Raw genomic sequence first — 517500 nt, 5'->3', positions numbered from 1 at the left:
ATTTCCAGTTAATCAGTATTGAATGGAAAGATCGGTTATTTTTATTTTCTTAAATTTTAAGGTAAGGATTTTGCCAACTGGAATAGCAATAGCTTTGTTTTATACTAAACAATGTAACGTTTCAGATTTGTGTTATGGCGTGAAAAAGACGTGAAGCCAAAAACACTTCCACTCGAGTGCTTGGATTTCACAAAAATGCTTATTCAAGCTGAAAAATTGTATGAATATACGGTCACATTTCAAAATGGAGGAGAGGTTTTGAGTAATATTTCATTTTATTTTTTTATTTTTTTCTGGAGAGCTCAGTATTGTTCATTCGGTAATTTTACCGATTTGACATGTCATCATCATTGCTCTCCTTTTTTTTTTTTTTTTTTAAAAATCTAAATTCCCTAAATCTGTTATAAATATCTATTAAATACTAAATCTATGATAACTCTCTTAAAAGCATTGTCAAACACTCAACACACGCTGGCGGCCTCCGCATTTCGACAATGCGGAACATCTTAAACACGTCATTAGCACAACATAAAGCAGGCTCGGCCTTTAGAAGACAGGACACGCCCGGCCGGTAACAAAGATCGTCATCGTGCAAACACACAATGATGAAAAGAAACGGACGCCAAAGGCAGCTGCAACTAGAAAGCGAAATTAAAGCGCTCATCACAAGCTATAGTTCACGCTGCGGTTTCGGGTGTGAAACGCATCGCGTGTTGTGTATGCTTTTGTGTGTGTATGTTAAACCCAGTGCACACACACCTCTTAATGGCCGAGTCGCCAGCACCTGCGCTTACACAAAGACGTAAATACATCATATATTTGCACATTTGTCTGACCTGCTGATACACGTTACCATCCAAACTTTTAATTTAAAATCTTAGCATCGGTGGCATGTTTACACACCTTGACTTGGGATTGCCCCAATTTAACCAGTTTTTCATGTCACAAACTATCGCTGGGTCGACTTTGCTTTGTGTGGCAAGCAAAAATTCTGAAATGCCGCCACTTGAGTGAGGTGGGGAACTGACGTGGTGATGTGGGCAGGAGGCAAATCAAAGCTACCAAAAGCTTCAACCTTTTTCATGTTGAAACCAAATGTGTGGACTCAAGAACCAGAAACATGTATTAAAAGGGTCCAAATGAACTGTATTTAATGTTAAGTTTAATTACAGTAAAAGCATTGGGGTGATTCACTTCTTAAACGAGACTCCTCAAGTAGGATTTTAAGGACTTTATCCAGCACAATTGGCATCCTTTTTTTTCTTGGCAAACAGTGCGTTGTCACGGCAATAGTGTTTGGCAAAATACAAAGCTTTGAAAAATTCTGCTCAATAAGTGCCTACACTCAACAGTTGGGTAAAAAAAAAGAAAAGAAAAAGGAACAATTTCGGGTCAATTTGACCCAACTTTCTGGGTTATTTTGCACAAAACATCCCAAAATTGGGGTCTTTTTCTAAAATAACCCAAAACAATTGGGTCCATCTGTAAAAAATAAAAAAATAAAAAAATATTTGAGAAGGTTGGGTCAAATTGGCCCAAGTAGTTGATCGGTCCATTTTTGGCCCAAATTGGATTTATTTTTTTTTTTTTTACCCAACTATTTATAAAGTGTACCATTAACCACTACTTTTTGGGGTGGGGTTTTCATTGTGACAGCCCCCGCCCCCTTGGGTTGTTTTGCAGGTTATTCATTTTTGACCCAATTATGCACCGGCCCCTTTTTTTAACCCATCTTGGTTTATTTTTGCCCCAACTGTTTTTAAAGTTACACAAATAAATAAAATAACCCACAAAACAAACCATCGACAAAAAATGGGTTGGTTTGTGGATTATATTATATATATATAAAACAACTCAATATTTGGGTTGTTTTTTGGGTTATTCATTTTGACCCCAGCTTTTTGGGTTAAGTAAATAAACCAAAACGTGTCGGTCCCTTTTTGACCCAACTGTTTTTAGATTGTATGGGAACTACTGCAAATAGTATGTATGCAAATCTGACCAAGTAGAGAGCATTGGTGCAGTGGCATGTACAGACACGATGGGGCTATAGACATGCACGTATGTACAGTACATGGCCAAATGTATCCTCTCACACTGACACATGGATACATACAGTACATGATTGTGCAGACATGCATGGATATACAAAAGCACATACACACATTCGTATACACACACACACACTGCCAGGGAGCCTGGTTGTCTTGGAGGTAGCCTTGACTTAATGTGGGCTTAATGCAGTGTGACATGTGTGATGTCACATTCTTTGCACCACCGGCTGCGTTGTTAATGGCCATTAGAGGCTTGACGAGAAGCTCTGATTGGTGTGGCGGCACAATGTGACCCAGTGTGTGTGTTTACATGTGTGTGCAGTAGCACCCTATGTGTTGTTCCAAATGGCGAGCCCACCAATGGAAAGGCAGATTTGGAAAATCTCATCCAAATATGTCAAATCTGGCTCACATGACTAACTCATGGAATCCTCCGCCCGCACTCCCACCATATCAACACATTCAGCCAGTTAACCATCCATGCATGTCTATATATCGTCAGGCTGTGACCCCAACAGTTAAGCCCGGCGCCGGGGCCCCCCCTCGTGTGTATGGAGCGGGCCCATCCAACCATGGCCAAGGTGGGCCCCAGCCAGTGGCATGAGCCAGACAACGGGCAGGAGCGATGGTTTTGAAATGATATCTATTACTTTTAGTGACAGCGGTCCCGCAACGCCCGCCTTGACGCTGCCGCGGACTGACAAGCTGAGCAGAGTGACGCTGATGGCGGCGGGCACAAATCACAATCGCTTTACTGCATCGGCGCCGCCACGCTCTCCCTTAACCCTGACCCCGAACCTCTGCTCTCCCCAAAAAAACTTCCAAGATCTGAGAGGTGCGAAGGAGGGAAGGCGGGGGGAAAGTACGAAAAAAGTGAGGAAGGTTCAATAACGGCCAACAGAGAAGGGGAACCTCAACATAACATGACATAAGTACCCAACTTTTGAGTAGTCACCGATACCAAGTACCGATACCACTAGTACTTTGGATACACATAATTTATTCATTTATAATTTCCCAAATATATGACGGATAATTTTAAAGAAAGACCTATTATATTCCAATATAGCATATAGGAGTGTGTGTGTATTATTTATTTTAATTATCTCTCTCTATTCTGTTGTTTTTCTTCCTGTAAACTACTGCTGCACTTCTTATTTAATTTTGATTTTATCTCTTTCTATTCTGTTGTTTTTTCCTTACTGTAAACTGCAGCTGGACGGAGTCCAGGAAAAAGTTCCCCATGGGGAAAATAAAAGTATATCGTATCGTATCGTATCGTATTGTATCGTATCGTATCGTATCGTATAGCATTTTCCCTTAAAATTGGATAAAAGTCATGGCAATGTTCTATTCTTCTCCTTTCTTATTTCGAGTTCCTGATCATAAAACAGCCACAAGAGGGCAACCAATACTGGTATCCGCTGCCATTGTGAGTACCGATACCGGGGAATAAGGCTTGGTATCGGCACTTGCACCATCCCTACAACTCAGCGTGTGTTACAAAGAGATATTGTTAGCCTAATAGCATAATTGCCCAAGTCGTTTTTTAACTTAATGTCTCAAAATTAATCATAAAAAAATGCCAATGTGTCAGCTAAAAATAGTGTTGTTGGTTTTTTAGGTCTCTTTAGATTCATAGTTATTTAGGTCATAGTAATCCGCAAAGGTTGACTGATTGCTGAATTTAGGGCTGAAATTATTTTTGATATTAGATTAATCTGGCAATAACTATTTGGATTAATTGATGAATCAGACAAAAAAACATGTTTTCATTTAATTGATAACACTGATTAATAAGTGTAATTTGGCAGATTGGTGATGAAGTGCTGCATCTGCAAGTGAAAATAAAATTGAAGCTTTGGCTGCAATCGTCATGGTAATAAAAGCCATACCCTTCATTATGGGCGGTATGAACAGCAGCTCGTTTGCATGCGACAACACCGCCTCCTCAAAACAGGCTAATTTCAGGTCGGAGAAAAAAAAGTGACAATTTTGCTGTAATTCTTGAACAGTATGACATTTTAGACACATGGGAACAGTTTTAAATTATGAAAAAAGCATGTGTCTCATTCAACATTAACCAGCTGTTCGAAAAGGAAAAAAAAAATCGGCACTGCCCATTGTTCTGCTTGAGATATCCTTGAACCGCTTAACATTTGGAGGCCTGTCTTCAAATGTTTGCGTTAAACAACAGCATTTATTCATTTTCAGTTTCAAATGGATTCATTCTGGTCTCGTCTCGCACGTGACGGAACGAGGATACACCGTAACGCTCGGCTTTCCGTGCAGGGAGAAAAGAAAACAGACGGCGAGATTTCTTCTTGAGAGTGAGAGCAAAGTTCGGCATATGTTGGGAAGGAACCCGCGCCGCTGCAGAGAAACTGCTTAATCCCGGATGTGTTGACATTTCTAGCCTTTGGAATACTGCTCATTTCCACCTAGAACTGAAAACATCTTAGGGTGCAGGAAATTAAGGCTGATCCCGTCTAATACGCCGGCCTTAACTTTACATATCCGCTCAGGAATCCACTTGAAAACTTTGCAATTATTGGGCAAAAAAGTCATGTTTTACACAACCTTGGATAGTAGGATAAAGAGCTAGACAAATGTGATATTGCTTCTTGGTGCGAAAGGCCTTGAACGGGGACTAATGGTCGTTTATTTTTCAAATAATAAATGCACTTCAACTCGTCGGGAAATTAGGGGGCAATAAATTCATGGTTTAAAAACGAGATTAAATGAACGTATGAAATCTCCCCAAATAAAAAATAGGACAGGATATATTATCAAGCTACATAAAATCGACGATGATAACAAGAAAGAATATTTCTGATGTTTGAAAAAGCGCTAGTGAGCAAAGTTTTGCAGCCACATTTAAATATTCCCACAGTTTGAGCCGATCAGGGATGTGATTTGACCAAAGTGAAATTATCTGAAAATTTAGCCGGGGGTCTGGGGGCCGCTGGCACCCAGCTAGGTCCAGGGCAGTGCCCTGGTGGGGGGACACGGTGGGCGAAGCCCCCCTGAGCTCATGGGTTTTCCGTGTTTTTAAGTACTTTCAATGCACTCACATGACAAAGAAATAGACAAAACAACAGCATAAATTCTCAATGTATATTGAACTATCCCATATAAAATGGCAACATTTTTTAGTTTAGTTTTTATTTTTAACATTTAGTCAACTCAAAATCAGTCACATTCAAAAACATTGGACTGTCTTTGCTTTTAAAAACTATCACTGAGAATATCATCATATCTAACTAATGTGATTACTAAGTTAACACATAAATAATGTTGAAGAGTTCAAATTTCATGAACAAATAATTGTATCATGACCAAATGAAAAGTAACTCATATTAGAGCATACCACAAATGTCTTTGTTATAGCAGAAGATGTTATCTGTCGGAGTCATGTGCATACACAATGAACTACAAAAAAAAAAACAAAAAAAAAAATTTTTTTTTTTTTTGGGGGGGGGGGGAGATAAAAAAAGCGGAATTCCGCGAATTAGCGGAAAAATCACATCCCTGGCCGATTTGTGTTCTTCAGGAGAAGCATACGAATAGAATGTTGCTTCACTTTGTTTCGTTCTGGTTCTGGAAACACTCAATAAGTCACACCCGAAGACCGGAGGAGACTGAAAGGCTCAAAGGGAAATTGAATATATTCATGTTATCCAGAGCCAAGACTTCTTATTCTACTCGTACTGTACGCGACTCAGCAAGATTCTGGAATATTAGTCGTTTTTAATAGAAGAAAAAGAATATATGACTGTGAGTATGGTTCTGTTGAAATAGGCATTGTCTCAGCAACTGCTAGTATCGCTGAGTTAAATGTAACCCAAATCGTGAGAATAGCTACCCGAGCACTGGTTCCAAAAGCAACCGAGCAAATGCTGGGTTATCGATATCCAGTGTCTTGGGTCTAGCAGATTTGAAGCTTTTGCTCAAACAAGGGGTAAAAACGACCCACGCTGATGAGTTAAAGCTACCAAGAAATGATTACCATGCCATCACTAAAGCTGTGGTTAAAAATAATGCTAATTTTGTACCCAACATTTTCATTGGCACAATTTTTACACCGGATACCCCACGTGACCCAACAACCCACCCATTTGTATCCAGACCCAACTGTATGTTACCGTTTACCCTCACTGGGAGTAAATTGACTTCAACACAAAACTGCCCCAAATGGTGACCAGCTTCATTTCTTCAGCCTGCCCAAATCCAAACTTCAACCCAATATGCTGGGTCAAAAATAATGATCCCAACTTTGGGTAAAAGTAACCCAACGAGCGGGTTAAGGAAACAACAGCATTTCTTGTGTGTAACTGTTTGAATTAGCATGTCAATGGGTATTTTCCATTATATGTTAGCATTAATTTAGCAGGCCGTTATTAGGGCAACGTTGTTTAGTTGCTTTAAATGCACAATATGTAATTATCGATGTTATTCAGTATGCTTGGTTTGACCGAAAACTTCAACTGGGAGTCGCACTAAAATCTTTAACTCAACCCGCCAGCTCCAAATAATTAATTACCCAACTGTGGGTAAAAGTAATCTGCCCAACGATTGGGTTAAGAAGACAATTGTGTGTGTGTGTAGTTGTCAGCATTAGCATGTGAATAGTATTTTCCATTATACAGTATTCTTAGCAGCAAGTTGGCGGGCTGGGGATGGCCGGGTTCTCACACCAGGTATCGGTGTAGAGACTGCTTTATTTCAAGGTATCGGGACTTGTGACGGAAGTCGATACCAGTTTCAGCTGCACTCTTGTGGCCATGATATGATCAGACACTAAAAATGAGAAATTAGAAGAATAAAAAACAAAATGCTATTTTTTTTAATGCTATATATATATATATATATATATATATATATATATATATATATATATATATACACAGTGTATATATATATATATATATATACACAGTATATATATATATATATACACAGTATATATATATATATATATATACACAGTATATATACAGTATATATATATATATATATATATATATATATATATATATATATATATATATATATATATATACATACATATATATATATATATATATATATACAGTATATATATATATATATATATATATATATATATTTTAATTTTTTTTTTTTTTTACATTTGATGTATCAAAAGTAGCAATGGTATTGTTACTTGGTATCGGTATCTGTGACTACGGCACCACTGTCTAAGTGTAAAGCCAACACATATACAGACACTGACACACCGCCATAGATGAAGACGATGATGGTGGATACAGCAAGCGTGTCTGACTTTGTGTGTGTGCCAAACGAACACACCATCAAGCATGGAAGCACCAGCAGCACACAGCTCGTCAGAGGGAGAAAAGAGAGGTAGTGGCGCCCGTTGAGCTGAAAGGCCTCTGGCCACCATGCCAGCACGATCTCTTCAGCACTTTAGGACCCCCCGCCGCCCGCCGCATCCTCGCCTCTCCCGCCGCCGCCGCAACTGCCTCCCCCCTTACCCGCGTTTATTTCTGTCAGCTTCCATATTCTCGTCTTCACAGCGCGTTTGCCCCTTCTCACAAGACATTTCTAGTCCGTGCAGAGAGGCGCGGGCACCCCCGGTAAGATGGTAAACAGGCACACCAGCTTCTGCGGGGCGGGCTCCGCGGTGGCACTCGGGGCCCCGGGGACACGTCGGGTTCAGACGCTCTCCTTATCTTTATTCTCTACAGGGACGATCAGCGGGGCTGTTAGGGCCCTGGTGTGACACCGCCTGTCCCAAGCGATACGCCAACGCGGGCACCCGCCCCCCCCCCCCCCCGCAGTCGTACGGCCTCCATATGCGCACATCACTACAATGAGGGTCCTTCAGTGAAGGCTCCGGCCTTTCCTGATATCTGCGATATTATCTGGAAAGATTTTTGCCAGCGGAGAGCAACAAAAGGTCAGGGGAGCGTTTGCTGATGGTGACCATGATAAACACAATGGGCCACAGCGCGACGACCCGGTAGCGGTTGTCACGTGACACAGTGCACAAAAGCTTAGCGCTGTCCCAGGACTGATGTGATTTCATTGAGATTAATAACAAATGTTTTATAAGGAGAGGACCATGTGGTGAAACGTGAAATCGTTTTTTTTTACTGCTATTCTTTATATTTATGTTCCTTGGACAAACAAGGAGGCTCTGACATCCATACACGGTCCTTACCGTTAAATGATTACGTACGTATGAATAAAAATACACTATGAACTGCAAATGTACAAATGCTGGTGAAAGGGTCCAACAAACACACTTTCCCCGCTCTCGTGACACAACAAACGTTGTGCAAGCGCCATCAATAGTAACCTAATAATCATAATAATTAATCTCATATCTAAACCTATTTGATCTTATCCACCCCCCCGTCTTCCCGGTCGATGGTATATTCCAGTCTAAGCCCGACTTCCTGCCGTCTGCGCAGCATGCTGATGGTCCTCCGACGGACAATGTGGAGCCAGCCCTTGCATCTATCTGCACTCTAATGAGATCAGCGGGAGGGACCGAGGAAGGAGGGATGGGGGGTGTGTGGGGGGGGGGGCAACGATAGCTTGACATTCTTGTAGCTTCTCGAGACACATGCTAGTGGGGGTAAAGGCTACATTGCAGTCCATAATGACCCGGCCCACGGTGCACGTAGCTTAGCGCAGATAATTGCGTAAGGCGATGAAGGCAAACATGCAATCGATGTGACGCACTGTCTGAGTTCGTGTGTTTTATTGCTTGGTCGCGCCGTCGATAGATATTAAAAGTTGAAAACCTAAAGCGAGTTTGTTTGTGTTAAATTAAAGTGTACTTTCGAGGGATTATGTCATCATTTTGTGCTGGCTTTGTTTCTCCGCATTGTAATTACGTTCAGGTTACAGGTGTCTAAGGTGAGGGAAAGTCCTTCGTAGCACACAAAAGATATATTTATACCTTTTCCGACATTAGGTACGATACGATAGTTGCGATATGAGTGACCCAGTTTTTCACAATACAAGCCGATATTATTGCCACCTCAAGGATAATTACGATGTGTATATTGAAGAATAACACGGCACAGCATTGCCTTTAGAAAAGTCGTGTTAGCTTAATGCTAACACTTAATGGGAGAAGCCATAGACTCGTTCACGAATAGCACTGGTGTTAGCACAACGGATGTTTGAACCCAAATGATGGCGCGACATGTCGACAGATAATAGAACAATACTCACACAATATATTTATTAATCATTGGTGAACTCATTACTTTTTTTACATTGCGATTTAATTATGTAATTACTGTAATTGTGTATACATTATTTAAGTTCCCAATTATTATTTTTTTGTTTTTTTCTGGGAATCTGGAATAGATTAATAGCAAGTGTGGTCACGGAACAAATGACACTACTTACAATATTATTATTAATCATAATATTAATATTCAGCGGCGACTGTAGACTCCAAGCACAATAATTAAACAGAGTTCATTTCATAACAATCGGAAAGCTGCCGATGAAAACAGCGTCTTGTTGGCCTTGCATAGATTGCGTTGGATCCGACTATACTGTGCAAGCGGTTGTAATGTTGCGATCGGTTGTTTGCGTCGTGGCATGTCCACTGTATATAGAGCATATCAGCGTTTTGTGTTGTTTATGTCAGTTCTCATCACCAAAGTGCTTGGGTTGTGTTATCGGAAGATCACAGTTTAGGTTTGAATAAGCATTTTTTTTGTTAAGAGTCTGCAGCTGCAACATCTGACAAAAGAGCGGTCCCGACTAACAGCTGGGATCAAACAACCGCCTCCCATGCGAAATGTCCTTTTTGAATTGCATGCTTGCACTGACGAATTGTCTAAAACACAAAATCGGACATTCTGACTGAGATAAATTTTCACATCAATTTTGCAACAATTGTTATTAATTGTAACCCAAAACCCTCCATTGAAACCTTACTTTAGTTACAGGTAAAGTGTAAAACCCTTTTTACATGTTACCTTCATATTGTGTGCTAAAATGTCTTTATTTCTATTTCCTTGAGATTTGACACAATGTGCAACTGTGATGTGAGGTGGGGGGGGGGGGGTTGGGTAGGCATTTTGCGAGTAATTCCTTACATATTAGGATGTGCATGGCACTTATTGAAATATACATTAAATACACTAACAAAATAAGTGTACTTGAGCGCAGCAGCACAATCTAACTAGATCCAATACAATAGCTGTATTTGATTGACGGGTATAGAATTTAATAAATAAATACAATTCATTTTTGCTTTTTAACTATAGAATCTCATGCAGTCTAAAAGACTACACATGCAACTAAAAGCCTTGGTATTCATTCACTATTCTTGTGAATACAATTTGAGAAGGACGAGGAAATAAGGCCGGCCGGTGTCCATGTGGCGCAAATGGACTACGGTGACAAGTTCTTGTGACCTCCCCCTCCTCCTCAGTCGGGTCCTGAACGTGGACCTCCAAAGCCCTCCCCACAGCCAGCATTTTCTGGCAGGTCATAAAAGATAATTGTGTTGCCTGGGCTTTTTAAGAGTTAGCCAACGAGTTGCTCCGGGGTGGTCAAAAGGGACGTATAGTGTGTGTGTGTGTGTGTGTGTGTGTGTGTGTGTGTGTGCGTGTGTTTACCACGACAGAGACAGCGAGACTCGAGCCAGCCACCCAGTCGGCTGCAGATAAGGCATCCATCTAAAGCACCTCTCCAATTTAGGCTGCAAAGGATGGGGAGGAGAGGACTGGCCTCTTTGAGGATTGAATGATGCTCCGTGCAAGAGTTGGAATCCGGATTCACCTTTTCATCTTTGCGCGCGCGCGCGTGATTCTGTGTGTGGCCGACGCTGGCCAATCTGCAGGGAGCCAATTGCCCACAGCCTCAAACCCTGCTTTAACTTCACGAGGTGTGCGCCGAGCTAACAGCGCCGTGGACCAGGAGCTCATAATGTGGAGCCAGAGGCACTTCGCCCGCCCGCCCGCCCGCCCGCCAGCCGAGGCCACACAGGTACACTGCGCCGCTACGAGCGTCCACATGCATACAAGGGACCAAGTGGCGGAATTTGAGGGGGCGAGGGAGGGATAGGAAATAACATTTTCCAGTATAGTAGTAGCTCAGAGGCAAGTGTTGCTGGAAAATTATAGCATTCACACACTACTGCACAGAGGTCAAACTCAAGGCACGGGGGCCCGCCACATCATTTTTATATGGTCTTCTTGAGGTTCATTTGGGAAAATCTGCACAAAAATAACACAGAAATATTGCAAGCAAATTCTTCTTAACGAACCCAATTTAAGATACAGTGGTGCCTTGAGATATGCTGATCGGATGAAAATTTGAATACTCAACATTTTCACTTCACAATAAGCAGCAATTTGGCAGATCATGAACAATTCTTTCTTCTTTTTTTAAAGGAGGGTTAACATTGTTTACTGACAAATTGAGAGAATTAGACATGTATTTTAAGAAAGAAAGGAACAACATATAGCTTTCAGATAGAATGATAGAACGATAGATAGAACGATAGATAGATAGATAGATAGATAGATAGATAGATAGATAGATAGATAGATAGATAGATAGATAGATACTGTAGCTAGCTAGCCTGCTACTATAGATAGGTAGGTAGGTAGCCTGCTATCTACATAGCTAGCTCGCTAGATACTGTAGTTAGCTAGCTAGCTAACTACGATAGATAGATAGATAGATAGATAGATAGATAGATAGATAGATAGATAGATAGATAGATAGATAGATAGATACTGTAGCTAGCTAGCCTGCTACTATAGATAGGTAAGTAGGTAGCCAGCTAGCTACATAGCTAGCTCGCTAGATACTGTAGTTAGCTAGCTAGCTAACTACGATAGATAGATAGATAGATAGATAGATAGATAGATAGATAGATAGATACTGTAGCTAGCTAGCCTGCTACTATAGATAGGTAAGTAGGTAGCCTGCTAGCTACATAGCTAGCTCGCTAGATACTGTAGTTAGCTAGCTAGCTAGCTACGATAGATAGATAGATAGATAGATAGATAGATAGATAGATACTGTAGCTAGCTAGCCTGCTACTATAGATAGGTAAGTAGGTAGCCTGCTAGCTACATAGCTAGCTCGCTAGATACTGTAGTTAGCTAGCTAGCTAACTACGATAGATAATTAGATAGATAGATAGATAGATAGATAGATAGATAGATAGATAGATAGATAGATAGATAGATAGATAGATAGATACTATTCCGCAATTGAGATAGCTAGCTAAGTAGCAGACACTAGTTAGCTAGCTAGGGCTACCTTTACACTGCAGGCAAATGCGACCCAGATCAGATTTTTTTGGGGGCCCAAATGCCAGTCTGAACGGCTTAAATCCAATTTTTTCGTATCTGACCCGGGTCGCTTTCATATGTGGTCATATGTGATCGGATATTATACTGTCTATCCGAATTTTTACAAGGCGACCTCAGTCTGAACGACCAGGTCGCATATATTTGACCTCTACGTCATCAAAAGTCCGGGCGGGTGCGTTACTCAGGAGACGTACGTGAATTGACAAAGTTGTTTCGAGTAACAGTTGTGGCTTTATATTTTATTTTAATTGAATCAGACTTGGAACGTGAAGCATAAAGTTGACATTTGTGGTGATATTATTAATTTAGCCACTCACACGGCTCATTTATTACGCGCGGCAATGACGTGACGTCATCGTTAGGGGAGGAAAAGAAGGAGAGGTCGCCGTGAGATGAGGAGCTCCAACAGGCTCGCCTGATTTTCCCAAAATGTTATTTTTACCACCTCCCCCGCATCACTCCAGCCCCAACGACGGACTTATAAAAATCCGTTGCCCTGACACGCTGGACCATACGTATTTACTACCGCGAACACAGCGTTGTAAGTGACTTTGTATCTTCTTGGGGTCACATAACGTTCACACAGCAGACAGACTAAGGTCGCAATAACGTCATGTGAACGCTTACTCTAAAAAAAAAAATTGGATTTCACCCAAAAATCGGAATTGAGCATTAAGACCTGCAGTGTGAATGTAGCCTAAGAAACAGATGCTAATTTAAGTTTTTGTCTTGAAAAAAGTCACTCTGAACTTTGTATTAAGGGATGCATAAACCACAAAATGTTACGTTGAGGTAAAAATGTTATTTCAGTGAACGGCTATATCATTCGTGTATCTGCTATATCACGAAGTTTCTATTTTTGTTTTTTACCCTTTATAGTAAAGGCCAGTGTTGCGCCACAACATGCGGGTCAGCATTTCTTTGATATTTAATAATAGGTTTACTTTAAGATTTTAATATCTACGCTATTTTCCGTTAGCCCATATTTTGCCTCAAATGCTAGCATTAAGCTAGCAGACTTTCTTTAGACAAAGTTGACCATTTTGCTGTTTAAATATACGATGTTTAACTCTTTTGTAGTATGCTTTCTATGTTGTATCTGTGGGTGATGAACAGGGGTTCAATGTAGATTGTTATGAATGTCTTCCGGCCCTTTCCCTCATATTAGCTGCGCAAACGCAGACTTTTAGGATGGTTAAAAAAAAAAAAAAAAGCTTAAGTACATCAGGATTAAGTGCTTCAAGACTGACAAGACTTGTCGCCGCTTTGGACTAAAAAAATATGGTTTATTTTAATGCACACACATGCAGTTGCTCAGAAAGCCTGTGTTTATTTATTTGCTATACGTTTGAACTTGCCCGTCTTGATGTTCTTGTGTTGTAAGTGAGTCAGAAAGCTGCCCGTTATTAAATCACCGGGCTCTCCCGCTGGAGTGCGACTATCCTTCAGATCTATGGTAATACACAGCCCGGGGTGCAGGACAATTCCATTAGCGGCGGGCAGGGGCCGGGGCCGGGGCCGAGGCTGATAGCGCTACAGATAGGATCCCCGCCGCCGTCCCGCCGCTTCCTCACTACAATACCTCTCGGCGGACTGGCCGTCTGCCGACACGGCCTCCGGTTTAATGCGGCTAATCAGCACCGTTTGCACAAACCGGAATACATGTGCTCGCCGTGCGTGATGGGAGAGCGCGCGGCACAATAGTGTCATCGGGATTGCAGGACAATGACGGGACATTTGTGCCACCTAATACTATTGTTAACATTCTGGAATGTCAGACAGGTTAAAGATATCGTTAGAAGTGTTTTTATTTTTGAGTGACAAACGTTTTAAATAGGAGGGGAAAAATCTGAAGGTTCTCATCAAGTCTTTGGTTCTGTTATTGTTGTCACCATGACAACCAAGCCACAAATGTCGCCACCCTTAACTAAGGGTTTGTATGAAAGAGAATGAATGAAAAAGGAAGTTAAATTACAAGGAGGGGAAAAAGCTGTAAATATAAAAGAATAAAATCATACTGTTACAAAAATAAATACAGCATTGCGTTAAAAAAAAAAAAAGTGTAAAGCTACAAGAATACATTGTAATTAATGTCATGGGGAAAATTCCATTTTCAAAATTTATTACTACAGAAGAGTACTGCTTATACTACAATGTTTTAATTTTTTTCACTATTAGTAAACAGCAACTATCAAATTCTAATATTATAGAACATGTATTACTTTTTACTGTAATAATTTGATTACACCCTTGTAGGTTTGAAATATTTCATTTTTTATACGACAGAATGAGGTGTAGGCTACGGTTGACCTTTTATCATGCGTTCAATTTTTTTAGAACAAAAATGAAGCAATACAGGACAAAAGTGCTTAATTTCAATCAAGTGTATGATCAAATATTCTACTTTGCTAATCTAATTGATGACGAATTTGAAAAAAATATTGAAGCCCCTATCTCCATGTTTTTTTACCGAGTCCCCTACAAAGAGCTGAAGGCCAATTTCCTGTTTCAACTTGTCCACTAAGCACACTTGAGACAATACTCAACACAAATAACAGCCAGATGTATGAAAATATTAATATCCTGATTATGAATATTACTAAAGCCCAAGTTAATATAACACAGGTTTGTTTGTGGTGGTGGTGGTGGTGGGGGGGGTCAGGTCCGGGTTGTAAATGCCGCTTTGCGCATCAGACGGGCACAGTTTACATTCTGCCCAGCTTTGGCTAAAGCCCCGCGATGAAAGCCCACCACTCTTATTTTTATTGTCCAATCTCCAGCAGGCGGAGTGTTGTGGGAACTGGAGAGAGTTGTGTCTTGGCTGTTTGATCACACCATGGGAGTCTGACCTGTCACTAAGTGGTGGCAAACATGGCCCACACACGGCGCAGTTAGCGGCCGCGCATGCGAACGCTCACGAGCATATGCGCGCGCGGGAGTGCGCGTTTCCCACACACGGCGTCGCATACCTCGCCCAAAAGGAGGCAGGTCACAACATGTCAGAGTGTTGAGGATCCATAATGGCCATTTAGCCTTCAACAGCTAATATCAGCACGGCTGATTTACAAGGAATCGGGATGTTTGCTGGGCGGGCCCCGGGAGCTGCTTTCATCAGACCTGTTTGACGTGAGCTGCTGGGGATCTACAGCTCAGGATGTAAACACGTATACAAGAGTGTAATCATAAACCAAACAGCAATATTTTAAACGCTTTTAGGCTGTTTCCGTTGGTTTCATAGCACGTTTTGAACAGTAAACCCTGAGACTGCAATAAATTTGACGCAGTAAATAAGAGATAAGTCAACTAGCATTTTATGTTCTTTCGTCATTTGAAATACTTTATATTTATGGAACAGAATGAATAAATATTCTAAGGCAGAACCACCATGATGTGTCATGACAGTCTGCTTAACTCTTTGACTGCCAGACGTTTTCAGAAAAGGGATGCCGTGGGTGCCAGTCGATTTAAGCATTTTGACTGATCTTTCAAGGTCCACAGAAAATTATGTGTTTGGACTATGGAAACACACATACTACCAAATGAAAGATTGGACTCTCATCTTTCATCAGAAAAAAAAAGTTTGTTTCTACCTTATTCCGTTTTTCAGTAATCAACAATAGAAAATGGTTAGTTTCACCTCTGTTTTGAAACAAACGTCTTTTAACGTCTTTGGCACTCCTCCATAGGATTTTACTAAACGTTATTTAACGTTTTTGGCAGTCAAAGAGTTAATAATCCTGCTTTTGCCATTTGCCATATAATGCTATGAAGGAGATCCCTCAACCTAAAAAAAACCTACATTGGACACTGATCTCTCAGTTCTAAAGGTCCTAAAGGTACAAATGGACACACCATAGATGACCTCAGGGTTATTTGTCACAACAAAAAAAAAAAGGGTTATTCGTCACGGCACACTGAAAAGTGTGCCAAAACGCGATACAATTTGAGTCATTCCATTTGTATCCCTAACTATTGAATAGAAACTACGGTTGAAATGTTCATCAAATTTAAATCTGCATGGCAATTTTAGAATTGCCACACTGTGTCATTTTGCGGATCCGATAAATGACATCATTGGACTGATTGGCAAATGATGACATTACAACTAATTGGACTAGACTGCTTGTGGAAGTTTTTAGTAAGTTAGCAACTCTAATTTAGGTAGATGAACTGTCTTTCATATTAATTTATGGTTAGTTTGCCTTTATTTTAGCACAATCTTAACCTATAAAACCCCCCAAAAATTTGTATGATAAATCTAACATTGTCTATGGTAATACAGATTGATTTATTGCTTGGTTTTCTAAAAAAAATTTAAAAAAAAAATAAAAAAATAAAAAAATACATGGAAAGATGGCCTATTAAATTGCAAAAGCAATATTGAGAGAAAATAAATATCACAAATACATTATTTTTCTAAATCCTTCAGCCCCATTAGAAACATAAACAACTGGACTTAACTGTGGTGGTTGTTGGGCTACACACACACGCACTGGGTCTGGATGTGGTTACCAGTTGCTGGCAGCCAGGAGGATTGACGGCGCACCTCAGGGAGCCAGTCAAACTCCAAACGCTGTGACAAGTGATGACGGCAGCCAGCCTCGTGCACGTCGCCCACCACCACCATGCCACGGCGAAGCACCCTCAGCGGCAAGGCAAGACGGGAGATCACGCACCATGCTAGGCTAATAGCCACGATACGCCGCCGCCAGAGTCACGTCTGATTGCCGCTCGGGTTCGTGATCACTGCTGATAGGAGTGGTAGAGGGGGGGGTAAGATGAGTCGGAGATGTCAGATTGCATATAGGCGAGGAGTCGACGTGTCCCCTCATAGCCGCTGAGGCAGACATCCCAACTTTGTTCATACCAGGGTTAAAAATCTTTTTTTTGTTTTGTTATTTTGCTTTGACTTTTGTTTAAATTTAGCGAGTTAAAAAAAAAAATAAGAGTAATTTTTTTTGTTTTTATTTGCTTTTTTTTTTGTTTTAGTATTAGTTTTAGTTTTTTTTTTTTTTTACATATGCAGAGTATTTGGTGAGTGCAAGGTAACTAAATGTCACTTAGAATTGTGTATTAAAATATAATAAAGTATGATTCTCAAACAATTGTTTTGACCTTTCTTGTTCTTTAACCACAGATGTACAGCAATAATAAAATGAATACATTTATAAAGAGCCACAAAAGCTCAAGCATGCTAGCAATTGACAAAGACGATTATCACTATAATTACAGTTAGTTTTAGTTAGTTTTATTAACTTAGAATGATTTTTTTTTTTTTCGTTTTTATTTATTTTTCGTTTTTGTTTTAGTAAGTACGATCATTTTCGCAAACCGATACCCAGCCTTATGTGGCTTTTTTACAATCAGGAACTAGAAATTAAAAGAGTAGAAATGTGCCATTAATTCTATGCAATTAGGATAAATAGATATTTCTTTACAATCTTCTGTCATTGTTTTGTTGGCAACATTTGATACATCAGAAGTACTACTGGAATCGTTATTTGATATCGGTATCGGTGACCACTCAAGAGTTAATTAATCGTTCTGGTATCAGTATGAAAAAAGTGGTATTGACATGCCTAATAATAATAACGATAACTTGAGAAATGTCAAAAATGGGCAACATCTGAGAGTCTTAACTTCACTTTGACGACAAAGTGTTGGGATGTAACACTCGGGTGCAAATGGAGGCTTTGTTTGTATGTTTGGTGCCTGTGTTTGTAATGAAGTCATGGTGTAAACATCACACACGTGAAGGTTTGACTGCAGACACACACTAGGGAGAAAAATCATCTCTTTTGGTGCTTAAAGCTGGAATTCTTCAGCAGACCCACACAGTCAAACACACACTTTGCCCTTGTGACCAAAATGGAGACCAGAGAGACATTGACATGACCCAGATAATAGGCCCAAAGTCTTGCCTCCACAATTTGATCAATTTGCAGTTTCCGTACAATCGCGGCACTGTGCTGTCCCCCGCAGCTAACGCGTAAGACCACCCCCCCCCCCCACTCAACCCCCCCCCCCCCTTTCACCCGGCCACGCGGAGCCATCAGGAGCTCGCCGCAGCGTGATGCTTTGCCTTTTCTCCCCTTTTCCCCCCAAATCACCACTAAGCCCGCCTGATGCCTGCTGCTGGGACACAAACGTGCGCCTGCTGCTGTCATCTCCGTGCAAAGCGCAAGGCGGGAAAAGGGGGGGAAAAAACGCTGACAGTTTGTCTTGTACCATATGCCACGTGGCAGTAAAGCCCAACTGATACGGCTGGAGTTTGGGCCACAGCCAAGGGCTCTCTATCTTTCCTTTTTTTTTTTTTTTTTTTTTCTTCTTCCAAGTATTCTATTTTCTTCTTCTTCTTCTTCCGTGCATGTGCCTGTGTCTTGGGCGGAAATGTGAAACAAAATCACTGTCTGGCCCTCAGCAGGCTGGATTTACTGTCTGGCCCCGGCCAGCACAGAGAGCTGCTTTGATCGTTATTTGTGCAATATTTCAGCCAGCGAGGTGGCCACTGATAGTTGGAAGAGCTTCTCCACAGCTCCTGAGAGATTTGTGATGCTGAAAAAGACATGTTTTCCAACAACTACTTGAGTTTGCTACACTTTCCCCCCCCCACCCCTTTTCAAAAGACAAGTAATATGTTGTTTTAGTATTATACTCAATCCAATAGCATTTGGGGTGATTTGGGCTGAATGGCTACACACTAAAAACTATGCATGTCAAAAATAACCCAATTTTGGTCAAAAATTGGACTGATCTGCTACTTGGGTCAATTTCAACCTACTTTGGGTTGATTTGATACAAACCCAACTTTCTTGAAAAAAAAAAAGTAATCCTTGAAAACCTCACACAACTGGTTAGTGTGGCGAAATGGCTTGCTTGACCTGCTTCCTGGCAAACTGGTTAAAGAATTTAGATTTTAGGACTTTCTATTTTAGATATTATTAATTTATCACTCTGCTCTGGCACTGTTCCAGTAGCTTTTAAAAACGCTGTTATTCAACCTCTACTTAAGTGACCAGACTTGGGCTATTTTTTTGTGTTTTTTGAGTTAACCACAACTTATTTTTTCATCCCACTTTTTGGTACTATTAACAGGGATGTGATTTGACCAAAGTGAAATTATCTGAAAATTTAGCCGGGGGTCTGGGGGCCGCTGGCACCCAGCTAGGTCCAGGGCAGTGCCCTGGTGGGGGGACAAGGGGGGGGGCAAAGCCCCCCGGAGCTCATGGGTTTTCCGTGTTTTTAAGTACTTTCAATGCACTCACATGACAAAGAAATAGACAAAACAACAGCATAAATTTTCAATGTATATTGAACTATCCCATATAAAATGGCAGTTTTAGTCAACTCAAAATCAGTCACATTCAAAAACATTGGACTGCCTTTGCTTTTAAAAACTATCACTGAGAATATCATCATATCTAACTCATGTGATTACTAAGTTAACACATAAATAATGTTGAAGAGTTCAAATTTCATGAACAAATAATTGTATCATGACCAAATGAAAAGTAACTCATATTAGAGCATACCACAAATGTCTTTGTTATAGCAGAAGATGTTATCTGTCGGAGTCATGTGCATACACAATGAACTACTATAAAAAAAATAAAAAAAAATAATAATAAAAAAAACGATTTTTTTTGGGTGGGGGGGAGAAAAAAAGCGGAATTCCGCGAATTAGCGGAAAAATCACATCCCTGTATTAAATAGGCATACAAACTGGTGGTAAAGTATGGTAGTGATATATATTAAAAAAAAAAAAATTAAAAAGTAACTCAAATTGAGTGAAATATCTAACCCAGCACTGGGTTCAAATGGGAGTTATTTATACTCAGCGCATTGGGTTAAGGATTTGACCCAATTGCTGTCAAGATTTTAAATCCAACAAGCTAACAAAAATGGCTGTAGTAAATAAAAATAATTTAAAACACATTACAATTTTTTTTTTTTTTTATGACTGGAATTGAATAGATTAATGACATTTCTATTCATTTCAATGTGGAAAGATGTTTTGAGTTACTACCACGTACCACTGCCACGTCACAGAAATTCTACGATTGTATTTTGCATGTATTTAATGTTTGTGAATCACTAAATTAGTATTCATTTATTATTCATTTATTTTTGTTTATTTTAGTGTTCTTTTAGTCCCATTCCGGAGGCGAGGGGGTCCTGACTTGAGCAAATGCCATCTTGCCTCCACCCCCTTAAGTGCTAACAAGCCACATCAAGGTTATAAAGCATACTATGACGAACTGAAACTGGTCTGTGAAAACAAGGGGAAAGATAACGGCAAAAAAATAATATAAACAGTAACTATCGCCTTTCTAGGATGAAACATAAGCAGCCCCATTGTTGCTATTCAATGTAATTGTGCAAAGTGAAGCAAATTTGTTGCTGGTGATGTTCTTAACCCCTGAAGACCCCGCGTCCATTTGATCATTTTCTACGCTGCAGGAGGGAGGCCACGCACCCCGAGGCCTAACAGCGGTTTTGGAATTTCATAAAGCCTAAAAGGTGTTTTTTTTCTCCTTCTTCTTTTTTCTTTTCCTCGGATGTGAAGAAAAGTGTGCGCGTCACTTCTATGATGAATTTTACACGCTCAATGTGATTTGCAAGGTATCAATAAATCTATTGTGCTTGATGCCTTGCAGAGAGGCAATAAATAACAGAATCATCTGATTTGGGTTGTGTGAGCATATAGTACTTTCTGTCTTTTGACCTTAATCTAAGATCTTAAACACACATTGAAACGTCTGGGTTTTTCCATTTTTGTCAAAACCACAGTATGTGCTGGTGACAAACACAGTCACACAGTAACAATCTCTGTTAAAATGTCTGTTAATTCTCCGTAACATGGAGCTTTTCATTGTTTTTTGTTTGTTTTTTTTTATTAATATATTGCTTAATTTTATTACATATTTCACATTATTTTATTTTTCAGATTCATACTTCATCTGTGACAAACAAAATTGTTTTTCAGTTTAAATGGTATCTTGGAATATTATTCCGTCATTACAGTATAATTTTAAATAAAGTTTTGGAAGTCGACCAAATTTTTTTTTTTTTTTACAATAATATGTTGTATGTGCCCCCACTAGTCTAAACACAACATTCTGATTAATATTGCATTTGTGGAATATGAATGACGTGGAAAAACCCACCCATTTTAATCCATCTCAGGGGGCGGCCATTTTGCCATTTAGCTATTTAACTCTTTGACTGCCAAAAACGTTAAATAACGTTTAGTAAAATCCTATGGAGGAGTGCCAAAGACGTTAAAAGACGTTTGTTTCAAAACAGAGGTGAAACTAACCCTTTTCTATTGTTGATTACTGTAAAGCGGAATAAGGTAGAAACAAACTTTTTTTTTCTGATGAAAGATGAGAGTCCAATCCTTCATTTGGTAGTATGTGTGTTTCCATAGTCCAAACACATAATTTTCTGTGGACCTTGAAAGATCAGTCAAAAATGCTTAAATCGGCTGACACCCACGGCATCCCTTTTCTGAAAACGTCTGGCAGTCAAAGAGTTAAAAGCAATTTGTTTCCTAACACTCACTACTATGTTTGATAGTTTTTTTGTGTGTGCTATATTTCTTGATTTCAGGTGCTACTGTAGTAGTAGTAGTAAGTTTGCACCTAAAAACAACAAAGGATAACAGCTGATGTCAAGCCAGTCTCGTAAACATATTGTCTTGTCATTAAAACTCCAAATTGAGCCATCAATAAGGTTAAATTTAGCATTAACATTTAACTCGGACCATTCCACATGTGCTGTCACTAAACACCAAAGCAGAGATTTAACGCCTTCGGTTGTTGCAGCACGGTGGCTGACTGGTTAGCACGTCCGCCTCCCAGTGCTGAGGACGTGAGATCGAGTCCAGGCTTCGGCCTTCCTGGGTGGAGTTTGCATGTTCTCCCCGTGCTTGCGTGGGTTTTCACCGGGTACTCCGGTTTCCTCCCACATTCCAAAAACATGCATGGCAGGTTAATTGAACTCTCCAAATTGTCCATAGGTGTGAATGTGAGTGTGGTTGTTCGTCTCTGTGTGCCCTGCGATTGGCTGGCAACCAGTTCAGGGTGTACCCCGCCTACTGCCCGAAGCCAGCTGGGATAGGCTCCAGCACCCCCGCGACCCTAGTGAGGAAAAGCGGCCAAGAAAATGGATGGATGGATGGATGGACGGTTGTTGCTAAACTTCCGACGGAGACCAAAGTGGTCACCGTTCTCGCTCTGACAGTCCCCCCCCCCGCCCCCCTCGCCTTTAAAGAGGCCAGTGCGGGAGGTGGGGGGGGGCGGGGGGGTTGATTAGAGGAATGACAGGTGAGTGACAGACGCCTTGAGGAGGACGAAGTGGACGGGGTTGGCGGAAGCGGGGGCGAGGGGGGTTGTGCGAGGTGCAGCAAGGAGCCATGGGTGGAGAGATGCCAGATTGGACCCTTGACGCACCTTGATGGCACTGGCAGGCAGATGTGACACAGGTGAGGGCCGGCGTCGGCAGAGCTGGCGGGCTCCTCACAGCTGTTTATTTGACCCTGTGAGACAGGTGCACACGCAGGACGCCCAAAGTGGAAGCGCGCGTGTCAATTTGCACACACGCCAGCATAAACACAAGGTGGCTTTCTTGTTGTTTTTGTACAACATAAATCTTTAGTTTGCTGAATTAGGAGTTGAGATTCATCAAATGTATCTTCTTCTCTTATTAGCAACGCTTTTTTTTTAATTGTAACTTTCTAATTTTGGGGAACAGCGTGGGGAAGGTTTTATTTTGAACCCTAATGCAGAGAACAAAGACTGTAAAGGCCTGGATGGATGGATGGATGGATGCCATATTTTCTGCAATTGTTGCCACCACTTTTATTAGGCGGCGTGAAATCATCATCTGCTTAAATAAACAAATGTCATCTCAAATCAACTACAAACAACCACATTTGAAATAAACACCTTACCCCAATGAAAGGATGCATGGATGGCTTACTTCCTAAAATAGTGGCCTTTACTCTTAATAAATCCTCAATGAATCGATAGCTCAATTACATATTTCTTCAGACAGCAGTGTCAAACAATTAAATTATTAAACACCTTACCCATAATAAATACTTGATAAATTGATAGATGGAGCATATATTTCCTCAAAAAGTGGCTTCTGCTCCAGTAGGCACTGTGTGTCAATAAAGACAGTACTTTTGAGCAAATAGATGCCTCACCTCTAATAGATTAGGAATTTACAACGTATTTGTACCCTAATAAAAAATAGATTAGCTGAATTAGATTGTTTAACCTTAAAGGACTATAGCAGATAATCATAACTGACCACTCTGTATGAATGCCTTACCCAAAATAAATATTGCTAAATAAATGAATCTGCTATTTTCTCAAAGTGACTTCTGCTCTAATAGATGCAGTGCACCAATTAATAGCAAACTTAAGCAAATAGAAGCCTTACCTTAAATAGACTACTAGTTGCCTCATTTAGAATGTATTTGTACTCTAATAAATTCCTCACCCCGAATAAATGCCGGATGAAACAATGCCACATTTTCTCAGAAATTGGCCTCTGCAAAATAGACTCCCTGTGTTAGCTAATTAAAATTGGCTACTAGTAGCATAACTTACAATGCAACTTAATATAAAAAGCCTTACCCTCAATAAAATGCTGGATGAACTAATATAAATTGGTTATGTTTCCTCAAAGTGTCTTCTGCTCCAATTGACGCTGTGTAACAATAAATCATTTTCCACTTGAGCAAATCGATGCCTCACCCCAAATATAAAGATTAAATTAACTGCCTTACTCCAATAGACTCCTACATAGACAGGTCGATTGCATAAATCTGATAAATTAACCTTCAAAGACAACTACAGTAGAAAGACGAATAAAAATAAAAATGCATAAAACGAAAATGTGCCCTTTCCACTTTCTCGTTCCATCCTGAGTGCAATTCCACGACATCCCCGTCCCGCCATTTGAATCAGCACCGGTTAAAATCAATCATGCTACGTGCCATGATAGACAGCAGAAGAAGAAAGGGACAAGAGCACCGCTCGCTATGCAGATGAAATATAAATTAATCACAAGTGTGATATTTTATTCAAGGGGCGTCCGTATAGTGAGCAGGACACCCATCTGTCTCTCATCTCTCCAGGCAGCCATGTCATGTGGGACGCCAGTGAAGAGAAAGAAAGGCTGCCACCACCCATCTCTCCGTCTCTCTCTTTCTCTCTCTGCTCAGTGTCAGTGCCACTCACCCGCCGCCCTGATGTGTTTGTTCCTCTCCGCCTCCATTAACGTCACTCTCGGTCGACACACTCGCAAATGGAACGTCGCCCAAGCCTTCCTAAAGAGTGCAAAGGGGGCCGCTTCATTTATGTTTTAGGTGTACACGGACACTTGAAATGCAGAACAAGAGTGATACATATATATTTCGACTTGCTTAAGTAGGCCTGTATGGAAGAGAGAAAAAAAAAAGTATTCTTTAGAACTTTCCAGCCAGCTTATGGCGTCAGTGTGCGGCGATGTTTGGAGCAGACCGAGTGGCGAGGTTGCGCGAGGGGTCAGCATTCTCAAAGGGCGACCAATTGGATCATGACCCATGAGGGACAGATATGGGCAAGGGATTTAGTCGGGAAGGTCGCGCCTGGGTCAAGGAGTGTCTTGCATTCCAGACTCCTAATCCTCTCCTGGCAGTCTGGAGCGGCGGCCCTCTTGCCTCTCCGCACAAGCGTGTCCACACACACAAAACAAGCGCACCTCTGACTTAAGCCTGCACCATCGAAAGCGGGTTGTGGTGATGGAGTGGATGAAGAGATTTAGTCTGCATGGGAATACTTCAAAACTCGATTCCCCCCTTCCCAGAAGTCCACACCAAAGGCGTTTTTAGATAGTCAGCATCCACATTAATAAGATGTGGGATGTCAATTGCTTGCCAACACAACAGGTGGCGTTACAACCTGTGTAAGACCATTTTAGCACTTAACTTCATCGAATGAGTGGAATAGAAATCAAGTTAACTAAAAATAAATATGACTTCTACTCATCAAAACCAAGTATGTCGATGGGCGCTGTTGTGGACAAAAAAAATCCATTCATCCACTCTCTGAACTGCTTATAAAAGAAAAAAATTATCAAATTGTGAAAACAGTTAAACACTACATAACCACATTTCCGCACTACTTAGTCTTTGCACATTTTCTTCATCATTTTTTTCATGAAATTAAATAATGCACCTAGAAAAAAATCTCTGGATTCACGTCTACTGTGTCTTTAAGATAACAAAATGTTCACCCTGAGAGTTTTCTCACACCTAAAGTTTGCATGAAAATGTATTAAGTGTAAATGTTTTAGTCAAATAAAGCCTGAAGAAAGCGATCATCGCATTACATATTCTTTCGTATCGCTATTAGCATTGAAGCTAATCAGAAATCTGAAGAAAGTCATTCCCCAGAAAAAGTCAAAAATAACATCAAACGGAGATTTTGGCCTACTCGAATATAAGACAAATGTGCTACAAACGCGCCACACCAAAAGAGAGAGAAAAAAAAAAAAGGGTTTTGTTTTTCTTTTGGGCTACACATAAATGCTGAAAAAACAGCTGGCCAGAGTTTGGCCTAAAACTGGGAAAGACCAAGACTATTTTTAAAATGAGCCATACTTAATTGCCATGTTCTTGTAGACATGGTATTAAAGTCGAGCAAGAAAAAAAAAAAAAAGAAGCCAGCGTAGTCTCCTCGTACTCATCATCTTGTGCAGAGACGGCGTGGACTCTGGTTGCCCTCCCGGGCTCCAATCCCTGACCTTCCACTTATCCACCCGCCTCCTACTGGGCCATCCAGTTTCCCCCCATGCTGAGACACAAGAGTGGCGGGGATGTGGGTAATTTGTCAGGGCAACCCAACCCCCTACTGGTGGTACCTTTGTATGTGTATGTCAGCATGCAAGCATGTGTATGTATTAGGGGAGGGTAGACGGGGGGGGCTTCCTCCAGGAATCCCTCCAACTATGTCGCCACGCAGTCCTGGCTGCCCCCCAGACAAGAAGTGGCGGAGGCACGGTGATCTCGACTATTTCAAACATGCGACAACTCGATACGGCGTACGTGCCGGCCAATGCCAGGCGGCTGCCTTTTCTAAACACATCTACATTACATCGGCATATAAGAAGGCGACGGTACACAATGGGGACAAAAGTACTCACACTAGCATCAGTGGAAATCACAGTAGAAATAGACACATGTGTTTAAGAGACGGTTCACATTCTAAATTGATGATAAAGAAAGGAAATATTTATAGCTTTTGTTAACTATAGAGCTTGTATTGAATGAAGGGGGAAAAAAAATCTCATTACATGCCATATGTGTTTAAACCAAGCGCTAGCTAGACATGTATGCTAAAACAACATGTTCACATAGCTTTGCTAAGCTAGTGAATTAACTAACAAAAACATGCCAAAGTAGCTAATGACAACTAAAACTCTCCTTACCATCTAAAAACTTGAGCATTTTTGTCCATCAGTTATTTGGCACAATTGCAAGTCACTAGACCCACTTCTAACACTACACTGTCCAGTTAGCTAGCTAGATACGCCTACACCGCTAAAATACAAATTCCCAGGATGCCGCCATTTACACGGCAGTTCGGTGTCTTTATTTTAATTCCCAAGTGAAGCCGCAGATGAGTCCACCACACGTCCGCCCGCTGAGAAGTCCAATGAGGCTGTTCGCTCGCAAGCTAGCAGGTGGCTAGCGACTCACGTCGTGGTGTGGGAAGCCCCACAACCACCCGGTGGGGACATATTCCAGCCGCGAGAGGCTTTAAGTGAATATATAATTTTGTGTTCAGTATACATGCCCACGAGGTTTGCAAGATGTCTTGATTTTTCATACTTTTAAAGCCTCATTTTATAAATGAATAATTATAGATAATTCACGAAAATGTGAAAAGACTAAGAACCACATTATGTAGCACTGAATTGTGTATAGCGTTAAAACATTTCTGTGTGTGTGTGTGTGTGTGGCAAAAACGGCTACCCAGTGACGTAGTTGGGCGGTTGGCGAGAGTCGTGACATTTGATTGACAGTTGACAGCTCAGCGTGGCAAAGTTTCAGCGCATTGAGCGGACACGTCCACAGCTCCCTTTTTTTTTTTAGTCATTCAAATTTGGCACGGTTGTTAACAACACTCTTGTCTGCGGTGTGTCGAATTTAGAAGACATTTATTTTCACTTTACAGTACCGTAGCAAAGTATTTTTTTTACTTCGTTCCTTGCCGCCGGTGCTGTACACCCCTGATGATTTGGCTCGAGGGCATATGTTTGCGGTGGGGGCGTCGAACCTGTTGAGATTTACTCTACAAATCACACCACACACACAAAATACACAAACGGGGGGCGACAAAATAGCTCCGTCTGTGGCCTGGATCGCACGTAACGCGGCAGTTTGTGCGCAGTTAGTAAAAGCATCGGCTTCCTACTGTTTGTTTTGGAGTGGCCCTCCTTCTGTGCCTTCAAGTTGTGCAACCCCCCCCCGCAATCTCCTCCTCCTCTTGCTCACTTCCTATTCCGCCACACCATACCAAAGAGAGCCAAATAAAACACAGGCTAAACATAATGTAGCAGCATGTCAGCGGCGGGGGCCCACAGCAAGGCTGAAACATGAACCGCCGTGTACCAGCCATTAGGAGTCGAGCGAGCGCGGCTACGGTTTCGTCGCCGCCCCGTATGTCGTCCAACGGCGGGGCCTTGTACGCGAGCCAGCGGCAGGATTGACTGATGTGTCCTGTGCGGCTGTGCGGCGCTCAGCCGACCAGAGAGAAGTCCCAGCAGGGGACTACCTCTCCGCGCACCCCCTCGGGCCTACCGGCGCTCCCATCAATCTCGGCGCTGGGAAAGACCTGACACCGCAGTGCCAGCTTTAGAAAAAGTGGGCGGAGGCACACGAAGAAAAAAAAAAAGCACAAACCAAAATAAACTCAATCTGGGAAACACGTCGTGAACGTCAAACGGAAAGACTGTTATTGTTTCAAGTCTGTTCATGCGTCGCATCGCTGTTTGTTCTTACGCGGCATCACCCGACCGACCTCATGAGTCACTTCAGTCAGGTTGTCATCACGTGTGCTTTGAACTAAAGTGGGAAATTGCTGCTTTAAGGTCCAATCCCACTGAATGTATGAATACTGTAAAATAATATTTCTTTTTAAGCAGACTTTCTAGCACGCTGATCTGATTTCATAATTAATACATAAACCATCAAAGACTCACTTAAACTACCTTGAACAATGGAAAAATAGCGTTTGTTGTCTATCCCGTTTCCTAAAATTTGACTTTACCACGAAATGGAATCATATAAACATTTCTAAGATCTTATGTATTTTTTTTAACACATTTTTTGTCACTCTTTCCTAATTCTGTTGAAATTCACACTTTAGTCTTGTCCCTGGGTTTTCGCTCAGTTACGTTACCCTATCATTACTCCCTCAGGAAAAAGTGTAATATTTCACAAGTCACATGACCACAGGAAGTTGCATCATGAAGATGCCTTTGCAGGGCATGGAAGGCCAAAAGTAAATTTGCATTAGTGTGAAACATGCACGAAGCTCACTCAACTATATTTTATTTATTTATTTATTATGTTTAATTTATTATTCTATTTATTATTTTAATATTCAGTCCAACTCAAATGAGAACTTTGACAGTGATGTGAGAAAATTAAGTTGACTGAATTGACTGAGAAAATATTTTTGAGTAGTTCAATGTGTATTATCAGATTTAGAGTTGGAAAAAACGCAGAAAAATATACTTGGAAATGTTACATTTTAATCAGAGAAATTGATTGGACAAATCAAATATTTATTTATTTTTTTGATTTTTTATTTTGATTTTTTTTAATACAAACAATCCACATTAGAGCAAGTACCGTTTGGTTCAGTTCCAGAAGGAAAGTGATTATTATTTTTCCTTATTATTATTACTATGAGATAACTGACTGGGAAGAATCCAAAGTTCTTCAGTTTTGAAGCGCTGCAATAAATATAACTAAAATCATTTAATACATACAATTCAAACTGATAACGAGAAGGCATATAATACGATCGTAGCAACATGTTTATATATTAATATTGTGTATGGACCAGCATTACATCATAAAGAGTATGTTTCTAATGCCTAACATGATAGTGACACACAGAAGGTTCAAAGAAAAGAGAATTTCTGAAAAAGCTATTACTGGATCCGAAGTGTACCTAATGTTCTGGCCAGTGAGCGTTCAAAAGTGATGTCAAAAACAGAGCAGGAGGGAGTTGTCAGCGTGTAACAAAAAAAGCCCTTGTGGTGCGAACACTCGCGGTCGCAGAGGACTGTTGCACGACATCCCATAATTTGACACGGTCGAGGTGAGAGCGAATGTCTGCTGTGGTCTTGCTGCACTGACAACGTCCTCTAATTCGACATTCCACAAGACTCTACCGAGGACGAATTAAAATGATTTAGGAGACATTTAAAGTATAGCTCTGTTTACTCGCCGCCACTCGGGGCGCTCGCGGAGGAGGAGCTGCGGCCTTGGATGGCGGATGAAAGCACACATGTAAATGCTATTGCCCGGCTTCCGGCTCGGGTTGAGGCCGAAGGACGGTGAAGGTGAGAAATAGTTGCTGGCCTCTTGCGTCCACGGTAACTCCGAGAGCTGAGAGACACGTCAGGAATTTCTCATGCCTCAGAGGGGAAGCAGAGCCCGGGTCTCATTCTCGGGAGAGTTTTTATAGCTGATACACTAGAATGGTGGTTCTCAAACCTGGGTCCCTGGATCCCGTGCGGTCCACGAGTCGTCACTTGGGGGTCCCCAAAATGAATCGCAATAAATTATTTAATAAAGGACAATTCGATAGATATTTTTAAATACGATTTGATGTGATCTTTTGAATCAAACCTCAAATTGGTTTACGTTACACACCAATAGTGATGCCTTGAAGTTTAAGTGACCTGACTTACAAGTTTGTCGTGATATCATCTTTTGGATGATGTTAATTAATTTATTTATTAGCAGTTTATCAAATAGTGAAGATTTAATCAAAAATAAGGTTTCAAGCCATCAAATGGAACTCCAAGTTTCGCATTGCTTTATGAAAGGTGCGCTAGCTTGATGCTAATTATAACGGAAAGTGCCACTCACATGTTAACAGTTAGCATTGAAAGTTAGTTTTACACTTTACACTTAAAGCAATATATATTTGGGCACAAACGTCAAAACAACTTATGTAGACAGATAATGTAGCAATGCACAAAGACGTACACTCTATTCTTATTCTCGACAAAACACGACTAATATTACAGCAATTTACCGAGCATAGTAGAACATTGTTTAAAAAAAAAAATTCAATAAAATTTAAATTAATCAACACAAAAATATTGAAAGTTCATTTAAAACTGCTTGTTTAACAAAAAAAAAAATTTTTTTATTTTTGATAAATAAATTTACTTTTTTTTTATTAGAAATAAATTCGATAAAATTAATAAATCTAACTTTTTGGGGGGATGAACGACTAAGTTTATGCAACAAATATTGTAGGACTTAATACTGAAAAAAAAAAAAAATTAAACAGAAAGTGGCCCACAGGCCATACTTTGCCCACCCTTGCAGTGAAGACCAACCTACTGTATGTTGTGTCAGCAAAAGGCTCAAAGATCCAATCTGGAAGGACTCGTCTTGTCGAGGAAAGGGAGATTAGGCCGGAATGTAGCTGTGTCAACAAATAATAGTTTTGACAATGACTTGTTATTGGCCGAGCTATAAGTAGAACCGTCGGATAGTTTGGGCTTTTTCTTTTTTTAGGCCGCTCTATTCTAGCGAGGCAGCTCAAATCTTGGCTCCGTCGAGGCGAGAGGAAGCTGTGGAAGGAAATGAAGCGAGCGAGAATGAATGAGGCTTGCAGAACAAGAGCCAGAGCTGGTGAGGAGAGTTAGTTTACAGTGCAATCAGCATTAAGGAAATTGGTTTGCACTAGCGCTGAGAGTTGAGCGAAGTGATTGATGCTAAGCTAGGCTAGCGGGGGAAGGAAGTGGAGAAATTAGCGGTGGGCCAGGGCACAGAGAGCTGTCAACTACTTCCTGGTCAAAGCACGGTGTGAAGTACGCTTCCTGCCGTCAGCCATCGTGTGAAGTACGCAAGGCGCACTTTGAGAGCATTTTTGTACAACAAAAAAAAGCAGCTGACTGACGCTTATTATATTAGAACGTTTAGCTCATGTGGCATGGGAGCCACTTTTCACAAGAATTTAATTGGATTTCTTACAAGGAAAATACAGTTTAGCAAGCTGCTTTTAAGGCTACATTGCAAAGCTAGCTCATGTTAAGTGAGATTTGGCACAAAACAAGTAACGCCATATAATTTGAAGAAAAGTGATGTATTGTAAATAGCTCATCACACATAACATGGAAGGCTAACAAGAAATTTGTAAGATATTTTTATATACACATACACAATACAGTATTACAGATTAAGTATTTTAGGGCGACATTGCTTAGCTAGCTAATGTGGTATAGGAGATTAGTATAGTATTTAATTAAAATAAGTAAAAGTAAAATAAGTACATTTAATTTGTAGACTTTGTATTAAAAATTATTTTTATTTTTACAGTTAAAGATTTTGTGCAAATTTTGTTTTCCACAGCCAAAACTGATTAGCATCTTCCTGGTTACACTCTCCAAATTTTGTCAGATTTTAAGGATGCACTTTATGGGTTGAGTACTTAAAAAAAAAAAAAGGAGAGCTAAACTGAATTTCGTGCAGTAAGTAATTTGCGTAACAGTCAAATAGGATTTTTAGCGTTGCATTCAAAAGTTCAGGTCATGTGGCATGAGAATTCCGCACTACACTGTAATTAGCAGAATGTATGAAAATGTACAAGCGATTTATGCTCGCAGCTGTTGAATGAAAAGTGAATGAGCTACTGTTCTCACGGCAGAGCCCAAAGCCATCGTCCCAAGGGGGGGCACGACATCATTCCCACTTCCTAATGATCATTCCACAAAATTCCCCACCAAAAATAGTCGACATATCACAGAATGTTTGGTCATGGTCACACGTAGCATGGGAGTCTGTAGAGGAAATGTTGGGAAAAAAAAAATCTTTACTGTGAAAAGGGCAAGTAGTAATACTTCTCTTGAACTGTGTCAAAAATATTGTGTTTTTCTGCACCATGCCCATTTTTGGGGGGAATATATCCACAGGGGTCGGAGCTTAAGTTGCTGGAGACTAGCAATGTACGTTACTTTTTGTAGTGTTTCCGACACAAATCTTGCGAGGAGAACGCACACCGAAACCTGAGCGCGCACACTGACTCATCCCAAACTGTTTTCAAGTCAAATGATTTAAGAGTCCTAATGTGACAACCATGTGCAGAGAATCACGCTGGGACTGGACTTGTTTCCATATGCAAAGACGCTCACACCGTCCCGAAAGGAAAAGCAGTAGTGTGGAAGTAACGGAATACAAATACTGAAGTCGATTTTTCAGGCGTCTGTAATTAACTTGAATATTTAACGACGTTTGAAGCTTGACGTCGACTAACCATTACAGATGTGTTTTTGGCATCTTGTCGTCTAAACGCCCAATTTACAGAGGACTTTGGACTCGCCTGCCCACTGCTTTTTTTTTTTTTTTTTTTTTTTTTCTGGAGAGCTCAGTATTCATTCGGTAATTTTACCGATTTGACATGTCATCATCATTGCTCTATTTTTATTTTATTTTTTCTGCCCACTGCTATTACAGGGCTATAATGCTCTCTGGATCATCGATAAGCAACTACAAAAAAAGAGTTTACTGATTTAAGTTAATTGATCAGGTCAGGTTAATTTTTTATTTTTTCATTTATGCCAAGTATTAGAACAGATATCGCATCATCGCACTAAAAAAAAATTTTTTACATTTTTTTTACTGCTTTTTTTTTTTTTTTTTTACTACTTTACATTCTATTAAGTAAAAAAAATCTTTTAAATCTACTTTTACAATCTTGAATACAGGTATGTGTACTTTAGCTTAAGTAGAGAGTGTGAGTACTTCGTCGACATCAGAAGGGATCGCTCATCATAAGGAAGCCTTGAGACCGCCTCCGCTAGCATCAGCAAGCTTGCCTCGGCGCACAAAGCGTCAACACGGCATGAACCAGCGCAGTCTTCAGGGCACCGTGTCAAAACTTGGCCCGGCGCTTGCCAACAGTGGTGCCACGTCAACATCTTGACAATAGCAGTCGCAGTGTACACGCAGCGTAATTAAGCAACAGAGGACATGGCAGCGAGGAGGAAGAGGCGCACTCGTGCCCTTGATACTCGGGTGTTGGCGTTGACGGCATTTTTTCTGACAGCTTCATCTCGTCGGCCGCCCGAGAACGCCTTACATCCCCTGACGTGCGCTTTACTCATCGCTGCCTCAGCGTGACGGGGAGGAGGAGGAAGGGGGAGGGGGAGGGGGATTGTTGTTGTGTTTAGGGCACATTTGCAATCCTCTATTGACGAATTCATCGGATTTGTGTTCTTTTTCCTGTGGACCCGAGGCCGAGCTACTTGCCTAACTTAACTATTTGCATGTTGTTTGCGCTCTTTCTGTAACACCCTCGATGCCACAAGATAGATAATAGCAAAGTAGTAATTGTCATCATGGAATCATCAGGCAATAATGGGGGGTTTGGCAGAGACTCTACACACTGTGCTTCCAGTCACAAGTACATACTGTATGAAATTATAATATAGTAGTGTATTATTGTAAAACACAATATTTATATATGAAACAGTATGTGGTGCAGCAGCTGCCAGGAATACTATTTAAATGTTCTCTTTTAGTGAAATCTGCGACTTTGTGACGCCGTGCAAATTTTGAATTGCACCAAAATGAGTATTGTTATCAAGCGATTAAAGTTACTGAACTAATTAATTTCACCATTTTCTGTAATTAACTCATTCACTGCCATAAATTCATTAAAAAAAAAAAGATCATTAAAAATTAGGGGGAACAGGCGATTCAATTTTTTCAATCGTAATTGATCGCATGACTTCACTAGTTAACTCACGATTAATCACCAATTTTATGTTTGTTCTAAATGTAAAATAACAAATTATAGGTTTTCATACTCTTGTTAACAAAAGTGGGAAAAAATGTTAAATAGAAATAGTTAGAATGAATTTTTGACGTTTATAGCCGTAAATGGCAGTGAATGAGTTAATCACGATTAATCACAATTAATCACATTTTTCTAATTCTGGTTCAACTTGTTTCTACAAAGATTTCAACAGATGTTTACTTGAGTAAAATATTGTAATTAAAGTTTAACTAAATAATGATCATTTTTAATTATTAATTAATTTTGTTCTGAGATGGCTACGCCAAAGATGTACAACTAATATGATATAATTTGAATTTGGTTTTGGAAAGTGTCAAAGAAGTAAAACTGAAAGTAAAACTACCGATAGTGTGTTTGTCCATCTTTGCGCCAGTGGCAAAGTTTGGCTGCAGGTTAAAGGCTGCAACGGAAAGTAAATCAAATTAAGTTAACTGAGTTAATTTTTTAAACGCTTTAAAGAATTTAAATTCATCTCCAGCGTTAAAACGCTTTCATTTTGACAGCCCTAAAAATGTGTGATCGTTTGGTAGCCCGTCTTCTCACAGAGCTTTTTTTCTGAACTTTGTTGCCCACATTGGACCTGATGTTGGACTTTATATATTCCACAGAAAAAAGTCTTACACTAATTGTTAGGGGATAAAATTCCTAACAATGCCATTCCCTAAGAAACTGAACAAAGAGAAAGAACTCCAGGAACGGAGATGGACATTTTAGGTGAATCCGCCTTTCTAACATCCACCCTTCCACTTCCAGCCAGTATGGAGTTAAAGTCCCGCCCCTTTCTTCTCCTCTCTCCCAGTGGCTCCGTGTCTTGATTTATCTGATGGAAGGAATTCTACACAGGGCCCGGGCTCCGGTGGTATCCCTCCGCTGTAACCTTTTCCCCCCACCAGATGTTCCGCTCTCCAAACACGCTAATGTTCATCCCCAAATCCCCGTACAAACATATCAAGTGGTGGCTACATGTTTACGCTGGCCACCGGCCGACACAAGCGACAGCGCCGGCGACACAAGTGTTTTGAGGGGGTGTGGGTCGGCGGGCCCGGGACCGTCGGAGGAAAACGGACAGACTGACAGACAGACGGGAGATGTCAGACATATGCTCGGGCCAGCTGACGACACGGCGATGACCTGGAGGAGTAAGTGGAGATGATGTTGGGGTGGGGGGTTCTGAGAAAGGGATTGATCACTCCTGCAAATGTTGTAATGGCTGATACTTTAAGATGGACCGCAGCATCTGCATTCATTTTTTTTTTTTTAACTGAAGGTTTTCTATGGTGGTGCGGTTTACTAATCGAGGAGGAAGCACAAGCCTCCTCACGTTACATGATGTGATATTGCCCTGTCATGTGAATTCAGAGATTTTTTTTTGGGGGGGGGGGGGTACATTATACATGCTAATTGCTAAAATGCTAAAATTGTGTGCAAAGACAGTACAATGTAGAGAAGACAGAGTTGAACTATTTTTCAGTTTTCCTGATTTTTTTATTTATTTTTATTTTTTATTTTACATAACTTAAATGCATTTTTTTTTTTTGCATCAGTGGTTAACTTATGCTAGTTACTTTGTTTTTATCACTGGGCCAAAGCCTGTTAGCTTAAGTGCTACATGTTGGTTCGTGCCTCTTGTCGCATCATTTTTCTAGACTTGTTAACAACACTCTTCTTGACCACATTATCAAACTATACTTGATATTGTAAGTGGGACTCTGTGGTAAAAAATTAGGGATGAGCGAGTATCGATACCAGGTATCTGTAGCTGGCTTTATTTCAAGGTACTGATACTTGCGACTGCAGCATTCTTATGGCCGTTTTCCGATCAGGAAGTACGAATTTGAAATTAGAAGAGTAGAAAATTGACATTAATTGAATGTTATTTTAAGGGAAAATGTGATATTAGGATAGATATAGATCTTTCGTTAAAATTATGTGTCATTGGGTTTTTTTTGTGGAAATTTTATGTATCAAAAGTACTAGTGGTATCGTATCGCTGATACTGGTATCAATCTGAAAACAAGTACTAGCATGGTGCCTTTTCCCTTCAAGTGACTTTCTTCTGGAATCTCATTGGCTAAATTGGTTTTCCAGCAAGCGGACATAGTGACGCCTGTTTATTTATTTCTCCTTTGTGGCACGTCATCCTCTATCTTTCTATGCATCCATCCCAGGGAATATGCAGAGCAGGCGCCGTAATATGACTATAAGGGCATAGGAGGAGGAGAAGAAGAAGAAGAAGCAGCAGCAGCCGGTGATGCTGCCCTCCCAGTGACCTCCCCCATGACACAATGAGCCCCAAATGGCAGACATGAGCGAGGATCAAGTGCTTCAAAGTGTGCCGGCAGAGATAAACCCCAACAGGCTCTCTTTGAATGATAAACTGTTTTTTTTTTTTTTCTTGTAGAAATTATGTTTCCACCATGACACCTGGATTGCATAGGACCAACACCTCATTCAGTTAATGGACAAGGGCAAATAAAGACCTTGGTTGGATTACCAAAGATGCTTAAAGCAGACATGAGTCACTTTTTTTTTTTGAACTTTTTTTTTTTTTTACTGCTCGACTCCCCCCCTTGTGTCGCCAGGTGTAATTTACTTGACTCGAGTCACATGGCAGAAATTAAAAAATTATGAAAGACTCGACTTGACTATGACTTGGAATTCATGAGACTTGACAAGCTTCACCTGATTACTATTGAAAACCTGCATTTAACAGGTAGTGTGCCATTTGTTTGGCTTTTTTTAAAGTTCTTTTTTCGTAGTGCCGACTAAAAATGGCAACCCAACAGTAGCCTATGCTATGACATGGAATGTAGAGCCCATCTCCTGATTTAGATTCAAGGATTACAATTTTGATTAAATTTGAATAAAGAGTGAAAATGCAAAGTTTACAACTCAAAGTTAAGTGGCAACAAATATGATAACCAACTTAATTTTAAGACAAAGACAGGTATACTATATTAGCTTCTCAGTTTAGCTAACCGATAGCTGGTCAAAACGATTATGCACGTGTAGTGTAAAATGTTCCGAAGCTAAAAAGCTAAGCCAATGGATGTACACTAGGCTACGTGCTAAATGCTAACACAGCTCATTGTCTGACCATCCATCCATTTTCCAAACATACCCTGTTAATTCACGTGACAGTTATTAAATACGGTTGATTAATATCAGACAAGAGTCCAAACAGACTGTATGATCCAATTCTGCAAAAAAAATTCCCTTTTTTGTCTTTATTGACAATCACTTGGATTTAGAGCGTCAACCTCAGGTCTGCATGACCTTTGTCGCGAACAAGGCTGCTCATTTGAGAACCTTGTAATCCGCAATTAGTCACTTCTTTGTGGCCCTCCGCTGCAAGCTGGACACGTTTACCTTGGTTTTATTATTGTCATCTGTATTCCGCGCCCACAGCGGCGGAGAAAGAACCGTCATTGATTTCCTCTACCCTTATCGTAATGGAAGTATGAAAGGTTTGAGTGGTTCCTATTTACGAGTGACGCCTTCCTCCACTACTTAGCCTTGAGGCCACTGAATGGATGGAGGGCAACAAGGGCAACCAAAAGCTGTTTGGTAAACACCTCGCAATGTCGGTACAAAAGGAGTTTGAGAGGCGCGTCTTAAGACACACGCATGCGGCATATTTTTCATTTGATGGTTTTATATTTATGTCTTAGCAGTGTTTTTCAGCCAACTATTTACTGTAATTTGACTTTACTGCTGCGTTAATATAGGTTGGTGATAAATGTCGGCGTGTTGAGACACACACAAATTCAGGTTGTGTTGCTGCTATAGGAACCAAAATCCATCTTAAACCGATGATGTCCTGTATAATAATATATAAATTCCCGCTGACTGATGTCAAAACAACAAAGCTTCTGGCGGCCTAAGACTTTTGCACAGTAGTGTATACGAGTTGAAAGCTATTAATTTTCCTTATAAGTCCCTTTTGAACATTGAGAATGGAAAAAGTCTACACTCAGTCGCGTCCAAACTACCCTAATACACGTCAAGCTTGTGTGTTTTTTTTTTTTTTTGTTTACAGGTCGCATAATTCTACTTTAGCTGCCGTTTCATGTTCAAGTAATGTGAGATACCTTTAATCTCGAGGCCCGACTTGGTTGCTTTATGATGAACCCAAGTGGAGAAACAGAAGGAAAAGCAGCGCTTTTCTCGGTAATAAAGCCAAAAAAGGGGAAGGCCGGCGCTCAACCTGTCAGCTCGCAATCTAAATGCATGCAGGATTGCTTTTAAAGTGGGTGCCGCTGATGTCCTGCTATGATGTTAAGGCTTCACTTGACGGGTGGTAAAAGCCCAAGAAAAATCTCCTGCAGCAGGCTCGTATGGCAAAAGGAACATGTTGTCGCTTTCTTCCCAAAAAAAAAAAAAAAAAAAAAAGAGAAGAGGCGGGAAAAAAACAGCCGCGCATTGTTCTCCTGTGCTGATGTCACATTGATTATGCTGATTATAAACTGCGTTTGTTTACCCCTCGCTCCAAGCTGTCAGCCATCCATCTGCGGAGATGAGCGCAAGTCACACTAAAAGCCATCTTTTCCGTGTTTTCCCTGCATTTGCGGGTCACGCCGGAGGAAAGGCGCTCCCAGCGGAGGCCGTTTTTCCGCCGCGCTTCGGTATATTAATTGCTTTTTAATGTCAGCCTCCTCTCCTGGAAGTTGTCGCGTACTAACAAATCAACAACAATAAGGTTCTTTAATGTCGCCGGTGCGGGCCGCAGCCACGACTAAAAGGGTACGCTTACTGAATAATCCATGCTGGCTGCGGCGGAGTGGAGGCTGCTAACGGAAGAGTGGGAACAAGAGGCCATTTGGCTTTCTTTCCGCCGCGTCCCAAGTGTCCCCTGCTCCCATCTGTGCGCATGTTGCAATATGGGACTTTGGTGCGAGTGATGATGGGAAGATGTAATAGTGATCCAGCTAATCCAGCTAACCCAATGAAGCAATGTGACATGCGCTCCCCATTCATTCTCGTCTTAAACCGCAACTTGGGGCAAAATTGGAGTTTAGCATTCATTATTAATCCACACACTTATCAGGAAAAGCTCATTGTTCTGCACTGTCTCTAAAATAGAGTAACATTATAGAAAGGCTGTTTTGCACCCAAAAAAAAAAAGAGCGAGATTTCAACAAAAAGCCATGAAATCACGTGTGAGAATATTGCAGTTTCAGCACATCATCCATGTTTGAAGGAGTGATAACAATTTAAAATTTTGAGTACATCATTTACTTAAAAAATTTTTTTTAGCAATTATAAAACAGTTTGTAACAGGATTCACAAAGATGGCCGACTTGCTGTTCTAAAAGTGCTACACCGTAGTTTGATTTGAACACATTAGATGATGTAAATTCAAAACATCAGTAAGTGTAGATTGTTATATTTTGCCTTAGAATATGGTGGAACGTGGATTCAAATACTGCAACACTAAGCCAAGAAATAGCAAGATGTGTCATTACCACCCTAAGCTAACTCCTTCCAAATGATGTGTGTGGCTACTGGCTAAATATCACATTTTTAGCTAAACTTGCATCTTTCCAACATCTTGTAATAGGATCCACAAACTGAGCCAAAAGTGCTATCCGGCATTAGTAACAGTATACTCTTTGAAATTTTAATATAAATTCAAAGCATCAGCACTAGTGTCTCTAAACGTTTTTCATATCTAGCCTGCTAAGACAACCCCTTCGAAACATCAAATTATATAATCTGTGTGACTTAACACATTTTCAGCACACTGCTAAATGTGCTACAAGTTTACCTTGATAGCATTAGATTACAATCAAAAGATTTGAATATACATTTAAAACGTCATCAACAGACGAGTCATACCTAGCATGCTAAGCTAACCCCTTTGAACTCGGCAAACATAGAATCTGTGACTTAGCATCACATTTTTCAGCAATACGCAAAAAGTACTTTCTCTTCAAAACTTTAGAATAGAGTGTACATTTAAAGCACAAACTGTTGTGAGTCTGTTCTTACAAAAAATATGAGCAGAACATACCTAGCCTGAGATGCTAACCTCTTAGGGTTCATTAGATTTCAATCAAAAGATTTGAATATACATTTAAAACGTCATCAACAGACGAGTCATGCCTAGCATGCTAAGCTAACCCCTTTGAAATCGGCAAACATAGAATCTGTGACTTAGCATCACATTTCTCAGCAATACGCAAAAAGTACTTTCTCTTCAAAACTTTTGAATAGAATGTACATTTAAAGCACAAACTGTTGTGAGTCTGTTCTTACAAAAAATATGAGCAGAACATACCTAGCCTGAGATGCTAACCTCTTAGGGTTCATTAGATTTCAATCAAAAGATTTGAATATACATTTAAAACGTCATCAACAGACGAGTCATGCCTAGCATGCTAAGCTAACCCCTTTGAAATCGGCAAACATAGAATCTGTGACTTAGCATCACATTTCTCAGCAATACGCAAAAAGTACTTTCTCTTCAAAACTTTAGAATAGAATGTACATTTAAAGCACAAACTGTTGTGAGTCTGTTCTTACAAAAAAATATGAGCAGAACATACCTAGCCTGAGACGCTAACCTCTTAGGGTTCACATCATCAACATCTAAAACTGAATAATTCACTGCATTTCTCACACGCACACAAAAAAATACCAAAAAAAAAAACATGATCCTAGCTATAGCTATCTTAAATTTGTACAGGTTTAATAGCTGTCAATAAATAAAGTATATTGCTAACATGAACTGTCACTGATGGATTAGGCAATCAATATTACGGTCTCAACATTTTGTATGATAAAAAATTGTCATTCGAAATGTATGTTGATGACAATGTTGACAGTTTTTGTTCATGTTTGTATGTGCCGGCCCAGCATGGAATTGAGTAAAGCTTATGTGTAGTGGGAGGGGGGGGGGGGGTGCTGCACAAGGGGTCATCAGTGAGTGTTTGGAGCTTGAGTTACAGGGCCAGCATCTGCCATCCGGTCATCAGGCCCTCATATCCATCACTGGGCCATGGCGTGGTGCAGCCCGGCGTTTGTAAAAACACCCAGAGGAAATGGAGTCTCTGGGCCAGACAAGAATAAAATTAGCTTGATGACTAAGTTCCTCCTCGGGTCCCAGCGGGAAAAGAACTCTGCCATTTGTTTTCATTACTTCCCTCGGCTGTAGAAGCAGCACCGACATTATGTATGCATGTGTGTGTGTGTGAGTGTGTGACTTTTGTTTGTGTACATACATGTTCGGGGTAGCTAGCCAGCTCCAAAATGGCCGTTTTGTCATTTCCACTACTGGGTTTAATCACACATATTCAACTCGTAAACACAGCACTCCCATTCTGAAGCTGCTCCAGCATGTGTAATATTTGTGCTTGGCCTCTCTAGAGGTGACATTAGCGCTTGGACCTGTTCCACGAGAATCCCTCACGGCTCGCAATATTGCCTTCTGCTACTTTATTGCGTTTTTTTTTCTTCCTTCCAACGAATACTTATAAACACGCGAAGGTTGTAAACATTGATTCGCTCGCAAATGTGTTTTCATTCATTACCATTTGTGTGTATGACCTCAGAGTCCGAAACCTGCATCTAGTTTATTTTGGGACGGGATATCATATTTTTGAAAATATGCTCATGTGCCAGAACATTAGGGACAGCAGTGCAGTCTAATCAAATACAATACAAGAGCTGAGTTAATTTGTCCTTAATAAAGACAATAATGCCCATTTTTGACATAATTATGATACATATTAAAGTGAGTGAGTACAGTGCACACAAGCATGTCTATATATGGTTGTGTTGAAAATGGCTTGTGCTTATTGATGATGTCAATGGTTGAACAAACATGCCGTTCAGCGGGTCTCCTGAAACGTGATGATTTTAGAGGTACAAGGATTCTGCCTGATGCTGGAAATATGCAAATTTTGAGTAAAATTGTTTTTTTTGTTTCTGTTGTGTCAGCATTTTATGACTAAATACAATTATATGGCAACACTGTGGTTTTCAACATTTTCAAGTATCCCTTCAATTTCTATCTTATCCACGAGCATAAATGTAGAACATTAGAGTTTGAAAAAAATGTGTCAAAATGTAAATAGCTTATTTGGCAACCTAACAGCAAAAAGCATGTTAACAATAAAAGGGCCTTAAAGTTCCAGATAAAAACAAGGAAGCGGTCGGCGCTCTTGTTTGTAAGACGTGACAAAACACATCCAGAAATGAACTCCTATTTTTTTTTCATCACAGCGTGTCCACCAATTCATCCCAGTGCTCTGAATCCATTCACCAATTAGTTTCTCCGTCACTCCACTCTCCCAGATTAGTTCCAGCTTTTACCCGTGCTGGCGCTCAGAGGTGAAGTGAAGACATCTTGTAGCCCTTTAAAGCATGTAGCATTAACACCTTTGCCCCCCCCCCCCCCCTGTGTAAACCCTCGAGTACTGACCCGCAGCTCTTTGGGATGTAGCCGTGTGGAACGTGCCCGCGGACGGCGCTGCGCTTCTCCACTCACACCTCCGCTGGGAGGAAGCGATCAGGAAAGGAAGCGTTGGACCTGATGGAGAAAAGGAAAGTGTGTCGTAAGTTGAGGTCTTGAGCAGACGCGTGGGAATTATTTTGCCATAAGATATTGTGATTATTAGGATAATTTTCCTATTCCTGTCTTCTTTGCATGAACGTGTATAAAAAGCAATAATGTTCCACTGACTTTGTGTTAAGAGTCATGTGTATACAATGATGAACATTTTTACACAATCAAGTTTTATTTTGCCACACAACTACACTGCACTTGTGAATAATTGAAACAACTAGCGAGAGTTGTCATTTAAAGGCCACCATTAGTGAAGACACAGGAAAACCACCTATTACCAAAAGCATCAAAGATTCATGAGCTCAGTAAAGAAACCGGGTCACGTGACAACGCATAATCCAGACTGTTGATGAGACACGCATTTGGTTCCTGCTCGACAAGCTCTCCGGAGAATTTAAGTGGGAAAATTGGACAAAAATTAAAGTGTTAAGTTGCCTTGAAATTGAGATGTTTTCCAGCAACACAACAACCGCCTGATATGGCCATTCTCACGCGAGCCATCTGGGAGAGTGTTTTCCAAGTCGACACTTAAGTTTCCCAAGTTCCGACATGCGGGAAGCCACAATCAGTCAAGACAGACACACATTCGCACCATCGCTGAGTGGGAATTGAACCCACATTGCTTGTACTGAAACAAGGGATGTATATATTCGGAGTTGTCCAGGCCATGGTAATCCACAAAAATTCAATTGGGACAACTGGACTCTCCTTGTTCATTGAATTTGTTATAAATGTTCTTGTTTACTGAAAACATTTTTTTTTTAAATGACTGAGGCTATTATATTATGCTACTAAGCTAATGAAATGGTAAAATGTGAAAAGCTGAATACAGAGTTTTGCTGTTGAAGATTATTGCTAAATAGGCTACATGCGAAGAGTGACAACTGTGAATACTCAATTACGGAGCTATAACGTTGTTTTTCCAGATTTTTTTTTTTTTTTAAGTGTGGCTGAAATAGTGCATTTAGCATCGGCTATGAGTGCCCCACCATCTGTTGTTATTTGGTAATTGTGAGTTATTATTAGCATGTTAGCTCGCAAGCTAGCTGGTGCCTCTCGTTGTGAGACGAAGCTCTATTCATTTTTCAGTGCGGTTTTGAAGCCTCATTTTATCTAATTGCCTTTTTTTTTTTTTTATCATTTATAATACTGTGTGGTAATATTGTTAGGAAACTTATAATAGACTGCCAGAAAATACAAAGCAGAATAAAGAATAATAGTAGTTAGGCTAACTGTTAGCTCATGTGATTACTGTGTTTGAAAATGCTTCTCGTTTATCTTTTTCTTTTTATTATTCAAATTTATGAGTACTGGTAACAATACACTTCTCATGGTGTATAAAATTTACAAGGACAAAGAAGAAGAAAAAATAACAGTAGACAAAAGTAGAAATCAGGCTAACTGTTAGCTTATCTGGCAACTACAAACTTCTCATTTTTCTTCAGGTGAATGCCTTCAAACTCGTAGGGTTCTGCCGTCGTAAACATTGAACATTTACAATTGTACCGGCATCTACACTTGTTTAATCGCTCAGGATGATATTCGCAAGTCAGTCGACAATCAGCCCTTTGCCAACACGAAAATCAACGTGATTATTGGTATGTGTGTACCTTACTTACCCTCCAATTCCCACCTCGATTTAAAACTGCACTTTTAACACGGACTGCAAACAAAGCACTAATTCTGCAGCTATAAATAAACTGCAGTAGTGGACACACACACACACACACGCATACACGGTGAGCAAGAACAACACATGTTTTGTGTGAGGCCGCTATAAGATAATGCATTTACATGTGGATCCAGGAGAGGATGGAGAGAAAGCAGACAAATTACATGACTTCCTTTTGTGGGCTGAAAAGGGGGGAAGTGATTTTCTCTAATGCATCTCTGTGTTGTGTCCTTGTCCTCCCACCACACCGACTGTTTGGGGTCCTGCGAAAACATGGGTCAAGGAGAGTGTGTGTGTGTGTGTGTGTGTGTGTGTGGAGTGGAAAAAAAAAAAAAGTTTGCCAGTGACAAGGAAGTCAAATAAAGGGAAGAAAAGCTCCATTTCCCTGGCTAAACGTACCCCAGGGAGACGTAAGGGAGTGAGAGGGAGATCAAGAGTGAGAGGAAAGGTTATGAACCGACAATACTCCAGCAAAGGCTTCAGATTTACAACTTGCAAGGCCCTAAAGAGCTCTGCCATGCTTATTCCTACAGCCAGTTAAAACAAATTGCGGCCATGTTTCAATCACCCACATCCTCCCTGCGAGCTCATCCGCCCGCGCCAGGCTTTTTGGCCCGCTTTGCCCTCAATTACTCCTGAATAAATACTTCAACTGAGGCGTCTTCATGCACTGGAAAGTCCCCCCGCCTTCCTTTGGCTTCACACACTTTTCACCACGCACTCTCCTTCACAGAACGCGGCGAGGTCCAAAACTCTTGACCCCCTCCCGAGGATGAGAATGCACGCGGCCCTCTTGTATGTTTGATTGCAAATTTGCGGTGGAAGCCCCGAGGTAACTTGATCCGCTGTTTGATTTTAGAGCGACGTCAGGGTGAAGGAGCAAAGGATGGGTTTTTCTTTGTGGGGGGGGGGGACACGTATGAGGGTCACAGGAGTGACTTTTTCATGTTGCAGATTAAAAGCAGATGTCAGTGGGATTACAACCCCCGGTGTCATCACTCACACCCCACCTTTGTCTGCGCGCACACATACACGCTTGGAGGGAAGTTCTCTCAAGCACCCGTGGAGGTCAAAGGGCGGGAATGACTGGTGTGACCGTTGCTGTCCCGCAACTAAAAGTGAGATCATAATAATGGGCTGAAGTTATATTTTGTCGAATTGTTAATCCTGTGTACATAGTATTCATGTATCTACAGTGGACACATACACCGTTGTCTCATCATGACAGTTATCATCATCATTATTATTATTATTATTATTGCATGTAGCTACTGTCACACCTTTTCTAGTGTATTCTAATATAACAACATACATACTACATCAGTGCATCTATTGTGAAGGGGTCCCAGAAATGTAACGAGTATTGAAATTTTTAGCCACTGAATACTGAATTATAGCGGCACACCGATTCATCTTAATCCACTTTTTTTTTCTCTCTCTCTCTCTCTCTCTCTCTCTCTCCCCGAATGGATGGAGTTGAAATATTGCCCGAGAGGACTGGGATTCATTAGGGCTCTGACAAAGCATGGAGAGGATCAAGCTTTTTAAAATATATCCTTCTTCAAGAGAAGTGAGTGTGACATGAAAGATGAAAAAGAAGAAGGGAGGGGGAAAAAAAGTTTGCCCGGAATTCCAACACTTAGTGAATCATTTGGACTTAAATAAACAGAACTATACACACAGACACACAAAACAGTAGCACAATGATGGAGTCCAGTTTATTGATCCAAGTGGCTGTTTCAAAATATGCAACTATTATTTATGGGAGATTTAGACAACACCCCCCCCCCCCCCCACCACCACCTCTAACACATGCACACAATAAGTGCAACAAAGAAGTTTGTGCGGTCATGTTTCATTGCTGCTTTATTTTATATTGTTAAAAAATAATACTATTTTTTTTCACAAAAAAAAGTTTAAATTAGTTTACATTGTTTTATGTTTATTTTTATGTTCACATATTTTTTTCTAATCGAAGCATTTTTTTTACAACATTATTAATGTTTTGATCATTTCTGATTAAGTTATCTCCACTGGGTGAGGACCAAATTTGGGACTATTATTACTATGTTTTGTATTAACACAAAGGAGGCCAGCCAGCATTATTTTTTTTTTATAATTTTTGTATTTTTTTAACTCGTTTTCACAATAGTGCCACTGGATTCCTGAACCAGTCATGATGAAAAAATGATCAATATTTTTATTTTTATTTTAGAATATGACCATAAATACTTGATTTACCTTACATAAATTTGATACTAAATTTGTATTTTAGCAAATACACATCAATTTGACTGTGGTATTGGGTGACAATATGAAAAGAACTGCTGATAATATTTTGGTTAATTAATTGGTCTTAATTAACAAAACAAGACTTTGGGAGGATTAATACAATCAAGTCAGAGTTTCCTGTCTTGATGATATACTAAACTTTTATCAGATGTAATTTTGCTATTTGTAAAAATAGCAAAGCCTTCATCCCCACTGACCTAAGATCAAAATCTCCCTATAGGGCGACGTCATCTCCGACAATCGTATTTATTGGGGCACGCTTAAAGGCCGAGATTTTATTTTTCATTTTTTTTTAACCATCGGACTCTGTTCAAGAGCTGTGATGTCACGCGTGCTGGTGTTGCGCGCGGGCGGGCAAGCCCACAGGCTCGGGTCAGAGGAAGAGCGGCGAGCTGCTTATTGTTCCTGACAGGAACCACGCCGGGGCTGCGAACCGGGACGCAGCTGCTGAGAACATCGTCACATCACGAGTCGTTTGGACCGCTGCGACGAGATCGGGGGTCGTGAGTGCATGTCAGAAGGGAAGTGGGGATCAACTATGACTGCGGGTTGTTGTACGAACATTTTTATGATATGGAAAATGGGAACAGTTTTGACTCATTGCTGGTGGAAGCATTGGCATCGGCCTTCTGCACTTGGAGGATATGAGAAATTTGAAACTAATCTAATTATCACGTCACAATTTGGCTAATTTACATAACAACCTTCCCCACGTGGACCACATTGGCCTCCATTGGATGGGATACTGTACATCCTAACTGGTTTTCCACAATGGGTCGCTCTAATGCGGCTAAGCTAGCGCAAAGCCCATCCACACACTGGCTCAGACAATCATGTTGTTGTTGCCCCTCGCCGGTGCATGCGCAACAATGAGGCACTCTAATGCAGCCAAGCCGGTGGAATATAGGAAGCGAAATTGCCCTTTTAGGGTGCAAACATAGCTAGCTACCCAACGCATGTCGCAATATCTTCTGCTAGGTAGAAGGGAGTCCAAAGTGTATCACTAGGGATTATATTAGCCGCCACCACAACCCCCCTTCAAACAAAATTAAATAAATCAGAAAAACTGAAATGGTGAAAAACAGTTTACCACTATTCAATCGCAGGTTCAAGGTTTGCATTCCCACTATGGCACAGACTTTTTTTTCATACAGTTAATAACTACTGTATTCTGTTCTAACTCTCGTCTATATTGGGTGTAATTCCACCGTGAACCACTGGAAGGCAGCACACAATTTAGTTTGACACAATATGAATTCAAAAGAAGAATGAAAACAGGAAGTATTTCAGCACCGCCTAGTTTTTGCTGAAAATTATTGAACGTCATTTTCTGTAATCCTGCTTTTTCCGCCTACAGAAAGTGACGGCTGAAAGTTTGTTTCATAACATACATCTTTGAGCACGTTTTTTGATGATAAATGACGAATCAAACTTATTCAAGAGATGTTTTTCCAGTTAGAACTCTCCTAACTGGTACCATGCTAGTTTTATATATTTGTTATAGCGAACTGAGTAACATATAAACTTTTTTTTTTCCTATTCTTGTTTTTCTTTTTTACTTCAATTTATATTTTAAACTTGTAATGTGTTTTGTGTTTTTCTTTATGTTTATATGTTCAATAAAACCATAAACCAAACCAAAAAAACATGTTTCATCCTTATGAATCACAACACCAATTTATACGCATTTTGAGTTGTGAGCGGAGCCACGCATGGTAGGAGACAATAAAAACTAACAGGCACAAACATAAGAGGCTGTAGACGCAAACCAAACGCTGCTTGTCAGCGACTAAATTTAGTTTCAAAGTAACTTTGTTCCCCTCTTATCTCCTCGGCTACACGGCGACTGCATGCGAGCGTCGAGTGCTTTGGAGTGACCAGAAGCTTCTCTTAATCAGAGAAATGTGTGTGCGACCGAGTCTTTCCCTTTCGTCAAAGTTGTGTTATACAAGAGTCTACCACCTCTTGACATCAATAGAGTGAAAATTAGGTGCTAAAACGGAAAAAAATGGCATGGTTTAGTTGAAATTTAAAAAATTCTGTTCAATTCTCTTCTAACCTTGCCAGCAAGATGAGTTATTGCGCTATTTGTGAGTTCACAAACTCCAGAGAATACATCTTGTACCGCTCCCGCTGATACGTTTGCAGCCGACCTTTTTTAGGGTTGGGCCAATCAGGTGTTGTTAAGGGCGGGACTTAAACCAATAAGCATCAATGGCGTCTCCTTAAGATGAGACGGAAGACGACATTTTCATCCGTTGCGTTGATTGGTCAACACAAACGAGCAAGATGCCGGATCGTCCAATCAGCTCGAAGTATTGTACAGCAGGTCCTTCTTTTCCCGAACAGATCTGCGAAGAACTCCCGAGTGAATCACAATTATCAATTTAGCTTGCAAGGTTAATTCTCTGTGTCAATTTTAAAATGCACTGTTCAAAATGATTATCCACGGTAGTGTTTTAAAGCAATTTTTTTGCAACATTAGGTTGTATTTGCTAAAATGAAAATCGCTTTCAACCAAAAACAGGGAAACTATATTTAAACATAGGACTTCTCATTTGTTTTTGTTTTTTCCAGGAGAGCTCAGTATTGTTCATTCGATTTGACATCATCATTGCTCTCCTTTTTTTTAAAAAACAAATAAATTAAAAAAATTTAATAAATGTTTTTTTTATTATTATTATTATTTTTTAAATATATATATATATACATATACACATATATATATATATATATATATATATATATATATATATATATATATATATATATATATACATTTTTTTTTTTTTGTATGTGTATGTGCGTGTGTGTATGTGCGTGTGTGTGCGTGCATGCGTGCGAGTGTGTGTGTATTCATCAGTTCACCTAAAGCCCATTAAAAAAAATCCCATACTAATAATATAATATAATAATAAATTGCCAAATGCAGAAACATCAATGTAAGTTATCACGATGTAGTGGTTCTCGCTAACAGACAGAATTAAGTAACCAGAATTAGGTTAAAAAATTCTATATACGTAGACCATGTTTCTATAAATTTTGATATTTGGTTTTTATTTGAGGCAGATATTTTTTTTTTTTTTAGGACTTCTCATTTGAAAGCAGACAAGTTAAGTCCACTGAAGTGATGCAGTTGGGGGCAAAACGACCACATGACCTGACATCGGTCATTACTGCAGCTGAAAGCCACATCTTCATGTTTAATATCTCCTCACTGCCTTGACCTACAACCCGTATTCTGGATTTATATCACAGATCTGCTCCTTTTGACCCACAATTAACCTTAATGAAAATAGGAAGACTCGCCGCCTTTTGTGTCTTCCGGGCCGCATGTACGTGTTTTTTTTCCCGCTTCCTATCCCTCCCGTCGGTTTTTCTTTTCCAGCGCCCTCCACGTTACGCTCAGCCAATAGACATCAAGGTAATGACGGGGCGAGGAAAAAGAATGTTCTTTCAATAGATAATTAGGGAGATTGGCTTACCAGGGCCACTCAAAGCCCATTCACATGCGAGGGGGCCGAGGCCGGGGGGCCACGTTGTCCGCCCGGTCCCCGAAAGGGCTCCCCAGAGAGGCATTGGCCCCAGCTTCATTTCTCAGAGCAGGTGCCTGGCAGGTAGTCAATGGAGACGGCCGGCGGAGATACACAAGAGAGCCATCCTTCCGCGTAAAGGGTCAACATCACAGATCAAGGGTCATGAGCAGAGGTCGCAAGGTCAATGTTTAGCACACACGGAAAGCGGGCAGATGAGTGGAAATGCATCCCGGGACTTCTAAGCCAGGCAAGATGCGGAAGTAGTCGTGTTAATTGACGTTTACCGTTTTATTTATCACCGTCCGATGTCATGTCTTTATTTAGCTAACAGCGCTACGTCCATGACACAACAACTGCCATGGGCATCCCTGAATGATATACAGGAATTCATTTTTGAAAATTTCAACTTGAATATTCATGACCTATTTAATAGAAAGGAACAGAGCCAAGTTAGTTGCCAATTTGTTTTTATCACGCTTGACATTTTCATGTATTATCATTAGCATTGAGATTTAACATTTTATAAATGATGGTCACTGACAGAATTGTTTTGCCAATTTTTGTCAGAAATATGCTCCAAGCCGCTCCAAGGTGATACAGGAAGAAGAGGTCAAAGGTGACGTGCACTCTAATTTGTAATTTAATCTCAACGTGGAAAAGCTATCAGTCATTGCCCGTGGGCTGCCATCCAGGAGGGGCAGGGTGGAGTTTTTCACCTTTTTTCCCAAGTGGTTGTAGTTGGAAATGCAGCAAGGGTTTTCAGGTCAGGGAGGTAAAATCACTCTTAACACATCTCACACCACAGGATAATTGGGTCTTTACTGGCTTTGGGGTTATAATACAATCCGTATGTTGTACAAACAATCTAGTCAGTGGTGCTCAAAATGGGGTTGATTAGCCGTAGCTTTAGCATCCGTGCCAAGAAGTACAACAACACATTGGATATGCATGTCAATTTCTCTTGTTCTAATCAAATAGAAAGCCCACCAAGTAAATATCTATCTTCTTAAAGCCTCGGTTGTTTACAACACAGCCGAGGCTATATAAACGATGTGTGGCAAATGAAGAATTTCTTTTAACGCGTCGAGCCCGGCCAGCATATGCCCGATATAGGAAACCCATAGCATCAGTGGTTCCATATTGGCTGCGGAGGTCAAAGGCTAGCGAAGGTCAAAGGTGTTGTTCTCCTTTCTCATCCCGAAGCGCATTAACATCTTCTGCCCGTACCGTCGCATCCAGATGGCTCGGCAAGGCCGCGGACAGATGCTCCGGTTTTGAAAAGGCCCAAAATGCACCGTCGAGAATATGCGCGGCTCCATCATCGCCACATCATATTTCAAAAGGAAGATGGCTATGGACGCATAAATAAGGACGGGCTGCATTAAGCCATCGATTCTCCATGTGGAGCTCGACTTTCATTCAAATGATTTGAAAGAAAAATGCTGTTGACGTGTAAAAAAAGGTTTTGTTTTGGGACTTGGGGAAGAAAAATGTAAAAAGATTGGCGCTAAGGACAACAAATGATCAACTGAAAAGATGAGATTTGACAGAGATAAAGATTGATAAATGAGATTTCCATGTGTGATCAACATTGCCATCAATCTGGATCAGATCCCGTTTGAAATGTGTTTCACATCACAGTGTCAGACCCTGCATACACATCGCAAATTGATATACATGTGTATTGAATAACTACCAAACCACTTTTGTAATAAAATAAAATAAACTCTCATGGAGCCATAGAATAGGAAAAAAAGCATCTGAAAATACAACATTCATTTTTGTAGCGTTTGTGAGCACTTTTTTTTGTGAATAAATGTTACATGTCGAATTAGTAAAGAATTTAGTCAAACAGGGCCGTTGATGACTCCGCGGCTCATTGGCCAATCGGCACGGCACTCTGACACGAAACCCCACCCTCTTTGCTCGCCCGTCATTATTTTTAAACACGGCGAAAACCTTCAAGGCATGCGCGCAAGTCAAACAAACGCGGCCGTTCCAGGCCGCATGGCACCCTGCCGCGAGGTTTGGCTTGGGGGTGCCTCAGCTGGACACACACACACACACTCACAGAACACTAGCCTGCCCAGAGACCTCCGACATGAACCTGCTTCTCTCACTCAGCAAGACATAAATCAACGGGCTCTCAGCGGCCCTGCTGGCCCCTCAGCGCCATGCTGAACCTAACTCCACGGGAATCAAACGCCCGTAACAGGATACAAAAACTAATCCAGGCCAGAGACAATCGCTGGCATACAGAGGCGCTCGAGGGGTGCTGATCGAAAAGCGTACCCTCCTCCCGCCCCCCAAACCCAACTCATCTTTGTCACGAGACCTTTGGCCTCTGCACAGAGGCGACATGCTATAGTGAGGTGCTACTGGTCTGCTACTGAAGATGTAACCTGTCAGGTTCCCCTCCACTTGACTGCTGGACTCTCCAGATGGTTCTCGAAGCCTCCCACTCACTCACACCCACACACACGTACACTCCAGTGTAGTAGTACAAATACTTTTGTAATGTACTTAAGGTATCTGTACTTTACTTGAGTTTATTTTTCTGACAAATTAGTATTTTCTACCTCCCCCACCCCAAAAATATATATAATGTTGTTTTTTTTTATCATGACAAATATAGCACTCTAACTGTATTTTATAAAATATACGGTAATGACAATTAAATAGAAAATAACTAAATAGTTTGTGCATCATAATTAACCAACCGTGGCTCCTGGTGTGCACGACTTGGCCACTGGGGGCAGTATAATACAGTCATGTACAGAACCGTATATAGAGAGAGTTTGGCCAACTGTTTCAAGCAGGGTAACAAGATGGCGTCCATGTGTCATGTGACCAGCAGTTGACCAATCACAGCGCGATTGGTCAACTGCTGGTCACATGACGTATGGACGCCATCTTGTTACCCTGCTGAAAACAGAGTTCGTCAAACCCTCTATATACGGCTCTGTCATGTAGACACAAATGAAGAAGAGCTTCACAACAATTTGTAAATGACTCCGTAAGTTACGAGATAAAAGCAGCTCACTAAAGTTGTTTTTTTTAATAGAATTATTATGTTATTATGAAGAATTAATTATTAGTTCATGTATTTACAGCGATTATGATCAGGATTTTTGACAATAATTAGGAACAGATCAATATCAATATGCCACACTTTATTTCTATTCATTTCTGCCAGTGTTCAGAGTTTCAAATAATCACTTCTACAACATTCCTAGGAAATCACAATGTCCCATCACGAGTCCCCTCATGCCTGCGGGCTACTCATTTGACCCCTGAAGGCTAACTGGTGCAGACGGGCACCACATTGGTGACTCCAATGTATTTGGATGGATGTTATTGACAAAAAAGACAAATAATGGAAATGACACACTTAAAAAAAAAAAGTATAGATCAGAGAGAAAATAGATTTAATGGGCTAAAATGACACATGGATCTTAATGTGTCTTCCTTTTTGCAGTTGTAATAGGTACGAAAAAGTGCTCGTGACCGCTCACAGTAAACGATCCAGTAGCTTCCCGCTCGAGTCCTTCTGCCTGAGCGCAACCATCCCAGACTCCCCCCCACCCCTTCCCCTTCCCCTTCCCCACCCCCAAGCAGTGTTGCTGGAATGCCTCTGTACTCTGCTGTCCTGATAGAGTGGCCACTGTTTCACTGTGATAACATCAGGCACCAGGGCCTGCACAGCCATGGGGCTCCGAGACACACTTTTATGACTTAAGTGTCTGGGACACATATCTGCAGCCATCAGCTCCTCTGTACACCCTCATCACATACTTGCACACGTGCACTCGTGCGCACGCACAGCCACCCGCAAAGCATGCAAATGTGCACACAAACTTACAAACTCTTTTGTGCACAGCACACTCCATTGTAGAACCAGCATCTTAAATGAAATCAACTTGTATTTGATTAGCGACACCGGCTGTGTTATTATCTCCTTATTAATAAGTGCTTGAGCATTGCCTTAAAGGCAATCATTAACCACTGTAGCAATCAACCATAATGCTAAAATTGATGCGAAAGCTTATACCGGATAAAACAACTGGTATTCAGAGGAGAAATTAATCATCATAATCCAGGACGGATTAAAGAAGCATGTAATTCATCAATGCGTAAGATCTTACGAGTTACTGTTATTTTTAAGTATATCAGGTTTACACAAGTAGTTAGTAGTGGAAAGTAGAATAATTATTTTGTGAAAGGATTTAAGTAGATTTGTACCGTGCCAAGTTATCAAAACAAATATAGTACATAACTGACAGGAAGAGAAAAAAAATCTTAATATTTGTACTTACACTTCATTTTTACTTTTGTATATACAGTATATATATATATACACATACATTTACTTAAGTAAATTATTTGAATCAGTACTTGTTTGATCAGTCTTTGTTTTTATCTGTATTTCAGTTTTACTTTTGTACATTTCAGTTTCTCATTTTGGTACTTAAACACAATTCAGAATCTGCAATTTTCTATTTCTACTTTACTTTTTTGAGTTAAAAAAAGTTGAAATCATACTATTGCTTTTACTAGCCTTTTTTCCCCCCACAAGTATCTGTACTAGGTTTTACACGATTCAGATTTTTGGGGCCGATCAGCGTGTTAAAAAAATAATAATAATAATCATCGATACAATCACAAAATGGAATAATACCTCTATTTAAATAACTTGTTTATTTACTGTATTTTTTTTATGTACATTTATTTCATTATGACTCTTTTTTTGGTACTTTTACATGATGAAATGAGTTCAATCAGTACTTCTACTGTTACTAGAATCTTTTTACAGTACGTATCTATACATCTATTTAAGTATTGAATAATATTCAAATGAATTGATATTTAGTATTATTAAATAGATGGTCACGTCAGACTTCTACTGACATACTAAACATTGTTACATCCCTGCGTACTAGTTATACAGTCTCCATATTGAAATTCACCAGAACGAATGCACGTGCTGCTGCTTTGGTTAGCAACTGCATTCAAATGGGCTCAGCGTTTACCGACCGTGCCTGAACAATAGCGTCAATGAAGCGAGATAATTACAATGACTTGCCCGGACAAAGGAGGTGTTTGAGGTGTTTATTTGTGTTAAGTAGATGACATACCTGGCAACGCGCATGGTGTGAATTAGAGTGACAGACGGGCAGCATTGAAGGAAACAGAGACATTACTTTATAATTATAGTATAGGAAGCTGTACAGTTGGAGTAGGAAATGCAAGTCACTGTGAAGTAGAAGTTTTTTTTTTTGTGTGTGTTCAAATACATTTACAATTGGTTTAAAATGTGTTTTGATCAATTAAAATGTATTTAAAGCATGTGGAATGTGTGTTTTTTTTTTTTATCAAATAACCAATTCATAGCTTTGAAAATTGCTTAAGAAAAAATATATTAATATCAACTGTATACAAGTTCCCTCCAAAAGTATTGGAACAGCAAGCTCAATTGCTTTTTTTTTTTGGTTGTATACTGAAGATATTTGGGTTTCAGATATCTGATATACATTTGGGTAGGTGTGTTTGTTAAAGATTGATTGTGTAATGTTTTGTTGCAGAAGGATGCTCATCAGGCATGACGGTAAATTTGTGCGCAGATTAATTTCCGCTGATTACACCCATCATTTTTATTCGAATTTTCAAGAAATGTGAAAATGCTAGAAATTCCAAAAAGGGCCCAAAATTCGCAAAAAAAAAAAAGTTTTTACCCTTAGAGGAGGTGAATTTTGAAGTGTGTAAAAAATAAAGTGTGAAACAAGGAAAATGCGAATTTTGGCTATGGTTTTGCGAATAACCGCTGGCAAGGTTACACGGATACACGTCACATTTTGACCGGATATTATGTCACACGTACGTTTCTAGTCCCAAAGCAATGTCGGACGATAAAGTAAGGTATGTTTGGGGGGTATGACGAAACAGAAATGTTTTTGGAATGAAGTAAAGGAGCTAATATTAATGCTATTTCAGATGGAAAACAGCAAAGAAACGCTACGGTTTATCAAGAAGCAAACAAAAGAAAACTCATATGACGTCATCGCAAAGCGCATTCACTTCCTGGTCTTCTTCTTCTTTTAAATTACTGGCGGAGTCCCCTCTCAATATATTCGCAAAAGAAGAACAGATGGAAACGGGAATAAGTCGCATGTCCGCATTTTCAGTACATCCGCTTAAGAAATTCGCAACAATTGGATGAAACCTGACTACTGTATGGAAAGCTCTTGATTTTATTGTAGTTTTTTGTGTCACTCTGAAACATTTGAAAAACAGTTTGGGTAGGATAATTTATCCACAGTCGTTTGCCTTTGTGAAACAGAGAGCCTTTGTGTGTTGTCAAAGGATCGGAAGTAGTGCAACGGCGGGTGGCAGAAAAAAAAAAAAAGAGAAAAAAAAGTATAAATATATATATATATATATATATATATATATATATATATATATATATATATGTGTATATGTATATATATATATATATATATATATATATATATATATATATATGTGTATATGTATATATATATGTATATGTATTTAAAAAAAAAAAGAGAAAAAAAAATTAAACATTTATGAAAAAAAATGTAATTGATTTGTTGGATTTTTAAAAAAATAAAAAAAAAAAGGAGAGCAATGATGATGTCAAATCGAATGAACAATACTGAGCTCTCCTGTAAAAAAAAAAAAAAAAAAAAAAAAAACGGCGGGTGGCAGCAATGTGTCCGTATTTTTTTTTTTTTTAATGGAAAGGTCGTAAATTTGCAATAGCAAATTCAATTTGCAAATGAGCACGATTATGGGGTTGGCGTTATGTTGATGTTGATGTGTAACGATATACAATTTTTTTCCCCCCTGAAAAGTAGCAATTGTGGTGATGCAAGGATTCAACCCAGCAACAGCAAAATGGTGTTTCTGTGTTGCGGTTTTCCCTTTTTGCGGGTGGGCCTGGAATGCATGATCGGGGGTTTCACCATAGTTGATTTGTATCATATTTAGATTTGCCACTGGTTCATTGTTTCACTAGGGGAAAAATGTTACACTTCTACGACCTCTTATCTATGCACTCATGCATGCCTTTAATGGGTCAAAACCACCAGGGTTATTCAGGTGAGTAGGGCCTTAATTCAACTTTTTTTTTTTTTTAAAGCTAAGAGATGCAATGCACCCTTGATGGACAGCACCACTTCACTTGTCCCCATTGACGGTCAGTCAGTCAAACAAAAAGGAGGATGAGATGAGTTTCTCAGGGGAGTGAGGATAATAAAATCAGTGTGTGTGTGTGTTGTGAGTGGGAGCCATATTTGATGCTCTAACAGAATGAAGGTCTTTGGCGGTCTTTTAGCTAAAGCAAGCACATTTCTTTGAAGCCCAGCCACCTTGGCTGCAGAACCATTACTGGGCCCGGGCTTTTCTATACATTAAGCACAACACAAGTGCATTACGGGCCGCCGCCCCAATTGTACTCTCTCTTGTTAAATATGATCCCAACAGACCTTTTGATTTTCTGGTTGTTGTTTTTTTTTACTCTCTTGCTGCTGCTGCTTCTCCTCTTCCTCTCTCCGGATCGGATTAGGATCGATTGTAGCGTGGCAGAGACGCGAGGACCGGGACAACGCCGCAGCGCGATTGTGCTCCCCGTGCCCCGCCTCGGAGACTATTCAGGCGACTAAATAGAATGATTTGCCCTTAGATGTCAAATTTCCTCCGAGACAAGGATGTCAATACCAATTAGATTGTCTGCAGTTGCCTTAGTTACGCCAGCCTGCACCACCATGCCGCCGCCGCCGCCGCCGCCAAAACCTCCTCCACTCCAAAGACACGCTCGCTCTCCTTTAACATCTCACTCCCATCACTCTTTTCTTTTTTTTTGTAAGCAGAGTGGTGGTCTCGGCACCAAGCCTTCAGCCTCAAATCAGTTTTATGACTGGCGCTCTGCAGACATTAGGCTAACTCCATTAGCCTCTTGGACGGAGATGGCCTGAGGGGATACTGTGGGGCCACGATGGGACTGAGTAGGTGTGTGTGTATGTGTATACGTGCACGTATGTGTGTGCGGTGAAAGGGTGAACGAGAGGGAGGGGGGGGGGGGGGTTAGCACTGTCTTAACACACAGTCTTTTGGCATCTCCTTAAAGGTCACTGTCTGCTGGTCGGAGGAGGCCAAAGCCCAGCGGAGCGAGAACGTAAACAAGAGAAGGAGAAGAGGGCAGAAAATGGATTAACGAACAAATGTAATTAGGAGGAAAGGGAGACACTGGGAGAGAGGACTGTCTCCACTTAGAATGGTGGCTCCTGCAGGCGCTTAAGTGCAAACATGACAAACAGATGTGGCCATGGCTGGCCAGACACAAGACTACACACACTCATTAGTATACAAGTGCACCGACACACGCATGGATACACATCTTCTCCGACTCGCTCTCACCACGGTTCCTTTAACGCTACTTCACCTCTCGGAAGCATGTTGGATAACGATAACAGTGCTGCTTTGCGAGATTTTAAGACTACTGGGTAGCCCCTTTTCTGACGTCAAAACAATGTGATCGGGGTAACTTCCTTTGAAAGGAACTTTGGTTTGTGTTCTGCGCATGCACTATTTGCAAGGAATCTTGGGTCTTTTGAGTACAGGAACTAATTGTATGCGCGGCGGCCATCTTACGTTGCCACTCGCTCAACTTTGATTTCTCTGTGGCAGTTTTCACGTTATTTCCTGTCTCTAAGGCGAAAATACTACACAGGGATGTGATTTGACCAAAGTGAAATTATCTGAAAATTTAGCCGGAGGTCTGGGGGCCGCAGGCACCCAGCTAGGTCCAGGGCAGTGCCCTGGTGGGGGGACAAGGGGGGCTCATGGGTTTTCCGTGTTTTTAAGTACTTTCAATGCACTCACATGACAAAGAAATAGACAAAACAACAGCATAAATTTTCAATGTATATTGAACTATCCCATATAAAATGGCAGTTTTAGTCAACTCAAAATCAGTCACATTCAAAAACATTGGACTGCCTTTGCTTTTAAAAACTATCACTGAGAATATCATCATATCTAACTAATGTGATTACTAAGTTAACACATAAATAATGTTGAAGAGTTCAAATTTCATGAACAAATAATTGTATCATGACCAAATGAAAAGTAACTCATATTAGAGCATACCACAAATGTCTTTGTTATAGCAGAAGATGTTATCTGTCGGAGTCATGTGCATACACAATGAACTACTAAAAAAAATAAAAAATAAAAATAAATAAAAAAAATCGAAAAAAAATTTTTGGGGGGGGAGATAAAAAAAGCGGAATTCCGCGAATTAGCGGAAAAATCACATCCCTGTACTACAGTGTGTATGAATACAGACAGACAGTATATGCATGTACAGACGCTCCCCAACTTACGAACGAGTTACGTTCCGAGCGATCGTTCGTAAGGTGAATTTGTTTGTAAGTTGCTTCAGTGCTATATTTTGTATTATAATTGATGTTTAAAGAGAATACGTACAGTACTGTACTACGTATGTTAGAGAGAGAGAGCGAGAGACACACACACAGTATGTACATGTACGTAATAAGATAAATAAAATGAAGTTTAACTTACTTTTGGAAGATGTACTCGATGCTTAAGGATTTGATGGAGGAGGAGGAGGAGGAAGAGGAGGATTTTATATCATGAGAGGTTCTTCGTCGTCGCTGGAATGGGCTTCAAAAGTTACTTCCTCCTCCGTAACTTCAATGTAGGAAGAAGTTGAGGGTCGCGGAGAAGAAGATGAAGGTTGATGAGTATCTTCCTTGGAGGATTTACTAGAAACTGGCCGAAAGAAGCGATCTAACGACGATTGCACAGTTTTCTTCTTTTTTTCATCATAAATGATGCGGTAGCACTGTATGGCATCATTCAATTGATTTGCAACCTTTGTGCAACGTTCAATATTTGGGTCTTGCTGCTCGAAGAGTGCGATGGCTTTATCTATGAGCGACAGGCGTTTCTTCTTCTTCCTCCTCCTCCTCCTCGACACGTTGCTGAGCCTCCAATGCTGGGTGAGCTCTCACAGCGCCAAGCGTCGGTATTAGCGGCGGAAAGAAGCACTACAGTACTCGGAAAAGGGTGCGCAATACAAAATCTAACTTACAGCATCTCTTTCCGAACATTTTTTGACATGTTCGTATGTACCGTTGTTCGTACCTCGAATGTTCGTAAGTAGGGGAGCGTCTGTATACAAGTCCGTGTGGCTAGCACGCAACCCACCGAAAATACACAAGAAAGAAGGTAAACAAACACGGTGACGCAGCACAGAACCACACTTTTGGAGCGAGGAGGAAACAGATTACTTTATGAGTGTGGTATCTTTTTTGATTGTAGAAAGTTAAATGCGGAAATGACATATTTGCATAATGATGTTGTCCATGCGTCGGGGTTTAGATTGGGATATGAAGGCCTAAACGGAAGTAACTCTGTCCACTCGCATACATAAACGGTTGATCCAGAATATTTCAGAAACTGGAATGTTGGCCTTAAGCCCAACATTGAGACCATGTAAACATAGTCAATGATAGCATAAGTTGGAATAGTGACAGCAGCGCATTGTTTTGGGGATCAGAAGGTAGGATAGATTGACTTGAGACGGTGTGACAACAAATGCAACTGAAGCAGAAGGTCACAATGAAGTAGTACAAAAATAGACCGAAATGAGTGATTTCGTCCTTGAAGGTGACATGACAGAGACTACAATATTAGAAGACTACTTTACATAGTGCACGACTTGCTACTTGGGATTACAAATCCTGGATAGTGATTGGTTGAGTCCCAGAAAGAGTGACGACACGGGCCAAGCAAGATCCATTTCCCTTCTTTTGTTCATTTTGACACATTTTAGGAACGTCGGTGACTACACTAGACTATTTAAACAGTTGAAGGTTATAAATGATGAGTCACACAAAATTAAGAGTTAACAGTTTGCAGACATTTGAGGAATGCTGAGGATCAATTTAGGTGCATCCCCAAAAATGAGCTAGAAACGCCTGTGTGTAATGACAAAGGATGCAAAAGCCTCCCAGGAAATCCTGAATACATTTGGCGGGACCGACTTCATCCCAGAAGGTGCAACGACAAAGACAACAACCGTGCTGCTTCGTAGAATAGCCATGACAGTACGTGGTAGGCTGCTTGCCTTCTTGGGGGATTACAAAGTCAGAAAAGGACAGAACAGTATTGATTTGGTCCGACAGCGTGCGTTAAAGACAACAAAAGCAGAAGATTTCCCAGGAATGCTCATGACAGTACATGCTGCACGTTGATTGGAAATGGAAAATTGGGACTGATTGTCGGCATTAGACTAGTCTCTCACTTTGAATTGTTCATGTTTAGGGCTACATCAAGTTAAGTTTAAGGGTTAGTTAAAGCATTTCAGTGTAATGTAATTATGATAACATTAGAATTGTGTGTGTTAAAAGAAAATAACTTTTTGAGCGCTGTAGTCAGATTTTTCCGAGAAAAGTTTGATTTCATCCAAATTAGACAACTATCTGTTTAAATTGATATTTTTGCAATACCCTAACAAACTTAGGATTTAACTGGAAAACAAAGGAAAAAAATTGGTTTACTAAATTCCCCCAAAAATACTTCTTCTACATTCCAACTTAAAAATTAAAAAAAAAAAAAAAAAATTCTATATGGTGCTCATTGGAAACTAATATCCCTTTGGCAGCATTCTTTCATTGTGTTCGTATTTTTAAAACTGAAATTTGATGTTTGTTTGTTTTCAGAAAAAGTAAAAAAAAAAAAAAGGGAAAAAAAGAAAAGAAAATACAAAAATAAAAGCTTTTTTTTTTTTATCACAATTTAGTCAGATTATACCAGTAATATATACACTTTTCTTTCATTATATTTAAGTATAACCTTCCTTCATAGATTAGGGAGCATCATGAGGGTAAAACCATTTCAAGTAAAGTTAGCCAATACGGTTACGTACCTATTTACAGACAAAGAGTGAATCAATTGAGACTTGATTTATTGCCTTAACTCTTGTTTACATAAAATATATGTGCAGGGTGCTTAGTCGAGCTATAATGTTTCAGTATACTTTGTGTTTTTCTATCAGGAGCATGAAACACTACACTTTCTTTTCCAGATTTTTGTGCAACGCCTAATTAGTTACTGCAATTGGCTAAAATCAATACCTTCCCAGAAAGACTCCGAATAAGGACACCTTGGCTCTGTTTTCACTTCTCCGCCATCAGGGAGAGACTCAACAGTACACGTGGAATCGTCATGCACGAACGCGAAATGAACTAATACGATAAATCTATTTTTGTTAGCAGGATTAAGCAAAAACTACTTCTGCAAAACTGATTTTGGTGCATTTTGGCGCTTGTCAATTATTTGGCAGAAGAAGTTGTTCAGGCAATGCTCTTACAATTTCATTCCATTCTGGCATGCAACCTGCATTTCAAAGTTGATTTAACCTCCCAGTGACACTCATTGCAGATGCTTTGAAATGGTTGTAAAAGAATAGTTTCTGCATGATGGCGTCTGCGATTAGGCGGCACATCTGCACCGGCAACAAACACACACATACGCACGCACACACACACACACCCCAGCAGCAGCCCCCCTCCAATTTCAGAGGTTGGTGTTGGTTGGCAGCCAAGACAAACATTTCCCGTGAATAATTGCATGAGATTGATTTCAACTGGGCCGATTAGACGGGGTTTTCGAAAGAGAGGTAACAAAAGAGGCACGGCGTCAAGAATGGCAGGAGGAAGTTGAGGAGATGCAGAAAGATAAACAGGAAGCGGAGGAGCGACTTTGACAACCACGAGGATTCTATAACCAGTCCGACCGCAAGCCTTTAAAAGGTGCATTTCTGGTCGCTGACGGCGACGTGAACGCGCGTCCCGTGCAGAAGTCTGAGGCGCTCGTCAGTCAAATGGGCAAAACAAATGTGCGCGTTCTCAACTTACTCAGTGCATCTCATTAGCTCCATTCCACTTATTTGTCTTCTACGCTCTCGGCCCTGCGAGGGTTTTCCGAGCTCTGGTTTTTCTCCCTCTGTGCTGAATAAGCATGCAGAAAGTGACCATTAAATCTATTGCTGATGGAGAGACAAGCGGAGGGGAACGTCAATATTAACGTGGACAGGATTTACTTGCGCGACAGGCCGCCCCCTGCGGTGACGTCATCACCGACACTAAACAAACCGCAATTGGGGAGAGGAAGAAAATGCATGACATTAATCAAAGCTTGCAGCTTCTCGTTTGTATATCCATCCGTTTGGGCTGGAACCGCTTCCAGCTGAATTTGGACGAGAGGTGAGGTACACCCTGGGCTGGCCGCCAGCCAATCACAAGGCACCATTGTACCACTAGGCATTGTGTGATTGTTGAAATGCTGAATGAAAGAAAAGAAGAAAAAAAAACTTGAAATGAGTTTGAATGATATATAATGATATCAAAACAAATGTAATGATGTGGAATGTTATTGATGAAAAATGTGTAATATGTTCGGTGAAAAACGTGGAATGATTTCAAATGATACGGAATGATGTTAAAAGATTATGGAATTATATAGTTGAAAAATGTGGAATGACAAATGATCTGGAATGATATTCAAAGACATGGAATGATTTGGAATGTTATTGGCAAAAATGTGCAATATGTTGGTGAAAAACGTGGAATGATTTCAAATGATACGGAATGATGTGAAAAGATTATGGAATTATATCATTGAAAAATGTGGAATGACAAATGATCTGGAATGATATTCAAAGACATGGAATGATTTGGAAAGTTATTGGCAAAAATGTGCAATATGTTGGTGAAAAACTTGGAATGATTTCAAATGATACGGAATGATGTTAAAAGATTATGGAATTATATCGTTGAAAAATGTGGAATGGCAAATGATCTGGAATGATATTCAAAGACATGGAATGATTTGGAATGTTATTGGCAAAAATGTGCAATATGTTGGTGAAAAACGTGGAATGATTTCAAATGATACGGAATGATGTTAAAAGATTATGGAATTATATCATTGAAAAATGTGGAATGACAAATGATCTGGAATGATATTCAAAGACATGGAATGATTTGGAATGTTATTGGCAAAAATGTGCAATATGTTGGTGAAAAACTTGGAATGATTTCAAATGATACGGAATGATATTGAAAGATATGGAATTATATTGTTGAAAAATGTGGAATGACAAATGATCTGGAATGATATTCAAAGACATGGAATGATTTGGAATGTTATTGGCAAAAATGTGCACTATGTTGGTGAAAAATGCGGAATGATATAAAACTATATGGAATGATATTGAAAGATATGGAATAATGTGGATTATATCAATTAATAAGGAATTTGGAATGATTGGGCATTTTTACAAACCCTGCCTTACTTGAAAAAATGATCAGTACACACAGTGGTAAATAAAAGCCCTAGTCTCCTATCTGGGAAAATTAAGTAGGTTAAGAGACTAAAACTTGTTTTGCAACATAGGCTCATCTTTAAAGTCACACTCCCAGCCTTTTCTCCATTATCGCTGCAATTAGACGCTGTGTAATGAAAAAAGCATGTGAACGCACATACTCCATAAAATCCTACTTTCAGCACCTCTGAAATTAGAACTTAAGTCCCCCCAGAGGGGCTATTAGGCGACAAATCCCCACCATTGACCAAGTTCTGCCCTCTGCCCGCTCATGACTGACGTCCCCCCCAACCCGACCTCTTTGAAGTTCATCGCCGCAGCAACCACAGCATCACATCCTCCCCCGAAAGCGCAAAAGTTAAGTACGCCAGGGAAAGAGCCAAGGCAGGTCTGCGTGAAGGGAACCCGGACAAATCGGAAGGAGCCAGATGTTCGCATCCCATGCAAAACTTGTGTAGACATACGCTCGCCGTGGGGCTGCATTAATGATGGCGGGGATCCATCTTAAAGGAGGTTGTGGACGGGGGCTGCATAGGTTGTGGCCATTCACACACTCAAGTCACATGTGCTTGCAATAAGTTGCTCTCTGATCCGACAAACAGATGCACGCAGGCAAATGTTCCTTTGCCGAAATGGGGGATTTTCTAAAGAAAAGGGAAAACATTATAATTGGGACTCGATCAAACTTTATTTATATGGAAATTATAGCTTGACTTTTATTACTGATAGAGTGGAAAAAATAAGCAAACAGACGACCATGTCGTGCGTGCCGTGCGTGCTTGCATGCCAAAAAGTCATCATAGCTGCAAAGCTCCTTTTTTTTTTTTTTTTATCCATCATTTTTGTCGACAATGAAGCCCGCTTTAATAATTTACCTTCTACTTTGGAAAAGACCTGCCCATAAAAATCATCATATTTTCATAGGCATTCATTAGTCTCATTTAAAATTAAAACTTCCATTTGAGTCGGAAGTAAAAGTCATTGTGGAAGGGCTGCAAAATATTTTGGGTGAATTTAATTTTAATATTTTTTACTTTCAGTGGAAATTAAATATTTATTTCAGAAATAGAAAACCGAGGTCTGCTGTTCGCAGTGTATGTGTGCAACAAGTTTCTCTTTAGAAAATAGTAGGGAAATATCTTCAACCTGGATTTTCCTTCCCCGGTGTTATCATATCAAAGTGGTACGGGTTAATGGTTATTTTCATACATTTATTAAATTGGACTTCTTTTCAAATACAGTGAACCCCCATTTATCGACTAGGACCCCATGCATAACCTAATGTGAAACGCTAAAGGAGATTAGCATAGATGCTACTATAAACACACAGAGCAACAATATTACTCACAGGCATGTATTCTGTCGGAAATTATTTCAAATGACAAAATGTTGTACTGGACTGTACTACAATGACTGTTGTCTTCTTCTTCTTCTTAATTATGTTGCATCTCTTCCAGGAAACCTCAGTACTGCCTGACTAAATGTGGTACTACAGTACAAGCATCCAATAATATATTTGGACTTGCCCGTACACTGCAAAAAAACATAAATAATAATAATAATAATAATAATAATAATCCATCCATTTTCTTAACCGCTTGTCCTCACAAGGGTCGCGGGCTTCGGACATTAGGCAGGGTACACTCTGAGCTGGTTGCTAGCCAATCGCAGAACACAATAATAATAATAATAACAGGGATGTGATTTGACCAAAGTGAAATTATCTGAAAATTTAGCCGGGGGTCTGGGGGCCGCTGGCACTCGCTCATGGGTTTTCCGTGTTTTTAAGTACTTTCAATGCACTCACATGACAAAGAAATAGACAAAACAACAGCATAAATTTTCAATGTATATTGAACTATCCCATATAAAATGGCAGTTTTAGTCAACTCAAAATCAGTCACATTCAAAAACATTGGACTGCCTTTGCTTTTAAAAACTATCACTGCGAATATCATCATATCTAACTAATGTGATTACTAAGTTAACACATAAATAATGTTGAAGAGTACAAATTTCATGAACAAATAATTGTATCATGACCAAATGAAAAGTAACTCATATTAGAGCATACCACAAATGTCTTTGTTATAGCAGAAGATGTTATCTGTCGGAGTCATGTGCATACACAATGAAATACAAAAAAATAAAAATAAAAAAAATCGGATTTTTTTTTTTGGGGGGGAGATAAAAAAAGCGGAATTCCGCGAATTAGCGGAAAAATCACATCCCTGTAATAATAATAATAGCAAACCTGTGATACAGCCCCCAAAGATAATTTCTTGTAATAAGAGAGCATTACTTTTTATACAAAATCCTACCAGGAGAGTTTGTATGTTCGCTGCATCACTCCTGGCTCGGCATGAAAGTACTTGTCAAAAGTGTCATGGGTGAAAAAAAAAATGATTGCTTGGCAAAAAGACAGCGAAAAGCAAAGACAAAGAAACGAAAATGCAACAGAAGGCATGCAAGGGTGAATAAAAATGTAAAGATTGCGTGGAATGCTTTCGGGTGAACTGTGGATGAACCCCTGAACCCCAATCTGCACCTGACAGACAATGTTATTTGCATTGACATACAACCACAAGCTAGCAGCCGGCGTGTTGGAATTCCACATTAAGATGAAGAAGAAAGGGCGGGAAAATAAATAAAAATACATAAAAAGTAAATATTTCCACCATGGGAGAGCGTCTGTGGGAATATTCCACATCCCCGATAATTGTGGTACATTTAATACGTTAACATCCTGCGCCGCATTACCTCAAACATACATTGAGGTCTGGAGGGAGTGTGTGTGGAACTTTACAGTCAATCAGTGGCATTTTTCAACCGGAGGGGAAGAAATTGTGGGGTGTCAACCACTTAAACCAGGAAAATACAGTGTGCTCTTCAAGGGAAAACCTGAAATGATTTTGAAGCGTATGTATGTAACGATACTCAACGATATGGAATAATGTGGAACGATATAGAATTATCCTGAATAATATAGAATGATGTGGAATGGTAATGATGGAAAATGTAGAATGATATGGAATCATATTAAAAGATATGGATAGATGTGGAATAATATGGAATTTTACATGTAAACTGTCACAAATGAATATAATATTTGCCATCTAGTAGTGAAGCATTGTACATTCACAGAATTGAGCAAATTATTTTGTCACTTGTTGCTAGGCAGATTTCTCACAGCAAAACACACAAAATACAGGCATGTTCTAGCCACTGCCACAAGGCTGTTTGGATGGTAGACAAGGAATAGAGTTGCAAAATGTCAAAAACAGCGCCAAAATCATTATGAGGAAACATGTATAACATAGTACACACACATAATCGTTATAGCTGTGGTTTTTGTTAAAGTGTTCTTTAAATAAATTTGAGTTAAGTTCTGCATGAAATATCAAATTCATATTACAAATTTAAAAAACAATAGCACTGCAATTTAAGGCTTTTTACATTTCATGAATACACACTGTGGTATACTATTTAGTGTGCCAGGAGTCGTTTTCAAAACAGAGCTGTATTCTGTACTTCCAATTTGCTACAAATTGGCTCAATTTTGTCTCCCCCTCAAATTACTTTTATTTACAGTGGAAAGTTACCTATTTAAAAAAAAGAATCTCAATATTTTGCTGAAATATTTTCATTTATTTATTTTGGGAGTTTATCACATTTTTCAAGTCTACATAAAATTTATAGATTTATAACCAGTCCAATGTATATATTCTTATAAATTAATGATTAATTTTCATTAATTAAAAAAATATATATTTATAAGATCGTGCAAAAAAATACATAAGTGTTTAAGAAACAAATACAACTGAACTGTTTTAAGCCACTGTAAGCTTCATTTAACATTTAATTGAGTGATTCTTTCATGTACCACTAGAGGGGGCTACTGCTAGTGGTACAAAAAAAAATGTGTATCACTCGTGGTACTTGCACCACACCTTGCGAGATTTACTTGCCCCAAAATCTGAAAACATGGGACGGTTTCGTGTAAATACGGTACATTTCAGATCAAGATGTAACACGCGTTTTAGCACCTTTTGTGTTGTTGTCACATGGTTGCTGGCGCGATATCTGCGAGCTGTCATCACCTTTATAAGCGGCGAGAGCGCAGCGAGCCAACGACGACCGCAGGCCGTTGCCGTCGGAAGAGCGTTTAAGCCACCTAATGCCATGTTTGTTTTGCTACGCGCTCTCGACCCTCTCACGCCGCCATTGGTGCGTTGGCTGCCAGGCTCCTCCCCTCTCCCTTGTCCTCCATTTACTTTCCCTTCCCCCCCCCCCCCAATCGCTATTTTCTTTTTCCCCATTGGTCTCATTTCCTCCTCCTTCTTCTGCTTCTTCTTCTCATCCTCTTCCCACAGGGGGCCGTGTGCATTCCTGCCAGGAGGGGCAGAGGTGTCTGCGACCAGGACCAGGCCCTTCTGCTCTCGCCCACTCCCTGGGAAAACGGGTGCCCCCTCCTCCCCTGGCAAAGAGGGATCCCGGCACTATGAGAGCGCTGCCAGCCGAGACTGAGCACGATTTGTTTTTCTAACGCAGCAGCGTCTCTTCATTTGCAAAGGGGAAAGAAGTGGGCATAGAACTCCTGCAGAAGATCCAGAGGGGTCTGCTAACATCAGAACAGGAGCAAGCATAGCGGGGAGGTGGAGGGTCGGGGGGGGGGGGCTGTTAAAGAGGTAGAGGAAGGTGGGGAATGTAGGCCGAAATGAGCTTGGAATATGATCCACGGGCTGGAAACAGTCAACGTTTCTTGACCTGGCGTGCGCGTGAGATAACATGGAAGCCTTCTCTCACACACACACAAAATTCCACTAATCACTCACAAAGCATTGGCAACCTTTAAGGAGCTTTCTCCCCCATTTTGCCCCCCCCCCCCCCCAGGGTGTTTTTGTAACATGCTTCCTGGCGTATAGCGCTCGACACCAGGCACAGGGGCGGCTGCTCGGTCGGCGCATTGATCTTTCATCGCGCCGTACATTTAAAAGCATGAGAGGAGGAGAGGCGGCCCCTCTTTTTTTTTTCTTTTTTTATGGCGGCCCGTTGGAGCCTGCCTCGGATTGTTCCCCGTTTCCTCAGATTGTTTTTTCACTGAATCAGGCCGCCGCGTCGGGCCGCTCTGAAAAGGTAAGGTGGAGTTTATGCAGACGCTCGGGGCGGCACGTAACAACCGGGACACTCACACAATGGTCGCAACCGTGCTTGTTCCTTGAATATCAGACATGTGTGAGACTCAGCATGGCGGCCAAGCTGCGTTGAATTCGCAATATGGATTTCATACAAAGTTGTCATTTGAATTGTTCTGCAATTCGGTCTGACACCAGGCGCTTGCCTAAATATAATTTAGATTTGATGCAGAGTCCTCATTTATTACCAGTTTGCTTTTGTCGCTGGATATTTTATATTTAAAACCGAGCAGTTAAATAATTGATCCATAATTGTTTGAGCACCAGTCAATATTGCTTTTCTCAAAATATACCCTATATTCAATACAGAGTTGCCATTTAATTGATCTGCAATTCAGTTGTGCGCCACTCCATGTTGTTTGTGTCCCCAGATATTTTTTACATTTAATACAGAGCAGATCCGCAATTTGTTGGGCGCAAATTCAAGTTCTTCCCCACCGATATCGTAGATTTAATGCAGAGAAATCATATTGTTAATTCGTAATTTGGTTGGTCATCAGCCCCACCAGATCGAGCCATCTGCGTAATTTTTTTATCCAGCAAGTATTTTGTATTTAATACAGAGCTGGTGGGGGTTTCAATGGTTTATATGAGTCACAGCCCAACAGATTCAACCAGATATTTTTTCTCAGATATATTTTTATATTTAGTTACAAAATATTGATTTAATTGTTGTTGTCTTTTTATCTTTAGCAGTCATTTCAATTATTTAGTTGTTTTTTTTTGCAATTTTACTAATTTTATACAGTGACCCGCTGCATTGAGCAGTTTGCACATTTTCCCCATTTTGTATTTTTATTTTATAATGAATGTAGTGTAGTGTTGTTGCTGTCTTTCTATCTTTAGCAGTCATTTCAATTATTTAGTTGTTGTTTTTTTTGTGATTTTATTAATTTTATACAGTGACCCGCTGCATCGAGCAGTTTGCATATTTTCCCCATTTTGTATTTTTATTTTATAATGAATGTAGTGTACTGTACCCAGTGCTACAGGACACGTGACTGTCAATTTTTCTAGGCAGTTAAGATTGAGCTTCATGGCTTCTGGGCTATCAACAAGTTGCAAACTAATTCACAAATTATGGTTAAGTAGCGCCTCATCATTTTTAATTGCAAAAAAACACTGCTGAAATTGTGACCATTCTAGTGACTTTGGGTTAACGCATGACACCTAAACGACAACAAACATCAATCCAGTTCGTCCGAGCTTACTTTTGACAGTGTGGGATCGATTAAAGTCAAGGAGAGTTGTCATAAAAATTTGCATGTTTGACTTGTGAGGAGAAAAAGGAAATCCGTGCTTCCTTTCCCCCAATGGCAAACAGCTGCTCCGCAACCCCTTTGAAGTGCACTTGATCACATGACTTCATCGCATCCCCAACTATTAATCAAAACCGTTTCGGATTAGCGAGAGGGGAGCAGAAGAAGGAGGGCTCTTAACGCAAATCAAATTGCACTTAATCGGCTCAAATTACCTTCATCAATTTGCATGAAAGTCTCGGCGGTGGTCAACGACGTCCAATCATTCGGTCCACTTGCAAGCGCGTGGGCGCGGCCCCCCCTCGGATCCCGACGGGATTCCATTGATCCCACGTCCAGCAGCGGGAGGAGGAGACTGCGCGCGCGGGCCCTGAACTTGGTCATCTCGCTGGCTGTGATATCGGGTTGCTCCGCCGGGATCTGCTCGGACGGGGAGAGGGAAACAGGCCTGGGATCAGCGGATCAATTTCCACTGGGCCTTGAATATTTCGTTTCAGGGAGTCTTCAGGAGGCACACATGGACCGAATGCACCAGCCTGGTCACACTTGACGTATTCATGCGGCTAATAGTGCACAGTCACCACCGGAGTACACTCTTAAACTGCTGGGTCAACAACAACCCAATTTGGGCCCAAAAATGGGCTGAGCCATCTAACTGGGGTCATTTTGGTGTTAAATCCAGCACATTGGTTTAAGGATTTGACCCAGTCTTGATTTTTATCAAACATGGAGAAAAAACTACCCATGCTGATGTGTTAAAGCTACCAAGAAATTAGTTACTACACTCTAAATTGGGTCAAAAATAACCCAACTTGGGTCAAATGGACCAATCCACTACTTGGGTTAATTTGGCCAACAATTTGGTCGTTTGGTATAAAACAACCTCATGAATTGGCATTTGTACAAAACAACCCCCGAAATTTGAGAGAGTTGGGTCAAACCGACCCAGGCAGTGGATCTGTCCATTTTTTACTTAAATTGGGTTATTTTTGACCTAGCAGTTTTAAGAGAGCAGGTTATCAGTACATATGTGGTTAAAAATAATACTCATACGATCTTCAACCCAGTCTGCTTGGTCAAAATAATTAACCTAACTTTGGGTAAAAGTAACCCAATCTGCTCAAAGCCCACAGTTACCCAGTGAGTGGTTTAGGAAAACAAAGCTTTGTTTTTTTTAGTGTTTCGAACTAGCAAATAACAAATTTGTAAAACATTAAAAACCCTGTTTGATAGTTCAGAAAAGCAGTTGTTGGGTTGCGTGTGACGTGGGCGAGCCTGGACTCTGGATGTAAGCTGTGGCCAAGAGTTGCTGGTGAAAAAAATTACTTAATAAAACACGATATAGGAGGGCTGCCAATGATGAACCATGAAATAGCACGGGAATGCCCGTTGAGCTAAAATTAGGCTCACTATTTGGCAAGCAATTTGGTCATTGTCTGCAGAATAGGGGAAAGCAATCTCACATATATTACGAATAATGATTTTAAAATACCTCTTCACAACAAGGAAGTTCAAGCTACCGTCTCACCGTAATAGAGGTTAAAGGTGCGGGCTCAATATTTGGCAAGCAGCAGGTCACTCTCACTGCTCCAATAGAGCACGTCAGCATTATTTGAGCTGCAAATACTTGTTATTAAATGTTACTTGAAAGGTGGATGATGTTGTTCTGAAGCATTAAGTGAAGACAAACAGGATTAAATGTCTTTTCATAATAACTCTGAAATCCATTAGGATGGACAAAATAAGAGATTGTGGTCTTTGTTTTGGGACACACACACTATCGAGGTTAAGGAATCAAGACTAGATCATGTTTCCCGTCTCGCGAACATGAAGTGGATATGTCTAATTAATGTGCTCTATCATACTAAATATGCATTTCATACGTCACGTGGAAATCATGTGATGTCCAGGCTGCAATTGGCCGATAATGAATACAGCCGACGACGCCACTTCACTCCGGCAGAGAGACAGGATGTTTCAGCAGTGAAACCAGAAACCGCTCGCCATCTTGTATTTGTTTATTAAGGATGCGCTTGTACTGCCTTATACTCCCAGGATGCTTGTAACTGAGAGACCAGTGCATGTGGGGCCATCGGGGCGGGCTGTGAGCGGTGAATTATTTATCGGGGGGGGGGGGGGGGGTAGAAACAAAAACTAAAAGAATCGTTGACGGACAACAGAAGTCGCAGCGTAGCGCACTGATGATGTGTTTTAAGCAATACTTTGTTGGTGGACTAACATTGAAAATAGATGGAAAATTTTCAATGTGCAGCAAAATGTCTTTTTAAAAAAATATATATATAAAATGAAATAAAAGTTCATTATCTTTGTGAAACAAATCCTATGCAACTAAGTCCTATGTCCACCATTATTATGATTTCTAAGCCATGTCAGTGTCACATTTCTCTGCTGAGGCACAGAAATTTATCCGATCTTCATTGCGAAAAGATTACAACTTACGTATGTGTTATTTATTGATATTCTGTAAACAGTACACAAGTATATGCAGTATATTAAAAAAAAAAAAAGCTATTTAAATAGATATATGCGCCATCTTGTGATTAGATTGGTGATTGATGATTTTTTTTTTTAACAAATGATTAAAACACCTGCAGAAGTACTTGGGAATTATTGTGTTGATACCATGTAAACAGAACACAAGTATATGCAGTAAATAAAAATGTTATTGAAAAAGACATTAGCGTCACCTTATGATCGGACCGATGTTCGGTGAGCTTTTTTTTTATTTATTTTTTTATTTGTTAAACAGGCCAAACATGCTTGAATATACTTTAGCTGAAACGTACAGTTACTGTATTTAGGTAGTTAGGTATTTAAATAGATATTTGCATCTTTCCTTGATCGGGTTGGTGACTTTTTTTTTTTTTTTACAAATAAGATTAAAACCTGCAAAATACTTGAGAATGATTCTGTTGATACCATGTAAAGAGTGCACGAGTACTACATGCAGTAAATTAAAAAAGTTATTTATAATAGGTTTGGTGATCGTTGATTGTTTTTTTTTCACTGATCTGTGATCGCTCCAAAAATCCTGATCGTGTCAACTAGACTAAAATGTTGTCTTTTTTTCTTCTTTTTTTTTTAATAATATGATCAGCGTCAGCATGTTTATGCCCACCGACAGAGAAATTGGAGCTCCCAGAGGAAAACAGTATGACCTCTGACCGGCAGAATTCACTTCCCATCAATATTTCTCCATGGCCAGATTTAAATCACAAATGATTTGTTCTAATATCAAATAAATCCCATCTGGTTGCTTCCTCTCCTTGCTTTTGTTGTGAAGTTTGTTTTGTTTTTTAGGGGAGGGAGGGGGGGGGGGGTTCCCGGTCGAGTGAAGCAGCCAAGGAAAAGCGAGAGTGGGCTGCCTTTTATCATTCAGCGGGCCGAGCCCTTTTTGGAAATCACCGTTCTCCTTTCTCTATTCCCTCATGGCTCCACTAGAAGGGAGCTTTCCTCGTAGAATCCCAAATGATGCCCCCCCCTCACCCCCCCTCTCTCCTAAACATACACGTCAATGATTGTCACTACATGACTGGACGCGGCAGACGATTCTGATTCGACTTCCAAAAATATTTACGACAACAGGATGCGTCTATAACTGTTAAATCAATATGACCTTATTTTTTTATTTTTACAAGAAAATAATAAAATCAAAGAAATCTGGAGATAATTTACAGCTGGAGACGTTGCATATCGGTGTTTAAGCTAAAAGCTCCTCCATTAACAGTTTGTGCTCGCTCAGCAAATAATCAATCATGCCAGTGTTGCTGTGTAAAGCGAGAGTTACTGAAAGCAAACTTGGAGCGACCTCCTGTCATACGCACGATAGATTATGATACAGATTTAACGCCGATCTTGTTTCCGATAGAATCGCCCCCTTTCGTCCAGTGACTCGGGTGATCGGGCTTTACGTCCGCACCGGTGCCGACGGGTCAGATCGCGCGAGGGCAAAAAGCAGGAGGGAAAGGTTGTGCAAAAGTTGCAGTCGCTCTCGAGCGAGCGGCGTAAAATCCCAGCACTTCGCCCAGCATCTGCAACGCTGACAGCCTGATGATTTGCAGGCCCCGCGTTCAAAACAAGCTCCATGTGAAGGCTTTATTTTTGCACAAATCATAGCAGAGAGGGATTTGCAACAAGACGGGGATTTTTTTTTTTTTTTACGTTTTTTTTAACAGCTTCACTACCAGACGCAGGACACGCCCTTTACACTCTTGTGTGTGCGTGTATGCATGTGTCAGTGAGCGTTTTTACAATTAATACAGAGCAGTATTACTGTTGTGAAATTAACCAGATGTCACTATTTTTGTACACTATTTTTTATTGTTATTTAATACAGAGCCAACAGTTTCTTAAATTAACGGGAGAAGGAGTTGGATTTTAACATTTTATATCTAATACAGAGCGCAATTGACATTTTTTTCCCAATATTTCATAAGTAATACAGAGCAGTGACATGGTTGTAAAATTAAAATGAATTATCAACTGAATTGTAGAACAGATGACATTTTCGGTAATATTTCATATTTCCTGCAGAGCGCTGCTTAAATTGTAAAATGAATAGGCGCAAGGTATGACGTGTTTCTATTATTTTATATTTGATACAGAGCAGCCATTTGGATGTCAACCGGAGCAAAGTTGACATGTATTATTTGTAATCGTTGATGCAGTGGACTGAGTCAAATGTAAACTGAATAAGAGCAACAACTTTTAGAATTGATATATATGGTTGTAAACTAATAAGGAAAGATGCTGGTTCTCTTCTTTCTAATGTTTATATTTATTACAGAGTGCTATCTTATCTATTCTCTTTTTTTTTTTTTTTTTTTTTTACAGAGCAGTGATTCACTTGTGTAATTAGTGGGCAGTGCCCCCGCCAGATGGCCCTTATTCAAAATATATATTTATATTTAATACAGAGCATTATTTTTTGGGGTGAAAATATTGGAAGCAGTGTCTAAACAGTATTGGATTTACATTTAATATTTCATTTCAACAAGAGATGACATTTTGACAATTGGGGGATTGCCCAATCAGAAGACCGCGCCATTAATTCTGCCTAGCAACAAGTGGTCCCAGATGATGACGTCTCTTGATGAAAGCCCTGCTTTGCTGTAAATTACAATTACTATCAACTGAAAGGGTTAATATTGAACAATGCGATATCTGTGTAAAATCTGAATTGTTCATTAAATCCGAAAATAATAATACATGAAATTAAACGATCTCTTAACGGTGCATTCCCAATAAGAAAGTGTACTCTAATTAGGACGAACGCCACAAATCAAGTATGCAGTCTGCGTCGATAAACAAACACAAGATTAAAAGATGTAAAGACGACTTTAAGAAGGTCGAATGAAAAAAAAAAAGTGGCTTGAGCCTCCTGAAAGAACGTCTCAACGCTTGTAAAAAGACATGTGACATGACCGGGAAGTGTCCCCTGGAAGTGCGCACGTGCACGTCCGGTTGGTGGTAAGGCGAGAAAGAGGGTAAGAGCGAGGACGAGGGGGGGGGGGGGGGTGCTCGTGCATCGGACTTGCACTTTTTTTTTCCCCCCCTTCTTTTTGCCCTGAGCGCCTCAGTTTGTGCGCCAGGCGCCGAGCAGAGTAATCTGTTTACAGTGTGTGCGTTGATGGTCATTTTTTATGATGTTGTTTAATCCACAGTGGAGGGAGGGAGGAGGGAGCAAAGAGTGAGGGAGGGGGGGAGGGGGGGAGTGGATGGTGGGGGAGCATGAGGGGGGTGAAAGGGGGGGCTAAGCAGAGGCCCCAGACAAGCTGGCTCCACTGGGTCATCTCTGCAGCCTATAGGCTTGTTCTCTGGCAGCAGAGAGGCAGGTGTAAATCTCTTCCTGCCATCTTTGCCTCATATTGTGTCTTTGCAACACTCACCTCCAGGTATATTATATCATATATATATATATATATATATATAAATAAATAAAATATACACATATATAATATACATATATATAAACATATATATAATATACATATACACAAACAAACATATATATATATATATATATATATATATATATATATATATATATATATATATATAATATACATATATATATATAATATACATAACCACCCTCCCCCAACGATATGCCATTATTCTAGTTTTAAAGCAGTTTTAAAAGTTTTTAGTAGGCATTATGTGCTAGGATTTGTAGCTTTTTTTTTCAAGCACGCAAATGATGACGCAAGAGTGGGCGGGGACTTCTTAATGAGCCCAAGCAAAGTTGATCCACAGGCCTATCACGCATAGGTCGTGCAACACCTCGGATCACGCAAAGGGTGTGACGCAAAAAAAAAAAAGTATTGCAAAGTAGGTTTGTGCCACTCTTGATTAGGGCGCGCTGCCAAAGGATGCTTGCAGACATGAGATAATGAGGTCCTGTGATAACGCGGGGCTCCTTTAAGGTTTTCCCATGAATGGAGACTGTCGCCAGTCCACACAGGCGCACTGTGTATCGCCGGCTCGCTACTCACTTCTCATTTGGCGCGCACAAAAGCTGATCGGCGCCCAAATCCCAGCTAACAAACCCCACGTCGTATAATGTCCAGCCCCCCGACTAATTAACTGGAATCCCACCTTATTCTTTTTAAATACAGTGAGCAATTAAAGCGCGATGTGGGCCAGGAGAGGTCTCCGGGGCCACGCTCGGTCGCCAGGAGCATTTGTGAAGGTCTGCAGCTTCTCTATAGGCCATGGATCTTATTAGGTGGCTGACCCCGGGGCCGGTGAAAGGTCCTCTCACTAACTAAGATGTTTCCTAATCGGATTTTAATTGGTTGGTTAGGGCTTGTGTCCTGGTCTGTGTGGCGGCAGGCAGCATGGTGGAGCCCACATGAGCGCCGCCAGACATGACACTTGGGAGCTCACAATTTTGGGAGGGGGCTGGGAGGCTACGTTCAACACAGTGCATGGGGAGCTAAAAGCCTCAAGAGCAGTGGTTCTCAAAGTTTTTACACTTAGCACCACCTCGGAAAAATTTAAATATATAGTAAGCATAAGTGTTCATCAAAGATAAGGCAGAGGTTTTACTACATGAAAAGTAAAAGTAGTGCACTAGATTAAAAATAAGCCTCAAGAGGATGTACCGTATTTGTCGGACTTTAAATCACTTTCTTCCGTAGTTTGGCCGGTCCTGCAACTTATGCTCTAGGGCGGTTTGTATAATAATTTTAAAATAGATTTCAGACTGGTACACAAAATCCCCGTTCCCTAATCGCCCTGATGGTAGCAAATGAGTGCCAGTTGGATTCAAAACTTCCACTTCTAACTATGGAAAAGTTTGTCTTTTTAATTTAAAATGGCTTCCCTCAACTAGAATCTAAAGTCACATTGTGGCCAAATTTGGTGCAGTAAACATTGCGATACATTAGTTGTCATGACTACTACTTTGGCCACGCTGCATTACACAACATGTTGCTTGTGTCCAAATTCACAAAGCCTGGGTCGGCCAAATGTGTCGGCTGCATGACGTCACTCATGGCGCGACACAACAGCACGCATGGACTTACATATGAATGGATTGTCATACTGCTTGCCGGTAGCACATTGACCTACAATCCATTCATGTGTAAATCGTTCATAAATCCGCGCATGCTGTCAAGCCGCGCTGGGGGTGACGCCATGCAGCCGACAAATTCGGCCTTTGGGGGACCCAGCCTTGTGAATTTGGACAGCAGCAAATGTTTCTGTCCCAAGATGGCCGCCCTATAATGACTTTACGGTACTTCTCATTGGCTCGCAGCGCGCAAGGCCAGACGGATTGACAGTCTCCATAGAAATTCCCACCTCTGCTATTCAGTAATCAAATGGGCAAATGCATGAATCACAGTCACTGTATTCAGCAGTTGAATAACCAAACACAAAATAAACAATTCTCATTCACGACACATCATTAAAGTATACTTAAGACGAAACCAGTAACTAGCATAACATCACACACACGAGCATACTACGTATACAATAAACACTTGACATGGACATTCTAACAGATCAAACTCACCTTTTAGCGTCTACACTCAATAAGAAACGTGTGGGAATCCAAGCCATCTGTAACTGTGAAGTTTTATGACACGAACGAAGGCTAAATGCCTCGACAGATGCAAAGGTACACACAGCAATTTCACTCGCGTTAGGCAAGAGACTCAAGATGCATTCAAATGCCGCTCACAATGTAGGAAATCTCAAAACTATACAGAAAACTCAATGAATCAAACATCAACAAAAAGTAATAGTTTAACAATTTGCCATCTACACGATTAGGGAACGGGGATTTTGGATGCCAGTCTGAGCTCTACTCTTCTTGGTTTATTTTTAAATAAAGTTCCACCAAAAATGTGACTAGCATTTGGCTCATAATGGCAAAGTCTACATGACATGGGAGTCAATACTTGTTGCTTCCACTTAAGTATACTTGACTGATATTGATAGAAAAGTCTATTTGTATTACTTGTGTGCTTTTAATGGAAGTTTGCAGATGAACTGGTTGATTAAAACACAAATTGGCAACGAAGAACATGTATTTGACATATGACCTGACAAAGTGTCATAAACCATCCATCCATCCATCCATCATCTTCCGCTTATCCGGGGTTGGGTCGCGGTGTCATATACAACATCTGAAATATAGCTGAATGAGAAAGAAATGAAATTAATCTTCAGAACACACCTGCCACCATTTTAAGTGCTTCTGATTAACTACAAATTAACTTCTGATGTTGTAGTAGGCTATTACTGAACTTTTTTTGTTTGTTTTTGTTTTTTGTCAAAAGCCTGAAGGTTAAGCGCTATGGAGTATATGCTACGGAGGAGGCGGGACTTCCGACTTCCGGGTTTTCACCCATCGACTTTGTTTCCGTTTCCGGTTTGCGACGTGTGGGCCGCGTCCCAGTACTTGCGCTTCCGCCTTTGTGCCCCACGGTTGAGCGTTGGTGTTCTTTTTGTGACGAGTGTTTTGGTGTTTGCGCTGTTTTTCTTCAAATTTGACAAGGCGGCAGGAATTATGAACAGTTCAAAGTCACAGTCAGCGTTACCAGAACATCTGAAATTTATTTCGGGTTAATCAGAGGCACTTTAAACGGTGACAGGTGTGCGCTGACTCCCATTTAGTTGAGTTTGATTTGATTGGTTCTTTCTGCACACTTGACCGACCGCATTCTTTCGGTTTGTATTCCCTTACCATCTCCAAAAGTGTTTTTTTTTTTTTTGTTGTTGTTGTTTTTTCTCCCCCAATTGAGTCATACTGGTTAATGGTCACATTAATGGTGGGATTTTTTTTTTTTTTTATGATTTATTTTGGTGTTACAAAAACATGACATTTGACCAGGGGTGTGTAGACTTTTTATATCCACTGTAAAATACATGCACCTATTAATTGTTCATGTTAACTTCACCAATAGAATGCAGTTTTACTTTTTCTACTTTCTACTATTTACATGTTTCTTAAAACTTTGCCTGTACAGTCAATAACAGTCAAATAATCATTTTTAGGGGTGTTCAATGCTACTTTTTTTCAAACCGATACCAGTACTGTCTTCCAATAGTACTTTTGATACTTTTGATTTGATTTGATAGATTGGTTGTAATAACTTCAAATAAGGCCTGGCATTGACACAATATACTTGATTTCGTATTCACCCATCCCTAATCATTACGTATTGTTTGTAATGGAAACTATTGTTTTGAATTCAGGACAACCAGTTATGCTGTTCAAATTTTGAGATTCCACAGTATTTTTGCAAGGGAAAAAAAAGTAAGGCACTTCCATCTGAATAAGTATTCAAATAATACACTGCAGTGATTTTGGCATGAAATGAAATTGCGATTATTACCTCTGAGCTAACTCAATCAAATGAACTTTTTTTTTTTTTCTTAGCGAAGGAGTGCTGAGGAGACTCAAAGGGAGCCATGAAGGCGAGCATGACCACAAATGACCATCAATTCATCACCCAACGCTTTGATGGGAAAACTTAATGCAGCAGCTGCACACTGGCCGCCGACGCTCCTGAATCACATAAGCAACACACACACACACACACACACACACACACGCACACACACGCACACACACACACACACACACACACACACACACAAAAAAACGAAAAATGAAAGGCGCCCAGGTTCAGCTTACGTCCAAACACGCTCCCCTCCTCATTACCCCCCGAAAATGTCTTTATGCAAAACATCTGTGGGGAATTCAATAAATGAGGGCACGGCTCTTAACCGCATCCGACTTATTTTGATTTTCATGTGGCTTTCGTGTATTGTCTAGCTCAGTAAATACGGCCCGGCGTCGTATTTCAAATGTCACAAGTCTCCTGACGGGACATGCAATTTGAACATGAAAAAGCAGTAAAGCCAAACACAGCTAGTAAAACCAAAGGGGGGTAAGGTGGGTGACTCTAAAACTGACTCATATTTAGCTCATAAGAGATCTAAAGGAAGGACATTTAAACGCATGTCGGGTGCATATATTTGAGTGCATCTGGGGATCTGGTATTATCCCCCCCCCCCACTACCCCCAAATTTAATAGACTATTAGAATAAAGGTTCTAAAGGTTAACAATGTGCTTTGTCAGTGCATAACCAAATGAACCTGTTGACGCACGGTGGCCACAAAGTGCACAACTCGGTTCCCACCATGAGTGTGTTTCCATTAAAAGTGAGTTTCGACTTCAAGCGAACAAAAATACCAAAAGCGGCCAGCAGTTACAGTACTTTAGTCGGGGAAAACTCATGTTGGGGCCCGAATGTGTCACTGTGCCTTATTTTAGCCACACTAAAAAAAAAAAAATCAGGAAAACTGAAATGATCAAAATAAATCAGTAAAAAAAATAAATGCTACATTCATTCATTTTCTACAATTATATTTAAATATATACGATATATTTAGAATCAAGGGTCTGAGTTGACTTTACAGGGTCTTTAATTGGTATTACTACAAATAGTGTATAACAAAAAATATATGTAAAGATGCAAAAAAAAAATAAAAAAAACAATTCAGCTATCCCAGTGATGTATAGTGACAGGCAGAACAATTAAATACTCTTCCACTAGAAGACAATTACACAATTTCTCCCAAAAAAAAAAAAGAAGACACATTACACAGTGCCGCCACATTTTACACTGAGAAAGTACATTTGTGAATGAATTGAGATCAAACATGCGAACTTTTTCGGAGATTTTTGTTTGGTGGTTTGCGTTGAGAGTTAACAAATGTAGATTTAGAAAAATGAAAGTTGGCAAAGATTGTTTTACAATAAAGTTGCGCAATATTTGTTGTATTAACTTGGTCGCTTTAAAGAAAAAAGTTTAATAAAATCAGTGATGGGCGAATGCCTGTCGATACCAGGTATCAGTATCGGGCCGATACCTGGCTTTATTTAAAGGCATCAGTTGCAACAGCCCTCTACTGGCCGTTTTACGATCAACAAGTGCAAATTTTAAATTAGATGAACAAAATAATGGCATTAATTTCATGCAATTTCAAGGAAAAATGCTACAGTGGAATATATAGGTCTTTCTATAAAAAAATTGTTTGTTTGTTTTTTTTATCAAAAGTACTAGCAGTATTGGTACTTGGTATCAGCCTCAGTGATTATTCAAGAATTGAGTAATCGTACTAGCATCAGTCTGGAAATAAAAGCGCCAATTAAAACTTATGTATGTATTCATATTTTAATTAATTTGGTTAATTGATGCTCTGTACATACAATAAAACAAAAGTAGCAAATTAAACAAATGTGTGCTTCTGCATTATTTTTCATTTCATCTAGTTGGTCAATTAAATTAATTATAACGCTTTAAAATGAGAATGGGCTGCTTTGTGCACAAACAAGCAAAAGATATGAAGCCACTGGTCCGAGGAGTGTGTAGAGAAAGGGGTCATGGGTGGTGGTGTGTGTGTGGGGGGGGGGGGGGGGTGGGTCAGTAGTGGTGCATTCATGGCGGCAGAGGCATGCGGGAGATTCAATTGACCGCACTCAACTTTGCCGCCGCTTGAGTTCGCCGCCGCCGCCGCGAACACTTCAAAAATTGTTGTTCTCGCTACTGACAAAACCGTGAATTCACCCAGAAACTGGAGGTCAAGTTTCAACAGAAGCAGGGAGGGAGGGGGGGTGGGACGGGTGCGTTTGAATGAGGAGGGAAAAGTAGCATGAGGCAACTTATGGAAACATGTGAGTGGCACGGAAATAAGCTCTTTTGTCTTAAAAAAAATAATAAAACCAATACACGAGAATGTATTACCTGACTGTACCCAAAACAGTACGTGAAAATGAAGGATTTTACTCCAGTCATCGGGTAGCCACGTAGTACACCACATACACCAAGTGTAACGTACAAGCATGACCTACAAAGTTGAATGACCTTCTGGTCGTCAGACAGAATTTGACCCAACCTCAGAGGTGAGAATATCCCAAAAATCAATTCTCCGCACGCTTTCTTGCTTTTTCACGTGGGGTTGACATAAAGCTGCACAATTTAACCAAATTTGAATCGTGATCACAATTGAATCAACCTCATCATTAGCGATATTTACAATTAAAATGCGGGTGTTGGCTGCATATCTCATCAAACGCTTTTTTCTCAAATAGTAGTCAGCCGACCACCAGGCGGTAAATGCAGGATCAACAAACAGATTAGAATATTGATCAAAAATAACTGTGATTATAATTATAATTGCCGCTATGTATACATTATTCCAATGCTTTCGAGACTTCGCTTGGTGGATTATTTTTGCCTTGTGTCACTGGCCCAAATTTGAGTGAGCCACGCCGCGTCTTGATTGAAGCGAAGAAACAAATGAAGCGACTAACGTGCCGAAATGCCCTCACATGTGGGTAAAGCGAGCCGCAGTCATCAAGTCATGGCAAGTTTATTTGTATTGCAAAATGGCAGGATAATAATTGCATCATACCCTCACACACTCAATTAAATCATAATCCCACTGACCTTGGATCATATTGCACACCCCTAATATAAACATGCGCCTAATAAATCAGTGCGGTATTTTAAAGTAACGCCACTAATTTTAACTCAATTTTATGAATTATTATGACATTTTTGTATCAATGATTAAAAGATGCAGTTATATTTCTATTAGTTTAACTTTTTTTCCCCACTTTGATGAAAAGTATGAAACTTATTTTACTGTACATTTAGAAGAGTTCTAAAATTTGTGATTAATTGTTAGTTAACTATTGAAGTCCTGTGATTAATTACGATGAAAATATCGACACCCCTAATATAGTTCATCCTAAAAGTTAGAATATTTATCATATCTTTGAGTTGTAGACATGCAGATTTGTATGCACTGGTCATTTCTTTTTTCTTTTTTTTTTCTTCTTTTTTTTTTCTTCTTTTTTTTTCTGGGGAGCTCAGTATTGTTCATTCGGTAATTTTACCGATTTGACATGTCATCATCATTGCTCTCCCTTTTTTTTGTGTGTGTATTTTTTGTATTTATTTATTTTTATATTTTTTGTATAATTTTTTTGTTGTTGTATTTTTGTATTATTTTTTTGGTATTATTTTTTGGTATTAATTTTTTTGTATTTTTTTTATTTTATTTTTTATTTTTTTGTATATGGGTGATTATGTGTATGTGCGTGCGTGCGAGTGTGTGTGTATTCATTAGTCCACCTAAAACCTATTGCACCGGTCATTTCTAACTTAGAGTGGGGATCTATAAACTGATTCTGAGTCACGTTTTCTTGCGGTCACCAACAATCAGAATAAAACTGCTGTTGACAATTTTGGAAAGGATCCGTTTTATTCATGTTTTTAGTCATAAATATATGGAAGGCAGCAACCAATTTCAAGTTTGGTCAAGTTTGCCCAAAAAGTTCCAAGTCCGAGTGAACACATTCAAATTGCCTACTCGCTTCCTCCGCACTGTGATTTCCTTTAAAGATTTACGATGGCGTCTAATCCATTTCCCCCCCAAACTGTCATTTGCAGTAGCAAAACATGCGATTTTGTGCGGGGACGAGACACGTCCATCCAAGCCATCGGAGGAAATTAGCGCTGTTTTTTGCTTTTTTGGCCTTTCAGACTGCATGGCACTTGCCTTTCCGCTTATGGTTTTCCATTTCAAAGCTCCTCTGTCTCCATGTAAATACCAAAACACAGTAATCCAATCTGACCCCATTGCAAATTTTCCAGAAACTATCGGGGGGGGGGGGGGTAGCCGGCTTGACATGAGCCACGCACTTATCCCACTTAACCCCCGAGTGAGCGAAGCCACACCAACCTCTTAGCCCCAAAGACGGTGGAGGAATGCGGCGCTTTATACCGCGATCCTCTTAAAAGAGGATCGAGAGGATGGACTGGCGACTTCAAGGAAGCGGGAAGCGGAGGAGGCCAGACTGAAGTGGCCGCCGCCGCCATGCAGCGTCGGCGGGGGGGGGGTCTTTGGCCGACGTCACGAGGGCACCACCTCCCCCGGCCTCTAAATCTAAACCAAATCATCCCCCCCCGCGCCGATGCTTCTCGTGCCGTGTATTTATACCGCGCTAACTTGATGACAAATAACCCCGGGATTTTTTTTCCCTCTGCTCCTGATTTGCTATTGTTTGCCTTTTAGCATGCAAAACTGGTTTCAGTGAGCCTCACGTTAGGAAGGTTGAGGAGTGGCAGCGGTGGGGCGAAGATGCTTATCTGCCGGTGGCACGTAAAGGCCTAAAGACTTTTGACACATGGTCCACATCTGAGGCATTTGCAGCCGCGATCACGCCGCCCGGAGCTGACGGCTGTTTATGGGGCCGAGCAGACAAATCCCTCACATTAGGCTGCGGAGGTGATGCATGCCACTGGACTGGTTTGCTGCGAACAAGGCGGCCGTTCAGTCCTCGTGCGCTATTGTGGTGCAACAGGTGATAATGAGCAGGGCTGTGCATAAGAGCCATTAAGGAAGCTCGCAACATGGCTGCGAGCCACACAATAACATGCGCTTGTGTAAAGAGTCCACAGGCTGTTTACGCAAGATTTTTTTTAACTCGCAATATGTTATTAACTAGGGATGCACGACTTTGGAAAAAATAATCTACGTGGAAGATTTTTTCCTGATAAGGAATATATATGCACTCTAAAAATAGTTGGGTCAAAAATAACCCAACGTTCTGGGTTCTATATTAAAAATCAAACTTGGGTCAAAGTTGAGTCAACTGAATAACCAACCCAATTTTTGGGGGGGGTTTGGGACCAACCCAACGTTCTGTGTTCTGTATTAAAAATCAAACTTGGGTCAAAGTTGAGTCAACTGAATAACCAACCCAATTTTTGGGGGGTGTTTGGGACCAACCCAACGTTCTGGGTTCTGTATTAAAAATCTAACTTGGGTCAAAGTTGAGTCAACTGAATAACCAACCCAATTTTGGGGGGGTGTTTGGGACCAACCCAACGTTCTGGGTTCTGTATTAAAAATCAAACTTGGGTCAAAGTTGAGTCAACTGAATAACCAACCCAATTTTTGGGGGGTGTTTGGGACCAACCCAACGTTCTGGGTTCTGTGTTAAAAATCTAACTTGGGTCAAAGTTGAGTCAACTGAATAACCAACCCAATTTTTGGGGGGGTGTTTGGGACCAACCCAACGTTCTGGGTTCTGTATTAAAAATTGAACTTGGGTCAAAGTTGAGTCAACTGAATAACCAACCCAATTTTTTTTTGGGGGGGGGGGTGTTTGGGACCGACCCAACGTTCTAGGTTATTCATTAAAATAAAAAATGTGGGTCAAATGAATAATCCACAACCCAGTTTGGGGGTTTTGTGTGCACTTAAAACTGTAAACCAATTTGGGTTAAAAAAAAAAAATGGATGATCCACTACTGGGGTCAGTTTGACCCAATTTAATGGGTTGTTATGTACAATACAACCCCCCAAAGAAATTGCCCAAATACACCCAATTTTGACCTAAGTCGTTAATTGGACAAGTTTTCTGGATGATCTGTTTAACCCAACTCTTTGGTTTAAAAAAAAAATAAAATTGGGTTGGTCTATTTTTTACTCAATTTGGGTTATTTGTGTAGAATGATATTATAGAAAATATATACAGAAAAAAAAAAGACTTCAATCTTGTAATATTACAACTTTGCTCTCCAAGCAGTACTACTTTATTTTTGAAATAGTATTATGACATTCTTGTAATATTCAATTTTTTAACACCAGGACATCATATTTGAATTCTCGTAACCTTGCGACTTTATTACTGTAACAATCCGACTACTCTACATTCTTATATGCCACAACTTCATTCTTGTAAATATTTCGACTTCATTCTTGTGACATGGCACCGTAATACCCGTACGTCGCAGCTTCTTTGTCATATTACCAATTCACATTTGTAACCGTACACTTTTGTTCTTTTAACATTACGACTTCAATCTAGTAACATTGCGATTTCCTTTCTCGTAATCTTTCAACTTTGACACTTTATGCCAGTAATATTTTATTTCGATCATTCTGTGGCTAATATTTTTTGTTGTTTTTCCACGATCACAATCTAATGAAATAAAAGCTTTTATTCCTGATTACCACTAAAATAGTTGACTGATGTATCAACACTGTATTATCAGAGAATGATACAACAAAGGCGATATTTTGTCCCAAAGGAGTGTTATTTTGCTATTTTTTATCACAAGACATCTAAGAGAGTGTATAACATCTCCCCAAGAGTCTAGTGATGGTCTATACAGCAAAAACAACAATTATGGACCAAAGCACTATTGTAGAGTTGCTGCTTACAACAATTAATCAGCAAAGTGTACTTACTACACCATCAAACACGACTATTACAACATTTTCCCGCTGCAGCAGAAAGGTTTTTACTAGGTCATTGCCGTACAAACAAACCCTTAGGCCACAACTTGCTTCTTTTTTTTTTTTTGCCTTGATTTCCCTTTTTCAACGCAGGCAGCTTGACATTGTACAACTTTAAAGGGTTTAAATACACAAAAGCGGGTTTTCCGCAAAGCTTTGTAGAAAGGCGACGCACGGGATGTTAAATTTTGATTAGGATGAGGTGCGAATAATTTCACCGTTTTAATTGCATCATTGGAAACCATCTACCCCTCAAGATTTATTTAAAAAAAAAAAAAACATTTGCCCCTTGTCCTCTATGAACTGGGAAGTAGCCTACTAACTGACAAACATTGATAAACAGACATGACCTTTCTAATAGTTTAGCCTTGGCGGAGGTCTGCAGTCTTCTTCTCACTGACAGTTCGACCTAGTTCGATGCAGCGGCCATTTTTGATGGGTTGTTACATCTACGATGTAGAAATTTTAAATTTAAGCAAAAAAAAAATGGCCCACAGTCGGCCATTAGCCACTCATGAAAACGAGTAGCAGAACTACACATACTGCAAAGTTTTTTTTCTTCCTTTTTTTTTGTGCGGGATCTTTTCCGGCACGCTACCATTTTCCTTGTCCGTACGCCGTGCCATCGATAAACGCATCCCCTAATTAGCTAAAATTGTTTTTCATCAATAGCTATAACTGGCCAGCGCGGTGATCGACGTGAGTGAGGGTTAACCGGACATCGCAAAAAAAAAAAAATTTAAAAAACGGCCGACAGGGACGAGGTATCGACAGGTACGGAAGTTTATCATTCCTGCAGGCAATTGACTAAAACGCGTTGATTCTGGAAAGTGCATTTTACAATCTTCGCCTCTTTTCACGTGCCGGATCAATTCCTCGCCGCGCCTCCGTCTTTTTGGGGGGGCGAATGGCTAGCGTTTAGAAAGCTATTAGTCCGTCAAACGGACGTGATCCCTTTCTACTTTGCGTTGTCGTGTCCGCGCGGAAGTTTGGATTCAATTACAGTAGTTGAATAAGCTCATCTCGAACATTGGAAGGGGCTTGTGCCCCCCCCCCCACCACCCGCTGGTCGCGTGGTGTTTAGGGCCGAGGCAATCTCTCCCCCTGCATTCGGGAGCGGTGCCGCCAAGTCTGTCCTCGCTTATCATTAACAATCTGCAAATAAACAGGACAGCATACATTACATCACTTGCAGCTCCGTGATCAATTCCAGGAATGCCTTTGAAGCTTTGCTTAATGAACCTACACAGTATGGCTGTTGTGTGTGTACGGTCCGGGCTCGTATAGAACCCATGACCTCATCATTGAAAGAGCAGAAGAGAACCGAAATGGGTTGGATATAAAAATTGGGTTTGAGGGTGACAATGTCACTCAGTGAAATGAACACTTTAGGGGGAGCGTTGGATGCAGATTTCCAAGCGCTGACAAAGTTGGGCGCCATCAATCAGGAGCTTTTCTGTTTTTTTTTACGGCCTCTCCGAGTCCCTGAGAGCCCTAACCCAGTAAAAGTTTATACAGCGTATTGACCGTCCTCTACTTGCTTAGCAAATGAAGCCACGTGCAGCTCGCCAGGAGACGGAGAGGCTGCAGCCGTGTCAACGGCGCTTCCTATTTGATGACACCTTCCACTAAATTGAAATGTGCTTCTAATGGAGTTGGCCGTGTTTGGCGAAGTCCACTATATGGGGGGGGGAATGTACACTTATAGGGTGTCTGGAAAGTCACTGTGCATTTCTAAGAGACATGTTTCATATAGAATACCTTTTTTTTTTTTGCTCCTGTTTTCTAATTGGTGACCATGAATTAGTAGAACGTGTGCACAAAATACAAGATGTTGCATATGTCACTGGGAAGGAATTTTTTTAATTTAATTTTTTTTTTTTTTTTTTTTTTAATACAATACATAAGCACCTCTTGGATTCTAATGTGTGGCCATGAAATGGGGTTATTTTGCTCCTGTTTTCTAATTGGTGACCATGAATTAGTAGAACGTGTGCACAAAATACAAGATGTTGCATAAGTCACTGGGAAGGATTTTTTTTAATTTAATTTATTTTATTTTTTTTTTTTTTTAAATACAATACATAAGCACCTCTTGGATTCTAATGTGTGGCCATGAAATGGGGTTATTTTGCTCCTGTTTTCTAATTGGTGACCATGAATTAGTAGAACGTGTGCACAAAATACAAGATGTTGCATAAGTCACTGGGAAGGAATTTTTTTAATTTAATTTTTTTTTTTTTTTTTTTTAATACAATACATAAGCACCTCTTGGATTCTAATGTGTGGCCATGAAATGGGGTTATTTTGCTCCTGTTTTCTAATTGGTGACCATGAATTAGTAGAACGTGTGCACAAAATACAAGATGTTGCATAAGTCACTGGGAAGGAATTTTTTTAATTTAATTTTTTTTTTTTTTTTTTTTAATACAATACATAAGCACCTCTTGGATTCTAATGTGTGGCCATGAAATGGGGTTATATAGCCTTATAACAAAAAAAAAAGTATAAAATTATGTTATGACATACTGTATTCTATTGGATATTGAAAATATATTTTAGCTAGCTATGGTGTGAATGATAAAAATACAGGGAGGTCAGAAATTGGTCACTGCACATATTTTTATTTACTGGTAGTCCATGACATCATTGCCCATTTACATTATTTATTAACAGTCCTGCTCTATATAATACACCTCCTATTTTCTATATTAAAATAAAATGTGATTATCCAAATATACTGTTTTAAACAAATAGGTGTTTGTTTTTTTTCTAAATTACTTGTGTGTGTGTGTGTGTGTGTATAGCCTATCGATGTAAAAAGATTTAACCGGCTCATTTAGTGGATCTTGTGTCTCTCTTCGCCAGATTTGTCTGTGGCTTATCAACAGCTTTTGTTTTTCTGCGGGAAATCAATAACAGGCCACACATAAGCCCAATATCAATGTGTGTAACCCCCAGTGGGACACACTGTATGCATGAACACACGCACACACACTCTCACACACGCGCACACAGGTGATTGAATGTCTGATTTCGGTTGTTTTTCCAGGCAGCCAACTCTCTTTTTTTTTTATATATAATTATGCAATAAATGCAAACGCCATTAACACGACTGTTAAATTTCAAATGCAGTTAAATTAACGTCCGCGTGGGAATTATTCACGCAACGTGAAGTGCACACAAGAAAGTCACTATATGCTGCGATACAAACACCAAACAGTTTTTGAAATGATGGCCCAAAATTAAATTACACAGAAATAAATCGATTGGGATAACGGGAAGCACGGTGGAGCGTGACAAATAATTGACAATTCACAGCGTTGGGTCCGAGGTGAGCGAGTGGTCACAGCTCTTAGAGTTTACTTGTGAATTTGGGCTTAAAACGGCCTTTAAAGTGCGCGCTGTCTGCACATGCAGGCTCGCCCATATAATACCGCAATCACTCCAGCATATACACAAATCTATAAGCTCTATTCATATCCGCGCATGGCTTAAACCTTTCAAAGTATTAAATCTGTAGAACATTGTCAATGTAAGAGAAAGGATGACGACAGACGCGCTTAATAACACCACATAAGCGGGACATTTGCATGCGGATAACACGCAATGACAATAAAAAAAGGGGGGGGGGGTAAGAAAAGGGGATTAATATAATACTCGCGTCCATGGCGGATGCGTTTAACTGCCACACTAGATGCGCGCAGCTTGAAATTGAATTGTTGCCTGCATGGTACGCTTGTGCCGGGAAGTGTTCTATATTTGCCTGCACAATTGATTGGTTATGATTCACAATATCTGTTGCTGTTTTGATGCCAGAGATGATAAGACACGCACTGCTGAGCACCATCCTCCCCACGAGCTGTCATGTACAAGCACAACGTGGATTGATTTTCTTTTTCAAATTAAAAAAAAAAAACAGTTTTGTTGACTTAAAAAAAAAAAAAGTGTTGTTTTTTTGTAATTAAATCAGAAATTGGGATAACATGCGTATGCAAAAATATATTTAGGCTATATAAATATGACCAACAAGAGCTTGTCATCACACCGCCTATACACGCCACTTCTATTTGTTCGGCTCACATCACCGAGGATCTAACAGGAAATTGTGTATTAAATATCTGGACATGCATGAAGACAAGCACGCAATCGCAGCTAAATTGTGCAGAAATACACCGATGAAGTGTTTGGCTGTCAAAAGTCTGAAAAAGAGCTCCGGGATCCGAGCGGAAGCGTGCGAACAACCAAGCCGGCCAAGAGCGTCGCTGCCCCGGCTTGGCTCCCCGCGCTCGTCCCGCTACGCCTCACGGAGCTCCGTGTTGACATATTCACACCACACGGAGCGACTGATTGACTGACTGTGACTGAAGCTCACATGCAAAGCTTTTTTCTTTTCTTTTTCTTTTTTTTTAAAAACCCTTTTCCTTTTTTCCCCCCCTCTTCTTTCTTTTGCCGTTTCCCAAACACCTTTTATAAGTCTCGAGCCCGATCCCCTCCACCCGGACCTGTTAAAACCCCGCCCCCTTGGTGCCTCACAATTGGTCCGAAAGCGTCAAAGAGCCAATCAAAGGGAGTCGCTGCAACACATCCATCCTGCGTGGAGCCCCGTGGGCCACAGAAGGCGCTAGGAAAATCACGGAGCTGGGACCTTACCACACTCTATTCCTTTCTCTCTCTCTCCACTCTCCTCCTCCTCTTCTTCTTCTTCTTCTCCCTCCTCTCTCTCCTCTGTCGAGCTCCGTGGAGTGGACGACTTGTTTCCCCGGCACACGTCCTTCCCAGAAATGCGCGTGAAGGCGAGGGGACGCCCGGCGTGTGTGTGCGTGCGTGCGTAAAGAGGCGCGAGGGAGTGCGGAGCCAGTCGAGGCAGGACACGGGAGGCTGATTTCGGAAGAAGAAAAAAAAAAGAAAGAAAAGGGGGGAGATACGCCGAGAGAGCCAGCCAGGAGGGACGCGCTTTTTTGTTTCCCTTTTTTTTTTTGTGTGTGTGTGTCCGCGTATCTCCTTTAAACCGGGAATGGCGTCGCAGTGAAGAGGAAGAATGCACCGCGGTACGCTCGAGTGACGCACCCGAGTTGTTTCGTGTGCGGCAAACTCTCAAGTGCAGCCGCTCTTTTCTTCATGGGGAACATCTTCGCCTTTTGATTTTTCAACTCCCTCCCCCGAAAAAAAAATAACAGCGGACACTCGGCGGATGCTTGAAGTTTGAAGGAGGACTTGTTCGTCTTGAACCTTCGCCACCCCTCCTTCTCCTCTTTGTCGTTTTTGATTTCGCGTCCCAAACACTCCAAGCCCACGTCCGCACTGCTTGCAAAGCACTTGGATGAACTTCCTGATGAGAGATCCAGTCGTGCAGGGCTCGAGTATGGCATATCATCCGTTTATACCTCACCGGGGTCCGGAATTTGCCATGAGCGCCATGCTGGGACACCAGCCGCCCTTTTTCCCGGCTCTGGCGCTGCCCCCCAGCGGCTCGCTGTCGCTGCCGGGCGCCCTGGGCAAGCCGATCATGGATCAGCTGATGGGGGGGGCGGCCGACTCCGGGCTGCACTTCTCGTCGCTGGGCCACCAGGCCGCCGCGGCTGCCGCTGCCGCCGCGCACCTTCGGCCGCTCAAGAGCCTGGAGCCCGAGGAGGAGGTGGAGGACGACCCCAAAGTGCACCTGGAAGCCAAGGAGCTGTGGGAGCTCTTCCACAAGAGGGGCACCGAGATGGTGATCACCAAATCCGGAAGGTGAAGCTCGCTCTGATGCTGCTGCTGCTGATTTGAAAATGACAACGTAGACGTTAGGATCGAAAAGCTGTAGAATCGGGTTTTCCCAAGTGCATGGAGTCTGGTTCGCTCGCTTTAGACACAGTTGAATAGAGCTACTCTAAAAAATTAAAAAATAAAAAGTTGGGTCAAAAATAACCCAATTATGGGTCAAAGGAACCGATCACTATTTGGGTCGATTTGACTCAACTTTATTTTGATTTTTTTTTCGTGTCACAAATCAACCAAAAAAAAAAGGTTGTTTTGTGCAAAAAAAATAAATAAATAATGTGTCAAAAATAACCCAACCATGTGTCGAAAAAGGACAAACCACTACACTTCAGTCGATTTGAATCAACTTTTTTTTCTTCACACAAAACAGACCAAGAATTGGGCTACTTTGTGCAGAAAAAAATAAAAAATAAAACAGAAGTAAAATACAACCCAAGAGGTCAAAAAGACACTGATCAGCACTTGGGTCATTTTGATCCATTGTTTTTGTTTTGTTTAGTTTTAAGACACACACCAAATTTTTTTGGGTAAAAAATAACCTCAATTATGGAGGTGGGGGGGGTGGGGCATCACTACTTGCGGCAATTTGACCCAATTTAGATTTTTTTTGTATACAACAATTATTTTCTGGGGTGGGGATGTTTGAGGTGTATATATATATATATATATATTTGTGTGTGTGTGTGTGTGTTTGTGTTACTTTTTTTATGCAAGACAAAAATAGATGAGTAAAATTGACCCAGATAGCTGTCGGTCCTATTTATTTATTTATTTATAACTTAAATTGGGTTAAAAAAATATATATTACCCAATTGTTTTTAAGAGTTTCAAATAAATCCATAATATAACTGCAAAAGTAAATGTAAAATTTTGAACATTACACTTGAAGTGCAGTTCATTCAATTAATACAAATAAGTGAGCTTCAATGTGTTCAATCATTAAAAATTGGGAGGGTGGGGTGGGGGTGGGGGGGGGGGTATTTGTCTTGCCGTAATTAAGCCCCCAGTAAAGCTTTGGGTACACACACTTACACACACGCACGTTTTCTCCTTGTAATCCCATCATTCATTTCGCTAAAACTTTACACTAACAGATCGCACTCAGTGTGTGTGTGTGTGCGTGCGCGCGCGTGTGTGTGTGTGTGTGCATTCTGCTCTTGTTTATACGCGCAAGATGTATTTACATGTCGACTATGCATTAACTCGTCCATCTTAAATTTTGCCACATTCTTTTTCAACATGAAATAACCCCCCCCCCCCCCCCGTAAAAAAACAAAAAACAACAACAACTAAAACTAAGTGTGTTTTTGGCGTCTAGGCGGATGTTCCCCCCCTTCAAAGTGAGGTGCACCGGCCTGGACAAGAAGGCCAAGTACATCCTCCTGATGGACATCGTGGCGGCGGACGACTGCAGGTACAAGTTCCACAATTCGCGCTGGATGGTGGCGGGCAAGGCCGACCCGGAGATGCCCAAGCGGATGTACATCCACCCGGATAGCCCCGCCACAGGCGAGCAGTGGATGTCCAAAGTGGTCAACTTCCACAAGCTCAAGCTCACCAACAACATCTCTGACAAGCATGGATTTGTAAGTTCTACTAATGTATGTCCATTTTACTATTTTCCTACCTTTATTTATTCTGCACAATCATGATCAGATATTTGAAGTCGATTTCTTGCATGAACAAAAAAAAATATATATATGATCGTGGGCCACAATATTAGAAGCATATAGCAGCTGAAAATATATATGTTTGCGCGTTATTTAATTAAGAGCAATCGAAGCAGTCATATTATTAAGTACACCAGCTGTAGCACAATCTGTTCACGTGGCTTTGCATGTCGTAATTAAATTGAAAAAGAGCTACAAAATTGTTACTGTGTGGAACACTTTTCACATGAGAGGACTCATAATGTTTGCGGTGTGACATTAATTGAACCGCGCAGTTTCTAATATTGTGGCTAACTGATTTTGCTAACACGATGCTACGTTATATTTGCTTACAGTTTTTAAATAAATGCCATTTATCTGCATATATAAACAACATTTCCTTCCACAGGATTATACGAATACGATTGCGGACATATTCCGAGCTGTCCGTTTTTGTGTGATTTGTTTTTGTTTTTTTACAGACAATTCTCAATTCCATGCATAAATATCAGCCTCGCTTTCACATCGTGAGGGCCAACGACATCCTCAAGTTGCCTTACAGCACCTTCAGGACGTACGTGTTCCCCGAGACGGACTTCATCGCGGTGACTGCTTATCAGAACGACAAGGTAAACACATCGGAAGCGAAAGGGGAAGGATTTAAATTAAATAATAATAATAAGATCAAATCCCCCCCCCCCATTCGCCCCCCCCTCGCCTTGCTTGTTGCATGCTCCATTCATTCGAGTGCTTTCGTTTTGTTGTCATCAAAAATGAAAGAGCTGCTGTAGGGGAAGGAATGTTGCACATGCAGGTTAGCATGCTTTTTTAAAATTTAAATCACGTGGAAGGGATTTGGTAGTGGCACACACACACACACACACACACACACACACACACACACACACATACACACACTCTCTCTCTCTCTCCCTGTCCGTCTTTGCATGCACACAAAAAAAAAAAGGTTGGGGGAGGTTGAGAAATGGGAGGAAAAAAAAGAAGGGCAACGCTCTGCGCATGAATGGAGAAAAAGAAAAGGCTTTTCGTGTCACACTATACGCTGAGTGTGTGTGTGTGTACATAAAAAATATATATTTAAAAAAAATGTATAGTGAAAAAATGGTCACATGGTATACACACAGAACTCGCTTTTGTACTTGCCTGTTTTTATTTTATGACTTTAAAAAAAAAAAAGTGCAACGTCGCGCGTTTAGTTGTCCATAAAACTGACTTACAACTTTTTTTATTTATTTTTTTTTTGCAGATAACTCAGCTTAAAATCGACCACAACCCTTTCGCCAAAGGCTTTCGTGACACTGGAAACGGCCGGCGAGAAAAGAGGTAAGTAAGTGCCACTGCAGCAAAAACAACAACAACAAGCAAAAATAATAATCGCGTTAGCTGGATTCAAACGCGTCAAAGCGTCAAAATTGACCCTCGGGGGGATGTTGCGCTCTTTTATAAACCAGGCTGGCACTGCACGCTGTAAAAAAAAAAAAAAAAAAAAGTCGCTGCTATATGGAGCACGTTTCATTAATTAGCTGGCTTTTACTACCAGCACACTCACAAGCGAGGGATTTATTGCGCAAATATGAGCAGAAATGGATGTGTGGCGTTGGTCGCCATGGTAACGCATGAGCCAGCCATGTTTTTTTTTTTGTTTTTTTTCTCTTAAATATGAAGGCAAATGTGTCGTGCGCAGGAAACAGTTGGCCCTGCAATCCATCCGCTCGTACGAGGAGCAGCAGAAGAAGGAGAACGGAGCTTCGGACGACTCCTCCGGGGAGCAGGCCCCCTTCAAGTGCTTTGGGCAGGCCTCCTCCCCTGCCGTGTCCACCGTGGGGCCCCCGCACCTGAAAGGTACCTGCTCGCTCGGCCGCATGGGTGCGATCCAAGTGACGAGATTGTTGGGTTTTCAGACTGGGGTCTTCTGAGTGTGCCAAACGTAAAAAAATATTTATATATTAAAAAAAAAAATTTTTTACAGGCAAACTAATGCATATACATTTTACGTGGGAGATTATGACGTCATTAAGTCATTACCACCACTAAAAAAATTACATTCACTCTGACTCTTAAAAATGTACCATTAAAAATTCCAAATGGTGCAGGAAACATGTTCTAAATATGTAAACAAGCAAAAAAATAGTGACTAGGTTGCAACATTAACTACTTGCACCTCATACTATGTATTAACGTATTTCTGCCCATTTTCTGCTTTATTTATTTTTTGTGGCAGGTGACCACATTATCATCATTAGATCCAATACGAAAAACAACTGATCATATCAGATATTGATAGGCCTAATTAAAAAAAAAACTTATTTTTTTCGCTCTCAGGACACCTGGGCACTTCGTATCGAATATATTTTCTGCTATATGAATTTACGTTTGAACTGTCATCTTGACAGGCGAATCTATTTTCAACCACGCTGCCAAAATATTTGAAGCATTGGAATGTAAAACACTAAAAAGTTTGCACAGACCCCCCCCCAAAAAAAAACATAAATGGTTGGGTGTAATAAATCCGCCCAACAATTTTTGATGACATCATGAAACTAATAATTAACATTTTTTTATTTAGCAGACAAGACTCACGCTTGCATGGGACCAAATTTCTGCTAATAAAAAATGATTGATCATTCAGTGTCGATTTATCCCTTACAGTGGACATAATGAAAACAACAACAAAAAATCATAAACATTACAGGACAAGAACTAAGTGCGATGGATTGACGCAACATTTTGAGCGAAAGTGCACATTAAATATTATATAGGAAGTGTAAAAGTAACGAAATAAAACACATATGTTGCATTTGTTATTGAAAATGGCACCTGTATTCAAATGATTGGTTTAAAAAAAAATGCAAAATGTCAAAATAAACCGTTTGCAAATTAAGTGTAACTTCAAACGAAATTATTAATATAAAAATTAATACACACAACTGGGAATTAAATCAAATGAACAAATCCATAATGATGCAACAAAAAATACGTTAAATGTTGAATATTTACAGTTTTAGATCAAAGCGGTTACACAACAGGTGTTTATAAATCGCTGATGTTTTAGGCCAGCTGATCAGAAATATTGGAGCTTGTAGTGTGTTTATTTATTAAAAAAAAATTGTGGTGGGGGGTGTGGTGGCTGCAGACTTTTGTGACAGCGACGAAGACAGCGACGACGAGAGCAAAGATGGCCACGTCAAAGACGGCCCAGACTCCAGCAAGATCTCGACCACCACCGAGGACGGCAAAGAGCACGACGCGAGCCCGCCCAAGGGCCACCTGTTCGGGGGAGGCGGCGTCGGCGTTAGGGGCGACCCCCCCGGCCGAACCCGCGACGGCGGCGGCGGCGGCGGCGGCAGCCCGAGGACCGAGCGAGGCCGTGCGGACTCTCGCCACAGCCCCATCACCGTCATCTCCAGCACCACCCGCTCCGGGGAGGACGTGAAGAGCCCGAGTCTGGACCCGGCCAAGGAGGACGAGTGCCGGCCGCCGGGCAAGGACGCCTTCGCGCCGTTGACTGTGCAGACGGAGGGCGCGCACATGGGCCATCACGGCCACATGACCAACTTCGGATTTGCCGGCGGCCTGACAGGACAGCAGTTTTTCAACCACTTGGGGGGTGCGCACCCGTTCCTCCTGCACCCGGGTCAGTTCAACATGGGCGGCGCCTTCTCAAACATGGCCGCGGGCATGGGGCCTCTACTGGCCGCCGTGTCCACGGGAGGGGTGAGCACCATGGACACCAGCAGCATGGCGTCCTCCCCTCAGAGCCTGGCGGGGGCTCCGGGCCTGCCCTTCCATCTGCAGCAACACGTCCTGGCCTCGCAGGTAACAAAAAAAAACAAAAAAAACTTGCAGTCCCCGACTAGCATGTGAGCACACTTTTATTGATGTTTTCATGTCAGCATAAATGTTCTGAGGAGAACGGGCCACTTTATTGGGCACACCTGCACAATTGCTGCAATACCAAAAGAGGTGTAATTACCAAAGCACATCAAACAAGCAAAAGCTTATAGGCACAATATTAGGTACACCGTGAGATCCAATACAAGAGAAGTATGAAAAAATGAAATTGCTGAAAATTAAATGACACATTGTATTGTGATGAAAAAAAAAAAGACTCTTATATGGTCCAGAATGAAAGATATAGGATTATATGAGATATCTAGATACACGGAAATAAAAATGACAATTAATAGCAACAGTACAACAATAATATACTATGACTAAAAATGCCCTTATGAAGCTAATGAATCATATTATGCATGTACGTATAGTGGACACTAAAGAATACTCATAAGAACACTAGCATAATGCACTCTAAAAACAATTGGGTCAAAAAAATAAACCAAATTGGGTTAAAAGGGGACCTACCCCACTTTCTGGGTTACCCAATTTAGTCAAAATGTTGGGTCAAATGAATACACCACAAAACAACCCATATCATTGGGTTGCTTTATAGGTTATTAATTTAATTTGACTACATTTTTGGGGTTAAATAACTCGAAAAGTTGAGTCGCGTGAATAACCCAGAAAACAACCCCAGAATTTTGGGTTGCTTTGTGGACTGTGTTAATTGCATCCAACATTTTGGGTTAAATAACCTAAAAAGCTTGGTCGGTTCATTTTTGACCCAATTCAATTGAGTTATTAAATTAACCCCAAAAAAGTTCAAATAACCCAGAAAACAAAGGGTACCTCTAAATTTTGGGTTGGTCCATTCTTGACCCAATTTGGGTTACTTTTGACCCACCTGTTTTTAGAGTGTGGATTCTGATCCAATACTTACAAGAGATGCATCAACATTTTCCAACAAGTCAACCTCTAATGTATCATAAAGTTAAATCATAGAACCGGTGGATCTTTTATACCTCCAAAAATCATCACTTTTCAGGAGACCCAAAAAAACCGCCATATTGGTAACAGCCATTTTCAACACTAAACACCCACGCGGACTGATCAATAGTGTCGATTTGTAGAAAGATTCAACTGAACAAATTGTGACGTAAGAGGTTCAGGCCCGACACCAGCGATATTCTAAATCTTTATCCTACAGTTACACCTGCATAACATAAACATGCTGCAATTTAGAAGACACTCACAGGCAACATAATGTATTGTGATCCAATTCAAAGAATGAAGCAAAAATGACTATGCACATGATTCGATACAAGAGATGTGGTGGGGGGGAAAATTGTCTTTATGGTTAAAAATGCTAATAGAAGCTAATGTGTGCTAGTCACATACAACCAACAGCTAATCCATATCATGAAAATACAGTATGTCCTAACGATGCTAACGCTCAACTGGAATGTCAGACAGGTGTTCACCCAACAAAACATTTATTTATGGCGCAGGGCTGGGTCCCTGAACCGTTGCCTCCTGTAGCTTATAAATTGAGCAAAAAATATTAGCAGCAACGGGTAACGTGTCAGTTTGCCGGTTTATCGTCCGACACGTCGTCGAGGCGTCTGCGCTCGAGTGCAGACGTGAGGAATTTTAATACGCATTAGAAATTCTTCAACTTAGGCAAAGCTGTTTACATGCAGTGCTGCTGGTGCAGGGGGGGGGGGGGTAAGTGTGTGTGTGTGGGGGGGGGGGTCATGTTCACCTCTGGGTGTGTTAATATGTGCCGATAAAAATGTGTGACTCTCCAGAAGGCAGCGCACACGCTCGTGCAGCGGCGGCGTACGACAGGCTGCCATGGCCCCCGGGGCCGAGGCTGTTACCGCGCCCCTGATAACCCCTCGATGGTTGGCACCCCCCCCCCTCCCCCCACAGTTGATTCCACTCATCCAATTTTGACCCCCTTGGCCTCCAAAAAAAGACTAACGCAATCATAGCGGAGTGTTTTCAACGGCTAACATTTGATAAAAAAACAATTGCGATTTACATTCGACGCTCGCCGTATTGACGGTATTGCTTACGCTTTTGCTGGCTGGCGGCGAGCTTTTGATGCCGACGGAGAAACATTGGCAACCGGTTGCAACGGTACAAACGGCGGACATGTGCAATTTAAGGATTATGCGAGTCGGAAACAATAAAAGAAGCAAACACACACATCTGCAATTTACGGATTATGAGAGTGGGATTATACATTTGCAAACTGCAATTTCCACGAATTGGCCGCTCAGGATGGAAAGCTGCTCGGGTTGCGGGTACGAGGACTGCTCTGGATGTGGAAAATATGTAAATCGGCGCAGATACGATTTTATATACATACATAGGTTATGTATGTATATAATCCGTCATTGGTTCAACTTTTATTATTTGCTATATTATCATCATTTTTGGTTATTTACAGATAAGCATAATGCCGACTTAAAAGAATGTGTGTGTGCAAAATGTCAAAAAGACACCAACCAATCAGACAGAAGCTAATGTGCTAATGTGGCTAGTAACCATTTGTTGCACATTCGCTAGCGCACGAAACAAAACTTCAAACCGATGACATTTGCGACACTATGTTATGAATAAGATGCTTTTCTGGAGTATAATGCTGAAAAAAAAGCACTTTTTTCACATGCACATGATTAACTTGGTAATAATTTTCTCTTTTTTTTTGTTTTGGGGGGGGTTTAAGCGGAAAGCTACGTCAGTTTACCACATGCAGCCGTTCGCATTAAGTAACGCCAAAGGATTTGTTTTTCAGTGTAACAGGTCAGTGTGGGGCTGCAGGTGTGTGCGTGCCATTGATTGTTTATCCTCAGGCGCGGTGGTTTCACGAATATTAAACTAGAGAAACAAGATGGCGCCAGAGACGGCTAACATTTTTCATTTGAAGTCAAAATGACGATTATACCAAAAACACAAATTGCATCATCCGCCATCGACATAATCTTATTGCTACTACACTGTAAAAAAAAAATAAATAAATAAAAATGTTTTTTTTTTTTTTTTTATTGAAAAGCAAAAATAGTTGCTGTTTTTATGGGGGTCGGAGTGAAAACCCTTTTTTTTTTTTTTTGCAAAAAGTGGTAATTGATGATTTATCAGTGTTTTTTATTCAAGAATATGCAATGTTATTTTTTTTACAGTATTATATAATTGAAATATACTAACATAACTAATAAGACAAAAAAATATTTAATTTTTTTTTTATTGAATTTGCTATTCGCAGGCTAGCTCGCTCCCCATCTACTGTAATTGCGATTTTTTTTCTTTGCGATTATTTTTCTTTGCGATTTTGTGGCGCCACCTGGAGGCCATTCGCTTAAATGGGTCAAAAAAATATATAATAATAATAATAATAATCCCAATAATTGCCGTTCTCAGACAAACCCAGCAACAACAAAAAAAAGCAATCTGACATCCTTTGTCAATAATAAGGGAACGCTCAAGTAGGAAGTGTCTCACATACAAGTCACGAAGATGTAGTTGGACAGGGAGGGAATGCGTTTTGGGCAACTGTGAAATGATATTGACATGTTGCCAAACACAGTATAATGGCTTCTTCTATGTGCTAACTGAAACTACTTAGTAGATTAGCACCGCACTTGGCGGAGGGCGGGGCTCGCAGTGTCGCAGGCCAAAGAAAACACCGACAACAAAGGTGTGAGATCCAGGATTTGTGTTGTCGACTTTTGTCAACGCGGCGAGACGAAATGTTTTTGTTTGACGTTAATCACAAATGTGGGTGAGAAGAAGGAAATAGATTGTAAGAATGTGGACGCCATTAGAGTTGTAGAGAAGGCGGAAGTTTGTTGTTGGTTAATATGAGACGTTGGAATTGTTCTTTAATTTCCTTCTACATTTCGAGGAACTTTCCCCCCCCCAGCTTGTCTACTTAATATGAACAGTTCGGCCTTGGCGCCATCAGATAAGGATAGAACAGATAACTTTGTTCTCATATCTGTTTTGTGAATGCTTACGGCATTCACACATGACATTCATATGCAGTATCTTACTTCTGCTCATTATTTTTGACGTGCATCTATTTCTACATAATTTATCCAATTCACATCATTCCAATTTTAATACATTCCAAAAATTCATGCCTCGCAGGCTATTATTTTTCTCATTCCAAAAATTCACCGTTTCCCCAAAATTCTACATTTATGACCAAAATTTCCCCATTCATTCCCAATGGGACACTCAATTTAACAGATTCACATCGTTCTCATTTAAAATTCAAAACATTCAGATTATTCTAGTCGCCTTGGGAACAATTTTCTAACAAAAAATCCCAAAGACCAAAAATTTAACATTTTCACCTTTAAAATTCTCCCACAAAAAAAAAAATCCCATTTCTAATAATGCATCCAACAAAACAGATTATCATTTGAAATTCAAAACATGCAGCACATTTAATTTACCTTATAATCATTTTCAACATGCCCAAAATTCCCCATTCATTCTGATTACTTATCATTCAACATCATTCTATTAATTCAGCAACTGGATATCGGCAATTTCTCCAGAAATTGCCGATATCCAGTTATTCTAATCTGCACCATTAAAATATATTTCACCCTCCTCACTTTTTTTTTTTTATTATTACATGCTTCTACTTCCACATTTCTCAAACGACGATCACCATGTCATTCTGCTTATTACAAAAATTGTGTTTTCCCACAAAACAAAAACAAAAAAGATGCCATTAATTCCCAATGGCACATTCAACACAACAGATTCACATTGTTCCCAATCCAATTTCACAATCTTCAGCTCATTCAATTCACCCTGGGAACGATTCCCAACATGCCAAAATTCCCACACAGCAACAAGTTGACATTTCCCGCTAACAAATTAAACATCTATCATCAATATCTGGCCACATCTTTCTATATCATTTAATAAGACTCCATATCAATCAAAATCAGTCCACATATTGCCATATTATTCAATATCATTCCATGCCATTTAACATTATTTGATATCATTTAATATATCCATATATTTTTCATTTGGTATTTCAGCATTCACACACAACTTCTCCAGAAATAGATTTTCAGCCTTCACACAATTATCCAATTTCCACAAAACTTTGTGCCATTGCTGGCAACAAAAATACTGATCTGATATATCATTTTAATCCAATTTCCAGAAAAAAAAACCGTTGAGCCTTGATATTAGCCCCAAAAGTGCTCTGCTATATGTTTTTTTTATCGAATTTTCTTAAAACTATGTTGAAAGGTATTTTCAATTTGAAATTTTGGTGCAGGTGTGAAACTTTTAAAACAAAGATTAGGGAGTTCTGACATTTCCCTTTATTTTGAAATCAATGCATTATTCTTATTGATAAACTAGAGGCATATAGTGAGTAACTAAGTGTGTATCAATTGCTGCTGATTTTCCTTGGCGGAGGTATTCTGTATCTCTACTTACGGAACCCCCAAGCCATGACATGGTAGGGATTTAAATTGTGGCTATGAAATAGTCATTCGTAGCCACAAAATGCTCATTTGTGGCCCCCAAATTAGGCCTAACGTGTGCACATCAAATACTCATTTGGGGGTTTAATGTCATTCTCATGAACATCTGGCTCAGCAAATGTTGCTGGAGATTGTAATATGCTTCAGCAACTGTCCAGAAATGAAATTATGAATTTGCAGTCAACATGCACACTGTGATTTCCATTTTGCGGCCACAATTTGAAAAACTGCAGCTGTAAAAAAAAAATAAAAATAAAAATAAAAAAAAAATCTGTATGCCATAAAAGTCAAACTCACACTAAAATAATAAATGTACTAATAAATAGATCAACTTTTCTAACTAATGTAAATGTCTTTAAAACACCTGCAGCATCTCCGCTGTGTTCTAAAAATTCCTCGTAATTTTTTTTTCCCATTCATCACTTTTAGTTGTGACATAATCATGTCAATATTTTATTTTTGTGTGTGTGTTTTGTATAAAGTATACATTTTGTTAAGTTTTCCCCACATTCCAGTTGGAAATCTTGTTGTGGAATTTTGACATTGGAAATCCCATTTAATCACAAACCTTGATCATTGTATTTTTTTTTTTTAACAAGAAAGTTATTTTAGAGATTATCCTGAAATTTTAAAAAAATATATTATTTGCAGAAAAAGCATTGGGAAATTCTCAGATTGTGAAACCATGGGATAAGACTATAGGGTTAGGGATTTTCATATAGAAGATTATAGTGGCCATCATTGTTGACAGTTTTTCAATATGCATTGTGGGATACATGGAGGGCACATGGGATAACCTGTACTCACTACACACACAGTCAGCAAGATGGCAAAGTCACTATAGAGTGAAGGTGCAGTGATTGTCCAAGTGTAGAACCACTAGTTGTATGTGGGCGCCCTCTGGTGGTAGACAAAATAATAATTGAATGAAGCATGTTACATTGGCTTCAACTTAAAAAAAAAATTTTTTTTAAAAAAGTACGTTTGGCACATTTGTCAAGGTCAGTAATATGTAACAGAGCTATTCTAACTTGTACTTAATTTTCAAGACAGCAAAACCTATTTTAATAAACACACATGAAAAGTTAAAGCAAAAATAGCACTGCACTGGATTTAAAAAAAAAAGAAAAAAGTTTTCCCTATAGAGCTACAAGTTGCGCTATGATATAAATGAACTATACTTTAAATTTACTGTATGAAATGCACAATAAATTAATTAAAACGTTATGTTAGTGGAATTGGAAAAAAAAAAAGTTTAAACAACCAACCCCCAAATTTACTTCAAAGTTAAATCTGACTGAACAGTACATACAATTTACTGTATAAAAAGCTAAATAAATAAACAAGTGTATTTTTCCCGTGCACACTTCATCACGAAATGTAGGCTACCTCAAATTAAAAAAATAATAATAATAATAATAATAATAGAAGATTTTATATATATAAATATAGTTTAAACTTTTAAATTTTTTTCTTGGATTATTCTTTCCGGTGCCATGCACGAGAGCTTTTAGAAAAATATTAATTAGCACAATAGCCATTGCAAATCAACAAAAAAAAGTTCATTTTACTCAACTATAAACGGCTTAAGTCATAGAAAATGAATTTTTTTTTTTTTTTTTTGCTGGTTTGCAGGGTCTGGCCATGTCCCCGTTCGGAAGCCTGTTCCCCTACCCGTACACGTACATGGCGGCCGCCGCCGCCGCCTCCTCCGCGGCCGCCGCCTCCGCCTCGGCCTCGCCGTCGGTGCACCGGCACCCCTTCCTGAACGCGGTGCGCCCCCGACTCAGGTACAACCCCTACTCGCTCGCCATGACGGTACCGGACAGCACGCTGCTCAGCACGGCCGCGGCCGCCGCCGCCGCCCTGGCGCCGCTGGGGGCCGAGCTGAAGGGGGACGTGCTGGTTCCGGCCAGCCCGGCGTCGGCCCAGCTCGACTCGTCCACGTCGGAGGTGACGAGCCGCTCGGTGACGCCCAAATTGTGCGCCGACAAGGAAGGCGCCAACGAGCTGCAGAGCATCCAGCGCCTCGTCAGCGGGCTGGACTCGAACCAGGACAGGTCGAGAAGCGGGTCGCCCTGAGGAGGGTCCCCTTAATCCACCCCCCCCCCCCCCTCCCTTTTCACCCACACACTCTTTTGATTTGCCATTTTCCCAAAAATCTTGAACGACAACAGGAGGACTTTTGTTCATAGCAGGTTTTTTTTTTGTTTTGTTTTCAAGAGAAACATATTTTCGTTTCTGAAATGCACTTTGGTTGAATACACATCTGATATGTATTGTTTTCTTCTTCTTCTTTTTTTAAATTAAAAAAACAACACTTACCATGTCATTATGTTTTTGGGGAATACCGTACAAGTATTGAAACTGAAAAGTGGTCACATGGGTGAGACTTAACGAATTGAAGTTGCTGCTGTCTCCAAACTGCATACGACGAAATGTTCCGTTTTTATCGTTATCATTATTTCTTTGACTTTTACTTCTTCCCAATATGCACTCTGAATTTACACCTTTTTTTTCTTTTTTTTTTCCACTACCAGTGAACGTAACCTACCTTGAAGAGACTGCTGTATTTTCTTGTACAATTTCAATTTGGCCCAAAAAAACAAACAAACAAACAAACAAAAAAGTTGCATGTCCTCCTTCCTCATCCTCCAATCGTGAATGTTCTTGAAAAACTAGAGGAGGAAAATACATTTTAAAAATATATCTCTTAATTGGATTTTTTTCTTTAGTTTTATTTTTTATATATATAATCCAAAAACGGCTTATGGGTCGACAAAAAAGGCCCGAGAGTAAAGTTCAACAGGCAAAGGGAAGCAGGAAAAAAGTTAAATATTAAAAAAAAAAAAAAAAAAAAAAAAGAAAACCAACATGAACAGTAGTATTGAGTCTACATGTACATATGAGTATATAAAATATTTATGTATAATTATTTCATATTGTTGCGTGTAAATAAAAAGTAGTTTGTCCTAGGGATCTGTTGTTAATTTATTGTGGATATATCTGTGTAATGATAATTTGTGGCTATTATCCTTTTGTTGCCATCTCCATTTATGACGCCCCTCCTCCTTGTCAAAATCTTCAAAAAAATGGATTTTATTCCTCCCTTAATATCCACCTACTCACACTCATGTGCCATTGTATTTTTCACTTGTTGTGCGTCCGTGCGTGCGTGCGTGCGTGCGTGCGTGCGTGCGTGTGTTAATTCTTTTGAATGAATGAAAAAGGCGACATGCGAACGCACCGCACCAATTGCTTGAAACACCTCCTATTTTTAATATTAAAAAAAAAAAACTTTTTTTTTTTTTTTTTAGAAACGCAAAACGAGTTTTACAAAAAAAAAGTGGATTTTTTTTTTTTTTCCTTTTATGGAAATTTGTAAACCTGGTCGTTAAAAGTGCCGTATAATCTAAGAAAAAAAAAGTATACAGTATATGAAGGTTTCGTTCTCTTTTTTTGTTGGTTTGTTTGTTTGTGTTTCTTAAATTGGCTTATGTAGCCGATCGGATTTTTTTGTCTAGTTTACAACATCGACATCGTGTTCTTGAAAGTTTCAATAAAATATTGAAATGTTCGGAGTTTTCATTTTTATTTGATTTTTTTAAGCCGTGTCATTTTGCACCACGCACGCATGCAGACTGAAAAGTGAATTGATCACTTGGATGTGTTAGTTAAGTTTGGTGAACACTTGACACAACATGGACTTCCCTTCAATTCATTTCACTTCACTGAATTTCATGTTACAATGCCAATAAACGCTTCTTAATCTTATAATTGCTACAATAACGCTCATAATTGCTTCGGCAGATACTTTTTTTTTGGGGGGGGGGGGGGGGAATACAAATTCAATTTATTTCTGGCACGTGGCCATTTAAAAGCAAATGAGATATTTAAATTTTATGCTAGCCTAATTTGAGGTTTAGTTCTAACAAAAAAAAAAGTGTCATGATAAGCAAACAAACATCTTTAAAAAAAAAAAAAAAAAAAAAAGAAAGTCATGAAGGTAATTGGACTTTCGAGTGTGACTTTGAAAAAGGACAAAAAAAAAAAACTGTCCTCTCCTCTCCTTTTAATGGCTCCAGCTCGGAGTCAAGAGTTTATCAGGCGTCTATCTTTATTTGTATGTCGTCTGGTTAATGTGCAGCGAGGCTGGCGGTGGGGGACGGACGCAAACACGTCGCGCTCTGTCTCAACTGAGGCCCGCCCGGACTTTAGGGTTGAGGTTATTGCTCACCTGGCGCCCCTCTCGCGCGCATATCTGCACTTTATTGCAAGACAGGCTGCGCGGCGGCGTCCCCGAGGCGGACCTTAATAAAATAATATTTTTTTCTAGTCATAAAAAAAAAAAGGACTATGCAGTATATGTGTCATAAAAGTTCCAGAACTGGTGTCACAAAAGACCCCCCAAAAAAATAAATAAAAAAGAAAAAGGGTGCTTCGAATGTCCCTGTAAATCATATGAAGGGGGAAAAGAAAAAAAAGTAACGCTCTTCTCGGCCGGGAACTGTCAGATGCTCAAGGCGTTGTGAGCAGGCGCCATCTTAGTGACACACACAGTGCTTCTTCTCACGCACTGAACAAAGCAAATAATAATAATAATGCAGGATGTCTTTATAGACATTGGTTGACCATCTGGCCCACATCCACGAGAAAAACTCGGAGTTTGTTAAAACAGTTCTGGAAATGTTCTGACACACCTCGTATTCTCAAATATAATAGCATTTGGTTCAAAAAAAGAAAAGTAAATTATTCCTGTGACAACTCACATTTTATTAAAAAATAAATCATGCATGGATGTCAGATTTACGTGATGCGCCACAATCATATTTTAGCTTTTAATTGGCCTGAAGCTAAGAATATTTTTTTAATCATGTTTGATTTATTGGCAGCCGGTCTCCATTTATTTTGTAGACCTGAAGCTACAGCTCCAGGATTATTGAGGATCGACCAAACCAACATCAAACAACAACATTCATGATTGCAGTCACACTGAGAGCTGTTCCTAATATTTTGACTTCAAACGACCTATTTTTTTTTTTTTGAAAGAATAGCAAAATCGAGCAGGCCTGTGCAGAAGTCACTTAGAAACAATATTTATTTATTTAGTCATTTACTAGGAAAGAATAATGCAGGATATATATATATATATATATATATATTTTTTTTTTAAATAAAGACAAGATTAATTTAATTTAGTCTATTGTCATTGTCAGGAAAAAAAAGAAGACATTTGTACACGTCCGCCAAACTTTTCATAGTTGAAATGAGGTGACGAAAACAATAGGGACATGCAGGTCTCAGTCTGGTGCAGTACAGTTGATTTGATAACTATGGAACATAAAAAAAAACCCGCATAAGTTGATGCCGTTTTTTGAAATTAACAACTCTACACTTTTACGTCATTTTTGTACAAAACGTGTGTTTCCATTAAAGAGTACTCAAGCCAATCGAGCTGGAACAACAGGTTGTGCACGCTTGGCGTTCAAACAAGTGACGGGTCAGCGGCGCCATCTGGTGGAGCTTATTGTTATTGCAGTGCACAGGCAAACGGGAACTGCAAATCACGTCCAACAAATGTTATATAGTGCAGTGTACAAAAGTACAATGCAATTGGAGTTTATACCTATATTATTTACCTATATTACCAATATAGGTAATCTGGTATGATAATTCACATCATAATGTCATGATATGGAATAGCATGGCCAAGTGTGGTATATGATTCACTCTAAAAAACAGTTGGGTCAAAAATGGATCGATTCTCTATTTGGGTCTATTTTGGCCCAACCTTTGAGTCAAGAAATGCGTCTTTTAGTATAAAAGAACTCATAAACATTGGTCAGATCTCTTACTTGGTGTTAAAAAAAAAGGGTCATTCTGTACAAAACAACCCAAAAATTTGGGTCAAATTGACCCATAAAAAGGATCGGTCCATTTTTGACCCATAAATGGATTACTTTTGACCCAACTGTAAGAATTTCATTTAGTCTAATAGGAAAAAAGTGCTTTGCTTGGGTTTCCATCAACGCATTTTTGCTCGAATTTTCAAGAATTGCGAAAATAGAACTGAATGGAAACACTAGAAATTCAAAAAGGGCCCAAAATACACAACAACAAAAAAATATTACACTTGGAGGGGGTGGATTTTGAAGCGTATTGAAAAAAGGAAAATGCGAATGTTGCCTATGGAAACAGGTTTTGCGAGTAACCACCGGCGAGAGCGGATACACGCCACACGTTTCGACCGGATATTACGTCACACATACGTTTGTAGTCCCAACGCGATGTCAGACGATAAAGTAAAGTATGTTTGAGGAGACGCTGAAACACAAATCTTTTTAGAATTAATTAAAGAAGCGAATATTAATGCTATTTTAGATGGGAAAAAGCAAAGAAACGCTACGGTTTATCAAGAATTACAAAAGCTAATTTATATGACGTCATCGCACGGCGCAGTAACTTCCTGGTCTTCTTCTTCTTCTATTAAATTACTGGTGGATCACATCTCTATGGTGTATACCGCCACCTACAGCGGCAGAGTTCCCTCTAAATATTTGCATTATACAGATGTAAACGGGCATAAGTCGTATGTCTGTTTTGCGCATTTTTGTTAAATTCGCTTAAAAAATTCTAAACAATTGGATGGAAACCTGTGGCACCTCCATTGGTTTCTTGCGGATATTCTCAATTTGAAGCACGGCTTGGTTGCTATCCTCACAATATTGTAGCACAAAACAATAAATTCTACAGTATGCCACAATACAGATTAATTTTACGATTTGCGGTGGATAAACACCATGCCACACATCGCTGCATGCGATCCCACACATCAGATCCATCACCGTCCTCATGTCTGGTGAGAAGTCAGCGAGAGAGTGTTTGAAACATTTGTGAAGGTTTAAAGTGCACAGATGGCAAACGCAGAGGGAGAGCCGGAGGTGCTGAATGTAAAGTCCATGAGTGGTGGCGCCCTTTAATCTGCAGCCAGAAAAGACAAAGCTTACTGGCCATGAGTCTATGTATTGTCCCATGACAGAGATTATTGTTATCATCATTATTATCTTACATGAGTGCAAGTGCTGTTGGTATAATCTCACTGCAAGTCATTATGAAAAGAGTGTAAGTGATACTGATGGCAGATTTGTTTAAAAAAAAAACACTTGCATTTCCATCACTTTAGCGGATGCTGTATTAAATGCGCATTAAAGCTCTGCACTTGTCGACAATAAACGTTGCCAAGTCACACGGTTCAGTTGAGTTTAGCACGGTTGGACAGATGAAATTATCCGTGAATAAAAACACTGATCGTAATCTGCTGTATTTTCTTTCGTCCTGCTATGCTTGAAGCTAGCTGAGGCTATGGCATGGCCCCACCCCCCCAAAAATAGAGACAAATAATCATTTTAAAACATTTTCTACCATTAATGGGAGCTAAAATATGTACAACTTGTGGTTGCAAAAGTGTGCGCACCCTCTTAGATCTAGTGAAATGGCTGTAAATAAAGTTCCGATGTTTAAGTTGGCGCAACAGACGGTCATCATCAAGTAGAAAGAGAAAATATGGCACAAGAGTGAGGTTTTGGAGGAATCGACATCCCTTCAAAATGGACAAAATGGTGAGCAGAAAACTGGTCAGGGAGGCTGACGGCTACATCGAAGGAACTGCAGCAATTTCTGGCTGTTAAGTAGGCTACATGTGACAACAATCTTCCATTCCTGGTATTTGAACAGCATGCGGCAGTTTTCTGCAAAACCCCCATCATCCTCCATCATCCTAAAAAATTAAACTGTTTATAGCTTGAATGGTTTGAATTGGTCAAAAAGGCACTTTTTTAAATATTGTGTTTATTTTGAAATGTAAAAAAAAAAAGGTCAGAATCAATCAGCCAAACAGTAAGTTCGAGAGGTTTGAATTGGTACAAAAAATGTTGACATTCAAGGAGAAGAAAAAAAATGGTGGCTTTTATTTTGAATTTTTTATATGGTAGGGATAGATGAACAGTTTATAAATTGGAACAGTTTGAAGAGAAAAAATAATAATAATATTGTATTTAATTTTTTCTAATTGTGTGTATTTTAATGGTGAAAATTTGGAATTTTTGTGTGAATGGTCATTTTTGTCCTGAACTTTTTGAATTTAAAATGTCTATGTGGAATGAATGGGGAATTTTTAATAGGAAAATGTTGAATTTTGGAAGCACCCTTGGCGTGAATTTGTTGTTGGAATAGTGAGAAAATGGCCTTGATACAATTTACTAGTTGTAAACCCTGGTGATTTACCTGGTGATTAATCAAGCTCCTCCTCCCTGTACCTTATCAAAATACCTTTTTTTCCCCTCCTCTTTATTTTTTATTATTATTATTGTTCAAAAAGGTACAAGTACAAGTACAAACAACGCAAAATGCAACAGTTGGCAATCAATTTTTAATGGACCGGCAGCACACTCTAGTGTCTACAAACCGCCACTACAATTTTGGACTAAATGTCTTGAAATGCCATTAAATAGCAAAAAAAAAAAAAAAACTTAGTAAAACTACTGTAGTACTGCGTGTTGAATGTGTGTCTTGAAGGTGTGTGGACCATGTGGTTATTTCCGGAGCTTCAGCTCTCCAGGCACTTCAGAAGGTGACATACTTGAAGTACGGTATGATTTAAAAAAAATGGAGGGGGGAAATATCCCATTAAAAAGGAAAAATACAATATATATATATTTTTGTAAATTTCCCCATTCACCACTAGGTGGCACACGTCCTAGCTGCGCTTATACCGCCCAAGACAACAGCATGAGTAGGCCTAGTAATTTTCCTGCGGATTTGGAATGATATGCAGGACAAACGTAGTCCCTCAATAATTGTGAGGGGTAAAAATGCACAATAAGCAGTTCAGAAAATGGATGAGTTGTTGCGTTTAATGTTGGTTTCTTGTTCAGCAGTTTTGTGCTGCCCTTGAACATTTAATCAAGAAGAAAAATACATCCTAAATGGTATTATATACAAATCAAGACTCCAGTGAAAGAATTAGCTAGCCAGCTAGCTCCATGCTAATTCAGCGTGAGAGTTCGGTGGTGGTTAATGGAACGCTATATAAGATGAGAAAGCAGGATGGAGATGGACATTCTGGAACAACGCTGTTTACTCGTCACACTTCCTGACAACTTATCAGCTGACCAACACTAACCAATAAGGAGCTAGCAAACTTTAGGTAAATGTAAGTGAATGCGAACAGCAGATTCAACACGTCAGTTTAGCTACTTGCATATAAAAAAATACATATAGCTTATATGTGAAAATGTGTAAATAATAATTCTGGAAACATAAATGTAAGTAAATATATATTTGAACAAATGGACTAAAATCGTGCTCATTTCTGAACCATATTGAAGCTCAATGAATAACAAAGCATACATTCACCATCATCATCACAACACGATTCCACATCTGCACCTGGCTGAAAGCAGAAGGCCACGTAAAGGAAAACAACATGTGTGGCATCATCACGTCGCTTTGTGCACATGCTCGCAATATGCGCTTTACGTGCATTTCACTCATTGGGGCTTAAACGGCGGCCGCAGACAAACCCACCCCAGCCCTTCGTCGTTTATCGTCCGCCTCAGCCCTGGAAGTGGAAATGAGCTGTGTGGAGCAGGAGAAGACAGCCAGAGCTCCTTTCAAGAGCCTAATGGTCGGCAACATCAGCCTCACTTCATACACAACCGCCACCGGCACATTAGAGATGAGCACTCGCCTCAAACCTCTGACAGACGCACGCTAACCGGCTGCTATGGCGCAAATGCCACACTTGAAAATACGCAGGAAAGAAACACAAATGACAACGAGGACAAATACGGTACCGAAATGCCACTTCGATTGCTAAAAACAATATTTTGAAAGTTCAATGCAACTGGGCCGGTGATTCTACCACACACCACTAGAGGGAGCCCGCGTACCACTAGTGGTATCTGTGCCGCACTGAGAATCATTTTTGACTAGATTATGTGGCAAAAAAAACCTCAAGTCTCACACACACAAAGATCACATTACACAACTATTATCCCTCAAAGTACATTGTGGTTCCACAACTCCATCATCAATATGTACAGATCTTACGAGTGGAACGAAGAAGAAAAACACGTGCGCGCACACGCACGCACTCACACAAACGGCCCGCATGCAAAAGCATTTCTTATTAATAGCAGCAACAATTACATATACTCGGCCTGAGGCCTCTAATGGAACCCCCCCCTCCCCGAATAGTAGCGTGATGAATCAAAGACGACATTCTGGAACCACATCAGTCACGTTTCCGACAAACAGGAAGTCACATACAACAAACAAGCACACATGTCCGAGCAGTCGTGTCCATTTTAGTGCCCAAAAAAACGAGCATGTCTTCATAAAATATACCGGGAGACAATTTGGATGTGAAAACTGAGGCTAAATGCAATTACATCACGTGTGAAGTCAATCAACAACATAACTCAAGGAAAACAGCAATAGGGCAAACGTAGATGTTTTTTTTTTTGTCAATTCTGACAAAACACAAAATAGTTTCCCTGTTTTACCTACCTTGATAGTGCTTTCACTGGGAAGGAAAAAAACTAGCATAAAAATCAACCATTTCAAATCTACCCATTTTTATCCATCTATGGGGGCGGCCATTTTGACACTTACTGTCAACTGAAATTTGAAAATGACATCACAGTTGCTCAGGGATCAGCTAACGGCAAATCACGACGCAGCTGTTTTCTGGGTTTGGGTGAGCTGAGCTGTAATTGGTCATTACCTGAGCGACTGTGATGTCATTTTCATCGCCAGCGTGTGGCACAATGGCCGCCGCCCATTGAGATGGATAAAAAATGGGTGGATTTTCCTGCTTAACTCCAAACGCAAAATTAATCCGAATTTTGCGTTTGGACAAATAGTAATATATTAGACTTGATCTTTGAAGAATAAAAATATAAAAAATAAAGAAGAGTAGCATGCTAGCCCCAAAAAGTAGGCCTCGACTCAAACTTCGGCAAAGATATAGTTAAAAAAACAAAACATTTTAGATCAACAAGCATTGCAGACAAGAAGTTTTAAGAGGCCATTGCTCGACTTCTTTGGTAAAGGAACTAGTCAACATTCCTACCTGCTGTCTTGGTGGTCAAGAACGGGTTCGTCCTTGGTTTGAGGTTTTCATATTTCCACTCAAATATAAATAAAAGATTGATTCCACATAATGCATCTGCATTAAAAAAAAAAAAATCTTGTTTTTCAGGGTTACATCCACACAGGTGAACATCATTTTTACAGATGAAACGTCATGTGGCTGTTTAAATTAGCCCCTCCCACTGCAGGTAAAAAAAAACACTTTACCGATTCCAGAAGTACACCTCGGACGACGTTGAATCCAACAATCCACGTCAATATTTACATGAAAATAAATTGAAATTGATGTTTGGACCAATTGAAAATGCAAAAGCAAAAGAGAAGGCCATTTTGTCCAAACACACACACACACACACACACACCCCTTCATCAATTACACACTTGGTATGGTCCCTTCAGGTAGGCCTCTTTAGAAGAAGGCCAATTTTGGACTCAATCTGAAATTGGAGGTAATTTAAAAGTTGTTGAATAATTAATCAAATGTCATGTTGATTAGAGGAATTATGTCCAGATTTGTATTTTTTTATTTTTATTTGGGGGGGGGGGGGGGTTGATTCATCTCCTCGCATTGTCATGATAATTGATTAACTTTAACTTATTTAGCCTATCTATATCTATGCTAATTTCAGTTAGCTCATCAGTGGTATTTCAAATGTCATGTTAGCAGTAAGCTAAAGGACATTCAGTAGACAAAATGATATGGATTGGTCAAACTTACAAATATTGGATGTTTATCCTCTCATTTCACATGCTAGTTTTACAATAAAATTCAACTGGGAATGACAAACAGCTTGAAGCAAGCACACTTAGCTTCTTTTTTTTTTTTTTTTTGTAGAACTGTACAAGCTAACGTGAGAAGAGGTGTGAAGAAATACTTTAAAAAAAAAAGTTTTTCTGGTTTCTATATTATGGGTGGATCTGGAAAATTTCCCGCGATAAACAAGGCTTCACCGTAATTCCATATTTCAACGTTGTAGTTGTTTTCATACCTTACCTGGACCGAGCAGGGAGTCTTGGAAACGGACCCATTTATAATTTCTGGATTTGACAAGAGTCGTAATTTGCGCATTTGAACATGTCGAGGGGTTTGAGGTGCCGTGACCCCACGGAGGTGAGACATGATGGCCCCCAGGCCCCCGCCCGGGCCCCCCCCCCCCTTACGCTCCCCGCCTTCCCCACGCAGGTCTGTGGCTATTAAGAGGGAGACCACACCGCACGCTTCCCATGGTCGTTAGCTCGAATTTTACACGCCATGACTGCCACACTTTTCATATTTTGTTTCAATAATCGCTATCAGTGATAACCAACCATCAGGCGTGCTGTCCAATTGCTCTAAAAATTGCTTATTTTATTTATGACGACTACTAGTACTTTTGATACATAAAAGTAAAAAAAAATCGATCCACATATAGCATTTTCTATTTCCTGATCGTAAAATGGCCACAAGAGGGCAATGTCACGAGTACCGATACCTCGAAATAAGGTATGATATCGGCCTGATATCGATACAGTACACGGTATCGGTACTTACGCATCCATATCCAGATCTTAAGAGAGTTCTTTTAATACCGAAGAGGGAAAATGGCTAACTGTGCTCAATTTGGACATTTTCCCTTAAGTTGTCCACTTTTGTTGCCTGGTGTTTATCTATTAATGAATGTAGTTTTGAGTTAACAATGAATTTACACTGTTTTGTAAACTGTGCCTGTCATTCGTTTCAGCTACAATATGGATAAGCCATTACACAAAAGCAACACTAGAGGGCAGCAGATTACAAGACATGGATCATATCATGAGTTGATTAATTTCTAAGTGTCCAGATGAGCTTGATATCCATGTGTCGGAAATTTTCATAAATTTGCAGGGAATTATTATATATATTTTTTAGTTATTTACACAATAATGATATAAGCCCGATCACTGCTGGTGTTTTGCATTTAGGCTAGCGTGGGGGATGGCAACTGTGCTTTGTGTGTGTGTGTGTGCGCGTGTAATGGTGTTGGCTTGATCAGGAAGTTGGAATGTGGGTCCCCGTGTGTGTGATGTGATTGTTTGCAGGAACATGTCAGCCCCCGGCTCGCCCGGCCCGACCACCAAAAGGCCCGCCCAGTCCGACCGAACCGCTAGGCTAGGAAAAGTGGACCTCTTGTACATCAATAAATACACACACACACACACACATGTGTGTGCGTGTACATGCGCGCGTGTGTGTATACCTCTCCGTTCGTGTTGTTGCCATGGAGGCACAGATAGCTTATCACGCTCGTCTTACTCCAGCAGAACAAGGCTGAAGTCACTGGAGAGGTCACAGGTCACAGGCCCTTTGCGCGGCTATGCAGGCTGCATAAGGAAGACGATCGATCAGAAGGAATTCATAAGGGAAAAAAAAGTGGATTCGTGTCATGTCTGCGAGGATTTATAAGGACGGCCGTGTGTTGTTTTTATCAAACAAATTTGTCATTTGAGAAGTAAGATACGGAACTAGAAATTTTAAGGGTTGAAATTTTCCATAAATTTCTTGTCATTTTAAGGAAAAATGCTACATTGGATTTGTTTAGAATTATTTGTCACTTGTTTTTTTTCAGGGGGGATTTCAGGTATGGTGTTATCAGTATTTTGGTATTAATATCGGTGACTACTCAATAGTTGAGTATTCATACTGGTATCAGTCTGAAAAAAAGTGGTATTGAACTTATATTTAACAGTATATACAAATGCATATAGACAATATACTAATGTATACATATGTATATTGCAGGCTATATATGCATATGTACTATATTAATAGAACCGAAAAACAACTGAAGCTCAATTTTACTTCATGCCGTTTGAGCGCAATCATTATTACGGAATTGAGGTTTGAAATGAGAATTTTGCATCATTTCATACTTACGCACCCCCCACACATTTGACTGCTGAACTTAAAAAGCACAAAAGCAACAATTTGTCTTTTTCTCACTTATCTAGATAATAAATACAACTACAATATTTCTTTAATTGTGTATCTCACTTTGGCATGTCTATGATGGCTTGCTAAAGGATGTCATGAAAAAAAAGACACAAAAAAAAACATAAATGTAGGCTATATATGCATAGGTAATATATTTATACTTTCCTACTTATAGGACAAAAAAGTGCACAATTTTTTTTAACCCTTAATAGCATAGAAAAAAAACATGAAAAAGTGTGACGAAAAAACAAAATGTGTTTCCTCAGTCGTCCTTTACTTCAACGTCAAAAAAAAAGAAGTGCGAAAGCGTCTTCGAGTTTGAAGAGCAGGTGAGGAAAAAAAAAGACCAAATTTGACGCATTAAACACAGTTTTGCACCTCAATGTTCACCTACTAAAAAAAATGGAGGAAAAAAAGGGAGAAAATACGAGATTGCTTTCTCATCTTGTTTGATACTAAACAGTCATTAAAAAGGGGCGGGAATAAAATTGCACCGTCTTGCTCAACTGGAAAGAACAAAAAAAAGTGACTTTTTCACTCAGTTTCGCACCTTCATGCTTGATTGCTCATTACAAATAATAATAATAAAAAAAAGTAGTTTTCAGTTTCACACCACCAGGCTTGACTTTTTTTGTGGCTTTTACCGGAAGTGCTTTTGTTCATTTATTTATGCCAGCGACGTATGTTAACAGGTACAACACTTACGTCATCAATACGTCACCACCACGTACTTCCTGACAGTCTTGCCTGTGAATGTTCTAATGAACGTGCCTTTGCTCAACATAGGCTAAAGGTTGAAAAAACGTCTTTGCACGTGACAACACCGCCGCCAATTAAAACCAACCCGACCCACAAATGATTGAACGTCGCTAAATTGATGCTAATAATGACTGTATTCCGTCACCTGCCCTGACACCTTGTTTCTGCCTCCCTTCCTTCCATATTGGCTCGCGTGTGTTGATATTTTTGCAGGGCCAAAAAAGTTCCTTCAGTTTTTGGAGCGGAGCTGCCTGCAGACGCACGTCAAGAGCGCATCTTAAGGAGGTAAGCGTATAAAAAGCAAGCGCATGTACGCCCAGTGCGCGTGCGCGCGTTGTGTTGAAAAGAGGGAAAGACAATTTTGTAGCACATTTGCTGGCACAATGTTGCGGTTGCAAATCAGCATGCAGCACCTGTTGGCGAATTTCTCGCGGGGTGCGTTGAATTTGTCAATTTGGGTTCGAACGCTCATTTTTAACCTCAAAGTGTGCATGACAAAATGTGAATTGATATCAAATGCATTTTTTTTATGCAAGATAACAATGGTAAATGCGTTCGGTCGGTGGCGCCAAGATTTTATTTTTTTTAAGATGAGAAATGTGCGATTAATTAAAGATGCACGGTCACGTGTCACGTGACGAATAACTTCACTAATATTTTAGCTAAGGATTTCATTTGTAGTAGAGGTGTGAGATTTCTTCTTTTTTTAAAGTCTATCTAAAACAAACGATTGTCATTATTATGATTATAGGGTATTAATGTGCGCTATTAAGTCGATGTGTTTATAGAATGACTGCATTGACGTCATCTTTAAGACGCGTTGAAATTTACATATGTGTTCGCTGCAGTTTATTGTGATTTTTTTTAATTTATTAATTAGGCTTATAGTATCATTATTTTTATTTCCTTATTTTTTTACCTTTTAAAAAAAAAATCAACCATTAACTGTTGCAGCAACAGGCTTTAATATAACGGGTCTGTTTTGTTTTTGTCGGTTGTTGCTAAAAGATCACGTTTGGGTCTACCAAACCCATACAGGAAATAAGAAAATGTACAATTTGCGTGCATTCAAATGTCTCATACATTTAACTTAATGATGTTGACCGTGCACTAAATGGCCTGTTGAGAACAAATCGGAACAATCTGAATAGCAGCATATAAAATGTATCCTTTTAAGTTTTAATTAAAATCCTTTTTGCTACAAAAACTTGAAAAGCAACTAAATAAAAACAGTAAACAACGTAAAATAATTAGTACATAAGTGAAAAGCGTGCATCTACACAGCAACCTGCAAAATAAAGTGTTAAAAATGATATTACTTTAAATAACTATCTTTTCGTGTGTATTGAAACTAAATGTATAGCTTTAAAATTGTAGTCATTTGGGTGTTCTTTTTTCAGAATAAGGTTGTTTAAAAAAAAAACGTGATGTCACCATTTTGTTTAATGTGGAAGCAAGACACACACACACGCACACACACACACACACACACATTCAGGAGCCCTTCAACTGCACGCTGATGCGGTTTCCAGAATTAAAAGGCGACCAGAATTTAAATTTAGTGCCGTTGAACCAGATTACATTAAGAATATTGCAAATAAGTTTGTTTCCTTGGAGGGTAAAATAATTACAAATATAGGCCACATTAAAAGTTAAGCCACAATGTACAAAAAAACTAAAGAAATGTTTGTTGTTGTTTTTTTTTTTTAAATCCAATATGGCGCCAAATGGTGTGCAGTGACGGCCAAGCGTTCAAAATAATGTTATATTTGAGGGGGGGGGGGGGGGGTCATTGGACTGTACTTTGGTTTCCTTGTTGAAGTGTGCTGAAGTGTTAAATGAGATTATTGTCTATTTTAGGCAGCTGCATTAATTGTCAGGACGATTATTTGGCGCACTGCCTTTTTTTTTTGTTGTTGTTGTTAGTTTTGTGTGGAGGCCAGAAGCCACTACAAGTAAGCTTATCATAGCCATCATCCAATGTTTACTGTGGTGAGGTTTTTATTCGGGTGCAAATACATTTTGAGGTGGTGATGATTAATTGCCGCACTGCGTGTTACAGTAATTGAGGGAAATGTCTGTCTGTGATAAATCCCATTGTTCGTTACACATGTAGATTTTGAATGAGGAGGATCGTAATTGATTTTTTGCACTCCCATCAATTTTAACAGAGGCCACTATTTGAGAAAATACTTGTAACTGCCTATCTACCCGAAACGTAAGGTGTTTATTATGCCATATAGGTCAATTTTATATGAGCCTATCATTTGTGGTGGGGCATTTATTTTCTACAAAAGGTGCTCATTAGAGCATGATTACATTTTAAAAGAGTCGACTTATTGATTGTATCTATCTATCTCGCCCTCATAACCTAGCCAGACCCCCCCCCCTCCCTCTCTCCTTTTTTAACCCCTCCCCATCGATGTATGCAACTTCCGCTTCGCACGCTCGCCCATTGATGCTCATAGGTGGAGAGAGAGAGAGAGAGAGAGAGAGAGAGAGAGAGAGAGAGAGAGAGAGGTCGGGGAGGTCTAGAGAGAGGGAATAGAAAAGAAGGAGGTGGCCGACCCGCACCCAAGGGGACCGAAGCCCAACGCAGCCAATGCTCGACGCAAGCGGCCGCCGCGGCTCACTCGAACCCCGCCAGCCCTAAAAATGCAGCGCCAGCACTTCCGCCACTTCCAGCCGCCAGCGGGCAGCCCCTCGTAAGCGACGCCGAGCCGCGAAGCCCCCTCGCCGGACGCCAACCACGCCGGGAGCCGCTGACCGTCCGGAGCTCCGCATATCTTCGCGAACAAAAGAATACATGGAGATACCGAACCTCGGCTGGATTATTTGAACTTTTTTTTGTCTTTCTGGAGGAAGAAAAGACGAGTTTCTGAACCTTCGTCGTGTTTTTTTTTTTTCTTCCCACCCCTCTTGTCCTTTTGGTTGGGGTAAGATAAACTAGATCCGTTTTAGAGCGTCATCTTTGTGTTCCGTGGAAATAATCCGAATTTCGAATATTGCTATACAAATCTCTTCCAAAAAGTAAAAAAAAAAAAAAAACAGATCATATATGTGGAGCTAAAAGAGGTCAAACGTCCACTGCAGGGTCCCGTGGCAGTTGTCACGTGTGGACCGTTATGTGCTATACTTCAAAAACTACTTTTCAAACCTGTGCACCTTTCAAAAGTAAACACCTTAAGCGTTCTCCTGATTTGATGTCGTCTTTTTTTTTTTTATGTGTGTGTTTGGGGGGTGGTTCTTGCAGCCCTGAGAACCAGTCATGGCCGACCCAGAAGAGACTTTCGGCCTGCAAGCCTCTCCCGGTACTGGTTCCGATTCCAAGGAGGTTCCGAGCGAGACCAAAGCCGAGAAGCCCAACGGGACGTCCGGCAAGTCGCCGTCCTCGCAAACCACCTACATCCAGCAGGTCAGGAGGAGGAGGGCACGATATCACATTGTTAATTAGTTAATTTCAAAATGGGGGGGGGGGGGGGTTCAGGTCTGGGATAGAAATAAATGAAGATGGCAAAAAAAAAAAAAAAAGTACGTATTTTCGGCAAATAAAAACAGCAAATGGCTTTAGAATGTTGGAGTTACATGATCAGGCAATTTTATCACAACCATACAATAAATAAATAAAATAATAAATAAATAAATACAATCAGAGAAACTGATCATTTAAGTGAATTTCCTCTTTTTTTTTACACAAATAGGCTATTCCGCTTAAAGCAGTCTAAAAAAAATCAAAAATGAACAGCAAAAAAATCAAAACACAAAACTTATATCGGCCTACTTCCTGTCTTATTTTTGCAGGGTATGGAGGGTATAAAAGTGTACCTGCACGAGCGGGAACTGTGGGTGAAGTTCCACGAGGTGGGCACCGAGATGATCATCACCAAAGCGGGCAGGTGAGGCCGTTTTATCGATTGTTTTTTTTTTTTTTTTTATCGGCGCGATACGGTGTGTCGTTCCTGCGGTTGCGGCCTCATACCGGAGTGCAACAAGTGTGCAACTATATACCGCCACGATAATACACGATCATCTATTTTTAATAGATATCTTTGTATTGGATATTAATGTGCAGGGGTGGCTAATATGAAATGGCCAATGCGTGATTATTACTCCCTTAAAAGTCACCCCAAAATATGAATATTAAACAGTACGTCGTTTTTACGCATGTGCTGTATTTGTGTCACTATTGTAAAACTTTAAAAGCAACTTACAGAATGTGAATAATGTCGATGATGATGACCCCCCCCCCCCTAAACACACACACACTCAAATCTTTAGGAATCTATATTGAAACTGATTTTTTTTTTTCTTCTGCCCCTTTCACGCAGGCGAATGTTCCCCAGCTTTAAAGTGAAAGTTACCGGCCTGAACCCCAAAACCAAATATATCCTACTGATGGATGTCGTGCCCGCAGATGATCATCGATACAAGTTTGCTGATAATAAATGGTTAGTGCAGTTTTGTTTTTTTTTATGTTAAAAAAGTGCAAATGCTATGTTATGGGGGGGGGGGGGGGGGGTCACACAGACAATTATTTGTTATTCCATTTATACACACAAGTCATATTTTTTTTAAATAATAATAACAATAATAATGATAATAATATTTTTTTAACCGTGTATTTTGTTTAGGATTTATTGGTTGGTTTTACTTGCTAAACTTTCGTCGTGTAAATTTAAAAAAAAAAAAAAAAAAAAAACGGAAAGAGACCGCATGTCAATAATGTGGCTAAAACACGATCAAAATTATTATTCTTTCTATTATTATTATTATTATAATTATTATTATCTAGATCTAGCAATCGTGTTGCCACACTAAAAAAGTTATTGTTTTATCTCTTTGCAAAATATGACGTCACTTGCCTGTTTTGCTCTTGCACGCTAAAAACAACATTTATGTCTGTTATTAAAGCCTGTAAATATCTATCTATATATATATATATAATAAAAAAAAATTGTAACTCGATGTATGGTCCCGCGCAACAGGTCGGTGACCGGGAAGGCCGAGCCGGCCATGCCCGGGAGGTTGTACGTGCATCCGGACTCTCCGGCCACGGGGGCCCACTGGATGCGGCAGCTGGTCTCGTTCCAGAAGCTCAAGTTGACCAACAACCACCTGGACCCGTTCGGACACGTAGGTGCCTATAGGCCTGTCTTCCTAAATATCTCAAAAGAACCTTTTTGAAATGCTGATGAAGTTCTTTGTTTATAAAATGGGAGTTTATGATATTCCAGATTGAGGAACGGGTTTTGCGCGCACGTTTGCACGTGATGGCGCATGAAGTTTAGTAGCACAGGTTCCACAATTGGCCCAATTTGTTCTCAGAAGAAACGTCATTGTGTATAAAGTAAGAGAATAAAAATGGTCTTATAGTGCGAATTTAAAAATCGAACTAAAGCTTTCCGCTACCAAAGCAATGCGATTAATGCAATGCTAAATTAAAAAGTTTTTTTTTTTTTTTTGGGGGGGGGGGGGGGGGGCATGGCGATATGATGCTACAGTTGATATAAAATATTGCACATGTAAAGTTCCATGCATTTAGTAGCTATATATTTTTAAATCTTTTAATACATCAATTATTTATTTATTTTTGTTCTTGGCTGTTTTTTCCATCGTAAATGATATTAAATATTTAACTTGCTGTCCTTACATCTTTAATATTTTCCTTTCTCACAAAAAAAAAATAAAATAAATCCCCCCCATAAGACTTTAATTTGAAATATATATAAAATGTTATACAGAATTGATTGGACTTTCTATTGCCTACTTGGAAAAAAACTATAAAAGCACACAAGAACTTCCTTCTATGCTATAAAAAAAAATAAATCACACAGACACACACAAACTGTATTTTTCTCTGGTAAAACAGTAATTTGAGTTGCAACAATTTAAAATGTATAAATGATTTAGTTTTACATTTATGGCAACAATGTAAATTAGGAAGTTGCTTCAAAAACAATTTGCAGACCCCCCAAACACCCCCCCCCCCACACACACACACTTTATGACGAGGTGGACAATACAATTCCGTCAACTCTCATTCCTTTGTTGTTAAATTTTCACAAGAGTAAAACTTCCCCAAAAAATTGTTCAAATGCCCAACTTCAAATTTAACCGGATTATTAATCTGTTAATCTGTTGTAATTTAGATGTGTTTTTTTTTTTTTTTTTACAGTAGTGTGAACAAATCTGCACACCGAATAGTCATGCTGGATGAACTTTTAAACAGAACTTCTTGTGCCCTGACTCGCATTCTCAACATAAAAGTTGACGTCATTTCTGTATTACTGTACACGCGTTTCATGTTAAACTAATTGAGGAAACTCTCGTGCACCAAATGTTGGCCCTTAATGGCAGGCCACGTGCATGCATTACAAAGAGGAAACTTTTTTTTTTCTTTTTTTTTTTTTACTTAAGTGGGCCTGTTAGCCATTTCCTAAAAAACTCATTATTTCACACTAACTAACCCGCCCCTAAACATCTGCAACACACACACACACACACACTCCATCAATGTGTCTCCACGTTAATAAGAAACTTGTTGGCTGCAGTTTTCCATCCAACCTTGATGTTTTCTACAAACTATTAGCTCGCAGTCATTAAAGTAACGAGGGAGCTTTAAAGTTGCGTGCTTTCTATTTAGCCAATCAAACAACTTTAATCAGCCAGTGCTGCTGATTCGATTTGAGGATGAGTCAAAAACTTAAAAATGCGATTATCTCGTGCAGATTTTGTTGCAAAGACTTTCAAAGGCATCGCGAGAGAGAACCTACCACTAGTTGCATGCAAAATTAAATTGAATTTATATTTTCACGTATAGGGCTCATAATTATCATTATTATTGTTATTATTATTATTATTTACTTGTCAAATACAGTATATGACATTTTTCCAAACTTTTTTAAATTTACCTTAAGTGTAGTATTTTTTAATTGAATCCCTTTTTCATGACGTATTTATTAAATATTTTTGAGACAAATACTGACAAATTGGGGGGGAAACATTAAGACATTAAACAGCCAATGAATGAAGTAAAAACTAAATTGTACAATATTTCAAATATGCAATACAGTCAAATATATTAGATTGAAGTTTTTAAACATTTATTTGAATATATTTTTTAGTACATAGTGTGACTGTTTAAAAGCTGCATAATGTTACAGTGGCTAACATAATTAGCTAGCGATGAAATCTGCCAATCAAAATTTACATTTGGGCCATTAATATACTTTTTTACAAATAAAACCTCTGTCTTGTTTTTTGAGTAACACTTGGGCCTACTGTACACTCTAAAAACAGTTGGGTCAAAAATAACCCAATCATGGATTTAAAATGGACCGATCCACTTTATAGGCCAAATTGACCCAACTTTGAGTCAAGAAATGAGTCTCTCTAAATATTGATCAGATCCTTTACTTGCGTCAAAAAAATTGGGCTATTTTGTTTAAAACAACCCAGAAAGTTGGGTCAATTTGACCCAAGTAGAGAATCGGTCCATTTTTGACCCATAGTTGGGTTATTTTTGACCCAACTGTTTTTAGTGCGTACTACTGTATTTTAATATGGAGGCATATTTTTTTTTTTGGGGGGGGGGGGGGGGGGTACTAAAAAAATGTGCAGCACTATAATAGACATTCCTTACACAAGTGAGCTGCCACACATCCAAGTCACACCTAGTTAGGCCAGGAGGGCCCAGCTGGCCCAATGAAACCTGAGCTGGGATGGAATGTGAACGTGTAGTAAATTTTTGGTTGGGAGTGCAGTTTTTTTTTTTTTTTCTTGATTAGTTGCAGTGTATGCAATGCATGCTAGCAGGCCTGTCGTCTTTTTGGTGATTCATAAATGACACTGCATGGTGGCCTGCCAGAAATCTGCATGTGTTGGTGCAGCTGGATGGAATGAGTTGTGGAGTACAGTGGGGAGATGCCCGGGTCCCAATTAGGATGAGCCACGGGTGAGAATTGCAACGGGCGAGCGGCACCGTGCGCAGGAGCTCAGTTGCGGATTATTTGGAAAGCCTCAAGGAAACAGTGAAGCTTAAAGTCTTAAGACAATGAGTCGCGCAAGTGCTGAAGTGCAAGGAGAAAGATTTGATCGCTTGGGTGCAAAGCCAGGGGGAACAAATGATATGTTTGGGCATGCAGAGTATTCATACGGAAATATAGACACTTTTATGAATTATTAATGTCATCCCCCCCTCATAACTCACCTTTTCGTAAATAAATAAATAAATAAATAAATATGTGTATGTTCATCAGTTATCTTAATTTTCATCCAAATACACAATATTTCACTATAGACAAGCTGATGAAAAACTACTTTCAGAAAAGTTGAAAAACTTTTTAAACGTGTCTCCATGAAATGATAAACATAATCCCTATACATATACAGTGGTCATTAAAAGTATTTATTTTTTTATTTTTTTTAAGTTAATTTAAAAAAAAGTCTACACACCCGCTTTCAAATGCCAGGATGCTGTGATATAAAAGAGACAAGTGCTATGAGATATTACTACATTTTTATAGAGTCGATTATTATAAAATACATTTTTAAAAATTTATTATTTTCTGTAAGAAAATATTAATATTAAGAAAAAATTAATTTGTATAAGAAACAAGAACAAGAAAACCTTTACGCCACCCGACTCTCAGCCGCGACTATCAATAGCATCTTTTGTTTTGCTTAACATTGTATCCTTATTAACATTAAATTAAAAAAATAATATTGATCAACAAGATCAAAATAACTTTATTAACAATGTTTTTTTTTTAGTCTGTAACAATAATTTTTTTTGAAGTGCATCAATTCGCCTGAAAAATAAATAAATGAGCACGCCACTGCCATCTACTGTAGTGGATGCGCAATTACACTTATTTCTAGTACGGCAAAAACCTTACACCAGATGGGAATAGATCGCATCACAGATCTTCATTCGGGATAATTTCAGTCTACATGTAAATGCGGCTAAAAATCCATCATTTCCAAATTTAGCACCCGTTAATGTCACCTTTAACATCGAGCACTCAATTAAAAAAAAAAAAAAAGGATATCTTTCACATTGAAATGTATGTAAAATGGGACATCACATAGTGGCCACTATTTAAAGTGCCTCTGATTAACCTTGAATAGAGTTAAGATGTTCTAGTAGGCTTTTCAATCCAAGTTTTGAAATGAATTACTTTGGTCTCAATGTTTTACATCACATTAACCTTGCATTCAAACAGTGGTATGTGATTTCTTAAAAAATAAACTGTGATCATGCGGTTGCACAAGTGTGCACACCCTCCTAAGAGCCGATCACATTCTAACCCATGTTAAACGGGAGTTTGAACATTTAAGTTCAGCCGTTCGTCACAAAAAAAAAGCATTTTAAACAGGGGTGTGTAGACTTTTAATACCTACTCCGCATGTATATTTGCGTTCCTCTTTTCAAACGGTTGTGAATCTGTGAAGTTGTCTTCCGCCCTCGTCTCCCCATTTTTGGACCACGTTAGAGACGTCGTATAGGATTTGTCGGCCTTTGACTGTGTTTATATTTGAGTGGCAGCGCACAAAGCGCACAAAGCGCACAAAGCGCACAAAGCGCAATAGCGACGGCGGCCCTGCCAAACCTTTCTAATCCCGGGGCCGACTGGGAGGGAGAGAATTGTCTGATGTGGTCGGGACTTGAAAGCGAGAAGGGCCAAAAGTGATCCCTGGCTATCATTAACTATTATCATGGCGAGGCAGGGAAGAAGGAGGGGGGCAGGGGGGGGGCAGGGCTGGCTCGGGTTGGAGCCCCACTGGGTGGTCCGGTGGAAACACCCCTACCTCCAGATCCATGCGGGCTGGACAGTGGGAAGCCGCAGCTAGCCTTGTTATTTCCCGGGGTGAAATGTGCATTTAAGGGGGCGACGTTTTTAGCTTCTCGTTAGTGGGATGGCGGACATTGATTGGGATGTTCCTTCTGATGTGTGCACACCTTGGCCACCAGGGGCAGTATAACACACACGTACTGTATAATACGCGTACATTTGAAACTAACGAAGAGTGAAGACCGTCACAAATAAGTTGCAATAATAATAGTTTTTTGACTAGACTATACTACAACTATACTAGTAGTGTAAAAAAAAAAAAAAATCTCCACTACTGTATGAGGTTTCTACACACTAATACAACATCTTTGGCATACTAGTAGGGTGCTGTAGTCTATATTTTGAATTGTTGCTGTACAGTGAAAAGAGCGCATGTCCAGATTTTGTGATTTTTTTTTCTTGATTAGCTTGCAGTAAGTGGAGATTCATACACGTTTTTTTTTTCTTCCATTGGACGGCAAAATTTCCAATTTTCCATGTGCTTGATTCATTTAATATAATCATTTTGTGTGTATATATATATATATATATATATACAGTATATATATATATATATATATATATATATATATATATATATATATATATATATATATAGTGCAAGCCTTTTTTTTTTTCTTTTTTTAATTAATTCTGTGTTTTATTTATTTATTTTCACTTTTGTTTACAAACTATATGGCTTGAAATTTAATGGGGTAAAATTTTTTTTTTTAAAGTAATTCTGTGTTTTATTTATTTATTTTCACTTTTGTTTACAAACTATATGGCTTGAAATTTAATGGGGTAATTTTTTTTTTAAAGTAATTCTGTGCTTTATTTATTTATTTTCACTTTTGTTTACAAACTATATGGCTTGAAATTTAATGGGGTAAAAATTTTTTTTTAAAGTAATTCTGTGTTTTATTTATTTATTTTCACTTTTGTTTACAAACTATATGGCTTGAAATTTAATGGGGTAATTTTTTTTTTTTAAGTAATTCTGTGCTTTATTTATTTATTTTCACTTTTGTTTACAAACTATATGGCTTGAAATTTAATGGGGTAATGCATTTAATTAAAAATTCTAAATTAAATTTTGCATAAATGCAGTGGACGCTTACATAATGATGGTTCACCTATTTATGGATTTAAAAAAATATAATGTAACATACATATATTTTTTTTTGGGGGGGGGGGGAGGGTTAACCCCAAACAACAACGCTTTTTGGCAGTATATTCCGACTTATACAAAAACATTTGAGCCCTGAGCAACCGTGATGTCATTTTTTTTCGAGACAATCCTCCAACAAATACGACCGCATAGGTCGTTTTGAAAAGGTGCCAAATTACGACCGAGTGGTACGGGTTTTTAGTTTAGCTCCTCTAGCGGCCATGTTAAACAAATAGCGTCTTTTTAAGACTTGCAGACCGACTGCTGTTTAGTGGCCAGGGTCACTCATCGCTCTCATGCAGGCGGCATGCAGGGCGCCGATGCAAAAAAAAAGTCCAGTACGCTTTCAGGCCTTTGCCAAAAGCTACTGCAGCATGAAATGCGATCAAGTTCAACTGGAAACTAATAACGGAGCGCTATTGTATCCTTCTATGGCCCTGCCGCTTCACCCGGCCCCCAACGAGAACCTTGTGGGGGCATGCCGGAGGTCAGTGTGGCAGTGAAAGGCAGGTACAAAAACAACCCTCCAGATAACAGATAGCCCGGAATACCAAAGGTGGGAGGGGGGAGGGGGACAAAAAAAGTGAAGAATGGGGGCGGGGGGAGCTCGTCGTTATATTTGAATCTTGACATTTGTTTTAGCAAATCAAACAGCATGCGGACTTTATGTGCCACATTTTAACTAGTGACGCCACAGAAGGAAGTTCAAGTTCAAGCTGATTGGAGGCCGAAGCGCACGCACGCACGCACGCTCGCACGCACGCACGCTCGCAGGCCCTCTGCTAGTCGTCACTTAGCACGTTCGCTTGCGAAAGAGAGAGAAGCGACATGCTTGCGGGAATCACTTTGGAGTTACATAAGGAAAGTTTTAGAGCGGGTTTGGCAGAAAGGAGACCGATCGGAAGGTTCAAATGAGTTCAAAAATAACATGTGCTCCAAATCACGCATGTCGTTTTCTTGTTTGCCAAAAGGGTCGTATCTGCGTTTGTTTGTTTGTGTGCACGAGCGCATGTAAACAGCGAATCTGGATTCAATCCGGTGTGCATCGGAAAGCATTGGTGTGAACACATTAAGCATCGAAAGGGCTTAATTGTGAGACGCTCACAAAACAGGAAATGTTTGCCGACTCATATCACAGATCATCAGAGAAAATTGAGAAAAGAACCAGACTCAATTCGGTTTTCGTCTGAAGGTTCAGTGTAAACGCATGGCATTTTCTTTCACAAAACCGAAATGGATTGTTTTCATACATCCATTTTCTAACACGGACGGATTGCAAAATATTGAGAACAGACTTGGATTCAATTCGGTTTCTATGTCAAGATTCAGTGTGAACGCATAAGATATCAAAACCGCTTGTTTTTGTGACGCAATACTATAAACTTTTGCTCATTCATATCCATTTTCTACCGCGGGCAGAATGCAAAACATTAAAAAGAGATTTGGATTCAATTCGGTTTTGATCTCAAGATTCAATATAAATACATTAGATATTCAAACCACTTTTATTTTGTGATAATTGTAATACTGGAAACGTTGGTTCATGCCTATCCATTTTCTAACATGGACTGATCGGAAAAAAATTGAGAACAGATTCGGATTCAATTCATTTTCCATCTCAAGATCCAGTGTGAACTGGTGACTTTAAAACTAAGGTCTGGTCATTAAGGACTTCTTGAGGCTGAAGGTCATTTCATATTTCGCAGGATAAAATTGTGATAACTGATTAATTGAGCGATTAATTAAAAAAAAAGATTTTGTTTTGGTCTCTTAATGCATACAACAACAAAGATATGAACTGCAGGCAGGACATTTGACAGTTTTACAATACAGTACTTTGTCATTTAGTATTTGTTTTAACTTCACAACAGAGAGAAAAATGGGCAAAATGTCTATTAAAAAAATAGTTGTTTTAATCTTTGTCTTATTTTTGGTTAAGTGTCTGTGTGTGTGTGTGGGCGGGGGGGGGGGGGGGGGGGGGGGTTGCAGAGGACACCATTCATGCTAGGACCGCCCCTGCAACAACAGCTTTTGATTACATTTGATCTCAAGTGATGAAAAACATTAAACATTAAAAATAGGTTAGCTTTTTCCTCAAAACATGAGGAGAAATAATCAATTATTTGGTCACGGTTTTGAATCTGGAGCCAAATCATTTTTTTTCTAAAATGAGAAAACTGTTGCAACTGTTCAAAAATCTAAATCAAAATAAAAAAATCTAATTATTTGGAATATATAATCTGGATTAGATTTTTTTTTTTGTATTATCGTTTAATCCCCCCCCCCCCCAAAAAAAATTTTTTGACTTTACTTTGGTCTTCAGCTTTAGTATATGTCAAAATATGCATTTATGAGGATTATTAATGTGCATCCAAATATTGTGATTATAATTTAAAACAAAGTTGTGATTAAATTTGGATTCATTTTGGTTTCAATTGTCTGTATTAAACATCTATAATCCGAATCCAGAGCCTTTCTCTATTGCATTTTAAACTAAATTGTGATAGTAACTTAGAGTCTGAATTGGTTGCGGATTTCAGTTTGAATTTAGCACTTCATCAAAAATCTTAATTAAAAAAAAAAAATCCTGCATGTGTGTAATTTATCTTTGACCCGCTGAATCAACTCACAACTTGTGGCACTGATCCATATTGGGTCAGGCTGGATGGAGCTCTGCTCTGCTTTTTTTCCCCCATAGGCCTACATTAAGGCTGTATTATGAAATCACCTAAATATTATATGTGACGATAGCGATCCGACTAACGCAAGATGAAAATGTTTGCAAAACGTGTCCCATATCTTATCAGGATTTCTCTTTTGCTCTATTGGTTTGTTTTTTTTGCCAGATCATCCTGAACTCGATGCACAAGTACCAGCCCAGGATCCACATCGTCAAGGCGGATGAGAACAACGGCTTCGGCTCCAAGAACACGGCCTTCTGCACGCACGTCTTCCCCGAGACGGCCTTCATCGCCGTCACGTCCTACCAGAACCACAAGGTCACATTTGCGCGCTTGTCGCTATTTAAAAAAAAAAAAAAAAAATTTAAGTTCGCTGAATTTGTGCGACTTTATTGCGCGGGGAAGAAAAAAACAGCGCTTTTTTTTGTTCGGTTTAATTAATCATTTCATTCGGTGAATTAATACCAACAAGAAGGAAAATAACGATTATGTAGGACACATAATGAAAATTAGAGTTGTTTGTTCGATTAGTTTCCTTTTTTCTTCGACAGAAATGAGAAAAAACCCGTCATTTAAGAGATAATAATAATAATAATAACAATTAATAGGTTACAATTAATATAATAATAATTTACAAGAGTTATTTGATATAGCCCGTGATAAATTGGAGCTAAATGAGAAATCAGTCAAGAGACTAATTGGTACAACTAACAACTAGGTTAATAAAAACATCAGGCAACAAAACAAACAATAAACGTTATTGATATTACAGTAACAAACAAACAAACACTTCCCCCCAACCTTCGCCTATTAATAAAACTAAGTATTTTATTTTTATTTTTTAAGATAATTTTTTTGTATTTTGTTCGTTTTGAAATGCTGAAATTCTTCAGTTGTAATAAAATGCGTGCAGCAGAAGAACACGGCTAATAATTGTAACTTTATATGTTTATTTTAAGTATTTGAATGAATAGTCGTTGCTCTTTCGGGTAAATAAGCAAAACATTTGAAATGGACTCTCGCGTGCTGTTCGTTGATTTCATGTTGCTCTGCGTGCAGTTTATTTGTTTGTCCTGCCCAAATACGAGCAAGAAAGACGACATATGTGTAAACAGCGTCTGTTTAAGATCGTTTAAACACGTGGGCGTCGATGTATTTATGTAGTTTGGGGGGAGACTTGGGGGCGAGAGTGAGGGTGGGGGGGTGGGGGGGGGCGTACAGCAGAGCAGAGCAGATTTGTGGCTAGTAATGTCTCAGCAACCAATCAGCAGCCTCCTTACTTCTGGGAACAGGAAGCTGCGTTCTGTAGAAAGCATTCATTATTTTCCAACATGTTCTTGGTGGGGGCTCACATCGTTACCCCCAGGGCTAATTATTTGAGCTTTCCAGACCCCCCCCACCCCCACCCCCGCCCCCGCCCAAACAAAAAGGCACGCATTCTGAAATGCAGGCTCTTGAGCACAACTGTCTAATAATCCAACATCTGCCATAGCACTAATAGTAATTGCAATGTGCTACAGGCCGCCATGTGTCAGCTTCACCTGCTAATGAAGAGAGAGAGAGAGAGAGAGAGAGAGAGAGAGAGAGAGAGGGAGGGAGGGAGAGAGAGAGAGAGAGAGAATCTAATTGGATTTAGATTGTGTTAAGCGAAACTTGCAGCAAGGTTTATGTTGGTAGCCATCTGAACTCTCAAATTTGCCTCAATTTTGGAAATGATTCCTACCAGTTTGATTTGATCATGTGATATGATATTTATTGAGTAATCAATTATTATTCCCCCCCCAAAATTCCAAAAGGGATTTTAGAGTACCGGTAAGCAGAATTTGTGGCGTCGTACTGAGTTGTTTGCTTATTTTCTTCAGATAACGCAACTTAAGATTGAGAACAACCCGTTTGCTAAAGGCTTTCGTGGAAGTGATGACATGGAACTGCACCGGATGTCCAGAATGCAAAGGTACGAGGGCTTTGGTTTTGCACAAAAGACACAATATGAAGTACATTTGCACCTTCCGAGAGAGAGAGAGAGAGAGAGAGAGAGAAACTCACTCTATCTAAAAACAGATAGGTCAAAAATGACTCAATTTGAGTTCATAGCTAGTCCATTTAGCTTGATGCTAGCAAACAATGCAAAATGCCATTTAATTGCTAATGAGCGGCATCGTTTTGCGGCTAATTTGCGAATAGGTCGTCAATCTTTTTGAAACAGAGGAGACACTTCTTAAGTATTGATTAATGTAAAGAGATACCAGTTTGATATGCATTTGTAAAGTAAAAAAAAGAAAGAAAAAAAGTTCAAATTATTTGGGGGTAAAACATTTATCCACAAATACGTTTGCCATGCGCTACAATGCCGACCTTTGACCTGTACTATTTTTTTTTAGTCACATTACTATTATTAATAGTCAACTAAGTTCATTAAGTCACAAGAGGCGATTTTTGATAGTTTGGGTGTACCTAATGGCCGACATCCTACATGAGGCCCGTTGCGAGTGTTAAGCAGCCATGACGTTAGTGTCGCGAGCCTGACCTACGGCGACGTCTTCCGTCCGTCCGCGCGCGTGCACGCACACACACGGTCCATATCATTTCCTTTTCAGAACATACGTCAGCATGCACATACTGTACGTATTACTTGGCCCACATGAGAGATGGAGAGAGTGCAAGACACTTTTTCAAAGGACAAAATCTGGTTTTGAAACTTTGGGGGGCGGGGGTGGGGTTGGGGTTGGGGGGGGCACATAAAATACAACTTTGGCTCGCTGTCCTTCCCGTAACAATTATTGGGAGCCACAAGAATAAAAGTTCGACATTCGTAGTCAAAGAAAAGGATGGCGTGACTTCAGAGGATGAATTTCAATACCTTTTCAAGTACAGTAGTTGCACTGAAATGCATGGAAACATCATTTATGTGTTTCTAAAAAAAAATAATTGGAATGTGCTTCATAAAAAAAAAAGTAGTATAATACTTGATAAAACCATACAATAACCTAGCCTAAAGAATAAAACGGTTTGGGCAGCATGATTTCGTGCTTCAATGCCCGTTGACATTGTGCTGCTCCTCCTGGTGTGTGCGCCTTTGCCAGCAGGGGGCATTATCGTGCCTCTAAAAATACATACACGGTTAAAAAACTGTTGCTTCTAAGATGAGTAAAATGCAGTAATAGGATTTTGCTGTATGAATTTGCACTCACATCGCCATTGTTTGAACGGTTAAACCGCACATGGCGTGGCGTTGATGCTAGTTGCAATAGCCTCTTTATGGCGTTTTACATTGTGTGCTAGCATTAAGCTAGCAGACTTCTGGGAGTGGCAATAAAGATCTTGAAGAGTTGTTTACTGCACTTCCATTTTTTTTATGGTTCGTATCTTGAAACGCTCACAAAGTGGAGGTACCGCTGTTATGTACAAAAAAAATATTTAAATCAAACAACCTAATTGCTAATGCTACTCGACAGACGAAAATGTTTGCCACGTTACAACTCCAAGGTTGGTCGTGTTCCAAACGACACCGTCAGTCTCCACTGATGGATGCTGAGCATTTGGACTGAATCGGAATGTCTGGCAGCCAGTGGACAAGATGATACTCACATACACTATGTAGCATAAAATGTGTATTCCTGAAAACACTTTTCCCCTGTATATTTTGCATTTTGCCATAATTGTAGATTTCTATACATATCGAAAAATATTTCACTAGTACCCTACCCACATCCTACATGTTTTTCCTTTCTGCGTGTATGCGTAGCACCAAGGATTACCCGGTGGTCCCCCGCAGCACGGTGCGCCAACGAGTGAGCTCCAGCCAAAGTCCGTTCAGTGGGGAAGTCCAAGGCCTGGCGACCCCAAGCGCCCTGAGCTCCCAGTACCCCCAGTGCGAGAACGGGGTGACGAGTACCTCGCAAGACCTGCTGCCCCAATCGGGCTCCTATCCTCTCCCCCACGAGCACGGCCAGGAGTACCACTGCATCAAGAGGAAAGGTGGGTCAACTACAACTGAAGTAGATGTACCTAATACCAGAGGTGGGCGTTCCATCAATATCGACAAGTTCCATCAATCCGTCAATGACGGATGCCCGTTTTGTTGACGATTGACGGGAAACTTGGAAAAATTGACGAACCAAGTATTAACAGAAGGAGATTTTCGTCCGTCAATGTAATCATCAACCCGTCAACAAATTCGTCAATCTGTCAATGACGGACGTCCCATTTTGTTGAACATTGAAAGATGCCCACTTTGAATGACGGAAACATTGATGGACGCTTATTTTGCCGGGCAATGGAAGAATGACGGCTTGACGGTTCGGGCTTGAAATATTGACGGACTGACGATGACGGAAGGGTGTCCCGACTGTTGACGATTGCTGAATGACGGACGTTCAAAATTCATTGACGTGCCCACCTCTGCCCAGTACCCTCATGAGAAGGATGTTATCTCGGCTAGTAGCGAATATCTTATGATTCCCGTTTATATCGAGTTATATCGCCCATGTCTCGAGGTCGTAACTTTTGGTGTTTTTTTTTTGTAATTCCAGCAGTAGCAGCAGCGGAGGACGACTGCCACTCGGGCGAGCACAGCTACAAAAAAGCCTACTTGGAGAGCTCGTCCAGCGAGGACGACCATTACTACAGGCCGGTGGGCTACGCGCAGAGCCTCGGCCTGGCCGCCGGGCCCTACCGCAGCGAGTCCAGCCAGCGCCAGGCCTGCATGTACGCCGGCGCCTCGCAGGGTGCCGAGCCTGTCCCCAGCTTGGAGGACATCAGCTGCAACACCTGGACGGGCGTGTCCCCTTACGGGAGCTGCTCGGTGGCCACCATGCAGCCCATGGAGCGACTGCCCTACCAGCACTTCTCGGCCCACTTCACCTCCGGTTCTTTGGTGTCAAGAATCGGCGGAGTGGGGAGCCATCCCTCGCCCCAGTTAGCCGACGGTCACCACGCCGCCATGTACCAGAGCTCGGTGACGCACCAGACTCTCGGTCGCCAGTGCAGCCCCGGCGCCGGGATCCAGTCGCCGACCGCCGGCCTGCAGGGCAACGAGTACCTCTACGCGCACGGCATACCGCGCACGCTATCGCCTCACCAGTATCACGCGGTTCATAGCGTTAGCATCATGCCAGAGTGGAACGACAACAGCTAGGGGAGCTTTTCAGGGTTATAGACGGCAAAATCTTTAGATACATTTATATTTATATTTTTATAGGATGTGCATTCAGAGACACCGAGGAGCAGAATCGCGGTTGCGTCCTCGGTACTTATAAGTAGCATGACCATGGGATGTGTGGCACTTGGAACGCGCACAAAGACTGCACACCGACAAAAAGACTCGACTCGAGAGAGAGAGAGAAAAAAGACTCGTGAGATTGGTGCCCGGTGGAAAGGTGCGTTGTTTGGATTAATGTCCCGATTTTGTGTCACGGACTTTCCCCTGCTGGTGTAGCATGAGCCCGGGTTCCCAAGTTACTGTAGCCACCAACAAGTTTCGGAAGAATACGACGGACTTGGTTCTGGCTCTCAAATGTTTGGATTGGGTTTTGGGCCATCGTTTGTTTACCTCTTGCAATCGTACATTTTCAATCGTCACAAGGAAGCTGGAGTCTATCGGAAGCTGGTATTGGCCGAGGGTCACCATGGACTGTTTTGTAGTCAATTACAAGGCAGGTAGAAAAACAATTCGCACCAACATTCAGTCATTCTTGGACTGTGCGAGAAGAGTGGGGAACTCATGAGGGTAGTTGTCAAAATGTCATCAAATACTTTAGTGCAGCGGTCCTCAACCCTGGTCCTCAAGGACCGGTATCCAGCCTGTTTTCCATGCCTCCCACAGCCAACACAGGTGATTCATATCATCAGCTAATCAGCAATCTCTGGAGAAGGCCGATAACGATCTCCACCTGTGTTGGCTGTGGGAGACATGGAAAACAGGCTGGATACCTGTCCCTGAGGATCAGGGTTGAGGACCACTGCTTTAGTGTATCAATCTAGATAGGAACCACATTTCAACCCAAATGTTGGGTTCTCCAGCCTACTAAACAGCCATGTTTACAGTATTATCAAACGTGAAAATGATTAAACATTCATTCCATAGAATTGCAACATTGAAATGAAAACAATAAATGTGAAAGCTTGTTTTAGAGGAATGTTTTCTCTTAAACACCCTGTAGAGTGAAAATAAAGGTCTTGTAAATTTGACACACCACAGAGAAGAGTGTCGTTAACAACCCTGCCAAATTTAATTGATAAAAAAAAAAAAATCACCATGTGTATAAAATTAGGCTTCAAAATGAAAAAAAAAATAGCAACTTACAGTCTCCAGTGGCTGGAATTTAGCCCACTGGGTTGCCTTTGGGCTTTCTACGCCGCGATGAGAGGCGCTGGCTACCAGCTAGCTCACAAGCTAGCTCACAAGCTAACAAGCTTCCAGGTTTCACTGGGCCAGCAGATGGGGAGGATGGGGGACTCAAGCCCAGACACCAAAAGTGCATCACTTAAGCCTCGCCCCCAAAAAATAAATAAAAACGAAAAAATGGTGACAAACAGTTTAGCGCTGTAGCTCCACAATTCAGTACGACATGGTTCTCGGTCTTTGCACGTATTTTTCGCAGCTATCTTCAAACATGTACGCTGTATTTATATATATATACAATTCTCAATTTACTTTACAGGGTATTTAAGCAATTAGGGCTCACATCATTAAGCTAAAGTTAAAAATGCTGTATTTTTCCAGTATTTAATTGTAATTTTTGTACTAATTGTACAAAAACGTTCAACCAAATCTTTATATTTACATGAAATTTGAAATGTTACTTTTCCCTTTTGGTGACATGAAATATGTTGTTATCTTTATTTTCGGATGCTCAATTTTGATCATTGTGTGGCTATGTTGAGACAATCACTGGTTTCAGAAAGAAAGAACTCCATGAAAACGTTGGTGTTTTATGTTAAATCTAGTCAAAGCTTGCATTCTGAAACTGGCACTTCTTTAACAATAGAATTCAAACAGACTCGTAACGTAGCAGCGGGACACCACAGGGAATGTAGTTTTATGAAACGTACTTGATGTGTGAAAAAAAAAAAAAAGCGTCAAAAGTTAGTGTTGCCACACATCCTCACATGTGGACGAAAAGTTATTTTTCATGCCTGTAGTTGATAGAATGTTATTTGTCAATAGTATTTATTTGTCACCCATGTAAATCATTATACCTGTCCGTGCATGTAGTAAAGATAGGTGGTTACGTTTTTTTTTTTATACCCGTTTAAAAACTTTTTTTTTTTTTAATTGATTTTGTATAGGATTTTCTAAACATACTCCTATAGAAAACTGGAGATTACTATACAGAGGTCAGTATGTATCTAAGTACACATTAGGATATCTTTGTAAATATACATGTACATAACAGAAAACTTGCAATAAATTTAAAATACTAAATCTTTGCTTGCTTTTGTCTGTTCTTTCAGGTAAAATGTCCGTCACATGCTTTGATCAAAATATCCCAACGACAGCACACTTTTCACCTTTTTTATTTATTTATTTTTTACCTATTTATTCTACCCCAGCCCCTCTACTGCGGGGTGTTTGTGTTTGTTACCCTGCCAAGAGGTAGAGGTAGCCACTTCGAAAGGGAGACCGAGAACCAAACTTCCATCAGGTACACATTTTCTCACAGGTAAAGCATGTATAAAATGTTTGTTAGCAAAACATAACAGCTAGCCTGCTAGCTAACATCAACATTTGTTGGCAAAACATAACAGCTAGCCTGCTAGCTAACATCAACATTTGTTGGCAAAACATAACAGCTAGCCTGCTAGCTAACATCAACATTTGTTAGCAAAACATAATAGCTAGCCTGCTAGCTAACATCAAAATTTGTTGGCAAAACATAACAGCTAGCCTGCTAGCTAACATCAACACTGGCGCATGCTATCACTGTAAAAATCCATTAATTAGCCAAATCTCAGTGTCAATTCTCCCGCTCTATCTTTCAATCACGGTTCAGCGTTCCTCATGCTACCTTTCGACTGATATTTCACACATTTCGACTACGACAGTAGAGAAGAAAAAATCATTTAAGACCATTTTCACGTTTTTGTTTTAAGGGTTGCTCATTAGCATAGGTGGGTCGTACCGTCTCTCGTCTCTTCCCGTTGTTGCCAAAAATATGTGGGCAAAGGGACGAGAGACAGAAGTGGCCATCTTTGCAGTGGCGGAAGTACGTGACATCACGGTGAAAAGGCCTATGAGCAATATGATATACTGGTTAACAGCTGGGAAGTTTACTGTCACTTAGCCCTAAATGTAACGCAGATCTTAAATTAGACTGGGAAAATTTGCCATCCGTCTCCCCTTCCCCCATCCCGTGACCCTTGCAGCGTCTCCGCCCCGCTCCGATTTGTCTTCCGCTGTCTCCAGCCATGGCTCGGCCTCTTCATCTCTTTTACTCCTCATGATCCTGTTCTCAATCCCTCCGAGCGCCCCTCCACTCTCTCTCCTGCACCCCAAACGGCCCAAACACACTGACCCAGACTCCCGGCGCTCCTTTGAAGTGAGCGATGTGACCCCGGCGCTCCAGATGCCCCGACACCGCCAGTCTTATCCTCTCCGAGAGCCGCCGGCACGGCCCACAGAGGAGAGCCGGTCATTAACCCCGAACAACCTCCGCCTCCCCTCCAATGCTTAAACACATGATGTATTGCAACTACCCCCCCCCCCCACCACCACCACCCCAACTCCACCCTCGATTCACCCAAACATGCATGTGTGGGCGAGGGCCGATGATGCAATAAGCTCTTTAAACATTTAAAGAACGGGTCAGCTTTTCAAAGGGAGGAGCTGGAACCTTTGGCCACGGCTTCAGTTATCACGGTCAGCGCTTGAAAGTCTGCTGATACGTCAAAAAAGAAACAAATGGTTGGATAACAAATGAGCGGCCTGGAAGATGGATGAAACTCCGGTCCAGGTACACTGCCGGTTTATTTGGATAATGAGCGTCTATCTTTACCTGGCGTGAAAAGGAATAGATAGGATTGAGAAAATAAACCGCGAAATGAACATGATGAAATGTGCTCGGGGTACTCAAAATATTTTGAAACCTTGGACCAAAGATTCCTAATAATGTTCCTTTTTGGTAAGCCAGACTTGAGACGTTTCAGAGAAATGATGAGTCATGGCCTCAGTCGGCCTCCAATGAGAGAAGCTAAACAAATCAAAGAGCGGGTGCCGTCGTATGACAAAGTAGAAGAGTGCAAGAACAAGAGCATTCCTTGGGCTAGAAAAACGAGGGAGGGGGATTACGTTATTAAGATGTACTGAAACACGGATCACCGCAGATGGATGAGCTCCCAGCACAAAGAGCTTCTTTTTTTTTTTCTTTTTTTTTCAAAGAATCAAATCCATCTCATCCAAAACATCTGCTTCCATTGTTAAACTGTTGCATCTTTGCTTAGCTCAGGGGTCTGCAACCGGCGGCTCGGGAGCCACGTGTGGCTCTTTAGCCCCTCTGCTGTGGATCCCCGTGGATCTCTAAAAAAAAATTATAGAAATTAATGTTTCTACTAATTTCTACTTTCTGTTAAAAAACATATTTATTTATAAATAAATATGTTTTTTTAACATATTTATTTATAAATATGTTAAAAAAATATTATATATTTTTTAACATATTTATTTAGTTTTTTAGAGAAAATATTTTAAATTAATTAATGATTTAGATAAAAATAAATGATTAAATATTCCAGAAAAAATGTCAGTCCAAATTTGTAAGTTGTCAGAAAAAGAGAGACCAACAGAATTTGTTTTAATGAACTAAAAATGTCCAAAAAGGAAGAGAGGAAAAACTGAAAAATACCCCAAAATGTCCATAAAATACCCCCAAAATGTCAGACAGTTAAATAATAAAGGCAGAAAAAGTTCCAAAAGTAATCATAAAGTGTCCAAAAACTAAAGAAGAAATCCGAAAATGACTACAAAATATAGACACAAAAAAGTCTGAAAATTCCCCAAAAAACGAAAAATGTAGAAGAAAATGAATGTGTGCGTATTGGATGCTGCTCTCAAATTTTTGTGTTCTGCTGCAGCTCTATTTAGCTCTTGGGGCCTCAGTCAGTACATTAAACTAACACACTGTGTCCTTCATCGCAATCTTCAAATGTTGTGCGGCTCATCACAAACCGTATGAACGGTCCACGTTGGAGGGTTCGGAATAACCTTTAAGAGACGATCTTTCCTGAGTCGATATAAAGATTTGTAATAAAAACGTTTTTTTTTAAAAGTCAGGCCTCAATCGACGAGGTATCAAGAAGGCAAATGCTAATATCGTTTTAAAACTGTTTCTGGCCTATTCCCAGGCCGTGTGTTTGATTCCTGGCTCGGAGCTTGCAGTGGACCGGCTATGGGGTCGTTCTGGAATGGTCCCTCCATCAGATAACGCATTTTCTGGTTCGTGTAAAGACGTCCGCCATATCAACAGAGACATGCATCAACGTAATGGGAACGCTGCATCTGCACTGGGGCAGCCGCTCTTGGCTTCGCCAGCTGGCGGACACGAGATCTGGGACGGGAGCGCTGAAATGGAAGCAAAGAGCTTTCCATCTCCCACGTTCAGTCTTTCAGCACCACTCCTGGCCAGAATCCTAAGGGACCAGGGGGGCGTTAAGGAGGGGGGGAGGGCGAGCAGGGAGCGTCCTCTGGTAGAATCAGACAAGGATGATACAATGATGATAGGGTGAGAACCAAAACCCTAAACTAGGTTCCAAACTATTCGGCATATGGGTTTTATGGCATTTTTGTGAAAATGACCAGATTCGAGGCTTTGTCAGAAAGCTGCGATGGCCGAGTGGTTAAGGCGTTGGGCTCGAAATCCAATGGGGTTTTCCTGCGCAGGTTCGAACCCTGCTCGCAGCGTCAAAACTCTCCCATGAATGATTGCTTTGCTTTGAAGTTTGTAGGGCAAAAGATTGTCAATCAGAGTATTTTGAAATGATTGCATAAAAACAGTCACCTCAACTTTAGCGGTTACTGTTGAACTTCCACTTCCAATGACGGAAACATTGACGGACGCTCATTATGCTGAGCAAATGACGGATTGACGGGTTCGGCTTGAAACATTGATGGACTGACAATGACGGAAGGGTGTCCCGACTGTTGACGATTGGCGAAAGATGGACGCTCAAAATTCAGTGGCGCGCCCACCTCTGATAACTGTTTAACATCTTGGCTCCAAATCGCCTTTAGAATTTTAAGATTTCTTCAACTGCCTAGATTATATTTATAGCAGCATTAGTGGGAACCACAAAGGTAAGTGTCAGCTGCGATGGCCGAGAGGTTAAGGCGTTGGATTCGAAATCCAATGGGGTTTTCCCGCGCAGGTTCGAACCCTGCTCGCAGCGTCGAAACTCTTACAGGAGTATTCGAGTCTGGAGGTTGTAAAAACCATCACTAAAAATTTAGTGGTCACTATTGAACTTAAGAACTATTAGAAGAATATATAAGAATTTACTGCAACACGCATCTGAAGCACAACAAGGTCTAAAGTGGGCGTGTCTAGTTTGTCTACAATTCCTATATGTGGAACTTCCACTTGACGTCCGAGGTAATTAACACAGGTGGGCGTTCCCTCAATAATGACGGGCATCGCGCGCACACACATACAAAAAAAAAAAAAAAAATTTAAAAAAAAGGGAGAACAATGATGATGACATGTCAAATGATCAATACTGAGCTCTCCTCGAAAAAAAATAAAAATAAAATAATGACGGGCATCCATTTTTTTTTTGAGGAAGGACGAGAAACTTTGAAAACTGACAAACTCATATTGACGGAAAGGGGGGTTTTCGTCCATCACTGTAGCTGTCAATCCGTTGCGGGTTTCAAAACGGCCTAGACTGTAACAGCATAGTGGGAACGGCAACAGTAAAGGGCAGCTGCGATGGCCGAGAGGTTAAGTCGTTGGACTCGAAATCCAATGGGAGCTTCCCGCGCAGGTTCGAACCCTGCTCGCAGCGTCAAAACTCTTACACGAGCAATCATGTTCCTGTGAAAGAAATCTGAAATTGCTCCTTGAAAAGAGTCACTCAATCCCTCACATGCAACTTCTGATCAAATGTACTTAAAGTAGTACTAAGGAACTTTTCAGCCCTTAATAAATTATTTTCATAACTCATCTGATGAAACACGGACTTAAAACTAGTTGAACGGTACCTTTGCCATGGCCTGAGGGGATCTGTATCATTTTTACAGGCACGAAGCAACTTTGAGGAGGATGCTGGGAACGCTGCTAAACAAAAAAACTACAAACCATTGGCCCGGATTTCACTCGCTGGTGCGGGCTCAAACGACGCAATGCGCTTGTCCTCATAGGAAATGTGGTCTTCCTTCAGATATAACAATACCACTTGTGTCCATATGGTGCCGCCAGAATCAACAAAAATTAACAGTTCCTTAGTGTTGCTTTAATTTAAATAATAGAGTAAATTTTGCAGAGGGAGTAAATGGTCATTATTTTTTTTATTAAGGTTGAAAAGTTCCTTAGTGCTACTTTAAGACCTACCTAAAGTACATTTCATCCAAGTTGGATGTGCCCTGCACTCAGATTTCTTTCACAGTTCATGTAGCCTACAGTCGAACTCTGCTCAGGCAAGACATCATGATTGCTCATGTAAGAGTTTTGACGCTGCGAGCAGGGTTCGAACCTGCGCGGGAAGCTCCCATTGGATTTCGAGTCCAACGCCTTAACCTCTCGGCCATCGCAGCTGTCACTTGGTGCTGTCGTTCCCACTATGCTGTTATGGTTTAGGCCGTTTTGAGAATTACATTTTAAAAGGATGTGAGTCAAGATGTTGACTGAATTTTGAGCGTCCGTCATTCGCCAATCGTCAACGGCCGGGAAATCCTTCCGTCATCGTCAGTCCATCAATATTTCAAGCCGAACAGTCAATCGGACGGAACGACAACTGCATTGATGGACGAAAAAAAACCTTCAGTCAATATAAGTTTGTCAATTTTAAAGTTTCTCGTCAAACCTCAAACAAAATGGATGCCTGTCTCTGAATTGTTGTGATCACAATTTTAGTGACTGTTTTTAGGCAACAATTTCAAATCACTCCGATTTGACAATCTTTTGCACTTCAACCTTCAGACCAATATGATGACTCATGAAAGAGTTTTGATTTTTTTTTGAGTTTTTGGGAGACTTGAGATTCCTAGCACGTTAGCTTAGCTTGCTACATTTCTCTGGTATGTAAATGGTTGAGTGTAGTTAGCTTCATTTAAAGTAGAAAACTCAGTTTTCCAAGCATCTTGCTAAATACTATCCAATGCTAATAATAAATTTAACACGCTGCGAGCAGGGTTCGAACCTGCGCGGGACAACCCCATTGGATTTCGAATCCAACGCCTTAACCTCTCGGCCATCGCAGCTGTCACTTGATGTTGCTGTTATAGTCTAGGCAGTTTTGAAAATTACATTTGAAAAGGATTTGAGTCAAGATGTTAATTATCAGAGCGTCACTGAATTTTGAGCGGGAAATCCTTCCGCCATCGTCAGTCCATCAATATTTCAAGCCGAACAGTCAATCTGATGGATTGACAACTACATTGATGGACGAAAAAAACCCTTGAGTCAATATAAATTTGTCAATTTTTAAAGTTTCTCGTCAACCCTTAAACAAAATGGATGCCCGTCTGTGAATTGTTGCGCTTCAGATACGCGTGTTGCAGTAAATATAGTTCTTAAAGTTTAACAGTGACCACAATTTTTGTGACTGTTTTTAAGCAACAATTTCAAAACACTCTGATTTGACAATCTTTTGCACTTCAACCTTCAGACCAATTTGATGACTCATGTAATAGTTTGGACGCTGCGAGCAGGGTTCGAACCTGCGCGGGACAACCCCATTGGATTTCGAATCCAACGCCTTAACCTCTCGGCCATCGCAGCTGACACTTGCTTTTGCCAAAAACGTTAAATAACGTTTCGTAAAATCCTATGGAGGAGTGCCAAAGACGTTAAAAGACGTTTTTTTCAAAACAGGTGAAACTAACCATTTTCTATTGTTGATTACTCAAAAACGGAATAAGGTAGAAACAAACTTTTTTTTTCTGATGGAAGATGAGAGTCCAATCTTGTTTTGGCAGTATGTGTGTTTCCATAGTCCAAACACATAATTTTCTATGGACCTTGAAAGATCAGTCAAAATGCTTAAAATCGGCTGGCACCCACGGCATCCCTTTTCTGAAAACGTCTGGCAGTCAAAGAGTTAAATATAGTCTCGGCAGTTTTATTCTAAAAGGGATTTGAGCCAAGATGTTAATTACATTGATGGACAAAAAAAAAAAAAAATCTTCCGTCAATGCTGATTTTTGTCAATTTTCAAAGTTTCTCGTCATTCCTCAAACAAAATGGATTCTCCTCAAAGTTGCTTAGTGCCTGTAAAAATGATACAGAGCCCGTCAGGCCTTTGCAAACGTACCATTCAACTAGTTTTAAGTCGATGTTTCATCAGAAGAGTTATGAAGATATTTTATGAAGGTTGAAAAAATCCTTAGTGCCACTTTAACTTAAGTACATTTGGCAAAGCTATAAGCTGTGATGGCCGAGAGGTTAAGGCGTTGGACTCGAAATCCAATGGGATCTTCCCGCGCAGGTTCGAACCCTGCTCGCAGCGTTGTTATTTAAGGACAGTACCCTAAACCGGGCTCACATGGCTCGATTGTTAAAATTGTTAGCAAAATTCCAAACACTGAACTGTCATGGATTGTCTGATTGCTTGAAAATATTTGATCGCACAGACTAAGAACCGACCAAATGATCTGTCATTTGACATAAATTGTATTAAAAATCTTGGCTCAGATTTCTTTTTGAAATGAATTGCTTTGGCAAAGCAGTAATCCCTGATGGTTTAGCTGCAACTGTTTAAACGCTAAAGCAAATTCTGCAGGGATCAACGCTAAGTCGAAGGTAGTTCTGTCGATTTGCACTGAGATACTTTTTTTTTTTTTCCCCCAGTAAGAGAATATTGCAAAACCAAGCGTGAATCGGGGGGCAAATCAGTTTTCCGTAATTTATGGGAAGTCTTCATGAAAGGAAATTTATGACAGCGTAAGCCATTTGGCTCGGGTGAAATATTGTTCTGTACCAATCTGATCCAATTTAATGCAAAAATGCGCCTTCATCACTTATTCACTGACATCTTAGTGCTTAGTGCGGATCAGAGCGCACATTATTCAGGATTCGATTTTTTGACACAAAAAAAAATCAGTTTCTCTATCAGGGATCCTGTTTTCAGCTTCAGTCTTTCATAGCAGCGATTAATCCAGAAAAAAAAAAAAAAGTCAGATCACGTTTGAATAAATGGCTAAATAATTCCATCCATCTTCGTCGGGCAGCATTTGCGCACTGGAACGTCACGTCAGTATTTCAATGTCAACGTTGAAACGCATCATTAGAGCTGATAAGACACCATGAGCAGGCTCCGACCCAGTTCTGTGGGAATTACAGGTACAAACGGCGGAGAAAACGACCCTCCCGCACATCCACCTAGGCTAGACCTTTGCTCCATATGGAACACATTTAGACTTCGTGTCAGCCGTGTGAGATGTGAAGGACCGGGCTGCTTTCTTTCAGTTTAAAGATCTCGACCTGCTTCGTCCATGGGAAGATCCCGACAGTGTCGAGTGTATGCGTGCCGGCACGTTTTCACGGTATGGAATGCAGACCCGCGGAACTTGAACGCTTCGCGGAAGTTGGACGAGGAAAATGAAGTTAATAGAAAACTGCAATAAAGGTCAATATGTCATAAAGGGATTTGTAGGGTACGCATTCACCTACTAATTTTCGCTGATCTTACATCTTTTTTTATGTGAATTTTTACTGCTCTTATGGTGTGTGGTAAACTTGAAATGACCTAAACAAATTCTGTTGTAGTCTGACCTGTGAGGCTTGAAAAAGGAGAAAAAAAGGCTAGCTAGGCTAGGCTAGGCTAAGCTAGGCTAGGCTAGGCTAAGCTAACAGTTGTCTTATCTGTGGCTTCTGGTCATTTCTGGATTAGCTACGGTTCCATTTCACAATTTCGGTGTCTGTAGCTTGGGCTAACACAGTGTTTACCAGCATAAACATTAAACGTGTTTAACATTTATCTAAGGGAAGGTTCAAATGTTTTGTGATGACTTCTTTAGTCGTTTGTTTTTGTACATAAACATTTTAGTTTGACTGGCGTCGTTACTGGCATCTTAATTGCACAGATGTGTAAACTACTCTAATTGTTGACAGCTGCGATGGCCGAGAGGTTAAGGCGTTGGATTCGAAATCCAATGGGATCTTCCCGCGCAGGTTCGAACCCTGCTCGCAGCGTGTTAAATTTATTATTAGCATTGGATAGTATTTAGCAAGATGCTTGGAAAACGGAGTTTTCTACTTTAAATGAAGCTAACTACGCTGAACCAGTCACATACCAGAGAAATGTAGCAAGCTAAGCTAACGTGCTAGGAATCTCAAGTCTCCCAATTGGCAACTTGAGTCAAGTCATGTGACTTGGGCAGTATCAATGGGATACGTTAGCCGCAACTCAGGGGGACTCGACTCGATGGGGGTTTTCTGTCACTACTGTCGGATCAATACCTCGCCTGCTGAGGGATTGAACCCGAGGGTCGAGGTGCAACAAGCCCACGTGGTCCCACTGCACCTTCGGAGACGGCGTGCCAACCCCGGCGGGTCAATACGTCTCGAGGCAGCGGTATGGGGCCATCACATTGGGGAAAGACTACGTTGACTTTTCATGCGTGGCGCTTAGAACAGCAAGACAATTACGAACGATGCTGTTGAGGAGGTTTGCACCGTTTTCACATTAAACCGATTGATCCAGATAAGATAGGCTTTAATTTAATTTAATGTTGTGTGATTACAGAGAAGAATAAAAATAATTACACTGTATAGAATTAGATGTATTAATTGAAAAAATACTGATCCATGAGCCATGAAACGCCAGGCCTAAAAATGAGTCACATTAATGATGGAAAAAGTTTTTGTATCACAAAAACCTGGCATTTGAACAGGGGTGTGTTGACTTTTTTATATCGACCATATATCATCGCAATAATATTCGCTCGCAGGACAAAAACAAGGCAACATAAGTACTGGATCAATACCAGCGATCCTCAAGAGGCGCTGCGAGCCGTTTGCGGTAACGTATCGATCTGCCTAAAATGCGAGGTGTCCGCATGATGTTCTGAGAGGCTCGGCGGACCCACGCGATTCTCCCGCCCGCCACCCGCACCCCCCCCCCGCTTCCGCCTCCTCGCCGGTATAACACCGCCTTTGCCCTTTGCGCGGAGCCTCCACAGAGGTCCACGTGTGACTTGATGCCATCGATAAAAGTCAAAACATCATCGGAGGTGGGCTTGTGCCGCTAACCGCGTGGCTATTGGGGCCCTAAGAAATGAGGCAACCGGGCCCCAGAGGAAATAAACACTCGATATCTATCTCACCGGTGACTTTTCTCGGATCCGCAGCCATTCATGTTACTGACTTTAAAGCAAGGGTGGACAAACTCGTGTGCCTTTTTTTTTTTTTATGTCAGATGAGCCAAGTTATTTGTATACAAGTAAATTAATAATAATAATTAAAATGGTACCTCACCATGTCTACAACTAACAGCGCTGGCTAAACTTAGCCCAAAATTCAAAGATGTTAGTCTCAGTAAAGACTTTAACAATGCTTTGTTGTACGGCTGCAACTAATGATCATTTTATAAATCTATTAATCTGCCCATTGTTTTCGATTAATTGCAAAAATAAATAAATAAATGATATTCCTTTATTTAAAACAGGGCATTAATTCAAATTGACAGTATAGAAAATACACCCCAAAAAATTTATGATTCAGCTACTGGCTTGGTCTGTAAAATGTAAGTTGTCGATTGATTTCATAACCGATTAGTTGTTGGTTAATTGATTAATTGTTGCATCTCTACTTCCCTGACACGAATTACTGTTTTTTTTTGTGTGTGTTTGTTTTGTTTTACCAGTTGTTTTTGGTGCCATCTTGTGGCATGTTAAGGCATTACAAAAATAGCATAAAAATACTCACCAGGAAATAAAACAATTTAATTATAAAAACTGGCTAAATTAACTCAACACATATTACCGGACGCTTGATAATCTAAATGCTCGGTTGGCCGAGATGTAGTGGAGCGCAGAAGAAGTGCATGGCAAAAAAAAAAAAAAGTGGACCGAGGCACTGCTGTGTAAACATAAATAAATGTGATTTGATTTAGTAAAAAAAAAAAAAGATAGTTGCGCTGTAACAAAAAGTTGTGAATTGCCAAGCGTTATGCGTCCGTAAATCAGCTGTTCTGTTTTTATCTTATCGCTGACAGCTTGTTTGGTTTTTGTAACGACTTTTTATCTACGCTTGTGGAAAAGGTCACACTTTTATGCGTGTGCGTGTCCGTTGTGTGCGTGTGTGTGTGTGTGTGAGGCTGTCTGTTGGGAAAGGCTCAAGTGATATAATGCTGGTGGTCTCTTTCTGTCTCACAGTCGGGCTCTTGGTCTGCTTATACAAGATGAAGCATCAAAATCACAGAATATTTGACCTAGAGATGAATTTAAAAAGAATGAGCAGTTTGCGCATCGGGATTAATTCATTGTGGCTCCTGACCACTAGGGGGCAGCGATATCTGTTTTACCTCAGTTACATCGTACAAAATCTTTTGATGTTTGTGGAAATGAGCTCTATGCTGAAGTAGATTTGATTAACATCTTGCCAATTTGACTGAGTTCCGGTATTGTGTTGAGCTGTCGGAAGCAAAAGTCATCCAAGGTAAAGCAAACGCTGAAAGTTGACAGATGACGGTAACAGTGGAAGAAACCCCGTGGCTCCGTATCTTAACAGTGCGCCCTATCAAGATGGATGAGCCTGAAAGGACACAGCCACGACTTGAGCCGGCTGATATGGCAACGGACAGACACCAGCCTTGATAATCGGGTCTGTGGATGCGAGACGGGACACCGACGACGTCTGGATTGGAGCATTTTCCACCCCTTCCGATCAGTTAGAAAAATCCCGACTGTCGTTTGTCTCTAAGAAATTGTCCCTAAAAAAAAATTATTTTGCTGATTTTTAATTTTTTTTTTGTTAATCGTAAATGTTAAAACGGTTCCAATATTTACGATGAGTTGACAGAATTGCAAAGTGGAATTTAACAATAGCCGATCAGGAAGCTCGCTGAAGCAGATGTTGTTTCGTTCCAGACACTATTGTAGTTACCAGATAAGCTAACAGCTAGCTTAGCTTCTTGTATTTCTTCGTTTACTACTATTACTACTAGTCTACAGTAAACACTTGTCCTTTTTTTCTCCTCGTCATGTGTGGAGAAACAGGTGGTCGGCTCGGGTCACGTGATATATACTCAGACTCAAGTCGTCAATTTTAGGATTTGAGACTTGCTTGGCTAAAACGTATGAAAGACTTGGCTTTTACTCATTATTCACGAGACTCGACTTGACCTACTCGAACTACGAGCTAAGAATGACAACACGCGAAGAGAAAGGACACAACTGTGACATCTAACTTCATCCATCGCTATAAAACTTAGTGTGAAGTTAAGCTAGCTTCCTAAAGCTAGCTTAACGTCACAGGTTTGCTAACAGATAGCTAGACGTATATATTAACTAAGCTTCAGGTCAGTTATGTGTTTACTTGAGAGGCTAGAAAAGAGATAATACAGTGGCTGGTTTGGGAATATTAAAAAAACTACGATTATGAATGTGTTTGTGCAACTAACTAACACAAATACAGACGCTGAGTGCAAAGTGGCTAATGCGCCACTTGACTCCACTGGACTTGCTTGTAACTTAACCCTGGAGAACTCACGGGGTCAAATTTGGCCCCTATGAATTCTGCTACTCAAATAAAGACCTTTTTTTTTTTTTTTACAAATTTAACTTCAAAAGTCCAGAGTGCCACTTCTGACCCCTGCATGGGGCTATCTAGTGGATGAATATTGCACTTACATGAGCCAGAGTGGTGGTGACAAGATGGCTAAAATGCAACAAATAAAACAAAAAAATGATATTGTTCAATGTAGCTGTGTATTTGATTGATTATTTTCTTAAATTATAAATAGTTTACTGACAGTTTTTGTTATTCTGATTTTTCGAAATGATACCCCTAAATCCCAAAAGGGTCAAATTTCGCCCTAATCCTAAATTAGGGAATAAAGGGTTCAAATTGAAAACATATATATATATTTTGGTGTTCAGTGAACTTTTTAGCAGTCATTTAATGTATAATTCATAATTTTCCAAAGACGAAAAGGGTTCTTGGGTTCTCCAGGGTTAAATATTAAGCCTCGAGACCGAGTTACACATATGTGACTATGTCTCTCTCATTTTTAGTTACGATGCTAAAAATGAGCATGTGTAACGCAAACTCCTTCCGCTCCTGATCTGCCCCCCTTGGTGCGCTTCATTCGGACCGGTATTTTCAACTTTCAAGGTCTCCATACGCTATCGCTACAGACTCTCCCATGAAATTCATAGCTCTGTGTACTTTTTTGCTAGCATTGTTTACACATTCTTTTTGTTCCGTGGATTTAGACTAGACCGTAGGTAACCCACTTCTGCTGTGTTTAGGCTGTCATGGAGAGAACAACTCAGCCCGGCTTTGGCCCCCGAATGTAGCTGAGATGGATGAGTGTGTGACAGGACTCTCCCTTTACTGACTCAGTGTGAGGCTTACGTTGGGTCACGCATTGTGTGTGTGTGTGTGTGCGCGCTTACTGGCTGTATAAACTCACACAGAGAGGACCCTAAGCCTGGGGGAGATAAAGACCTCTCGGGAAAATGTAAACACTCCCTGAAGAGGCGCGTCGGGCAGCTGCAGTCGCGCACACACACGCGCGTTTAGAGAAATGCAAACCCAAGGTCAAGGTTAAGCGCTAACGCTCTTTCAACTCTTTCACTTTCCCTCTTGACCTTTCCGTCGCGCTCCGAGGTTTTGGGGTGCCGAAATAAAAAAAAAAAAAAGCGCAGGAACCGCCCGTACTGTACACGTCGCTGTCACACGGCTGATTTAGGAGCGCTTTGATTCGAGAGCCCCCTAAGTGCAGTCGGCGGAGAGAGCGACAGCGAGGAATTACTCCAAAAAGTCCAAGGATTTAAAAGTGGGGGTGAGCGGCGGGTTCGGCGGTAATTCAGGAGATGAATCGGCTGATGGAACCAGAGATGAAGAGGGGGCAGCACTGGCAGTGTAAAATTGTTTTATGGGAAGGCGTATCGAGTTTGTCAGTTTGTCTTGGGCGAGTGGAGAACAGACTAAATATTCCCGTAGGTGTGAATGTGAGTGGGAATTGTTGTGCGCTGTGATTGGCTGGTGGCAAGTAGAGGGTTTTCCCCACCTCACTTGCCAAAATTCCGTTGGGGTTAACTGAAAATGCTAAATTGTTGATTGGTGTGATATTTTAACAAACAACAAAGAATAAATAAATAAATAAATAAATAAATAAATTGATATTACAAAAAACAATAAAAGATTTGCAATACATTAGGGGTGTCAAAATAAGTGCGTTCATTCTGAGTTAATTTAAATTTCCTTTAACGCCACATTTTTTTTTTTTTTACGCGCGATTAATGACCGACCCCTTTCTTGGAAAGCCTGTACTGGAGGAATTCCAGTCGCAACGCAGCGGACACGTCCACGTCAAAATTTAGCAGTAATAAATGCACTAATAATGCATACGTTTGTGGAGACTGGGGTCAAGTTGCATTTTCCAATTTTAAAAATGTGCAGAATTTACAGAAGTTACTTCATGTTAAAGATGAGATAGCTCTTAATATGAAAAGAAAAATGAGCCGAGCTGTCACCAATGTCTTACAAATGCAATTGTGCCATCTAGTGGCAGAAAAATGGGCAACACAAATCAATATCGCAATCATAATATGAAGTCATATTTGATTAGTTTAACGTTTTTTTTTTCACTTTTAAGTATGAAAACTTTATTGTATATTTAGAACAGATATGAAATTTGTGATTAATCAAAAGTTACTACGGAAGTCATCTGATTAATTAATCGCCTGACATCCATAGTATACATAAATGTTTTGGTCTTAGAGGTTAGACATACACTGAAAAAAAAAACTACAGAAGTTGCTTAATGAGGAAAACGCTTAACGTCCATAAAATCCAAAATATCGGGGCGGCCGTTCTAATCATTTTAGAGGTTGTAGTGGGCATAAGTGGAGATGTTCATAGTTTTTATGAGAGACTGATTGCAATTTTGTGACATTTAAGCACCGGTAGGCTCTTTTTCTATACATTGCGTCTATGGAGAGGAAAAAGCTTAACGTCCATAAAATCTAAAATATTGGATTCACCTTTTTATGGGTTTAACTTGAGGTCCCAGAACCACTACAATAAGGCACAAGCAACTGTCACTAAGCTGACACCTTCGACATCTTATTCATGTGCGCCATTACCCGGGTGATGTTTATGTACACAGAGGGAAAACACACTTAACAAGTACTTAACAAAGTACCTTTGGCTCAAGTAAGAGTGCGGTGAAAAACGGAGCGGGCTGGCAGGGGTGGCGGCTAATCTTTGCTGGAGTCCATCTTTATTATCTCGCTCGAAGTGGATCCCGAGGTAAAAATACCCGCAGCCTGCTTCTCATCAAGGCGATGCTCTTATCTGACATTGCTGATACATTTGGGACGAGCGAGTTTGTATACAAGCCGTAGCTCAGCTGAGAAGGGCAAATCATTCAAGGCCTTTATCGTTCCATCGGACTACGATTAAATAAAAAAAAAGAAAAGTGGGTCAGGGCCGATTATATCAAGTGAAAAGGCGCAACAGATATCAGAGGAACAAGAGGGAAATGTTTTCTGTTTTTAAGAGCGACAAGGTGAGAAATTGCAGCTTACAGGCTACAGTGGTTCCACTCTACTGAGCTATTGATTTTGGTTGCCGTTTTTCCCTCACGTCGCGGACACTTTGTGGCCTTTGGTGGCGCTTTTTTGCTCCCCCCCCCCCCCGAGACGCGGCGTGAGAGGAATGGAATGGAAATGCGCTGTGGATCGTTGAAGGGGGAACACCTCAAGAGATGGCCGTCGGTGTTTTTAAAACGGAGACAATGGTCCTCGGGCCGTGTCCCAACGCTGCTCGGGGATGCAAACACTCGCTCCGAGTCAGTCGAGTGTAAAGAGAAAGAAACTGGAGCTGAAAGGACTGTGGGGGGGGGGGGGGGGGGCAATAAAAAGTATGCAAGTGCACCTTGTACTTCCACAAAGTCATTTAAGTGTGGCTGAAATACTAGCAGTTGACATATCAAGAATTTTAAAGTAGCAAAATGGACACAAAAAATACGCTGCTTCTCATATTTAAAATCAATACAACGGTGTTTTGAGATACAAGTTTAAATGGTTCTATAATAACGGTCGTAACTGAGAACGTTCATTCATACCTCATAGAACTTGATAATATTATTTTTAATAGAATGCAAAGAATTAAAAGTTTTTGCCACTTTTTTTGCTTAATCCCAATGGGCATAGTGCTGCTCCTTCCGCTGTGCAAGCCTTGGCCATCTGGGGGCAGTATAATACCGACTATAAAACAGACATGCAGATATACTTGGAGACACTTATAGCTCCTCAGTAAACTGCAATAATATTAGTCATTCTTGGCAGAGGATAAATAATATATTCGTGTGAGTGGTTTTTTTTGTGTCTATCTCCACGTGTTCCTCCATAAAAAAAAAAAAATTCACATATCCATTGCTAAAAGACACACCGATGCTATTCGTTAGCCCAGAGATGACATTTGGTATTGTCTGTTAGCATTAAGCTAAATGGAATGGAATGTGACACTGAAACAGAAACCCGTTTTAGTCCATGTTAAGCGCAAAAATGAAAATGTTGAGTGGGCAAATCAGCTTGAAATAAATGTACATTTGTGGGTCACAAAAACAGAGAATTCACCTGATTTCGACAAACGCGTGCTGCATTTAGCGACCAAGTTACTGTTTTCCATTTGACTGTTTTATATGTATCACCGTAGTTTTCATATGATGATATAAAAAACTATTTTAGTTTTCGTTATTTCATTAATCTTTGTAAACTTTCGTTAACCGTTTGGTTACAACCTGCCCCGCCTCTCACCCAACATCTGCTGGCATCGGCTCCACACATCCCCAATGAGGAGAAAAGTAAAAAAAAAATTGAAGCAAAGAAAAGAGAATTCTAACAGACTAGATAACGATGAAACCTAATTAAAGTATTGAGAGTCAGTAACAAACGACATGAATCGAGTTGAAGTTTTCACGGCTGCGTGGATTCAAGCAGACCGACAGAAGCATCAGCTCGCGTATTAATGCCGCGGGCCGGCAGTCGGGCGGGCAGACGGGCGGGCGGCGGATAAAGAGGACTCTATTAGTCTCGCCTCATTGTGCCACTCTCATTCCGCTCTCCTAATTGGCTGGCTTCTGTAGGCTTGGCGGCCATATTTCAGTTTAAAGGCGAAAGGATCCGCGGGTCACGGGAATAAAGGGGGGCCCATTTGACAGGTCAGCGGGTTGATGTCTACGGCATAATCTTGGGTCGGGGGTCAAACTAACATCAAGATAGACCGTGGCTGCGAGGGTCAGCAGCCGCTACACCGGAGAGGGACTAGTAAGTACGTCGGCAGACTGGATGGAATGTTGCGTTTTGGTTGGAAATACAAGCGAGGGAGTCGTTCGATGAGCCAACTGAGGAATGGAACGCCACCAAACAAAACGATCTAAAAAAAAAAAAAAGTGGATACGCAGGTTAATAGAAAGAAAATACTTTTCCGACCAAGTCATCGAAACCTGCACGTGCGCGTGAAAGCGCTGGCACAAAAGTAGCGCCAGCGCTTGTGATTCTGTTATTTTTTCTAAATTAGCAAGATGTCAGCAACAATTTGAAATGTATTGCTCTCGCTCATTATCCCATACATCAATGAAGCAAAAACAGACACAACTAACCAACGTAATCCAATTAGGGGTAATACAAGAAGTCAGTCAGAAGACTTAAGCAACGGGGACGACGGTCGTCTCTGATTCGTTCCGAGCGCCACGTCGGAGCGCGGATGTTTATGGCGCAAAAAAAGGATGAGTAGCCAGAAAACACCAAAAATGACGTGCGCAATTGCACGCGCACACACAAAAAACACACGCACAGGACAGTCTGCCTGGCACCAGACAACCGCGCGCTGCCAAATGAGATGTGTGAGAGCCCCCTGCTGCCAAGAGGCGGACAGGAAGAAGAAACAAACCCTCTCTAATGGAGACATGACATGCTCGCTGGGGCGGAAACTCAAACAAACGATTAATGGGCCATGGAGACTCCAGTGCAGCGGCAGCAAAACACCCCAGCGCACCCCCACCCCCCCTCCCTCCTCACCCTCTTTGTGCTCCCTCACTCTCGCTGGGTCCCATGTTGGCTGAGAGGCTTTGACATTTCAAGACACAGGCCTCTGCCTTGGGGGCGGCCATTTTCGGCCACCCCCTTAGCACACTTCTGCCTGGAACCAACGAGGCGGGCGATGGAAAACTAGAAAAACCTGACAGTTTTTCTGGTCTTCCAATTTTTGGGGGGGTTTCGCAAAAGTTAGAAAGACTGCGATCAAGACAAGACTTAATGATCGCTTAGACCAGGGGTAGGGAACTGCAGGATCGTAATCAGGTGTAACGAAGGAGGGAGACGTCTAAAACCGGTAAGACAGCGGCACTCTAGGACCGGAGTTCCCTACCCCCATTAAGTCAGTCTTGTCCAGTCTTTCTGATATAAATGATCAGTATCGTAATCAGGTGAAATGGAGGAGGGAGACATCTAAAACTGGCAGAGCTCTGTTGTGTATTTTTGTGGTTCAGGGGTTAGTTCCGGTTTGATTAAATCAGACAAAGCCAAAGTCGGTCAAGACCATCATCCAGGGAGAAGAAAAAAACGATTGTAATCAGCGCATAGTCCTTCTTTAGTGAAGAACTTGAGCGTATACTCACCAGTGTTGTAGTCAAGACCACACCAACCGAGAGCAAGACAATATCAAGACTTCAGGGTATTAAGACCGAAACAGGACGAAGACTTTTGGATGTTGAGACTGAGACAAGACCAAGACTGTATAAAAAAAAACACAGTCCATGTTTGGTGAAGATCTTGAGAGTATTGTTGTAGTCAAGTCCACACCAACCAAGACATTACCAAGACTTAAGAGTAACCAGACCAAGACTTATGGGGGTTGAGACCGAGACTGTATAAAAAACACAGTCCATGTTTGGTAAAGATCTTGAGAATATTGTTGTAGTCAAGTCCACACCAACCAAGACATTACCAAGACTTAAGAGTAACCAGACCAAGACAAGACCAAGACTTATGGGGGTTGAGACCGAGACTGTATAAAAAACACAGTCCATGTTTGGTAAAGATCTTGAGAGTATTGTTGTAGTGAAGTCCACACCAACCAAGACATTACCAAGACTTAAGAGTAACCAGACCAAGACTTATGGCGGTTGAGACCAAGACAAGACCGAGACTGTATAAAAACCACAACCCATGTTTAGTAAAGATCTTGAGAGTATCCTATTGTAGTGTTGTAGTCAAGACCACACCAGCCGAGACCAAGACCTTATTCAAGACTTGAGAGTACCAAGAACACGACAAGACCAAGACTTTTGGAGGTTGAGATAAGACCAAGACTGTGTAAAAAAAAAAATCACAAAATGACCAGTATCTCTTTTTTTCATTGTGTTTGAAATAAAAAAACATTTCTCCTAAGTTGTCTCTGAAATAGTACAATGAAACAGGGGGTGTGGCACTCCGGGAAGCCAGAAACTGTTTGCATTTCTCACTGATCCCAGTACTTCTGGTCTCGTCCGGTCTTGATGACAATCCAAAGTTCGTCTTGCCCGAGACTGAGACAATACCGAGTAAAAATGCTGCTAGATTCCAAGACCGGTCCAAAACCTTTCAAAAAAGGGTCTTGAGACCGATCTCGAGACCAAGACTTTCTTCGAGCAACTTTAAACATCATTAGACTTATCTCGGACATTATTGAAGTCATCTTCAATCTAACATCATCATCATGTCTTCTGGTAGAGAGCTGCCAGGAGGCGGTGACCTACGCAACCATAAAAGGGACCGCTCGGCCATGGGAAAGGATAACGAGCCGGAGACGCAACGTCTCCCGGAAGGATCCCGTGTGAACGAAGCTCCGAATACAAACAAGAGTTGGTGTAAACATGAAGTTTATCCGAAACTTGATTTCATACATCTGGGACCTTCGGAGGCTTGGGTGGCTAGGAGGGAAGTGGGAGGGCATGAAGGTCCGTCCATTCCAGTAGCCGGTGCTGTCTCTCCTTTTGTCTTAGCCCGAGATCCAGACGGGCAGGAGAAGGGAAGCCCCTTACGCTCATGTGTTTTGATTAGCAGGTAATGATCTTTGATCTAATTCGCTGACTGGGAAAGTGCGGCTCCCATTGAAATCCGGTGGATGCTTGGCCGACCTGGAGCCAGTGTCACTTCTCGTTAGGGCCTGGAGCTCCGTGACCTCCGCGTTGCCAGTCCCGGCCCCCGCCTCTCAGCATGTGCACCCCGCGTAATGATATCAATAGCAGCAGGGGTGCAATGAATACAAAATCCGCGTGCAGAATGTTTGGACAAGAATTCGCTGGCGGCTCCCGCCCCGCCCCGCCCGTTCCCCCTCCTCACCGTGGCTCAACCTCGATACCGGGACACAAAGGGCGGAGATCTGGATGCTTGATTTCACACAGAATAGTTGGCTCCACAAAATAAGTGCCCCCTGCTGGTCGGCTATATATTGTATATGGTTCCTGGTGGAGTTTTTACGTCTCCATCGTTGAGCTTGACTCGACGGCGCATCAAACTTGTGAAAATTCTCTTACTGTAGATTTTTCAGGTATCTGTAATTTGCTTGAGTATTTATTTTTCTGATGACTTTTATGTTGCCACAAAAAAAAACAAGAAAAAGCTACATAGGTGCTAATGCTAGCAGTCAATGGGAAATCCCTTTGACAGGCTAATAGAAAATTAGCATTGAGTTCTGGGAGTGATAGTCCTTCATTGAACGAATATTCATACACAACTTCCACGGGAACACATGCAGATACGTAATATAAAAATACTCACAGACATATATTCTTAGTGATCTGTGAAAAAACAATTATATTAATATTTGAATTAATCGACGACTTCTTTTACTTTAAGTGTGAATCCCGTGTGCGCCACACTGCCCCAATGAGGCCAAGGCGTGCACAGCAGGAATTTATTTTTATTTTATTTTTAATTATTTTTAATATTACTTTACTATTATTTCAATATCCATCCATTTATTTTATTATATTTTTTAAATATGACATTTTTTATACTATTCTAATATAATGCATTATTATTTGTTACTCCTTTATTTTCTGATTGTTCTTTCAAGTTATATATAAAGTTGAGTTTTGATAGTTGAATAAATACTGAATCAACGAATAATCGTGATTTCAATATTAATCAAAATAATCACTTGTATTATTTTTCCATCATCGCTGAGCCCTACTATATACACAGCGGTACCTTGACATACGAGTTTGATTTGTTCTGTGACAATGGCCGTAACTCAAAACACACATCCCAAAGCTCTTTCCCCATTGAAATGAATGTAAATGCCATTAATCCGTTCCCAAAAATTGTAATGTGTTTTTTAACTCATGCACTTAACACACAACCCTTGACATTAGCAGGAAAAGCAAGATGTTGAGAATAATACTTTGAATTCTATGATTTTTTTTTTTTTTTTATTGTTTCCAAAGGGAATTTGAACCCACTGCATAACTGGCCCTCGTATTTTCCCAGTCACACAATCATCTCCTATTGAACCGAGCGGCCACCTGATTTCCGTCTCTGGTATTGACACAGCCGCACGCACGAGGCGGCCTGGCCGGCGGTGCCCATTAACTTAAGGTATGTTGATGGAAGCGGCCAACGTAAGCCCCACTTAAATCAGGAAGGAAATAACCGATGCATTTGGTTTCGGAATTAACAAGACTGGAAAAGCAATAAAAATCCCCCCGCTACGAGACCTGTTTATTATCAATTACGGCGATACAATGCGGCCAAACTGTGAGGGGAGGCGTGCTGCACGCCATGTGCACGCGCGCCCGGCGCACACTGGATCCACTCTTCCTCGCTCGTCTGGTCGTTACTGACGTTTGAACGCACCGCTGTGAGTTGCTGTGCTGTTCCTTCGACATACTGCAACATTGTACTGTATACGCTGCTTAAGAAGTTATTATTCTATTATGAGACTCAATATAAATCCGATTCCATTGCCACCATAAATGTATTTTTATAACATGTTTTTTTGCATATAACCCAAAAGACACTTTGATACGGTTTTTGATATGCGGGGTTCGAAACGATTTAAGACAGTTCAATTTGAAAGTGATTTGAGTCGGTTCGACACAGCGGGATTACGATTTGATTCAATGCCATTGACTCCGACAAAAACAAAAAAAAACAATTTGATACGTATCTCGATATATTTCAAAGTGGAACGATACGATTCGGTTCGATTTGATACACTTACTTCTTTTAAATTATATATATATTTTTAAATTATACGGTTCAAACCGGTTATTATTACACCCTTACTATCCTCTGTTAGTTGCTGAAAAAGTACCTTATGTAAGTTGTTTTTGTTCTCAGGCCAAATAATAATAATAATACTTCTTCATTGTATTCAATAATACATTGCTTTGGCTCCATCTAGTGGCCACTTGGTGCAAATGAATGAATTGAGGAAAGAAGCATTTAGTTTGTTAGTAAGGCCATAGCCTTGTCTAATAGGAACAAAAAGTGCTTTACTGCCACCTTGTGGCATCTTTAGGCTACTGTTAACCTTGTTCATGGGCGGTGTCAAAATATTCGCTAATAATATTATAGTTAATGAAAACTAACAAAATAATTCAAACAAAATTTGGGGAAAAAATGTTAATAAACTAAAATAAAAACAAAAATGCTTTTTAGAAATGAAAACTGAAACTACAGTTTACATTTACAAAGTTAACAAAAACTATAATTAACCGATAATGACTTTAAATATTCCACAGTGTTGAATAATTGAGAATATCGGCGCAATCGACACTCAAGAGTTACATTTAAAATCTATTAACATTTTTATAACTACAGGAAATTGTAGGCGGGCTCCTTCGGGTCACACATATTTTGTCAAAGGGTCCGGGTTCCTCTTATTCGCAGGTGCGACAGCGACAATGTACTTGACGCATCCAGATTGTTTTCTCACATGATCTCTCCCGCAGATGTTTGACGGCCCATCGCGACTACGTCTCTGCTTGAGAATTGAGCGGATGGATGAAGACGAATGGCTGCATCTGGAACCCGCTGGAACTCTCGAGGAAGTGCAGATAACCGAGGAGGCTCTGGTTATTCGTCACCATCCAGACACGTGCCCGCGCTCTACCGTTAAAGGCTGAGAAAAACAGACGCGGGACGGGGATACGCCAGCTGCTTCGTAGCCCCCGATTATCAAGTTCGGTATATGTGGACTTCGTTTTCTTTCATTGTCACAATCATGGCTCGGACAAACTTCCAAAGGATTTCCATTGTAATTAATAAAAAGGTTTAACATGAATGATTGTTGGCCAATCAGGTTGGAAAAAAACACTTTTAACACCCCATACCACACGATAATCGGTCACAATAATCTTTCAGAGACATCTGTTGATCACATACATGAAGATTAAATCGTAAACAGGTTAACATTAACGATAATTGACTGATCGGGGGGAAAACAACTCTTACACCACAGGATAATCGCTCAGAATAATCTTTCGGAGACGACTGCTAAGTTTAACATTTACGATTGTTGACAAATCAGGCTGGAAAAATCACTTTTAACTCACCACACATTACTGGAAAATCAGTCACAATAATCCTTAATCGACTTCTGTTGATCACAAAAAAATATGTACCATCGTAAATACTGAATATGTTTAACATTAACGATAGTCCACTGATCGGGAGGGAAAATACTCTTACACCACAGGATAATCGCTCGGGATAATCCTTCAGAGATGACCAACAAGTTTAATAATTCACAATTATTGACCAATCAGGTTGGAAAAATCTCTTTTAACACCGCACACCACAGGATAATCGGTCCCAATAATATTTCGCAGATGTCTGTTGATCACACACTGTACATAGAGATTTACCCTCGTAAATACTGAACAGGTTTAAGATTAACGATAGTCGACTGAGCGGGAGGGAAAACAATTCTTACACCGCTCAGGATAATCTTTGGGAGACGTCTGACAATCGGGCTGACATTGATTGGAAGCGGAAGGAACATTTTCAAATTTGGCCCAATTATTGATATCCCGCTTTAGACACTTGAACGCCAAAGGTGTAAGGTAAATGATCTAATGATTATTTCTGTAACCGATTAATCTTTTTAAAGACATCCAATAATCACTAACTTCGGAAGCGGATGAAATGCTCAAATTTGGCCCAATTATCGGTGTGTGTGTAGCAGGTGTAATGCAAAGGTGATTCATGTCACACATATCACATTGGCAAAAATTTTTTTTTTTTTAAAAAAGTCAAAGAAAAGGCCAAATAAAGGCAAAGATTTTGTAAGACATGCTTAGCTTTTTTGTAGGTCTGAACGATTAAAAAAAAAAATATATATAATTGTGATTCCCCCCCCCCTACCTCAATATTGCGATTTAATATGTGATTCCTTTATTAGTATTTTAAAAAATATTGCATAATTCTCCTGAAAATTTCACCCACCGCACCACAGCTGAGGATAATCTTTAAGAGACATTTGATAATCAGACGCTCAAATAATTCTCAAATAATGCCCGATTGTTGATTTTTTTTGCATACCCTGTTGGGGACCTGCTTTTAATGTCACCTTATCATACAAATCCGGGGTGCCCCACGTATCCCCTTGCATCCCACTCTCTTTCCTTTCACATTTTCCACAGGGGAGCAATTTCTCCTCTGGATCGTGACTGACACAAAGCCCAGAGCCGCCTCAGAACCCCCGAACAAAAAAAGTGATGCAGCGGCCAGGCTTCTTGTCGTCGCGTCTGCGTCATTTATCTCCTTCTCCCACTCTTTCCATCCCCTTAACCATCACCCCCCCCCCCCCGCCCCCTCTTTCTCTCTTTTTGTTCTCAATGCACCATAAGTCAGCCAGCCTCTGGTGTTTGATGTTTGCGCTCTGGATATCATTTGAACCACAGTGATAATACCCTCTCGCACGCACGGCACATTCATTTTGCACACTTACATGAAAAAAAAGATGTTGAAACAGGAAGATAAAAAGCCTTTGCAGGAAGCCAAACGGGTCATATGTCAAAAAGACCAACAGCGCGCTTCGATTGCACACTGCTGGTCATAAAGTATTACAATTATTCATAGATTACTATTTATTTATATTTTTTTTCTCCAGGGAATATTTTTTCCCACCTAATCACGTGAAACATGCTAGCACACTACTTCATCCCAAGTACTTAAGTACTAACGAAGTAGTTTTTTTCTTTCGGGTCAATTTTCTGGCCAAATTTGAGCATTTTTATTCCCCCCGGATTAAAGGCAGTAAAGGCCTGCTGATTGTCAGATTGCTCTGAAAGAATATCATGGGTGATTATTCTGTGGTGTGCGCGGTGGAAAGTTTGATTTTCCCTCCCCGATCTGCTGAAAAAACAGCCGTAGCCGACAATCGTAAATGTTAAACTCATGTTTACACTGGCACGTCTCCCATGTGTAATGCACTCTAAAAAGTGAATTGTTGAAAAAAAAATCGCTTCAATTGGTTGCTTTTGAAAAATGATGAGTTCATTAAACTTAATATATACACCTGAATTTAATTCATCCAAAGTGACTCCAATCTAATCTAAAGTATTAAGTTGAACAAACTCATAATTAATTAAACTTCATATATTCTTAATTCAATTGAAGCGGAGCGGCTGTGTCGAGGAGCTTGTAGAGCTGTGACGGGAGCGAGTGCACATGTCATGTTTGCTAACGCGTAGCGGCGCGTATCGCTGGCGGAAAACAGCAGGGTGCGATGTGCTCAACCGCTCGGCGCCTCATGCAAGAATGATGCGAGGGTACCGGATGGAGGATCGAGACCATCCAGGACTAAGATGGCGCTCCCAAATTTCGGGTTACCAGTTGAAGTTTACTGTCAAGCTAACAATTACGCATTACTTTACCGCTAGCTTGATGCTAGCAACATGATGTTGCGGTGTTATAATGGTCAAAACAATAGGCAGGTCTTTTTATCTTCTGCGAAAAAATGACTAATATTACTGCAGCTTACTAAGAAGTTGTGACCGTCTCCTCTGTATATCCATATGACTTTATTTATACTGCCCCCTGGTGGCCAAAGCTTATCAGAAGGAGCCCCACAATGATGCACAAATAGTTACAATCCGAGTGTTCTATTGAATTATTTTTTTTATTAAAAAAAAAAAATAAAAAATTCTTCTTTTTCTTGTCATTGGAACAGCATGAATTATTTTATTACGTATGAGTATATTTATTTTAAAAATACATTATAACATTTTTTGGGTGCTTTATTGGCGAACAGGTTAATGGGATTTTTAGTCATTTCCAATGAGGAATCAAATTACTCAATATTATATTTTTGCTAATCAGTTAATAGCTTAAAAACCTTATCCGAAACTTTGGAATTTGAGCCACTAGTGTCAATGTGAACTATTAAAGGAAGGAGGTTAAGCGTCATTGATAATTGAGCCTTATCGTACTTTTTTTCCCCCCCCGATCATTACTCTTATACTCTGTGTCAATCTCTTTTCTTTTTAGGGGAACGAACGAGGTCCAGATGGCCGGAGGGCTCGGTCGAGGGGGTCCCTGTCGCTTTTCCCTCAAACAGCCACTCGGCTTATCGGCAAGTTCACTTCACTTCAAGGAACCACTGACAGCTCTGTTAATTTGCACCTTTTAGACCCTTTTTTTCAACCCCCCCCCCCCCCCCCCCGACATCAAGATGCTCGTCCATCTATTTCGGGAGTCTCTTCTCGCTCAAGAGTAAAAAAAATAATAATAATAATTTTTACTTATATAGCATCTTTTCATATTTAGCAGATGTCACTTTTATACGAGTGCGTTGTACAAAAATGTCTAAATTCTCATAAGAAAAAAAAAGAAGAATTAAAAAAAAAAAAATAAAATTAGAAGGCTATGAAACTACGAAAGGAGACGTCAAAATCAGTAAAAGCTCATTTTGGAGGAATGAAAGGCAAGTATTTCCAAATGTTGCTAGTTTTTTAGGGTTATATGAAAATCTAAACAAATTTGTTATTTTTAATAAAATAAAAATGAAATTGGGATTTACATGCTTTTGTCTAAAGTGCTGTTTTTCTTTTTTTTTCTTTTTTACATAAACCACCATAATTAGTGGAAAACTGCCGCCAGTATTATTGGGGTTGTTTGAAAAAGTTTTGTTATATGAATTTATATTAGGCAAAGGAAAAAAAAAAAGAAAATGGAATCTCTATAATATCTCCTATAACTGTTTTATAAATTTTGCAAATGTATTAAATCAAATATGTGTACAGCTGTTTGAAACTTAACGCTGGCTTGCACTTACACTCATGTTGAGGGCAAATCGAAAGTTTGCAACTTTTGCACAATTTCATACAAAATTCTCATTGAGTGTTGACAGAAAAAATACAAAATAGAATGTGACTATTTTCACCGTTAGTTTTATAATTTATTTCATTATTTGCAATTATTATATTTCTGTTTTTAATTTAGCAGAGGTCAACGAAAGTGGCGGTTTTGTTTTATGCTATTGAAAACAAAAAAACAGCCTCCATTTTGTTTTTTTTTGTTTTTCGAAACAACAACAAAAGTAAAATTGTGATTTACCCGCCACGCCACCCGAGCGCACCCAATAATAAAAACAATCAGGAGTGGGGAGGTCTGAATTCCAAAATCTAAAAACTCGGACCACAGTCGCATCGGTTGAGGGGTGTGGGGGGGGGGGTCACTCTCCGGCCCTTGACCTCCACCCTCAGCGGAACTGGACCGCTGACCCCGCGCGTCATTTGTCCGAGGGTGCAGGTTAGCCGGTGGACAGCCAGCAGGGGAGTGACTTTTTGATCTGCCCCTGTAATGAACTGGGAGTGGTGGAAGTGTCCCTGCTAGATGACACTTGGAATGGGGGGGGGGGGGGAGGTGACCGTATGCGCTCCTTACAGGTGACTGCTGCACATCTGGCTCACATTTTGGAATTCAACCGGAAGCTTGAATCGCCAACTGTATATCTCAGCGGTCCATTTGCAATAAATGATGATGTCATTACTATATGTCAGTGATTTAGACAAAAGACGACTAAAAAAAGAGTTTAATAATCCTTGCGTGTGTCTGAAGTGGTCATTCTTGAAGATTGTGGGTGGGGGGTCGGGGGGCGGGGCAAAAGGTGTTGACTGATAGCCACTCGTCCTATTGGGCGGCGCGAGCTTCCTCCAGGAGGTCACGTCCTGTCTGGCCCCTGTCCACTACACACTTCCACAACATATCCGGGGTCTCGGCCCTCCGACACACACACACACACTTACCCGTGTTGCCTCCGGTACCCGCTTGGCGCCATGCCGCGGCGCTGGTCTCAGGCCCTTGCGTGCCATCCGGGGCCTGGGGGAGGAAGAGAGTGATGGGAAAATGTTCTTCATGCAATCACAGCCCCCCCAGCGGCCCCTTATGAAACCCCCCCTCGGTCTAACTGTACTTCATTCTGTCTGCCATTATTCGACGCGGGACGTACGGAAATGGTTGTGGCTTGACCTCTGCGGGAATTGTAGCGCCCGCCGTGGCCAACTTTGGCTGATTACTGATCGCTCAAATTCACCCACAGGAGTTTCTAAAATCATTCCACTACCAACAATTAGTTTTGTTAACTCCTTTCTTTTTTTTTTCTTTTTCACAATTTTGTACATTTGCCCAATTTCAAGTGTTATCAGGTTGTTGCCCCGAAATGATGACTTTTTTTTCTTTTTTTGCACATCGTTCTACTGGTGCGCTGAATTGTCTTAAAAATGAGGATGAAGAGCATAGCAGCAAATGGAGCGTCAATAAATATCAAGGATATCATTTCAGTGCTCAAACAGCTTTCCATGCAACAAGTCACTCACTTGTCGGCTGAGTCTGGGAAAAGGTTACAGCGCCACCTTTTGGCTGCTAGCCTAAATGCAGCAGGAGGCACGTTATTATCTCCCCCCCATTGTTGAGTTTGGTTCACATAATATTGCAAGTTCCTGAAAAAAATAAAAAAATATTGCAAGTTAATAGTCTTGAAAATTAAATCTTGTAAAGATTCTATTTTTTTATGCAAAAATGATGAGGTTATTTTTGAGAATGTACTTTTTCTAGCAACTTTATGATTTGATTCTTGTAATATTTTATCTTCAGTATTTTCAGCTTTTTCAAACTTTTTTTCTTTTCTTTCTTGCAACAATACAACTTGTCATAATTAGGGATGGGTGAGTACCAATACCAGGTATCGGTATCAGGACGAAACTCAGCATTATTTCAAGGTACTGGTACTTGCGGAAATGTAAAGAAAAATGCTATATTAGAATATGCAAGTCTTTTTCTTTAAAATGATCTGCCAGTTTTTCCGGGGAAATGTCATATATGTAAAGTACTTGTGGTATCATTACTTGGTATCGGTGAGTACTCAAGAGTTGAGTACTTGTGCAGGTATCGGTCTGGGGGGGAGTGGTCCCTTGTCATGATTAGATTTTTTTTTCACTGGGAATTGTGACTTCAATGTTGTATTATTATCTTATAGTAGATAAATTATGCCTTGACTGACTGATTATATCTTTCTTTTTTTTTCAGTCAAAATTTTAACTTTATTCTCACAATTTAGCTTTCTAATGTTAGACAACTTTTTGCAAAAAATATTATGACTTTTTGTCTTGGAACAATAGGACTAAATACTTTTATAATTTTCAAACTTTTCTCGTGAAATTACGACTTTCTATGTTGAATTGGAATTTACATTTAAAATTCATTATGCAATATATATTTTTTATAATACAATGACTATTTACTCAACATTACAAAAATTTCACTTTTTTTTTTTTAACTGAGTTTACTCATAATGACACTTTTTTTCCCACACAAAATATATATTATAAGTTCATTCATGCAATATTGCAACATATACAATTTTTAAATATAGTACAACTATTTTTATCTGACATTATTTTCATTTCTTCACTTTATTCTCCAAAATTCAGTTAAATGTTTTGTGTAACCCTGTCAAAAAAAAAAAAAAAAAAAAAATATATAATGGAGAATATAATCTACTGTAACTCCCTCAACCAGTGTAACATTCTTGTAAACACGACCTGAAGAAGATAACGGCGTGGAGTGGCCATTTTCTTCTGTCCAAACAAGTTTTGTCATCTTGTTATCCGGACTTTGTCTCTGAGACTTCTCCTACTTGATGGCGGGGGGGTGATTATTTTGATTTTTCACTGTTTCTCTGATCCTGGCGAAGAAAAATGAAGTGCGTCGCCACAGAGAGAGAGACAGAGTGCTCGCGGAGGGCGAAAAGAGAAAACATTCCTCAGACCAGGAAAATGGAGAAAGGCAACTTTTGTGAATGTTCCTTCTTTTGTCTGACAGACAATTTTCCATCCCAGAAAAGTTCAACTCTCGCTACATTATAACTGTTTTGCAAAATAACTTAAGGGGGAAGTCAAGTCAAGCTCCCACTAGACTAAACACGGAATTCGGATTAATATTGCGCTTGTTTTGTTTTTATCCATCGACGTAAGGGGGCGGCCATTTTGACACTTGACACACCTGTAAATGATATCACAGTAGGCGACGACCAATCACAGCTCACCTGTTTGTCTGGGTTTGGTCATGTGACATTCACAAGCAGAGCCGTTTATACACTGTGATGTCAATTTCAGTTGACACTAGCAAGTGGCAGTATAGGGCAAAATGGCCGCCCCCTGAGATGGATCAAACCGGGTGGATTTTGCTGCTTCATTCATTTTCCACAAACACAATAGTAATCACAATACCGTGTTTAGACGAATGGGGCACATAAAATATATTATTGTTAAGAAAATTTGAAGTCTCCAATTCTCTTTCAAAATGAGGTTAATCTTGTAAAATTAAGACAATTTTTCTCTCAATCTCATATTTTGTTTTTATTCTTGCAGAGCTCTTCTACTTTTCTCATATGACTATTCAAACAACATTATTATTTTACTGTCAGAAATGTAGATTGTTGTCAAAACATTTTGACATTATTCATCTAATATATCAACTTTCTTTTCTTGCATTTCATAATTTTTGACTTTTTGACATTATTCGCAATACTTTTACATAAACGTTGACATTATTCCCACAATATTTGAACTTTTTCTACCACATATTCTGACTTTAATCTGATGATATTGCAACATTTTTTTTTTCATTATATTGTGACTTGACATTACATTACGTTACAACCTATTTCTTGCAAAACTATGGCATTGATTTTTTTTTTAAAGGAAAGTTTTATCGTGAATTTTGATTTTGTTTTTTAAAGGCAATTTTGTTTCGACATTATTCTTACAACGTTAGGAATTTTTTTTATCATGTTACATATTGACTAGCCTATATTCAAATAACATTTCAACTTTTTTGTTTGCAATATTTCAACTTCTTAGAAAATTGGACTTCATTTATTTAAAATTTTAAATATGAAATATATCATTTTAATTATAAAAAATTTTGTCATCTTATATTATGAAGTTAGCCGTCTGATATTTAATTTTTTTCTCATATGATTACTTTATTCTTGCAATATTGTGACTTTTTTTTTGCAAAACTATGATTATTATTTGTACAATATTTTTTTTAATTTAAACTTCATCCTCATATTTTATATACTATATATTTCATAAAAATCAAACTGTTTCATATGTTGACTATATTCCAGTATTATTAGCTCTTTGACTGCCAGACGTTTTCAGAAAAGGGATGCCGTGGGTGCCAGCCGATTTAAGCATTTTTGACTGATCTTTCAAGGTCCACAGAAAATTATGTGTTTGGACTATGGAAACACACATACTACCAAATGAAAGATTGGACTCTCATCTTTCATCAGAAAAAAAAAGTTTGTTTCAACCTTATTCCGTTTTTCAGTAATCAACAATAGAAAATGGTTAGTTTCACCTCTGTTTTGAAAAAAAAACGTCTTTTAACGTCTTTGGCACTCCTCCATAGGATTTTACTAAACGTTATTTAACGTTTTTGGCAGTCAAAGAGTTAGGAAGACTTTCTAATAATGAATTATGACTTAATTTAATATCATACAGTTCGACGTAAACACCTTAATTCTCATAATATTACCATTTAAAAATGATACAAAATGTACTTAACTCGGGCCAAATATGCTCTTCTAGATGAGTGGAAGCACAAACGCTGAACCTCCATATTGGAGGCATACGATGAAAAAGAGCACAGCAATAATACAATTTCCTAATTAACTTAAAAAGACACTTCTACTGGGAAAGCTAAGTGTTTGTTGTGCGTCCCGGTAAAAAAGTCGGCTCCGTCAAGGAGCAGTGGCGCTGATAAGCCACTTTCCACCCGCCCCATAGAGGACCACTCGGAAACATCCCCAGAAATAACCCCCTTGGTGTCATCTAGACAGGGCCGTGACTCTGCTAGCACAGAGCAGACTCCAATTGGCAATCAAGTGCTAGATTAGCCGGGATAATTAGTGTGCGCAAATTCTTTCCTTCTGCCACTGAACGCAGCGTCCAGATAGCCACATCCAGCACACGCCGGTCACACTATAAAATACAGACCAAAAAAAATTCAATAACACTAAATTAGAAGATATTTTGGAGGGGGGAAAAAAAAAATCACAAAAATTTATGAATATTGCACCCCCTTGTAATTATGTAGAGATGCCGTTTGACTCACACTCAACTCATGCTACAGAAGCAACTATTCAGGAGTTAAATCACTCAACACAAACAAACCACCTTCACCAAGACCCTCATAAATAGCATTAGCTAGCATGCGGCTAGCTTCTTTTTATACGATACGATACGATATACTTTTATTTTCCCCGTGGGGAACTTTTTCCTGGACTCCGTCCAAGCTGCAGTTTACAGTAGAGAGAAAACAACAGAATAGAAAGAGATGAAATTCAAATTAAATAAATAAGAAGTGCAGCAATAAGTAGAAGACTTCCCAGAAGTCTTCACAGAAGTGTACATGTGTAGAGAAGTACATACATGAGGACTATACATGCTGCATGACACGTCAGGCTAAATGCTATTTAAAACGCCGCCTGTACGGTTAATGAAGGTTGCATTATGGCAACAATTTAACCCAGAAATGGATTATTTCCCAAAGGGAAAAATTGATTCTTAATTGGAGCAGATCAGAGGCGGACGGGCATCCTGGAACAGATTGCGTTTGTCCTGGAGGTTCCACTTGTAAGCAGATTATGGAAAGATGATTACGGGACCAAAAAGATGTACAAAAGAAGGGGAAAAAAAAGGGCAGCTAGGATTCCACCTTCCAAAAACATTGGCTCGCACTGAAGTTTCCAGTCCCCTGATGCCTGAATCCAGATTGACAGATCGCATTGGAAACGCAGCTGTGGGGTTATGGAAAACTGTCTTTACATTCAAATTGGCAGGTGAGGTTTTCAGACAACAGCCCAGACACTCACTGCATTGTTTAATATTGAACAAGGCCTTAAGTGTCATAGGATAGCATTTATGGTTTTCATTAGTACGTACTTTGCCTCTGTAAGGCCGATTTTTTAAAAATACATTTAACCAATTTTTAGATAAATAAAAAAAAAAAAGCGAGGAATAAATCATTTTGTGTGTTTACTGTTCTTGAAGTTTATGCAGGGATGGGCAACTGGCAGCCCATGACCACAATCTGCATGGCCCCTTGATTAATTAAAAATAAAATAAAATACAATTGAAAAAAAAGAAGATTTTTGTTATTATTATTATTATTATTATTATTACAAATTATTATATTATATATATTTAACTCATTCACTGCCATTGACGGCTATAGACGTCAAAAATTCATTTGAACTATTTCTATTGGTTTCACTTTTTTTTTAAATGCACAATCATTTTGTTCTAGGTTTTCATACTCTTGTTAACAAAAGTGGGGAAAAAAATGTTAAACTAATAGAAATAGTTCAAATGAATTTTTGACGTCTATAGCCGTCAATGGCAGTGAATGAGTTCATATTCAATATGCATTTTCTATGACAAAAGGGAAAATGGTTAAAAAAAAAAAAATACAGGAAAGAAAACCAAAATATTAACATATGTGAGGGGGGAAAAGATAAATAGATCGATCTGCGAAAATGCGAAACCGCAGGTGACAAAGCGTGACTGTACTTTAAGTTGTAATATCACCATTCACCACTAGATGGCAGACATGGCTTAGTAGCACTTAGACCGGGTCTCATACTGCCCTATACTACCTGAGTAGGCCTAATAATTTTTTGATATTGATATGCGGGGGGGGGGGGGGGGGTAGTACATCAATAATATTGAAAATTTGGAGTGCAGTACAGATTTGGCTAAAATATGCACAAAATTAGTTGTTGCGCTTATTGTTGGTTTGCTATTTAGCAGTTTTGAAAAAAACACATTGCACATATTTAATACATTTTGTCTATATTTAAAGTGCCATTTTTATCATATATCTGATTAGTAAGTGTGCGATCCTATGTGACCCCATCCTGCATTTAAGTTGTCCATCCCTGCCACAGACGTTGGGGTGGCCAGTGGGCCCACCACGGCCATATGAGAAACATCCGGCAATGGAGTCTCGGTTGACTTTGATCGGTAGGGAAGCAAAACACTCAAATTTAGCCCGACTGTATGTTTGCACGATGCTTAACTTTTAGGATGTGTCTGACACATTTCAAACAAAGCCTTCATTGTGTTGGTGACGAGCTGCCATTTTGTCATTTCAAAGAAGGTGACAGCAGAAAAGGAAATCAAAATCGTTTCACATGTGGCCTTGTGAAGGTTCTAATTGACACTTTTCACATAAAAGACATTTGAGGAAAGTGAGACTTGGACGGCCGGTTGGTGTCATACGAATCCGTCAGTGCAAATCTGGCATGTTTACTCAGCGTGACAATTCTGCCTCGTATTCCTTTTAGCCTCGGCGGTGCACAGCCAACAAGCCCCAGCAGGCATCTCAAGCTCTAATTAGGACGTTTGTGGCCCCGAGTCAAAATCTTCCTTTGCGACGGAGATAATTTAAGCCTCCCAAACATCTTCATGAGCTGTCTTGTTTTCAAAACAAAGCCGCAGCGTTGTGATTATAATACGACAATAAGCCAAGCTAACCAGCCGGTGACCTCGCAACGTCGCAACTCCCCCGCCCGCCAAAATGTCCCGCTCAAGATAAAAGGCAGCCTGTAACGGGGTTCCTACAAGGGAGAGCGAATTTGCCGGCCGGAGATTGGCAAATGTCAGTCATGTTGGGCTGTTGTCATTCCTCAAGTGGCCTGTAGCCTCGTAAGCGACAGCCTGAGAAAGGCCGAGCAATCTTATCTGATGAGGAGAGACAGACCGCATGAGTGGCAAGCGGGGATGCACTAGACTGGGCCCAACAGTGAGTGAGATTATTTGAAAAATCGATTAAAGGCAAAAAAATAAATAAATAATGTTATTTCAAACGGACAGTGCAGAAAATGTATAAACATAAATGGGTAAGATTCAGTTACTGGTTTGGGCCATAAAAGGTCAGAAATAGAGCTATTCTTTTCTTTTCCACCTCCTCAAGAGCACGCGGCAGCCTCTCGGGCGTATCTCGAGTGGATGTTGTGTTCATCCTGGGAACCCTGAGTGAAGATAAGGCCACTGACATCTGGAGAGCTGCTGGCGTGTCACAGGCTCCGACGAGAGGATGGTAAAGACGATAAAGGCGCGGGTATGAGCTGTTATCCAAGATACCATTAAAATGCATTTGTTTCGTATTGTAAAATGCACCTTATGCACCTTCCTCGACTATGAGTCATGACAGAAGGAGTCCCCGTGACAATCACCATGGCGACACAGCTGTGTTTAGACCCAACAAATAATTATATACCCGGTCACTGCTCATTTTTCCTCCTTCTTTAGCAGCGCGTACGTAAAAGACAGGAAATGTTCACAGAATGAACAGCCTCTGGTAACGGATAACGTTTGTGAACGGCAAAAAAAAAAAAAAAAAGATAAAGAGATGATGGAACTAACCGAATCCAGATGAAATCAGGAACTGCTCTCCTTCACTTTGACTGGCACGGTGCTGATGTTTCCTCTGCATGTGCTCATGTTTTGCACCTTCCCAGCAGTTGGGGGGGATGACACGGCTTCTCTTAAAGTGGGTGATGGATTTCTGCAGATGATAAATCACATTAGCGTTTGACATGGAAGCAGCAGGGATGAGTGTGGGATAAGTTGGCCTGAAACTGTTTTTTTACATTCATTTAGTAACATTCAGCATGACATTAACATTTAGAAACTAGATTCGTGATGGGTCAAGATAAAAATGCACTTTATTTTACAGCACATCAATCAAGACCTAACAAAAATGTGACTGTATCTAGCTAATTTAAAACTGGAGTAGTTTTTGCTATTACTAAAATATCAATATACAATTCCTTAGCTATCGATTATTGATATCATATTTTTAAGTGTTGGACTTGTGTAACTACTAAATATGTATTGCATTCACATTGAAACGTTAAGGCAAGCTTAATAGACAACAGCGGCATCTTGTGGCATTAATGGTCATTACAAGACGTTTAAGAAACAGCAATACATACTGTATTAACAGAGTTCGTACTGAAGAACAGCTTCGAAAAAAAGTCAAATTTGCGGGGGCAAAAATATTTAATGCCGACAAATTATCTACACTTATTTATCTCCGTTTACCGTCGGGTTATCCTTCTCGTAGTTAAGTTGCTAGCATAACTCAACGTGACTATAACTCACTTTTTTCACCACCATAAATTCCTCACCCAAGTCCACTTCCCTAGATAATGTTTTTTTTAATTAGTTATCACGCATTAAAATTACATAAATATTGAAAACCCTCAATAAACACCGTTGTGTTAGGAAGTTTGTTAGCCACTTAGTATGCTAAACGTTGCTAACCAGCACCCAGGCTAGCTTGTCGGAATAACTCACCTTATTTTGCTGCAATTTTCCAATTTGTCTATTTACAACACTAAATAATGTGCTGTTTGTTGATTATACCTTTTTGAATGCAACGACATCAACTGTAATGGGTTGTATGTTGTTGTAAAACTCAAGCAAACCGAAATGATCAAAAGTCAGGTCAATTACGTAGTACAATGAATGGCATGCTTGATTACTAATTGCGTTCACACCTCATGAGTCTGCTAACAGTGCAGCTCAGTTTCTTGCTAGCAGGCATCAAGTCTTTCACAACGCTTTCGGCAAAACATTGACTCAGGGCAACATTTCTTTTATTTTAAATAAAGGCTTGACAAAAAAGTTGGCCTGTATGTTTATTAATTATGTTATATATACATAGTATAGCGCTCCTAAACACAGCTATAGCAAGTCATTCACAAACATTTCCATTAGAAGAGTTCACAGTGATGACGCCGAATCACAATGAGCCTTTCCACCTTCCGTCCTTAAATATCATGTCATTGCTCATTCTCACATCTTCTTCCTCATCTTGCCCTTTTTCTGGCTGCCTCGACCGAAGCTGGACTTCTTCACCTCTCCCAGCCATTTCTTGTTCTTGGCGCGCATTTGCTTCAGGCCTCCGCTCTGCAGGAAGCGATGCTTCTGTTCCTTCTTGCGCTGCTTCAAGATCTGCTGGCTGCTTTTGAGCTCCGAGCGCACCTTGCTGCCGTTGGCCATGAACTGAGGACCCGCTGAACCCTGGCCGCGACCTCGCCCGCGGCCTGGAAGAGACGGGACAAAAAAAAAAAGGGTCTTATACGGAGAAGCATCTTTGCGGTTAATTGTACGCTTTAACTTCTTTATCCACATGAATCCGACTTGTTTTCTTTCTGCTCCTTTTCATTCAACATCGAAGAATATTGTTTCATGTTATACTGTCTTTTTTTTTTTTCTTTTACAAATGAATGAAATAAATGAACCTAAAAACTGAGGTTTATTCACAACAAATTGTCCGAAGGAGTAAAGAAAAAATATTATGATTTACAATACAAAGATTGTCAAGCTCACCATGGAAAGTGGTAATATTTATTCATTTTTTACAGTGTTTAGGAATAAGTTGCAAACTATACCTTTTGGTGGCCTCCTCCCAGCGCCTCCTTCACCATCAGAGCCCGCCTCTCTATCCTCAATCTTGTACTTCTTCTTCCACTCCTCGTAACTGAGAGCTTGTTAAGTATTACAGTATTCATCCAGTCCAATTCACATTCTAAATTGTTGCACTTAAAAGTAAATGACCGATAGTAGACGTGAGATATTTGTTGAAAGGATACAAGTTCTTCCTGTTCTTCTTCTTGTGGATGGTTTGACCGCCCTCAAGTTTAATCCTCTTCTTCTGGTCATCTTTGCCCGTATCCGTTACAAAGCGCTTCCTCTTTCGGTCCCTAAGGATCGAGTCGGAATAAATGTCAAGTACGAGAAGTCACGATAAGGAAGTGTGATGTCGACGTCACCATTTCATAATTCTCTTGTGCTGGTTGAATCGGTTTCCTTCGTCTCCCATGAGGTCGAGGACGGCGGAGGACGCTTGCGTTTCGAAGGCGGTGCCCTCGCCGCTCAAACTCAACCTAAAATCGCAAAGACATTTTGTGAAGCTCGCATCTAATATCGAAAATTCATGTAATTTCTTTGTAATATTGCGTCACCCTCTCTCCGAGTTGAAGTCTTTGGGTCTGTAGGGGATGTAGAACTGCTCGTCTTTGGCCATCGCACGTTTGCCTCGCTTCTTCTTCGGACGCGACTCGTCACCCTGATGGCTCTTCCTCTTCCCGCCAACCACCTCAGAGAAAACCTCCTGTAAGGAAACGAAATATCCAATTTTTTCGCCCAACATTTAAAAAGTGTAGAACAATTGTAGAAATGACATATGTGAGTGAATGTTGATGTATTTTCTAATTGACGACCTGTAGAGCGTCGTCCTCGCCCGAGTCGGCAGCGTCTTCGCCGGCTGGGACGCTGACGGGCTTGTGAACTTTTCTCCCCGCGGCCAGAATTTCTCTGTCCTTGCTGAATTTGTCCACCAGACGCGAGTCCTTGGAGCGCTTGGCCCGCATCACCTCGCTGGCGGACGTCTTGCTGCTGGAGTTGATTTCAAAAATGGTCTAGGAGAGGACATGCGTTGTAGTGAGGTAGCGGTTATCAAAATGTTCAAATATGCACACGCACCGATTTGGATTTGTAGCCCTTGATGGCATCGACTATCTGAAGGCGTTCTAGTTCCGTTTTCTCCAAACCGGACCCTAAAACAAAAACAGTCACTAGTTTGTGTCTGATGAGGATTTGTCACAGTGGGCTCTCGTCCTCAAATAAATACAAACCCAGTAAAGGATGGACGGCCATGCATGCGAGGTCCATGTTCTTCACACGTCTGATTGACTCCGCCGACGGGTTGGGCCGAGACTTGAGGTACTGCTTGTAGGCGTTCTCTGAGATACGGTGCAGGTTCTGCAGGTCCAGGGAGTTGTCGTGCGCCGTGATCAGGTTGGCGGCTTCGTCGTCCAGGATGCTCTGAGGCACGCGGCCGAACACACCATCTAAATCTGCAGGGGAGGACGAATTGCTTTGAAAAAATAAATAAATCACTTTTGGGCTTTTTTTTTTTGTTTTCTCCACACGTCCTACCTGCCGTGTGCTCTGGCGTGGCCAGCTGCACGGGTCTTCCCAGGAAAAGGTGAAGGTCGTAGACGAGAGGCACCTCATCCGGACAAACCATACTGTAGGCCGTGCCGCTGCGGCCCGCTCGGCCCACACGACCTGACGAGCAAATAACATTCACCGTTTAATTGATGGAGCCAAATATTTCTCAATTATGTACAGAAAGTGCAGGGTACACTTCTCATAAAGTAAATGTATAAACCTGGTGGACTAAAATTAAAAATAAATAAATTAAATTATTAGGGGTGTGTCCCAAAAAAAAATTGATTCTCATTTAGTACGATTCAGATTTGATGCCCCAAAATCGATTTTATTTAAATTATTTTATACTGTCTTGCCTTTGTTTGTGTGTGCCTTTATTGGGAGCGCTGTTCATGTTGTACCCGGTTTGGCCACTTAGGGGCAGTGTGGTTCTACGCGGTCTAATACACTGTTAAGTCGTAGCCACATTAGAGAGTAGAAGGAAAAAAGTCACGATCAAGTTATTCCAATAAAAGTAGTTTTTTTTGCAGTGTGGTGCCATTCTTTTGAGTGATAAAAGTGCCGCGAGTAGCACGCTAATTAGCATTAGCGAGTCAGACTGGAGTAGATCATTACGATTCCTTGCACATCTATAGATTGAAGCAAAAATCATTGTCAATCAAATCATTTTGAATCAAAAATAGTTCTTATTTGAAAATCGATTCTGAATCGAATCGCAGACCCAAATCGAATTGTGAGACATTCAAAGATTCCCACCCCTAGAAATTATACTAAAAATTTGGGTTCATCCATGTTAAGCATTTATGTGAAATCTTTTTTTTTTTGGGGGGGGGGGGAAGAAAAATGTTATGCTGGTAGAAAATACCATTACATTTTAAATATGACTGACAGATAATAATGGTGTACAGTACAACTTAAATTCCTACTGTTCATAATTGATTATAATTATTTTAATCTATTAGACACAAATTTCATTTAAAAAAATCACATCTTAATTTTTTTTTTTTAAAAAGGACTCTCTCGGGTGTAATCTGGCGTTTGCTCACCAACTCTGTGCAAGAAGAGCTTGGACTTGGAGGGAAAGTTGTAGTTGATGACGTTGTCCAGCAGGGGGATGTCAATACCGCGAGCGGCCACGTCCGTCACAACGAGCACCATGGCTTTGCGGTGCACAAACTTCCCGATGTTGATCTTCCTGGCCGTCTGATCCAGGGCGCTGTAGATGTAGGCGCACTCCACCCCTTCTGACGACAGCAGCTGCGCAATCACGACACATGTGAGAATCGTGCTCAAAAGTTGGTGACACGCTTGCCGAGCGGTTCTGTGACGTGGCGCTGACCTCCCTGATGTACTCCACGTGATGTTTGGTGGCGGCGAAAACCACCGTCTGCTCCTGAGGTTTGGCCACGTTCCTAAGGAGGTGGAGCAGCAGTGCCGGCTTGTCATCGACTCGCAGGTGGAAGAAGGAGAGCTGGGAGAGGGAAGACAAGGCAGCTTCAATACACAAGCACTATTTAGACCAGTGGTGGGCAAACTCGGTCCTCAAGGGCCGGCGTCCTGCAGGTTTTGGAGGTTTCCCTGCTGCAACGCAGCTGATTCCAATCAACAGGATCGTTACCAAGCTAATGCAGAGCTTGCTGATGAGCTGATAATGTATCAGCTGTGTTGGAGAAGGGAAACATCCAAAACCTGCAGGACTCCGGCCCTCGAGGACCAAGTGTGCCCACCCCTGATTTAGACACTTTAATTTAATTTGGATTTTATTATTTTTTTTAAACCTTGATCTGGTCACTGAGCTTAGAGTCCACATCCAAACGAATTAACACTGGTTCTGTCAGGCCTGAGAAAAAAATAATAACTGTTAGTCTTGTCTAAACTCATTGCACAATTTATACACATCTTCCAATATAGAACATTTTCATATCACCAAAGAATTACAATTGAGTTACTAACTTCAAAACATGCAACAGATAGTAAACCACACCATTGACTAGTGTTAGCTAGCTTAATGCTAACACACACTGTAAAACACCATAGATGTGCAAACAAAAGTAGCATTTCTTTATTGCAGTTCAAAGTATGCCAAGGCTATGCTGCTAGCGTTAGCATTAGCATTAGCTGATTTTCATGTCTGTGTAATATTGGATCTTATTCGACAAGTGTCTGTCGTATGTAAAGCCCACATTGGACATGATCTCACCAGCTCTGGCAAACTCCACCAGCAGTTTGGGCAGCGTGGCAGAAAACAACAAAGTCTGCCTCGTGTCAGGCAGCCTCCTGATGATTTCCTGGAGCTGCTCGGCAAAGCCCATCTCAAACAACCTGAACGGGGTGAGGAACGTTAGGGCACACGTTTCATGGGATTCGATAAAAGATTTGCAAAAAAACGTAACGTTGGAATCACCTGTCGGCCTCGTCGAACACCACGTACTCCACGCGATTCAACTTCAAGTTCATTTCCTGGACGACGTGCATGAGACGGCCGGGGGTACCGATGATTCTGGAGGACGCAGAGAAATCAACAGAAAAATCTTTTGTTATCATAACATGGAAGCGCAAAGAAAAAAAAAAATCGGTATTCTGTTTAACATTGCGTTCCTGTAAAAAGATGTAAGCAGTTTAATCCGTCAATTTTATCAATATAACACAAAATGTTTTGTACTCACATGTCAGGGTTTTCATGAAGCGCAGCAAACTGGTCCTCCAAACTGGAGGACATAAAGTTAATTTAAGAAGGCAACCCAAAAAAATTGAAAGTAGAAGTGAAATGAACAAAAAAAAAAACACACACCTGTCTCCACCAAGGATCAGCGTTGTCTTCAGTTTAGTGAATTTCCCCAACTACAACGTCCAAATTGAGTAGAATTTATTTCCAGGTCCGATTCATTTGACCTCCCTCCTTGCCAGCGTACCTCTTTTGTGAACCTCATGGTCTGCAGGGCCAGCTCTCTGGTGGGGGTCAGGATGAGGGCCCTGGCGCCCGTCCGGGCTTGCGGCGCCTTCAGCTTCTCAAACATGGGAACCAGGAAGGCGGCTGTCTTGCCGCTGCCCGTCCGAGCCATGGCCACCACGTCTTTGCCGTCCAGAATGGCCGGGATAGTCTGACAAGCGGAGGACAAGGTCAGGACAAATTGTGTCGATAAACTTTTATGTTTGTTCGAGGATGCAGAGGGTGGACGGGTGGACGGGCTCACCTTTCTTTGGATTGGCGTCGGCACCTTGTAGCCCTTTTTCATGACACCCTTGAAGACGGCGTAGCAGAGTCCTACGCACACACAAAATGTAGTAACGTGAGCATAATTGTAATTAACTTCTTTTTTTTTCTAATCATGTTCTGGCAGCTCTCACCCATGGATTGAAATCCTCCGGATTTCTTCTTCTTTTTGTTCTGTGCCCGGACCAGCTCCCTGGTGTCCGGCTCCACATCAGACTGGCAGTCCGAAGGAGCTGGGAAGCGCAACAGCTTCCCCCTGGGCTGTCATAATGATAAAAGTAATATTTTATTATATAACAATCTAGCTTTTCAATTATACATATGTATACATAAATGCATTCATTCTGAGTGTTGGCACTCACAGGTTCTAATCTGTGTCAATTCCAGCTCGGATCTTTCTGTGTGGAGTTCATTTAATTTAAAAGTGTTCCCGGTTTGTTTTTATTCCGGAAATAGATGCTTATGTTGTCCGTTAAATGACGTACTTAACCAATGTCACAAAGCAAAGTGTACCGCGTAGTACGGATCATTATTTGAGAGCCATTTTTGCATCCAGATTCTGTTAATATTTTTAATAAAAGACAAAAAAAGTGTTAAGGGGGCATCCGGATTTGAACCGGGGACCTCTTGATCTGCAGTCAAATGCTCTACCACTGAGCTATACCCCCGATAGGCATAGAACGTACAATAGTGGAATCAATAGTGAGAATTACATGTCGATCAAGTGTAAAAATTCCTATAAACATATATGTGAACGCGTATCAATATTTTAAAGACTTACAGAATCATCGTTTTTTATTTGGACATCCAATTCGAAGTCTCCGCCGTCAGAGTCCGCATCAGGCGCCCTACTGTTTGTCTGTTTCTTCTTCTTGGTTAGTTTCTTCTTTCTCTGAGCCATGTCGGCGTTTAAAAATGATTCTTCTTTGAAAAGCGACGCTTTGAAAGTATAAAATTTAGTCTCGAAAGTACGATTTATGTCATAAAGAGACAGCGACGAGTCAAGCGGACATGTTGTAAACACGTGTGAGCTTCTTCTTCGTCTTCTTCCACTTAACTTCCGAGAGTTGGCCGCCGGTCTCGACCGCCGTCTATCGACTCCAATTGGAAGTACAGTTCTCTTTTCTTTTCAAATGTGGTTTTCCTAATTTAACTATAGTCAGAATTTCGCAAAAATGAACATATTATTATGTACGCCCCTAATTTTTAATAATATTTTCTTTAAAAAAAAAAAAATATATATATATTTTTTTTAAGATAAAAAATTAGAGGCAGCAGGCGATTCCAAATTGTAATTGTAAATATTCGCATGACTTCACTAGTTAACTCACGATTAATAACAAATTTTATATCTGTTCTAAATGTACCAAAAAACAATTCTAGGCTTTCATACTCTTGTTAACAAAAATTGAAAAAATGTAAAACTATTAGAAATGGTTAAAATTATTATTTGTTTACGTCTATTGCTGTCAATGGCAGTGAATGAGTTAAGTTGAACGTTTTACTGAGTTCATTGTTAAACTCACATAACACATAAACGTCTGAATTTGTCACTGCCAAGCACTTTTAGCACACAACTTTCGTCTTGTTTACCAGCGGCCGGAGTGGATTTATTTTTTATTTTTAAATCACCCAGTGGAAATGTGTCCTTTGGATGATAACGCTGACACTAATATGGCAGCCAAAACGTACTGTTTGAAGTCAGTGGGCTGATGTACAGTAAATAAGTCAACACCATGGCAACAGCCCGCAGCTAATGCCATTCATATTCCCCCTGAAGAGCTCGGCTGCGGTGGCCTGGAGCCAAATCTGCCGCGGGGGGGCTGAGAGGGATGCAGCCTTTGCACACACAACAAAACAAATACAGAGAAACACCAGTCGTGCCGCGTCTATTTTTAAAAGTTGATGTATAATTCAGGGTGTATAAAAGGTGATCAGACTATTTTGGTTTGTGCATCTCTTCCACATGGTGGGATTCTGGCATTTAATGACATGAAGCTGCCTATGAGTCACCGGGCGAAGGTTTGCGTGGCTCCAAAAGGAAACAAACACAGAAAAAAAAAGTAGTGTGTTTTGTCTCTTCGCTTTTAAATCCCCTTACGAGATCCTTCACCTTTATCCTGACACCTCCGAATAACAAATTGATTCATCGGGAGGTAATGTAGGCCATGCTAAGCTGGATGCTGAGCTGCGGCTGAGTGTGTAACCTTTAAAAAATAAATAAATAAAAAAAAATCAGTGGCGCAAGTTGTGTCAGCAAGAACATGTTAATGCGCAAACACTCACCAGTGGCTAAGTGCGTGGATGCGAGTCATTAGGGGAACAGATGTCAGAGCACGTCTCAGGTTAAATTTGAGTTTAGGATGTTCCCATGTGAGTGTGTGTGTGTGTGTGTGTGTCAAGCAGATGCTGCTGCCTCTAAGCCGTGGAGATTGAGGAAGGGGGGGGGGGGGGTCTGTTTAAATTAAGAGATTTACGGAGTTGATGATTTGTAACGGCGAACCTTTAAATAGCGGCGCTGATGGTGTTGACTTAAATTCTTTTTTTTATTTTTATTTTTTTTAACTCTATTGGTTTGTTTATTTATCATTCACTGGCCCTGTTGAAAAGAGTACATTATTATTATAAAACAGAGAATGTCCAAAGTTTGGGATCATTATACACTTAAAAGGGGAAATTCTTGACACTAATATGTTAAATGAGACCCCACTAGTCTAAACATGACATTTTGATTAATATTACATTCGTGGAATATGAGTTATAGGCAAAATCCAGTTGTTTTTATCCATCTCAGGGGGCGGCCATTTTGCCACTTGCTGTCGACTGAAGATGACATCACAGTTACTCAGGGCTCAGGCACCGACCAATCGCTGCTCACCTGTTTTGTGAAGCTGAGCTTTGATTGGTTGTTACCTGAGTCCCGAGCAACTGTGATGTCATTTTCACTCGGCAGCAAGTGGCAAAATGGCCACCTTCTGATACTGATAAAACTGCTGGAGACAGAAACAGATTTGATCTTCAAACATGTATTGTATTTAGAATTCAATCTCTGAATTCACTTTACAAGGTCTTTAAAAAGTGCTAGCTGTTTGCCCATGTGTAATGTCATGTCAGTTTGTGCTAATGCTATATGAAGCTACAAGCATGGGGGTTAGTAGAAGTATTTGCTGCCCTCTTGTGGCATCTATATGCAATTACAAAATTTAAAATGAGCATGCATTTTTCTTTTTTTTTTTAAATATATTAAAATAAACTATTTTACATACATATTTAGACTTTCCCCCTCATCTACAAATGACCTGATTTATCGGCATCTCTGTCCCCTTAGGCTTCTCTTCAAACATTCCAGTCCACAAAGCAGAAGCTGCACGTCCAAGGGGCAAATTAATGCCAGACATCCGATAACAATACTTCATAACGTTTGATATGGCTTCATGGGAGGAGATATCAGCTTTTCTGAGCCGCAAATCCCATTAAGCCATTGTGACCTCATTGAGAAAAATGTGAGCCATGAGTGAGCGTCCGTTTGTGCAAGCTGCAAAATATAGCTAGTTAACTCCTGATGCAATGCGACATACACGACACTGGATTGAAGGAGGTTTAATTTGGGTTTTGTGAGCTGTAAGGTATAATTTTTCAAATGCTAACAATTAAATAAAATCGTGATTTTTTTTTCCCATTGCGTCATTTGAGCAATAAAATGGGCTTGAAAAGTAGACAACTTCTTTTTATTGGCCAATGGGGAAGTTGTGATTGAGCCGTATGAATTCTGCCTAGCAACAAGTGGTCAGGGAAATGTGACAGCTATTAGAAGACACTGAAGTGGAAAACATTATTGATCTCAGTACAGTGTTCGCTATTGTTTGCAAATCCACAAGTTATTGATGCATTCTATTTTTTTTTATTAAATTATATATTACAATAACCCACTATTCACTGTCTCAAGGAATTATATTATATAGGAAACCAAGTAGGAGGAAATGGCCTTTAAAAAAAAAAAAGTATTTTCCTTTTGGTTTAAAAAATCTGTATAAACAATCTATGTAACATTTTTTTTATTGAAATGTACAATATTCAAATGTATTGAGATGCAGCTGTACTCTCCAAGGCTAAAGGTCAAACAGAAAACTTGGGTCTGACATCTAAAAAACAGTATGAAGACGACCCTAAAAACAGCACGTTAAGGATTACAATGTTTGCTAAACAAATCCAGCAAGTTTAAACGTGCGCACAATTAACCATGTGTCAAATTGATCAGCAACCCGCTATGCGTTGCAGCGAAGCGAGGGCCGCGGCACTGTGTGAATGTGATGCCGCCACCCACAGTGACAGCGGCAGATGGTGACGGGGGCCTCGGGCACTGCCCCCGCCGCCCCGGAGACCCTGAGCGCAGGGACAGAGCAGCCATGCACAAAATGCGTGGCCACTGATTACATCTTCAGATGCCGTGTGCTGACACAAGACGCTGGAGGAGCAGAGCTTCCATGCTACATGCTTCTTTTGTACTTTACGCGTATTAAGTAAAAATGTGCGTCAATAAATTTTTTGTTGCTGTTCTTGTCACAGGTTAGCACTTGTTGCTAGGCAGAATTTTCCACCATATAAAAAGACAAACGGACAAGGAGATCCGTCAATACAGTCCCCTAAAATGCATTAAATTCAAAATATAACCACAACTACTTAAATACACGGAATATTATGATATATTTTTTTCTTACCATATATCACATTGCTAGTATTAATTTATTAATTATATTATTATATTAATTATTTTAAATTTGTGATGTTTACCTCTTCACAATTTTTTTCAATACTTTAAATAAATATTTTAAATATTTTATTTTTCTGGGAGGGGGGTGGGGGGTTATTGTTACTTGTACACTTTTTTTGCAGCACAGTGCCCCTACTGGTTCCTGTAGGGAACTGCCCCAGTTGCCCCAAATGCAAAATTGCCATTTTGTTTAACTACAGGCATGTAGAACTTCAACTTTCTTTTTTTTTTTTACAATATTTGATGATAATGTGTTTAAACTTAATGTCGGGTTTAAAAAATTGCAATTCATAAAAAAAAATATAATTAAAATGTGCTTTTTTCAAAGTGCCTTGCCAGCAAGTGTGTTCCGGTAAAAACGAGGCCACAGACGGTAGTAAAACAATCTTTTAGTAAAACTCCCAACATGCCAGACATAGAAAATGGCCGGAGTGAGTTCTACAATACCTCAAGTGGGACCTTTTTGAATTCATAGAAAACGCTGGGAGTCCTTTAAGAGCAATAAAAGCAAAATGGCTTATTGCACTTTCGCCAGTAAAGCCGAGACCAGAGTGCTGTGTAAGGAGAATCCAGCTTTTCAAAAAAAAAAAAAAAAAATGCAAAGGCATGTACAAACTTACAATGTCTTGATAGCGCTGCTTTTTTGCCTTCAGTCGAGCAGCTTGTGGCAGCATTAAGGACATAATGATGGGGAAATGTGATACAAACAGCAAACGGATGTGAAATAGCCTCAAATGTCTCCAATCTGCAGTTTTGTTTTTCATAAGCAGCCCGAATGTAAATTGTGGTCTAACACAGCCGGATGACTGCTAATTATGACTGCTGGGCTGCAACACACTCATGTTTAATATCATGCCCTCTACACTTGTAATGGAAGGTTATATGTGATGACAAGTGTGTGGGGGGGGGAGAGGCCCAAAGAGCAAAATTAACTTTTCATGTATTTCCTCCACACCGCGTTGTTGCTTAGCCGGAGGCTCGTTTCTTCTTCTTCTCTTAATTGCAATTCCATCAAGAATTTAAAGCCCCTCTCTTCCCGCTCTTGTCACTGTCAGTATACAGACTCGCCACATAGCCGAGAAGAGAAATTTAAAGTGGCTATTGTGTGTCAAGATAAGTCGTCGTCGGCGTCTATGGGAAGACTCACTTTCATCACCGGAGCACCGCTGGACCCTCCTCCTTTTCCTCGCCGCCTCCAAATCTCCATCCTCTCTCTCCTCTTGGGCGCTCTTTCACCAGCTTTATCACTCAAAGGCTGGTTGGAGCGGCTCTGCGATATATAAATATATAATATCATAGAAATAAGGACAGCAAGGCCGTGGGGGGAAAAAAGTAAGAGGAGAGAAACAGCAGTTGAGAGACAAATTGCATATCGCAGCAGTTGTGGGACTTAAACTGTTTTTGTTTGCGTGTGAGAGTATTATAAAGTTACTATTGAACATTTTCTGAAAATGAAGCTAAATGTTTAGAATATTCATAACAAATCATTCATCAATAACACAGCTCATTTGATACATTTTAAGCTATCATTTTTCATGGATTTTTATGGTTAAGTCAGAATTTAGAGTAGCGCACCTTCTGTGCAGTACCACGTAGTACCACAACATGCCAGGGAGCGCTATGATCCATTGGTAGAGCTATTGCGTAATTAACCGCAAGAAGAAGAAGAGCCAGAACTGTCAAAATGATTCAAAACAAGAATAAAACAAATTTCAACATTGTAAAATAAAATGAATTAAAAAAAACGTAAAAAAATAAATACATTGTCATGAATGTAATTTAAAAAAATTTGCATTAAAAAAAATCATCTTGGAATACTTTTATGTTAACTCTTCATCAAATCTTACAACACTGAATTTTTTTTTTAATCGTCAAAATATCAAATATTTCTTGTAATTTTTATTTTTTTTTTTACATATTTTCAACTCAAAATTTAGAAATACATTTATTTAAACTCTATAATACATTTTAAGCTATCATTTTTCATGGATTTTTATGGTTAAGTCAGAATTTAGAGTAGCGCACCTTCTGTGCAGTACCACGTAGTACCACAACATGCCAGGGAGCGCTATGATCCATTGGTAGAGCTATTGCGTAATTAACCGCAAGAAGAAGAAGAGCCAGAACTGTCAAAATGATTCAAAACAAGAATAAAACAAATTTCAACATTGTAAAATAAAATGAATTAAAAAAAACGTAAAAAAATAAATACATTGTCATGAATGTAATTTAAAAAAATTTGCATTAAAAAAAATCATCTTGGAATACTTTTATGTTAACTCTTCATCAAATCTTACAACACTGAATTTTTTTTTAATCATCAAAATATCAAATATTTATTGTAATTTTATATTTTATTTTTTTTACATATTTTCAACTCAAAATTTAGAAATACATTTATTTAAACTCTATAATACATTTTAAGCTATCATTTTTCATGGATTTTTATGGTTAAGTCAGAATTTAGAGTAGCGCACCTTCTGTGCAGTACCACGTAGTACCACAACATGCCAGGGAGCGCTATGATCCATTGGTAGAGATATTGCGTAATTAACCGCAAGAAGAAGAGCCAGAACTGTCAAAATTATTCAAAACAAGAATAAAACAAATTTCAACATTGTAAAATAAAATGAATTTAAAAAAAAAACGTAAAAAATAAATACATTGTCATGAATGTAATTTAAAAAAAATTGCATTAAAAAAAATCATCTTGGAATACTTTTATGTTAACTCTTCATCAAATCTTACAACACTGAATTTTTTTTTTAATCGTCAAAATATCAAATATTTATTGTAATTTTTATTTTTATTTTTTTACATATTTTCAACTCAAAATTTAGAAATACATTTATTTAAACTCTATAATACATTTTAAGCTATCATTTTTCATGGATTTTTATGGTTAAGTCAGAATTTAGAGTAGCGCACCTTCTGTGCAGTACCACGTAGTACCACAACATGCCAGGGAGCGCTATGATCCATTGGTAGAGCTATTGCGTAATTAACCGCAAGAAGAAGAAGAGCCAGAACTGTCAAAATGATTCAAAACAAGAATAAAACAAATTTCAACATTGTAAAATAAAATGAATTAAAAAAAAAAACGTAAAAAATAAATACATTGTCATGAATGTAATTTAAAAAAAATTGGAATACTTTTATGTTAACTCTTCATCAAATCTTACAACACTGATTTTTTTTTTAATCGTCAAAATATAAAATATTTATTGTAATTTTTTATTATTATTTTTTTACATATTTTCAACTTAAAATTTAGAAATACATTTATTTAAACTCTATAAAAATAAATAATAAAAACAACAAACTTTGACGAAAAACTGGAAACTTTCTTGAATGAAGAATGTTGAAGCTTTACAAATGTTTGTTTTTAAGAACAGATTTTATTTTACACTTTGACATGTGAGAACTTTGTCAATTATTTTTTATTTGACTTTTAAACATAGACCATCAACATTTGGAAGTAACTCTATGTCAACTTTTTATTTAAAAAAAATATATATATATATCAACATTTTGTTGTTGTTGAAAAAGTTGGACAAATAAACAATTTAAAAATGAACAAAAATGTCAAATCTTTACAAATTCTCTTTGAAAAGTTGAAAAGTTTTTTTTTTTTTGGGGGGGGGGATAATCTTATGTCAAATATTTTTTACATTTTCAGAATTTCATGAAACAAATAAAAAAAATGCTGAATGTAGTAATGGACTGCTCTTATACGTCAAAAATTGGAACTAAATTAGAGTTAGCCCCATTCTAGTTCTCACTTGCTCAATTAGGCCTGACTGGATGCGTGTGTCATATATCATCTCACGAGATTGCTCACGAAGTGTCCTCTAGTGTCAACAGGGACCCATCGGCCATATGCTTCCCACCGCTGGCCCGTCTCACCGCGTTTCCTCCATTCGCACGTGCACTCGTCCCAAAAATGGTGACTCACGAGTACGGCGCGCAGAGGCGCCAAACAACAAGTCGGCAGCGCGCGAGAGCGACGAGCTGCAGAGCGCACGCCTCTGATTGGCTAGCGTAATGAAGAAAATCGTCAACACGCAAACATATGGGAGGTCAAAGGCGTGTGCGCGAGGATCACCGGCGTTCCGTCTGTGGGCTCGCCGCTTTTGCTTGTGGAGGGAGCTTAGCACAAAGCCCTGCCTTATCCGCCGGCATTACAGTCTCTTAGAAAGGATTTACGTTTTTTAATTCTTGATTAGATGGAATTTTCTCCACAGTGTGCAAGCAAGCACGTCGATACGCAAGATAATGGCGTGTTTGTCTGACTGTCACACACACACACACACACTCACACACACGCCATCCCATTTAAAGGAGAGGCTTTTAACACATTGTCCGATAACGGCTATTGTTAGAAGCAATGGATTATCAATCAGGAATTAATCCTGATGGATGCGTGTTTGCTACACACACTTTTCATCTTCTTAATGAGAGGATTTATTTCTTGTTATTCTATAGCAAAGAGGGGGGCTCAAACCCTCACTTCCATTTGAACTATTTAAGTTCACTCACATTTTCTCCTCCTCGTCATCTCTTTTGCCTGAGTGGCATGTTCATACAGTTAACATTAATCTTGCAAAACTGAATCATCAGCTCTGATCAAATATAAAGACCAAGACAGCTGGTGGGGCGGTGCCCCCAATGCCCCTAATGTAGAGCCACCCCTGACTGATGGGTCTATTCAATTTGCTTTTTTTTCAAGTAAAGCAGAATTTAGTCAAACTTTGTTGACAACATAGCAGCATTTGGAGTCTCTTAAGGGCCCAACATGACAACCAATGAATCGGCCAATTAATAATAATAATAAAAAAATAATAATAATTAAAAAAAAAATATATATATATATAAAATACAAAAAATTCTAAGCCCATATCTCACTAAGCGGCGAATGTTTGTGAATATTTGCAAACATAAGTGAATGTTGGTTTTTCGTCAGTGTTCGTTAACAAGTTCAGAATTTTGCCAAGAAATTAGAAAAAAACTGTTTGCCATAAGTAAGACTGTTTGCGAACGTCTTTGCGACCTTTAATGAAACCTGATGAAAAACCAACAGTTTGTGACATTCTCAAAGATTCGCAAGCATGAGCCACTCAGTGACAAATACAGGCTTTAACACTTAAAAAAATATAACGTTTTTTTTTAGTAAGTATTTCTATAACATTACAACTAAGATAAAAATTGACAAACATCGCCTTTTTTGTGTGCCTTTTTGGGGTGAGGGGATATTTGAATGTCATCTTTGTCTTTTGTTATAATGTGTTAATTTGTTTTTTGTTTTTTTTTAAATTATACCGATTTTAAATAAGTTAATATCAGTAGAATCGGTCAGGAAGCATGAAGCAGAATTTAGTTAAGGCTAGGCACTAAAATACGTTAACACAAAAGTGCAGCTGGCCCCCGAATACAGTCAAACAGCATGGTTTTCACTACACTAAAATTTGCTGATACGGCAATAATAGCTGGTGGGGCGCTGCCCCAAATGTTCCTAATGCAAAGTCGCCACTGAGTGAAGGATCTCTTCCAATGTTTGTTTTATAATTTTGTATACAAATTTCCACCTCAATTCCAAGCTGGCTGACTGCGAGAGATGTCATGATTTGAATCATACAAATTTATCTCAAATCAAACCAAATCGCTGGTGGGGGCACCGCCCTCACTACAACTAATGTATAGGAACCAGTGACTGGAGTTTTTGCACTGGTGGCTTATTTGGCTCTTTTTTTTGCACGAAGAATTTGGTACGACTTGGATCTAGAATATCAACAGCCGGTGGGGCACTGCCTCCGCTGCCCCAAATGCAGTCGCCACAGACTGACATTCCAATAGCTTTTTATTGAAGAATTTGGTAAGATTGTGGCAATACACACTTTTTTATCTTCTTAATGAGAAGATGTAATTCTCGTTACGTCGTTGCAAAGGAAGTCACACCCTCACTTGCCTTTCTTCTATTGAGTTGACTCACATATTTTCCTCCTCCTCCTCCTCCTCATCTCTTTTGCCTGAGTGGCTGCTGAGCTGACTGACTGCCCCGCATGGCTGCCTCCCTCCCTCGTCACACTGGCTGGCTGGCAGCTCGTTCACGCGCCGCGAACGAGGCACTCGGGCTGCTTCCCTCCCCGCCCCAAAAGGTGGCACCGCTGCAAGAATTACCCCCCCGGCTCCAGAAGCAGCAGTACTGGGAGCCCCACTCCCGCGTCTATCCTGTGCTGCATCCATGACTTTACACACCTGGCTGGTGTACGGGTTTGGATTTATTTTGGCGCTCTGCTTGACACAAGGTCAGTAAAAAAAAAATATATAATAATAATTGCATTATTTGTTATTTTATGTTATAAAAGTGCACTATTTTCATTTTAGTGCAATCCATGTAATAATATAATAGTTGGATAGGTAACCTGTTAAAACTAGTACGTTTTGGACATTTGTGATCCACCGCAGAGCAATTGTTAAGACTACCAAAGGAGATATAACCAACAAACCATGTTTCCAATAAATACGCCTCGGCTGCACATGTAATTGCTTCAAATCCACGCCAAATATCCATAGTCGCCAACTTAAATTTCCCAACAGAGTCGTAACAATTGACTGTAGCAGAGCTTTGCTGTAACCTTTTGTCTCACTGGGGAAAAAGGGGGGGGGGGGGGGTAGGTTGGAAAAGACGCGCAAATTACAGTGCTGAGATGACAGCGCGCTTTTACGGTCTCCAGAGCGTTTGGTCACAAGTTCCTAATGAGGCCCATCGATGCCTTTGTTTATCAATAAGGCAAAGTCCATTAATGGCAAAAAAAAAAAAGAAGAATATGCAGATGACTGTAGCGCTGCCTTTTGGCGGGGCATGACTGGAAGAGGATTTGGATGCATAAACTAAATTATATTTACATCATAGAATGTAATCCAAAATATTAAATTGTTTTTTTTGTTTAAAGAGTGATACAGGATTAGTTTTTTTTTTTTTTGTGTGTGTGTGTGTGCTCTTGTTGGAACTGTAACTATGACACAAACATCAACAGGGGAGCTTAACAATACAAACGCACATTCTCAATTGCATTAGTAGAGTATTTATGTGTGATTTGTATCAGCTGTTTTCTAATTTAACTTAAATTTATGATAAAGAACATTGGCATGAATTTATGACAACAGGCGTGATAACATTTAAAAAAAAAAAAAAAAAAAAAAAAGCCGATAAGCCACTAGGGTTAGAGCATAGAAAATTTTAAATGTAAAAAAAAAAAAAAAAAGAAAATTTTAAATTTAGTTTAAATTTTTTATTTTTTATTTTAATTTTTAACTACATCTCAATACGTTCTCAAAAGCAGCTCAGCAATTGTTGAAGTTGGGGCATTGGGTGCAGTGCCCCACCAGCTGTTTTGGTGTGTGTTTCGTATTTTCAAGGATGTTTCTATAAATTTTAATATAAAAAAAAAATCATGAAAGTACAAAGTTAAACTAGATGCAGCAAAAAAAAACAAAAAAAAAACAGCTGTTGGGTTTTGTGGTTAATACAGAGCAGATATTCAGTTGAAAATATGTAGAATAAGCTCTTTATAGGGTTATTTTTGGACTACGGATGTGAATAAAGGTAATTTGGTAAAAAAAAAAAAAAAAGTAGCTTACCAGCTACTTTAAATTTCAAGTAATTTTAGCACAAAATCATATTAAATTTGCCAGGAAAAAACCCCAAACAATAACAACAACAATCGAACAACAACAATCTTCAGTTTGTGGTAACTCAAATGTCACAATGAGTGCTTTTCTGATATAGTTTCAATCTTTTTTTAGGGGGGGGGGAGAATGTTTACGTTTTTAACTTGTACCTTTTCTTTAAAACTTCAGAAAACAGGTGAGCCGTGATTGGTCGTTACCTGAACAACTGTGATGTCATTTTCAGTCGACAGCAAATGGCAAAATGGCCGCCACCTGAGATGGATAAAAACAGGAGGATTTTGCTGCTTAACTCATATTCCACAAACAGTTTAGACAAGCGAGGGGCACATCCAACATATATTTTAAAAATAGGACAAATATGACTTAGGTAATTATGCTATGTGGCTAACAATATATTACTATAAAGAAAAATTGGGGGGGGGGGGGGTAACTTCCCGTTTAATGCAAAAAATAAATAAAAAATCAAACACATAAAATAATACAAATAAAATAAATGAAAATAAATAAACAAAGTGACCCTCCAGTAATTCAATTAAATTTCTATTCATTGTAAATGTCAACAAATTTTAGTGCACAATCTTACAAAATTTTCTTTAGTGCAAAAAAAAAAAAAGAAAAAGAAAAAAGAGGCAACTCTATTAGGGGCATTGGTGTCATTGCCCCACCAGCTGTTCTTTTTGTCTTTGTAGGTCATCATACAAAAAGATTAGCAATTAAGGGTTGGGCGCGTTTATTTGCAGCCTAAATATAACGCTCCCTTTCCTCATTAGGATAGCATTACAATGGGCGTGTAAAACAAGTAGCTGACAGTGAATCCGACTTTGGGACCATTGCAGTGAAACATCTTTATAATTAATCAGTGTTTGCTTGGAGAGAACCTGGTGTGCAGTCATGATAAATTGGATTGTTCCCAATGGGGGGGGGGGGGGGGGGGCAGGCGTGAGAGTCGAATGTCTCTCCAGTAAGTCCTCATTATCTTGACAAATGCTCATAACTGGGCAGCTCCTCAATGTTTCATGAGTGCAGCCAGCGTGCAGCATTGCATGCTAACGAATAGTTAAATCAGCTTGTTTTGCCCGATGTAAATTGCCATCATTTACATCCGGCAAAACGAACGCGGCAGCCCTTTCCGCCGCTCTAATGGAATACTTAGAATGCCCTCGAGGTGGTACAAATTCGGAAATGGACCCAAAAATACGCCTTTGAAGTTACACGTGAACCCGTATCCATAAATCATCCATAGGTGGGAATGTGAGTAACATTTTCAAATGATGACATCAATCACAATGTCCCAAACACTGGTGAGCTATTTTTAGAACAGGCTACTCATGTCGTTCTTGGGGGACACCTGGTGGCCGCGGGCCCCATTTTGGTGAACCCTTGTCTACTGTATCACCAACAGCAGGGAAATCTGACACATCCCCTCAAGGTTGGCACGCACTTCCAGACCCGGCGAAGCTTTACATCGATTCCAGCAGATTTCCAAAAGTGATTTTTGTAAGAGCATTTGCGGCGGGATTAGTTTGCTCCTGAAAGCTCCATCCGGGCTTTGGGTTCGGCTATTTAGCGGCGGCCGGGCAAGTGAGAGGCTCGTGTCGAGGGCGGATTGGTTTCAGCTCCAAAGCTGATCTTCCATCTTGTGTGCGCGGGATTTGGCGGGTCAGTCGCAGGTGTGTGCGATCGCTCTGAATTCACAGACAATCCCCGCTTAAACCGCCCCCCCCCCCCAGGGTAGATTCGGTCCGCTCCTTTTCTTGAAAGCACTGGGAAAATAGTAAAAAGAACCTGGATAATTCCTGAAAAAAAAAAAAATCTTTGCTAGAGGTCTCAATGTGCTCCACTTGCGGCTGTTTGGGCAAATCATTTGAATCATCACTTGGAAAGGAAGCGTCACCCCCACCACCACCACCACCTCCATTCTGCCCCCTTGAGTCATTTTCTGTGCCGTCGCCTCCAACGTATGCATCCTGCTAAGCTTTGAAATGGCGAAGCGCTACTGAGGCTGAGTCAGTCGCTGTTAGGCCAAAAGCTTGAGAAGAGAAGATCACCAGTGCGTCTTTTTTTACGCTTGTCACTCAAGATGAGGAGAAGTAGAAAAGCAGCCCCCCCAAGATGAATCCTGATGGCTTTTTAGATTAACTTCTCTTCAAGTGCTGAGCACAATACTGTCATCAGCTCAAGTGGCTTTCTTAAACTGCCTCTCAAGGCAAAACGGCTTTTGTGTGGGAAGAATTTGCACTTACGTAGGCTACGTACCAAGGACACAAAACTACTTTAAGGTAGATGACATATTTCTTCTGGTTCGGATCAAACATTCAGGGATGTGATTTGACCAAAGTGAAATTATCTGAAAATTTGGCCGGGGGTCTGGGGGCCAGCTAGGCATACATTTTCAATGTATATTGAACTATCCCATATAAAATGGCAGTTTTAGTCAACTCAAAATCAGTCACATTCAAAAACATTGGACTGCCTTTGCTTTTAAAAACTATCACTGAGAATATCATCATATCTAACTCATGTGATTACTAAGTTAACACATAAATAATGTTGAAGAGTTCAAATTTCATGAATAATTGTATCATGACCAAATGAAAAGTAACTCATATTAGAGCATACCACAAATGTCTTTGTTATAGCAGAAGATGTTATCTGTCGGAGTCATGTGCATACACAATGAACTACTAAAAAAAAAAAAAAAAAAATCGAATTTTTTTTTTTTTGGGGGGGAGATAAAAAAAAAGCGGAAAAATCACATCCCTGAACATTTGTCACTTGTTGCTAGGTGGAATTTGCCATCTAAAGCTCATGTCCTACATTTTTGTTTTGAAAGTCCATGTAAACAAACACGCGGAAAACACGAATATGCTCGTATTCGGGTTTTTAAAAACCTGAATAAGACCCCTGGTTGACCCTTTTCTAACCCTTATAGTTGGTAATATAAACGCTAATTGGGGTATCTCCTTCGAACAGAACTTTGGTTTGCTCTATTCACAAGGAATCTTGGGTCTAAATTACTTGTACGCACAAGCGGCGGCCATCTTACGTTGCCACATGCTAAAAGAGCCTAAAAAATGGACTCATCTGCAGCATTTTCACGTTATTTTCTGTTTCCACGGTGAAAAAGCACCCACCGGAAATACACAAAAATGGCGAAACATGGCGACGCAGGACAGAACCGCACTTATTAGTGTGGTGAGTGACAAGAATGTAATAATGTCGTTTATTGACCATAGAAAGGTAAAAGCGGAGATGGCGTAAATCTATTTGTGTTATGACTTTGTCCGTGCGTCGCGGTTTAGATCGGAATATGTATACGGCAGGTTATACCGAATGTTTCGGAAACCAAATTTTGCTTTGCCTGAATATTGAGTTCATGTAAATGTAGTGTAACATTATTAACATTTTTAATTCTTTATTTCATATTTGAACCACGTTGAATTTAGTTATAGATGTGTAGAGCAGGTGAAATAATGTTAAACTCAATATAACTCGACCTTGGCCTATCTGTTATCTTTTTTTGGTCTCGATTCCCTTTCCAGTGTCTTGCCTGAGAGAGCGCACACACACACACACGCTGTTCCCACTACTATACTACTACTGTCAAGTTCAATCTGTTTACTGAGAACATATTCTGAGAAAATGCACACTGAGAATCTGTTATGTCTAAAAAATGAACAGGTGCAGACCAACATAACATATTGTGAGAACCAATCTGTTGTCTTATTCAAAGGGGAGGAGAAGAGGCGTTTTTTGTTTCAAACTCGGATTGTAATAAAGAGCTGTCTCTCAAGGGTGGGGGCGCGCACTCTTGGGTGGCACTCTTTACGTGATATTCAACTGTGTGACCGGAGATCTCTGTAATAAATCATCCTTCGAAGGGAGCCTTTTTCACAAAGAAGTCTCATCTCCAATTTTTTTGGACACGCAAAAGATATAAAATGATATCTTATTCAACAGTAGTCACTAACAAATAGAGTTAAAAAAAAAAAGGTCTTACTACTACACTTTAATATTGCAACTGCATCACTGCTCTGTATTAAATATAAAGCACAGAGCAGCGTGTGGGGTACTGTTCCCAATGTACAATAACCAATTGAATCACTGCTTTGTATTAAATAAAACAAAAAAAAAATACATAAGAACAGCTGATTGGGTGTTATTTGATAACTTGGTAAGATTTTACATAAAAAATTGTTCAAATTTAAAATGCATTGAAAATGTTTTTTTTTTTGGTTTTTTAAGTACGGTAAATTTTACTCCATTAAAACTCTCAATTGAATATCACTTTGTAATAGTACAGTACTTAACGGTTTGTATGAATTGGTACCCCCCCTCCCCCCCAAAAAAAAAAACAATTTTTTTTTTTTTTTTACACCAAGGAGAAGATTTTGGGCTAAACTCACTTTGTATGAATTCCTATGCAATTTGCAGGTTGCTTCCTTTTGTAAGTTGCATAAAATACTGCCGGTCTCCATAAAGCGATTGGCGATACTGTATATACATTAAGTGGCTATATACTGTACTGTAATTGGAATCTTGTATAAGGACTAGTGCAAAAATATATTTCATCACCTAGTGTGAATAGACAAAACAATAATACTACCAATGACAAATAATGGCCACAAAGGTATTATGTTAATCTTCCTTATTATGTTACACCCCTGCTGAATCGTTAAGCTCCCTACCGCAGTAATAAAATCAGCAGTTCAATTATTATTATTTATGATGATTGTGTTTAGTGTTCCTTCCATAGGAGCCGACGGTCGGCATGATCATTACCTTGTCAAGTTGTTGTTTTCTCTCTCTTTCTTTCTTTCTCTCTCTCTCTCTGCGTTCCGACGCAGTGGAGGGTCTGCAGTGCTATGGCTGCAACATCATCCAGGGTCAGAGATACGTGGACGTGGGCTGCTCCAACCCAGAGGTGCTCACCTGCACCCACTCACACAAGGGCTTCAAGCACCGCTTCTGCATCAAGACAGAGAGCAGTGAGTAAATCAACACATTCGAGAGAGAGAAAGAATGAATGATTTCAAAGTAGCTTTCGGGCGTTTTTTTTTTTATTATAATTTTTTTAACTTCATTTGACCTCCATTCGCCATTCTTTATTTGCACCACACATCTGGAAAATATCAAACCTCAAAGCAGTGGTGATAATGAATATGGAAGGATTGTGAGGATGTGGATTTAGCCAGAAGTCATATGAATTACGTAATCAGCCGCACGATGTACGGCAGCTCATTTAAGATAACCCACTTTTTTTTTTTTTTACCATTTATTTATATTTTACTTATTGAACATTAGACTTATAAGACAAAGATAATCACTTTCAATCCCCCATCAACCGACCCACAAAAAAAAGCAAAAAAAAGAAAGAAGAAAAAAAAACGTTAAATACAGATAAATGTAGAACAGCCAAATTTTCTGCCTGTAATTCACATCTTTATTTCTCTAAGCACAAAGGAACCCCAAAAATTATTTAAATATTTTTCAGACCATAAATCGGTTATAGGAATTGTATCCTGCCAAATATCGGAATGACATCACCGTTGCTCAGGTAACGACCAACGGATCACATATTTTCTTAAGCTGAGCCGTGATTGGTCGGGTTGATTTTGAAGTTGTTGTCATATCCTAGAAACACAATATTAATTATAATGTCATGTTTAGACTAGTGGGGGTATATACAACATATTATTTGTAAAAAAAATAAAAATAAAAAAATAAAATGAGTTGACCTCCCCTTTATCTAGTGTGAATTTCTACAAATTTCGTTTTTTTTTTTTCATTTATAGTTACTGTAAATTAAAAATGATCAAAAATTACTTGAACACTTTCTCACTTTTCTGGTACTTAAATGAATGTAAATGTGCCCTAATCCTAAATGGTAAATGACATTGTTACAATACTGTTTAGATTTTTCTATTAATTCTTACTAAATTTACAAATTATTTATTTCTCAAATGAGTATGATCTGCACTAAGAGCTAATCACACAAAATGGATACTGGATCGCTGCATGGAGTAAAAATTCTAATTTTACAGGAATGATCCGGACGTGCAGTCGTTTTTCTTCTTCTTCTTCCTGTAACCCAGATTAATACGCAAAAGTTAGATATTTATTTGGAGAATATGTATGGGCCGCCAGATGATTAAATGGTGATGAATGCAGTGTGGCGAGCCAGAGGACATTGGCTTAATCATTTCTAATCGTACTTCAATGCAAATGTTCTCGGGGGCCGCCGTTGTGAATATTCACTTAGCCGGTTACGTAACGCCGCTGTTTTAGTCGCCTTGCTGAGTCCGTGAGAAGCCGCTCGCGGTGCCATGTGAAGTCAAACGAAGGATACGGTGGATGTCCTCAACGGGGCGACGGCGATGGTCAGATGCTGATGTGCGCGCGCGTACACACACACACACACGTCCAGATGTTCCCTCGCTTGACGTCTGGAAGCCCAAAGGCCTGATGAGGCACCTTTTTTTTTCCCTCCTCCTTTGAGAGAGTGCAAGCTAAGACCAAGGATGACAAGATCACACTGACAAAATGACAAAATGGTCAATCAGCCTGACCTCCGCCAAGGCTTCAAATATTTACAGTAAACCTATGCAAAGTCGCTATTCACGGATTCACCTATTCATGCTTTTTTTCCCCCCAGTGAAATCAGAATTTTGTGCAAAAATAACTTTGAATAGAAATGTGTGTCAAAAAAGTATGTTGAAGCGTCATCGTTGTTTTCATTTGAATTCCAATGTTACAACTTACATCACACCAATGTTCCAATTATTATGAGATAATGTTTACTATGCACAAACTGATGTACTAACATCACCTTGTGAGCTTTTTACTATACACGTAGTACTGTAATTGGTGTCAAGGAAGTATACTGAAGTGATGAAAAAAATATATATGAAAAACTGCAGCCAAGATGCTGCACACACACAAAGAAACATGTGATGATGAAAACATAACCTCTTGAGAAGAGGTCAGAAAGCAAATAAAAGAAAGGGAGAAAAAAATGCATTTTGACATTGGGGGTATGTGACGCTTGCGATGGGACTGGACTCTCAATTATAAAGATTTCAAGTCCCCGATTTGGAACTCCTTGTATCCACTGGACATCAGGTTGGATTGGGGAATTTTCCAAATGCTAATTAGAACATTGAGCCAAGTCTGCAGAATAGAATTTGACTGCTATTTCCTTTGATAAATTATGACTTATATTACATGTTGACAACGGCTATTGCCATGTTTCTGCAGGTTTTGATTCAGAATAGTGTATTTCCTCAAATAAAGACATTTATTTACTGTACTAGATGCAGCGCCAGAATTGCTGCCGTCTACTTTGAAATGTATTTGTACCAAAAAAAAAAAGCCTTACTCCATCAGACCAGGAATTTGTACAATTGCATAAATACATGCAGCAGCCACAATAGATATTTCCTCAAATAATGACATTTGCTGTGTTAAAATCCAATTAATTGCTGAGTGTCGTCAACTCTAAAATTCATTAGTAGCCTACTCAAAGAACCTTGCCCCTAATAAACACCCTACCCTACATAAATAGCATAATTCCTCAAAAAAATGTTTTTGCTATAATAGATGCCATGCCACAATTCATTTGAAATGCATTTGTGCTATGTTCAGACATTTTACCCCATATAAACGGAGCGGGATAGACGATGGTTAGATAGCCTACTTCCTCAAATAATAAAGATGCTGTGCCACAATTATGTGCCATCCACTTCAAAATATATTTATATGGACACCTTACTCCGAAAAGACACAATCTGTCTGACAGACAGCAATGGTGCATTTCCTCAAATAATGCTATTTGTTGAGTTTAATTTAATTTTAAGTTTTAAGTCATGTGTAAAACTGGGTTTTCCAGTCATCCAGTGCAGACGTGTAAAATGCCCTGCTAATTACACACTTGCACTATTCGCTGCTTACTCCTGCTCTTTTCCTGCTGAGGCAGTCAACGCCTCGGTGACTGACTTGTCTTCTCTCTCTCCATCCATCCATCCATCCATCCGTGCAGCGGCACTGGGCATCGTCCTGACCAGCGGCTGCGCCACATCCAGACACTGCCAACAACAGGAGCTGCCAGGCGTGCGCATCCACTGCTGCGACTCGGACCTGTGCAACAGCGCCCCCTCGCGCAGCCTACTGCACTACGCGTGCGCATTGGCCAGCCTTCTGATGCTCATGCTGAGGATGTGGTTGTAGATGTCAGGCATTACAAACTCAGTGTGCGTATTTAAAAAAACAAAAACAAAAAAAAAACACACACATACACAAAAGAAAAACTGTCATGTGCTCACTTGGCATTTTATGTCAGGACCTGAATGATTTTTTTTTTTAGGGGTATGGTGTTAAATGGACAAAATAAGGTGCTCAGTTCACACCTTGGTTTGAAGTTGACATTTGGTACAGTAAATGAACAAAAACTGCTTATCTTTCATGTTTTTCGGGAACAGATGTAATGATATCTAAAATAAAATAACATCTTAAATATTATTTTTAGGAAAGTGCAACATCAATAGTTTGTCTGTATGCTTTAAAAACACTAATAAAGACATTTGGTATTACTTCAGCGGCTGTTTAAATGTCGCTAGTAGTTGCGTTTGTACCGCCACATTGGTATTCACGTTCTGCGAGCAGAAGCTGAGCTGCACTGTGTTTGTTTACAATTACACTTCTTGTCCTGTACTTAATATTTTGGAGTGTTGGACACGTGGTATTACAAAATTGTCCCTGTTTTCAATGGTTTTGTTAATGATAATCAACTGTCTATGAGTGCTGCAATTGGCTGGCGACCAGCGCAGGGTCAACCCAGCTTCTCTTGCCAAAAAAAAAAACAGTTTAAGGTTCATAGAAGACTTGATGATTAGCTGTGATGGAAAGTTCCAGCCCTATCTTTTTCTGGGAATTCCAGCTCCATGACAACCTCTCTCAGTATTCACATAAAAACATTTTGCTATACAAGTCACTCAATCTGTCATTAAAGACACAATGGAAGCACACTAACTAGTTTTATAAAGGCTGACACTCACTTATACTATTAGGACATTATGTGCATTCATTTTCGTTGCTAAGAAACGTCATATCTTTATTGAGATAACAAAATGTGTGATGTTCTTTCAAGGTCACTTTTTGTCAAATGAAATATGCATATATATTTTTTTAGTTTTTTTTTTTTCCTGTTCTCCCAGCTAAAGACCGGGAGAGCACACTGCATGCGGTTATACATGATTGTAAGAGTCAAGTGGTCCATTATTGTATTAATAAAATGATTCATATTTTTCACAAAAAAAGTTTCATGTGTACCTCATGTTGCAATGAAGGATGAATGAGTAGACAGGTGAGAGCTTTTTTTTTGTAAATTATATTATTATGCTTCAACTTACAAATGAATTTGTATCCTATTATTACTGTACTACAAATACACATCACACACCTAATAGATATATATTTTATTAGCTAGACAGCGTACTTCCTCAAACAATGTCATTTGCTAACACTTGAGTTCTAATTGCTGAGTGCATCATCCACTACGGCCTTCGCTTTAATAAGACATTTTGCCCTAATTAATTGCTCACTTAATGAATAATAAATTGACTGTTTTTTATATAGTGCTTTCTAAATAAAGGCCTCGGCTCCAATACATATTAAAATGCATTTGTAGTGTATTAATAGATGCATTACCCTTGCATCATGCATGCACTAATTTGTAGATAGATACTTTTTTTTTTCCAGTACTTGTTTGTGGAATACTTGACAAACTGTACCTTCAGGTGCCCTCACATAAGTTGAGTGTGAGACCCCCGAGTTTGACACTCCTGAGTTAGACAGATAGACAGGTAGGTAGGTACTAGGTGCATGGATGGATGGATGGATGGATGGATAGATGGATGGATAGATAGAGAGAAAGACGTACCTGTCCAGGTGAGGTAATGTTGACGAAGCATAAAGTGTCGCCTCCTCCAGTGATGCTCTTTGTCCCTCCAGTCCATTGCACACAGCGGAGGAAACCCTGTGCCGCCGCGAGCCGCCATCTTGGATAGGCAGATCCTACTTGAGCCAGGATAACCCGCATAACAACTGCTCGAATCCCTCCAATATCCCGTCTCGAGGCTTCATTTCTGGTGAGTACAAAACGAATTGGATTCGTTTTACGTCTACGCGGTACAAATGATGAGAACGCCCGCTGGACGCAAACAAAACATAGTGGCTAAAGCGGGCCGAAACTGGGATGCTAACGAAGCTAGCTCAACGGGGAGCTAGTGCAAGCTGAACGCCTTAAAACTATCACTCTAATAAGTACAAATATTATCTATAATATGTGATGACGTTGCTATTACTACCCCAGTATACACGCTGACACTGTCACATCATTTACATCAGTCTATAATCCAGCCCGAGCGCGCTAACGTTAGCAACATAGCATGCTAATGCTACGTGTGGTCGGGTGTCAGGTGTTCAAAACGAATTAAAACAAATTATTCCAAAGACACCTTCGTCAATGTCATTGTAAGACTTTCTTCTCGGGTCGACACTCGCCATCGGCAAACGCGCTGTAACGTTGCTGGTCCTTTGTCACAACACCGCCTCGGTGATGTCACATAGCGGCTACCGCGCTAACGCCGACTTGGCTGTCAGGAGTCAAGACGGCTCAAGCCAAGCATGAATTTTTGGGGCCCTGAATGGACGAAAAGGCACTCAAATTATTCGGCGGAATTGCTGGACTTCTAGGCTTCGACTGAGCAATCGATTCCGGTTGGTTAAAAAGGAAAACATAAAAGGTAATGGCGGCTCCGAATTCTAAAGTGTGTAATGTAGACATAAACACGAGGAAACTGCCATCATGTTTGATCATTCCAATTGTAAAACATACCGTCAAGGTAATCCTTTTCTCGAGGGTGTCATGCGTGACTATTTGTCGCCATTCCAAAATGTGTCTAAAAAGGGGTCCTCGCTTTACGACGCCGTTCCCCGACGGTGTCGAATTTGTACGTAGGGTAGTGTTTGATTGACATCTGCTCACGCAGTAATAGTGTCGTTATGAGAGGAAATGTATGTACGAAAAGTACAAAAATCCGGCTGGCGAAGACTATGTTAACAAGTTCATATTAGAACAGGTATCTAGTGCCAAGACATTTTATTGACTAAATTAAAGTAAGTTGGGAGAAAAAAATGAGCTGTCAGTATTTTGTCACTCGAAATGTTTTTGGCATTTTCTTTATTCTTTAGCAGGTAAAATGCATTCTCTGCAGGGTTTAAGTCTGATGATAGACCAACGCAACTTATCAGTTGTTGTTTTTTTTTGTAAATACGCCTTCTTGTGTGGAGTAATTTAGAGTAGAGTTGATTGTTGAAAACCCATGACCGTGGAATTCTGCTGACTTCAAATGAGTCACCGTGGAGTTTCAGGACGTTATGCGTGTCATGATTTCCGTCCGTAAGCGCTCCTCTTCCTCTCGCCACAAAGGAAAATAGCTGTTGAGACAAGAAAAGTTACTGATGGCGCGTCGCCGTCTTAAAATAAGTGCTGAGCTCGGTGATTTGGTCACATGCTAACGCGCTCGCCTTTCTCGTCTGGGTTTTGCCTCTCACGTTATTGTTTTCTTTCCCGTCAAAGGTAGGCCTAATAGCCAAAGCAGCGCACACTACTCAAACAGAGGATCGAGATGCCACATGATGGTCATGTGACGGCAGGCAGCTGAGCAAAAGGCAGGGGGGCATTGTAATTGTGTTGTTTCGGCCATCTTGAGATGAATCTTTGATAGTGGAGCCTCTCAAAGCTAAACACAATACGTCACTCGTTATTGATTTTTTCGCCATTTGAAATAAGTTTTGTTCACTTGGAGACAAAAAAAGCAGCTGACTTTGCGGTCAACAATGTTTCATCCTGCCACTGTCAAGGATTTTGCAAATGCATTGATGTAATCAATTTCACCACGCAGGAACTGTATGAATTATTATTTTATAACCACATTACATATTCCACCCATCATGACGCCAACTCCGTTCTGTGTTCCTTCTCTTTCAGAGCCACAATGGCCACCGCACCGTACAACTACTCCTACATTTTCAAATACATCATCATCGGTGAGTACGTCGATGCGACGACCACAATGACAGGCATGAGGCGTCTGTTTCGAACGGAAAACAAAGCATTCGACGGCTGCCTCTCGTATTCCAATCATCTTCCACTTTGCCTGACTTGTTAAATTGGCTTTACGTTTGTAGGAATATGGATTGGATAGATATTAAGGCTGAACAATTAATCGAATTCCAATCGACAGCGCAATGTAGTAGGATGCAGTTTCGGTCGGTAGTAAATGTAGATTTTATTTATTATTTATTTAAATGTCCTTTGTTATAGTCTTTGGCAATTAATTTAACACATTAGCATATTTCTGTTAATTTTTTACTACACAATATTTAGATTTTTTTTTTTTTTTTAATCTGGCATACAAGAAATACAAAATAAAATGAAAAAAATCTAAATTAATACTAAAACTAATACAAACTAAACTAAAATTAAGCATTAAAAAAAACTAAAAAAAAACTAATCAATCCCTTCTGAAAATGAACCAAAACGAACTAAAATTTAAAACGAAATAAACTTTAATGAAAATTCCAAAACTATTATCTTGCTCATGACTAAGTACTCTTACTGGTATTGGTCTGAAAAAAACTGACATCGAACATCCCTAGTATTAGAGATTAATTTATTTAACTCATTCACTGCCATTGACGGCTATAGACGCAAAAAATTCATTTAAACTATTTCTATTAGTTTAACATTTTTTCCATTTTTGTTAACAAGAGTATGGAAACCTAGAATTTTTTTATTGTACATTTAAAACAGATGTAAAATGTGTGATTAATTGTGAGTTAATTAGTGAAGTCATGTGATTAATTATGATTACAAATTTTAATCGCCTGACGCCCCAAATTTTTTATGTTTTATTTTTGTATTCATTCATTGCCATCAAAAATTCATTTAAACTATTTCTATTAGTTTAATTTTTTTTTCCACTTTTGTTAACAAGTATGAAAACCTATAATTTTTTTATTGTACATTTAGAACAGATATAAAATTTTTGATTAGTGAGTTAATTAGTATAGTCATGCGATTCATTACAATAAAAAAAAAAAATAGCTTGTCGCCCCTAATTTTTAATAATCTTTTTTTTTTTTATGAATTTATGGCAGTGAATGAGTTAAAGAATACATTGAAAAAAAGAATTGCATATTAAATTGCAATCGCAGTATTACTTTATTTTCCTAAATCGTTCAGTCCTAATTGTACTCACATTTCTTCACTGTTTTTCTCTCTCCAGGCGACATGGGAGTAGGCAAGTCATGTTTGCTTCACCAGTTCACAGAAAAGAAATGTAAGTACTTGCCGGCTCCTTTTCACCATCACGGTTTGAGCATTTTTTTATTTTTCTCAAAACGGCGGAGGAAGCACACGCTCAGCACTGAAAGGCTCTTGTGCGTGTCAGCCGCCGCCTCCCGCCGCCATTCAGTCGGCGCCGTGTTGAATGGGCGCCATTTAGACGCCAGATGCCGCATAAAAAAAGTTTAAAAAAAAAACGCGTTTGACTGAAAGCAACGAGATGGCTATTTGAAGCTTTTGGATGCTTTGGTTTAATATGTCATGCACCTGCTGCTGGCTGGCTAAACGATGACGTAGTTACATGTAGCGCAGGGCTGAACAATTCATCAAATCCAAATGGAGTTGAATTTTTAATCGTAAAGGTTTCGAAATTTCGAAACAAAATGTCTGATAGCAGCGGCGAAAACAAACCGCTCCCTCTTCTCTCCCCCTCCGCAGTCATGGCAGACTGCCCCCACACGATCGGCGTGGAGTTCGGCACGAGGATAATCGAGGTGAGCGGCCAGAAAATCAAGCTGCAGATCTGGGACACGGCCGGGCAGGAGCGCTTCCGGGCCGTGACCCGCTCGTACTACCGCGGGGCGGCGGGGGCGCTGATGGTTTACGACATCACCAGGTACGGCTTTCACGCGGAAGCGCGCAGTGCGATCTTTGGCTGCGAGATAGTTATCGGCGTTCTGTTAAATAAACACGGCGCGAGAGGAATGTCTCAAGACGCCACACCCGACTCTGTAGAGTCCCCAAAATGCACTTCAGTCTGGAGGAAAACCAACAGTGGTTGTTTACGCGGCCCTTAAAATGGCTACTCGTGCAAACCACTGGTTTGTTTCTTTTATGACACAATATCTTAGTGACTGTATTATTATTTTTTTTATCCCTGCACGGTGCAAAAAAAAATTAATAAACTAAAATTAAGCATTTTTAGAAAAATAAAAACTAACAAACCCGCTCTAAAAACTAATTAACACTAAATTTAAAAAAACAAAAGTCGACTTAAGCTAAAGTAACTTTTTTTTAAATCCGGCACTTTTGGAAAAAAAAAAAAAAATTAAAAAATAATAAACTAAAACTAAGGAATTTTAGAAAAATCTAAACTAACAAAAACGCTCTAAAAACTAAATTCATACAAAATTTTAAAAACAAGTCAACTTGAGATAAAATAAGTTTTTTTTTTTAAATCCTGCACTCTGCAGAAAAATATTTAAAAAATTAATAAACTAAAAGTAAGCATTTTTAGAAAAATAAAAACTAACAAACCCGCTCTAAAAACTAATTAAAACAAAATTTTAAAAACAAAGTCGACTTAAGATAAAGTAAAAAAAAAAACATTTAAATCCTGCACTCTGCAGAAAAAAGTATTTAAAAAAATCATAAACTAAAACTAAGCATTTTTAGAAAAACCCGCACTAAAAACTAATTAACACTAAAAACAACTTGAGATAAAAATTAACTTTTTTTTAAATCTTACATTCTTTAAAAAAAAAAACGAACTATGTGTAAATATGAACTAACGAACCCGTTCTAAAAACTAATTAAAACAAAATTTTAAAAACAAAGTCGACTTAAGATAAAGTAAAAAATAAAACATTTAAATCCTGCACTCTGCAGAAAAAAGTATTTAAAAAAAAATCATAAACTAAAACTAAGCATTTTTAGAAAAACCCGCACTAAAAACTAATTAACACTAAAAACAACTTGAGATAAAAATTAACTTTTTTTTAAATCCTACATTCTTAAAAAAAAAAAAAAACGAACTATGTGTAAATATGAACTAACGAACCCGCTCTAAAAACTAATTAACACTAACTTTTAAACCCAAAAGTCAACTTGAAATAAAATAACTTTTTTAATCCTACACTCAGCAACAACAAAACTAAACTAAAATCAAGCATTGTTAGAAAAATAAAAATTAACAAAACCCGCTCTAAAAACTAATGAACACAAAATTTTAAGTCAACTTGAGATAAAAAGTAACTAATGAAAAATTCCCAACCTTGGTTTTCAACACAGGAGAAGCACGTACAATCACCTCAGCAGCTGGTTGACCGACGCCAGAAATCTCACCAATCCCAATACGGTACGTTACTTGAAACCTTGAACAAACAAATGAACGATGCAGAGTGGAAGCCATTGAACTCTTTGAACATTCCAACGTCGTGCAGATTTCCAGTTTGAATGATCGCTGAACACGTTTTATGTTAACAGGTGATCATCCTCATAGGAAACAAAGCCGACCTGGAGGCGCAGAGAGACGTCACGTACGAGGAAGCCAAGCAGTTTGCCGAGGAGAACGGTGAGTCGGGGTGGAAGATGATTTTAGCATCCTCACAAAACAAGGACACAAACATGAAAAAGTCACTTTTTCCCTCGTCAGGTCTGCTCTTCCTGGAAGCCAGTGCAAAAACGTAAGCGTACAGCATCCTAACTTTTCTAAACGCCAAATCCGTAAATGGACATCTTGACGCCAATTGGGTTCATCATGTTCAGGGGTGAAAACGTGGAGGACGCCTTCCTGGAGGCGGCCAAGAAGATCTACCAGAACATCCAGGACGGCAGCCTGGATCTGAACGCCGCCGAGTCGGGCGTCCAGCACAAGCCGTCGGCCCCCCAGGGCGGCCGGCTAACCAGCGAACCACAGCCTCAGAGGGAAGGCTGCGGATGCTAATAATGACCAAGCGACCACCCATCGTCCCCCCAAGCCAAGACCACCGTCCCAGACTCCTTCACAGAGGAGGAGTCAAGGGACTCATCGACTCCCTTCTTCTTCCTCCTCGCATCTCCCCTAAGCTCTTTTTTTTTTTTTTTTTGCTCCTCCTATCATCTCGCCACCACACATTCAATTACATTACTGTTTTTTTTTTATTTTTTAATTCTCAATGAATTACACCTAAATTACCCTGCCCTCTTCCTGCGCCGGGCGAGATTCGCCGGCTCAGAACAATGAAGGCACGAACGCCATTTTAGGCGTCTCGTCCCCAAAAAGAAAAGAAAAAAAAAAGTGTGGCGTGGCTTTGAATTTGTCACGGGACGGAATACTGCTAGCAAGCACTTGCCCTCATTAAAGCGGTGCGCACCTTGGACTGGTTGCCGGTCAATCATGGCACGTATAGTCGACCATTCACAGTTAAGAGTCTTCAACGAAGCTAAAAAAAAAGTTTTCGGAATGTGAGAGGAAGCCGGACTACCTGCAGAAAATCTGCGCGAGCACGGAGAGAGCGTACAAACTCCACACAGGAAGCCCGGAGCAGAGAATTCAAACTCGGAACGATGAGGCGGCGTTTGCCACTTGCCCACCCCGTGTAGATAATGTCACTAAATTAAAAATAAACCCTCACAGTCAAATGGTTGCATCCGATTCCTCATATCACAAGCACCATTTTGTTTGTTGCCTTACTAGTCTTAATCTTCCCCCCCCCCAAATCGGACTTAAAATTTGCTTTGTTTTTGTCTGAGCGTCGAAAGCAGCATGGCCTTGTCTGGTCCTCAAAATGGCCTCCTTGTATGATTATACCAAGCAACTGCAGCATGCCCCGCCCCCTCCCCTTAAACAGGCGGAAAATGGTCCCCTCTATTTTTGTGCGTGTGTGTGTACTATAGTGAGTCCTGATTGGACAGCTGTGTATATAAATCTTATCGCTTAACTGTGTGGTGATGACATGGCTAGGTGGGATCTGGACATTGTACAGTTTGATGTGTTAGTAGTGGGCTGCCTGTAAGTCAATGCTCGGGGAGGGCGGGGTGACATTCTGTAACATAGTTTCTATTAATAATAATAAATGTATGTAAAGGAGACACTTCCACTTAATCCCACCTTCCTTCCGCACACTACTGAACTTCACCAGATTTATCATGTGTAAAACTTGTATTTATTTTGAGTCCTGCATTGCTGTCTTAACTCTTTTAAGAAGGTGGATGGTCTTCATTTCCCCTTTGCTGTCTGAGTGACCAATTTCTGCTTTTGTCCGTCCCACGACTAAAGAAGTTACAAATAAACAACGTACATATGTATAAATCTTTAAAAGCAACCGTGCTAACATTTAAAAGCGTTCTTTCTGCGTGTATATGATTTTTAAAAAAATGTTGACATTTTGATTTTAAAGATAAAAAGACTTCTTGACAGAGAGAAAAAATAAATTCTACTTAACCTGTCTTATGTCTGATGTTTTCAGTCCACGTCACAAGGTAGCCATTTTAGTGAAACAAAAATTGCGTGACGTGATACGCGTACGCTACAAGTACACACATTTATGTCTACGAATACAAACACACACGCAAGTAGAGAAAACTTCCACGCATACGTCATACACAAAAAAGTAACAATGCGCACATACACTATTAACACTCACTAGCAACCGCTCAAATGTACGCTACACTTTCATCAGTTTGTTCAGCCTCCCATTTCTCGTCTTTAGCGTACTTCTGCAGTAGACCACTAGATGGCGGCACAGAATTGTTTGACAATGTAAACGTGAAGAAGGAATTGCATTTCACCTCCGCCTAGTTTTTGACAGTGATTACACAGTGAATATCTTATCAAATGTTTTCATTTGTCAGCGTTTGCAGTTTTATTACAACCAAATAACAAGTAAAGAAAACATATTTACAAGCTGGTGACGAAAGCTTGGACCCATGGAGTGGCGGTACGAACCAACGGCGGAGGATAAAAACACGGTGACTTGTACCTCGGTACCAAAGTCCAGGAAGGTCCACTACTCACGTTTCACAATCACACGCAAGACACTTATTCACACACATATACTCTTACAAACTTATACAATCACAAGCTCACATACCTTCCTCTATACACGCACACACCAGCCGCGAAACACTTTCGAGTCTGTGACGTCTTGGAAGCTGCTACTGATGGCTTTTTAATAAAACTGTCAAGTTCCGTTCAAGAGTCCACTCAGTTCCTCAGTACACGCCGAGGACAAGGCATTGGCTTTTCGTGTTGTTCTTTTTTTGGTATGGCCATTTAACATTTACAATCTTGAAGGCACAAAGTAGGAAAAGTTACACACTCGACTTACTTGGCTGTCGTCATCGTACGGCGGCAAACAACGAAAAAGGCATTCACAACAAACACAGCACTGAAGAAAATACTTTGCATTTTTTTGTCACATGAGTCAGGGTTTGACAAACGGTTTTTAGTTTCTGGGACCAGAACCTAGACAAAATCACGTCATTGCCGTAACACTGACGAATACCATAAAGCAGTCATCCCCAACCACTGTGCCAACATTTCACTTAAGTGGTCCAGAAACTATAATCGTTCCCGCAGGGTGCAAAAGTAGATATAGTTGGAAGCGTTCTTTTTGACACACAAGCACGCACACTCAGGTAAATACACACAAACTTTTTACACACACAAATCACTCTCGCAAACATTTTTAGACACACTCTAGGTAGGGATGTTCAATACCACTGTTTTTTCAATCCAAACCAGTACAACAAAGTCGTCGTGGTAACAGAATGACAGATAATTCTAAAGACCTTTCTGTATTTCTGGCACATATGATGATTCACAGATGTGTCCAACAGCCGCAGTGTAACGCCAATGACTGTAAAGGAGGACTCGGACAAATCCGCAAATCTCTCACAATCATCCCAATCACTTTCACACGCGCATATCAAAAATGATGTATAAAATAAAAGACTAAAAGAGGTAAAAAACAAAACAAAACCGTAGAACTCTTCCAACGATACACCTACAATTGCACCCTCCAAGTACTGTCGTTTTTGTTTGGTGGTGTGCCGCAAGATTTGTTTTTTTTTTTTTTTAAATATGTGCCTTGCTAAAATAAACGTTGGGAAAACACTGCAATAAAGACATGAACCAAAAATCCCGTGGTGCGATCCACTTTTGGATGTCGCCCCTCAGTTCGAAGAAACCCTGACATAAGACATTGACTGGCACAAACGGATCCCGGATAATATGAGCTCAATTAAAGGCATCCTATTTTAGAAACAGGCACTTTTTTTCTGGAATTACGGGAGGAAATATTTCAAGCATGACGACGACGACTCGTTCGTAGTCAATATCAGCTCAAACTCCGGAATCTGCCAACTTCCTTTGCGTCCCTCCACAAAGACTTACAAGTGGGATTCGGAATACCGCATCACTGACGCCAGCTCTCGGGCGAGTCGACAAGTTTCAGTGGGTAATGTTCCGCTACCTCTGAACGATGTCACTGATCTCCTTGACGGAAGACAGCAGCTTGGTGAAGTCCTGCTGCGCGTTGGCGCCCCCGGAGGCGGCGGGACAGATCTGCAGCTCGCGCAGACTGCTCTCCAGCTTGTTGATGGCCTCGCGGAACGCAAACTTGTTCCGCATCTGCTGGATGGAGTCCACGTAGCTAACGCAGTACTTGGACAGGTTCTTGCCGGCTTCTAGGACGGCGCCGTGGCTGCCCGTCTGCTCAGAGTTGCGGCCGATGGCGGCGCGTAGCTGCTCGGCGCCCTCCAGGACCATCTCGCGGGTCACGGCCGAGTTGGGCGTGCGCTCCGAGGCCTGGCGCGGAGCCGTCTTGCGCAGGGAGCGGCGGGGGTTGACCAGGGGGATGAAGGCGGCCGGCTCGCCCCCGAGGGAGCTGCTCGCCGAGGCAGAGGTCTTGAGCGGTTGAGGTTTGGAGTTGCAACTTGGGGGAAGCTTCTTGGCCCCCTCGCCGGGAGTGGTTCCGTGTTGGGGCTCCGAGGGTGACGAGAGGCCCTTAGCTTTGATTTCTGATGAAGGGGAGGGTAGATCTTGAGCGGGACTACGTGAGGTCTTGGCCGTTTTGGCATTGGCTGGCGGCGGCGGAGGAGCCGGTTTGGGTTTCTGGAACTTGCCCTTCTCACGAGCGTCGGTGGTATGCTTGTTGCGGCGGGCCCGGCACTCATCTCCGGCGGCGCCCAACGCTGGGAAAACGCTAGGCTTTAGAAGATCAGCATGCAGGGCGCTGGTCTTGGAGTTCTCCGGAAGCCCGGGCCTCTTGCCCACCTTGGGGGTTAAAGCCTGGGGACTGGACCCAGGACTCGGCTCAGCGTCTTTCGGCGCTTCATCCGACTCTTCCGGCTTCTTGGGCAGACGCGGAGGGGGAGTCAGAGCGCCCATTCGAGGGGCGGCATCCCCTTTCTGCTCGCTGGTTCTTTTGCGAGGGAGCGCCGGTTTGCCCCCAAACGTACCCGAGTCAAAACGCCTCTGGCCCAAGTCCCTCGGCAGGGTGACGGACCTCCACTGGGTGCCATCTGAGCCGGTTGGTAGGCTGGAGGACCAAAAGAAGCGCTTAGAGTTCGTCATGACCTCGTCTTCGCTGGGAGGGGTGACTGCCGCCTTGCCCGTGGGTCCGGGCACAGCAGGGTCGCCCTTCTTCCGGGGGAACAACGGTCCCGGGTAGGTTGGAGCTCCGTTTGTGCCGTTATTGTTTGTCGTCAGCGACTTTGAGGATTCTAGCACATGCGTGGTGTCGTTGATGGCCAATGACCCGCCGTTGTTTACGCAGTCCCCGTCCCGAGGGTCCGGACACCCGCCCCGTCGATCGTGGTGGACGTCCATCTCGCGGAAGGAGGTGCTGCGCTTGGGAGGCGCCGGGGCATTCTTCTTCTTCTTCTTGATGAGGCTCAGGAATCCGCCGCGCGTTTTGTCCTTGTCCTTGGGCAGCAGGCGGTCGTCCTCTTTTAGATTGCCGTCCATGAAGGGGCGCTCTTTCCTGGGGAGCATCGGGGAGGGCAGGGGGACCTCAGGGTCTCCCGGGTCTGAGGAGGGAACAAGATTAATAAGAAAAAGGGTTGGAGACGAACCATCCTGGGATGAAAAAGGAAGAAGGTCTCGGCAACAAACCATCCGTTGTCAAGTGGAAGGGCTTTCTACCTGGACTATCTCCGTCCCGGTTGTCCTTATTTTTGCGCAGCGTTCTGGTCTTGGTGGGCAGTTCTGGAGCCTGCTGAATGGAGCCCAACGTCACCTTCTTCCCTTTCTTCCCCAACTCCTTTTCCACCTCTAATAATATACAATGAGTCAAGTAAACGCGTCAACACGAGAAGGAACCCAACGAGTTCCGGACCAACCGTCAGAGATGCTGGACTCCTGGAACATGGTCTCAAAGGCTTGGTGGGTTTCTGCAAAGGACGGACGTTCTAAAGGGTTCCACCTCCAACCTGACGGGGCGAAAAAGTACCCTTGAGAACGGGAAACACGGCAGCGGTATGCTAACCGTCACCGAGTTGCTACTCACAGGCCCTCATAAGTTCGTAGACTTTCTCAGGGCAGCCCTCGGGCCGGTCCATGCGGTAGTCCTTCTCGAGCAGCTCGTACACTTGGGACAAGTCAATGCCGGGGTACGGGGACATCCCGTAGGTGGCGATCTCCCACAGCAGAACCCCAAATGCTACAGTGAGTCCAGACGGATTATTATAAAGTAGTTGAATTTTATGCTATCAAAACAAAGTGTTCCCAAATGTTTGCTATTGCTAACATTGTGGACGAATAACAAAAAATATTAGCTTAATTAGCGAATGATAACAAGTAGGGAAAAAAAACATCTAGGATCATTCACTGCCAGTCCCGTTAAAATGGACTTTTGACGTGCATAGCCGTCAATGGCAGTGAATGAGTTTTTTTTTTAATCTTCTTTTTTTTTTGGAGAGCTCAGTATTGTCCATTCGGTAATTTTACCGATTTGACATGTCATCGGTGAGTTAACTCATTCATAATGTTATTTCCCAGCGGAATGACACGTACCCCACACGTCCGACTTGATGGAGAACTTGTTATAGGCCAGGCTCTCCGGAGCCGTCCACTTGATGGGGAACTTGGCGCCGGCGTGGGCCGTGTACGTGTCGCCCGTCATCAGCCGGCTCAGGCCGAAGTCGGCCACCTTTACCAGGTGGTTCTCGCCCACCAGGCAATTGCGGGCGGCGAGGTCCCTGCGGGAGAGCGCGCAGAGGGTGAGCGGGGCGGATTATTAGCTTCCCAAGTCACTTCTGTCGCACCAAATTAGCCATCTGGACGAAAGTATTGGGTCAACTGGCCACCTAATACAAGATGTGAAAGTTCCCCCCCCCCTGCACACTTTTGCAAAAAGCTTTTCACTTTTCTGGGAAGACTATCAGCAAAATTTTGGAGTGCGCCTGCAGGGTATTTTGCCCATTCATCCAGAATGAGGTCAGCGGTCAGTGGAATTTCCCTCCTAATTCACTCCAGAAGTGTTTGACAACTGACGTTCTTCCACACCATTCCTAGCCAAAACGTCTTTATGGGCCGTTCCCAAAACTGCTCTTAGTAAGTAGTGCGTCTTCTCGTATGAGCTTTTAGTCTTATGTAAATGCTATGTGGACAGCCCACCTGTGTATGAAGTTCTTTTTCTCCAGGTATTCCATGGCGGAGGAAATCTGCGTGGCCATGTAGAGGAGCACCACGGCGTTGACCTCCTCTCGGTTGCACTCCCGCAGGTAGTCCAGCAGGTTGCCGTGGGTCATGAACTCGGTGATGATGTAGAACGGAGGCTCCCGTGTGCACACGCCTGGGAAGGAAAATGCTCACTTGGCGACTTTCTTCATTTTTTTTTGTTGCAGTGATTTCACTGAGCGCTTTTCATTTTTAATACACAATCTGGTAATATCATCACTGACTTCAGGCGCAATTTCTACACGTTTGTACGGTGCCTAGTTAAAATTCAAGCAGCCTTACCCAAGAGTTGCACCAGGTTGGGATGTTTGATCTCTTTCATAACAGCCGCCTCCTTGAGGAACTCCTCCACTTCCATTGTGTCCTCCTGCAAAGAGCAAAAGACGGCTGGCTGTAGTTACACACTTGAACCACTTGGTGGGAGCATATTTCAATCCCCCCCACCCGAAAAAAAAAACAAAACACTGACAACTGAGACCTCGGCAGAGGTTGGGATTAAGTCACGTTTGTTCACGTCATAAGCAAGTCAAGTATTAACTTTCCAGTAAATCCAAAAGTTACTGCGGGAAAAAACAAGCACATCAAGTCGAGTTTCCAGGAAATTTCAAGCAACTTGAGTCAATTCATTGCTTGGGTTAAGCTAGTCAGAAATCTATGGAGGACCAAAAATGCCCAGATAATAAATACATTAATTAATTAAAGTGAAAATAAAAAACAATATAACATGAAATAAATAAAAAATAGCAGAACATTGTTATTTATTGATTGATATTTAATTAAATTTATATATTTATATTGTATTTATTTCCACATTTATTTTTATTTTCATTTTGGAATCTCTTTTTTTTTATTTTTATTAATTTGTACTTTTATTTATCTATCAAATTTTGTTGTTTTTATTTCCATTTATATTATATATATATATATATATATATATGTATATATTTTTTTTTTTTAAACATTCTTTAATTATATTTTTTGTATTCATTTTTATTTTCACTTGTATTATATTATTACTTTGGCATTTTTGGTCCTCCATAGATTTCTGACTAGCTTAACCCAAGCAATGAATTGACTCAAGTTGCTTGAAATTTAGTAGCCAACATTTGGACTTGCTCTCTTTAGAGCAAAATTACTCAAGTAAAATATTATCCTCCAAATGATTACTTTAGCAAAAAACACCATTCACGTACTGAGCAACTTCTGACAGCAAAGCAAATCCAAATTCCTAAACACGTCATCTTAAGTTTGACTCCAGTCACATCATGCGGCTGGAATCCCCCCCGCCTCTACCACGCGGCACGCTCTCGCACCTTTAGCGTCTTGACGGCCACGGTGAGGTTGTACTTCTTCCACACGCCCTCGTAGACCTCGCCGTACTGGCCGCCGCCCAGCTTGTGCTTCATGGTGATGTCGGTGCGCTCCATCTCCCACTTGTCGTAGTTGGGCGACACGCCGTAGATGGTGGGCTTGGTGCGCTTGGGCGCCGGGTAGTGCAGCGTGGTGATGAGGCCGTCGGCCACCGTGCTGTGGTGGTGCACCAGCTCGGCCAGCGTGTTGAAGCGGCTCTCCGACGACACGTACAACTGCGGGAGGAAGGCCACAACGGGTCAGCTCACCGGTGGGGGTGGTGGAGGGGGGGAAATCATCGCTTTGTCCATTCTTTCAATAAAAGAACTAGGGCTGTCAAAATTCATCGATTAATTGACATGTAATCGATTATCGAATTAATCGACAACTGTTTTAATAAGCGAACCAATTTTAAAAATAAAAAAATGTCCAAATCCTCTGATTTTAGGATAAACAGTAATTGTTCATTGATTTCTATAATCCTTCTTGAAAGAAGACTGATTATCTTCTGCGTTTGATCAAAATAAGACATTTGCAAACATCTGTTTTTACTCTGGAAAACAACAATAATGACAATTCAATCACTATGAATACAATGTACGGAATAAACATCAATCACTGGTTAATAAACAGTAATCAGTAAAAAAAAAATGCTTTTATAATACACTTAAATGCAAAGTTAAAATGAATCAGATTAGTCAATTAATCTATTGAGTAATTGATAGATTAATCGATTCTAAAAATATTCGATAGTGACAACAAGGTCAATTGAACAAAATGCAGCCGTTTCTCACAGTGGACTCACAAACTGGCCTCTAAAATCGTGCTGCTATTGTCACTGAAGTTCTTTTTCCAAGCTTGAAATGTACTATTTTTGAAAAATTTAATTGACAAGTATATTTGCATAAGGCAAATTTTCCACACTTTAAAACAGTTTCTAGGAGACTTACTGCAAATGAATACAAAATCACAATCTGTCTATTTGTGATGGTGAAAATTTGACCACAGAACTAAAGATTTCAATTTCCATTATTTTCTTTATATGGAAAAACTGCCCCCGCCCCCCCCCATAAAAAAATATCTGGCTCTGCGGTAACACTGCCCTAAAATGTACCGGTAATGCGTTTCGGCTTCACCTTGCCGTCGGAGGCCGTGTTGATCCTGTAGTGGTAAACTCTGCCCTCGTAGCGCAGCGAAATGGACCTCTGGCCGGGGCTGCTCTCGCTCTCGCGCACCAGGAAGCTGCCGTTGATCCCCGAGCTGAGCAGGTACTCGGCGGCGTTGCGCGACACGGGCCCGTGGTACCAGCTGTGCTTCTCCAGGCTGTTGACGGGCGTGATGTAGTTGGACGGCACCCAGCCTTGGCCATTTTTGGTCTGCGCTTCGCACCACTCGCCGTTGTGGTTGTAGCCCAGCACGCGCAGCTTCTCGCCTGCAAAATACAGTTTGAAGAACCTTCAAAACCGGATCGTAAAGCAAAGACCAAATCGGACCAAATTCCAATACCTAAAACCACCCGGGACTAATTCATTTAGCATGTCCGAATTTGATAGCTGATCAAAACAATTGTAGCGGAAACGGTTCAGCAGCTGAAACCTGCCTCGGCTCCAACAGCATCGGACTTTTTCAAAACGATTGTGAAATCTGCGCAAAGATATTTAGACCATATTTAAAAAAAGGAGTTAGCAAGGCTTAAAACTGCTTGCAATATGGTGTGTGTGTGTGTGGGGGGGGTGATTAGATTAGGTCTTTTTTTATTATTATTATTATTTTTTTTTACAAAAGTTGATGAACATTCAATATACGTATTGCACCAAAAGCGGGGGGATTGGGTATGAAAAAATCCCGGAAAAGTGGGCGACACCAAAAATGTGAGAAAATATTGAAAATAATAATAATAATAATAATAATAATAATAATAAATTTGTGAATATGCAAATCAATGGGTGTAAACCTGCAAATATGCAGGGCGTAGTGTTGTCACGATACCAACATTTTGATATCGGTACCGGTACCGGCACGTAGTTCGATACTTTTTCCAAATCAAAAGACAACTAAAAAAAAAAAAAAAAAAAAAATCACTGAGGACTTTATTTTTCTTCAAATTGTTTTCTTTGCGGGTGAGACAGAGAATATGAGAGAGACACAGACAAACACACAGAATGAGAGAGAAAGAGAGAGAGAGAGAGAGAAAGAGAAAGAGAGAGAGAGTACGTATGAGTCAAATACAATTGTATTTGCAATATGCTAATTCCTGCTTCATGGGCTCCTTCTCTTGCTGCGCACGCGTGGGTCAAACCACGCGGCTACTTGTTTTTGTGTTTACGCTCCCATGACACTGGACAACTGAGTAACCTTTAGCATGGAACATTAACTGAAAAAATAAAATAAAAATCTCATTCTAGGCATTGTCTTGTCTCACGCATGAGCAGAAATGTTCTCTTTTTCCTTCCTCCTTTTTGTTTGACCGATCCATATTGTTTTTTCTAACGGCGCGGTGTTCCGGAGCAAAAGAGGAACCCAAGTCAGGAAGTGAGAGTGGGAGTGTAAAGACGCAAAACAGAAGGAGACGGGGAGGGGAAGCACATGAGCAGATTGTCCATATGATCTGTAGTACGCTATATACAGTAAATCCGCTATCTTTCACAGTGGTTATGTAAAAAAAAAAATAAATAAAAAAGAGGCAACATTAAGTGCAAATCTGCAAATACTGGAATATTTTTCTAGCGTTTATGTCTGAAATTACCTTTCAGTGGTTACAAACTAAACATTTCAATCGCAAAGGTACAACCCCCATGTACCCCATAGGTCAAGGGAATCCAGAAATATTAATAGATATCTTCAAGAAGCCAGAATAGTGTAACATGCGTTAAATGCTGATTGGTAGACTGATTTCAGGTTGTTAAATGTAGAGATAGACCGATAAAAAAAATAAATAAGGGGGGGTGGAGGGTATTGGCGTCAAAAATGTTTTAAATACAAATGCCAATCTTGACCTTGTAATGTCTTTAAGCATTAATGCTTATTGAACAATTTTCTAATTTTTTTTAAAATGTAGTTGTTTTTTTTAAAAATCTTAATTTTATTTTTAATTAATTTTATTTAATTAAAATTAATAATTAATTCTATTTAATTAAAAATTCTCAATTTTATTTTTTTAAATGTTCAAGGAGCTCCCAAGTTTATCACTACGTCTTAACAAGTTAAATGGAAACACATTTCTTTGTTTTAATGTCGAACAAAAAACAAAAGGACTTTGAGGAGGACACAAAAAAACTACAAAATTGCTGACTGCTTTATGGTATAAGTTAAAAGCTACCCTGGATGAAAGGACAGTCAAGGATCAAAATTGGCCCGGAATTCACTCGCTGGAGTGAGCTAAAAAAAAACAAAAAAACAGAAAACGCTTGTCCTCATAGTAAATGTGGTCTTCCTTCAGACATAACAATACCGCTCCTGTCCATATGGCGTCGCCATAATCAACGTAGACCGAAAGTTCCTTAGTGTTGCTTTAAATGTTTAAAAATGCTTCTTTCTACCCTTACCTTTAGTAATGCTGAGTGTGTTGTCGCCACTGGCCACAAAGTCATACAGCGCCACAAACAAGTTGGGGTCATTTTCGCTGGGTCCAGCCAAAAGGTTCTCTTTAGAGTTCCAGCGGGCCGCTTCGGTCAGACCTTGACCCTCTAAGTCTGGTCTCTGGAGAGCTTCTGAAAAGGAGAAAACACATTTAAGTGCACGTGGAAGTGGACAAGAATGTGAGGAAATCCAAGCATGCGAGGAGTGATTGGTCAGCATGTTTGGTATGCGGTATTTGCACTTGCAACAATACGTTGAGAGAGTCCACGTTCTGCTCTCCTTCCAATATTGTACAAGCACTTGGCCGTGACTTGCCGTTTGCCCATCTGTCCCCATAGCTTTTCATTTCCTGGATTACCCCCGCTTAGTTTTCATTTCCTACCTGAGCAACGAGCACACGTCGACCGTGAGAATGCATCCAAACGCCGATCGTTTTGAAGTAGCGATGATTTGCGACAGCTCGCGCGAATGATACAAATTACGGCGCAACAACTGACTGCGGTAAATTAAAAATGCACACAAATGTGGAGGGAAGTCAATGGTGGGAGGGAGTACTTTGAACAGCAGTTTGGCCAAAACGTGCGCAGCTGTTGTCACACAAGTTCTGGAGCACAGTTAGGCCGCGACCCCCTCAACAACACTCGCGCATTCTTTACGCTGCAAAAAGCCTAACAGCTCTTGAAATCAACAGAAAAAAGAACCACATTAACATTTGGGTAACCTCAATGAATTCACTTTTTTTTTTACAACAATGTTTTTGAGGGCAAACTTGAATGGCAGAAGAGATAGCGGTTTTTAGATACACACACGCACACACACAAAATGAACTCGACAAGCAAGGCTATGATTTCACCTCAAGGCTACTCGAGACAAAAGAAGGCAGTCATGCGTGTGCATAATCAAAATTCCAGGCAAGTTTCTTTTTTTTCTCTCCACTATGTTTGTAGTGGAAGCACAGAAGGATATTGTGCTTCATAATTACAATGTAACAAATGGCACACACTTGAATGCAATTCTTGACTGTTTAAATTACAACAGACTAAAAAAAAAAAATGCCATTGTGGTGGAAGAAAAAAAAAGACAGCTTTCTTAAAGCTGAAGTCTAAATATAGTATTATGGTTAATATTATGTTAAGTAGCAAAATCCAGCAGTTTTTATCTATATCACAAGGCGGCCATTTTGCCACTTGCTGTCAAGTGGAAATGGCATCACAGTTGCTCAGGTCTCAGGTAACAACCAATCACAGGTCAGCTTCAGGAAACAGGTGAGCTGTGATTGGTCAATGCCTGCCTGAGCAACTCTGATGTCATATTGATCGCAACTGCGAAGTTGTTGACATATGAAGCTCCAAATATCAGCTGAGACGACGACAGCCAGCCAGGATAAAGAGCTCGGGATTTTTACTTAGGGACTCATCAAGACTAAGACTAAACGTTATATCAACCGAGTTTCGGATGTCCGTCAGCAAGCTTGTTGTAGACATTATGTAGATAAGATGAAAGATAAAAGCAGATTTTTTTCTAACGTCTGATTTTGAATAAACAAAGATAATCCGTTTCGAGGGGGGACTATAGAAATCTTTAGAATATTTACTGTTGAATCTGAATCAATTTTATTGGCCACGTATGTTAAGATCAAACAAAGGAAAGGCTGAAATTCATCGATCATCAAAAGATCCTGCGACGTTGTGGCACCGCAAGTCGAGGGTGCTTCACCACAACACGCCTGCTCACGACGCCCCGAGCATCTGACAGTTCCCTGGCCGTGACGAGAGAGCTGCAGTGGACTCAAGAAGAAGCCTTCCAGGAGTGCATGAAGGTGTGGCAGAGAAGGCTGGGAAAAGTGCCTTAGCTCATTTTTCCCCCTCCCAAGTAATGGAGTCCGTTTGTCTCTCAAGCTTTCTGCCAACAAAATGGGACAAGTCGGACGGACAGGCAAGCCGAGAGACTACAAAAGTTAAAAGCTTCTTTCACCGTAACGTGCAGGTCCATCGAGAGATAAAAGAGCACCACGGGGTTAAGGAGGCAGACTCGGAGGAGGCCAAACATTCCATATGGCCAGAGTTTGGCCTGGACTGAAAGTGTGTGGGCGGCCTCTGTCACACACGTCCACTTAAGACGCCGCAAATACCGCAAGGCCTTTGTGAGAGAGGGTGACAACACACCGACACACCAAGCGGGATGACGCCCACCCCAAACGCAAAAAAAAACAAAAAAAAATAACATTTTCAAACGGAAAATCGTGTGGATTAAGGAGCGAGAAATAACAAACAGAAAAAGACGATGGTGGGCCTTCCAGAGTGCAGTGGGAGAAATGACAGCATGTCCTGGCCGCGTTTGCTGAGATGACAACGAGATGATGAAGTGTACGTGTGTGTAGCTTGTAAAGACTTTATGGCCATGACTCGGCTGCTCTGAGCAATAGAAATGCACATAATACTTGCACGGTGATGTAAGACGCGCGTCCCTTCAAAGAGTTGGAAACCAAACGTGGTTAAAAAGCGGAAACCTTGAAAGAACTGCTAAGTGTTCATTCCTGAGGGATGGGCAGCATAATCGATTAAATGCTCATTAAGAATTCTGACTGTGTGGAACTTGACTGTTATATAATCGTGTCTTGAAACAACAACTTCCTACATCCAATAATCCAAAGTGATTATCCTGTGGTTTGAGGAGTGATTTTTCCTCCACAATCTTCTTAGGAAAATTGTTGCGGCAAGACAAACATCGATGTTTGTAAATTAACGGTCAGTCAACAGTCTGGTTGGAATGGACACTTCAGCAATTGTGCTTTTTGTGTCAGGCAAAGAGGAATATTTTTTGTGTGATATCACCTACTGAAAATCTAAAAAAAAAAAAAGACCTTCAAATAAGAGTAAAAGAGTTTAACTTGCCAATTTCTCAACATTTCTCCTTCACCCTTTCATTTTATTTGTCGCTTGGAACTCTTTCTCTGATTGGCTGAAAAGTTTCATTTAGAAATATTCCCCAATGAGTTTGTATGGGCATGACAAGAGTTAGCAAATGCAATATAGATAGCGGAAAAGCTAACAGTTAGCCTGCCGTAGCTTATTCCATTTCTTCTTTGTAAAATTATATCAAAAGTGAGCAAATGCAATGAAGTTACCAGGCAATCTAACAGTTAGTCTAGCTTGCTCTATTTCCTCTTTGTATCTTTTGTTTGTCTATTTGTTTAGATACCCTGTGATGACCATGATGCATGTCACATGTCATCTTCATACTACGACAGATACTGTATGGTTTTTCCCGTGTTGGTTATATCAAGTACAGAAAACACAGTAAGAGCAGTAAAAACATGCCAATTTTTTTTTTCAATTGTAAAAATCAGTTAAGGTGTTAAAACCAGCGTACCCCTCTAAAGGGTTCTGTTGATTTTGTCTAGTTTGCTGTCAAAAGGACTTGGAAAATAGAAAATAGGGCTCCATCTCAATAACATGCTCGCATTTGGTTTTGTATCGTCGGTGAAGGACATTTTGTCAGATCCCCAAACAAAGAGCTTGAAAGAAATCGTGTCATTGTGGAATAACCCGATTGTTTCATTAAATGCACCCCCCCTCCCCCATCTTGAATGAAAAAGTTCAGGCTGGTTAAAAACTCCTAACGGAATGTTCTTTATCCAGATGGTCTTAAAATTTAGAGTCCTCTTACCGTCATCACCCTGAGGGGGAGTTTGGGAGGGTGCACCGTGCTGATGATTAAATCATTTGGTTGCACAACGTTTGACCCGCATGGGGGTCTTCTTCCAACGCAAATCATTCACAATGTCCATTATGTAAAGACCGCAGTGCGCCCCGGCTCTCCTAGAATTCCTCGCGCGCTTTATTAGCCATGGCTAAATCAATTACTCACTTTAGGAACCACTGTTGAAGACAATATATGAGAAGTCATGGTCAACACAGACTGCCCTCTCTCCTGTAACTTCTAAATGAATTATAAAAGCAGTCAGGGAGATTTGCTTAGGGAATGCTGATTACAGATTAGATGCACTTTCCTCTCAAACAACAGTCAAGTGGGACACAGCCGGGGAGTCAGATTTCCGCGTATTCTCTCTTTTTCCACTTCTTCCCTCCGCCGCTAGCCAGTGTGTCTGGCCTCCCTCACCTCCCCTGAGCTGCCTTTTCCCCTCCCCATTCCGCAGTTTCCACAAAGCCAAAATCCTTGCGTGGTTGCGAGCCACTCGGGCTTTTCGGCCCTTCCAAAGCATCTCTTCCTTTGATTATGTTCAAAGTAAAGATCAGTAACAAAAAAAAAAAAAGAGCTTGCGGTACAACACTTACCTTCCAAGTAGCAGCTGGAGGAGGACGAAAGCCCTTTCTTAGATTTACACCCCACCAATTTCAGGCAAATCTCCAACATTTTCATTTGCTTTCTTTCCCTTCCCGCCTGGAAACACTGCTTAAAATTAGACGTCTGCCTTGTCTCTTCACATGTGTCCCAACAGGAGAACGTTTCAAACAAAATGAAAAAAGAAAAAGAAAAAAGGCAAAAAAAGAGAGAACCTATCCAGAACGGGCGCTCAAACGTATTGATCTTGTTAACTGTTGCTCTTTATCATTACCGGTAATCCTTGTGCGCATCCACTTTGCGGAACAAAAAGGAAAAACAGTCTACAAACTTTTTAGTAGTATCTCCATGTTTTTCCCCTCCAACTCCTCCGATTCTGTTTTGCTCCAGGTTTTTTTTTTTTTGGAGTGGGGGGGCAAGTTTTGATCCGAAAAAAAAAAAAAAAAGCGGGGGACGTGTCTGTGCGCTGGCCGGGGACTGGCGAATGTGTCAGTTGAGTGGGCAGGCGGTCCGTCTCCGTGGTGCCATTCCTCTCTCTGCTGTCCCCCCTGCGCAAGTGTGGAGCCGAGGCACAGGGACGAGTTAGCGCTCACGGCTGCCAACAAAGGGCCTCTTCTTTCAGGATCGGCTGGCTGCACTCGATGACATCAGCTGAGCCCTCCCAACTCCAGCAACACACACACGCACGCACACGGCACAATAAGAGAGAAAGACTACATGCGCGCGCGCACACGCACACACAGAGCTAAGGAAGCCAGTTGCTCAAAAAAAGACAAAACTCATAGTGAGGCAAGAAGTGAAAGTTCCAGAGTTGTCGTTAAAAATTTAAGATTCTTCACAGTGCTTTCATGTTTTCCTTCTGCTGAAGTCATCCGATGCTTACAAGAAGCTCCTCCTTCCCTTCTACCCCCCCCCCTTTTTTTTTCTTTTCTTCCCGGCGCTCTTGCTCCATTCTGGAATGTTTACAGGTTAAGGAATTAGTGCTGGACAAAGCTCAGAGCTTATTGAAAGACAATCAAGTAGTGGAGAACTAATGAACCGGAAGGTGTTCATCCACTCTTTGGGCGAAAGCAAATGTATTCAAGGAAGGCGAGAAACTTTATCTTTTCAAACACGTCAGTCAGGGAATTTGGGGACAGCCGCAGTGGTTTGACCATATGAGGAAGGACGGGGCTAATCCTTGGCAGGAGCCGAGCACTCGCAACACATGTTTAATCTCTTTCTTCTGTCTTCCCTCAGCTGTGCCTCCAAACGCGCTCCATAATTCAAGGTTGCACTCACACAACTCGGTGCTCGCTCGATCCAAATCTCTGGAATATAAACATCCAAAGCAATAATTAAGCATGCAAAAGCAACTACGCTAATTGTGTGTGGGGGGTGGGGTGGGTGTGGGGACTAGAGTGGAACGCAATCTGCAAAGTGGGTTGACTTCCGAGAGATTCAAAACAAGTTGTTGTTGGATGTGGATGGAAAGATTGGTAATCGGTGATCGGACAGAAAATCGTGACCGGTGCACTCTTATCTTCAATATAAGGTAATGAGGACCTTTCCTTTTTTAATTTTTTTATTTTTTTTTTAAGCGGACCACAGTAAATATTATACATACATTATAGTGGGTAAAAATTAATTGATTTAATTTAGTCTTTTGATATTTAGCTACTAGGCCCTTTCGTTATTGTTGCAGTGCTGGTACGGCAAACATTTGTATTCCTATTTTACATCAGTAACACACACACACACGCACACACACACAAATAATTAGGATACGCAAGCCTTCTCTAACAGCCCATTAACTTACCGCAGTGCTATATAGGCTTGGGGGAGATGAGAGGATAAAGTAAAATTGGGGCAATAAAACCAAGGTGGAAAAAGTGGGGTGAAAAAAAAAAAAGTTGCAGATGGAGGAACATGAAGCACATTGTTTGCAAGTGAGATCATAGGGGGGAATAATGTGATTTATAATCAAGCTAGTGCATTGTATGGTGAGCTGCCGCACATCCACCTACGGGGTCGAGTGCCTTCTGGAACTCATCTGACACTCGGGAAGTCAAAAGGTAAAAAAAATAATAATAATAGAGTGATAGCCACTATACAGTACTTGGTGGAACCCTTCGCCAAACTGCTCCCAAATTGATCTTTAATGACCGAGGAGATCACAGCCCTCCAACGGTGATTGTATTCTGCAATTTGAGCGAAAATTCTTCCTTCCATATGTTAAGCCTGGCAACACCAGCGGCCGTGCTCAAACGGGTCTGGGACCGCTCAGTTCATTTTCCATTTTCCACGGTGCCTTTTCAACAGACTGCAGACTAAAAGAAAACGCCTCCGGACGCCATTTGGATAAACCTTCGGACGAGCCTATTGGCGGCAATCAGAGCGACGGCGCGTGTGCGTGATTGCAGTGCAGGGCGAGTGAAAAATGTAAACGCATTACGGCACGCCGAGGGCAGATGTTTGCTGTTCTTGTGGAGCAACGGTGCCATTTCTCTTGGCTCACTTCGATACGCGACTTAACGGATGACGGGGGTCCTTGGTTTGCCACTGTATGGAGCAGGGATGGACAACTTAACTCTTTGACTGCCAGAGGTTTTCAGAAAAGGGATGCTGTGGGTGCCAGCCGATTTTAAGCATTTTTGACTGATCTTTCAAGGTCCACAGAAAATTATGTGTTTGGACTATGGAAACACACATACTACCAAATGAAAGATTGGACTCATCTTTCATCAGAAAAAAAAGTTTGTTTCTACCTTATTGCGTTTTTGAGTAATCAACAATAGTAAATGGTTAGTTCCACCTCTGTTTTGAAAAAAAAAAAAAAAAAAACGTCTTTTAACGTCTTTGGCACTCCTCCATAGGATTTTACTAAACGTTATTTAACGTTTTTGGCAGTCAAAGAGTTAAATACTGGAGGTGGCCGCAAGTTTTGAGTAGTGCTACTCGGGGGGTCACATAGGACCATACGCTTCCGAACCAGATGTAGGACAAAAATAATATATTTTAGATACAGACAAAATACGTGCATATGTACAAAATATGCACTCTAAATAAGTTTAATTTTACATTTATCAATTAAAAGACCCAACAACAAAGGGTTTGAAGAAAACTAATCAGTGTGTTTTTTTCCACAGAGCAAAATGCTTTCTTTGGTTTATTGCATAAAAATTACCATTCAAGGACAGCAAAAAAAATTGCTGAACAGCATTTTGCTCCCCCCCCCCCTCAGTATTTGTTAATATTTGTGGATGTTTTGTTTTTGTTTTTTTGGAATGCCCCCGAATCCCCAACCGCCATTTACCCCCCGTTTTTCGTGGAAACGTATAATGGGTGTTTATCAATGTTTTTGACAAATTTGGGGGGTTTGTAGAAAAAAATAATAATTCTACAAACCCACCAAATTATATATATAAAATATAGATTTTTTAATAATAATATAAAATATATATATTTTTTAAACATATTTTGTTGTCCAAATATGGCATTCAACGTTTCAATTAAGAGCACAAAAAAACCCACTGCATCTGAAATTACCATTTAAAAAAAAAATGAAATTAACGAAACGTAATCACATTTATAATACGCCGCCATCTTCGTGTTCCTCTAAAAAGGCACCGCAGGGCTAGCATATATTTGCAAGTGAATAAATACAAGCTGCCTTTCAGGCGGCCATATTTTATTCCCCAACTATCAATTACCAGACTGGGCATTGCTTTTACATTTTTATGTGCCACGATAAAAAATGAAACAAATGTCAGGCTTGATATGAAGGTACGCTCTACGAAAGCCTTCTTGGGTTTGCTTCACGACAAAATCGGTAATAACCAGCCAGTCAAACCCCGCTTCACTGACAAGGACACGCTTAAATGCACAATTAGACTGTTATGCAGCGCTGGAATCGGTTGGCAGACGCCACTTGGCGTAGATCCTGTCCGTCGGGGAAACAAGATTTATTGCACTATAAGCTGTGCAAACCTAATTACAGAGGAGAGAGGCGAAGCCGTGTCGGCCGTGCCACGATTCCAGGCTGCGCTGGATATTTGCGAGTGACATCAGGAGCTGCAGTCATGCAGTTAGTTCGGTGATAGCATCTGTCGCATGCTCCTTGCGAGTGCGTTCATTTTTGTATTTTTCTTTTTGCCGGTCTCATTCCATAAATGGATGGAAGTAAAGCGACGATTCGTAAAAACAAAAACTTTTTAAAAAAAATTGGGGCACTCATAAGTCAAGGTAACACCGTATCAGACTAACGCGGGTACCGTGTATTTATGTGGTGTGTCTGTTTACTTATGACCATCTGAAAAAAATGTGTCTATGCCTACAGGGAGAACAGATAATAAGCAGAACCGCTTCCAAGTTAAGTCCTTTAGGCATCCGTCTGCGCTGGTAATGGGGCTGCTACACTAACGCCAACGTGAACGTGCAATTTCTAATGAAATGCATTTACAAACTGGTATGCATTAGTCTCGGGTTCGCTCCAGCCCAAACGCCCTCTGATGCGAGGTTCAGTTCACCACCGCGGCAATCACCAGTACGGATGAAAACTGGGCTAGTTGAAACCAGACGAGCTTCTTGGAAGACATTCTAAATAGGGCGACGAGAACCAGGTGATTAATCAGAAATGTTGCTCATTTCTCGAAGGCCCGGGGAAAAAAAGGGGCCAAGAACATGCAAACCCGGCCCGAAGCGTGTTGAAGGTTGTAATCAAATCGTATTCAGTTGTATTACTCAATTTGACTCATATTGTTGGCAGAAAAAAAACAGCATATTTTCTACGTATTGCAGAGAGTTGAGTTGAGTGCTGGGATCAAAAGAGAAAACGGGAAAAAGAAGCAAAATGCATGTGGGTGAGACAAGAGGGGTCGTCGAAAGCAAAACCTGCCTTGCAGACTCATAATTATGCGGAGACTACAAAAAAATGTGGTCATACCAGAAACAAATAGAAAGAATGCTTGCACTAAAACAACAGTTGTGTTGTGTACGGCTGCAATCAAGTCGATATGCGGTGCCGATGGCCACTGGTTTTTCGAGCGAAATGTGCAAACCATATGGAGTGGAAAAAGAGGCAGATGGCCCCACAAGACAATCAGGAATCAGTTGGTTTTTTTTTTAAAAAAAAGCTGAATAAATAGCAAACAAACAGTTCTAATCACAAAATCTGAGGCTCCAACACAAGCCGTACAGATGTTGGCAAGACTCTGGTGTTTGTGTGAAACCGCCTACATCCTCGATTGTTTCCAGCAAAACAATGCATGTCATGAAACAAAAGTGCTCCAGAGTTTGGTGAAAAATTGAAAAAATGACATATAGAATATATTGAGAGACAAAAATATTTAGGTGAAAGGGAGTAAAGTGTGCACCAGATGTGAGAGAGAGAGAGAGAGAGAGAGGAATGCAGATGCAACTCCACCACTTTTGTTCCGCGGTATTTGTTGTTGCTCAACACACCTCTGGCGCAACATGCAAATGAATCACAGATAAACGGCGCGCGTGTTGACATCTTTTATCGTGACAGTCCTACGATAACAAGAGCCACAAGCCACGGTGGAAGGCACCATCGTCAATAAAAGCAGACCATAACACATACGACAAACGGGCCAGAAGTGAGCAATTCCAATCCCTTGCAATCAACGGTCCGATTATCAGATGCCTCCTGATTGATTATCCTGTGGTGTGCAGTGTCAAGTCTTCTTTTTTTTTCCCTCCAGCTGCGATTGTGACATTAAAACTAACGCCCTTTTCTATTAGTGCGGTTCGAGCGAGAAAGAAGCTGTTTCTTGTTTCCGTTTAAAAAAAAAAATAAAAAATCAAGGCCGTCTGCTTACTATGAAAATGTTCCTCAGAGCCTCTTCCAACATGGTTCTAGAACGGGTGCTGAGGAGGGCTGTGATGTCACTGTCATCCAATAAGTAGGGCCGGGTTTAAAAAAAATTAAATAAATAATCGATTTTGATTCAAAATGATTTGCTTGACAATGATTTTTGCTTCGATCTATAGATGTGCAAGGAATTGTAATGATCTACTCCAGTCTGACTCGCCAATGCTAATTAGCGCGCTACTCGCGGCACTTTTATCACTCAAAAGAACGGCACCACACTGCAAAAAAAAAAAAAAAAAAAACTTTTATTGGAATAACTTGATGGTAACTTTTTCCTTCTACTCTCTAATGTGTATACAATACAATTTAACAGTGTATTAGACCGCGTAGAACCACACTGCCCCTCAGTGGACAAATCGGGCACAACATGAACAGCGCTCCAAATAAAGGCAAGACTAAAATAATTTAAATAAAATCTATTTTGGGACATTTAAAATCAATTCTGAATCATACTAAATGAGAATTATGAGAATCGATTTTTTTGTGCACACCCCTAGTAATCACCCCTTCCTTTGTGGGGGTTACGTTCCAAAACCCCCGATGGAGGAAAAAAAGGAGGCTTGCTTGAGACATAAAAGTTAAATACTTGAGATTTGAACATGTGACGTAATCCCATCTGTGTGTGTTATTAGCAACAGTGGCCAACTTCCCATCAACCCATTTCAAATGTTTAAGAACGTTAAAATGCTACTTAAAACGTTGTCTGTACAACTAATAAACAATGACTGAAATGGCTTCACATGTAGTTCCAATGGGAACATTTGTTTCATAATACCAACAAATTGTTGGCTGCCCAGCGTTTCGCAATGGATTGCGGTTCCAGTGTAGCAAACTCTTTCCAAATATCTGTCTTTTCAAATTCTTCAAATTACACCAGGTCTGTGTCTGGGGGGGGGGGGGGGGTTAATGTGATGTCATCATGTGCTGATTAATGGGGGGAAATGCCATCAATTCAGCATTTGTCCCCGCCACATAGTTGGCATTCTGCCGCTTTGGCGCTGAGTATTTACAAACACACGCACCTGTTGTAAACGGCCACCAGTAAACATCGGACCTTCCCAGATTCGGACGAGATTTGATGTGGGTTGGCACTGGCTAACCTCTGCGTCCATTAGGACAGGCTCGGCCAACAGCGACGGGCCAAGCCGCTTGGGAGAAGCCGCCCGTCTCCAGCCCCTAAACTTCCCAACAGCTGGCGTGTACGAGCATTACTCCGAGGCGCCTGCTGCATGGGTGCAAACGCATATCAAAAACACATACGTACAATCTTCAGCACCCAGGGGGGGGGGATCATACGAGGAGATCTGGTGTCTAGACTGTATGGATTCCGCGGGTTCCAGCCAAGAAAGAGCCGGTTACACGCTAAAAGAGATCCACTTACCGCACACGCACTTGAATGCAGCTGCCGTTTGGGGTGTTGGGGGGGCACAGGCACGCACACAAATCAAATAATGTCACCGAAGGGATGTGCCACCAACATTCACACCTAAAGTGCACGCTACAATTTTTTTGATAAATAAGAAAACATGCAGGTTTTTAGGATGTGGCAGGAAACTGGAGTACCAGGAGAAAACCCGTGCAAGCATGGGGAGAACATGCCAATTCCACACGGGAAGGCCCACAAAGTCTGAACTGTGAGGTTTTGGTGCGGACCACTAGTATGCTGTGCTGCCCTCTGTAGGCTACAATCAAATGAAAATTATATTTTAAAAAAATAAATAATAATAATACTATCAAATATCAATATTTCCTTTTGTGTGTAGTGAATCTAATGAACTCCCCCCAACTCTCATTATTATTCTCATCTCGATCCTTTTTCTTGCATTTATCTACTTTAAAAAACGCACTTGGCCACAAACTATAATCGCAAATCATTTTAATGAACTCTTTCAACTCATCTTGCGCTACGCTTTAAATTAGGGCTGCGCAATAAAATAACCTTTTAAAAATTGAATCCTTGAAAATCTGCTAAATTGTGAAATCGAGTTTTTCTTATGTTCTGTTACATCCAAATGTTTTTGTGAGATATAATTTTGTGCAAGTGGCAGAATGGTGGATGGGTGGTTTACAAGAATGTTTAAAATGGCTACAAACTAATTCATTGTGGCAATTTAAGCACAAACTGTGAATGTTAAGTTCATGTTAAAACTGATTTGGAATAAGTATACATTATTGTTTTTTGAACATTTTGCACAGGAATTATTTTTGAATAAATGAAACCTTTAAATAAATGTTTGTTGGGCTTATTAAATAAAAATCGTAACTGTCCTTAACGGCAGAGATTCAAAAATAAATAAATAAATAGATTTTATTTTGTGGTTCTATCGCCCAACCTTACTTTAAATAAATAAATAAATAAATAAATAATTCACGGATAAATGCATTTGGAAAAAAGTGAACCCGAAACGCACATGTTGCACAGCCTGGAAATCCAGACTCACTCGCGGCTTTGCCGGAGAGCGAGTCTGGTCAACCGCCCATAAGTGGCATTTCTGAGGCGGGGCAAGCCTGAGCTAACAGACAGAGGAATGAACCAATGAGCGAAGAGCGGACGCGACGTCAGGAAGCGAGCGACTCGTTGAAGGCTTTTTTTTTCCTTTCTTTTTTTGCTGAGACGGAGTAAAAATCCAACATGGCTACTAGCCGAAGAGAGACAGTAGTGAATGACTTACGTCGCCGTCGCGGGAAAAATTTGAAGATTCGTGGTGTCATGAGTCGCTCCGTTTTGATATTCGAACAGCGTTAGCGAAGACGACGTCACGCAAATAGACGAATTTGATTGGCCGGCCTGTCTTCGGTCGGTGCCGAATCGCTGTCTATGGACGCCTGTCCACACCCACTTTCTTGAAAAAGAAAAGCCACACCCACTTTCTTGAAAAAGAAAGTGGGTGTGGCTTGCTAGGCTACATGTTGCAAGACGTTAAGTCTCTCAGTCGTACCACTTCATCACACTTCCTCTAACCAATTACTACTTTCCTATTAGCCAGGGATTTAGCGCCATCTTGTGGCAACTTAGTGCTACAGAAAAAGCACAACAACGTGACAGTGGGAGAGTTTTATAGATAGAATAGGTTTGACCAAACCGTATCGCTTACAAAAGTACACTCCCACCCCCGCCTTTGTAATCCGCCCTCAAATCAGTCCCGTCCAATGTACCTCGTCAGAGTACATTCAGCTAACTGAGCCCCGCGCTGGTCACGCCATCTGCAATTAAGTGCATCGATGAGACGTCGGCACAGGACAGGTCGCCGCATGCCTACGCCGCCTCGCTCCCGGGCAGCTTGCAGGGCGAGAGGTCTCAACCTGCCTGTGGAGAAGCGGCGCGCCGTTGGCTTACACGTGCACGCACAAAAAAAAAAAAAGGAAAAGAAAAACAGAGGCAGACAAAGTCACATAACGTGTTGACACTGCCCTCCTCTTGCACCGTGACTCACATCCCACTGGGAGACCCCAACCTGCTCTTCACGGGGGGGGCGAGAAGGGGGGAAAATAAATAGGCGTCACTGCCGCTGAGCCCGTGCCAAATTCGACCCTTTTACCGGCAAACGTGCTTGCTCTATTCTTCTTATTCCCCATCCTGTCCAACGTCAGCCCCAACACCCCCCCCCCACCGACTCCACCCCCACCCATACTTCTGCGTTATGCAAGAGGCTGTGGAAAGTATTCCCCGCCAAGGCAATCACAGCTCTACAAACACATTTGGTAAACTTATCAGTTCGCAGGACACGTGGATGGCAGGCATCCGGTAAAACGGTGCCAAGGGATATCAGGGACACGGTTAAAAGTAGGCCGGAATCATTTTGAAAAGCAATGTAATTGCATTATTTTTCTTTCAATATTGTGATTTAATATGTGATTTTTTTTTTTTTAATAAGTCCTCTTCCCATCAAATTTTCAGCAATAAATTAATCTGTATTAACAATAACATACACTAGGAGATTTATCATACATACATGCTTTGGTTTGATTGATTAAGCTTGCGCTAAAATAAAGGCAAATGAATGAATATAAAAGAGTTTATTTATCTACTTCAATTGGAGTTAACTTGCTAAACACTTTTACATAAATCACTCTACAACAATAATGCAAACAAATCCGTGGCTTTATCACTTCAACTTTTTATGTTTCAAGAAACGATACGGTAAAAACATGGACTGCACTTCTTTATTAACCAGAAATGAAGCGGAGGTTTGTGTTATTTTTCAAAATGTCAGCTTTTGCAATCTCAAACTTGCCTTCTACTGTACTACATTTTGAATGATGTCTATTTGAATTTGAGTAATTGATCAGCCCAAGTAAAAGACTAGCACAAGATTAAAAACGAAAAAAGTTGTAGTTTTTATTTTATTTTTTTTAAACAACTTGTAGATAAAACGTCAATTTGGAGAATTTAAATTTAAATATTTTTTTTCTAAAGTATACTTAGTTGTAACATTACGACTTTACAGTTCTATATTTCTGAGAAAAAAACAGACTGGATGTAAAATTTAAAAAATAAAATGTATATCACAATAAAAAAACTTGTATATTTGAGAAAAGTCATGTACTAAAGAAAAAGTAGTACAGTCAAGATTATGTTGCGACAACAAATTGTATACTTGTTTTTTTTTTAATATATAATGCATTTCCTAGATAAAAAGTTGTTTGATTAAAAAAAAGGCAGTATCTTTCAGATTTAAGTCGCAATATTAGAGGAATAATGTATGTTTGGGGGGGGGGGGGGGAGTTATTTATTTTTAAATTAATGTCATAATTTAAAAGAATAAAGTCATGTACTGCAAAAAATCATGAATGAAAAAACTGGATATTTACAAGATTGATACTGCAATATTTGACATCAAAGTTGTAAAATTACAAGTAAAAACATTGGGAGTAGTCAAATATTTCTGGAAAAAAAACTAACATTCAAACGTAAAATGTTAATACTATAATAAAAAACTATAGTAAACTTTCCAGAAAAAAAATGTCTCGTGCCTTTTTTTTTTTTTAAAGCAATGCAATCTGCAAGATTAGTCATCACATTGCAAGCATATTTGAGATTAAAGATGTAAAATAAAAACATTGTCAATACTTTATAAATGCAAAATTAAAAACACATTTTTTTCTAGATTAAATTTGCAATATTACTATAATACCTTTATAGAGCGCTCGCTCTAGTATTGCGCATCAGTCAAAGCTGACGAGCCACAAAAGCGCACTTTCACCCGCCGACAAGACTCTCCGAGACTTTGAGTGAGCTGCCCGGACACGTTCGTCGACTGGTGTCACTCGGCACTGTTACGCAACATCCCCATGTTCTCACAGGCGTTCTCAGCCACAGGATCAATAGCCTGAGCTTAACGCAATCAAGCAGGGACTACACGCTGACTAAATGAAAGAGGTCTGCTGTGAGTGTGTGAGTGTGTGTGTGCGTGGGGGGGGGGGGGTCAAGTGACAAACTAATCAGACAAAAAGACAAAATCAATTCCAATGAGTCACATCTACATAAAACGATCCACTCTAGCCATTTTCTCCGCCCATGACTAATTCAGCTAGGCTCGGTGAAGATCCAGGGCCCATTTCCAGCCCAAAACGGCTCAGAGCATGAACAAAATGGAGGTTAAACAAAGTAATAAATAGGGTTGCAAAATTACAGGGTTTTTAAAGTTAGAAACGTTCCATGAGAATTAAAAGGGAATAAACTAAATTGAAAATAAAGCTCTATATTTGAGTACTTAAAATGTTGATATTTTTTTTTAGGTTACAATAGCAATATTAATCATAATAAAAAATATATATTTTCAAGAAAATGGTTGCTGTCTAAGTAGTAGTAATATTATGAATTAAACCAGATTCATCTTTAGTTAATCACATTTTGGATGGTGAACACGGAGAAGTTTTGAGAGAAAAAAAATGTTTTCCAATTGGTAATTTACGAAAATTAGGTCAAACAACGGGACGCACGCATACTCACAGTTTGGTGCCCAAGGAGTCACCTAATTTATGGATTTTATTCCCAACATTTTTTTAATATGTTTTTTCATTCATATATTTATTTGCTCATTCATTCTGAAGTCAACTCGCCTTTTTTCGTCCCAAAAAAACGTATTGGTGGTTTAGCCGCGCTTATTCAAGAATTATGGGGCTTAAATTCATTTATTTTTTCCTTTTAAATGCATTAAATAATGGGTCAATTAGTTGCAGACTTTCAGCATTAGCGGGGTTGCCCTGCTCCATATTCTCACTGTCTATGCGAAATTAATGTCATAATTTACAAGACCAGAAAAAAATTGATTTTTTCATTTATTTTAAAGCAGATAATCAGGAAAAAAACGTATATATATATATATATATATATATATTAAAAAAAAGAAGCGAGGGTTTTTACAAATATGGCTTCCCAAAAATAATCTGCAAATGGGTGATTCTGCGAATGCCAAACAGTGAATATGTGGGGGTCCACAACTTGCCATTTCTTTGCCACCTTGGTCATAAACAAACCAGAGTTCAACTCGTAAGGCTCTAGTACCCCTCAGTGGCTTCAGGAACACAAACATGGCATCTTCCATTTGCTCTTACCGTGCACTGCAAAGACGTTGCATGGCTGCGTCCCGTGGCGCGTGGACTCCCTCTTGACACCCTTGATGAAGGCTGGCAGACTGGGTCTCCTCTGGTCCCCGACAAACTTCCCCGGCTGCTGCCCCATAAGGGCAGGGTGCCAGGCCGCAGCCGGGACTCTCCGGGTCGGACTCGGTCGGCCAACAACTGGCCAGTGGGGGGGGATGAGGCGAGGGGAAGGGCTGAGGAGGGGAGGACACGGGAGGAGTCCTTCTCCCTAGCTCGGGATGTCCTCTCCTGGTGTGATGCAGATTTTTTTCTGCAGGTCCAAGCTACTCCAGCGTGCCTCTTTTTATCACGCATTAATGGGATTTGGGTGCTTGAGAAATCTGTGGGGAATGGGAGGACAATTTTTATTCAAGTGTCATTCGGTGCACCTTTATCCATGAGTTTTCCTTTCATTTTTTTCCCTTCTAACTTTTTTTTTTTTATTCTTTCCATACTGCCTGACCTTGTATCCTTCCCCCCAAACGTATCCATCTTTCCTTCACTTCATACTATCTGGCCTGTCTACCTTTCCATTCTTCTTTGTATGCCTTCCATCCATAACATTCATCCTTGCTTCTGTAATCCTCGATTCTTTCCTTTTACCCTTCCTTCCCACCGTCTATGATCCTTCCCTCCCCTCCTACCCATTTCTCCTTATTTCTTTTTGCCTTACTTCTTTGCAGGCTTCCTACAGTTCCGCCATCCTTCTTTCATTCTTCATTCCATTCCATCCCTTCTTTTATCACTTTCACCTTTCCTTCCTGCCTCTCATTCTTTCATTCATTCTCCCATCAGTTAATACCATCCTTCTGCCTTCCAACATTTCTTTCACGACCTTCCTACCTTTCATCATTCCATTTCTGCTTACTTCCATCCGTCCTTCCTCAAATAAATTGATTTAAAAATGATATAGCTACTTTTGGTCGACCCTGCATGCAACTACAAGAAACTTAGCATATAGCACTATAGGTTCTGTTATCCTAACTTTAAAGTGTTATATCGTTGTGAGAGTCAAGTCAAGTAAGTGGAAAGAGTGGTAGTATTGCATGCCCGGTAAAGCATAAAGGGCGACGAAAGTCAACTTACGTGCTGTTGTAAACTTAAATCCCGTAGTTTAGCTGAGCACCACAAGCTATAAATGCACTTAGCCATGGAGGCTAGTACGGGTTAGCCTCACGTCCTCTTGGAAGGCGCACGGAGCAGTCAACAGTTGGTCGGCGGCGCCGCGTCGCCTCCTTGGCCAAGCACTTTTATCCACAAAAACATCTCCAAATTCACCACTTTTGCTTCATTCCAGCCGCCGGGACGTTGAGTGTCAAACTTCCGCGTCTCTCCCACCCTCCCCAGCCCCAAAACCAGACTCCACTTGGAGAAACACAGGCAACTCCTCCCGTCAGCCGGACGCCGCCAACGGCTGCTGTTGTGCCCGCGTGGAGGCCGCCGCTGGCCGTTTCGCTGTCGCCGCGCTCTCCGTTGTCGAGCCGCCGTGTCGCGCACGCCTACTCATCGCCCCTCAAGTACTCCGGGGAGCGGCGGCGAACTTTCGGCCGTGTACTCGTCGGGTGGGCTGCTGGGGCCGCCATACTTCCATACGCAAGGTGGTTTTACACAAATATGTGGGTGGGTCGACGTGTGACGTCACGTGCGTGCGTGGGCTAGTAAATTTCTCAAGTCGACATCAGAAAGAGGAAGTTGTCGGCATGTCGGGGCTTTGGGGGTCCCGATTTACGCACAGTTTCGAGGTTACGAACGGCGTGAGAATTTTTCTCTCCTCCCCTTAGTGGTTTTCAGAAGTGGAAAAAGCACTAAAACTCTACTGTTATGAGAAGGAGATTTTTTTTTTGGGGGGGGTACAAACTTTTAAAAGTAAACTATATATTTCTACCATTTTAAAAACTTTGCAATACAGTAAAAAGGAAAAAAGATGGATGCAAGGAACCCCTGCAAAACCATGAGTGTCCAAAATACCTAAATTTAATATGGTCCTTACTGAAAATCATGACATTTTGTTGCATTTTTTTTTTATTACAAAAGCACAATTGTAATAGTTTTACAAAGAGCATACAAAATGAGAAAGGTTTGTAAAGTTGATTTGGTCAGCGTGTGACTCAGCGCCGGCTGTTTAATGACTCTCGATTTAACCTTCCTGTTCAATAAGCTTCTGTTGTGTCAGCATTACAATCTCCTCCATCACTTCTGGTTTCAGAATGTCTTTAACCTAAAGAGACCACACATACAAACACACACATAGCATTATCACACTTGTGCATCAAAGAAGAATTGTTTTTAAACGTGCTCTAAAAAAAAAATTGTAGCCTGTCATATCAGAATCCTTTATCAGAGATTTATTTAACCATTAATTAACTAGAGGTCAGAGCTCATAAGATGGAGATTTGACTTTTATAATTTGCGTATAAATACAGTGGAATGTCGATTAGAACAAAGTTATATTTGTCATTTTTAAATGGTGCAAAGTTAAAAACAAATACTGTACAATTGTTACTTGTATACAAATACAGTGGAACCTCAATCGCAACTTGTTAAATTTAACTTATTTTTAACACTATTATGCAGAGGCACAATCATGCAGCCACATCCACCACGAGTGCGACGCCACTGCTAACCAAGTCGAAACCCTTTGCGTCTCCCTGCTTCCTACCTGGTGTTGTAGTGAAGATTCATAGCAGTAGAGAACACTGGTGTCGAACAGGAGGACCTTGTGCGCTGCCAAAGCCAACAGGCAGTTCCTTAACCTGGAAATCACCTCGCGGTCAGACAGGCTGATAGGCTGTGAGGAGGTAGGGGAGACAAATAAAAACTTGAACAATTGAAAACAGACTGATTCACATGGATCTTACTCAGGGGTGGGCACACTTTTGTGCTCAAAGCCATATTTTATTTTTTTTAAATGGACAGATGGGCCAGATCAATAGTTTTCTCTCAATAACAAAATAATAAATTTTCCTGTTTAAATATTATTTATTATCTTAATTTTTAACTCAACCGTATTTAAACAACACTTTAAAAAAAGAGCCACAGCTGCAACTAGATGCTGTACATGAATAAAAATCTAACATAAAACACAATAAAAAATAAAACATTCCTTTTTGAATGACAAATATCTCTTTACAAACAAAAACTGCGCCTCTGCTGTGTTTTAAGAAGACCAAACTGTCGGTCATTAGCCACCTGCTGTTCCGCCAGTGGCCTGTTGGTGGTATCAATGTGTATCAAGTTGTGGTAACATTCCCGGGAGGAGAAAGACTGATGTAATGTATTAAATTAATTATTACATAATTTAGATTTTAAAAAAGTAAAATATGTGGATAATTGTTTCACTAATATATATATATGTTATTTTTATTTTTTTAGTTCTACCCCGCCTATGGCCCAAGACACCTGGGATAGGCTCCAGCATGCCAACGACCCTGAGGATAAGCGGCTCAGATGTAAAATAAAAAAATAATACATCTATTATTTACAATAAATTATTAATGAAAAAGTCATTAAAAAAAATTATTAAATACGTTTTAATCAACCAATTTTAGGGGGCAAACACATACAGAACACATTATGGCAAAAAGATTACACACCACAATTTAGATCATGAAACAGATCACTAACCTTTTGAATTTTTTTTTTGGTAAAAATATTTTATCTGTAATTCAACAATGTCTAACCTCGAGGCTGGTGTAGAAGCCCCCAGCCTCCTCATCCTGCTGTCCGGGTGTGGGATACAGCCACACAAAGCCGTTATTACCCAGGATGATGGAGGCGCCGCATGGAAGATTGTGGAAATGAGTTTTTTGTCTTTTGATGAGAGATGGCGAAAGCTGGACCAGTACTCCCTGGCCAAGCTGTGATCAAGGACACAATCAGAACCACATTTAAACTTTAAACCCAATTTTGCAGTTCAACTTACTTTGCCGTACTTTAAGCTACGAGTGTGAAGCGACAAGGCGCCATCTGAGAAGACCGACTGCACCTCTGCCTGAAAACACAGAGGCGAGAAAAATTATAGGTGAAATATAAAACGATCAACAAATGTTGGGAAATAAGAAGGAAGAATACACTGATGAGGTCGCCTTCAAGGAGATATTCTCTCATCGTGAGCTCGTCTTCTGCTGATCTCCTCCTCTGGAAGATGACAGAAAAATAGTAAGTCTTTTGAACAACACATCTGTGGCACGTGTCAAACATCTGTTCATTACTAGCTATCCATCATAAAATTTAGAGCTCGACCGATGTTTTGGGAGGGGCCGATGCCAATATCCGATACGGTGGGTATAATTTGATATATTTTATATTGTCTGATAACTGATATATTAGCTGATGAAATTAGAATACAGACAAGTCAAAACGTGTTTGTGGCTTTTTTTTTTTTTTTTACCAGCTCTCCTCCAGGCAGGTTCACAGAAGACAACAAGAGGACAGAGTCAAGTCGGGAGTTTGTCTCCACCTTCCACCGCTTCTGTTGTACCTATACAAAAATATGATAAACTTAAATAGGGTAATTGTAGGGCATTACATGGGAGCCGTAAGGAGTAAGAGATAATACCTCTGTGATTCTGCCAACCACAACATCACCAACCTCTCCGTTAAACCTGCAATCCAATAGAAATCCATAATAGTTTTTTTAAAATAGATCTTAGCGCCGATTTTACTCCTAAAGTTTACCTGGTCTTGAGTGGTCTCACACAGATTAGTTTGTCCACTCGCTGAACTTCTCCGGCCACAGACGCTGTCAGTTTCTCCTCATCCACATAAGTACCGTGGCCCCTGGGGACCAATAACCAAATGGTCAGTGATTATCACAAGTCAGATGTAAGGCCATCACGTAACGGAAATTGCAATCAATGATCTGATCGACTCGGTGGGTTACGTGCACATGAAGCCTAGAGAAATTAACCCTAATAAAAACACACCGATTGAAAGCCTAAAGGTTGTTTGATTATTCACCTTTAAAAAATCGGGTTACAATTTATTTACACGGCGCAGACAGCAGGCTTAATATCTAACGATCACAAAAACGTACCTCATGAAACCAGAATCTGACGTGATCACATCGCCAGGCACGACCAAATCTCTTCTATCTCCAGTGGAAAAGGAATGAGAGATTAGTTTTCTAATGGTTGGTAATCTCATGTCAGCCGCCATGCTGCTTTACAGTGACAATTTCCTTATTCGTCGTTTTGTTTCCTGTTGTGGAGGTGACATTTTTACGGAGGTCGCCATCTATCGTAATAATCAAAAACTGCAATTTTTTTTTTTACATTCAGTGGAAATCCAGCATGATGAAAATATAATATATACGCAAATAGCTATTTAAATAATAATTACATTTAAGACTATTGCACATAAGTAAAAAAATATAAAAAATAAATTGAAAACATACAGCTCTGAAAAAATTAATGCAAATGTATTAGAATTAAAAATAGCATTGAACTAAACTAACAAAATGGACTGTGCCGGATTTTATTATTATTATTATTATTATTATTATTATTATTATTATTATTATTATTATTATTATTATTATTATTATTATTATTTTAACTTTAACAAACAGTAACTAAGTTTATGGCGTTTTGAGCCATTTGCCTACCACTAGAGGAAGTGAACCACTTAGTGGTACCCGTCGTCATCATAAAAAGTTTTAAATCACCAGATAATATTGTCATATTTTAAGCATCTTTATTTAATTCCTTCAATGTAATTGTTTATTTCATATTAAACGTTTGTAAAAGATACACAGTTTAACTTAAATAAAGAAAAAAATATAACTCTACACTGCAAAAAAATTATCTTAAATGCACTGTTACACTATTATTCGCAAGGGATAGGCATTGGGTTGTCACAAATAGCGAATATTCACAAATGACGAGGAATAAATAGACGGCCACTTAAAACTCGTTAAAAAAATAACTTCATTATTGCCTATAGATGCCACAAGAGGGTGGCACAGCACTACACGAAGCTCCTCAACTAATTGAAGCATAATTTTTTTTTAGCTTTAAAAAAAAAAAGATACCACAAGATGGTGTTAAAGCAATACTGTACTTTTATATTATACAGCACTGTTCTGAGCACAAAAACACTGGGAAAAAGCTAGTTTTCAGCGAAAGGATAGGTTCCACACCCCCAAAAAAATCTGTGCAAGATTTCCCGTTGTTCCACGTGCGTGTTTTTTTTTTTTTGTTGCATTAGCCATGATTTTTTTTAGTTTTTGCACAAGTCGCACGCCTCATAGAACAGACGAAAATGAAAAGAACGACGGCCACTGGGCGTCAGTGTTGACAAACCGATACAACGTGGCGCCGCTGTGTCCAATCAGCGTCGATTAAAAGATGGCGTCGGTGAGAAGGCACCGAGGAGCGAGAGCGGAGCGCCGTACGGTCAGTAAACACCACTGGAACCGACTCAGTGGCCATTGAGACAAAAGGCTGTACTTGACGTTCATCGCCTCACGTACACCTGGAAGAGATCCTCGGGGCTGCGGGTGTGTCTGCCCCTGGTTCGATCGCTCTTATTTTCGGCCTCGGGGAGAGCTAGTTAGCGTCAAGTTGAGAACGCTCGGCTAGCCCGGGCTAGCCGAGTAGCTTCATCGGCTCGCTGGATTGTTCTCGTGGAAGGTTCATGGACCCACAGCGGCAACAAAAACATTTGCTGTATTTCTAACATGTTTTTCGTTTGTTTTCTCACTTGATGACCCGATATGTGTGAAGTGGATTAAAAAGTACACATTCGTGGTGGAGTAGGGGGAAAAAAAAAGGTGGCCAGTTGGCCGTCATGTATTTCCTCACTGGCTGGCCACGGAGGCTCCTATGCCCGCTGAGGAGCGCGGAGGAGCCCTTCCACATCCAGCCCAGCTCGCAGCGCTTCTACTTTGCCCTGCTTTCCGAGACGCAGCTCAGCATCTGGTTCAGCCGGGTAAGCGAACAGCACCATGCATTACACTGGTAGCATGTTTTTAATCACTGTAAACGCATGCATGTACAGTATTAGGCTTGTTTGCATTAACACTGGTGAGGAATGTAAAGGTATTCTTCCAGGTAAAAGTATTTTGTTGTAACGCATATACTGTCATTTACAAAGAAATTAGCGACCTTGTCTGCGCAACTGAACCCGCAGCGAACCATTATAGTGCACCTGAATAATGTTTTCTGTCCATGGCCAACTTTCTCTAGGGATCTTAGAACACTAGCCTGCAATGGTGCTTCAAGCAGCAGTAACTGCAATAGTAAACACGGGGTTGGATTCTTGCTGACGGTGATGTCAATCAAAACTGAACTCAGCTTTTATGGCTGGCCCCATTTCCAATTCAATGCATATATTCGATTTCTCTCGATTGTCTTTTGAAGCATATCTTTTATTGTTTACATTTGACGTGTAAACAAAAGACCTTCTACAAATATTAAGGATAATTCCCGCATGATAACTAGCAAAGCTATGGGGACTAAAAATGCATGGAGGACATGACCACTTAGTGCCTTTTATTCCGCCAAGCAAATTTGGTACAGTCAACAATGGGTCAGAGTTGTTTCTTTCATTCGCACCGCGGACGTGACCATGCTTTTTTTCCGCTCGGTCTTCCCTCACAAGCATTGTTGCTGTGTCAAGTACAAAGGACAGATGTGACTAACACATCTGCTCAGTCCATTGTGCTGGATGAGCTCAGCCACTTTCCCCGCTCGGATCCCTTTGGAGGCAGGTTCGAAACAAACTAGAGATTTGGTCTGAAGTTAGTGCATTTTTGTGTACATTTATTTAAGTATATTTCAATCGTGTTCACTTTTAAGTACAATACATTTACACAAATCGATATGAGCTATTTGAGCATTTTTAAAGGTGCAATTTTCCGTTACTCTTTTCTCCCTGTGTTCCCTAAGCACATATTTTGTTCTTACACAAGTTCATTGCGTACCATTTGTAAACTTTAAAAAAGAAAAAAAGAGGACCCTCTGTACCTGCTGAAAAGGGCCTAAATAAATATTGAAAAACATTCAGGTATTAAAGATTAAACTGAACTGTACTTTAAAAAAAAAACTAAAAAAAACTTACTCTCGTGGTCAGGAATTGTTTGCCAACTTTTCCACTCGCATTTTACTCGATCATTATGTTGTCAATAATTCCCTCAATTTGACTTTGTTTTCCAGTCCCGATTCATAGTGAGCGTCTTTCTGCAATGTCTCTTCAGTTTTAAATCCCCTTATTAGTCCTGAAGCACAGCCAGCCCACAGTCAGTTCTTTCCAGGCGTAATTACTAATCCATGTCGCACAGTAGCTTAGCCGCGTTCGGGGGAAGCAACGACGTAGCGTGGCATTATTGAGATATGCTTTGAGATACAAGACCCCCCCCCCCCCAAAAAAGGAAAAACAGCACTCCATAATGTTATACTTTACAAAAAATATACACAGTAATGATGTAATTAAATTAAATTAAAGGAAACATTTGCTCGCAAGTCAAAGTTAAAAAAAAAATCAGTCAAACGACACCTTGTATTTTGATAAAACCGTGCAGGCGACGCGTGTAATAGTTTTTTATTGCCGCAATGCAAAATAGGGCGAGATGTTAATGAGCCGTGTGTGTGCAGATATCGCTGACATTATTAAGCTTTAAAGCCAAGCCAAAGCCTTCTCTGCTTCCAGTCCAATGTTACTTGATATTTCTCGCCGTTTGGAACCAAAATTGTGTCGGTATTCAGTGTTGAAGAACAAAAAAAGATGGCAGGACCATATATTTATTTACTCTGTTTGCAGCCAAATCAGTGCCTGCTTTAACCCTGGAGAACCCAAGAACCCTTTTCTTCTTTGGAAAATTAGGAATTATACATTAAATGACTGCTATAAGTTCACTGAACACCAAAATATATGTTTTTTTTTTCAATTTTAACCCTTTTAACCTGATTTAGGATTAGGGCGAAATTTGACCCTTTTGGGATTTAGGGGTATCATTTCGAAAAATCTGAATAACAAAAACAGTCAGTAAACTATTTAGAATTTAAGAAAATAATCAATCAAATACACAGCTACATTGAACAATATCATTTTTTTGTTTTATTTGTTGCATTTTAGAACCGGATTTTGAATGTACAAACACACTTTGGCCAATGGAAACAAGAACACGGACAAAATCACTGCTGGAAAAAAAAAGGTCTTTGCAATTTGAGTAGCAGAAATTATAGGGGTCAAATTTGACCCCGTGGGTTCTCCAGTGTTTAAACCAGTGGTGTCCAAACTCGGTCCTCGGGGGCCGGTAGTCCCGCAGGTTTTGGATATTTCTCTCCTCCAACACAGCTGAAGCTCATCAGCAAGCTCTACTAAGCCTGATAACAATCCTGTTGATTGAAACAGGTGCGTTGGAGCAGGGAAACCTCCAAAACCTGCGGGACTACCGGCCCCCGAGGACCGAGTTTGGACACCACTGGTTTAAACTAAAGCTGCTAAAAAAAAAAAAAATCCTGACACATAGTCTAATTGATGTAACTGATTTATATTCAAAAGCCCTACAGTAAGATAATGCATTTCATTTAAAGATGGCAGCAAGTCAACTTCCACAGTGGATGGCAGCCATTTGACGTCAGTGCATGTGTGGAATGTGTCTTGCCGGCAGCCAGACGTTACAAGTCAATCAGTACAAACAGAAAGTTACAGTACAAGCAATACCATGTCAGTGTTTACGCTCCAATTCCAACCCGTTGCTCACCCCGAGTCTGAATTAAGAGCTGTAAATTATTACCAATGAGCCTTCAATGTTTGCCGTGCGAATGTTAATATCGTTGCGTGTTTGTAAGAGGTTGCCAACGTTTTTAGTTCTGTCAAGGCACGCATGTGTACGCTCCTGCACATGATTTTTAAAGCACTTTTTTTTTTTCTTCTTCTCCCCCGTTCTCACGCGCAGCCCAGTGTTTTGATTGCGAGCTACATCGAGTCTGCTAAGGCGGTGGCACAGTTTGGATTCTACCAGCAGGCCGAATGGAAACCGGACGACTCCATGATAGCGGTGGTGGTGAGTGAAGACTACAGCAAACCCTTTTTACGCCGCTTGTCCTTTTTATTATTATTATTTTTTAATTTATCGCTAGAGAATTGTGTCAAAATGGAGTGCACTATTCATGCAACCAGCGGAAGCGCTGATTAATAAATTTCAAAAGAACGTTAGCGTTAGCGGGGGTTACACACTGATCATGGGGCCCAATTTGAGCATTTTTCATCTCTTCCGGTTGTCAGCTGTCTTTTCAAAATTTTCCTGAGCTGTTATTGTCTAGTGTGGCATCTCTTATGAGTGATTATTTACTTATTGATTAAAAAAAATCAGCGTCAATACAATAGGCATACATGGGAACTTGACCCGATCCCACTTTTCAGTTTTTTATTTCTTAAAAAAGTTGAAAATATCAAACAAATTGTTGGTGTTGATTCTTCGCACACACAAAAAAAAAAAAAACATTTTGTGTCTTTACGTTTGAAGCCTGAAATGTGTAAATTCATAGACACATACACAGAAGCTTTCATCAAGTGACTGAAGAAGAAATGCGTTGTCAGGGCTTCTCAAACAAGGCGCTGACTCAACGGAGCAATAATTTGTCACACGTCGCCACAGGGCCCATAAAAGCATGATCGCTTTTGAAGTTCCGAGCCTTTCAATCAATAGTGCTCATTTGTCTGGTCTTAAGCAGCCCTTGCCTAATATTACCATCCAGGAGTTACCGGTAGTTAACAATAGAAATTTAAAGTGCAATTGGAGCTGGTAAATACTCAACAGTAGCCCGTAAACGTGCTAAATGGTAGTAAATAGTCCGCAACCGTGTCTTTGATGGATTGTGGGAACGTGTCAGTGACTCACTTGTGTTTGTTATCTACCATGTCACTATTGTGTCCAATTTTGTTGTAGTATCTCTCCCTCTAATTTAATCAAAGTGAAACAGTTGAGTGACATCACTTCTTTACACGGCAGCGTTGGCGTGGATATGCTTCTTTAAAAAAGACTGAACTTTACACTCTGTTTTCTTGAAAGTGCAAAGCAAGTCAACGTTTGTATGTATTGCCTAGAAGGGTCTGTACAAATATTGACTGGAATTTTAAATTAACTCTTTGACTGCCAAAAACGTTATATAACGTTTAGAAAAATCATATGGAGGAGTGCCAAAGACGTTAAAAGACGTTTTTTTAAAACAGAGGTGAAACTAACCATTTTCTATTGTTGATTACTGAAAAACGGAATAAGGTAGAAACAAACTTTTTTTTCTGATGAAAGATGAGAGTCCAATCTTTCATTTGGTAGTATGTGTGTTTCCATAGTCCAAACACATAATTTTCTGTGGACCTTGAAAGATCAGTCAAAAATGCTTAAATCGGCTGGCACCCACGGCATCCCTTTTCTGAAAACGTCTGGCAGTCAAAGAGTTAACTGCTGCATTTATATAGGTTGCCATAGAAAACACACAAAGTGTGGATCCCCTGCACTGTAATTCCAAGGTTGCGTTGTCCAAAGTGGTTACCATTTGCAAAGAATGTGAACGGCAATTAAACAGTGAATCAATCAACGCTTAGCATCCAAAGGGTTCCGACCCTGCGTCTGTCTCTCTGTTGACCCTGCCGGCCCTTTTTCTTGCCTTACTTGCGGGATAAAACACACGTGAGTGGATGCTGTGAATGTGTCTTGAGGAAGAAGGTCAGGCCCATTTCCAGCACAGCACAGCACAGCCCTGCCCGGCCAAAAACAACAGGAGGCAGCGGCGGCTGGAGTTTAAAAATACCAGGCAACGCTCGCTCGACCGGCCATTATTGTGAGCGCGGCGTTTCGGGGGGGGGGGGGGGGGGGGGGACGCCTTCAGGCAATTCCTTTCGCAAATTGCCCCCAAACATTCGTCCGGGCTCAAGCTTGGAATGACATTATTTTTATTTTGGTTCTCGCGGGGTCACTGAGGACACTGTGAGCTCACGTCATAGGCCTCGAGCCGAAACTGAGGGATTGGCAGGCTGATTATGTGAAGATAGAATAGCAAAATGGTGACATTTTATACCCAGGGAGCCTAATTGCCATTGCTGTAGAGTCATTTAAAAATGGATATACTTTCACTGTACAGTATATACATAAAAAAAATGAGTTCTTGTTCTCACATTCCGACCAGCTGTTTTCCAGATGTTTTCTAGCTGTCCGCACCCTGTGCAGACCTAAAATTTAACGCAGTCCTCCACCGAAACCCTTTACTAATTCCGCTTATATCTTATGTTTATTCATCTGTTTGAGAATCCAACACATTTGAAGAGGTGGATTTGTTTATGTGGCATGAAGTCAAGAAACGACGTAGTACCAGGAACTACGCAAAGTATATTTTCTGGCTGTACATCCTGTTTTTCGGCCCCAATGTTCCTTCTGGGTTATTATCCAGTCACGCAGAGTTACTCTAGAGCCTTTTTCACCCGCATTTTTCTCAGCCAACGAAGCATCTTCTGCATTTCCCGCACTCAAAGGAGCCTATATTATGGGAAATTGGGCCATACAGAGGATGATTCCAGTGTATCGCCAAGAAAGCAATGGTAGCTTGCATTAAAAGCAGACACAAAGGATCCTTTTGTTTTCAACAATTTTGAAGTTGCAAACGAAGATTATGTATAGAAGGAGGCACAGTGAGTTTTCACTTTACTTACTTACTCATCAGGTTATTAAAGTGTGTGTTTGTTCGAATGTTTATTTGACTAAACTACCAGTTTAGCATTTGCTAGCGCTGCAATAGCGTCCAAATTCAGAATCAGTCAACAACCTGTTTAATTTTTAGGTTTGGTTCGAGGAATTTTATTTCACACTTAGCAAGAGGACTATAGCTCAAGACAAAAAAAATAAAAAATAATCGCCCAAGTTGACAGCCTGTGTCTGAAAAAGTTCACTGGTCTCAGTTTTCACAGTAGGTGCCTGTAAAGGTGTCCATTTTAATGTGGCTGTTTAGCTTTGGAGGATTTATGAAATTGTAGTTGTTGCTTCAAATTCATAAGGCCCATCCAAGACACCAGCTAAACTTTTATTGCTTGTTGGCTTGTTTAAGTGTTGACCTTTGACTTAGTTGGGGAAGTGGGAGGGCTCTACTTTGGATTTCAACAATCTCCAAAAGCTTCTTTGTATCATGAGCTTGTAGCGTGGTGTTTTATAGTCGAGCACTTTTGTTCCTGCTCCCTTAATGGACCCCCTTGTGCCCAGTCCATATTTGTGGGCACGTAACTCAGGCCGATCTTCCCCCCCTGTGTCGTCTTTGTGTCTAATTCCACTAAGAGCCATCATTATAGACTTTAGCCTATCGGGCTCCATGGACGATTCGCATTCACTGTCCGGCTTAGACAGCCCTGGCAGGACTTACTCTGCAGTTCCAAGTGCTCAATTGTGATAGACCAACATGTTGTTTTTTTTCCAAGGCCGATACGGATACCGACTATTAGTAGTCAAGGAGACCGATAACAATATTTCAAGCCAATATTCATTTGCGGTCAAATAGAAAATATTAGCGTCAAAATAAAAAAGACAGCTTTCCAGGGTCATTAGCATGTGTTAAGCTAAATTACAAACTAAGCTAGTAAATAGTTCCCTAAAGTTTTCTAATTTCTTTTTTTTTGTTATTCTTTTTTTTTTTAAAGTGTAGGGTGTGTCAGCCTCATTTTTTTTCATAAAGTGGAAATTTAAATTAATCCATAAATGAAAAGTTCCCTATATCAGAGTGACAAATGCATGCGAATGTAGCTGATTTGGGGTTTTCGTCGGGGTTCATAAAAGTTTTCAAAAGATCTTCGCAGACCGTGAAAAACTATGTTCGAAATGTCTTTGCGACAAATAAAAACTGTGAACATCTTACAAATCCTGATGAAAACCCTAAATTCGCTACGTTCGCAAAGCATTCACCGCTCACTAAGATACCAGCTTCGGCCTACAGATTCGTAAAAAGACCGATGCCAATATTTGTCAAAACGCCAAACATCGGCCCGGCCGATAATCGGCCTATCCCTACAATTCACATTTAAAGCCTGTATCAGATTTTGTACATTCCAAATAATACATATCCCAAATTGCTGTGCGACTGGAACACATGAAACAACCCACGTGCTCAAACATTATTTTGCTCATCTAATAATGGACGCACCTCAGATGTAGCATGTTACACCATAATTCATCTTGTGTGCACCTCAACTTTTATGGCCTGCACTGTACATTCATTTGAGATGTAGTTTTTAAACGTTTATTTGTGGTGGTGTTTTAGTGCAGATGCTTGGCCCGTGTGTATACACCACCATCCGGTGTATCTTGAGCTATATCCGCTCTCTGTTTACACTGCACTCCATTGGCAGATGCCTGATATGTCCACATCCACATTTGGACGAGGGCCTGATTCGAATCTGAAGATTTCTGGTTCCCTGCTTTTATTTTTATTTTTTTTATTTACGCTGCCGTGAAGCAACTCCAAATTCTGTCACATGGGAGCAACACACAGGAAGTGTGTCAATTGAACCATGCAGCTTAAATCCAGCCTGAGATGTAAATGACAATTTTTTTAGGGGGCGGGGGATACACCGATACCACTTTTTTTTCAGACACAGTGCGAGTCCAGTAGTTTATTTTTCAAAATCGGTTCAGCCCTACTTATAACTCATATTACCGCACACCTGTTAGACTTTTGATTGTGGTGGTTTATGAGTTCTCGCCATGTTGGGTAAAGATGACCCGACAGCTGTGTGCTACTTGACATCCTGTAGTTGCAAGCAAACATCTGCACTCCTCGCAAGCTGGTGTTGTTAAACATCCACATGGCAGCGACTGGCCGGGGCTTCTGTTTGTCTGCCTGTGCGAGTGAGTAAGCGGTCGCCTATTTGGAAACCTTCCCATGCAGTAACTGAAGTCTATGGCTTTGCACGTCCATAGATTGTGCGTGTTGTCCTCTGGGGCCTGTTCAAACATGCAAAAGAGGGTTTGGTGCGTCGTCACTTTTCTGCTGACCTTTTACCGCTCGTTCTGCTTACGAGCCCCAGCTAGCGGAGTGGCAGCCTGATCTCCATTTTGTTTTGTTTGTTTATAGCGGTCAGCATTAAATGTGACCTTGTGACGCTGTTTTTGAACTGGAATCGGAGCTGTTTCTTGTCATCCCCCCCCCCCCACATTATTTTACATCTTTATCAAAGTGCTGCCAGACTCCCTTGTGTGTGCTTAATGGGTCCTCGGCAGAATGGCAACCACTTCCTGTTTGAGAATATCTGCACGTGTGAAACCGGGATGATGTTTGAAGAGTTTGTTATTATGTATAACGGCTCTCAATTGTGGCCTGTTACTCCATGCCTGTTTTTATACAAAAATGTGCATACTTTTGAACAGATTTGTAAACACAGTGATGCCTTGAGATACAAGGGACCCGGCTAATTTTTTTTTTACTGTCAAGCTAAATATACAACAAAGAGACTTACATGTTGCATATTTGAAAACCAATTTGCTGCTCGCGTAATGTTAACACGGAATGGCAAACTCCATTGAAGTTTGAACTAAGTTCCCTCCCCCAATTTTCGTTCTGCACTTAAGTTTCTCACCTCCTGTAATTGATACACTTTGAAGTGTAGCAGCTGTCTGGGAAAAGGGGTCTCACCAAAACTTTTCTTCTTTGAGGTAGTGGTCCCCTCCTCCCCGTGCAGATTACAGACTGCAGATTTAAAGAAAGTCAGAGTCCCCCACCCAAAACATTAGTTACATGAGTGCATTGTTTGGATTAATGTTTCCCTCAGGAAATGACGGAAATAATCCATTCATGTGTCAGACTGTGGCCATCATGAAACCTTTGTTTACATTTTGACATTATTCACATTCATGCAAATAACCCTGTTATTGTTAAAGTAAAACAGTTCCAACTTCAATAACACAAGCACCAATTGGAAGTGTTGCTTTTTTTTTTTAAAACAATTTTAATTGCCACACACTTGCAAAAAATATGTTAATCACTGCGAAACATAAAAAACACCAAAACACTGCCTTAACTTTGAATTGAAGTTGAATTTATACTTATGTGGTTAATCCTAGTTCCCTCCTTATGGTCAAAGTCAGCAATAAGCCGATTATCAGTCTGAAATAAAAAATTTGATCCTAAATGATTATCTTGTAGTGTCTTGGGAGTATTTTTTCCCCTCTTCAAACCGATCAGAAATAGTTTGGACAGAGACGTTTCTTCTTTTCATTTTTCTTTTTTGTATTTCCGGCAGTCTGGAATTGCCTGTGGTGCCATACTGCCTCTCACAGGTCAGTATCGGTACTACAACAGACATTGGTATGTGTGGTCTTTCCCGCATCGGTCATCTTGAGTATTGCACACACTATTAGCTAGAGCATGTGAGGGCTCCCATATTTTAAATATCAGTCAAGGCTCGACCTGACACAACTGAACTGGACAATCCTGAATAAAATAGTCATCGAATCACACGCTTACACACACACACACAGTGAATAGCAGTTAAGTTATGTTTAACCACGGCGGGCCCAAGATGTAAAAAGCTCAGGCACTTGAGTTTTTTTCAGCTTCTACTTTACAGATGTCAAGGACCTCGCCAATCCCCAGAACTTTTTTTTTTCTTCCAGGTTTTTGGATCTACTTGGTAGGAAGAAGTTCTGCCGCCAGCTGTGTGTTGTTTACTGAAGTTCATATGTATGAAAAAGCATATGATTTTTGGTCAAGGTCAGCAGTTCCGAAGCAATGTTTCCTTGAATTAAAAAGGGGAACTTTTTTTTTTTTTTTTTTGTGGATGCATTCATGTCAGCCGTGTCACCGTACAGCGAGAGCTAGTAATGTTTTATGACAGGCATGGAGCTCACAATGCTGCTTTTTACACCATTGATGGAAAATCCACAAAACCACTTGCTGTGGTTGACGTAATCTGGTGACAAAAAGACCCCGTCGGTCGCACACACAGTCGTCGTCTCTTCAAGCCTCGACTCTGCCCCGAGGGGGTTCTTTTTCCAAAAGGACATTCAGTGTGTGATTTCAGCTGCTTAGCTTTTGCTTAGCTTTTTCTATCCTGGTAAACAGGAGCCTGTGAGACAGAAACATTCAGTTATTTGGTTTGGAGCTCACCAGTCTTGATTGTTTTTGCAGACCTCAGTTTTGAGGTCTTTGGTCACGTGTCAGGCCAAGGCTGTGGTGCTCCTCCCGTTTCAGCTTTTGTACGCTTGCTTGCGTTTACCCTCCTCTCGCTGCTCTTGGTTTTATCTTGTCTGTAGTCATGTTCGGGTGCTCTACCAGAAGTTCTGTCGTCGCTTTGGAAAATTCCGGCGGCGACAGTTGCTATAGAATACCGCAAGCCTCTTGAGCTAAACAACCTCATGTAGTGAAAAAAAATACAACCCCGCTTTATTAGATTTTGTGGTTCTAGGCTAGAGCCACACTTCTACTGAGCAGTAACGTGTGGTTCAGTTCAATTGGTACACATTTGAAAAGTACATTAGATAACTTATAACAACAACAGAGTTCTGTTTCTATGCTGGTGACATAATCAGAATTCGTACCTATGCTAACTTAGCAGTAAAGAAAACATTTCTGTGGCATAAGTATTATACGATCAAAAGAAAATCTACAGTAGATTGTTCTTATTTGTTCAAATAACAAGCCTGGGCCATTTGTTAGAACAGTTTATTGAATTCAGCCTGACAGATTCCACCTCAGCTCTGCAGCCTGGTAAAGACGTCTATAGTTAATTGCAGTGGCCTTGTGTTACCTACTGCCTGTTATTGTTCCCGCAAGGTTAAAATGGAGGCAGGAGACGTGCGATTGGTCTATCTCTGTGGTGGCTTGGGTGATTCATTAAGTCTCTTTTAATAATACAGGCGTTGGTCATTGTTAGGCGGTGCAGTATTGCTTAGAACAGGTTCAGGTTCATGTTTCAAACATTAAGTCTGTCACGTCATTTTGTTGTCAAAGTCCTTGTCATACTACGGCTAAATGGTCAGTTTTAAAGGTTGTGTTGATATCAAGTATGTTTTCAAAGCAGTATGCAACTCTGAACTCGTCGCCTGATGTGGAGATAGTAAACATGGTTTGTGTATTGTGGCGCTTGTGTGGTTGTTATCAGTTATAACTAGAAGATACAGGGAGCAATTTCAATGTGAAACACCTCCAAATACTGATAAAAAAAAAACTGATCCACGGTACACTTGTACGTTTCAAGGTCCCACGGCCAAGATTAAAAGAAGTCATGATATTTTATGATATTGATATTTCTATGGCTCATAATTCAAAAAGCCACACGATCTATTATGACGTTTTTTGTGCAGCATGAGCATAGCATAAAATTGGATCATTTTGAGAGCTCATGTGCAGTTAAAAAGAAATTTGACACCAACACCAGTTGCACCGATTGACATCAAATTGGTTGAACTTTTCTATCATAACACAACGCACGAAAAAGTCTTAAGGACCCCATGCCCCAAAGTTGAACAGAAAGTCCACCATTTTGGTTTGAAATGAGAATTTTTTTTGCTGAATTTGGGGGCTCATACTATGAATTCCTACTTTTGGAATTGGCCCAAATGAGCCCCAATCAGAAGCATGTATCCAAGACAGCTGGGCGACAAATTAAGAAGCTTTTCTGCATGACATCTAATATGGACAGAGCGTGGCACCAGTTTGATCATTTTGAGAATTCTAGTAAAAAAATAAAAAATATTTTTTTTTTTATGTCTTTCACACCATTTTTCCTGAATTCTGAAGTTTTTTTTCTTTGCCAGCTAATATGAACAAAGGATGATGATACTGATCAGGATTCGATTCATTCATAGCTGCTGTCCTGCAGCTTTAATTTCATTTACAGTATAGTTGTAGTTTCTTATTGCATATTGTGGTTTGGCCCTTTGACCTTTCTCGCTTATAGTCCGCCAATAATTAATTATGAAGCAGAATGTACTGATGCTACTTCACTATGACTGAACTTGTTTCTCTCCATTTTCAGACCGCCAAAGGCTACATCCTCTTGTTCTCTGTACTTGGTGGTGGGAATGACAAGTACCTCTACGAACCAATCTACCCAAAGTGAGTGCCTCTATTCACATTATATGAATATGCAAGTTTGGGACGCACAAAAAAAAAAAAAACATCCATTCTTGTTAGCCTCTTCTGTTGGCTTGGTGGGTTCACATTCCTACATGGCATACCAGCAGACGTTGGAACAAGTCGTGGCATGAATTGCACCTTCTTGTTGCATTTCTTTTTCTTCTTTACATCGGTGACGTGTTTGTATGTGTATGCTTAGGGGCAGCCCCCGTGTGAAGGTGACGCCAGGCTATAAGGAGGAGCAATGCGCCCCCGCGTTGTCGCTGGAGATAAAGAAGCCTGTCGATCTGGAGGCGCCCATCACCTGGTAGGATGCTGACTTTGTGACTTTGTTTAAGCATGAATGCTTATTGAACAATTTTGCAGATTAAAAAAAAAAAAAATCATTTTTTTCCCCCCCTGGAGAGCTCAGTATATTGTTCATTCGGTAATTTTACCGATTTGACATGTCATCATCATTGCTCTCCTTTTTTAAATTTATATATATATATATATATATAAAATACCCCCCCCCCCCCAAAAAAAAAAAAAATATATATATTTATATTTATTTATTTTTTTGGGGGGGTATTTTTTTTTTGTATGTAGGTGAACATGTGTATGTGCATGTGTGCATTCATTAGTTCACCTAAAACCTATATATAAAAAAAAAATCTTTAAAAAAAAATGTTCAGGGAGCTCCCAAGTATCACTACATCTTAAAAAGTTAAATGGAAACTGGAAACACATTTGTTTGTTTTAATGTCAAACAAAAACAAAAGGTTCAGAAGGTTCCCAGGGTCAGCAGCATCTCTTATAAAGTTAAATGAAAATTTAAATAAATAGTTCCCTGAGATTAAAATGGTTTAAGCTTGACCTTTTATCAGCCATCAGATTTTGAAAAAAGACCGATACCGATATTCGTCAAAACGCCAAATATCGGTTATCGGGCGATCCCTAATTATTATTTTATTTTTATTACATCGTTTACTCTGCTTAACTGCATTCACTACCTCCTCCTCCTCCATTGTTGCTGTTTGTTATCCCCATCATCTTGTGAAGGATGCGTTCAACGTAGCTTGGCTCTTGCCGTTTTTAATTATGCTGTTTTGAAGTGGACAACCTAATTATTGGCAAATGGAGTTGAGCAAAGATGGCGTGACAAAGCAGCTTTATTGTCTGAAGTATGCCCCCTTTTAGCCTCTGACTATTCAAGCTTTTCCGGTTGACCTATTATGTTGTAAAATATGTTAACAAGCTGGCTGGCGATCAACATAACAAATGTTGGGATAGCATTCCAGATTTTTGTAGTACAGTTTCTATGCTTGATCTATTTTTAACTCGACCACAATCTGGGGTTAAGTATGTGCTAGCACCGACAGCATTACTGATTTAAAAACAGGAGCATCTGTTCTGTCAGATACTGTACGTGTAAGAACAAAGCTGCTTGGTTTCTTTTGTTTACTCAACCTGATTTGTTCTTTTGCTGCCTCACGTAGGATGCATACTGTCAAATCCATAATTAAAATCCATAGGAAAGCAAATGTTGTTGTCAGTGTTTTCTCCAGCCTACCAAGCATCCTCTTTGTTTGCTGATGGACAAGAGCTGTCACTTCGACCCTCCTCAAGCTCTTTTTTGTTCATTGCACATTCATCGCCATCATCTCCTCCGCCGTATTCATTTGACAGCCGTTACGAGCCGTCACCGCGCCACTGACGATCGCTCTTTTAAGCGTTGCACTGGGGCAGCTTGCTTGCGCGGGCGTCGAGTGGGTGTGTTATTTTTTTATTTGTATTATTTTTTTGCTGAAACTAGCAAGAAAAAAAATCCCTCCCCCACGCAGTTGTCTTGGCACTGATGCGTAGTTGTTATGATCCTGTTCAGAAGACAATGAACCGCTTCACACGTACACACAGGGGCCTTTTTGTGCGGCGAAAAGAGGGTCGTGTGACACCAACCAGAGTTGAAATTTCTTATCACTTTTATAATGACCTAAATATGATGACCAGATAATGAGAGTATTACTAGAGATATGTAGACCGAAAACATTGCAAAAAGAGTTACATGTTTTAGGGGGAGAATATTGTTCTAAACGCAAACGGCGCTTTAAAAAAAAATTAATAATAATAAAGAAAAGGGGCAAAAATTGCCCGCCAAAAACATAATAATAATTGAGAATTAAAATAAAAAAAATCTGTGAATATACGAAACCGCAGGAGCCAAACTTTAAACCATTTCATCTCTAGTACCAACTGCAAAAGGTGAAAAAAAAAAAAAACACAATATTATTAATCATCTAATGAAATCATTTGTGCCTTGTCGTCCTGCTAGTCTGCAGTCCCTCCAGGAGGAGCTGCTGGTGTGCACCGCAGATGGCTACCTCCACGTGCTGCACTGGGACGGCCCGGGCGGCAACGGACGCAAGGCCATCGGCCTCACCACCGTCCCCTTCTCGCTTGACCTGCAATCTGCTCGAGGTGCGACTCGACCACACAGAATGCAACCATAAATATAGATAAATAATAACAATAAAATATAATATATTATAAATAAAAATATAGGTAAATATTTTTTTTAAATATTAATATTAATATATATAATATAAATATAATTAATTAAAAAAAATAAAATAATACTAAAAACAAATATATGTAATTGAATCTGGTTACATTCCTTCTAGTAAATATTTCATGAATATTTACTGTAGGTGGAGACATTTCTAACAAAATCATCCCTATTAGATTTAGAGCTGCCAGTGTTAGATATGTTTAACTCATTCACTGCCATTGACGGCTATAGACGTCAAAAATTCATTTGAAGTATTTCTATTAGTTTTTCATTTTTTCCACTTTTGTTAACAAGAGTGTGAAAACCTAGAATTTTTTTATTGTACATTTAGAAAATATATAAAATTTGTGATTAATCGTGAGTTAACTAATGAAGTCGTGCGATTAATTACAATTAAAAAATTTAGTTGCCTGTCGCCCCTAATTTTTTATCTTTTTTTTTTTTTTTAAATGAATTTATGGCAGTGAATGAGTTAATTATCTGGGCCCAGAAAGTTTGAAAACCATGGCACAAAATAAGTTACACAGAAGTGTGTGTGTGTGTGTGTGTGTGTGTGTGTGTGTGTGTGTGTGTGTGTGTGTGTGTGTGTGTGTGTGTGTGTGTGTGTGTGTGTGTGTGTGTGTGTGTGTGTGTGTGTGTGTGTGTGTGTGTGTGTGTGTGTGTGTGTGTGTGTGTGTGTGTGTAGGCGGCCCATCCCTGGACCTGGAAGGCGTTCATATCCGCTGCGTGGAGTACTGCGAGACGCTGGACGGCTTTGCCGTGGTGCTTAGCGATGGCCGCCTGGGCTTCATCACGCCGCTCAGCAGCACCATCACCGCGGACGTGAGAACGCTTGTACATATGACATACTCAAAGTGCCTGTTATGTATGCCGTTCAGATTTCTTAAATAGCTTTATACATACATTATAATTATACATAATTATAACCTTTTGTTTTTTCTAGCTGTTATGAACAGGCACCACTCCGGCATTACGTCTGGGTCTCGGTCTTCTATTGTTACAATCAGTTTTGTCATCACCTGAGTGGGGATTTTGTTCTAGATAGTTCCTCATACTTGACGATTTATTGCCAGACGCCAACTTCCAGTTCACCACTCGTCTCATCGGTCCATTTACTTGTCAACCTCTTTCAAACAATGCTATTGTTGTATGAGGTTGCTTTTCATGATTGTGCATGAGTCATTCCCAACCACTGTTGTGCCATGAGAAATGATTCAATTACCGGTACACTTAATCTGTGATTTTTTTTTTAAAAAATGTTCTTAACCAAAGATACATTCATTGTTATTTGTCTATGCCAGCAGCATTTAGTGACAGGCATAACAATTAAATACTCTTCTACAAAAGGTACAAAATTAACATGTGTAATGACTTTTTTGCAAACATCAAATATCGACGCCTTCTTCAAATAATCACCTAAGTAATTTTTTTCTGATTTTTCCGGAAACACAAAGAATTGAACCATTTGCATCATGAGGAGATGATTTAGGGCGGGGGGGAATGCAAAAAAAATGACTTAGGCAATTATTTTAAGAATGTGACCATATGTGCCTTGTCTCAATTAAAGAGGAAGTCAACCTCAAAATTTCCTTTTACAAAAATGTTCTAAGCAGCAAAATCTAACCATTTTTTTTTTCCATCTATGGAGGCGGCCATTTTGCCACTTACTGTCGACTGAAAATGACATCACTTAGGGTTTAGATAACGGCCAATCAGGACCCAGCTTGCAAATGTCACATGACCAAACTCAGGAAACAGGTGAGCTGCGATTTGTCGCTACCGGAGCCCTTAGCAACTGCGATGTCATTTTCAGTTGACAGCAAGTGGCAAAATGGCCGACCTCTGAGAGTGGAAAAAACATGGGTGGATTTTGCTGCTTAATTCATATTCCACAAATCCAACATTAATCAGAATGTCATTCTTAAACTAACGGGGCTATTGTAAAGAACATTTTTTGGGTTGTCTTGCCCTTTAAGGTTGTGAAAAACTCTCATAAAGGAATAAGCTGACAAGTACGCTGTCTTAAATAAACATTTCCTGCGTGTCCAGCAGCTGCAGGGCGTCTGGGCCGCAGATGTGAGCGACGGCACCTGCGTGGCCGTCAACAACAAGTACAGACTGATGGCATTCGGCTGCGCCAGGTCGGTGGCCTCACCAACATTTGTTTGTTTGTGTGTGTGAGTGGTCGACTGAGTGTGAGTGAGCACGTGCTCGAGTAGTGCCAATTTTAACTGAATGTGCACGTATGCCACAACACAGCGTTGGCTCGACAAGAATGCACGCGTTAGCTTGCGTGCCACAGAGGGCGATTATTGAGCGTCCGGAGCGAGAATGTGTCGGCCCGTGTTTGCGCAGGTTTCCTAGTGTGTGCTTGTCAGAAACATGTCGGTAGCGCTATACGTCAGCCACTTCGCTTCTCTTTGTGTAGGCGCAGCTATTGCTTAATATGATGACGATGCAAAAATAAACAAAAATGGATTCAACAAATATTACAGTATGCTTGATCGTGCAAATGCTCCGTGTGCTTCTAAAAGAACAACCAGACTTTGCACACCCCGATACAGATTTGTGCTAATTGTTTTATTCCCTTTTCCAGTGGCTCGGTGCTCGTTTACATGATCGACACTACAACTGGATCTATGCAGCTCTCGCACAAATTGGAGCTGACCCCAAAACACTACCCAGGTATCAAATATGGGTCATTATTTAAATCCCATTAAACAAGAAGCAGTTGAATGATTTCACAGCTCCCCTTAGTGGGACAATGATTGCATTCAACCCTATACAGTATTGACAATTTTTAAATTAATTTATTTTCTTTAATTGAAAATGCTTTTATGTTGCATTTTGTTTAATAAACTTTCCTATCAGTTGTCGTTAAAATACAAACAAAAATTGCGTGAAACGGGACATCTAGCGTTTCATCTACTTTTTGTCTCTCTTTCTGACAACTTCAAAATTTGCGCTCTGACATTTTTTGAATATTTAATCATTTTTAATTTAAATCAATTAATTTAAAGAATATTTTATCTAAAAAGATACAAATGTAAAAAAAAATATATATATATATATATATATATATTAATTTGTAAAAAAAAAATTTTTTTAGAGAGGGACTAAAGAGCCTCATATGGCATAGTTCGAGAAGTACCGGTAAAAACAATTTTTGACAGAGTCTTCAACATAGAATCCCCTGTAATTTCTTCTAACCAGACATCTACAACAAGACGGGTCCAGTGAAGCTGATCCGCTGGTCGCCCGACTACAGCGTCGCCATGGTGACGTGGGAGTGTGGCGGCCTCTCACTGTGGAGCGTCTTTGGCGCTCAGCTCATCTGCACGCTGGGAGAGGACTTTGCGTTAGTGGACGCACATCAACGCAAACAAAACAAAAACACAATTCTGAATGTGTACTTTTTCTGTCCTTATACAGGTATCGCTCTGATGGCACCAAAAAGGATCCTCTTAAAATTAGCTCCATGGTTTGTGCTCTTTAAAGTTTTTAGTCGCTGTTTACTTTTTTCTTCTTTTTTTTTTAAAGATTATTTGTGTTGCAGAGTTGGGGAGCAGAGGGCTACCATTTGTGGGTGCTGCCCACCAGGCAGGTGAGGAGGCCGGCACAGGAGGAAGAGCAAAATGTGGACATGGCAGAGGAGGCGAAGATGATCGCACCTCCCCAGTCGTCCCTGCAGGCCGGCATCTTGCAGTTCCATTTCATCAAGAGCGCCCTCACCGTCAACCCCTGCACGGTGAGTCTCAAGTCACACGTTTTTTTACGAGCGAGTCCCAACAGAATTTGTGACCTTGGGGGTCGATCTCGTCGAAAGCCTGCTTGTCTGTATTATCAGTATTCACATTCTCTCTTCTCAAGCCAAGTCATGTGACTCAAGTCCCCCACTTTTTTGCGGCAGTACTAAAGATGTTGTCGTTCCTCAGAGTAACCAGGAGCAAGTGCTGCTGCACGGCGAGGACCGCCTCTACCTGACGTGCGGCGACCCGGCGCAGGTCCACGGCAGTTCTGACGCGGAACAGCAGCAGCAGCAGCAGCAGCAGCACTCGCGCTTGAGCCCTCACGATGACAGCCCACTGCACCATCACCACCACCATCACCACCACCACCTCAACTCCCCTCTTTCTCAGGGACTCAGCACTTTATTGGGACACAAGCACTGGCACGTGGTCCAGGTAGGGTTTAAATGAAATGTGCTCTATTTTTTCTGTGATATTTTGTGCCTCATAGAAACAAATAAAAACACATTAGAAACACATCCAACCCAGGTAGAAAAAAAAAAATTTGCGCTTATTTTTCCCAAAAGCAGCACAAACCACACCATAAACTTATTTCTTGGCTGATACAATTTGACAGCCTACTCTTTGCTCTTTCCTCCAGATTCATAGCACATACTTAGAGAGCAACTGGCCTATACGGGTAAGTGTTGGAGATGCCATCAGTGGATAATATTCCACTCTAAAAAATCTGATCTACTGTATTGACGCTATGATCTTTAATGTTTGTGTGCAGTTTGCCGCCATAGACACAGCAGGGCAGTGCATGGCTGTTGCAGGAAGGCGAGGCTTTGCACACTACTCTTTGTATACCAGGAAGTGGAAACTCTTTGGAAACATCACTCAGGTATGTGTGGCTGTAAAAAAAAATAAAAAATTACAGCAGGACTTTTTGTACTTTGATTTCAGCTAATAGAGACAAACTGTCAAGCAGTTTTGTTTACTTCTGTTAATAAATACGCTCCCGCAAGGACATGGAGCCATATGTGGGTCTTTAGTCCCTCTCCTGTGGATCTCTTTTAAAAAAAAAAAAATAAATAAATAATTGAAATTAATTTATATATTTTTTTACATTTTTATTTTTTAGATAAAATAATCTCCAAATTTTCAAGTTGTCAGAAAAAGAGACGAAAATTAAATGAAAGTTTAAAAGATTACCTAAAAACCTCCAAAAAGTGAAAAGTAAAATTTCCCTAAAGAGGAAAAGTAGAAAAAAATTACCATGGAATTGCCAAAATATCAGAGAATTTAATTTAAAAGAAAAAGGCAGGAAAGAAAATGTTTAAAAAAGTAACTATTAAAAATGTCCAAAAACAAAAGAAGAAATCCTGAAAATTACCATAAGTTTTCCCCACACTTGCCCAAAAAAACCCCTCAGAAAATTCATTTAAGGCAGAAAAGTAAATGTTCAATAAGTGTTACCATAAAATGTCCACAAAAATGTCAAAAAAATTGATAGCAAAAAGACACACAAGGAAGAAGAGAGGCAAGAAATTACCATAACATCTCCATAAAATTGCCCAAAACATCAGAAATTTGTCAGAAATTCTAAAAAATATATGAAAAACAAAGCGTGAACATTTTTAACAATAATAATAAAAACGGAAGATAAAAAGTAGAAGAAAATTCATCTCTAATTATTGGATTCTGCATATGTTTCTGTTCTTGTGCAGCTCTAATTAGCACTAACACACTGTTTCCTTCATCACAATGTATGATTTTTTTATTATTAATTTAGTCAAAAGTGGCTCTTGACAGGAAAGGTTGCTGACCCCTGTATTAGACAGATTACTTGCTCTCATAGGAAAATATTTGCAAATTAATTAATTAATTAAAATTAATCAATTTGTGTTTGTTTCTCCCCTATAGGAGCAGAACATGACGGTGACGGGCGGTCTGGCTTGGTGGAACGACTTTGTGGTGGTGGCCTGCTACAATTTCATTGACCAGCAAGAGCAGGTGAGACATCGCCTTCGCCAATCTCGATGACTTTAGCAAAATCAGTTTGTGAACTGTTCAAGTGTGTCATTGATCGTCTTGTTGTCTGTCGCCTCTTAGCTAAGGCTGTATCAGCGCTCATCAAACCTGGACAACGCCTTTGCGTCAGTCACCAAACTGCACTCGGACACGCTGCTGCTCAATGTTTTCCGGGACATGGTCATCCTGTTCAGAGCCGACTGCTCAATCTGCCTCTACAGCATCGAGAGGAGGAGCGACAGGTAGGAGACATCATGATTCACACCACTTAGACCAGATTTTCACAAACTTTATTGAGCCAAGGACCCCTCCTGCCGCTTCCTGCGGATCCCTAAAAAAAATTTGTAGAAATTAATTGGGGGGTTCAATATATTTTTTAGATAAAATATTATTTAAATTAATTAATGACTTAGATTTTTTTTAAAAATTAAAATTCCAAAAATGTCAGTCAAAATTTCTAATTTGTCAAGAAAAGATATATACGTTTTTTTTTAATTACCTAAAAATGTCCAAAAAAGGCCATCAAATGTCAGAATAGAAAAATAAAAAAGGCAGAAAGAAAATGTTCAAAAAGTAACCTAAAATGTCTAAAAACAAAAGGCAGAAAATTACCATAAAATATTTTTGGAACTAACAAAAACGTCTGAAAAATTATTTAGATTTTAAAGGGGGGGAAAAAGCAGGGGGGAAAATTCAAACAGTAGCTATAAAATGCCCTGAAACAAAAGAAAAAAAATCTCAAAAATGAACATAATATATCCATAAAATTGCCAAAAATGTCAGAAACCAAGCCAGACACATTTTTGGTTATGTCGTTGGCCTAAAATGGCTCTTTTGGCAGGAAAGGTTGCTGACCCCTTCTTTAGTTACAACACAAAGATATTATTCTGTAGTATTAATGGCAACAGCTGGACACACAGGTAAATTGTAGTTTGCCATCTAGTGGTAACTCCAAGACGAAAAACAATTTTTGGGGGGGGGTTGAATCATCGCTTTTTATCTAATCAAGTGAAATTACATCTTTGCGTGGCACCTGTAAATTAATATGTGATGTTGTGTTTCAGTCCAAACCCATCAGTTAGTGTGGAGCTGCTACAGGAAGTGTCCATGTCCCGCTACATCCCTCACCCCGCCCTGGTGGTCTCCGTCACGCTCACCTCGGTGCGCACAGAGACGGGCATCACGCTGAAAGCCCCGCAGCAGGTGACCCATTCACTCTCTTACACACATACACACACACACACACTGACGTAGAGTCCTATTTTTGTTTTTTGCCATATTGGTCAACTTAGGCCTGCATGGCAGAGAGCATCATGTTGAATCTGGCTGGCCAGCTGATCATGCTACAGAGGGACCGTTCCGGGCCGCAGGTACGAGAGAAGGAGACACCCGCCAACAATAAGAAGCTGGTGAGAATTTTAGCTCAATGTTAGCATTTGCAAGTCAACTGAGAGATTATCCTGCAGCATGAGGTGTGTCGAGACATTTTTCATCCATTTCATGTTACCTTTGATCAATTATGTTAAATCACATTTTTGTTTTAATTGGATGTTAGCGCGCTGACTTCTAATCACTAGCTTCGATCATTTCAATGTCTTTCAAAAGAGATTGCTGATTCTGTTTTGTCTCTCTTGCAAAGCTACCATTCTGCCCGCCGGTGGTGCTCGCCCAGTGCGTGGAGAACGTGTGGACCACCTGTCGGTCAGACCGGAAGAAGCGCCACCTGCTGGAGGCCCTGTGGCTCTCCTGCGGCGAAGCGGGCATGAAGGTGTGGATGCCGCTGTTCCCGCGTGACCACCGCAAGCCCCACTCCTTCCTTTCGCGCCGCATCATGCTTCCCTTCCACATCAACATCTACCCGCTGGCCGTGCTGTTCGAGGACGCGCTGGTGCTGGGCGCCACCAATGAGACGGTGCTGTACGACGGGCTGCAGGGGTCCTCCGAACCACTGGAGGCGCTGTTTCCTTTTTGCACGGTGGAGAGGACCTCGCAGATCTACCTGCACCACATCCTTAGGCAGCTGCTGGTTCGCAACCTGGGTGAGCAGGTATGTGAAAAAACAAACACGATATCTCAGCCATGCGTATTAGTTACTTCCTGATTTACGACTTCCTCTTGAAGCAGGAAATTAGTTAGGTCAGGGGTCTGCAACCCGTGGCTCTTTAATCCCTTTCCTGTGGCTCCCTGTAGATCTCTAAACCAATTAGTAGAAATTAATATACTTATTTTTATTTTTATTCGATAAAATATTCATTTAATGAATTAATGAAAAAATAATACATATTAAAACTCATTCACTGCCATTGATTGCTATAGACGTCAAAAAATCATTTGAACCATTTCTATTAGTTTCAAAAAGTTAACAAAAGTATGAAAACCTAGAATTTTTTTTTATTGTACATTTAGAACAGATACAAAATTTGTGATTAATTGTGAGTTAATTAGTGAAGTCATTTGATTACAATTTTGAAAAATTATCGCCTGATGCCCCTAATTTAAAAAAAGAAAAGATTATTAAAAATTAGAGGCGACAGACGATTAAACATTTTTATTATTAATCGCATGACTTTAACATTAAACTTGCGATTAATCACAAATTTTATATCTGTTCTAAATGTACAATAAAAAAGTTCTAGGTTTTCATACTCTAGTTAACAAAAGTAAAAAAAAAAAAAAAAAAAGTGGAACTAATAGAAATAGTTTAAATGAATTTTTGACGTCTATAGCCGTCAATGGCATTGAATGAGTTAAAAAAAAAATGTTGAGTCCAAAATTTTCAGTCAGAAAAAGAGACACAAAAGGTGGATGAAAAAGTTTTCAAAATGCGATAAAAAGGTAAAAAAAGTTACCATAAAATGTCCAAAAACAAAAGGCAGAAAATTACCATAAAATATCTTTTGAATTGTCAAAAAAAGTCAGATTTTTTTTAAAATAAACTGTTCAAAAATTAAGAAGGAATAAGAAATCCTGAAAATTACCGTAAAATTTACATACCCCGCCCCCGAAAATAGGCAGAAAATAAAATGTTTAATAAGTAACTATAAAATGTCAAAACCCAAAAGAAAGAAAAAAAATTTGGGCAAGAATTTGAGAGGTTCCATCTGCTTGCTGGGCCCCGCAGGCGTTGATGCTGGCTCAGTCGTGCGCCTCGCTGCCGTACTTCCCTCACGTCATGGAGCTGATGGTGCACGTGGTGCTGGAAGAGGAAGCCACGTCGCGGGAGCCCATCCCCGACCCGCTGCTGCCCACCGTGGCCAAGTTCATCACGGAGTTCCCGCTTTTCCTCCAGACCATCGTGCACTGCGCACGTAAGACCGAATACGCCCTGTGGAATTACCTGTTCGCCGCCGTGGGCAACCCCAAGGATCTTTTCGAAGAGTGCCTCATGGCTCAAGACCTGGACACGGCTGCATCTTACTTGATCATATTGCAGGTATGAGTAGAAATGTGTCACAAATGTGCGGGATAGTAGAACTGGGCAATATGGCTTTCATTTTTTTTTTTTTAAATTCCCCAGAAAAATTTGATTCTCAATTTGAATCTTTTTTTTCCCCTCCTTTGCTTGATAAGGAATGAAATAATGACAAGCTGGGGTTTTTTTCCGCTTTGAAATATTTTTAAATAAAATATATATTTTTTTACTTTAAATGTTTATTTTTTTTATTTTTTACTTGCATTCGTTTTCGCAGAAATAATAGATAAGATAGATAGATTGGTACTCTTACTCCCCCTTGTGGCCCTTTTACAGGATACAGAAATTAGAAGCATAGAAAATTGCTATTTCATGCAATTTGAAGGGGAAATTAAAATTATATTATTGTTTTATGGGGGAAATGTATCTGTACTTGATATCGGTGACTACTCGAGTTTAAAGCCATACTTAACTCATTGAGCCATTTTCAGCAGCATTTTGTCCAGAACGAATTTGATAACTTCATTATTTTTCATGCACAATTAATACCTTTAAATACTATTTTTGAAGATGCTGAGGAAGTCGGTTAACGACCAATCATGGCTCAGTTTGCTGACCAAACCCAGAAAACGGGTGAGCCATGATTGGTCAAGTTACCTGCTTCCCAGTCAGCGCAGGTGATGTCATCTTCAGTCGACAGGAAGTGGGGAAAATGAGTTGTTATTAATTGTAGGAGAAAAATAATGAAGTTATCAAATTCATTCTGGACAAAATATTTTTTTTTTACTGCTGAAAATGGCTCTCAATGAGTTAAGTATCCCTTTAATACTCGAACTGGTATCGGTCTGGATAAAAGTGCTATCAAATATCCCTATTTATTTGATGTCCTTTTTGATTATTATTGCGTTTTATGTTCTTTATATTCATTATTAATCTTTATTCATGTACAAAACTTTGCTTCAGCTGTTTTTTTTTTTAAGTGCCCTATCAATAAAATTGAGACCCATCCCTGCTCATTCATTTGTGTTGGAAGAACATGGAGGTTCCGGCCGTGAGCAGACAGCACGCCACGCTGCTCTTCAACACGGCGCTGGAGCAGGGCAAGTGGGACCTCTGCCGTCACATGATCCGCTTCCTGAAAGCCATTGGCTCCGGGGAGATGGAGACGCCGCCGCCGACGCCCACCACGCAGGTACGAAGGCTGTGCTGTCTAAAGGTCAACACGACAGTTATGGGGGAATTGAGCTACATGCCAGTGAATCATTTGTTCATTTTGCCCGCTGTCCTATCCATAACCCGAGCAGTAAGGGTACGAAAAGGGGCCCAGACTAAACCGAACCTACCACCGTTTTTCTGTGTTTGTACAGGAGCCCAGCTCGACCGGCGGCTTTGAGTTTTTCCGAAATCGCAGTATCAGTTTGTCCCAGTCTGCAGATTCGGTGACCACGGGCAAGTTCAGCCTACAGAAAACATTCAGCATGCCTGCTGGACCCTCAACTAAAGGGTACGAACGCAACACATGACAGTCCGACTGAACGCTGTAAAGATTTTTAACTAAGGGTGTCAGACGATTAAAATTTGTGATTGTAATTAATGGCCTGACTTCAATAGTTAACTCTCGATTAATCACAAATTCTATATCTGTTCTAAATGTACAATAGAAGTAATACAAAAGTTTTCATACTCTTAAAAGTTGAAAAAAAAAATGTTGAACTAGTAGAAATATGGCTGCATCTTTTAGTCATTGATAAAAGTCATTTTCGTAATAATTCATGAAATTGAGTTCAAATTAAAAAGATGTTCTGTACTGTAAAAAAAACAAGTGCATTTTTCTGCCACTAGATGGCACAATTGCATTTGTAAGACATTGGTGACAGCATATAATCTTTAACATGAAGTAACTTGTGAAATTCTGCACATTTTTTAAATTGTAAAATACAACTTGAGCCCAGTCTCCATAAATATATGCATTATTATTATTATTATTATTATTTATTACTCTAAATTTTGACGTTAAATGAACTTTAAATTCACTCAAAATTAACGCACTCATTTTGACCCCCTTATTTTTAACATTAAATTTGCGTGAACCCTAGCGAAAAATGCTCAAATGTCCTCCTTGTCTTGCTTCCTGTCAGGCGCGACGGCGAGTGCGCCGAGAACATGTACATCGACATGATGCTGTGGCGCCACGCCCGCCGCCTCCTGGAGCAGGTGCGCCTCCGCGACCTGGGCTGCTTCTCGGCCCAGCTGGGTTTCGAGCTTATCGGCTGGCTGTGCCGCGAACGCAACCGCGTGGCCCGCGTGGACGACTACGTCTTGGCCCTCAAGAGACTCCACAAGGACTTCCTGTGGCCGTTCCCGGTCATTCCCGTGGCCAATCTCAGCTCGCCGCTGAAGAACGGACGCTGTCGCCCTGGTGAGGTTTACATCCGCGGAGTAGTTGAATCCAATAATTCTATGAATGGGGGAAATTTTTTAAATTAATTAACTCATTCACTGCCATTGACAGCTATAGACGTCAAAAATTCATTTGAACTATTTTTATTAGTTTAACATTTTTCCCCCCATTTTTGTTAACAAGAGTATGAAAACCTAGATTTGTTTGTACATTTAGAACAGATATAAAAATTGTGATTAATCGTGAGTTAACTAGTGAAGTCATGTGATTAATTACAATTACACATTTACATTTACAATTACACATTTTAATCGCTTGATGCCCCTAAATTATAATAATGTTTTGTTTTAGTTTTTTTTTATGTAAAAATAAAAAAATATAAAAAAATTAGGGGCAATGGGCGATTACAATTTTTAAACGTAATTAATCACATGACTTCACTAGTTAACTAAAGATTAATCACAAATTGTATATCTGTTCTAATACAACAGCAAAAACTCAGTTTGCATACTTTTGTTAACAAAAGTGGGAAAAATGTAAAACTAATAGAAATAGTTCAAATTCATTTTTGACGTCTATAGCCGTCAATGGCAGTGAATGAGTTAATTACCCCAGACTCTACAAATTTATGTATTATTGAATTTATTACTGCTCAAATTTGACATGGACGTGTCAATTAATTAATTAATTAATTAAAATCTCAATAAATAAAAAATAATAATAAATTAATGACCCCAGTCTCCACAAATATATGTATTATTGAATTTATTACTGCTCAGTTTTGACATGGATGTGTCAATTAATTAATTAATTAATATCTAGATTAATTCAAAGATTAATTCATTAATGACCCCAATCTCCAAAAAATATATGTATTATTGAATTTACTACTGCTCAATTTTGACATGAACGTGTCAATTAATTAATTAATTAATTAATTAAAATCAAAATAAATTTAAAGATTAATTAATTAATGACCTTAGTCTCCAACAATATATGTATTACTGAATTTATTCTTGCTCAATTTTGACATGGACTTAATTATTTAATTAATTCAAATCTAAAATTAATTAAAAAAAAAAAAAACATTTTCTTTAGGAAAACAGTCAACATGCTTTCAAAATCAATATCAAATGCATTCCTGTGCATTTTTTCCATTCCATATTTTTGATCTAAGACTAACTTTCCAACATAAAAAATCAACTTTTTTTATTTTTATTTTTTTATGGCCAATTGAGAATGTATCGAACAAACGACACACTGATTTCTGTCCACTTCACGACGTCCTTCCGTCATTTGTTTTGCAGTGTTGAGCTCGCGGCTGCTCAAGTCCCAGTCGGCCGACAGCCTGCTAAACAGCGACATGGACACGGCGCCCCCCCCTCGCGCCACTCCCGCCAACCACGCCTGGATGGACGGCCTCAGCCAGAGGAGCAAAGACATGGACGCCGCCTCCTCCGTCGCATCCAACCGACACTCGCCGCAGACGCACGACGCTTTTCTGTCGCTGCTCACCAATAAAGGTTTCAATCTGCTCCGAACGCACACGTTGCTTAATTGGCCGTCGGCCCAAATGATGACACGGATTGATAATTCCATAAAAATTTATATAAAGTGATTTTTTTTTTTTTTTTTTTTTTTGGAGCTACGTAAATTTAAATAATATCAATAATCAAAATAGTAAAATTAATTAATAATAATACATTTAAAATAATAATAAAAATTAAATACTATAGTCTTCCAAATTATAAATTAGGGGAATTTATTAGTGTAAAAAAAAAATCCTCATTGTGATTTTCCCATTTAATTGTTATAATAATTAAATAATTATTTTAAGCGAAACACAAAGAAAGAATTGGTTGTTTTTCAGTCAAAAATAAGAAATAATTCAATACCACTTTTTTCAAACCGATACCAGTACGAGTAGTCACCGATACCGTGTACCGATACCACCTAATACTTTTGATACATCAAATTAAAGAAAGATGTTCATATCACACAATAGCATTTATCCTTATGCATGAAATTCATACCAATTTTCTGTTCTTTTTATTTTAAATTGTTAGTTTTACTGCTTTCGGTCGGCATCTCAAATACTGATATCTGGTATCGATACTCGTCCATCCCTAATAGAGATACTTGTTTTTTGTAACAGTAGAAGGTAAAAATAGGTAAACGGCAATTGGGATGTTTGATACCACTTTTTTCAAACCAATACCAGTATGAGTGCTCAGCTCCGCGTGGATACCGATATCAAGTACCGATACCACTACTACTTTTGATATATATAAAAATCCCCCCCCCCCAAAAAAAAACGACAGATAATTTTAAAGAAAGACCTATACATCCTGATTTAACATTTTTCCTTAAAATTGCATATAATAGCAAATTTCTATTAGTTATTTTTTATTTTATTTTTTTCTAGTTCAAAGGAAGAAATGTAGCCTAGAATGTCTTTATGAATGAATGCGTTCCAAGACGTCTAAGACGACGTGCACTACAAGAAGTCCAAAAAATAATAATTACAAAACATTACAACAGGTCAATAGATGGACTCAATAAGCATCTTTTTAGAATCTTATGAACTCATTCACTGCCAATGACGACCATAGACGTCAAAGATTGATTTGAACTGGACGTGAATAAGTGAAATGTTAGTTTTGTTTTTGATAATGTCATGATCGTTTTCCCGGTATAAACGAAAAAAAAAAAAAAAAGGTGAACCCACTGACCCTTTTTGTAGTGGAAGAGTGCAGCATCGGCTCGGCCACCGACCTGACGGAAAGCAGCTCGCTGGTGGACGGCGACTGGACGATGGTGGACGAGAACTCGTCCACGCTGAGCCTGAGCCAGGCCGAGCTGGAGCACATCTCCATGGAGCTGGCCAACAAAGGGCCGCACAGGTCGCAGGTGCAGCTCAGGTAAGCGGGACCGGACGCCTCGCCCGCTTTTTTTTTTTTGGACAAGCGCCGTCCGTCAACGCCGTCCTTTCAGGTACCTGCTGCACGTCTTCATGGAGGCGGGCTGCCTGGAGTGGTGCGTCGTCATCGGATTGATCCTGCGCGACGCCAACGTCATCAAGCAGGCCGTCGGGTTCCTGGCCAGTGCCGAAGTTCCCGTGGAAACCGTGCAGAGCGTGCGCAGCGGATTGTTGGCCGTGGACGCCTGGACCGCCACCGACTGGTGAGTTCGCCGTTTGCCATCAACGACATTCACGATTGTCACCCTTGATGGTCAAACTCGGGTTTTCGCCACCTTAAAGAATTAAAAAAATAATAATTCAAAAACAGTTCGGTTCAGTTACACTTGGCTTTTATTGGACCAAAAATAAATAAATAAATGGGTCATCCGTTCCAGACCCTAAAAAGTCATAATCAGAACGTAAAATATTGGAGTAGAAAGTAAAAAATCTTTTTTTTTCAATAGGGAGAAGTAAAAAAAAAAAAAAACTAATGTTAATAATTTATTATATAAAAACATAAGTCATGTTGGTGTTTACCTTTAAAGGGGCGTGGCCTACTGAGCGACGTGGTTTGTTTAGTGTTAGCGCCATTTTTTTCTTGCAAGCATTTAAATTTTTGGGTGTTTGGCCGTTTGTCCGGCTTAATAAACAGCAGAAAATGCGACAAATGGCTGTGGTGCTCGAGTACACAAAGAAAATGGTGTTTGTTTTTTGTGGTGTGGTATTTAAAAAAATAAATAATAATAAATTATATCAATGGTTTTGGTTGGACTACAATAGTTAGTTGTTTGTTGTTGTTTTTTTATGTAAAATAAAAATCTACATTTTATGTTAGATTTTATTATTTATTTATTTATTCTTATCTCCAAACTTTTTTTCTTTATTTTTTCTTAAAAAAAATTTGTCTGTTTTTTACACATAAAAAAATGGGGGGGATTTTTTTTTGTCAAACCACAAACTTGTAAAGTCTTATAATTATCTTAAAAATAATAATAATAAATAAAATAAACCCTATTTTGTTTCCGATTTTGAAAACTGTTGACATATTTTGTACTTTTAACCAAAAACTGCCAGCACATATCATAAAACTGTTATTATGTTCAGCAAAAATGACAAATCTCAATTTTTGTTTATCCGAAAAAACAAAAATAGCCTTCGTGTTTGTGTGAAATTTATAAATCAACTCAATTTATTTATTTTTCATCCCAAAAATGAAACCAAAAAACGTTTGTGTTTCGGATATAAAAGTTGTTTTGTCCATCATAAATTGTGGCCGTAATCCAAGAAACAACAACAAAATGTTTTCTCTCTTTTTCAGATTTAAAACGATAATGATAATCACCCAAAAAATCACATTTGACGTATCACAATTATTTATCAAAAAAAATTAATCTTCACATTTATTATGGCATTTTCTGACTTTTTTTTTTTATCATAATCCATATATATTTTTTGTTTTTAATGTCCAACAAATTTTTCAATTTTTTTTTATCCCCAAAAATAAAATTTGTAAATGCTACATACAGTATGTTTAAAAAATGTTACCTGAGAAACATTTTTCTTAGCATTTCAACATATTTGCCCAAAAAATATCTCCGAATGAATTTCCATTCCTGCTTAAAAACGCAAAAAAAAATTATTTTTCGCAAAAACAAAAAAAATGGATTTTCTTTCCCAAAAGAGGAAAAAAATAAAATAAAATGTGTGTGTTTCTTTGCTGACACCCTGATGTGACTTCCCTGCAGCCTGGGCTACAAATCCTTCCTGGGCGTGATCCAGCCTCACCTGCAGCAGCTGATGTCATCGGCGGCGGCGGCGGCGGCGGCCGAGCAAGTGCAGCCAGAGGCCTTCCAGCCTTCCGCCTGCCAGAGTGCCAAACTCGGCGCCGGCGAGAGTCCGGGCGGCGGCGCCTCTGCCCGGCCCGAGGACGGCGGCCGCGCACCTGCCGCCGCCCCCCTGGGACTACTGACGCTCCCCTCCCTGGAGTCCAAAGCGGTCGCCGAGGACCGGGACCCCGATCAGACAGAGGAGCGGGCGGAAGAGGCGGAAGCCTACGACTGCACCTTGTCATGAACGCATTTGACTTTCTTTTCTACACTCAGTATTAAAAGGATGGAATTCCTTTACGATGCCCCGCCCCCACACACACACACTCTAAAAAGTGCCGTCAGAGTGGAAATGACCCTCACAAACTACAACAAGTGACATTTCATACTTTCATACCTCATAACGCTTTTAAACATATTTTTTCACGGATGTTATTTTTCTACGCAACCAAATCATGATGTATGGATTCTTAGATTATATATTATTAAAAAAAAAAAAAAAGAGTAAGATTTCTAAAGAGTTCTTCATCTTCATTTTCCGCAATGATTCTGGCCGGACTGCTGGAGATTCTTTTATTGTTTTTACCGTATTGTATTGTGCATGGAATTTATTTGATGGTCAACATTTATGAGGATTATTTATTGTAATTATAGTAGCATCATTTCTGAATCCTTGTTTTTATTTTTATTTTTTTTTTTTCCCCCAATTTCCTCCAGGTGACATAAGAGCGTCAGTATTATATTGTGCAATGTATTCAAATGTTACTCGGCTTTATGTGTTTTACTTTTTTGACCAAATGTTGTTAAAGTGGACGATTGCTCTGATTGGTCGCGACGCAGACGCAAAACGTTGGAGCGGTGCCGTCGTCATGGCGACGCTTTACTTGAAAAAGAAAAAAAAAACTAAACAAAGCAGACTTGACGAACCAAAGACATTTTTGTGTGTGTGTGTGTGTTTTGTCCAGAGGCCTTCCTGCTTTTGAACTCCTTTAGACGCCGGGACCGGACACAACATTAGGGACACCCGCACCGTTAAATAGCATCTAATACAAACTTGAGAGCCGTTTCTAATTTTAATCCACTCATCACCAAAATAAGGCAGCAAAGTGCGTGGTGGGTTAGCACGTCTGCCTCGCAGTTCTCAGGTTGAGGGTTCGAATCTCAACTCGGGCCTTCCTGCGTTGCTAGCTTAATCTAAAAACTCTATAAATTGTACATAGCTGTAAATGTGACTTTGCTTGTTTCTTTATGTGCCCTGAAACGGACTGGCGACCAGTCCAGAGCGTACCCCACTTCTCTCGCCAAAAGTCAGCTCGGTTGGGCTCCAACTCACCAGCGACCCTCACAAGGACAAGCCCTGTAGGGAATGGATTCATGCTTATCCTCATTTGCTGAAACCCAGCGTGGGTGCACCTAATAAAAGTGTATGTGTCTATTGAGGTACTCGAACCCTAACAGTCTATCAGTACAGTACTAAATACTAATATAACACAGCAGACATGCCAAGTGCTGTGAACACAAAACTCCCTTGTATATTTTTCTTTCCTTTTCTACTCATGTTTCTACTTTTTGTTTTTTTGCTTGTACATAGAATCAATAAATTATTTTTAAAAAAAAGTTTTGATTACGTCTGATTTGGGGTTTTAGAAATGGTGGCTTGTGCTTGAGTGAAAATGAAAAATAGAAACAAAAAAAGTGTCCATTAAAAAAAAAAAATCTGGTGTGCATTTTTATTTCTAAACAAAATACACGTTTTAGTTATTTGTGTAAAAAAAAATTACAAATTCGACAGCGTATTAGGGCCACGTATGAAATTTTTTTTTGGAGGGCGGGGGAATATTTCGAGAAAAAAAACTTTTAAAAATTTTATAAAATAAAAACTCAAAAAATTTGCGAGTTTATAAAGTGGGAGATTTGCAAGACCCGTGTAATATAATAAGCGATTAATAGACCTACTATTATATAAATTAAAAAATATATATATTAATTTTTTTTGCATATTGGTGGGTTTAAAAGAAATACTTAATTCAACACACATGCCCTTTAAATTTATCTGATATAATTTATTTTTTTTGCTTATTTTTTAAAAAAAATCTAAATTCTACTTTCCCGCTAAATTTATGTGAAACAATATTTTTTTGCATTTGAATAAATAAACACCGTGCATCAATTGCAGCCTATTAAAAAGTTATTGCATTCCATTTTGGAGTTACCTAAAATAAGATGTACGTGTTACTGATGTAAGGGAGGCCGATAAAATTAAATCACAACTGTATTTTTTAATTTTTTTTTATTAATTACTAGTGCTCGATTCATTCAAGCTATTATCATGTAAATCCAAGTATTAAACACATCCCAAAGCAACAATCCCAACAGTCCATCGCCACTCAAAACTGCATTTGTTGGTAACAACCAGAAAGCAAAAACAGCAGTTAGAGGTAAAGTGTCGAATCCACACACACACACACAAAAAAAGTTTTTTAATTGGGGGGGGGGCATGGAAAAGGTTATGGCCGAAGGAATGAGAGCAAAAGTAAACAAAGACAGAAGCCAAAGAGCTTTAAGAGGAGTTAAAAAAAAAAAACGCATTAAGACATTCCGACATGGCTCCCACATTTTTGTGTTCATTTTTTCTTAACGATGCGGCACAAGAAAACGACTTGGACTTGAAATGGTCATCGCAGCAGTTTTCAACCCTTAAGCAAACTAAAGTCACTTAAAGTTCTTGTTGGGGATCACGTAATGGGAGTCAACAAAAAAGCCATTCATATTAAATTGTCTCGAACCAGAGATGGTTAGTAATAAAGTACAAATACTTAAGTTACTGTACTTGAGTATGTTTTTTCAGTTCTACCTTGATTGGAAACATCCACTTTTGCTCATCAAGTATATTTCAGAGCCTGTACTTTTAACCAAAGTATTTTTTTTACACAAGTAATTGTACTTTTACTCCAGTAGATGTCAGTACTTTACCCATCTGTCTAACTGTTCATTAAGCTCGTCTTGTGTAGTAGGCAATGTGAACAAAAATATTGGGACGCGTGCCATCCGCCGCCGTCCAATACTTTTGTCCTCAAGTGTGTCGGCCATTTTGACAGTCAACTGCTCGGAGGGTGACACATTTGGATTGTGTGTGACACACTTTGCACATTAGCAGCAGGATGCTTGATGGAAACTAAAACCCTAATCCTTACTTTAAACCAATTTGGAACCCTAATCCTAATTTGAACCCTAATCGGCATCAAACCCTAGCCCAAAACCCCCGTTCCTGACTAAACCCCAATTTGCAACCGTAATCCAATTTTTTTTTTCTAAACCCCAATCCTGATTCCCAATCCTAATTTGAAACCCCAATTCTGACTTCAAAGCCTAACCTGTAATCTTCAATTCAAACCCTAATTTGAAAGTGCTCACTACAGCGGCTCGGGTTCGATTCCTGCTCAGGAAAATTTAGGAGATGCTGTAGCCAATATGGGACCCTGACTCAAAAGTGTTTTTGAGCAAGACACTGATACCAGGGAACGTGCTTTTAAGGGTAAAAGTTATCCTGTCCTCACACCTCAATTTGAAGCCCTAATCCTGGTTTCAAACCCTAATTTGAATCCGTAATCCGGTTTTGAAGTTTTTCTAACTTTTTTTTCTTTAAACGGTTCATTTAGGATTATTGTAACGGCCATCCCCGCTAAATAGCAACCGTTGGCTTGCGTTACTGTTGCCACGGCGACACCCACCGCCCGTCGGGACCACGTTGCCGGTTTTTCCCGCCATGACATTCGAAAAGACGACAACAAACACACAATGGATATTTCACAGCTTGGCATTTTTTCCGTACTTCCAGGCACTCGTTTCTGCTGAGTTAGCTTTCCGTTAGCGTTGATGCTAACGTCATCCAGTGGGAGGTGAAAAAAAAAAGAATTTCCAGTAAAGTGGATAGTGGAGGAGAGGTAGCGTCATCATCAGCGTGCTCATTCATTTCAAACCCTGCCCCCTTTGCCTTAAAAACCCCCAATTTGAAACGAAAAGTCGAAATCTGAACGGAAGCCATCTTTGAAACGGTTAAGCAGTCAAAAGGTGTTGAGTGCAATTCTGACAGTGTACAAGTATGCTGATGAAGAGGAGAGGTAGCATGTTAGCTTGTTAGCATGTTAGCGTGTGAGGCGGGAAGAAAAGGGGGGGAAAAAAAAGGCACCACAGATTAGAGATCAACAAAATCAACGCGTTTGCTCCGACTTGCTACTGACACAGTGATGCCGGGGGGTCTCTCGGGTCGTGTGTGTGTGCGTGCGCGTGTTAAAGGCATGGAGAAGCAGTGTCGGCGCCTCAATATCGGTACAAGTCGTAGGTGCAGACCCAGGACGAGGGGAAGGCCCACGAGGGGAATTGGCTCAGGAGCTCCTCCAGCCGAGGCGTCTTCTGGTCCTCCCCGAAGAAGTAGTGGGTGGAGATGGCCACCGAGATCATCCCCTCGGGGTCCCACGCCGACGGGGGCGGGTCTCTGGGCGGCTGGAGACAACAAGGTCACAGTGGGAAGTGTTTTTTGCCCGTGTGTGTGGTATGCTAGCGAGTTTTGTTAGTACTGAATAATATATGGAATGCAGTCGTTTATGTAACATTGGATTGGATTGGATTTGAAATTCTTCATTTCTAAAAGGACAGCAAATAAAGTTTCATGTATTTTGTTTTACTATTTCTAGGTTTTTTTGTAGCTTTTTTTTTTAATGGGCTAACGCAAAGTTGTTGTTTTTTTAATTTAAAAAATATTTTCCACCCATAGCAAAAATTTAAAAAAGACAAAACATTTTTCTACATTTGACTTTTTACTTAATACAGCAACATTTCAATAAAAAAAAACTTAAAAAATTGTTTTTTTTTAGATTTCTTTCATTTTACTTTTAAAATTAAAAAAATATGCCAGCAGTAGACATTTACTACATTACATTTATTTATTTTTTTATCTGACCTTACATTTTACCTAAAAATAAAATGTGTGTATACTTACTATACTTTAAAATTATATATTAAAAAATATATTTTTAGATTTTTTACTAGAGTTTGACTTATTTTGACTTTTTTCCATTTTTTAAATATTTATCTAGATTTCCAATAACTTACTTTTTCTTTTAAAATGAATACATTAGGCCAGCTGAAGTTTTTTTATTTTTATTTTTTTTACATATAAAATACTGTCCTACTTTTCTTTTACTTGAAAAATGAACAAAATTTAGCTTTACACATTTTTACATTTTAAAACTATTTTCACAGATTTCTTGACTAAACAAAGCCAACAGAAGAAATGGTATAAAAATCTTATAAATTTAAAAAAAATTGTTTTTTTTTTTTTTTACTTTACTTTAAAATGAAAAAAAGTTTAATAAAAAACATTTATATATTTTTGGTTCAATATTTTTTAAAAATGTGTATATTTTAATTTTATTTACAAAATGTGTCTATTTTTTTGAATGACTTTTTCGTGCCAATGCGCATACCTGTATTTCAAACCAGAACGTCCACGCGGGCGCGTCCAGGCCGTGCGAGTAGAAGATGAAGTATTCGCCGCTGACGTCAAACTGCGGCGTGCCGTCCCCGAAGGACCACGTGGAGAGGCTGGCGCCGCGGTGAGGCATCAGGTAGAGCGACATGTGACTCGGCCCTGCGCGCCGCACAAAAATCAGGGGATGGCGCATAGTGGCGAGGAGGGGTGGGGGGTTGGGGGTATACTCGGGGGCGCCCCCTACCTTTCACGTTGAACGTCATCTTGACGGTCCCCCAGCCGGTCTCCTCCTTGGACACCAGCCGGAAGTCCACCGGGGAGCTTGGGTTCACGTCGGGAGCGGGAACGTACCAGTTATTCCTGCCGACAAGTCACAGCGTTAAAAGGACGGCGGCGGCGGGACGGCGACGGCGGAGGCGACCCACTTTGTGAGGAACTTGACGGGCAGGAACCAGGGAAAGCCGCAGAAGGGGTGGTCGTCGCGGCAACGGGCTCGCACGCCGTCGTGGATCTGGGGCACGTGCGGCGTGACGTGCTTCATGCCCGTGTAGTCGAAGCTGTTGATCCACACGCCGGAGTCGCGCGCCTCCACGCGGCCGTGCACGTCGTAGAAGGTGCGCGTCGTGTGCTGGGGAGCGAGGAGAGCGCAAAAGCGACTTTCACAAACGCCCTAAAAACACCTTCACTTGAAACATCAACCCCGTCTTGAAATGGCTCATTTTATACCCTAACCTTGCTTGGAACCCTAATTATGTGTTAAAACCTTCATCAGGCTTGAAATGCTCAATTGATTTGTTTTGAAAACCTACTTTAAAAAAAAAAATCGAATCTTAATCTTGTTTTAAATCCCTAACTCGGTCTTGAACCCGTACCGTCTCGAAGCCTTATTTTGAAACCGTGAGGCAAACTCAAAACTCTAGAATTTTGAAACCTAACCTTGGGCTTCAAACCATCATTTAAAATCTGAACACTATTTTGAAAGCAGAACCTTGTCTTGGAACCCTACTGAGAAAACTATAACCCTGTTTGGAAATTCAAATTTGAAATAAGACAGGCTTGAAACCTTTATTTGAAAGCATAACTCTTGTCTCCAAACCCTGATTTGAAACCGTAAGCCTTTTGAAACCCTACTTGAAGGCTTGAAGCCCTATTTTTTAAACCTCATTTTGAAACCCTGCCTCGCGCTTTATTGAAACCCTAACTTTGTGAAACCACCACTTTGAACCCTTAACCCAACTTTAAACCGAAGCTTGGCTTGAAAACCTCACTTGAAAGCGCAAAACTTTTTTGAAACCCTAACCACCTAAGACAAACTTGAAACCTTAATTTAAAATCATAACCTTGTCATCAAACCCTAATTTGAAACCTGAACCCTGATTTAAAAACCTTGTCTTGAAACCCTACTTTTTTTTTTCTTTTTTTTTTGGGAGAGACCCTACTTTGAAAACCTTTGAAACCTTAACCTGATTTGCGAATTCTACTTTGGAATATTGTGCCAGATTTGAAGCCAAATTTGAAAATCGAACCCAGTCCCAAAACCCGACTGTGTGAGTGTGGGTGAACCAACCTGAAGGAAGACCCTCTTGGGGCGCGGACTATCTGGACTTCCCGAATAGGGGAAAAGGAGCCCGCTGGACACCAACAGGAAGACGAGCGCAAAAACGGAGCCCAGGCCCGACAGAATCCACTTTGTGCTTCTCACCAAGTAGATGAAGTGGAGCTGCAATCCAAAGCGGGTTTTCACACAAATGACGGAAACCCGTCGCCGGCGCGGCTGCCAACAAAACAGCGGCCACTCACGAAAAAGGAGGAGAGGAAAACTGTGGCGATGGTAACCAGGGTCGCCAGGACCACCTCGGGGGGGATCTCGGTGCCGCTGCGGCCCATGATGGGCGTGAAGATCTCGAAGACCACCCAGATGAGGAACATGATGTGCAGGTAGGGCAAAGCCAGGCCCGCCAGGTAGAGGACGCTGTACTTGAGCGAGGCCCCTGCGCCGATCACACAAAAGCTGGTTCAGGACGGAACCTTCTGGATTTGCCTAAAGAGTATAAACGTGACCGGCCTCTGTTCTTGAACTCGTTGGCGAGCAGCAGCTTGGTGAGCAGCGGGAAGGCCACCATGAGCAGGGGCACGTAGGCCGAGCAGAGGCCGCGCTGGGTCATCCACAGCAGGCTGCAGCACCACAGCAGCAGGCTCACGTCCAAGTACAGCTCGCCCACCTCCACCATGCGCACGCCCTCAACACAAACGCACATCCAGTTTGATAGTTAGCTACGCTAGCTCATTATTTAGTTAACTAGTAAGCTACTGAACCGTGTATCTGGTACTTCATTCTGGAGTGAGTTAGCTAATTTGCTAATCAGAAAGGCTAGTTAGCTACAGGTAGCTACAGTTAGCTCGCTAGCTAGCTAGCTGAAATGTGCTATATAAACAAATTTGATCTGATTTGAGCTGTTTAGCTAGTTAGCTACAGTTAGCTGAAATGTGCTATATAAACAAATTTGATCTGATTTGAGCTGTTTAGCTAGAAATGTGCTATATAAATAAAAAATGTGATTTAATTTGAGCTGTTTAGCTAGAAATGTGCTATATAAATAAAAAATGTGATTTAATTTGAGCTAATGAGTTTGAGTTTGTTGATTAACTAGGACTAGCTCACTATTAAAAAGGGTTGCAGCGATTAATTTTTGATTAATAATTGATTGATCCGTCTATTTTTTCGATTGATCTATGAAGTGGATTTAAAAAAAAAAAATGTTTCCCTAAGCATAGAGCAGTAAGTGTACAGTGTGACTTCCTGGTAGAGAGTCCTGAAACTCAAGACTAATATTTTTTATTTATTTATTTTTTTTAACACAAACAAACACCAGGGATGTGATTTGACCAAAGTGAAATTATCTGAAAATTTAGCCGGGGGTCTGGGGGCCGCTGGCACCCAGCTAGGTCCAGGGCAGTGCTCTGGTGGGGGGACATGGGGGGCGAAGCCCCCCTGAGCTCATGGGTTTTCCGTGTTTTTAAATACTTTCAATGCACTCACATGACAAAGAAATAGACAAAACAACAGCATAAATTTTCAATGTATATTGAACTATCCCATATAAAATGGCAGTTTTAGTCAACTCAAAATCAGTCACATTCAAAAACATTGGACTGCCTTTGCTTTTAAAAACTATCACTGAGAATATCATCATATCTAACTAATGTGATTACTAAGTTAACACATAAATAATGTTGAAGAGTTCAAATTTCATGAACAAATAATTGTATCATGACCAAATGAAAAGTAACTCATATTAGAGCATACCACAAATGTCTTTGTTATAGCAGAAGATGTTATCTGTCGGAGTCATGTGCATACACAATGAGCTACTAAAAAAAAATAAATAAAAAAAAAATAAATAAATCTGAATTTTTTTTTTGGGGGGGGGGAGATAAAAAAAAAAGCGGAATTCCGCGAATTAGCGGAAAAATCACATCCCTGAAACACCTCTTAAAAAGGTTTTAGATGACATTCCTGCAAAAACAAATGTGCTTTTGGCACTCTACTTCACTTGAATGGACTAGCACATTCTAGAAAAGTTGTTTGGTTCCCTGCAGCAAACAATTTTTGGTGCGATATGTAACATTCAATGGGGCAGTTGTCCATTGTCTAGACACGCACGCACACACACATTCAACACCCGTAAACAATGAGAGTCATTGTTCTGCCACCAGCGTGATAAAGAGGAAGCGTTATCTGTGACGCGGTTAGGTCGCCGTGCGGTATAAGACTAACTAATGGGACCTGACGGAAACCTCAGTGGCAATGAAGGATTGACACGATATTCAGCCCACATAGCACTGAGGATTCCATTTTCTTTTCATCTTCCAACCTTGGTTTAAGATCACACACTTCCCTTAATTGCTGAAGTTCATTTTCATACTCGCTGAAGTGAAAGAGAAGGTCATCCATTTCTCCAAATGCAACAGTTTTGTTAGGAGATGGCAGTCAAATCTCACCTCATGTGAATCAGAATCACTTAAGTCTTGTGTAATAATAAATTGCCTTTTATAAATATTTTTTTTGTGTTGAAAGTGAAAAAAAAATTGGTGGAATTTATTTTATTTAGCACATTTGTTAATCTTCATTTATCATTCTTTATTACTTTCAGTATTTTAAATATAGGATAAAAAATAGTTTTATTATACTATAAATACAAATCATTATTATTTTTTTTTTTAAACATTATTTCGCACGAGAAGCAAGAAGAAATACAGCTCACCCTGTAGTAGAGGTTCTTGGCCAGCGTGTGCACCAGTACCATCTTGCCGGCGGCAACGGAACCATAAAGACACACGGCGGCGTAGAAATGGGTGTACCAGAACATGGAGCGGCCCAGCAGCGTCACCAGCACAGCCACGATCAGAACCGACAGGAAGGCGACCAACCAGCCCAGCAGCGCCACGCCGGTGGCGCACGCCAGATCTAGAACGTAGCGCACGCCTGTGGAAATCAGATAGATGGCATTCATGAAAATGCTTGCATGTGGCGAGTCATCCAACCGAGTTTCGTAATGACAAAATCTCACGATTTGCCGCTGCCGCTCATATAAAATGTGCTTCAAATTTGGTAGCAATTGGACGATAGTTAGCGATTGAGTTATTTAGTGCAGAGTAATTTGATAGTCAACTACTGAGCTAGTTTGTTTGTTAACTCCATTTCGCCAAAAACTTTTACTAATTTAGGTAATTTATATGAGAATCTATTACCAAATTGTGTAGCTAATTTGTTGCTATTTAGTTTGTTTGTAGGTAATTGACTAGCTACTTTGTTAGCTCGTAAATCCTTTATCTAGCTAGTCAGTAGGGTAACTTTAGCTATTGAGCTGGATAATTTCAGTTGAACTGATAAGTCCAGGCACTTGGTTTGGTTTGTTAGTTGGCTAATTTGGTTACTTCGACACAGCTAATTTGATAGTTAGCTACTCAGCTAGTTGGCCGATTAGCTACTTAGCTGGTCGTTGAATTCGCTAATTAGCCCTTTTGATAATTTATCAGTTAGCTACTGAGCTAGTACGCTATTAAGATGGGTCGTGAGCTACTTAGCTTATTAGCCAGTTGGCAAATAAGCTAGTCAGAACAAAAATAAGCTAGCCTTTTAGTTGGTAGTTTATTAATAAATACATTTACCAGATAATTGTTAAGTTAGGTGGCTAGTTATTTAGATAATGAGTTAGCTACTAAGTTTATAGCCAGTTGGCAATTAAGCTAACCAGAAGAAAAAAAAAAAAGATAGCCAGTTAGTCGGTAGTTTGTTAATAAACACATTTATTTGATAATTGGTTAGTTAGGTGGCTAGTTATTTAGATAATGAGTGAGTTTGCCACTTAACTAATTAGTTACCTCCTGAGCTAGTTGATTAAGTTGCTAGTTAATTAGCATTTGTTTTGTCAGTTAGTTCTCTAACTAGCAGTATCAAGAAGACGGTGCACGTTTATTATTGTTTGACCTCGGGGGAGGTCGAGCCCTGAAACAGAGTGAAGGTAAATTACTGCAGTCAATCAAAAGCTTGACTGTCTTTTTATTGGCAGAAATGCAAACATCTAATAAGAAGCTATCTAAAGTATTTTTTCTGGGTCCACGCATGACATGCTCAGGACCAAAACAATCAACAATAATGATTAAGCGTTACTCGAAACCCACCGCGGTTGCCTGGCTGAGAAGCTTTCCTGGCCAGATAGAGGAAGGTTGCTACGGCGACCATGTAGTTGAGGATAGTGCCGACGCGGGCCGGGTACGCCACCACGGCCACGCCCAGCACGTCAAAGAACACCATGTTGCCGTGGCGATACTCGGAGGAGTCGGCCAGCTCCTCCGACACGAGCAGGTGCTTGAGGACCGCCAGGATGTTGTCACCTAGATAAGAGTGAAATATCAGATTTCCTCAAACAACCGCCGCCGCTCAAATAGCCAGGTGCACTTTTACGACTTGACAAATGGCTTGATATGACCCGTGTTTGTAGTAGCAGGAAAATTTCCATGACCCGAGGTGCTCCCCCCCCCCCCCCCTCCTTACTTTAAGCACTGCTGCCGCCTGCATGCTTACAAGCACAACACACGGGCGAGACAATGCACTTATTGTTCTCACAGGCGCCATTTGCTTTGCCGGAAAGTTCTGCTTTTTGGCGTATCTTAAGCACTTACTTAGCTTACTCCACTTGCATGCCATCCTAAAAATACTACTTCGTTTTCTTGCTTTTCTCGCCAATAATTCATGTCTTTTGCCATGCACACAGAAGAAAAGGGGGCGAGGGAGAGATACATGCTGTAAGTGCTGACAGACCGGATTGTCTGCTAGGTAGAGCACAATCATTCAAGCAGCAGGTAATGGGAGTACATCTGCACTCACTATGTGTGCATCTTTTGGCGCCTCGTCTGCCAGATAATGAGATTAGAAAAGCGCTGAATGGTATGAAACGGGCATGTCTCGCAGAGAATTGATGTAACTGTATGCTTCGTTTGTAAGTGTTGCTGCTTCGTGTGCGTTAAGGTTGCAGATGTTCATTTATGATTACGCTAATTTCCATCGGGGCCGTCTATGGAGTTGTTAGCACAGGCTAATAGACTTTAGATGAAATGATAATGGTTTGGGTTGGAAACATTACGGATTTTCACCTATCGTGTGTAGGTAATAAATGGGACGTTCACTGTACTGATGATCAGAAACTATTGCTTAAAAAGTGAGGAACGCTCCAGCTGTTTGCTAACGACATACCTGCTCTCTGGATGGAGCCTGTGAGAATTCGGTCAGCCGTGTCATACTTGGTATGGTAGATGAAGCCATTCTCGATAAACGCCAGGTCAATGCCTACAAAAACAGAAATGAAAGGCATATTAACTTGATTTAAAAATAAAAAAAATCTGATGCAATTTTCCCCTTCAGGTCAAATTCAAGCAATCAAAAAAATAATTCTATGAATACTAATTTTTTGAAAAGCAAAGGAAGCTTAAATGAAAACCTTTATTTGTTGTATTTAATTTCTCGCACAATGACTGCATCATATTAACTAGTATTAACTCATTTATTTATTTACTCCGGATGGCCAATGTTATGAAATTACCCTTTGTCAAATACAATACAGGTATTTTAACTCTTTGACTGCCAAAAACGTTAAATAACGTTTAGTAAAATCCTATGGAGGAGTGCCAAAGACGTTAAAAGACGTTTGTTTCAAAACAGAGGTGAAACTAACCATTTTCTATTGTTGATTACTGAAAAACGGAATAAGGTAGAAACAAACTTTTTTTTCTGATGAAAGATGAGAGTCCAATCTTTCATTTGGTAGTATGTGTGTTTCCATAGTCAAAACACAAAATTTTCTGTGGACCTTGAAAGATCAGTCAAAATGCTTAAATCGGCTGGCACTGGCGACATCCCGTTTCTGAAAACGTCTGGCAGTCAAAGAGTTAAGTTACGCAAGTAATTTTAATCACTTATTTTCATTACTTTAATTCTCAATTTAAATGTAACGATTGTTTCTTAAATTACTTTCATTTGTTTACTTTCCTGTAATTTGTCAATTATCCGATAAAAATAAGACAATAATGGATTAATAAATCAGTTGTCAAACATAAAACAAACAAAAAATCAAATTCAAGCATTTTTAGTAATTTACTCACACACGGGATCCCTGAGGAATAAAAAAAATAAAAAGAATCGCTTTGTTCCATGTTGTTACCTGGGATGTTACCAAAGTCCCTGTAAATACGAAAGTCCGTGTCGGAGGGGATGATGCCGCTCTGGAAGACTTCCTGGCCCACCACGGAGGCGAAGGGGTGTTTGGCCGCGTGCACGTACGCTTGGACCAGCCACGGGTTCTCCGGACCTGTTGGAGCCAAATGCGGAGGAGACGCTCTGGAATTTGATACATCGCTGGCATGTTTGTTTGGCTAGTCGGTGTGATATTTGTCAAATCAGACAGGAGTAGTAAGTGACAATTTACTGTTAAACTGTGTTAAAATTTCAAACTGTTAGCACTACACTTGTTATCGTTAATACCATATTTAGCATCTGTTGGGAGTCTTTTATTTAACTCTTTGACTGCCAAAATCCTATGGAGGAGTGCCAAAGACGTTAAAAGACGTTTTTTCAAAACAGAGGCGAAACTAACCATTTTCTATTGTTGATTACTGAAAAACGGAATAAGGTAGAAACAAACTTTTTTTTCTGATGAAAGATGAGAGTCCAATCTTTCATTTGGTAGTATGTGTGTTTCCATAGTCCAAACACATAATTTTCTGTGGACCTTGAAAGATCAGTCAAAAATGCTTAAATCGGCTGGCACCCACGGCATCCCTTTTCTGAAAACGTCTGGCAGTCAAAGAGTTAATTTGCACTCGTGTAAAATTGATCAGTTCCAGCCCCGTAAAAAAAAAAAAAAAAAATTGCCGTGTTTCTTTTCATTAATCTGTTCAACTGTTTGTGCATTATGATTTCATGCTTCAATCTCTATTGACATTGTGCTGCTCCTTCTTGTGGGTGCACCTTGACCACCAGGGAGCAGTATAATACTTGCTAAATAAATACACAGGCTTGTTTTTCGCTGCACTGTGTTCAAATATCCCAGATTTAGTGTTAGAATTACTGCAACACTAATGCTAGCTATGTTAGCGTAGGCATTTTGCATTGTATATTAGCATAAAGCTAGCAGAAGGCAAAATTATGTGCATAAAATGTCATCTCTTCAAGTGTGCAAGGGCATCAGATGGGTCCCTTACCTGTTTGGAAAACGACCTCCTTGCCCCCGACGCCTGCAGCCTCCAAGTTAATGAAGGCTCTCACCTGTTTGGCCCACGGGTGCTGAGTGATGAACCCGTGACTGGCCTACGCAGACCGGACACAAAAAAAAAAAAAAACGCGTAAAATCTAATATCTCGTAGAAACAAAACGGGCATGCATCCGCCTGCGCTACCTGTAGGACATTTTCTTCCGCGCCGTTAAAGAGGAAGATGACGCCGTGGCGAAGAGGAGTGGATTGGTTGGCGAGCGAGTGAAGGACTTCCAGCATGACGGCACAGCTCACGGCGTCGTCGCTAGCACCTGAAGATGAGCAAGATGCAAAAATGTCAACTTTCTAAAAGCGCATAAGGGGTGAATACACCCCAAAATATTTTTTGGGAGTTAAATTGAAATATTCTTCAGATACTTTTACATATTTTCCAGATAAAGTCGTCTATTTAGTTGGATGAGGCTTGTCGGGTTTCTTAGTATTGCGAATTGCCTGTACAGTTAACTCATTCAGTGCCATTGACGGCTTTAGACGTCAAAAATCCATTTTGACTGGACAGGCGGTGAATGAGTTAATAAAGCTTTTACAACGGATCAGATGAGCTCCTGTGGGAAAATAACCTGAACAAGGGCAATCCGGGGTTGCCAGCATCCCGGAACAGATTAGCGGCGCCGCGCCATGCTATACCGTAGGGCAGTTTACAGTGACCTAGCAAAAAGAATATAAACAGCGCGGGAATAAAAGGGAGGAAGCCGTGTGCGAAAACATGCCAGGAATGCGTCGACCTGCTGGAGCGCCGGCTCCGGTTGCATTGTGTTGATGATGGCGGCAGAAAAAAAAAAAAAAAGGCGGAGGATACCCCATGGGAGGAAAAGAACAGGGCATGTGATGAAGAAAGCTTGCAGGTTAGCGTCGAGGCTCAAGAATTCTTTGGATCAAATTTTTCATTTTCTTTCATTCTTTTTTTTTTTTTATTAATGGCCAAATCATGTGCTTTGGCTTTGCGGATTGAAGGTTTAGCGGTTGTGTGTCTGTCTGGGCTGCGGCCACCATCCCTCATGTGAGCGACATTAATCCTCAGTGCCCCCAAAAGACCTCGACGGGACCTCTAAACAGCCATCTTACCATATTCAAGGTCAAAAATAAAATTGTCCCCTTAGTCTAATCCTGACCTGACATTACCCGAACAATTAACACTTGACTTTTTTTTTTTTATTCGTAAATAGCATTTAATCAGTAGGCAATGAAAACAACCTCCTTACCACCTATTTACAACATGCCACTAAAAGGTGAAAATTCCTACGTTTTGTTTAGAAGAAAACGTTTTGTCAGGAAATCAGTATGTTGTCAAGGCTTGTGCCACTTCCTGCTCCACACCTTAGCGGTTTCCTTTTAGAAGCGTGCGCGCCCGAGTGAACACGATTCTCTGCGATGGCTCGTGGTTATGGAGTGACAAAAAAAAAAAAATTGTTACATTGAGAAATCCATTTGAAATAAACTACAAAAAAAAATGAACTACAGTCCTGCTTCAATCAACCGGTTTTGAAGGAGAACGGTAGTTTATAACAGATTGCATGTAAATATCTCAAGTAAAGAAATACTGTTCAAATGGAATGTCCTCGTCTGATCGGAAAAACTATGTAAAAAAGTACATCAGAAGTTTTAAACAACCTGATGGCATGGCAACTGTTTTTCACTGAAAACCTGACTAGTGGAAATATGAAGTCTGTTATGATAAGATCTACGGAATATTTGAGTGGCTCAAAAAACAAACAAAAGATTTACACCTCGAAGGTATTTCATGGCAGCCGCAACAACTAAAAGATCAATTTCAGGTTTAGTAGGTTGCTTGTGTCAAAAACAACCCGGGTTGGGGTGGGGTGGGGGGGGGGGAGGCTTGTTTTTCAAACTTCACTTGTGCCGCCCTAATTCTAGGTTAGGACGCAACTGTGCTCTTTACATAAAATGTGTTTACATAAAATGTGTTGTAATTCTTACTTTATTTTGGATTGAGCTACCTCATTAAATAATCTCATTTATTATAAATACTGTGATACAATTAAAAACTAATTTGTAAAAAAATACACATTTAATATATTTTTCTTTTATTAAATATTTTGCAAATAAATGATACATTTATAACAAGTCAATTAAAAATGAGAATAATAATACAATAATGTATGTAAATTTTGTTATTAAAATCTATTTAACAAAACATTTTAAAAGTGGCTGTTCTGTGCTACTGATAACGGGTACAAATTATAAAAACTAATTTGTAAAAAAATACACATTTAATATACTTTTCTTTTATTAAATATTTTGTAAATAAATGATACATTTATAACAAGTCAATTAAAAATGAGAATAATAATACAATAATGTATGTAAATTTTGTTATTAAAATCTATTTAACAAAACATTTTAAAAGTGGCTGTTCTGTGCCACTGATAACGGGTACATTAGCTACTTGATTTAAAAAAAAAAAAAATCTAATAATGCGAACTTCACAAAGACAGTAAACGCGTAGATTGTATTTTCACTGGTATAGGCACCTCTTCAGCCCCAAGCCGCCCAATTAGTACAGAGGATATATGAATGTGTCATAAAATATCACCACCCCCCTCACAAAAGCCTGCAAGCTTGCTTGTGCCATAAGATGACGTAACCTTACGCCGTTGCGTAAACTAGTTCGCGTTAGTAACACTTGAAACGTCGTTTATCAGGTAAACCCTGTCATGTACTACTCAACGGAAAAAAATATTTTTACCTGGACTGTTGGCCACCGTGTCAAAGTGGCAGTTGGCCAGCATGAAATGCTGCGAGCCGCCTTTGGGCTCCAGGCGCACCACGACGTTGGTGACGTGGTCATAGAAGCTGGTGAAGCCGCCCAGGAAGTCTATGGAGAAAGAGCCGGTGGGCCGCTGCACGTCCACGCTGAGCTGAAGGTGCGGGCCCTGCTCCGTCGTCACGCGGACTTTCTCGATCTGCTTCAGCAGGTAGTCCACCGTCGACACCTCGTTCTCGTAGCTGCCCACCGGCCTCGGTCCCACGCTGGTGATGCGCTCCAGGTGCTGCCTGAATATGCATAGCGATTTATCTTCTTATGGAAAATGGGTCAATTCTTTATTCAAGGTGTGCCACAGGGGTCTGTTCTTAGCCCACTTTTTTTGTCTGTTAAGGATGTGCATCCTTTTTTTTTTGCCTTAACATGCTTTGTGGTATGATTTTAATTGGCACAACAAAAACTAAATTTAATTTCAATGACAACATTGAGCAAGACAACCGGCTTTGAATTGGTTCTATGTGTTTTCACGGGGAGAAAGCGGCCAACATGAAGGCTAATCCTGTTTGGCTAGAAGTTTGTAGACAGCTGACCTCCAGAGCGCCAGTGTGATATCATAATCCTCATCGCTCCAGAATCATGTTTTTGTCACATGGCTCCAAAGCCTTCTTTAAGACATAAGTGACCCAAAGGTTTGATGAAAACCTAAAGCAATGTCAGTTACCAAAATCAAAGCATCTTCGTTTTGATCTTACAAAGGTTTAGGAAACTTTTTTTTTAGGAAAAAATGTCCTAAAAAGTCTAAGGAAGAAGAGTGGTGGAATCACCAGAACATGTCCATACAATTGCCAAAAATGTCAGAAATTTCACAAAGGCAAAAAGTCAAAAAATTTATTAAAAATCAAGTATGACATTTTGCAACAAAAAAAAAAAGGTAGAAGAAAATTAATCTCTAGGTATTGGATGTTGTTGTATTTTTGTGTTCTGGTGAAGCTCTAATTAGCTCTTGGGCCCACAGTACATTAGACTTAACACACTGTTTTGCGGATCCAGACAGATTGTTGGTTATTTATTTGGCCTAAAATGGCTCTTTAGACAGGAAAGTTTGCTGACCCCCTGGGTTAGCCTGACCGTTAGCCGCCGAGCCAGAATGAAAGCAGCTTTGCAGGTTTGGCTTCCGCTCACACAACTCACCTGGCTCTCTCCGCGTTGAACTCCCCGCTCGGCTTCCCTATGACGAGCTGCTGCAGAGACAAGTGAACGAGTCCCCACAGAAGCAAAATAAACACGCACACCAGGAAAGTGGCCAGCCCCTCTCGGAGCAGGTACAAGCTCACGTCGGGCTTCCTCTTCGGCTCATTATCGCCGCCGCTCCAGCCGTTGTTGTCCTCTCCGTAGCGGGTCCCGGGGCTGCCGTGGCCCGGCTCTACATGGCTGTGCGTCCCGAATGGTGGCTTTATTCTCCGGACGGTGGTGTCGCTTTCCATTTTAAGAGCCAGCGGCACATCAGCTGCAAGCGTCGCTCCCAGGCGTCGCTGCTTTTCTTTTTTTGCTCTACCTTCCGGGATAGCGGACGAGACGCGAGTAGGGACAAACTGCGTGGTGAGGCGGCCCTCTGTGTGACGTCACGATACAAGCGAGTCAAGGCAAATATATATGGCATCAAACAAACATATGTATGGACAAAAGGATTAAAAAACACATGTATGATATTGATTTTATAATGCCAATAGTGGAATATTAGTCATTTTGTGTGAGTTGACAACACACCGTGTATACATAAAACAACAATATTACGTATTATAATTTTTGAAACTCTTTTTCTTATTTTGTGATGACAGGAAGCGAGGAAGGACAACTGCCTTGTGGGCGACTGTGAACAAAGCCCAAATTTTTAAATGTAATAGTTATGTTATTTATCATCTGAAATTTCCTGTAACTTATTTCCCTTCGTACTGTATTCAAGAACATAATGGATTGTGAACCAGTTATTTTTTAAGGGGAATTAATTTATAGGCATAATTGTACTGTATACTACACCATTCAACTCAGCCTTATTTACAAAGCACTTTAAAACAATCACTTCTGCATACAAAGTGCTGTGCAAGGAGTAAAAAACAAAAACTCATGTAATAACAAAGACATAATAACAATCATGTAATAACTACAAAAAACACTAAATGTAATAAGTAAACAAATATGAATAAATGAATAACACAAAATACAGCAGTCTCATGTAATGCAGTCTCATGCTGAGTCAAAAGTTAAAGTATAACATTTATGAATTACCCCCAACGCAGTCCATGAAACATTAAGTATTGATATGCGTAAGTTTATTACACATTGACACTTGAGAGCAATTAAATGAAATTTCATTAAAGGACTTTTACTTAATTAGCAGACATGTCACATATGTACTCATGTAGATGTTAAGTAAATATTAGTTCATCTTTTCATCGTGAATTATTTTTACTAACACATTTACAGAGTCCCTGGAGTGGAAATTGTTTGTATTATTTTGTTGATTTGCTGATAACAACGGGCTGTTGTCAACAGCAATAATTTACATAAATTGGATGGATGAAAGTTGACCCATCCTCTTTTGTTTTCTGACCCCAGTACTTTTCCATGACACGTAGCCTAGCAAGCATTTAGCTTTCAGCTCGGTGTCGATGTCATCTATTTACCGAACAAAACGGCATGTGATAGGACTTTGTTACAAACAAAACATATTTATGACGGTAGAGATAATTCGTTTTATGTGTCTCTTTTGTCTGTCGAAAGGACGTTCTTTAACAGAGTCGTAGGAGACGTCGCCCACGCACATATTAGCATCATTAGCATTTGACGTTACATTCCGTCAACAGAGGCGTGATGCACCACTAGATTACGCCACCTGGATCCGCTTTTTCTTTAAAAAATAAAAGTTTGTCTTTGGTGAACTTGCATACAAATTTTGTCGCAACGAATACGTTCATCACAGAGGCAAATTTGAGCGATTTTGTATGAGGTTTTCACGGTGGCATTGACTTTTCTCCCGTAGAAATAAGTCTATAGTACTTTATTTTGACGTCGCAGTGCTTCAAGCGGAAAAAGTGTCAACGCTCACTGGGTATCTTGACTTGTCTTCGCTCAAACAAGCTGCCTTCAACTTTGCCCCGTCACTCATCGACAGAGTATAGCGAGGGAGAGATCAGCAGTTGGCCCGTCGTGTCTCTACCCGAGGCCGGATGGTAAAATCCAACCTCCAGCGGATCCTAAACAGTCATTGCTTTGCTCGCGAAAAGGAAGGAAAACAACAGCCTCTCACTACCATGGCGGATTTGAGTAGCGGTATTTGTGACATGATTGCGAAGTAAGTAAGCAAGGGAGCTAACGATGCTAATCGCTGTGTGGGGGAGGGGTTGCGAGAATGGGCTCAAGTGCAATTATATTTTTTATTTACAGTACGGAATCGGAATCCATTTCGGGTATAATTTCAAATTGAGTTACTAAAGTGATTCATTAAATTGTAGGCTTTTGCCTAGCGGTTTGATAAAAAAAAATAAAGCTCGCTACGACTATTTACGTTAACGACTCATGCTTATCGGCTACTTAGCATCACCGTCGACATGGTAACACTAATTAGTGGACTAAGCTCGTTTTATTAAAGAAATTCTGCTTGAAAGTGACGTTTTTTGACATTCCAGTCAAACATTTCACTTTTATTTTGCGTGATACGTGCATTAAAACCCACTTCCTCGTTTAGCATAAGTGCGTCACCGTGCATGTAACACTGTTGACAACAAGCTAGCATTGTCGAATAGAGATTAAATAATGCGTCTTAATGCTACTACTCTTGAGTAATTTACAATTTAACAATGTCATTTGATTGAAATTGTAAAATGTTACGGGCCACGTCGTTGTCGCGACTGGTGTCATGTTGAGGGCCGTTATGTAACAGACGGCCCCGCTACTAGCCGACGTCACAGTGCGTGATGACCCTTCCTTCGATCCCACCAGTGTAAACTCGGCGTCACATTGCGTAATGACGTCACACCATCTCCTTCGCCGTACGAATACAGTAAATAGCTAGCCTAGCATGTAAGCAAGGCGTTGACTATGGCAGCAAGTGAGCCACCTTTAAACGGCTCTAAGGAGAAGACGGCGCAACCCAGCGAAAGGTTTTCCTTCGTTTTTTAACTGACTTAAAAAAATATATATATCATCTACACTTACTTGATACGGTTGTCCGTTTTTAAAAATCAAATGCAGAAAAACATAAACGTCATGTGGGTTGCAATACAAAATGGAGGCTCAGACTTTATAGTACAGAATATAAGAACAAATCCTTGTTTTTCTATTAACATACTAGCAGGCAACATTATTTAAAAAAAAAAATTAAAAAATTAAAATATGTTTCGCTGAAGGTCTTAACTCATACCAAATCTTTCAAAACGGTCCCAAAATAAATACGTTAAACTTAAGAGCTAAATGTAACTAAACCACTAGAGGGAGCCTCTCAACTACAAATGGTTAAGAATCACACTAGAAAATGTCTAAAGGACCAGCATGTCGGCCATTTTGATCTTTCAGCCCGTGTCATCTTTTGCAATTTATAGTTTTTTTTTATTTTTGTTCCAATGCTCACTCTGCTTCTTTGTGCCTGCCTTCCAGTCTGTCCATGCACTGTAGTAGTAGTACCCGCAGCCCGGGGCCTCTGTGGTGCTCCTGATGCCCCTCTCCCACCCCTGAAGATCCCAGGTGGGCGAGGGAATGGCACACGGGATCACGCTCCTGCAGCTCGGTTGCTCCACTCAGTAAGTCACAGCCCTCGTCACGCTTGTCCGACCAAATGACCCAAAAATAACATTGAAGGGTTTTAATCCCCCCTCCCTCAAATCCCACCAGGACCTGAAGTTGACCGTTAGTGAGGAGCCGGCGGGCAGCGGTCGTCCCGGGATACTCCGCTTCCAAAGTCATCTCACCGTCACCAAGACGGTTCAATGGGACGCTGTCGTGAGCAGCAGCGCTCTCTTTGTGGAAATCCCTCTCGACCCGCTGCCTGAAGGCAGCAAGGAGAGGTGAGCTTTGTTACAATTTAGATTGGTCGCCGGCCACTCATAGGGCACATTTAGACTATCAAGAATGCAGTCCCATTCACACGTATAGAGGCTAAAATGCCCGCTTCTGGAATGTCTTTTTTTTTTTTTTTTTTTTTTTTAAAGCTTATATTAATTTTTTGATTCTATTTTATGTGCAGCTTAGCGTCTCTGCTGGAATACGCTGAAGAACATCTGAAAGTGGTCAGCGTGTTTGTCTGCTTCTACAAGAACAGGGATGACCGTGGTATGTACTACGTATACACACAGACATCTGACTTCAAACGTCACTTTTTTTTCTTTCTTTCTTCACATTGAACACACTTATGATTCTTTTTTTTTTTTTTTTTTTTTTTTTTTAATAGCCAAGCTGGTGCGAACGTTCAGTTTCCTGGGCTTCGAGATCGTGAAACCGGGCCACGCCCTCGTCCCGCCTCGACCCGACGTTCTCTTCATGGCCTACAATTTTGACAGGGACTCCTCCGACGAGGAGTAGACATCCCGAAGCCGCACCCCCTTCCTCCATTTTGTGTTTTGTCGATCTCTTGGAGTTCCCCTTTTGAGCATCAAGTTTGGATAAAAGAGGGAAGGAGGTTTGATTGTGGCTTGCTTAGTGCTAAATGTGCGTATGTAGCTCAGCTTTGTTTACCCATGGAGTCGTTCCGTTGTTTGAATGTACAACACACAAAAGGTCATCAGGTTTTTGTTTTTTACACTCGGGTACTGCGGCGACAAAATGGCTGTCATATTTGAATTATTATTATTTTTTCTTCTTCAGGGGGACCACTGGTGTAGCACTAACATCCACTTAATGTTAACTGCCCCGTTGATTGGTACTTAATAGCCACACCATTTTAGTGAAGACATTTTGGGCATATGAGGTGGACAGGAAGGGGAATTATCCAAATGGCTTTTTTTTGGGGGGGGTTGGGGGGTAGTTTTGACATGTAAATCTTATTATTTTCATGTTTTGATTTCTGGATATTATCATGAGGGAAAAACTGTGATGTTCTGATAGGACTGACTTGGCATCTGCATTCCTTTTTATTTCATGTTCACCTGGCATATAGTGCTATTGTACCTTATGTGCTTCTCTTATAATAAAACAAACCCCAAACTTTTATCTTGTGTTCATTTGAAGGAAGGCTTTAACAGATTTATACATCACAATAAAAATTGTATTGTTGGAACACAAAATCGGGTCCACCAGGCTCTAATCTAATTATTGCATTTTAGATGCATTTTTCACCTATTTTACTGTCAAACTACACAACAAAATTACATACATTACATGTGCTTTCAATCCACTAGTTTATGCAAACACTAAATAGCATCTATGTTCCAGTGTTGTGACAGATAACACCCAAGTAGACAAAAACAGTATTCAACCATGTTTTCTTTATCCTCTGCAGAGCATGACTGGTATTCGTGCCGTACTGATGAGTTGTGAATAGTTGAGAACAGTAATAGTCTCTTAATGCCCCAAGGCAGGCAAACAATGAGCAGCACAATGTCAATATTCCACAAAAAAAAAGCTTTTGTCTTGAATCCAAATATTTATTGGTACATATTAAGTATGACATGTATAAAACATGAAGCAACGGATCCCCTCGTCAGACTGGCTAATGCGCTCGGCACAATGATTAAAATGAACGTGAAGCAACTAAAAACCTATGTAGAGAAAAAAACAGACAGATGTTAGCTTTTTGAGAGAAATGAGACGTGACTTTAAATTCTTCAGTAGAGTGCAATAGTTATTAAAAAGAAAAAGAAAAACAACAGCACTAAAGCCAAGCGTCCACGAGACGTCTAAAAAGTTTTTTTTTTTTTTTTTTGTTTTGCACTGTAGGTTCACGTACAGAAGGAAGTCACTGCAGGAAGGAGCGCTATTTAGTTAGCCACAAACAAAACAAATCATTAATGCACATCACAGTTCGCCTTAAAAAGACCATTTAGAATTGCATGTTATGAAAAGACGACAAAAAAAACAACCTGAATGATCGAACAGAAGTGAGGACGACTTCAGCACAAACGCGACAAGCCCGCCTGGGGGGGGAGGGGGGGTGGGTCACATGACTGTAAAACGTGTCATATGACCAGAAAGGAGGCGAAAACATGAAACCCTGCCAACCGTCAACATTTGAATGCACCATGCCAAAAAAGTACGGGGAAAAAAAATCTAAGAACAAAACAATTATTTTTGACGTTTGAAATGAATGAGAATAAAACCACCATGAAAAAACAAATTCCCAATTTTTACGAGTCATTTTCTTGACAAGAAAGTGGTTGAACTGTTACCGCCTAAAATTAAGACACGGAGACGAGGGTTGCGGCAACTGGGCCTCAAAGACACATCAAAGACAGCCATTTCAGGCAGTTTGGTCCCGCAAGAGGTCAGCACTGCATTCGAGAACGCAAACAACCAACATAAACATTTAACCAGCTCACTTGGCGCTATTCGTCACTTTTTAGGCGCGGGGGGGGGGGGGTATCTTTGTGGGACTGCTGCTCATATCTGTGGAATGTTTATAAGCTCCTAAATGACTGAAAGGCTTCACCCCGGGGAACGTCGCGCATGTGGATGCGTTTACTAAAAGGTGCGTGCGCAAGCTTGTTAGCAGCTAGCATGACGCGACGAACAAGTGTTTCTTCAACAATTTTTTTTGCCATTTAAATACTTACTAGCTCTTTGGGAGTCATTAATATTATATGCTACATATGCATACTATGTACACTCTAGTTTGTGTTGTGGCGAAAAATCACGCAATAGAAAGACGCCAAACTGGGTGATCATCAAATACACAAATGGAGCGTGCAATCAAAGACACGTCAACTATGTTAATTGGGCGTATCATACAAAAAACATCAATTGGGTGCCGTCATCAGGACAGCGTCGGCTGGGGCGCGGAGTCAAAGACGCATCAAATAGGGGTGTCATCAAAGACACATCAAATAGGGGTGTCATCAAAGACACACATATTAGGCATATCATCAGAGACATTGATAGGCTTCATAGTCTAAGATGCCTCAAAGGGGGAGGGGTATCGTCAACGACACATCGAATACGGGTGTCAATAGCCCCTCCATCAAAGACATGTCAGCTGTGCTTAACATCCAAGATAGATAAACTTAGATACACAATGACACATGAAATACACATTATTGGGTGTATTGTCATAATCACATCAACTGGCTGCGTCGAGATTAGAGTCTGACACCCATCAAAGACACGCCAATTGGGTGTATCAAAGCTACATCAATCACCCGCATCATTCTAAGATGGCGGTATCATCAAATCCGTCAAATTGGGTGCATCATCAAAAACACACTAAATTGCTTGCATCATCAAAGACGAGTCAAAACTCATCAAAAAAAAAAAAAGCCCCTCAAATGAGGGTACCATCTAAGACACATCAAATGGGGCATTTCAGAGCCTTGTTACAATAAATGGACTGAGAACATACTACATGGTTCAGGAATGTTGTAGCGTGTCCTCAAAGACACGTCGAAGAGGGGGGGGGCTACATCAAAGATGTTAATTGCCATCTGTGGGGGAAGACTATGGATGGTACACAAAAATGCAGTCGGCAGGCATATGACACAAATTTCCTCGCGTGGTGGCCTCCACTTGACTAAACGCCTCCCTCAAGCTAATTTCATGTACTCTCTGCAGTTGAGTACGACAGTAGTAGTTGTAGTGTGTGTGTGTGTGTGGCGGGCTCGCGAGTGCGCGCGTTCAAGTCCTTGGTGTAAAATCTCAGGCTGGTGAGGTTTATGGAGAAAACGGATGAGGTCGGAAACCTACTGAGGTGCTTTGTGTGCTTGATGATTGTATACATGAAATGGCTGTGTGACGCACTATACATGTGCCCATCGGGGGAAGTGCAATGCATCTTTAAAGTGGAGCTTTCAACAGTATCATGTGTGTACGTGTGTGTGTGTGTTTACGGGCGTACGCGCGCCTCCCGGGTTGGAGCGGCGCGGACCTCATCGACCCTTCGTGTAGCCGGGAAAAAACTGGTCCAGCAGAACCTGTAGAGTCTTGTTTTGCGTCATGACGTAGTCCTTGCCCAGGTCGTGGCGGCAGGCGGGGCAGGTGTACACCTCGGCCCGGAACGAGCGCTGGAGGCACGTCTAAGCACGCAGAGAAAAGTATAGGTCGACTCTTTATACACGAGTTTTGAGAGGGATTTAGAGGTGCAAAATAGGCACCAATTTTTAACTCTTTGACTGCCAAAAACGTTAAATAACGTTTCGTAAAATCCTATGGAGGAGTGCCAAAGACGTTAAAAGACGTTTTTTTTCAAAACAGGTGAAACTAACCATTTTCTATTGTTGATTACTCAAAAACGGAATAAGGTAGAAACAAACTTTTTTTTTTCTGATGGAAGATGAGAGTCCAAGCTTGTTTTGGTAGTATGTGTGTTTCCATAGTCCAAACACATAATTTTCTATGGACCTTGAAAGATCAGTCAAAATGCTTAAAATCGGCTGGCACCCACGGCATCCCTTTTCTGAAAACGTCTGGCAGTCAAAGAGTTAAAAAGAAAAATTTGTACAAAAAACAAATCGCTTATGTTGTTTTCATAATTTTATAACAAATACAGGAAATTATGATTATAGCATTTTACGAAGAAAAGTCGTAGTTAAAATTTTCCATTAATTTTTTTTATTCGTAAATTATAATTGGTTTTGCTCTTAAAATGATTTAAAAACAATAAAGTACATTATAAAGATAGCATTTCACGAGGAAAATTTGCAACTAAATGTTGTAGAATTATGAGATAAGTCCATTTCACATGAATTTTTTTTCTCCTTAAAATTTTTTTCTCATTAATGATTTTAGAACATTATGATGGCATTTTATGGTAAAAATTCGAAACTCTCCAAAAATGTTGTAAAATTATGGTAAGCCTTAACTTCACGTGAATTTTTCTTTTCTCGTAAATTACAAGTGTTTCCCTCTTAAAACTTTGTTCTCATGTATTATTTTAGAACAAATTAAATGAAAGTAAGGAAGTCACAATTCTGAGAATGTTGGAAAACAATGAGAAAAGTTTCGCAGTTTCGGCATTTTTTTCTCTCTCTCGTAAATTTCATGTTTCACTCTTAAAATGTTCTCATGACTTATTTTAGAACAATAAAAGTACATTGGGACGATAGCATATCAGGAAGAAAAGTCAACTTTACGAAAGTGGCGTAAAATTATGAGAAGTCGGGATTTGGTGAGCAAAAAATTACTTGAAAAAATTCTGGTAAATTCTTCATATCAACCCAAGTCAATTGAGAAACAATCTTATCAATATTTTATAGTCAATATATATATATATATATTTTTTTTACATTTGAGCATAACATTTTACAGGAAAAAAAGTCGCAAAAACAATCTAATGGCAATATAAACCTTACATGCATTATGATGGATATAAAAAGTCTACACACCCCTGTTCAACTGCCAGGGTTTTTTCATGTAAAAAAACGACAACAACAACAAAAAAGACAAGATTTCAAAACCCTTCCCCAATTCCACCATTTATGCGACCTATAACCTGTACAACTCAGTTGAAAGAAAAAAACAGAAAGAAAAGCTGAACTTGATGTCAGGTATGTGCCGACTCGCATTTTACAAGAATTTTAACGGGATTGTTTAAATCAAAATTTTGGGTTGACATTGTATTGTTTTACCTTGCAAACATTGTGGGAGCAGACGGTGGTGATGGGCTGGAAGGCCAGCTCCTGGCAGCAAATGCACATGAAGATCTGCTCCATCTTACGCAGGAAGTTCTCGAGAGCACAAAAGAAAGACGCGTGGTTCATTTTTTTGTGGCAAATTGCACTTGTCTACTCTGTTGCGAGTGATATAGGACATACTGGTCCCTCTGCGAGGTGTCCCAGGGCCTCGTCCCACAGCTTCTTGTTGGCCGTGTCTTCGCCGATCAACTGCTGCTGCTGCTCCGACAGCACAAACGCCGCCTCCACCTTCACGCGCTTGGAGGGAGGCTCGGATGCTGGCGACCAATCTGAGAATATAAAACACACACACACACACACAAGCATACCTAGTTGTTGAGGTTTTTTTGTTGTCTCAATTGTTCAAGCAATGGACTGAAGGACACTATGGGAGTGCATCAACAACTTACGAAAAATAAACACCTCACCTCCAATAGATGTGACCTGTTTTACTTCAGGGAAATTCAGTCTCTTCCAAGTAACTGCCACTTTTTAACATCTCAAACATTTGCTTCAAATAGACATTATTTGCGCGCAATATCCACACAAGACAAATAAATGCCTCCCTCCAATAGATGCCTCCAATTTCCTCTCCAGGAAAACGTATTCCTCCTCAATCATCCATGCCTAGATGCCACATTTCCTCCCAAAAATATTTTTATGACACAACATAAACATTCACTTAAAAGAAATAAATGCCTCCTTCAAATAAATACCTTCTTTTTGTACGACTAATTGATCCCTAATATAACGGCTTTAAAAGACAATCTGCGGGAGTGCAAAGACGAACAAAACGAAAATTCATGCCTTACTACTAGATTTTCTTAAATAGTGACTTGTTCCTTCAATAGATTGTCGCTGGGTTTGTCACAACTCATAAAAAATACACACCTCTAATTCAATTTCTGTTCTTCTGTCAGACCAGCAGAGGGCACAAGTAATCTATGCTTAACTACTGTATTTCCTCAAATAATGGCCTCTAAGAGAAAGTGGGGCTGCAAAGACAAATAAACACCTCCCTAAAATAGATGCTTACCTGTTCCCCTCAGGAATATTACATAACCCTGTCTGTTCTTCAGGTAATTCAAAGTCCTATTTCCTCAAATAATAGCCTCTAATGGATGTTTTCTGGGTCATCAACATGAGAAAAATAAACACCTCCCTTAAATAGATTTTCTCTGTTCTCACTCATTTTTTTCCTTTTCTCTTGTCACACCAGCAGGGAGCCCAAGTAAATAATTCCAAACAATGATATTTCCTCAAATAATGGCCTTGAAAAAAAAGACTCTTATGGGGGCTGCAGACAAATAAACACCTCCCTCAAATAAATGCCTCTCTTTACCCTTCGAAAAAATTCCATTCCTCTGTGTCAGGTCTCCTGTCGCATTAGCATTAATTACTTAAATATGACTCTGTACAACAGGTGCAAAGACAAATAAACAGCAGCCGTCCTGCCACAGGAAAAAATATTTTCCTCTTTTTCTCTTCATTAATGCACACCTTACTGCAGTAAATGAAAAAAAGAAGAAGAAACAGCAATTTATCAATATTAAATTAAATATAAAAAAAAAAACAACACCACCACCCACCAGAGTCCTTGCTGGTTTTCTGATTGCCGTTACTCTGCGGCTCCTCGTCCTCGTCCTCCTCCACAGCGGCCATCAGATGCTCGTACTCTTCATCTTCCTCTTCCTCTTCCTTCTCCATCTTTGCTTGTTTCCTCGGCCGACCCCTCCCCCGTCCCCTCCCGGAGTGGTGCTTACCCCGACCGCCACGACCGGGCCGGGCGATGGCCTCCTTCTTTGTCTTGTTCGCCATGACTGCTTGGTAGCCTGGTGGGTACTGCACACACACACGCACACACAGGTTTGTTTTCCTATCTTTGTGGGGCCGTCTCATTGACAAAATGCATTTCCTGGCCCCTTCACCTAACCCCAACCATCAAAAATGATTGCCTACCTCTATTCCTTACCCTAACCTCAACCATAACCTAATTCAAGCCGTAACTCTAAAACCAAGTCTTGACCCTCCAAAAAGAAGTCTAAAGTTGTGGGGCCCCACAACTTTGTGAAATAACAGAACATTGGCCCCACTATGTGACGAAAACAAGACCACACACACACACACACACACACACACATGGTCGATGGTCGGAAGTAACACAGTACAAATATTTAAGAATATTTTTCACATTCCAAGTAATTGTTGTTCGGCACCCTTGGATTCACCTGTTCACAGATTTTTTTTTCCCTCCAATACTTTATAATGGCATCAATTATATGCTGATTTAAAATTATTTAGGTCATGCTTCTTTACATATTTTAATACTTAAAAAAAAAGGTTTTATTTTTTTTTATACTAATTCCTGTCTTTTGTAAAGTTTGACAAATATTAAAATAATAATGACAAAGTATTGTTAAAATTCATATCTTTGTCGTACTACGTATTAAGGGACCAAAAAAAAGCTGTTATTTTATTCTTTATATATATATTTTTTTTAAACAATCGGCTGAGTAATCGGAATTTTTTTCCCCTGTTACACATAGGAATTAGCATTATCGGCTAGGCTCGGGTAAAAAAAGTTAGACAGTTTGCGCATGATTGCAACGCAACCAAAATATTTCATGCTGTCTAACCTGGATCATTAGACCCAATTTATTGATCCTGTCCAGTCCTTCAGGTGTCCAGGGTGCTGGTTCCAGGTCGTCCCGTCTCAGCAGGTACCTCCACACCAAATAGCCGCACTTGCCGATCTCCGGCCAATATTTAACCACCTAAAACAAAAAGCCAACAACATATAGTACACAATCTGTGACAACAGTGTTTATTTCATTTCACAAATAATTATCATCATGGTCAACAAATGTACTTTCCCTGACAAAAAATCCGAATTGGGCATCACGCCCTGCAGTGTGAACGTAGCCTAATTGTATCAAGGAAGTAAAATATGCTAAGGTCTTATGCTAATTATAAGGTCTCATGGGTGATATTGTGGATTTTCAGCTATCGTGGGAGGGTCCGAAATGAGGGGATTCGTTATTTCTTTTACCTTGTAGATGCCGTCGTAGCGGTTTCCCTCCTCGGGGGCGTATTTGCTGATGCGACGGCCTTTGGAGCTGCGCACCACTCTCACCGGCTTCCCGGCCCGCCAGTTCCGGGACTCGGCTCCATCTTTGTCATTTAGTGGGGCATCGCAGTTGAGCGCCAAAGCTCTGCAAGTAGACGAAATCTTTAAAGGGGAGATACTTATAGTATGGAAAACAAATTTGACAAGAGGGATGCGAAGATCCAGAGCCACTTTCAGGCAATGGTTGGAGTTAAGCATGTAAAGCTACATCAAAGCAAAAAAGGTAAGCAGAGCTGCGCGATTGAATGGCGACCAGTCCAGGGTGTATCCCGCCCACTTTTCTCACCAAACATCATCAATGAATCATATTAGACTTTACCTGTTCATGTGGGTCAACGTCTGGTCAAACGAGTGCTCTCCGATGCGCTTGTTTCCCGAGAGGTCACGGCCTCCGCTGCCCGTATATGTGAACTCATCCCCCCGGTCCTAAAGCAGGTCACATATACAGCATTATACAAGAAAATCAACTAGAGCTGACCAGTAAGGAACCCTTGACATAGTTAAGTGGCACAATTCCAATTTTTTTGCTCACAAGTGTGTTATAATAAATAATAAATATATAAATAAATAAATAAATATAAATATAAATATATATATATATATATAGAATATAATAATAATAATAATAATAATAATAATAATAATAATAATAAAAATAAAAATAATAATAAAAATAATAATAATAATAATAATAATAATAGTATATCGTATCGTTATGGTCTCGGATGTTTGCTAATGCTAGTGCAGCTTTATCCAAACATGTTGATTGGTGACACTCACACCAGGATTTGCAATTCAATTCAAATATCAAAACCACCATCTTAATTCACATACTGATTAAATGAACCCGCTTCGGCATATGTGGGTTTTTCATGTTAAACACCTTCTTAAGGGATCTACATCAATTAAAAGTGAAATGGAAAAAAAATCCCCCGCAAAAAAAACCAAACTGAAATAGCCATAAAATAGGAATTGTGCATTTGGATCAGCAGTGAAAATCCAGCATTAAACGTCACGTGACCCACCACTTCGTCCTCAAAGCCCCCCGCCAGCACAAGCGAGTAGGAGCCGTCGTTGCTGCGACCGTGGATGCCGCCGACGTGCGGCCTGTGGACGCCCGCTTCGCTCACCTGAGGGTACAACAATGAAAGCAGATGAGGAAAATGAAACGTGTCATCCAGCTAGCAACAAGACGGCGGCCAACCTGAACTCGGAATTTCCACGTGGTTCCAACAGGAACGCCGGGAATGGGCCCGTAGTGATTGGAGGGAACAATGGTGCACTCCTTGGTACGTCCCACGCAGGCCATGCCCTGAAAGGAATAAAAATGACATGGACAAAAGTATTGGGACACACTTCTTTATCAATACCCTTATTCATCTATTCACTTTCTATATCTATACCATAAATCAATTTTCATTACTATCCTTCTAAGTCCATCCATCAAAACTCAAGTGATTTTACTTGTTCTATCGTTTGTGTATTTTGACAGAAGACTGTCAGGGAGCTTTTATGAAGACAAATCGTTAAAAAAAAAAAATAAAAAAAAATTGTAACTCCTTTAAAGCATGTTTTTGCTTTTTTAAGTCCAAAAGAAAGTAGAATTTAGGACATTTCTCGCTATGAAGTAAAGTGGCTGTTAAATGCGCCCACATAACACGCATAAGCCAGGCTGTTTTAAATTAGCCCGCAGACAGGGAATGTTCCACAGAAGAAAGAAACGAGGTATTTTTCCCTATGACATGTCCAGGAAAGTGTCTCGGTCATGCTCAGCGGCATTGTTCTCGTTACCATAAAAGGTTTAAAAAAATTTTTTTTTAAAAAAGGCGGAAAATAACATCCACTGTTTTCCAGCCGTGATATTATTACTAATGTAAAGTAAATGGTTTTATGGGTCATTAACAAAACCAAAAATTTTTTTTTTTTAATTAGCCCCTTGGAACCAGTTTCACAAATCAATTTGGGTGGACAGGAAGTCATCCATTTTGAGCAAATTCCAGGGCTCGAATTGTGACAAACTCTTACAGGGAATTTATCCAAATGAGACCCAATCGTAAAAAAAGGAATCCTAGACAGACAGGCGACGCTAAATTGCCAAGCTTTTTTTCCCCCAACAGCATCAAATTTGGGTGGAGCCTGGTCAAATGTTGCCGATCATTTTGAGGATTTGCTGTTCAGCTCCAGCTTTAACTTGCCTTGTTTCGATTTCCCACTCACCTTCCCCCAGTCCCGTTGACTCTCGGTGTTGGCCGATGGCATTTTGGCCTTCTTTTTGCTGGCCTTGAGCTTCTCCCCGGCCTTGACCACTTCGCTGGTGTCATTTTTACAGGTGGGACAGTACCTGGTGGCAACACAAGGCAAGCGGTTACACGCCGATGTCAGCTTGTTGTCGCGGTTACGAAACAGGCAGGGCTATAAATAGAAACATGGAGGGAGGGGTCTTCCTGCTTTGCAACAGCACAACACTGGCTTGACAGTCAAGACGCATGATCACAATATGATCCTTTTTTTGATTTCATTTGAAACTGCAGAAACCCGTAGATGGTAAGACAAGCGTCTCACCAGTCCTCATCATCCGGGATGGTGGCCAGAGGCGGGTTGAGGCAGTAGATGTGGAAGGCCATGTTGCACTCGTCGCAGAGCAGCTGCATGTGAGCGTCCTGCTTGCCGCCGCACACGCAGCACGAGCAAAAGCGGCACTCGGCGTCCGGGTCGGCCTTGCAGTGCTTGCACTCCGGCCCACTCTTTCCTAAAGCCAACAAAGGGGACAGCAAAACATAAGAGTCGATTTGTTAGCAGGGGTTTTCCTGGATAATTTAGAAGCGGCTGTCTTTACTTTCAATTTCGGGCTCCATTCAATCTAAAATTATTGTAAAATTAAAGCTACGCGCAGTTATCAATGGCCCCGCCCTAAAATATCCTTTTTCATGATCAATACTTATAGATTTTACACAATCAGGATTTTTCGGCCAATCACAGATTGAGCGTGGAAAAATAATTATAACCGATCACCGATTTGATCAGAAGAAGGAGCAATATATCCATTAAAAACTTTTTTTTAAATTTACTCCATATATATATATATATATATTATTATATATTTTTTTAATTATTATTATTATTTTATTTTTATTTTTATTATTATTATTTTTTATTTTTTTATTGCCACATGCTAGTTGAGAGTTAATTTGAATTTTAGTTATTTAAAAAAATAAAATAAAATTTTATTGCCACATGCTAGTTGAGAGTTAATTTGAATTGTATTTATTTTAAAAAATAAAATACAATTTTATTGCCACATGCTAGTTGAGAGTTAATTTTCAGTCGTCAATCTGCCGTACTTTTAAATTGTCCATCTGCAGCTGAGAGGGCCGGAGCTCCTGGTTTCTCCACCTGGTAGATTTCATCCAAGAAGTGAACTTTGCAATCTCCGATCACGTCGCCGGGACCCCTGCAGGAGGGTGGGACGCACAAAAACAATGAGAAGATTAGCAAATAGGATCAGGGGGGGGTTAAACAAGGGGCCGTCCATCGAGACGCTCACCCCAGGAGAATCTTGACTCGGAGCTCCTTGTTGGTGCGGGAAGCCTGATTGAGGGTCTGTATTTCCGCGTCGAACCAGAAGCCCCTCTCTTCGGGCGTCTCCATGTTGTAGTTGACGAAAACCCGCATGCCCACCATGAGCTGGTCCCAGTGCAGCAGGGTGCGGGCGCGCGGCCGCACGTGTACCGCTCGCATCTCCACCAGACCGTTCTCGGGGTAGCTGGCGTAGGACGAGAGGCCGTGTCAGTGTTGCCCTCAGACCAAAATGGCCGACTGCACGGTAAATTTCAATTTCGACCAAGGGGCCTTGAAACTAGAGATAGGCGGCGATACTGGGAAAATGTTAGACACATAGCAGGTCATTTATTGGGTACGACTAGACTGTTGTGCATATTAAATGTCCGCTAGAAAAATTACATTCCGTAGAAATACCACAAAAAAAATGGCGGCACGTCTCGTATAGCTGCTTTTCTGAATTTCAAGACCATCTGTCCAAGCAGGTGTTTACAGGGGAGAACGTGTGTGTGTGTGTGTGTGTGGGGGGGGGGGGGGGGGGTTATATGAGCACACACACATAAAAGAACAACCTTGGCCACCCTCCCGCTCTTGAGAAGATGATGACAAAAACCGCGGACAAAAAAAATCTGATGACTTTTAATGGAAGGCCGTTGGAAAGCTGATTATATACAGGAGGTTCTGTAAGCACAGGAAATGGGTCGGGCCGGCGTTTACTTTATTTTTGATGACACATTGTTGTGGTTTGATACTAACCCAGGACCTTTGTTGTCCTTGGTCTGATCCCTTAACGGCCTCTCAATCAATCAAATACGTCGAGGAAAGGATGTTAGGCAAAAAAGAAAACAATATGAATTTTAGAGCACTGCAGTAATGCTGCAGTCATTTTGTTGCAAATGAAAACAACAGCCTCATTTGTTTTTGTTTAATTTAACACAATTATATATATTTTTAAAAAGAATAAAATGTGGTCCAGGGTCCTTTTTTCAAATTTTTATTTATTTTTATTATTATTTTTTTTATAAATATATATATATATATATATATATATATATATATATATATATATATATATATATATATATATATATATATATATATATATATTGAATTCAGAAAAATCTGGCAATTTTCTTTTTTTTCTTAATCTCTAAAAACTAAATAATTAATTGAAAATGTAAAGAACGCATAATACATGGATTCAAACAGTGTCAACAACCGAAAGCGCAAATTCGAAACGCTCAAAAAATACCCAAAGCGTCAGCTGCGCCAAGGCGGCCATTTCTTAATGACGCGTTCGCAGCAATTACAGACAAAAGCCGGAGGAGAAAAAAAAAAAAAGTCATGCTCCCGAGAACACCGGCGTTACCATGGAAACGCCGGCTTCCAGAATGAATTTGACAGGGGAGAAAAAAAGGAAGAGGTGCGCGCCAGATACGAGTCCAATTTGTGCGTGTGCATTTTCATCGCCGTGTGCTTTGCGTTCGATCAATCGGAGGGAAAACCGATGTCCCGCTGCGCCGCAACATCTTGCATGACATACCGTATGCCACAGAGGAGGAACACAAGCTCATTATCTCACTAGCAGCTACAGCAACAACACTCCCAATCCGCTAGCTCACGTTGTATTTTCTCAAATATAGGCCGAACCCTCTAATATATGGTAAGAAAAAATAAATAAACACCTTCTTCAAATAATCAGTTTTACGACGGGGAGCACTTACTCCTCATATTTAATGTGATAGATGACATCCTCTTCCGTGGAGTCCGTCTGCGATGTGGAGGCTCCGTTGCTCTCGGAGTTTAACGCGCTAACGTTATTCCTGACAGTGTCCGTGTTTTGTCCCGGGCCGAGGGGCTGCTGCCCCTGCTCGCCCTCCAGCTTTCCGTTAGTCCTTTTGGGGGGCCGGCCCACCTTGCCCTTGACGGGCCCTTTGGGGGCTCGGGTCACATTCTCCACGCAGGCCTCGAACCAGGCGCCCACGCTCACGTCCCTGCAGTCGACCAGCTCGTTAATCTAAAAGGAAATTGGAAATTGAGCCCATCCATTCATTTGAGACAGCGGTACCTTGACTTATGAGTTTAATTTGTCCCATGACCAAAGAGCCTAACGAGCTATTTACTCATATACTGAATGATTTTCTCCATTGAAATTAACAGAAATTAAGAATTAAGTCAAACAACAACAATATTTTTACAGTAACAGTACTTCCAATTATGATGAGAAAATTTGGTTTTTAGTCAAAAAACAAAGTTTTTCTTGAACACAGAGTATTATAAGTCTTCTCAAATACTCTATAAAACTTTTCCTAATGAGGTCCTGTTCAATATGGATTTTTAGGCTGATGCCGATTGCGATATTTGACAGAATTTAATTATGAAAACTGACGAATGTGACAAATTTTTAATGAAATTTTTTTTTTTCAGGCCGATAATAGTACAGTACTCAACTCTTGAGTAGTCACCAGTACCGATACCAAGTACCGATACCACTAATGGCAATTTTCTATTCTTCTAAATTTTTGATCCTGATCATAAAACGTCCACGAGAGGGAACGAGAATCGATACCTTGAAATAATAAGGGCTGGTATCGGCCTGATACCGATACCTACAGTAGCATTGGTACTCTCCCATCCCTAAAAAAAATTTTTTTAATAATAAAATTAGCCCTATTTTATACATAATAATACAACAATAGCAATACAGGCAGAACATTTGTTTCACTTTTAGTACCTTTAGTTTTTTGTGTAATATTTACAACAGAGAGAAAATTCAGCAAAAATCAATCGGTTTATTTTTTGGGATTTTTTTTTTTTTTTTTTTTACAATTTTTGGTGGTGTTATGATCCCTGAATGTTTGTTTGAATGAATGAATCTATGTAATAATGATGTGTAAGGAAAAAAATCATCCAAAAAATGGCCCCCCCAAAAATATGTGCCGATTTTTGCCAATTTTTCATCCGATTGTCTTACGTGTAAGGCCTGGAAGTGTTTTTTATGCAAATATTTACTCTAATTATGATTTTTAACTGCTGTCTAGCGTAGGTTAGTGAATCTGGACTCCATCATAAATCCAGCCCCCCTTATATATAATTCCCAGTGTGTTTGATTCATGAAAAACTGTTCAAAGGGGCCAAACCTAGACTTACTTTGTACTTCCCAATTCCCGGGTCCACCAATGTGTTCTTGCTGGATGTCGGCGGTTGGGTGTCGCAAGTCGGACTCGAGGGCTTGAACCCGTTTTTGGTGCTAGCTGAGTTATTGGGGGCAACGGCGTCCGGCTTGGTCTCATTGGCAGTCTCGGCCGTGTCGCTGCAGTCATTGTCTTTATCGGTGGAAGTTTCCATAGCGGCGGGGGGGACGGGAGCGGGGCGGTCGGGGCTTTCGGCCCGAGGGACAGCGGAAGCCGGGGCAGGGGCGGAGGTGCATGCCACACTGGGGGGGTCCTTCGCCGCCACGGGGCTATCCGGAGGGTCTGTTTGGGAGCGGATCAGCAGCTGGACGATGTCATTGAGACCCACGTTGTAGTCAAAAAGCGTCTGGCCATCTTCCATCTGGTGAAAGAGATGAAAGATGACTGAGATGCAAAAAAATATTTTTGATTCATTATTCACAAACTCACAGTTTGGCATTTGCAAAGTCGCCTACATTTACTGATTTTCAAACCCAGTGAAATCCCTAATAGCAGCGCAGCAGAACATCCCTAAACCTTACTTTCTGTATAACCGCCATTTTGTGTTCTCCCCGCATGGACCTAACCGTTTCGGATCAGTACACACCATTCTGGCACAATTTTCCAGCACCATCTTTTGTGACTGCTGTGCGTTTCTGTGCAGTCAAAATATTCACACCAGCCTCCAACGCTGTGATAATCCTTCATCATCATCATCATCATCATAATAGTTGATGTGCATAAGAACTGTAAATTGTGCTTTTGACTGTACTGTATTTTTAATTAAGGGTGCAGAGTTCTTAAAGCTATTAATGGCTCAGTTGAAATGCAATTTTGGCGATTGTGATAGTAGTTTATGATATACAGTATTTAGGGTTTAATCTATTACTAATAGGCATTACTTTAAACGGAGTGTTTATTATTTCTAGAAATTGGTTATTCACATTCGGGTTAATGAAGATCCATTGTATTCACGTTAACATACTTATTCCGGCTTTTTATGCTCTGTCTGAAAAAAAAAAAGATGCCGTTAAAGCCAAGTCTACGTAGGAAAGTAGCACAGTAGCACACACAATTGGTGTCAAGGAAGTATCTCGACTGATCTTTTTATGTCGAGGAGGAGCTATGTAGAGTGTTGTCAGATGACTTTGAAATCATATGTAAGTGTTTTGGAATCATTATTTGGAGTATATTTGCAGTTTCAATTATTAAATTAAATTATTAAAATCAATTATGAATCTTTTTTGGGGGCCGGGGGGGGGGGGGGGGTTGTCAATTAATCAGCGAGCCTGACGAATTAGAGGGTTGTACTCTATAGCTACATGAAAAACCTTAACGGACAACAATCCACTACAGTCGCACCAAAACAGCGAGCAGCCCGTCAAGGACAAAGAAGGAGAAAAACGACATCCAATCGCCGCTCTCTGGCGCTTCAATAAGCACACGGGTGGCATTTAAGGACCTTGAGTTCTAAAATGATCCAATGGAGCATATTGCTACCTAGCGATACTGATTAAGAAACCTACCGCATGTTTACAAAATCAAAGTAAAAAGAAGCTGCTTTTTTTTTTCTCTTTCTTTTTTACCGAAAATGCTGAGGGAAAGAAACGATGGGTTGCCATGACTACCAAACGGGAGCAGGCCCGGTTTCCTACCCCCACTACCTCCCATCCACCTGAATGTGTAAATAATCAAAACTACCGTCAATGTGCCCGCCCTTTTTTTGTGCAGACTTTGCAGAATGTGGTTCATTATATTGACCATTTACTAAGGCTAGCTACCGCTAGTGCGTCTCATTATAGGCATCGGCCATTCATCTCCGGGTTCATTGTGTGGCGGCGAGCCGAGCATGGCCGCCGCCGCCGTCCCTCCTGGAAGAGACTTGCGAGTTGCATCTCCCCCATATCCCTGGCTAGTTTTCATCATCTGGTGAAATTTAGAACAGAGACGCAGCGGCTCAAACCGTGCGAACACCTGGCTCAGTCAGTCTTCCATTCAGGCCCCCCGTTTAACCGTTTAAGCGCGTCGGAAACATGGGCGAGGTTTTTCAGAAGAAAAACCGCAGCGGAATTGCATGTGCCGCATTAAACCCGAATCTCATCTAGGCAGCTCTCGCCTAAACCCCCCCCCCCCCCCCCCCCCACCCAGCGACTTCATTACCACCAGCGCAATCGGCACCCTTGCTGTGACAGCCCAGTTTCCAATCACAAGCCGCTCAACGGTCTCCAACACAAAGAAACTCATCGCGCAGAAAACGGACATTTTGTGTAATCCGGCCAGATTTCTCCCCGTGTGCCGGACTGACGGCGTGACCGTGAACTGGGCATGGGTATCCCCGGTTCATAAATAATACAGTAGAATATAAACACACGTTGCCTCATTTTATGACTCAGTGAAATGCCACGCAGTGTTCCGCTCGGGGACGTCAGATCCGAACGAAGCTTTGGACAAAGTGGAGACACTTGACTTGAGGAAAAGGCTGCAACGAACCACAGCACTTCCTTAGCAATGCAACTGTGCGCGTGTGTGCGTGTGTGTCTGTAGTAGAATGAAACAAGCCTTTCTCTCCACGGGGCTAATTTCTCTTCTGTTATTTCTACAGGCAGCCTTTCAAACGGCGCCTTTCTCATTGTAGCAGGTACCAAAGACGATATCAGACACAGAAGCTCAAACAGAGACAAGAAAAAAAGACCTGTGGCTAACGTCAAAAACAAGAAGAAGAAGAAGAAGAAAAAGCCCTTCCTGCTGTGCGCGACGAGGCCAAGGCGATTCTTGTTTGAATTTGAACTCGTGTCACATTTTCTTTATCTGATCCTGAAGATGAAAACTGATTTGGCCGTGTTGCTGTTGCCCACGTGCTGCCCAGTGTTCAAACGACAACAACACAAAGGGGGACACACAGTGGAAAATTGTCTTTTGAAATGCTTGGAGACAAATAGATTGAGTGCTTGTCCATCTATCAAGTGTGAAATTAAACAACCAAGTGTTAACTTGACTTGGGAGTGACTTGACTTCTTCTTTTTTTTTTTTTTCTGGAGAGCTCAGTATTGTTCATTCGGTAATTTTACCGATTTGACATGTCATCATCATTGCTCTCCTTTTTTTTTTTTTTTTTGGAGAGCTCAGTATTGTTCATTCGGTAATTTTACAGATTTGACATGTCATCATCATTGCTCTCCTTTTTTTTTTTTCTGGAGAGCTCAGTATTGTTCATTCGGCAATTTTACCGATTTGACATGTCATCATCATTGCTCTCCTTTTTTCTTTTTTTTTCTTTTTCTGGAGCGCTCAGTATTGTTCATTCGGTAATTTTACCGATTTGACATGTCATCATCATTGCTCTCCTTTTTTTTTTTTTTTTCTGGAGAGCTCAGTATTGTTCATTCGGTAATTTTACCGATTTGACATGTCATCATCATTGCTCTCCTTTTTTTTCTGGAGAGCTCAGTATTGTTCATTCGGTAATTTTACCGATTTGACATGTCATCATTATTGCTCTCCTTTTTTTAATTTTTTTTATTTTATTATTTTTTAGTATGTGGGTAAATATGTGTATGTGCATCTGCGTGCGTGCAAGTGTGTGTGTATTCATTAGTTCACCTAAAACCTATTAAAAAAAAATCCCATACCGTTCACCTAAACCAAACACTTCCAGCCAGAGTCGTGAGGCCGTCAAGAAACCCGAGGAAGGAAACCTTCTTGACTTGACTTCTGAGTTTTTCCCCAAGATAAATGACGATCACTTGAACAATATTTTTTGTCTTGAGGTGCAAGCAAATATTGTAAATAGGAACACAAGATGGTGGCTTCGAATGTTACAAGTAGAAGCTTACAAATTGAACATTACTTGGAAAAAGACACCAAGTTAAAGCATGTATATATATATATATGTATATATATATATATATATATATATATATATATATATATATATATATATATATATATATATATATATATATAGAAATGCCTATTGCGTATTTCAGCAAATGTCAAATAACTTTGTTAGACTAAAGTTTGTTAGCTTAATGCTGGCCCACAAGACATGTACATAGAAAGTATAACAATGCTCACCGGTATACATTCTTTATTCATTCTAAAAAAATAAAAAGTCTAATTTTACTGCATCTTAATGTGCAGTAAAATTAGACAGTCTTATTACGTATGCATGAATATGTTTGCATGTACTATACTTCCTCCAGGTGGCCAAGGCACACACATAAGAGGCGAATGAAAAATCATGATGCATACGCTGTTAAATTCTTTACATTCTATTTAATTATGTTATTACAAAATTGTTTAGAAAGTACAAAATTGTAAAACACTATTTTATTTATTAAAAAAACAAGCTACAAAATTTGGGGGCCGATGTTTTATGGGGGCTGGAACGGATTAATGGCATTTCCATTCTTTTCAATAAGGAAAGAGGATTTGAGATGAGTGTTTTTGAGTTACGTGGTCAACAAACGAATTAAACTCGTAATCCAAGATCCCAATAAAAATCGTATGTTTTCTGAAAAAGTAAAACAGTTCTCCACTTCAGGCCTGCTTTTACGCTACTGTGGGGCTAATTTACATAATTTCCCATGCGGCGAATTTCTCACCCATGACTTGGACGCTAGACTGGGTGAAGATCCAGAGCCACTTTCAAGTGATGGTCACACTTCTGTGTAGAACTTGAAAATCGATATTTCTGCAGATTGGTCATGATGTGCTGCCATGCAAAATTGAATTTGGGGCTATGGTTAAACTAGTCTATTCATTTGCCACCTGGACCGCTACAGACCACAAAAACTAGATTTGTTGATAATCACTTTTTAATAATTCCTTGAAGGGTCGGAAAAGCCACTAAATATAATTACAAAGCCGCTGAGTTGGCAAGATGGAGTAGCCGCTTGCTTTGTTGCAGGACCTTGCTCCTTTCAGGGTTGCCAAAGTAACGAAATCTTAAGCAGAACCGCCTCCCCAAACCCGAGTAATATATTAACAATTCAGAACGGATAAAGTATACAGGAATTCCTTTCTGTATTTTGGCCAAATAATTTCACAGCCTTTTTCATGAAGATTCCTGGAAACGGTTTGAAATTGTGGCTATAAAGGCATACGCATGTCTCCAAAAAACACAGCCGGGTCATGATCAATAGACTTTGAATCGAGCGAGAAGAGCGACTGGAGTGTTGTTCTCAGAAAAGGATTTAATGGTGTGAAACCAGAGCCTCCCCCCCCCCCCCACAGCGTTGGCGGCTATCCGAACCGATTTTCGCCTTCGCCCTCCACCCACAGCCCGTCTCGGCGAAGAGCTGAGCAAAATAGGTCACGTTTCCAAAAACAATGGCGCGGGCCGCGGGGTGTGTCTGTCATCCGCTAACTTCACGCTAAAAGGATTTTACCCTAGAAGGATACAGGATCCTAAAAATGACGATAATCATAGATTTACTTGAATAATGAAATAAAAACATTCAGGTTCAAATGTCAATATTATTAACCCTGATTCGTTCTAATATTAAGCTAACTGCTGAGTTAGCTTCACTGCCGATGGTGGAATGTAGAGGACATTTTTAACCCTCAAAATGAATGGATGGATTACAAACAGGTGTAAAAAATTAGCTTACTACTGTACAACGTACGGGCTAAACCTGCTTGCTAACGCTAGTCTGTGCATCTAAAATGTAGTTCTGCTTACCTTTTGACTTTGGCATGTTAAGCGGGCGCATCACACCTGCGTGGGGGTTGTGAGTGTTTCTACATGCCTCTGCATGTTTCAGACAATGCAGTTGCTTGAAAATGGCTCTGGAGTCGAGATCTTCACCCACCCAAGCGAGAAACGTGGAATGGGGGAGGTTATTATGTAAATTAGCCCCAGTTTTGTAACAATGGGTGGACCTTAGACTGAGGGTAGTTGTCTAATTTCACACTTTCAGGTGGACAAGCACTATAGACCAAATTAGGTTTTTCATAATATGTCCTCGTTAAAAATGTGTAAATGTGACCCAAAACTAGGATGTAAAAAAAAAAAAATCGATTTAAAATCGGTCGATTTTTTGGGGTGTTTCTTTTTTTTTTGTACACATTACAACATAAGACAAACACAATTTTATTCCTTCAGACAAATCTTGTCTATTTTAATCATTATTAAAAAAAATAAATTGAAAATCGGCCGATTAATCGGGTATCAGAATTTTATTCTGACAAAATATCGGAAACAGCATCGGCCTCAACAAATCCATAAAAGTCGGGCCCTACTTGAAACCTTGTCTCTATAGTTACTAGCGTTACGAGGCATAGAAATCAACTGGCAGAAGAGAAACAACACTGCTTTTGGACTTGAGAGGTTGCATTGTTAGTCGGAGACGGGAAACCGTCGTGTGCAAAAGATTCCTGATTCCGGGGTCTGTCTTTGTCTGGTGACCGTCCATGAAGCGTACAAGTACAAACACGCGTGGCTGCATCAAACTGCCCAAAGTGGAGCCATCGAAAAAACACCCGTGCGTGTGCAATAATCAAAACTGCAGCCTTAACTAGGTCACAGCAACAGTGTGCGCGTGTGTATGCGCGCGTTAAGCTTTCCCTACAAGTCGACAATAGGCAACAGCTCGCGGTGGAAGACGGCCCAAACTGGTAACGCGTGAAACACGTTGAACCGTTTAATAAAACAAGCCAACCTCTCTTTCCTTCTTTTTTTTTTTTTTTATTGTCTTAACCGAAACGCCGAATGGAAGCAGGCGTGGGCGTGAGGTAGCAAGGCCGCGTGGACAACAGAAGGTGTGTGCGTGCGCGTCGTGAAAAAATAAAAATAAACGACGACACAAGACGCCAAAGTGAAACCCAAGTAGCGCGGCGGCAAATAACACACAAACAGCGAGGGAAGGAGTCGCGATGGCGTCGAGACCCTTCGCGTTGCCTGCAGTGAGCTGGAGAGCGCGTGTGTGTGTGTGAGTGTGTGTGTGTGTGTGTGGTGGGGGTAAACAAGACGCCATTTTGAAAAGGAATTAAGACAGAGCTTTTCCCGTGCGCGGGAGGGCACCAGCTTGCGTTGGACTGGGTGTCGCTGGCTCATTCCATGCATTACTTAGCGCTCGGAAATCCCCGAATCAACCCTCCCTGCTCATTTTTCCAACGAGACGGAGGAGGAAGCGCGGGATCTTGCAGTAGCGGCAGGCCTCGCCATTGGCAGCATGGCCAGAAACCCCCGCCCCCCCCCAACCACCCACGCAACCCGCTTTGTGACATAACCCAGCTAATAATTAAACCGCGAGCCAACCGCATGTCGTTTAACAACATCAAAACGGTTTTCAGGCCCTTCCGTCGTCATATAATAAAACCTTCCGCGAATAACAAAAATTCTCGGATAGCCCCTCCCACACAGTCATACAGTTGTACCTTGATTTACGAGAACTCCCAAGCCTTGAATCTGGACTTTGTAACATTTTGCCCAAAAATATCTTTACAATAGCCTTTTTATTTGACCATTTATGACTGAAACTGTTTTTAATTAGTGGACCTTAGCTGTCCATAAAGGGAACTCCTGCAAGCATCTGGCCAAGTGTTTTCAGAATTTGAATTTCCCGCCCTCTGTCTGCGGGATGTGACATCATGTGCGCGTTGCATAATAGAAGAAGGGAAAATGCAGTTTCATTTTTCAGCCACAGGCGGCAGTAGCGTTGCATAATAGAAGAAGGGAATATGCAGTTTCATTTTTCAGCCACAGGCGGCAGTAGCGATTCTAAATTCTTTTTTTTTTTTTTTGCATTCAGTAGCTTTAGGACTTTTGTGTTGCGAGTAGGGCTGGTCAAATTATCAAATTCAAATTGACATGGCAATCAAGTAGAATGCAATTTATATATATATATATATATATATATATTTGAAATATGAAAAGTTGTTGTACAGGGTTCCCTCATTTATCGCTGGGGTTCTGTTCCAAAAAAAATACCCACAATAAGTGAAATCTACGAAGTAGTCAGTTTTACTTTTTACATTTATTCTAAATGTCACACTTTATACTTTTCTCATAGAGGCATTAACATTTTCTCACATTTCTCTCTTGTTTAAACGTTCTCAATGTTCGGACCTTTATAAAATAAAAATGAAAAAAAATTTGTTACACTACTGTTAAAAAAAAAAATTGCTCAATTGCACACACAAAAATGAATGAAACAGCGAGGCCGTGAAAAGTGAACCACATTATAGTGGGGGAACACTGTAATCTGATTTATGACTCACTAACTCGTGTTTACGCCACACTTGTTTGGTATATTTTTGTCTTGTCTTTCATATTAGTTCATCGTTCATTTGCCTTTATTTTAGCGTAAGACAAACAATCTAAGAACAAAACAGTTAGGTCTAATAAATCTGATATTGGTTATTGTAATACATTACAGATTAATGTATTAATTGTGTTTGTTAAAAAAAAAAATACATGTGAATACCATGAAAAAAATAACCGCATATTAAATCGCAATCGCAATAATTATTAGATTATTTTTCAAAATCGTTCAGCCCATTTCGGTAGAATAATCGATTCGAAAAACATTTGATATCCGCAGCCCTACTAGTTACAGAAACGCCACAAAAATGCGGAAATTCAAATGTATGTGTATTTTTTTTTAGCTAATAGTTTTAATTAAGTGTTACATAATATTTAGCATTAGATAAATTCACCAAAGGCGAATCACAAATTGGTGAAGTTTCCATGACCCCAGGACGTCGGGCTAAAATACTCCAGCTCACTTCCCCGTCCTGACGGTCTTCTCATTAATTCTCCGAGCTTATTTTTGTGGCAGCCAACAAACTGGCAAAGTTCACAGATGCACAGAGAGGAGAATCACCCTTCGGGCCACAGTCGCCATTTCCTTCATTGGAGCTGAATTCCACAACAGGAAGTAGTATGTTGGGCAGCGTCATTCATAAAGGACATTCTTAACTAGTGATACGCATGTGACTGCAGGAAGTCGGACTCGGATGTAAAGAATGAGGGACTTCTTGTGCCGACATGGCCGTAGAACATCAAACTAAAATGCTAACAGAAACATGAGGCGCCGTCGCACTCTGCTGTTTGCCGCTTATTAAGATGTTAATTGCACATTTTAGCGATTCGTTCAATGGTTCTAAATAATAACGACAAAGTCATGAGTTTGAAAAAGGTAAATGGCCCTTGCATCTTTCTATTTTTCTGTTTGTGGCCCTCGGAGGGCAAAGTTTGGACACCCCTGCTTTAGAAAGAACCCAGAGGCAGCAGAAACAATAAAAAACAGCAGAGGCTGCAGGATTGAACCCTGTGGAACACCATATGTTCCGTTATACTTGTGAATTCCTATTGATGATTGATGAAACTTTACACCTGTAATTAACAACTTGTCTTTTCCTCGTTAAAAAAAAAAAAAAAAAAAAAAGTACAGGTGATGGCATCTGTAAAGCTGATGTTCAGTATCCAGAAAAAAATGCAGAACAACAGAGATCAGGGAATGATATAAGCCATTATGGAAGACAGAACAACAAATAAATGAGTCCCCCGCGAATAGTGGAAATCTGCGAGTAACTGACTAGTAATAATAACTAAGTAACTTCCCTTCGCACCGGATTAACCACTGACGCAAACAAAGGCCTTCAAGTGAGTGGGGGAGGGCGGGAATCAAACCCGAAGCATAAAAGTGCGACACTGGGCGCCACAAAAAAAAACAACAACAACAAAAATCAAGACATGATGATGACATTCTCAGTCTCTGCCCGTTTTTTTTTTATAGCAAATATCTTCAAGCATGCATTTAGAAACAAATCCCTCAAATCACTGCACAAGGTTTTTAAGTGTCATTATAGAATACAATAGCATTTCTGGGAGAAGAAAAACTACAAAATAAAATGCCTGCCCTTAATTAACACCTTAGCTAATAGACCCCCGGCGTTGTGCTGTTAAGTAGATAAATCCCCCCCCCAGCCACTTTGCACTACACTGAAATACGTTATATGACCCTATTTTGCTATGTGGCGCTAAATAAAATGCATTTGAGAGGTATTGTTGTGGCTAATGAGTGTATTTGAGGGCTGTGTGCACATTTTATGGTACCTGACAATGTGATGTCATAAAACAGCTGATGTACATTGTCGTAGTAAACAACCCCAATAAGCCTTTTAAACCCAATGGTGGAAAGTAATGAAGAAAATATTTAGTTGCTCCATTTAAGTACATTTTTCAGGTATCTGTACTTCAGTATTAATTTTTCTCACGACTTTTTACCTTTAAGCCCTACATTTGAAAACGTTACTTTCTAACTCCTTACTTTGCCGTAATAGGCTTGGCTATTATTTTCGTAAACCTCCACCATGGAAGACGAAATGACACAAACATGTGACTCCGAACAATTAACCCCAACTAAAGAACAGATGTTCTAGTAGGCTTTTCCTGTGCTTTGAGTTACAAACATAGGCAAAGAAGAAATGTTACTATTTTCTCAAGGCACCGCCGTATGTATCAAAGCTCCCGAACCCCAAACTAACGAGCCAATGCGAGATTGCAAGTGTGCCCGAGAGTGCACTGGAAATGACTGAGCACAACTTCTGTCTCTGATAGGTTGATCTGACTCGGACACGGTGGTTTCTCAAAAAACAAGAAATGTCAACTCACAATTTAACCTATATAAAATATTTATTTTTGAATAAAAGTCAAACCTAGTCTGCCACCTACCAAAGGATTTATGAAATGTACAATAGCTATATGTTTACTTACTTTTGATATTTTGTTGTATTTTTCTTTCCTTATCAAAAAACAAAACATTGTTTCATGTTGTACAATTCCATTCAATAAAAAAATATTTGCCAAACAAACAAAAAATGTACAATTGTACAAGCTATACAGTAGATCACATTAATGGTGAAATAAAAAAAAACTGTCATTTGAACATGATTGTAGACTTTTTATATTCACTGTAAAGACTGCAAATTTTCGTTTGTACTTATAGTAAGTACAATTCAAAACTGGTACTTTTGTACTTTAACTGAAGAAGAAACAGTACTTCTCTTTTCAGCATATTTTACTCAAGTATCTGTAGTTGTACTTAAGTACAGATGGTGAATACTTTTGCCACTTTTCTTAGAATCTAAAGGGGTAAAAACCTGAATGAATGCTAACGTGCAAACAGCATTGGTGAAGTGGGTGGGTGCTCTTCTCTCTCTCTCTCCTCATCTACCGCGTCAACGTAAACAAACATGTCCACAGCGCTTGTGTGTGTGCGTGTGTGTGCACTGTGCACAGGGACCCCCAAAACAACTTGACATGACCGTGAGGACCACTCTTGAAAACGGGGAGCGGGGGTCTTGCGCAACAGCTATTGGCGAATTCCTATCAAAACAGGAAGCTACCGAGCCACTGTCACTCTTTTTTAGCAGCATGAAATAAAATAAACATTTTAAAGAAGAGATTGCGTGACGACGGAGGGCACCTTACCTGTTTGCCCCGGTAGAAGAGGCGCTGCTGCTGCGGGCTCACATTGAAGATATCCCGTATTTTCACGCGGAGGGTCTCGATTTTGGTCAGCCTGGACAGATCGTCCACGGTTTTAGTCTCCTTCCCGTCTATGGTGCGGACCTGGATCCACATCGTCGCGCAGTCCCTGTTTCGATACGTTTCGACTAAAACGCGCGGTTGGATGTTAGGCGGGGATATTGTCGCTTTCCGAAAAAGGGGCGCGGTGGTTCAGACGGACACAATCCGAGTCTCCATCGCGCTTTTTCCGCCGCAGAGGCAAAAAAACACGTCGGTCGGAGGACTAGTGTGTGCTGTGGCTCGTGCGGATGGTGTTTCACAGGAGGTCGCGGCGCCAAGCTAGTCTCGCGAGATGTCGCCCGCGAGACCCGCCGCTCGGTGATTAAAGGCGCCGCTCGTAGCAAGTACTCACCGACAACCAGCCTCATAAAAAGTTTGTTAGCAGAGTAACTTAGTAGTTTAAGTCACCTTGTGGAATATAACCTTTTTTCATGGGTGTGGTTGGTTACACTAGCACTCAACTTAACAAACTTTATTTAGGCACTTTCACAATAATATTGTGTACATAAAACGTCTGGTCAACGGCCCTATCAGTCGCATTTCTGAGGCGGGGCAAACAAGTGTTAATATTATAATTAATATCTCTACTAAGTTGCTATTGGCTAGTTTACTAACGTGTGTGCGTGCCTTCGTCTGTACAGAAAAAGACTAGCCTCATGGAGAGTCAGGGGCTTACACTAGGGGATCATTTGGTCACCTAACCCCCCAATTCCAACCCATAATGCTGAGTGTCCCATTTTTTTTTAATAGTCTTTTGACCTGGCCGGGGATTGCACCCAAAACCTTCCAGACCCATGGTGAACACTCTACCACTACCGCAGTACCGCTACTGAGCTGGTTTAATTTATTTGACTACAACAAATAATTTGTATTGCACATCTTATAAATGATGCAAAAAAAAAAGACACTTGGCCAACAGAGTATACTCAAAATATATTTATTAATATTAAAACATGAGCCATTTGCAACATATGAACTAGAGATGAGGATGGAACGGGAAGAGGAGAGAGAAGATGATGGAGGAGGCAGAATCTCCCATTTATAATATCCCATGGGCAGTCTTTCAAAAGATGTCAAGATGATAACAACAACAACAACAACAAACCAAGCAAATGAGCCCGGACAAAGACACGCGGTAACAGACTTACACAAACTAAACTGTAATTAAACAATATCTATTATATATACCAAATTCAAAACACTCACTCAAAGCCCAACAATATAGCATAGCCTTAAACGGCTACAGCTCCAGTGCAATGCAAGTGCTGTCGTTTTCAATGCGCATGCGCAAGTATATTGGACTCAAACTATAAATATTACCTGGAGGGCAAGAAGAAAAATATTTAATTGGAAGGAAATCAAAAACTTTATTTTGGGTCATTTGGACGTATATTTAGTCCCTGTCAATTCAAAATAAATGGTTTTCGGAATCAAATCAATAACTTTATCCTGTTTCGAATGGAAATGATCACTTTCAATGAGCAACTGCATGTAACTTTTACAGCGTAAACCTCTGATCCTAGAATCACCTAGAATGCTGTTATCCAGCACAAGTTAGCCATATATCATGGCCAATGTTTTCGCCCAAAACCAGGTACGTAGATAGCATGGTGCTTACAACAATCCGGAGTTCTAATAACTTCTGGTGATTGATACCAGAGATTTTTGTTGGATTTCTGATCATTATCGGCTCTGGAGGCTGCAATGTTAACGTACAGTAGGGATTATCTGCTATGAGGAAGATCTCTGAATGACGTCCTTGAGATACGTGCGACATCTAGCGATGGGAAAGTAGAGGTTTGTGGCTCGAGTTTGATATTTAACAGCGTGTGCAAGCCCTTTAATGTTGCCATTTCATCATGCTTAAGCACTAATGTTACCGTCGTCGGTATTTTGCCAAAATAAGGCTGTTAATTCGTTTCCAAAAGTACGGTGGCCGATAAGCTTTGCCGGTGATTAAATGGCGAATGGCTCGAATGATCTTGATGCGTTTGACGTCACTGAAATAAAGTATGCCAATAATACTCGTAAGGGAGAACTCATTTGTCCCCAAAAGTTGCGGTTCTGTCAACCCCTCGCTCTGTACTTGCAAAGCCCCCCGCCCCCGAGTCGGTTAACCCCGATGGGTAGTCCGAATGAAATGCCGTATTTTTGTCCGGATTTTCCGCTGAGCGTTCGCCCGGCTACTCGCTGCGTTAGCTTTAGCATTAGCCGTCAGCTCGTCGTCACTGACATCACTCCGGCATGACCTGTCCTCTGCATAACTTTACTTTTTGCCCAAACGACGTGTAATGGCATTACGACGCGACCATGGAGACCGAGCGGAGCAACTGCAGGCCGAGTTCGGTGGACAATAGCGGGTAGCTAGCATAGCAAACTGGCCGCTATTCTCCTCGGAGGGAAAAAGTAGACTTGCCGTGGGTGAGATTTTGGAGAGAGACGTTTTAAACGTTAAGGTACGTTGTCTGGTCTCACGTGTTTGTGTGCTTATTGTGTAACATGTCACCAGGTTGAGAGAAGAAGAAACTTTTGTTTACTTTCTAAGTTAGCCGGCTAATTGCTAACCTCAAGCGCGCTCAAGTGGAAATAAACCAAAACAAAAAGTTGTGGTGAGTAGATAAATTGTACAAATATCACCTGTGAGCCGTCACATAAGGTTTGAATGGTTAATTGTGTCATGGCAGTGACTCAAAATGGCAGCGTGCTGAAATGGAATGATGGCACGGGGCATTAAACCCCTCTATTTGACACCAGAATCAGAATCATCTTTATTGGCCAATTATGTAGAAACCTGTGCATTGACCTGAAGTCAGCGGAGATAGTCTCTAACTCACCCTTTAACCTGATCAGGGTAAGTGATATAGAAAATTGTTGAATAATTATGTAAAAACACAGGGAATTTGTCACTAGTAGTTGAAGACCACCACAGGTCCAGACATGGGGGCCGAGTCTTCCTCCATCGTCACCGCACAGGTTTTCAGATGGCTCTCTTCGCTTGCCCCAAGTACAGTAGTCGGTAAACCAACGCAGATAAATTATTTTGGCATTCGCCCAGATTGGGTGCAGCCGCTTAATCTTCTGAAGAACAGCATCTGCAATGCCAGCGTGCCAGGACCTATGATCTTGTGCCAGGTCACACAAAAGCGGAACCCAGTCTCTTTTCCAACTTTGTAGGCTTTGCACAACCACTTACTCACTTAGGATGATGGATGAACACAGAACTGATTCAACGACTACAGCCTCAAAACCCCCTGTGGCAACAGACCATACTTTCTCGGTAGTTGCAGCAAGTTCATCCTCTGCTGGGCTGTTTTGATGATGGAGTTGATGTTTGTCTTCCACTCTAGGTCCTGAGATATTTCAGTTCCCAGGAACTTGAAGTCTTGAGACTCTCGAAAGTTGACGCAAGGCCGTTGAGGGGCAGCTGTGGTGAAGAAATCTAAAGAAGTCTAAAATAGGATCGCAAAATTTCAGAAATGTCCCAGGGGAATTGACAGGAAAAAAAGTAGAAGAATTTACAAAATTGAAGGTTGGTAGATAGGTTATAAATATAAAACTTATTATAGTTGGGGAAAATATATTTCAGCGTAATACTGACTAATACAATCACATTTCATGCAAGTGCAGTTTGATATGAAGAACCTGTTGTCTGAAATGGTTTAATATAAATATTATGAAGTGAGAATTGGTTGTTCAATAAAGTACTCGTATCTAAAATCATATTTACCTATTACAGTGAACACAGCTGCCAAACATGTTTGAATAGTCTTCTTTAGTAGGAAAAAAAACACTGTACAGTAAGTATTGTACTTTATAAAAAAAAAGTTCAGTAATACAAAATAGAATGTAAAGAAATAGTTTGTGGATCATGATTTCACACTTCCACGTTCATTGTCCTCTTGTGTTGCCTTTGGCCACCATAGGAGCAGTACAATAGACGTACATAATCCACTAGGAAAGATTTCACCACTGACTTGGTAAATTGCAGTAATACAGTAGTTGTTTTCCACTAATGATAAAGAATGACGAATATTGTTATAGTGTAATTCTACATGTTTTTCGGCACCCTTTGTGTTCAAATAGTTTGCTTAAATTGTTTACAAAAAATAAAAAAAACTTTCAAATACATCTGTTAAAATGTCCATGCAAAATTTCCAACCCTAGTCCACAATTATCTCTACTGTCAAGAGCATGCTCACCTCTCGACTAACAACCCCATTTTGTCTCATTTTAGGATTCCCAATCACAGCAGCAGAATGATTGAGAGCTGTGAACACACCCTGGACTCTCACCTATAAGGTTTGGGCCAAGTCTGGCATTATGTCTTCGGGATCTGCATGGACAAAGCCTGGCGCACATGACATGGACTTTGACGCGTCCGAAGACGGTCTCAGCAACGACGCCTCCGTCGCTCCTGGGGACCACCCGGCGACCAGCAACGACGGAATGTCTGACTTCTCCAACAGTGACATCTCGCTCCCCGAAGTCTGCGTCACCACCAACTTTGAGGAGACCATGAGCCAAGAGGTCCAGCAAGCCTATAGGATCTTCTCCGGCTTTCTCCTGGACAAGCACAAGGCAATCGCCGGTCTGTTCCTCCACGCCGTTGGGCATCAGGAGGCCCAGTGCGGCGTCGGTGGCGTCTGCGCTCCGGGTCAGGCGAGGCTCAAGCAGTCCATGTGCTTGCGGAGGATGGAGGAGAAGTTTGTTGGCCTGGAGTATCAGAGCATAACAGAGTTTGTGGCTGACTTCAGGCTGATGTTGGAGAACTGCTACCGCTACCATGGCGTGGACCATTGGCTCTCCAAACAGGCTCAAAAACTGGAGCTTATGCTTGAGCAGAAGCTCACACTATTGTCCAGGTATTGTACTTGGTGGGTTGACACATAACGATAGTTTGAACTCGAAATTGTACCAGCTTTTACAGAGTTTGACCAGGGCTGAGTCTGAGAAGTAAAATCAATTTTAATTCGAAAGAAAAAGTAATTAATGCAGCCAATCTGTCTCTTTGTTAAAAATCAATCATAATAGATGTGTCAGTAGTTTTATTTCCAATGTTGTAACTGGTTGTGTAAGTGTGATCTCCTCTCCCCTGTCTCCACTTGTCCAATGAGGACTCTACGTGAAAAGACCAAGTTGGCAGTGACCTCCAAGGGGCGCTTTGGCACAGAGGAGGAGCGAGCTCCGGGAGGAACCTCCACGAGGCGCCGATTATCATCTCGAAGCTTGGCGACCATCACCGTCGGTGGCCATGAGTCGGTCATGGTGCAGGCCCTCAGAATGGAAGAGCAACAGAGGGCCAAGGAAGAAAAGAGGTAAGCAGATTTCAGCTCCAGCGGGGGCTGGAACAGATTAATGAAAATGAAATAATGATTCAATATACTCACAAGTTTTCAGTCACTCGGTGTGAAATCTGTGTGTTTAGCTGAACACAAAGCTGGTGTTCTGTTGTATGATTGGTAGTTACCGAGATAACTTCTGATATCTAGTCGAAGACCCTTTAATAGTTCTGCCTGTCACTAATACATCACTAATATATATATATATATGAACAGATACTTAATTTGTAGTAAATACATATTTTTTTGATTCTATCCCATGGCACAGTTGTTGGGAATCACTGGTCAATGCGTATGTATTTATATGTTATAGTGTATGTGGGTCAACAAGCCATTGTTATTTTTCCAGGCAACGTGAGCTGGAGAAAAGAGAAGCGGAAGAAATGTCTGCCAAGGCTGTGGAAGAGTGGGAGCAGACTTTGCTATCACAGGCCTCCCCCCACACGGTCGACACCTTGTGGGAACTTCCCGCCATAGGCCACTTCCTGTGCCTGGCCCAGACTGTGCTCAACCTTCCCGAGATTGTCTTCTTCGAGCTGGAGCGTTGTCTCCTGATGCCCCGTTGCAGCAGCCTCCTCTCCAAGATAATGTCATCCCTCCTGTCGCCCTGGCAACGGCGGGCCACCCTACACCGCCGGCCAGCTTTGCCGTACCGCCGCTGGGAGGCGGAGCTTAGGTTGCGTGCCAAGGGCTGGTACCTGAGCATCGGGGGCGCCCGCGATCAGGTGGCTCGGGCTGAGCAACTTGGGCTTTGTCACCAGTTTTTCCGCCACCTGGGTGAGGCCAGCCCCTTGGAGGAGAAACCGTTCCACTCGCTGCCCTTCCGCCAGCGAGTGTGGCTCCTCAAGGGATTGTGCGACCATGTGTATGAAACGCAGAAGGATGTTCAGGATGCCGTGCTGGCCCAGCCCATACACGAATGCAGGGAGTCCATTTTGGGCTATGACAGCAAGGACAACGCCTACATACATTTCCCTCATTTCTGCGGGGCAGACTTGAGGATCTACTGCCAGAGCCCCAGCACACCGCCTGCTTTTCCTTTCCCTTCAGTGTTGGTGAGACGGGTTGATGTACACGCTGACAATTCGGACGTGCTGGAAGATGAGGAGGGATATTCTGGAAGCGCAAGGCACATAGACACCTCCGGTGATTTGGGGAAGACTTTGAAGTATTTTATAAGGGAAAACGGGGATGGACAGGAACACAACGAAAGGTTCACGTTTTGGCCCACGAAGAAGGACGAAAGGTGCGAGTCAGAGTCGTCTGATGGAGACTCCAGCGATGAGTTAAGACAAAATTGTCGCACTAGCTACTTTGTGTTAAGCGAACACATAAAGCGAGAAACTCGATCCAAAACACTAGAAGAGGGCCTTTCCTTGGGCTCTGTACGTCCCATTAAGGAAGAGACTCAAAATCCCTGTTTGAATGTAGGGGAACACACCTACACAGGTCGGTCACCTGCTCGCTCTGCAGACACCACATACTCGCCAAGCAAACCCTCGGAGATCAAAAAGGAGGGAGTGAACCTGAGCACGGGACACAACCGAATAACGCCCTGTTTGGAATGTCGCAGAACTGCCAAATCGGTGCGGCGAGGCTGCAGCTGCCCGCCCAGCCGCCATGCGCAAAATTCCAACGATGAAGACGAGGTCCCCGACACAATGTGGTCCCAAAAAAAGAAGCGCAAGAAAAAGCGAGGCGGGGGTCAGTCTCGGCAAGTGGAAAGCGTTGAGGCAGCTGAATCAGAAATACAGGGAATTACCACAACCATCCAGAGGAAACATAAAATGAAAAAACAGAAAGAAGGTAAGAAAAGGATTGTTGTTCACACGAGGCCTGTTCAGTTTTGCTCTAAGTGTACATTTGAGCTCTAAAAAATACATAGTCCGAGATGGTGCTGGGGAATATAAGCAAAGCGAGAAAAAAAATTGTAATTGGTACCCAGATACTGTATTAGTTAAAAAAAAAAAAAAAAAAAACTGAAATGACCATAAACAGTAAACCGAAACCCCCCTGGATAATTTTCTAAAATATTAATTTTACTAATGCTTGGTAAGGCTACACTAGTGATACCATGTATTTTTTTCTGTAGAAAAATGTGTAGGTTCTTGACTCAATCATCTGATTTCACGCTTTCAGGGAAAAGGGTTGAATCTACAAAGCAAATCAAAGACGAGCCTTCTGTCGAGCCACCATTTAAGGTAGTCACAAACGATAAACGACTACAGTAATGTTCATGTTGCTGTATTTCTTTCTATTTGTCCTTATTTTTTACAACTACCCTTTCTTAATCTTTCTTCGCAGTTGGTTTGCACCAGTCTGCAAGAGTTGCGAGTGCTTATCAGCAAAACAGAAGATGAGCTAGACCACCTGGAGAGCACAAAAAACAAATTGGTAGGTGGCCAAGTACTATTTCATGCATAGTGTGAAGAAAATAATAACCGAGACATTCTTTCTTGTTTGCTTTTCAATGGGCAGGATCGGTGGTACTTAAGAAAAGAAGCTGTGAAAGACCTTCACAGCACTCTAATCAGACTACTGAATGAGCTATCACCCTGGGAACCAAAACTTGTGAAGGCCTACCAAAGAAACAGGTATAATGAATCACTGTATCAAAAATTCATTATTGAGATCTGCGGTCTGGCCTCAAATTAGCAGCAAAAAAACGTGCTCCTTTCCCACCAACCTTGTCTCCTCTGTAGGCTTCGATTGAAGAAGGAGTTTGACGATTTCAAGAAGCATCCAGAGTACAATAACTTTGTGCGAGAGGAGTGCCTGACGTCATCGTCGTCGTCGTCGGACGATGAAGATATTTCTTTATTGGATCGCCGACAAGGATCAGAAGATGAACTGGAACATGTGGTTCCCAGAGGTCTTTGGACTGGAGGTAATCTCTTTACCATTAGATCTGGTGTGCAACATAATTGATCAAGTTTATCGAACATTATCATTTTGAGCATTTAAATAAAGTGTATGCATAATTGTCTAATTTCTATATTTGATTTCTTTTAACAGGCACCAGGGATTTTGAAGCTGAATCTGTTGGAGAGAGTTCACCATCCTTTGTAATCACCAACCACCAAAAACATCCGGAAACTGCTGAACAAGCACCAAGAGTTCAGCCAGACAGCGGTGTCCCCACTTTTGCCCCGTGCACTGGTGCAAAGTCTAAATGTGAAATGATGCAGTCCAACACCGACTCGGCTGTGGGAAAGCCAGTCCACGCTTCATCGACATCCAAATCTCACGTTGCCCACCCTACGGCGGGACTGCCCAAAGGGTATACGCCCATTCCCACCTTGCTTGCTAAAAGTGTGGGGAACAAAGTGACCTTAATGAAGCGGCCTGTCGACTACTCAGGGGTTAATTACACTGACAGACAAAGCAAGGGCTGTGCAAGCTCCATGTCTACGTCTACAGCGGGGAGCGCAAAACGACAAGCACAAACTGTTAAAACCGTTTTGGAACAGAACTCACTACAAACACAAGGAGAATGTGCAATTAGACAAACGGGAATGGTCAAAATGGCAGACGCTCCTTTGACAGATTTGGCTAAACAAAGCCAAAATTTATTGCCGAATTCACTCAAAGTGGTATCTAAGGTTCCAGAAGGGCGGGATCAACTTGTCAGGAAAGTGGGAAGCAATTCAGCCGAGAGATCTGTGCAATCTGTTTGTGACTACATCAGACAGGAGACGATCACGCAGCAGGTGGTGATTGTGCCTTCCAAACATGCCATTCAAAAATCCAAGGAGCAAAAGGCAACGGGACCCGTGTTCTTGTCCACCAGTGTGTCGGGCTTTACAATTCCTGGCAATGTTCAGCAAGTGGCTCCTCTGAAGGACACCCGGATAGCGAATGCCCCGCCCCTTTCTTCCCCGCCTTATCAGCAGCACAGGACCCAAAACACACCCGGATTCCAGGTTGCACAGTCTTCCCAATCAAGCACTTCACAGAGTATTCATCAAAATCCTTCATCCAGCATATCTACGACCGCTTTGGCTTCTACCGTGCCCCCTAATCCCCCAGAACATAAACAGGAACTTAAGACAATATGCATACGAGATTCACAGTCAATCCTCGTAACGACGAGAGGAGGCAACACGGGCATCGTCAAAGTCCAGACATCAGCTGCCCAGAATGCACTTGATGGCTTGTCCAGCAGTCCCATCATCACCATTTCACCTCAGTTCAAAGCCTTTCTTGTGTCCAAGAGTGCGGAGGCCTCTTCTGTCCCCTTACAGAAGATTCCTTCTCCCATCCCAACAGTGGCTCGTGTCTCCGTAGCGCAACCTCAGAAGCAAATTCCTTCAGTATTAAAGCCCTCTGCCATCAGAAATCCTACAGGCCCAAGAAGTTTGACTTCTGTTTCCCCGGTTCCAGGGTCCCGCAAATCAGATGCTTCTACAGTTCAAAGAAATGTTTACCCCCCTTCACAGACATTAGCGAGCCATTCTCCGGTGGTACAAAGTACTGTTGATGGTATTGCGCAACCCGAGGTAGTTGGTCAGCCAGGTTTGAAGAGAGCCAACACAGAGGAGCAACCCAAAGTTACAAAAGTCATCCTGGTTAATCCCTCCTCCTCTTCCTGTGCCTCTACTGTAGCTGTCCCAAAAGACTCATCTACAAATCCGCCAATTGGTGCGCGACTCGTAGTCATGAACCAACCCCCTGCAACAGCATCCAGTGCTTTAGTGGGAAGTTTTCCAAAGCAGGCCACGACAGCGGGGATTAATGGACAACAGATAACGACGTCATTATCGAATCAGTCTCTGAAGAGTGGAGTAAACTCAGCTGTTGACTCAAATGCACCGTCAAAGGGAACGAATATCACCCTTCCGACGGGTGGGTTTGATTTACATTGTGTTGATTGGTTGAATTTCTTACTTTATAAGTAAACTTTACATCTTGCGTGTCTGCAGGTCTTCAGATCCACTTGTCAGGGATGACGACGACCATTGGACAGACCATCGGTGCCCTGTCACGTTGCACTTCCACAAGCACACCGGCATCCCTCTCAGATACAGGACGTTCACCAGCAACCGCCGCTCAGTCGGCCCCATTCAGACCGTCAACTACTGTCACGAGCTGTCTCAGCCAGCTCGTCGCCAATGCCACTCTGACCAGAACCTCCCAACCCCAGTCTTTCACAATATCCTCCCAACTAGGCTCTTTTGTTTCTACTACTGCTACTCATCCTGCCCCAAGTCTGCCCACGGGTATATTGGCCAGCCACCCTCCTGCTCAGATAACCTCAACCGCGCAGGGTAATCCAAACGCAACCTCTATGCCCCCAGCCCTTGCCCTTCAGCCCTCACATGCGCTAGCTAAAGAAGCTACCCCAATGCTGTCGTCCCATCAAAAAGCTTTCAATAAAACCCAATCTCATCTCTCCTCGGTCGTCACCGCCAGTACGCAATCCATGAGCCCCGCCATCGGGGCGAACAATACCCAGCAGAGGATAGTCATCAACACCCCGAAGCACCTTCCCGCCGGCACACAGATCCTTTTGAACAATACCTGTTTTGTAGTTCCTCCCCAGGGCTTACCTCCAGGTAGCCACGTGCTCATCATCTCTAGCCCGTCTCCACACAAAGTGCCTAATGCCACCATGAGAAGCATTGGATCAGCAACTCCTTTGCAAGGAGCAAGTCAAGGTCCAATAGCTCTTCAAGGACCAGTCTTACCCAAATCCCAAGCCAGGTTACCCGGTGTCCCAGTCGTGAATTCCCCATTTGCGGCGTGCACGCCTGCCGTTGGCCCAGCAAACGTCCAGCAGGGATCAGCACTTTTACCACCTAACGCGAGTCTCGTATCTGCGCAGAGTCCACAGGTTTGTGCCTCTGTGCTAACCAGGCCCCCTCAGTTCGCCAAACAAGCAGCTCACGTGTCTGGTGTTAGTTCTGCACTTAGACCGCTTCATGCTGGATGTTCCACCGCCAAAACCCCTATAAACGCGTCATCTTCGCCCAGCTCGATCACCCCTCGCCGCTCCCTCCCAGACACAACCAGGGACTCGTGCATACAGGCGCCTTTGGCGCCACCACCCATGACTCATCCGGGCCTTGGCATCGCTTCGGGCTGTAAGCAGGTGCCGTCAGTCATTCGTAAAGTATTCACAGGCTCATTAATGCCAGCAAGCCACAACCTACTCACCTCAACAGCAACACCGGTCGAAAGCACCACAGACGCTTTGGAAACGTCTCGTGTGGTATCGCCAACCGCCGCCGCATTTCAGCCAATCACACTGCTGACCACAAACCCCATCGGCCTGACCAATCAGACCCTGGTTCAGCCCACTTTGCAGAAATCCCCCTTGGGTATGGCAAACAGTGTTACAAACAAGCTGCTCATCAGTCCCGATGGTGTCATTTTGAGCTCGGTCCAGTACCAAGGCAGTTGAGCCAGACGTGTACCCCCAAACAGGCTGCACGGATTCTCACCCCCAAATAGTTCCAGCGGCGCTTGGCGTCACCAGCTCACACAAAGTCAACCAAATAACTGAGACCATGAGTCTGAAATGTTTATGCACTTGTTGTTAAAACTGTTCTCTATCGTTCAAGAAAAATAGGGTCAGACCCTCTGGTTAGACTATGTTTTTTTTTTTGTCATTTGATTACTACTGAGGTTAATGAATGTTCTGTGTTTTGGACTTCGTGGCCAGTAATGACAACTGGGGGGAAGGGGGTTGAATGGGTTCCATCTTTTTTTTTTTTTGTCATTAGTGCTTTAAAAGCAACGTCGTTGATAAGATTCATTGGTACAACTTGCTACTACTTTAAATGTTTCATGGGACATAACACTTCTGCCTGTTTGTAAGAGTTTGAAAAACGGTTTTACATTGTAGGAAATGTAAAAAGGAACACGTTGGATTTGTACTACGTTTGAGCCCATGTAAAATGTTTTGCAGTCACTTTGTATTTATTTTCTACCATATCGATTTGGCAACTGTTTGTTAGGTTGATGGAACAAATGTGGAGGTCAAAGCGTGGAAATAAACAATGCATCTGTGTTCAGTGGGTGTTTGGGGTACTTTGTTCTGCAAAGACTCCTTGCGGTAGTGCTTTTAATCCTTGTTTGAAACCACAGTTTGCATTGGAAATGTTAAGATACAAAAAAAATGATGGCTATGTACGTATTAACTGCATTGATGGTGGCATCGGGTTAACTCGTGCTGTGGTTTTCCTTTATTCTTCTGCAGGCGTCTGTCCCATGTTGTCCTGTTTTTAAGGTGAATAGGGAGGAGGCAGCGGCCCCGACGAGAGCTTTTCATAGGCCGGAGGAGCATTCGGCATCTGGAGAAGTCAATGACAAGCAATGTGTAATGTATGCCAAATGTATTTCTATATCCACGGCGGCAGCTAACTGCCGTCATGAGCCCTCACCACGGATCGCAGGCTGCCAAAGTCGGTGAGCGCCATCTTGTTTTCTGCAGAAGGTCCGCTCTCAGAGTACTGGCCTCCCGTGTAAGTCGGCGACCCAGACCTGGGGCTCTGCGTGAGGATAATGTTAACTCATTCACTGCCATTGACGGCTATAGACGTCAAAAATTCATTTGAACTATTTTTATTAGTTAAACATTTTTTTTTCACTTTTGTTAACAAGAGTATGAAAACCTAGAATTTTTTTTATTGTACATTTAGAACAGATATAAAATTTGTGATTTATCATGAGTTAACTAGTGAAGTCATGCGATTAATTACAATACAAATATTGAATTGCCTGTCGCCCCTAATTTTTAATAATCTTTTTTTTTTTTTTAAGAATTTATGCCAGTGAATGAGTTAATTAAGTCAAGCCCAACGCTGTAGCTCAGATTTGTACTGGCTTCCAATCACATATGAAAAGATAACACATTAACTCTTTGACTGCCAAAAACGTTAAATAACGTTTAGTAAAATCCTATGGAGGAGTGCCAAAGACGTTAAAAGACGTTTTTTTTCAAAACAGAGGTGAAACTAACCATTTTCTATTGTTGATTACTGAAAAACGGAATAAGGTAGAAACAAACTTTTTTTTCTGATGAAAGATGAGAGTCCAATCTTTCATTTGGTAGTATGTGTGTTTCCATAGTCCAAACACATAATTTTCTGTGGACCTTGAAAGATCAGTCAAAAATGCTTAAATCGGCTGGCACCCACGGCATCCCTTTTCTGAAAACGTCTGGCAGTCAAAGAGTTAAGACATTCATTGGACACATGATTAGGTACATCCACACTGTCTTGAAACTTTTTTTTTGTTTTTTGTTTTTTGGAGCTGATTTAGGAGGAATTTACAGGGATGTGATTTTTCCGCTAATTCGCGGAATTCCGCTTTTTTTATCCCCCCCCCCCAAAAAAAAGCGATTTATTTTTTTATTTTATTTTATTTATTTTTTTATTTATTTATTTTTTTTTTTTTTTTTTAGTAGTTCATTGTGTATGCACATGACTCCGACAGATAACATCTTCTGCTATAACAAAGACATTTGTGGTATGCTCTAATATGAGTTACTTTTCATTTGGTCATGATATAATTATTTGTTCATGCTCCCCCCCCCACTGGGCACTGCCCTGGACCTAGCTGGGTGCCAGCGGCCCCCAGACCCCCGGCTAAATTTTCAGATAATTTCACTTTGGTCAAATCACATCCCTGGAATTTAGCATCATTAAATTGAATCTCCGGAAGCAATTTTTGCCGTAGTTTTTTTTTTTTTTTTGGTGTGTGCTTCATTTCAATGGTAATTGTGCTGCTCCTGCTGGCGTGCACGCCATGTCCGCCTGGCAATATATTACAGACATACGGATAAATGAGCAGCAGCAATATTAGTTGGCCAACCTAGTTTTGTCCAAAAGTATTATTTTACAATTATTCAGGTAGCTTTGGATAGTTTTATTTCCCTTCATTAATCACCATATTAAAAAAAATGCATTTATGTTTACTTAGGACACATTTTTGTCTTATCTTTACATTTGTTTGATGGGGGGGGGGGGGGGGAAGAATTTTTCACGGCACTGGGACTTTAGATATTTGAACACAAACAGTTCAGCAACCCATGAAGACCACACCAGAAGATTTTTGCTTCATTACAATGAAGGCCTCACCCTGATTTTTTTGTAGCCGCCCCTCTTCTTAAAGTACCAGCAGCCCAGTAGAACAAGAGCGGCCAGGATGATGACCAGCAGCACAACACCTACTGCCCTACAACGCGCACAAATGTCATATCATCATCAAGATGCTTTCTGGTAAGAGAATAACCTCATATATTTATAGATCTACAACAGTGATTCCCAACCTTTTTATTGAGTCATGGCACATATTTTGGCAAAATCACATGAGACGCCACCAAAAAAATAAATGTCAAAAAAATTAAGTAAATGAATAATTTTGGACCAATTAAGTGAAATTGGATGATTCCGCACCACACACCTGACAGCCTCTCACGGAACACTTAAGTGGTTGGGAATCAGTCATGTACAACCACACCACTAGGTTTGGTAATGCCAGCAAATTATGATTTTTTTTTAAGGCCACAGACTGAAGCAAAAATGCTTGGATTAAGCGGGACATACTCCTCAGCTCTGACAAATCCACGGCGGCTGCTGGCAAAATAGATGTTGAAGTCTCCTCGAGGCATCCCGCCAGTGTTGTTACAGCGCATTAAGCTGTGGCGACAGACGGGGAGACAAATCACTTCATCTTGCCACTTTAGCGGGCGCAAGCGCTTAACTAAATGGTTTAAATGAATGCAAAGTAACACGCAGACATGTCAGCTCTCCCACTGACACACATTAAAAGCACATGATAGCTGAAATACTTTGTGGTTTCGTCTTTTAGGTATTTCCCATATGTCTATACAATATAGGTGCATCACAATGAATTAGAATATGGTAGAAAAGTACGTTCATTTCAATATAATGCAAAAGTGAAACTCAAATATTATATAGACTCATTTAACTCATAGCGAAATTGAACGCTTTTCATAATTACATTTAAAGTTCTATATTAAAGTTTGTCAAATTTCTTGACATGATTTTTTTGAAGAGATGTAACATATAATCAATCATCCAAATTATAAACTTTATACAATGTTTATTGTGTCTAATGAATCTATACATGAGTTTCACAATTTGTATTTAGCTATTTAAAAAAAAATAGTTTTCCATCATATTCAGATTTTTTTTTTCACCATTTCCAGAATTCTGCCTCATTTTTTCCTTTTTTTTTTTTTTAAATATATAATGTGTACTGTTCATTGTGTTACTGCACTGCATCATACCGACAGGTGTTTGTAAAATTTTGACCACCTTATTTAGCTAAGTGAGAGGGACAAAATATTAGAAACGTCCCTCAGTTGGATGTATGTCAGGGTGAACTACAACCACAAACATTTAAAAAATATATATATATACTGTTTTAGGGTTAGCTTTGTATCGGTATCAATAATGAACTCAATGAGGCATAAAGTGGTGATACAGCTTTTAGATTGTTTGCCCTTATTGTGCACTGTCTAGGAATCACCAGAGTTAATAGAGGCCTGAAATGAGGTTTAAAAAAAAAAACAATTAAATTGACAAGTAAACTTACTTAAATGTTGATAACCAACTCTTCTCGTCATGGCTGTCAAAATCAAATGAATACACAAACGCACACAAAAATTCAAACGCCATCTTACCAAATTGGATAATTCAATTGAATTGCAGACGAGCGGTCCTCCTCTTGCCTGGCTTACAGAGACGGGCGCCTCAGTGCTCCCTCGTCTTATTTCTTGCTTCACCCACCCAGATTCCTTTTACCTCTAGGGGGGGAAAGAAAAGGGGGGACTAAGGGCTGTAAAATCCTCATGACGGTCACGGGTTAGAGGCTCGTGGATAAAGCCATTGAAGCGGCGTAATCACCATGAAACCCCTGCGGACGTGAATGCAACATGATTATCCACTCGTGAGACTGAGCCGCAGTCAGCTGGTGAATTTTGTGTGTGTGTTTGTGTAGTGGTTCGCAAACTTTTTACACTAAACAGCAGCTGAAAAATTCTTAACCCTCCAAATATTACTCTAATGACCAGCATTAAAATACAGTGACATTAACAATGTGCTTAAATGTAGGAAAATAGAAAAAAACTGGACCAAATGATTCAATTGAAATGCATTGCACATAAAATATAAATACAATTTTACACACATTGCAGTCTTAAAAGCAATTTCAGTATTGTTAAATACAACTGAACCACACTTAGGCAGACATACTTCAGGTACCACTAGAGGGGCCCAGTGTATCAATAGTGGAAGGAGATTTTTTTGTTTTTCTCTCGAGAAAGAACTCATAAAAGGACATTTCCAGGGTTCCGGCTGACGTGATCCTCTTGTATAAAAAGGGATCGTAGCCGGAACCGAGTCTCTCGGAACCTTCACGCTCAAATCAAAACCAGGGCTCTGAGTGACAAGCAATGCTAGCGGTCGTTCGGGACTCATAGAACCGTAGTGACATACGTAACATATACAGTCCACAAAACTTAAAGTGCCCCTGCAACTCATTTCGACTCTTGATCCAAAGTTTGAGAAACCGTCTCTGACTTACACTTTATATACGGGGTGTTTCCATACATACATGTCTAACTTTGTACATTTCAATATATTTCCTTTATATATATTTACAAGGTTTACTGGTTGGGGCATGTTTACAAAACTGTGCAGTGTGATTTATTGTGCTCGATGCAATTCTACTTTTGTCCAGTAGGAGCTGCTGCTGTACTGAGGCTTATAATGTAAATAGAACCATAAAATGGCGAATAGCCGACTCGAGACGTTCCAAAAGGATTGATGATAATGTTTAAACAAATGTTCCAAATAAAGTTATGTTAAAAAGAAACTGGGTCTCGCTGTATTGCCCAGGCTGCACTACAGCGTCTATTCACAGGCGCGATCCCACTACTGAGCGGCACGGGGGCTTTGACCTGCTCCGTTTCCGACCTGGGCCGGTGCACCCCTCCTTAGGCGACCTGGTGGTCCCAAGCTCCCCCGGGAGCACCATATCGATACCGAACTTAGTGCGGACACCCGATCGACATAGTCCGCTGCAGCTCAGAGCTCCTGAGCTCAAACGATCCGCCAGTCTCAGCCTCCCGGTAGCTTGGATTACAGGCGCGCGCCACCGCACCCGGCAAGTACTGCTAGTTGGTATTGGGGTTTTGTTATTCACTAAGATGACGTGGTGGTGACGTGTGCACCCGGAAGAACTCAGTAGCCCCATCAAGTGGAGACTGATGGAAAAAACACAGCTGCGACGATAGAATTGTCAATGGGTCGATAAACGTATACTGTCCAGCCATGGGAAAAATTATGAGTTTTTCAGTTTCTTGTTTGTTTTAAATATCTGATACAGCTGAAGGTACATTAGCTTGGACAAATATAATAATGATGACAAGACTGACAACAAAAAGAGCTCAATTTGTTAATATCTGATATTTAGCCTTCCAGTTCTTCACCGCTCCCTCAGGGGATGGGTCAAATGCGGTGAATGTTTTTTGCCCCACTTAGATGGGTGTGACAATCAGTGGTAAAATGTCAGCTTCGAACCAATATCTTGGTTGGCCCAATCACCAATATTGGTTGAAAACACCTACCATTCTAGAGTGGTTGTTTTAACCATATGATCTGTCAGACAGACACATAACTACCAGCTAGATTGTTCTTTTTTTGTTTTGTTTTGTTAATTTGGCCAATCTGTTTTTCGGGTGTAGGTAGGTAGGTAGATACAGAGAAATAGATGGCTAGAGAGATAGATAGGTAGGTAAAGGTAGGGATGATGGAGAGCTGGAAGAAGATGGATAGATAGGTAGGTGGATGATGTATGAATATAACAGGACAGGAAGACAAAATGGATTTTAACAAATAATTTACACGAATACAGTACATGTATTAATGTGTTCGCAGTTTGGACTGACGTGCATTTTTACAGGTGCATAAGGTACCCACAAATACTGAAGGCAGACCCCCACCACCACCCATACCCACCGACCCACCCCCGGATGAGCTGTTTGGACGGCGGGACTGAGAGGGAGCTAGAGTCCCCCTCTCCAGCTGCCATCCTACTGCTGCTGCTCCTCCCCCTGCCCCTCCGCCGCCACCTCTACCTCCACCACCTCCTCCTCCAACGGAGCCACTTATTTCTCATCACATCCTGAGGTAAATAATACGTCCGGATTTAAATATATACACATACACGGGCTCCATCGCCACCCCGCGGAGGCTGCCTCATCGTGTACACCTGGCGGCCCTTTGGACGGTCGCTCCCCGCCACGGCCAGACGGGGGAAGCTCCCGGGCGGTGATTTTGTGCTTTTGTACCCCCTTCCTCCCTAGCGGTCGGTTCGGGGTTATGCTTCCTCCTCTGGCGAGAGACACCAGGTTTTTGTGAGGAGGTGGAGATGCGACGTTGAAGGCCACCGCCGAGCAGAGCGAGGTGAAAACCCCCGAGACACCCACCGTAGCCTGGCCGAGAAAACGCGCGGCTAAGGCGGCTAGCTGGTTCCGATCCGGTGCCGGGGGGACGCAACTTACGGCTAGTCCTAGCCAGCTAGCAAAGCTACATCTCCAGTATGTTGCTAGCCGGCTAACCCCTGACTTACTTTTACGGGCGCCGCTTGTATTATACGTTTACTACAACATTTAAGGCACAATAACGAACTCGTTACGCACTGACAAGCGGCGTCAAGGTGAAGTAATGTCGCTATTGTGGGCTCGGAGCGTCCCCCGGAAAAAAAGCCTTTAGTGTGACGGCGTAACAAAAGGCAGGATTTGAGACATGGTTTGGTGGATTGGCCATCCTTTCTTGTTTTGTTGTTAGCACGGTCATGCTAAGCTAACGCGAGACACAGAGACAGAATTCCGTTCACTTCTCGTTATACACGTAATATGTGCGTGAAACTACGTGGCTGTAAGTTTGTGTTTTGTGGAAAGAGGCTCACTGGAGCTTATAAGAAGGATGAAAACGCTTGTGATAGCAGCACCTTCTGGGCCAGACATGGAAGTTACCAAGCAGGCTAGCTTGGAAGGCCTCCATACACTTACACCGTAGAAATAACATGAATAATAACAATAGTAATACTCTAATAATACACAGTGTTTGTAAAGTCACGTTGAACACTTTTTTTTGTTATTTATACTCTACATAAGTCACTCCTGAATTCCATATTGTTAGACACTGAATTACTATATTACAGTATTCTTACAGATTTCAACATGTTTATAGAGTAAGACAAACACACACAACAAACAAAAACATTTTTGCAAACAATTTTATAAATTTCTGACATATAGCTGTCGCTAATTATCATTTGCAAGTGTCAACCTGCCAAGTTATACATTGGAAAGGAAAACTGAATGTAGTTAGAAGTTTTGTTGTCTGCACACCTGTAACACCTCTTTATCCTTTTTGTGCCACTTCCTCTAAAAAGCCTCTAAAAATGTTTGAATAAATGTCTTTTTACCCCCCTAGCATTTTGGAGATGTGAGGAACGGGAAGCCCCTTGGTGATATCGAGCAGCATTTTGACCTCATCTTCAGTATGAATGGTGATATGCCTCATGTTCCTATCACTACTCTCGCCGGAATCGCAAGCCTCACGGACCGTAAGTGCACTGACGTCTCTTTCTAAAGTGGCATTTAATGAGTATCTGTGGTCCTTTTTTCAATGGGCAGCGAACCCTTGATTTTTTTGCGGGGGTTAGGGACCAAGCACAAATGAGTAAAGGAAGCTTCAGCCTGAAAAATGTTTATAATCACCTATATTAAGTTAACCATTTGAAATTGAAATATACCCCAAATTATGATCTCAAAACACTTTCATATAATTTCAAATTCATCTAAATCATAACCCTTGAAAATGAATGACTCACAGCTAATTTGAATTTAAAAAATTACAATTACTACTTTCCTATTAACAATTTTACCATGTTTTATGACTCAGTTACACAGAGATTACAGCACAATACCATTCAGAAGTTTGTGGTCACACTTATGTGACTTGACCTCCGCTGACCCCCTGAGACCGACTGACCAAACCGCTGTGGTTTGATTGAACCCAGGTTAAGAACCACTGGTCTAAAAATTGACTGACTCCAAACTTGTGAACAGTCGTGCACAATTTTTGACATTAAAACAACAACATTTTAGATATTCATCAAAAACACGACAGCTATTTTATCGTATTTTATTTTAAGCCACTGTGACATTATGCACCGTTACAACATCAACTGTGCGTAAATACAGGAATATCAAAAAAATGCTTAATAATGATTGAATTAGAATTTATTGCACCCAAAAGTCAAATAAAGTGTACCTACTTAAAAGTTAAAACAACAGTTACTTAGGCAGTGATTCTTCGTCCTATTGGCTGATCTTTGTAATGTGACGTTTTCCATTGCCTTAAATCATACCCTGCCGTAATCCTCCCTCACCTACGTAGTGTTGAACCAACTTCCACTGCCATCACCCCTCCCTGCTACCACTGCCAAGAGTCTGCTCTACAATGGACGAATCTCCGAAGAGGTCAGCGGCCTGTTGGTGTGTCGTGACGACAATCTGGTAACTCAGCTGGCGCACGGCCTCAACCAGGTGTCCACAGAACACATGTGAGTATCTCCTGTTGTAGGAGGCGGGCTGGTATTACTGGTTTGTAGATGGGTATCGGATGTCAAATACTGTATAACTGGGATGAACATGCAGCAGCAGAACGCAAGCCATTCCCTGATCCAAATTATATTTGGAATTACATTCGACCCCCACTTAGTTGCGGTTCGGCACCCGCGGATTTGCTTTTTTTTTTTTCAAATTTTAACAAATATTTTTGGGGGAGAGGATGCTTTTTGTGGGGTGTTATCATCCATTTTAGCCCAAGTTTTCATGGAAAACTGAATGTTTTTGGAAGAATGTTTTAGGTTAAAAAAAAAAAAAAAGAAGTAATTTTTTGCCATTGGTTTTCAATTGGCGTCAATTATGCGCAGATTTTTATTATTCACAGGCCGGCCCAGTCCCTGCCCCCCACTATTTGCGGGGGTGGACTGGACTGTATTCGTTATTACAGATGCTGCTCAATTAATAAATATTACAATTACTATAATATTTATACTGTACTGCACTACAATTTGCTCAAGACTTGGCATGGCTGGGCATGAAAATAAGGCCTAAAATGTCATCTGCTGGAACTGACTTATACCGAGGGGCCCCTGTATGCATCATTAAAACGTTATTAAATGTACATGCAGTGTTTTAAGTTACATTTTTGCATTATTAATTGTCATTTGAGTATATGCAGAAGATAACCATTCTAAAAATGACTGTTAGAAACATCTTGCTAGCAGTTAGAAAACGGCAACCTTTCTCTAAATGTTGACTGAAAAGGTGCCATTATTCCTTTTCCCTCAAGCAAAACCCCCCAAAACATATTCCATGCAGTGAGGGAGCCTGCATATCACATTTTATGGTTCATTGAGTTGGCATATTGGTTAAAAGGTCTATTTATTAAAAAAAAAATAAAAATCTAATTATTGTATAGATTTATTAAACCCGCAACTGTGATAATCAAAATAAAAAATAAGATGATGAAATATTTCACTCTGTGTGGAGGGAATCCAGATAATCCTGTATCTGTGCCAGTGTGTACTATTGAGGTGTAAAATATCAGATATAGTAGTGCATTGATTCTAAATTGAAGTGCATTATAGTGGTGTTAATAGACTGAAATGTTATGACAATGGTAATAATAACAATGATTTTTCTGTTTTATGATCTCACAATGGTCACAACATTCAGTCACTTGTTGCCGGTGGTCATCTACAATGTGTGACTGTTGTGTTCTTTTTGTGTGCTCCACAGAGAGCTGAAGGACAACTTGGGGAACGATGAGCCCGAGGGAGACATGCCCGTGCTCCTACAAGCACTGCTGTCCAGAAACCCCAAAATCTTCCGGGACAAAAGTACGACCATGCAGTCGACATTTATAAACTGTAGTGCGAAAGTCTGATATTTGCCTTTAGATTAATTGAAGACTCTAAACTGCTCATAGATGTAAGCGTCATTTGTCTACATGGGTCAATGCTTTTGGCTAGCGACTCGTCCCAGGTGTACCCCGGTTCTCTCGCCAAAATATTACAATGCTACATAACTTTCATTATCTTTGAAGCCATTATTTTGCCGATTTTTGGTTGTTTTCTTGAAGAGCTATTGTGCAGATATTGTTGATAACTTTTTGTCCCTCCAATTTCCTTTAGGTGTAATCCAGCAACCAGCGGTACAACAGTATAAGATTTCTCCAAACCAGGTGCACAGAAGTCCAGCACCAAATTATCAGCAGTCTCCAGTCACTCAGAGGACTTCTGGGTAAGAATCTATGCCTTTTTATTATTATTATTATTATTTAAAAAAAAATTTTTTTTTTAATAAAATTATTTTGTACTACTTCTCAGATGCTTCAGCTCGCCACAGTCCGGGTCCGGAACTCGGTTCATATCACAGCAGCAGCATTCAAACAGCCCTATTCCCAGTCCCTATACTCCTCAGAGTCCTGCTGATTACATGCAATACAGTCCGCCCAGTTACTCTCAACACCAGCAGACGCAGCAAGGTAGCTAGCCCCATCCTTGTGAGAATACACACGGTGTATCTATCGGTCGTTACATATAACTCACTGGCTGGCAATGCGATTCACTTTCTGTTCCAGTTGGCGGTACTATTAGGAATCTCCACAACAAGGTGTCGGGACAGCTATCAAGTAACGCATCGAATCATCACGCCAAACCAGGCTCGGATGACGACTATGTCAACATTGCGCACAGACTTGGGAATGAGGTATAAAAACAAAGCCTTATAACAGATGACATTATTGAGGGAGTATTAAGGCCACCCTGGAAGAAAATTTCATTAGGAAATTGTGGTACCGGTAATTAATATTTTGAGAATAAAATCATGTATTTTCAAGAATAAAATCATATACTTTCTGCTTTATACTTTTAATTATGTGAGAATAGAGTTGTATATTCTTGAGATAAAAAGTTGTGTATAGTCCAGGAAAAGTGTTTTTTTTTTTTTTTTTTTTTACAATAAGGTAAAACATCATTTCTGAGAATAAAGGTTTATATTTTCAAGATTAATGCCCAAATTGAATGAAAGAAACATGAATGAATGAAACTGAAAAATTGGATATTTTGTAGGGGGGTTTAAAAGTTTTGTATTTATAAGATTAAATTCACAATACTATGAGAATTAAATTCCATGTCAGGTAAAAAAAAAAAAAAAGCATATTTTTTTCACAAATTGTATATTTTAGAGATAAAAAGATGAATTTCATCATTTCTGTTTTTTTAAATAAAAAAATTGGATATTTTTGTCATAAAATAATGTATGCTTTTGAGATTGAAGTTTTAAGATTTTAAGGAAAAAAAATCATATTTTCAAGATAAATGTCGGAAATTTTCAAGATCAAAATTATATACAGGTACTCAGGAAAATTTATGACTTTCTTTTCGTAATGACTTTTCAATATGCACGTTAAATCATGAAAGATTTTGTCTTTAATCTTGTAGTGTAATCACACTTGTACCCCTTAAATCATAGCCACTCTCTAATTTCAAACAACTTCTGAATATTGTGGCACTTTGTACATTCTTTGAGCTAATTTAAACTCAACTAGATCATAAAATTTCATTTAATTAGATAAATAGTGAAACAGTTGGTTCTATATATTTTAATCAGTTAATAATTCTTATTGCTTATTATTTTTTTTTATGCTGAGATACATTTAAAAAAAATCAATCACAAATAACGTCTTGTAATGGCAGGAAAATGAGCACTCCATGATGGCCGCCTTGTTTCCAGTCAAGTCACCACAATCTGTGTGTTCCCCGGACGAGAGCGAAGAACCATCTAAATGTACGTAGCCATAGAAACCACTAGCGAGTATACAAAATACAGTGGAACCTCTGACCTCCCAACACAGTGGATGACCTCCCATTGAATACATTATCTTTACAATTTTTCTAAATTAACGATACATGATATGAATCCATTCCTACTTTTGGTAACTGTATGGGTCATGTTTTTGTTTTGTCCGTTTTGAACCTCTCCACTCTTGTGCCTCAATAGGGTCCAGACCGCTGCTCATAATGCAGTCACCTCCTTCTGACGTTCCTCCCAGCGCGGGTCCCAACATGCTGCTTTCCTCGTCCGAGCGAAAAAAGAAGAAGCAAAGGAGCAAGGCGGGCAGTGATCACATGGAGAAAAACGCCTTGTACGACATCGTGAGCACGCCGGTGAAAGACTCCGCCAGGCTGACGTTAAAACTGTCCAGAGTGAAGAATGTAGACAAAGAACAGTACGAAGAGAATTCTCCCAGCATGGACGCGGAGCAGCAAGCGTGCCTGACGAACAGTAAAAACCCCTTGCCGAACTCTGACCGGGACTCGCCATGCAAGTTTGCTGCAGAGGAGCCGGCAAACTGTCAACAGGCCCCGTTCCAGCCGCACGAGACCGCTGCCGTCTCCGCGGTGGTGCTTTTGGATGACGCCGAGGCCGACATCGACGCTCTGGCAGAGATCGAGAGGACCGAACGAGATTCTGTCAGCGAGAGAGAACGATGGTCCAAGGAAGTCCAAGATAAAGGTATCAGTTAGGCCTTATGCGGCACGACTCAGTGGGTAGTTGTATTTTATGTATCACTGACATTTCATATACTAAGCTGCATGTTGTCATTTTGCAGACAAACCGCTGAAAAAACGCAAGCAAGACTCATATCCTCAGGAACCGGGAGTCGACATGAGTGACGTTTTCGCCGTACAAGGCGGCAACGCCGGTAGCCAGATGACGCCCAAGAAGAAAAATGTGGCGAGTAACGGTTCCGGTCGTCCCGCTCTGATGGTCAGCATCGATCTACAGCAGGCCGGCCGAGGATTACGGCAGCCCATCGTGGTGCTGGAGGCCAAGCAGCTGTGCGACGAGCACATCCTGCGGTTCAGTTCCGAGATGGAAGGAGAGAAAGACAATGCCTGCCAACTGACTGTTACCGAGCAGCAGGTTGATGACTTTGAGAAGGATATCCGTCCGAAGGAGAAGAAGGAAAGCCTGCGGGAGTCCAGACACAGAGAAGACGGCGGCAAGTCCGAGGGAATGCGTGAAGACTCGCCGAGGGATAAGCAGAATAGGAATCTAGGGTCTTGGTACAGGGAGGAAAAGAACGACAATGGTCACTGTCAACCGGAGACCTTAAAAACCCCAAGCAAGGCCGAATGGAACGCCGGTTGTCATAACGAAGACAAGGGCAGGGAGAAGAAGAGGACTAAAGATCACGACATGGAAAAAGATAGGAGTAGGGAAAAAGAGAGGGACAAAGACCAAGACGTGGATAAGGAAAAAGAGAGAGACAGGGATAAGATAAGAGATAAAAACAAAATTAGGCAAAAGGATACAGACAGGAATAAGGATAAAGATAGAGAGAAGGATGTGGACGGGGACAGAACCAGAGATCGGGAGAAAGATCGAGGGAAGGATAAGAATCAAGGTAAAGACCGAGTAAAAGAAAAGGACAGAGTTAGGGAGAAAGACCGGGAGAAAGTTCGATCTAAGGAGAAAGAGCGGGATAAGGAGTTAGATAGGGATGACGATCGATTAAAGGACAAAGAGCGAGATAAGGAGCAAGATAGGGAGAAAGATCGATCAAAGGAGAAGGAGAAAGATCGATCAAAGGAGAAAGAGCGAAATAAGGATCCGGATAAGGAGAAAGATCGATTGAAGGAGCAGGAGAAGGAGAAAGATCGATTGAAGGAGAAAGCGCGAAATAAGGATCCAGATAGGGATAAAGACCGATTAAAAGAGAAAGAGCGGGATAAAGAAAAAGACAAAACTATGGAGAAGGAGCGAAATAAGGATCCAGATAGGGATAAAGACCGATTGAAAGAGAAGGAGCGGGATAAAGAAAAAGACAAAACTATGGAGAAGGAGCGAAATAAGGATCCAGATAGGGATAAAGACCGATTGAAAGAGAAGGAGCGGGATAAAGAAAAAGACAAAACTATGGAGAAGGAGCGAAATAAGGATCCAGATAGGGATAAAGACCGATTGAAAGAGAAGGAGCGGGATAAAGAAAAAGACAAAAGTGCGGAAAAGGAACGAAATAGGGATAAAGACCGGGAACGAGAGACGGTTGAAGGCAAAGAAAGAGTCAGGGAAGACAAGGCCAAGAAGCACAAAGCGTTGATGCTAAACAGCAACAAACGTGACCAGTCTCAAGATGGGATGCCCAAACAGGACAAGGATCACAAAATCAGGCATGATGGCAGCAGACACTCCAATGACCACAGCGGACGCGAAAGGACAGACAAATCCAGTTTTCCATCCCCGCAAAATAAAAAAGAGAGGAAAGGCGACAATGAAAGTAAAGAACTTTCCCTTGAGAAAAAAAACTGCGAATTTCCCTCATATTTGCTGGGGGGAAATTCGGGAGCGCTGAAGAACTTCGTGATACCGAAAGTCAAACGGGAGATTGTCGATAAATTCCCCACCGTCTCGGGCGACTTGGTTGATGTCTGGAAAGAACCTCGTGTTCTGCTGGAGAGGAAATCGCTGGTCGAAAACCTCAGCAAAGGCCCGAAAGCCATTGTGATGATGCGTCGGCTGAACGTTGACAACATACGGAGCATCAAGAAGGAACTCAAGGAAACGTGCAAGTCGCCGAAGTGGTCTTCTGGTCACAAATCGAAAGGTATGGATTTCAGCTCTGGCCTTCTGGCTTTCCTCTGACTTAGCGATCTTTCACTTTTTGCCCTTGCAGAGATGTCATTTAGTGCCAAGCGGCGGCACGGGATGGTAAGCAAAACTCCAAAGTATACTGCTGACTCCGATGGGGAGGAGGAAGAAGCTGATGGTGACGGCGCCAGTGGCATCTCAGACAATGAGGGTAATCATTTCCACGTGTAATGAAATAATAGGACTAAATAGCAAAAACACAACGATGCACACTTCACCAAGTCATCACATTGAATTGACCGCTCTTGTTTTTTTTTGGGCCGGGGGTTTTAGTGATGAGGAAAAAGCGAAAGAAAGCTCAGGACAAGTCGTGGAAGTGCGAGTCAAAAAAAGGTCGTCCACAGGCCTGGAACTCGGACGAAAGCGACGGTGGTCCGCCGCCAAATTTAAGCGATGGTGAGTCGCTTGTTTGCGATCAAATGTTTTGTTTGTGTTTATTTTGTATGCTAATAAACTATTCTTGTGGCTCGTTTTGTTCAGTGGCCAGAAAAATGAAGAAAAAACATAAAGAGAGAAAGTCGTACGAAAAGATGCGACCTGAGGGTATGTATTCTTTTAAATCTTAAATGTTTTTTAATTTGGAATATTTTAATTTGGAATTTTCAAATTTCTGCTGCAGATTTGATGGACACATCCACGTTCAAGAGATTCGCAGCCAGTGTGGACAACATCCTGGAGAGTTTGGAGGATGTGGACCTCACTGCTGCAGGTAAACAAAGCTGACTTGGCTGTACAGTGGATCCTCACCATTCCTGTACTATAAATACAACATTTCTGTGACTAATTAATGCCCCTATTGAAGTGATTAAAATTAAGACTATACAGAATAATTTTGTCTAATAGAAAAGTAGTGTTTTGCATAAATTTTGTGGCAGCTATAGGCAATTATAAACCTTTTTAAAGGGTTGTCAATTATTTGCGGATTTTCGCTGGCAACTGTAGCCTCAGACCATGCATTGTACTTGTGTTCTGTTTTGTAAAAAGGATTAGCATTATACTTTTTTTTTTGTACTTGCCCTCTTTCAGATGACGACGGTGATGATGAAATCCCAGAGGAACTGTTGCTGGGAAAGCACCAGCTGAGTGAGTTAGGAAACGATTCGGCAAAGATTAAAGAGATGGGCATCCTTTATAAGGTAAGGGGGAGTGTGTCCCACAGTGTTGTGGTCCTTAAGTTAATTTGCATTTGCTTCTTGTCCACAGTTTTCATCTCAGAAATTGGTGAAATTTATGAACGTACTGGAGAAGAACATCCAGGACAGCGTCAAACTGTCCACATTAATGAACCATGTAAGTTATCAGGCTGATGTTATCAGTATGCCGTTTATACTTGGGTCTTTCAACATCTTTGTAAAATGTTTTGTTATTATTATGACTCTATTCAATTTCTATAACTATATTTTGGTAAAATTACACAAAAAAAGACAATTAGGAATTGGACTAGACTAACAGGAAAGCTATTTGTAATTTGAGTCGTATTGTATTGAAGGGTAACGACTCCATGGATGAGGAGCGGCTGTGGCGTGACCTCATCTTAGAGCGGGTGACAAAGTCGGCCGACGCCTGCCTGACCGTGCTCAACATCATGACGTCGCCGCGCGTGCCCAAGGTGGTTTTCATCGAAGACGTCATCGAGCGAGTGCTGCAGTATACCAAGTTCCACATGCAGAACTCCTTGTACCCCCAATACGACCCCACTTACAGGTTGGATTCCCACGGAGGTCAGTATATCCGTCATCAAATGCATAATCGACCACTTGGGTATTTTTACAAGTATATTAAAACTCTTTGATTGTGTACTTGTATTTCCTTACCTAAGGGCATAATTCCAAAGGGAAGAAAGCAAAAAGCTCAGGCCATAAACAGAAGACGGTGCTCCAGCTCTACGGCAAAGTGTGCGACATCATCAGCAACCTTTCAGAGTTGGTGGAGGTCCAGCTGCTCACCGACACCACCATTCTCCAGGTGAGACTCTCCATCTGCGCTCACGTTTCTTCCATGATAAAAAGTATCTGATCGTCGATGTCGTCTGATTTATGCTCGTTGGCCATTTCTCATGTAGGTGTCCACCCTTGGCATCACGCCGTTCTTTGTGGAAAATGTCAACGAGCTGCAATTGTGCGCCATCGCGTTGGTGACTGCGGTAAGTGTAAGCTTACTGTAGTTTTGCGACGACAAATGCACGACTATCTTATGTTTTACGCGATTGTCCTTCAAGATTATCCTTTGGCGTGTTAATTGTGGATTTGTCCCCGGTAATAGGGTACGAAACAGTTCAAGGGCCGACAATCTTTAAATACCAAAACGTGTTCAATATTTCCGACTAAAAATCTTCATGTGAGTAAGGAAAGTCGTCTGTCACAAAAAAATGAAAAATAGCAAAAAAGAGTAATATTTACTTAGAGAAAAAAAAAGTTTTTTTACTCAGAAAAATCTAAGTAAATTTTACAAGGAGAGTTTTGAGTAGATTTGACCAGTTCATTAACTCTTTGACTGCCAAAAACGTTAAATAACGTTTCGTAAAATCCTATGGAGGAGTGCCAAAGACGTTAAAAGACGTTTTTTTTCGAAACAGGTGAAACTAACCATTTTCTATTGTTGATTACTCAAAAACGGAACAAAAACGGAACAAACTTTTTTTTTCTGATGGAAGATGAGAGTCCAATCTTGTTTTGGCAGTATGTGTGTTTCCATAGTCCAAACACATAATTTTCTATGGACCTTGAAAGATCAGTCAAAATGCTTAAAATCGGCTGGCACCCACGGCATCCCTTTTCTGAAAACGTCTGGCAGTCAAAGAGTTAAAAAAAAATGTGGAAGACAGCCACCAGAGGCATGCCGCTTCTGCTGTGCGATAGCATATTGACGGCGGAATCCTAGAGACCCGTTTCTGGTCTCATTTTGGACACACCAGCAATGCAGTACAGTGGCAAACAGCAAGATTGGCACGGCTCAGGTGGTAGAGTGGCTGTCTCCCAAGCTGAAGGTCATTCCTCAACGCTTGAGGAACTTTTCTTTCTTTTTCTTTTCCTTTTTTAAATAAACTGGTAAAATGTACTCAAAACTCTCTTTGTAAAATTACATTTGCGCCCTTTTTAATTTTTAAAATAACTAATTTAATACATTTTGTTTCATCTAGAAGGAACTTGCATTTGCAATTGTTGCAAAGAATTTAATTTGTCTTACTAATTTTTGCGTTTAAACATTTTCTTGTTTGAAATGATCGTCCTAATCGTGATTAATATTTTCTTCATAATCGAGCAGGCCTATATTACTTTTTTTTGGTTTTGTTTTGTTTACAGTATACTCTAGAGTCATTTGACCACAGACCACACATAATATGACCAAAATTAATTTCACACTTGAGGGGTGGCTAGGCAGGCACTCCAGACACCCACTATTTGTATACAAGCCATTAAAAAGTATATTTTCCATAATATGTCCCATTGTCTCCTCTCCAGGTGTTCTCCCGCTACAGGAAGCACAGGCAGCTCATTCTTGAAGAGATCTTCAACTCTATGGCCAGGCTGCCGTCCAATAAACGCAATTTACGAAATTTCAGGTAAGCCACTAGATGAAGAAGACCCCAAATGATTGGACGGCCATCTAAACGCCCCCGTCTTTAATGCGTCTCGCAGATTAAACAGCAGCGATCATGGAGGTGGCAAGCATATCCAGATGGTCACCGCCTTGGTTCTTCAGCTCATCCAGTGCGTGGTGCAGCTGCCCTCCACAAAAGATGGAGAAGACGAGCACAATAAGAAGGTGGGCAGCAAGAAACATCCGTAGATGCATACAAATATCTGTCATCGCTTTCCATATTTCAGTGTTTATTTGCTTCTTGCAGGTGGACAAAGACGTCCTCATCACCAATTCCTATGAGACTGCCATGAGGACTGCTCAGAATTTCCTGTCAGTGTTTCTCAAGAAGTAAGTCCATGTCATGCAAGTCTAAAAATAAGTTTCTATGTGGTAGATATTAATTGGAACACACTGCGTTGAAATATTACCCTGACCGCTGTGTGCGTCTTTGTCAGGTGTGGCAGTAAGCAGGGAGAGGATGACTTCAGGCCTCTATTTGAGAACTTTGTCCATGACCTCCTGTCCACTGTCAACAAACCCGAGTGGCCCGCTGCCGAACTGCTACTCAGTTTGCTGGGTCGCCTCTTGGTAAGCGATGTCGTTCCCACCGTTGAATCACACATTTTCCGTCAAAACAGCCTCTTTTGTTACATTATCTCTTTTTTTTTTCCCCCGTCCTCCAGGTGCACCAGTTTAGTAACAAGCAGACAGAGATGGCGCTGCGGGTGGCGTCGCTGGATTACCTTGGCACCGTCGCTTCTCGCCTGCGTAAAGACGCTGTTAACAGCAAGATGGACCAAAAGGCCATTGACCGCATCCTTAAAGAGGTACTGGGGGAAAAAAAGCAGGTCTTTTTAGTTCTATGTAGGGCTGGGGAATAAATCGAATTCATTTGATTAATGGTCGTTTTGAAAATCAAATTGTTGAAAATGTGCTAAATCGTGAAATCTAATTTTTGTCTTCTGGATTATTAAAAGCTGTTATTCTTATGTTCTGTTACATCCAGATGTTATTGTAAATTGTAATTATACACAAATGGCAGAATGCTGGATGAGTGGTTTACAATAGCTACCAACTACTTAATTGTGGGTATTTAAGCACAAACTATGAATGCTAAAACTGATAAACTGATTGAACTGATTCAATTCAAAATTAAAATTCAACATTTTGCACTGGAATAAATTTTGAATAAATGAAACATTTAAGTAAACGTTTGTTGGGTTTCCTGGATTAAAATCAATTAAAATCGTAATCATCCTGAATGAATGACTGGGAAAAAAATCGAGATGATATTTTTTGGGCCATATCGCCCAGCCCTGGCTCTACGTGACCCTTCAAACAGGAGGGAAAAAAATGACTCAAAATACAATAATTCCAATCTTAAATTGGGATAGTAAATATTTGAAAAGTCTCCAGAAGAAAAAAAAAATAAAAAGAAAAACAAAAAGAAAAGTTATCATGGTTTATCGGTCAAGTGATTCATCTTAACGCCTGACTACTCATCGTCTTTGCAGTGTCACGGTAATGATGAGACGCAGCAACTCCAGAGGGCCCTGCTGTGTTACATAGAGGAGAGCAGTGAAATGGATCCCTCTCTCGTGGTGAGTATGTGTAATCAGTCCGCTCAACTCATAACTGGACTTTCACTCACCGCTGGGCACTGCGCTTCACACACAGTTTGCCAGGAATTTCTACATCGCCCAGTGGTACAGGGACATCACGAGCGAGGTGGACAAGGCCATGAAGTCGCACGACGACGACGACGACCCGAAAGCCTCGTATGCCGCCAACAACTTCGAGTCCTCAGAGGAGATTGTGCAGAGGGCCGAGATGCGAAAGAAGTTTTTGCGCAAGGTTATCAGAAACTCTCACACCAGGTAAAAAAAAACACTCTGCCATTATGGATTGGTCATCCTTCACGTTATTCTACAATTAATCGGCGCGCTCTCATATTTGTTTTAGGATCAGCTCTGACGCACTCGACTACAGGGACTCCTGTTTGATTGTCCGCTACCTAGCCTCTATGAGGCCGTTCTCGCAGAGTTTTGACATTTATTTATCACAGGTAAAGTAGTCAAAAACACAAACTTATTACTAACCGACCTCACACATGACAATGAAAAACAATCGATGTGTTTTCTGACTGCTCTTATACATTAGTTTGTAGTAGACTTTACACCGATCTGATTGGCTTTGTATACCTCGTCGCAAACGCTTCCCGTCTTTTGCAGATCCTGAGAGTGCTCGGTGAGAGCGCCATCGCAGTCCGAACTAAAGCCATGAAGTGTCTGTCTGAAGTTGTGGCTGTGGACCCGAGTATTTTAGCAAGGGTGAGACTTTCCCATATTATAGTTTTTTTTTTTTTTTTTTTTGCATATTCATAACACCGAACTGATTTCCATTTTCTTGTCCTTCAGTCCGACATGCAGCGTGGCGTTCACGGCCGCTTAATGGACAACTCCACCAGCGTACGCGAGGCCGCTGTGGAGCTCGTCGGACGTTTTGTGCTCAGTCGACCCGAGCTCATCGAGCAGTACTACGACATGCTTATCGAGAGGATTTTGGTAACTAAACTATTCAAACGAGACATTGCACAGCGAGCATCCAAACCGCAGGGAAATGTAGTTGTTCACAATTATGCCGCTATTCCCATATTTACTCGAGAATTGGATTGAATCCAGTTTAACGGACCTGCTTTGTTTTGTCCGCAATAGGACACGGGTATCAGCGTGAGGAAGAGAGTTATTAAGATCCTGAGGGATATTTGTTTGGAGCTGCCAGACTTCCACAAGATCACCGAGATGTGTGTCAAGATGATCCGAAGGGTCAACGACGAGGAGGGGATCAAGGTTTGTTTTAAGTCAAAACCTTCTTCCGGGGGCTTTATTTAGTGTGTATTCAACTTGATTTACTATTTGATCCTGCAGAAACTGGTGAATGAGACCTTCCAGAAAATTTGGTTCACACCCACACCCAGTCATGACAAAGACGCCATGATCAGAAAAATCCTAAACATCACAGATGTGGTATGTAGTTGATTTAGTTGAGTACGTGCAATATGTTTATGCATATGTACGATCCTTTACTTTCTTGTCATTACAGGTGCTTGCGTGTAAAGATTCCGGCTACGATTGGTTTGAGCAACTCCTCCAAAACGTAAGCTTTTAAATTGGATGCGATTATCCATATCTGCGGTTTATGGTCACTTCTTTTTAAACTGCATGTCCTTCACCTTTTCTTTTTCTTTTTTTTTAGCTTCTTAAATCAGAAGAAGCCGCTTCGTACAAACCTGCTAAGAAGGCCTGCAGTCAACTGGTGGACAATCTGGTGGAGCACATTGTGAAATCTGAGGAGTCAGTTGCAGGTAAATAGAGAAATTGAATTGTTTTTGCTTCATAAGTTGTTCTCTGAAGCTAAGCCGTGATTGGTTGTTACCTGAGCCATAAGTAACTGTGATGTCATTTTCAGTCGACAGCAAGTGGCATAATGGCCGCTCCCTGGGATGGCTAAAATCGGGTGGATTTGTTGCTTAATACCGATTCCACAAACGCTATATTATAGTCAAGAACATATTTGGGTGGTCTTCCCCATTAAGTTAGCTGACTTTTTGTAAGTTCAGTGGTTTGGTGAAATCTATAACATGTGTCTTTGTTTTACGTTTAAACTTCAACCGGGAGTGGCAATAAACTGCTGTAAGCAAGCACGCTTGTCTCTTTTTTTTTTTTTTGGAAAAATTGTTCACTACGTGTTGCTTGTTGTGAAGTTCACTGCCACCATTTAGCGCTCGTTATTTTCTTTTTGTTCTCAAGTCAAGACAAAGAATCGGCTAAGCGACTGCTCGTATCAACGAAAAACTTGTAAGCCGAGGTTACCACCAAATGACTGTATTACTGATTACATTCTTATTATTTTAACAAAATTATTATTTTTTATTTCAATAATAAGGATGTGGCTAAGTGACCACAAACTTTTGTATGGTATGTTTTTAAAAAAAATAAAATAAGTGTATGTTATCATTGTATATGTATATTATTTATTTTTATAAGCGATGTATTTAATCTATTAAACAAATATATCTATTTTTAAAATATCACCGTGTCTTTATTTTGTGTGTGTGCCTCAGAGTGTGAGGACAAAGACGTCAACTCCGGTCGCCTGGTGGCTTGCGTCACCACGCTCTACTTGTTCAGCAAGATCCGACCGCAGCTGATGGTCAAACACGCCATGACCATGCAGCCCCACTTGACCACCAAGTGCAACGTAAGGATCAACCGCCGCTGATTTATTGTACTCCAGCGCCCTCTAGAGGCACGAATAACAACTGGGCTCTGGTACTGTTATTTTTTACAGAATCAGAATGACCTCATGGTAATTTGCAACGTGGCCAAGATCCTGGAGCTGGTCGTGCCTCTGGTCGACAATCCCAGTGAGAATTTCCTCACCACCTTAGAAGAAGACCTCATGAAGCTCATCATCAAATATGGAATGATGGTCTGTTTCGTTTGCAACATTCGTGGTCGGTGTAAAGCTGGTTGCTCATGTCACTTTGTGCGGTCTGCTTCTCAGGTTGTGCAGCACTGCGTAAGCTGTCTCGGTGCTGTGGTAAACAAGGTCACACACAACTACAAGTTTGTTTGGGCTTGTTTCAATCGTTTCTATGGTAAGGCTATTACCCGTAGCTTTAAAGAGGACATATTATGCTTTTTTTCCCTCTCCAACAATTTAAAATTAGGTGTCTTAATAACGTGTCTGTGGCATGCTTTGGCCAAAAGACCACAAGGAAAATTGTGTGTGAGGTATTGCAAAACAATAGTCACTTTCCCATAGTATTTCCTCTTTAGCGTGAACCCAAGAGTGGCTACTGCACTCAGTCATTCTTAATGGACGTTTCAATTTAAGCTTGTACTTTGCGCTTAGACGAATACGATTTCTCCTTCCTCAAAATGTAGGCGCCCTGGTCAAACTCAAGGCTCAACACCAGGAGGACCCCAACAGCCCCACCTTGGTGACCAACAAGCCCACGCTGCTGCGCTCGCTCTTCACGGTCGGTGCATTGTGTCGACACTTTGACTTTGACCAAGAGGAGTTCAAGGGTGCTAGCAAGGTAGGATGCCAACTTCACCATGCACACTGTAAAAAAAAAAAAAAAAAAAGAGTAGTATTTACTTGAAAAGTAAAGGTTTTTTTTACAAGAAGAGTTTTGAGTGCATATACCAGTTTATTAAAAAAAAAAAAGAAGAAAAAAAAAGCTACTCAAGGATTCAGGTTGGGAGATCGCCAGAGAGAGAGAAAGAGAGAGACAGAGCGAGATTACAAAAATAATGACAAAATATGCATTTTAGGCAAAAAGACAAATGTTCAAAGTCAAGTCATTATTTTAGTGCCCTTATTAGAATCACGCACACCCTATCAGCAGCTTCCCTCGTTTTGGTGTTTATATGTACATTGTCTGCTTCGAGTTTACAATAGATGATTTAGATTTACAAAAAAAAAAAATGTGTGGGGGGGGCTTGACCAGTTTGCAGTTCTAACAGCATCACATAACTAATACAGTAAATATGAAGTTCAATGTAAAATTTGAACTGATTTTTTTTTTTACAAAAACTGTTATTTCTTCTAGCTCATCATCAAGGACAAAGTCTTGGAGCTTCTTCTGTATTTTACAACTCACAAAGACGAGGAGGTCCAGGTCAAGGCCTTGATTGGTTTAGGTATATTAGTGCATTTTAACACACTACCATATATTCTCTTCAATCCCCACCCTCAGTAGTTACATGATTTCTGTCACTTCAAGGCTTCCAGTTCATCATGCATCCCGAGCTGATGTTCGTGCCGGACGTGAAGATTCTCTACAACAGCACCCTGTCCGACGAGCACAATCTGGTCGGTCTGAAGATCCAGGTGCTTAAAAACATGCAGACATATCTACAGGAGGAGGATTCGCGAATGCTGGAGGCCGACCGTGACTGTGAGTTCAATGAATCCTTCGCTGCTTCCCCGCTGTCTGAACCATCGTCTAATCACCTTGATGTTTTTGTTTTTTGTCGACTCAGGGAAGGAAAAGGCCAAACAGGAGGATCTGAAAGAGATGGGCGACATCTCATCGGGCATGAGCAGCTCCATCATTCAGATCTATTTGAAGCAAGTGCTGGACTCCTTCCTGCACACGCAGTCCACAGTGCGCCACTTTGCTCTGAGCGTCATCACGCTGACGCTCAGCCAGGGCCTCATCCACCCCGTGCAGGTACTTCCATCTCAAGCCTTACGCAACATAAACCAGGGGTGTCAATAGGAGGCTCCATCTGGATCCTAGGATGAATTTAAAAGTGAAAAAAAAAAACACCATAGGGATTGTTATTGATATATTAATTATGCTATGATTTTTCTACTCCGGCACACTTGACACCAAAGTGGACCCTTAACCCCTTCAGACCTTTGGAATTTGGGGTTATCTCATGTTTTTATTTGTTACAGTGGACGCCAGGATAATATGGCTGTAACGTGTTTGTAACCTTACAGCTTATATGTAACATTTTTAACATGAACATCATGCAAATCAACAAAGATTGTGATTGGTTAAGTTATGATCCAATCATGAACCAGAAGTGTTGCATTTTTATTGGTTTAGACATGCAATCATCTATGGGTCTGACGGGGTTAAGTTGACTCCTTTTCCATTAACAATTTTTTTCCCTTCTTCTTTTTTCCAGTGCGTGCCCTATTTGATTGCCATGGGAACCGACCCCGAGCCAACCATGAAGAACAAGGCTGATCAGCAGCTGGTGGATATTGACAAGAAATATTCAGGCTTTATCCATGTAAGTTGCCCTCACATTTTACAAAGTGAACAAGTAATTATAGGGGGGTCATTGGTTTATGAGGGTCCCGATATACATATTTTTGGGTTACAAACAGGAGGGGCCTGAGTCACGATTCCAGCTCAAAACTCAACTGTGAGGCCAATGTGCTCGTGACTAGAAGAGCAGCTGTTCCTTGACTAACTGTGGGTTTGTGAACCGACAGATGAAAGCCGTAGCGGGGCTGAAGTTGTCCTATCAGATCCAGCGGGCCATCGTGGGATCCACGGTCAAGATTCTCCGAGGCTTCCGTCACCACGACATTGACACGGCCCTCTGCGCTCATCTGTACACTTTGGTCCGGGGGAACCGCCAACATCGACGAGCCTTCCTCATTTCTCTGCTCAACATGTTTGACGACAGCTCTGTACGTAGTATAAAGAATTAAGAATTGGATTGCTGGGTCGGGCTGGGCTATATTGTTATAAAATATTTTTTCCCCACATTTTATTTCTGATGATAATGGAAGTTATCCTCCTTGCAGGCTGCAATGTGGGAAAAAAATAAAAAGTATCTTTTTTTTTTAAAAGAAGCATTTTTTTTAAATTATGGGCTGGGCTATATTGTTATAAAATATTTTTCCCCCACATTTTATTTCTGATGATAATGGAATTTATCCTCCTTGCAGGTTGCAATGTGGGAAAAAAATAAAAAAGTATCTTTTTTTTTTAAAAAAGCATTTTTTTAAATTATGTTAACAAAAATGTTTTTTCAACTTTATTTAGCTATTTTTCTTAGTTTTTGCTTACTATATTATAGTTACCGGTATACATTGCTCCATTATATTGATTAATTTTCCAAGCTTTCCTGCAGGTTAATGAATGGATGTTTTCTTTGCCCTCATCAGAGAGCCGAGATCAACTTGCTGCTATTCGTGGCGGACAACTTGGCCTGCTTCCCGTTCCAGACTCAGGAAGAGCCGCTTTTCATCATGCACCACGTTGACATCACTCTGTCCGTCTCCGGTAGCAACCTGCTGCAGTCTTTTAAAGAGGTGAGAAAAGTTCGTCCAGCTCAATGTGTAGCATTTTGCTTTTGTTTCGTGTAGCTTTTCTCTCAAGCTGAAATGATGGTGTGCTGTGAAAATGATCACGATTATCATGGCACAAATTCAAATGGTAGTTAGGAATACTGTAGTTAGCCAAGCAAGCTCTCCCTCACGATCTTTAACTCTTTGACTGCCAAAAACGTTTAATAACGTTGAGTAAAATCCTAAGGAGGGCTGCCAAAGACGTTAAAAGTCGTTAACTATGTTGTTTTTTAGTTTTTTTTTGGAAATGGGTGGAGGAAAGCCTTGGTAGTATGTGTTTCCATAGTCCAAACACAAAATTTTCTGTGGACTTTGAAAGATCAGTCAAAATGCTTAAATCGGCTGGCACCCACAGCATCCCTTTTCTGAAAACGCTTGGCAGTCAAAGAGTTAAGTGAAAAGAAGCAAATATGACATCATGCAAAATGTATTCCCGATAATTCAATTCAAATTCATAATGTTGTGTTTTATGGCTAAACAGTTCCATCCCTACTTTGCTCCCTGTGTAGTCTTTAAGAAAAGGACCAATTCCACGGCCGAAGAAGATAAAGAAGAAGAAGAAAAAGAAGAAGAAGACAAAGCCTCGGAAGAAGCGAGACAGCTCCGACGACAGCGAGGAGAGCAGTAGCCGATCCAGCAGCAGCAGTAGCAGCAGCAGCAGTAGCAGCAGCAGCAGCGAGGAGGACGAGCAGGTGGAAATGGTCCAGGGGCAATCTGACTCAGACATGGATGATGAGGACGTGGTGATGGCCCGCCTCCCCGAGGACCCGAAGCCTCTTCTGGACTTTTCCCTGGCTTCGCAGGGAATCTTACTGCTGCTCATGCTCAAACAACATCTCAAGAATTTATATGGCTTCTCAGACAGGTAGGCCAGCACTGGAATAGCCCACGAAACCCTCTGCGGTAGTCAGGCTTGTAGATTGATTTAAATCAAGCCCAATAAAATGATTTAATTTCAAAGGGGGAAAAATTAAATATAAAAATATAGAAGACAATTGCTGTAGAAAACGCATGGATGGAAAGTCTTTAGAAAAATATTTCAATCCTGATTAATATTTTAAGAAAACACTGATTTAAAAAAAAAATCTGTTATACAATCCAAAAAAAAATAGATTTTTATCAACCACTGTGGTAGCGCTCCAGCTCAAAATATTTTGTATTTCTGACAGCAAAATCCAGAAATACTCACCGACGGAATCGGCCAAGGTGTACGACAAGGCAGTGAACAGGAAATCAAAGGTGCACTTCAACCCTCGCCAGACTATGGACTTTCTGAAGGTTGGCATGTCCAGCACTGACATCAGCCACGAGACCAGGAAGTCTATCGTCAAACAGTACTTACACGTAAGAATTTGTTTCTGATAACTCATTCTCTTCTTCTGCTTCAATCAAGTCATTATATCTGCAGTACATTTAGATTTTGTGTCAGGGGCTAGTTATGAAATTTGACTGACTATGCGTTTCTGTCATAGTTCAAAGTGCTGATGGATCACCTTGACCGCGAAGAAGAGGAAGAGGAGGGCGAGGCAAGCGCCAACGCCAGAAACAAAGCAATTACTTCGCTGCTCCAGGGCCCCAAACCCCGAAACCACAACCACAACAATCACACGGCGCCGATTGAGTCTGAGGATGAGGAGAGCGAGGACGAAGACCCCCCGGCGGTGAGAAAAAAAATCTTATATTATCTGAGATTTGTTGTTATGCCTACATATGAAAAAAAATGCACATATGTGACTTCTGTAAAAAGCCAAAGAGCCTCTGACATCTTCTTGGTTTACCCGCAGCAGAAGTCACGCCGAGGTGACGACTCGGCGGAGGATTCAGGCCACATGAACGAGAGCGTGGACGTGACGGACGTGGTGGCCATCTGCTGTCCCAAATACAAAGACAGGCCGCAGATCGCCAGGGTGGTGCAGAAGACCAAAAGTGGCTACAGCATACACTGGATGTCCGGTTCCTACTCCGGGCCCTGGGCTGTGGCCAAGAAAAGGGACGGTCGCAAAAAGGTGCCTTGGTTGGACAACATCAAGGAGTCGGACATTATTTATAAGAAAATCTCCTTAACAAGCGGACACAAGTTGACAAACAAAGTGGCACAGACTTTAAGGGCACTATACGCCGTCAAGGACGGGACTAAGCATTAGACACCACTCTGGCAGCACCACATGGGTTCAGTATGTTACAGAGAGACATTCAAAGCTCTTTCTATTCAAGGACCTAATAGACCAAGTTGAAGTTAACACACCAGAAGGAAATGTTTTGAAAAACATTGGGTGGGAGCTCCTTCGCTGTTGTGCAGCAACCCGGTTCATTTTTACTCCCACTGACTGTATTATAGTTGAACTAAAAAAAAAATATGTTTATATCTGAAAATAATTCTGTAAAAGAAAAAAAGAAAGTGAATGTTGGAAATTAGTGTATTGACGTTCTTAATAAAGTGTTTTTTGGACTTTAAAATAGCATCGAGGGGATTTATTCACAAGGTCAAAAGCACAGGAACTACACTTGTTACGAAAGTTTTGAATTTACAAGACACAAAGCACCTCATCCATCCATTTTCTACGTTTGTCCTAAGTAGGGTAACATTGAGTTGGAGCCTATCCCAGCTGACTTTTGGTATGAGAAGCGATTCACACCCTGGACTTTAGATTAGGGGATGCAGATAATATTTGTCAACCATAGGCCTATGAATCCCTTCTTTGAGACTTGTGATTAAGGGCTGTATAAATAAATTTGACTTAACAGGGCACTTATTGAAAAACGAGCATCCACACCAATTCAGTCTTCCAGAAGCGAACCAATTTCCACTGTGCTTTACTTTTTTTTTTTTAATCGTGGAAGATAAAAATCACGTCTGGTTGTTAAAAAAAAAAGCATTGAGCATCATAAGATGTAAAATTATACAAAGAAAGTGAAAGCCCACACAGGAGTTTTGAACGCCTCAACTGAGAGACAGACTTAACTATTAACTCACTGTCCTGCTAAATGTGATCATAAATGAATAAAATGTGTCATGTGTTTTGTATTTCAAAATTTACTAAGACATTATCGGATGAAAGACTGTTTGGAAAAAGGCCAGTGCCGAGTCTGTTTATAATCGCGTTTGATGATGATTGGACCCTCTGGACCGCCGTAGAATTGATATTATGTATATATATATATATATATATATATATATATATATATATATATATATTTTTTTTTTTTTTTTTTTTTGTTAAACTCAAATGAGCAGAATAAACATTTTCTTCTTCGGTCTTTTTTTCCCCGAATTGATTATAAATTATATTTAAAACGTTTTTTTTTTCTTTTAACAATAAAAATCCCCGCTAGATAACCTTTTTTTTACGTTCCGGAAGCAAAACCTTTGACCTCGGAGGTGGTCGCGAATGAGGTTGGCGGGCAACCTGTTTTGTATCTACCGATTTTATATAATTTACCTTCCTTCGATTCCTTTAATTTCTTACTAAACTAACTGAAGTTGGAGGAATAATTCACTACACAGGCGGCATCATTTCCTTTCGGGTAAGATGATGAGCTAGCTCAAACTGGCGACTATTTACATTTAAGCTACGCTAGCCTTTAGCCTCAATGCTAATACGCATGCCAGGATTCCTAGCAAACAGCGAACTACTCATCAACTTGTTCTAACTAGTTTGACGTCACTCACGTAAACTCAAATTTAAACCTTAAGTGACGTTCGTAACGTATTATTCCATGTTTTCGTGTGACTAAACATTTTTTGATCCGGGTAGTTTTGTCGGCCAGTGGCAGTCTTGAAATCATGCCATCCAGCGCCGGACCCAGCAGCCCCTCCGCTGCTCTTGCCGAAGCACTCGATAGCTCGGCCCGGCTCGTCGACAGACACCTGCAAGATGACCGCTGCTTCCCAGACTTGTCGGAGCTCCTCAGCGTGCCCTCTCATAGTAAGTTACTGCTAAAAGCACCTGGTGGGCAAAGGAGTAAAATTTGGGAGTAAAAGTAAATAGTTGTACGAAAAAGACTATAAATATTCTCTATTTAAATACATTAAAATGTGTTACTACTGTATTACTTCCACCACTGGGCATTTGTATGTATGCACCCTCGTTTAGAGGGAAGTTATCACTTAAAAAAAACAACTGTGCTACACCACACTAAACATGGACAAGAGGAAGTGAGTAAGATAGTTATTTCAGTAGATTAGAAAATTAGAGACAAGCACGACAAAGGTAATGGCTGTAAGAACATAATTAAAAACTTAATGCACATTTGACAGTGGTGGGAGAAAGTCATATACAGTTATACCGTATGGATGGATAACAATTTCTGAAGAGAAGTCAAAGGAAACTGGTGCCAAGTTGCTTAATGTTCCCCATTAAATATTTAAGGAATGTGATTCAATGCAATTCATTTTTGTTGTTATTTTTGTGCCAAATGTTAACATGATGCCTGTGCTATTAGATATACCGTCCCTTTCTGGAGTGTCCGACATGGACTATCCTCTCCAAGGACCAGGTTTACTCAGCGTGCCCAACTTGCCAGAGCTCAGCGCTGTGCGCAGAGTCCCGCTGCCACCGGAGCTGGTTGAGCAATTCAGCCGTATCCTTCATGTGTCAGGGAAATGTCAATAGATATCTTTAACAAATAATAAAACTGGTGTATGAAACATTTAATGTGATTATGCTAAATTGGGCTTTAAAAAAAAATGAAGACGTCTGTATTTCCTCTGAACATGATACGTAGATATGCAGTTCAACTGCATGATGGGAGTTTTTCCCGAGATTTCTCGTGCATGGCTCACGATTGACAATGACATTTTCATGTGGAATTATGAGGACGGGTGAGTACAATCGCATCAGTGAGTGACTGAAATGTGCAACCGACATGTGATTTAGTGGTAATATGCCTCACAGGGGAGACGTGGCCTACTTTGACGGCCTCATCGAAACCATTCTGGCAGTCGGGCTGGTGAAACCAAAGCAAGGTATGTGTGCACAGTACACTTTGTGACCTTTTTCAACAAGGTGTTTACTTTTTGTTATTTTCCCAGGAATTTTACAGCCTCACATCCATTACCTCCTTGTGTTGGCTACGTCTGTGGATGTGGTCATCCTGGGAGTGAGCTTCCCAAAGGGCCATGCTGGTGAGTTTGGAATGTTGTCAGTAAGGGTTTCATCGGCAGAAAAACCTGGATTGGTTCACGGTTATCAGAATCATGTGTATATTTTGGGAGCAATTTTAAGTAACTTCACCTTTAGAGAATGTAATAGTTTTCACATTTTAGGTCTCCCAGGTGTCTTGATACATAGATAAAGGATAAAAAATTACAGAAAGCTTAATATCCACTTCTCACATTCAGTTGTAGGGGCTGTTTGTGGCAAATGGAAAGTAAGACAAGGTAATCATGTCAAATTAGACCCTTTTCTTCAGAAAATTAAGTTGTAATATTTTTTCTTGTTGTATTTTCTCATTTAAAACTGTGGCCTTTTATGTAAGAAAATGACTGCTTTAATAATGTAAAACGTTTTTGTTTTTTTTCGCAATACAATATTATGACTTTGATAAGGTCAAGTTGTAACTTTGTCGATAAAATTGTGACTTTAATTGTGTAACATTAGGACTTTTTTTCCTCCTAAAACTACCCCTTTAAAAATATTTTGAAATGTTTTTTTTCCCTCTGTTAGTTATTACATTGATCGTGCAAAATTCGTGTTTGGTTTTTTTCATAAACTTAATATTTTAATCATGGAAAATTTAGATTTTTTTTTTTATAATTGTAATTATGACTCATGGAAAATTATTACTTTTTTCTCATAAAATTACAATTTAATTTAAGTAAAATAGTTTGCCTCTTGGAAAAACTACCAATTTTACATGAATAAAAATGACGTAAAATTATTGGCCCTTTTTTTGTTGTTGAATAAATAAATGCTTTCCTCATATCACAAATTCATTCCCCAAAAATGCTGTAATTTCCCCCTCATAATTATTCGAAAACTGTTCATGTGAAACTACTACTTCATTAGGAAAAACAAATTCTCCTCTTACAAAATACTTAGACATATTTTCATATTTACTTGGTTGTGTACTTGATGACGAGGCAGTCACTTCATACACAAGGATTTGTATAGAAGTAATTAAAAATTAAATTTTCCATAACGTATATCTTTTTAATTTTATTTTTTACTGTCTTAATGTATCATCCCATCTTCCGTATGTCTGCGTTCCAGGGCTGAACGACAGCATGTCGGGCGGCATGCAGCTGCTGCCGGACCCCCTTTTCTCCATCCCCACCGACAACACCCACATCCTCTCGGTGACCTCCACCGACCTGGGGCGCATCTTCATGGCGGGCAAGGACGGCTGCCTGTACGAGATCGCCTACCAGGCAGAGGCGGGTTGGCTGAGTCAGCGCTGCAGCAAGATCAACCACTCCAAGAGCTCCCTGTCCTTCCTCGTCCCCTCTGTGCTCCAGTTCTCTTTCTCTGAGGACGGTAAGCACGTGGGATTCCTACACCGAGGAAATAAGTTGGCGTTTATTCATACCGTACCGTTTTTCCTGCTTCCCAGACCCAATTGTGCAGATCGCTGTGGACAACTCCCGCAACACGCTCTTCACACGCTCAGAGAAAGGAGTCCTACAGGTATTACCGTAATTATGTTGTGTGTGTGTGTGTGTGTGTAGCCTAAAACCTTTATACAGGGATGTGATTTTTCCGCTAATTTGCGGAATTCCGCTTTTTTATCCCCCCAAAAAAAAATCAGATTTATTTTTTATTTTTTATTTTTTTTTGTAGTTCATTGTGTATGCACATGACTCCGACAGATAACATCTTCTGCTATAACAAAGACATTTGTGGTATGCTCTAATATGAGTTACTTTTCATTTGGTCATGATACAATTATTTGTTCATGAAATTTTAACTCTTCAACATTATTTATGTGTTAACTTAGTAATCACATTAGTTAGATATGATGATATTCTCAGTGATAGTTTTTAAAAGCAAAGGCAGTCCAATGTTTTTGAATGTGACTGATTTTGAGTTGACTAAAACTGCCATTTTATATGGGATAGTTCAATATACATTGAAAATTTATGCTGTTGTTTTGTCTATTTTTTTGTCATGTGAGTGCATTGAAAGTACTTAAAAACACGGAAAACCCATGAGCTGCGGGGGTCCCCCCACCAGGGCACTGCCCTGGACCGAGCTGGGTGCCAGCGGCCCCCAGATCCCCGGCTAAATTTTCAGATCATTTCACTTTGGTCAAATCACATCCCTGTTTATAGGACAGAATGTGTGTTTTTTTTTTTGTTTTTTTTTTTCCCACAAATAAAATTCACAGATTTTAATTTAGTTCATTTGCGTCTGTTAGGTGTATGACCTGGGTGCTGATGGACAGTCTATGAGTCGCGTGGCCACCATGTCTCAAAATAGCATTGTTACAGCTGCCGGAAACATAGCCAGGTATCTCCACACTGAGTTCCTTTTAGTTCATCTTTTATCCCTATGTTTGAAACACAAGGAATCTGATGCTAATTTTTGACATACTCCCATGCAGGACAATCGATCGTTCTGTCTTCAAGCCCATCGTGCATATCTCTGTGATAAGCCGATCGGAGTCATCCGACTGCCACCTGCTTGCTGTGACACATGCAGGTAAAGAGAAAAACTAGAAAAATTCCCGCGCAAATTTGGGATGGGACTGCTGACTCTTGTAAATGGGCTTTAAAATTCAAACGACTGGAATCGGTCAAGAAATGTGGAAGTTAACCATAATCAACATAAACTAAAAGTATCTTACTGTCCCTTTAAGAAAAATGCCCATTCACGCACACACATTTGACTTGGAGACGTCACGCACCCACATTCCATTGATATTGTATGAGCGACGCACACCTCGAACAAAAGCCTCTCAACGACTTAACGGTTGAAGATGCAGATTCAAGAAATGGCTCGTTAGAACGGCAAGGGTTTACACCTGATTGTATGTGTGCATGTAGGCCAAATATTGTGGCAGGTGTACGTTACACATCATGTTTACACTCCTGGTATTATTATTTTATTATTTTTAATTCCACAGGTGTACGTCTGTACTTCTGCACTACGCCTTTTGCGCCTCCTCAACTAAGGCACATGCCACCCCGACCCACCCTGCTCTCTTTGATTCACGTCCGTCTACCGCCGGGCTTCTCGGCGTCGTCCACGCTGCAGAAACCCGCCAAGGTCCACAAGGCGCTGCACAGTAAAGGTAAACCCTGTCACCATCTAATATTTTTAGAATCGATTGATCTATCCAATTATTCAATTGATTAACCGACTGATTCGTTTTATTTTTCCATTCAAATGTTTTACAAAGCATTTTTTCCCTCTGATTGCTGTTTGGAAAACAATGACCGAACCGGTAACATGGTACAACATCAATCCACTTTTTTTTTTTTTATTACTTTATGAATACGAAGTACAAAATAAACACCAATCACTGGTTAATAAAGTAAAAACGGATGTTTGCAAATGCCGTATTTTGATTAAACACAAAAGATAATCTTCTTTCATGAAGGACTACAGAAATCAGTGAACAATTACTGTTGATATGTTAAAATCAGAGGATTTGGACAATTTTAAATTAAATAATGGCTCCAAACAATTACTCGATTATTAAAGTAGTTGATTAATTTGATAATTGATTACTTGTCGATTAATCGATTTAATTTTGACAGCTCTAACCCTGAACATTACCGGCTTTTCTTTATCGAGAATCTTTGATCATTCTGGATAATCCCGGCAGGCATTTTGCTGATGGCGGCTTCTGAGATGGAGGACAACGACCTTCTGTGGTGCATCAACCATGACTCTTTCCCATTCAAGAAGCCTTTGATGGAGACTCAGGTGGGATCAGCTAAGCAGTTCTACCACCACTAACTTAAATCTTATAATGTAATACTTCGCTGAATAACATTTACACACAATAATAAATGCTCGGGAGTCCAGGAGAATTGTAACTGCAAAGGCTACACGGTTTTACTTGTTTTGTTGTATTTAACTGCAGTGTCAAAAAACCTTTTTGTGTTAGCCTCGGTTGCTCGACGTCGAGCACTGTCGTATGGTGTTCCCCATGGTTCAATTCTGGGGCCTCTGTTGTTTTCATTTTTATCATCTGCTGCCTCGGGGTTCCATCTGAAGAAAACATTTCCCTCCTCTGCTATGCAAATGACAGTCGATTCCACCAGGTTGTGTAAAAGTAAAACATGAATGAAGTAGCTAAAAAAAATGGGGGCTGTTTAAAAAAAAATATATTGCAAATGCTGAACTGTGAATTAACGGGGTTTTACAGCATTTTAATTTATTAAAAAAAAAAAAAATTACTTTACGAAAAAAAATTTTGGTCGTATTTAATAAAGGCTATTTTCCCTGCAGATGATTTCTAATATTGATGGACACACCTGGGCTATAAGCGCCATCGACGAGGAGAGGCCAGGCAAGATTTGCACTCCCCTGAACAAGGACCTGATCCCTGTCAGCGACTCGCCCGTGGTGGTCCTGCAGCACAGCGTCGCCCCGCAGAAATTTGTCCTCCTTTCAGCAAAGGTTTCACGCCTCTTTCCGCACGAGACGCAAAGTCAAGTCCCGGTTCAGAATGCTAACTAACAGCAAGATTGTCGCTCTTCGGTAGGGGAGTCACATCTTCCATAAACTCAGTCCCGTGGAGCAGCTCCGTCACCTGCTGGTGAGCTGCGCGGGAGGAGAGAGCGAGGAGATCGAGCGCTTCTTCAAGCTGCACCGGGTAAAAACTTCCATTCCTTGACACGGGAAACCATTATGCTCCCTGAATCTGTTTAAATTTATTTATGCGTCTGTTTAGGAGGAGCAGGCCTGCGCTACAGCCTTGATCCTGGCTTGTTCTAACGCCGCTTGTAACAGAGAGGTCTCGCAGTGGGCCACCAGAGCCTTCTTCAGGTTTGATAACGCAGAAGATACAATTAACCAGAACCCCCCCCCCCTGTATTGTTAAAATGTATGTTTGTGTCATCAGATATGGAGGAGAGGCACAGATGAGATTTCCTGCTGCTATGTCACAACCCAGCAATGTTGGACCCATGATGAGCTCTCCAGCACCTGGTTAGTTCTTGCTCAATCTGGCTGCGTTGCAGGTAGAACTTTTAGTACTGTATGATTAATTTGTCCCATCCGCCAGGCTTTTTGCCCCCACCCCTGGCCACGCCCTTTGCTTTAATGCAATCCGGGTCCGCCCCCATTACCCCAATGTCCGTTGGCCCAGAGGTGATTTTCTCCGGGAAGCACAACGGCATCTGTGTCTACTTTGCTCGTGTTCTCGGGTGAGTATGTCCGACCCCCCCCCCCCACCCGATAATCACCATTATATGGCGTCAGCATGTCACAAACCAGTGTGGATTCATTCTTCCTTCCACGCTGGCTTCTCCAAACAGGAGCATTTGGGATGGGAGCCTAGCAGCGGAGAAAACTATCAGCAAAGGAAGTCAGACTGTCAGTATTGTAAGAATGATTTTGCTTTTTGTTTTTCTCTCAAAATGTTAATTTCCCAGTGATGCTCTGATAATCTTCCATCATAATACACAAAGAAGAAAGAATTATACAGCGCACTTAGCAATTACTTGGCACACTGTTTGAAATTACTCAGCAGCTTTTCCACTCCTTTAGTGACTATTAGAAAAAAGAAAAAAAATGAGTAGCATCACATCTAGCGACTTTTTGTGGTCAATTTGAGACTTGAGATTTTTTTTTTTTCTCCAGGAGAGCTCAGTATTGTTCATTCGATTTGACATCATCATTGCTCTCCTTTTTTAAAAAAAAAACAAATAAATTAAAAAAAAAAAATGTTTTTTTTTTATTATTATTTTTTTTAAATATACATACATATATATACATATACACACATATATATATATATATATATATATATATATAAAATATATATATATATATATATTTTTTTTTTTTATGTGGGTGAGTGTGTGTGTGTATTCATCAGTTCACCTAAAGCCCATTAAAAAAAATCCCATACTAATAATATAATATAATAATAAATTGCCAAATGCAGAAACATCAATGTAAGTTATCACGATGTAGTGGCTCTCGCTAACAGACAGAATTAAGTAACCAGAATTAGGTTAAAAAATTCTAGATACGTAGACCATGTTTCTATCAATTTTGATATTTGGTTTGGTTAATTTGAGACTTCTGAAGACTGACAAGTGCTAAAAAAAAATAATAATAGATGGGCCTCACATGTAAATTTTTTGTACAGTATTAATGCAAAATTAATTTGTATCCAATTACTCCAAAAAATCGATTCTGAAAATAATTGATAATTAATTTAACCATGTACACATACATTATTAGATGCAGGCAAGAATTCAACTTTCATGATACGTTCCTTTGAAAACTGCTCACGATGTCTAATCAACGCTCCTAAAACACTCTTCCTCATCAATGTCATCATCACAGCTGGAAAGCAGCGTTGCTTCTTTTCATCTGGAATCGGTCCTTCTGGAGCTCTACAATTTGAAGGAGTTTCTGGACAAAAACTCTCAGTTCAGTCCCTCCTCTCTCAGCGGCGCAAGGTAAGACATGGAAGTCAACATTTTACTTTTGCACACCTAGAGTGATATCCTACGGTAACTACTGGGTAAACTTCAAAATATACTTAACTCTTTGACTGCCAAAAACGTTAAATAACGTTTAGTAAAATCCTATGGAGGAGTGCCAAAGACGTTAAAAGACGTTTGTTTCAAAACAGAGGTGAAACTAACCATTTTCTATTGTTGATTACTGAAAAACGGAATAAGGTAGAAACAAACTTTTTTTTCTGATGAAAGATGAGAGTCCAATCTTTCATTTGGTAGAATGTGTGTTTCCATAGTCCAAACACATAATTTTCTGTGGACCTTGAAAGATCAGTCAAAATGCTTAAATCGACTGGCACCCACGGCATCCCTTTTCTGAAAACGTCTGGCAGTCAAAGAGTTAAAGAAAAATGTCTTGTGGACATACTCATTATGTTGATTGTGATCCCTTTTCTAGCTTCAGTTCTCCTGGCAACCTGCAACAAAGACTGCTGGGATTTATGCGGCCAGACGGCGCCAGCTCTCAGCAGGTCCAGCAGGAGCTTCAGAGGAAGTATCACAGTGAGTTTGGAGAATCTGGACCGTTTGCTTTTCAAACACTTTGTCTTACCAGAATGTATAATTGTTGTTTCCAGGCAAGGCTCAGGTCTATGAGAAAGTGTCCCTGCAGAGCATCCAGGCGCTAGTACATCGCTCTTATCAGACGCTGGCCCTGTGGAAGCTTCTTTGCGATCATCAGTTTAGCCTCATAATGTCAGAACTGCCCAAGGTTAGAATTGACACAAACACCCCCACGTACGCTTGTACTCTATCGCTCTCGTAATATCTCACATGACCAAATCTTTGTAGGATTTTCAGGAGCAGATGAAGGGAGCAAGTTTCAAGGATGTGGTGATCCATGGGAAGGAGCTTTCGGGAGCGCTGGTCACGGCGCTCATTAATGTCTACATCAAAGATAACGCCTCTGTGGACGCCATCAGCAATCACCTGCGGGACGTCTGCCCGCTGATCTACAGCACAGATGACAGCGTCTGCTCCAAAGTACACGGCAGAGCCAGTAGATTTAAAATGAGCTTTTCTTGTTTACTGTTCGGGTTGACAGCTGGTCGGGTCTGACGTAGTTGTCGCCCTCTGCTGGTTGTTGACAAGTAGTGCGCAACAAAAAAAAAATGTCGCTTCATGCACGTTTTGGGGGGTTTCAAATGTTGATGTTCTTCCACTAAGGCTAACGAGTTGCTGCAGAGCTCCAAGCAGATCCAGAACAAGCTCGATAAAGAGAGAACCCTGCGAGAGTCACTGCGTCTCTACCAGCAGATCAGCCAACACACCGACCTGCCACTGGTTTGCTCCCAGTACAGACAAGGTAGCGTGTGACCTCCGTTGTCACCGCTCACGACCGCCCTTGTGTTGAATTGACGCAAAATGTCCCGTATCTCAGTGCGCTTCTACGAGGGCGTCCTGGAGCTCTGCCTCACGGCGGCTGACAAGAAGGACCCCCAGAGGCTGGGCCCTCATTTTTACAAAAATGGAGAGCCTGAGGAGGACCAGGTGGGACAGCTGGCCTTCCAGGAAAGGTAAGATTGGTCATAAAATTAGCCCATTTCCCTTTTATTGAGCCTAAAATGGTTTGATGAGGCCGTTTATCCATAAAGTAATATATAGTGACAGGCAGAACAATTAAATGCTCTTTTTTTTTTACTAGGCACCTGTATCACCTGTTGACGTTCATAAAAGAGAATAGTAGCTTAATGTACAACCAAGATTTGTTAATAAATCGAGACAATATCGTTATTTCAGTGTTCCCTCACTGTAGCGCAGTTCATCTAATGTGGCAGCGCGTCATGGCAGATTTTTTTCTTCCTGTGAAATGTATCTACTAGTGTCGCGGAAATGCCCTCAATATTGTACCGTAATTGCGTATAGAGGCCACAAGATGGCAGAAAAGTACTGAGAATGAAGAGACCCGTACAGTATCGACACTAGCATGCACACGATTTACCCGTTTTACATAAAATGATGCATTTATCACTTAAATTATTCACCACAAACAAATCCACCTTCACATGACGCTCTTAAATAGTATATTAGCCTAAATAGTACGCTAGCACACATCGACGTGACATCACAAATGAGCACTAGCATCCTAGCATTAACACAAACAATGTCAAGTCATTAACAAGCCAAGAGTCAAAACAACCAAAAACTCACAACTAAATACTGCAATAACCGACAATGAGTTGTTGATGACGGCTTTTGTCGCTGACATTTTCCCATCCCCGCCTGCAGGCTATCCTGTTATAAATGCATCACGGACACCATGCAGGAGCTGGTGAACCAAAGCAAAGCGGCCCCTCAGTCCCCCAGCGTGCCAAAGCAGCCAGGGCCTCCTGTCCTCACCTCGGACCCCAACATGCTGAGTAACGAGGAAGCCACATCCCATGTGAGTGAGGGATGGATTGTTGATTCTGTACATTTTCTGCATTTTTTATTTTTTTATTTTTTTTTAAATGACAACCTCTTTCCACTGCAGTTTGAGCAGATCTTCAGTCTGGCTCAGAGGTCTCAAGATGAGCTGTTTCACATCGCCTTGTATAACTGGTTAATTCAGGCCGATCTGACCGACAAGCTGCTAGAGGTACCGTGTGTTTTACTTGGTGGCACTACTTTGATAGTTAACTCTTTGACTGCCAGACGTTTTCAGAAAAGGGATGCCGTGGGTGCCAGCCGATTTAAGCATTTTGACTGATCTTTCAAGGTCCACAGAAAATTATGTGTTTGGACTATGGAAACACACATACTACCAAATGAAAGATTGGACTCTCATCTTTCATCAGAAAAAAAAAGTTTGTTTCTACCTTATTCCGTTTTTGAGTAATCAACAATAGAAAATGGTTAGTTTCACCTCTGTTTTGAAACACGTCTTTTAACGTCTTTGGCACTCCTCCATAGGATTTTACTAAACGTTATTTAACGTTTTTGGCAGTCAAAGAGTTAAAAAATAATTGGGTGGACAAAACAGGCCACCGGAAAAAGGCGAAGGCCAGCTCAAAATTTTAACAGATTTTTTTTCCAATTGGATCCTCTCTCGTCCAGGTGAATTCGCCATACCTGGAAGAGCATCTCATGCACATGATCAAACAGGATCAGAGCAAGGTCCACAACATGGACCTGCTGTGGCGCTACTACGAGAAGAACCGCAGCTTTGGCAAAGCCGCCCACGTGCTGGCTCGCCTCGCTGACATGCACAGGTAACGATGATGCGGGTTGGATGATGATGATGATGTCGTCGTACCGCCATCAACGTACTTCTTCTCGTCTGTGCACGCACGCAGCACTGAGATCTCCCTCAAGCAGCGTCTGGAGTACTTGGCCCGGGCCATCTTGTCCGCTAAGAGCTCCTCCTGCATCTCCGCTCAGGCGGCAGACGGCGAGTTCCTACATGAGCTGGAGGAGAAGATGGAGGTATCATTTAGATTGTCTTCATTCTTTAACAATAAAGTATGAGTAGCGGCGTAGGTTTAGCATTTACCATTGTCAGCCCCCGACCAATTTGGGAGCAAGAATCACTCCCATAGCTGCCTGAAATGTAAAAATATTGGTAGACTGAAGTAATCCGCCCACACACGTAGCACCGCTCTGCTTTCTTCTAGCTGGTGCGCATCCAAGTCCAGATTCAGGAGACGCTAATACGACAATACTCCAATCATCCTTCGGTGAAAAACGCCATCTCTCAGTTGGATTTGGATCTCATGGACATCACCAAGGTAACACGCGACAAATTCATTGTTTTTGCTATGTTGATATTAATTTTCATTGTTAATACTTAAAGCAGAAGTCAACCTTAAACATTTCTTGACAATAATATGTTAATTATGACCTCACTAGTCCAAACATGACATTCTGATTAATATTACATTTGTGGATATGAGTTATGAAATCGTTTTTATACATCTCAGGGAGCGACCATTTTGCCACTTTGCTGTCGACTGATGATGACATCACAGTTGCTGCTCCAGGCAACGTCCAATCACAGCTCACCTGTTTTCTGAAGCTGCGCTGTGATTGGTTGTTATCTGAGACCAACATTGATGTCATCTTTAACCGACAGCAAGTGGCAAAATGGCCGCCCTCCTGAGATGGATCAAAAAAAAAATATGCTGGATTTTGTTGCTTAACTCGTATTCCACTAACACAATATTCACAAGAATACCATATTTAGACTAATGGGTTTGCATAGAACATATTATTGTCAAAATTATTGTAAACCCAACATGGGGTGACTTCCCCTTTTAATCTTAGTTCATATTTGGAGAGCTAAGAATTTTTTTAAGGTGGAACCATGTAAAAATTTCAAGACACAATGCACTAGATGGCAGAAGGTACAATTAATTTCTTTATCCACCTTTCGCCATTCTTAGTACAGAATGGTTGCCAATAATCACACAAAGTAAAATTATGAGTAAATTGTGATATTTTTCAAATATCAAACACTGCTTTAAGCAATGGGAGTTGTTTGTAAACGTGATCTGCTTCCTGCGTGCAGCTCTACGGGGAATACGCCGACCACTTCAAACTGTCCGAGTGCAAGCTGGCCATCATTCACTGCGCGGGACACTCGGATCCAATTCTGGTGCACTCGCTTTGGCAGGAAATCATAGAGAAAGGTCGTTATTCCTACAAAGCATAAAAGGCTGTGTTTTGCTTTCATCACTTGTTGATTGGAGGCTTCCAACTTGTCCGGCAGAACTGGCAGACATGGTGGCCATGAGTCCCGTGGACAGGATGCGGTCCCTCAGTTTGAAGCTGGTGTCGCTAGGCAGGATCTACGCGGGGACGCCGCGATATTTTCCACTAGGTTAGCATTCAGCGTTTGTTTTGGTGCCGGCTATTTAGTTGATAGCGGTATAATTATAATAATTTCTCGTCCCATGCGAGTTGCCAACGTTTCTGTCATTACAAGTGGCTTGTTCAAGCATGTCCTCTCTGTGGACTCGTACCATGGGTTTGACTCCCTGCTACTGTTATACATTCTCTGTGTAACATGTTATGTTTGTAGAAAGTGAATTTTGTGTGTTTGCAGAATTCCTGGTGAAGTATCTAGAGCAGGAGGTGTGCCGCCTCAACTGGGATGTTGGCTTGGTCTCGTCCACCATGCAGGAGATCGGGGTGCAGCTCCCGCGCCTTCTGGAGGTCTACGACCAACTTTTCAAAACCCGGGTACACGCCTCAAATTGCATCCACTCACGGTTAAGTCATTTAAGAAATAAATTGGAGTATTTAGAAGCTTTGTCCGTTGTAGGATCCTTACTGGCAGCGCCTGAAGAAGCCTTTGCACTTGGTGGAGTGCATCCACGTGCTTTTGACGGGTTATGTGGACGACCCCAGCAGAGTGCCCTCGTATGACAGGTAAGCCGCTTTAGTAGCAGTTCAACTTCTGGCCTGTAGAGGGAGCCAAAGCGTCAAACGTCTGTCAAATGTCCCTTTTGCACTGGCTGTCTAAACTGATAACATTTATGGATCTATATGTCATTCTTTCACTTTCTGTAAAAATACGACTTTCTTCCTCTGGTATTAACTTAAATGAAAATTTTCCCCTCATAATAATAACAGCAAATCTTTTTTTAATCTAGAAAATGTGCAGTCTTGAAAATATTCAACTTTATACATTATCACTATAAATTTGAAATGATAAGACTTTTCTTGTAATATTACAACTTAAATATAAAAAATTATATATTTTTATTTTGAAAATATGCTGCTTTATTTGCATATCATTGCAACATTAAGATATAAAATATACACCTTTTTATCTCAAATATACTTAATCCCTTTCCTCAAGCATACAACTTTATTCTCGTATTGCCAAATTATCAAACTTTAAATCTCAAAATTATAGAATATTTTTTCTTAAACATATTCAACTTTATTCTAGTAATATTATAAATATATGCTATCTTTTTTCTCAACGATATAATACTATTCTCTAAAATGAGTTTAAATCTAGACTGGACTACTTTTATCTAAAATATATATAACTTTTCTCTCGTAATTTTACAACCTACCGTTAAGTCTTAAACGTATTCTATTTTTCATTAGAAGTTTTTTTTTGCTTAATTCTAGAAAAATATACATTGTTTTTCATTGTTAATACACATCTTTATCTCTTGAATCTAAAATATAATATTTTTTTAGCAAAAAAAAAAAGTCTGTTTACTCTCATTCCAATTGCCAACGAATTCTCTCAGACGCCGCTTCACCAACGTGTGTCTGGACAACATCTGCGGCTACCTGGTGGAGCTGCAGTCCCTCAGCCCCAACGCCGCCCTCCAGTACACCATCGGCAACTTCAAGTCTCTGCAGGCCAAACTGGATAAACTTCACTGACGTTTGCCAAACTCCCTTGCCTTTATTCGCTTAGCTGATGCATCTGTCACGTTTGTACAGTGGGGGACAGGATTCAGGTATCAGTCAGCGTTATGCACTACTCACAAAAAAAAGATGACATTTTAGGACGAACCTAAAACGAACAAACAGTCGGACTTGTGCATTCAGAAGTTTAGCCAAAGTCAAATTCATTTCACCTGCAATGTTTATGGCGTGTTTTAGGTTCATCCGGAAATTTACTGCAAAAGCCAAAGATTTCTCACTCGTTGTGAATAATGCATCTTCTTATTTTGTAGTAAAATTCCCAGTATGACTTCATTACAGCATAATGCAAGGATATGACTGTAAAGGGACAGGTTTTTATAACTTATTAGTGATTCATTATGTCCCAAAACACATTACAACGTGTAAATATACTACCGACACTCCTACGGGTTTACAAGAGGAGTTTTACAAACAGACATCACCACTTTTTTTCTTATTGACAATGTACATAAAAACAATTTGATTGTTTTTTTTTTTTATTATTATCTTTATGAGGCTGTTTTGCCAATTTTTGTCATAGTTGCCGCCAGCCTCGCTATTGCCCTCCCCGCGGCGATCCAATGCCTTAAAATGGCGTCTCCGTTGCTGATAATGTGGCACCGCAGAGGGATGTCACTTCTTTGTGTTCATGTAATTACGTTTAATTAAAAATGGCACTCAAAGCTTCCCGTACAGTCATCACAAAAAGGAACGCTGAAATTGTTGTTGTTCTTTTCTTCCAATTAGTTGCCATGCGCTGGATTGTTAGCGCATTCATGTTTATTTTAGCCTGGTGGGAATAAAGAAGTTTGATTTTGATGTTTTGTTGATTATTATTTAAAAAAAAAAAAAAAACACCTTTTATACCTTATTTTGTTTACATTCAGGAGTATCTTATGAAATTCCAGTATGTCGTTTCACTGTGAAATATTCCATTTTGTTTTATAATTTTGATGATTACACCAAAATCCAGCCATCCCAAATTTGCAGAAGCAATATTCAGTGTAAAATATGTAGATATAGCATGTGCTTAATGTAAATAATTTCTTCCTAAGTGAATGTTTGAAAACAAATGTGAAAGTTTAAATCCAAATGTATTGTACTTAAAAGTTAAATCCACGTGCTTATTTATAAATGTACTGGAATAGATGACATTTAATTCAGTGATTCTTTAGCATACCACTAAAGGGAGCTGGTTAAATGCTCGATTTGCTTACCTATTAGCAGTTTTAACTACAGAAAGGTATATGGTAGAGAACTACTTATTTTTATTATTATTATTATTATTATTATTATTTTTAATCCCTGTATGTGTCTTGTCCGGGACGAAATGGGAAAAAAATAGTTTTTTTTTTTTTTTTTATGATTTTCCTTTGCCTGATTGGTAAAGATAATACAAAATAAGTAAAAAATAAAAAGACTAAAAATGAAAATCAGACTAAGGACATTGTGAACCAGTGTTGCAGTTGAGATGCCCTGTAACGTTTTTTTTTGTTTTTTCTTCTATCTTTTGCACGTGCATGTGAGCTTTTTGACTCCATGCAGGAAGATGTAGGGTATGATGCAAGTGTAGGAGGCTGCGATGTAGCTGGCCACCTCCACCACCAGCGAGGAGGTGTGGAAGTTGTTGGTGATGCGCAGCAGCAGATGAGTCAGCCAGCACACCAGGAACACGCTAGCCACCGCCACCACGCTTTTGGCCGCCCGCACTTGGGAGCTGGTGTTGGGCATCCCCGACGGCACCTTACACGGAGCCACGGAGGGTTTGCCGGCATCCGGACAGGAACCGGAAGCGGGCACGCCCGTGTAGACGTGGTTGGGTGAGGCGGCGCTCGGCCCGGAAACTGTCCTGACGGCTCCTTCCAGAACTTTATCCTTGCCGAGTTTGGGGTTCCGACACTTGACGCGCTGCTGGTTCTTCAGCAACGTCACCACGATTTGACCGCTGGCGAACAACATCCCTGCGAGAGGAAGGGCGTTGGCCAACGTCAGGTAGAAGACATCGTAGGTCTGTCTGGAGACGGCGTCCGGGAAGATGTCCACGCAGTCCTCCTCGCTCTCGTTGGTCGCCTTCACGCTCACGAAGAAGAAGTGTGGCATGCTGAAGGCCAAAGCTGTTGCCCAGCTGCCGGCAAGCAGGCCCAGCACCAGGCCCAAGTTGTCCATCTTAACGGGGGCGCCGCCTCGTTTCAGGGAGCCAACCAGCTTCTGGTGCCAGAAGGCGCTAATGAAGAAGGTGGTTAAGATGCTGCTGGTCTCCGACAGGTCGGCGCAGAAGCGGAAGATGCCGCAGAAGGCCTTGCCCAGGAACCAGCGGCCGGCGAAGTCGGCGATGGTGTCTGGGAGGTCCACCAGGAAGTTGGTGATGAGGTTGGAGACCGCCAGGTTGATGAAGAGCACGTCGTTAGTGCAGATGCCGGATCTCCTGGAAGGGATGGAGCTGAAGGCCAACCAGTTGTTACCAATGACCCCCGCCAGGAACATGAGCGCTCGGATGATGGATTCAACCAACTCCTCCGTGTCCATGCTTGCGAAGCAGCTGCTGACTAACTTCTCGGAAGAATGAATTGATGACGAATCAGACTTTTGGACTTTTATAGACGAGCAGGAGCAGGAGACGCCTCCGTGCCAATCAGCTTGTAGCGAACACATCCTTAGAGTAGCTTTTACCCGAGGGAGCCTCACCTTGTCATGACATCTGCAAACACCGCTTTGTCATCTGTTACTAAAACGAGGTAAATGTTGAAATTGGGTCACATTTGACTGAAGCACAGACCAACATTTACCACCTAAAGCCAAATTGTTCACCTAATAGAATAGTTGCCTATGTCCCTTAAAACTGCTGGGTCAAAAATGACCCAATTTGGCTCAAAGATTGGACCAATCCAGTAACAATATCCTGGGTCAGTCCAATTTTTGACCCAGCAGGTTAAATGGTGTACATTTTAAAAATTGCTGGGTTAAAAGTAACCCAAATTGTGTGTATTAGCTAACCCCAAAATTGGTTATTTTATCAGCACATTGGGTCAAGATTTTGATCCAAAAAGGGGTAAAAAACTACCCATATTGACTGAGTTAAAGGCAAAGCTACCAAGAAATTAATGTTACTGGGTTATCAGTATAGCTGTGATTAAATTTTTTTTAAATAATTATCCCTGTCATTGGTCGACACAGACTCCCATTTATTGACCCTGATCAGGAATTGAACTTCAGATCTTCAGCCTGCTGAAATCCAATCTACTGGGTCAAAAAGAATTAACCCAACCTTGGGTAAAAGTAACCCAACAATCTGTTCAAAATCGACAGCTACCCAACGAGTGGATTAGGTAAACACAGCATTTTTTTGAGTGTGTGTTCTAATGTCACGACATCAATTTAAAAAAAAAAATATGTCGACCCATGAAGACCTTTTTCTCTTTAAAAACAGTTTTTTAATTTAGTCATTAAAAAGTAAAAACGGTGTGATTTTTATTTAATTTTTTAAGTCAATAAAAATAACACCGCGGGGGCTGCAAAGGCTGCGTGGTAAACTTTCACGTCACCCGCGAGGGAAAGCTCCACCTTCGGGCTGAGCCGGAGGCGGCGTACCGGCTTGAGGCGCTCACAGGGCGGCATGATTCCAGTGCGAGCGTGCGCACACTCGACTTTCTCTCTTCCTCCTTCGCTTTTCACGACCTGTTTCTTTTTTTTTTTTGTGAACGTTCCTACTGGAACACGTCTGAACATGTTTATGTTGTTGTTCGAGGGACTTTTTCCGCGCGCCGGCCGGTCTGAGACTTGAGTGAGGGGACGGATGGACCGGAGACACCGCACGGACAGGATGGCTGGCAGCGGCGCCGACTCGCTCCGAGCGTCCGCTTTCATACCGGTGTGCACCGCCGCTTGCCTCCTGGTGGGCTCCACCTCACTCTTCTTCGTCTTCACGTGAGTGACTGACTTGGGGTGCAATTGACGCGATTTCATTTCCACATTTAGTGGTACTTTTCCCTTCTTTTAAATTGGGGTGGTGGGGGGCTACCCGAGTAGCCAACTAAAAATGATAGGCTACCTAGAAATTGACCTTAACCTTATTTTGGAGGCTATATATGAACTGCAATACACAACTTGTAAAACTCATGAATACAAATGTACTTTTGAAAAGTAATAATATGTAAAAACCTCCTTTCTCTCTGTCCTAATTTACGAACATCCGGGCATTTTTGACATTTCCGCAACGCAATGCAAATGCGTCTTTTACATGTTGTGTAGACAAACCACATATTGTATTGCTTTGCCTGTGGCTAACATACTAACGAACCGGGCAGATTTTTAGTGTCGTCAAATGACATGTCATTACATTTTGAAATCAAAATAATCCTCAAATCAAATTACAACGATTCAAAGTCCAATGCTGCGATTTGACCGCCATTTTGATTGGTGACAAATTCGGAATTGTCAGTCAGAATTGCCAGTAGTAGCCTACAGGGTTGTTGTTGTTTTTTGTTAGCCCCAAAGAAATAAGAAAATATTTTTGACCCCAACACACACACACACACACGAGTATAAATAGTATTATTTTAATATGTCTATAATTTTTTTCTAAGTACACCTTTGCATTGTAAAACAATGAAAGCACCACTGCCACCTACTGCTGTGGATGTGGTATTACACGTTCTAATATGGCAAAAACAAACAACAAAAAGTTCCCTGAGGTCACATGCCCCTTGCATTGCTCTTTGCCCCCTATTTGAGAAGGACTGATTCGCACCTTGGCTGTAATATTAGCACATGATGTCTCCCAAGTTACATCCGACAGCCATCTTTTAGTAAGCTTACATTTATCTGCATTTAACCACCACCCACCCATTTATTCATCCATTTACAGTATGTTTTTTTGCATTCAGTTCTTAATTTCCTCCTTTAATTATCACGTGTCCCCACACAAATCGGAACATATGCCGCCCGTGTTCCATGACACTGACCTGGTTGGCTGTCAGTGGGCTGCCCCGAGGACTCACAATTATGTAGCACACTTTTACTGATAAGATGCCTTCCCAGTCGCAGTCCTCCTCTTAACACATTTAAACATTAAAAAAAAAAAAATTACACTTTTGAACTGTGACGGTTGGCGTAAAGGTTGTAATCGTTCCTTGGAGCCACGTTTTGACCTATTTGTGGCGGGAGGTTGGAAAGAGTCCAATTTGTGGTGTGTGTAAATTAGTTTTGGGCCGTGCATTGTGTCCCTGAGCCGTCAGTTTTGACTTACCTGATTAAATCCTAATCACCAGAGGTGCTGATTGTTAAATACATTCAACGTGCACATCTCGTCCGACGTGTTTTGCTGTTCAAAGTTGGCTCTTACAAATTCTGCTCTGACCAGCCAATCAGAGGATGGAAAAATGATGATGTCATCAAGAGACCAATTTGAAATTTTAGTTAGAGAAGAAACAGTGGCATTGCTCTTATAGTTTAAGCTACATGGGACAACTACTGATTCTGGAAGCGGAGGGAAGATTAGATTGACATGGCAACAGTTGGAGGCTAAAATCTGATTGGACAAAAAAATTTGAATATCTACTTAACACATACTGGAAGCAGTGCAGCATAATATCCCTTTTTTTTTTTTTTTCCGGCACAAAGAAACAAACACCCTGCTCGTGGCCACTATTGGCTTACTGAATGAATTCTCCCAGCTCACCAGCTCAACTCTGTCGTGACCTTTGAACTGCCCCACTTTCTCATATACATATACAGTATATCCGGGCCTTTTTTTCCCATTGGAATGTGACAGCAGGTTGGGAAAATGCAGGAGGATTCGGATTTGGTCAATGCCATGTGATCACCCCCCCCCATCTGTGAAAACTGAGTCTGGAGTCTTTGACTTTGGCATGGTGCGGATGCAGATATAATTGCTTGTAGATTTTTGTTAAATCTGCACATACTCACGCACTCAAATCCTTCCACCACCAGCCCACCCCCCGTTTGGACAGATGTGTTTGTATGAGAAGAGCAGACTTGATTTTTGGCTCTCTTGACTCTTCCTTGTCTTCTTCCTGCTTTTGTTCTGCGAACCGTCCTTGAACTTTTTTTATTTTATTTTTACGTTAAGCCCCACCGCGCCCAAAATAAATTGGAAATAGGAAAGATGACTCTCCTGACATGTCCGGCTTTAGTTTTGCCCGTTTAGAAAGAAGAGAGTTTGGGGTACGTCAATTTGACCCAATGAAAACAACCCCAGAAATATTGGATAAAAAAAGAAAAAGAAATTGGGTCAAAATGACCTTGGTAATGGCCGGTAACTCAAATTGTGGTTATTTTTTAACCTACTCTAGGACAATTTAGTCAGGAGTAAAAAAGAAAAAAAAATCACAGATTTTAGCATGATAATATGCTAAATGCTAATGCTATTATATACTCTGAATTAGCCGCTAATATTAACTGGACTGCGTGCATGAGCGCGTGTGCGCTATCCAACGTGGAAGTGATGTCATTAATGTAAGAGTCACACTATTTGACCAACTTGCAGCTCGACTGACTGTCTGCTGTGCCACTGACCCACTGCGAGGATGAGGGCGGCGTGAGCAGCTTACGCCGTGCGCGAGTGATTTAATACAGCTCTGCCGGCCGGGCTCTTTTCATTAGGTGGGGCTTGTCTTGTTGCCGTAATCAAGTGTCCTTCCCTGCGGCGCAGATGGTCTCCGGGTGGGCCCAGCGGCGTCCGTCCCTCCGTCCGTCCTCATTATAATCTGGTCCTCAAGAAATCAGTCCAATGATTTGTCTCACGGCCGCGACATGATCCAATTAGGTGACAGTCGAGCGCAAGCTGCAATACAAATCATTCGATTGGGATCACTCAAGCCCCCTTTTCTGCTATCTAGTACTGGAGACGGCAGTGTTTCTATCTAGTCTTGTCCTCTTTCTGTCTTGATTTACAGCAACTATCAATTGTTTTGCTATTGTTTCTTATCTAGCTAGTATCATCTTCTATCTCTATCTACAGTAGCAGGCTAGGTTGCTAGCTAGCTGTCTATCTATCTATCTATCTATCTATCTATCTATCTATCTATCTATCTATCTATCTGTCTATCTATTGTAGTTAGCTAGCTAGCTAACTACAGTATCTAGCAAACTATGTAGCTAGGAGGCTACCTACTTACCTATCTATAGTTGCAGGCTAGCTAGCTACATAGCTAGCTACAGTATCTATCTATCTATTTATCTATCTATCTATCTATCGGCACCAAATTTAATTATTTGCAATGTGTCATGAATTTAATTATTTCCATTTTAGCTGTTTTTAAAAAAATATATATATATATTTGCCCCATTCCTTGTATTTTATCAATCTTTTTCAATGATGTAATGAAGCCTCTATTGATTACATCAATCCACTCCCAAAAAATAAATGAGCAATGATGTATCCTGTATATATGGTATAGTGTATGACACAGGATATACGGCGGTGCTGACGATCCACTGTAAGGTTTCCACAATGGTCTGTCAGAAAGGGCCTGTAATCCAGAGTTGATAATCCGGTGGGGAGGGGGGGGATTAGTGGGTTTGCATCTGGCATGGCATCAGCAATGGGGACCCCTCCCCCACTGCTTTACCTCACCATATAGCACCCATGCTCATTTATGATCGATGGACTGCTACTCACTTAACAGTACTTTACTTTTATTATTGTGCTTGTCGTTTCTAATATTCCGACCACTTTATTCATCTCAATCTACATTTATGAACATTCCCGGAGGTCCTTTCATACTCCCACTGTGTAACCTGATTACTCAGATCCGCCGTCTAATCTCACGCGGCGGTGACATCATCAAAGCGCCGTGCACTCTCATGTACACGCCACGTTAATAAAGCAACGGGCAATACAGTACGCTGGTTGAGCAATTATATTTATCATTGCGTTGTTTTCCTTATTTTTTAATCCGCTACCCTTTTAAAACTAAAAGCGCCACAATAAGCAATTAGCATATAATCAACAGATTAATCTCCAGTGAAAATAATTGTGTCGCCGCAGCCCGGAGGGACCCCCGTCCCTTGCTAATCCTCCTGATGTGGGAGTAGTGATGAACACGCACTAATACTCGCTTATCTTTCACTGTAAACAATTACTTTTGGGATCCGGCGCTGCTGCCGTGGGAATAAACGGGATGAAGATTATCTCCCCCCCCCCCCCCCCCCCAAAGTCTTTGTTGTGGACCTGATTTGCGTTAACCTCAACCTGAGCAGGGATGGATGCTCGCGAGGCACACTTTTGAGTGGGGATTTTTTTTTTTATTGTGGCTGGATAGTGTGCCGGATGCAGGAAAAATGTAGCAAAAACAAAACTCACCTTTATTATTTATTTATTTATTTATTATTATTTTTTTGGGTGAGTTTTTCTTCACTATTTGTTTTAGTTTTCGACCTGGATTTTGACTTCATTCTGTTGGCAATTATTCTATTTTGTGTGCAGCATAACAGCCAAGTGCTGCTTCACCATGTTTGCTTTGATAAATAATTAGCCCTGAGCTCCCGACACCAGTTTACCGGCTCAACACAAAATTGTGTGGCTATGTCTACCATGACAGGACGCAGGGGAAAAAGTCGGCCATTTTGATTTGAAGCTGTCATCTTGGGTGAATTTCGAGCTCTTCGTGGCAATTTTAATTCTTCATATTTTTCGGCGATTTTGCAGATGCCCGTGGCTGGCAGTGACCATCTGCCCTGCCGTGCCGCCGTGCTGCGCCGTCCTTTTCTTTTTCGTGTTGGCCAACTTCACCATGGCGACGTTTATGGACGCCGGCGTTCTCCCGATGGGTGAGTGAGCAAACGGATGGAAATCCCAATTGTGGCGTCGGACGTTGAACCCCTCCCGTCCCGCTATCATTTTTTTGTCAACCGGCAGCCAACGAGGACGAGGACAAGGACGACGAGTTCCGCGCACCCCTCTACAAGAACGTGGACGTGAGGGGCATCCAAGTGCGGATGAAGTGGTGCGCCTCCTGCCACTTCTACCGGCCGCCGCGATGCTCGCACTGCAGCGTGTGCGATCGCTGCGTGGAGGTTCGTCAAGTCAGTTATTATTATTTATATTATAGTATTAACTCATTCACTGCCATTGACGGCTATAAACGTCAAAAATTCATTTGAACTCTTTCTATTTTTGTTAACAAGAGTATGAAAACCTAGATTTTTTTTTTATTGTTCATTTATAACTGATATAATATTTGTGATTAATCATAAGTTAACTAGTTCAATTGTGATTAATTACAATTAAAAAATAATAATTGCTTGTCGCCCCTAATTTTTATTTATTTTGTAATTTTTTTAATGAATTTATGGCAGTGAATAAGTTAATATTAAGTATTGTATTTATTTATTGTCATATTATTATCAGCCCAATTTACAAGGTACAAGCCATCATTCGGACGTTTTTTTTGTGTGTGTGTGCTTTGCATCATATTTCATTATTGTTGCGTGGGGGGGTCGAGAGAGAGAGAAGGAGAGAGAGAGAGAGAGCGAGAGATGTCATTAATCAGGTTAATCCTTTGCTCACGTATTTTGGAGCCTTGCTGGAAATTCAATTTCTCAGAGAGTTGGGATGGTGGTATTAAAAAAAAAAAAAAAAGTTGTCCTCCAAAAATGTACTGTAAAATATGTATCTGGAGACACATCAAAGCTATTTTTTTTCTCCAAATTTCCAACAGTTTTCATGTACATCCACTTGTCACAGTCTGGTTGAAATTACTCACTTTTGTTGCTAAAATCGTTTAAATTTTGGGCATTTTCCTAATCCAGTTATGATTTAAATTGGTTAAAAAATTATGAACATTTTTCCTTGTAAAATTATTTTCTCGAGCATGTAAAATTCTGACTTCATTTCCTTGTAAAATTTGACTTCAATGGTATAAAATTAGATATTTGTTTTTCTTATAAAATTGTGTAAAATTAAAGCTTTTCCCCTTGGAAATTATTATTAATCAAGTAAAATTTTAACATTTTTTCCTTTTAAAATTTGACTGTAAATTACGAGTTTAATCTTATACAAATGACTACTTAAATCGTGTAAAATTAAGACCTTTTTGCTCGTAAAATTAAGATTTTAATTGTGTAAAATTCTGCAATTTTTCCCAGGTAGAATTATGACATCAATCGACGAAGTTAGAACTTTCTTCGATTTTAAAATCATGACTTTAACTCATTCACTGCCGTTGACGGCTATAAACATCAAAAATTCATTTGAACAATTTCTATTAGTTTAACAAGAATATAATCAATAAATAAGTAAGTAACTAATGAATAAGTAAAATTTGTGAGTTAACTAGTGAAGTCATGCGATTAATTACAGTAAAAAAAAAAAAAATCACCTAACGAGATGATTATAAAAAATTAGGGGCGTCAGGCGATTAATTATTATTATTATTTTTTTACTTCAATAGTTATTAACTCACGATTAATCACAAATTTTATATCTGGTCTAAATGTACAATTAAAAAAAATCTAGGTTTTAATACGCTTGTTAACAAAAGTAGAAAAAAAATGTTAAACTAATAGAAATAGTTCAAATTATTTTTTGACGTTTATAACCGTCAATGGCAGTGAATGAGTTAATCATCTAAAAAAAAACAACTAATCATCTAAATGTGTAATATTTTTTTTTTGTAATAAAGTTTTATCGTGTAAAACTGGGATTACTTTTCTGGTGTATTTATTACCTAGATTGTGTCAATTTCAATATACTGTATAATGCTGTAAGATTAGTGCATTTTGCTCCTTGATAAATGGAATAGAAAATAGATATGGATTTAATTGTGACTTTTCCCCTTTTTTTTTGATAAAATTGCTGCTTGACTAAAATTATGACACTCTACTTCATTACTTTATAGCAGCCATTCAAAAGTCAACTTTCCCTAATATGTCCCTTTTTTTTGTGTCACCATGCAGGATTTTGACCACCACTGTCCGTGGGTGAACAACTGCATCGGGAGGCGCAACTACCGCTACTTCTTCCTCTTCCTGTTGTCCCTCACCGGCCACATGCTTTGCGTGTTCAGCTTGGGCCTCGTCTTCGTTCTGCACCACACGGACCAGCTGTGGAAGCTGCACTGCACCGTCACGTATCCTTGCCTGCAGGCACACGGAGAAGAAAAGTCAAGTTACTTCACGGAAGGCTGCTTTTCCTTAACAGCGTTGCAAACAGTTTGGTCGTGATCAGCATATCGGGCCTGTTTCTCCTCCCTGTTTTGGGCCTGACGGGCTTCCATCTGTTCCTGGTGTCCCGGGGTCGCACCACCAATGAGCAAGTCAGTACTTAAGTGGTAAAGGAGTGGGCAAAATAAATGTGGCCTGGATCACGAATAGTACATATAGACTGCCCCCTATTGGTCAAAGTTGGAACTAAACTCTGATCTAGACTAGTCATACATGTCAACCCTAATTTGGTCCCACCTGTATTACAAACCCATAAAATCCTTATTTTCCCATAAAAATCCTTATGTCAGTTCTATCAATACTAAAGCTGTTTCATGCAATAACATTAATCTTACCTTACTTTCTTTCTTATATGAAGACATTGACAGTATCTTGTTCCAAATGACATTTTATTGCACAAAGAAAAAACAGATTTCTAAATATCACAGGGACGGTTGACTTTTTGGTTGCTTCACATTTCTCTCGTGCAACTTTGATTTCAAATGTTCTTTGACATCGTAAATGCCAGATGCCGCAACCTTAATGTCCCGTGAACAAAGCGAACATGATGCATACTCTTCTCCAAATTTTGACGGACCAATTACCTTAAATAAATCCGTCCATTCCGAACGAAAACGTCCGGCGTATCTTGTTTTTTTGGCCGGCCTGTCCCCCATTTTCTCAACCACTGCGAACGACTCGCAATTTTCGCGCTAACACAAATTTCTTAACTGCGCATGTCAGGAAACTGTTAGAAGTCTCGCGCGATAGACGAGATTTTGTGACCGGTTGTTGTTTAAATCGAGCTTATGCACACGCGTAGCACGTAGCCGACAGTAAATACTAAATAAATTTAAAAAGGGTAAGCAATATATAATAATATTATTATTTTCATGAAAACAGTTAAATCCGTATTCATTTCCAAATACGCCCGTATGCTTTTGCAACACTTAAAAATCCGTAAGAAATACGGACAAACCTTATGGGTTGACATGTATGACTAGTTGACATTTTTCTCCATTTCTGCACTTCATATAGAAATGACACGGATGGAGTTGGCGGCCCACTGTAGTTCAGTGGCTTATTTACGCTTCTGATGTTCCGACAGGTGACCGGGAAGTTTCAGGGAGGAGCAAACCCGTTCACGCGAGGTTGTTGCAACAATCTGGAGTACCTGGTGTGCAGTCCAATCTCTCCAAGGTGATTTTGGGATACTTGGGATGTTCTTCATAATATTATGACTTTATAAGTGCACTTTGACATTATTGTCATCATTTTTTTTTTTTTTTTGTTGAACCTTACCTTACCGTAAAATTTCAACTTAACCTACATACACTCTTGTAATAATTTACATTATCATTGTGAAATGAAACGTTTTCCCCGAAGTGTGCTACTTTTTTGTGTCATCTTTCAACAATATTTTAAAAAGGAATATTTTTTGGAGTAACATTATTTTATTCTGGTAAAATTTCAGCGGTAGGTCTCATAATATTTCAACCACTCTTTTGTAATAATTTACAACATTATTATCATTATTTTTTTTCCCTTTGTAATATTACTTCTTTGATTAAAATAACTTTTTTTTGTAATTATTTATTTTTTTCTCATAATGTTATGACTTTATTTTAATCATATATCAACTTTAGTGTTGCAATACTGTAAAAAATAAATAAATAAAATTGATCATATTTTAAATGCAATCCAATTTCAAGGTAAAATGGTCACCTCAAGCCTCCCTTCCGCCCGTTAAAATTCCCTTTGTGACTCCCCACTAGGTACTCGGCCAGGCCTCGTAAGAAGTCTGTGATCCACATTCAGCCTCCCTTCCTGAGACCGGAGCTTGACAGGCAGCTGTCCATCAAAATCAACGACAACGGCAAACACAGCAGAGCCGCCGCTGGACCGGAACCACAGGAAAGTCCGCCCCCGTTGCCACCCAAACCAGAACACGGACTGCTGAAAAGCCACCTAGCTGCCGTGGAAGGTACAGAGCCAGCGAGGCCTTCTCTAATCCTACAAATAAGTGAAATCTTCAATATAGAAATACTTTGTTTGAATATTTCCCAGGTATGTGTTTTTAAAGTCTTTAAATGAGCTTTTAAAAATACTGCAAACGCATTTAAAAACATAACATATTGAGAGCAAGAGCAATAGATAACACAAAAGTAGCACAGTAATGTACTGATCCCTTTAAAAATATATATATATATTTCACATTATGCATCAATAATTATGCTCAAAGATGTACATTAGAAAATGGACCTATATATTATTATTATTATATTATATTATATTATTAGTATGGGATTTTTTTTAATGGGCTTTAGGTGAACTGATGAATACACACACGCTCGCACGCACACACACACGCACATACACATACTCACCCACATACAAAAAAAAAATATATATATATATATATGTGTGTGTATATGTGTATATATATGTATATATATTTAAAAAAAAAACATTTATTAAATTTTTTAAATGTATTTGTTTTTTTAAAAAAAGGAGAGCAATGATGATGTCAAATCGAATGAACAATACTGAGTTCTCCTGAGTAGGAAAAAAAAAAGAAAAAAAAAGGAAAATGGACCTATAGCTGTTGCTTTCTGTATGTGTAAAAAGTAGGATTGAAGAGGATTTGACATTTGGTAATCTTCAGCCAAAACTAGGCTGACCTGAAATACTTCCTGTTTTCATTCTTCTTCTCTCAAATTTACAGTGTCAAACTAAAGCATGCTGCAATCTAGTGGTCAACAGTGGGATTGCATGCACAATAAATGGGAGGCAGGGCAAAGTAGAGTTAAAAAATCAATTTCTTTTCACTTCTTCAGAGATGGGCCACCACACCAAATCCATCATCCAAGTCTCCATTCCCACTGTGCCTCAGCTGCGACCAGTCCTGGAAGCCATCTCCAGAGGATCGTCACCCATTCCCCCGGAGCAGGTGCTCGTCTCGCCATCTTTCTATACCGTTTATCCGCCGTTGAGCTGGAGCCCATCCCAGCTGACTTTGACGAGAGAAAAGTCAGCTGGGATCGGTTCCAACTCTGGTGGCACATGTTTGTTGACCCGGCTTGCGGTCTAAGCAGCATTGTTGGTCCTTAATGTGTAGCTACGGAAGACCTCAGATCCACCGGGAGACAGCAAAGGTCCGGACCTCCGCTTGGACACCAACGGAAGCCCCTTGAGGGGAGCCTTGCCCCCTTCCTTGCCCCCCTTGCAGGCCGCCGCCCTCTCCGGGGCCATGACGCTCAGCTCGCGTTCACTCAGCCTCAGACACGGCGGCCGCCACATGAGCGCCAAGTCCCAGGCCAACCACAGTGGCGCCGGAAGCAGCTCCTACGACAACCTCATCACCACCGTGGACCCTCAGTGTCGCCCCCACAGAGTGGCGCCCGCGGTGGGCTACTTCATGAGCCTGGGTCCGGATGTCGGCGCGGTGCAGCTTGGCCCTCACTCTTACAGCCCTGTTTTTGTGGGCGTCGCCCGACAGTCCCCTCAGCCCAGAGACCCGTCGCCTTCTCTGCAGGGTCTCTCGTCACGAGACCCCTCCCCTTCCTTCCCGGGGTTCATCCAAAGGGAGCCATCGCCTGGTTTTCAGGGCCTCATGTCCAGGGATCTCAGCCCAGCGGGCCTCCCTGTGAAGACCCAAAGTCTTCGAGACAGTCTCCGGGATGCGAGTTTGACTCCTCAGAAGTCCGCCGCTGCGTCGTCCCGCTTGGACGGTCTCTCCAAAGCCCTCATGGCGTCCCTTCATGAGCGGCGCGAAATGGAGGACAGGGAGCGGATGTTGCGCCTGCACACCCGATCCCAAGCCCTGTACGGACCGGACGCCTGCGTCTACGACATCCCCTGCCGGCGGAGTCTCCCGCTGGACCCGGGACGAGCGCAGTGCGCCCGGGGACCCACCCCGCCGGCGTACGGCTCCCGGGAGTTCCTGATGAGCACGGGCGTCCTGGGTTACGGCCCCAGGACATCGCCGCTCTCCGGCTCGTCCACGTCGTCGCTGGCCCGGGGTCCCAAACCGCGCTCCTCCTCGCCAGGCTACTGCCATTCCGAAAGACTTCCCGGTCCGCCCTCCACATGCACTCTGCCGCGTTTACCCTCCTCCTCCACCCCTCCTTACGCACTCTACGGGACGGCCAAACGCTCCTCGCTCACCACCTCCTCCGAGGGGAAGGACTCGTGAGTAGTCCTCGCGCTCGCACCGGGAGATGTAGAGTACAGTGGTACCTTGACTTGCAAGTTTAATTGGTTCTGTGACCATGCTCGTACCGTCAATCACTCTAAAACGGTGGTCGATTGACTAACCACAAATTACTAATCGAACCTTCAGAATCCCTCGCCGTACCCTGGACGACAGCCGTACCCAGATTTTTTTTTATTTAATTTAAGCCTTTGGTCCCATCTTATATCCATCCTGTTTTGTTGTACGAGTCTCATCCTAGCTAGTGCTAAATTTGCAATAGCCAAATCCAGCCAAATTACAAACATATCATCTCACAATGTATATCAATAACCATGCCCAAAGATGCACTTTACCAAATGAACCTGCAGCCATCGATTTCTTTCGGCGTAAAAAAACAGGATTACAGCGGATGACGTTCAGCAAAAATTCAGCTGCCGAAACACTCTTTCATTCTTCTTCTTTCAAATTGACAACTTCTCAAACTAAGTGTGCCGCTATCTAGTGGTCGACAGTAGAATTACACCCCAATATAAATGACATCAAAATAGTTAAGTGTACCAAAAAAAGTTTATTAAAGTAATTTAATTACAATACAATCCTCATAACTGAATTTATGTTTGAATCTGGTGCAAAGTGAGCGACAGGTCGCCAAGCAACATATGCGCACGTTGCGCCACACGCCAGCTAAAAATACCAAATGATTAAAAATCCATGACTCACGGCACCATCGTGATGACTTTAGTTGTTTGTTGTTCCAAACCCCCCGAAATGTCCCATGCAGTCAGCCGAGCTTGGCTGCAGAGCAAATTAAACTCCACTGTTCCACTGTCACACCAAAAACTGTCAATGAATCATCTGTGCGGTTTTGTGTGTATGAGGAACTGTGTCTGTGTGTGCGTGAAGAAATAATATACAGTATTGTCAGTTTGACTGTAAAAGGGTGAATCACCGGAGCAAAAAAAATGTGCACCTCTAATACAGAGAGAATACAATCTTTTTTCTTTTTTTTTTTTTATGTGTTTTGATATTGCGTTTTATGTTGTCTCCCAATCCATAGAATTTGATAGTTGTTTATATGAATAATAAACATATTTTGTAACTCTCACGTTTTTTAGCTCTTATTTTTCTGGTGTGATTCGAAGTCAATTGAGTCACCAGGAGACTTCACCAGAACGTCTTTGAATTTAAACGTAGTCCATCAAAAGTCATCATTATTAACTTTGCAATGGAAAATTGGGTGTACGTAATGAAGTAATTCAATACATAATAGTTTATTTATTTATTTTTTATTTTTTTAGGCAGAGTGATGACAAAAACACAATTACGTGCTGCATGATAGAATTTGGCATTTGGCTCACCCTAGTGGACATCTGAGGAAAAGTCTTGCAATGTCCCCTCCAGCCATGAGATTAAAAAAATAAATAAAAAAGGACGTATGGAAAACAAAATTATTTTTATAAAATGAATGAAATGAAACTTTACTTAGTATTTTTTTTTTTTAAATATACAAGTTTATATTTTTTGCTTTGATTTGTGAGCTAATACTTGAGAAATAAGGTCTTTATGGGAACTCAGCTCACTTCAATTGAACAATTACTTGAGAAAAAAAAAAGTTTTTTTAATTTATTTTTTATTATTATCATGATTATTACCGTTATTATTTATAGGCCTACTCCCGCTGGAAGTCTACTGTCAAGAATTGCACCTTGTGTTTTCAAAACAACCGCAGCCTCCGCTAGCTTAGTGCTAACACAAATTGCACACCACAGGACTAACAATGACTTCCTCATGATGCACAAACTGTTTAATTATACTCTTTTCTTATAGCGCTATTTCCTTTAAAAACACATTCCCGAACGTTTTGTTGGATTTTTTTTGGAAGGCTGGAACGACTCCAGCTCGCCCCTAATGAAGCAGTATAGAAAATGGATGGATGAATAATTGATCAACCAAAGCAGGCTTTAACTTTTGAAATTCATCCTCAATATCGCACAGTCGCAACATTTCGCTCCTTATCCTGTCATCCAAAACCACCTTTGATTTTCCTCCTGTAACAAGTGCGGAGTTGCCTCCCGCTGACCTAGATTTGGGCGGCTGACTGCCTTGCTCAGGGCTCATTGATATGCTTGATTGTCATTTCCCTGGCATCTCCCCCCTCTTGCCCACCCGACAACACGGAGCTGTATTAAAAAAAACGAGTTTGGATGCTACACTGTTGACCGAAAAGATCTTACGAGGTTATAGCAGTAACCCCCCCCCCCCCCCCCAAAAAAAATATACAAAGGAGACCTTTTGGTGAATTGAAGGCCAACTGACCTTCTGCAGTGGCGTCATGAAAGTGTGTGTGTGTGTGTGTGTGTTCACTGGAATCGGCCTCAGTTGTTCATGCCAGCCTGAACACAGCAGAGCGGGGCACTGTGTTTATGTGCGTGCGTGTTGGTTTAATTAGGACAAAAATCTGCACTGAGTCCACAGGAAAGAAAAGAATGAGAAAGACCCTGCGGAGTTTGTGTGGGCTTTTTATCGCCATTCAGCTGACGATATGCACTCTGATGTTGTTGTCATTCGCTGGCAGGATTTTAATTGTGCACCTGTTACACCTGACACCATGTATGGATAGATGGATAGATAGATAGATAGATAGATAGATAGATAGATAGATACTGTAGATAGCTATATAGCTAGCTATGTAGCTAGCTAGCCTGCTGCTATAGATAGGTAGGTAGGTAGCCTGCTAGCTAGCTACATAGCTAGCTCGCTAGCATAGGTAGATAGATAGATACATAGATAGATACATAGACAGACAGATAGTGTAGCTAGCTATGTAGCTAGCTAGCCTGCTGCTATAGATAGGTTGGTAGGTAGCCTGATAGGTAGCTACATAGTTAGCTCGATAGCATAGATACATAGCTAGATAGACAGACAGATACTGTGGCTAGCTATGTAGCTAGCTAGCCTGCTACTATAGATCGGTAGGTAGGTAGCATGATAGATGGATAGATAGATAGATAGATAGATAGATAGATAGATACTGTAGCTAGCTATGTAGCTAGCTAGCCTGCTGCTATAGATAGGTAGGTAGGTAGGTAGCGTGCTAGCTAACTACATAGCTAGCTCGCTAGCATAGGTAGATAGATACATAGACAGACAGACAGACAGATAGTGTAGCTAGCTATGTAGCTAGCTAGCCTGCTGCTATAGATAGGTTGGTAGGTAGCCTGTTAGGTAGCTACATAGTTAGCTCGATAGCATAGATACATAGCTAGATAGACAGACAGATACTGTGGCTAGCTATGTAGCTAGCTAGCCTGCTACTATAGATAGGTATGTAGGTAGCATGATGGATAGATAGATAGCGTTCTTGTTCCAATTAAAAAGATTGATTTACAAGGAAGGACAATGTCAAACATGATTAAAAATTCATTTTCAAGGTATACTTTTCAAGAAAAACTGGACTTTATGAGGCTAGGTCAACCTAACATCATTGGCTTGTTTCAACCTGGAAATGGATTTTAGGGGCAGGAGCAAAAAAAAAGAATTCTACTGCGCCACTGTGTCAGCAATGTCTCTGGTGAGTAAGATGCATTTTATTCAAAAGTTTTAATCGATAAATATTGATTAATGTATATTTGGAGTTGTTTGGAGGTGATGTAATGGAATAGAAAGAAAAACTGTTTATTGCTTTAGTAATCCTTCATCCTCAAATACACATCATTTGTGTACATTATTTTGGAAACGTGATGGTGTTATTAAGAGGCGGATTAGGTCACTTAAGTCTCACAGTCGCCGCCCATTACAAGATAAAATTCAGAATTCTAAAGTGTATTTTTTTGTATTATTATTATATAAATATGTTTTGATGTCCCCGATGATGAAGATAAGCGCAGTGCCAAGCGCGAGCCACAAAAGACTAACCGCAGCCAATTATCTGTGTTTTGTCAGCCCAGTGAAAATAGAAGAAGAAGCACAGAAAGCCAAAGAGCATTTGTGCAAGTACATACAAAGGAGTCTGTTTGGCCCTGAATCATAGAAAAAGGCAGGCAGCAGATTTAGAGCTTGGCACATCCTTTATTTTACCTTTGGGGTTAGGGTTATAAAATATAAAAAAATAAAATACTTAAAGCATAGCATTTTCCCTAGGGGGTGTGCCCAAAAAAATCGATTCTCATAAGAATCGCGATTCTCATTTAGTACGATTCAGAATGGATTTTAAATGTCCCAAAATCGATTTCGTTTAAATTATTTTATACTGTCTTGCCTTTGTCTGTGTGTGCGCCTTTATTGGGAGCGCTGATCATGTTGTACCCGATTTGGCCACTGAGGGGCAGTGTGGTTCCACACGGTCTAATACACTGTTAAGTTGTAGCCACATTAGAGAGTGGAAGGAAAAAGTCACGATCAAAGTTATTCCAATAAAAGTTGTTTTTTTTGCAGTGTGGAGCCGTTCTTTTGAGTGTTAGATTGTAGCGTGCTAATTAGCATTGGCAAGTCAGACTGGGGTAAATCGTTACGATTCCTTGCACTTGTATAGATTGAAGCTAAAATCATTGTCAATCAAATCATTTTGAATCAAAAATCGTTCTTAATCGAAAATCGATTCTGAATCGACTCACAGACCAAAAAAAATTGGAATCAACTTTTGAGACGATTCCCACCCCTAATGAGTAAGATGCCGTAAGCAAAATATTACAGTAAATATTAATGCTACCAATTAGCATGTCAATGGCGTTTACCATTCTATGTTAGCGTTAAGCTAGCGAGACTCTCTTTTATCAGTGCTTTGGCTTTGGCATTTAAGCAAGAGCATACAAACCATATTGGCAATTGTTCAGCAAGTAACTAAAGATAAATTCCACTTCGGGGTTGGGGGTATGAATCGGTGAATTTGTCAATAGTGCAAGTTGTGTTTCCTCATCCTCGCTGCCTCGCAACCAAACCAGAGCGGGCATCTCCAGGGCGCCAGCTGCATCTGCTTGTGAGCCCTTCGGGAAGCGTGTGTGTGTGTGTGTGTGTGTGTGTTATTTTTTATTTTTTTATTTTTTTATTTTTTTACACACTCACCCTGAGCCATTCCACACTGTGGATTCAGCACCTTGCTAATAGCGCACACATTAACTGCAGCTCACAACAAGAGGGAGAAGGGAGGGGGTGGGGGGGAATTATGGGGGGGGGGGGCTCCCCTCACACCCCCTCCTTCCACGTTTGTGTCGGACAAAACGTGTGCATGCCTTTGCGCCTGCCTGCAAAGTGTGTGTGCTGCCGAGGGTGAGGGAGGGTGCGCAGCGGCGGAGAGCGCGGGTGCGTGCGTGTGTGTGTGTGCGCGCGCGCGCTGGATGGCTGGATGATGTTTGAACTGCCTCACATGCTCACAGGAAAAAAATTAAGCAGAGGAGCCAAGGAGGCGCACAAGGAGTAGTAGGAGGGAGGAGGAGGAGGAGGTGGCATCAATCTGTAGGGGGAGAGCGGAAGGAGGTTCCAGCATGCCTGCACAAGTCAAGGAGGTACGTGCATGCGTGTGCGTGTGTATGTGCGCGCGTGTCCTCCTCTTCCTCTCCTGCGGAGACGGGGGAGCGCGTGCATTGCGCCGCTGTCATGCAGGAGGTGTCAGTCGCCTGCTGCTCGGTGCGGTCTCCTTTCGTTGCAGGAGGAGGAGGAGGAGGGCATGAGGCACATCTTCATCAAGTGTGTGTGTGTGTGTGTGAAGGAATATAATCTGATAAGGGTGCTGATCTTTGATTGTGTCATGAGATGTTAGCCCAACGGGGAGGGATGGAAAGGAGGAATCAAATAGCGCACACACAGTGTGGCGAGTGTGCTGCCATGATGTATTGCATTAAATGTGACCATGCAGCATTTAACTATTTGAGGGCGGGTGCGAAGTGGCAACAATAGCAACTTTGAGGGGGAGAAAATGTTTGCTTTGAGATTATGGAAGGGCAGAAGATGATGGCGTTGTTTTGTATGTGGCGGATAATGGAGGGGGCTGTTGTGGTCATTGGTGGGCAGTATAGAACATAAGATCATAGTCGGACATATTGTGACTTTCGCTGATCGCTGGCTTTATTTCAAGGTATCGGTAGTCATACCTTTTATGGCTGCTTTACGACCAGGAGCTAAAAATGAGATATTAGAGGAATAAAAAAAATTAAGGGAATATGCTATAATGGGATATAAACATATTTCTTTAAAACCATTGTCATTTTTGTTTATATATATATATATATATATCAAAAGTGTTAGTGGTATTGGTGCTAGGTATCAGTATCAGTGACTACTCAATAGTTAAGTACTTGTACTAGTATCGCTCTGACAAAAAGTGGTATCGAGCATCCCTACTCGCAACACAGCCACATCGTCAGTTATAAAAGGGTGTGTACACTTGTGCAACCACATTTTCTCTTTTTTTTTTTTTTTAATTTAATTGATCTCATAAATGGTGGGAAAAGTTTTGTCAGGAAAATAATCTTGTATTTAAACAGGGGTGTGTAGACTTTTGAGGTCCACTGTATGCTTGAATTAACGTGAAATCACAGAAAATGTTAACATCTTTTATTCATAGTTTAGTGGTATCGGTACTTGGTATCAGTGTCGTTGAGTATTACCAGTATCGGTATGACAAAAAAGTGGTATCGAATATCCCCAATTATTAGCATTAAAATGTATTAAAAAAGCTTGAAAATTGCAGTACATATGACTGTAACGTTAAATAATTAACATAAAAGGAGGACTTTCTGCTAATTAAGTTCAATAATAATTTTTTAAATATTGTTATTTGATTTAGATTATTTTTGTGTGTCAATGAAATAAAAAATATTTTTAAGTGACATCCCTCATTATTATCATCATTATAAGGGGGGGCACTTTTAATTAAATACGCTCACATTCATTTTTATTTATTTATATATATATTATATATATTTTTTGAATTTGCACTTTTTCATTTGTATTTGTTTATTATTATTATCTATTTATTTTGTTAAGTTTAACTGTCACAATAGGAATCATTGCAAATACATTTTTGATCATTCATTTTTTTTTCATATATATTTTTTTAATTTAAGTTAAAAGGTCACCATTTAATAATTCCTAACTGCAAATGCAATTTTCCATCATTCTTCATTTCATTTAATTTCCAATCAAATTAATTTGATGTATATTTCTCATTAACATCTCGATTTATTGGACGGGTGGTCGGTCTGCTTCCCCGTGAGGCGTTCGGTGTCCGTGTTTGAATCTGAATTGATTCTTACACGTGTACATCGGTGGAGAGCGAAAAACAAGTTGTGACATCATCACGTTTGAGTGAGATGGACAATGACACGATGACCGCCTGTTCAGGCGAATACGCACGACTTTTTCTCCAGGATTTATGGTGAGTTTGGAGCTTTTATGAGTTAGCCGTGCCCTTGAGCTGGATACTAAAAGTCCATCTCATCGACTTTGTGCAGCTGCCTTCAATAAGGATCCTCAGAATTTTCCCTCCCTTGTGATCCAAGTCAGCAAAGGGCCGATTATCGCTTGTGTCGGAAAGACTATCCTGAGTGATTATCCTGTGGTGTGGGGTGATATTCAATTTTGACGGTACGATAACCACGAGCAAAAATATCACGCTATCATGGTATTAAAATGACCTTTTTAGCAATGTTTTTCCTCCCATTTATTATTATTTTTAAACAAAATATTTAGTTAATCATGTGTGCCGTGTTAAGTTAAATAAATAAATAAATACATAAATAAATATTAATATTCTTCTGTTTTAATTTCTCTTAGTAATTCCCATCACTCGTAAGCTATTTTTAGAACAGGCTACTCATGTCGTCCTTGGGGCTAACTGCCACCTTTTTTCTTAAAAAAAAAACCTCTTTTAAAGGGCAATTCTCGTTTATCAAAAAGGTATCACGGTATTAAAATGACCTCTTTTGAAATGTTTTTCCTCCCATTTATTATTATTTTTTAAACAAAATATTTAGTTGATTATGTGTGCTGTGTTAAGTTAAAATAAATAAATATTAACATTCATCTGTTTTAATTTCTCTTAGTAATTCCCATCACTCGTAAGCTATTTTTAGAACAAGCTACTCATGTCGTCCTTGGGGCTAACTGGCACTTCTTTTCTTTTTTGTAAAAAAACATCTATTTTTAAGGGCAATTCTCGTTTATCAAAAAGGTATTATGGTATTGAAATGACCTCTTTTGAAATGTTTTTCCTCCCATTTTTTTTTCAAACAAAATATTTAGTTAATTATGTGTGCCGTGTTAAGTTAAAATAAATAAATAAATATTAACATTCTTCTGTTTTAATTTCTCTTAGTAATTCCCATCACTCGTAAGCTATTTTTTTTTAGAACAGGCTACTCATGTCGTCCTTGGGGCTAACTGGCACCTTTTTTCTTTTTGTGTAAAAAAAATCTCTTTTTAAGGGCAATTCTCGTTTATCAAAAAGGTATTATGGTATTGAAATGACCTCTTTTGAAATGTTTTTCCTCCCATTTTTTTTTTCAAACAAAATATTTAGTTAATTATTAATTATGTATGCCGTGTTAAGTTTAAATAAATAAATAAATATTAACATTCTTCTGTTTTAATTTCTCTTAGTAAGTCCCATCAATCGTAAGCTATTTTTTAGAACAGGCTACTCATGTCGTCCTTGGGGCTAACTAGTACCACTTGGCATTTTTTTTTTAAATTTATTTTTATTTTTTATAATCTTTTTAAAGGGCAATTCTCGTTTATCAAAAAAGTATCTCGTCTTGCTCTGTCCCCCCCCCCCCTCCTCGCAGGAGAAATTAAAAGGTTAATTGGAGGCAATTGATTTCAAAGAGGAGGCTCGTTTACTCCACTTAGCAAGCAGCCAATCATATTGTTTCTTGCTTCGATGTCTCCTCAATATAAGAACTTATTAGCATATCAGCAATGTTTGAAACCTTGACTTGTAAAAAGTCATATTGAATCGCAATCGCAATATCGAGGGGGGGAGGGGCAGGGGTATCGTAATTATATTATTCTTTAAACTGTTTCAGCCCTGCTGTGTTCCCCACTTGTTGTTGTTTTTTTTTTTTTTTTCTTCCCGAGCTGCCGTCAGATTGTGAGCGATCATCTCGACCTATTTGGCCGGGCGAGTGCACTTTTTAGTGACGCTGCAGTGACTTATTTGAATAAGCTTTGACTCAGAGCTGGCCCGGCGTCCCCTCTGGAGCTTGACTCATCAGACCGCAACAAGCGGGGGCCCTCGCCCGTCCAGACGCTATCGCCCCCCCCCCCCCCCCCCCCCAACCAATCCTTCATCAAGCTGTCTACGCAGGACGCAGCTTCGCTTTCTCCTCCGTCCCACAAAATATCCAATCAAACACCCCCCCTGGAGGTGTTTGGGGGTCGTCTTTGCGTGACCTTTCCATCTCCGCATTTGGGATGAGGAGATGAGAGGCTCTTGTGTAAGAAGAAGCGAGAGCTCTCGTGTGAATTTGTATTTATTTATTTATTTTGGGTCATGCAGCAGAGTTGAGTTGGGCACTTCAGAGCTGCAGAGCGAGGGAAAGAATGAGAGAGGGAGCAGAATTGGTGGAGTTGATTAGCTTTTCGCCATTTTATCTGCACGCTCGTGCACTCTATTGCGCCTCCGTCCATATAACTGATGAATTTCACATAAAACTGCATGTGTCCAATGGGATTTTTTTTTTTTCTTTCTATGACCAGCTCCAGTCTGTTTTCTTTCTAGAAGAAACGCAGTCTCGTTATAAAGCTTGACATCCAGCCGTCCGTTTTTTTGCTATCGCTTGTCCTCGTTAGCATCGTGCTGGAGCCTGTTACGGGTCGCTGGCCAATCAAAGGCTGATATTAGCGTGTTTACATTTGGTAAAAAGTTATCTTTTTTTGCAGATTTTTGCCAATCACTGTTGTCGTTGTTGTGTTTTTTTATTCATAAAAAAGGAAAAGAAAGATAATGACATTTTTAAAAATCCCTCAAAAATTAGGGGGGGGGGGAAATCCGCCATTTTGTTTTAATTTTTAATGTTAAATACTAAAGGACAAAGTAATGTGAAACAGTCAAATATATACCTGTAATTCATATCTTCATTGTTGTAAGTGTCAAGATCCCCCAAATAAAGGATTTCATTCATTTTCTTTTTTTAAATTAAACGACGGATGAATCGGTTATTTGAGTAGATAGCCTAGCTAGCTAGCTAGCCTAGCTAGCTAGGCTATATATAAATATAATAAACCTCTTCGGGTCTCCTGGCGGCCCCACGACTCTGGCTGGATTTTGAAGTGTTCGGTTTAGGTGAACGGTATGGGAATTCTTTTTTTTTTTTACACGCACGCACGCACGCACACACACACACACACACACACACACACACACATACCAAAAAAAAAAAATAATATATCAAAAAAAAAAAGAGAGAACAATGATGATGACATGTCAAATGATCAATACTGAGCTCTCCCCGAAAAAATAAATAAATAAATAAATATAATAAACAATATATCAATAATATAATAATTAATGTTAATAATAATATAACAATAATTAACAATAATAATAATAATATAAACAATATAAATGTAATAATATAATAATTATACAATATATTATAAATAGTTAATAATATAAATAAATAGTCTGCTACATTCAAAAATCCCTCCCGCCAAAAATTAAGGGAAAAACTGCTGATTTTTAACATTTTAATGTTAAATACTAAAGGACAAAGTAATGTGAAACAGTTAAATGTTCTGCCTGTAATTCATATCTTCATTGTTGTAAGTGTCAAGATCCCCCAAATAAATGATTTCATTCATTTTCTTTTTTTAAATTAAACGACGGATGAATCGGATATTTGAGTAGATAGCCTGCTAGCCTAGCTAGTTAGCTAGGCTATATATAAATATAATAAGCAATGTATCAATAATATAATAATTAATTTTAATAATAATATAACAATAATTAACAATAATAATAATAATAATATAAATAATATAAATTTAATAAGATAATAATTATACCATATATTATAAATAGTTAATAATATAAATAAATAGTCTGCTACATTCAAAAATCCCTCCCGCCCCAAATTAAGGGAAAAACTGCTGATTTTTTAAATTTTAATGTTAAATACTAAAGGACAAAGTAATGTGAAACAGTTAAATGTTCTGCCTGTAATTCATATCTTTATTGTTGTAAATGTTAAGGGAGCCCAAAATAGGTGATTGATTCATTAATCAACAGATTAATCAGTTATCGGAATTTTATTCTGACAGATATCGGAATCTGCATTAGCCTTTAAAAAAAAAGAAAAAAAAAGATCAGGCCTTAGCACGTACTATATATATAAAAAATATATAAAATATCTCCATCCATCTGCTGGATGGATTGCACTAACCCCTAATATAAAATCAATGTAGCATATTTCTTATGGAGCTGTCAGCTGTTATTTCTTTTCACATTTGTCTGGGAAATGATGTCTTGGACTCCACGTTTACTACATTTAATCATCTCCCGTAATGATGCCATGGATCATTTGTCCTGGATTTTTCGATGGACGCAATCAAAAGGCTGTCAAGAGTGAAATGAGTCTAACAGATAATCAGATACGGATTAACTCGTTAGTGCGCTAAAGAAGTTTCCTCCCACATACACGCGACGGAAGTAAGTGACAACTACATTTAACATTGATTGAATAGGATCTTCAACAATCTATAATGCATCATAATTGGTCATTTTTTTTTAAATTACTTTAACTTATTTGACATGCCCTGACCTTGACCCCCTTGAGTAAGTAATGGACAATGTAGTGTGCAAAAAGTGTGAGGAGAAGTGGCAGTAAAACAGGCCAAAATCCAGATTTAAGTGGGTGAGGCATTGCGAGAGAAAATTTGCATACAATTGTAATTGCGTGATTGCATAATTGTTAATTAAATTGAATTCACTTTCAAACCAGTTCACTTTTCACTTCAGCTCAATTCAATTCACTTCCCTCCCAGTTTAATTAGATTTAATAAAATTTTCTTAGAATTCTATTTTATTTTATTTCATCAGTCATACACAAGGGAAATGCAGACTAAAAAAAAAAACATATTAAATGCATTAAAAGTCTGCAGTCTCCAAAAAACTTTCTTAAAAGTCATTCAGTGCCATTGACGGCTATAGACGTCAAAAATTCATTTGAACTATTTCTATTAGTTTCACTTTTTTTTCCCACTTTTGTTATCAAGCGTACGAAAACCTAGAATTTTTTAAATTGTTTATTTAGAACAGATATGAAATTCATGATTATGAGTCATGTGATTAATTACAATAAAAAAAAAATAATGGCGAATAAGGGGTAGGACTAGATACGTTTTTAACTTCCTCCTACCCTTTTGGAACATATAAACTCTTTTCCTTCTTCCTATTCTTTATTTTTTACTTCAACTTATATTTTATACTTGTAATGTGTTTTGTGTTTTCTTTATGTTTATATGTTCAATAAAACCAACCAAAAAAAATACACCAAATAGTTCAAATTCATTTTTGACGTCTATAGCCGTCAATGGCAGTGAATGAGAGTTTTTTTTTTTTTTTTATTGAAATGAAATTTCATGGGCCTACTTTATCCTTGTCTTCTTTGTTAAAAAAAAAAAAATAAATATATATATATATATATATATATATTAAAAAATATATATAAAAAAATCCGTATTTTTGCATTTAGCTTAAAAAGATGAAAAAAAAATGAGAACGAGTCAGTAAAGGAGTGAATGTTCTCCATTTGGCAGCCCGTTTCTTAAACAAAAACAACAAAAAAAACATTGTTCTTTTGCGCATCCCTGCAAGACGTTCCCTGTCATTTTGAGTCGCTATCAAAAAAGAAAAAAAAAAGCGCTCAGTCGCATCACTGAGCAAAGTTTGGCAAAGTGCAGAGAAAGGACACTGATAGCTTTGTTATGCTTCTGGAAGGAAGAACGCCACTTTTTCCCCCCTAACGTTGATCGGTCCGATTGCGAAACGTGTTTTGTGCTGACGGGGGAAGGTTCGAAATGCTGCTGAGCTGTCATCCCTCGACTGTTTGTGTGTTTAGGAGCAGAGCTCAGAGGGGCCTCCCGCATTGTCGCCCTCGCAGGAGGCCAAGCACGTGGCGGCGGATCCGCCGTCCGCCGCCGCCACCAACAACAACAACAACAACGACGAAGTGGACACGTCGGTCGCTTCCGCCATGACGTCCACCAACGACAGCTCCACCGAGGCTGACACGCCTCTGCAGGCTGACGTCGAGGTGAGGAGACTCCTTCGCTCTAAGTCTAAATCTAAATCTAAATCTAAATCCAGACTGTCCATTTTCATCGTCTTCGGAACATTGGCCGGACCTTGACATTTTCATTAGACTCCAACATAAACTTATTTTCAATTAAAACGGGGTCGTTACTCCTTGGCAGCAAAAAGGGTCTCGTTAATTAACGGCAGCGCGCATTAAGTGAGGGAAGATGATGAGATGTGATGGTCGCGATGGGAAATGAGCAGGAGCTTTACGGTACAGTTCAAATGTGCCGCTGCCAGTTCTTGTTTTTCAACGTTTGCAGACACATCGAGGGACATATACTGTAAAATCAATTATATTTGCAAATGACACACACAAAAAAAAAAAAACATTAAAAACTTGTATGTAGCATATAAAATGAGGTAACTCATTTTCATTTTTTATTTTTTTTATTTTTCCGTCACGTCATTAGAATAATAGCTTAAGTCATATTTTGACAAATCTTTTTTTTTTGTTTGCTACATCTTTAGTTAAACCGATCATTCAATTCCACCCCTGAAATGAAATGATTAATAAACGTAAAATAATCAGCATTTAGTTCCGTTTTTTTTTTCTGAAAAAGGAAAAAATGAATTATATTTATAATTGTTTAATTAAAAACAAAAGTTCAATTTATACGGAAAATATTGACTTCACTGTTTGTCATTTTATTATTTATAATCAATGAATCATCACCCATTATTTAAGTTTAAAAAAAAGTATTTAAAAATGAGTAAAAACAATGAATTTATTTGACAGAATAATAGCTTAAGTCATATTTTGACAAATCTTTCTTCTTTTTTTTGCTACATCTTTCGTTAAACCGATCATTCAATTCCACCCCTGAAATGAAATGATTAATAAACGTAAAATAATCAGCATTTAGTTCCGTTTTTTTGTTGTTTTCTGAAAAAGGAAAAAATGACTTTTATCTATAATTGTTTAATTAAAAACAAAAGTTCAATTTATGGGGAAAATATTGACTTCACTGTTTGTCATTTTATTATTTATAATCAATAAATCGTCACCCATTATTTAAGTTAAAAAAAGTTTTTAAAAATGAGTGAAAACAAGGAATTTATTTGACATAAAATACATATAAAGTGTATGCACAAAATTGTTATTTTACTAGTTGTATTTGAATATTTACAATTAACACATCAACTTTTAATTTACATAAAATAATACATACTTGTGTAAAATTGTTTAATATATTTTCCCCAAAATACATTCAACAATTAAAAAGGTAGAATGCTTTATTTCACAAATGTTTGTCATTTCATTGTTTACAATAAAAAGTTAATCACATATCAAATGCATATTTTACTGTTTTATTTTATATAAAATAAACAAAAAAAAACATTTATGTGATGTAAAATATAGAGTTCAATTTTTTATTTTATCACTATTTGATTGTAAATAAAATGATTTTACAATTTTGGTATTTACAATAAATGCATGAGCATATTATTTTATCAAAACAAAAAGATGTCAAACATTTTTCATTTATTCGTTTTTGATATTCACAAATAATAAATAATCGAGTTGAATGCATGAAATATTACAAGACTCACGATAATGTAAATGACGTGGGCCGGATTCTGGAACGCAGCGGGCCATATGTGGCTCCCAGGCCACACTTTGCCCACCCTTGCTGTAATGTAACCACGCTTAAGTTCACATTTGTGCGTTTCCAGGAGTTGAAAGCGGTCGATAACGAAGTTGTCCAGACGCCAGACGAATTGCAGCACGAGAACCGGCATCCGTCGGACCCGCCGGTCCGACTAGAAGAAAAACCCCCGGCAGAGGAACCGATTCCTCACACCGAACCTTCTCACACGCCCACTACAACAGCCCCTCAACCGCTTCTTGACCCTCAGCCGGTCAACCCGGACAATCCGAGCCGGCTTTACGCCCTTCCTGACGGTTACAGAGCCCCCGGGGGGGATTTGCGCGCCGCCTACGGCAGCCTGGCCCGCGGCAGCAGCGCCCTCCACGGCTACTGGCCAAATCCAAACTTCCAACCCGGGGCGCATTTCACGCTGCCCTTCCTGAGAGACGGTTACACTCCGGCGGGGTTCAGCAAGCCGACGGGCGACGACGGCCTCGGGGACCAGTCGGATAACCCCGCGGACATGAGGAACGACCACCCGGCGGCGACTTACGCCACCTTGGGGGGGATTCACAACTTCAGGCCCATCACCACCATGGAGCTCCTCAGGGAGCCGTCCAGGACCAGGTAAAAACACCTGATAAGCCCACAAACCTGTCAACGGGTCCCACCATCATTTCCTGATTGTGTTCTTTTCGTTCCTCAAGAAGTGGCTACGACGAAGCCTTCATGGCGCAGCTGGAGGGCAACCTGAACCCGTTCTTCCAGGCCATGGTCCGAGCGCAGACCCTGCAGTTCCCCCACAAGCGCAGCAGCATGGTGAGCCTGGACAGCATCCGCAGGGACCCCCGCTGGAGGGACCCCAACTTGCACGAGGTCATCTCCATGCTGGGACACCCCATGGACCCGGTCAAGTCCAACGCCGCCGCCTACCTGCAGCACCTGTGCTATGAGAACGACCGCATCAAGCAGGAGGTGCGGCAGTTGAACGGGGTGCCCATGCTGGTGGACCTGCTGGACCACCCCAAAGCCGAAGTCCACCGCAAGGCCTGTGGGGCCCTGCGGAATATTTCCTACGGGAAGGATCACAACAATAAAATGACTATCAAGAACTGTGACGGCATCCAGGCTTTGGTCCGACTGCTGAGGAAGACGGGCAGCATGGAGGTCAAAGAGTTAGTCACAGGTATGCAGTGTTTCCCACACCGTGTTAAGACTTGGGCGGGCCACCCAAGTAATCTGGCCACCAGCCAAGTAGATTTCAAGAAAATGTCATACAAAATTCTTTCAAAACAAAAACGTGTCGCGACCAGATTTACCGCAGCACCCACCCGAGTCCACCCACTCAGTGGGTTTAGTTTTAGCTTCTGCAGCCATCCATCCTATAAAAAAAAAAAAAGATATACTTAAACCGATTTTTAACATCTTGATCTATTTTTTCCCCTCTTTTAAGTATTATTTTTGGGGCTTTTTGCCTTTATTGTTAAAAGGTGAGAGAGCCCAAAGGACTGATTATTGACGCTAACCGATAGCATGTCTATGGCTTTTTCTACTTACATTAGCATCAAGCTAGCAAAAGCCGCCATATAGTTTGGTTGTTTTAAATGCACGACGTGTAATTCCTGATCAGTTTGTCAGTAAACTTGAACGGAGTGGCTTTAAGCAGCTTGAAACGTATTTTTGGTGATGTTTGTTGTTTGCCAAAACGCTTAAACGGTAAACTGAGTTTAAAATCGGGGCGAATGACGGCTTGTAAATTGGGTCATTCGTAGCTAAAGGCACCGCTCTACTAAGGAAAACAAAAATAAACGAAATAAGTCAAACTAAAAGTGAAAAAAACATTTCTTTCACCGAAATAAAATATAAAGAAAAATGTTTTTAAAAAGCAGCCCAAACTGTTGATGAAAAGTACACTGTAAAAAAAAATGCAATGTTTTTTTTTATAGCGAAAATTATTATTATTCCAATACATAAAAATGACAATAATCAATGGAAGAATCAAAAGAAAACAATCAATGAGTATTCAAAATGGAGTGATTGGTCAAATGGTCATTTGAAAATTGTAGTTTTCTTTATTAGAATTTAAAAAAAAAAATCTTACCCTCAATATAATACGCCGAAAGAGGAATAAAAACTAATAGTACTAAAACAAATGAAAACTAAATAAAACAAACCATTTTTTCACAAAGCTGCTCTAAAAACTACAAAATAACCCAATATTGGTTAAAAACTGGAACAGACTCTTTTGTTGTTTTTTTTAATACAAAAAAATTGGGTTGTAAAAAGCTGGGTCATAATTGACCCATGCAGCAGGTCGGTCCAATTCTTGACCAATATTGGGTTATTTTGGTCGACCAGGCAGTTTTAAGAGTGAAATAAAAACAAACTCAACAAGTCAAAATGAACTAAAAATGAACCCTCGATGAAAAAATCCAAAGCGCTCATAACCCAGCACTGTACTTGTTGTCTCCTTGGTCGCCACCTGCAGGCACGCTTTGGAACCTGTCGTCGCACGAGCCCCTGAAGATGACGGTCATCAACCACGGCCTGCAAACGCTCAACGAAGAAATCATCATCCCCCACTCGGGTTGGAGGCGAGAAGCGGGCGACCCGTCCAAGCGGCACAGCGCCGAGTGGACCATCGTCTTCAAGAACACATCGGGTTGTCTGCGGTAACCCTTGGGCAATAAATGATATGCGGCTGTTGCATTTTTGTGATGGATGAGGACTTTAAAAAAAAAAAAAAAAGGGAGGGGGGGGGGGAGCGCTTTTGATAAAAGGCTGTCGTTGCCGTAGGAACGTCAGCTCGGATGGAGCCGAGGCCCGACAGCGGCTGAGGGAGTGCGAGGGGCTCGTGGATGCGCTCCTGCACGCCCTCCACTCGGCTGTGGTCAACAAGGACACGGACAACAAGGTCGGTCCAATTTCCATGTGAGCGTGGCGACCTGTCAGTATGTGTCATGTGATCGACTGGCGAGCAGTCCAGGGTGTAGCCCGCTTCTCTTACCAAAAGTCATCCATAGATCTATTAAGACTAGAAAAGATGTGAAAGTAATGTGACTGGTTGTTTGTCTCTCTGTGGCCTGTGATTGGCTGGTGGCCAGGTGTAACCCGCTTCTCTCACCAAAATCATTTTTGGTCTATTGAAGACTTTAAATTGTCCATAATTGTAAATTTAACTGTGTATGTTTGTGGTTTGTCTTGCTGAACCCTGCCATTGGCTGGCAACCAGTCTAGTGGTACCCCTTTTCTCTCACCAAAAGTCATCCCTAGATCGATTAAAGACACAAAATTGTCCATATGTGTGAATTTAACTGTGAATGTTTGTGGTTTGTCTAGTTGTACTCTGTGGTCAGGTAGTGGCCAGTCCAAGGTTTGCCCAGCTTCTCTCGCCAAAAGAGAGCTTAGGTTAATTGAAGATTTTACATTATCTTAAAAGATGTCAAACTAAGTGTAATTAGTTGTTTGTCTCTTTGTGGCCTGTGATTGGCTGGTGACCAGTCCAAGGTTTCCCCGATTTCTCTCGCCAAAAGTGTCTTTTGAAGACTCTAAATTGTCCACAAGTGTAAAATTAATTATGAATGCTTGTAGTTTGTTAGGCTGTACCCTGCCATTGGCTGGCGACCAGTCCAGTGGTATCCCGCTTCTCTCGCCAAAAGTCATCCTAGCTCTATTAAAGACTCTAAATTGTCCATCGGTGTGACTTTAACTGCGAATGCTTATAGTTGACGACTGGCTACCAGTCTTGGGCGTATCCCGCTTCTCTTGCCAAAAGTATCATTGACGATGCTACATTGTCCATAAGTGGGAAAGTAAGTGTGACTAGCTGTTTGCCATTTCGTACCCTGTGATTGGCTGGTGACCAGTCCAGGGTGCACCCCACTTCTCTCATCAAAAGTCAATTTTGGCTTATTGAATACTTGCTTGTACTAAATTACGCACAGGTGTGAGAATGAATGGTTGCTTGTCATGCAATTAGCCATTGACTAGTCTTTGGTGTTCATGTGTTTATGTGGTCTGTGATTGATTGGTGACCACTCCAGGGTGTAGCCCGCTTCTCTTCTCTTTCCTTTTTTCCCCTTTTATTTTTTGAGGAAAAAAAAGTAAAGTAAAGTAAAAGTAATTTTAGGTCCACTGAAGACTCTAAATTGTCGTTACATGTGGATATGAGTGTGACTGGTTGTTTTTCCATACTGTTTATATGCCCTGCGACCCATCCAACTTCTCTCGCCAAAAGTCTCCTGGGATTGGCTCCAGCTCACCTTTAGCCTTAATGAGGTCAAGAAAGCGGATGGAACGGATGGCAAAAATGACCATTTGCTGGATCCTTGGGGTCACCGCCCCACTGTTTTTTTTTTTTTTTTCTTCTCCCGTATGGAGCTTTCCATGTGGACATTTGCTTTAATAGTTGGCTGACAAATGATGGAAGTTGATGCCAGAGGATGGAAGAAGAGGCTCGGAGGGGGACAGGAAGTGTCACATCTCATTGCAGTGATGTTGTTTTGGATGCAGCCACCGAAGGGGGGGGAGCAAATGTTAAAATCCTATTGGCTCCAAGTCAGGAAGCATTACTTTTATGTGTCATTAAAGCGTCACACTCCATCAAGTTAATTGAGACTCTGCGCCAAAGCTGCCAAGTGCAATACGCTCCCGCACGCTATCGCCACGCTGCAGGAATGCAAATTAACGAGACGTTTCATCGACGACGCTTAACGAACGGCTATCCCCTCTTGTCCGTTATCTTCCGTTTAGTCGGTGGAGAACTGCGTGTGCATCCTGCGAAACCTTTCCTACCACGTGCACAAGGAGGTGGCGGGCGTGGAGCGCCTGCAGGAGCCTCACGTCACGCAGCTCATGAAGTCCGTGGCGCCGCACCGGAAGAAGAACCATGAGCCCGACTGCTTCGGAGGCAAAAGGCCCAAAGGTGCGCGACCGGGGAACGTTTTTCATAACCCGTGGTTAATCGCAGCCCGGGCTCGCCGTTATCATCGCCACACTTCCGTGCGATTCATTTGCCAAACTGCAGGGGGCACATCTTGCTGTTGCTTCACTTTCGCAATAGGAAAGTATGAGTCATCCAGGGAGGTTTAAATTGTGGTTAGAATAAAATTGCATTTGAAAAAAAAAGAGACATTGGATTCCAGTGGTGCCTTGATATGATCTCAGTGACTCACTTAACTACAAGCAGCAGTTTGGCAAATAGAAATAGTAAATAAACTTTAAAAAAAAAAGAGGCTTCAAGCTATTTATTGCCAATACACTCAAGTTTACTGCCAAACTAAACATAAAAAAAAAAGAGAATTACACTTTTCGTACTTACAACAACCACATAGCTTAGCCTTTCGTCAGCTAGCTTAAATGTTAATGCTAACACATAACAGGAAATGCTGCAGGCAACGATTAGCGTCTAGCAGTTTTTTTACATAGTGCTTTTTTTTTTTTTACACAAGGTGCTTCTCATGGAAAAAATAAAACGTTCAAAGGCATTTACAATGAAGGATTCCAGACGTTTAAAAACAAAGTAAAGAAATGAAAAGTAGTCTTTCGTCAGCTTTTTTCATGTTAATGCTAACACAATGGGGAAACGCTATAGGCGACAATTAGCATCCACGCAAGATAGTTTTTTTTTTTACATGGTGCTTGTTTTTTAACACAAGGTGCTTCACATAATAAAAATAAAAGAGTCAAAGGCACATACTAAATAATTTCAGACATTTAAGAGCAATGAAATAAAAAAACCTTTTTCAGTTAGCTTAATGTTCATGCTAACACATAATGGGAAACACTATAGGCAACGTTTAGCATCTGTTTTATGTAGCACATTTTATACACAATAGTTAAATACAACATCCAAAGGCATTTTCAAACAAACAAATTTAATACACTTAAAAGCAAACATAGGTCAAATCGAATTCGATTTTTTTTTTGTAGTAGCAAAGGTATCCCAAAAATAGCATTAAATAATTAGTTTAAATTGCAAACATTAACTTAACGTTAATTTAAGTTAGAAAACCCCTATAATGTCAATTGTTTACATTTATGCAGAAATGTTAGTTAGCACATCCAAGCAAGCAACTTGCTGAGTTGTTTTTACTTCAATCTTTAAGTTGGGGTTCAATACAAGGGTCAACAGTTCTTTAAATGTTTATTACTTTATTGTGAGATGTGAGAAAGTCAATTTTCACAACCCCAATACTTAAAACCTTTAATTTGATTGAAGTTTGTTGCCTTGAAATTTTTGAGTTCACCCAACTTGTGTGCAGTCATTTCCTTAATGTGTGCCTGTCCTCCATCTTGATAGAGGTCAGACAAAATTGGATTTCTTAATGGCGGGGGAAGTGATGATAAAATATATTGTCAATAAACGTGTATTTTAATTCATTAACATAAATATTGAGAAGTTTGGAATATTTTACACTTGTGAGTTTTGTGCCCTCTCTCTAACGTTCGTCTTCTCTTTCTTTCCTGCCGGCCACGTTCTTCAGAAGAATGGTTCAGCCATGGTCAGTAACTGCTTCTTGTAAATATTTTTGATTTGATTTGATCCGTGGGGGGGGGAAAAAAAAAGGTCTTTATGACAATTCCTGACCACCCACAAATGAGATTATCATATGAAGACCTCTCCTTTGTACAGTAGATGACTATCAAACACGCAGGCCCCGGCTTGCTTGTTTGCTTTGTATGCACGGCGCTGCGGAGAGCCGCCAGGGGCAAGTCGTTGAAATGCAAGAGCACGCGTCAGCACCTGCCCCGCTCGAGGACACTTGCATTACTGCAACCGAATGACCCGGCGTCTGAAAGAGGGCCACTATCCCCCGTCAATATACCGCAATTTCCACCCCAACCTTATCGTGGCAGGGGTCCAAATATCTTTTGTTGCGCGCGGCGTGGACGCTTCAAACGTGGCTGGGAAGAAATGAGTGCAGATGTCGTCCCACGCTGCAGACCGCCAATGCAAATCCAGCATGTGGCACTTTTGCAGCGTTAAGCGTTTCTGGCGATCAACCAGTAGCTTCTACTCGTGGATGGTGGACTAAGTTAACCTCCTCACGAGCAGATTATTACCTCCGACAAGGGCTTGTGAGGGGGGAATAATTCAATTTAAAAAAAGCCTTTTTGTGAGGATATGGGGAAAAAAGTAAAAATTTTCACAGATAGTTGTGCTTTACCTTGATTGATCTACTTAAGACAAATAAACACTTCCCTCAAGTATAATACTCCCTTTTTTTTTTCTTTCCTGGAGAGCTCAGTATTGTTCATTCGGTAATTTTACCGATTTGACATGTCATCATCATTGCTCTCCTTTTTTTAAATATATTTTATATATATATATATATATATATATATATATATATATATATATATATAAATATATATATATATATATTTTTTTTTTGCATTTTTTTGTATTTATTTATTTTTTTTGTATGTGGGTGAATATGCGTATAATACTCCCTTCTATTATCAGAAAAAAATATTAAGTGTAATTTTAGTAATCCCCAAAACAGTAAATTAATTTGGTGGAAATATATTAAAATTTTCCTTCATTTTACCTTAACTCAACACATCCATGTAAAAATTCAAGTCTACAATGGATATCAATTTACTCAACTCGAGAGTATTCACCGATACTGATATCAAGTACCGATACCACTAATGCTTTTGATACATAAAATTTCCCCCCAAAAAGCAATGACAGATAATTTTAAAGAAAGACCTATATATCCCAGTATAGCATTTTCCTTAATCAATTACGTGAGTTAATGGCAATTTTATATTCTTCTAATTTCTAATTAGTTGTTCCTGATCGTAAAATGCCCACTAGAGGGAGCTTGGTCATAAGGCCAACTACCGATATCTAGTGTTGGTACTCACCCATCTGTAGATTTTACTAATCACATTCATGCTAAATGTGAGTCAGTCACCTTTTAAAATACAGTACCTGTGATTAACCCCAAATAAACTTCAGCTCCTCTAGTAGGCTTTCCTGACATTTTTTTTCATTTGAGTTTTTCTGTTTGTCGGTTGCATAAGTGGTGGAACAAGTTTTTAAATGATTTATTTTGGTCTCTTTTTTTCATTTAACAAAAAACGGGGTATTTGAGCAGGGGTGTGCAGACTTTTTATATCCACGCAAACTGATAGTTGAGCACTCAGCGTGACTTTATTGTGTGTTTGGCCATCGCAGGTTTGAAGATGCTGTACCAGCCTGAGGTGGTGAGGCTTTACCTGTCTCTGCTCGGCTGCAGTCACAACGCCAACACCTTGGAAGCGGCCGCCGGAGCCCTGCAGAACCTCGCCGCCGGACACTGGACCGTGAGTGGATGCTCGCTTCTCACGGCGCAGACCAGCGAATTGCCATTCATCCGGATGCGTGTCCTTATAGTGGTCCAGCTACATTCGAGCCACGGTGCGAAAAGAGAAGGGTCTGCCCATCCTGGTGGAGCTGCTGCGCTCTGACGTGGACAAAGTGGTGCGAGCGGTCGCCATCGCTCTCCGTAACCTGGCAATGGACAGACGGAATAAAGACCTGATAGGTAACTTCTAGAAAATCTGTACATACTCTAAAAACAGTTGAGTCAAAAATAACCCAACTATCAGGCGAAAATGGATTGAGTCAAAAGTTGGGTCATTTTGTAGAAAACAACCCAGAAAGATGGGTCAATTTGACCCAACTTTGGGTAAACATTTTGTATAAAACAACCCATAAAATTGGGTTAGATCCTCTTCTAGGGTTTATTTGACCCAACTTTGGGTCAAATATTGGGTCAATCTGTATAAAACAACCCCGAAAGTTTGGTCAGATTGTCTAATAGTCCCAACTTTCTGGATTGCCTTGCAAAAAAAAAAAAAAAAAGAGAAGGTAATTTTGTATAAAACAACCCATAAGGTTGGGTCAGATTCTTTACCTGGGTTAATTTGACCCAACTTTGGGTAAAAAATTTGGACATTTTGTATAAAACAACCCATAAAGTTGGGTCAGATCATCTTCTTGCGTCAATTTGACCCAACTTTCTGAGTTTTTAGGGAGGTCATTTTGTATAAAACAACCCAGAAAGTTGGGTAAAATCGACTGCTCTGGTCAATTTTCCAAAACTTTGGGTGAAAGATTTAGTCATTTTGTATAAACAACCCAAAAAGTTTGGTCAGATTGTCCAACAGACCCAACTTAAAAAAAAAAAGGAGTAATTTTGTATAAAATAACCCATAAAGTTGGGTCAGATTCTCTACCTGGGTTAATTTGACCCAACTTTGGGTAAAAAATTGGGACATTTTGTATAAAACAAGCCAGAAAGTTGGGTCAGATCGACTACTCTGGTCAATTTGACCCAACTTTGGGTCAAAAATTGGGACATTTTGTGTAAAACAACCCAGAAAGTTGGGTCAAATCGTCTACTTGGGTCAATTTGACCCAACTTTCTGAGTTGTTTTGCCTAAAAAAATATATACAATTTTGTATAAAACAACCCAGAAAGTTGTCAGATCGTCTACTTGGGTCAATTTGACCCAACTTCACGTCAAGAATTGGCTCATTTTGTATAAAACAACCCAGAAAGTTGGGTCAGATCATCTTCTTGCGTCAATTTGACCCAACTTTCTGAGTTTTTAGGGAGGTAATTTTGTATAAAACAACCCAGAAAGTTGGGTAAGATCGACTGCTCTGGTCAATTTTCCCCAACTTTGGGTGAAAGATTTAGTCATTTTGTATAAACAACCCAAAAAGTTTGGTCAGATTGTCCAACAGACCCAACTTAAAAAAAGGGAGTAATTTTGTATAAAATAACCCATAAAATTGGGTCAGATTCTCTACCTAGGTTAATTTGAAAAAAAATTGAAAAAAATGGGACATTTTGTGTAAAACAACCCATAAAGTTGGGTCAAATCGTCTACTTGGGTCAATTTGACCCAACTTTCTGAATTGTTTTGCCCCCCCCAAAAAAAAAAATAATAATAATTTCGCATAAAACAACCCACAAAGTTGTGTCAGATCATCTACTTGGGTTATTTTGACCCAACTTTGGGTCAAATATAGGGTCATTTTGTATAAAACAACCCAGAAAGTGTGGTCAAATCGTCTACCTGCCACTACTGGGCTGCAGGCAGCTACGCTTTGAGGGACCTGGTGGCCAACCTGCCGTGCGGCCAGCAGCGACCAGCCAAAAATCTGGAAGGGGACACGGTGGTGTCGCTCCTCAACACCATCCACGAGATCATCAGCGACAGCCAGGAGAACGCGAGGGCGCTCATCCACGGACACGCCATCCAGAAACTGGTGGCCATCAGCAGGTCGAGGTGAACCGCAAAGTCCATTCGTTTTATTTTGTGTAGCTTTTGGCTTCATCGGGGGTTAGCATTAAGGGTTTTAATTATTCTTGTAAAAATGCAAATATTTTCTTCTAAAAATGCAACTTTATTGTATTACTCCTGTAGATGGTTTTATTTTGTTTTATATGATTATGTTTTAACCATCTCTTTTGTTTGTTTTCATAGCCAATCAACACGTGAAAGCCGGGCTGCCTCCCACGTGCTTCAGACCATCTGGGCCTACAAGGACCTGAGGAATACCCTCAACAAGGCGGGCTGGAATAAAAGCCACTTTAAGGTATGGAGAATAGTTTTGTTAATAAAGAGACATATTGTGCATTATTCCACAATTTAAAACGGTCCAGATTTCATTACTAGCATGAATCTGGTGTTAGGACTTGAGATGAAATCACACACACACAAGCCAATAAAAAAATATATTTTCCATAATATTGTACAAAGTATGTCACCTTTCAGGTAAAGGCCGCAATGTGAGACAAAAGTGCATTTTTGGTGATATCTTATCTCAACTTCCTTCCAAAGCCGACAGCAACCGCGGTGACAAAAAAATCCAAGAGTGCGAAGCAAAGCGGCGACGACATCACGTTGCCTCTCATGGACAAATCCCAAGGTCAGAAAATATTCGTGCAAGGTTTTTCCATGAATTTCAAATGCTGTTTGATAATTGGCTAGCGAAACCAAATAGGTGGTGCGAAAGCTGTGTTCAAACAGACCAGAGGGGGCTCAGGCTGGTAGGGAGGCGCGAAGGCAGCGATGCGCCGTCAAGGTTAACGGCGGGAGGAAGTAACTTCCTAACGGTGCTACGACAAAAATCAAGCATGTCCGTGCCAAATTACCCAGTGGGTAAGCAGACCTTGATTTCAATGAAACTCGGTGTACTTGTTGATAGTGAAGGCACAACGCTAAATTTCAAATTTGAGGTCAATCGGAGCAGGGGTTTGGGAGCTACGGCCCGCCGAGTTTCGAAATTGTTGGCAAAAGGGGCGTGGCCTCCTTCCTTTGAACCCTTACGTCTCAAGAACTACTGGACCAATCTTCATAAAATTGGTATTGCTGTATAAGGAATTCAACAAGAATTCAAAATATGCTATTATTTAGAAGACTGGTGTGTATTTTTGTAACCTTTTCACCTTTTGTTTTAGTTGACCTTGAAATTGACCTTGTGGATCACGTGAATTTATCAAAGTTTTAAATAAATGCATAAAAAAAGTTTTGGAGATATACATTTTTAGCAGCAATAAGGAGTCAAAGTAAGCTTACCTTCAAATACTGTATGCAGCGAAAGTTGAATATTCCTTGTCTGTTGATACTGCATCTAATATACACTACATTTTGTTTTTCAGATGTATTTTCCAGTAGTTTAGAGCCAAACGACAGAGTGGAAGATGGAATTGGACCTGTTGTTGAAAGAGACCCTGTCGCGGTAAAACCCTCTTTAGCATACCACAACTCTATGTACAGCGGTGCCTTGAGATTTACACGTTTTTGAGATAGTCGCCATAATCTGGATGACTCACCTCACACTAAGCAGTTTGGCAAATATAAAAAAAAAAATTGTGCAATTGAAACTCTAAAATTCTTTTGAATTTCTATTATTATGTCATTATTATATGTTTTGATAAACTAGTGCTATTTGTCCTCGTTTAAATGAAAAGGCTGGAACGGATCAATGGCATTCCCATTCATTTGAGTGTAAAAAGACGACTTGAGATAGCAGCGTTTTTGAGCGCTGTCACAAATCGAATTCAACTTGTATCTCAAGGCACCGCCGCGCTTTGCATACTAGTGCTGCGCCGCCGAGCCCGTTTGTTTACGCCGCGTCCAATAACGTTTGCATATCTGTCCCTCCCGCCCCCGCGCAGGCGATAAGCGAGAGGAAACACTTCATCCGAGCTGGCAGGCCCGCCGTGGGCCTCATGGATAACAAACCTCCGCCGCTGGACTCGTGGGTGTGAACGCCACGACGCGGCCATTTAACAGCGCGACACCACCGCGCGCGCGAGAGAGACACTTTCGAGCGGCCCACATGCACATTTATGCAAATGGATCCGACGTGTAGTATCAACAATCCCAGTACCGGTAGTTTTTTCTTTTGATCCTAGGGAATGACGTGCCAAATATTTATCTATAAGATGCTTATTTGTTCATAGATTTGATGAGATTCCCCATATATACTGCATAGGAGGCCGATCATGTTAAAAACCCGTCATGGACATACGTATGGTATGACGTGGTCTGAAATATGCAAGACGCCGTAGACGTACGAGCCCAAAGAGAATTTAGTTTCGCCGCACACGTAAACACTTCAATGGGATTAAGCTGCTAGTTTGTAATTCGTTTTCTATCAATTGTTTTGTCTTTGAAGAAGAAAGACTCAGATGAGAAATTATAGCATAGAGTGAGCCTGGTGGTTGTCAAGGGTAGTGTACTATCACTGCCAAAAATAACGAAATAGTAGATCATATATATATATATATATATATATATTAGGGGTGTCAGGCGATTACAAATTTTAATCGTAATTAATCGCGATTAAAGCCACAAATTTTTCGCATGCGATTAACTCTTTGACTGCCAAAAACGTTAAATAACGTTTAGTAAAATCCTATGGAGGAGTGCCAAAGACGTTAAAAGACGTTTGTTTCAAAACAGAGGTGAAACTAACCATTTTCTATTGTGGATTACTGAAAAACGGAATAAGGTAGAAACAAACTTTTTTTTTCTGATGAAAGATGAGAGTCCAATCTTTTTTTTCGTAGTATGTGTGTTTCCATAGTCCAAACACATAATTTTCTATGGACCTTGAAAGATCAGTCAAAATGCTTAAAATCGGCTGGCACCCACGGCATCCCTTTTCTGAAAACGTCCGGCAGTCAAAGAGTTGATCGCGATTAAAGCCACAAATTTTATTTTTTCGCATGCGATTAATGACCACCCCTTACTTGGAAAGCCTGTACTGGGGGAATTCCAGTCGCAACGTCCACGTCAAAATTTAGCAGTAAATTCTCCAGGAAAAAAAAAAAAGAAAAGAAAAGAAAAGAAAACTGCACCTGAAAAAAATAAAAATAAATAACAGTATCAAATGTAATATAAATGCATTTATTTGTGGAGACTGGGGTCAAGTTGCATTTTCCGATTTTAAAATGTGCAGAATTTCTTCATGTTCAACATTAGATAGCTCTGAATATGAAAAGAAAAATGCACTGAGCCAATCACCAATGTCTTACAAATGCAATTATGCCATCTAGTGGCAGAATAATGACCTCAACACAAATCAATATCACACACATTTTTTTTACACAACAGCACATCTTATTAATTTTAACTCCATTTTATGAATTATTATGAAACGATTGAGTCGATGACTAAAAGATGCAGCCATATTTAAATTTTTTCCTTCACTTTTATGTTAACAAGAGTATGAAAACTTGTGCAAAAAAAAAAATACATTTTATCGTACATTTAGAATAGATATCAAATTCAAGATAAATCGTGAGTTGACTATCGAAGTCATGAGATTAATAACGATTAAAAATTGTAATCACCTGACACCCCTTAATATATATGATTACTCACAAACTCTGTGTGCCATTTGCAAAACTGCCCCCGCGTCCCCTCTTTGATTCTTGAGACGAGATGTGTAAATGTGTAAACAAAAGGACTGTTAATAAGCTAAATGGATGCATTTATATTGTGATATTTATTATATCGAATAGCCATGTTAAGAATCCGAGGTCTTAGACGCGTACGAGCCGCACGACCGCTCACTCAGTGGTCCTAATACGTTTCAACACAATTCTGGTTTGTAGTCGCTCGCTCCCTTTTTTGCATTGCGATGTTGAATGAAAATAAACTACATGCCAGAATTTCTCATTTTTTATCCCTCTTAACTTTTCCAGCCTGATGGCGAAAAAAAGCGCCCCGACAGACTTTTAATGGCTTTAATCATAATTAAAAGCAAAGTAACCAATTTGGGTCATAACAGCAGCATGTGTTGTTTGTCGGAGCTGCTTATGGTTCTTGGCAGTCGCTGGATAGCAACATTTCAAAAAGAGTAAATCGCTTTCTCGCCAGACTAAAAAAAAGGGGGGGGGGAGGATTTTAAGTTGTAATGTTATTAGTAAAAATTGTATTTTCCCTAATTTGTTGGAATTGAGATGTTTCTGGGGTTGGTGAAAGAGTCTGGTCGGGGCTGGATTTCACTTTCCTTTCTTTTCTTTGATCCTTCCTCGGGTCTCCTGACAACCTCACGAGGAAGGGTTAGTGTTAAATATATATATATATATATATAAATATATATAAAATATCCTAATATAAGCGGTTGGAAAGAGTACAACTGTATTCTTATAAACCCCCCCCCCCAAAAAAAAATCAAGATTCTAAATCCTTTTTACATTTTCATGAAAATTAGTAAATGACAACAATTCTTGTTCTCGTCGTTTAGAGTTTGATATTAGCACCGTATTCTCGTAATATTCCAATCCTATGTTTTTTTTTTTTTTTAATACTGACAAAACTAATGTTCAAATTTCTTATTTTCTCAAATGAATACAGTTTTAATCTTGTGTGACTTTTTCCTCCTAAAATAACAATCACTCATTCAATGGCAGCCATTTCCTTTATCTTCCCACCTGAAATAAACATAAAAGATATAAAAACATGCGTCCTTGGGAACGAGTGAGTTGACCAAAAATGACATTTTATTTAATTTTGTATTCTTTGAAAATAACTAGTTTTTTTTTGTGTACAGCCCTAATACTGCTAAATACAGTCAAATAGTATATATTTATTTTAAATAGTATCTAAATGACTTAATTTGTCCCAATGTTGGCTTAATTAATTGGAAAAAGCACTTTTATTAACCATTTTAATTCCAAAACAAGACATGATTAATCGCTTTCGACAGTGACAGATTAACATAATTAAAACCCTGTATCCCCCCCCCCCCCCCCTGTTTGCAAAACACATAATTGAGCTCATTGAATTAATTTGTTTTGAATTAAGCTGATGAACTGCAGTAGCCTTCCCGAACAGGGTATTGCAATCTTTATCGTACAATAAACTGTAAGATATTGGAGCTCGGTGTATGTTTGCGAAAAGCCCTCTGGTGCGCTTTTCTTGTTTGCCTAAGAATGACTTACTATTGTTGCTCTTTGGTTCTCCTAAAGCGGGGGCTTATAGGACAAACAAAACCCTGGAGTCATTAATCTCCAAATAGGAGGATGATTTATTTGTGACGAGACAAAGGGAAGACTATTGTGAGCGGCAATATTTTCCTTGGGGGAGTTTAATGACTTTGCTACTAAAGGCATCCACAGTGTGGTGATTCAGCGATGACTCAGCAGCAGATTATGTCGGAATTATCATTGGCGAAGCTCCTCACAAAAAAAAATAAAAAATGCAGTCGATTGGAGGATGTCATGTTATGGACTGTATTTTACTGTTTTGTTTCACTGATGCCGCATAAAAGGCGTAAGAAATCAACATAATTTAATGAGCTCCAACACAAGAGCGGCATCCAAAAGTACGACACAACCTGAATTTGTGTGTAAATTGGAACACACTTTCGTCTATCGCCAGCCTGTGTTAATGCTAAACGCTAACATAAAGGTTAAAACTTAACTCGTTCACTGCCATTGACGGCTATAGACGTCAAAAATTCATTTGAACTATTTCTATTAGTTTAGCATTTTTTCCCCACTTTTGCTAACAAGAGTATGAAAACCTAGATTTTTTTAAATTGTACATTCAGAACAGATATAAAATGTGTGATTAATCGTTAGTTAACTAGTGAAGTCATGTGGTTACAATTTTAAAAAATTATCGCCTGTCACCCCTAATTTAAAAAAATTAATAAAAAATAAGGGGCGTCAGATGATTACATTTTTTATTCAGAATTAATCTCATGACTTCAACAGTTGACTCACGATTAATCACAAATTTTATATCTGTTAAAAATGTACAATATTTTTTTTCTAGGTTTTCATAAAACATGTAATGAAATGAAAAAAACTTAAACTAAGAGAAATAGTTCACATGAATTTTTGACGTCTATAGTCGTCAATGGCAGTGAATGAGTTAAAAAAACAAAACATTCTTGACAATAATATGTTCTGTGCAGCCCCACTCGTCTATATACTGCATTCTGGTTAATATTGCGTTAGTTGAATATGATATATAATATCCAGCCGTTCTTAATCCATCTCAGGCGGCCATTTTGCCACTTGCTGTCGACTGAAGATGACATCAATGTTAGTCTCAGATAACAACCAATCACAGCTCAGCTTCAGGAAACAGGTGAGCTGTGATTGGACTGTGATGTCATCATCAGTCGACAGCAAGTGGCAAAATGGCCGCCCCTGAGATGGATAAAAAGGGCTGGATAATTGATATTCCACAAATATAATATTAATCAGAATGTCATGTTTAGACCAGTGAGATCACGTATAACATATTGTCAAGAAATGTTTAAAGTTGACAGAGGTAACATCAAAATTACAGTATTTTTTATAACAACTAAAATTTTAACCTCACTAAACATGCTTTCGTGTGCCGCCTGACACATATTATTACGCCACTACGCAAACTAGCATGGCTCACCTTTTGTCATCTCAAAATGTCATCATTTTTAGCATGACAGTAAATAGTAGGAGTACAGATAATGAAGTGGAAGTTCCAAGTTGCCGCTCCATCGAAGTACAGATACTTGAAAATTCTCCTAAGTATAGAACTTCCAACCAGCGTCGCACTTTCTACTTAGGATCGGAGAGGTTAGCTGGAATGTGCGTTCGACGTATTTGTAAGGAGGGTCAAAACGAGAAGGTAAGAGGTAGATAGGCGTGAGTGCCCTGCAGGGGGTTGGGTGAAAGTGTTTTAGAGGAGGGCCGAGCGGAACCCTGATGACATCTCCAAACATGTCAGCAGCGCACATTGGCCAACACTGCCCTGCCCTCCGAACCAAAGCGCACCATCCACAAGGGCGGAGGTGTTTTGTCTCGGCCTGGTCGCCAACCCGTCGCACGTCGACCCCGGTTGAATGCTTCCACTCACATCTTGTCATCCGCTACTTTTTTGGATAACCTTCCGCCATGACCCTCGAGCCTATGATCCTCTCCTTGAGTGTCTTTCTGGTCACGTTGGCCGCTTTGAGCTCCAGCGGTCCCGTCAGGCCCCCCGAGGGTCGTCCCCAGAGGAGGCCTTCTCTTGCCGGAGATGAGCGTGACGATGCGCCGCTTGACTTTCTCAGCCACTTTCTGGCCACGCTGAACCTCACGAGGCAACCGGAGCAGAAGGAGTCCCCCAAAGAGCCGCCGGAATACATGCTGGAACTCTTTGAGCGATTCGCCAACGACCGCACGGCTGTGCCCTCTGCCAGCATTGTCCGCAGTTTCAAGAACGAAGGTACGCACTCGCACGGAACCGGTTGTAATACAGCACGTTGCGATTTTAAGAAAGGAGCTTGGCTACTATTTTGAAATTCACAATAAGGGGTATGACTTTTGCGTTGGACTATCAGGAGTTGAAGTACCTCCAGGCGAGTCTATTATAATGTACCTCATAAGACCTATTCCTTTGGTTCTAGAGGGTTCTCCGTAATCTGTTCCAAAGGTTTCCAAGTTTCTAAGTCAATAGTTAACGTTACAAAATGAGGTCATTCGAGGCAAACACTCCATTATTTGTTGGGACTCTAGTAGAGGGGAATGTTACCCAGCTTCAAAGTCAAGGGTCATGGTTACAGAAACTGTTCTAGGTTTGATATCAAAGACACCGAAGGCACATATCTGGTAAACAAGTATGCGGTCTAAGAAGCACACTGAGCAACCAGAAATAGAAGTTAAGTTGAAGATTTTGAGTCCATTTATGTCCATTAGGCCAGAGGTCCCCAACCCTGGTCCTCAGGGACCGGTATCCAGCCTGTTTTCCATGCCTCCCACAGCCAACACAGGTGATTCTGGACCAGGGTTGGGGACCTCTGCATTAGGCTACAATCTCTATTAATGAACCCGATCAGTCTAACTATTGGCTAAGTTTAGTTTTTTGGGACCATATGCCGAGTCTACAAGGTTTCCAAGTGTCATGGTTCCAAAAAGCAGCTTTTTTGAGGGTGCCCATCTCCCCATGGACAAATCATCTTACCCCAAAATGTTCCAAGAACTATCAGTATAGAATACAGTCTATGTTAGGCATCGTCACTCCTGGTCCTCAAGAGCCGGAGTCCTGCAGGTTTTAGATGTTTCCGTCCTCCCAACACAGCAGATTCTAAACCTCAGGATTGTTAACGGGCTTCTGCAGAGCTTGCTGATGAGCTGATTAGGAACCAGCTGTGTTGGAGGACAGAAACATCTCAAAAACCTGCAGGACTCAGGACTTACGAGGACCAGGAGTGAGGAAGCCTAACATAGACTGTATTCTGAAAGGTTTTAGCTGATTGTCTTGATAGAATTGCAATGGGTCAGGGATGTGGAAGCAATTGCTTTGAGGGTACCGCCTCTTTGATAAGTCTTTGTCAGAGGTGTCAAATCCGGGTCCAAAAAGTACAAACCCTGCCACAGTGACTTTAGCCAAAGATGATTCTACTCCTATTGCTTTGAGGGTCCCAAGTTTTTCTTTCCCGGTAGGCTAATTTATCGTTCCCAAAGATAGGGTTATGTTCCCAAGTTGTACAAGTCAAGTATCAAGGGTGCAACAACTTTGATGATAAGACCCACTGACAAGACTTTGAACCCTTAAACAGACACCATACTAAGGGAAACTTTTTAAAATTTTCAGATTCTTCCCCCTTTGGAGTGACAGTCAGGGGTGTAAGAACACATCCGTTGCTCTTCAACATCTCGGTGCCCCTCCACGAGCACATCACCATAGCAGAGCTCCGCCTTTTGACCCTCGTCCAGAGAGCCCACAGACCCTTTGCCGGCCTCGAGTGCCAGGTGACCATTTACAAAGTGCACGACGGCGTGGTTTGGACCAGGGAGGTCGGAAAAGAGGTGAGAAGGCGGGATCAGGAGGAGTCCGAGGATCTGGAGGAAGTGGTGACGAAGCACATCCATGCCAAGGATAACGGCTGGGTGTCCTTGGACCTGACTCCTGCGGTTGCGCTCTGGCGGAAGTGCGGCCAAGCGACGCACAGGCTGCAGGTCCGCATCGCCATCTTGGGGCCTGAGGTCACATGGGACCAGGGCGAGGTCTTCGTTGACATTGGGCGAAACGCGGATGGGAAACGCAACGCGGCGATGATCGTTTTCTCAGACGAGCCCAACAAAGGCGGTCCCGCGCATGACGAGATCCGCCCGGAGTCCGCGGACCCGAATCCGTTCCGGCCGTTCGTTAACCACAACCTTGACCAGCTGAAGCTTCTCTACCAAACCCCCGCTCGGATCCGCCGCGGTCTCAAGGGCGAAAGCTGCAGGAGAACCCCGCTGTTTGTGGATTTTAAAGACATCGGCTGGGACACGTGGATCATGCAGCCGGTGGGCTACGAGGCCTACATGTGCAACGGCGTGTGCGGCCCGCCAATGACCTCCGAGGTCTCGCCCACCAAACACGCCATCGTGCAGACACTGCTCAGTGTTAAGAGTCCGGAGAGGGCATCGCGTGCCTGCTGTGTACCCACTAAGCTGGAGCCCATCTCGCTCCTTTATTACGATAACGGGGTGATGACCTTCAACCACAAATATGAGGGCATGGTCGTGGCGGAGTGCGGCTGTAGATAGTGACGCACACACGCACACACTCACACGGAGATAGAGACTGCGCACCGATGGATTCTAACTGTTGTATCCACACATAGTCACACTTTAATGATATTATGTCGTGTAAATTGTATAAATCAGTGGTCCCCAACCTTTTTTTCACCATGGACCGGTTCATACATGTCCACAACTTTGGCGGACCGGCAACCCAGTGGGTTTGGGGTGGGGTGGGGGGGGGTGCTTGGCTGTTCGTCGGCTGATTAATAAAAGGCTACGACAACAAACGCAAGTCCACTACCATAACAAGGGTAACAAAACGCGACAGAGATAATTAGCATCTTGACATGTGTCAAGAGTCCGTCGTAAACAGAGACAATCTGGTCACTTTTCAAAATAAAATATTTTTATCCTCGGCTAATCAATTAACCGGAAGTACAGTAAGTTGTTTTGTTTTTTTTCAACTGTGCGGCCCGACGCGGCCCGGTCCAAAGGTGCCCACGGCCCGGTACAGGTCCACGGCCCGGTGGTTGGGGACCACTGGTATAAATGCAAATACCAGTTATTATTATTTAATGTTCAGGCCCAAATTTCCTATGTCCAAATTTGGTGGTTGAATACATTTGATAGAATGCATCTATTGATTACCGCTGGCCCGACAACCTTAATCCCCCTCATCCCCTTTTTGCATCACATGCCTGACGGGCCTCTCTGCCCGCTGCCATGCCAGCGCGATAACGAGGTGTCAGAGCCTGGAGTCTCGTGGGCCGTCACTCAGGCCCGGGACGCCGCTCCAAGTGGCGGCGTTTGTGAGAGGGTGGTGTCAGATTCCTGGTCCCCAACGCCAGCGTTCTTTCGCCGACCCCGCCGTCGGGTTGACCTCGCAGCCCTCCCGCTGACTTTTTCTGACTCGGCCGGCGCACGCCGCCCCAACCTTATCGAAGCCCCCCCCCCCGGCGTACAAATGGAAAAAAAGAAATATGTGGCACATCATCACTTGACTTTGGCTGTTAACGGTCGGAAGTAGATAACGAGAACGGTGGAATAACAGCGGAAACAATGGAGGATCAGCGTTTTATCAGTAGGCCAAGTGGATGTCAGCTGTATTTGATTTCAATCCAGGACACAAAGTAAACCTGATGTTAGATTTCCCTTGAAAACTTCTACGTTTGTGGTGTTATAGTGGTTTATCAAATCTGCCTCGAAGTGAATTTTTCCTTGTTGTGTGGAGTTTGCATGTTCATCCTCCCACATTCCAAAAACAGGTTAGGAATCATCGAAGACGCACAATTTTCCAGAGGTGGGAATGGTTTGTGACGAATCCAGGGTGGCTTCTTGCCCACAAGTCAGCTGGGATAAGCTCCAGCTCACTTGCGACCCTATCGAGAACAAGTGCTCTAGCACGGCAGACAAGTGCTCTCGCACCTCTGCCACACAGTTTAATGTTCTGGATTTGAGTCTTGGCTGCAGGCGTGACACCGAGTGTGCCGTGAGAGATCATTAGAGAGTGTGCTGGAAATTATCCAATTTCACTTCATTCGTCAGAAAATTATTAATTAAATGTCTTTGTTAGACAGAACAATGAAATGCTTGACTTGGTCCACCAAATGCCAAAAGGTACAATAAATGTGATTATCCACCTGTTGCCATCCATAGAGCAGAATAAGTACTCCTGCTAAATGCTTTGTGTTCAGTTAAACAGGCCCAATTTGTGAGTAAACTGAGACGAGATTTCAGAATTCACAGTTCATTCATGTTTGTGAAATGTTTGCTAGGTTGCGCTCGTGAACTTTCGCTGTTCGAAAGCGGATTGATGGATGGACATTTTCCCGAAAGGAAGCACTTATTTTCACATAAAAAAATAATAATAATTTGGATTATTTTTATGTACATTGGTGCATGTTAATGCTGGGGGGAAATGGTGGTAAAAGACTGTTTGAAAGCTTGCTTGGTTAATCCTAAAGGGAATAAACAAAAACCGTATTTTGAATAAGTGTGTGCAGTGCTTTTTCGATAAACATGGGGGCGTGTGCTGTTTTGTGCGCATGCGCATTGGTTACGCTTATGGGGCGGGGAGGAATTTGTTTATTTTCGTGGCTGCTACCTGGTAAGCTTCGCAGCAAATGTGTTGCTGCTGTTAGCTTTCGCGGCCGCTCCTACGAGTCGCCTTTTACCGGTACACCCTGGGCGACGGATAAAACCACTCTCCGGACACTCGAAACAACAGCCACGCAGTAACCGGGGCCGCTAAGGACCGTCACTAAAAGAAAGGTTAGTGTGCTCCAAGTTGCTTTTAGCTAGCAAGCTAATGGCTACCCTGCGACACCCCAATGAGAATTTTATAAACTACTTGTTTGTACGCTTCTTTTCCGACGAAGATATGTTTCATGACTCTAGGTCTATAAGAAGACGACTTAGTTTGTATTCGGCGTGTTTTTTATTTGACAACTGAAGCGTTGTTGTTGTAAACCAAGACAGGCCTTAGAAAAGCCACTACAACCCCACGAGCTTAATTTACATATCTAATAATGTGACTTCCATGGGACGACTTTATGTCAAAACTACCAATAGTTACCTGTAGATCTGCTATGGGCAACAGCACGTGTCCTAAATAATGTTCTGAATTTGATATTATTTTGTAAATATAGAGCGTGTTTTCTTACTATACATTCAACGGACACTTAATTAGGTACACCTGTATTGTGTGTCTAGCTCTTTAAAAGCTGCCTAAACTAAGAGGTTAATGCTCACTTTTGATTGACTCTGCTAGAAAGCTATTTACTTATGTGCATTCGTCTAACTGTATTTTAATGTTGTTTTATGGTTAAGTCACATCAATTATGGACAAATATAATATCAGTATTGATTGACACCGCCAGAGATGAAGTTATTACTGTAGTCTGTTTATTCTCTGAGTCCTGTAATACAATGAGCGAACCCGTGCTATTATTGGAATCCCAATTATACACTTTAGCACTAGTTTCTCACCTCAACTTGATAAAGGACTAGCTGAGTCTAAAATAAAGTGCATTATAGCAACCAGCCGAGATGTAACGAAGTCCAAAGGCCCCAGGGACCAAACACCATAACTTCTGTTTTCTTTTCATGGAAATTCAAGAAGTTCAGTGGCATCCAGGCTTTGATTAAGTAACCCAGGACTTTTTCGTTGCAGCGTTTGTAATCTTAGGAAGTTTTTTGCGGTAATTGAGGAGTAACTAATGAATAGGATTTTACAGCCTCTGTGTTCTTTCACACACATCTGAATAATTCACTCGTGCCGCAGCTTTCCAGACCAGCTTTGTATCGACTGTTAGGGCCTCACTGGCGAGAGAGAGAGAGCGAGCGAGCCTCCTCGAAGGCTGAAACCCAAAGAGCGGAGGATGTCCATCGCCAGCACGCCCACGAGCAATGACGCCTGCCTCAGCATCGTGCACAGCCTGATGTGTCACAGACAAGGCGGGGAGAGCGAGAGCTTCGCCAAGCGAGCCATCGAAAGCCTGGTCAAGAAGCTGAAGGAGAAGAAGGACGAGTTGGACTCCCTCATCACGGCCATCACCACCAACGGGGCGCATCCCAGCAAGTGTGTCACCATACAGCGCACTTTGGATGGCCGCCTGCAGGTTTGTGTCGTAATGAATAAACTGTCCTTATTTATGGCTTTGTTTGAATTGTAACACAGATGTTTTTGTTTTAGGTCGCGGGACGTAAAGGTTTCCCCCACGTTGTGTACGCGCGACTGTGGCGGTGGCCCGATTTGCACAAGAACGAGCTAAAACACGTCAAATATTGCCAATATGCCTTTGACCTCAAATGTGACAACGTCTGTGTCAATCCATATCATTATGAGAGAGTGGTCTCGCCAGGCATTGGTAAGTTTGCACACTGAACCAAAAAAATGTGTCCAATTATTTGGTGTATTTGATGGAATATCTCACCTGTTTATAAGAGTAAAAAAAAAATAAGATGATGTTAAAACAATGAAAAACTGTAGATATGTTGATTTTTCATGTGACGGCTTGCATTTTAGAAGAATAATTTTGCTATAAATCCAGATTTATTCAAATTAGGAATTGAGCTATATGGTTGTTTTTAAGGCTAATGCCAATTGTGCGGTTTGGCAGAATAAAATTCCAATAACTGATTAATAATGATGAAATTAATAAAATAACTTCTTTTTTGGTCCCTTAAGGCTGACAAGATATGAATTGCAGGCAGAACATTTGACTTTTTTGAAATACTTTGTTCTTTAGTATTTTTTTTAACTTTACAAGAGAGAGAAAAATGGACCGATTTAAAAATAAATTAATAAATAAATAATAATAATATAAAAATAATAATAAAAAAAAATCTTTTTTTCCCTCAGATTTTTTGGGGAGTGGGGGAATGTTTGCATGTCATTATATTTATTTTATCTTATGTGTCAATGCTTAAAATAGTTGGGAATAAAATCACTTGATTTATGCTGATAAAAAAAAGAAGAAATACTATTAAATAAAATAAAAGTTATTTAATAGTTAAATGTAGATTGTCGCAATTGCTAATTTAGCGACACACCGATGTCGTCAGATTCCTTCAGCTTTTCTAATCAAACATGGCGTCATGCATTTTTCTCTATTTCTTTGCAGACCTATCAGGACTGACACTTTCAAGCTCAGGTAAGTTTGACATGTTCTTTTGCGCTTGCTGCGTCGATAAAGCCAATCTTCAGCGCGCTTGTTGTTGATGCTCACCAGGTCCGCTCATGGTAAAAGACGAGTACGACTACGACAACCAGCAAGCTCACCCCAGCGCCGACAGCCACCTGCAGACCATCCAGCATCCTCCGTCCAGGCCCGGCCCACCAGACGCCTTCAGCAGCCCCGCGCTACTCGTGCCGCCGGACGGCAGCGGCTCGGCTTCAACCTCCGCCTTCTCCACCATCAGCGCGGGACCCTCAAGTGAGGCCCGAGCTCCCTCGGGGATTCACACGGTAGGATTGCCTGGAGTGAGTTTGACAACTTTTTTACATTTGCAGATTCCACCTCCAACTGGAGCAGAAACAACAGCTTCACGCCTGCGGTGCCGCCGCAACAAAATGGCCACCTACAGCACCATACGCCCATGACTCACACAGGACATTACTGTACGTATGTGGACCGGCTCCCTGTTTTTAGCCTTTTCAAAAAATATATTCAGCGAGTGGATCATCATCTCAATTAAGATAAATGATCAACTATTTATTTCTCTTTCTATATGATTCCGACAGGGTCTGTTAGCAATGAAATAGCATTCCAGCCGCCGATATCCAACCACCCAGGTGAGTTTTCCTGTCCACCATATATATCTCCCTGGGAAAATTGGATCTATCCTCAACTAATTTAAGCCGCTTTGCTGGTTTGCGGCAGCTCCAGACTACTGGTGCTCCATCGCGTACTTTGAGATGGACGTCCAAGTCGGCGAGACGTTCAAGGTGCCCTCCACGTGTCCCATTGTGACGGTGGACGGTTACGTGGACCCCTCCGGAGGCGACCGCTTCTGCCTGGGCCAGCTCAGCAACGTCCACAGGACGGAAAACATCGAGAGGGCTAGGTACTCGGCCACATCTTTAAAACAAACAAATTGTGAATTTTTCCGTAAATTAAAACTAGGGGTGTCAAAATTAGTGCGTTTAATTTAAATTAAATTTAAATTTAAATTTTAACGCCACAATTTTTTTTTTACGCACGATTAATGACCGGCCCTTACTTAGAGAGCAGACACGTCCACGTCAAAATTTACCAGTAATGAATGTAATCATAATGCATATATTTTTGGAGACTGGTGTTATATTATATTATATTATATATAAGTTATATTTATATATAAGTTATATTTTACAATTTTAAAAATATGCAGAATTTCACATTACTTCATGTTAAAAATTAGATAGCTTTGACAGGTTTTTTTTATACATTTCTCGAAACTGAGATGACATTTTTAAAACTGCACGCTCATTCGGCCAAACAGACTTACATTTGTGCTCAACCTATCAGTTCATTAGCAAAAGAACATATCCATCCCAAAACTGGTAGTTTAGGGTTTTGTCCATGGTATTTTGAAAATGTCATCTCGGTTTCAAGAAATGTGCCAAACCTATGGAGAAAAACTGTAATCGAAAAAGAAAAATGCACCGTCTTACAAATGCAATTATGCCATCTAGTGGCAGAAAATGATCTCAACACAAATCAATATCGCACTCGTTATTTTATTTTTTTTTTAAAGTACAGTACATCGTTTTAATTTTAACTCAATTTTATGAATTATTATGAAATGACTACTAAAAAAGCCATATTTCTATTAGTATATTATATATATTTATATTTATATTATTTATTTATATATTTCTATTAGTTTAAAAAATTTCCCCACTTTTATGTTAACAACCGTATGAAACTTTGTACATTTCGATCAGATATAAAATTTGTGATTTAATCGTGAGTTAACTATTGAAGTCATGCGATTAATTACAATTTACATTTTTTAATTGCCGACACACCCCTAATTAAAACAGTTCCTGACCGGTCTCAAGAAAAGGCCTTTGACAGCCTTGCCACTTCCTTATTCTGACTCGGCTCCCCCCGCCGCGCGCCGCCTGACCTTATCGAGGTCCCTGGCAACTGCACAAATAATACAACGGCACATCATCACTTTACTGGCGCTGTTAACAGCCGGAAGCAGATAACGGCAATGGTGAAATATAACTCCTCTCAGTAGGCTAAGTGTGTCAGGTGGATGTCAACTATGATTGTTTAGAATCTAATACACATTCAGAGTAATGCTGTTGTTTTCCTCTCATAAAAAAGCTATTTCTAATTACCGTATTTTCCGGACTACAAGTCATCATCAAAAATTTTTTTCGTGTTCTGGCTGCTCCTGCGACTTATACTCAGATGTGACCTTTATTTGTTAAAATTGGAGCTAAGTCTAGCTAGCTATGCAAAACTAACTAAATTTGAAAAAGCTGAAGTCAAAAGAAAATAAAAACTATAATGAAAACAAATAATAATCCAAAACTATTATAACTCTGGCAACAATTTTATAAGCTATTAAAAAGTCCTAAATAATGCCTTTTTTTTTTTGTGCTTTGTTTGTCAGACTCCACATCGGCAAAGGCGTGCAGCTGGAGTGCAAAGGTGAAGGAGACGTGTGGGTGCGCTGCCTGAGCGATCACGCCGTGTTCGTGCAGAGCTACTACCTGGACCGGGAGGCGGGCCGCGCCCCCGGGGACGCCGTGCACAAGATCTACCCCAGCGCTTACATCAAGGTGAGACGAGAGGCTCGCTCTCTTGCTCACGAGCTCGCTCAAGCTGCCGGCGTTTTTGTCCCCGTCAGGTGTTTGACCTGCGTCAGTGCCACCGGCAGATGCAGCAGCAGGCCGCCACGGCGCAAGCGGCGGCGGCGGCCCAGGCGGCGGCAGTGGCTGGGAATATACCCGGCCCGGGTTCCGTGGGCGGCATCGCTCCCGCCATCAGTGAGTGTGTTTAGTCATTGGATCATTTTTCAACAAATGTTTCAGACATAGTTCTAATTTCCATTCACAATTATTGCCACTAGGTGTCCCTCAAGGCTCCTTGCTTGATCCCCTTCTCTTCACAATACAGTAGTTCACGTTATAGATTTTGAAATTTCGCCGCGAGACATCATAGGTAAATAATTGCGCTACAGCATTGAGTCAAGAGTCTTGAAATATTTATTGCATTAATTCAGCAGTTTTTTTCCCATATAATAAATTAATTAAAAATGGTCTCATTAAATGATCAGTTTATTGTAAATATATAGTGTACACTGTATGTATATTTTATTAAAAATTACATTTAGTTTATTATTTAACAAATTATAATTGCTTTTCTTATAAACAATGAAAACTAAATAAGAGTAAATATTTTTGTATTCAAAAGACAATTTTATGTGAACATTTAGTAACATGTTATTTATTTTATTAATCACTTAATTACAGTTAAATAAATTTGTAAATCAAGAATGAATTACTAGTATTATGAACAATTTAATACACTAAGCACGTTTTATTTTAGAAATAGTTTAAATTCAAATAACTAATAAACAAAATTTTTTCATATGCATTTAACATGTTATATAGTTGCTAAAAAATAATAAATAATCTATTTAATGTGAATTGTGAATCGTGTTGACCCTATTTTCCGTCTTCTCTCCACAGGTTTGTCTGCGGCGGCGGGCATCGGCGTGGACGACCTGCGCCGGCTCTGCATCCTGCGCATGAGCTTCGTCAAGGGCTGGGGGCCCGACTACCCGCGGCAGAGCATCAAGGAGACGCCCTGCTGGATCGAGATCCACCTGCACCGCGCTCTGCAGCTGCTGGACGAGGTGCTGCACACCATGCCCATCGCCGACCCGCAGCCTTTGGACTAAAGACGTCATCGCGGGACTGCACTCGGAAAAGGCCCGGTGGCCCGAAGAGGACCGCGGCGGCGCCTGCTCGGGCGGTAGGAGTAGAAACGAGGACGCGCGTAGTCGCCGGTGTAGTGCAGTGGCGCCGTGAGCCCTGCGGCACACCGGAGACACGTTTGCTGTACGTACTGACAACACAAGTCAGGATTTTGAACTGAGTGTTAAGAAATGAAAGGGAGAAAGCGTCCAATCTCATACCACAACAAATTAGAATACGGTGCATTTATTTTCGAGTTCAAAAAGTGAACATCTGGAAATATGGGGTTTCATTTCACTCTTTGAATTCAACGACTGAAATGTTTTTCAGCATATTTCAAATGACAAGAGATGCTGCTGCACATCCAGTATTTGGTTGCCCATTTCCTCGGCGGGGGTTTCATGCTTCAAATTTTGCAGTCTCCTCCCCTCCGCCCTCACCCGTCGCCAACATTTAATCCGGCTACTTAGCTTCAGTCGGAGTCCGCTGCTTCTGTTGCTGTTGGTCCGGTCGTCCTTCACCAGCTCTCCAGACACGTACGGTCTCACGTAAGTGGAGCTTTTCACCTCTGTAGAATTTTATTCTGATGTTGTTGCCCCCCCCCTTCAACTCCAAAAGTCCCATCAAGTCATTTTTGGGTTGTCATCAGACGTGTAATAATTTTTTTAATGAGTTGCCCATAAGACTTTATTTTTATGTAGTTGGTCATCTCATGCCGGTTGCAGGGGCATCCTGGGTTTATGACGGTTCCGACATGCATCATTTTGATGTCACAAACGGCACGCAATGAACTACTGTAGCATAATCTGCTAGTTACAGTTTTTTTTTTTTTTTTATATATATACCTGTACAATAATGGCCTCGATACAAATTTCTTCTGTAATTGTGACTTAAAGACTGCTTTTGGCAGTGCAGGTTGGTGATTAAGAACAGCGCATTCCCTCCTATTTTCAAATCCAGGTTACGTTGCTACAGTGCCAATGGAACCCCGTCCTAAATCCAGGGACCCCCCCCCTTGTACCTGCCGATGAGGAGACTGAAGGGAGTAACGCCCCCAAAGCAAACAACTGACAGGCTGCCGTTGAACTGTAAGGCCAATCGCTAATCTCCCGATTTAAACCCTACAGAGCATGCATGCGATCTGAGGAATGTACGAAGCAAATTGAAGGCTTGCTCTTAATAGGGACCGTTAAATACAATTTGTTCATAATCCTGACAAAAGCAACCATAATTCATGAAAGCTTGTCAAATTTAACCAGAAAAGTTCCACCACTTTCAGTCTAATGGCGGGTCTTGAGTTTTTAGGATTGCGGTTTCAAGGTTGTGATTGCTATGAACACGTTTGCTGGGCGGCTTATGAATTTGTGGAACACCTCACTGTTTTTTGTTTCATATTTATGTCCTAAAAGTGTTTTTTTTTAACCATAAATAATTACTGTAACTATGAATTTGCGACATGGGCTCATCTAAGTACCAAACCATAATTTGTACATACATCTGAATGTAGTTTATTGCTAACGTATGCTAATACAGCCAGGAAAGTCATAGACGGTAATTATTTCAGGGATGTGATTTGACCAAAGTGAAATTATCTGAAAATTTAGCCGGGGGTCTGGGGGCCGCCGGCCCCCCGGAGCTCATGGGTTTTCCGTGTTTTGAAGTACTTTCAATGCACTCACATGACAAAGAAATAGACAAAACAACAGCATAAATTTCCAATGTATATTGAACTATCCCATATAAAATGGCAGTTTTAGTCAACTCAAAATCAGTCACATTCAAAAACATTGGACTGCCTTTGCTTTTAAAAACTATCACTGAGAATATCATCATATCTAACTCATGTGATTACTAAGTTAACACATAAATAATGTTGAAGAGTTCAAATTTCCTGAACAAATAATTGTATCATGACCAAATAAAAAAGTAATTCATATTAGAACATACCACAAATGTCTTTGTTATAGCAGAAGATGTTATCTGTCGGAGTCATGTGCATACACAATGAACTACTAAAAAAAAACAAAAAAAACGTAACTTTTAAATTTTTATTTTTGGAGATAAAAAAAAGCGGAATTCTGCGAATTAGCGGAAAAATCACATCCCTGTTATTTGTATGGAAAAGCTTCAAGGCCCAAATTATGACAATCCATTTTTAAAAAGTGCGGCGCTAAGTGAGCGTGGACCCGCTTGACTTGATTCTTGCTGCCGCCCCATCACAGAGAGAACTGTGAGGAAGTACAAGCCATAATCCACGCCAAACGCAGTCAGGTCAGCGTCGTGCCGAATGTTACCGAAATGGATTTTTATTGCTTTTTAGATATTTCGCTCAGCGCTTAATGAAAACATTTTGGTATCCAGACGCGGCAGCTATTGCAGTATTTTTATTTATTTTTACTCCTTTTTGCAACATCTCTGGACCACTCTGGGGCAAAAAAAAAAACAAAAACATCCAGCTTCTACCTTGCATCATAAGTACATCATGAATTTGATATTAAGTGTTAATATGTATGAAAATGGTTGAATAAAATGTCATGGGCTAACAGCATTGTGTTAAGGTGCAGTTCTTACACACAGGAGACGTGCGTTGGACAAGAAAACGTTTATTACCGCAAAGACAAAGTCACAAAATTGAAAGAGGGGGGGGAGGGGAAAAAAACAACGCTAAGCTAGCCTGAGCTGAGACCTGAAATATTCAGAAAAAACAAACTACATGTGTCTTTTTTTTTCTTTTTCTTTTTTTTTTTTTTAAATAGTTTCTATATTCAGCAATACGACACACTAAATCAATGTCTTTATAAATATAAAAGTCCCCCGGTCGTCCTTGTTTTTATGCAAAATACAACGGTACAAATCACCCTACACGCTCGCCAAGTTGAAAAGATAAATGAGGGGAAAAAACAGCACATGGAAAGAAAGACAAAGAATTTTGTGGATATATTATATTAGATATTATACATGATGAAAAGAAGAAGGTCCCCCCCTCCCAAAAAATAAAATCTAATAACCAGGACAAATAAATATACCTTCACTTAAGGATATTTACATTTTTCTTTTCAATCTTGGCTTAATTGAAGAAAAAGAAGGAAAAAAAACGGAAAAAGCCTCCTGCCAAAATGCTTGTGCTTGCATTTGGGCGTGCTACAAATGAACTCACTAAGACGGTCCGATGGCACTTGAAAATATCCAAATACAAATCACAGCAAAAAAAAAAAAAAAAAAAAAGCAACAGAAATCACCATCATGAGCAATAAAGAAACAAACAAAAATTGTACTTACAGCAACTTTTGTTGATCGTTCTGTACAATTAATTAAAAAGAAGCTTCATCTGCCACACCCATGAATTACCGTTATGAATAATAAATAATAATCCCATGCTGCCTCGGCCCTCCGTCGTCGCAACAAAATGTCTCTCGATGGCGTCCATCTGTTGGGCTCGGGGGGGCGGAGCCAAGTTAAAGGCACTGGAGTCTTGCTGAGGGTCAAGTGAAGCTGCCTGTTCTCAGTTTTTTTTTTTTTAGTTTTGAAGAAACATTTGTCGTTGTGTTGGCAGCATTAGCGGAATAAAAATCGTCTCGCACTAAATTCTATAGTAAAAAAAAAAAAATTTAACAAAATGTTTCTAGCAGCACAGACCAGAAAGCACTTGATGCTCCTAAAGCACATCCATACGATTTGAAGAAAGCGAAGCCATTTTTTTTTTTTTTATCTCATGTCAGGCACAAATACAAGTAAGTTTACCATCGACGTGTTGCGTATTTATACAAGAAGAGGGCGTTGAGATTTACATTGAAAGCACTGAAATCCCCCTTCAAACTTCTGTTTCGGCAAAGTCTGACGCAAATCTCCGCCCCTTTCAACCCACTAACTCAATTCACTGCCGGCCCGGTTAAAATGACGTCTATAACCGCCAATGGCAGTGAACGTGTTAACAGCCGTTTCCAACTAAACAAGTCAACAAAAAGTCATTTCTGTACAGTAGCTTTGCACTTTTATGGTTCCCTAACTCTACCGCCGCTGGCGTGGCAACCGGCCAAAAACGCAATAAATATCAATAAATAAACATAATACAGCAAAGTGGTCCAGACCAAAATTAAAGTGTTTTCCTGTAAGGAGGCTTAATCTCAGTAGTGTCCACAACATAGAAGGCTTTTAACAGTTCAAGTATAGATGGTACAGTCCATGTGCCTTTTTTTTCCCCCCCCCCTCTTCCCTTTTCAGTCAACTTCACACAGCTAACCTCCACAATCAGAAAGCAACACGTATATGTAGTGTCCCAAGTATTGTGTATATATACTATACATATAGATCTATATTCATATACCTCTTTGAATATCAGAAAATATCTACTTTTGGTCCTTACTGTACAAAGATGACCAAAGAGGGTTTGGGTTTTCGTGGGGGTGGGGTCGGTTTGATGGGCGTGTAAAAAAAAAAAAAAAAAACGGGAATGGAAATGGACAAGCAAGGTTTTTCTCTGTGCGGGGTACAGTGGCAACGTGTTTTTTGTTTGTTTGGACACTGCTGCAGGTGTTAAGGGGCGGGGCACCACTGGCTTGAGGTAGGGTGACTGATGGATGTGTTCACGTACATTAAAAAAAGAAAAAGAAAAAAAGAAAAGGAGCAGAGTTGCACGTTTCTGTTCTCTCTCTGACTTTAAAATGGCAAAGGCTAGAACAGCAAGGCAGAGTGGGAGTCGGGGAAAAAAAAAGGCATGAGGATGAAGGTAGAGGTGATGAATGCAGATATCGTATAGTAGCATGCAGAGCTGCAACGATTCATCCATCGACTATCAAATTGAACAAATAATTGTTTACTTTTTTGCTTTTTTAAGGGGGGGGGGGGCTTTTCACCAGTTAATATTTTCAGGTTTCTGTACTCATCTGTTGTTGCAGCTCACTGCGGGTTTTCAAAATTTGTAAACGTCTCCTTTTACACTCTAAAAAGAGAATTACAAATTGAATTGTTGATCAACTTAAAAAAACAAAAAAAAAAAACACTTCAGTTGGTAACACACAATTGAATTAAGTTGTCCAAAGTGAATACATTAAGTTCGGATTGGGGTCACTTTGGATTAACTTAATTCAGGTGAATATATTAAGTTTAATTCATTATGAGTTCCTTAAACTTAATATATTCACTTTGGACTAACTTCATTCAATTGTGTGTCACCGATTGAAGCGATTTATTTATTTTTTTAAAAGTTGGCCAGATTTGTCTTTTTAGAGTGTACAGTGTTCCCTCGCTATAACGCAGTTCACTTTTCACGGTCTCGCTGTTTTTTGTGTACAATTTTGCATGCTTTTTTTTTTTTTTTTACAGTAATGTACCTATTTCATAAAAATTCTGAAGGTTTGAACATTGAGAAGGGTTGAACAAGAGAGAAATGTGAGAAAATGTATGCACTGTGTGGTGAGAGGTTTTTAGCGCCTTAAAACATTTATAATAAATGTAAAACATAAAGCTAACTACTTCGCAGATTTCATTTATCGCGGGTATTTTTTGAAACCTAACCGCAGCGGAAAACGAGGGAACACTGTACTTTGAAAAATAAAATTTTTATCGGATTTTTCAACATTACGGTACAAACCAGTAATTTAATCGTAAGAATATGGAAGCAATGGAGACACAGCATTGTAGGGAATAAGGGGCAAGAGGGTCGTGATACAAAAAAAGAAAAGAAATCAGGAACAGGAGCAGGGCTGGCAAAAGGAGCCGGAACAGGAGCGAAAGGCGAACCAGCGTGATGCGATTGAGAGAATTAAAAAGATTAGCGCCGTTAATCTGGACCAAAGCAAAAGGCCGCGTCTGTGGCAGCAGCCCCTCAAGTCTGAACAGTCCAAATCCGAAAGCCTTCTCTGTGGACGGGGGTGCAGCCAAACTAAAACAAAGTCAAAAAAAAAAAAAAAGGGGGGGGGGGGGGTTGTGATGCATGGACTCTGCGAAGAGCTGCATGTAAGGATAAGGCACTGTGATAAAGCCGAGGTACATGAAATCCCTGACATTCCTTCTGCTCTGTAACATGGCACAACTATTGGCTCGCCCCCAGCCGCCTCGTTTTATTCCTATAAATTTATTTTTTTTTTTTTTGGTCCTTCACAAGAGATTTGATTGAGACAAAAAACAGGGAGGGGTTTGATGTGTCCATTCGGCTGATTTCGTGATTACGTGGACAAGGCAAACGTTACGTTCAGAGTGCATAATAGGTTAGCGGCGAGGATGGGGGGGGTACGGGGGGGGGGGGGGGGGGGGTACGGCCGGGTCATCCAAACGGTATCGCTTCTATTTACAAGAGTAGCAGCAGCGCACATATTCCTCAAGGGGGGGGGGGGGGCATGGGACAGGGGAGGTGGGTTTTTTTTTTTTTTTTTTTTTACGATGCAGCTTGTGGTACAAGGCTACCGCTGGTCAAACTCCGCACATACGGCTACATACAATCGTTTGAAAATAGTTGCAATAAGTCAGTGATTCCCAAACGCAGCGTGCCGTAAGAAATGATAACGTTTCAACCTAATTGTCCCGGAAATGAATTCTTAATAATAAAAAAAAAAAACCTTTTGTTCATTTGTCTGTGCCAGCGATGTATTGTGATGGGCAGAACAATTAAATGCACAAGGTACGTAATTAACTTTTGTAACCTTTTTTTAGGGGGGAGGGCAGTTTTGCGTGGTAGTGTGCTAAGAGATTATTCAAAAGTACACTCGTCCCCAAAAAGTTGGGACATACAGCGGACCTCCCATTCGCAGGGATTGCAAAAAAATCTGCGTGGAACTGACGTTTAACTGCCAATAAACAGGAGTGAGGAGAAAAAAAAAATGTATACATAGGAATAATAAACCGGTTTCCTTGAATAAGGGCGATTGTGTCAAAACGATGTGAATAAGCAAGCGGGGATTTCGGTAAATAAGTGCCGAACAGCGTCAGTTCAGCAAAAAATGCTTATAGTGAAAATGGGCTAAGTATTAACACTCCCTTTTATAATTGCTCAAAATGTGCTTTTCCTAAAAAAAAAGGGCAAATAAGTACAATGAGTGATCGATCAGCCATTTAAAAAATAAAATAAAAAATTGTACAAAAAAATATCTTTAGCAAAAAAGCGTTAAGTATTGACGTTCCCTTATGATTGCCGAAATTATTTTTCCATTAAAATCAGTTGGTGAATTTGCTGGTCCACTGAATTGGGGTCACGGGTGAAATTTCAGGATGATCCCAAAATGCACTACAAACTTTACTGGTTAAATTAATTTCAATTAAAAGTTAATCTCGGAATTTACTATTTTTTTTTTTGCGCAGCATTCAATCCATGAATGGACCGATGCATCTCCTGCTTCTATTAGAAAAATTCACGCTTGAAATATATAACATTTCATTTAAGACAAAAAATTTTGATGAAAGAGGTTTTCTTTCTGGTGCCGATGACGGTTTGCCGTATAGCAGCAACTTTTGAGGTTCATCCTGAAGTTTCGGCCGAACGCTGAATATGCCCAACTTTTTAAGAGTAGTGTCTACGCCTTGGCTCAATAAAGGTTGGGGAAACGCCCAGATAACTTATTCTAGTTTAACAGAAGACAATGATAGCACCATGAGTTTTCGGGTTGTCCTACATTGAAGTCGATCTATATACAGCGGGCCGCCTTTCAGCTCGTAGACATCAGTAGTAGAACGTTGATTTTCGTGAGACCCTGTGTTTTAAATTCCTCCCGACGAGACTTCATAGAGGACGCAGCATTCCGAAACAGACGCGGGGAAAAAAACGCATCGATCCGGTGTGGGACCCGATCGCGGACGGACGGACTGAAAGCTGGCGGGCTGACGGGATATGTCGGCCGTCACCGTCAAACGGAGGCGTAGGTGTTGCCCGTGGCGCCGCAGTGGCGGATGGCGGGGGCGGCGGACGGGGTCGGGATGTGCTCGCCGTGGTCCTGCGGGGGTTGCGGCAACGAATGCAGGACGCTGGGCTGGACCACGCCCACCACCGGGTGGGAGCCGTCCTCCAGGGCGCCCACCTGGATCACCTGGATCACCTCGTGCTCAGACTTCTCGCGCTTGGCCAGAGGCTCCCCGGACTCCTCGGCGTCCTCGTCTAAATCGCTGTCCATGCCGCTCGTCTCATCTAGGGAGGAGGAAAATCGTTTTCTAGTTTGAGGCTTGATTGAAACTTGAACGTTAACCAAGCGCATCGTTTTGTGAACCGCAGTTAACTCATTCACTCCCAGCCATTTTCACGGAAGCAACCCCCTTCGCTCCCTGCTGTTTTACTGGATTTTGACTGAGTTGATGTTGTCCTTTTGCTAAAAAAAAATGGAAACTACCAAAAGAAACATTAGTCTCTTCTTTCATCAGGAATCTGTTTCCGTTTTGCAGCAATTAGCATTAGAATATTGCAAAATTTTCATCATTATTCACAAATCTGTTTAGAACTGTGGGTAAATGAGCTTTTTTCAACATGGCCCTAGTTGATCTCTTTTGCTCTTCTGCCACCTGCTGGCCGTTTGTGTAATAACTACCATTTCTTCAACCGTTCTTTGCAGTTGAGAGGCTGCCTCAAAGCCTTCTGTATGTTCTACCATAAAAAATGTATAAATACATCTTTAGGACACATTTAAAATAGAACATATTTATACGTTTTTGGGAGCAAATGAGTTTAGCAGAGAAAGCCGGAAGCACGTACCTTTATCGATGTTTGCGAGCGACAGGTTGTTCAGGCTGTCAAACTGAAAAGAAAACATTTTTAGCCTTCGATGAAAAACAATTCAGCAGCGTTTAGTTGACACACATTCAACAGGGGCGTGAATCTTTGAATGTCTCACGATTCGATTCGGATTTTTGGTTCTGCGATTCGATTCCGGAAATGATTTTTTTTTAATAATCAAAATGTTTTGATTGACAATGACTTCTGCTTCAATTTACGGATGTGCAAAGAATCGTCATAATCGACTCCAGTCTGACTTGCTAATGCTAACTAGCGCGCTACTCGCACACACTTTTATCACTCAAAAGAACGGCTATTCATACAAAACGCTTCAGGAATGTTTACAGACAAGCATGTTAGTTAACATTACTCAAAGGCATATATATGCTCTTCTTACGCTGCAAAAAAAACCCTACTTTTATTGGTATAACTTGATTGTGACTTTTTCCTTCTACTCTCTAATGTGGCTACAACTTAACAGTGTATCAGAATGCGCCGAACCACACTGCCCCTAAGTGGCCAAATCGGGTACAACATGAACAGCGCTCCCAATAAAGGCACACACAAACAAGGGCAAGACGGTATCAAATTATTTAAAAGTAAACGATCCTGAATCGCACTAAATGAGAACTGCGATTCTTATGAGAATTGATTTTTTTAAAATTTTTCCGGGCACACCTCTATTATCCAATATGACTTTTGACGTGTCCTTCCAGATGTTAGTACCTCGCCCATGACGCCGATGGGAGTCTCTCCAGTCGCTTGGGCCACCCGATGCTCCACCAGGTAGAACATGTACTCGTCGTAGAGCAGGCGGATCAGGTGAAAAGAACCGAAGCTTGCAGCGCTGCGCAGGGTAAGGTCCCGGATGACCATCGAACTGGTACGGAGCAAACAAACAAAAAAATATATAAACGGCTTCCTTCTTGGGCTGCGCGCGTCTGTACAGTTTGCTCACCTGTAGAAGGACCACTTGAGTAGGAACTGGCGGGCCGCCTTGGGGAAGGTGGGCCGCTGCTCGTAGGGCTTGAGTACTTGCGTGACCACGTTGTCCAGCCAGGCCGCCCACTGCTCCAGGGAGCTTTGCTGCTGCAGGGTCGCCTTGAAGTCCTGCTCCAAGTGCTGAACCGTGCCCTCCTCGCACTGGCACACCCACGACGCTTGCTCCTGTTTACACACGAAAATGGGGGTGGTGGGGGGGGGAAACCCGTTAATGAAATAAAACAAAACTATAATTCTATTGAAAATGTTCTTCATTTTCGCATTTATCAATTAATATCTTACAAGTGCTTTCGGGGTTCATGTCAATTGTATTTTATTATTGCCGTGTGTCCTTCCAGAAGGATTGTGGTTTACTTTACTTAAGTGATTTAAAAAAATTTTTTTTTATTATCTTGCACCTAAGTAATACTTTATATTAGCGGCGTGAACTAACAAATATTTCAGTAATCAATTAATTTGTCAATTTTATTTTTTTTTATCAATCAATGAATAAGATTTAAAAAAAAAACATAAAATTTCCATCCCTTTTTTCAACCGATGATTCAGTGACTGTTTTAATAGACAAAAATGTCGTTTTTCCAAAGTAAAAATTATTTGGGGTTGAACCACTTTGATGAAGGACTACAAAATCGGAGAATATTTAATGATGAGCTGAAATTCCGGAGCATTTGGATCATTTTAAATTAAAATGAAACCATTTATCAATTATTTTAAAAAAAAATGTTTTAAATAATTGATTAATCGTTGCACCATAAATAAATGATAAAAGAACTAAACTAGTAAAAAAAACTAAAACAAATTAAAATAACAACAAAAATAAATAAATAAATGATAAAAAAACTGAACTAGTAAAAAAAACTAAAACAAATTAAAATAACAACAACAAACCTGCTGTAAAAATTAAAACTAATCGAAATGAAGAAGAAAAAATCCAAACAAAATAAACTGTAAAAATGTAAAATCCCAAAGTATTATAAAGCTTCACAACACCGACCTGCACGTTGGCGAAGTCGACGCGGTTGAGGTCGCTCAGCATCTGGTTGATCTGCGACGTGTTCTGCAAGACGGCGCGCGCCGCCTGAGCCAGGTGGTTGAGGGACGTATATCTGCGTAATGTTTGCGCAAAGGCACTAACAGCGGCAACCTGATCATAAACACAGCACACGGATATAACCGGCTTGGTTACGCACACGCCCATCCAATTTTTTTTCCCTCCCTTCAAAAACGACCAAACTTTTGTTTTTCATCCGTCACAAGCATTAGCGCCACCTACAGAACCGGAGTGGAATAATATCAACACCTTGGTCTGGATCATCCTCTGCGGAATCGCATTCATGGCGTGATTGAGCCAACTTTCCAGGCTTTTGGCAAAATTGCGAATGGCTTGAGTCAAGGCACCTGTCGAGACAAACGAGCAAAAGCAAAGAAACGTTTGAATGCCGACATTGCCAAGAGTGTCGGCGTTTGCGCGACTCCGTGTCTCACTGGGAATGGGTCTCAGGACATCAGGGATGAGGATCTCCACAAGGGCCTGGTACATCAGATGGTCGCAGGTGCTCATCCACTTGAGCACGGCTTCGTGCCGGCAAAGTGCCAGCAGTCGCGACTGCGGCAGGCGGGCTTCAATCTCGCTTATGCTGCTGCGCGTCGGGTACAAACGCCGTCACATTTCCGCTTTTCAATGACACCGTGCAAAGTCCTCACCTGTTTTCTGTTATTGTGGCGCCCTCTACAGTGTCAGGCGGAGTATAGCGCCAGAAGGTTTGCCATAGCTTCTCAATGAGACTAAACTGCAGGTTGATGACCACGTCCAGGATGGCCTGACAACAGAATCAGGAATTTACTCGAGTGGACGCTTCAATAAGGTACAACAACCTGATCGGGATTTTTAGCAAACTTTATGATGAGAACTTTCTAAATGTCAGCAGACACACAACCTTTTCATGGTGTGGATCGTGACCACATTTCATTGTGTGTTTCTTGCTTTTAAGTTTGAAGAGCTTGGTACGAGTGTATGTGACATTGAGAAAGAAACTCAATTAGGGAGGTTTACATATCACTTTTTTTTTTTTTTAGACCGATACCAGTATGAATAGTAACATGTCAAGTACCAATAGCACATATATACCCATAGTAAAAAAAAAAAAAAGACCTATACATCCCAATATAAATGTTTTCCTTAAAATTGCATGAAATTAATGGCTACAAAGTATTCTATTCTTCTAATTCCTGATGGTAAAACAGCCAGTATTGGCTGCCGTTGCGAGTACAATACCTTGAGAAAAAAAAATGCCGGGTATCGGCCCGATACCGATTCAAGGTAGACCGATGTTTTTTGTATTTTTTCAGGGCTGATACCGATTATTAGAAGTCAAGGAGACCGATAACAGATATTTGGAGACAATATTCACCCTTAACTCTGAGGATTTTATTTATTTTTTTTTTTAAATACAAACTCCAAATGTAACTTTGTTGATATAAATTTAACAAATTCACTCCCAGACATTTTCACTGAAGCAACCCCTTTCGCTCCCGGCTGTTTTACTGGATTTTGACCGATTTTGATTTTGTACTTGCCCGTCAATAAACCCAATTGTAAAGAAGATGCTATGGAATTAAACGTAGCAGTGCAGGCTTCATATGTCGACTTACGAGAACGGAAAAATTGGCAGCGTTCCGCCTGTTAAGGTCTTTTAAAATCAAAATGTACCTCACAGTGCTCCCTGTAAAGTGATTGGAGAGCCTTGACGTCCTCCGCGCTGATGTTCTCCGGATTGCTCTGCCCCAGGTCCAGCTCGGCAAAGTCGGGGAGTGCCTGCGATGCATCTGTTGCCGTAGTGACGGTTAGAGGATGCTTTGAAACGGGATCCAATACGGCGACTGACCTAAGAACTGCTGGTGGTGCTGACTCTGTGCGATGACGGTCTGCTCCGCCGCCCCCGGCTGGTTGTGGCCTGCACCCGAGTAGTTCTCCGTGGGGCTGGTGTCAAACTTCTGCACCGGTTTGAACCTGAAACGGCGGGACACGCGTCAGTTCCCCCCCGAAAAACTGATGACATCGGTCCGCGTGACCCTTGCTCGACCTCTGTTTCTGCTGAACGGGCTGCTGTCTGAGGGCCATGTACTGCATGTCCTCCTGGAGTCTGTTGAGCGGCGAGTCGGGCTTCACGCGTATACCGTAGTAGTGATATTTGGAGTTCCCCCTGCCGCGCACAAACAAAGAGCGTCACGCGACAAGAACCGTCGTGTCGAAAAGACCCCGGCGGGGGCCGACCTCGTCCCGAGGCGCCTCGTGCGCAGTCCCATGAAGATGGAGCGGATGAGTTTGCCGAAGGACGCCGCGTTGACGGGGTCCAGCTTCTGTTCCTGGCAGTGGCGCAGGTAGTGATTGTAGAGGGTGGATCGCGGGAGACTCACGCCCTCTGCCGTTTCGTAGTTGTCCAGCAGCCACTGCAGCTGCGGGTTAAAGACGCACAAATGTTGACTTGCACCGGACGCGTGGGAATACTGACAAAATGTTACGGTGCGTGACATCGCCAGGGTTCTTGCAGCAATCACTAAGTTCAATTTGAGACCTTTTTAGACTATTATGAGAAAAGTTTTAGACCAACTTCAAGTCACAGCAAGCTGGTGTTTACCGGCTTTCGCGTGTGACTTGAAGTGTGTGGGAAAGTTTACAATTTCATTTATTTAACTCTTTTACTGCCTCACGTTATCCAAAACACAACCCCGACAGTGCCAGCCGATTTTGAGCATTTTAACTCGTCTTTCGCTTTGACTACATAAACCATATGATACCTTATGAAAGATTGGATTCCATTCTTTCATTGAAAAAAAAAAAAAGTATGTTCCTACCTTACCTTTCTACCTCGTTCTTTAGCAATCACCATTTGAAAATAGCGAGTTTGAGTGACGTTGAGCGAAAATTGAAAAGCTTTTTGTGAAAAGATACATTTTCCGCACAACAGTGACTATGACACATATATTTTTTGTTTAGTGACGCGCTATGAATTAGATTTAATGTGACAAAGGTTTTGATCATTCACTTCATCCTTGAATCATTCGTCATGTTTCAGTGTAATTCCATACTACCGTAAGCCCATTGAAAAGAGATACAATGCTGCCATCTGCTGGCCGTAGTTAGTGGCTGTTTTGTGATTTTTACACCCATTCACAAGAGGAGCACTACGCAACAAGGTCCACCGCCCATTGAGGAACAACTCCCCCTCCCCCCCCCGGTAGTAAACGTCAATTAACGTTTTTGGCGGGATTCATTTGTATTTTAGTATACGTCATTAAACGTGATTGGCAGTAAAAGAGTTAAATTACATCGAGAATATTTTCTTTCCAATGTTTGACGTTAAGCGGATAATTTCCAGCCAATCATGTAGCGTAGGTAGGTAACCCCGATACGATCTGGCAGCCCGATCACAACTGGTACCGACACCGGTTTCCACACAAACTGTAGTGTCTCCGCCTGAACACTTGGTGGCATAGTGGGTCCCACCCACATAATGACGCACTTCATAGGCAGCCGAAGAACAGAGCCGCAAAAGGTAATATTTTATTTATTTAGTCTCTGTCATGATGTATCACAAATGTCAATGTTCTTTTTTTCCAGGGCTTTGGCGCCATCTGGTGGCATATTTTCTACAAAAGGAGCACAGAATCATGCAAAAGATGAAGGTTCCTTCCACAGGGGGGAAAAAAGAGGTAAATATGTCAATAGCAAACCGTGAATAGGCAGGAATTCGCTATGCTTACTGAGGAGGGGTAATAACTAGATCTGCAGCTATCAAATATTTTGGTATTCGCAGGATGTCCTACTGAAAATTATGTAAAATTCAAGTATTTGGATATTTGGGAAATTATATTTTTCTCCCTTTTTTTTAAGAGAAAGAAAAACAAATTTCACTTGATAATGAGCAACCCACCACAGGACTGATTTTGCTGGCTAAAGTAGCACATTTGAGTTAGCCTGGTTTGTTAAAAAAAAAAAAAAAGGTCAGTAAAAACTACAACTGTGTCAGCATTAACGTGCAGAATCATTTTCGCCTATCAAACTGCCTTTGAAAAGAAGTCTGAGGCTCGTCTTGGCAGCTTTCTTGGGCACTTAGCAGCCTCACCTTAGTGGCCAGCTGCTAGCCATTAGCCGCTAACAATTTTAGCCTATTTAATTAGCGACTGAACATGATTTCAGGATGACGAGTTGATGTTGGTGGCAAGTTTGTGACAGCAACGTAAACTGGGCTTTGTCTGAGGATACCCGAAGCAGAAAAGAAATCCTCAAGCTGTTTTTTTTTTTTTTTTTTTTTAATTGAGGTACTCAAATTACTCAAGGACTCGTTTCACCCCACACAAAAAGACAGTAAAACACCAGTCTGATCAAAAACAAGAAATTCACCTAAACGCCAGTGAGCAAAAAAGGCAAGCGGCGAACCAAACTGGAGTGCGCCGTTGAGAGCGGCAGGAACGCGAGAGAGAGAGAGAGAGAAAGAGAGAGAGAGCGAGCGAGCGAGCGAGTTCAGCGCAGGTCAAGGTCCAAAGCGGAAGAAGGCACAAGCGTTGCAACTTACATGGCTGTTGAGCAGCGAGCTTCTCTGACTGGATAAACCCTCAGATTTTTGGAGCGTCTCAATCGCCATTTCAATCTGACAAAAACCACCAAGCACAGGACAACAAAATTGTAAGAGGAGGGAAACAAAAACAACAAAAAAAACAAAACGGGAAGTTCAAATAAACAAATGCATAAATGAACAGTTAGGAGCCGGCGGCTAAAATTAAAGAAAGTCTAGGAAAGACCACAGAGCAAGCGCTGGTAAACCCAAGCAGAGCAGAACTCAAATCAATTCAGGTGCAAGGCGATAAATAGGGAAAACTCGATTTATTTTAGTAGTTAATAAAAATAATATTTTATGATTTCCTGTTTTGAACTACTAATAAATGAACTTTTCAACAACACGACTCATTGAGATGCACTTGTTTCTAACATTTGCTTCGTTACGACAGGAAAGGAAGCTGAAAGGGTTCCAATTGGCAAGGTAATAATAGAATGTATGCGCACAACCAAACCTTCCAGATTCCATTGTGACACATCCGACTATTACAACTTTCACATGCACAATACAGTACAAAAACACATGTACAAATTGCATAACCATTCATTTTGTCTTCTCTTTCTGATAAGCTTTTTCCCTATTCGGGGTTACCGTTGCAGAACCGTAATGCCATCATTAAAGTGTACTAAAATTTCCTGTTGCTAAGCAGAAAAAAAACCTTTTAATCTACCAGGAAGCGGTTCACAGATTTTTCACAGACTGCCGACTATACGAGGCCGGTGATGTCGTCCATTTTGCTAATCGTGAACGGCGAATATTCCGAAGATTATTGGACCACTCACAGTCGCTGGCGAGGCCCGTGCGGTCTGGGCAGCAGGATGAGCGCCGGCGTTGTCCATGAGGTAGGCCCCGGAACCGCTGCCGATGACCTGACCCCCCGCCAGGCCCATGCTCATGCCGCCGTTGCCCCCGCCGCCGTTATTGGCCATCCCATGGGAGGTGACCACCGTGGACACTTGGGACGAGCTCCCTTGCGTGTCGAAGTAGTTCCCGCCGCTGTTCTGGCTGTACAACTGTGGCTCCTGGTACGAGTAGGTTCTTCTGTTTGGGAAGATGGCTATTGTTGAGTGGGTTTTGTACGCAAGGGCCACACATTTCATTTGTAAAATGGAAAGAAGACAAAAAAAAAAAAGTTGAAATGTAAAATAGTTTTGAAATAAAAGCTAAAGGTCATTTTTATTGTATTATTTATAATCAAATTTTAGCATAATAATTTAATAGGATAAAAATACGTTAAAAAAATTATTTTTACTAGGGCTATCAGGCTGATACGCGGCTTTATTTTAAGGTATCGGTACTAGGCGGCAGATACCATCATCGGATCCACTCCTGTGGCCGTTTTTATGATTAGGAACTAGAAATTTGCCATTCATTTTTATGTAATTTTAAGGAAAAAATGCTATACTGAGATTTATACTGGTACGTCCGTCTTCTTTTAAAATCATATGTCATTGTTTTTATTGTTTTTTTTTTTAGGTGGAAATTATACATATCGAAAGTACTAGTGGTATTACTTACTACTCAAGAAAAAAAAAATCACAAATCAGACAATTTTTTGGATGATAAAAAAATAATAATCACCAATCAGGCATTTTTTGGGCAATTCAGAAAAAAAAGAAAAAATACTAATCAGGCTTTTTTTGTGTGACAATTCTGAAAAAAAAAAATTAATCAGCCATTTTTTTTGACAATTAAAAAAAAAAAAAACTCGTCAGGCTTGTTTTTTAGACGAATTAAAAAAAATCACTCATCAGGTAAACTTTTTTTGACAATTTTTTTTGGGGGGGTTCTTTATCTTATATTATGTGTTGATGTGTATATTTAAAAAAAAAAAAAAACTGCAAAAATATCTATTTTAGACGATTTCTTAATAGCTACTATCGATCAATTAAATAGCTCGACCGATGAATCAGTCGGGCAATCAATTTTGAAATTAGTAAAAAGGAATAAATATTAAACATTTTGATTAATCAAATTTAAGGAAAAATATTTCAAAACTTTTTTTTTTTTTAAGTACTGTGATTGGTTTAGCGTTTCTTGGCATAACACTAAGCCACTAGTGTCTTTGCGCGCGCGTATGTGTGTGTGTGTGTGTTGTTGTCTGAACACACACTGGCGGCTCAGCTGCTTAACGGCACCGCCTTGGGGGACGCCGTCTTAACCACAACACTTGAAAAAAACAGGAGGCCTACTTGTGGTCATGTTCAGGTGACTGCGCGCAGTGAAGCACAAGCGCGCTCTTGCCTCCACCGCCATGTGCCGATGACATGAACTAGCATGCGTGTGCGTGTGTGTGTGTGTGAGCGCAGGGGTGGAGGTGCTGACTCACATGTTGCCGTTGGTGTAGACGCCACTGTTTTCTTCCACGTACTGCACCTGTGCTGGGTAAACATGCTGGACCTGTTGAACTGTCTGCGTCTGGAATGCAATTGGCAAAAAACAAAACAAAAAAAACAACGCATTAAAGATCCCGGCGCTGTCGTACGGAACGGTGACGGCGACGGCGCTACCTGTTGCTGGACAGGCAGCTGCTGGGTGGAGCCGGCTGGCTGGACAGGCACGGTGGTCTGAATAGGGACGGTGGAGGTGGAGTCAGCGCCCGCTTCAGGGGTCTGCATGGCGCCTAAGAACACAAAAAATATTTTATTATTATTACAAGAGTCTTTTTTTAGCCCACTAGCAGCCCAAATAGATCTTTGACGTCTATAGTCGTCAATGGTAGTGAACGACTTTGTGAACACAGCTGGCGACCATTTTCTACATGTGACCTGTTAAAAACTCTAACTAATTATTAAATTTTTTTTACAATTCGGCTTTCTTATGATTACTGGAAGGCCACAAATAGTGCTGTGCAATTAATCGAAATTCAATTACAATTTCACTTATTACACTCCACAATTACAAAATCAGCATTATCGTAATTTTTTTTTTATTATTAATACTAATTTTGAGTTGTTTGAATTGTTTCAATTTATAAATTTGCACCTTTTTTTTTTTTTTTAAATTTTAAAATAACTACTTTAATAAATGTTGTTTCATCTAAAAGGAACTTGCATAATTATAGCGTTTCAAAATTTTTTATTTGTCATAATAATTTTTACGTTTAAACATTTTCTTGTTTTGTACCAAAAACTAAATGATCGTCCTAATTGTGATTTCAATTTTTACCAAAATAATCGTGATTAATGATTTCCTTCATAATGGAGCAGCCCGAGTCACAAAGGAGGCCGGTTCTTTTTGAGGTGGCCTCGATACTCAGACTAGGGCTGTGCAATTAATTAAAATCCTATTACAATTTCAATTAACTCCACAATTACCCCCAAAAAATATTAATACTAATTTAGAGTTGTTTCAAAGTATATATTTGCACTTTCTTTTTTTTTTTTTCAAAATAACAAATTTAATGAATCTGGTTTGGTCCAAAAGAACCTAATTATAGTGTTTCAGAGAAATTTGTCTTAACATTTTTTTATGTTCTGCACCAAAAATTTTTTTTTTGATTTGAATTACTACCAAATGAATCGTGACGAATATTTTCTTCATAACCGAGCAAATTTGCCCGGCTGCTCAAACCATGCCGAGGCGCCACAACGGGCTCATCCGTGTTGGCGGAATCGATGGCACCTGTTCTATGCCGCGTGATACTCAATGTACCGAGCAGCTCATGCATCAGCGGCGCGTGGTCACGTCTCCAGGTCAGCGGCCATAAAGCCGGTTAATATGTAACAAACTCCAAATAGACGCGGCTCCTCATTGCTTTTGTCAATCTGCGCGCTGGAAACGTTTAAACGCCGCTTGGCTGAGGAAAGTCGGCGAGGAAAATCCTTGCTAACAACTTATCGCGAGTTAGTAATAGAGTATTGTTAAGTAGTAAGAAAATATGACACAGCCATCACCTCCTGGGAACAAACCTCTCTTGGTTAATTAAGCCGGCTTCCCTTACAGCTTCCACGCCCTCCGGGGACAGCCTGCTTCGTCCTCTTTATCTTCCCTATCACACGGGGCCTTTTTCTGTGGCCGTCTTTTTGAGCTTGCCCTGGCGTTAGCGGTTCGGGCGGCTGACCTTCATGTTGGCATACAAAGCCGAGTCAATCTCTGCACTGAGGTGCAGAAAAGCAGGAAAAAGAACCACTTTAATACCAGGGTTTTTCCTGTGTACAAAATTCAGAGGCGGCCACCTCCAGCCTGAGCCACCGATAGCGCTCATTTGACGCATTTCAACTGCACTTGCAGTGTTGCGCCATTATGGAGGCGCTATATCAACAGCAGTTCACCGGAAAGACTCGAAGTAACAACCGAAGAAGAAACAGCTTTTTTTTTTTTTTTTTACTTTAACGTACCGAAGGAGAAACACATCAAGAAGCAACCGTTATACACGCCACATAGTGTTTTTACAACAATGTTGAACTATATTTACAATTTATTTTTAATGATTGTAGTTAAAAAAAATGCTCAAAAATTAATGGCAACTTTGTTTTCATATAATTTCTCATTTCTAGTCCCTGATCGTAAAATGGCTGCTGGAGGGTGGCCGATAATTGTATAGGTCACCGCTGTGAGTACTGAGACCTTAAAATAAGACTGGTATTGGCACAGATACCAATACCTGGTAATCGGTAATCACCCACCATAGTCAGGATCATACCACTGCCTCATTTTGAGCCAGGAAAACAAAAACCTGTAGTCATACTCTATTGACAAAGTTAAATCTATGGATTAATTAATTGGATTAAAAAAAATAAAAAATTCCATCCCGTCATTGAAAAACAGGACACTATTTTTTAAATTAACTGTGCAGAAGACATGAATGAATTATGATTCAGTTACTGATTTGGTCAGAGACTGCGAGCGGGTCCGAGGTGGCCCCCGGGCCCTACTTTGACCACCCCTGTACTCGATTGCTCGTAAAATATTTGTCGATTCATTTGATAATTGATTCCATGAACTGATTAATGTTACGTCTCTAGTTGGCAGGCTAATGCTAAGTATAAATAAGTAGCAATTTTTGAACCCAAAAAAATAACCCCTGCATCACACAACAAAATTTCCCGGTTGCCTCACCCCAACCCCCTCCACACACACACACACACACACACACACACACACACACGCACACACACACACACACACACAAAACACACCTTCTGCCTCACCATTCAGGCACATTCCCTTGTGGCCCACTTAAACGCTGTGCTCCGCCGAGCAAGAGCAAGCCCTACAAAGACACACAACACACACGGGAACAAAAGCGAGCGAGGAGGGCAACATTTTTGAGCCCTGCACCCGCACGCCCATTTCAGTTCCTCTCGCTAACGTGACAATGACGACAAGCGCGAGGTTCCCCCTTTGAGAAAATGCTCACCCATGTACTTTTTTTTTTTTTTTTTTAAAGCAAGTTAGCTAGACTGAGTCATGACTTTTTGGAGCAGTTGAACAACTTGAACCCAAGGCGAGGTGGGGATCTGGTGACAGCAGTGCAGGGGAAGAGATTCTTCTCTTCCCCGGCAATTCATGATAATACAATTGCTACATTATTATTAAAAAATTAGGAGCTCCTGGTCAATTTTACAAAAATGAAGTAATATTTCCCCCTTAATATTATCAACATAATATTTTTTACTTTATTTTAATAATTATAAAATATGAAAGCTTTTCCACGTTTTTCGGTTTTCAATGAAGCTATAATGATAAAATAATTACAAAAATGTTTAGGTACTCGACAGATTGACAACAAATTGGTTATCCTGTTGTCCTCAATGAAAACAGACTGAAGAGCTTTGTTTAATCAATGATCAACGTTTCTCCCTATTTTCTGACACGTTACAGACAAAACTAGTAATTGAATCATAATAAATTATTATTATTATTATTATTATTATTATTGTGCATTTTTTGCACCGTCAATTTGAAATAATGTCCTGTTTTTGAAGGGATGGAAATTATTTTTTTTGTAATCTGATTAATTGATCAATGGAAAAAAAATAATCAGCAGATTAATAATTAATATAATTGTTAGTAACAGCCATAATTAAATCTGGATATTGCAAATAGTCTTAATACATTCTAATGTCCTGTTTTTGAAGGGATGGAAATATTTTTTTTGTAATCTGATTAATTGATTAATGGGAAAAAAATAATCATCAGATTAATAATTAATATAATTGTTAGTAACAGCCATAATTAAATCTGGATATTGCGAATAGTCTTAATATATTCTGACGTCTTTTTTGTAATATTAAATATTTTACAATAAATTTGTAATTTTATCAGAATTTGTATTAAAAAAAAAAAACAGTAGATTTTGTTGTTGTTCTAATATTACAACTTTTTTATATGAATATTGTAAACATTTTCTTGTAATATTATGGCATTATCGCCATTGTCGGCAAAATAAACTGTCACCAAAAACATTCAAATCTAACTTGGGCAAAGCTATTAGGAAAACAATATTTAACATCACCCCCCCATAAAGATATACGGATGGATGGCTGGACGGACGGACAGCCCTTATAATTTTTTCACTGTCGGATTTCAGTTGGGGAAAAAAAAGTCAGTGCTACAAAAATAATCCAACGGTTCCATTAAAACAGTTTGGAAACTGAAATGTCACATGGGAAAAAAAAACAAATCCTGACTCATGGTCATCCTAAACTGGCAGATGTGGCTTCGGGCCCGAACACGGTCTCCACTTTCACTGACATCCTAACATATCTGTCTGCTTGAGTCTCGGCCCAGAAAGCAAACAGAATGCAAGCCGCATTCTGCTGAGCCATGAAAATGGATGGCTGCATAATTGAATTAATCAGCCCCCTCTTTTCGTGATTGGAAATGCAACAGGATCCGGGCGGCAGGTGGCGCGACGCTTTTCCTGCCCCGCCAGATGACAGGTAAGAGGTAACATGAGCTGATAACTAGCAGTCCCCAAAATTGGGTTTGAGTGTCTCTAAACAGGGAAAAGAGGGAAAGGGACCGCTAACTGGGGGGGGTTGGTTTCTTGTCACGACCCATTTTTGGTTGCAAATGCCAACAGGTCAATACGTTTGTATTATTTACTACTGTGCTACTTTCATCTAATTGCTTCAGCTTTTTTGCGGTCGTTACGACTTGCAGACCTTGCGGGTCTTTTTGAGATACATCGAGGTGGTACCACCTGTCTCAACCTACAAGCACCCCCCCCCCCCCCCTTCACCTGCTCTTACTCTCCCCTGATAGGGAATAGGCAGCAGCTGGTAAAATAGACTCGGGAAAAAGGAGATGTTAAGAAAACTAGAGTAAGGATTCGATAAATGCAAAAGATGTGAATTTGATGCTTTGTGGCTATTTCAGTAATAATACCAAAAAAAAAAGTAGTAACGAGTTACCCAGGGGTTTGGGAATCACGGAGTAAATACGATATCAAGGTAGAGCGGTATCTTGAGACAAATTTGGACCCACTCAATGAAATAGGACACAGCTACTGTGTTAAGTTGTTCAAATGTCATAAGGGAGCAAGGAAAAACCTTTTCACACGACACTTGTGATATCAACATTTGACACTGTATCGATACGTGCCAATGTTATTTTCCCACCCCCTGAGTTTAATAGAATGGTTCCAAATTGACCCTGTTCCTCCATTAGACTCCACAATCCAAGAGTGTCCCTTTCTAGTCTGTTTTCCCCCCCATGTCTCCCTCCTCCGACACACCTGAATCAAATAATTAGGGACGTTAGGCTTCTGCATGTGAGCTGATCATTTGATTCAGGTGTGTTGGAGGAGGGGAACATGGGAAAACAGGCTGGATAGGGGCTCTCGAGGACCGCATTTGGTGGACCCTGCTCCACATTAAAGTATTTTAACGACGGATATCAAGTATCTGACAACAAAAATGACAAATTTACCATAAAAATTATTGCCAAATTTGTGCACTGAATGTTAAGGGTAAAAGCAAAACTTGATTTGTACAATATGGTAACAATAACAGTAACTACATCTGATGCTGGTGTATTGACGCTGTGTCGATACACTACATGGCAACACTCAATATTTTGTCACCCCTTAAATCAAACATAATTATTTCAAATTAACCGTGGACGTCAAAAAAAAAGAAAAAAAGATACAGCGTTATAAAACGGGCAGGTGCTGCTTTTTGTAACCTACCTAAAAATAATAATAAATAAATACTGTAAATAACACGTAAGTTAGCCTCGTGTTATCAGCCACCTTATCAGCTTCCGAAACCACAAAGAGGGGCAGGCAGGTGGAAGAGCTAGCGCCGCTGCTATCTCGCCTTTCCCACCCCTTAAGACAAAAGGGAAAGTAATGGCTTAGCTATTATAGACACGGAGAACCCCATCTTAAAAAACAAAACACTTTGCTTCGGCGTGGCTGTTGGAAGTTGAATGGCAAATTCTGATCACATATCTTCCCGATACAAGCATTGTGAATGGAGTGGGGTGGAGGGGGAGACGAGACACCTGCTCCAGCTGACCAGCTAGCATCAGGGAGGTGGAGGAGGGGGGGGGGGGGGAGCTAACCCGGAGCTAGCACCTGACTCGCGACTTTTATTTCAACATGTCTAGCCGACAAAAACGTGGCCTCAAAGCGCATTCGCACCGGCCGGCGATCGGGACTGTGCTCACGGTCTCCACGCTGCGAACGAGCATTAAAAACAAACACACACACACACACACACACAACCGAGGCGGCGTTAGCACGGAAGGCTAACACGTTACAAAGAAGCACCCTCGCTAGCAAAAACTGCTACCAGCCACACAGCCAGCCGAGCCGAGCCTCCGCTGGACAAAAAAAAAAAAAGAAGAAGAAAAAAAAGAAATGAAAAACAACTCCCAAGCAGCGCGTTCGCGTCTTAAAAGAAATAACAAGAAGCGTTTGAATGTGAAAAGCAACAAATGTGAGAGGGGGGTTAAAATCAAAGGTTGTTTCCAAACCTGCTTGTGGAGCGGCGGGTGAGTATGAGGATGGTGGAGGAGGTGGGAATGATGAAGCGAGAGCTTGTTGTTGGTGGGTTACAGTCGCCACGACTACGGTGGCTATGGCGCTGCCTCACCGGGCAACAGTTGCTAGAAAACTCCCCGCGAACTGGGAGGAGATTAGCTCGCTCTCACTTCGCGGAAATAACAATAATAAGGACAATACACGCCTTTTTGTTCATTTGACACTCCATACATACGTGGGCAGCGCTTTAATGTGTCGCTCAAGTCCGGCAAATGGTGGTTGTAGGGTAACATCAAATCAGTCACAAACAGTAACAATCATCTTTGTAACACTAATGTACAAACAATGAAATCTTTTACTTTGGTAGCAATACAGATACAGTAAAAAAAAAAAAAAAAAGATTAGGTGAAAGAAAAAAGTCCAAACCTAACATTTCACTATATTGATAACTTGGCAGGAGGACTGGGCAATATGGTTTTAAAAATGCTTCCCTAAACTCCCATTTCCGATTATACCCCCCAACCCCCCGCCATTCCAATTTAATAGAAAAAAACAAAGAAATAAAAACTTATCTCGCAACATACGCGCAACCCAATTATTTAAACCTTTTTAGCTTTGTGGAAGGGGGGTGGGGGGGAAGAGTTATATGACTTAGTAGAAGTGACATCTAACTAATTGTTTTGGCCATGGGTAGACAAATTTAGTTATATGATGTTTATTACCCGTTTTAGTTGAAAACATAAGAAAATAATACAATAAATGCTGTTTGGTGCTAAAATTCTCCTCCATTTCTGGATCCAAATTTATGTCCACAAAATGTTGTCTTAATGTAATATTAATTTGCCTGCATTTTGACTCTGCGTGATAAACAAGTCAAAGCCATTTTCAGTGGTTCTGTGCTGTGATTACTGATTTAACATCATGTATTTTGCAAATGCCGAGAAAGCCACCATTCGAATGCGCCGACCTTTCCAGCCCAATCTGTTTTTGAAGCCACTCGAAGGCTCTTCAGCTAAAACAACTTGTTTCAGGCTCTCGGCATTTATATTTGACTGTAAAATTAATCTAATAGTCATTCCCAACCGCTATGACCATCAGGTGTGACATGGGAAATAAAATTTGATTTGAGATACAAGTGTGGTCGGGGAACAAATTAAACTTGAATCTCAAGCCGCCACTTAAAATTTGTGACATTTTTGTTTGGTAGTGTGCCGTGATATTTTTTTTTTAATGTAAAATGTGTCTTGGCGGGGAAAGCTGATAATAACAATAATTATTACCAAGTTGGATTTTTTTAATCAAACAAACCCAAGATTGTTAGCTAAGCAAATGCTTTTTTTGGAAAAAGCTGTTGTTGCTAAGCAACAAGCCGAACTCCGGTGGAAGAATTGTTCTCAAGTAAAAACATTTTGTCCTTTCGATTTCTAGAAGAAGAAACAATAACACACGCCGCTGCGATGAGGGATGCCTGCCGGACCAACAGTGCTGCTTCACCCCAGGAATGCCCCGTCCGTCATGTCCAGGTATTGCCAACACCTGTAAAGCGGTTTCCATCACAGAAGTGGTCGATCGTATGCTTAGCCTTACGATGACTTACGGAAAGTGAGACCGCTAACTTTGGAGTGTGGAAATGCAATCTGCTTTTTATTTATCTTTTTAACCTTAAATGAGACTTCAAAGGCCAACAGGTGTATGTTTCTGAAGGAACTTGCACAAATGTGTTGGAATCAAATCAGCAGCTCTCATCATCATTTCAATTGAGTGTAAAGATGATGTAGTGCTGTGAAAATAGTTGACTAAAAAGTCCATTGATTTTTTTGCAATAAGAATAACATGCTTTAAAAAAAAAAAAAACTTCTTTTTTTTTTTTCCAGCACAGAAAATGTCTAGGAACATTGCAGTGAAATAATAACCTTTTCTTGTTACTATAGTTACTAATGTAAGCCTCCTGGGTGGAGGTGGAAATTGATGCACCAGATTTACAGACGGACGTACTCGACATCCAAATACGGTTGGGTCCATAAGTAGGAGGGTTCGAAAGTATGAGTAGTAATCTCCGCCATTTATTTACCCGATCTGATAATCTGAATCAAACAAAAGAGGGTTTAAATATTTTCATTAAGAAATATTGACTTGAATATTTTATCGTAACATCAAGCAATTTTGGAAATTCCAATTAGTGGTATACATGTTATGTTTCATTTCTGTTATGTTGGGATACCTGGACCCAAAAAGTAAAACAAAAAACAAAAAAAAAACCCTGATGTAATCTTCATCCAAATATATCTAGACCTAACTGCATCCTGCAATATAAAGTCACCCTCTAATTTGGAAACAAGAGTGTACGTGCTATCGATATTACATAAAAAAAAAAATAAAAATAGTGCAAAGACTGGAATGCCACAGGTGGGCGTTGTCATTCCTCTGTGTGGTTGCGGAACACTTGGCCGACCTGGGGGTCCGTCACGTTGAAGAAGTCCCTTCTTGACGTTTGGGCGTCAAACCCTGCAGGTGAATCCACACCGTTGAGAAGTCGTGGAAACGTGTGAGGAAGATATCCACAGGTGTTCATTACCTGTGTTGCAGGCCCTGCTGCTTCCGAAGACGTCCACTCGCGGGAGGTGACTGGACTCGGCCCGCGTTGACGTCCCGTCGTGAGGAAATAGCGCCGACATCCGCCCTGAGAGATCTACAAGCATCCAGGTAACATCTTCGTTTATCTCGCACACACACACCAGGGTTATTATAGTTTTGGAATTTTCATTTTAGTTTGTTTTTATTTCGTTTTTATTTCGTTTTTTTTTTTTTTTTTTTAATGTAGTTAGTTTTAATTATTTTTCAGGGTGGTTCGGTTAGTTTTTATTATTTTAAAAAATGCCTAGTTTTAGTTTAGATTTAGTTCGTTTCAGTATTTATTTTTGTTTTGTTTTTTAAAAGCGTATTACTTGTGCACAATATTTAATAAACACCTTAGTAAAATGAAAAAAGTAACTACTTTCTATGTGACACACTTGCAAATGTCCTTATTCCGTTTAATTCAATAAATCTACTTCAAATCACATTTAAAATCATCGCAAAGGCTCATGCATTAAATTAATTACCAAAGACTAAAACAAAGGACATTTTCGCTATAATTATAGTTAGTTTTAGTTAGTTTTGTCAACAAAATGTAGTTTCAGTTAGTTTTTGTTTTTTTAAAAAGCATTCTCGTTTTCATTTTATTTTGTTAACAAAATTGTTTTTTTAAATTTATTTTTTTTGTTTTTTTTGTGTTAGTGTTCGTTAACTAAAATAACCTTGTCACACACTCAATTAGAAGTCATTACCAGTTCACTAAGGAACATTGCTTTAATTATTATTCTTTCGACAAATGAAGCACTTTTTGGGGGGCCTCAATAAGTCCCAAAGTCAACAATATTTGCAAGTAATTATATCCTGGTAGACATGCATGTACTTTAGTTCAAATGAAATCATTATCTACCTGTGTAAATTTTGAAAAAAAAAATCACCAAAATATGCACTGAAATTGGGCATAATTTGACATATTCCTACTAGCGATTTCCCCCATTTGAGCCCCTAAAAACAGCCGACTGACACCAAACTGCCGAGCTCTTTTGCCTAATGAGTGCGCTAAAGTTTGATGATTGAGGATCCGCCATGCAAAAAAGGAGATGCAAGGGCATCATTGCTCACAGCTTTAATTAGCCACTGTGATGCAAAGACTTCCTTTTCTAACCCTGTTCTTCTCACAGTGGTGCAAAATTATAAAAAAAAAATATATATATATTTTGACACCTTACCTGTCAAACCTATGCAAGATGGTGGCGGTATTGTCTATTTAAAGGTACACAGAATTGAGACACTTTATTCTCCACCTGCCTCACTTCATCATCATCGTCAAGATATGCTGCCATGTGACAATAATCTGCTCAAAACAGATTGTTCAAGCGCCACCCACGCATCCGCTAATAAGCTCTTCACATGCCAAACTTACACTCTAACCTTTTCTTTGGCAGCGCGCCACGGTCTTGTTTTCACTGCGCCAGCGATGAGCTCCCACAATTTACCTGGGCTGTTGTGGTCCGCTGCCGGCTCGGCGGGCCGACCGGACTGCACGGATGATGCGCCGCTGGGAGGATGCAGGAGGCGCGAGAGTGGCGGGCAGGGATCAGTGCAGAAGAGCTGGCCGGGGGGAGGATCAACAAACCTGAAATATCACAGTTATGTACGTAAAATACTCACGAATACATCCATATATTTTCTATACTGCTTAAAAAAAAAAAGATAATAAAAATAACAATACATATAAATAAATATAATAATAATAATAATTAAACACAAATAAATAAATAAATAAAAAACACAAAACAATTAAACACAAATAAATACATAAAAATAAATAAATTAATTAATTAATTAATTTAAAAAATAAAGTTGAGTATTACAAATGCAGATCCAGACAGCCTCTTGTATGTTTCTCATATTCTCATATTTCAGACGGACACCGATGTGCAGTCATGTGACATCCTGGCTGCTTTTGATTGGTCAAACATGTCCACTTGTGTTCCTGACATTGCACAAATTCTGGATAAGCACCAAGCGATCCCACAAAACAGCAACAAGGATTTTACAATTGATTCAACATCCAAGAAGTACTTACGGCACAGGCCTCACGCTCCCGCTGGAGTTTGAACGGTATTGTTTTTTTTCTTCTTTTACATTTTACGATTCACTTATCAAATTCCTCGGACGCTCCCGTCGGTGGCTATAGCATCCTTTAATGGCGCCTAGTCTAGACCAATGAAGCGAGGCGAGCTCTGCTTTTACGGGCTGATTGTCTACCCAGAATCCCGCAGTGCGGGTTCAGGGCCTACCGCTGCTCGGAGGACAATCGTAGCCAGCGAGGAGCCATGAAGCATCTGGTCGCTCTGACACAGAAATCCTGCATACTACAGCCTTGGAAGCGCTTTAAAAGAAGGCAAATTGGCTTCTTGCGTATCCCAAAATCTGTTTTGTTTTTAAATGAAAGCAATGTGACGTTTAAAATGGAAACATTAAGTAAATAGATAGAAAGCACTAAAAAGTTCATTTTTGACACAGCCACATTACATGTATGGATTAGGATTTTTTTCTAATAATATGTAAATTTGTTAATTCGTAAAAAATTTGCATAACATTAAAAAAAATATATTACTCTAGTGCTGGATCTCATTACATTGGCTTATGAATGCGACGCCGCCATGATACTCTATTTTAGTTATTTGAAATATTATTCTTATTTTCATATTTATAATATAAAAAAATATTTTAATACGTTTATAATATAAAATATATTTACAATATAATATAACGCATTATAATGCAACATATATTATGTGCATTAAAAAAAAAAAAAAAAGTACAAAATAAAATGCTATTTAAAGAACATGTCATTACCTGTGATTGTCTTGCAAGGTGCGCATAAGAGCTGAGTGAGGATTGTGGGGGGAGTCTCCTCCTCCCTGTGAAGCAGCTGAGGGGAGAAAGAAGGACATCATACACTTAGAGTGCAGCCAACTGCAATGTAAGTCTAATGGATAGTGTATAAATATCTGCTAGGAATATGTGTGTGTATGGGGGGGGGGGGGCGCATTTTACATACTTGAGTACAGCTCTTGAGAGGCTGTGGAGGACACCATCAAGTTGCTTCTTCTGGCTGGTGGAGAGAATCTCGGGTGCAGATGGTGGATGGTTAAACAGTCTGTCAGAGGCTCTTGGGTCACATCAGCTGTGGATTTCATCTAAGGAAATGACACATAATGGACATTAGTGCTGTACCGTTACTAAAAGCATGTACAATGGATAGGAATAGTCTACACACCCCTGTTCAAATGCCAAGTTTTTGTGAGGTAAAAATAAACGAGACAAACTATTTAACCATTAATTTGGCCTATAAACTGTACATCTCAACTGAAAAAAAAAAAAAAAAGGCAAGTACAAATAATAAATAATAATGTAGTTGCACAAGTGAAAAGCTCCTCCTCCGGATAACTGAGGACGTGGCTGTGTTCACAATGAACCATCCACATTCAAACTCATGTTAAATAGTCGTTAGCTCACACCTGCCCCCATTTAAAGGGCCTCTGACGAACCCCAGATCAAGTTCAGATGGTCCAGGATGCATTTCATCATCGGTGTGTAGACTTATAGAGAGCCCCCGCTGCAGAGGCTCCAGAGGTGGCACTTTGAAAATATTTCGAAAATTGGTTGACTTAGAAAAAATTTGAGAACCAGGCAGGGGGGGGCCAAATGTGGTCAGGGAGGCCGCCTCATAAACTTAGAAAAAATTTGAGAACCAGGCAGGGGGGGGGGGGGGGGATGTGGTCAGGGAGGCCGCCTCATAAACTTAGAAAAAATTGGAGAACCAGGCAGGGGGGGCCAAATGTGGTCAGGGAGGCCGCCTCATAAACTTAGAAAAAATTTGAGAACCAGGCGGGGGAGGCCAAATGTGGTCACGGAGGCCCCGCCCCATAAACTTAGAAAAAATTTGAGAACCAGGCAGGGGGGGGCCAAATGTGGTCAGGGAGGCCGCCCATAAACTCAGAAAAATTTTGAGAACCAGGCAGGGGGGGGGGGGGCAAATGTGGTCAGGGAGGCCGCCCCATAAACTTAGAAAAAATTTGAGAACCAGGCAGGGGGGGGCCAAATGTGGTCAGGGAGGCCGCCCATAAACTCAGAAAAATTTTGAGAACCAGGCAGGGGGGGGGGGGGCAAATGTGGTCAGGGAGGCCGCCCCATAAACTTAGAAAAAATTTGAGAACCAGGCAGGGGGGGCCAAATGTGGTCAGGGAGGCCGCCTCATAAACTTAGAAAAAAATTTGAGAACCAGGCAGGGGGGGCCAAATGTGGTCAGGGAGGCCGCCCCATAAACTTAGAAAAAATTTGAGAACCAGGCAGGGGGGGGGGCAAATGTGGTCAGGGAGGCCGCCCATAAACTCAGAAAAATTTTGAGAACCAGGCAGGGGGGGGGCAAATGTGGTCAGGGAGGCTGCCCCATAAACTTAGAAAAAATTTGAGAACCAGGCGGGGGGGGCCAAATGTGGTCAGCGAGGCCGCCCCATGGCGCTCCTATGTCGGGTATGGCAGGCGAGGGCCCCCGCTGCAGAGGCTCCAGAGGTGGCACTTTGAAAATATTTCGAAGATTGGTTGACTTAGAAAAAAAATTGAGAACCAGGCATAATCCCGCAGATGGTAGCCTCGCACCATTGGCTCCTCAGCCAAGCACATACACCAAATGTCTAAACCTGCGGTTCCTCTCGTACTGAGCAGGATTACTATCGCGGCAGCACATCATCATGTATGTACTGTATAGATCATCATGATTGAAATGCATGCGTATGACCCTAATTCCTTATGTTTGTCCAAACTTGAACAGAAAGTCGGCTATGACAGTTGGAAGCAGCAGGCTTGTACTTTTACCAAACTCTGACTAGAGAGTTTGAAACCAAATGAAGCCAACTTTTTCGGATGGATTGCAGGCAGGCAGCCAGATTAATTTAAAAAAGTTCGTTCAAAAAGTAACTAAAGAGCTTGTTATGTGGGAAGCTTTATCAACCGCAGAGGTTGTATCGATGCTGACGAAAGGAGTCGTTTACGACCTGCTGGCTCTCTTAACATTCTGTAGGTGGATGTTTCAACAAAGAAGCATTTGATATTTTCAGCAATACGTTCAAAGGAAATGTAAAAAATTTTGGTTGCTATGGTAAAGTTTCTTTGCAGTGTTTGATGCAGAGAGCAGGATATCGATAATTCACTCTAACCACAGTCACATTATGCACTGAAATGAACAGTATATTGACTTGACTTGATTATTTTTTATTTTTTTAGATGTATAGGTCAAATAATAATAATAATAATAATGCATCAGATTTATATTGCCGCTATCTCTTATTTCATTATTCCATATAAAAGAGGTTGTATAATTTAATAGAAAATAGATGACAAGTTCAGTGGTGGATTTTTTTCTTCTTATTTGGTATTTTGGTACCCCCGTGTAGAACCCTTGATTTAAAGCATGCACCCGCTTCCTACCTTTTTTCGTAGCTGCCTCTCCGCAGCCGAATGGGACTTGACGTGCTTCCTCAACGAGCTGGGATCAGTGTAGCGCTTTGCACAGCCCGGCACTTGGCATGCGTACGGCTTCTAAAACGCAGACGCCCAAAATCTGATTGGAGTACGTTGACAAGCACGCGACAACGCGACCCGCCGGAAACGCGCCGCTCACGGTGTCCAGGTGCGTGCGCTGGTGCTTGGCTCTGTCACTGGAGTTGCTGAAGGCCTTGAAGCATCCTGGATGCTGGCAGGGGTACGGCTTCTCCCCCGTGTGGCTGCGCAGGTGGATTTTGAGGTTTTCCAGGCGGGAGAAGGCCTTCTTGCAGCCCTTGAACTGCGAGGGGAAAAAAAAAGAAAAGAAAAGAGGAGTGACGCTTTAATCATGGTGAGGTATTTCTCTTACATGCGTTTTTTTTTTTTTTTAAGATAATCTCACGGCGAAGGACCTCAGCCTCTTTTGTCCTCCTTTGAGAGTAATTGAAATCTGTGAGCGTGCTCGCTGGAACTCACTATAACACAGCCTGCTTGGCCTTGATGTGTGGGTGGAAATGCAAATTATTATAAAAAAAAAAAAATATCTTAAAAACCTGAAATTTATGTAGTCTCACACTGAAGCATGAAAACAAGCAGTCGTTGCTAAACGCTATCTTTCACATAATGAGTGTTTAATATGCAGCGGACTGATTCTTGAGTGCTTTTATTCATTTATTTTTAACCATGATGTGAAGCCTATCAGTCCTGATGCAGTGCCATCATGCACATTTAGCGCTCATCATTTCATCTTAGCGCATCACAGTGCGAGGTGGTCAGATGTTGCTAACGTTATGGGATATATCATGTCAATTTAAAACTCCCAAATGAGCACATTGCCTCGTTTGTTTAAACGTGTGCTTTGCTAGTACTATCTAGATACCAGCAGAGGGCAGTGTTTCTACACACGGCGATGTTCTGTCTGTATTTTCAGTCCAAATATTTGCACATGGTCATCTGTTAAATATACACTTCCCAGACACAACATTAACACAATGAGATTCAATAGACTAATAACTAACTAACTAACTAACTAACTAATGGTTGGCATGTCTGCCCCACAGTTCTCAGCTTCTGGGTTTATTCTTACTTATGGGTCCCTTGATCATTAATCATGAAGGGCCACCAACATTTTTTTTTTCCAATTTGTGCAAGCAAGGCTTGAGTACCTGGACCAAAAACCCACTCAAGCACAGGAAAACATCTAAAGCCCACGCAGAAAGAGTGGAGCAAAAATTCGAACCTAGAACCTGAGGCAGACTTGCTAACTACTAGTGCTGGTTGCATCATGTTTCATCCTGAAATGTTGTCTGTATGACAAAATGTCTTACAAACAGGATGAAACTTAAGATTTATTTATTTTTTTTGCAGTGTCATGTCATCTCGGTGAGCGCATACACCAAATATGCAACTCAGCAAAGTTTTTCCAATTCCAAGTCCAGATGTTTACTCTCTGTCTTCCTGTTCGCAGGGGGTTGGAATGTCCTCCACGTTTAGGCCTGATGGAGAAAATACACAGAGCGTGTCCTATTTTGTTATTGCGCGGATTCCTCGCATACTCTCACCGTTTGCTCATTTGTTATTCACTAATCGCGCGACTTCACTCGCTACAAATTCAGAAATAATAGAAGGGCTTCATTCAGAACGTTCACAGTACGGTACTCTTAAAAAAAAAATATATATATATATATATATATGTATATATATTTAAAAAAAAATAATAATAATAATAAAAAAAATTATTAAATTTTAAAATTTATTTGTTTTTTTAGAAAAAAAAAAAGTTGACATTTCCATCGCTTTCTTAAACTTAAGTGAGAGTTATTATCTTTAAGTGTGTTTAAAGGAAGAAATAATAATAATAATAAAAAAAACATTTATTAATTTTTTTTCATTTATTTGTTTTTTTTAGAAAAAAAAAAAAAGTTGACATTTCCATCGCTTTCTTAAACTTAAGTGAGGGTTATTACCTTTAAGTGTGTTTAAAGGAAGAAATCCCTAAAGATCAAGAAATCAAGAAAAACAAGATATTCCAAACAATTGGTGTGGTGGTTCAAGCCTCGTATAACTCATAGTGACATCCACAAATAGCTGAGCCAGGCCGGGATTATGTTATGTTCGCAAACAGCATCAAACAAGCGATACCGTTGCAGGTACAAGTTTGGGCTTGTTCTTTATGTTCACGCTGTAACATGAGCAGACTCCATTGTTCCCGACTGCTTCTAGTTTTCCATACCGCACATCTTATTACGCACCTGCTACTCATTCGCCAACAGAAACCACTGAGCTTTTTTTTTTTTTTAGCATAGTCTTGCATGAGATTTTAACATTTTAGCATCCGGCAGAATCTCCTGCTAGGTTATCCCAAAAAAAAAAAAGTGCCGAGAAATGTCATGTATAAGAAAACTCATCAAAGTGCAAATCAAACAGTGACAGAGACCAGCGGTGGAAATATGACAATTTGCACACCCTGCAGCAACAAGTGAATATTCTCTCACAAAAAGGTCGCCAGCCGCTATGCAACGCTGTTAATAATTGACTCGTTGATGGCGGACGCGTGAAGCGTGTCTTGGCCGCGAGTTGTGCATTATTCGTCTGCGTCCTATGTAATTTCCCAGTGGGAGTGAGCGGAAAAGAAACCGGGGGTAAAAAGGAATGCAAAGTGGGAGTCTCCACAATGGGGAAATATTTCATGACACGTTTAAGAAAATATCAAGAGAAAAGGTTTGCAGCATATCGGAATGAAAGTCAAACAGAATGGCAAGGTTGAATTGTGAAAAAAAAAACATAAGTGGAGACATATTTGTGTTTGGTTGTTTGTTAGCGGGCTACGTTCTGGTTCATGAAGGACGAATGGCATTGATGTGTTTTGAATGGATGAACTGTGACATTTTGATTCGGAATGTCTCACGTCGCCCCATTGAGGACTTTTGTGGTTGACTGGCAACTTTGCCCCAAGTCTTCCGAGATCCGTTTACCCAGCGACCCTAATGAAGACGAGCGGTATAGAAAATTGAATGGCCTGGTGGGGTGGTGACTGGTCGGTGCTGGATTTCACTTTCCTTTCCTTTCTTTGGTCCTTCCTCGGGTCTCCTGACGGCCTCGCGACTCTGGCTGGAAGTGTTCGGTTTAGGTGAACGGTATGGGATTTTTTAATAGGTTTTAGGTGAACTAATGAATACACACACACTCGCACGCACACACACACATACACATTCTCACCCACATACAAAAAAAAAGGAGAGCAATGATGATGACATGTCAAATCGGTAAAATTACCGAATGAACAATACTGAGCGCTCCAGAAAAAGAAAAAAAAAAAAAAAGGAGAGCAATGATGATGACATGTCAAATCGGTAAAATTACCGAATGAACAATACTGAGCTCTCAAAAAAAAAAAAAAAAAAGGAGAGCAATGATGATGACATGTCAAATCGGTAAAATTACCGAATGAACAATACTGAGCTCTCCAGAAAAAAAAAAGGAGAGCAATGATGATGACATGTCAAATCGTTAAAATTACCAAATGAACAATACTGAGCTCTCCAGGAAAAAAAAAAAAAAAGAGAGCAATGATGATGTAATGTCAAATCGGTAAAATTACCGAATGAACAATACTGAGCTCTCCAGAAAAAAAAAAAAAAAAAGGAGAGCAATGATGATGACATGTCAAATCGGTAAAATTACCGAATGAACAATACTGAGCGCTCCAGAAAAAGAAAAAAAAAGAAAAAAGGAGAGCAATGATGATGACATGTCAAATCGGTAAAATTACCGAATGAACAATACTGAGCTCTCAAAAAAAAAAAAAAAAAGGAGAGCAATGATGATGACATGTCAAATCGTTAAAATTACCAAATGAACAATACTGAGCTCTCCAGGAAAAAAAAAAAAAAAGAGAGCAATGATGATGTAATGTCAAATCGGTAAAATTACCGAATGAACAATACTGAGCTCTCCAGAAAAAAAAAAAAGGAGAGCAATGATGATGACATGTCAAATCGGTAAATTTACCGAATGAACAATACTGAGCTCTCCAGAAAAAAAAAAAAAAAGGAGAGCAATGATGATGACATGTTAAATCGGTAAAATTACCGAATGAACAATACTGAGCTCTCCAGAAAAAAAAAAAAAAGGAGAGCAATGATGATGACATGTCAAATCGGTAAAATTACCGAATGAACAATACTGAGCTCTCCAGAAAAAAAAAAAAAAAAGTAAATGGAATGCTAGATGGTTTACCGTGCACTTGTTGGGCCTCTCTCCTGAATGGACCCTCATGTGGATCAGGAGCTTGTAACGAGCATTGAAAGCTTTGAGGTTCCGGGGACAGCCCGCCCAGTAGCACGTGAAGTCCTCGGCCTTCCTCTGGTCCACGTGAAGCTTTTCTATGTGCTTCACCAGCTCGTCCTTTTGGTCGTAGACCGCGTTGCAACTCGTCCACAAGCAACAGTGGGCGCCAAAGTCCTCCGTTTCGCCCTCTTCTTCCTCCAGCATCGGAACCTGGGGTAAAAAACTCCCGCCATGCCGGGGTAGGACCACGGAACCCTGATTGAGATTGTCTTGAGGCCTTAGTTTGTGGTGACTTCTGGAAAGGTAGAGGTGTCGGTGGGAGTGGTAGGGGGGCGGAGGTCCCTGAGGGATGGTAGCTTCTCCACGAGGAAGCGGATCTGACTGCAGTTCTTCTCTACAGGTTTCTGAAATCTTTGAAATTGGAAGGCACTGTTGTTCCACCACCATGTTCGCCATCTGACTCTCCAGAGCCCCGCCCTCTTTCAGAACCTTCCTATAGCTGCACTCACCTGCTGTAATCAGAGCTCGTGAAGAGTCCGGCATAGTGTAGGGATGAACCTGGGAGATGTAAGAGCCCCTCACACCCAGGAAGTGGCCGTAGCCCTCGGACTGGACCGGCGAGATTGTCGGGTGGGAGGCCGGTGAACTATTGATATACGCCACGAGGGAAGTCGGCGAGGTGCGAATGATGGAGTTGAAATCAATTCCCATCACGTCGGACAAAGGCGACATGGAAAGAGCTCTCTTCTTCGCGTTGTGCTGTCTGGGGCTTCCCACATCGGCCGTGAAAAGGTACGAGGGCAGGGAGGCTGACGTGCCGGTGTCGCCAGAGGCCTCCGTGCCGGACATGGCTGTGCCGGGGGGGAGGCAGAGGTGCTCGCTGCCCTCGCTGGCCAGAGTGGAACACGGGGCCTGACCCAGAGGGGGGAGGACGCGGTAGCCAAACGGCCATTCGGTTCGTCCGCTAAACACCGATTGGGTTTCAAACAGACTCAGGGTGGTGGATGCCAGGGATTCTCTGGACAGGACTGACCTGAAACAACAACATTGTTATGCACTTAATCTACACTTGTAGGCTTAACCCTGGAGAACCCACGGGGTCAAATTTGGCCCCTATAAATTCTGCTACTCAAATAACAAAGACCTTTTTTTTTTTTTTTTACAAATTTAACTTCAAAAGTCCAGAGTGCCACTTCTGACCCCTGCATGGGGCCATCTAGTGGATGAATATTGCACTTACATGAGCCAGAGTGGTGGTGACAAAATGGCTGGCAACATTCTGTTTTGTTGAGCTGGAAATCAATCCAAACAAAACCATCTTCTCAGCAAACCATCAGATGGTAAAATTGTGTTTTTTTGTTTTTGTTAATCTATTTCATATCATGTTGCAGAATGCCTAGGAGTATGTTTTATATATATATTTTGATAAATTAGCAACTCTGAGCTAGTTAAAAAAAAAGGGTTAAAATTGAACAAACATATTTTGGTGTTCAGTGAATTTATAGCAGTCATTTAATGTATAATTCATAATTTTCCAAAGAAGAAAAGGGTTCTTGGGTTCTCCAGGGTTAATGAGGATGGTTATGTTGTCGCCTACCTGGCATCCAGAGGCGGGTGATAAGACGCAACGTCGTGTTGATGACCGGGGACAACCGACATTGGAACGCTGGTCACCGTGAGGTTCGAACCGGCAGGATGTCCAAGAATTTCAATGACAGGTCTGGAACCGCCGCTACCTGCTCGACAAATGTCAAATGTGAGAATTTTAACGACCTTGTGATCAAAGTCAGCAAAGGCCAGATTGTCGTGTTTTTCCTAACATGTTTTCCTGAGTGGTGTGGAGGGTGCCAAGAGTGACTTGACCTCTCTGACCTGCTTGAAAAATGGTTGGAAGTCAGAGAAGGTAAATCCAGATCCAGAAAGTCAAAACTCTGTCACATTTTGGCTTTAGCCACCAGTTCTTCTGTGGCTAAAGTTGTGGCTAAAGCTAAACTGTTTCGCTTTAGCCATAGCCTTAGCTACACCACAGGGTAAACACCAGACCTTCTGTGGCTAAAGCTAAACTGTTTCGCTTTAGCCATAGCTTTAGCTACACCACAGGGTAAACACCAGACCTTCTGTGGCTAAAGTTGTGGCTAAAGCTAAACTGTTTCGCTTTAGCCATAGCCTTAGCTACACCACAGGGTAAACACCAGTCCTTCTGTGGCTAAAGCTAAACTGTTTCGCTTTAGCCACAGCTTTAGCTACACCACAGGGTAAACACCAGTCCTTCTGTGGCTAAAGTTGTGGCTAAAGCTAAACTGTTTCGCTTTAGCCACAGCTTTAGCTACACCACAGGGTAAACACCAGACCTTCTGTGGCTAAAGCTAAACTGTTTCGCTTTAGCCATAGCCTTAGCTACACCACAGGGTAAACACCAGTCCTTCTGTGGCTAAAGTTGTGGCAAAAGCTAAACTGTTTTGCTTTAGCCATAGCTTTAGCTACACCACAGGGTAAACACCAGACCTTCTGTGGCTAAAGTTGTGGCTCAAGCTAAACTGTTTCGCTTCAGCCATAGCCTTAGCTACACCACAGGGTTAACACCAGACCTTCTGTGGCTAAAGTTGTGCCTAAAGCTAAACTGTTTCGCTTTAGCCACAGCTTTAGCTACACCACAGGGTTAACACCAGACCTTCTGTGGCTAAAGCTAAACTGTTTCGCTTTAGCCATAGCCTTAGCTACACCACAGGGTAAACACCAGACCTTCTGTGGCTAAAGTTATGGCTAAAGCTAAACTGTTTCGCTTTAGCCATAGCTTTAGCTACACCACAGGGTAAACACCAGACCTTCTGTGGCTAAAGTTGTGGCTAAAGCTAAACTGTTTCGCTATAGCCATAGCCTTAGCTACACCACAGGGTTAACACCAGACCTTCTGTGGCTAAAGTTGTGGCTAAAGCTAAACTGTTTCGCTTTAGCCACAGCTTTAGCTACACCACAGGGTAAACACCAGTCCTTCTGTGGCTAAAGTTGTGGCTAAAGCTAAACTGTGGCAAGGTTTTTACTTTCTGGATCTGGATTTGCCACATCTGTAAGAACCAACAATTTGTATCCCACAGTAAAAGCAGTAAAAAAAAAAAAAGTATAAAAAAAGTAAACCTGGGTATTGGGCCAAATTTAAGCATTTCCCTCCGTTGTGATCAAAGTCAACAAAGACCAGATTGTTTTAAGGCTCTGAACTATCTGAACCGGTTCAAAAAATGGATGGATGGTAAACTCTGCTTCAGTAATCCAGTTTAATCCACATACTATGATATGCAGGATTACAGGGGTGCTAAAAGTGGGTTACACCCACGGATAGACCCGAATCCAACACTAGACTCTGCCTGGAGAAAGTTAACCGCCAGACCTCCAAACAAATATAAATCCTACGTGTTTGTTTTTAGCTGCGGAATTTCCCTTGACAACCTGAGCAGCCGCAGACACCTTCAGCTCGGTTAATCACTAATGAGTTGTTGGGCTCCTTCCACCTTCCCCACCGTGCAAACTTACTTTAGGGAGCAGCTTCATGTTTGGTTAATTATCAATTAAAAAAAAAAAAAAAAAAGAGACCTAGAGGTCGGACTAGATGACCGCATGGGAGAGCAAGGTGAGAAGTAGGTGGCGGTTGATGACATATTTCATCCTTGGGAGTGTGTGACCCGGGTTGGAGACTTCAGGTGAGGTGAGGCAGTTTGAGAAAAACGAGGATTTTTTTTTTCTTCCAAACCTGTTCATGACTTCCATCGGTATGTTAAAGACAAAATAGGTTGTTGTGGTGCTGAGGTTTGTTTTAGGGATGCGAGGGGCAAACTTTTTCTTCTCATTTATTTTCTATCTCCACTAAAAATCATTGCAGTGATAGTAAATATCATTCTTAACACACTTCACACCACAGGTTATATTACCAAAGATCATCTTTCTGCAGCACACCGACAATCATGAATCCCCTGCTTCAAATTTTTTGTTGACCTCACACCTTTTTTTTTTTTTTCTTACAGGAGAGCTCAGTATTGTTCATTCGATTTGACATCATCATTGCTCTCCTTTTTTTTTTTTTAAAAAACCAACAAATCAATTAAAAAAATTTTTATAAATGTTTTTTTTTTTTAAATACATATACATATATATATACATATACACACATATATATATATATATATATGTATATATATATATACTTTTTTTTTTTGTATGTGGGTGAGTATGTGTATGTGCGTGTGTGTGTGTGTGTGTGTGTGTGCGTGCGTGCGTGCGAGCGTGTGTGTATTCATCAGTTCACCTAAAGCCCATTAAAAAAAAAATCCCATACTAATAATATAATATAATAATAAATTGCCAAATGCAGAAACATCAATGTAAGTTATCACGATGTAGTGGCTCTCGCTAACAGACAGAATTAAGTAACCGGAATTAGGTTAAAAAATTCTATATACGTAGACCATGTTTCTATAAATTTTGATATTTGGTTTTTATTTGAGGCAGATATTTTTTCCATTAAAATGTGATTTATGAGGAGGTTAGACCATTGGTCGATATTCAGAGTTTGTTTATTTTTCCAGTTAACAAGAATTGTTTTTTTAGCGATAGTAAGGGCTACAAGTGTAGATTGAAATTGTTTATGTGGTAAGTCAGTTGTTGTTAGGTCACCTAGCAAACACAAGTTTGGAGATAAAGGTATCCTACAGTCCAAAATAGCGGAAAGTTTTTCTAAGACTTTAGTCCAGAAATACATAACCGGAGTACATAACCATAAAGCATGAACATAAGTGTCTGTAGTGTTTTGTAAGCATTGGAGACAAATGTCGGAGTCTGAGAGTCCCATTTTCTTCATCGTATATTGAGTAATGTATGTTCTGTGAATAATTTTATATTGGATAAGTTGTAAATTTGTGTGTTTTGTCATTTTAAATGCGTTTTCACAAACTTGAATCCAAAAGTCAGATTCCGGTGCTATAGACAAGTCTGTCTCCCATTTCGAGATGGGTAAAGACATTTTATCAGTATATGAAAGTAACTTATATATTTTTGAAAGTTTTTTTGTTGTTGTCGGAGAAAGCTTGTTGACCTCACACCTAATGATTTGCCGTCGTTAATATTGAACAAATTTAACACTTACGATAAACGGTCTTTAGAGCGGTAAAAAAAAACACTCTTAACAAACCAACGCACCACAGGATAACCGTTCAGAAAAATCTTTTAGCAACATCCAATAATCGTTCCTTGGCTGACATAGATCACAATGGAGGAAAAAATGGTCAAATCAGTACATATTGGATAGGTTGAACGTTTTCTTCCCCCGATACTTTTCAGAGCAGATCGGAAGAGAGAAAAAAAAAACATACCCCACAAGCTAATGCTAATACTCAAATTTGGCCCGATCGTCAATATGTGTTTACCCGCTTCAGTATTAACTCTTTGACTGCCAGATGTTTTCAGAAAAGGGATGCCGTGGGTGCCAGCCGATTTAAGCATTTTTGACTGATCTTTCAAGGTCCACAGAAAATTATGTGTTTGGACTATGGAAACACACACACTACCAAATGAGAGATTGGACTCTCATCTTTCATCAGAAAAAAAAGTTTGTTTCTACCTTATTCCGTTTTTCAGTAATCAACAATAGAAAATGGTTAGTTTCACCTCTGTTTTGAAACAAACGTCTTTTAACGTCTTTGGCACTCCTCCATGGGATTTTACTAAACGTTATTTAACATTTTTGGCAGTCAAAGAGTTAGAGGTGTCTGCACTATAGTTACCTTTCTTGGAAGCGCCTCCGTCCCGCCGGAGCGGCGGCGCTGTCGGCGTGACGTCCTGCTTCCCATTTGTCAACACCTTCCTGCGGAGGCTCAGGCTCGGCAGGGTCACGGGGCCGCCGTCGCTCGCTTTGTTGGCACCCGAGAAGGGAAGACCGCCCCACTGGGGGGAAGTCATGGGCACCTTGAGGCTCTGGGACCCGTGCCCTCTCATCTTCCCCAGCGACGGCGACACGCCGCATGGCGACACCAGGAGCTGGCAGCCCTTTCCGCTCATGGCCCAGGCCGGGTTTTCAGAGGGAGCTCATGTGGATTTTTTAGGTTAGGCATGCTGCTTTTTGTCTCATACCTGCCAGATGAAGCAAAAGAAGAAGAATAACGAACCGGGGAAAAAAAGTAATATTAAACCAGCTTGGTTGACTTTTGGACTTGGATCACACTTCCACCTATTCATAGATTTTCTTTGTCCTCATTAGTCTTTTGGGTGGTCTGGGTCCGACCCAGCTGACTTTAGGCGAGACTCGGAGGCAGGGTCCACCTTGGACTGATTGCCAGCCGATCACGGGGTACATACAAACAAATCACAACTATGGATTTAGAGTCTTACATGAACCTTAGGTGACCTTTTTTTCTGAGAGAAGTGGGGGAGACACTTTGGACTGGTCGCCAGGGCACTATTCACACTCGCCATCCCACCGTACGGCCAATTTGGAATCTTAAAAGAAGCCAACATGCATTTTGAAAAGTAGGAGGGTCCGAGAAAATTAAATACGGGAGAACGTGGCTGAGGAGGTGGATGGACTCTGCAGTCTCTTTGCCAGGGGTTTGACGAAAACCGATTTTGAATCAGAAAATCGGTTTTGATTTCAAAGATTGAGAGTCCAATCGAATCGTATCAAATTGAACTTTACACTGTATATAAAGTTCTTCCCCAACTGATCCACATTGAATCACTTTGTAACACCATTTGAACCCAACCAAATTGAATGATTCCACTTTAAACGAACCACGTAGATCGTATCGTTCCCATGTATTGAAATCGTCTTTTATTGGAGAGGGACAGATATATACACTTACTTTACTTTCTGGATTAGATGAACAATAGGTGCGAGAAAAGTGAACTCACTTGTTGTCGCGGCTGATCTCCTCGGTGACATGTCACGATAGGCAAAGTCTTCTCTTCTGCTGTGAGTCCAAAGTGAGCAACAGCAGTGTTGTAACAGGCACCGTGTTGGAATGGGTGGGTGCGCAAATCTCATTCTTCTTTCTCCAGTCACTTTTTTTTCCCCCCCCCTCCATGTCAACTAGTAATATCATTAGCGTCGAGGAATTTTTTTTTTCTCCCCCTTTGAAAATTGTTGATGCACTTTTTGCGTACATAATTACACTTTTAGCAGAAAAAGCTACTTTTTTTTTTTTCTCCATACAAAGTAATAAGATACGACTTAAAATACTTTATTCTCCTAATATTGGTATTTTCATTTCATTTTCTTTCCCGCTAAAATGAAGCAAAGTAATTGAGGCCATTCATTCATTGTGAAAAAAAATATTTGTCACTAGAGATGCACTGCCACTTTTTTTGTTTTTGTTTTCTTTGTCTAAGACAAAAAATTAATACTAGCCTATATATTGTAATAATAAAATTCCATACGACATTTCAACCCTTATTTAAGTCGTTAAGTTTTTTTGGGGGCCTGTAACGTTTGCCGTGTGGATCGTGTTCTGGTTGCCATGGAAACTAGCGTTGCCTGTACTGAGTGATGATAGACACCTTAACAAACTACTGACACTAATTATGAGAGCTGTATCAATTATTCTCTCAAGGCAAAATTACATTTGATTTTGATTGAAAGTGTCATTCTGATAGTTGAACTCCTCATATTGCTTAATAAGTTAACCAGATTCATGTCTGGTTATCCAAGTCTCTCACATTTTACATTTCAACAATTTCTACAGAATTTAAATTTTGTATTTGTGGTGAATTCAAGGCATTTTTATCTCATTACTTTTGAGACTCAAAACCTCTTGTGGGCCCCAAAGTCATAAAATTTGGCAAAAATCCCTCAAACCCCCCCCCCCCCCCACACACACACACACACACTTCCTTTTATGAAAATATATCTAACATCTTCTACCACTTGCACATTTTTCATTAAATGCATGGCTGTAATTGTCCCCCTCCTTTGCCCGCAGGGGGCAGTATTGGCACACCGATGGCTTGTCAGCCAGGAGAGTTCATGGCGAAATCAGCCACAGCATTAAAGGTATTGCCTACACATTCTAATGAGATCCAATACAGCGCTGTCAGAGAGGCATTAATTAACAATATGCTTGTTATTGTGCTTGTAGTCTGCAGTGGCACCGCATCACACTATACTGCACCGCGGCAAAGTCATAAACAACCTCAACTTTGTAAACATTTCTGCTCACTTGGTTTTTAAAGCAGGCAGATGGGCCGGGTCGTTCGTTGATGAGGTGAGATAATGTAGAATTCTATTGTGTTATTTTTTTTTATAAACTTTCATGAAATTTTTTATTGTGATTATTAACAGTGGTCACTCATAGTGCGGTGCATGTTGATTGTTTTCAACTGTGGGACACAAACAGGAAAATGGATTTCATTATACTGCAGGTTAGCATATGCAAAGCAGTTAAATAAATTTAAATGTGTTATCGGTGATGCATCATTGGTATTTGAAATATATTTTTTAGCAACTTAAAAAACTGATGACATTTATCCTATATAATTTTATAAATAAAAACTGTTGCCAGTGATAAATAAAAAAATAAAAAAATATATATATATATAATATATATGTATTAGATTTTTTATTTTTTTACCAGTTCAAATCATGGTGACATTTATCCTAAGCATTTTTTAGAAACAAAAACAGTGTGATATCTTGTATGATCAAAGTAAAAAAAATAAATAAATAAAATTATTTCTCAGTCACAGACTTTTTTCTTTTTTTTACCCACGAAAATAGCTTGAAAAGGGCATCCTGGCCATTTAAAACCCAAATTATCTTGCAAACCCAATTAAAGGTCATCAAAGATTATATATATATATATATTTTTTTTAATAGTGGCATGGGACTTTTAAACAGTGCAGTTTGTCCAGCTTACATTGCAGCTGGTGTCTGCATTTCAGATACCGAGCGCGCATCCAGACGGATGAAGTCGACAGACCGGTCGCCTTTTGCGTCTTCGCACCCAAAAGCGCTTCTTGGCTCCCCGCCATCTTCCAAACCGAGTGTTGTGTTTTCCAAATGTCAGAGAGAGTAACAGGAGGGAATAGCTTCGGAAGCTGCGGGAAGAAGAACATCGCGCGTGTTCGCTCTTCTAGTCGAAACGCCCGCAGCAGCGCCTTGGTGCGTGTACTCCTGCAGTACTAGACAACAACAAGCCAAGTGCTGTCCCCCCCCACCCCTTTTTTTTTTCTCTTCACCTTTCTTTGCAGCCCTCACATAAAAGTACAATATGTCTGACGTAAAATTTGAGGGAAATGATTCATAAGAGTTAAAAGCTCTGCGGCGGAATTCATGCACTAAAGATCCGTTTCGGTGACAGTGTCGGCGCCGGGGTGTCAGGACGGGCCGATTCCTTTCGGAAGTTATGCTGCAACAGTCACTTAGGGTAATGCACGCACACTCTTTGAGCGCCCGCCCGTGATTAATTAATCTGCTTTTGATTTGCTAATAACGCAAGGTCAGTGAGAGCTGAGTCAATCCTTTTAAGTGGGCCGCACTAAGTGTGGGAGATGTCGGCGTGTCGGCGTCATCCCTCTTCGTAACGACTCGGAAGCACGGTGCAAGTGATGCGTTTTAGGTTCTGACAATCGTACTAAATGTGAGCGTTTTTTTCTCTCACTTGCGAAGGAAGTCAGCAGAGGCCTGATTATTGGATGTCTGCGATCGATTATCTTGTGGTGTGTTAAAAGTGTTTTTTTTCCCTGCCTCGTTTGGAAAAGTATCAGGATCAACACTGACAACATGGCTGAACTTGACCATTTTTCTTTTTTTTTACGATCAAAAGCAGCAAAGGCCCGATTATCCTAAGTGAATATCCTGAAATGTTGGCTGTGTTGTGTAATTTCCTCTCCGATGCACTCAGAAATGTATTTGTACTGATAAATCGCCAGATTAATCAGATCCTGTGTTGTACGGTCTTGTTGAGTGACTTTTTTGTCTGATAGATCTGCTGGAAAAACCATCGGCTAAGCCAGGGGTGGCAAAGTTCGGTCCTCGAGAGCCGCTGTCCAGCCTGTTTTTTTCCGTGTCTCCCTCCTTCAGCGTAGCAAAATTTAATGATCAACTCATCAGCAAGCTTTGCAGAAGCCTGATGACGATCCTGATCATGAATCAGGTGTGTTGGTGGAGAGAAACATGGAAAGCAGCTTGGATAGTGGCTCTCGAGGACCAAACTTGGCCACCCCTGGGCTAAGCGATGACTCGTAAGTTGAAAGGGATACTCATTGAGCCATTTTCAGCGGTAAAAAAAATCATATTTTGTCCAGAATAAATTTGGTAACATCATTATTTTTCATTCACTCCCACCATTTTCACTGAAGCAACCCCCTTCGCTCCCGGCTGTTTTACTGGATTTTGGTCCACAGAATATTCTGTAAAAACATGGAATATACCAAAAGAAAGATTAGAGTCTCTTCTTTCATCAGGGAAAATGATAAATATTTGTATCTATTTCCGTTTTGCAGCATGAGAATATAACTAAGTTTCATCATTATTCACAAACCTGTTGAAAACACTCTGCTGCCACCTACTGGCCGTTTTTTTTGTAATAAAATACCATTGCTTAAGCGACCGCTTCATGTCGGAAGCTGTATCAAAGCCTTCTGTATGCTCTAGCATAAAAGAACAAAAATGTATAAATACATTTTTGGGAGTGCAGGACAAAGTATTAAAAAAAACATATTTATACGTTTTTGGGTTTGGATGAGTTAAAAACATTTTTCTACTTGCTGTCCACTGAAGATGACATCACCAGCGCTGAGAAAGTTGGTTAGGTATTAATTGTTGATTTCTAACTTTACTACTTTCCTATTAGCCAGGGCTTTGGCACCATCTAGTGGCAACCTCCTGTATTGTTTGGCAGACAATTCATGTGTTTGCCAAGCTCAAAAGGCAATGAATAGTGCACACACAGAAAACAGCTCCCGTCACTTGATCTACCGCCTTCCTCGACCTCGTCGTCATCTTGCGACTTCTGTCACAAGATGAAGACGAGCGCGCGGGTGATGTTCTTCTGAGCGTCCTCCATCTCCATCCCATCAATCCGACGTCGACGTCTCCGACAACCTTTGCGGTAAAAAGTGTGATGTCCTCTGCAGGCTTTGCCGCTTTATTCAGCCTTTCCCCGGCGCGCGCTTCCGAGCAGGATGACTCTTAATAATAAGAAGCGCCGCCGACTGTTTGGAGCTCGTCGCCATGGCCATGGGCCTCCGTTTTAATTTTAGCGCACAATCGGTGAGGTGAGGCCTCGGGGCGCGAATGCCGCACGCTCACACTTCCTCTTCTTGGGTGTTATTAACGCTGGAGTAATGAGACGACGGTGAGCACCGAGATGCAGCTTTTTACGCTCATCATTGAGAAGGGAATGCGATAACAGCGGTGCCTTGAGATGAGATTTCATTCATCCCCTTTTTACGCTTTGACTTGCAAGCTGAGCTGTATGTTGGCAGTAAACTCAGTTCAATTCACTTCACAATGAGCACAAATTTGGCAACTAGTGAACATTTCTTTAAAAAAAAAAGTTTTCTTTAACCGAAAAAAATTTACATGTTGTGTATTTTAAAACAAGCTAGCTAAATGCTAACATAAAAGGTAAATGCCACTGACATGTTTGTGGCTAGCATTGATGTTTTAAGCGCTCTATACAGGGAGTCCTCAAGTTCCTATGCTGGCGATGTAGCCCGAATTTTGATTTAAGACGATATTTACATCAAAATACAAATTTTAAAAAACATATTTGCACGATACGGAAGAGCCGGAACCAATATTTGTCGTGTTTCCGCACGGACATTCATTGCTGACGGACGGCAGAGCGGAGCCAATTCAAACTTAAACACGGAAATGTGACGCGCCAACCTGCTCGACGGACGTCCGTTGCTGGTGATAACAACAACACAACTTTAAATAACTTTAAGATGGCGTGATTACTGTGGGAAATGAACGAAAAAGAAATCGCTAAGGACACGAAACGATGTAGGTCGCGTACAGCGTAACTCGAGGACTCCCTTTATTTGAACACAAACGGCTGAACAATACGTTTTTGCACGATACAAAAATACTCGGATTAATAGATAAAGATATACCGTCATTTTTTTGGTCTTAATGAACTCAAAAAAAAAAAGAGTACAAAATCCTTCAAAATTGTCAGCAAAACATGTTGACTGAACATCCTTCTTCGGGGATGACTTCAATTTTTAACTTTCATCGAATGTTCAAGTTGACATATATGGACTGTGGAGCCCCCCCGGTCAGTTCCCCCCTTCGTCCATCTTCATTAAAACCGTGTACTCTGAGCAGATGGTCATTAACAACGCATCACCCCCAACCTAATACTTTTTTTTTTTTTTTTTTTTTTTAGCACCCCTCTCTCGATGTGCGAGGACACTACCTAGAGGACACCCGTCATGTGTCTGAAACCCAGAACAGAGTCGCTGACACAACACCTGCTAATGGCCACTGCGGGTTCCACAAGGCAAACACCAGAGATGTGACGAAAGAGATTCTTAGCCAGATCTCTTAAGTATGGGTAAATCCGGATGGGTAAATTCCCAGAAACGTTCCTTAAACTTTCTGTGATACGTTTAGCTGAGAAATGTAGCGAATGAAGGACACTTTGCGGGAGAATCTGCTAACTCCACAGAGGCAGATTTGCAAACCACTAAACCACAGAGATTTGGACCTGGTCAATTTCCAGAAATTTTCTGCCAAACATTCTACAAGAACTATAGCTAAAGCGGCCCCTGATACGGGCTTGTTCGGTCCCTGTACGACCCATGTCAGAGTTTGGTCCGCTTTGCTGGCAGTAAGTCAAATTCGGGTTGGACTCCGCCAAGGTTGCCCTTTTTGTCGCCGATTCCGTTAATAGCTCTTATGGACGGAATTTCTAGGCGCAGCCGAGGCGTTAAGGGGGTCCGGTTTGGTGGCCTCAACATTGCATCTCTGCTTTTTGCAGATGATGCGATGCTGTTGGCGGTTCGCAGCCGGGTGTGAAGCGGTTGGGACGAAAATCGCCACCTCCAAATCTGAGACCATGGTCCTCAGTCGGAAAAAGGTCGGAGTGCCCTCTCCGGGTCGGGGATGAGATCCTGCCCCTTAAGTGGAGGAGTTCAAGTATCTTGGGGTCTTGTTCACGAGTGAAGTGGAGAAGTGTTCCGGGCATGTCCCACCGGTGTCCGGGCTCTCTCTTAGAGATAGGGTGAGAAGCTCGGTCATCCTCCGCATTGAGGAACCAATTGAAGTGGGTTGGACATCTGGTTCGGATGCCTCCTGGATGCTTCCCTGGAGAGGTGTTCCGGGCATGTCCCACCGGCGTCCGGGCTCTCTCTTAGAGATAGGGTGAGAAGCTCGGTCATCCTCCGCGTTGAGGAACCAATTGAGGTGGCTTGGACATCTGGTTTGGATGCCTCCTGGATGCTTCCCTGGAGAGGTGTTCCGAGCATGTCCCACTGGCGTCCGGGCTCTCTCTTAGAGATAGAGTGAGAAGTTCGGTCATCCTCCGCATTGAGGAACCAATTGAAGTGGCTTGGACATCTGGTTGGGATGCCTCCTGGATGCTTCCCTGGAGAGGTGTTCCGGGCATGTCCCACCGGCGTCTGGGCTCTCTCTTAGAGATAGGGTGAGAAGCTCGGTCATCCTCCGCGTTGAGGAACCAATTGAGGTGGCTTGGACATCTGGTTCGAATGCCTCCTGGATGCTTCCCTGGAGAGGTGTTCCGGGCATGTCCCACCGGCGTCCGGCCTCTCTCTTAGAGATAAGGTGAGAAGCTCGGTCATCCTCCGCGTTGAGGAACCAATTGAGGTGGCTTGGACATCTGGTTCGGATGCCTCCTGGATGCTTCCCTGGAGAGGTGTTCCGGGCATGTCCCACCGGCGTCCGGGCTCTCTCTTAGAGATAGGGTGAGAAGCTCGGTCATCCTCCGCATTGAGGAACCAATTGAAGTGGCTTGGACATCTGGTTGGGATGCCTCCTGGATGCTTCCCTGGAGAGGTGTTCCGGGCATGTCCCACCGGCGTCTGGGCTCTCTCTTAGAGATAGGGTGAGAAGCTCGGTCATCCTCCGCGTTGAGGAACCAATTGAGGTGGCTTGGACATCTGGTTCGGATGCCTCCTGGACGCTTCCCTGGAGAGGTGTTCCGGGCATGTCCCACTGGCGTCCGGGCTCTCTCTTAGAGATAGGGTGAGAAGTTCGGTCATCCTCCGCATTGAGGAACCAATTGAAGTGGCTTGGACATCTGGTTGGGATGCCTCCTGGACGCTTCCCTGGAGAGGTGTTCCTGGCATGTCCCACCGGCATCCGGGCTCTCTCTTAGAGATAGGGTGAGAAGCTCGGTCATCCTCCGCGTTGAGGAACCAATTGAGGTGGCTTGGACATCTGGTTCGGATGCCTCCTGGACGCTTCCCTGGAGAGGTGTTCCAGGCATGTCCCACCGGCGTCCGGCCTCTCTCTTAGAGATAAGGTGAGAAGCTCGGTCATCCTCCGCGTTGAGGAACCAATTGAGGTGGCTTGGACATCTGGTTCGGATGCCTCCTGGATGCTTCCCTGGAGAGGTGTTCCGGGCATGTCCCACCGGCGTCCGACCTCTCTCTTAGAGATAAGGTGAGAAGCTCGGTCATCCTCCGCGTTGAGGAACCAATTGAGGTGGCTTGGACATCTGGTTGGGATGCCTCCTGGACGTTTCCCTGGAGAGGTGTTCCGGGCATGTCCCACCGGCGTCCGGCCTCTCTCTTAGAGATAAGGTGAGAAGCTCGGTCATCCTCCGCGTTGAGGAACCAATTGAGGTGGCTTGGACATCTGGTTCGGATGCCTCCTGGATGCTTCCCTGGAGAGGTGTTCCGGGCATGTCCCACCGGCGTCCGGGCTCTCTCTTAGAGATAGGGTGAGAAGCTCGGTCATCCTCCGCATTGAGGAACCAATTGAGGTGGCTTGGACATCTGGTTCGGATGCCTCCTGGACGCTTCCCTAGAGGGCATGTCCCACCGGCGTCCGGCCTCTCTCTTAGAGATAGGGTGAGAAGCTCGGTCATCCTCTGCGTTGAGGAACCAATTGAGGTGGCTTGGACATCTGGTTCGGATGCCTCCTGGACGCTTTCCTGGAGAGGTGTTCCGGGCATGTCCCACCGGCGTCCGGCCTCTCTCTTAGAGATAAGGTGAGAAGCTCGGTCATCCTCCGCGTTGAGGAACCAATTGAGGTGGCTTGGACATCTGGTTCGGATGCCTCCTGGATGCTTCCCTGGAGAGGTGTTCCGGGCATGTCCCACCGGCGTCCGGGCTCTTTCTTAGAGATAGGGTGAGAAGCTCGGTCATCCTCCGCATTGAGGAACCAACTGAGGTGGCTTGGACATCTGGTTCGGATGCCTCCTGGACGCTTCCCTGGAGAGGTGATCCGGGCATGTCCCACCGGCGAGAGGCCCCGGGGACGAAATAAATGATGTGTATGTGTTCCGACAACATAGATTAAGCTGTTGTTGCGTGTCAGACAGACATCATCAGGTAGACGGGGGGGGGGGGGGGGGGTCAAGGGTGACGCAGCAGGGCAACGGAGAGCACATCATTTGTCTTCTGCTGATTGTTATCCTCTACTGTCACCCTAACAAGGAGGTGACGGGCATACATCACGTTCACACACACCCGCATACACGCACGTTCACGGATGCACACACGCACACACACACACACGGGTGAAGAGGGCAACCAGCTTCCTGTTAGTTATGCGGCCAGACGCTTGTGTATTCTGCGCTCTTCCCTCAAACAAATGGCCTCATTAGCGTGTCCTCTAATGGCGAACTCTTCCCAGAAGTACCCCAAAAATGTACATAATATAAAAATAAAAAAATTCTTACCCTCTAGAGCATAGGTGTCAAACTCCGGTCCTTGAGGGCCGCAGTCCTGCAGGTTTTTGGAGGTTTCCCTCTTCCAACACAAGCTGATTCCAATCAGCAGGATTGTTATCGGGCTCATGCGGAGCTCGCTGATGAGCTGATCATATATCAGCTGTGTTGGAGAAGGGAAAACATCCAAAGCTCGCAGGACTGCGGCCCTCCAGGACCGGAGTTTGACACCTATGCTCTCGAGATCATCTTGTATTCACACACAGTGACCCCCTCCTTGCAGAGCCTTCCTTAACTCATTCACTGCCATTGACGGCTATAGACGTCAAAAATTAATTTGAATTATTTCTATTAGTTTCACATTTTTTTCCACTTTTGTTAACAAGAGAATGAAAACCTAGGGAAAAAAATATTGTACAATTAGAACAGATATACATTTTTTGATTAATTTTGAGTTTAAATAAATAGGTAAATTTGAATTTAAATTAAACAAAAAAGAAAATATTATTAAGAAATTAGAGGCGTCAGACGATTATTTTTTTTTAATTGTAATTAATCTCATGACTAATCACGTTTTATATCTGTTCTAAATATACAATAATTTTTTTCCTAGGTTTTCATTCTCTTGTTAACAAAAGTGGGAACAAATGTGAAACTAATAGAAATAGTTCAAATGAATTTTTGACGTCTATAGCCGTCAATGGCAGTGAATGAGTTAATAGGTGAATAACCGCAATACTGAGACCATATTCATTTTTGGGAGGTAGTTTGACCACTCATACAGCCCATAATTTGACAACAGACTGGGGGCGGGACTTACATGGCACATTCAATCAGAATGTTTTTTTTTTGTGTGCGTGAGGTTCTTTGGTGTAACTGAGAGACCTTTTGGTGTGTGTAAGGTTTCTTGGTACACAAGTTTTTTTTTGTGTGTGCGTACGATGCTTTTGTTTATGAGATTTGTGTGTGTGAGAGTTTTTGTTAGTATGAGTATTTTTAGTGACAAGTTTTTGGGTGTATGTGTGAGAGGTGTTTGGATGTATGTGAGAGCTTTTTAATGCCTGTGAAAGAGTTTTGTGCATCAAGAGTTTTTTGTTGTATATGAGACTCTTTTTGTTGAGCGTGAGAATTTTCCCTGTGTGAGAGTTTTGCAGGTGAGCGAGACAATTTTGGTGCGCAATCTTGTAGGTGGATCTGAGTTTTTTTTTTTTGGTAAGCTGCATGAGATGTTTCTGGTGAGTGCGAGTTTTTTGATGCGAGTGAGTTTTTTTTTGTGCGTGTAAGTTGTTATAGGTGTGCATGTGTTTTTTGTGTGTATTTTTTGGTGTGTGTGATGTGTTGTGTTTAAGAGGTTCTTTGGTTTACCTGAGAGAGGTTTTTGGTGTTACATTTTTTTTTAATGAATACATTTTTGTGTGGGAGATTTTTTATGTCTAAGATGTTTTTTGATATTTAAGAGAGTTGCGTTTGGTAGGGATGAAAGAGTTTTGTGTGACTCAGGTTTTTTGTATGGTAGATTTTGATGTATGAGTTTTTTAGTATGTGAGGTTTTTTTTAGTGGGAGAGTTTTGTTGTTTGGTGTGAGCGTTTTTGTGTGAGAGAGGACTTTTGCATGTATTTTTTTATCTTTAAGTGAGTTTTTGGGTGCGTGAGAGTGTCAGGTGCACGCATGATTCTTTTTATGTGAGAGGTTTGGTGTGCGCGTGGTATGCTATTTTCACCTCATATAATCTGGCCTCTCCACTTCAACAAGCTTTTAATTCTTTCCCTGGTGTTGTCTCATTTTTAATTATGCTATTTTATTAGCATTCATATAGCTAGCTAGCAGATTCCCACTTGCACTTTATTTTCTTTCTCTATTTTCCACCTTTTTGAAACGCGACCTATTGTAATATGTTCTGAGTGACTGACTCCCAAGGGAGAGAAGGGGGGGAAAAAAAAATCATGTTGGAAATATGAAAAGCAATCACATTTTCTGTATCAGTAAGCAGGTCTGATTTAGCCTGGGGTCATTCTGGCTCTCTGCCGTTGCTTGGGGATGCGTTTTTGTAGCCCCCCCAAGGCTCACCTAGTTAATTAACTTTTTTTCCCCTCCCCATTTGTGCTATTAGAGCCGTGCAACTTTCTCAGCTAATTCTCCGCACAGTGAAATGAGACTCCCCCCCCCCCCCCCCCCTCACTCATTATACCTTTTGTTTGTGTGGACCACAAGCAGCAGCTGTGTTGAAATACAAAGCAACACTTTAAACACATTCATGACTCTTAACACTGTTGAAGCGATGGGAGAAACATGGAGCGGGAAAAACAAGATGCATTTATGCCAAGAAGCGAATGCTTGAATGCTGTGAAGAATTCAGATATCGTTTTATAAATGTGGGTGCGTAAGTGTGACAAAAAAAAGAGGAACAAATGTTTTCTGCTATAGACATGCAATAAGCGTCGTATTATTGCTTTTACAGTGTTTACAAAACGAGCATTCACTGATGCAAAAACATGCCTGTTTTTGATAGTTGGAGGAACCATCTTGGGGAGAACAAACTCCACACACAAAAGCCCAACATTTGACCATTTAATCCCTGTATCATGTTGCCGGAATGGGAAATATCAGTGTATTTCCACAAACTTTTAATATTAAGATATTTAAAGTGTTTGTTTGTATTATACTGCCCCCTAATGGCCACAGACACCAGGAGCAGCGCAATGTCTACTGACTTCGTCCGTCCGTCTTCTTCCGCTTATCCGGGGTCGGGTCGCGGGGGCAGCAGCTTTAGCAGGGAAGCCCAGACTTCCCTCTCCCCAGCCACTTCAGCCAGCTCATCCGACGGGACCCCAAGGCGTTCCCAGGACAGCCGAGAGACATAGTCTCTCCAGCGTGTCCTGGGTCGTCCCCGGGGCCTCCTGCCGGTAGGACATGCCCGGAACACCTCCCCAGGGAGGCGTCCAGGAGGCATCCGAACCAGATGCCCGAGCCACCTCAACTGGTTCCTCTCAACGTGGAGGAGCAGCGACTCGACGCTGAGTCCCTCTCGGATGACCGAGCTTCTCACCCTATCTCTAAGGGAGAGCCCGGCTACCCTGCGGAGGAAACTCATTTCGGCCGCTTGTATCCGGGATCTTGTTCTTTCGGTCACGACCCACAGCTCGTGACCATAGGTGAGGGTAGGAACGTAGATCGACCGGTAAATCGAGAGCTTCGCCTTTCGGCTCAGCTCCTTCTTCACCACAACGGACCGATACAGCGTCCGCATCACTGCAGACGCTGCACCGATCCGCCTGTCGATCTCCCGCTCTAACCTACCCTCACTCGTGAACAAGACCCCAAGATACTTGAACTCCTCCACTTGGGGCAGGACCTCCTCCCCGACCCGGAGAGGGCACTCCACCCTTTTCCGACTGAGGACCATGGTCTCGGATTTGGAGGTGCTGATCCTCATCCCAACCGCTTCACACTCGGCTGCGAACCGCTCCAGTGAGAGCTGGAGGTCACGGCTTGAAGAAGCCAACAGCACCACATCATCTGCAAAAAGCAGAGATGCAATGCTGAGGCCACCAAACCGGACCCCCTCAACGCCTCGGCTACGCCTAGAAATTCTGTCCATAAAAGTTATGAACAGAATCGGTGACAAAGGGCAACCTTGGCGGAGTCCAACCCTCACCGGAAACAAATTCGACTTACTGCCGGCAATGCGGACCAGACTCTGACATCGGTCGTACAGGGACCGAATGGCCCGTATCAGGGGGCTCGGTAACCCATACTCCCGAAGCACCCCCCACAGAACTCCCCGAGGTACACGGTCAAACGCCTTCTCCAAGTCCACAAAGCACATGTGGACTGGTTGGGCGAATTCCCACGCACCCTCGAGGATCCTGCTGAGGGTGTAGAGCTGGTCCACTGTTCCACGGCCGGGACGAAAACCACACTGCTCCTCCTGGATCCGAGATTCGACCTCCCGACGGACCCTCCTCTCCAGCACCCCTGAATAGACCTTACCTGGGAGGCTGAGGAGTGTGATCCCTCTAAAGTTGGAACACACCCTCCGGTCCCCCTTCTTAAAAAGGGGAACCACCACCCCGGTCTGCCAATCCAGAGGCACCGTCCCCGATGTCCACGCGATGCTGCAGAGACGTGTCAACCACGACAGCCCCACAACATCCAGAGCCTTCAGGAACTCCGGGCGGATCTCATCCACCCCCGAGGCCCTGCCACCGAGAAGCTTTCCAACCACCTCGGCGACTTCGACCCCAGAGATAGGGGAGCCCACTTCAGAGTCCCCAGACCCTGCTTCCTCAAAGGAAGGCGTGTTGGTGGAATTGAGGAGGTCTTCGAAGTACTCTCCCCACCGGTTCACGACGTCCCGAGTCGAGGTCAACAGCACTCCGTCTCCACTATACACAGTGTTAACGGTGCACTGCTTTCCTCTCCTGAGACGCCGGATGGTGGACCAGAATCTCCCCGAAGCCGTCCGGAAGTCGTTTTCCATGGCCTCACCGAACTCCTCCCATGCCCGAGTTTTTGCCTCAGCGACCGCCAAAGCCGCATTCCGCTTGGCCAGCCGGTACCCGTCAGCAGCCTCCGGAGTCCCACAGGCCAAAAAGGCCCGATAGGACTCCTTCTTCAGCTTGACGGCATCCCTTACCGCTGGTGTCCACCAGCGGGTTCGAGGATTGCCGCCACGACAGGCACCAACCACCTTACGGCCACAGCTCCGATCGGCCGCCTCAACAATTGAAGCGCGGAACATGGTCCACTCGGACTCAATGTCCCCCGCCTCCCCCGGGACAATGGAGAAGCTCTGCCGGAGATGGGCGTTGAAACTCTTTCTGACAGGGGATTCTGCCAGACGTTCCCAGCAGACCCTCACAGTACGTTTGGGCCTGCCTGGTCGGACCGGCATCTTACCCCGCCATCGGAGCCAACACACCACCAGGTGGTGATCAGTTGACAGCTCCGCCCCTCTCTTAACCCGAGTGTCCAACACATACGGCCGCAAGTCCGATGACACGACTACAAAGTCGATCATCGAACTACGGCCTAGGGTGTCCTGGTGCCAGGTGCACATATGGACACTCTTGTGCTTGAACATGGTGTTCGTTATGGACAGTCCGTGGCGAGCACAGAAGTCCAGTAACAAAACACCACTCGGGTTTCGATCGGGGGGGCCATTCCTCCCAATCACGCCCCTCCAGGTCTCACTGTCATTACCCACGTGAGCGTTGAAGTCCCCCAGTAGAACGAGGGAGTCTCCAGGGGGTGCGCTCTCCAGCACACCCTCCAAGGACTCCAGAAAGGGTGGGTACTCTGAGCTGCTGTTCGGTGCATAAGCACAAACAACAGTCATGACCCGTCCCCCCACCCGAAGGCGGAGGGAGGCTACCCTCTCATTCACCGGGGTAAACCCCAACGTACAGGCGGCTAGCTGGGGGGCAATGAGTATGCCCACACCTGCTCTGCGCCTCTCACCGTGGGCAACTCCAGAGTGGAAGAGGGTCCAGCCCCTCTCGAGAGGATTGGTACCAGAACCCAAGCCGTGTGTGGAGGTGAGTCCGACTATATCTAGTCGGAACTTCTCAGCCTCGCACACCAGTTCGAGCTCCTTCCCTGTCAGAGAGGTGACATTCCATGTCCCCAGAGCTAGCTTCAGTAGCCGGGGGTCAGACCGCCAAGGCCCCCGCCTTTGGCTGCCACCCAACTCACTGCGCACCCGACCCCTTTGGCCCCTTCCACCGGTGGTGAGCCCATGGGAAGGGGGACCCACGTTGCCTTTTCGGGCTGTGCCCGGCCGGTCCCCATGGGTATAGGCCCGGCCACCAGACGCTCGCCTTCGAGCCCCACCTCCAGGCCTAGCTCCAGAGGGGGGCCCCGGTGACCCGCGTCCGGGCAAGGGAAACGAAAATCCAATGTTTGTACTCATCATTGGGGTCGTTTGAGCCATGCTTTGTCTGGTCCCTCACCTAGGACCTGTTTGCCTTGGGTGGCCCTACCAGGGGCATGAAGCCCCGGACAACATAGCTCCCAGGCTCATTGGGACACGCAAACCCCTCCACCACGATAAGGTGATGACTCACGGAGGGGTGTCTACTGACTTGAAGCAAAAAAACAAAACAAAAAAACTTTGAAAACGGGTTTATTTCTTTACATTGTATTTCATTATATCATTTTTTATAGGGGTGTTAGAAAAAAATTGATTCTGCAATTTATCGCGATATTACAGCACGCAATTCTCGAATGCGGCCGGATCGATTTTTAAACATCAATTTTTTATGGGAATATTCAACAAAACGTCTTACTTAGGGTTAGGATTCACACATTAAGTATGGAAGAATGTTATATTAATGGAACATTAAGCCTTAATATTTTAATTCAGTGCTGTTCAAACGAAACAGACTGCAAACTGTTTGTTTAATGCAGTGGCTCAGTTATAAGCCTGAATTTTCAGATGAATAAATACATTTTCATACAAATCTTACAGTATACATGTACAAGATTACTGATGAGTATTTTCAAAATTTGAGTAAAAAAAAAAAAATCGCAATAATCAATTAATAGATTCGCATCGGGATTAATCGGTATCGAATCGTGACCTATGAATCGTGATACGAATCGAATCGCCAGGTACTAGGCAATTCACACCCCGAATTATTTATATGTTGTTATTAAGTATACAATTATAATAAATAAATAAAAAACATATACTAACATTTTTGGAACGGATTATTGTCATTTCCATTCATTTCAATGGACAACGACAATTTGAGATTGAAAAAAAAATTTTTTTTAGTTCAGAACTTGATCATGTGACAAATTGAACTTGTAACTCAAGTCACCGTTGTACTTGGTCGAACCCTTCAATATTGTGGATCAGCTAGGAAATGTGTTCTCAGTCATCAGTAGTTGCACATTGCAGTTTAGTTGGCAATATTGGCAGCTCTGCTCTGAAACGACTGTCAGTTAGTGAGTAATATAATAAAAATTTGACGTAGTCAACATGTTTTCTGTTTGTAGTCATTTATAATCAAGTGCAATCAAGTGATCAGTAAAGTAACTAAGTTACTTTTTAAAGCAAGTAATCAATAACTAAGTAACTGTGGCAACACTGTAACGAAAAAGTTGAACTGACAGTGAACAGGAAGTCAGCCATTCTGTTTGGAAGCTGCCATTTTGAGTGAAGTGAAAGTGAGTCACTTTTTTTTTTGCCTACGCCATCGAACGTGGGCAGAACACGGCGTGAAAGTCAGCGTTAATGTTATTTAGTTTCACGCGTGGTTAACTTCTTATGGCCGTTCGGTTCATAAGGGTTTTATGGAACAAATGAATTGTAATTGACGTGATTTCCTATGGGAGCAGCCGTGTCGAACCTGCGCCTGCTGAAATAGAAACACGGACCGGACGTCCTTGACAAGTCCGCGCGGCGAAGGGTTCATCCGTCCGTTGGCGGCCTGCTCTGTTCATCTCGATCAAAGCCGCCGGCGCCCGGCGTTTTTACGACGTGCAGAGCCGTGGCAGGTAGAGCTGTTGTTCACTACCTTGCGCGGGAATAATAGATCTGTTTAGCGTTAATCAATGTCTCGCGCGGGCTCATTGAGCAGTGCACTCAGCATCCCGCTTTTGTGTCAGAGAGCCTTTTAATCTAATTGGACATTAAACTCCTGTCATTATTCCTCATGCGCCCGAGACTTATTTACGGCGCCGCCGCTTGCTTGTCTTTACCTTTTCATTACAGCATGACAGTCTACATCAGCAAAGTCATTAAAGGGAATGAATCAGAGAGGCGCACGCTGACGTGTGGCTGAAATGCGTAATTTAATAAAACGCTCGCCGGGCCCGCACATCATTCATGTTGTTTACGGCGGCGGCGACGGCGGCCTTGCAGGTGAGCTAGGCTAGCTGCTAATAAACGACATACGGCGGGTAGAAAAGTCTGCACACCTCACATTAATAATAAAGGGAAGTAAATAATAAATAAATAAATAAATATAATATAAATAAAGATAATGTTGCGCAAGTGTGCACACCCTCTTATAGCTAAGAATGTGGCTGCGTTCAGAAGTACCACACTAGTAGTAATTACCCCCCCAAACATCTGCTTAATTTACTGCAGTTCCTTCATTATGCAGTTCCTTAGTTACAAACTTGGGGGCGTGGCTAAATGCAAAATGAACCAATCACAGTGAAAATCATGCGAAATAGAGAAGTCAGATCACAACTGCTACCATTTTGATTAAAAATAAAATACAATAAATTAGAAAATAATGACAATAATTTAAACATTGAACTTAAAAAAAATGCAATATATTTTTTTATGAATTAAAACATTGAATATTAGTTAAAAAAAAATTGTAAGACATTGACAATGTGACATTCTAATTGACTGTTTTCACATTTCTTACCCTAATTTGCATTCACTTTTTGAACATTAGGCAGCAATTTTTAAATCATTTTTTTTTTTATCATTTAGCATCATTTTTAAACAACTCCCTCTAAATTCAAAGGAACAAACCCAAGGAAATACACCGACTGTAAGGGAGGTTAAAGGGAAGTTCTCCACATTTCCAATATTACCCTTTTTGCGACTTATTGGCAGCCACCGTCTCTCTGCACTTGTTTAATCCAACAATTGCACAGCTCGAGGGTCTTCGGGGGGGCGTCCTCGTTCATTTCCCAGTGTGCACACAGCAGCTGGAGATCGCCTTTCATGGCTGTTTAAGCAAGCACTTTAAATGGAAATGTACTTGACATCTAAAGAGGTGTAATCATTGAGTGTTTGAACTCCACTCGATGTCTCGCGGTCCCTGCGATGATTCACCTCATGGCCAGCAGAGCGGCGCTCTCCCTCCTGCATCCATTTCTAGATCTTTAATTCTGATCTGAGATTTTTTATTTTTTATTTTTTTATTTTGCCCTCTGCAATCCTCCATCGCCGTACAACAATTACAGCTAGTGAACATTTCATTAGGCTAATATGTCTTGCCTGAGCTGGGTGTGACATTATTGTGCTGAGCGTGGTGTTTTCAGTAAGAAAAAAAAGAAAGGTGGGCGGGGATGGGGGGGGGGGGTCTACCACCCGCACAGCTCCGAAAGCAACACAATTAATTAAGTGTTTCAATGTGACGCCTTCTTGCCAAATGAATTTGTTGCAGGCAGCTCGCAGATAGTTGTTTGCTCCGTTTCATCACCTGCCGCAATTGGAGACTTTGATCTACATTGGAATGTATTCGTCTCTAGTATAGACCAGGGATTCTTAAAGTTGTCATTAATTATACTTGTTTGTTTTTACTGTGTTATGGACCCCTCTGGGTCTTGAATGAAGAATAAAGTATAGCAAATCAGAAAATAAAACACTATAGATTCTCCATCAGGGATGCCTTTATCAAATAAAAGCAACAACAACATTGATCTAAAAAAAAAAAAAAAAAAAAAAACTGTCCTAAGAATTAGGCTGATTATAGATCTTTTAAATTCTCAGCAATCTGGCAGATGATGTCAGCATTTTTCTCGGTTCATCCTAGTCAGCTAATCTGCACATCTGTAGCCAATCTGCGTCCATTAACTCATTCACTGCCATTGACTGTTATAGACGTCAAATATTAATTTTAACTATTTCTATTAATAGAACTTTTTTTTTCACTTATGTTAACAAGAGCATGAAAACCTAGATTTTTTTTATTGTACATTTAGAACAGATATAAAATGTGTGATTAATTGCGAGTTAACTCGTGAAGTCACGCAATTAATTACGATTAAATTTTTAAAATTTTTAATTTTTTTTTTCTTTTTTTAAATCGCGTCAAGCGATTAAAAATTTTCATTGTAATTAATCGCATGACTTCAATTGTTAACTCACGATTAATCATAAATGTTATATCTGTTCTAAATGTACAATAATTTTTTTTTCTAGTTTTTCATACTCTTGTTAACAAAGTGGGAAAAAAATGTTAAACTAAAAGAAATGAATTTTTGACGTCAATAGCCGTCAATGGCAGTGAATGAGTTAATATTGGGCTTGACCGATTAATTGGCCGGCTGATTTAATTGGATGATATAAGATCTTTTTGAGATGATTTTTGCTGATGTTAGTTTTTATGTTATATTTATTAACATATAAGACAAAGATGATGACGTTTACACCCCCCCTTGTATGCCACTGCTCATAGGAACCAATTCAACTTGTAAGTCAAGGCACCATTGTAGTAGAAACTGCCCTTAACGATAAATAAAACTAATGAACGATCAACTCGTAAGGGTATAATGATTATTTCCGTCACACTTTTCCCGCTGTTTCCTCTTCGTCCCTGCCTGGAGCTCACATCCCGCACCGCATGCCGCGACGCTCAATCCGATGCACTTTGCACGGGAAATTAATTCCATTATTAAACACGCTGCACTTCAGAAATGTCAATTAGCGACGGCAGCTTGAGGAGGAGAAAAGCAAAAGCACGTCACCACCCCATGCCCCACCCCCCCCTCCCACCCACACGCTTACGCATGAATATCGTATTTGTCCGACAGCGTCACCGCCACACTGCACAAGTCAAGTGTCCGGAGGGGGGGCGGCGGGGGGGGGGGGGGGTCCATTTATAGACGTGCGTCGTGGTGGGCAGATGGCCGCAGACAACGGGTCCACGCGTGAAGACTACTTATGCGGCCATCAAGAAGCTAAATGTATTTAAGTGGTCAAGTGTGTCGCCACGGAGAGCTCTAACACAAAATGGCCACTTTAGTTAATGGGCTGACGAGGCGAAATGAATGTTGGGAGCACACATGAGTGGGCTGCTCACATACACCTGAATTAACACCACCGACCCGCGTGCTCGTTAGAAGCGCGCATTTGCACTACGCAGCGGCTGGGCAAATCTTGGTGTCATATTATATTTTTAAATGAAATGTAAACATGAATTATTTTTGATTTTTTTTTAAGGTCTTTAAACATCCATCCATCCATCCATGAAATTGTAGATTTTTTTACATTTTATTGTACATCTAGACCAGATATATAATTTGCGATTAATCGTGAGTTAACTATCGAAGTCATGCGATTAATTACAATTAAAACATTTAATCGCCTGACCCCTCTAGTTTACAGTAAACAAATCCCGATTCTTCCAAACTAAAAAACTGATCATCTTATAATAATCATGTCCAACAATGTACATTACAATGTACACTTTCTGTAGGCGTAAAAATCAGGATTATAGAGGATGGACATTCAATCATTTTCGACAAAAATTAGGCTGTGCTGAAACACTTCCTGTTATCATTTTTTCCAAATGCTCTCAAACTAAATATTGTGCCTTCATCTTATGGCGAGGACATTCAGAAGTGTTAATTTCTACATTTGCCGTTCGCTCATGTTTTTGCAGACCCGAGCATTCTTTCCAGTCGGCCGCGAGGTCCCTCGTCGCCAGCCGGCCACGCGTCTTTCTGCGAGGAAGAAAAAGAAGGGAGGAAAAAAAAGGTCAAAGCAATTTATATGTGACACATAGACTTTGATCCCTTTGTCATCGCCTCGGGGGCCGAACTCGCCTCTCTCACCGGCACGAACTTGTTGACACAGACGGATGGACGCATGTGCGCACACACGCGCACACGTCAACTGCAGTTTGCATGAGCAGGTGAGCAAGTCGATGCTGTTCAGCCTTTGTTGTATTTATTGACCATTACACAAAATGAGAACAATACGGAGAGATTTGATAAAAAATAAAAAATAAATCCCATTAATCCTGTATTATGATCTAAACCTTAGTGGATTTGTGCAACATGTGTTGAGGAGAATACATTCACCAGACGCAACATTAGGTACATTTGCTCAATCAAAGTGGTGAGAATCTGTGCTGATTACAAAATTAATATGGGGGATTTCAATTGGATTTAAACAGGAATTTATGGTGATTACTCCCCCCAAATCCACATTTATCCATCCGTCCATCCAACCATCCAACCATCTAACCATCAATCCATCCCTCCAACCATCCATTTCCATCCATCCATCCAACAATCGATCCATCCATCCATCTAACCATCAATCCATCCATCCAACCATCCATTTTCTGTCCATCCATCCATTATCCGTTTTGCATCCATCCATTCATCCATCCAGCCAATCATCCATTTCCATCCATCCAGCCATCCATCCATCATCCAACCATCCATCCATCCATCCAACCATTGATTCATCCATTTTCTGTCCATCCATCCATTTTCCATTCATCCATCCATTCATCCAACCATCCATTTTCCATCCATCATCCAACCATCCATTTCCATCCATCCATTTTTCATCCATCCATCCAGCCATCCATCCTTCATCCAACCATCCATCTTCTATCCATCCACCCATCCATCCATTTCCGTCCATCCATCCATCCAACCATTGATTCATCCATTTTCTGTCCATCCATCCATTTTCCATCCATTCATCCAACCATCCATTTTCCATCCATTCATCCATCCATCAAACCATCCATTTTCCATCCATCCATTTTTCATCCATCCATCCATCATCCAACCATCCATTTCCATCCATCCATTTTTCATCCATCCATCCATTTTTCATCCATCCATCCATTTTTCATCCATCCATCATCCAACCATCCATTTCATCCATTTTCATCCATCCAGCCATCCATCCATCATCCAACCATCCATCTTCCATCCATCCACCCATCCATCCATTTCCATCCATCCATCCATCCAACCATTGATTCATCCATTTTCTGTCCATCCATCCATTTACCATTATCCATCCATTCATCCAACCATCCATTTTCCATCCATTCATCCATCCATTCATCCATCCATTCATTCATCCATCAAACCATCCATTTTCCATCCATCCATTTTTCATCCATCCATTCATCCATCCATCCATCCATGCAACCATCCATTTTCCATCCATCCATCCATTATCCATCCATCTGTCCTTCCAACCATCCATTATCCATCCATCTGTCCTTCCATCCATCTATTATACACCCGTCCTTCCATCCATCCATCAACCAACCATTTTCCTTCTATCTATTCATTCACCCATCCATCCAACCATCCATTTTCCACCCATCTATCCAACCATTGGTCCATCCATTATACGTCCGTATATCCACCCATCCATCCAACCATCCAACCAACAATTTTCCATCCATCCATCCAACCATCCATCCATCCATCCATCAAATGACATTTAGTATTTAACCAAACCACATCATGTCTTCCGAAAGTCAGCTATCTTAACAAGCCTTTCTAATGGACTGATCATTAGCACTTATTTTATTGTTCTGGACTACAAACTAAAAAAATAAAATCAGACCCAATAGTGATTTTAGGCTTGTTTTGTGGTGTTTTGTTTTTAGCAGATTTTGGAAGCCTAACAAAAAACTGCAACATCAGACTGAGATCAGAGGTGGGAGATGAGCCCATTTCCTCATATTGTACTCCAAAAATCAATACTATTGGTCTTTCCCCACTTGGCTTGCTGATCGTTTCCACTCATAGCACGCCTTTGCCGGACACATGTAACATCAATCATCATGAGGTGAGTTTGTGCAGATTCATTGCCGCCTTTAAAAACTGCTAAATGTTCTCTCTTAACTTTGAAAAAAAAAGTTTGGCCATGAGATGGCGATGTCCTGTTGATTCAAAATTGTTGAACAGAGAAGAATGGAAACAAAAAGAATTTCAAACTCAGCCTTTTCCCCCCTTAATATTAATATCATGTTAAATCCTCTATAATCCTGCTTTTTACACCACAGAAAGCAGTCCAGTAACATTGAGTAGCTTCTTTCTCATTAGAAAACTGCAAATATCTTTTGGGAAGCTCGAATGACTCAATGGCATTTTCATTCCTTTCAGTGCGAATAGAGAACTTGAGATACACATTGAACTTGCAACTCAAGGTATCACCGCACTTCTACTGACTTCATTAAAACGTCAAAATTGTCAGGTGCAGAAAAATGAAGATACGGCATTCCTGCTACCGGCGCAATGTAATAGATGATGTTGTCCATACGTGGCATTATTTATTGGACACATCTGTGCGGGTTACGAGTGACGTGAGGAAAAGGTGGGGATGGTGTTGGGGAGGATGGGGGGGGGGGGGGGGGCTTGCGGGAAAGACCAGGAGGCAGGAGCTGCCTTCATGAATACCCATCATGCCAATTCCTCTGTGATTTATAGTCAGTGCTGCCAAATAGAGAGGAGGGGCGCCAAATGACCTTCACACACGCACGGGGGGATCGTGCAACCGAAACATGTTCACTGAAGAGGTTAATTATCGTCATATGGAATAATGATGTCGTTTGTGAAAAACCACCTGGGTAAAAAAAAAACAAACAAAAAAAACAAGCAAGATATACATATGACATTCGTGACTTCATCCCGACATTAAATGTATAATATTAGATTTTCAGAGCAAGTCTTGATAAACAAGTGACCTTTTGTGGTGACGGTGATGTTGTTTTGGCTCGGCCCATCTGCTGCTGGCTTTTTTGCGGATGCGTGCTGTTTGTCTGATGTGTCCAGATGTTGAGTGTCAGCAGATTGTCATCTTCATGCAGCTCGTTTGGCGTCTTCTGTCCAGCTCAATTGTTGCTTTTGTTGAACTTTACCGAAAAGCATTTATCTCAGAAATATTTTATATGAATTTTTTTGGGCGCTTTTTTTCTAATTTTGCTTTCATTTTCCAACATTTTTTTTTTTTATCCTGGAAAACAACACTAAAAGTTTTGTTTCAGATGAAAAAAAAAAAGCATATAAATAAAGTTATCTGAAACGAAACATTGCTATTCAACATGAAGCAGGATATCAGTGTATCTCATTTTTTGTTTCCAATAATTATGTAGGATTAAAAAAATATCTGATAAAATAACGGTCATTGATAATAATGGTCAGGGTTAGTATTTTTTTCAATATAATCTTAAAAATAAATAAATATTATTATTATTATTATTATTATTATTATTTGTAGTTTTGTTTGTTTATCTTAAAAACATTTTTATCTGCAAAAAAATATTTGTCATGTGAAAACTAAAAGCATATTGCTGCTTTTTTTTTTTTAAATGACAAAAATCATTTCGGGAGTTGGTCTGAAAAAAGAAATGTAATGTTACCGTCTTTAAAAATCTCTTTCATTCGAAACACAAAATGTTTATTTTGAAACCAAAATACACTTAAAAAAAAAAACATTTTAATGTAAAAAAAAATCTCTAATTTGTGTACATACTTTTTGCTGGACCCCTCCAATGAGGATTTTTTTTTTAACATCATTAAAATGAATCAAGAATCAACACGTCGACAGACAGTATCACAATATTAACGGGTATATATTCTTTATCCTTTGTGTGTGTGTGGGGGGGGGGTGGGGGTGGGGTCACCATTTGTTTATCTGCGTTATACTGCTCCCTGGTGGTCAAGGGGGGTACACCAGAAGGAGTAGAACCATGAATTAGATTGAAGCATCAAATCATGATGCACAAAGGCCACTGCTATTTATGATGTATTTTAAGATTGGTCTTAATGGAGCCAATTCTTTTTTGAGGCGGCACTTTGTATACTAAGCTTGAGAATCACACTCCTTTCTTGACAGATTGAACAATTTTCACTGAACACTAACAATAAAATGTAGTGTACTTTTATAGTGGCATTAAGGCCTGCGCGGTGGCCCCTCGTCATCGGCGCCGGCTCGCCGCTTTCCCTCGACATCTCCCATCTTCTTTTCCTCCGATCTTTATAACTGCATTAAGCAGTGCTGGAAATCAGCGTGTCCCATTTGCCAGACCTTTTTTACTGGAGGCGCTTAACACTCAAGTCCACAGATCACGAACCCAATCAAGCCGGGCAATTTGCGTTCAATTTATTACGCCAGGGCCGCGCCGCCATTGGTCGGACGCCCCCCCCCCCCCCCGGTGGCACGGCCCGGTCCCATTGAAGCGCCGCGCTCCTTTTTGTTATTGGTCTTTTGATTTATACGAGCCATCGCATCGGGAGTGGCCGGAGACCAGAGCGAGTGCCCACCGAGAGAAGAATAATGTACTCAGCCATTATGAGCTCCCTTGTCAGCTCACGGCAATATCATGAAGAAGGAAGATAGAGTGACTCATTCAACTGCAAACGGGGCGAAAATGATCAATAAATCGGATTTGCTCACGTTTAAAGTCTAAAGGGCGACACAGTGCCACCATAAAAACCCTTATTGACTCTACAGGCAATTTTTATAGTCACATTTCAACATGCAAGTGTAAAAATTATCGCAAAAACCAGTACTCGGTCATGACTGTTGCACTCCAACGCTGTAGGTGGCGATGGTGAGCGTGACACACCTAAAGTCAAACTTTGTCATTTTATTAGAAATACTACCTATAAACATGGACTAATGCGGCATTCGAGGATGGTCGGAAGTCGGACTTTTCCGAGTTCAAACCAGGAAGCGTGTACGGTAACGCACGCTTGAACTCGGAAATTCCGCTTGCTAAGTCAAAAAAACGATTATCTCAGTATGGTTACATTTCGCAGCGAATTTTGTCCCAGTGGGCTTCATTGTTGATGAAGACAACATTTCAAATCATATTCTTCGTCATGAAATGTGCATGCAGTGCTTCTCTCTGACTCATTGGTGCGATTTTATGCCGTACGCGGTGAAGTTTTCACTGAGACAGAAAATAATGTGAAAACGCCGCAGGATCAATTTCTTCAAGATAGCCGGGCTTAGCGAGTGGCAATCTAAGATGGCCGCCAGTGGCTTCACTTCTCCCGACGGCGATGAGATGGCTTACGTTGGTGCCTGTAAAAAGCTGAGAATCCAAAGAATCCATGTGATGACTATAAAGTGTTTATAAATTTTGATTTGGTGACTAGCATGAAAACAAATAAGCATGTTTTTGGGGCATTAGGCCATCACATAAGAAGATATCAAAAATATATTAATCAATATGGAAATCCCGCATCAAGACCTTTAGTTTGACGTGCGACTCGATGTGGTTTGTTACAAGTGAACTTTTTGCCAAAAATGAAATGTTACCGGTTTGTTGTTCTATTTTTAGAATGTATTGATTGAACAGAGGCGACTAACTGTCCAGATACCTTTTTTTTAAGTGCAAGGATCAGAAAGTAGTTTTCCCATGATATCCTATTATCACTTTGACCTCTCCCTGATGAGAAATAGGAAGTCACTTCCTTAGAAGCAGCCATCAGGTTGTATTTGAACTGCCTCCTTGCTTCGCTAAATCATATCTCTCATTATTCTCAAAGCCTCTTGTCTACTAAAGGGTTCACGTTTTTTTCCCTTGACATCATCCTTATAATGCCTTCTTATATTCAGGATGTGCCGTGAGGTATTAAGCGGCAAGTCGCTGTCAGTCCTGCCTTCCGCGTGCGTCTTTAAAAGGCAATAAACAGAATTTGGCGCCTGCAAACGGCTCGTCGAAAAGCATGTGAGCGCCGTATAGACAAATTGCCAGGATGAAAGTGCACGGCTTTAAATCTTTGCACCTGAACCCGTAAGTTGAATAAGCATGATAAATGGATTAGCCGTGCACAAAGAGGAACTAACAATACGTCTTTTTTTGTAGCGTGCAAATTCACACGGCCTACCTGAAGCCGGCGGGGGGAAAAAAAAAAAGAGGATTCTGACGTAAAACGCGGCAGACTGTCTGCGTTGTAATTCCTCTCCTTCAAATCATAAATACAAGCAAAAAAGAAAGTGAGGAATGATGTGAGGCCCCAAAGTCATCCGTCAGACTGACAGCCTTGAAATGGAACAATAGCGCCGTCTCCTCCCCACCTGGGCCGCACGCTGCTTTACTTAAATAACTCTTGTATTCATGAGATTGCTTCCCAACGCCGAAGACGCCGTATGGCAATCCGACCAAACGCCAGGAAGGGGAGCAGAAAAGTTCCGGCTCCCGACACGGCGCGCTAGCTTGATTAATGCCTAGCGCAATACGATAAGGGGAAAACAGAGTTAGAAAAGAATCTTAAAGCACTTTTTTTTATCAGTGAAAGGTTAAAGAGTTCGCTGGTAAATTTATTTTCGAATTTGAAAAAAAATTAAGGTTTTAAAGTACTTTATGTATATTTAAAAATGCACGTACCAAGAATCGGTCCAAATTTTCTGATCGTAAACCAGCAGCGATTGTCTTACATTTGATTATTTCTTACCCTGTTCTGATCCAAGTCAGCAAACTCGATTATCGATTATCTGTAAAAGATTATCCTGAGTGATTATCCCGCTATTATGGCGGTGTGTTAAGATTATTATTTTTTTCATCCTGGTGTGTTTGTAATACGATCAGGGTTCGACAATCGTAAATGCGAAGCAGTGTACACGCATACCGAGAATCGGTCCAAATTTTCTGATCGTTAACCAGCAGCGATTGTCTCACATTTGATTGTTTCTTACCCTGTTCTGATCCAAGTCAGCAAACTCGATTATCGATGATCTGTAAAAGATTATCCTGAGTGATTATCCCGCTATTATGGCGGTGTGTTAAGATTATTATTTTTTTCATCCTGGTGTGTTTGTAATACGATCAGGGTTCGACAATCGTAAATGTGAAGCAGTGTACACGCATACCGAGAATCGGTCCAAATTTTCTGATCGTTAACCAGCAGCGATTGTCTTACATTTGATTATTTCTTACCCTGTTCTGATCCAAGTCAGCAAACTCGATTATCGATTATCTGTAAAAGATTATCCTGAGTGATTATCCCGCTATTATGGCGGTGTGTTAAGATTATTATTTTTTTCATCCTGGTGTGTTTGTATTACGATCAGGGTTCGACAATCGTAAATGCGAAGCAGTGTACACGCATACCGAGAATCGGTCCAAATTTTCTGATCGTTAACCAGCAGCGATTGTCTTACATTTGATTGTTTCTTACCCTGTTCTGATCCAAGTCAGCAAACTCGATTATCGATGATCTGTAAAAGATTATCCTGAGTGATTATCCCGCTATTATGGCGGTGTGTTAAGATTATTATTTTTTTCATCCTGGTGTGTTTGTATTACGATCAGGGTTCGACAATCGTAAATGCGAAGCAGTGTACACGCATACCGAGAATCGGTCCAAATTTTCTGATCGTTAACCACAGCGATTGTCTTACATTTGATTGTTTCTTACCCTGTTCTGATCCAAGTCAGCAAACTCGATTATCGGATGATCTGTAAAAGATTATCCTGAGTGATTATCCTGCTATTATGGGGGGTTGTGTTAAGATTATTATTTTTTTCATCCTGATGTGTTTGTAATACGATCAGGGTTCGACAATCGTAAATGTGAAGCAGTGTACACGCACACCGAGAATCGGTCCAAATTTTCTGATCGTTAACCAGCAGCGATTGTCTTACATTTGATTATTTCTTACCCTGTTCTGATCCAAGTCAGCAAACTCGATTATCGATTATCTGTAAAAGATTATCCTGAGTGATTATCCCGCTATTATGGCGGTGTGTTAAGATTATTATTTTTTTCATCTGGTGTGTTTGTATTACGATCAGGGTTCGACAATCGTAAATGCGAAGCAGTGTACACGCATACCGAGAATCGGTCCAAATTTTCTGATCGTTAACCAGCAGCGATTGTCTTACATTTGATTATTTCTTACCCTGTTCTGATCCAAGTCAGCAAACTCGATTATCGATTATCTGTAAAAGATTATCCTGAGTGATTATCCCGCTATTATGGGGGTGTGTTAAGATTATTATTTTTTTCATCCTGGTGTGTTTGTATACGATCAGGGGTTTTCGACAATCGTAAATGTGAAGCAGTGTACACGCATACCGATAATCGGGCCAATTTGGATCATTTTCCCTATGGAATATCCCCTGATTTTGATTGTTCACAAGGTTCCAAAAATGGGAGCACTTTCATAAAAATGTTTTAAATTGTGTTGTCATTTTAATATTTCATGTGTTGAAATGATTATCCTTTGGTGTGGTGAATTTTCCTCCCTTTGCTTCTCAATTGGACTCATTTGGGTAAATTCCCTTGTAGGATTTTACCAAATTATGAGCATTGTTGTCCCGTTCCATAATAGGCTGAAAGAGCATCGGCGACTGTGGCTCTCCTTGCCCATAGGTGAGGGCATTAAAGTATAAAGGCAATTAATAATAATAATAATAATAATTCATTTAATTTATAGGTGCCTTCGAGACACTCAAGGTCACCGCACAGCGTAATAAAATAAAAAAACACTACAATAAAATAACAGGAATAATACAAAATTAAAAATAGCCAGTGAAATGGTGTTAAAACTGCAGAGAAGCATTTTGAAATGTATTAACTCATTCAAACCCAAATACATGTAGATATGTTTTTTTGTACTTTGCCCTTCTCTCCCCAAAGCGTATTTATATAAATATATATATATATATTTTTTTTTTTTTTTATGCAAGAGACTACAGAAGGCTTTGTTGCAGCTTTTGACATGAAGAGGTAGCTTAAAGGAATGGTGGTTATTACCAAAATTGGCCAGCAGGTGGCAGCAGAGTATAAGAGATCAGCCACTGCCATCTTGCAACAAGCTCTTTTTTGCCAGCATTTCAACAGGAATGTGAATAATTATTATACTTGGCTATATTCTAATGCTAATTGCTGCAAAACGGAAACCGATACAAATATACTTTTTTTTCCTGATGAAAGAAGAGACCCTAATCTTTCTTTTTGGTACGTTCCGTGTTTTTATAGCAATCGAACACAATATTCTGTGGGACTTGCTAAATCAGTCAAAATCCAGTAAACAGCCGGGAGCGAAGGGGGTTGCTTCGGTGAAAACGGCTATGACTATATATATTCAAAATGGCTGACTGAAAATAAGAATAAGTGATGTATGTTAAGTCCTTTCCCAACACTAACCACCCGCCAATCCCGTGTAGACGCTCGCCTCGTCCCGCCGAAAGCAACATTGCGCGTACGTTACGCTGCTTTTTAATTCATCCCCAGACGGCTTTAATGGGATGTGACGCTCCATCAGGTTCTTGTCCTTCTAATTGTCACCCCTACGGCCCAAGTGCCTGCCTTCTTTTTTTCTTTTTTCTTTTTTGAAAGAAAATTCTGCATGCAATTAATCATCTGTCAATCCACTTGCTAGAACGCTTGTCCCGATCAGACTCGGATTCGAACCCTGGACCTCAAAACTGTGAGTCATATGCACCATCCCGCTCGCCCACCGAGCTGCCCGCGATAAATCACAAGGGATGGCGTTGACCACCGAGCAAATTGAAACGTGCCGAGAACAAGCAGCTGTCAAAGGGAACGTTCGCTCGACAGCGCGGGCGTTCATTTCGTCATCGGAGAAAGTTACGTCAATTTTGACACATTGGCGCCGACGCTCGTGTGCACCCAGCCGAGAGAGAGAGAGAGAGAGAGAGAGAGAGAGGAGGAGAGAGAGAGAGAGGAGAGAGAGAGAGAGAGAGAGAGAGGAGAGAGAGAGAGAGAGAGAGAGAGAGAGAGAGAGAGAGAGAGAGAGAGAGAGAGAGAGAGAGAGAGAGAGAGAGAGAGAGAGAGAGAGAGAGAGAGAGAGAGAGAAAAAAGAAACCCATCTGGTTGCTTTGCAAGTGTAGCACTCAGCGGACTGTGATTTCATTATCTCAGCGTGTTCCCCGTGACCCGCAGGAAAAAAAAAAAAAGACATCTGATTTACCTCAAGATCAATTTGTATGTAAATCAGAACGCAACCGGAGGCCAACCGAGGTGTGGCACAACAAAAGCTATTTTTTTGGGGAAGGGGGTGGGGGGGGGGTCGACGAACATGTTAGCGAGTTTGCCCACTGAGAGGCCCTAATGGAG

General features: G+C 40.8%; 23 protein-coding genes, 3 long non-coding RNA genes and 9 other non-coding genes across 67 annotated transcripts in view; 19 read left to right on the top strand and 16 right to left on the bottom strand.

The window, feature by feature from the left end:
- LOC144063798 (uncharacterized) overlaps positions 1-116369 on the bottom strand; it is a 264774-nt gene extending 148405 nt beyond the window's left edge. For 4 of the 8 annotated variants that reach the window (XR_013296637.1, XM_077585651.1, XM_077585650.1 and 1 more), the window contains exons 1-3: positions 79511-79657; positions 71685-71889; positions 42935-43042 (exon numbers count right to left, since the gene is read on the bottom strand). Coding sequence is in view for 4 of the 8 variants with exons in the window: in XM_077585647.1 (XP_077441773.1) it covers positions 41500-41561; positions 42935-43042; positions 71685-71853 (339 nt within the window). In the remaining 4 variants the exon portion in view is untranslated. Of the gene's footprint in view, positions 1-24558; positions 24744-41256; positions 41562-42934; positions 43043-71684; positions 71890-79510; positions 79658-116256 lie in introns of those variants that run through there. The other 4 variants (XM_077585648.1, XM_077585649.1, XM_077585647.1 and 1 more) reach the window with 4 other exon arrangements.
- tbx3a (T-box transcription factor 3a) lies at positions 93619-108699 on the top strand. Of its 2 annotated transcripts, none has more exons than XM_077585645.1 (7): positions 93619-94060; positions 95409-95676; positions 96222-96368; positions 97007-97083; positions 97445-97602; positions 98894-99576; positions 106758-108699. In XM_077585645.1, exons 1-7 carry the CDS (start codon positions 93651-93653, stop codon positions 107202-107204), a joined length of 2190 nt encoding a protein of 729 aa, XP_077441771.1. In that variant the 5' UTR covers positions 93619-93650; the 3' UTR covers positions 107205-108699. The 2 variants fall into 2 exon arrangements, with proteins under 2 accessions (XP_077441771.1, XP_077441770.1); XM_077585644.1 differs by having other exon boundaries at positions 95409-95691.
- Positions 116370-122830: 6461 nt separating the features above from the next.
- tbx5a (T-box transcription factor 5a) lies at positions 122831-139404 on the top strand. Its single transcript, XM_077542349.1, has 9 exons — positions 122831-122921; positions 123239-123400; positions 123787-123881; positions 124314-124433; positions 124971-125118; positions 133836-133988; positions 135533-135624; positions 137416-137648; positions 138203-139404. Exons 2-9 carry the CDS (start codon positions 123254-123256, stop codon positions 138805-138807), a joined length of 1593 nt encoding a protein of 530 aa, XP_077398475.1. The 5' UTR covers positions 122831-122921; positions 123239-123253; the 3' UTR covers positions 138808-139404.
- A 5081-nt stretch (positions 139405-144485) lies between these two features.
- trnas-cga (transfer RNA serine (anticodon CGA)) lies at positions 144486-144567 on the top strand. Its single transcript has one exon. It is a non-coding gene; the product is annotated as a tRNA-Ser (tRNA).
- Positions 144568-144970: 403 nt separating this feature from the next.
- On the top strand, positions 144971-145052 carry trnas-cga (transfer RNA serine (anticodon CGA)). The gene has a single exon. It is a non-coding gene; the product is annotated as a tRNA-Ser (tRNA).
- Positions 145053-145585: 533 nt separating this feature from the next.
- trnas-cga (transfer RNA serine (anticodon CGA)) lies at positions 145586-145667 on the top strand. Its single transcript has one exon. It is a non-coding gene; the product is annotated as a tRNA-Ser (tRNA).
- A 666-nt stretch (positions 145668-146333) lies between these two features.
- Positions 146334-146415, bottom strand: trnas-cga (transfer RNA serine (anticodon CGA)). The gene has a single exon. It is a non-coding gene; the product is annotated as a tRNA-Ser (tRNA).
- Positions 146416-146999: 584 nt separating this feature from the next.
- trnas-cga (transfer RNA serine (anticodon CGA)) lies at positions 147000-147081 on the bottom strand. The gene has a single exon. It is a non-coding gene; the product is annotated as a tRNA-Ser (tRNA).
- Positions 147082-147519: 438 nt separating this feature from the next.
- Positions 147520-147601, bottom strand: trnas-cga (transfer RNA serine (anticodon CGA)). The gene has a single exon. It is a non-coding gene; the product is annotated as a tRNA-Ser (tRNA).
- Positions 147602-148246: 645 nt separating this feature from the next.
- On the top strand, positions 148247-148328 carry trnas-cga (transfer RNA serine (anticodon CGA)). The gene has a single exon. It is a non-coding gene; the product is annotated as a tRNA-Ser (tRNA).
- A 1603-nt stretch (positions 148329-149931) lies between these two features.
- On the top strand, positions 149932-150013 carry trnas-cga (transfer RNA serine (anticodon CGA)). The gene has a single exon. It is a non-coding gene; the product is annotated as a tRNA-Ser (tRNA).
- An 18564-nt stretch (positions 150014-168577) lies between these two features.
- LOC144034339 (uncharacterized) lies at positions 168578-178070 on the bottom strand. 2 transcript variants are annotated; one of them, XR_013288202.1, is made up of 3 exons: positions 177924-178070; positions 176988-177129; positions 168578-169368 (listed from the first exon to the last, which is right to left on the bottom strand). It is a non-coding gene; the product is annotated as an uncharacterized LOC144034339 (long non-coding RNA). The 2 variants fall into 2 exon arrangements; XR_013288203.1 differs by lacking the exon at positions 168578-169368 and adding an exon at positions 169923-169988.
- Positions 178071-178254: 184 nt separating this feature from the next.
- On the bottom strand, positions 178255-184851 carry ddx54 (DEAD (Asp-Glu-Ala-Asp) box polypeptide 54). 2 transcript variants are annotated; one of them, XM_077543038.1, is made up of 20 exons: positions 184583-184851; positions 183936-184062; positions 183782-183852; positions 183500-183688; positions 183379-183428; positions 183254-183295; positions 182992-183087; positions 182788-182909; positions 182366-182427; positions 181927-182058; positions 181634-181844; positions 180573-180704; positions 180269-180490; positions 180117-180190; positions 179855-180052; positions 179597-179745; positions 179405-179518; positions 179225-179335; positions 179024-179112; positions 178255-178675 (listed from the first exon to the last, which is right to left on the bottom strand). In XM_077543038.1, the coding sequence occupies exons 1-20, from the start codon at positions 184700-184702 to the stop codon at positions 178425-178427; spliced, it is 2562 nt and encodes an 853-aa protein (XP_077399164.1). In that variant the 5' UTR covers positions 184703-184851; the 3' UTR covers positions 178255-178424. The 2 variants fall into 2 exon arrangements, with proteins under 2 accessions (XP_077399164.1, XP_077399165.1); XM_077543039.1 differs by lacking the exon at positions 184583-184851 and adding an exon at positions 184164-184284.
- Positions 184398-184469, bottom strand: trnac-gca (transfer RNA cysteine (anticodon GCA)). Its single transcript has one exon. It is a non-coding gene; the product is annotated as a tRNA-Cys (tRNA).
- Positions 184852-188964: 4113 nt separating the features above from the next.
- Positions 188965-207656, bottom strand: LOC144063634 (uncharacterized). 2 transcript variants are annotated; one of them, XR_013296612.1, is made up of 5 exons: positions 207159-207656; positions 206202-206406; positions 201047-204472; positions 196462-196516; positions 188965-189842 (listed from the first exon to the last, which is right to left on the bottom strand). It is a non-coding gene; the product is annotated as an uncharacterized LOC144063634 (long non-coding RNA). The 2 variants fall into 2 exon arrangements; XR_013296613.1 differs by lacking the exon at positions 207159-207656 and adding an exon at positions 206779-206922.
- On the top strand, positions 194611-205573 carry LOC144063633 (uncharacterized). 2 transcript variants are annotated; one of them, XM_077585359.1, is made up of 3 exons: positions 194611-194877; positions 201112-201252; positions 204303-205573. In XM_077585359.1, exons 1-3 carry the CDS (start codon positions 194814-194816, stop codon positions 204488-204490), a joined length of 393 nt encoding a protein of 130 aa, XP_077441485.1. In that variant the 5' UTR covers positions 194611-194813; the 3' UTR covers positions 204491-205573. The 2 variants fall into 2 exon arrangements, with proteins under 2 accessions (XP_077441485.1, XP_077441484.1); XM_077585358.1 differs by lacking the exon at positions 194611-194877 and having other exon boundaries at positions 200673-201252.
- On the top strand, positions 206270-213821 carry rab14l (RAB14, member RAS oncogene family, like). 2 transcript variants are annotated; one of them, XM_077585356.1, is made up of 8 exons: positions 206270-206409; positions 208314-208372; positions 209614-209667; positions 210111-210288; positions 211683-211749; positions 211878-211965; positions 212047-212077; positions 212160-213821. In XM_077585356.1, exons 2-8 carry the CDS (start codon positions 208321-208323, stop codon positions 212335-212337), a joined length of 648 nt encoding a protein of 215 aa, XP_077441482.1. In that variant the 5' UTR covers positions 206270-206409; positions 208314-208320; the 3' UTR covers positions 212338-213821. The 2 variants fall into 2 exon arrangements, with proteins under 2 accessions (XP_077441482.1, XP_077441483.1); XM_077585357.1 differs by lacking the exon at positions 206270-206409 and adding an exon at positions 206919-207066.
- A 706-nt stretch (positions 213822-214527) lies between these two features.
- Positions 214528-242376, bottom strand: abl1 (c-abl oncogene 1, non-receptor tyrosine kinase). 3 transcript variants are annotated; one of them, XM_077585352.1, is made up of 12 exons: positions 241835-242375; positions 240722-241089; positions 223953-224117; positions 221544-221839; positions 220371-220643; positions 219340-219424; positions 218995-219172; positions 218392-218576; positions 217886-218038; positions 217719-217808; positions 217522-217650; positions 214528-217406 (listed from the first exon to the last, which is right to left on the bottom strand). In XM_077585352.1, exons 2-12 carry the CDS (start codon positions 240846-240848, stop codon positions 215845-215847), a joined length of 3243 nt encoding a protein of 1080 aa, XP_077441478.1. In that variant the 5' UTR covers positions 240849-241089; positions 241835-242375; the 3' UTR covers positions 214528-215844. The 3 variants fall into 3 exon arrangements, with proteins under 3 accessions (XP_077441478.1, XP_077441479.1, XP_077441480.1); XM_077585354.1 differs by having other exon boundaries at positions 217259-217406; positions 217522-217591; positions 241835-242376; XM_077585353.1 differs by lacking the exons at positions 240722-241089; positions 241835-242375 and adding an exon at positions 228285-229105.
- A 324-nt stretch (positions 242377-242700) lies between these two features.
- On the bottom strand, positions 242701-245932 carry exosc2 (exosome component 2). The gene is made up of 9 exons (XM_077542355.1): positions 245784-245932; positions 245426-245527; positions 245307-245352; positions 245139-245228; positions 244820-244885; positions 244671-244739; positions 244429-244605; positions 243408-243536; positions 242701-242966 (listed from the first exon to the last, which is right to left on the bottom strand). Exons 1-9 carry the CDS (start codon positions 245903-245905, stop codon positions 242886-242888), a joined length of 882 nt encoding a protein of 293 aa, XP_077398481.1. The 5' UTR covers positions 245906-245932; the 3' UTR covers positions 242701-242885.
- Positions 245933-247070: 1138 nt separating this feature from the next.
- ric1 (RIC1 homolog, RAB6A GEF complex partner 1) lies at positions 247071-279655 on the top strand. Its single transcript, XM_077542240.1, has 27 exons — positions 247071-247678; positions 250650-250757; positions 259709-259788; positions 260009-260116; positions 262121-262266; positions 263043-263179; positions 264407-264498; positions 264954-265042; positions 265571-265715; positions 265790-265838; positions 265914-266105; positions 266293-266541; positions 266747-266785; positions 266879-266989; positions 268012-268101; positions 268201-268361; positions 269184-269322; positions 269412-269528; positions 269759-270166; positions 271241-271552; positions 272565-272723; positions 272899-273035; positions 273670-273950; positions 275240-275455; positions 276676-276853; positions 276927-277115; positions 278640-279655. The coding sequence occupies exons 1-27, from the start codon at positions 247538-247540 to the stop codon at positions 278965-278967; spliced, it is 4401 nt and encodes a 1466-aa protein (XP_077398366.1). The 5' UTR covers positions 247071-247537; the 3' UTR covers positions 278968-279655.
- Positions 279656-280991: 1336 nt separating this feature from the next.
- On the bottom strand, positions 280992-297251 carry ermp1 (endoplasmic reticulum metallopeptidase 1). The gene is made up of 15 exons (XM_077586166.1): positions 296959-297251; positions 295750-296057; positions 293166-293293; positions 292972-293077; positions 291933-292079; positions 290969-291061; positions 289897-290109; positions 288477-288697; positions 286277-286451; positions 286012-286202; positions 285779-285931; positions 284637-284839; positions 284456-284571; positions 284207-284370; positions 280992-283223 (listed from the first exon to the last, which is right to left on the bottom strand). Exons 1-15 carry the CDS (start codon positions 297249-297251, stop codon positions 283041-283043), a joined length of 2694 nt encoding a protein of 897 aa, XP_077442292.1. The 3' UTR covers positions 280992-283040.
- A 1481-nt stretch (positions 297252-298732) lies between these two features.
- On the top strand, positions 298733-301966 carry oaz1b (ornithine decarboxylase antizyme 1b). The gene is given in 6 exon segments (XM_077585857.1): positions 298733-299119; positions 300421-300475; positions 300477-300563; positions 300655-300827; positions 301007-301092; positions 301211-301966. Coding segments are annotated over 6 exon segments (657 nt in total). The 5' UTR covers positions 298733-298994; the 3' UTR covers positions 301342-301966.
- Positions 301967-302223: 257 nt separating this feature from the next.
- On the bottom strand, positions 302224-328237 carry uhrf2 (ubiquitin like with PHD and ring finger domains 2). Its single transcript, XM_077585856.1, has 16 exons — positions 327874-328237; positions 316411-316815; positions 314985-315277; positions 313247-313465; positions 313044-313153; positions 312265-312451; positions 311920-312043; positions 310907-311014; positions 310728-310832; positions 310022-310128; positions 309625-309787; positions 309212-309349; positions 308165-308417; positions 306717-306865; positions 306531-306629; positions 302224-304979 (listed from the first exon to the last, which is right to left on the bottom strand). The coding sequence occupies exons 1-16, from the start codon at positions 328024-328026 to the stop codon at positions 304833-304835; spliced, it is 2760 nt and encodes a 919-aa protein (XP_077441982.1). The 5' UTR covers positions 328027-328237; the 3' UTR covers positions 302224-304832.
- Positions 328238-329718: 1481 nt separating this feature from the next.
- On the top strand, positions 329719-340327 carry brd10 (bromodomain containing 10). Of its 5 annotated transcripts, none has more exons than XM_077585441.1 (11): positions 330435-330823; positions 331320-331501; positions 332207-332834; positions 333087-333287; positions 333661-335117; positions 335451-335512; positions 335616-335705; positions 335790-335905; positions 336014-336198; positions 336327-338156; positions 338234-340327. In XM_077585441.1, the coding sequence occupies exons 3-11, from the start codon at positions 332293-332295 to the stop codon at positions 339712-339714; spliced, it is 5964 nt and encodes a 1987-aa protein (XP_077441567.1). In that variant the 5' UTR covers positions 330435-330823; positions 331320-331501; positions 332207-332292; the 3' UTR covers positions 339715-340327. The 5 variants fall into 5 exon arrangements, with proteins under 5 accessions (XP_077441569.1, XP_077441565.1, XP_077441567.1 ...); XM_077585440.1 differs by having other exon boundaries at positions 330436-330581; positions 330657-331501; XM_077585443.1 differs by lacking the exons at positions 330435-330823; positions 331320-331501 and adding an exon at positions 329719-329769.
- Positions 340328-340360: 33 nt separating this feature from the next.
- mlana (melan-A) lies at positions 340361-346528 on the bottom strand. Its single transcript, XM_077585444.1, has 6 exons — positions 346512-346528; positions 343966-344088; positions 342863-342955; positions 342395-342491; positions 340697-340804; positions 340361-340606 (listed from the first exon to the last, which is right to left on the bottom strand). Exons 3-6 carry the CDS (start codon positions 342949-342951, stop codon positions 340538-340540), a joined length of 363 nt encoding a protein of 120 aa, XP_077441570.1. The 5' UTR covers positions 342952-342955; positions 343966-344088; positions 346512-346528; the 3' UTR covers positions 340361-340537.
- LOC144063679 (uncharacterized) lies at positions 342331-343104 on the top strand. The gene is made up of 2 exons (XR_013296620.1): positions 342331-342535; positions 342820-343104. It is a non-coding gene; the product is annotated as an uncharacterized LOC144063679 (long non-coding RNA).
- LOC144063675 (nipped-B-like protein B) lies at positions 346333-369009 on the top strand. Of its 4 annotated transcripts, XM_077585436.1 has the most exons (48): positions 346333-346474; positions 346651-346750; positions 347786-347918; positions 348755-348920; positions 350164-350264; positions 350559-350667; positions 350754-350911; positions 351008-351135; positions 352125-352215; positions 352429-352944; positions 353042-355039; positions 355109-355234; positions 355357-355479; positions 355564-355626; positions 355703-355792; positions 356110-356219; positions 356287-356373; positions 356573-356804; positions 356903-357048; positions 357146-357226; positions 358545-358645; positions 358722-358848; positions 358931-359013; positions 359121-359253; positions 359349-359492; positions 360180-360266; positions 360343-360542; positions 360628-360730; positions 360897-360995; positions 361083-361229; positions 361380-361514; positions 361593-361691; positions 361768-361821; positions 361921-362029; positions 362789-362925; positions 363016-363156; positions 363232-363325; positions 363615-363769; positions 364286-364376; positions 364460-364633; positions 364719-364909; positions 365376-365483; positions 365689-365889; positions 366370-366516; positions 367062-367417; positions 367722-367896; positions 368025-368213; positions 368337-369009. In XM_077585436.1, the coding sequence occupies exons 3-48, from the start codon at positions 347855-347857 to the stop codon at positions 368694-368696; spliced, it is 8529 nt and encodes a 2842-aa protein (XP_077441562.1). In that variant the 5' UTR covers positions 346333-346474; positions 346651-346750; positions 347786-347854; the 3' UTR covers positions 368697-369009. The 4 variants fall into 4 exon arrangements, with proteins under 4 accessions (XP_077441562.1, XP_077441563.1, XP_077441560.1 ...); XM_077585437.1 differs by lacking the exon at positions 346651-346750 and having other exon boundaries at positions 346337-346474; XM_077585434.1 differs by having other exon boundaries at positions 346368-346750.
- A 913-nt stretch (positions 369010-369922) lies between these two features.
- On the top strand, positions 369923-385366 carry nup155 (nucleoporin 155). 2 transcript variants are annotated; one of them, XM_077586251.1, is made up of 34 exons: positions 369923-370077; positions 370308-370478; positions 370996-371133; positions 371278-371374; positions 371448-371518; positions 371585-371677; positions 372765-373028; positions 373105-373178; positions 373909-374000; positions 374095-374192; positions 374617-374784; positions 375322-375422; positions 375951-376121; positions 376207-376317; positions 376396-376490; positions 376567-376652; positions 376729-376870; positions 376982-377039; positions 378021-378136; positions 378597-378700; positions 378775-378908; positions 378989-379180; positions 379364-379502; positions 379578-379713; positions 380426-380579; positions 380670-380774; positions 381233-381387; positions 381472-381601; positions 381790-381903; positions 382683-382803; positions 382884-382994; positions 383220-383356; positions 383439-383545; positions 384385-385366. In XM_077586251.1, exons 2-34 carry the CDS (start codon positions 370337-370339, stop codon positions 384521-384523), a joined length of 4095 nt encoding a protein of 1364 aa, XP_077442377.1. In that variant the 5' UTR covers positions 369923-370077; positions 370308-370336; the 3' UTR covers positions 384524-385366. The 2 variants fall into 2 exon arrangements, with proteins under 2 accessions (XP_077442377.1, XP_077442376.1); XM_077586250.1 differs by having other exon boundaries at positions 376982-377048.
- A 148-nt stretch (positions 385367-385514) lies between these two features.
- On the top strand, positions 385515-400097 carry zdhhc8a (zDHHC palmitoyltransferase 8a). 2 transcript variants are annotated; one of them, XM_077586252.1, is made up of 10 exons: positions 385515-387282; positions 388293-388471; positions 393216-393337; positions 393426-393583; positions 395465-395637; positions 395721-395823; positions 396819-396910; positions 397486-397694; positions 398548-398660; positions 398829-400097. In XM_077586252.1, exons 2-10 carry the CDS (start codon positions 388341-388343, stop codon positions 399903-399905), a joined length of 2178 nt encoding a protein of 725 aa, XP_077442378.1. In that variant the 5' UTR covers positions 385515-387282; positions 388293-388340; the 3' UTR covers positions 399906-400097. The 2 variants fall into 2 exon arrangements, with proteins under 2 accessions (XP_077442378.1, XP_077442379.1); XM_077586253.1 differs by lacking the exon at positions 388293-388471.
- Positions 386051-387073, bottom strand: ora5 (olfactory receptor class A related 5). The gene has a single exon (XM_077542760.1). The coding sequence runs from the start codon at positions 387071-387073 to the stop codon at positions 386051-386053; it is 1023 nt and encodes a 340-aa protein (XP_077398886.1).
- Positions 400098-403339: 3242 nt separating the features above from the next.
- On the top strand, positions 403340-430191 carry LOC144033918 (splicing regulator ARVCF-like). 3 transcript variants are annotated; one of them, XM_077542327.1, is made up of 16 exons: positions 403340-403476; positions 405278-405406; positions 412961-413155; positions 414874-415415; positions 415496-415974; positions 417277-417460; positions 417585-417702; positions 419541-419712; positions 421274-421291; positions 422977-423104; positions 423175-423325; positions 424889-425081; positions 425280-425391; positions 425637-425724; positions 426458-426537; positions 426977-430191. In XM_077542327.1, the coding sequence occupies exons 2-16, from the start codon at positions 405386-405388 to the stop codon at positions 427067-427069; spliced, it is 2574 nt and encodes an 857-aa protein (XP_077398453.1). In that variant the 5' UTR covers positions 403340-403476; positions 405278-405385; the 3' UTR covers positions 427070-430191. The 3 variants fall into 3 exon arrangements, with proteins under 3 accessions (XP_077398453.1, XP_077398455.1, XP_077398454.1); XM_077542328.1 differs by lacking the exon at positions 403340-403476 and adding an exon at positions 405187-405203; XM_077542329.1 differs by lacking the exon at positions 403340-403476 and having other exon boundaries at positions 405122-405406; positions 415499-415974.
- A 153-nt stretch (positions 430192-430344) lies between these two features.
- LOC144033921 (bone morphogenetic protein 10-like) lies at positions 430345-435009 on the top strand. Its single transcript, XM_077542339.1, has 2 exons — positions 430345-432515; positions 433884-435009. Exons 1-2 carry the CDS (start codon positions 432203-432205, stop codon positions 434822-434824), a joined length of 1254 nt encoding a protein of 417 aa, XP_077398465.1. The 5' UTR covers positions 430345-432202; the 3' UTR covers positions 434825-435009.
- A 1853-nt stretch (positions 435010-436862) lies between these two features.
- On the top strand, positions 436863-445767 carry smad4a (SMAD family member 4a). The gene is given in 11 exon segments (XM_077542338.1): positions 436863-437071; positions 438084-438420; positions 438495-438669; positions 439426-439455; positions 439534-439811; positions 439814-439922; positions 440046-440096; positions 440185-440368; positions 441914-442082; positions 442151-442289; positions 442995-445767. Coding segments are annotated over 10 exon segments (1587 nt in total). The 5' UTR covers positions 436863-437071; positions 438084-438180; the 3' UTR covers positions 443207-445767.
- A 42-nt stretch (positions 445768-445809) lies between these two features.
- Positions 445810-467997, bottom strand: rfx3 (regulatory factor X, 3 (influences HLA class II expression)). Of its 7 annotated transcripts, none has more exons than XM_077542335.1 (17): positions 467463-467996; positions 461045-461157; positions 460864-460952; positions 459317-459575; positions 458493-458567; positions 456191-456372; positions 456000-456119; positions 455802-455926; positions 455627-455742; positions 454621-454736; positions 454402-454553; positions 454217-454314; positions 453911-454060; positions 452873-453081; positions 452641-452794; positions 451894-451936; positions 445810-451335 (listed from the first exon to the last, which is right to left on the bottom strand). In XM_077542335.1, exons 2-17 carry the CDS (start codon positions 461150-461152, stop codon positions 451058-451060), a joined length of 2274 nt encoding a protein of 757 aa, XP_077398461.1. In that variant the 5' UTR covers positions 461153-461157; positions 467463-467996; the 3' UTR covers positions 445810-451057. The 7 variants fall into 7 exon arrangements, with proteins under 7 accessions (XP_077398461.1, XP_077398460.1, XP_077398458.1 ...); XM_077542334.1 differs by having other exon boundaries at positions 454402-454556; positions 467463-467995; XM_077542332.1 differs by having other exon boundaries at positions 454217-454553; positions 467463-467997.
- Positions 467998-469137: 1140 nt separating this feature from the next.
- On the bottom strand, positions 469138-485928 carry glis3 (GLIS family zinc finger 3). The gene is made up of 10 exons (XM_077542759.1): positions 485655-485928; positions 481481-481619; positions 479833-480916; positions 475733-475894; positions 475540-475650; positions 473111-473249; positions 472906-472981; positions 471537-471676; positions 470045-470158; positions 469138-469974 (listed from the first exon to the last, which is right to left on the bottom strand). Exons 1-10 carry the CDS (start codon positions 485926-485928, stop codon positions 469886-469888), a joined length of 2328 nt encoding a protein of 775 aa, XP_077398885.1. The 3' UTR covers positions 469138-469885.
- Between the last annotated feature and the right edge of the window lie 31572 nt (positions 485929-517500).

Source organism: Vanacampus margaritifer, chromosome 14, assembly GCF_051991255.1.
Source record: "Vanacampus margaritifer isolate UIUO_Vmar chromosome 14, RoL_Vmar_1.0, whole genome shotgun sequence".
Taxonomy (NCBI): domain Eukaryota; kingdom Metazoa; phylum Chordata; class Actinopteri; order Syngnathiformes; family Syngnathidae; genus Vanacampus; species Vanacampus margaritifer.
The sequence above is the reverse complement of the archived record's forward strand: the minus strand, read 5'-3'. Positions and strand labels throughout refer to the sequence as shown.

Excerpts from the sequence above, each read along its gene's own strand:
- tbx3a (XM_077585644.1), top strand. The coding sequence starts at position 93,651 with ATGAACTTCCTGATGAGAGATCCAGTCGTGCAGGGCTCGAGTATGGCA. Across the intron at positions 94,061-95,408 it reads GTGATCACCAAATCCGGAAG|GCGGATGTTCCCCCCCTTCA; the intron begins GTGAAGCTCGCT and ends TTTGGCGTCTAG. Across the intron at positions 97,084-97,444 it reads AACGGCCGGCGAGAAAAGAG|GAAACAGTTGGCCCTGCAAT; the intron begins GTAAGTAAGTGC and ends TGTCGTGCGCAG.
- tbx5a (XM_077542349.1), top strand. The coding sequence starts at position 123,254 with ATGGCCGACCCAGAAGAGACTTTCGGCCTGCAAGCCTCTCCCGGTACT. Across the intron at positions 123,401-123,786 it reads AAACCACCTACATCCAGCAG|GGTATGGAGGGTATAAAAGT; the intron begins GTCAGGAGGAGG and ends TTATTTTTGCAG. Across the intron at positions 137,649-138,202 it reads CCACTGCATCAAGAGGAAAG|CAGTAGCAGCAGCGGAGGAC; the intron begins GTGGGTCAACTA and ends TTGTAATTCCAG.
- ddx54 (XM_077543038.1), bottom strand. The coding sequence starts at position 184,702 with ATGGCTCAGAGAAAGAAGAAACTAACCAAGAAGAAGAAACAGACAAAC. Across the intron at positions 181,845-181,926 it reads ACGTGGAGTACATCAGGGAG|CTGCTGTCGTCAGAAGGGGT; the intron begins GTCAGCGCCACG and ends GTGATTGCGCAG. Across the intron at positions 180,491-180,572 it reads CACGCCAGAGCACACGGCAG|ATTTAGATGGTGTGTTCGGC; the intron begins GTAGGACGTGTG and ends CCTCCCCTGCAG.
- LOC144063633 (XM_077585358.1), top strand. The coding sequence starts at position 201,036 with ATGATCATTACCTTGTCAAGTTGTTGTTTTCTCTCTCTTTCTTTCTTT. Across the intron at positions 201,253-204,302 it reads CTGCATCAAGACAGAGAGCA|CGGCACTGGGCATCGTCCTG; the intron begins GTGAGTAAATCA and ends CCATCCGTGCAG.
- rab14l (XM_077585356.1), top strand. The coding sequence starts at position 208,321 with ATGGCCACCGCACCGTACAACTACTCCTACATTTTCAAATACATCATC. Across the intron at positions 210,289-211,682 it reads ATGGTTTACGACATCACCAG|GAGAAGCACGTACAATCACC; the intron begins GTACGGCTTTCA and ends TTTTCAACACAG. Across the intron at positions 212,078-212,159 it reads CTGGAAGCCAGTGCAAAAAC|GGGTGAAAACGTGGAGGACG; the intron begins GTAAGCGTACAG and ends CATCATGTTCAG.
- abl1 (XM_077585352.1), bottom strand. The coding sequence starts at position 240,848 with ATGGGGCAGCAGCCGGGGAAGTTTGTCGGGGACCAGAGGAGACCCAGT. Across the intron at positions 221,840-223,952 it reads CACACTCAGCATTACTAAAG|GCGAGAAGCTGCGCGTGCTG; the intron begins GTAAGGGTAGAA and ends TGTATTTTGCAG. Across the intron at positions 218,039-218,391 it reads CATCAAGTCGGACGTGTGGG|CATTTGGGGTTCTGCTGTGG; the intron begins GTACGTGTCATT and ends GACTCACTGTAG.
- exosc2 (XM_077542355.1), bottom strand. The coding sequence starts at position 245,905 with ATGGCGGCTGACATGAGATTACCAACCATTAGAAAACTAATCTCTCAT. Across the intron at positions 245,528-245,783 it reads TCAGATTCTGGTTTCATGAG|GGGCCACGGTACTTATGTGG; the intron begins GTACGTTTTTGT and ends ATTGGTCCCCAG. Across the intron at positions 243,537-244,428 it reads GCTTCTACACCAGCCTCGAG|CCTATCAGCCTGTCTGACCG; the intron begins GTTAGACATTGT and ends ACCTCCTCACAG.
- ric1 (XM_077542240.1), top strand. The coding sequence starts at position 247,538 with ATGTATTTCCTCACTGGCTGGCCACGGAGGCTCCTATGCCCGCTGAGG. Across the intron at positions 266,106-266,292 it reads TCACCGTCAACCCCTGCACG|AGTAACCAGGAGCAAGTGCT; the intron begins GTGAGTCTCAAG and ends GTCGTTCCTCAG. Across the intron at positions 273,036-273,669 it reads GCTGGACCCTCAACTAAAGG|GCGCGACGGCGAGTGCGCCG; the intron begins GTACGAACGCAA and ends GCTTCCTGTCAG.
- ermp1 (XM_077586166.1), bottom strand. The coding sequence starts at position 297,251 with ATGGAAAGCGACACCACCGTCCGGAGAATAAAGCCACCATTCGGGACG. Across the intron at positions 284,840-285,778 it reads CCAAGAGGGTCTTCCTTCAG|CACACGACGCGCACCTTCTA; the intron begins GTTGGTTCACCC and ends CTCGCTCCCCAG. Across the intron at positions 283,224-284,206 it reads CGTTCTGGTTTGAAATACAG|CCGCCCAGAGACCCGCCCCC; the intron begins GTATGCGCATTG and ends TGTTGTCTCCAG.
- uhrf2 (XM_077585856.1), bottom strand. The coding sequence starts at position 328,026 with ATGTGGATCCAGGTCCGCACCATAGACGGGAAGGAGACTAAAACCGTG. Across the intron at positions 315,278-316,410 it reads CGGGAATTGGGAAGTACAAA|ATTAACGAGCTGGTCGACTG; the intron begins GTAAGTCTAGGT and ends ATTTCCTTTTAG. Across the intron at positions 311,015-311,919 it reads GTCAACGGGACTGGGGGAAG|GGCATGGCCTGCGTGGGACG; the intron begins GTGAGTGGGAAA and ends TATTCCTTTCAG.
- brd10 (XM_077585443.1), top strand. The coding sequence starts at position 332,293 with ATGTCTTCGGGATCTGCATGGACAAAGCCTGGCGCACATGACATGGAC. Across the intron at positions 333,288-333,660 it reads AGGGCCAAGGAAGAAAAGAG|GCAACGTGAGCTGGAGAAAA; the intron begins GTAAGCAGATTT and ends TTATTTTTCCAG. Across the intron at positions 335,706-335,789 it reads AGAGCACAAAAAACAAATTG|GATCGGTGGTACTTAAGAAA; the intron begins GTAGGTGGCCAA and ends TTCAATGGGCAG.
- mlana (XM_077585444.1), bottom strand. The coding sequence starts at position 342,951 with ATGCGCTGTAACAACACTGGCGGGATGCCTCGAGGAGACTTCAACATC. Across the intron at positions 340,805-342,394 it reads GCGGCTACAAAAAAATCAGG|AGCCCCAGGTCTGGGTCGCC; the intron begins GTGAGGCCTTCA and ends ATCCTCACGCAG. Across the intron at positions 340,607-340,696 it reads TTGGCAGCCTGCGATCCGTG|ATGCCGAATGCTCCTCCGGC; the intron begins GTGAGGGCTCAT and ends TGACTTCTCCAG.
- LOC144063675 (XM_077585436.1), top strand. The coding sequence starts at position 347,855 with ATGAATGGTGATATGCCTCATGTTCCTATCACTACTCTCGCCGGAATC. Across the intron at positions 355,235-355,356 it reads TGGCATCTCAGACAATGAGG|TGATGAGGAAAAAGCGAAAG; the intron begins GTAATCATTTCC and ends CGGGGGTTTTAG. Across the intron at positions 357,049-357,145 it reads CCGACACCACCATTCTCCAG|GTGTCCACCCTTGGCATCAC; the intron begins GTGAGACTCTCC and ends TTTCTCATGTAG.
- nup155 (XM_077586250.1), top strand. The coding sequence starts at position 370,337 with ATGCCATCCAGCGCCGGACCCAGCAGCCCCTCCGCTGCTCTTGCCGAA. Across the intron at positions 371,134-371,277 it reads GCTGGTTGAGCAATTCAGCC|ATATGCAGTTCAACTGCATG; the intron begins GTATCCTTCATG and ends CATGATACGTAG. Across the intron at positions 379,714-380,425 it reads CAGCTGGCCTTCCAGGAAAG|GCTATCCTGTTATAAATGCA; the intron begins GTAAGATTGGTC and ends CCCCGCCTGCAG.
- ora5 (XM_077542760.1), bottom strand. The coding sequence starts at position 387,073 with ATGGACACGGAGGAGTTGGTTGAATCCATCATCCGAGCGCTCATGTTC.
- zdhhc8a (XM_077586252.1), top strand. The coding sequence starts at position 388,341 with ATGGACCGGAGACACCGCACGGACAGGATGGCTGGCAGCGGCGCCGAC. Across the intron at positions 396,911-397,485 it reads TGCAGTCCAATCTCTCCAAG|GTACTCGGCCAGGCCTCGTA; the intron begins GTGATTTTGGGA and ends ACTCCCCACTAG. Across the intron at positions 397,695-398,547 it reads CCACCTAGCTGCCGTGGAAG|AGATGGGCCACCACACCAAA; the intron begins GTACAGAGCCAG and ends TCACTTCTTCAG.
- LOC144033918 (XM_077542327.1), top strand. The coding sequence starts at position 405,386 with ATGCCTGCACAAGTCAAGGAG. Across the intron at positions 425,392-425,636 it reads GGAATAAAAGCCACTTTAAG|CCGACAGCAACCGCGGTGAC; the intron begins GTATGGAGAATA and ends TTCCTTCCAAAG. Across the intron at positions 425,725-426,457 it reads TCTCATGGACAAATCCCAAG|ATGTATTTTCCAGTAGTTTA; the intron begins GTCAGAAAATAT and ends TTTGTTTTTCAG.
- LOC144033921 (XM_077542339.1), top strand. The coding sequence starts at position 432,203 with ATGACCCTCGAGCCTATGATCCTCTCCTTGAGTGTCTTTCTGGTCACG. Across the intron at positions 432,516-433,883 it reads CCGCAGTTTCAAGAACGAAG|ATTCTTCCCCCTTTGGAGTG; the intron begins GTACGCACTCGC and ends TAAAATTTTCAG.
- rfx3 (XM_077542330.1), bottom strand. The coding sequence starts at position 461,152 with ATGCAGACCCCTGAAGCGGGCGCTGACTCCACCTCCACCGTCCCTATT. Across the intron at positions 459,576-460,863 it reads GTCTACACCAACGGCAACAT|AAGAACCTACTCGTACCAGG; the intron begins GTGAGTCAGCAC and ends CTTCCCAAACAG. Across the intron at positions 455,743-455,801 it reads GCACCACCAGCAGTTCTTAG|ATGCATCGCAGGCACTCCCC; the intron begins GTCAGTCGCCGT and ends CTACGGCAACAG.
- glis3 (XM_077542759.1), bottom strand. The coding sequence starts at position 485,928 with ATGAGCGGAAAGGGCTGCCAGCTCCTGGTGTCGCCATGCGGCGTGTCG. Across the intron at positions 480,917-481,480 it reads CACCCGCCTCTGGATGCCAG|GTCAGTCCTGTCCAGAGAAT; the intron begins GTAGGCGACAAC and ends TTGTTGTTTCAG. Across the intron at positions 475,651-475,732 it reads AGCGCACGCACCTGGACACC|AAGCCGTACGCATGCCAAGT; the intron begins GTGAGCGGCGCG and ends TCTGCGTTTTAG.